This window comes from Aotus nancymaae, unplaced genomic scaffold (genome assembly GCF_030222135.1).
Source record: "Aotus nancymaae isolate 86718 unplaced genomic scaffold, 86718_ANA_hifiasm-v0.15.2.pri h1tg000033l, whole genome shotgun sequence".
Classification (NCBI taxonomy): domain Eukaryota; kingdom Metazoa; phylum Chordata; class Mammalia; order Primates; family Aotidae; genus Aotus; species Aotus nancymaae.
The window spans coordinates 32,878,780-33,455,495 of NW_026988447.1; the positions used below are offsets into that span (position 1 = coordinate 32,878,780).

General features: G+C 34.5%; 1 long non-coding RNA gene across 1 annotated transcript; it reads right to left on the reverse strand.

The window, feature by feature from the left end:
• Positions 1-35,803: 35,803 nt before the first annotated feature.
• LOC135277789 (uncharacterized) lies at positions 35,804-310,850 on the reverse strand. Its single transcript, XR_010345380.1, has 5 exons — positions 310,689-310,850; positions 309,278-309,426; positions 265,751-265,847; positions 131,088-131,167; positions 35,804-36,432 (listed from the first exon to the last, which is right to left on the reverse strand). It is a non-coding gene; the product is annotated as an uncharacterized LOC135277789 (long non-coding RNA).
• Between the last annotated feature and the right edge of the window lie 265,866 nt (positions 310,851-576,716).

Genomic DNA, 576,716 nt, shown 5'->3' on the forward strand with positions numbered 1-576,716 from the left:
AAACAAACAAGCCCATTCAAAAGTGGGCGAAGGACATGAACAGATACTTTACAAAAGAAGACATACATGAGGCCAACAAGCATATGAAAAAATGCTCATCATCACTGGCCATTAGAGAAATGCAAATCAAAACTACATTGAGATACCATCTCACACCAGTTAGAATGGCAATCATTAAAAAATCTGGAGACAACAGATGCTGGAGAGGATGTGGAGAAATAGGAACACTTTTACACTGTTGGTGGGAGTGTAAATTAGTTCAACCATTGTGGAAAACAGTGTGGCGATTCCTCAAGGACCTAGAAATAGAAATTCCATTTGACCCAGCAATCCCATTACTGGGCATATATCCAAAGGATTATAAATCGTTCTACTATAAGGACACATGCACACGAATGTTCATTGCAGCACAGTTTACAATAGCAAAGACCTGGAACCAACCCAAATGCCCATCGATGATAGACTGGACAGGAAAAATGTGGCACATATACACCATGGAATATTATGCAGCCATTAAAAACGAGGAGTTCGCGTCCTTTGTAGGGACATGGATGAACCTGGAAACCATCATTCTCAGCAAACTGACACAAGAACACAAAATCAAACACCACATGTTCTCACTCATAGGCGGGTGTTGAACAAGGAGAACACATGGACACAGGGAGGGGAGCACTATACATGGGGGTCTGTTGTGGGGGAGTGGGGGGGACAGCGGGGGGGTGGGGAATTGGGGAGGGATAGCATGGGGAGAAATGCCAGATATGGGTGAAGGGGAGGAAGGCAGCAAATCACACTGCCACGTATGCACCTATGCAACAACCTTGCATGTTTTTCACATGTACCCCAAAACCTAAAATGCAATAAAAAAAAAAAAAAAAAAAAAAAAAAAAAAGAGAAATGCAAATCAAAACCACAATGAGATACCATCTCACACCAATCAGATGGTGATTATTAAAAAGTCAAGAAACAACAGATACTGATGATGTTGCAGAGAAATAGAAATGCTTTTACACTGTTGGTGGGAATGTAAATTAGTTAAACCATTGTGGAAGACAGTGTGGCTATTCCTCAAAGATTTAGAATCAGAAACACTGTTTGACCCAGCAATCCCCCTACTAGGTCTAATCCAAAGTAATAGAAATGTTATCATTCTATTACAAAGATAAGTGCACACGTATGTTCATTGTAGCACTATTCACAATAGCAACAACATGGAATCAATCCAATTATAGACTGAATAAAGAAAATGTGGTATATACACTATGGAATACCATCCAGCCATAAAAAGGAAGATGATCACATTCTTTGTAGGGACATGAATGGAGCTGGAAACCATTATCTTCAGCAAACTGACACAGAAACAGAAAACCGCACACCACACGTTCTCCCTTATAAGTGGAAGCTGAACAATGGAAACACATGAACCAAGGGAGAAGAACAACACAAACTGTGGCCTGTTGGGAAGGGTGGTGGAGGAGAGCATCAGGAAACACAGCTAATGCATGCTGGGCTTAACACCTAGGTTGATAGGTGCAGCAAACCACCATGGCACACATTTATCTATGTAACAAACTTGCACATGCACCCTGGAATTTAAAATAAAATAAATATAAATATATGTGTGTGTGTGAGAGAGAGAGAGAGAGAAAAAAAAAAAAAGAGTGTGTATGAGAAGTTTTCACTTGGGCTTTCTCATTGCAAATGCCCTTATATTTTTACTTGAGGATTCAAGAAAGTGATGTGAAAATTTACCACCAAGTATGTTTACTCCAATTATGGAGTTAGGTACCATGAAACATGACCGCTTTCTCATTTCCTGGATACAGTAGACTCACTGGGTCCTGAACTGAGCTAGGATTTCATTTATTGCCTTATCATCATGCTTCTATTATAATGGGGGTTGGGGTGATAATTACTCTTTAGTCTCTGAGAATCAATCTTAATGTAGACCATATATTCAATGGTCCTCAAAGTATTTGGATATTTCAGTTTCCCCAGTGTAACTTTACCAAAGGATATGTTTTTTTTGATGAAAAATTGGAGAGTCACTTACAAATCTTTTTTTATTATAGCAAATTTATTGAGATATAATTCACGTAATGTAAAAATTACTCTTTTTAAATAGACTAAAATGAGTTTTAGCATATTCAGAAGGTGGTGCTACCATTATCTTTATCTAATTCCAGAACATTTTCATCACCCAAAAAGAAACCCAGTACCTATTAGCAGTCCCTTCACATTTCCCCTCCCACCCCAAGTCAGCAGCAAACACCAATCTACTTTTCTTCTCCATGGATTTGCCTATTATGGAGATTTATGCAAATGAAATCACACAATATGCATTCTTTCTTGTCCGGATTCTTTAGTTTATTTTCAAGGCTTATTTGTGTTGTGATATATATTTGTACCTTATTCCTTTCAATTGCTGAATAATATTTCTTTACATAGCCAATCCTATTTTGTTGATCCACTTTTCAGTTAATACAAATTTGTTTTCACTACCTGGGTATTATGAATAATCATTCTATGAATATTTATGTACAAGATATTGGGTGAACTTGTTTCAATTTTCCTGGGTATACACCTGGAATGAAATTGCTAGATCATGTGATAAGTCTACGTTAACTTTATCAAAGCCTACCAAACATTTTATCCACAGAGGCTGTATAATTTTAAATTCCGAACAGCAAAATTTGAGAGTTCCAGTTGCTCCACATTTTTGCCAATACTTATTATTGTTCATATTTTTATTTACAGCAGTATTAGTAGGTGTCAGGTGGAATTTCATGGTTCTTTTTATTTTCTTAAGCGTATTTGCATGTGTTATTGGCCATTGTACATATCCTTTGGAGAAATGTATATTAAAATTACTTGACCATTTTTAATTGGCTATATTTTTTATTGTTCAGATGAAGAATTTATTTATATTCTGAATTCAAGTTCCTTAAAAGATATATAATTTGCAAATTTTTTTTCTATTATGTTGGTTATCTTTTTACTTAATTGATGGTATCACTCGAAGCACAAATGTTTTTAGTTTTGATAAGGCCCAATATATCTATTGTTTTTTCTTTTTTTCACTTGTGCTTTTGATGTTTCATTTAAAAAATATTTGCTTAACCTAAGTCAAGAATACGTAACTCTATGTTTTCCTCTAAGGATTTCATAATTTTAAATTCTTAGTTTGTGGTCTTATATTTATATCTCTAATCTACATTAAGTTAATTTTTGTGTACAATGTGAGGTAGGAGTTTAGCATCCTTCTGTGGCATATGGATATCTAGCTTTTCCAGCACCAAGTGTTGAAAAGACTATTCTCCATTAAATTGTCTTGGTACCCTTGTTGAAAATCAGTGGATCATAAATGTGAGGGTTTATTTTTGGACACTCAGTTATTTCCTACTAATCTATATTTTTCTCTTTATGCCAGTAGTACACTCTCTTGATTACTGCAATTTGTAGCAACTTTTGAAATCAGAAAGTGGGAGTTATCCAACATTGCTCTTACCTTTCAAGGATAATTTGGCTTTTCTGGTTTTCTTACATTATTAGATTTCGATTATCTCAATTCTCCTGAGTGGCTCCACATTCCTGGGTATATGAACATCTCTGTGCATGTGCATAATATTCTAGATTTCCAGGAGCTTGTCAGAGTTTTCAAAGCATCTATAGATATATGATTTCTAATTTTTCCTTTAAAGTGCTTTGGTTAGCCTCTTATTAGTCTCAACAGGTGGTGCTGACTGAAAAAGCTTCAATATCAAACAATGGCAGCTGACTGGTCTTGACAAATGTGTTGGTATATGGATTGTTAACACAGAGTGAAGTCTAAGTTAGGTCAAATAAAGACAAACTGAGTGGTGTTTTCCAGAAAGTTTCCAGGTGGTCAAATAGTGATAATTCCCTGTGATGTGAAGTTTTGGGATCTCCAAACCCATTCAATTTCTTTCAGTAGCTGATACTTACTGATTTTTATCAGTCATGAAAATTGTGAGGCTGCTTGTTTTCAAAGATACTGCAAAGCCATGGATAGAGGAATAGTATTAGATCACATTAAAATAGGGATAAAGCTCAATATTTTACCTAGAATCAGATACTTTTATTGGATAAGTCTTCTTTAAATTATTGCAAACATTTAGCTATTTTCCAGAGTTCTGAAAAAGTTTCTATTGGCTTTTTTTTTTCTTTTTCCTATGCTCTTGTTGCTGTTATGGGCCATCAGATTTTTGTAAGTACTTCCTTTGCCATTCAGGAAGTGTTTGTATTATGATATATACTTGTCATGGTGTTTTCCTGTTTTGTTTGTTTTTAGAAGATCCTCTTTAGCCAATGAATTCTGGTTCTGAATCCCTACTCCATTTCATAAACAGGGCAATAAATCAAGACATTTAATTGGGATATATGGCATCAACCTCTATCATCTATCCTTGCTTTATTTTGATTGTACATATTTAGCAGTAAACTTGTTGGCTACCTAGATATCTTACTCGTAGGAAAATAATATTCTATCTATTAAAAATTTCTGTGACTGCTGAGTGTCAGGCCATTCTGACCTTATAAGTAATTATGCTAATTGCACTCAGCATGTTTCTGACAGCTAATTTCTGCCATCTCACTTCTGTGTTTGGAATCCTGCTATAACCATTACTACCAAAGAAAACAGTGCCATATAGCATCTCTTACTGTCAGCACTGTACTATATGAGGCCGACAACAATGAGCTTCTTAATGATGCTAGGGCCCTTTACCCCAGTGCATATTTATTATGCCAGTAAGCAGTGTGTCCTGTAGGTTCTCTCATGGGACATAGGCAGCAGATGGGTTTTTCAGCCTTACCTAGAATGCTCACTCTAGCATGCTCAACTATCTGAGACTTTTGATCTTTCTCACCATGATTTGCCATGGTAGTCCTATCAATTGTTCTTTACACCAAATTACTAATTGAGGTTCACCATTTTTTCAAGTTTTATGAAATATCCTATTATGTCTGCATCATCATCAGAATACATGAGAGTAATCTTGAGTAAAATAGCTTTCTTCACCCAAAGCAACTCCCAGAAAATGGATTCATCTGAGAGTCTTGAGTGACAATACCATCTGCACCTAGATAAATGGATGCTTCAGTCTTGGAGTGTGAAAACAGGGGGATTTGTATGATATTACAGTATTTGCTACATCTGCCCAAGGAAATAATTCCATTGTTAAAAAAGTAGGAATTCATTTAAAGTAAGTATACTGTTTTGATAAGCAGTATAGAGTTTGAGTTCTGGACTAGCAACTAGAATATGTTTGCTTTAACCACCCCTAACCAAAATGAAATTATTATGCCACCAATGATATTGGCTTCATTAAAATACATACTACAACATTCAGGAATATGTTACTGGATTATAAGAAGCCCCACCTGGATCTAAGCAATGAGAATAATCATAACTCATAGATCTTAGCTCTCAATTAGGTGCAGTGATTGGTAGAGTCTTGGACAAGTCTACTTTTCAAAAAGTTAAGCATGGTTTATTTGGTATGCTGGGTTATGGTAGTAAAGAAATTATTTGAATGTTGGTAATTTATTTATCCAAGAAACATTAAATTCAAAATTACAAATTAATGAGTATTGTGAATAAGAGGGACAGAAATCTTTGAGAGGGGATATTAAGAATATTTTACCCAGTTAAAAAGTCAGACAATACACTCCTGAGGAACTGAAAATTGAATGGAAATCTCTGGAATCCAAGGTTGCTACATGAAAATGGGGAGAAGCATTCTTTTATAATGAAACGTATGAAGTATGTGCAAAGATTCTATTATGTGAGGTAAGGGTACATGCTAAAAACAGAAAGAAGCCCTGTGAATCTGGAATAGAAAGACCAAGTGATAGATGTGGCAAAACTGAAATCATGGATATAGGTAGGATCAGACAGTGTGGGACATTTTAAGCACTATCTGAGATTTTGGTTGATGAGGTCTATTAGTTAATCTTCAGAAAATTACTTTGGCTACGTTGGAAAAGTGAAACTGGAAGACAGAGTAGAAGATGCTAGACAGGAAACTGGCTCCTGGGCCAAGGTGGAGGTCCAGGTGTGAAGGTGAAGCTGGTTTGTATAGTAACAATAAAGGTGAATGATATTAAAGAACTTAAAAATTACCCAAGTAGTAAATTGTACAGGACCTAGATATACACTGAACATGATGAGTAAAAGAGAGGAGAAAGCGGTCATTGAGTCATGATGGATGGTGATTGTCTTAGTCTGTTTGGGCTACTATAACAAAATGCCATAGTTTGGGAGACATATAAACAACAGAAGTTTTATGTCTAATGATTATGGAAACTGGGAAGTTTCAGGTCAAGGTGTTGGGAGGATTTCGTGTCTGGTCAGGGCTTGCTTTCTGATTCATAGACGGCAGTCTTTTTACTACATCCTCACATGGCAGAAGGGGAGAGAGAGCTCTCTTGGTCTTTTTTTTATAAGGATACTAATCTCATCATGAGAGGTGGCTCTCATGACCTAATCGCCTACCAAAACCCCTACCTCCTAATACTACCACCTTGAGCATTAGAATTTCAGCATATGAATTTTGAGGGGACACATATATCCAGAACATGGCAGTGATGTTACATCCTGAGACTGGTTCAACTGAAAGAGAACTATGTAAATGCATGCAGATATGCTTGATAAAAGAAACAGGAAAAAATAACATTTTTAACTAGGAACATATTTAATTAAAAGTGCCTCTAAGATATCCAAAAGCAATTTTCAACACGGCAGTTTGATGTAATCATAGCTTAGAGGGGATGCTTTAGCTGTAGGTACAGATTTTCAGCCATCTCTGTATATTTTGAGATATAACCATGAATGAGATTGCTTAGGGAAAGAATGTAAAATGAGGAACAAGGAGAAGTAGACCAAGCACCAAAATTGATGCTGCTCCAATATCTAATAGTCAGAATAAAAAAGACAAACATGCAAAGAGCACTGAAAAGAAATTGGCCAGAGCTGGCAGAAAAATTGAGACACTGTGGGGTAACTTTTGTCAGTGGAGGACTTCAAGAACAGAGAGGCATGATCTGTGAGGTCAAATTCTGCTACGATGTCAAGTTAGATACAAACTAAATATATATATATTTCTTCCATTTAACAAGAAAGTCGTGTATAACCTTAGCAAGCACTGTTTTGGTAGAATGATTTGAGAAACATCAGATTGCCCTGAAGAAGAAGTGAAAGAAAAAGTGGAGATAGCAATTTTAGGAACTGTTTTATTCAGAAATCTCCATGTGAAAGAGATGAGAGGAAAGGGTAGTGACTGGATAGCGGAAGTATGACAGTCAAGATAGGCGTTTTTGTTTGTGTGTTTGATAGTGTGAGCATGTGTGTGAAGAGGCGAGATTTGGAAAGCAGGGGACATTTGTCCCTTTATTTTACTCAGCAGCCCTTTTTCCTTCATATGGGAACAACACCCTTCCCTGTTGGCAGATGCCCACCCCACTTGCCATGTGTTTCTGCTAGTGCTGGCTTATCAAAGCATCCTAATCTATGACCACATTGATGAAGCCAGGGAGTCTTTCTTGGGGTTATACATATGTGCATTTTGAGAGGCAGTTTTCTGTTTCTTTGAGTTGTTTTCATGGAATAATGTAAGCCTGGCACCAAGAACTCCTGCTGGCTGCAAAAAGACAGATAAAAGTTAGTGACTGGGAGATGAAATTCAGCCTAAATGTCACTTGTCAAATCATGTGCCCTGACACAGGCCACAGGCCTGCTTCCACCAGAGGAAGAGGCACATTTTTTTCTGATGAGTCCAGCTCATATGGCTGAGTCTATTTTAAATGGGATATGACTTTATAATTTGTTTATCTAGACAGTTGCATTTCCAATTTCACACAAAAGTTTCATGAAAGCCACTCAGTGGTGGCCTTGCCTACAGCAGTCTCTGGCCATTTCCCTGGAATTAGTTCATAGAGAAATATGCACAAAGCTTTGTATCAAGTGTATATAGAGTGAGAAGGAATTATGTGTGAGAACAGAGAAGTGAGAAAACATCAAACTCTCTCTCACTCTCAAACACACAAAGAGAAAGAGGAAGGTGGGGGAGAGAGAGAGGTGAATTTATAATTTGTATCCCTCTCAGCCCCGAGACCCAAACCACACCTGTGTTTCCCAGTTAATAACAATCAATTTTCTTTTAAAAGTTTCTCCTATGAGACCCCAAGTTGAGTGTCTAGTTTGAGTTAGGATTTTGATATTTTAAACTAAAACATTCTGATGACTACACTGTATACTTTTTAAATATTGCCATTTCTCCTTGACCTGTCTATGAAAATTTGTCTTGTATGGCTTGAGATAAATTTATGTGGAATCAAAGTCAACATCGCCTATGTCTTTACCCGTATGTAACCTAGAAACAGAGTTTGTCATTTCTCTAGCATTATAAGTTTCCCTTTATATCATATAGCGTATATATTTTTTCCTTTTCTTCTTCTGTAAGAGGGCTGACTTCCACTTAGTTGTCTGTTTTCTATAGTGCCTTCTTATCCATGGCCATGGTCTATGTACATGGCCCATTTTTTTTTTTTTTTTTGTATTCAGAGTTGGAGCCACTTCAAGCCCCTTCATAGATCAAATATTTCTCAAGTTTCAGGTTCAATCCTGTCACTATTGATGGTGAATTTTAAGAACATTGGCACAGTAACTGTGTTATTCAGCCTCTAGTCATCCTAGAGAATCGATTCTTTGTCCTGTACTCCAATTCTATTAGCTCCATTCTTTATTTCCTGACCAAGAACTTGATATTTATCACATTATCAACAAGCATGTCTGTTGGGATGTGAGGGGGATGTTTCTTCCCAGGCTGTCTCCTCTGGTTTCCACAAAATGAGATTATTCTAAGCACTCCTAATCTCTAGCCTTTTACAACCTGCACTACTTTCCAAGAGAAGTTGGAGTAATTTCTGAGAGGGTGAATTTAAAATTCTCTATACTGTTAGTTCTAGTTCTCTATGCTGTTAGTCTTGTATGGGTTGATCTCTGATAGGGAAAGCCTATAATTATTTCTGCAATTAAATGGCGAAGACTCTAATTTTGTGTATCACTAGTAAGATGTCTTTTATTCCCCTACCATCCAGTCTAGGTCTTATCAGTGATAAAGGAATATGCTACAGTCTTTTCTGTCTATTTTCTCACTTTATATTAAACACAGCAAGGGAATGGGGTATTATACTGGGACACTCACAATTCTAAACAAATCCTCATATTTCATAAGACCTTTAAGTTTATATTTCTGCCTTGCCTTTAAAGTTGCCTGGCATCACATTCCTGCACGTTGCCTGAGTCCTGCTGCCATATCCAGGGGCTCTGTGATGTTTTGACATAGCCTACATTCTTGTAGTTCTGCCCATATCCTGATTCTAGCCTTTGTCCAATTGTGAGAATATTTGGTGGTTAACTATTATATTTTCCTTAGAGATGCTGCTGCCTAACTGCACTCTTTCCTCTTGACATATTGATGAAACATTTTCCTGATCCTCTAGCAACTCTTGTTCAGTGTCTTTGTCTAGGTCCTCTTCTTCTATCTGAAGTCCAAGTCTTAGAAGTCCTCATTGTTCTGAGACCTCTCTTTACTCTCTGCAGTCTCTTCTTAGGTTATTTAAATGACATGATTAAGACACTGCACATTAAATGTGTATCTCCAGAGTAGACCACTTTTTTCAGTTCCATACTCATGTTTACCTATTTTTCACTTAGAGTGGAATGCCTTTCAAGATCTCCCTCCCTCCCTCCCTCTTTCCCTTCCTTCCCTTCCTTCCCTTCCTTCCCTTCCTTCCCCTCCTTCCCTTCCTTCCCTTCCTTCCCTTCCTTCCTTGACAGAGTCTTGCTATATTGGTGAGGCTGGCATTGAACACCTGGCCTCAAGCAGTCCTCTTGTCTGGGTCTCCCAAAGTGCTGGGATTATAGGCATAGGCCACCATGCCTGGCCCTTTCAACACTTTTAAACGTAATACATCTAAAACTGAACTCCTGATTTTCTTTCATCTTAATTGTTTTTCTGTTTTTCTCATCTCCTCAAATATCATTATCATTTATGTTTAGAGGAAATTTGGGGTCATTCTTGGTGCTTCTTTCATTTTAATATCTTAATTACATCCATCTCCAAATTCCATTTATTTTTTAAATCTAATTTAATAGTTACTTGTTTCCACTGCTATTGTCACCACCTTAAAGATCAAGGTATGTTTCTTTCACCAGAACACCGAAATAACCTTCTAACAGATCTGCATCACTAACATGTTTTTGAAACCATTTCAATAGCTTTTCATGGCACTTTATTTTTGATTTCTTGCCCCACTCCCATCTTACATCCAAGTCCCGAAAGTCCATTGTATAGTTCTTTTGCTTTTGTCTCCTCATAGCTTAGCTCCCACATATCAGTGAGAACATACGATGTTTGGTTTTCCATTCCTGAGTTCTTCACTTACAATAACAGTCTCCAGTCTCATCCAGGTCACTGTGAATGCCATTAATTCATTCATTTTTTTTTATTTTATTTTTTTTCCATTCTTTTCTTTTTTATTGTACTTTAGGTTCTGGGATACATGTGCAGATCATGCAGGATTGTTGCATAGGTACATACATGGCAATGTAGTTTGCTGCCTCCATCCCCCTGTCACCTATAACTGGCATCTCTCCCCATGTTATCCCTCCCCAACCTCCGCACCCCAACTGTGCCTCCCCTGCCCCCCCCAACAGACCCCAGTGTGGGATGCTCCCTTCCCTGTGTCCATGTGTTCACACTGTTCAACACCCACCTATGAGCGAGAACATGCGGTGTTTCATTTTCTGTTCTTGTGTCAGTTTGCTGAGAATGATAGTTTCCAGATTCATCCATGTCCCTATGAAGTACATGAACTCATCGCTTTTTATGGCTGCATCATATTCCATGGAGTATATGTGCCACATTTTCCCTGTTCAGTATATCATCGATGGGCATTTGGGTTGGTTCCACGTCTTTGCTATTGTAAACAGTGCTGCAATGAACCTATGTGTGCATGTGTCTTTATAATAGAATGATTTATAATCCTTTGGATATATACCCAGTAATGGGATTGCTGGGTCAAATGGAATTTCTATTTCTAGGTCCTTGAGGAATTGCCACACTGTCTTCCACAATGGTTGAACTAATTTACACTCCCACCAACTGTGTAAAAGTGTTCCTATTTCTCCACATCCTCTCCAGCATCTGTTGTCTCTAGATTTTTAAATAATCGCCATTCTATCTGGCATGAGATGGTATCTCAATATGGTTTTGATTAGCATTTCTCTAATGACCAGTGATGAGCATTTTTTCATATGTTTGTTGGCCTCATATATGTCTTCTTTTGAAAAGTGTCTGTTTATATCCTTTGCCCACTTTTGAATGGGTTTTTTTTTTTCTTGTAAATCTGTTTTAGTTCTTTGTAGATTCTGGATATTAGCCCTTTGTCAGATGGGTAGATTGCAAAAATTTTTTACATTCTGTTGGTTGCTGGTTCACTTTAATGATTGTTTCTTTTGCTGGACAGAAGCTCTGGAGTTTAATTAGGTCCCATTTGTAAAAAAAAACCCTTCTAGGGTTTTTATGGTATTAGGTCTTATGTTTAAGTCTTTAATCCATCTGGAGTTAATTTTAGTGTAAGGTATCAGAATGGGGTCCAATTTCTGCTTTCTGCTTATGGCTAGCCAGTTTTCCCAACACCATTTATTAAATAGGGAATCCTTTCCCCATAGCTTGTTTTTGTCAGGTCTGTCAGAGATCAGATGGTTGTAGATGTGTGGCATCACCTCCGAGGCCTCTGTTCTGTTCCATTGCTCAATGTCTCTGTTTTGGTACAAGTATCATGCTGTTTTGATTACTGTAGCCTTTTAGTATAGTTTGAAGTCAGGTAATGTGATGCCTCTGGCTTCGTTCTTTTGCTTAGGATTGTCTTGGCTACATGGGCTCTCTTTTGGTTCCATATGAAGTTTCAGGTGTTTTTTTCCAGTTCCATGAAGATCATCATTAGCTTGATGGGGATAACATTGAATCTACAAATTACTTTGGGTAGTATGGCCATTTTCGCAATATTGATTCTTCCTAACCATGAAAATGGAATGTTTTTCCATCTACTTCTTTCCTCTCTTATTTCCTTGAGCAGTGGTTTGTAGTTCTCCTTGAAGAGGTCCTTTATGTCCTTTGTTAGTTGTATTTCTAGGTACTTTATTCTCTTTGTAGCAATTGTGAATGAGAGTTCACCTATGATTTGGATCTCTGTCTGTTATTGCTATGTAGGAATGCTTGTGATTTCTGCACATTGATTTTGTATCCTGAGACTTTGCTGAAGTTGCTTATCAGTTTCAGGAGTTTTTGGGCTGAGACGATGGGGTCATCTAAATATACAATCATGTCATCTGCAAATAGAGATAACTTGACTTCTTCCTTTCCTAATTGAATACTTTTTATTTTCTTGCCTAATTGCTCTGGCTAGAACTTCCAGTGCCATATTGAATAGGAGGGGTGAGAGAGGGCATCCTTGTCTAGTGCCAGATTTCAAAGGGAATGCTTCCAGTTTTCCCATTCATTATATTGGCTATGGGCTTGTCATAAATAGCTTTTATTATTCTGAGATATGTTCCTTCAATACCTACTTTATTGAGAGTTTTTAGCATAAAGGGCTGTTGAATTTTGTCAAAGGACTTCTCTGCATCTATTGAAATAATCATGTGGTTTTCATCTTTGGTTCTGTTTATGTGGTGGATTACATTTACAGACTTGTGTATGTTGAACCAGCCTAGCATCCCCGGGATGAAGCCTACTTGATCATGATGGATAAGCTCTGTGACATGCTGCTGCAATTGGTTTGCCAGTATTTTATTAAAGATTTTTGCATCTCTGTTCATCATGGATATTGGCCTGAAGTTTTCTTTTTTTGTTGAGTCTCTGCCAGGTTTTGACATCAAGATGACGTTGGTCTCACAAAATGATTTGAGAAGGATTCCCTCTTTTTGGATTGTTTGGAATCCTTTCAGAAGGCATGGTACCAGCTCCTCTTTGTATGTCTGGTAGAATTTGGCTGTGAACCCATCTGGACCTGGACGTTTTTTGGTTGGTAGGCTATTAATTGCTGCCTCAATTTCAGCCCTTGTTATTGGTCTGTTCAAGGTTTCAACTTCTTCCTGGTTTAGGCTTGGGAGGGTACAAGTGTCCAGGAATTTATCCATTTCTTCCAGGTTTACTGGTTTATGTGCATAGAGGTGTTCGTAGTAATCTCTGATGGTAGTTTGTATTTCTGTGGAATCAGTGGTGATATCCAGTTTATCATTTTTTATTGCATCTATTTGATTCTTCTCTCTTTTCTTTTTTATTAATCTGGCTAATGGTCTATTTTGTTGATCTTTTCAAAAAACCAGCTCTTGGACTTACTGATTTTTTTTGAAAGGTTTTTTTTTTTTTTTTTTTGTCTCTTTCTCCTTCAATTCTGCTCTGATCTTAGTTATTTCTTGTCTTCTGCTAGGTTTTGAGTTTTTTTTGATCTTGCTCCTCTAGCTCTTTCAATTTTGACAATGGAGTGTTGATTTTAGATCTTTCCTTCCTTCTGATGTGGGCATTTATTGATATCTAGATACTGCTTTATATGTGTCCCAGAGATTCTGGTACATTGTGTCTTCATTCTCGTCTGTGTTGAAGAACATCTTTATTTCTGCCTTCATTTCATTGTTTATCCAGTTGACATTTAGGAGCCAGTTGTTCAGTTTCCACGAAGCTGTGTGGTTCTGAGTTAGTTTCTTAATCCTGAGTTCTAACTTGATTGACCTGTGGTCTGAGAGACAATTTTTTATGATTTCCGTTCTTTTGTATTTGCTGAGGCGTGATTTACTTCCAATTATGTGGTCAATTTTAGAGTAAGTGTGATGTGGTACTGAGAAGAATGTATATTCTGTGGATTTGGGGTGAAGACTTCTGTAGATGTCTATTAGGTCTGCTTGGTCCAGATCTGAGTTCAAGTCCTGGATATGCTTGTTAATTTTCTGTCTCATTGATCTAATATTGACAGTGGAGTGTTAAAGTCTCCCACTATTATTGTGTGGGAGTCTAAGTCTCCTTGTAGGTCTTTAAGAACTTGCTTTATGTATCTGGTTGCTCCTATATTGGGTGTGTATGTATTTAGGATTGTTAGCTCTTCTTGATGCATTGATCTTTTTACCATTATGTAATGCCCTTCTTTGTCTCTTTTGATCTTTTTGGTTTAAAGTCCATTTTATCAGAGACTAGGCTTGAACCCCTGCTTTTTTTTGCTCTCTATTTGCTTGGTATATCTTCCTCCATCCCTTTATTTTGAGCCTTTGTGTGTCCTTGCAGGTGAGATAGGTTTCCTGAATACAGCACACCAATGGGTCTTAACTTTTTATCCAATTTGACAGTCTGTGTCTTTTGATTAGGTCATTTAGCCCATTTACATTTAGTGTTAATATTGTTATGTGTGAATTTGATCCTGTCATTTTGATGCTAGCTGGATGTTTTGCCCATTAGTTGATGCATTTTCTTCATTGTGTCGATGGTCTTTACCATTTGGTATGTTGTTGGAGTGACTGGTACTGGTGTTCCTTTCCTTGTTTAGTGCTTCTTTCAGGAGCTCTTGTAAGCAGGCCTGGTGGTGACAGAATCTCTCAGCAATTGCTTGTCCATAAAGATTTTCTTTCTTCTTCGCTTATGAAGCTTAGTTTGGCTGGATATGGCATTCTAGGTTTAAAGTTCTTTTCTTTAAGGATGTTGAATATTGGCCCTCACTCTCTTCTGGCTTGTAGGGTTTCTTCAGAGAGATCAGCTGTGAGTCTGATGGTCTTCCCTTCGTAGATAACCCGACCTTTCTCTCTGGCTGCCTTTGGCATTTTTTCCTTCATTTCAACCCTGGTGAGTCTGACGATTATGTGCCTTCAGGTTCCTCTTCTTGAGGAATATCTTTGTGGTATTCTCTGTATTTCCTGGACTTGAATGTTGGCTTGCCTTGCTAGATTGGGGAAGTTGTCCTGGATAATATCCTGAAGAGTGTTTTCCAGCTTGCATTCATTCTCTCCATCACATTCAGGTAGACATATGGAACATTAGGTCTTTTTACATAATCCCATATTTCTTGGAGACTTTGTTCATTTCTTTTCACTCTTTTTTCTCTATTCTTGCCTTCTTTTATTTCATTAAGTTGATCTTCAGTCTCTGATATCCATTCTTCTGCTTGCTCAATTCAGCTATTGACACTTGTTTATATTTTGCAAATTTCTCATGCTGTGTTTTTCAGCTCCATCTAATCGTTTACATTCTTCTCTAAGCTGTTTATTCTAGTTAGCATTTTATATAACCTTTTTCAAGGTTCTTAGTTTCTTTGCATTAGGTTAGAACATGTTCTTTTAGCTCAGAGAAGTTTCTTATTATCCACCTTCTGAAGCCTGTTTCTGTCAATTCATCAGACTCATTCTCCATCCAGCTTTGTTCCCTTGCTGGTGAGGAGTTGTGATCCCTTGGATGAGGAGAGGCATTCTGGTTTTTGGTGTTTTCATCCTTTTTGGGCTGATTTCTTCCCATCTTTGTGGCTTTATCTATCTGTGGTCTTGGTAGTTGGTGACTTTTGGATGGGGTCTCTGAGTGGATGTCCTTTTTATTGATGTTGAAGGTATTTCTTTCTGTTTCTTAGTTTTCCTTCTAACAGTCAGGCCCCTCTGCCTCAGGACAGCTGGAGGTCCACTCCAGACCCTGCTTGCCTGAGGATCACCCACGGGGTCTGCAGAACAGTAAGGGTTGCTGACAGTTTCTTCTTCTGTTATCTTGGTCCCAGAAGAGTACCTGCCAGATGTTGGCCTGAGCTCTCCTTTATGAGTTGTCTCTTTGTATATATGGGGGTTGGGGAGCTGCTTGAGGAGACAGTCTGTTTCTTCTAGCAGCTCAAGTGCTGTGCTGGGAGCTCCATTGTTCTGTGCAGAGCTGCTGGGCATGTATGTTTAAGTCTGCTGCAGTGGAACTCATGAACTCCTCTTTTCCCATGTGCTCTGTCCTAGGAAGGTGGGGCTTTATTTATAAGTTCCTGATGTGCTGCTGCCTTTTTTCACAGATGCCCTGCCCAGCATGGAGATAGTCTACTCACAATCTTCCAGCAGAGGCATTGCTGAGCTGCCACAGGCTCTGCCCAGCTGCTGTATGAACTTCATTGTGGTGGTGTTTACAGACGTACGGTTAGAACTACCTTGGTAGTGGTGGATGCCCTTCCCTCCACCAAGCTGGACTGTACCGGGTCCAACTGCACTTGCTGCAAAACTCTCAATCCAGAGCATTTCAGATTGTTTTGTTGGGGTGGGACCCGCTGGACCAGATCATCTGGCTCCCTATCTCAGCCCCCTCCCTTTCAGTTGAATGAGTGGTTCTGTCTTCCAGGCATTCCAGGTGCCAGTTGAAATGGCTGCCCAGATTTATGTGAATTTCTGTGTGCCAACTCGCAGCACCGGCTCAAATAGCCATGCTGGAAATTTGCGGTGCTTTTCAGCCTGGGAATCTCCTGGTCTGTGGGCAGTGAAAACTTGTTTGGAAATGCAGTGATCACATACCCTCTCTGTTATTCTTGCTGGGAACTGCACTCCAGAGCTCTTTCTTTGCAGCCATCTTGGATCCTCTCAATTTATTCTTTTTCATGGCTGAGTAGTATTCCATTGTGTGTGTGTATATATATATATATATATATATATATATATACACACTACAGTTTCTTTATCCACTTGTTGACTGATGGGCATTTGGGTTGGTTCCACGATTTTGCAATTGCAAATTGTGCTGCTATAAACATACGAGTGCAAGTATCTTTTTTGTATAATGATTTCTTGTCCTCTGGGTAGAAACTCAGTAGTGGGATTGCTGGTTCAAATGGTAGTTCTACCTTTAGTTCTTTAAGGAATCTCCACATTGTTTTCCATAGTGGCTGTACTGATTTACATTCACACAAACAGTGTAGAAGTGTTCCCTGATCACTGCATCCAGGCCAACAGCTATTGTTTTTTGATTTTTTACTTATGGCCATTGTTGCAGAAGTAGGGTGGTATCACATTGTGGTTTCGATTTGCATTTCTCTGATCATTAGTGGTGCTGAATATTTTTTCATGTTTGTTGACCATTTGTATATCTTCTTTTGAGAATTGTCTATTCATGTACTTAGCCCACTTTTTGATGTTTTTTTAAAATTTTTTTTTTTTTTGCTGATTTGTGTTTCTTGTAGATTCTGAATATTAGACCTTTGTCAGATGTATAGATTGTGAAAATTTTCTCCCACTTTGTAGTTTTTCTACTTATTCTGGAGACTGTTCCTTTTGCTGTGCAAAAGCTCTTTATTTTAATTAAGTACCAGCTATTTATCTCTGTTTTTAATGGATTTGCTTTTGGGTTCTTGGTCATAAAATTCTTGCCTAAGCCAATGTCTAGAAAGGTGTTTCTGATGTTATCTTTTAGAATTTTTATGGCTTCAGGTCTTAGATTTAAGTCATTAATCCATCAAGTTGAGTTTTGTATAAGGTGAGAGATGTAGATCCAGTTTCATTCTCCTATATATGGCTACCCAATTACCACAGTATCATTTGTTGAAAAGGGTGTCCTTTCCTCACTTTATATTTTTGTGTGCTTTGTTGAAGATCAGTTGGCTGCAAGTATTTGGGTATTTGGGTTTATTTCTGGATTATCTATTCTTTTCCATTGGTCTTTGTGCCTATTTTTATAACAGTACCATGCTGCTTTGGTGACTGTTGCCTTAGAGTGTAGTTTGAAATCAGATAGTGTGATGCCTCGAGATTTGTGCATTTTGCTTAATCCTGCTTTGGCTTTGTGGGCTGGTTTTTGGTTCCATGAATTTTAGGATTTTTTTTTTTCTAATTCTGTCAAGAATGATGGTGGAATTTTGATGGGTATTGCATTGAATTTGTAAACTGCTTTTGGCAATATGGTCATTTTCACAATATTGTTTCTACTTATCCATGAGCATGGGATGTGTTTTCATTTGTTTGTGTCATCCATGATTTCTTTCAGCAGTGTTTAGTTGTTTTATTCGTAGATATCTTTCACCTCCTTGGTTAGGTATATTTGTAAATGTTTTATATTTTTGCAGCTATTGTAAAGGGCTTGCCTTCTTGATTTAACTTGCAGCTTGGTCACTGTTGGTGTGTAAAAGAGTTACTACATTTGTGTACATTAATCTTTTATCTGGAAACTTTGTTGCTGAATTCTTTTATCAGTTCTAGGAGCTTTCTGGAGGAGTCTTTAAGGTTTTTGAGGTAAACAATCATATTGTCAACAAACAGTGAGAGTTTGACTTCCTCTTTACTGATTTGGATGTCCTTTCTTTCTTTCTCTTGTCTGATTGATCTGGCTAGGGCTTCCAGTGCTATGTTGAATAGAAGGTAAAAATGACTATCTTTGTCTTGTTCCAGTTCTTGGGGGGATGCTTTCAACTTTTCCTTGTTCAGTATAATGTTGGATGTGGGTTTGTCATAGATGGCTTTTATTACATAGAGGTATGTCCCTTGTATGCTGATTTTGCTGAGAGTTTTAATCATAAATTGACACTGGATTTTGTTGAATGTTTTTTCTGCATCTATTGAGATGATCATGTGATTTTTGTTTTTAATTCTGTTTATGTGTTGTATTGCATTTATTGACTTTCATATGTGAACCATCCCTGCATCCCTGGTGTGAAACCCTCTTGATTACCATGGATTATCTTTTTGATATGTGGTTGGATTCAGTTAGCTAGTATTGTATTGTGGATTTTAGCATCCATGTTCACCAGGGATATGGGTCTGTAATTTTTTTTGGCTATGTCCTTTCCTGATTTGAGTATTAGGGTGATGCCGGCTTCATGGAATGAATTACGGAGGGTTCCGTTTTCCTCTATTTTGTGGGATAGTGTCAATTGGATTGGATTGGTACCAATTCTCTGAATGTCTGGTAGAATTCTGCTATTAATCCATCTGATCCTGGACTTTTTTTGTTGTTGGTAATTTTTAAATTACTATTTCAATCTTGTTGCTTGTTATTGGTCTGTTTAGGGTATCTATTTTTTTCTGATTTAAGCAAGGAGAGTTGTATTTTTCCAAGAATTTATCTATCTCTTCTAGGTTTCAAGTTTATGTGCAGAAAGGTGGTCATAATAGCCTTAAACGATCCTTTATATTTCTGTGGTGTCAGTTGTAATATCTCCTATTTTTTTCTTATTGAGGTTATTTAGATTTTCTCTCTTCTTTTGGTTATTCTTGCTAATGATTTATGAATTTTATTTATCTTTTCAAAGACACAGATTTTTCTTTCATTTATATTTTGTATTTTATGTTTTGTTTCAATTTCATTTAGTTCTGCTCTGATCTTGGTTATTTCTTTTCTTCTATTATTAGGTTTGGTTTGTTCTTGTTTCTCTAGTTCCTTGAGGTATGGCCTTAGAATGTCATTTTGTGCTTTTTTGTCTTTTGATGTAGGTGTGTTTAGGGCTATGAAGTTTCCTCTTAGTACCACCTTTACTGTGTCCCAGAGGTTTTGATAGGTTGTGTCAGTACTGTTGTTCAGTTTGAAGAATTTTTAAATTTTTATCTTGATTTCATTCTTGAGGAACAGGTTATTTAATTTCCATGTATTTGCATGGTTTTGTGGGTAACTTTAAAGTTGATTTTTAGTTTTATTCCACTGTGGTCAGAGAGATTGCTTGATATAATTTGTTTTCTTAAATTCAATGAGGCTCTTTTTGTGGCCTATCATATGATCTATCTTGGAGAAAGTTCCATGAGGTGTTGAATAGCATGTATATTCTGTGGTTGTTGGATGGAATGTTCTGTGTATATCTCTTAAGTCCATTTGTTCCAAGGTATATTTTAAATCCATTGTTTCTTTATTGACTTTCTGTCTTGATGACCCGTATAGTGCTCTCAGTGGAGTACTGAAGTCCCTCACTATTATTGTGTTGCTGCCTATCTCATTTCTTAGGTCTATTAGTCATTGTTTTATAAATTCAGGCGTTCCAGTGTTAGGTGCATATATGTTTAGAATTGTAATATGTTCCTGTTGAATAAGGCCTTTTACCATTATATAATGTTACTCTTTGTATTTTTTAACTGCTGTTGCTTTAAAGTTTGTTTTGTCTGATATAAAAATAGCTACCCCTGCTCACTTTTGGTGTCCATTTTCATGAAATTCCCTTTTCTAACACTTTATTTTAACTTTGTGTGAGTCCTTACATGTTAGGCGAGTCCCTTGAAGGTAGCAGGTAGTCAGTTGGTGAACTCTTATTCATTCTGTAGTTCTGTTTCTTTTAAATGAAGCATTTTGGCCACTTACATTTAATATTAGTATTGAGATGTGGGGTATCTTTCATTCATAGTGGTTTTGTTGCCTGTATATATTTTTGTTTATTTGTTTCATAGGTTCTGTGAGGTTTATGTTTTAGAAAACTTCTGTTTTGATGTGTTTCCAGGATTTGTTTCAAGATTTAGAGCTCCTTTTAGTAGTTCTTACAGTGGTGGCTTGGTAGTGGCAAATTCTCTCAGTATTTGCTTGTCTGAAAAAGACTGTATCTTTTCTTCATATATGATGCTTAGTTTCACTGGATACAAAATTCTTGTCTGGTAATTGTTTTGTTTGAGGAGCCCTAAAGATAGGGCTCTGATCCTTTCTAGCCTCAATCCCTTCAAGCTAGAACCTCTAGCTTTGGAATTTCTATGGAGAAACCTACTATTATTTCATTTATTGGCTACCTGGTGCCTCTTTCTCCCAACTCTTAAGATTATTTTCTTTATGTTAACTATGGATAACCTGATAACAATATGCCTAGGCAATAATCTTTTTTTTTTTTTTGGCAAAGAATTTCCCAGGTGTTCTTTGTGCTACTTGTATTTGGATGTCTAGGTCTCTAGAAAAGCTGGGGAAGTTTTTCTCAATTATTCACCAAATATGTTTTCCAAAATTCAGATTTCTCTTCTTTTTCAGGAACACCGATTATTCTTAGGTTTGGTCATTTAACATAATCCCATACTTATTGGAGGCTTTCTTCATATTTTATTATTCTTTTTTCTTTGTCTTTGTTGTATTGGTTTAATTCAAAGAACTTGTCTTCAAGCTCGAAATTTCTTTTTTCTATTTTTTGAATTCTATTGCTGAGATTTTGCAGAGCATTTTGCATTTTTATAAGTGTGTCCAATGTTTTCTGAAGTTTTGATTTTTTTTTCTTTATGCTATCTATTTCCTTGAATATTTCCCCTTTCACTTCTTGTATTTATTTATTTATTTATTTATTTATTTATTTATTTTATTTTTTTTTTTTGGATTTACTTGCATTGGGCTTCGCCTTTCTCTCGTGTCTATATTAGCTTAACAACAAAGCTTCTGAATTCTTTTTCAGGCAAACCAGGGATTTCTTCTTGGTTTGGATCCATTGCTGATAAACTAGTGTGATTTTTTTTTTTTTTTTTTTTTTTGTGTTAATGATTCTTGTTTTGTTGTATTACCAGAGTTGGTTTTCTGGTTCCTTCTCATTTGGGTTGGCTCTGTCAGAGGGAAGGTATAGGGCTGAAGGCTGTTCAGATTCTTTTTTCCCACTGGGTGCTACCTTGATGTAGACATTGGTCCCTTTTCCTATGGATGTGGCTTCCTGACAGCTGAGCTATAGAAATTGTTATCTCTCTTCTGGATCTAGTCATCCAGCAAATCTATCAGGCCCTGGGCTGGCACTGGGGGTTGTCTGCAGTCTTGTGATGGGAACCATCTATGAGTCTCTCTGCTATGGATACGAGCACCTGTATTGGTGGCAGTGGCAGGCGGGTGAAATGGACTCCGTGAGAATTCTTAGCTTTGGTGGTTTAATGTTCTATTTTTGTGCTGGTTGGAATCCTGCTGGGAGGTGGTATTTTCAAGAGAGCATCAGCTATGGTAGTATGGAAAGGAGTGGTAGATGGGGCCCTAGAACTCCCAAGGGTACATGCCCTTTCTTCAGTCACCAAGATAGGTAAGGAAGGACCATCAGGTTGAGGGAATGTATTCTCTTTCTTGGTCCACAAGGGGGTGTAATTTCAAGGGCAAAAACTTCCTAGTGCCATAACCTTGCCCTCACCACTCTGTCTCCATCTGGGGATTAGAGGTCTTTGTTTTAATTTTCATGTATGTGGGAAAGGACCAAAGGTCAATCACTCCAGTGGAAGTTTAAAGGAACTCTTCATTGGCCAGGGGGCTTGGAGAAGGTGGGAATTCCTCCCAGGTTAAAAGTCCCTGTCTCCCTCATCCAGGTGGATTTCCTCCTCTGGAGTCCCCTTCCACTCTCGTGGAAGCTGCTTTTCCTTTCCTGGATTCCATATTTGGGTCCCCTTCCACACTCTTCATGGAAGCATTCTCTTTCATCTTTTTCTCTCCCCTTTTTCTCTTTTGCTGCCTAAATAAATCACTTCTCTGCAAAAACTCTTTGGGGTCTGATATTTTCTTGCAAGCGCACCCTGCTGTGGTCCCCTCTCCCATTCTTGGGTGAGAGACCAAGAGCCTGGAAACATCCTCTCAGGGGAGCTGAGCACTCCCCTGCACCCCAAAACCGAGAAACAAGGTCAAGGCAGGGCTAGGTGTGTCTGAGCTCAGACTCTCCTTGGGAGGGTCTTACTGCCACTGCTGTGGGGAGTGAGGGTGAGGTTCCCAGGTCAATGGAGTTGTGTACCTAGGAAGATTATGGCTCTCTCTGCTGAGTCATACAGGTTGTCAGGGAAGTAGGGGAAAGGCACAGTCCCAGGCCTCACTCAACTCCCATGCAATCTGAAAGGCCAGTCTCACTCCCACCATGCTCTCCCTAACAGCACCAAGTCTGTTTCCAGGCAGTGGGCAATCAGGGTTGAGAACTTGCCTCAGGCTACGTGCCTCCATGCTGCAAAAGAAAAGGGCTTTAGTTCTTCCCCTGCCTGTGGCGTCTGCACACCAGATTAAGCTGTCCCCCAAGTTCTGGCCAGGAGGCTTCTCAACAGGTCCAAATTGTTACAAAGTTCAGCTGGAAAATGTCTTCTCCCTGTGGCTTTTCCCTGGGGCCACTGGCCACACTCCCAAAGGATCCTTGTGATGCCAACCAGGAATGGCCTGCTTGGGATCCAGCAAGCTCCCGGGCCTTTCTCATTGCTTCCTCTACTTCTGTAATTTGCTTGGCTCTCTAAATTGTCTCAGCTCTAGGTAAGATCAAAATCTTGTCCTACAGGCTAGGCTTTCAGTTTCCTCTGTGGGGGTGTGTGTTTGGGAGAAGAGGAACTTCCTTTCCCACTTCTGCAGTTTGGACATTCACAGTATTTGGGGTGTCTCCTGGTTTCTGCAGGAGCAATCTGCCTCTTTCACAGAGTCTGGATCCTTTTGGGATTCTCAATTTATTCCTGCAGTCATTCTGGAGCTAAAATTCACAATGCGAGCTTCCACATACTGCTCTATCTATCTGAGTCAGAGCTGCAATCTAGTCCTGCCTCTCATCTGCCATTATTATCTTTTTGTCCAAAAAAGAATATCCTTGACATCCAGATATAGTAATACGTAAGTAGATTGATAAACACATATAAACAGAATTATGTTATTCCAAGTAAATATTTATATATATTATATTCATTCAGAGACATTTTCAATACATAGCCAACTTTGAGGACAAAGATGAAAACTAACTTCTCACCTATATGTCTCCATACCATCAAAAACTTGAACATAGCCAAACAATTTTATGTATAAACATCAATAAATCTTAACATTTACAGGTATAGCCTGGGAAATAAGCTTTTAGTACTGCCATTTAAGGCTTTATGTTCAGCTTAGAATTTCAGGGTCCTGCATTTCTTCCCCCAGTGTGTATTTTTCACATTCACCATTTTGGGTCTCTTCATTGCACTTATAACAATAGTATTTTAAACATGGCCTAGGAAGTACTGCATAATCTACCTATCAAATCCATCTTCTATTTTATTTTGAACTAGGCTCAGCCCACAGCACACTCTAAACACATTGTTCTTGTTTTAGTTTCCAAAAATGATAAGCTCTCTCTTGGGTCAATTCATTTTGTTTATAATTCACTCTTTCTGGAAATACTTCCCTTGAATATTCACATTTCTGGCTTCTTCTTATCCTTAGGTCTCATCTAAAATGTTAGCTCTTCAGAGAGGGTTTCTCATAGTATTTATCTAAAAAACATACTCCATAGTGTTCTGTCATTGAGGCCTTTGATTTTCTTTCATCGCTATTTTCAAAATTTCTAATGATGTATTTTTTCACCTGTTAGATTGCAAACTCTGCAAACTTGAGATTGTATCTGCCTGCTGATTACTATCAACTTTGACACAGCACATTGTCTGGCATAAAGTATTTTTTTAAAGACATTTTGCTGAATTAATGAACAAATATATTTGGGAATGAAACTTCTTTAACTGTCCTGACATGTTCTATTTAATCTAAATTGTATGTAACATGAGATCCTTCAGAAATAAATACCCATAGAAACAGGAAAACCTGTATAGTTTTACACTAAGTTTGGTGAAGAACTGTATAGTTATGAAGAAGTATGATTGGACAAAGGGAGCATAATCTAATGATAGTAAACTAGGGAGAACTTAGCAAGATCTGTTTAGTTTCTTCCATGCATTGCTATCGGATATGGTTTCGCTGTGTCCCCACTCAAATCTCATCTTGAATTGTAGTTCTCATAATCCTCAGTGGGAGGTAATTGAATCATGGGGGTGGTTACCCTCATGCTGTTCTCATGACAGTAAGTGAATTCTCACAAAATCTGACAGTTTTCCTTTGCTCAGAACTTCTCTTTGCTGCTGACCTGTGAAGAAGGTACATCCACCTTCCACCATGATTGTAAGTTTCCTGAGGACTTCCCAGCCATGTGGAGCTGTGAATCAATTAAGCCTTTTTTCTTTATAAGTTACCCAGTCTTGGGTATTTTTTAAAAGTAGCATAAAAATGGCCTAATAAATTGATACCAGGAGTAGTGGGATACTGCTATACAAATATCCCAAAATGTGGAAGTAACTTTGGCATGATATTTGGGAGCTGCTGAGGGTGGAATGATATGGTTTGGCTGTGTCCCCACCCAAATCACATCTTAAGTTATAGTTCCCATAATCCCCATGTGTCATGAGAGGGACTCAGTGGGAGATAATTAAATCATAGGGGTGGTTACTCCACATGCTTTTCTCATAACAATGAGTTCTTAAATGATCTCATGGTTTTAAAATGATTTTTCCCCCTTTGCTTAGCCCCTCTCCTTCCTGCTGCCCTTTGAAGGCAGTGCCTTTCTTCCTTTTCACCTTCTGCCATGTAAGCATATTGATTTTAGTTTCCTGAGGCCTTCCAAGCCATGTGGAACTGTAAGTCAATTAACCCTTTTTCTTTTATAAATTATTCAGTCTTGGGTATTATTTCATAACAGTATGAGAATGAACTAATACACTATCTTCAGAGATATAGATGTTCCTTTCCTCCCAGTGCACAGTAGGCACCCCTCATATGAGGGCTTTTGACCCACTTCAATGAAAGAAAGGTGGAAGGAAGTCAGAATGCGAGCATCCTGTTTCTGTTGTTTTCTCAAATGCAAAGATGGCATATTTGGTGTTACTTGTCCTGAATCTTATCAGGAGATGAATGAAAGTGAAAAAAACAGCTTCAAATTCAGAGTAAAAGCACAGGTGAGCTTGAACCTCCATTGCTATCCTCTCCCTTTGCTATCTTTTCATTGTGTTCAATGCATCTCCTTCCCTATGATTACTTTAACACTTTTTTCTTCAAAATATAACTTTTAAGAGAAAATAGAGTGACTCACAAGAACTATACTAATTATCACTACACTCCTAAAATATTATTGCTCACTTGTAAAAATTTGATTTCAAAAGGTATCCTTAAAAGTGTTTTTATTTCTAATAATGGGATCAAAGAAAGAGTTTTTTTGCAAAAATTAATTTAAATTTGTTTTTCAAGCATTCTGTTAGGTTAATGAGAAAAACCCTTGTGATTTGATTGTTGAAATCCCTCATGATTTTTTAAATAAAGCCATTTGATTCGACAGGACTTCAAAGATGAATAGATAAAAATGCAAATTAATTCAAGAGATAAGCCACCAAAAGCCTGATTAAGAGCATTTATTGACTCTTCTTTAGCTGATTGCAAGACACATAACAGGGGTTAAATGAAAACCCAGAGACAACAGGTTTATTTTGTAAGACTCTTTAGAATGAAAAGAAAGCATAAATGGTCACATTTATTTTCATATAGTCTTTGTGAACAGTGCTTTAATAATTAAGTCTTTGTGTCCTAAAAATACAGGCATAACTCCTAGTGCTCAGGCACTGTTAATCAAATATGCATTCCAGAACCTGGCAGCAATTTTTCGATGAGCCATTGCTTTACAAAAGGTATTTTTTTCTCTCTCATGTTACTTGAAACTGGGACTTAATTTCAAAATTTAAATTTTTAAACCTATGGATTATATATATATATAATAGAAATACATATGAAATGTATTCATATATTCAAATATTCAATTTATAAAAGTAGCTGCTAATAATTGCAAAAGTTGAGAGTCTAAGTGTTTAATTTGAAATAACTATAATTCAGACCAGTTAACTATTTAATAATTGAAAATTTAAGAGTAGTATACTTTGAATTATAAATTATGAGCATAATGTTAGCATATTGATTTTCATGCACATAATTCTTTCTATTGATTATGAAACAGCTTTTAATAAAAACCTTTTATTTTTTTTTCAAAGCCAGTCTCCTAAATCTAATATTTTCTCAAATCTTTCTTTCTTTCCAAAGTATTAAACTATCCCTCAGTTTTAGGTAGTGTGCCATGAGTAAGCTAAAACAAATTGATGAGCTTCTAGATTTAATTTTTCACAATGTTCCATAAGCCTGTTTATCTTTCTCTTTTTCCTTTATTGACTTGGGTGATCAATTTTTCTCATGTTTCAGTGTTAATATCCCTTAATTACAGAGTGATACTAACCTTTTTAATGTTTATATCTATAATAGGAATAAAAATCATCCCAATGTGCATTGTTGGGCATAGGAAAAATCTAGTGAGCAAGAGAAACATGAATTTGATATAGTTTGTCTATGCTGTTGGCCTTACCCACCATTCTGTCCTCCCTGTTTAAATTCTTCATCTTTCTCTCCTGTGGGGAACAATATAATTAACCAGCTCACTCACTATATACTTCTTTGATTTACATTTTCTCAAATCTAAGTAGATTAAGACCTACATCTTTAAATATGTGTATACGTATCATATATATTACATAAAACAAACAACCTGTTTATATAGAGAAATAGATGAAACAAAAATAATAAATTAAAGCCTATGTACTAACCAAGCCTTCACCAGTTAAAAAAAAAAAAATTACCAGAGTTCTAGAATTGTTTCTTCCCTTAAGTCCTCCCGCTCTTCTATCCCCAGAGTTAAAACCTATCCTAAAGTTGGTAAAGAATTCCTAATATTCTTTTCACACAGCATCAATATAAATTTTTTAAAGCATACCTTGCTCAATTCTGGATATTTTAAATTTTATATAAATGTAAATGTGTGATAAATATTCTGTGATTTGCTTCTTCCATTTAACATTATAATGTAGTGATGCAACTACATCAGTGTATGTACTTATGGTTTTCTTTCCACTGATGATGTGTTTAATGATTGGTCCCAATTCTTCACCCCTCCCTGCATCCATATCCTTGCTAATGCCTCATTGTAGAGAAACATGCTTCCCCATTCCTTGGATTTGGACTTAGCCATAGGACATATTTTGGCTTTAAATTTAACAAAACCATAAATTATGTGACATTGGGTTGCAGAACGATTAGGAGGTTGGCTAAATGGGGATCTCTGCTAGGTAAGGGTGAAATGCTTGGTAACTGTTAATTAATAAAGTAGAATGTACCTTGTAATGTTGTACCTTGTCACAAATGACCTTGTAAAACTGGGCAAAATGATTTTCAAGCAATACATTTCAAGTTTGAGGTAGCTTTTTTAAAGCTGTATTTGATAAAATAAAACAAGAAAATGATGAGTGCAGAAAAGAGCTGTCCTATTTACAATGAAACTGAAGGAAGGATTACAGAGAGATCAGACTATGTTGGTTTATAAAATAACTGTTTCTCAAGCCTCTTTGGCCGATAAAAGATTCTCAAATTTAGATGAATTGACATAAAAAGCTTTTTTCAACTTCCATGTTAAGTTTACCGGGTATATGTGCTGGTTGTTACATGAGTAAATTGTTTCTCATAGGGTTTGGTGTACAAATAATTTAATCACATAGGTAGTGAGCATAGTATCTGACAGAAAGTTTTTCAATTGTTACCCTCCTCTTGTCCTCCCACTTCAAATAGGCCCCAGTGACTATGGTTCCCATTTATTGTCAATTTGTACTCAATGTTTAGCTCTCACTTACAAGTGAGTACATGTGCTGTTTTGTTTTCTGTCTCTGTATTAATTTGTGTAGGATTGTGGCCTCCAGTGGCATCTATGTTTCTGCAATATCATAATTTCATTTTTATGGCAGTCTGGTATTCCATGATATATACGTACTACATTGTCTTTCTCCAGTCAATTATGGATAGACATTTAGGTTGATATCATGTCTTGCTTTGAGAAATGTGCTACAATGAACTTACGTGTGCACATGTACTTTGGGAGGAAAAAAATTATTTTATAAGCAGTCACTTTTCTCCACAACCTTGCCAACATTTGCCATTTTTTACCTTATCATAATAACCATTCTGACTGGTATAAGATGATATCTCACTGTGATTGTGATCTGCATTTCTCTATTACTAATGTTGAGCATTTTTTTCATATGCTTGTTGGCTATGTGTATGTCTCCTTTTGAGAAGTGTTTGTTCATGTCCTTTGCCCATTTTTTAAATGAGTTTGTTTGTTGATTTAAGTATTTTATAGATTCCAGTATTCAACCTTTTTTTGATGCAGAGTTTACAAATATTTTTTCTCATTCTATAGGCTATCTGTTTGTATATTATTTTTTCTTTGTTGGTGATTCATTTTTTATTTTTATTTTTAAAATTTAATTTTGTTTATTTCCATGGGTTTTAGGTAACAGGAGGTGTTTGGTTACATAAGTAACATCTTTAGAGGTGATTTTTGAGATTTTGGTAAACCCATCACCCGAGCAGTATACACTGTACCCAATTTGTAGTCTTTTATCCCTCATTCACCTCCCATTGTTTCCCCTAAATCTCCAAAGTCCATTGTATCATCCTTATGCCTTTGCATGTTCATAGCTTAGCTCCCACTTATGATTGAGAACATATGATGTTTTTCCATTCTTGAGTTGCTTCACTTAGAATAATGGCCTCCAATTCTATCCAGGTTGTTGTGAATACCAGTTTCATTTATTTTATGACTGATTATTCCATGGTGTGTATATATATATAGATAGATAGATTATATATAGATATATGTGTATAGATATATATGGGTGCACATGTATTTTCAGAGATCACGTGTGTGTATGTGTGTGTATGTGTGTGTGTATCACAATCTCTTTACTCATTGATTGATGGGTATTTGGGCTGGTTCCATATTTTTGCAATTGCAAATTATCTTGCTATAAACATGTATGTGCAAGTATCCTTTTCATATAATGATTTCTTTTCCTCTGGGTAAATACCCATTAGTGGAATTGCTGGATCAAATGGCAGTTCTACTTTTAGTTATTTATAGAATCTCTACCCTGTTTTACATAGTGGTTTTACTAGTTTGCATTCCCAGTAGCCATGTAAAAGTGTTTCCTTTTCACTGCGTCTATGCCAGTGTCTATTATTTTTTGATGTTTTGATTATGGCTATTCCTGCAGAAGTAAGGTGGTATGGCATCATGGTTTTTATTTGCATTTCCCTAATCATTATTAATGTTGAGCATTTTTTTAATATGTTTGTTGGCCATTTATATATCTTCTTTTGAAAATTGTTTACTCATGTCCCTAGGCCATTTTTTGATGATATTGTTTATTGTTTTCTTGCTAATTGTTTGTTTCTTGTAGATTCTGGATCTTAGACCCAGATGTATAGATTGTGAAGATTTTGATCTCACTCTGTGAGTTGTCAGTTTTCACTTCTGATTGTTTCTTTTTGTGTGCTGAAACTTTTTAGTTTAATTAAGTCTCACATATTTATCATCGTTTTTGTTGCATTTGCTTTTGGGTTCTGGGTCATAAAGTCGTTGCTTAAGCCAATGTCTAAAATGGTTTTTCTGATGTTACCGTCTAGAGTTTTTATGGTTTCAGGTATTAGATTTAAGTCCTTGATTCATCTTGCGTTGATTTCTGTATATGGTGAGAAATGAAGACCAGTTTCACTCTTCTACATGTGTCTTGCCAATTTTCCTAACACCATTTATTGAAAGGGTGTCCCTTCCCCAATTTATGTTTTGTTTTCTTTGTTGAAGATCAGTTGGCTGTAAGTACTTGAGTTTGTTTCTGGATTCTCTGTTCTGTTCCATTGGTTTATGTGCCTATTTTTATACCAGTACCATGCTATTTTTGTGACTATGTCCTTTCATATAGTTTGAAGTCAAGTAATGTGATTCCTCCAGATTTGTTCTTATTGCTTAGTCTTGCTTTGGCTATGTAGGCTCTTTTTTGGTTTCATATGAATTTTAGAAATGTCTTTTCTACTTCTGTGAAGAATGATGGTGGTATTTTGATGGGAATTGAGTTGAATTAAATTGTGGTTCCATAATCCCCATGTGTACTTGGAGGTACCCTGAGGGAATTAATTGAATCATGAGACAGTTACCCCTCAAGCTGTTCTCATGATAGGGAGTGAGCTGTCATGAGATCTGATGATTTTATAAGAAATTTTCCCACTTTGCTTGGTACTTCTTCCCCTTCCTGCCACCAAGAGAAGAAAGTCATGTTTGCTTCTCCTCCCACTATGATTGCAAGTTTTCTGATGCCTGCCCAGTCCTGCAGAACCGTGAGTCAATTAAACCTCTTTCCTTTATAAATCACTCAGTCTCAAGCACTTATTTAGGCAGTGTGAGAATGGACTATTATTTACCCCACTTGTGTAAAGAATAGTCCATTCTCACACTGCCTAAATTATTACTCACATTCTTTACCCTCTTGTGCTTACCCATTTGACATTACCTCTGGATGGTAGAGATGGCAGGATGTGTGCCCTGGCCCTTTGACTTTGGGTTTGGTTATATAATTTGCATTGGCAATTTAAATGTGGGCAGAATTTAAAGTACCAGTTCCAAGCCAAGGTCTTTAAAAGCACCTTCCTTTTTCTGCCTGTTCTCATGTATTTCTCCTATTTTTTTTTACTGCATTTTAGGTTTTGGGGTACATGTGAAGAACATGTAAGATTGTTGCATAGGTACACACATGGCAGTGTGGTTTGCTGCCTTCCTCCCCATCACCTATATCTGGCATTTCTCCCCATGTTATCCCTCCTCAATTCCTCACCCCCCACTGTCCCTCCCCTAGTTCCCCCCATAGACCCCAGTGTGTGATGCTCCCCTCCCTGTGTCCATATGTTCTCATTGTTCAACACCTGTCTATGAGTGAGAACATGCAGTGTTTGATTTTCTGTTCTTGTGTCAGTTTGCTGAGAATGATGGTTTCCAGATTCATCCATGTCCCTACAATGGACATGAACTCATTGTTTTTTATGGCTGCATAGTATTCCATGGTGTATATGTGCCACATTTTCCCTGTCCAATCTATCATCAATGGGCATTTGGGTTGGTTCCAGGTCTTTGCTATTGTAAACAGTGCTGCAGTGAACATATGTGTGCATGTGTCCTTATAACAGAATGATTTATAATCCTTTGGATATATACCCAGTAATGATTGCTGGGTCAAATGGAATTTCTATTTCTAGGTCCTTGAGGAATCGTCACACTGTCTTCCACAATGGTAGAACTAATTTACACTCCCACCAACAGTGTGAAAATGTTCCTACTTCTCTATATCCTCTCCAGCATCTATTGTCTCCAGATTTTTTAATGATCGCCATTCTAACTGGTGTGAGATGGTATGTCAAAGTAGTTTTGATTTTCATTTCTGAATGAAAAAAAAAGTGTCTGCTCATAACCTTTGCCCACTTTTGAATGGGCTTGTTTTTTTCTTGTAAATCTATTTTAGTTCTTTGTAGATTCTGGATATCAGCCCTTCATCAGATGGGTAGATTGCAAAAATTTTTTCCCATTCTGTTGGTTGCTGATTCACTCTAACGACTGTTTCTTTTGCTGTGCAGAAGCTGTGGAGTTTGATTAGGTGCCATCTCTCTATTTTGGCTTTTGTTGCCAATGCTTTTGGTGTTTTAGTCATGAAGTCCTTGCCTATGCCTATGTCCTGAATGGTTTTGCCTAGATTTTCTTTTAGGGTTTTTATGGTGTTAGGTCTTATGTTTAAGTCTTTAATCCATCTGGAGTTAATTTTAGTGTAAGGTGTCAAGAAGTGGTCCAGTTTCTGCTTTCTGCACATGGCTAGCCAGTTTTCCCAACACCATTTATTAAACAGGGGATCCTTTCCCCATTGCTTTTGTCAGGTTTGTCAAAGATCAGATGGTTGTAGATGTGTGGCATTGCCTCCGAGGCCTCTGTTCTGTTCCATTGGTGTATATCTCTGTTTTGGTACCAGTACCATGCTGTTTTGATTACTGTAGCCTTGTAGTATAGTTTGAAGTCAGGTAGTGTGATGCCTCCCGCTTTGTTCTTTTAGCTTAGAATTGACTCGGCTATGCAGGCTCTCTTTTGGTTCCATATGAAGTTTAAGGTGATTTTTTCCAGTCATTGGTAGCTTGATAGGGATAACATTGAATCTGTAAATTATTTTGGTCAGTATGGCCATTTTCACGATATTGATTCTCCCTAACCATGAGCATGGAATGTTTCTCCATCTGTTTGTGTCCTCTCTTACTTCATTGAACAGTGGGTTGTAGTGCTCCTTGAAGAGGTCCTTTACATTCTTTGTTAGTTGTATTCCTAGGTATTTTATTCTCTTTATAGCAATTGTGAATGGTAGTTCATTCTTCATTAGGCTCTCTTTAAGTCTGTAATTGGTGTATAGGAATGCTTGTGATTTTGCACATTGATTTTGTATCCTGAGACTTTGCTGAAGTTGCTTATCAGTTTCAGGAGTTTTTGGGCTGAGACGATGGGGTCTTCTAAATATACAGTCATGTAGTCTGCAAATAGAGACAATTTGACTTCCTCCTTTCCTAATTGAATACGCTTTATTTTGTTTTTTTGCCTGATAGCTCTGGCTAAAACTTCCAATACTATATTGAATAGGAATGGTGAGAGAGGGCATCCTTGTCTAGTGCCAGATTTCAAAGGGAATGCTTCCAGTTTTTGCCCATTACGTATGATATTGGCTGTGGGTTTGTCATAAATAGCTTTTATTATTTTGAGATATATTCCATCAATACCTAGTTTATTGAGGGTTTTTAGTATAAAGGGTTGTTGAATTTTGTCAAAGGCCTTCTCTGCATCTATTGAGATAATCATGTGGTGTTTGCGTTTGGTTCTGTTTATGTGGTGCATTACATTAATAGACTTGTGTATGTTGAACCAGCCTTGCATCCCTGGGATGAATCCTACTTGATCATGGTGGATAAGCTTTTTGATGTGCTGTTGCAATTGGTTTGCCAGTATTTTATTGAAGATTTTTGCATCTATGTTCATCATGGATATTGGCCTGAAGTTTTCTTTTCTTGTTGAGTCTCCCCCAGGTTTTGGTATCAGGATGATGTTGGTCTCATAAAATGATTTGGGAAGGATTCCCTCTTTTTGGATTGTTTCGAATAGTTTCAGAAGGAGTGATACCAGTTCCTCTTTGTATGTCTTGTAGAATTCAGCTGTGAACCCTCTGGACCTGGGCTTTTTTTGATTGGTAGGCTATGAATTGCTGCCTCAACTTCAGCCCTTATTATTGGTCTATTCAGGGTTTTGACTTCTTCCTGGTTTAGGCTTGGGAGGATTCAAGTGTCCAGGAATTTATCCATTTCTTCCAGGTTTACTAGTTTATGTGCATAGAGTTGTTTGTAATAATCTCTGATGATGGTTTGAATTTCTGTGGAATCTGTGGTGATATCCCCTTTATTGTTTTCTTTTATTGCATCTATTTGATTATTCTCTTTTTGTTTTTATTAATCTGGCTAGAGGTCTATTTTGTTGATCTTTTCAAAAAACCAGCTCCTGGGTTTATTGATTTTTTGAAGGGTTTTTTGTGTCTCTATCTCCTTCAGTTCTGCTCTGATCTTAGTTATTTCTTGTCTTCTGCTAGGTTTTGAGTTTTTTTTTTTTTTGATCTTGCTCCTCTAGCTCTGTCAATTTTGATGATAGGGTGTCAATTTTAGATCTTGCCTCGCTTCTCATATGGGCATTTATTGCTATATATTTTCCTCTAGACTCTGCTTTAAATGTGTCCCAGAGATTCTGGTATGTTTTATCTTCATTCTCATTGGTTTCTAAGAACATCTTTATTTCTGCCTTCATTTCATTGTTTATCTAGTCAACATTCAAGAGCCAGTTGTTCAGTTTCCATGAAGTCGTGTGGTTCTGAGTTAGTTTCTGAATTCTGAGTTCTAACTTGATTGCACTCTGGTCTGAGAGATTGTTTGTTATGATTTCTGCTCTTTTGCATTTGCTGAGGAGTGATTTACTTCCGATTATGTGGTCAATTTTAGAGTAGGTGTGATGTGCTGAGAAGAATGTATATTCTGTGGATTTGGGGTGGAGAGTTCTGTAAATGTCTATTAGGTTTGCTTGATCCAGATCTGAGTTCAAGTCCTGGATATCCTTGTTAATTTTCTGTCGTCTCATTGATCTGTCTAATATTGCCAGTGGAGTGTTAGACTCCCACACAGTAATAGTGGGAGACTTTAAGTCTCTTTGTAAGTCATTAAGAACTTGCTTTATGTATCTGGGTACTCCTGTATTGGGTGCGTATATATTTAGAATTGTTAGCCCTTCTTTTTGCATTGATCGTTTTACCATTATGTAATGTCCTTTGTCTCTTTTGATCTTTGTTGTTTTAAAGTCTATTTCATCAGAGACTAGGATTGCTTTTTTTTGCTCTCCATTTGCTTAGGAAATCTTCCTCCTTCCCTTTATTTTGAGCCTTTGTGTATCCTTGCATGTGAGATGAGTTTCCTGGTTATAGCACACCAATGGGTTTTGGCTTTTTATCCAATTTGCCAGTCTGTTTCTTTTGATTGGGGCATTTACTCATTTACATTTAGGGTTAATATTGTTATGTGTGAATTTGATCCTGTCATTTTGATGCTAGCTGGCTGTTTTGCCTGTTAGTTGATGCAGTTTCTTCATTGTGTTGATGCTCCTTACCATTTGGTATGTTTTTGGAGTGGCTGGTACTGGTTGTTCCTTTCTTTGTTTAGTGCTTCTTTCAGGAGCTCTTGTAAAGCAGGCCTGGTAGTGATGAAATCTCTGAGTAGAGTAATTTGCTGTTCATAAAGGATTTTATTTCTCCTTCACTTATGAAGCTTAGTTTGGCTGGATATGAAATTCTGGGTTGAAATTTCTTTTCTTTAAGGATGTTGAATATTGGCCCCCACTCTCTTCTGGTGTGTAGGGTTTCTGCTGAGAGATCTGCTGTGAGTCTGATGGGCTTCCCTTTGTGGGTAACCCAGCCTTTCTCTCTGGCTGCCCTTAGCATTTTCTCCATTTCAACCCTGGTGAATCTAACGATTATGTGCCTTGGGGTTGCTCTTCTTGAGGAATATCTTTGTGGTGTTGTTTGTATTACCTGGAGTTGAATATCGTCCTGCCTTGCTAGGTTCGGAAAGTTTTCCTGTATAATATCGTGAAGAATATTTTCCAGCTTGGATTCATTCTCTCCATCACATTCAGGTACACCTGTCAAACATAGATTAGGTCTTTTCACATAGTTCCATATTTCTTGGAGACTTTGTTCATTTATTTTTACCCTTTTTTCCTAATCTTGCCTTCTCGTTTTATTTCATTGAGTTGATCTTCGACCTCTGATATCCTTTCTTCTGCTTGGTCAATTGGGCTACTGAAACTTGTGTATGCTTCGTGAAGTTCTCATGTTGTGTTTTTCAGCTCCATCAACTCATTTATATTCCTAAGCTGTTTATTCTGTTAGCATTTCATCAAACCTTTTTTCAAGGTTCTTAGTTTCTTTGCATTGGGTTAGAACATGTTCTTTTAGCTCAGAGAAGTTTCTTATTACCCACCTTCTGAAGCCTGTTTCTGTCAATTCATCAGACTCATTCTCCATCCAGCCTTGTTCCCTTGCTCGTGAGGAGTTGTGATCCCTTGGAGGAAGAGAGGCGTTCTGGTTTTGGGTGTTTTCATCCTTTTTGCAATGGTTTCTTCTGCTATTATTACTATCAATCCTTCTTCTGCAGCCTGGGGTCCAAAAAAGGAAACATGAAACAGACTACGACAGTTTGACCTTAACCTTAAAGGAAGCAAACTCTAACCAAGCCCAGCATGGGTCAGCCAACTTCCAGCCCACCCACAGATAAGGAGCCCTCTAGCTGACCTGTGAAAAATAAGTATTTTCTTGTATTCCACTAAGAAAGTTGTCTTGCAGAATAGCTATGTGACTCAGAAGTATAGTATGTCACTTTATTAAGATACCATAATATTGTATCTTAAAGGAAATAATATATATGATGGTCCATTTGCAGAACAAAATGCCTTGAATTGGTTTTGGTCCACGAACTACAAAAGGACAGAATATACTAGGCCCTTGCTTCGATAGCTGGTGCTTGCTTGTCAGGGCTCCCCTTAGTTGCCCTCACCCAAACCAAAACTTTAGTCTAAAATAAAAGTTCACTAGCTTGCAAAATAGCTCACTTTTTCTATTTATTTTTATTAGCTTGCCTGACTACCTAGGTCATAAGTCAAATACTTGAAAAGTCCCTAAGCTGACTATAATTGCAATGCATTGTGGGTTGCAACAAAATACAGTGAGACAATCCTAAAGAAGACACCTAAAACCCCCTACCTAACAACCAATAGGTGATATCTGGGAAGATCATGACCCCATAGTACTCAGCCTATGAGGAACTGGAGGAGGAACCTGTGCACTAGGGAATAAATCTCTTGGTGTAACTGTGCTAGGTATGCCTGCTCATCAGACACATGATCTTTCAAGACTGTCATTAAAATTCTCACTTCTGTTGTTCTCTATGTCTCTGAGTCCATTCTTTGTGTTTGGACAGGTGAGTTTGTTTCTCAAAACCTGTGGACCCATCCAGGATTTCTGTGCTTGTGTGGAGTGAGACTCCAGCTGAGTGGGGAGAGATGCCTCTCTTGATTTTAGGTGACCCGTTCTGACTGAGTGGCCCGGCTCCCAAGAAGGGCCATAGATGAACCCAATATCGTTATTCAGGAGGCAGTGGAGATAACATGGGGAGAAAAACCAGGCACCGTGGCAACCAGGCAAACTCGTGCATCAGTCAAAGTAGGAAAACTGGACTGTAAGTGCTGTCTTGGAGGTTGGGTATTTTTGGGGGTTGAGCATGTGTGACTGAGACATATCAAGTTACAAAGCGAGCACGGAGTACCAATCCATGGTTCTGTTCTCCCACGAGGGTTATAGCTGGAGATGGACAAAGCGATTATCTGGGGAGAAACCTCCAGTGGTGGGGGACTGAGTACACGGGGAAAAGCTTAAACACAGAGACTAATCAAAAATGGGAAACAAGAATTCTAAGCCTAGGGAACAAAGGAAAGAGGGAACTAAAGAGACTCCCTTTTACATTCCCCTGGATAGTCTGTTGGGGTAAATTCTGAAGGTTTGGAGGGACAGCCCTTGAACCAGGGACAAGGAAAAGCAAAAAAATTATAAAGTTTTGCTGTTTTACTTGACCCAAAGTTACCATTCATAAGCCTTTGGTCTTTTGTCCTACATTTGGCTCAGGAGGATTGGGTGTGCCAAGTTTTAATTCTCTATGTAAATGATAAAACTTCTTCCACACAAGAAGAGATGGGTTATGTTCTTTGTTGAATCAGGGAATTAGGGCCCATATTTCCCCTTAAAGAAGAAGGAGAAAAAGAGCATAGTAAAGAGCCCTTGCCCATTGTAAGCCCTGGGATTCTCTAACATGCTTGCCACCCTCCCATACATTTCACGAAATAAGGAACAGGAAGTTTGGGGGCAACAGGAAGGCCAGAGGAATCTGGGCCTTATAGGAAGTGTTAAGCGTTCCCTTAAATCATTATCTGAACTTGAGGAAATAATTAGAACAATGTAAGAAGGACATTAAGAATTTCTCTGTTCCCTCTAAACAGCAGATATCTAACATGTTCCCTCTTAGAGAAGTCCCTATGGGACAGGGAGGAGTTAGATTTGTGAGTGCGCCTTTAACGAGTACTCAGGTTGGTTAGACATTTTAAAAAGAAAATGAGGGCACTTTTTAAAGATCCCCTTGGTTTAGCAGAAGAGCTGGATCAATTTTTACGACCCAATTTTTATACCTGGGCTGAAATAATATCAATCATCATGAATATTCTACTTACTGGGGAAGAGAGGAGAATGATTAGAAGGGCAGCCATGATCATCTTGGGGAGAGAGAGCAGCCTCCCAGCTGGGCAAAAATTCTCAAATGAGGATCCCAAATAGGATAATAATGACTCCAGGAATTGGGCCCAAATGCAAGATTTTAGGAAACTAATAATTAGGGGAATTAAAGAGTCCACTCCTAGGACACAAAATGTCTTGAAAGCATTTGAGATTCCAAAAGAAAGAGAGGAGACTCCCTCTGGGTTTCTGCAAAGGCTCAGGGATCAAATGAAAAAATACTCAAGATTATATCCAAAGGACCCATTAGGTCAAGGTCTTTTAAAGCTTAATTTTGTAACTAAATGCTGGCTTGATATTACTAAGAAACTGCGAAAGACTGATTGATAGATGGAATGAGAAACTGATTGATGAATTACTAAGGGAATTCCAGAAGGTTTTTGTAAGGAGAGAGGAAGAGAGACAGAAACAAAAGGCAAAGATCATGGTTTCCACTGCAGAGGAAGTAATCAGAAAGAGTTTTTAAATCAAGACCCCTCTCAGAAAAGATGACAGAATACTAGGTCTCAGCAAAGAAACAGGGGAAAAACTCCTAAGACTGCAAGTGGATGTTACAAATTTGGAAAACCAGGACATTTTAAGTGAAAATATCTGGAATGAAAAAAAGGAAGAGAATGTGATCTCCCTTATGAATTTTGATGGGGAATAGGGGGTCAGGGTTCTATCTGAGCAGGTCCCAACAGGAACCCTTGATAAACTTGAGGGTGGGACCTGAAGGGGAAGAAATAACATTTTTGATTGACATTGGAGTGGCTTGCTTCTCCCTAAGGTATCAACCAAGGGAACAGAACACTCCTCTAGGAAAAAGTTAACAGTATCAGGGGTAAAGGAAGAGGGATTGCAGGTTCCAGTATTTAAGAAAATGTTAATTAGGTTGGGATCAGAACAAATTAAAAGGTCACTCATATGTTCCCAAAGCAGAAACTAGCCTCCTTGGTTGAGACCTGATTGTTAGATTAGGTTTAGGATTAGAAGTAGAGGAAGGACAAATAAAAGTAACAATGGGCCTCCTAACAGAGGAGGGAAAATGTAAAATTAATCCCCTTGTGTGGATTAAGGAAGGCAACAGGAGAATTAAAAACCATACCCTCACAAATTGAACTAAAACAACCAGGAAAAATAGTTTTCAGGAAACAAACAATATCCCATACCCATTAATGGGAGGAAAAGTCTCCAACTAGTAATAGAGGGATTGCTTAAGGATGAACTATTGGAAACCTGCATGTCACCAAATAACACTCCAATTCTCCCAGTCAAGAAATCAGATGAGTCATATAGATTATTGCAAAATCTAAGGGCTACAAATTGTTCAAACTCGGCATCACATGTAGCCTAACCCCTACAACCTCCCTAGTAAAATATCATATGAACATAAGTGGTTCAGTGTAGTGGATCCAAAAGAATAATTCTGGGCACATCCCCTAGACTCAAAGAGCTGGGACCTCTTTGCCTTTGAATGGGAAAATGTCATAACTGGGAGAAAGCAACAGTACCAATAGACTGTGCTGCCACAGAGTTTCATGGAAGTCCCAAACTTTATTTGGTCAAGTCTTAGAAAAATTCCAGAGGAATTGCAACCTTTGGGAGAAACCCAGTGGTTACAATATGTGGATAATCTTCTAATTTCTGGGGAAAGGAGGGCTGTGGTATCAGGAACCACCATAAGCTTGCTTAATTATTTTCCTAGAGGAAAGGGGATTGTGAGTCTCCAAAAACAAATTGCAATTTATAGAAAAAGAAGTTAAATATTTAGGACACTGAATTAATGAAGGAAAGTGGAAAATAAACTCAGAAAGAATATTGGAATAGTGGGTCTGCTCTTGCCTAAGACAAACAGAGAACTCTGAAATTTTTTATGTTTAACTCATTATTGTAGGTTATGGATTAACTTATAGGCTCTAAAGACAGATATTCTGTATCTTAAGTTACTATTACAGGAACCTGACCCCTTGCAATGATCCCTATAGGGGACCCCATGAAGCCAATGGGGGATTTAAAGCAAGCCCTCATCACAACTCCATCTTTAGAAAAAATGTTTCATCTGTGTTTAACAGTAGACAAGGATGTGGCCTTTGGGATGTTCTCTCAAACCTAGGGGCAGAAGAGGCAACCTGTTGCTTTTATCTCCAAGCTTCCTTATCCTGGCTCTCAAGGATGGCCCAAATGTATGCAAGCAGTAGCTGCCACAGCCCTGCTGGTAGAGGAGAATCAAAATCTGACCTTTGGTGGGGCCCTGTCAGTGAGCACTCCACATCAGGTTAGGAGTATATTAGATCAAAAAGCTGGGAGATGGTTTACTGATTCCCGGATTCTAAAATATGAAGCCATATTACTAGAAAAACATGATTTGGTCTTAATAACACATACTTGCTTGAATCCAGCCAGTTTCTTATGGAAAGGAGAAGAGAATAAAGAGGCATCAAACCATAATTGTTTAGATATCATAGAATATCAAACGAAAGTTAGACCAGACCTTAAAGAAGCTCTACTATATGATGAAATAAGGCTGTTTGTGGGTGGGTCGTCCTGAGTGATAAATGACAAGATACATAATGGCTATGCTGTCATTTGTGGGAAAAAAAAAAAACATTTGTTATATAAGAAAGGTAGATTATCGGAGAGAGATCCAAGATGGCCAATTAGCAATAGCTCAGGATTGTAGCTCCCAGTGAAAGCGCAGAAAGCGAGTGGATGCCACACTTCCAGACGAATTATTGTTGCCCACTGACCAGGAGATTCCCAGCGGAGGAGCCCCACGGGTCGCCAGTGCAACTCTTTTGGCCAGCGTGGCTGTTTTGCCGGCATCCCGGTGCGGCGGTTCTCGCTGCAGAGTATACGGGATTGGGCACCCTTTTAGTTGGTGTTTGGAGCTCTGGGAAGGCGGCAGAAAAGTGCCACGAATCTCAACGCCACTGTTTCAGCCAGTGCAGTGGGTCACCGCAGGGGAAACTACACAGATTTCAGCGCCTTATCAGCGGGTGACTAGAACATCTGGGAAAGAGTTGACCATTCAACTAAAAAAAAAAAAAGAAGAGGCGGCTCTAAGACAGGGAGCCAGGCGATCGGGATCGGCTGGTCCCACCCCCCCACACACACACACAAAAAAGAAAAACAGCAATTGGAAGCGCTGAGGATTGAGTTTCACAGCAAGCACAACGGAACCCAGGAAGGTCCAGCTCTGTGAGGGAGGGGCATCTGCCAAAGGAAAACTAAGAAACAGAAAAAACTTCATTACCAACAAGCCAGACGTCCACTCAGAGACCCAATCTGAAAGTCGGCAATTACAAAGACAATAGGTGGATAAATCCACAAAGATGGGAAGAAACCAGCACAAAAAGGCTGAGAACATCCAAAATCAGAATGCTTCTCCTCCTATAGGAGATCGCAGTTCCTCATCAGCAAGGGAACAAGGCCTGATGAAGAACGAGTGTGATGAATTGACAGAATCAGGCTTCAGAAGGTGGATAATAAGAAACTTCTGTGAGCTAAAAGAACATGTTCTAACCCAATGCAAAGAAACTAAGAACCTTGAAAAAAGATTTGATGAAATGTTAACAAGAATAGACAATTTGGAGAGGAATATAAGTGAATTAACGGAGCTGAAAAACACAATACGAGAACTTCGTGAAGTATGCACAAGTTTTAATAGTCGAATTGATCAAGCAGAAGACAGGATATCAGAGGTGGAAGACCAACTTAATGAAATAAAATGAGAAGATTAGAGAAAAAAGGATAAAAAGGAATGAGCAAAGTCTCCAAGAAATATGGGACTGTGTGAAAAGACCTAATCTATGTTTGATATGTGTACCTGAATGTGATGGAGAGAACGAATCCAAGCTGGAAAATATTCTTCAAGATATTATTCAGGAAAACTTTCCCAACCTAGCAGGACAGGACAACACTCAACTCCAGGTAATACAGAGAACACCACAAAGATATTCCTCAAGAAGACCAACCCCAAGGCACATAATTGTTAGATTCACCAAGGTTGAAATGAATGAGAAAATACTAAGGGCAGCCAGAGAGAAAGGTCAGGTTACCCATAAAGGGAAGCCTATCAGACTCACAGCAGATCTTCAACAGAAACCCTACACACCAGAAGAGAGTGGGGGCCAATATTCAACATCCTTAAATAAAAGAAATTTCAATCCAGAATTTCATATCCAGCCAAACTAAGCTTCATAAGTGAAGAAAAAATAAATTTTTTTGTGAACAAGCAAGTACTCAGAAATTTCATCACCACCAGGCCTGCTTTACAAGAGCTCCTGAAAGAAGCACTACACATAGAAAGGAACAACCAGTATCAGCCATTCCAAAAACATACCAAAAGGTAAAGAGCATCATGATAATGAAGAATCTACATCAATTAATGGGCAAAACAGCCAGCTAGCATTAAATGGCAGTATTAAACTCACATATATCAATATTAATCCTAAATTTAAATGGACTAAATGCCCCAATCAAAAGACTTAGACAGGCAAATTGGAAAAAAAGCCAAAACCCATGAGTATCCTGTATCCAGACCCATCTCACATGTAAGGATACACAAAGACTTAAAACAAAGGGATGGAGGAAGATTTATCAACCAATTGGAGAGAAAAAAAAAAAAAAAAGGAGTTGCAATTCTCATCTCTGATAAAATAGACTTTAAAGCAATAAAGACCAAAAGAAACAAAGAAGGACATTACATAATGGTAAATGGATTAATGCAACAAGAAGAGCTAACGATCCTAAATATATGTGCACCCAATACAGGAGCATCCAAATACATAAGGCAAGTTCTTAATGACTTACAAAGCGACTTAGACTCCCACACGATAATACTGGGAGACTTTAACACCACATTGTCAATATTAGACAGATCAACGAGATAGAAAATTAACGAGGATATCCAGGACTTGAACTCAGACCTGGAACAAGTAAACTTAACAAATATTTTCAGAACCCTCCACCCCAAATCCACAAAACATACATTTTTCTCAGTATCACATCACACCTATTCTAAAAGCAATCACATAATTGGAAGTAAATCACTCCTCAGCAATTGCACAGCATTTCACAGGTTTTAATGAAATATTGGTTGGCTGCTTATTTGTTATTTTCTTCCCTTATTCCCTCCTGTCTCCATTGTTAAGCACAATCATTGGCATAAAAGAGGTTTTTACTACCCATTTTTAGACTGCATTCTAGCCTGGGCAATAGAACAAGATTCCCGTTCTCTCTCCCTCTTTCTCTTCCTCTTTCTTTCTTTCATTCTTTTCTTTTTTCTTTCTTTTTCTTTCTTTCTTCCTTTATTTTTCTTTCAAAAAAAAAAAAAAGGTAGATTATCTAATGGCTGGCGAGCCCAAACCTGTAATATATATATATATAAATAATTGCACTTTAGGTTCTTGGGTACATGTGAAGAACATGCAGGATTATTGCATAGGTACCTACATGGCAATGTGGTTTGCTACCTCCATCCCATCACCTATATCTGGCATTTCTTCCCATGTTATCCCTCCCCAACCTCCCTACCCCCCACTGTCCCTCCCCTATTCCCCCCAACAGACCCCAGTGTGTGATGCTCCCCTCGCTGTGTCCATGTGTTCTCATTATTGAACACCGGCCTATGAGCAAGAACATGTGGTGTTTGATTTTCTGCCAAACCTGTAAATTATATGCTCTTAACTAAGCCCTAAAGTTCCTAGAAGGCCAAGACAGCACTGTATATACTAATTCCAAATATGCCTATGGAGTGGTGTAAACCTTTAGAAAGATCTGGACAAAGCAGGGCCTAATAAATAGTAGGGGGAAGTAATTATTACAGGGGAACTGGTCAAACAGGTTTTAGATAGCCTCTTGTTTCCAGAAGAGGTAACCACAGTACATATTAATGGCCATCAAAAAGCAAACACTATAGAGGCTGTAGGTAATAGGCTTGTGGATGAAGCTGCTAAGTAAGCTTCCCTGGAGGAAAAAGTTAGACTATTTAGCCTAATTCCAGATATCCCTAAGGTAGTATTAAGGCCCCAATTTTCCAAAAAGGAGAAAGAAGAACTGGGCAAGATAGGGGCCACTCAGATGCAACATGGAAGTTGGGTGCTCCCTGATGGGAGAAAAATGATAAATCCATAATGACAGATAGCCATGCTGCACAAGGGAAGTCATTGGGGTCCCCAGGATATGTGTGATGCAATACTGAAGAATTTTGGTGTATAGGGATTTATACCCTTGCTAAACAAGTGTGTGAAGTTTGTGTGACTTGCCAAAGAATAAACACAAAGGTAGTTAGAAAACAGACTATGAAGGAAAACCTCCTGGGATAAGACCATTTCAAAACTTTCAAGTAGATTTTACAGAAATGCCCAAAATAGGGAGACTAAAGTATCCACTAGCAATAGTAGAACACCTCTCTGACTGGTGAACACCTTCCCGCTCTCAAATGCCATTGCCAGGAGTGTCATCAAAATAATTTTAAAAAAATTATGCCCATATTTGGCTTGGTGAAAAATACCTATTCAAACAATGGAAGCCATTTTACCTTGAGAGTGTGCTAAGGGGAATTATAGAAAGTTTACACATTAGATAAGATTATTACAGCCCTTGGCATCCCCCCTCCTCTGGAAAGGTAGAGAGAATGAAACAAAACTTTCAAAAGGCATATTAGCAAACTAATCTTAAAAACCAAAATGCCTTAAACCAAATGTCTCCCAATAGCACTCCTTAGGATTAGGAGAGCCCCAAGGAAATACTTGAGACTGTCCCCATACGAGTTATTATATGGACTCCCGTAGATAGGCAGGGCTACTGATCTTCCTACTATGAAAACCAAAGACCAATTATTAAGAAACGATATGCTGGTCATATCCCCTACCCTGTCATCCCTTAAGTTAAAAGAACTTGTGATTCAAACGCTGCCTCTTAAGTTCACAGTCCACCACTTCCACCCTAGCCATTTGGTGCTAATTTAGCCTTGGAGGAAAACAAGCTCCACCCAAACTGGGAAAGTCCCTAACAAGTGCTCCTGACCACTGTGCAAACAGCTGAACGAGGGTGTACTCATTACACTCAGGTCAAGGAACTGGTAAAAGAAACCCCAGAAGAAAGGAAAAGGGGCTGATAGGAAGTGTATAAATCACCTAAGGAACCCTTAAAGTTAGCTCTGAGAAAAACCTAGAGGGGAACTATGAGCAGGCCCCTTCATTGGAAGTGGATATGGTTAGAATTGATCCTAACACAAGGGGTGAAAGATGACCTGAGTATGGGATGGGGCCCAGTACTAGGAGTGGAAAGTAGGAAATACCCAATCAAGCTGATAATCAAAATGACTATGGCCTCCACCCCCCACACCCTAAAGTTTGATGCCTGCCAAGTCTAACCTTGTGGAAGTTTAGAAAACCAAAGGCAGTTGCCATAAGCAGACAAATGTCTACGTCCTAAAACAGGGTGCTGCTGGGAAAAGCCCTGTGCTAGCTGGAATGAGGTCTGGTGGACCACTCAATGTCAAGGCTGGGCGATTCATTCTTCCAAAAACAGAACTTTAAAGGATAAAATATATTTATATAAGGGCCACCCAACCATGAAAATTTAGAATAAAATCCTATATTAATCACAATAAACAACCCACCTTTTTTAGACCAGGAACCTTGGAGGTATGGCTTAGGAATAGGTATCTCAGGAAGGGATCTCAAAGAATGGTTAATTATTAACCCAACCTCAAGCTCACTCAGGGTTACTGTAACTCCCAGTCCCACCACTTCCTTCAACTCACCAGGAAATAACCCTAAGAGAGTAAAATAATTAACATAACTGACCTGAGGCAAACTTTAAAAATTGAGACCAGATACAGGGATGTAAATGCCTGGGTTGAATGGGTCAAATTTTTGGGACTAGCCCTCAACAAAAGCGACTGGTGGTTCCGTTTCCCCTAGGATGGAATACCAATTCCAAAGGAATGTGTTGTGTGTTGGCTCTATACCAGGACAGGAATGCATGAGGAAACGAGACTTGCAAAAGTCTATCGTGGCTCTTTCCCACCTTGTGAAGATTCGACCCTAAAGCAATCCTCTCGTTTTCCACAGGGAATATGAACTACTCCTCTTGCCTCTCTAGGCAGGGGGAAGAGTTCAATAAGCACGTGGGAGAACTCTCAATTTGTACCCACATCCTAAACATGACTGGTAAGTAAAACAAAGCCAACTACTCAGCTCTTCATATACCCCGGGCTGATGTCTGATGGTATTGTGGGAAGAGGAACCTCCATGACCTGTTACCCTCCAATAGGACCAGGATTTGTGCCTTAGTTCAGTTGGCCATTCCATTCACCCTGGCATTCCATATGATCCCCAAGAATCCACGTGGCCACCCAAGTCAGAGATATTTAATTAATTATTTTAATCCTAACATTTATACTAACTCAGTGGGAGACCCTAGAGGAGTACCTAATAAATTTAAGGGCCAAAACCAAATAGCTGCAGGTTTTAAATCAGCACTCTTCTTGTGGTCCAATATTAATAAAAATGTGGATTGGATTAATTGCATCTATTTTGATCAAGAAAGATTCATCAACTCTACTCCAGACACTCTCAAAGAAGTGGCTAGCCATTTAAATGCCACCAGCCAAATGGCCTGGGAAAACAAACATGTGCTAGACATAGTCCTAGCAGAGAAAGGGGATGTATGAATTGTGCTGTGTGGAAATGTTGCACTTTCATCCCTAATAATACTGCCCCAGATGGAACAATCACAAAAGCATTACAAGGTTTAACAACTCTAGCCAATAAATTGGCAGAAATGCTAAAATTAATAACCCATTTACTAATTGGCTAAAGGTTGATTTGGGAAATGGAAAGGAATGGTAGCTTCCATTCTAACATCCCTTATAATTATGGCTGGAGTCCTAACAGCTGTAGGGTGTTGCATTATCCCCTGTGCTAAAGGGTTAATCATAATTACTGAAAACAGCCATGAACAAACATATGTCCATAATATATCAACTGTTATTAGAAACCAAATCAGATCTTCTCTGAGTCAAAAGCTCTTGAAACAATTTAAGAACACAAAACTAAATTTAGAAATGGGACAACTAGGGGTAAAAAGAAAAAGAGGAGGGAATTAAAGAAAATAATGTGTCTGGTGGTCTGTTTCCAAGACAAGTGCCTTGAATTGGCTTGAGTCCTCAAACTACAAAAAGACAGAATATACAAGGCCCCTGCTTTGATAGCTGGTGCCTGCTTGTTGGGTCCCCTATTAGTTGCCCTCACCCGAACCAAAAGAGTTTAGTCTGAAGTAAAAGTTTACTAGCCTGCAAGATAGCTCACTTTATCTATTCTTACCAGCTTGCCTGACTACTTAGGTTATAAGTCAAATACTCAAAAAGCCCCTAAGCTGAGTATAACTACAATGCATTGGGACTTGCAACAAAATGCAGTGAGACAACCTTAAAGATGACACCTAAAAGCCCCTACATAACAACCAATAGGCAACGTACAGGAAGATTGTGACCCCACAATACTCAGCCTATGAGGAACTGGGGAAGGATCTGCACACTATGGGATAAATTGCTTTGTGTAAAATGGATGTCACTGCCCATCAGACACCCACCCGATCTTGCAAGAATGTCATTAAAAGTCTTGCGCCCACTGCCCTCCGTGTCTCTGAGTCCATTCTGTGGATTTGAATGGAAGAATTTCTTTCTTACAACCTTTTATACAATAGTGGACATTTTGGGTTATTGCCAGTCTGGGCATTATCAGGGTATTGAGCCTCTGCTCCAAACCCATAATTTTATTCCTTGCTTTGCCTTGTAATTCTGGGACTGCACATTTTCCTTTGCCAGCTAACTTCAATTAGATTTCCTTAATATGAGTTGTTATAGGGCAACTACAAGATTAGAGAAGGAAGAATGGACTTGCTTTTTCCTATTTGTTTACTGTTGCTTATGCACAAAGCTTCCTTTGTGCATCATCTTAGCAAATACCTTTTATTCAGCAACAGAAATTCCTTCCCACAGCAATAGTCAGAACTGCTTTTACCCGAACTACAAAAACTAGCCTTATTTTGTCCCCTCAAAGACACCAGCACCAGATAACTGATACCTCTTACTGAGAGGTTTAGAACCAAGCCAAGCCCTCCTTATTCAGAGGGCTCAGCTGCATGTTAGGTATGGGGGGGCCTCCACCCTAAGCTGTTGAATATTAATACGTTCCCTTTCTTCCATTTTTTTACCCTTTAGTCCTGAAGATGTTAGCTGCTTCCTGCTGTTTCTTGCTTTGTGAAAACTTTCTTTCTGCCTTGAAATTAGATATCAAACAAAATTATACATAATTAATAATTCTTTATATTTAATTCTGTCTGTTAAAGTAACTGGAATGATTTGCATATCTTGACTGAAAACTCAATTTTTTAAAAAAACATTGCTGGGAAAATCTTTGAGCATTACTATAAATGCACATTTTTAATAATTTCTCTAGTGCATACTCTAAGAGTGCAGTTATATCCTAGGTTGTTGACAGGTTTAACTACAAGATAATTACTTTTTCTACAGTGTGGTTATGTCAATTATTATACTTCCAAAGGTAGTTAATCAGAGTTCACAGTACCTAAACATTCTCCTCTACACAGATAGTACAACCTTTTTTTTTTTTAGGTAAAGTCTTGTTCTGTCACCTAGGCTGAAGTACAGTGGTGCATTCACAGCTTGCTGGTGCCTTGACCACTCAGGTTCAAGCAATTCTCTCACCTCAGCCCCCTAAGTAGCTGGGACCACTGGTGCATGCCACTATGGCTGACTAATGTTTTGAATTTTCTTTGTAGGTACAAAATCTCCCTTTGTTTCCCAGACTGACCTCAAACCCCTGGGCTCAAAGGGTCCTCTCACCTCAGCCTCCCAGAGTGCTACATTTACAAGGGTGAGCCACTGTGTCCCTTTATGTCTTCTAGTGAAATTTTATAACATTGTCACTTTCATATGTGTTCATTACATTATAATGAGTTTGAATCTATTCATATACATATGAAAACATTTTATATTTTAGTGGTGGTACTTAAACTTAAATGATGGTACATACACAGGAGTCATATCTGTGCTAAAATCACCACATCCCTGAGTTCAGCATTGCAGTGAAAGCATCATTATTATAGAGGGTAAGTGATATTTGTAGATTTTCACACAATGCAGCTAATGTAGGTTCAAAGCTATGGTTTAAAAAAAAGCGTTGGTAAGATAAAAGAGAAACAATTTTAGAAGAGAAAACTGCCATGGATCAAGTAAGAATTTAAAAGAGAAATGACTCCACCCGTTTTCCTCAAAGGTAACAGTACAGGAGGGCTTTTGAAAGGTAGAGAATAAGCCTGGATGATGATATTTATAATGCACTACCTATTTTTAATCCACTGACAGCATATCTAGAACCAATGTCTTATGGAAAATTGAGGTCATATTATGTTGCTCTTGTCTGCATTCACTAAACATTGGCTTCTCTATTCAGTTATTTTTTTTAAGAAAACAAGTATATCTCAGATGCACATATGACCACTCTTAAAGGAAATTCTTAAATGGGTTAGTAGTGAAATTAATTTCGGTAAACATGAAGATAATAGAGCTAAGATGATGATATTGACACCTTGCTATTTAGGTTATTCAATTAGATTTTGTCCTAATCCTAGAAATGTTGAAACATTTCATCATTATTCATATCGGTGAAGGATGTGCATTAATTATACATAGACATCATCAACACTGGGAATATAGACATTGCACCAAAAATATGATCTCCAAATCTCCTTTACTCATAAAATTCTCTTTGAAATCCAAGTTCAAAGCATGAGAATATGATCCATGTGTGTGTGCCAAGACCAAGGCTTTCCTGTGCAGAAAGTCAGTTATTACTTCTAACATAATTTTCAGAAGTGTACTAGAAACAAAATGCAGAGACTCTGGAGACTTACTACATGTTTTTCCAACAATTCGGTAAACCATTCACAAGTCATTTTTGAGATGAAAGTCATATTTTAGGAACTAAGAAACATTTATTTTTGATCAGGTGATTAAGCTACCTAGCAGAGATGTTAACTTTCTTCTTAGGGACAATGAAAAAAATATTTCTAGCTATAAAGATTGAATGTCAAAAAGTAATATTAAATCAGGCACTTGTTATTCTGATACAAGAGTTTAATTATGACATAGTTTCTCATTTTCCAAGGCTTATACTTTGTAACTGATGCTAATGTTGAGAAGTAGGGCTAAATTTCAAGACCCATTTGATCTTCATAAGACAGTACTATCATTCCATGCATTGCTTTGGTTCCATGTCCTGGTATCCAGGTATTCTGCATACAGTGTGTACTCATGTGTTCTCCTCCATCTGATGCACACCTTCAGGAACCTTATATCATGGCAACCGTGTGGTTGACCTGACTTCCTCTCTTTCCTAACTGACAAACAGATGTGACATTAAGTCCTTTATTTTTCTGGGAGAAATTTGTGACAGTGCATTGGAGAGTATAAATCAAAAATAAAATTCTAAGACTCCCCAGTTGACTGAATAAACACCTCCTCTTGGCCAAGGGCATTCCAAAGTTAACCTGAAAAACTAGTTTAAGCCATGATTGGAAAAGGGGTTCTAACATGCCACATTATACTCTACTCCCTTTGGAATTCAGGTATAACTGACCAGCATTAACATTAAAACAGAGATCTTGAGACTGACAAAATAGACTCTTTGTAGCAATAAGATACCAAATTCCAACGTGACTCTAGTATAGCATCACATGACAGATAACAGGCCCTGAAAGAAATCACACTAGCTTTAATTTATGTTACATAATTGCAAAAGCATAAATGTCATGATTTTCAAAGAAATACTAATAGAACCAATATCAGGAATTTGGAATTAGTTTGAATTATCAAAACTATTTCAAGTATTTTTTTATTTTTCTTTTAAAGAAAGAAAGAAAAGAAAGATGAAAAAAGAAAAGAGAAGGAAGAAAGGAATGAAGGAAGGAGAAGGGGAAGGGAAGGAGAAGGGGAGGGGAGGGAAGGGGAATGGGAAGGGGAGGGGAGAGAAGGGAAGGGAAGGGAGAAGGAAAGAAAAGAAAAGGAAAGAAAGAAAGGAAAGAAAGTAAGAGAAAGAGAGGGAGAGAGAGAGAGAGAGAGAGGGAGAGTGACAGGGAGAGAAAGAGAGAAAGAGAAAAAGAGAAAGAAATAGGAAAAGAAGAGGAATTGAATACAATTTGTATATGTAATTTTCCATGTTTAAAGTTTGTTGGAAAATAATTGCTTTTTGAACTGAGAAACTCACTAAAAATTTTACTTCAGCAAGGTGACATTCATTACATACATTCCTTATGTAAAGTTTACCATGTCTGCTTTTCATTATCAGTTGCTAAAAGCAACATATGCACAGGGAGCTGTGCTACCCACTAAGTTCTCTCTTTCATTGGCCTTACTTTTCTAATTTCTACTCTTCTATATTCTGAATCATTTACTCTATAATTACTTTATTTATTACAAAAATAATAATCATAAGATTTTGCTGATTTGTAGATGACAGGGAAAATAAGCAATACTTATTTTATTGCTGCTATCACTTAATAGAGTTATTATGTGCTAATGTTTTGTTAAGTGTTTTTTTAATTTAAGTATTTTTCTAAAAATCTACAGTTTAAGTTTTTACAAATATCATTTAGGATTTTTTTTTTGTAGCAAATATAGTAATCAAGTCTGACTTAGAAGAAAAATACAGAATGCTTGAGACTTACCTGGAACATAAAAATTATGAATTATTAGGGTACCAATACTAGTATAAAAAAATTCTAATGTTTTATTCTACCCTTGATTCATTATGTTAAAAATTCAAAACTTCTGGAAAGAGATCTTAATCAGCTATATCTAGGCTACATTTACCTTGACTTTTCTGGGGATCCAACTCTGAAAGATCTCCAAAAGTTTCCAGATGCTAGGCTGGATACCTTTCACACTGTTTCACCAAGATTAACTATTTGTTTATAGAAATCTATTATTTTTAAATTCTTATCATAGTTCATTGTGAATCTAGATCATATAAAATAGATATATTGTATATCTTTGGCCATACTTAAAATGAAACACTTTACTAATATATAACTTCAAAGATATATCTACATAAGGTTGAGAAACAGAAAATTGTGGGCAAGTAAGACGGGAAGACATATAGTAACATATTTATCTTTTCAATTAGTTTCTTTCATTTTATACAGCACTAAAATTTAAGCATTTTTCATGAAGTATTCTTTGGGATCATAGTTTAAACTATTACATACAGGTACAACACAAATATGTATGTTGCTCTACATTGCTGGGTTTTGTTTGCTTGCTGATTTTAAGAGTACCCTACATGAGTGTCAGGAATTTAAAACTTGAAAAGAAATATCACATATTTCTTTACCTTTATACTGAATTAGACAATCCTCCCAATTATGTTATTATTGCAATTGGGATATATCATTAAGTTGATATACACTTCACTCCCATTTAACTCTAGTTACAAATATCTTAGAATCAGTGGCATATTAGAACTGATAAAATATAGCATAGTCTAGAACCCTCTGACCATTAGGTATTTAGGTTATCTCTGAACTGAATATCAGCAGCTGGAGGGGCTAACTCAACATGAGTTAATTTAATATTGTGAGGGCTAGAAATTAGGCTCATTCAAAAAACCAAAGAAACAAGGATCTACTTTCTTATTTTGATGAATGTCTAAGGAGGTGTCATACTGTTCACAAAAATCCCATGCCTTAATAGATATTTATTTAAAAACATTAGGAGATTATTTCTTCTTCTAGAATCATAGGGTGTGCATGCTTTTCCTATGTCACTCTCCAAATACAACAAATTACTCTTGACATTATATATAAAACAAACATAAGAAGATTCTGAATGGTGGCAAGAAGACGACAGATCAGCTAGAGACCCAGGAAACAACACAATCAATAGGTGGTCTCACATATCTGCGTGCCAATTTCTTCAGTTTCAAGTCTGAAATCTGTCAACACCAACTGGAGCTGACAAAAACCTCCTCCAAATCTTGCTCTTAGTCAAAGGATCATGAAAATGGAAGTCTAGCAATACAAAACATCTTTTGGAGAATAACCTTTGTACTCCAGAGAGATGCCACAGAAAAGTTTGTGGGTCAAAACTCACCCATGTCAGCAAAGGCTGAATGGGGATATTAGACTTCAATGCTTGCTAAGCTGTAACAAAGTACTGCAACTCTGTGGCATTAGAGGCAGAGTAGGGAGTCTGGACTTTCATTCCACCAGATATTAATGAGGCCACCTCTTACCATTTCAGTGGAGACCGGATAAAGAGCCTGGATTTCCACTCTTAACCTTCAGTAGTGGGACACTCTGCCACCTTCACTAGGGTGATATTATATCTATCCTAGTGAATGTAAGGAATTATATCAAAGTCTGGTGGTTTAAAAGTGACTAAACCCCTCTCCTGTGCTGTCACTGGAGGACACATGGGGAACAGTAACAAGGCATTTATTTCCTTCCAGTCAGGTATCATTGGAAGCCTAGAAAGGAGCCAGAACTGTCACTACTCAGGAGTAATGATGGTTCCCTCACATTGAGTGTCGAAAGAACCAAAATAAAATATCAACCTCTACTATAAGAATTCAGAGGAAGCCAGTTAAATAGAAGGTTTAAATAAGATCCAGGGTCGTATAGTATGTATTGTAAATATCTAAATCTCAAAAAACGATTAATCATCATACAAGAAGCAGGAAAATATCCTATGGAATGAAAGAAAGATAATAAATAGATGCAACACTAGGAGTAGAGGGATAATATAATTAGCTAATAAGGGTTTTGAAGTAGCCACTATAAAAATGCTAACATGAGCAATTATAATTGTTTGAAATAAATAGAAAACCAAGTTTCAGCAAAAGAAAAGATAGTAATGACATGGAAGAACTAAACACAAATTTTAGAACTGAAAAATAAAATACCCAATTTTTAAAACCTCCATTAATAGGCTCAGAACAAAATTGGAAGGATAAAAGATAAAAATCATTGAACTGGTAGATAAAACAACAAAAATTTATTCAATCTGAATAACAAAGAGGAAATAGATCTCAAAAAAACATGTTTTCAGAGATCTGTAAGTCTATAATAAAAGAATGACATTTGTGTCATCGTGGTTCCAGAAAGATAAGAAAATAAGGATCGGACTGAAAAAGAGCTCAAAGAAACAATGACTGAAAATTTGGCAAAAGATATCAATCTAAAGATTAAATAAGCTAAGTGAAACACAAACAAGATAAACACAAAGAAATCCAATTCAAGTCACATCATGATGACGCTTCTGACAACTAATGGCACAGAAAAACTTGAAAGGAGCACGACAGACATGACACTACTTTTATGGGAAAAAAAACAATAAAAATGACAGTGTATTTCTCATCTAAAGGCTAGAGAGCAAAATGAAATGAAGTCAAATTTTAAAGAAAATAATTGTTGGCTAAAATCCTATAGTCAGTGAAAATAAACTTTAAGAATAAAAGTAAAATCAAGACCCTCTAAGATGAAGGAAAACTAAAATAATTTGTTGCCAACAAACATAACCTAAATGAATAGCTCAATGAAATTCTCTAAGCAGAAAATAAATGAGAAAAGAAGGAATCTTGGAACAGCAGTAAAGAACATTATAAGTAAAAATGATGGGTAAATACAGTAGATTGCCTCCTCTTGAGTTTTCTGAATTATGTTTGGTGATGGAAACAAATTTCAATAGTGACATGATTCCAAATGTATTTGACAATTATATTATAAATAAGGGAAGGCAAAAGAATGTAAAGGAAGTAAGGTTTTTTTAAACTTCACATAAACTAATAAAATTACAAAGATTTAAAAAGTAAAAAGCCAAACTGAAATTCAAAATTCAAATGGAAAGTTTAAACCCTCATATATCAAAAAATTTATTAAACATAAATATGTAAATGCAGCAAATAAGAGGAAGATTGACAAAATGGATTAACAAACCTCAACTATCTTCTGTCAATGAAACTGAAACTCACTTCCAATATAACAATATAGACAAGTTGAAAGTAAAAAGATGAGAAAAGTTTACTATACAAATACCAACCAAATGAAAGGAGCATTGGCTCTTAAGTAGACTTTAGGGCAAAGAAAACTGCCAGAAACAATGAGAGTATTATACAATTATAAAAGAATGACTCTACCAAGCAGACCAAGCAATCTTAAATCCATACCAAATACATAGCTACAAATACATGAAGCAAAATCTAAAAGAACTGAAAGAAGAAATAGAATGTTCATAATTATATTTGGAGACTTTAACACCCCTCTGTCAGCAATGTGTATACAGAAAACCTGCAAGAATATACAACGTAAGACCATCAACTAACAGGATCTGCTCAACATTCGTAAAACCTTTTACTCAACAACAGTATAACAAACATTCTTGTTAAGTGGCTGTAGAGTAAATATCAAGACAGAGCCAATTTTGAGTCATAAAACAAACCTCAACAAATTACAATAGCTGAAATCATACATAGTACGTTCTCTGACCACAATGGAATAAAACTGAAAATCAGTAACAGAAAGATAACAGGAAAATCTCCAAACCCTCGGAAACTAAGCAACACTCTAACAATTCATAAAAAGGAAATTTCAAGGAATATGAAAAATACATTTAACAATATAGAAACAAAAATACAATATATCAAAAATGTTAGAATGCAGGTAAATCAGTGGTGATAAGAAAATTAATAGCCTTCATGATAAAACATAAAATGTCTAAAATCAAAAATCTTAGTTTTTTATCAATAACCTAGAAAAAGTAGAGTAAAATAAACTCAAAGCAAGGAAAATTAAGAAAATAATGAAAATAAGAGAAGAAATTAATGAAATTAAAAACAGACATAAGACAGAAAATCAAGCTGGTTCTTTGAAAACATTAATCAATTTCATAAAGCTCTAAGAAGTTAAAAGAGAGAGAGGTTGTGAATTACCAAATCAGAAATGAAACGAGATAATATTATGGACCTGTGAGATAGAAAATGCATAATAAAAAAATACTATGAACAACCTATACATGTAGATTGATTCCTAAATACAAACTACTATGTGTCACCCAATGTAAGTTAATTTTTAAAATACTATAACTATTAATAATACTATAACTATTAAGAAAATTTAATTTGTGACTTAAATCTAACTTCCATTCCCCTACCCTCCCAACATCTCTAGAGCTACTTGGTTTCACTGAATGAACACCTAAACAAGAGCTGAGACTCCACCATCTCTTCCAGAAAATAAAAAATAAATTCTTCTCAATTTATTTTATGAAGTTAGTATTACTCTCATACCAAACCAAATATAGCACAAAATAAAAAATCTATAGACTAATAGTTCTTTTATGTATATAGATAAAAAATTCTTAGCAAAACATCAGTAAATAAAATTTAAAATTATGTGAAAAGGAGAATAGAACATGACCAACTGAGTTTATTCCAGAGTTGCAAGACTTTCAATATTCAAAAATTAATCAACATAATTTATCATATTAATGGTATAAAGAAGAAAAATTCCATTACTAGGTCGACTTGTGCAGAAAAAGTTAAAAATCCACTATTTTAAAACTTTTAGAAAAATACAAGTAGAGGAGAAATTCCTCAATTTGATAGGGGAAATATTTAAAAACCTGCAGCTAACGTACTTACAATGATGAAAGAGTGAGAGGTTACTCCAATTATATGTAAGAGAGAACAAATTCTTTCTTAACACTTTTATTCAATATAATGCTGGAAGTTCTATCCCCAGAGTCAGGCAAATGAATAAATGAAAGACATAAAGATAAGAAAGGTAGAAATAAAATTGCCCCTATTTGCTGATGACAAGATAGTAGAAAGGATTCTACAGAAAAATACCTTAGAGTAGTAAGGGACTTCTACAAGTTCACAAGAGATGAGATGAACATACAAAAATCTATTCTTTTTATATATACTAGCAATGAACACTTGGACATTGAGCTTAACATATGTCATTTATCATTTACAGTAACTCAAAAATAAAATACTCATGTAACAAAACACATACATTACTTAAATGTTGTCAACCACACAACACTGAAGAATGAAATTAAAGACTATCTAAATTATGATTATATATATATCTATATATGTAATGTTATTGGATTAGAAGGCTCAACATAGCAAAGATGTCAATTTTCCAAAATGATGTAGAGATTTAACACTATTTTTATCACAATTTCAGTAATTTTTGAAAATAAATATTCAAGTTTATTTTAAAATTTATATGGAAAGGCAAAATAACTAAAATGACTAAACAATTTTGAAAAAAATAAGAATGTTTAGAATAAAAAATACAAACAACATGAAACACTGATGCAGATAAATTTGGTCACTCATACTTTGCTACTTGGAATGTAAAATGGTACAGCCACTCTGTAAAAGTGATTGGCATTTTCTTTAAGAAACTAATCATGGCCGGGCATGGTGGCTCACGCCTGTAATCCCAGCACTTCGGGAGGCCGAAGCCGGCGGATCGCAAAGTCAAGAGATCAAGACCATCCTGGCCAACATGATGAGACCCTGTCTCTACTGAAAATACAAAAATTAGCTGGCTGTGGTGGTGCTTGCCTGTAGTCCCAGCTACTCAGAAGGCTGAGGCAGGAGAATTGCTGGAACCTGGGAGGCAGAGGTTGCAGTGAGCCAAAATTGCGCCACTGCACTCCAGCCTGGTGCCTGGCAATGCAGTAAGACTCTGTCTCCAAAAAAAAAAAAAAAAAAGTAAGTAATCATACAACTACCATATAATCCAAGAATTTTATTCATGGCCATTTATCCTACCAAAACAAAAACTTAAGTTCACTCAAAATATCTGTACACAAATGTTTACACAGCTTTCTTTGTAATAGCCAAAAACTGGAAAGATGTCACCAGAGGTGAAAAGTTAATCAACAAACAGTGGAACATGAGTATTATTGGTTAAAACTCAGCAGTACAAAGGAATGTATTATTACCACACAAAAACGTCTTAATCTCCAGAGAATTATACTGAGTAAAAAAAGCCAATCCTCAAATACATTTTTGGCTAGATTTATTATTATTATTTTTTGCTAAAGATACAATTTGCCTAAAGAGAGCATTCTTGAAATTACCGTATTATAGAATGAGAGCACTGAGCAGTAGTCACCCAGGGCTAAGGAGGTGGTAGGGGCAGGAAGGGAAGTGGGCATGTCTATAACAGGGTACAGTTAGGGATCCCTGTAGCATGGAATTATTCTCATCTTAACTATATCAATGTCACTATCCTGGCTGTAATATTGTACTATAGTTTTCCAAGATGTTACTATTGAAGAAAATTGGGTAAAGGATATACACAGCATCTCTATAATTTCTTACAACTGTGTGTAAGTCTGCAGTTATGAAAAGATAATTATTAGATACTGGGCTGAATTCCTGGACAATGAAATAATCTATACAAAAAGCTCCTGTGACATGAATTTACCCATGTAACAAACCTTCACATGTATGCCCAAACCTAAAAGTTAAAAAAAGAAAACATGGTAAGAATATTATTTTTTTAATCCAAAAAAAGTATCATGCTTAATTATTACCCAAAGAATATTCATCAGACGAAAGAAGTGCCCCTGAGGAGGTATAGGGACAGACATGTAAGGGGCCTGAGGAGGGCGTTGCGAAAATTACTTAGTCAAAAGTGTGTCACTTTTCCAGGGACTCAGGTGGACAACCTGGCCTGCTACAACTAAAGAACTGCAAAAGTGGTTATACAAAGTTAGGACACCTTTGGAGCAGAAAATGATAAAGAATTTCAGCCAGGCATGGTGGTATGTATACACCTATTGTCCCAGCTAATTGCAAAGCTGAGAGGTAGGTTCAAGGTTGCAGTGAGCTATGACTGCACTTCAGCCTGAGTGACAGAGTGTGACTCCATCGCTAAAATTAAAAAAAAAAAAAAAAAAAAAAAAAAAAGATGCTAGAATTTCATCAAGTCTATCCCTAAGTAGATATTTATTTTTTAAAATTTTTCCTATTAACAACTTTGGTTGTACTTTGTTCTGTTTTTAGCATTTAAACTAGACAGGGTTAAAACAAAGATACAGAAATAGAGATTCGGTGCTCCATAAATTGAGTAGGCAAGCAACATTTGATTAAATGTGATTGAAATAAGACTGGAATTATTCTATTTATTTTGTTTACACCTCTACTCCACCCCATGAGGTTTTGTTGTTTTATTTTGTGTTGTTTTGTTTCTTTTCTCTTAATTTCTTATGAGAAATTTTTAGTGTAGATCGTGTGTAGAAAAAGAAAATCTTGTGGAGAATGTAGTCTGAGTTAGCCATCTACTCAGTCAAGTTTCAAACTGAGATTTCATTACCTATATTAAGCATTATGCCCTGTGCTTGGCATAGAAGACTGCCAACAAATTATAATTATTCATTTTATTTCTCCTCTCTTTCTGTTTAAAAACTCTATTTCATTCCTTCCTTTTCTCTCTTCTAGGACTCAGAGTTTTCAAGCTTCTCTCCTGGATTCCTTTTTCCAGATGAGTTCATTGTTTCTGAATCATATTCTCTAGACATTTCTTAGGGCTGGTTCTACATTTTAGTGAAACAAATGATATTAACTTTTAGGTTTGTACCTCTAATGGTCATGAATAATGAAAACATTGTGCTGTTATTTATCAGATTTATCTCCCTGGAGATTGGGGATAGAGATTGTTAGAGCAGAAATTCAAACAGAAAATAAATCACTTTTAAAATAATTTTGGAAGTGTGAACTTATTTAAGACCTAAATTCTAAATCCTTTATGCTCCTGCTCCTCCTGTATTATATACCAACAATCAGTCCTCAGTCCTGGTGAGCAGATCAAAGCCTGCTCCCCTCCAATGGCATAAAATTTTTCTCTCAACATGTCTACTGAGTTTTTTGTTTTCCTCCCAAGGTGATTCCCTATTGACTTGAGATGACGAAATTTATTATTTCAGTGATTCTTTTGTCAATACACTCAAACATTTCTCTTCCCTAACTGTATTAACATACACACATTTTTTAATTTAATATACCATAAAATAAAAATGTGTAATTGAGAACTAAACTGTTACTAAAATATTTTTATTTTTGATGATTTCAAGCTTTCCAAAAGGGTACGTCAAAATACACACTTAGGTTCTGCCCCATCAATGATACCACAGAATTGAACTGATGTTTAAAATAACCTTGATAATTCACTTTTTGGCTGACAACATGTCAGCGTTGATTATTCTTTCCAGTCATTTCTAGACTTTACTTTTAATCTTATGTTAGTAGTCATTTAAAGTTTTATGGCAAAATACTTACTGTGGTTCCAGTAAGGTATATTATTATCTAGATTTAATACGTATCACAAATAGCTTATTTCTAAATGATGTTATTCACCAAGACAGAAGAAAAGAGCAAGTATGACATTTTCCAGCTTTCCATTCTATAAAATTTCCTCTCCTAAGATATTTTACTTAATATACACTATTCTTAACCAAAATACATTAGAAACAATTGATAATACAAGAATTCTTCTGTTTTTTCATCCCTTAGATATAGACAATACTTAGAATACTTTTTGAATAACATGAATATGTTGGATATGAACCGTCTCAATTGTATGTCATTTTGTATTTACCTGATCACTAATTTAATCAAGTTACTTTTCATGTACATTGACAAGCTCTTCAGCTCATTCTACTTCTTCACAGAGTATAAGATCAAGATGGCATAGCTTTTAAACATGAATGTATTAAAAACTCAATCTCCATTCCTAAAGCTTGTATGTTGGGCCAGCATGCTGTCAGGTCCAAACTGCTAAGTCTTGGAGTTCCTTCTTAGTTTCTGGTAGCTCCTTACAGAAGCCTTTTCTTGTTTCTCCTGCTTTAGCCAGCTTATATTTTGTCCTTCACTTTTTTTCCCCTCAAAATCACACTGAATGCATACTGTATGCCAGGAAATATGTCTTTTCTGCTTCCTCACAGCACACTGAGAAAACCAGATTAAAAAATGTGATCACATAGCATTGTTTATCATCTTGTTGATTTTCTTGTTGATGTCTCTGGGTCTTTCATTAGACTCTAAACTACTTCAGGTTATAGTCAGTCACTGTCTTTTAGGTGTTTATAATTTTAGTGATCTAGTATTAAAAAGGTAAAGAAATACCTATAAAAGAGATTGCAATGTGTATGCATTTGGTGCAGCTAATAGTGCTTCTGTTTCTGAGCATGCAAATAATTTTTCATGTGGCACTCCACAAAACATCATATTGCCATAAACACCTTTGTTTCATCCTATTGTTATGGGAGGGATTCCTGCCCTAGGGTTATGGGAATGGCCTAGCACAGGACATACAACATTGGACAAAGAAGAATGACAGCAGATTATTAGTCACATATATGCACAGCCTGAGGGAAGAGGACATCACATGGCATGCAGTAACCATATGGGGCTGTACTTGGGAATGTGTTAAACAAGGGACTGTGGGAGGGGACAGGCTTTCTCATGTGAAGAGCATGGTGTGCCCTTGTATTTAATGGAGAGATGTGATTAGCTTATTTGAATAATTCTGTAGGCCAGCAGAGAAATGAGTTTCACTACTCAAGGAAAAGCAGGAATTGCATTTGTTCACCTGGATAAGGAGGGTTGTTTGACTAGAAAACCTTACCCATGGGGGCAGAAGGAGAGGGGTACTGGGGTTAGGCCATTTAAAGCCCTTTCAGTTTTACCAGATGACAAGGAAGTACATAATATTGAGCCTTAACTTTAGTCCTTACACCACAAAAATCTTGATATACAAACTGAATTTATTCTAGCTGGTTTTATCTTCATACAGAGATGAGCAGATTGTGGTCTTACCTTTGGTTAGACTTTTCACTAACCACAAGCAAAGCATATTAAATAGAATAAAAAAAAAAAACAACACACAAAAAAAACGGGGTTTCACCGTGTTGGTCAGGCTGGTCTTGAACTCCCAACCTCAGGTGATCCACCCGCCTTGGCCTCCAAAGTGCTTGGATTACAGTTGTGAGCCACCATGCCCGGCTTAAATAGAATTTTATTGAAATTTTTCTCCTGTAGAATTAATTTATTCCTACATAATTAGAATAATTTACAAATAATGTTTTCTTGCTCTTTGTAATTTGTTACAAATGTGAATGAAACATTCCTGAGTGTACAGAAAACTGCTGACTGACAGCTGTCGAAAGCTGTTTATCAAGGTGAAGACAGAAAAGAAAATACATCAGCCAAAAAAAAAAAAAAATTCTCAGATGCACATTAGTTATCAAAATGAATTCTATACAAGCACTGAAGGAAAAGTTCCCAATATTCACAACTGTTCGCTGAGCACTCTTCAATGAATAAAAGTACCTGTGAAATTGCCGAATCTCTAGAGTAACTGAATACAAATAAAAGATTTATGCCATTTTCAGTGCACTATGGAAACACAGTAGAAAGTAAAGTTTGCGTAATTCGAATTTGGATGATACAGTGAATAGTCAGGGGAAACTAGTAGGAAGTCTGCATACTTGTAAGTTGATAAAATAATGTCATAATAAAATGAGTATTGAAAATACATAAGCAAAATCCATTGGGCATAGTAATAAAACATTTAGTTCATTTTTGTTTTTCTCATACTCAAAAGGCAAATGTTATAAGACTAAATTAATTACTATTTTGATAGATTAAATCTTAAAAAGTTAACCAATCTGCAAAATGAACGACAAAAATATAACATTTACAGTAGGGAAATTAATTTGAAGATACAGAGTAATATAACAAATATCAAATGGTAGAAACACAAAACATATATGAAATTATCATCTCCACATTAAAAAATTAAAATTGTAACAGGATTACACACTGAATCAGACTGAATAATTATCATATACAGAAATGCCTTATATGTAAATAGCTTCAAATGATTTATCTTGATATTTCATTCACTCAGACATTCCTTCTGTCACTATTTCATGACTGATCTACCACACATAATCATTCTGCTAAGAAAAAAAATCAAAAGAGTTGTAAACATAACAAGCATGGTTTCTGCTGTCATAAAATGTACAATATTGTATGGAATTTCTGGCTGTAGTTCTGGCAGTCAGACACTCTGTGGTTGAAATCTGAAGTTGTATATTGTTTCTATCTCAGAGTGCTATTTAATACACCTTTCTGTGTTGATGAGGATACTCTATATCTGTTCTGTCTGCCAATATTAAGTAATAGAAATGTGACTAATGAGACTAATTTTTATTTAATTTGAATTAATTTCATTTAAACTTAAATAGCCACATATGGCTAGTGGCTACATTGGCCTGAGTGGCAGAACTATTGAAAATATCAAATGTACATAAAGCAGTTGATATGGTGCTTAGCACATAGTAAATGCTTAATATCAAGTAGTTATTAGTATCAACGATAATGACGACAATACAGATTTCCTGGGAAAGAGATCTGTTGTGTTTGGGGCTACTTTTTCCCTTTGATCTGATTCACATCAAACATAAGTCTTGAACATCTTCTGTTGTTCAAGCAGTTTATTATGAAAGCAGTCTTACAAGATGGATGGTAGGAGCGGACTGATGTCACAAGCCAGATATAGTCCGCCAGATGATGAGAGGGAGATATTTGGAGACATCTCAGAGTTTGTTGTGAGAATACACGTTATGATACCGGTATTCAGTCTGTGTCAGGTAGCAGGTGGTGAAGCATCTCTTCTATGCTATAACTATTAGAACTATTGGACATGGGTCACATTTTGGCACAATTTTGTATGTGCTAGAGTTGGAATTCTTGTAAGAGTGAGCTTTGATTCTATGGTTTATAAGAGTTGCTTCTGTGTTAAAGTGATCTTTTCCACTGTTAATCCCTGGGTCAGGATTGGAAATTTCCAGGCTAGGTTGCATTACACTGCTAAATGACACACAGGGTAGGCTCTGCAAGATGTTTCAGTGGGCCTTATGTCTATCATTAATCTTATAGCCACAATATGCTTCTTATAGTACACTACAAGATCAAATAGTTTAAAAATTAGAAAAACTTTTGCATATTTTGATATTCAAGTTCACTAATGAACTGATTTCTGAGTAATCATAAGATAAATATTACTATGATGCTCATAGTCATGGTATTAATATAATTTAATACATACATTAGAGTAGAATAAAGAAAAGACCCACAACTAAAACATAATACTTGAATAGCATTGATTTCTCACAAAGGTGAGTTCATATACAAATAACATTCGAGATAAGAGGCAGATCATGAATTTCCCAGATGGGACACCTGAAGATTTGTTTCCAGTTCAAAACAAGGGACATCTATAAAACATCACAGAATAGCAAGAGTTCTTTATCTTTTTCAGGCCTCAGCACTGCAATTCACATGGTATAGTAATGCCATGTTATAACACCTCTGCCATGTTATAAATATGTTCAATAACTATTAGAAATGGGTCATATTTTGGCACGATTTTGTATATGGTAGATTTGGAATGATTGGAAATTGTTTATCTTGGTAATACTATATTTTAGAGTAAACACCTTCCAGGAAGTGAACACAAATTCAAAATAGCATGCTATCTAGACTGACTCATATTCCAACTAGAGATTATTCTTCACAAGAAGGTATACGTTGGGAAAGGAATTACAGTAGTCCTAAAGCCTACAGTTGTTTTGGATATAAGCTGAGTTACTTCACATAAAACTGTGATAAGTATTAGTTATTTTTATTTTGTTGGTACCATTGTAAAGTGCTGAATATCCAGACTCACATGATATACTAATCTTATTCAGCTCTGAGCTATACTAATAATTAACCAAGTACACTAAAAGGGAACTACAACTATGCTACATCAATAATTGTGGGGCCTTAAGCTTGTCATAGGCAGCTTCCTAAGGTTACTTTTCTCCATGGGACATATTTTGGGTTCACAGTACCAACTGTGTGTGGTACAAGTTATCATGGAGAGTCAATTATTCTGGAATTTCTACTTGTTCATATATTGCTAGTCATAGCTGGACAAAATGCATGATTAACTTTTCAGCAAAGCTATGAATTATAAGATCACAAACTGTGAGTTTATTTACAATAAACAATGCTGACAGACAAGTATGCCCTGATAAAATTATTATTTAGATAGTAATTAGTTCACGGCAATACTTGGAAGGTCCCCTACCCCATTTTATTACTGGACCTATATCTAACAGAAATCTTTGCACATTTTCACTGGGATGTTCAAATTTATGAAAAATAGTATTATTCATAATAGTCCCAAACTGACAACAAATTAAATATTTACCAGTAATTGAATAGATAAATGTGATATGGTATATTCTTTCAACAAAATGCGATGCATTATGAAAAATGAATGAACTATAGCAACATGTCTTCAGTGAAGGAATCTATATGAGTTAAGAAATCAGACAAAAGCCTACTTACTGTACAATTTTATTTATTAAAATATTGAAAGTAGGCAAAATGAAACACTTAAATACAGAGATGCATATTCAAGTGCAATCCTACAAAGATTTGTGTGAATACTGTAAATCTACATGGTGGTTTTAAGGAGAGTAACGGAATTATGTTTAATGGTAAGAAGTAGAATGTTTTTGGGGGTATCAAAATGTTTTATTTCTTATCTTAGATAATGATGATATAAGAGGATTTGTTTTCTTTTGAGGAGGAGTTATTTTTTAAAACAATGTGTATCACTGAACTCATATTCTTTTTTTTTTTTAAGAGAGACTCTCTGTTGGTCACCCAGGCTAGAGTGCAGTAGCACATCTTGGCTCACCGCAACATTCACCTCCCAAGTTCAAGCGATTCTCCTGCCTCAGCATCTCAAGTAGCTGGGATTACAGGCATGCACAACCACATCTGCTAATATTGTATTTTTAGTAGAGATGCGGTTTCACCATGTTGGCCAGACTGGTCTTAAACTCCCGACCTCAGGTGATCCACTAGCCTCAGTCTCCCAAAGTGCTCGGATTATAGGCATGAGCCACCGTGGCCAGCCTATTCAATTTGTCTCTATGTGAGTTTTACTTCTCAATAAAAAAGTTACAGAAGTAATAGACTACATTTATAAAAAGAAACCAGAGAAGGTACTTTTCTTTGTTCTTCAGAAAAATGAATATGTATTATGCACTCAATATAATTTTTAGTCAAATATCTCTGATAGATATGGAGGTTATTCTTAAATTGATGATTGACTAAACAGAATGAGGGTTTGCATACAAGGAAATGTGTGATTATTTATCTTCCTGTCTATGTGGTTTGTTTTGTTGCAATAACTCTCGCTTACGTAGTTTGAAAATAATCCATAGTAAAATATGTATGATTTTTAATTGGCAATTAGTATGGAAATTTATAATGACTTATCTTTAAAGATAGCATTGTTATAGGAATACAATGAGCATTGCTGACTGCCTCCTCATCATCTATTTCTGTGTCATTATTTCCCAGCCTGTAGGATGAGTGGGTTTGATTCCATCTTTCATGTCCAAGAATGGGTCATGATTGGTACCTCCTCTTGCAAAAGTTGTTGCTTCAAAGCTGAAACTAAATTGTTCTAAATGAAATCAAGCCCAGAGGGTGGGTAATGGTTGGAAGAAATAAAATTTCCCCTTTTAGACAGTGTGGAAAATGAATGTAAAATCTGAAATTGTGGCATCAATTTCACTACTACAGGAAAAGCCAGCCTGTGGATGAAGTGGCAAAGCTGAGAGTGTTTCAGTGATATTGAGTGGTTACTTGATCTAAATTAATCCAGGCTCTTTAGTTATTTGTGAGATGGAAAAGCCCATCTTGGTGAACCCAGTTCTTTGTGTGGATGTGAGGCAAGTACTTACAATCTCCTTTTGTCATTTTGAGTTGGGTTTTCTGTAGTTTGAAATTGACCACACTTCACCTGATACAATTAAGACCCGGGTGGTGAAAAGAGCATTGTTTGTTATGCTTTGTTACATTTTATATTGTAGATTTGTGAATCTTTAAATTGTTTAGGGAATAATATAATTTTCAATAAACATTAGGTTTTATTCACATCTGAACAAAACCACAGTGATGTAGGATGCTTAATAACTAAGCTAAAAGCCAATGTAAGGGAAATGCAATTCTATAACCTGCAGATTTTGACTTATTTTGTCATTAAACTATTAGCAATATTGCAAAAAAAAAAATACTCTAAAATGTACATGTAAAATCCCTGCTAATTCCAAATGATCACAAAATGTTTTCCATGCAACTAACTGATTTCTGACCTGTGTAGTTGTTTATGACAATTTTATAAAATAGTATTTGTATTACGTGAAGCAAAGTACAGTTATTTATTCCTGCCAGCCTTGACATCTCAGATACTATTATTGAAAAAATGTAACCATATTTTCCAGCCTCAATTTATTTCCCCATTTCCTTCATACTTCCATCAGCACTTATATGACTTGATGGGAGACTGTCTCATTTGAGCTCACTACCATATTCTGTCAAAAATCTGATTGTTCAGCAAATATCAAATATTACCGTCAGATACAGAGTTTTACAAGAATGCATTCCAATTTTTGTCACTAAAACCAAATTCTTAACATTGGACACTGAAGGAAGACATAGAAGTAACTCTGGAAGTCAGGAAGCAACAAAGTAACTATAAGCATAAGCTTGTTCCAAAATGTGGGGAATTATTGAAAACTGAACTATCAAAAAAGACTCTAATATATTTAAGCAAAAATATGTGGCTCACTCTGAATTGAAAAATTAATTCTAGGATTTGTTAGATATGTTAATTGGTTCAAATCAAAATTAACATATGAAAAGGAAAGAAAGACACTGAAAATAGACTGAATTAAAGCAGCAAAAGAGGTAATAGAAATAAAGCTTACATATGACAGCCTGTCACCTCAATAAAACAGAGTTATGTGGCAAAAAGGCAGCCATTGCAAAAAACTATGACACTGATATCCAAGAGCATCCCCAATGTTGGTCACATAGACACTTTCTTTACAAATATTCATGTCATTAATCTTCTTTCAAAAACCACTGAGGTATAAACATCAACCAGACTTTCATTAACCAAGAATGCAAAAAAAAAAAAAAAAAAAAGAATGTGCCACACTCTTCCTTGCTGTTTCTATTTGTACGCATTATAACAAGTACTGCCATATGACAGAGGCCAGATGTTCTGAATGCTTGTTTTCACCTGCCATATAAATAGAGTGTACAACGTATCTTAAGACATTTAGAAACTCATTTTTCTATATGCATTATGTCTTGTGTTTGCTTTGTAATGTCTCCTAGAATGGGTCCAAAATGAGATTTACATTAGAGTAATCTTGCTTATTTCTATATTATATAATAAGCCATTCATTACTCAAGTAAACACATATTCATACCATAGACTGAGACAGAGACCTAGTTTTTATATACAATTTTAAAAATCATAGCAGGTAATAGAAAACACAATAAATACAGGTTAATGTAGTAAAGTTAGAGAAACGTCTGTATATTCAAAGCACTATTCCAAAGGCTAAAGAAGAATATAAATCTCTGCAATCATGTGCATTACCTAGGAGTCCAAACAGAAAAGGATAAAATAAAATATTGGTGCTCTTCTTGGGGTGTAAGGAAAACATGGAGACAGATAGGAGGAACTCTTACTTAAGAAATGGGAAAACATTCTGTAGAAATTGTTAGGAGAAAAGAGGCAAGTGCAATCCATGTAGAGGCCGCAGTATATGGAATGAATCACTACATGTACAAGGCACTCAAGTCATTTATTCTGTCAATGATAGTTTGCTTAGGTAAGAATAGTAAGGAGAGTTTGGACAGATTTGCTGGACTCGATCACAAAGAGTTTAAGTCTCTTGGAAAGTTGAAAGATCAAAATAAGGTGAGACAAAAGTCAAAAGTGCATATTAAACTCTTACGTTAACAGCAGTGGTAAAGATTAAATGAGATAGTGCAAGAAGCTGTCGGAGAAACCATAGGGTATTAGTGTTACTCTAAACAACACTAACATCAAACGACATTTGAAGGGGATAATACATAGAAATGTGTGAAGAAGATTTTAAAATTTAATATCCACGAGATTGCAGCAAGTTACATTTTGGAATCAAGAGACAGGCACTCCTAGACTATCAAGGTCCTGACTTGAGTGCCTAAAGGATGATGGCATGATGGTAAGAAACACTGAATTTAAAATACTTTTTAAGGGGAATTAAAATGAGTTTAGACTTTGGACACATTAATATTGAAATTGTTATGGAACATGTGGTTGTGTCAGGTATTCAGTTAGTAATTTCTGAAGTTAAAGAAACAGATTTGGTTATCATGCAGGGATGCGGAAGTTGTTACTATATAAAAACAGGAAAGACCTTGTCAAAGAAAACCAAAGATTCAGAACTATAACTTATGGAAAGCTTTAGTGATTATAAAACTAAACTGAGAGACTATGTAATAAAGATAGAGCATATAATGTCTAGTATACAGACATCTCATGTAGAGAAATGACATTTAAATAAGGAGAGAGAAAAGAAAGACGTAGAAGCTTATGGGTTAAATAACTACTGAAATATTTTAGGTTTTGATCACCCTTAGGTAACATAGTTGATGAGTAAATTAACATTTTATTTCTATTTTGTGACCTTTCCTTAAAATACCCCTATCTAAATCTGGTGTTTTGTTTCTCCTTCTCACTTTTTAAAGAGCTTTTACATGGCAATAGACTCAGAAAATCACTGATCAACCGTGGGAAGGAATGTAAGGTGAAAGCCCTAGAAGTCAAGAATAAAAGTGTTTAGTGGGATACTTGCCCTAAGTCACTGAACATAATTAGAATGTAAGTCTCTTAAGTTGAAACTTTGTTATCCTCTTCCACAAATTTTTGCTGTTATTTTGTTTGGTTTATATTTGTTATCCCAAGTTCTGTACCTGGGACATAGTATGGACTCGATAACTCAACAATCCTGAGTTGGATTCTGCAAATTACCAATATTACATTAACTTTACTTTGCACATCATATTGTAATATACACAGAGATTATATGTATTATACTATGTGATTGTTAGCTATACTCATTGAAATTGAATACACATTATTACCTCTAATTTATTAAGCCAAACCTTGTAAAGTTAAGAGATCTAGATTGGTCTTGGTTACTTGACCAATGTTATCCTGTTATTGATATTTATATATCCTGACAATATTACTTAATATAATGACAGTCATGGACAGTACACTGTAGTGTTTTTCTTCCTTTACAAAGCAAATACTTACTAGAATATACAAAAGAAACAAAGATAGTACTTGTAATAAAGTGGTATAATGTATCAAATGATTAACAGGACATACATAAGGGAGAGAGATCCAAGATGGCTGATCACTAGCAGCTTGGGATTGTAGCTCCCAGAGAAAGCACACAGAACGAGAGGACGCCACACTTTCAGGTGAATTTTTGTTACCCACAGACCGGAAGATTCCCAGCGGAGGAGCCCCATGGGTTGCCAGGGTGACTCTTGTGGCCGGCGTCGTGGTTTTGCCGGCGCCCCAGCGCGGTGGTTCTTGGTACAGAGTGAACGGGACTGGGTCCCCTTTTGATCGACATTTGGAGCTCTGGGAAGGCAGAGTCGCCCATTTACCTGATTGAAGAAGGGACTCAAGAGGGAAGCCAGACCGGAGATTCCCGGGCAGAAAAGCACCATGAATCTTAATGCCGCTGTTTTGCCTGGAGCAGTGGGTTGCTCAGATTTCAGCTCTGGGAATCAACAAGTTGGACGTCCACTCAGAGACCTAATTTGAAAGTAGGCAATTACAAAGATGACAGGTGGATGAACTTACAATGATGGGAAGAAACTAGCGTAAAAAGGCTGAGAATACCCAAGATCAGAATGCCTCTCCTTCTACAGGTGATCACAGGTCCTCATCAGCAAGAGAACAAGGCCTGATGGAGAACGAGTACATTCCAATAACAGAAATAGGCTTCAGAAAGTGGATAATAAGGAACTTTAGTGAGCTAAAAGAACATGTTCTAGCTCAATGTAGAGAAACTAAGAACTTTGAAAAAAGGTTTGACGAAATGCTAACGAGAATTGACAACTTAGAGAGGAATATAAGTGAATTAATGGAACTGAAGAACACAATATGAGAACTTCGCGAAGTATGCACAGGTTTTAACAGTTGAATTGATCAAGCAGAAGAAAGGATATCAGAGGTTGAAGACCAACTTAATGAAATGAGAAGACAAGATTAGAGAAGAAAGAGTAAAAAAGACCATAATCACTAGATACACACTCCAAGACACATAATCGCTAGATTCACTAGGGTTGAAATAAAGGAGAAAATTCTAAGGGCAGCTAGAGAGAAAGGTTATGTTACCCATAAAAGGAAGCCTATCAGACTCACAGCAGACCTCTTACCAGAAACGCTACAAACTAGAAGAGAGTGGGGGTCAATATTCAATATCCTCAAAGAAAAGAATTTTCAACCCAGAATCTCATATCCTGCCAAACTAAGCTTCGTAAGTGAAGGAAAAATAAAATTTTTCGCGAACAAGCAAGCACTCAGAGATTTCATCACCACCAAGCCTGCTTTACAAGAGCTTCTAAAAGAAGCACTACAAACAGACAGGAACAACCAGTATCAGTCATCCCAAAAACATACCAAAACATAAAGAGTATCTCTATAATGAAGAATCTACATCAACTAATGGGCAAAATAGCTAGTTAGCATTAAATGACAATACTGAACTCACAAATATCAATATTAATTCTAAATTTAAATGGATTAAATGCCTCAATCAAAGATACAGACAGGTAAATTGAATAAAAAGTCAAAACCCATCAGTAAGCTGTATTCAGATCTATTTCACAAGCAACGACATACAAAGACTCAAAACAAAGGGACGGAGGAAGATTCACCAATTAAATGGAGAACAAAAAAACAAAAAACAAACAAAAAACAGGAGTTGTAACTTTTGTCTCTCACAAAATAGATTTTAATAGTAACAAAGACTAAAAGAAACAAAGAAGGACATTACATAATGGTAAAAGGATCAATGCAACAACAGGAGTTAATGATTATAAATATATATGCACCCAATACAGGAGCACCCAGATACATAAGACAAGTTCTTAATGACTTATAAAGAGACCTGGACTCCCGCACAATAATAGCAGGAGATTTTGACACCACATTGTTAATATTTGATGGATCAACGACATAGAAACTTAATAGGGACATCTATGATTTGAACTTAGACCTGGAGTAAGTAAACTCAGTGAATATTTATAGAATTCTTCACCCCAGGTCCACAGAACATATATTTTTCTCAGTACCACATTACACCTATTTTGAAAGTGACCACATAATTGGAAGTAAATCACTCTTCAGCATTTGCATAGCATTTCACAGACTTAAATGAAAAACTGGTTGGCTGTTTGTTATTTTCTTCCCTTATTCCTTCCTGTCTCTGTTGTTAAGCACAATTATCAGCATAAAAGAGGTTTTTAATACCTATTTTTAGATTGCATTCCAGCCCGGGCAATAGAGCAAGAATCCTGTTCTCTCTCCCCCTTTTTCTCTTTCTCTCATTAAAAAAAAAAAGAAAGAAAGAAAAAAAAAACAGGACATACATAAAAATGAGATTTTTAAAAGTTTTGAGAGATTTGAAAAATCTTATGCATAACTTATAAGATTTTTAAGTTTTATTAAAATATATGGAAAAAGACCATGTATAAATTTAAAAAAGTCATGTTTTTGAATGAGAATTCTGTATAATGATGGTCAATGCTTTATAATTTTGTTATAAATATAAATTTTTCAATACAATTCTTTTAATTTGTGTTGACAGTTTTTCCTTTACTCTTTCATATGAATATTTAAATTAGATTTTCATACGTCACAGATTCACATGGACACATACACATCTCCGTATATATATTGTTATAAATTCCTTTTTATGGCTACATAGTACTTTATGGTGTATATGTACCACATTTTCTTTATTCACTCTATCATTGATGGTCATTTGAATTGACTCCATGTATTTGCTATTGTGAATAGTGCCGCACTGAAAATACACATGAATGTATCTTTATAATAGAATAATTTATATTTATAATTTATAATTCAAAGGAATTCTAACGAAAATTCCAAGATGGAGATTTGTATGTGTCCACATGAATCTGTGACATATGATAATCTAATTTAAATATTCATATGAAAGAGTAAAGGAAAAACCATCAACACAAATTAAAAGAAGAATTCTATTGAAAAACATTCTTGTAAGAAATAGATAGAAAGCAATTTATACATTATAACATTATCAGTGATTTAAAAATAAAGAAACAGATTAGAAAGTCAAGAAATTGTCCCACATATATGGAAATAGACATGTTAATAAAAGTGGCATTACATTGAAGAAACTCATTACCTATAAAAGAAGTAAAATATAGATACATTCCTGACACCGTATGTAAATATACATTCTGTATGGATTATTGATATAAATGTAAAAGCTAAAACTCTAAAATGTAAACAAAGTATCACATTTTGTATGTGTGATTCTATTCCTCAGCTATTCCTATGATTTTCCAGTGGGTTCATGAACAAGTATTCATGCTGGCAAGGTTATGGTTATGCATAGACTCAGAAACATGGACTTTGATTGACCAAGACCAATCTGGCTACATTCTTTTCTGAGTGGCCGGTCTGCCAACATTAGATAGCAACTTTGAGCTTCCTGTTACAGTACCTTTCTCCAAAGGGATCAGCCACAGAGTTGGTGGCAGTTGATTATTTTTTATAATTTCTATCATGGAAAGTGCAATATCTTTCTTAAATTGACACTTATTCTGCATATGAATTTGCCTTAATTGCCTATAATGCTTCTTCCTAAACTACCATCAGAGGAGTTAACATCTTATTCATACTTATGGTATTCTAAATAGCATCACTTTGTCTGAAGATTTCATTTCACAAGTAATGAAATGTGGGAATGAGCTCATGTTCATGGAGTCACTGGTCTTTTTTATGTTCCCCAAAACTGGGTAATTTACATAGAAATGAGGTTTAATTGACTCACAGTTCTGCATTGTTGGGGAGGTCTCAGAAAACTTACAATGATGGCAGAACAAAAAGCAGCAGCAGACACCTTCCCAGTGTAGCTGGATGAAGTGAGTGGAAACAGAGGAAATGCCAGACACTTATAAAACCATCAGATCTCATGACACTCACTATCATGGGCAAAAGTACCCCACAATCCAATTACCTTTGTCTGGTCCCACCCTTGACACATGGGGATTATGGGGATTTGGGAGATTACAATTGAAGATGAGATTTTGGATGGGGACACAGCCAAACCATATCACCCATCATCCTGAAGCAGCTGACTTAAATAGTAGAATGGCTTAGTTCTAACACATGCTAGGTAGCACTCTGGTTGCAGAATGTACTCTAAATCATAGCTGAATAAATGGTGCTATTTCCCCTATAACCAAGATTCACAGATGTAGTAAACCATGAGTGAAAGTGAGAGTAACTACTTTTACTATTTATTGTAGTGATCCACTAGCAATTTCTTTTTGCTTCCTATCCCAGAATTTTGGCCTTTTATGGACTAGGACACTTTGTTTTAAAGAGAAAAATGCTTCCCTCTGGAGTTAAAGCAATTATTCCATTGAACTGGAACTTGAGATTGCCACCTGACACACTGTGTTCCACATGTGATTAATGAATGAGCAAAGATGAAGGTTATAGTGCTGCTACAGTGTTTGATTCTCATTCTGACTACCGGGGGAAATTGGGTCACCACTATATAGTGCGTGTAAAAAAGGATGTGTCTAGAATGCCACAGATCCTCTAGAATGCCTCTTAAGGCTCTTACATTCAGTCAGGAAAGACAATGGTGAGCTACAAAACTGAAGTAGAGTAAGACTGGAAACAGTTTACACATCTCAGAAATGGAAGTTTGGTCACTCCGGCAGAAAAGCGATCACATCTATCAGAGGTACTTGCTAAATGAAAAGACTCAAGTTCCAGCATTGGACAGGAAGGCAACACCTTTACAGAGACTACATTGAATCAATTCACACAATGGCTTCAGACTGTTCCCTTAATATTTATCTCTTAGTTGTTCTGTTTCTCTGTTCTAATTCTGAGTAATAAAAGAAATAGAGGTCAAATTTTTTAAAAAATGTAATTGTAATGATTTTTTGATATCCCAATTCTAATATCAGAAGCCAAAAGTCAAAGAAAGAACATTCTGTAGGAAAATAATTTTCAGTTTGAAATTCCTTACCTAACTAAATTGTATAAATATTTTTTTAGGCTTGATTTTATTTTTTTTAAGCTCTGAGGTACATGGGCAGGTTGTGCAAGTTTGTAACAAAGGTAAATGTGTGCCATAATGGTTTGCTGCACCTATTGACCCATCAACTATGTATCAGGCCCAGCATGCATTAACTCTTTTCCCTAATGCTCTCCCCATCAGACTCCCCGAGTAGACCCCCGTGAATGTTGTTCCCTCCTTCGTGTCCATGTGTTCTCATTGTTCAGCTCCCACTTATAAGTGAGAACATGCAGTGTCTGGTTTTCTGTTCCTGAGTTAGTTTGCTAACAATAATGACTTTTAGATTCATCCATGTCTCTGCAATGGACATGATCTAATTCCTCTTTATGGCTACATAGTACTTTAAGGTGTTCACTCTATCATTGATGGTCATTTGAGTTGACTCCATGTATTTGCCATTGTGAATAGTGCTGTAATGACAATACGCATGCATGTATCCTTATAATAGAATAATTTATATTCTTTTGGTTATATACCCAGTAACGAGATTCCTGGGTCAAATAGTATTTCTGGTTCTAAATCTTTGGGGAATTGCCACACTGTCTTCAACAATGGTCGAACTAATTTACATTCCCACTAACAGTGTAAATGTGTTCCTTTTCATTTGCAACCTCCTCAGGATCTGTTGATTCTTGACTTTTTAATAATTGCCATTCTAACTGGCATGAGATAGCGTCTCTTTGTGGTTTTGATTTCCATTTCTCTAATACTCAGTGATGTTGAGGTTTTTTTCATGTTTGTTGGCCACATGTATGTCTTTTTTGAAAATTGTTCGTAAACTTTGCCCCCTTTTTAATGGAGTTGTTTGCTTTTATTATGTGTGTAAATTTGCTTATATGTTTCTTGTAAATTCTGGATATTAGACCTTTGTCAGATGGATAGACTGCAAAAATTTTCTCCTTCTTTATGTAGGTTGTCTGTTCGATAACCTTTAGTGTATTCTGTCTGAGGAAGCGACATGAGGATGTGCACTACATTACGCTGCAATCAAAAAAAGAGTTTACCAAACAAAAGGAATGCATAAAAGGAATATTAAAAACCTGTAGATCCAATTAATTCAGTGGTAAGCCAAATAACTGGCTAGAAGATGGTGAATGGGGCTCCCAGAATGACTGCTGTGGAACAGACCTAAGCCATCTAGATTGGAGCAGGCTTAGACATTATGGCCATCAATAAGGTAGGGGCCCTTATCAGTGGTCTTTTAAAGAAAATAAAAAGTCAAGAAAAGCATCACTTTGTTAAAATCTACAGCAACGATGATATTTGACTGAGGCTGAATACTGAGATAATAAAGACAATGTTTCTATCATAAATAGTTACACAGAAATCTATTTTTAAACAGCAATTGGCAAGAGATTTCTCACTTCAATTCTTGTAATGCAAAATAAAGAACAAATCTGTCTAAACAAGAAGAATTCCTTTACATACCCAAACTTACATGTCTATGTAGCTAAGCATAGCTGCCACAGTTGGAAATTCACACACAAATACACACACACACACACACACACACACACACACACACACACACAGAGCAAATTAAAGAAACAAAAAAGCTTGAAGGGAAGATAATGAGAAATTATAGTAATCCCAGGCATTGATCCTCTGATATAAATGTGTACATTGATACAACCTTACAACCTCTACAGCTAGATTTTTCGCAAAATCTACTTGAATTCTGAACATGTTTATTCTTTGACACATAAAAAATATTGCAAATATATATTTTACTGATAAACTTCTACCTATGTAAAATGATTTTATCTAAGATTATTTACAAGAAATATGAGATAAGAATTAATCTAATTTACCCATTCATAGATACATTATTAAATATATATGGTAAAATCAAACAAAGTTTACCATGTTTCTATTTAGAAGTCAATCTTTTATGTTCTGAAATGGAAATGTCTTCAAGATAAATTCTAAAGTGAAAAAAAGTACAGTATGAACAAAATGCTTAATGTGTATTTGGGTAAAAATGTAAATCTATATTCACATATATATACAATAAATCATTTTAATGGAATTTTCAAGGGGCTAATTGTATTGACTTCCCTCTGATGAAAGGAAATGGGAGGCTAAAAGTAAATAGCCACAATGGAGACTTAAAGTTTTAGAATATTCTAAATATTGTCCTCTACCAATATATCATCTAATAAAATAGTTAAAAATTGTTCATGGAGGTAGATAAGAGATGGAAGGCAATAAAGACAGTCTTCAAAAAGGAAATGAAAAATATATGTTCTATCACCCAATTCCTTAATACCCTTGAGAATACTGGTCACAGAGGAAGACAAGTTGTGAAAAATGCATATTATGAAATGTTGTTCTACATTTAGAGAAAAAAGTACTTGATATACATTCAGCAAATTGGTCTTTATAACGTTATGAAGAAAAGAAACAATTGCATCTAAAGCACAATGGCATTTTAATAAATTCAAATTTATGCATAAAAAGCAACATTATATATCCTACAAGGATATATATTAATACTTAACAAGGAATAGATATCAAATACTTTAGCTACCTAAGAAGAAAGGGTAGTATTAGTGATGTTTTGCTGCATAAAAAATTACCCCAACACCTCACAATTCAAAACAATAGATATTTGTTACTTCACATATTTTGTTAGGGTTAGACATCTAGGAATGGCTTTGCTGAGTGGTTCTGATTTAGGGTTTTTCTTGAGGTTGTAGTCAAAATGTAGGCTGGTGCTACAGGCATTTAAACACTTAACTGGGATTGGAGGACCAACTTCCAAGAGCAGTTTGGATATCATAAGGCTGTTAGCTGGCGACTTCAGTTTGTTGCTCTATGGGCTTGCCCACTAAGCTTCCTGAATGTCCTCACAAATTGGCATCTGGATGCCTCCAGTGTAAGTAAACTCAGAGAAAATTTAACACACAATTATATAAAACAGTATTTTATTTACTCTGATAATTTATTTTGCTGTGCAGAAGCTCTTTAGTTTAATTAGATTCCATTTGTCAATTTTGGCTTTGTTGCCATTGCTTTTGGTGTTTTAGTCATGAAGTCTTTGCCCATGCCTACGTACTGAATGGTATTGTCTAGGTTTTCTTCTAGGGTTTTTATGGTTTTAGGTTTTACATTTAAGTCTTTAATATATCTTGAGTTAATTTTTGTATAAGGTGTAAGGAAGGGGTCCAGTTCTGCATGTGGCTAGCCAGTTTTACCAGAACCATTTATTAAATAGGGAATCCTTTCCCCATTGCTTAAACAGGCAACCTACAGAAGGGGAGAAAATTTTTGCAACCTATCCGTCTGACAAAGGTCTAATATCCAGAATCTACAATGAACTTAAACAAATTTTCAAGGAAAAAACAATGCCGTCAAAACCTAGGTACAGGATATGAACAAACACTTCTCAAAGAAGGCATTTATGAGGCCAACAAACATGAAAAAGAGCTCATCAACAGAGAAAGGCAAATCAAAACCAAAATGAGATACCATCTCATGCCAATTAGAATGGTGATCATTAAAAAGTCAGGAAACAACAGATGTTTGTGAGGTTGCGAAGAGAGTTTATGTCCTTTGCAGTGATGTGGATAAAGCTGGAAACCATTATTCTCAGCAAACCAATATAGGAACAGAAAACCAAACACCGCATGTCCTCACTCATAAGTGGAAGTTGAACAATGAGAACACATGGACAGAGGGAGGGGAACGTCACACACTGGAGCCTGTTGGGGGGTGGGGGGCAAGGAGAGGGAGAGCATTAGGACAAATACCTAATGCATGCAGGGCATAAAACCTAGAGGAGGGGTTGGTAGGTACAGCAAACCACCATGGCACATGTATACCCATGTAAGAAACCTGCACCTTCTGCACATGTGTCCTAGAACTTAAAATTTAAAATAAAAAAACTACAATAATTTAATCTTATAGTGCCTGATGCTGATAGTGGCACAAAATGATACCGAATAGCTTGATTTTATATACCTACATACAAAGAAAAGCACAAATATGCATGTGTCATTCATACATATTCACATAGCTATTTATCCATTCTTTTGATAAACATATTTCCAATATGTTTGTATTACAAATAATAATGTAGTGAAAATCTTTGGATAGATTTCAGTGTGTCCATGTGATTGATATATAAGTGAAAATGTCACCTTTTGTAGGCACATCTCCCTTTACATTTGGTGATAAATTTCTCCCCAAAGTGGGATAGTAATGCACAGTCTCATTAGCAGTAAATGAGAGTTCCCATATGCATTATTCTTACTGAACTTGAATTTTTTTGGCAAATCTAATAGCTAGAAAATGAAATAATGTTGTTGTTTTAAATTAGATTTTTCCTGATAACTAATGTTTTTGAGCACCTTCTTGTAATCAATTTTATATTAATATTTGTACTTCTGTGAATCATATCTTTTCAAGGTCTTCCCCATTTATTTACTGGGGCTCTTTATTCTTTTGAATTCTTTTAATAATCTAATTAGAAATCTATGACCCTGCACTGCCTTGTAGATATTGTCTCCAAGTCTGTGGCATGTCTTTTCTTTGTTTAGGTAGCTTTTGATGGACAAAAATAATACTCAATGCATAGTAGTTTGATTTATACTACATTTTCTTAATGGATTGTGCTATTTCAGTTTTGCTTAAGGAATCCTTCCCAACCAGAGATAATAAATACTCCTCTTTTTACTTTTAATGCAATTTTCAAAAATGTATTTTCAGTTCAAGCATTTAAATATGTTTGAAACCTAATTTAAGTATATTGTTATAATAGGATAGAGTTGCATTTTGCTATATACACAATTTTACCAAATTGTCCTACAATGACTTTTGTATCATTGAGCATATTTACTTTTCCTAGTGATTTTTAAATGTATTCTCTTACATACTAAGTTTAAATATACACATATCCCATTCCAGGTCCTCTACGTTCTTTTGGCATATTTGTTTATAAAACTTTACCAGTAGCAAATGGTCCAAATTACTGACTACAATAATTATTTATACCTTGTTTCACTTGCCACTTTAATATCTTTATATATTTCTGACTAGTTTAGCTATTTGTTTTAATATTAACTTGTTAAGTTTCACTTAATATTTTTGCTTTTAATTGAAATTTTTCTGAGTTATAGGTCAACTATCAGAAGATTAAAAATTACAAACTAGAAAGGATTCTCATCAAGGGAATAGGTATATTCTGTTTGTTTAGGTATTTTACAGCTTTCAGTAATTTTCTCTATAAATGTCTTAAATGCTTTTTATTAAGTTTATTACCAGGTGACTTACAATTCTTGCTGTTACTGCAGAACAGTATTTTTTGTTATTACATTTTAAAAGGTTATTGCTGGTGTATAGAAATGATATTGATTTCTAGATGTTGATCTTATATCTGGCAACCTTTCTGAAACGTCTGATGATTTTTTATTGCTTCTAGACTTCCTTAGATTATATATGTTGGCAACCATATGATCTTTAAATGACTAATGTTACAATTGTTATATTTAATTTATTTTTATTGGTTTCTTATATTATCTAAGACCAATGATGTTTCCAATAATGAAGATGACAGTGAACATATGTTTCTTGTTCCTAACTTTAAAATGTTTCTAAAATTTTCCTTAAGAATGTTGTATGTGCTGAACTCCAGATGATAAGGTGGTTCCCTGCTAGTTTACTAAGCTTGTCTTTCTCATTTACATGGGTTTTAATCATGAATGAGTGTTGATGCATATAACTTTTCTAAATCCATTTAAGTTATTTTATTGATTTTTAATAATCTAATATTATATAGACAATATTTCTGATAACAAACTACCTTTATATTTTTAAGCAAAATTCTGTATTTTGTTTTATATAATTTACTTAGGACATATTTATGGATGCCTTTGCAAATAAGATATATGTTTGTCTTAACTCTCTAAAGCCCTTTACATTAGTACTCATTTTGGTGTCAGTGCTGTACTAGTCTTGTAAAAATGAACTAGATGTGTGCTCCTCCTCTGGTTTCTGTAAAACTGACATAGGGCAATAGTTTAATATTTCAGTAAGTTTTGGTAAATCATGTATTTAGAAGTACCTTGATTTGATATCAAGTGGAGATATTCAAGATGGAGATTTTTTTACTATAAATTCCATGATTTTGGTTTATAAATGTTTTTAATTTTATTGACTAAATTTTGACAACAATTTATTTGAAATTATTATCCCATGTATGTTTCAAACTTTATTGAAATATAGTTTTTGTTCACAAGGTATTTTAAACCTTTTATAACTGGTTTTATCTATTCTTGATATCCATGTTGGATTAATATTAATTTTATAAATTTCCTTTCATCTTAACTCTTTTAACTCTTACTTTCATTTTTACTCTATTTTATTATTTTCTTGCATGTAATACTTATCTCATTGATTTTCTTGTATCTTTATTAAAAATATTTATAACACAAAAGGTACCTCCGAATACAATGTAATCTCTATTCTGTAAGATTTGGTGTCTGGTATTTTCAATACTGTTCATATTTAAACTTTTAAAATTTATAGGAACTTTCTCAATAATCTATGATATTTTTATTCTCAATAAAAATATTAGAAAATATTAGAGAATATTTATCTATTTTTAAATTATTTCAACATTTGTCTCTTTCTGTGATTGGCCAGAATTTTCTTTTTCTTTTTGCTAGCTCTTTAAGAATCATACTTGATGTACAGAATCTCAGTCCAACCTTCCCAATTTGAGTGGATTCAAGGCCTTGTCTCCTTGAGGATTTTCAGAATCCTCTCTTTTTTTTTTAACTTCCTGTTTTAGATTTTTTTAAAAAAATTTTATGAGATCTCAGTTATATTGATTGACATTTGATTTGAGTGTTCATATAGCACTTTTAAGTATTTTTAGAAGAAAGATTTTCAGGCTATCACTTAGGTTATATTCATAGATACAAATAAGCAAACAAAATTTACATAAACACTTATATGACAGTTTAGTTGTGAAATTTATTCTGAATCTTATGCATTCCTTAAACATAGAGATGAAGTACTTCATTTTGTTTTCTCTTTTTGTTACCATAAAATAAAGACTTTTGTATCTATTATTCTAATTTTGTAGTAAATCTGTTTTTTCCTCTGGCAATTTTCAAGAATCTTTTTCTTTTTGCTTCTTGTGGTTTACAGTTACATGAACAAATATCTACTTATTAATTTGTTTTATTTATCTTCAGAAGTTAGAAGAAACTTTTAAATTGAGGATTTACTTATTTATTCTATTCTAAAATGTTTTAGTCATTATTGCCTGTACATAGCAACTCTGGTTTTAACCATTGAGCTTGGTATTAGTATATCGGTTTCTATGAAATATATTTATTCTCCTTATCTTCCTTTGAACCATCTGTCAATCCCACATTATGTTCTGAGCTCAGTAGGCTTGTACTTTCTGGACCACTTGTATAATTAACCATTTTCTTTTAAAACAATGTTTCATTTTATGTTTTGTAGGTTGAACATTCTTTTTAAATTTATCAATTTGTCTTTTTATCATTAATTTTTTATTGCTATATTTATTTTGGACAGAAAGGAAACTCAGTGAATTAATTTATCAAATTATTTCATCAACTTTTATTTTAAGTTCAAGGATACATGTGCAGGATATGCAGGTTAGTTACATAGGTAAATGTTAGCCATGGTGGTTTGCTGCACAGATCATCTATCACCTAGGTATTAAACCCAGCATCTATTAGTTATTCTGCCTGATGCTCTCCCTTTTCTTATCCCCCACAACAGGTCCTAGCGTGTGTTGCTCCCCTCTATGCATCTATGTGTTCTCATCATTCGGCTCCCACTTATAAGTGACAACATATGGTGTTTGGTTTTTGGTTGCTGCATTACTTTGCTGAGAATAATGGCTTCCAGTTCCATTCATGTCCCTGCAAAGGACATGATTTCATTCCTTTTTATGGCTGAATAGTATTCCATGGTATATACATACCACATTTTCTTTATCCAGTCTATCATTTGATGGGCATTTGGGTTGATTCCATGTCTTTGCTATTGTGAATAGTGCTGCAATGGCTGCAATGAACATACATATGCATGATCTTTATAATAGAATAATTTACATTTCTTTGGTAGATATCCAGTAATGGGCTTGCTAGGTCAAATGGTATTTCTGTCTCTAGATCTTTGCAGAGCCACAACACCATCTTCCACAATGATTGAATTAATATAAATTCCCACCAACAGTATTACAGTGTTCCTTTTATCTGCAACCTTGCCAGCATCTGTTGTTTAACTTTTTAATAATAGCCATTCTGACTGGTATGAGATGGTATCTCATTGTGGTTTTGATTTGCATTTCTGTAATAATCAGTGATACTGAACTATTTTAATGTTTGTTGAATGTATGTATGTCGTTTTTTGAGAATTGTCTGTTCATATCCTTTGCCTACTTTTTTAATGGGTTTTTTTTTTCTTGTAAATTAGTTTAAGTTCTTTGTATACTCTGGATGTTAGATCTTTGTCAGATGGATATATTGGTAAAATTTTCTGTAGGTTATCTGTTCAATATGATGTGTTTTTTTTTGTTTTTTGTTTTGGCAGTGCAGACAGTATTTAGTTTGATTATAACCCACTTGTCAATTTTTCCTTTTCTTGCAATTGTGTTTGGTGTTTTCTTCATAAAATATTTGTCTGTGCCTATGTCCTGAATGGTATTGCCTAGATTTTCTTCTAAGGATTTTGTATTTTGGGTTTTACATTTAAGTCTTCAAACCATCTTGAGTTAATTTTTGCATATGATGTAAGGAATGATCCAGTTTCAATTTTTCTGCATATGGCTAGCCAGTTCTCCCAGCACCAATTTAAATAGGGAACCTTGGACAATAGACAAAAATGGCAGATAGGTCAGACTAACTTGCAGCTCTCAGTCAGCTGAACAGAGCAGCACATGGAGGCTCACATCATGCACCTTTTCTCCAAGAAACACTGCATGAATATACTAGGAAAGCCAAGAGAATCTATAGACCCTTTGAAGGAAGCATCTTGACTCTGCGGGCTTCGTGAGACAGCCAAAAAACTTTGAGACCCCAAAGGGTTTGGGAGGGGGAACATCCACCCCTGAACACACATCCTTACTGTGGAACCTGAAGGTCCAGATCACAGGAGAAGGATTAGATCTTACTTGGAGCTGAGACGCATTTACAGAGTCAATTTCATTACATTAAATGCCTATATCAAAAATGTTGAAAGAGCACAAATAGAGAAGCTAAGCTCATACTTCAAGAATCTAGAGAAACAGGAACAAATCAAACCCAAACCCAGCAGAAGAAAATAAATAACAAAGAGCAGAACTAAAATAAATTAAAACAAACAAAAATACAAATGAAATAAGAAGCTGGTTTTTGAAGAGGTAGCAAAATTGTTATACCTTAATTAGAATAACCAAGAAGAGAAGATAAAAAATCTAAATAAGCTCAATTAGAAATGAAACAGAAAATATTACAACTAATTCCACAGAAATACAAATGATAGCTCAAGGCTACTGTGAATACCTTTATGCACATAAACTAGAAAACCTAAAGGAGATGGACAAATTCCTGAATGTATACAACCCTCCTATGTTAAATAAGAAGAAATAGAAACTCTGAATAGACCCATAACAGTAGCAATATTGAAATGGTAATTTTAAAAATGCCAATAAATAAAGTCTAGGACTAGACAAATTTACAGCTGAATTCTATCAGACACTCAAAAAAGAATTGGTACCAATCCTATTGACAATATTCCAAAAGACAGATCAAGAGGGAATCCTCCTATGAGGATTCTATGAAGATGATTCTTCAAATCATTCTATGAAGTCAGTATCACCCTAATTCCAAAACCAAAAAAGGACATAACTAAAATAGAAAAGTACAGACCAATATCCCTGATGAAAATAGATGCAAAAATCCTCAACTAAATACCAGCTAACTAAATCCAACAAATTATCAAGAAGGTAATCTACCATAATCAAGTGGGTTTCATACCAGGGATGCAGGGATGGTTTAACATTTGCACATCAATAAATGTGATACACCACATAAACAAAATTAGATACAAAAATCACATGATTATCTCAATAGATGCAGAAAACACATTTGACAAAATACGGCATCGCTTTGTGATTAAAATCCTCAGCAAAATTGGCAAAGAAGGGATATACCTTAAGGTAATAAAAGCCATCTGTGACAAACACACAACTAACATTATACTTAATGGGAAAAGTTGAGAGCATTCTCCTTGAGAACTGGAACAAGACAAGAATGTCCACTTTCACTACTTTTATTCAACATAGAACTGCAAGTTCTAGATACAGGAATTGGACAAGAGAAAGAAATAAAGGGCATCTAAATCAGTAATGAGGATGTCAAATTGTCACTGTTTGCTGATGACATCATCGTACACCTAGAAAACCCTTATTCAGAAAGCTCCTAGAATAAATAAATTCAGTAAATCCTAGGTTACAAAATGTATACACATCAATAGTGCTGCTATAAACCATCAGGGAACAAGCCAAGAATCAAATCAAGTACTCAACCCCTTTTACAATAGCCACAAATAAAATAAAATAATTAGGAATATACCTAAACAAAGAGGTAAAATGCCTCAAGGAAAACTAAAAAACACTGTTCAAAGAAATCACAGGTGATGCAAACAAATGAAAACATGTCCCATGCTCATAGGTGGGTAGAATCTGTGCTGTGAAAATAAACATACTGCCAAAAGTAATCTACAAGTTTGGGGCAATTCCTATCCAAATACCACCACCATTCTTAAGAGAACTAGAAAAAAAATCCTAAAATCATATGGAACCAAAAGAGCTCACATAGTCAAAGCAAGACAAAGCAAAAAGAGCAACTCTAGAGGCATCACATCACATGACTTCAAACTATATTATAAGGCTATAGTCACCCAAACAGCTGTGTACTAGTATAAGAATAGACATATAGACATGGAACAGCATAGAGAACCCATGAATAAAGCCAAATACTTACAGTCAACAGATATTCAACAAAGCAAATTAAAACAAAGTCAGAGAAAGGACCCTTATTCAAGAAATTGTGCTGGAATAACTGGCAATCCCCACGTGGAATAAAACTGAATTCTCATATCTCACCCTATACAAATGTCAACTCAAGATCGATTAAAGACTCAAATCTAAGACATGAAACAATAAAAATACTAGAAGATGACCTTGGAAAAACGCTTCTAGATATTGGTTTAGGCAAGGACTTCATGACCAAAAGCAACATAAACAAGGATAAATAGAGGGAGTTAATTAGACTAAAACGTTTCTGTACAGCAAAAAGTAATAATAGTAATAATAATCAGCAGAATAAACAGGGAACACACAGATTCAAAGAATATATTCACCAAATATGCATGTGACAAAGGACTGGTATCCAGAAACTGCAGTGAACTCAAAACAAGCCATCAAGAAAAACAAACCAAGTGATCCCATCAAAAAGTAAGCTAAGGATATGAAGAAGCAATTCTTAAAAGACGATATCCATGTGGCAAACAAACATATGACAAATGCCAAACATCCCTAATTCTCAAGAAAATGCAAATAAAAACTACAATGCAATATCACCCTATTCCTTCAAAAATGGCCTTAAAATTTCAAAACATAAGAGATGTTGGCATGGATATGGTGAAAGGGAAGCACTTTTACACTACTACTGGGAATGTAATCTAGTACAACCACTATGGAAAACTGCATGCAAATTCCTTACAGAACTGAAAGTAGATCTTCCATTTGATCCAGCAATCCTACTAATGTGTATCTGCCCAGAGAAAAAGAAGTCCTTATATGAAAAAGGTACTTGCACATGTCCAGAAGCCTGAGGCTGCTGTGAGCCACCATCATGCCACTGCAGTCCAACCTGGGTGGCAGAATAAGACCCTGTTTCCAAAAAAGAAAAAGAAAATAATACCAGAATTTCATGTGTCATATTTTTGTTAAATATTTAATTACTCACATGTTATCTTCTTCCACAATGAATATGACTGCTTGAAAAATACAAAAACATAGCAGTAAAAACTATTATTTAATATAAAAGGAAAACAATATGATAAAAGAAGATAAAGCAAATCCGAGTTTTATAACTTTGTTTACATTATGGACTTGGCCACACATCTGTGCTCAGTTTACTAACAGAACAAAATATAAACAAACTTCTCAGTTTTAGTAAAAAGTCAGTTACTAATAAGTAATGACTCAATTCTCATACATTGAGACTGAGGAATTATGGCAATATATGCTCAATTATGAATAATGGATTCTTTTATGAGTTAAGAAATGTGAAATCAGGTTTAGAGTTATGTAATGTTAATACTTTTGATGAAAATCTCTCTTTCTTTTTACACTAATATGGTACTGAGTTCCATAAACTTAACTATTACTTTGGATACTGCTATTATTATCAGCTAATCTGAAAATGATGTGTGTATGTTTGTGTGTATATTGAGTGTACTTATGAATTATTCAATCACTTCTCAAACTCACTTTAATTTATGAGTTTACTTTTCTAACATTACTTGACAAAATTTTGCAATGTTTTAAATATTCATAAAAATGTAATTCCCAGTAACAATAAATTTGAGGAAGAATTATTTTCTACCTATTAATTATAATGATTTATTTCAAACAAATATGAAATGAACAACCTCTTCTAAAGGATTAATACAAGAAGACAAGGCACCATTTTCTGTGAATGGCATATCTATGTAGTTAAATATAAATGTATTGAATAAACACATCTTAAGGAAGTAGGTTAAAAACTTTAAGGTGGCATAAATATGGTTTCCACCTTTAAAGATACCATAAATAAGAACTAGCAGACAGGTCAGGAAAAGTAACATTGGACATGAAACTTGAAAAATGTGTGATAATTTAGAAAAGACAGACAAAAGGGAATAATACAAACTTCCCCATGTAGACAGACATATTCGTCTGTCTTATTTACTTCTGTATATGCGGAACAGTGCTAAGAAAACAGTTAATTCTCCATTAATAACTATTTACTAAATTTGAAACATTCCAGAAAACAGGCTTTCTAAGCAGGGACACATAAAATATTTATGCGAATTTAGTCTTTTTTTTTCCTACTGCCTTTAGATATCAAGGGAGGTTACTGATTAGAGATATTTTCTTAAATGTAGTTGTTTGCATCTATACATTTTTCTTTGGACTCTATTTTCACTGTATTCAATGGATTTTGGTGTGTTTTGTTTTTGTTTTGATTTGTTTCAACATATTTTGTGGTTTCACTTGTGGTTTGTTCTTTCACTTACTGGTAGTTTAAGAGTGTATTGTTTAATTTCCACATATTTGTTAATTTTTCAGTTTTCATTTTTTTATTTATCTGTTGTTTCTTCTATTGTGGTTACAAATTATATTTTGTGTGATTTCACACTTTTAAAAATTATTAGGACATATTTTGTGGCCCATGATATGGCCTACCCTAGAGAAAGTCCCATATCCACTTGAAAAGAATATCTATTCTGCTGTTCTTGGGTGGACTGTTCTGTATATGTATATTAGCTCTAAATAACTTATACTGTTGTTCAAGTCTTCTATTTCTCATGAAGCTTCTGTCTGGTTTTTTTTATCCATTAACTAAAATGAGGTATTGAAGTGTCCAACTATTGCTATAGAACTGTGGGTTTATCCTTTCAATACTGTTAATTTCTTCAGCTTTACTGAAGTATAATAGAGAAATAAAAATTGTACATATTCAAGGAAAAAAAAGATTTATGTATGATTTTTATGTATTGTCAAAAAATATCAAATTGCTTCTACACTATAATTTTCTGGAAAAATACAACCATACTGAAAAGGTCAAGTAACTTATCTTTTATTCAATAACCTTTATGTTTCCTTAACATGCTAATAGGCTTGAAGAGTGCATGAGAAATAGCTTATAATTGTACACAGGTTAAAGAAAGAACAAAACTAATGGAGCTCATAATGGAAATTTAGCAAACTAGATATTCTGTTTATTTATCTTTAACTCTAGCTTTTTCTATGAGGTCAGTGTGTCGCACATCTGTTTTGTAGTAGACCAAATTATTTCTTATACAGAATTCACAGATATTGGAAAGTATAAAACCTATACTTTCATTTCCAGTTTTAAAATGTCATCTGGCTAAGCAGCCCTTGAAACAACCTCCTCCACCTTTTTCACTAAAGTAGTGAAGCAGAGACTTAAAAAGATGAAATTCCACAACACTGTGAACTGGGACTCACTGTCAACCTATTGTCAGAATATGAGAAGAATTTCCATTAAATACAAGGTCAATGGGAATGGATTAAATATATAATCAGTATGAAGCTACTAGTGTGCTTGCCTATCAGAAAGTAGATAGACCTTTATTTCTTCCCTTTTTCTCTAATCTTTGGACCAGAAACAGTATCAGGACCAAGAAGAAAATTGAATAGCCATCCTTCTACTGACTGCATGCTAAATTTTAGGCAGTGTTATGGTTTCCCATAACCTCCTCCTCAACTCTGACCCCTAATATTATATCTCATTCTTTATCCATTCAGATATTATGATTTAAACAACAACAAAATTGAAATAGAGGAAGGAAAAGTTTATTTGATATTATTGGAATTCTGATAGTATTATTCCCATGGCTAGAGTACTAAGTGAGGAGGGGAAAAACAAGAAAAACTGTAATAGAGTTCTGCATTAAGTAATTTAATATTCTCCATCTCCTAAGAGCATTAGACACGTTTAATGTGGTGGAAGGGGACCCACAACAAATAGTGAAAACACTCAGCAGTAAATGGCAGGCAAATACTGGAAATTAATCTGGGAATTAGGTATACTAAGATCTATTACGTTATAAAATTATACATACAAGTTGTTTGGATATGATATCTCCTTTTACAATGATGGGTAAATATGAATAACAATATTAATGATAACTTTGATCTAAAATGGCTCTCACTCTCCCCTACCCCCTCTCACATGAATTCACTCAATTACCCATTCTCCTGCATTATTTTCTTCATTGTGACTATTACCTCTGAACTGTGATTGATTTATTTTTCTCTTTTTTAGTAGTGGTCTTGATGAACAGATTATATTCTCAGCAAGTACTGCGTCCTTAATCTGTTTTGTCCCCTGTTCTGTGTCCCACGTTTAGAGGAGTATCTGAGACCTAACAGGGACTTGACAAGCATCTACCAAATGAAATACTGAAAGACAGAATGAATAAATTCTGAGAATTCAGCAGAAGGAACCTCATGGAAATGATCTAAGACTACGAGATAAAATTTTACACAGTTTAGCATCCTGGATAGGATACAAAACCATGACATCTATTAAAGTGGAATATGAAGCCTAGAAGAACTGGTTAAAAAACAACAACAACGAAGTACATAAGTTGAAGAGTTATTGAGAAGAAAACGTTGAAGGAAAGACACGAAAAAATGAATATATGTTTGTGATTATCTCCCGCAAAGCATTAGATCATGAAGTTAACTTATACCTACCAGCATTTACTGGGATTTCTAGTGTTTTTTCTAAGTATCCCCAACTGATTTGGTTAAGCACTAATGCTGTAAGGCTTTAATATAGAAGGATATTCATAACGATCAGAATATGAAAAACATGGTACAAGAAATTTCTCTGTCCTAAAATTATGATCCTTATAATGGGCTACTTCATGCAAATACACATCCAAAAATGTATGATTCATTCTGTTTCTTTGAAGACCATGGTAAGATGAGATACATCATTCTGATGTATCTTCAGAATGAACACAGGTCAGAGCCTCTTGCTGAACTCTTAAGAGGTTTTTTTTTGTTTTTTTTTTTTTTGTATAGAGGAGGCAGGTCTTTAGGATCTTCAGAGAACTCCAAGCAAAATTGTTTGTATATTTATCTTGACTCTAAACTTTGTACTCTGGATAATTTTCTTTTCACTATGTGCATTTAAATGATACTTATAAATAATTATTTAAATTAACACTCAGATATACTATAGCATTTGTATACTATTTTATATGAAATTTATGATTACAACGAAGACAGTAGAATATAAAACTTGTATCTATAGTGTGGTACATCTAGAAACGTAAAAGACTGCTATAATTATTATACCTTATGTCAATTACTAGGATAAAATTCACATTGGGTATATTTATAACAAGACACTACAATGTAAAAAAAGACTTATCAATGATATAACTAACTTGAGATTCTTAATTTCAAGGAAGAACAAAGATATAAGTGGATAAAAATAGAAAAAGCTGTATAGTTGACCCTAGAACAACATGAATTTGAATTATGTGGTCCACTTGTACTTGGATTTTCTTTTGCCTCTTCCACTCCTGAGACAGCAAAAAACAACCATTCCTCTTTCTCCTCAACAACCTTCCATTATATGTGAAGATAATGAGGATGAAAACCTTATGATTAACTTTTACTTAATAGTAAATATATTTTCTCATCATTTTGATTTTCCTAACATTTTATATTCTCTAGCTTACTTTATTATAAGAATACAGTATATAATGCATATAACAAAATCCATGTGTTAGTTGACTATGTTATTGGTAAGACTTCTGGTCAGCAGTAGGTTATTAGAAGTTAAGTTTTTTGGAAGCCAAAGTTACATGTAGATTTTCCACAGCATGGGGGGGACAGTACCCAACTCCTGCCTTTCAATTTTATATCACTGAGGACAGAGAATAAAGATCCAGTATAAGAATTAAAAGTGTTCTTGACAGAGAAGCATGACATATTTAAGAAACATTATATGAAATATAGTTGTGACATTACTGCTTTGAAAACAATGTACAAGTACTTATGTTGAAAGTTGTACTGCATTCAACAGCAAAAATAGTAAGAATTTCTATGACCAAAGACAGACGCCTCCTGGTAACATCTGTGTTGGTTTAAAGTCTTCATCAGTTGGGGCTAGAAAATTACTCAGAAAAGTTCTTATTTTACAATATGCATGTACATCAAATCATCAAGTTGTACATCTTAAAATAATTATCAATTAAATCTCAATAAAGCTAGGCAGAAAATTGCTCAGCAGGAAATAACAATTAGAGTAATATTATACTTCCCTTTAACACATTGTGTAAGACTGTTCTGGCTGCCATAAGAAAATGCCAAAGACCAGGAGGCTTATAAAGGACTGAGATTTACTTCCTACAGTTCTGGAGGTTGGGAAGTCCAAGATCAAGGCACTGGCATGTTTAGTGTCTGGTGAGGGCCTACTTCTTCCTAGACATCTGTCTTTTCATCTTAACCACACATGGCCAAAGGGTAAGAGACCTCTCTTAGGTCTCTTTTATAAGGTCACTAATCCCATTCATGAAGGTTTTACCCTCATGACTTAATCATCTCTGAAAGACACCATCTCCTAGTATTTATCATCTAGAGGGTTAAGATTTCAACATATAAATTTGGGGGATTGCAAACATTCAGATTGTAGTGTATATAAATGCTGGGAGAAAAGTGATCAATGCTTCAAAATTTTTGAATGGAGACAGTCACGTTTCCTAACTTTTACCTTCTGAAAATTTTATTTTTATCAACAGTCCTAAATGTACAATGCAGAAAATATTCTACTCAAATTCTCTTATTCTTCAAAACAAGAATATTTACAAATATTTTCAGGGGTTCTTAGAATAAACAAAATCCACAAATCAAGTCTGGATAGTTTCATCAATTAGTTGATATATTAAATGATATTAAATTGGTTATTGAAGTGCTCAGATGATTAGGGAAAACAATGCCTTATACAATCTGCTACTGCTGCTAGCACTAAGACCGTTCACCCCTCACTATGAACCAGGTTTGCTATCATTGAAAACCTGGGGCCATTACAGCTACCTCTACCACCACTGAATACTGAAAATCTGCTCCCCATTATGCCAGCAAAAATGAACATTTCAGAAGAGGCTATTGCATCATATTGCTCACTTCTGAATTAAATACTTACGTTGGTGTTCTGATTGGGAAAATAAGTAACACACACACAACTTAAATTGTAAAAGAAAGTGGGTAGTAGGCTCTGACATCTGTGTGAGCAGGACATGGGATTCAATACATAGATCTGTCCTAAAATATTTAAAAGGCTATGCAAAAGTTGAAGAGCAGTCATGAATATGGAAAACACCCATGACAACAACACAAACAACAAAATACATGGGGAGACCCCTTCTCTTCTGAAAAACTACAAAAATTAGCTGGGCATGGTGGCGAGTGCCTATAATCTCAGCTATTCAGGAGGCTGAAGCAGGAGAATTGCTTGAAACCGGGAGGTGGAGGATGCAGTGAGTGGAGATCATGCCACTGCACCCCAGCCTGAGCACATTGGCATCAGCAAGAATCTATTTCAAAAAAAAAAAAAAAAAAAGGATAATACAATTACAAAGGAAAGCAAACTGACCAACCTACCAAACAACCACTGAGAACTGAACACAAGACTTGTTCCTGTTGACAGAAACATGAAGAATGGGCAAGTCAGGGTACACTACAGCCTCATCTTTTGGATTGAACTATAAATTTAGCAGTCATGAAGGATTATGTGTTCTCATTATGGATTGCACAAAAAGGAATTAAACATTAGACCTGCACTCCTTTCCGAAGCCTTTTTTTTTTCTTTCTTTCCATTTGCAGTATCCTGGAAATTAGAAAATACAAGTCTTGCATCATTTCTTTCAATCCATAATTTAGAATGAATTTATTTTTATGATTAGTAACATCTGAAAACTGTAATGAATACCTCCATAACTTGCTAGAAGTGACTAAACAATTGACTTGTTTGGGAAAACAGTGCTAGGAGAATTACTGAACGAAAGGCTCAGGTGCTAGGAGAATTTTTGCACAAAAGTTTTTTCATCTCCAGAAATGCAGTAGTGCATAGAGCAACATAATTGCCTTTTGCATTTCCAAGGAACTTGAATTATTTCCCCCCTTTTAAAGCTCTTGAGTATTCAATTATTTTGTTTAAAAATATGTGAAATGGCAACTACACAGTGGCAAATATTATCTGCTATCAATGTTTTTTGAGAAATAATGTAAATTTACAGTGGTCATTTTGTAAATAAACATTTAAAAAGTTTCTAAAATTCTATTCTCAATTTTTAAAAAACATAAAATTATAGAAATTATATTCAAATATACAATTTCCAAACATATTACACATTGTATTTTAAAAATCCAAATAACACCTTGTAGTTGGAAATGGTTATTTCTGGTTTACTTATTATTTAAAAACATAACCTTAATATAGTACTTATTTAATGTGGAAGGGCTCTGTTTCTGTTCACATAATGTATATGTATGTGTGTGTGTATATAGGCAAGCACATATATACACAAAATCATGATGTTTAATTTCAATATATAATCAGAACAGAAAAAAATACTAAAACAACAATCTTAACCAAGATTATTTTATTATTTTATCATTTCTAGGAAATCACTAAATTTTGACCCTTTTAGAATACAAAATCTATTGACCAAAAAGTTATCTTCTACCTGGAGCTCTGTGGTGAGCCATTACATTTGGAAAGTAGTAAATAATTAGGAGGACAAGAACAAAATATGAAAGGAATGATAGCTCATATTTTTATTTTCCAACTATTCTGTGTTTTTATATAATATATTGTTGAGCTTTTTATATAATGTGTGTAGTATGTTGGGAAATTTAATGTAAATATTTTTAAGATTACTTACATTCTTTTTGAAAAAGGTGAGATTCAAATTTCAGAAATAATGCTGCTTATTTACAAAATGACCACTGCAAATTAACATTTTTTTCCCTCAAACTGGTAGGAAATAAGAGCTAATAATACATTTATCATATTTTATTTGTAGGACTAAAAAAGTCAATGTATATAATGCACTTAGTAGATATCCTGACAGTAAATAATCATTACATTGATTTATTATTATTAGTAATAGTATTATAAATATTAGTGTATATGTATAACTTTTAAATTCATTTATAAATATGAATATATGTATAAATGGTAAGAGAAACTGAAAACAATTTTGAATAGCTTATTGTCTTAAACTAAAATATATAGAGAAAAAAATGTGTGTTCAACCCCTGAATTTTTGAATTACAAATATTTTATTTTATATTCTAGGAGACAAACATGTAAAAACAAAAAAGTCCATTATTAGCAACCTTTAAATAATAACAAGTATATTGAGAATTCTGAATATTAATTTTTATGTACTCAGTGGTTTTTTTTTACTGGATTTGGTTTCAACTGCCTGAATAATTTGATACTTGATTTATATAAATGTATCTTTCTATTTAAACTTCATCTGCTTTTGAAATCTTATTGTAATATACAGCAATACTTTATTATTTTACATTTCTTGTAATCCTAGTAAAGCATTTTATATATTCTATTTATTAAATGTGCCCATTTTATCTATTCTCTTCAATTTATGCTTATTAAATGCAAATATTTGTCAGATCAATCCTTTTCTATTTAGTACCTATTGGGCGTCTGAAATAAAAATCTATTTTTACAAATGAATTTTAAAAGTTAGTATTTTGACAAGCTTGTCCTCAAATATCAAATATCTCACAATGCTGACAAACAAAATAATAGCCAAATTGGACTTTAACAGTATTAACATTTTTGTGTGTCAAAGAAGACTATCAACAGAGTAAAAAGGCAATCCACCGAATGGGAGGGTAAATTACAAATCATGTATCTAATAAGAGATTAATATCCGGAATATATGAAGAACTCCTAAAACTCAACAACAACAACAAACTCATTCAAAAATGAGCCAAAGATTTGAATAGACATTTCTCCAAAACAGATCTACAAATGTCAATAAGCACATGACAAGATAATCACTAATCATTAGGGAAATCCCAATATAAAATATAGTAAAATGCTATTTTATATCTATTAGGATGATTATTATCACACCAACATGAAATAACAAGTGTTAGTGTGAATGTGGAAAAATTGAACCCTAGTGCACTGATGGTGGGAATCTAAAATGCCATACCCGTTATGGAAACTAGTATGGCAGTCCCTCAAAAAATTAAAAATAGGATTACCATGTGATCCAACAACTCCACTTCAGGGCAATTACCCAAAATAACTGAAATCAGGAACATGGAAACATATTTGTACACCCATGTTCATAGCAATGTTTTTTCACTGTAGCTAAAATGTAAAATCAATCCAAGGTGTTCATAGATGGATGATAAGCAAAATGTAGTGTATACACACACACACACACACACACACACACACACTGAAATATTAGTCTTAAAAGGGAAAGAAGTCCTAACACATGCTACATCATTGAACCTTGAGACATTATACTAAGTGAAATAAGCCAGTCGCAAAATGACAAATACTGTATGATTCTACTCATTTGAGGTACTTAGATTAGTCAGATTCACAGAGAAAGACCATATAATGGTGGCTGCTAGAAGCAGGGAGGGAAGATGAGGAGTTATTATTTGATGAGTGTAGAGTTTCAGTTTTGCAAGAGGACAAAAGTTCTGAAGATAGATAGTGGTAATGGTTATGCAATGACAATGAACTTAGTATCACTGAACTGTTTACCTAAAACGTAATTAACAAAAAGGACAAATTATGTTACATATATTTTACCACAATTCAAACAAATATGTATTTTTTTTCAAAAGTATAGCTTAAAGAATTTCTGATTAAATATTTGCTCCCTAATTAATCAAACCAGAGTTTTGGATGTCTAATTTGAATATGTGACTATTTGCTTGATATTACAAATGATTAAAATTTAATAAACTGTTTTTCTTAAATGTGGGTTTTATATATCTGTACAACAGAATTTAAGCAAATTTGCTGCCAGCTATGTAGTGTTTAAATTTAAAAATTGTTTAAATTAAAATTTAATTCAAGTTAACTATTTAAAATAGTTTACAGTGTTTACATTCAAATATTAAGGAAGAAAACCATTTATGGTTAGTAGAAAACCTACAAAATGTAAGGACCAAATATGACCTTGCCTGGAAACTTAATTGTATATTTTTATTTTACATATTCCCAATTACTTTCTTAAGCAATCTAAAGAGCATTTGAAGAAAAAATAATCTCATGGGTCAAAGTAAATAACACTTAATAATTGCACAGAAAATACTAATATCTTTTTCTTTTCTCTGTTTCCTTTCCCCTTTTCTTTCACTTTCTCTTTCCCCTCCTCTCTCCTTTCTTTTTTTTTTCTCTTCTCTTCTTTTCTTCCCTTTTTTCCTTTCCATTTTTTACTTTGTTTTCCTTGAGACAGTTCACTCTAGGGTCCAGGCTGGAGTGCAGTGGCTCTATCATAGCTCATCACAGCCTGGGACTCCTGGGCTCAAGAGAACCTCCTGCGTCAGCCTCCAGAGTAGCTGCGACTACAGACATGTGTCACCATGCTCAAGCAATTACTTTTTTATTTTAAACATGATTATTAGAATGCAAGTTCCCAAAGTACAAGGATTTTTTTCTTTCTTGTTGTAAATCAAGCACCTAAAATGCTGCCTGATACCTAATAATCACTCAATAATTACTTTTTAAATAGGTAGGTTTTTGTTTTTGTTTTTTTACCTTTAAAGATAAAATTTTAATACTTTTTTCTCTATTTTGGTTGAAAGTTATAGTATCTTTGGGACTTTCATTAATGTTGAATCACCAACTCTTTAGCATATGGATATATGGCATTTATTTTTGACTTAGACCTGTCTTCATCTTCCTTTAAAATGTATTTAGAACTATGTCTTACAAATGGGCTATGCAGAAATTGAGAAACCCTTTTGTAGAGATTACAGACTATTTCCTTGTAAGTGTTTTCACTTTGTCTTCAAATCATATAACTGTGGTTCACTTATCTCTTCAGCCTAGTTCAAAAAAAGTTTTATAATCAGGGATAAAACATGGCTTTTGTTTCAATAATGTGTGCGAAATATTATAGAACATGAATCAATATGGGTCGCAGGCACCCACACTTGAATAAGTAGAATATAAGATTAAAATGACTATGAGGAATACATTGTACACAATTTTTAGGTAAACCCAATATCACTATTTCCTTTACAGATGAAGAAAGCCAAATAGTATGAGAAAAAAAATTCAACATTCTGGTTATATACAGAATTATGTATAAAATTAATTATAGATATTAATGACAACTGGCATATAGATGCTGGCTTTTGGCAGAATATTTAATCTCTGTACTTCTTAATTTTTTCATCTTCAAAAATTTAACAACAGTATTTGGCTCACTGGATTTTGTAAAAGTTTATTGTAACTCTTAATATATAGTAACTACTAAATAAATAGCATATAATGATTATTATTAATAACATCACAATCTATCAAATAATGACAGTGAACACTCTGTATGTAAGAATTAAAGTCTGTCATATCCTCGGTATTCAATAAGTGATTATTGAATAAATCAAATAAAATATTTCTGACCATGCAACACGAGCATGTAAAATGAGTAACTGTATTGACACATTTCTTTTTAAAACTTAAAATGTGAAATTTTAAGACTTTTGTGTGTCAGACTACTGTAAAATAAAACAGATGTGTGTGTGTATGTGTGTGTGTGTGTCTATTATTCCACCTAGTTAATTTTTGAAGTAGTGTATTTGTCAGGAAAGAGTGGCTCCTGTTGATTCACTAGAGCTTGATATATCTAACCATTATGGCTAAAGAGTGTGGGCTTTACTTATGTGATGCTCAAAAGGTAAAGAAAGCTTTGGTGTTCAAACAGGTACAGTCTTCCATTAAGTGAAAAGTGTAACAATGCATGGATGTTTTATAGTAAAATAAAATATGAATTGTAATGCTAAAATGTTGGGGTTTTCAGCCCCATTAATTGTATTTTATGGAAAGTGTTTATATACTTGCAACAGATAATAAATTATTTTACCATTAAACCACAATTTTTACTATAAATGAAAACAGCTACTATGTTTATGGAAAGGCTAATCACTAGGCACTTTGTGTACAGTTCAATCCTCATAATAAAGATATAAGGAGGTATTAACCCCCTCATTTCATATAAATGAGGTAACTGATGCTTACTGGAGATGACTTAACCAATATTACACAGACAGTAAGTACAGCAAGACATTAAAAACCATCTGGCTTCACACGCTTAGTTTCTATGTCATCCCGTATGAATTTAACAGAATCATCAATATCTACTCATTAGTTATTTTGAAATGCCAATTATTCAACTAAAATACTATGCCTTAATTGATGAAGCAAATTTTACCATATAGTTTCTAAACTCCAAGTTCTTTCAACAGATTCACAAATAATTCCATGTACAGGACCTAAGTTACTAGTTGTAATCTTATGAACACTGATTCTGTTCCCCATATCTCTGAACACTTGGCCAAGTTAATCTGTATTCCCACACTTCCTTCATATTTAAAATAGAAATTAATAATCACCTAAACCCTGATATGGAGGCTCTTGCCTGTAATCCCAACACTTTGAGAGGCCGAGGCAGGAGGATTCCTTGAACCCAGGAGTTCAAGACCAGCTTGGGCAACATGGTGAGAGTCTGTCTCAACAAAAAATAAAAAAATAAAAAGCTAGCCAGGTGTGGTGTGCACCTGTGGTTCCTGCTACTCAGGAGACCAAGGTGGGAGGATCATGAGCCCAGAAGTTCCAGGCAACAGCGAGCCATGTTTGCACCACTGCACTCCATCCTCTGTGACAGAACTAGACCCTGTCTGAAAGGAAGAGAAAGAAAGAAAGAAAGAAGAAGGGAGGGAGGGAAGGAGGGGAAAAGAAAGGAAGGTAGGTCAGCACATACGTTGTTGAAAAGGTGAAAGTATTTTAACACAAATAAAGAGCTAATACTAATAAACTGCCTGATATATGAGAGATGCTCAATATGGGCTTATGATTAATTTTATTATTATGAGAATAATTTTTTATTGTCCATATTACATTTTTCTATATTTATAGTTTTTATGTTATATAAAAATCAACCAAAAGTATATAATTGCACCAGAGACCATAATCTATTATGTAGCTTCCAACAGGAAAATTTTATATCAGTGCAATCTTTCTGCTTTGTAATTTTAGTCATAATTATTAGTATAAAGTTTCTGACTTTTCACTGCAATATGCATTTATAAGAAAATCGTATGAAATGGTTATATGTATAGTGTCTATAAAACCAAAGAGATCTGGAGATGTAAATCTTTTGCAATTATCAGTTTATATCATGCAGAACATTTCTTCCATATTTTATATCACCTAAAATAAATGACACTGAGTTAACTATCCTTTAAGTGATTAATGTAGGTTTCTTACATTACAATGAGATATAAACTGTTTTCTGTTACCGTTTAAATCTAAATGGTAATGGATTGTTAAAATGTACATTTTAAGTTCATGGGTCATACTACACACATAGCCAGAGTGTCGAGGGTCTACTCTTCTGGCAAACTTTCCTAGATGTTCTGTGTACCTGTAAACTACACAGTAAAGATGTATTTGAATCTACAACTCCTGCTCTCAAAGTAATCTGCTAGAATCGGGAGCAGAGATTATTATCATTAATCTGTGTCCTTGCTAGGAGTGGACCTCTTTTTGAAACATTTTCCTTTATATTTTTCACTTGTGACTGTGCTAAAAGAATACACAAATTCAATGAGATGGTTGAGACTCCCTGCATCTAGTATACATAGTTTTCAGGACCACAATGAAGACCCTAAAAATAAACAATAGTTTGGATAATTTTCCCTGTGGGAGTGCCAAAAAGAGTGCATTAGGGAAAACTAAGGCAAACAGAGAATATTTCTAAATATGTTTGTAAATATTGGCTGTTAGCAACACTTTTTCACTAATTTTTGTGATTTGTATGATTTCCTGTCACTTTATGTTGCTCTCATTACTTTATTAAAAATAACCAGCCTTTTCTGGGGAGGGGAGAGGATGGTATTTGAATCAAATATTTCCACAAACTATATTTATTGTTTATCCAATTGCAAGTTTAGTTTCTCCAAGATTTTCTTTCAAGTAAATAAGTCCTAAGTCAAAAAGTTTTCCTATATTGTATAGATGGGAAAATCTATATATTGTAAAATTGAAGAATTTAGGGAACTATATATATTTTTTTTTTTGAGACGGAGTTTCGCTCTTGTTACCCAGGCTGGAGTGCAATGGCGCGATCTCAGCTCACCGCAAACTCCGCCTCCTGGGTTCAGGCAATTCTCCTGCCTCAGCCTCCTGAGTACCTGGGATTACAGGCATGTGCCACCATGCCCAGCTAATTTTTTGTATTTTTAGTAGAGACGGGGTTTCACCATGTTGACCAGGATGGTCTAGATCTCTTGACCTCGTGATCCACCCGCCTCGGCCTCCCAAAGAGCTGGGATTACAGGCGTGAGCCACCGCGCCCGGCCGGGAACTATTTTATATAATTTTATTTTATATGTTCTTTAGGGGCCAGTGGCGCAATGGATAACGCGTCTGACTATAGATCAGAAGATTCTATTGTATATTTTCTTTAGACTATATAAAAATGAGTAATACAAATTTGAAAGAAAGTTGATATTCATAAAAATATAGAGCTAAAATGATTATTTTCATGGATTACCATTTTGGAAATAAATAATTTTGTTGACAGAAATACATCATTATATTAAGAAGATAATTTTTGAGAAAAAAGAAAAATTATCTTCTAATTATCCATACAGTTTAACTTAACATTTCAATAACCATTTGATAGGTAATTTAAAAGCTACATTTTGTCTTTGTTTTTGAAGCAAAAACATTTAATAAATAATGACAATAGGCGTTTCATTAATAAAAAATTTGAAGGATCTATTAACTGTAGGCTTGTGTAATAAAAATAAATTTCTTACTATATATTGTAAACCTTTATCAAAATACAGAGATATACTAATTTCTGTTACATTTTAGCATTAGTGTTATAGGATTCAGTATTATTACTTAGGAATTTAGAGAATAGTTTCATTAACACAATTTTAAAACGATAGCTTTTTGGTATATATTCAAAAATAATCTGGAAAATGTATACTTTCTTTTTAGCTGGAATAGAGCAAAGTACTTCTTTATCCTCTTTTTTTTCTTTGATAAATGACTCAGAGTCAGCCTCGGCAGAAAGATACCAAATTTTAAAATTTATTATTGTCAATAGTATGTGTGACCTTTACTTTAACTGCATCTTGGCTGTCAGTAATAATCCAAGGCTGTACTTTCAATGATAAAATGAAGAACTTTGCATATTGAATCTCCCGTTCTCCTTGAAACTGTTCAGCTATCAGAGTCATTTATTCCCATTGTCAGAGCAAGGTCCATTATGAAAGCCCATTCGTCTTTACTTGAAGATGAAGAGTGGAGGAACTCCACTTCTGCCTTGAATCAAGTACTAACTACTTCAGGGCCCTCAGATATATCAATTCATTGAATTGCTGTAGGCCTAAGATTCTCACTCTTTCTGCCTGGGGCATTGGTTCTTTAAGAGTTTGCTTCACCTTTATAATGCACAATTTCTGTGCCAGGTAAAATAACACTTTGTCATACACTTGGGAGTCTCTTTTTAAATGGGCTTTTCGTTTAGCTGCTTTTTCAGCTTAAACTGACACGTTAGACTACTAGTAGAATTTAGTAAAAAGCTTGCTTTGCCTATGTATAGTAATAATACCTAAAGGAATACTAATCTATTAAAAAATCCTAATACATTTTATTTTTATGTAAACAATTTTTGATTTATTAATAATTCTTATTCTTTAAAATATATTTTTATATTCTTATTCATTAATTGGCCAAAAATACAACAACATCTGAAAACCGCATTGGTCTTAACCACCACAACTAATAAAATAATGTAGTAAATACAGAATCAAAACAATAAATACAACGAGGCACATATGATTAGTTGATGTTTTTGCTCCAATTTCCAATTCAGAAAAATATAATAACTGAATAGTCTGACATGCAAATTTCTGTTTCCTAAATACCTTCAATCAAATAACTTTATTTTTATTTTTACTCCTTACTCCACAGAAAAACTTGAAGTTCAGATTTTTTTCTCAGATTTCTTCAAGATAGGAGAAAAACCAGAAAGTACTTTAACATGTCAACACTCATGAACTTTACCATGCCAGACACTTGATACTCAGAAAAGTATGAAAGAGAAGAAAATTGATGCTAAGGAAAAAAAGCCTTGGGTTGTGTATATTTCTTTAGGCTATGATAACAATTACCAAAACCTTGTTATCTTAAAACACAGAATGTATTCTCTCACAGTTCTTGAGGCTAGAATTCCAGAATCAAGGGGTTAGAAAGACTGTGTTCTCTCGGGAAACTCTGAGGGAGAATATGTTTCTCACATCTCTAGCTCCTGGTGGCTGCCGGCATTCCTTGGTATCCCTTGGCTCGTGGCCTCTTTACTCTGTTTTCACATCATCTTGTCCTGGATGTGAATCTAATCTTCCTCTAGTTCTCTTATAAGGACACTTGTGATAGCATCTATCCACCTGGATGATCTAGGATAATCTCTTCCTCTAAAGAGCCTTAACTTAATCGCATTTTCACATTTTTAATCCCCAAATAAGGTCACATTTATACATTCCAGGAATTAGAACATGGACATATCTTCAAGTATGTGTGGCATTTTTCAAATCACAATAGGCTATTTTCTGCTATTGGCATGAAAGTTAAAAGAAAAAGTCACCTCTAAATGATGACCTTTTTAGATGGTAGCTGTTAAGATAAAATATATATCCTCAAATGTGACCAATTCTTTGGGGGAAAGAAAGAGTCTTGGAGAGCACTGCCAAACAAATACCTTTATGCTAAGGCACAATTAATAATGAGTTCTATCCAGAATACCAAATAATTTAAAATAATACGGATTTTTTTCAATAATTTCCAGAAACTCCCTTTGAAATATATACATTTTTTGTTGATTATGGTTGATGCAAAATAAGAACTGAGGAAACTGCTATTTGTCCTTTACCTAATATTTTGATAGGAACATTAAAAAATAAACAGAAATGAGACAGGGTATATTAACATCTGATACAATTTACTGACTAGTGTATGTCAATGTCAAAAGTTGATGAGAGATTCTTTTGAGTCACTTTAATGATGATTAAATTGATTTCTGACAAAGAAAGCACTTACATTCATTTTCCATATGTAATGACAAAACTCTAAAAATTTGGGTTAATTTAATTAGCTGGCAGTCCTCGGTTGTACCTTTGAAAAAAGTGTTTTCTGTAATGCTTTTGTGTTCTTGAAAGAACTAAACGAACTGACTGATGCAAAAATCAGCAAGGAGAGCTCATCTGCTAAAATGCAAAGAGAGATGCTTTTCTATAGCTATTCTTGGGCACACTCAAATCAGGCTTTTTGAGTCCTAGATTGGCTGCCTCAAACACCCCTTTATTTACATAAACTCTGGGCTTTTGCAGGCATCTCCATTGTGCAAAGGAGTTTTTCTGTGTGCATTCTGATTAGGCTTGTGTAAAGATGCATAAATTTCTCATCCAATCAAAGGCTGACCTGGGGGAAACTGGCAAGGAGTGGGTAGAGTAGGGGATTAGTAAATTGGCAATTCCTTTTTAACTTTAGTAGTCATTTGGATGAAATGAACCAGATCTTAAAGAGGGCAGCAGTATTGGTCTAAATAGAATAAAATGCCTTTGACTTGTGAAAAGATATTGTAAAAAGAAACATGCAAAGAATCATTGTGAATAGACAGGAGATCAACCTGGGTGTTTTTCCAGAATAAAACAACAAATTAAAATGCCCAAAGAATATGTAAATTCTTGATTGTCTATGCCAACATATGTTATAAAGTAACTTAATTGAATAAATAACAATCATTGTAATTTATTTGCTTATTTAATTTCTATTAAATTTATATCAGAGAAGGGCAAATTTGACAATGAGGGTAAGTATTGTAGATCACTTACAATTTTAGCTATTATGTTAGGTGTTTGGATAACACTTGGTTATAAAGCACACTCAACAGGAAGGCAAACACACCAATGCATTTTTCTGAATTATATTTTAAATAAATATGAATATTTAAGGCATTTCAAACTGTGAAATGTAAAAAGAATGATTATATTATTTAAAATGTTCTCAGGTTAATGTCACTATAATTATCATGACAATTTAAGAAGTATTCTAAAAGTACTTTATATAAAAATTCCTTTATTAGTAGAAAATGTAAATAGTATATAACAGAGTTTTCCTTTAATCTGATAATAAATGATGGCTCCAAAGGACTATAATTTTATTAAATGTAAGCAAGACCTTTTAACAAAATCTTTTGAAAGGAAGAAATAACGAAGGTCAAATTGAGCATATATATACCAATTAAAGGAGTAGTGATCACTGCAAATAAAAAGAGCTGGAAGAGAGATGATACATTTTGAAGTAAATCTATAGAATACCTGAATGGAAAATGATTGAATAATATAATTATTATTCAGTGAAAGCTGGTAAAAGTTAAGTTATATTCAAAATTATTTTGTTGGCAGTATAATAAACATATATGATCATTTATATAGGTGCATGAATAAGCCTCACTTTAGAATGTTGTTAGAACTGAAGGAAGTGCCAAAAAAAAAAAAAAAAAAAAAAAAAAAAAAAGGCAAGGCAGTATTTAAAGTGGTAAAGACAGATTTAATTTAGGAACTATCGTATGGGCAGAACATGGTGCTCTGGCTACCAATATCTGAGAAGGATAACAAAGGTCATTACTGTGCCAACCAAAATGAGTAGAGTTCAAATGCTTTTGCCCTTTATATCATGGCATCAGAGTCACCAAGAAAAACACAAGAACTAAATGGAAAGATACTCTTATTTAACATTGAAGAGACAGAGCAAGATCAGTTTCAATAATGTGCATTTACAACCCCTCCACCCTGAGGGCTGGTGGGTCACTAAGCCTTCATCCCCACCCCACTCCCGGCCTACACACACAAAAAAACTGGGCTATAAACAGCAGCCCTTTCTTGCTGCAACAACACCCAATCATAGTATGAGTCTGAAATACTGAAAGCTGGGGCATGCCTAAGGACCACTGATGTGCAGACGTAAGCAGAACAAAGACACTGAGACTGAGTGTCAAACAGGAAAAGATATTCTTACACAGGTGGTAAGCCCGCACAGGTTATGTGGGCGCTGTACATCTTGATAAGGAAGTGTGCCAGGCCCAAGGCCCATTCCTATGTGGCCTAGAAGGAATCAAAAGACAGTGCATGTGATACTGCCTTTCTCAACATATTAAAATGGGGGAAAGGAGAGCTCAGCACAGAACTGGGACCAGTTCCAAATACAAGATAAATTAGGGATGCATAGCCAAGGAACAGGGTTGGGAAGGTCAGTGGAAGGGAAATTACTAAGATGAAACATCAAGGGTAGAGAGGACTGCTGTAGACTGATCAAACAGGAATCTTTCTGAAGACAGGCCTGGGTGGCCAGATACCATCTGGGTAGATGGTGGGGGATGAGGAATTTAGTGGTTTTCAAGTGTTGGGGACTCTGGCTAACCTGACTAAACAGCATTCTTGCTAGGCTATGCATGTCTAGCAAGGACAGAACCTTGTTAAGAAGAAGGCCTAGAGGAACCTGACTACAGTTTAGCCAATGAGTGTCAGAAGTCGTCTATATTGATGTTATTTTAGCTATCCTGTGTGTGAGTATGAAGATTACATATATCAATTAGATTCTAAAGTTCCTCAACTTTCAAGTGGAGTCAGTTAAAATACAAAGGGAGTTCTGTAAATAGTGAGGCTACATTAAAATTGGAAACACTGCCAAGGAAAAAACTAGCTTCTTGAAGGACTAATTGGGCCATCAGATGCTTATACATAACCTGAGGCCCTAATTACCTATGCTTTATACAGAAAATTCTGCCTGTGAAGTCATCAGCGGATTCTTTATTTAAAGGTATTATTACAAAACGTTTGGCTTGTATGAAGAAAGTACTTGTCCTTTCCAAAAAAAAAAGAAATATATATATGTAGCAGTGCAAAATGCATTATGCCTTTTGTCTGTGCTCTTCTGTAAGAATTCTTTTTAGGTGTCTTCTTGTCTTATATTGTTCCCTTTCTTTATTTTTCCTTTTGGAAATATTTTAAGTTGAAGGATACTAAAAAGGGATAACAAGATAGTTTGATAATTACAGTATTTCATTATAAAGTGTTAGTTTTAGAATTTTTCTTCCAAAATTTTCTCTCACATGACTTCAACTCCTAGATCTGCAATCCCCATGTGATTAGTCTATTATTACATTAATGTTGCTCAAAATAAATATTCAAATAAGTAAAAATACAACAAATTCTTTTTCTTCCTATCTACCGTTCTGATTTCCTTCCTTTCCAAGTAAAAGGGCAATATTGCAGTAAAATAAGAAATTATTTTTCATGCATATTGTCTTTGATTAATCATTTTCTACTATCCTTTTAACCCAATAATTATCTGCTTCTATTCAAGCTTTCACTGAATTAGCAGCCATTAGGGATCTTCCTTACATTAGCTTCAGTTATGAACTGCTGTGTTATTCCACTACAGAAGCGTTTAACACAGTTGTCTAATCTCTCCTCCTGAAACTGAGTTTTCCATTTTGTTGAAAACAACTCTTCTCCTGTTTTACTATTTCTATTAATTCTTCTTTGTGGGCTACCAGGTTTTCTCTGTGTTTGAGTATTACTAATCATGCTAATACTCTGGAATCGTTCCTCTGCATAATCTAGATGTACTACTTGGATAATCAAAGCTGTTGCTATAGCTTTAGCAAATACCCATGCCAGCTCCAGCTCCAGCTCCAGCTGATGAGTGGAAAATTTAAATCACTATTTGATGTCCCAAACTCACACAAGCAACTGTGGAGGTGGAATCTCCTTTGGAAGTTTCTTACCTCATTTACTCCTTATAGGGGGCATTTATGATTTTGTTTATTATTTTTTAGCCAACTAACACCTAAAAACACTTGTGGTTTGAATGGAACACTCTAGACATTTTCCTGCATGGCAGGCAGGACTTTGTCTTCTAGAAAGGAAACCAAGAAACCTCTCTCTGATGCCAGGCAGCCAAGAGAAAAACACATGATATCAGTTTGGCAAGTTACTTACTTCCCTTCTGAGATTTGAATCCATGGGAAACAATAAGGAAATTCAGATAAAACATTTTTTGAAAATGTAATGGTGCAGGAGGCTGTGACAGTGCCAAGAGACCAGCAGCAGTCATGCCACAGTGGTACCCTACTGATGCTGTGCCTGTGTGGCGTGACCTTGTGTAAATTCTCTACCCAACCTTCCGCTGCTTTTACAATTTTCTATATCTAGTACTGTAGGCCTCATTTGTTTTCTAAGCTACTCTATAACTTTCCAAAAATTTCACTTGTTCTCTGCTTAAAAATGACAGTTGATATTGTTTGGGAAAGAAAACAAACAAACACACCTGACTGATGGTATCCCGAATGGGCCTCCTAGGCTGGCCAAACACAGAGCATTCTACTTCTTCAGTGCTTATTATTATAGCAACTTGCACATTCACCTGGACACTCATACCAGAAACATGAGTGTTACCTCTGCTCATTCCTCTCTACATTTAATTTATTCCTGTGTCTTATTAATTCCATAAATCTTATTTATATTTTATTTCCAACCCTTCCTTTTCAGCCTAATTGATCATATCTTAGTTAAGGCCTTAATAATATTTCAAATAGAATATTGCAGAACTTATAACTGTGTTACTTGTTTCCCTCACCCCAAATACTTATTAATGTGAGAGAAATATTAATATTGATAACAAAAGTATTTTTAAAATATAAACTTATGATGCCAATCACCGTCTCCCTGTAGATTGTCAATGAAAACTCATTGCTTATTGAATAAAAAAATTAATATTTCATCATATTATAAAAGCCCTTTTATAATGTTGTGGCATTTCCTTACTTCTATTGTCTTGTTTCTCACTATAGTTGTAAATTATAGTAATTTAAATTATTTACCATTTTCATATCATTTCATGTTTGTGTGTTTTCTCTCATCACATAATGTAATTCTATTAATTTTTCATGCTGACTTTCAATCTCACCTGTAAAACCTATCCTCATCAATTCCAGTTGGCGCATCTCCTCTTACATGATATACAAATTACAGAATAGCAAATGACATAAAGCAGTTGCTCAACAAATATCCCTTCAATGAGTAAACAAATATACAATATCTTGAAATAAACATGATACTGCAATGAGCTAGTGGAAGAGCCTAATCAATAGCTTAAGCAGAGGAGAAAAATCCAACAAAAGATACTGAGAAACAATGGTCCACAGAGTAGTAAGAAATTGAGGAAATTGATATCACAAAAGCCAAAAAGAATAAGTTATAAAAATATAAATTCACTATTGGTTGTTGGAAGATGGTGTCTTGCCAACTTTTATAAAAAGTCATGCTATTTTGAAGTATACAAAAAATTATTGTTAACTATAGTCATCCTATTTGCTCCTGAACACTGGATCTTACTCCTTCTAACTGTATTTTGTTCTCATTAACCAACACCTCTTTATCCCCCCAATCCCTGTGACCCTTCTCAGACCCTGGCCAACCATTCTAGTCACTACGCCCATTATATTTTATATAACTTTTAGCTCCCACATACATGTGACTAAGAACATTAGATATTTGTCATTCTGTGCCTGGCTTATTTCACTTAAACTAATGACCTCCAGTTCCATCCATGTTGCTGCAAATGACAAGATCTTATTCTTTTTTTATGGCAGAATAATAAAATAGATTTGGAATGTTCCTAACACAAAGAAATAGCAAATGTTTGAGGTGATGGATATTCCAATTACTCAGACATTGTACGCCTGTATTAAAGAATTACATGTATTTTGATATATGCTACTCTTATGTATCTATGAAAATTTAAAACGACCATGTTTGTGAAGTGATGATAAAAGCACTTTCAGAGTGAATAGAACAGGAAGTGGGAAGGTAAAGAATCAGAGAAAACAAATAGAAAATCAATTGGGAAATTCTGTTGGAAAGAGCAGGGAAGTAGGATACTAGCTAGGGAGGAACAGGCACAAAGGTAAGGAATTAGTGAACTGTGTATGCTTGGTATTGGAATGCTCTATAACTAGTTTTCATATTGTTTTATTTCTGTTAAGCTTCTATCAATATTAAGTGAATATCCGCTGAGCTTTCCTGAAATGACTATTATTAATGGAAAATTTGATACTTTGAATTCAAATGCTTGTTAAACTTTCATCTTGTTATTTTCTGTATATTCATTTTATTATATTAAATTCAGTTTGAAACTGGGTTCTGTCTTCCTTCTTGAAAATATTCATCTAAACAGGAACTTAAGGATTATTATGTTTTTCTTGTACAATATTGCCAAGCTAGTGCCAAAGATAAATTTCTGTAAAATATTTTTTTTAAAATTCACTTGATACTAATATTCAATTAGTTAAATTTTTTTTCTACTAGATTTTTCACTTTTATATACTAATTTCTTATCCATATTTTCTACCTTATCACATTTTTTTTTTCTAGAAATTCCCTTCACAAATAAAGCAACTGTTAAAAAGGAGAAAATTATAGCATGATTTTGAAAAAGGAAATCTCTGAGTGATATAGTGGGGTAGTGTGTTTTTATTTTCTAAATGTTTATAGTGTGTTTTTTATACTGAGATTTCCAGCTATCATTTTGTGCTTTCTGGATATGTAATATTCAGATTTATCTTTACTAATTTAATGTGTTTACTCCTTTCAAATAATAAAAACTATATTCCTTAACCAAAATGGAATTAAATTAGAAATAAGTAATAGAAACAAATTTGTTTCTATGTTTATAAATTTGGAAATTTTGGAAATTTATAAACCTGTAAACAGCTTTGTTGCTATTATTGATTTCTAAATAAATAATTTTGGAAAATTATAAACATATAGAAATGAACACACTTCTAAATAATCAGTGGTCCAAAGAAGAAACTTCAAGATAAATAATAGAATAGTTTGAAATGAATAAAAATGAAAATACAACATATCAAAACTTAAGAAATTCAGCTAAAATAGTGCTCAGCAAGCTATTTATTATGGCAAATGCCTGTGCAAAAAAACAGTCTCTCACATCAATATCTTAACTTTCAACATTAAGAAATAAAAACTAGAAGAGTAACCTAAACCCAAAGCAAGCAGAAGGAAGAAAATAATAAAGATTAAAGAAGCAGAATAAGTAAAAATAAACACAGGAAACACACAGAGATAATCTGTGAAACAAAGGTGGTTTTCTGAAAGATCAAAAATACTAAAAAGTAGCTATATTGACAAAGAAAGAGGCCTCAAATTACTAAAGACAGGAATAAAAGAGGTAATATCTATACCAAATTTTCAGAAATAAGGATTGAAAGAAAATTTTATGAACAACTGTATGCTAACAAATTAAGCAACCTATATGAAATTTTTAAATTTCTAGAAAGGCAAAAATTTTTTTAAGTGACTAAAATAAATTGACAATTTGAATAAACCTATAATATAGAAAGAGCTTGAGGTAGTAACTAACAAAAAAAGAGACTTTACACAAAGGAAAGCTCAGGTTCAGATTCCATCACTAGTGATAAAAAACTTTCAAATAATTACTACAAATTCTTCACAAACCCTTTCACAATTTTCAACTCATTCTATGAAGTCAGTGTTACCCTGATACTAAAACCAGACAAAAATACCACATGAAAGGAAGGATAAATCAGTATCTGCAATGAACATAGATGTAAAAATTCTCAAAACAAAAACTAGCAAGCCAGTCCCAGCAACACATAAAGAGAATTATAACCCATGACCAAGTATAATGTATTCCAGAAATGTAAGTTGATTTAACAACTAAAAATCAATTGATGTAATATGCCACTTTAAAAGAATAAATGGCAAATCTCTATGATTATTCCATTAGATGCAGGAAAAAATTTGACACAATTCATCATCTTTTATTATAGAAATGCTTAACCATCAAGCAATGGGAGTGAACTGTCTCTACCTGAAAAAGAGCATCTGCAAAAACCCACAGATAACATTATAAATAATGGTTAATGGCATTAAGCTAAGATGGGGGTAAAAATAAGCTGTCACCATGCATCTTGTATTCATTATTGTACTGAATGTTCTAACTGGGGAAGTTAGTCAAGAAAAAGACATAAACATCATTCCTATTGGCAGGGAAGAAGTAAAACTGTATCTTTCTACAGAAGATGCAATATTATTTTAATAAAATTATAGAAGACCCACTAAAAACTACTAAAACTAAGTTCTGTAAGTTTGCAGAATGCAGAATCACCAAAAAAGAAATTAAGAAAACATTTTTTTTAGAGTAGCATAGTAAAAGAATAAATACATAGATTCAAGAGTTGCATAGAGAAAAGTATAAAATGGTATTGATAGGCTTCATGACTAAAATGCCAAAAGCACTGGCAACAAAAGCCGAAGTAGACAAATGGCATCTAATCAAACTTAAGAGCTTGTGCACAGCAAAAGAAACTATCATCAGAGTGAACAGGCAACCAACAGAATGGGCAAAATATTTTGCAACCTACCCATCTGACAAAGGGCTAGTATCCAGAATCTACAAAGAACTTAAACAAATTTACAAGAAAAAAACAAACAACCCCGTCAAAAAGTGGGCAAAGGATATGAACAGACACTTTTCAAAATAAGACGCTTATGCAGCCAACAAACATGAAAAAAAACTCATCATCACTGGTCATTAGAGAAATGCAAATCAAAACCACACTGAGATAACATCTCACACCAGTTAGAATGGTGATCATTAAATAATCTGGAGACAACAGATGCTGGAGAGGATGTGGAGAAATAGGAATGCTTTGACACTGTTGGTGGGAGTGTAAATAGTTCAACCATTGTGGAAGACAGTGTGATGATTTCTCAAGGATCTAGAAACAGAAATTTCATTTGACCCAGCAATCCCATTACTGGATATATACTCAAAGGATTATAAATCGTTCTATTATAAAGATACATGCACATGTATGTTCATTGTGGCCCTGTTTACAATAGCAAAGACTATAACAACCCAAATGCCTATCAATGATAGACTTAATAAATAAAATGTGGCACATATACACCATGGAATACTATGCAGCCATGAAAATGGATGAGTTTCTGTCCTTTGCAGGGACATGGATAAAGCTGGAAACCATAATTCTCAGCAAACTGACCCAAGAACAGAAACCAAATACTGCACGTTCTCACTCATAAGTGGGTATTGAATAATGAGAACACATGGACACAGGGAGGGGAACATCACACACCAGGGCCTGTTGGGGGTTGTGGGGACTAACGGAGGGATAGCAAGGGGTGGGGGGATTGGGGAGAGAGAACATTAGGAGAAATACCTAATGTAGATGACAGGGGGCTGGATGTAGTAAACCATCATGGCATGTATAAACCTGTGTAACAATCGGCACTGTCTGCACATGTACCCCAGAACTTAAAGTATAATAATAAAAAAATAAAAAGGATTATACACCCCCCCAAAATAAAGTTTTAACTGAATAGAATCATCTAAAATTCATTAATTTGGTGTCTTGCTGCTGTTAAAATTGCAATACTGCCCCACTTACATAGTTAATATAATCTTTTTCAAAATCTCAGCTGCCTTAAAATGACTATGCAATTCTAAAATTCACATGGAAATACAAGGCATCAGATTAGCCAAAACAATTTGGAGGACTCATACTTTCTGATTACAAAATTTAGTACAATTCTGCAGAACTTAAGACAGTGTAGCACTTGCATCAGAACAGACACATAGAGCAAAAAAAAAGGATCAAGAGTCCAGAAATAAAGCTACACATTTACAATCAACTGATATTTAGCATGGTGTGAAAACAATTTAATGAGGACAAGGATAGTATTTTCAATAAATATTGCCCTGGACAACTGTAGATCCACATGCCAAATAATGGTGGACCCTTACCTCACAGATACACAAAAATTAACTTAAAATGGATCATAGACCTAATGGTAAAAGCTAATATTATAAAACTTTCAGAAGAATACATAGTAGATCATTGTGATCTTTTGTAAAGCAATAGTTTCTTAGATATAATACCAAAAGGAAAAGTGACAAAAATAAAATAGATACATTGGATTACATCCTAATAAAAAAAATTTTGTGCCACCAATGATACTATCAAGAAAGTAAGAAAGACAACCAACAGAATAAGAGAAATATTTGTAAATCATGTATCTGGTGGGAACCCAGTACATAGAACACGTAAAGAACTTAAACTACTCAATAGTAAATAGATAGGTAGCTCAATGATTTAAAAATGGGCAAAGAATTTGAATAGATATTTTTAAACAAAATATCTACCAATGGACAACAAGTATGTAAAAAGATGCTCAACAGGATTAGTCATGAGGAAAATTCAAATCAAAATCACAGTAAGGTACTACTTCACATCCACTATGATTGCCATAATCATAAACCAAATAATAAAATTGGTTAGAATGTTGAGAAATGGAAGACTACATGCATTGTTGCTGGGAATGTAAAATCATACAATCACTCTGTAAAACAATATGGCATTGCTTCACAATTTTAACATATGTACAGATGACCCAGCAATTTCATGTCTACCTATACGTCTAAGAGAAAGGAAAACATAGGTTCACATAAAATCTTGTACATGATTGTTCATAGTATTGTTATCTATAATTGCAAAACAGTAGAAATAACACAAGTGTTCATCAATTAATGAATAAACAAAATGAGGCATACTTATACGATGAAATATCGTTTGGCTCTGGAAAGAAATGAAGTCCTGACATATGCCAACACATGGATGAACCTTGAAAACTTTATGCACAGTGAAAGAAGCCAAACATAAATAACCACATACTGTATAGCCCCATTTGCATGAAATGCCCGTGATAGTCAAATGTACTGGGACAGAAAATAGCTTAGCAGTAGCCTAGGGCATGGTGGATGTGTGGTGATCACTGCTATTGGGTTTGAGGCTTCTTTTGTTGGCTAGTACAAAAATATTCTAAATTTCAATTATATTGATGGTTGATCAACTCTGTAAACATACAATAAAAATATTAAACTTTATCACAGATGTAGAAGTTTTATAACAAATATAAATAATGCCATTAAAATAAAAAGCTGCAGTTTAAGAAAATATCAGCTCATTTTTTTTTCTTTTCTATGTTTTTTACCACTGCTTTTTACTTTGCTACCATTTTCAAATTTATAATTGATAGGAAATCAGAAGACAGATTATTCCCCATGATAGGCTCATATCCTTTGAATAATTTTGCATTCTAAGGGTGAATTTCATTTTTCCACTTCTGCATAAATTCACAATCTTATAAATAATTTCTTTTGTGAAAATTGTAAGCTTGTTTCTTTCCAGTGCATTTTTGAGCCCTATGGCTACCTTGTGTACATATCTTCTGCCTTTTAATATTACTACTATTATTTTAAAATACTGGTAGCCAAACCTATGATAACATTTTGTTCACTCACTCTTCTCTAACACATTTAGTTTTTTACTTTTATCTATATATTTTTCCATGTGTATGCAAGATTAGAGGTGAAAATTTAGATTGAATTATTTCCTTCGTATTTCTTGGTCTTCATATTCCTTTTTAAACATCATATTAAAGAATATTTTCTTATCATTGTTATAGTGGTTAAAACCACAAACATATAAAAAATTTCGATGAAATCTATGAACAAAGCAAAGTGAACCACAAAAGCAAATATAAGATCTCAAGGAGATCTACTTCATGTATTTTCTCTCCTGAATTAGCTTAAAAGAACTTTAGACTGCAAAGAATTGTAAATAATAATTAAATAAGTAAATAACAAAGAGAAAGCAAGACAAATAACAAATAAAAAATTGAATTGGAGACAAGTGATATTTAATAAGAAAATTCCTATACACGTAGAGTTAAAAAGTATAAATTCAATTTTATGGTCTATAAAATCAGTGTATTTCTAGGCAAATGTACTAATCTTAGTTTTTTTTTATGTTTACACGGTTCCTAAAAGCAAATTATTTGAGAAGTACTATTATTCCTAATATGTAAAAGAAAATAAAATTCAAACACATACTTGATGTAGTAATTCAATAAATCTTTTTTTTTTTTTTTTTGAGACGGAGTTTCGCTCTTGTTACCCAGGCTGGAGGGCAATGGTGCAATCTTGGCTCACCGCAACCTCCGCCTCCTGGGTTCAGGCAATTCTCCTGCCTCAGCCTCCTGAGTAGCCTGGATTACAGGCACGCGCCACCACGCCCAGCTAATTTTTTGTATTTTTAGTAGAGACGGGGTTTCACCATGTTGACCAGGATGGTCTCAATCTCTTGACCTCGTGATCCACCCGCCTTGGCCTCCCAAAGTGAATTCAATAAATCTTTATCAATTGCCTTTATGTATCAAAAATATACATATCAGTGAGCAAAGGAGGAAGAAAGATTCCTACTTTTGTGGAACTTACATATTATCATGTAATATAGACAATAAAAGTAAACTTAATAAGTTATATATAGTATGCTAAAGGAGGTAAATGTTATAAAAGTAAAAGTAGAGCAAGGTAAAGGGGACGGGAGTAGCAGGGTGCATTTATGTAGGGTGTTTAGGCAAGCTTCATTGAGAAGGTATCATTTGAACAAAGACTGAAAGCAAAGCAGGGATAGTCAACTGAAGGAATAGTCTACAGTAGTTCTACCTGATCCATGATTTTGCTTTCCACAGTATCAGTTATCTGTGGTCAACCACAGTCTGAAAATATTAAATGGAAAATATCAGAAATAGATAATTCATAAATTTTAAATTGCATGCTGTTCTGAGTAGCAGGATGAAATGTTATGCTGTTTCACTGTGTCCCACCCAGGTCTTGAACCAACCCTGTGTTCAGCATGACTTGCTGTAGATGCTACCCATCTGTTAGTCACTTATTTGCTGTCTTGCATTGATTGTCTTTACTGTCACAGTATTGCAGTGCTTGTGCTCATGTGATCCTTATTTTACCTAATAATACTTTACTAATAACTTAATTATTAGATATTAATTTCTTAGTGTGTCCAGTTTATAAGTTAAACATTATCATAGGTATGTATTAAAGGAAAAACAGTATATAGAGAGTCTGGTACTATCTGTGGTTTCTGGCGTCCACTGTGGGTAATGAAACATGTCTCCTGCGGATAAGGGGGACTTCTGTACAAAGAAAAGGAGACAGCCGGTGAAAAGGAGGATAAGCCTGGTAAATAACTGTAGTGTTTGAGGAACAACTGGGAAACCACTATTTCTGGAACAACTAAAGAAAGTAGAAAAGTAGTAGGAGATGTAGTTAGAAAAAGAAAGAATAAAAATGGGGAAAGGAGACTTTTTAGCTTTTAAAAGAAATTAGAATTACTCTAAGTGAAATGGGCAAGATTTGAACAGAAGAGTGGTACAATTTAACCAAACTGTTAAGTCTCTTTCCGGCTATTTTGTTAAGAACAAAACAAAGTAATTAGGGAGGCCACTGGAATGATCCAGGCTAGTAATGACTGTGGCTTGGATTGTGAGTAGTGGAGAAGTTCCTACCACAAGGAGGTGGATTTATTACATATTGGGTGTGTGTATGCATTTCAATATACAAATGTAGCATATAAATGTATAACTTAAATACATAAATATAAGGGTATTGAATATAGTTTAACAAGCAAATGACAATATAGCCAAAGAACATCACTGGTTTATATATATATTTTTAAATAAATTTACATCAATCATTCAAAAATATAAAATCATAATCAATTAAACGTTACCATAGGTATGTATGTGAATATAATAGTCTTATGTGACTTATAAGAGATTAAACCCTCAGACATCCAATAGTAATAAGAACTTTAAGCCAACTTTGGGACAAGATGGCCAACTAAAACAGCTAGTGTGTGCCGCTCTCATGGAGAGAAATACAAGGGTCAAGTAACTACAGCACCTTTAGCTGAAACACTCAGGTATATGCACTGGAATTCATCAAGAAAAGAACTTTACCCATGAAGAATGGAGAAAAGGAAGGCAGGACAACTGCCCTGAGAGTGATATGGAGCCAGGGAAGCAGTGGCTGAGTGAGTGAGAGACCCCAGATACCCAAACTTTTGCCATGGATCTTTGCAACCCTTGGGTCAAGAGAAATCCTTATGAACCCACTCCATCTGGGCCTTCAATCTGAGATGCAGAGCTACAGGGAGTCCCAGTAGAGCAGCTACTCAGGTACACATGGAGCCCTGAGAGCTTTAGATACCAGCTTCCCAGCAAAAGTGGCTCAACTCCAGCAAAGTGGGAGGACAGACCCCTTTCCATACTCTTAGGAAAGAGGCTGAAGAATGATGATCTGCAGGTACCACTTCCAAGGCACCTTGCAGGATAAGACCCATTGGCTTGGAACTCCAGCCAGCCACAGGTAGCAGTGCTACACCTCCTTGAGACAAAGCTCTCATAGGGAGCAAAACAACCAACTAGTATCAAAATGACAAGATCAGATTCACACATAACAGTATTAACCTTAAATGTAAATGGGCTAAATGGCCCAATCAAAAGAGACACACTGACAAACTGGGTAAAGAATCAAGACCCACTGCTATGCTGTATTCAGGATGTATAGATGTATTCCCATCTCATGTGAAATGACACACATAGGCTCAAAATAAAGAAATGGAGGAAGATTTGTCAAGCAAATGGAGAGCAAAAAAAAAAAAAAAAAAAAGCAGGGTTTGCAATCCTAGTCTCTGATAAAACAGACATTAAACCAACAAAGATCAAAAGAAACGAAGAAGGAAGAAGGGCATTACATAATGGTAAAGAGATCAATGCAACAAGAAGAGTTGCCTAAATACACAGGCAACAAATACAGGAGCACCCACATACATAAAGCAAGTTCTTAATAACCGATAAAGAGACTTAGACTCCCACAGAATAATAGTGGGAGAATTTAATACTCCACTGTCGCTATTAGATCATTGAGACAGAAAATTAACAAGAATATCCAGAACTTGAACTCAGATGTGGACCAAGCAGACCTAATAGACATCTACAGAACTTACCACCCAAATCCACAGAATATACATTCTTCTCAGCACTACATTGCACTTACTCTAAAATTGACCACATAATTGGAAGTAAATTGCACCTTAGCAAATGAAAAAGAATGGAAATCATAACAGACAGTCTCTCAGAACACAGTGCAATCAAATTAGAATCCAGGATTAAGAAATTGACTCAAAACTGCACGACTACATGGAAACTAAACAACTGACTCCTGAATGACTACTCGATAAAGAATGAAACGAAGGCAGAAATAAGGATGTTCTTCAAAACCAGTGAAAGCAAAGACACAATGTACCAGAATCTCTGGGACACATATAAAGCAATGTCTAGAGGGAAATTTATAGCACTAAATGTTCACATGAGAAGCAAGGAAAAATCTAAAATCGACACCCTATCATCAAAACTGAAAGAACTAGAGGAGCAAGATCAAACAAATTCAAAAGCTAGCAGAAGACAAGAAATAACTAAGATCAGAGTAAGAACTGAAGGAGATAGAGACACAAAAAAAACCCTTCAAAATAAAAATCGATACATCCAGGAGCTGATTTATTGAAATTATCAACAAAATAGACTGCTAGCCAGACTAATAAAAAGAGAAGAATCGAATAGATGCAATAAAAAATGATAAAGGGGACATCACCACCAATCCCACAATACAAACTACCATCAGAGATTTTTACAAACACTCGATGCACATAAACCAGTAAATCTAGAAGAAATGAAGAAATTCCTGGACACTTACACCCTCCCAAGACTAAACCAGGAAAAAGTTGAATCCCTAAAAACCAATAACAAGGCCTGAAATTGAGGCAGCAATTAATAGCCTACCAACCAAAAAAAATCTGGGACAAGACAGGTTCATAGCTGAATTCCACCAAAGGTAGAAAGAGGAGCTGGTACCAGTCCTTCTGACACTATTCCAAACAATACAAAAAGAGGGAATCCTCCCTAACTCATTTTATGAGAACAATATCATCCTGATACCAAAACCTGGCAGACACAACTAAAGAAAATTTTAGGCCATTATCCATGATGAACATTGATGTGAAAATCTTCAATAAAATACTGGCAAAACGAATCCAATAGCATATCAAAAAGCTTATACATCCTGATCATGTTGGCTTCATCCCTGGGATGCAAGGCTGGTTCAACATACATAAATCGTAAACGTAATCCATCACATAAACAGAACCAAAGACAAAAACCACATGATTATCTCAGTAGATGCAGAGAAGGCCTTTGACAAAATTCAGCAGCGCTTTATGCTAAAACCTCTCAATAAACTAGGTATCAATGGAATGTATCTCAAAATAATAAAAGCTATTTATGACAAACCCACAGCCAATATCATACGGAATGGGCAAAAACTGGAAGCATTCCCTTTGAAAACTGGCACCAGACAAGGTTGCCCTCTCTCACCACTCCTATTCAACATAGTATTAGAAGTTCTGGCCAGGGAAATCAGGCAAGAAAAAGAAATAAAGTGTATTCAATTAGGAAAAGAGGAAGTCAAATTGTCTCTATTTGCAGATGACATGATTGTATATTTAGAAGATCTCATTGTCTCAGTCCCAAATCTCATTAAGATGATAAGCAACTTCAGCAAAATCTCAGGATACAAAATTAATGTGTGAAAATCACAAGAATTCCTATAAGCCAATAACAGACAAACAGGGAGCCAAATCATGAGTGAACTCCCATTCATAATTGCTACAAAGATAATAAAATACCTAGAAATACAACTAACAAGGGATGTGAAGGACCTCCTTAAGGAGAACTACAAACCACTGTTCAAGGAAATAAGAGAGGACACAAACAGATGGAAACAAATTCCATGCTCATGGTTGGGAAGAATCAATATCATGAAAATGGCCATATTGCCAAGTGTAATTTATAGGTTCAATGCTATTCCCAGCAAACTACCATTTGCTTTCTTCACAGAATTGGAAAAAAACACCTTAAACTTCACATGGAACCAATAAAGGGCCTGCATAGCCAAGATGATCCTAAGCAAAATAACAAAAACAAACAAACAAAAAAAACAAAGCTGAAAGTATCACGCTACCTGACTTCAAACTATACTACAAAGCTACAGTAATCATAACAGCAAGGTACTGGTACCAAAACATAGATATAGACCAATGGAACAGAACAGTGGCCTCAGAAGTAATGCCACACATCTACAACCATCTGATATTTGGCAAACCAGTCAAAAACAAGCAATAGGGAAAGGATTCCCTATCTAACAAATGGTGTTGGGGACACTGGCTAGCCATATGCAGAAAGCTGAAACTGGACCCCTTCCTTACACTTTATACAAAAATTAACAACAGATGGATTAAAGATGTAAACATAAGACCTAACACCATAAAAACCCTAGAAGAAAACCTAGGCAATAACATCCAGCACATAGGCATAGGTAAGGACTTCATGACTAAAACAGCAAAAGCAATGGCAACAAAACCCAAAATAGACAAATTGGATCTAATTAAACTTAAGAGATTCTGCATAGCAAAAGAAACTATTATTAGAATGAATCAGCAACAAAAAAATGGGAAAAAATTTTTGCAATCTACCCATCTGACCAATGACTAATAACCAGAATCTACAAAGAACTTAAACAAATTTACAAGAAAAACACACCACCATCAAAAACTGGGTGAAGGATATGAACAGACTTTTCAAAAGAAGACATTTATGCAGTCAATAAACATATGAAAAAAAGCTCATCATCACTGGTCATTAGAGAAATGCAAATCAAAACCACATGAGATATCATCTCACACCAGTTAGAATGGCAATCATTGAAAAATCAGGAGACAACAGATGCTGGAGACAATGTGGAGAAATAGGAATGTTTTTACACTGTTGATGGAGTGTAAATTAATTCAACCATTGTGGAAGACAGTGTGGTGATTCTTCAAGAATCAAGAAATAGAAATACCATATGACCCAGCAATCCCATTACTGGGTATAACCCAAAGGATTATAAATCATTCTATTATAAAGACACATGCACACATATGTTTATTGAGGCATTGTTCACAATAGTAAAGATGACACCAACCCAAATGCCCATCACTGATAGACTGGATAAAGGAAATGTGGCAAATATACACCATGGAATACTATGCAGCCATAAAAAAGGATGAGCTGATGTCCTTTGCAGGGGCATGGATAAAGCTGGAAACCATCAATCTCAGCAAACTGACAGAAGAACAGAAAACCAAACACCACATGTTCTCATTCATAACTGGGTGTTTAACAATGAAAACACATGGACACAGGGAGGGGAGCATCATATACCAAGGCCTGCTGGGGTTGGGGGGCTAGGGGAGGGACTTCAGGGGATAGGGGGATTGGAGAGGGATAGCATTAGAAGAAATACATAATGTAGATGATGGAGTGATGGATGCAGCAAACCATCATGGCATGTGTATACCTATGCAACAAATCTGCAGGATCTGTACATGTACCCCAGAACTTAAAGTATAAAACAAGTTAAAAAGCAACAAATGTTGGCTATATTGTGGAGAAAAGGAAATACTTACGCACGGATGGTGGGATGTAAATTAGTTCAGTCATGTGGAAACCAGTGTAGCAATTCCTCAAAGAACTAAAAAGAGAATTACCATTCAACCCAAAAATCCCATTACTGGTTATATACCCCCCAAAAAACAAGTCATTCTGCCATGATGACAATGACACATTCACGTGTATGTTCATTGCAGCACTGTTCACAATAGCAAAGATATGGAATCAACCTAAATGTCCATCAGTGGTAAAGTGGCTAAAGAAAATCTGGCACGTATACACTATGGAATACTATGCAGCCATAAAAAAGAATGATATCATAACCTTTGCATAATATGGGTGCAGCTGGAGGCCATAATACTTACAAAGTAATGCAAGGACAGAAAACCAAATGCTCCATGCTTTTACTTATTAATGGGAGTTAAATGATGAGCACACATAGATACAAAGAGAACAGACACTGGGGGCTACTTCAAGGTGGAGGCTGGGATGAGGAAGAGAAACAGAAAAAAATATAATAACTCTTGGGTACTAGGCTTAGTACCTAGGGGATGAAATAATGTGTACAACCAACCTCTGTGAAACAGTTTACCTACATATAACACACCTGCATATGTACCCCTGAAATTAAAGGTTAAAAAAATTACCCTTAGCCATCCTGTAGTAACAAGATTCAGTAGTAACTGTAGCAATTATTTTCTATGTATAGGACATAGATATAGACATAGACATACACTTAGACATAGATACAGACATGTACTTTACACTTAAACATAGACATATATTTGGTCTCTCACTAGCACACAATGTGTATGACTTACAGCCTTATCATTCATTACCATCATCTTGTGTTGAACAAAGTCTCCAAAGCCTCAAGCAAGACCTTCATAACTGATGACTTAGAGGATTTAGATTGCCTATACCATCCTTTCGTTGGAAATGTACCACTGCATCCTCTGATTAAGGTATTATTCTAGGAGACATCTGACCCAGATTTTTTCAGTACATCTTACTGACTCAAGGGTGGGCACATTAGTCAACCTAAACCTAGTGATCTCTGTAACTTGAATTAAAGGAACGTGGTTAGATAGACAGTGACAGTAACTGGATCTAAGAAGTTCATTTTGAGTCAAGGTTAGAACTGGAATAGAGATAACAAAACCCACTTTGTTGGCATGAAGGAGTAAGAATTAAAAGCTTTAAAGAACTAAAGTTGTGTGTGTGTGTGTGTGTGTGAGAGAGAGAGAGAGAGAGAGAGAAAGGGAAGTTAATAGAGGAAATAGACTCGAATAGTTATTATATGATCCTATGATGCATCATCCTTCTTTACTGAAATCATTTAACTGTACATTTGTACATTGCAATTTAGTTATCTCTAGTTTAGATGATATACTAAAGCAATGTTTTCTAAATTTTGAGAACATTCTTTTTCTTCTTCTCTTTACCCTGTCAAAACACTTCAAATACTACATTTTATGTTCTTTTTCTTCAATGCTTATGACCATTCAAGGTTCATTTCAATATCAACTTTGAGTTTAAATTTAAATATATATTTTCTTATGATGTGTTTGTATTATTTAAGCACTTTAACAAGTGTATTTGTGGTGATCATTTTAAATTAAAAGAATTCTCTTTTCTGTATTCTTTCAACATGCAGCTTTAGTAAGACTTTTCTCAACTTGCTGCTCTCATAATATATTTTTTTGCTTCTATCTTGACCCTTTTGAAATAACATAGTCATGTTTACTGCTTTCAAATCCTCTAGAATCTCTCCCAAGTCTAGTGAACTTTAAAAAATGTCAGTTAAAGGTTCACTGGTTCTCTTGTTCACTTGCTTTAAAATTCATGGATAGCCGCCATTGAGATCACTGCTCTGTCGGCTTGAAGCATAGCGCCTTTAGCAGTTTACTTTTTATCTGTATCTGTCTTTTTCTTACAATCTTATGAAATCTGGTTTTGGATGAAAAACGTTTCATCATTTTCTTCTGAATGCAAATTTAAATAAGTATTTTTACTATGGATAACTAAAATGATAATGACATAATTTTGTTGTTATGGAAAATGATTTTTGATGTATTGAAATTAAAATCAGAGAAAATAAGTGTACTTAAAACTAATGGTTATGTGTTTTCTTAAAGCTGTTTTAAATACCTTATTAAAAGTTATGCTTATATAGAAAGATTCAAGGAAATTAAAAAAACCATTATCTTATTTCTTAGAAATTGTGTAAAACATTACTGCATACCTGATATTTTCTGTGAATAAGGAGTTCATTGAAGCAATATGTTTATTTATACATATGCACATTGCTCTAAAAAAAGAGCCTATTTTAAAATGCCATTTCTATTATTCAAACGCTATACTTCTAGTTATGTTAGGTTTAACCCAAAATTGATAGACATACAGAGAACTATGCTGAGCTGATATTTTAATAAATATAGGTATATATAGGCAGAAAAGGATGAGTAATTTTCTAAATAAAATTTTAACACTATCTTGAATTCAAGTTTATACCTTAAATGGTTTGATACAGTTTAACTTTATGTATATATTCAGAAAGTTACCCTTTATGTAAGTAAATTGTTTGTTTGAAATTAACAGATAATTTGTTTGGAATTTGGGACATTAAATTTTAGGCAGCCCAACCACTTTATTTCCACAGATTATTGGAAATGATGTTACATATTTCAGCATATTTTATCATAGCATATTCATGGAGTCATATTGGCAAATAAGTAAGTTGTTTCATAATGTATATGTTGTAAGAAATTAATGTGCATTAAACCATGTTTACATGACATGCTAAACAGTTACCTTTTCAGGATCTTATTCTGTGTTAAAGAATGACTTGCAATTATTTTTCGTCTCCTGGGAGGGTTTTCAAGTTAAAATAAAACTTTCCTTGCTTTTGAAGTAAGTTCGACTAAAAATTGTATTGGCTAATGTTTTACGTTCTGAGTTAGGTAGACAATAAGAAGAAGGAAAAAAACTCACTGGGCTGGGGTTGGTAAAGGGGTAGATGAAAAGAAGAGCCTTGTGGGGAACAAAGGGAGGAAAAGGTGATTTTCCTCAGTAATAAATGAAGATCAATGGATAGGAAAAAGGAAAAGTTTTCCCAGAGAAGTGAAAAGTACAACAGAGGATACTAGAGGCTAAAGCTATACTCCATCTAAAATAAGACATGCCTGAAATTTGGCAAGAAGGGGCAAAAACATGACTATTAATAATTGATATGCACCAGTGAAGAAGTTCTAACTTTGAGCATGCTGCACAGAAATTGGCATAACATGCCTTCAATATACTAACATTCATACGCTCAGTTTTGTTTTGTTTTGGCAGTTGACAAGAAGTTAATTTGCTTTAGTGAAAATCCCTCATTCCAACCTTTCTATATAAATAGCTCTTCTTCACTATTTTAATCTGGTGCACATTGTAGTCTCACAAACTTGTTATTCCATTGTAATCTGCAGTGTCCTAACTAAAGTTATTGGCTTGGTCTTATTTGCACAGGGTAATGGAAGAAAAGGACAGGGAGAGATTTGTTAAAGAATGTAAAATTAAAGCTAGATAGGAGGAATAAATACTAGTGTTCTATACCACTGTTAGGATGACTGTAGTTAACACTAGTAGATTTTCAGGTAGCTTGAAGTAGGTTATTCAATGTTCCCAATACAAATAAATGATAAATGTTTGAGATGATAGATATGCTAATTACCCTGAACTGATCACTACACATTAGATGCATGGGAAATTCAATGTACCCAATGAATATGTACAAATATTATGTTTCAATTAAAAAAAATATTTTGGAATAGGTGTAGCACTGGGAGCCTAGTGAAGCCCAACAAGGGAGAAGGCCTGGCCACAATGTGACCAAAGGCTCTATTCCTAACTTCGGTAACACAGGAAAATGGACTCTGAGTTCTTCCTTCACTGCAGGTTGGCCTCAAGTGAACTGTGCCTGTACCCTGGAACTGGAAACACTAGCTCTTTCTTTCTTCAACATCTACTTCCTCAGCGTTCTGCAATGCCTTCAGCCAGAGTGAAGTCTTCCATGACACAAGATTTTTCTAAATCACTTCCTGATTGGAAATGCTGCTTACATCGTCCCAGGATACCCATTCTTGTCCATGACGTATTATATTTGAATATACACTGATAGATTTAGTTTGCTAATATTTTTATTACAGATTTTACAATTCTTGTTCATAAGAGAGACAGAACTATAATTTTTTCTTTCTTTATATTAATATCTTTATCTTGTTTTGCAGTTAGGTTTATATTAGCTTGTATGTATTATGGAAACTGTCACTTTTATTTTTAATTCTCTGAGAATTTTTTAGTGAAAATTAAATAATCTATTTCTTGAGAAGTTATAAAAAATGCTCTCAATCTTTCATTTATAAACCTGGAAAAATTTTAACTACTGCTTGTTTATAATGATCATAGAATAATGCAAGATTTTTCTTTTCCAAATTTCTTTAGTAAGTTTTGACAAGTTACTCATTGTATAAATTTTTCTTTTCCCAACAAATATTGTTTATTTGTGCTTTTTCTTATTTTTATATTGATTTTTTCAGCTATTTATGAATTTTATCAGCTTATTTTAAAAAGGTATTGCTTTTGGTGGTTTCTCCAGAATATTTCTATATTCAACTTAGTTTCTATTCTCATATTTACTAGTTTCCTTTTGAAAAATTTTAGGGAATTTTTACAACATCTTAAGTTTTGGGTTGAAGCATTAGCTCTACCTCTTTTTAAGGTTAAAATTTTCTAATTACTACTTTGGTTTCAGTCATCTCAACTAAATATGTAATGTTTTATAATTGTTCAACTGTAAAAAAAGTTTCAAATTTTTATATTTTTGATGTGTGACTTACTTAGAATTCTTTTTAATTTCCAAATTAATATGACTTTTAAAAACTGTGATTTGATTAACAACATACATGCTAGTGTTTCCAAGCTTCCTGTTCATATTTCACTAATCTTTGCCTTATTTTGGTTTGTTTATATTTCAGTTTTTCACTAAATTCACTTGTAGTATCTGCTCACTTAGAAATTATTCAACCTATTACTGGGTGAATAATAATTCTAGTTACTCCCCTATTGACTTACATAATATTTTATTATATTTGTTTTCTCTCTTTCTAACCCAATGATTTATTATTTTTACCATTTTATATGGTGTTTGCTTATATTTACCTATGAAATTGCTGTTTTTTGGATGAACACATTTTCTTATACTGCAGGGTTTTTTAAAATTATTATTATTATTGTTTTTGAGACAGAGCTCTGTCATCCAGATTGTACCACTGGAGTGCAGTGGTACAATCTCGGATCACGGCAACATTCGCCTCCCAGATTCAAGAAATTCTTCTGCCTCTGCATCCTGAATAGTTGGGATTACAGGCCCTCCTCTGCCTAATTTTTGTATTTTTAGTAGAGACAGGATTTCACCATATTTGCCAGGCTGGTCTTGAATAACTGACCTCAGGTGATTTGCCTGCTTCAGCCTACCAAAGTGCTGGGATTACAGATGTGAGCCCCCATGCTTGGTCAACAACATGGGGAGAAATGCCTGATATAGTATTCACCTAAAGTTAAATAGATAAATTTAAATAAATAAAATAATAAAAAAATAAAAGTAGGTAAAATTGGAAATTGTTCAGTAATGCAAGAGTGACTAGCAATGACCTCGGCCTCATCACAAAGCTTGTCTTCCCCAGAGAGATAGTGACTGCCTGATTTGTGTTTCTGAGCAATACTAGTGGTCAAAAATCTTTTCCAACGCATTCTGTTATCTTGCACTTTGTTTTAGATGTCAAAGACTGTATCATTTCAAATGCTGATGTTGTTGCTATTCAGTAACCCCATGTTAGCTGTGGGAAAAAATATTCCAGTTTATAGAACAAAGTTTATTTTTTAAACATAAATTGAAAATTTTAATTATTTTTCATCTTTTCTGAAATTACTTTTCTGGGTACTTTTTAAATTACATCCTCACACATACACACACACTGTTAAAACACATTCTCACACACACACACACACACAGAGGCATTTGTCCTTCAAGGTTTGAGTTACTTTTATTTAATCCTTATTCTACACTTTTTCAAACTTTTTCTTTCTTTCCAGACAGTCTCCCTCTGTCGCCTAGGCTGCAGTGTGGTGGCACGATATGGGCTCACTGAAACTTCTGCCTCCCAGGTTCAAGAGATTCTTATGCCTCAACCTCCTAAGTTGCTGGAACTACAGGCATGCACCACCACATCAAGCTAATTCTTATTTTGTTTTGTGTATTTAGTAAAGACAGGGTTTCACAATGTTGCCAAGGCTGATCATGAACCACTGGTCTCAAGTGATCAGCCTCCCAGATTGCTGGGATTACATGTCCATAGACAACTTTTATGTTTCACCTGGCTTTAATTACCTTCTATACCACAGAAAACTTTCATGTTTGCACCTGCAGGCTGGATGGAGAGCTCTTCTCTGAGACCGGGATTTTCTTTATTATTTTTACCATTTTATATGATAAGTGTTTGCTTATATTTACCTATGAAATTACTGTTATTTTTTGATGACCACATTTTCTTACACTGTAGGCTTTTTTTCTGGTATTATTTTTATATTCCCATTTAACCTCCCTCCCCATCACATCCACACATTCATTCTGCCTCTTCTCCAATCTGTTTTCTATAGGACAACCAATGCAGAACTTTCAACACACAAAACCAAACCCCCAATTCTGGTGTAAAGTATGTTAATGACTTCACAATGTTCTAAGAGGAAAAACCAAAATCCACAACATGAACTAAACAGACCTGTGTGATGGAGCCCTACCTCATTGCAACAGTCTTTTGTTCTTCTCATATCTCACTTTAATCACCCTGGCTTGTCTAATTCTTCAAATGACTAATGTTACCTTCTGCCTAGTCATTTCCTGAGACTTATCCTTCTTTATAGACTTTGATTTTTACTGAGAACACATTTGTACTTTGTTTAGATCTCTAGTTTACCCCCATTTCCTCACTGACATATCCTTCTGCTCCTTATTTTTGTAGACATCTATTTTCCGCTCACAACATCAGATGGAACCCCTTAACAGCTGTAGCATATTTTTTCTGATTACATAATTAATTTCACATGATAAACTCAATGAACAGGAATGTAATAGATCAGTTCACAATTTTATCCATAATATCTATCAAAGAGAAGAGTGTCTACTTGTCCTGACTTGATATTATGAATACATTAAATAGTAAACCACCAGATTAGGCTTTCATCTTGTTGTTGCTAATGTTCCCTTACGACATCTGTATTAAGTTCGTTCTCCCACTGCTATGAAGAAATACACGAGATTGAGTAAGTTACAAAGAAAAGAGGTTTCATTTACTCACAGTTCTGCATAGTTGGAGAGGCCTCAGGAAACTTAAAATCATGGCAGAAGCCACCATTTTACAGGGCGGCAGGAGACAGACTGAAAGCCGAGAAAAGGAGAAAACCACTTACAAAGCCATCAGATCTCACGAGAACTCACTCACTATCATGAGACAAACCTGGGGGAAACAGCCCCCATAATTCAATTATCTCCACCTGGTCCCGCTCTTTACACGTGGGGATTCAAAGCACGCTCTGGGTGGGACACAGCCAAACCATATCAAAATCTTTCAAATTTTACTTAATTGTTGATTTGGAACTACTTCTCATAATGTTTATTTTAGAAATTAATATACATGCCAGGAGAAACTGAGTTGGCAGTACAATTTGAAACGTTATAGGCACTCGAAAAATATTTGTTGATTCAATGAAGAATTGAATACTGTGTGCATATAACATGGATAGTTATGTTGAAGTAATATCAATCCTAAAGAATCCTGCCTTCAAATTTAAGGTTTAGTTCTCATTATTTGTCTTTAAAGCTTATAGCATTAATGACCTTAAATATAAGTTACCTGGTTGTTTACAGTTAGCTAGTGGAAAATGTGAGAGTAAACACTAGCAGGGATGTGTATAGAAATTACATCAATACCAATGACATACTCAGCAGTGGGGGGGGCTCTAACAGTAGAGTTTTGTAGGTCCCAAAGGGACTCATACATAGCTAAGCTTGGACAAAGGTCCCAAGGTTGGTAGTTTCAACCCCCAAACCAGAGAGCATTCATTTTCCTCCATTTGGTGCATGAGAGTCACCTGTGCACTATTATCTAAAATGCCCAAGAGATGTAATTTTCTTTTATTTCCACAGTGAACTCTAACCTTGGCATAGAGTCTCTAGTTCTTTCTTGGAAGCTATGGTTTAACCCCTGATTGAGTTCATTTCAGAAAGTTGAGAAGTCTGGACAGGAATGACCCAGCTCTTTGATTAGTCTCCAGGACCACAGAGAGAATTAGGGGAGTTAAATCTTTGTCAGGATTTGTCCACAAGTTTTCTGGGGTAGTGAGGAGAAGGTGGGGAGCTGGGATGAACAACTAACTGCGGCTATCACTGTTGCCGTTTGTGTTTCGGGATGTTGACAGGGCCTTCTCAGGCACTTAGAGGAGGGGATTTGTAGTAATGTGAGCTATATCATGTCCCTTTCTCTTACTAGTTTTAGTAAGATTACTTCTGGAGAAGTACTAACCAGTCTCTTGGGGCCCCTCCGCAAAGTAATCTTGAAGGCTCTAGACCCTTCTGTTTTTCTTCTGAGGTTTCAACAAGTTACTGTGCTGCAGAGTTTTTATCAGTACTAGGGGCCTGCTTAGAGCACCTCAACTCCCAGGAGTCCCAACTCCATCTCTGGTCCTATTGCTGGAAGCCCACAGACAGTGGTTATAGCCACTAGGAGCAGCTAGGGAGCAGCTAGGGAACTGCTTCTCTAGTTTTTTTTCAAATTGCTCCATGGGATCTGTAACCTGACTCACTAAGCGAGTTTAGCCAGGATTCAGGGACAAAAGACAACCACAGACCCCGCCCCCCTTGGAACGAAAAAGCCTATATAAACAACCTGTTAGGATCCTTGAAGCATGCTGCACTCCTTCTGCTAGCACTTCCCAAGACCAATGGGCATGGCTGCCAAGTGCCCCACTGGCTCCACTAGCACTTCCCAAGACTTATGGGTGAAGTACTCTGCAGGGCCCTCAAACTCTTGCAACAAATCCACTAGCACACCCCTTTAGAATGTAAGAGAGGCTCCAACAGCCCCTCTCAAAAGTGCCCTGCAGCATATTTCAGCTTTTGGCTCTTCACAATGGTATTCTGCTTAATTGATTACCCAGCTGCTGAGCCAGTTTTTCAGGTGCTCGGGTGAGCTAGAGAGAGTCCTAAACTGCCAGGTGTTGAAGTAGCCAATTAAAGTCACAAGCCAAAATGGAAATAACAGTCAGGCCTTTAACCACTTGCTGTGATCATAAAACCAAGAGGCTACGCTAGAGAAAGCATGAACTTCCCCTTGTTTCATTTTCCACCATGGATGAGAAATAGTTTGTTTTACTATTTCCTCCTTTTAAGTTTCTCCTAAGGAAGAGAGGCCCCTTGGATCCCTAAAAAGAATATTCTCTGAGTATTTATGGAGAAGTGGATCTATGATGCAAAGAATAGACTCTGCAGCTGTGGAGCAAGCCACTCAAATAAAGAAATTTGAGCCACTCAATAAAGAAATTGCTGTTCAAATGAGAGAAGTGCAGTTAGTTAACAGTCTCCAGCTGTTAGCATCTTCAGGCTCTGACTCAGCTTTCTAAGGTCACACACTTCTCAATCAGGCTACAGCTTGGCAAAGGTGTTAGAGTGTGGTCGCTAATACAGAACCTACGAATTCTCCATAGGTAGTCCGTGACACAAACCTTAACACCAGACCACGGGCTCTGTGGAAATGATTTTGGATTTGTGTTTGTAAAATTTGTATTCAAATTTTAATGAAAGAAACATTAAGACTATGTTGTTTTTATATTTCTTGGAAAACCATTGAATTCCTATTTCTTATTGACACTATATGTGTGGGTATGTTCACAGAATTTTTATAAATTGAGAAAGAAAAAAATACACTAGAAGTTTTATAGGTTTTAATTCTCCCAAAATATTCCTAGGACTTACACAAGCATAAAATAATGTTTCCACAGTAGCCTGTAATTCAGTTTGGCATATTATAGTTACCAGTGAAAAGTACAAAATGACATCAAATGTATTATGTTTATTTTTGAATCAAAAGTGAGACCTGGTAATTCTATTTTTATATTTAATAAACGACTAATCTATTTTTAAAATTATAATCATCTAATTATTGAGTAAATCACAGTGAACTGTTCTAAATCAAATTAATAAATTCAGCAATCATCATACTGTCACAAGTTATTATTTAGGAAAGAACTGAAAACTTTGAATTTTCACCCAACTATCAATTTAACACCATATAAATATGATGTATTCTAACCTGCCTAAGTACCTTAGAATTTCCATCATTTATAACAATTATAGAAATGGTAGTTTATATATGGCTGACTCAAAGCACTAACATAAAGTAATCTACATTCTCTATTCATAGAGAAATTGTCATATTTGTGAATCTACATATTTTACTATCACATGCTACTAGATCTATTTGAAGGTTTTTTTCCAATAAAATGTAGTCTAATCTTTTAAAAAGGTCAAATAAGGCAATCACCAGTTACATATCTTTATTATGCAACTGTAACACATATTGTTACTGAAATGACTAATAAACCAGATGAATTCTACATGCAAACCCAGTCTATATGATGTCAAATAGAACACTTATAAATTTATACACATATATTCATACACATATTTATTAGGGAGAAAAGAAATTTTAAAAATAACAGTGTTAAGGATTTGAAAATTACATATGGTAGAAAGAATTTTAAGTAATATATATACATTTGAATTTATTTAATATCATATACATATGAATTTGAGTCAGAATATTTCAAATATCCAGATATACTTTTCTAATTACTTATAAAATTTAGAACAGAGAAACAGTCCATAAATGAACAAGGTGAGCTAGTATTTTTATCCACAGTATAAGCCATTCCAATGATGGCAGTTTTTCTGGTAATTCACTATCAGTTTTTCCTTGGACTCTCAGAGTTTCAAGTGACCCCTTTCACATATGCCTGATTAGAAAAGTATGACCTCCATGGATGAAAAAATTCATGAAAATTGTTAAAGATTAAAAGTCATTATACTTACTTGCTATTACAAATTCTAAACAATAAAGAAATATTTAGAAGATATAAACACTGGTGATATTTTTCTCTACTATTTAGAGAATATGTTTACCTCCTAAGTTTAGAAATCAAAAAGAGTTTCCAAAATATAATTATCAAGTAGGATGTTAATAAATGTATTATTTATACTTAAATTGATTTAGCCTATATATTTGTGATCCAAAATAATTTTATTATTCCAGCAATAATCAATATATTGTTAACAATATTTTTTTGGATTACTAAAATCTGAGAGAGAAAAATTTATTATCATGTGCATTCCAGAATGTTTTTCTTACAAAATATGCCTCTTTAGAACTTAAGTGGATTCAGACAAAATAGTTTGTCAATGGATTTTATGGTCAATGTTTGTTACATATCAATGTAGACAAGTATATGTCAATAGTAGGCAATAGAATTTATAATATAGTTAACAAAATAGTTTTTTTAATTATAGAAAATGTAGGTAGTTCAAATGGAATTTATATTTATTTGCATTAAGCTATACAATACATATCCAGCTTCACATATTCAATTTCACTGATTGAAATTTCCTTCCTTTGTCTTGAGAAGACCTGTTCTATTGAAATAATAATTTGCAAGCTCAATAAAAAAATTGAGTGGCAGAGCACTGACTTTTCAAAGAATTTTCAGATGCTATGCCTATATTAGCCAAATAAAATGTTTAAAAAATAGATAAAAAATGGGAAAATTGCCTCATTCATTGGTTGAATTGCCATGAAATGATCTAATTCTACTGATTTTCCTATTCTTCTGAACAGACTACCTATTGAGATTTCCTATTTGCTGTAGGCTGGACCTGATGAACATAAGCTTTCAGAGAGATTGCAGCTGACAAGACATTGGAGAGGGCTCTTTAGGGGTTCAGAATGAACTTGTAACTCTCTTTTATCCTATCATAATAGCCTAAAGAAGTCTTTTGATGCCGTTGCAGCAGCAATTGCAGCAACAGCATTATCGGTATTGCCCCAGTGGGTAGCAATGCATCAGTCAACCATTACTAGAGAAACAGGAATGTAGAAGGAGCCTCAGAATGCATGTGCAATGGTAGTAGTTACTCTATTTCACTTTGAGTAGCAAAATATCGTAGCCATCCTTTGCTTTAGAACTTTCTGTTTTATCAAGCATGTCAATGTTAATTCATTGGCACTATTTAAAATTTTTTTCTAAGATAAATAATGTAAAACATTTCTTTGTGACACAAATTTAAGACGTACACCCATTTGCATGTACAAGTTCAGAAAGTGCTTATTTAATGGAATCAGAAAGCTCCATTATTTTTTCAAATACAAAGTTATGTTTTGTTTTCTTTTGTTTTGCTTTTTGCTTTGTAAAGCAGTGTCAATAATGCATATTTATGTTTTTCCTTTAAAATTAAATTGTGTGTAGATAAGTTGGCCAGTCTTAACTTTCTGAAAAATACTTTCGAAGTATTATATCCAGACAAAAACTACCCATATTCCTGAATCTTTACTAATCTTTGCTTTTCATATGACTCATTGACAATTTACAACTACTGTAATTGAAACTCCTTCATGCTGTTTGGAAAGCTTTGCCTTAACACTTAACATTTGAGACAAAGGCAACATACAGTTTAGAAGAAAAATAAACATTTAAATATTATGCATTATAAGCATTAGTATCTTTAAATAAAAGCTAAATATTCTAATTACTCTAAATGAAGTGAGGAAACAGCCTAAAACCTTTCCCATCTTGCTGTAATGTTTTGTGAAGAATTTTATATCCCATGTGTTGTGTTGTCAAATCCTTCTGATATCAATCTGAATGTGAAACAGTTCATGAATTTGGACTGTACCACAATATACTACCTAGATGACATCTCATAAAACAACCTCTTACATAAGAAGGGTAAGTCAGTTCCATTTTATTACACATTTACTGGTGATATCAAAATGTATTGAATAATGCATATTCTTTGCCCAGTTTTAAGAACTTCATTATAATATATCATATAATATTTCAGTTTATCATTGCAATTTAGCAATATATCATATAATATTCATGAATTGCTTTCTGATTGGTTTAGTAAGTGGAAAATTAGTAACTAGGAACTTAGAACATTTTTTTTTGTGTGTGTATATATAACTGTACTAAACATTTCAGAACCGCTGCTGTATTTAAATATTTATGCTTTGTTGAAATGAATGAAAGAATAATTCCTAGCTTAAAATGACAGCCCAGATAATTCACTAAATGAAAGTAAGAACATATGGTCACAAATATTATTTTTTGTGAGTGTGTATATGTTTTATTTAATCTAATTATATTACAATTGAAAAATCCACCAAACAGAACTACTTTGGCAATAGTATGTAAGAAGTCAGAAACTGCAGTAAATCCTCAAATTATTAAATTAAGCATATAAAATATAGAGAACATATTGTAAATAAGTGTTTCAGAACTTCACATTTTATATATTAGAAAACATTACCACTTGAATCTGGGCAGCTTCATATTATTATTTATCAGTAAAACATATGAATGTCCATTCCAACAAAGAGTAATGTAGCCTATGTAAATTGTGTTATATTTTGCTACCTAGTGGGTTGCAAATAAACTTCTTATTTTAAAAAAACTTTTGTTTTTCAGATTTGCAAATAATAGATGTAATGCTGTCAGACTAAATTGAGTTGTACAGAAAATGTATCAAAATAACTTATAAAGCAGAATTCAGTGTAAAAATTAGTAGAGAATTATAGAAGTGAAAGCTATGCTTCAAAGTGCAGAAAAAAGGGCATCTTACTTATGTGTGCTTTGAGTACCTTTATGTTGCAATACTGTAGAACAACATTCCCCTGTATCTTTTCATTAAAAATCTAGGGACGGATTCAAATTTGTCATATGAAAATAGAGTGCCCTCAAAAAAGACGTGCTAGGCTCTTGATAACCTACTATACATTTCATTTATAGCTATTATACTTTGAGATTAATATATATATACATTTCTAAAAGGAAGCATTGGGCATTTGTTCATTTCAGAACCAGACTCCATAATCTGGTGACTGTGTTAGTACTTGTCTTATTGAATCAGGATATTTCTCCATGAATGGCATTTTGTAGATAATTTATTAGTAACTAGAAACATGATTAGAATGAAAATTGTACTTTAAACAAAAAAAAATTGTGATAGTACATATGATGTGGTAATTCACAGTAATATTTTCTCTTAATAACTAATCTTTTTAAAAAACTAAATGTTATATTAATTGTGGACTGAAATAATTCCTGTGCAAAAATAAATTACTACTTGTCAAAGACACTAAGTAATATCAATTAGTGTAAACTATTCATGTAAAATACTGTTAATGTATATACTAGTATAATATAAAGGCAAAGACTCTTCAAATGTAATTAGTGTAATAGATTATTTATACTTGAAAAATATCTGTATATTAGTTCAGAATGACTAATGGTAAAATATGTTTAACAGAAAAACAATGCTAAATTGTGTACAAGAATGAAAAGGTACATCAGGTTGTCCAATCTTTTGGCTTCCCTGGGCCGCATTGGAAGAATTGTTTTGCCTGAACATAAAATATACTGGCACTGACGATAGCTGATGAGTTTTAAAAATAATCACAAAAAAAAACCCTCATGTTTTAAGAAAGTTTACGAATTCATATTGGCTGCATTCAAAGCCATCCTGGGTCCCATGCTGAGGGATGGGCAAGCTTGAGGTACATTTTTCATGGGAACAATTCATTTTGATAGGAGATATTTTAGAGAATTTATTAGGATGAAGACTGAAACTAACCAAAATAGTTACATTACTTGGTATCAGTCGATGTTGATGATTTTTAAGATGAAAAAGTCAGATTTAATGCAAGAAGATTTTTTGTTCAAAATGCTAACTCTGAGGCTATTCATTTATATACATTTTATATTAGTCCTCAGAATTTCCTATGAAGAGTCTAAAAGAGTAATAAATGATGTGTCCATTGTCACATAGCTAAAAAAAGAGAGAGAATACTTCTAAACCCATGCCTTCCAGCTACAAGTCATTAATCTTTCTATAAAGCGACATGAGCCATTATAAAACACAAATGCCTATGTTTTCTTTGGAAAGAAAGCAAATTCACATTTCTTACAATAGAATGAAGGTTGAATATTCAAAAAAAAATCGCAATAGTAAAGTAGTAACTGATATTGACAGACTTCATCTTTTCAAATGGACAAAACTACAAAAAAATTTTCTTTATTTTGAATCATAAAAGAAAGAAGCTGTACTTATTAAAGGGGTTTTAGCAAAGACGATTTTGTATCAACATTTTTTACTATTAATATCTACTAAATGCTATGTAAAATAACACTTAATGTTAATTATAATCTTATAACTATTTTTTCCTCTTTTCTAGATTAAAAAATGAGTCACATGGAGTCAACTGCACATAACAAATAGAAAAATTGTGATTCAAAACCAGCTTGTTTCATTGCAATATCAAAGTTTTTGCTATTATTCTATAATATTAATTTATATTTACTAAGTTATAGAAGTAACTAGTTTTATTATACAACTTAGTAAACATAAAATCAACTTTGATGGCATGAAATAGTTATTTATAAAAAGAATGTTCAGATGTAGTCTTCCCCTTTAGAATGTGAGTACTCCTAAATTTTTCAAGTGCTTTTACATAGACATTAATATATTAATGTAAATTGTGCTATATACATTAGCAGTGTTTTAATTACGGAATTAGCAGAAAAGGCACACAAGTATCCTTCCACCCATATTCAGGTGCAAATGAAAAGAGAATGTTCAACCTCAGTTCTATTGGCCTTGTTGCTTGCCCTACTCTGTACTAGGTAAGTTATATACAATTTATTATTCCCTCCTCTAAATTCACAGATAGGATTTAAAGTATTCTTTAGAATACTAAATGGCTGTCATATTTTTCCTTACAATAACCATTCCTAAGTTATTTCTTTAATGATTTGAAGGAAGTATTACATTGTGCTGAGATTTTCAGTTTTAAGGACTATTTTGTCAGAGTCAAGTAGCTATTCATTTAAGTTCAACAAAGAGTTGTCTACTGATTCCTGAGTGTAGACCAGCACATCATGATGAATATATTATTGTTTCTCATAATGTTTTTAAGATAACTCTTAAACTTATGAGATTGTATCTGTGTTTTAGCAATGTCAAGAATCACAAATACATGAATAACTTAGCACTCCAATGTAATGCCATTTGTAAACTGAACAATGCACAACTTGACAAAGAAATCCTTCTGTTATTGTGAATGTTAAGAGGTTCAACAACTACTCTTATGGCTAGATGTGTAGAAGTACATTGTTCTTTAAGGATAGACTTAAGCTCTTAATCATTTGAAGTTTATGCAGTGCTGAAATCTATTGCTGAATAAGTATGCTTGTATGAATACAAAATTTAATACAAATCCAGGTTGAGTCAACCCCAGATAATGTTGTAGCATTTCTATTGACGCTTTGTATATTATAAGACATCTCTGACCTAGGGCATCTAACTTACTATAATTTAGCAATAGATATTAAGCGTCTCTAAATAACTAAATTTTTATACATCTATGAAACTATGTATGGAGGTACTTTTTGAAGAATTTTTATCATTAATGCATCTGCTCCTAAAATATACCGACAATTAGCTAAGTGGAATGGATACATGAAAAAATAATAAATGGTTTAGTAAATGAATAAAAGAATGATCTGTAGGGCACCACTGACTCATACTGAATATTCTTCATGAAGCTTATTTCTATATAGCTCTCATCTATTAACAAATGTTGAGTGGTGAGTTTACCTTAACATGAATAATAAATTGCATATGTATATATATACCAAGTTAGTATACTAAAATAATCTAGTAATTGTTCTCTAATACTTGATTAATAATCTAAAATGGTTTCGAGGACCATTTTTTAAGATCAGTTTTTTAAATTATACTTAATATATCATGTTCTTTTTCTTTTTAAAATAAATACAAATATTCAGGTTTTAATTATAAAAGTCTTAGATTATATTATCAGTTATATGTCAAGTATTTTTAACACTTATTTGTCAAATTCATTTTTCTTCAAAAAACAGATTTGCATTTAACTCAGATGAGTTTAAGAAATAAATAGGAAAACTATCGCCATAAGAACTCATTATCTTCAAGGAAATTACTGGATGTGGCAATATTCTGATAATAAAAAATTTAAATAGTAAAATTTAGCTAAAGCAGAGAGAGCTAAAAGAATAATATAAATTTTTTATTGATTAACACATAATGGATTCTAATGGGGTTATTAACTCTACAGAGGCTTAAAGTTTCCAGTCAGGGGAACAAAATTGAAATACTGTTTATTCCAACTACACAGACATAGTCACCCCTAATTTTTACCAGATGCATGACCTTAGACAGCTTGCTTCACTTTTCTAAACTCCAATTCCTTTTTCATGTGTAATTGGGCATAATACTCATCTTAGACTATAAGAATTAAATTTAATAATGTGTGTAAAGTACCTAGCATAAAGCCTGGGACATTGTAGGCTCTCATTAAGTGTTAATAACTACGAAAATAGACTAAAATGGTTTCTTGACTAATTGGGGTCATAGGCCATTTATCATCAAAAATACATTTGAGCTGATTTTCCACAGCATACCAACAGATTCATTGTGACCTATAAAAATAAAATGTTCATAGCATGATTTATGTACAAAAAATCATTAAAATTATCTTTTTTGAAACCACATTGTGTTGAGTTTTATGGATAAAAGCTACAGATGAGACAAAATCAAATAAAAATTGCAATTCAGCTACAAATGCTGAACTAAGATACTTCTAGTCCATAATGAATAACCCCTATGATATGTGTTAGTATTGCATATGGTATGATTGTAAGGCTTATTGAAAAGTAGGTTAATATGCCAGCCTGGCATGTGGGTAGGTGAGTTTTCTCCTTGAGCCAGACATCTCTTTTAGCTATAGCTAAAAGCAATTGGTGGGGGACATCCAGGTTTGGGGGTTATATTCTTCATGAGACTGTACCTCAGACCAGCATGAGCATGGCAGCAAGAAGTTACTCAAAAAACTGTTATATTTCAAGAGACAAGTTTAATTTCTGTGAGATGTAACTAAATCACCCAACATGGAATTCTTAATTGTAAACTTTAGAAACTTAATGTTTATTTTTATATAATTGAATTAGCCATTTATAGACTAAAACAAATAAAAAAGACACTATATAAGTTATGCTGATTAAATACAAAAGTATTACATATTCTAGGAAGGGTATAAAAGTGTAACAAAGTTAGACATTCTGTTAAATCTCTTGGTTTCTCCTGGATAAGATGGAATTTTAACTTTGTCATACAGAAGTAATAATGTCTTTCTGTTATTTTCAAAGCAAGTTTAACAAAAGAAAGTGGTTCACAACTCACAAGTAAAACTGTAGATCTCTTGCTTTCAAGTTTCTAAATTTCTGATCAGGGTTACACATCAGAATAAAACATCATTATATTTGATGTAGTTACTTTTCTTTAAAAATATTTATTTAAACGTATTTTTTAAATAGTTCAATTTCTGATAAAATTGTCATGGCTATTTACAATTGATTTCATTATAAAAACAAATGAATTAGTAAAGCACAGATGAGAGAATTAAAAATCATGAGGAAATCTTCAACAAAACCACGTAATAAATTATGTCTGTGCAACCTGGATATGGTTGGTAGGACAAATTACAAACAGCAAGTTTCTTGCAAGACTAACACATTAATAAACAACAAATTATTTTACTTGTTCAAAAACACGACTGAAAAATATTTTTGCTTAATGTCTAAATTTTAAAAATTTGTTTAATGTGTAACTACATAAATTGTGCTTTGCCAATTATTCAAATGAATGGGTAATTCAAATAGCACATCTAATGTAAAAATAATAATTTATGTACCATAAAATAATGAGAAAATGCATAGATGAAACCACACACAGCTATGCTGTGTCACTCAGCTACAGGTCTGAGACTTCTAGCATTGTACCCTGTTCTAAGTGGATGAAATAGTAACTTGAGGAAGACTGTCCAGAATGTTTTTCAAATTAAGAAGGCTGGAAACACTGAGATTGGAGAAAATGAGTTTTATCATCTGGAAATAAAAGTATAAAGAAGTCTGATCTCAGCTCTATGGAAACAGCTATATTTAGAGCCCTAATATTCCTAACATTTTGTAATAAATGATAGCCCTCCCTCAAGAAGTAAAGATACAAAAACTACGCTGACACAAGACTCTGTCTCTAAAACATAATATAGTCATATATCATAAAGACAGGGATATGTTCTGAAAAACGCATTTTTAAGCAATTTCATTGTAGCAAAAACATCATATATAACACACCTAGTCTGTAAGATATAGCCTATTGCTCTTAGGATACAAACCTGTACAGCATGTTACTGCACTGAATGCCATAGACAATTATAACACAATGGTAAGTATTTGTGTATCTAGCATATCAAAACATAGAAAAGGCACAGTAAAAATATAGTGCAAAAGATGAAAACTAGTGCATCTCTATAAAGCACTTTCCATGAATGGAGCGCGTAGGATTAGAAGTTGTTCTGGGTAAGTGATTAGTGAGTGAATGTGAAGGCCAAGGACATTACTGTGCCCTGCTGTAGACTTCATAAATGCTGTACACATAGGCTACACCAAATTCATTTTTAAAAATTATTTCTTCAGGAATACAGTAAACTTGGATTATTACATCTTTTTTCACTTTTTAAACTTTTAATTTTTTAATGGATTGTTTTACTCTTTTGTAATGACACTTGTCTTAAAGCATAAACACATTGTACAACTGTACAAAATTATTTCTCTTATTTATATTCTTATTCTATAAACTTTTTTTCTATTTTTTTCTTTCTGTACTTTTTTGTTAAAAACTAAGAAACAAACACAAACACATTAGCCTAGTCCTATACAGGTTCAGGATCGTCAGTGTCATTATCTTCCAACTCCACATTTTATTCCTCTGGAAGGTCTTCAGGGGCAAATATATGCATGGAGTTGTCATCTCCTAGGATAACAAGGCATACTTCTGAAATACTTCCAGAAGGACCTGCCTGAGGCTGTTTCATATTTAACATTTTTATCAATAATTAGTAGGAATGCACTTTAAAATAACAATACAAAGTATAGAAAATGTATACACCAGTAACAGACATGTATTATCATTATCAAGTATTATGTAGTGTGCATAATTGTATGTCCTATGCTTTTACATGACTGGCAGTGCAGTAGACTTGTTTACACCAACATCACCACAAACATGTGAGTAGTGAATAATGTTTTATCTAGAACATTAGGAAGGCTATAGCATCACTAAGCAATAGGAATTTTTCAGCTCTGTTACCATCTTAAGGGACCACTATCATATATGCAGTCCAGCATTGACTGAAACATCATTACATGACTGTATATGAAAACACTATTACAAAGGAAATATATAAAGTTTAGTTTGACTTCCACATAGACTATTTAATAAAAGATACAAAACTAAATGCCACATGTATTGAAAAAGAAAAAAATGATAACAAAACAGATGCGGTTACATGCTAAAATCATAAAATGGCTAAAAGATATTATAAAAAAAAAACAGTTAAAAGTCTTCACAGAACAGTAACTGAAAATACCAAAGTCAAAAATGTTGTGAATGAACAATGAGAGAGTATGAATCGATAATTGAGAGAGCCCAAGAAAACAAACAAAACAAAATCACAGGAAGAAAGTCTGAACTATATACTGCTACAATAAACATCATAAAAATTATGATAAGGGAATTAGAGAACAGAAAGTTGAATAATATATTAATTAAACAGAAATTAAAATAGAAAACAAATTTGATGGAAAAAAGAAATATAGAAAACAGATACAGAAGATACAGCATAATATTATTGGAGATGCCAAAAAGGTAAACCAAAGCCATAAAAAATGGATTGATGACAGACTGATAAATGAACAGATAAATAGAAAAATTAATAAATACATGTTAAGGATTTTTTTTGAAATAAAACAGACTACAAGTAAATTGAACTATTAGGATCCTATTGGAGAATAAAGACTTATTCACAAAAATATAAATGGGCATTTTCTGATAAATAAGAAAAAAATACTGAATAACAAATTTGAAAAAAGTAAATCTACTTAGACATCCAATTAAAAACTTAACTAATCATTAATTAGAAGAAAATCAGGTTTGGTATTAAAACTATTGAAGGTAATACTTCATAGCAGAAGACAAGATAGGGACATGTTTAAGTTATGCAAGGAAAGAAAAATAGAGAACCAAGGTTTTATACCCAGCTCCGTTTGCCTTCAAATATAAATTATACAAATAATAATGAATATTGGAACAAACAAGCAGAAAAACAAAACCCTGGAATATAATTCTCAAATGCTTTTTGAGGAACCTATTAACCAAACCTTGTATAACCAAAAAATAATTGGAGAAACTATGATGTGATGCTTAGTATTGCATGCATTTAATTATACATGTATACTAAGACTTCTTATGAAAATTAAGGTTTTTTATCCTGACTGGTATAGTAACTCCTTTCTCTACCTATTCAGCAGCACAAGAAGCTCAAAGTGATCAAATAATCATCATAGCTTCAGGTTTAGTGGGCACTATACTGAGCTCACTAGCGGAAGTGTCATTACTCCTGAAAATCAAATCCCTAATCCAGCAGAATTTGAAATTGTGTGGACAGGTAGCCTACATTTTGAAACTGGGTTATGAGGAATGATGGTGAGAGGCGGGGTCATACATATCACCACTGTATCAGTTCATTCTCACATGCCTATAAGGATACTACCTGAGACTGGGTAGTTTATAAAGAAAAGAGGTTTAATTAATTCACAGTTCAGCATGGCTTAGGAGGCCTCAGGAAACTTATAATCATGGCAGAAGGCGAAGGGGAAGCAAGGTACCTTCTTCAGAGGGTGGCAGGAAAGAGAATGAATGCAGAAGGAACTACCACATTCTTATAAAACCAGCATGATCTTGTGAGAATTCACTATCATGAGAACAGCATGAGGGAACCACCTCATGATTCAATCACCTCTATCTAGTCTCTCCCTTGACATGTGGCGATTATGGGAATAATGAGTATTTGGGGAATTATAATTCAAGATGAGATTTTGAATTTTGTGGAGACACAATCAAACCATATCAACCACCCACTATTTTCTAAACCCCTGCATTCTAGCCACTGAGGACACAGGACTAAAGTGTAACCAAGTTGACTGCAGATCCCTGTTGAGAAAGGGAATTTTCTTGGACTGGCATCTATCAGACTATTCCTGATTAGAGATATACTGCAGTGGCTTTTGAATTTTGGCTATCATAATTAAACCAAGAAGTAAATCTGTTGTTTAATTTTGTTTTTTTTGTCTTTTCATTTTTTTTTTTCCTTCATGGGGAATCATATATGAGAAAATAGGTGCTAATGAAGCATCAATACAACAGAGGTAAGCACGTAAGTTAGACTACATATTTAATTATTTAGCTTACTTGTTCCTACTGGATATGCTTTGACCTGATCATAAGCATATAATGGTGTCATGGAGAAAAAATATTTTTACCTTATCCATCTTAAGATTCTCCAGCTGGGGTTTTGTAAATCAGATTAAGAAAAGGCAAATGAAGAAAAGAAAAACAGTTTATTAATGTGTGCAGTGCACATTACACAGGAGGAACCTCTGTGATGAGTTACTCAAAGGGTTGATTAGAACTTGTGTTTATATAGTATCTTATCAAAAGAGCATCGTGCTTTCCTTGCAACTGCCGAACATAAAATTAGCACAATTTTGCTAATTGATTCTAGTTTGATATCCCTAATTAGTCAAAGAAGAGTTAAAATTTAGACAGCAGGTTTGGAAATACTGAGAATTCAGTGTCTGGGTAATTTATAAACAAAGCAGGTGGCAGCAAGCTGCAATGTCATAATATATCTTCATTGCCAATTCTTATAAATCAGATTTCTAGAGCTAGGACACCCTAGATGTTATTTAGTACACTGCATATTTTTTAAGGTTCATAATATGAAATGCTAAAAGGTTAAATAAGTGCCCAAGGGTCCTCCATTATTAGATGCAATGCTTCATTTTAATTTTTTAGACTTTTCTTGCAGTGTCCTTTTCCAAGATAGTGTATTACCTCTATGTCTAATTAATCATTTTAAAATTATTTTAAATCAGATTGTTGCAACTGCTATTTCTGTATATTTAGGTTAAAATACAGAGAGGTAAAAAATACACCTAAAATTATACATTCAAATATTAATTTAAGACAATAAATATTTTCCATTATACAATAAGTAGAAAAAGCTAAAAAATAAAATTAAAAATACAAAATGGATGTTAGTAGTAAGCGTTGTTTGCAAATGTGTGAAAATATGTGTTCCAATGTTCACATTTAACAGAGAAGCAATGTGTGTTGTAGAGCCAGTTTAAGAGATACATGCTGTTAGAGTTCAGAATATGATAACCCCAAAATATGGCATCTTGGCATACCAACTATTTTAAGCTGAAGGAAATTGAGAATACCACAGAAGCAGAAATATCACTCTCTGAACTTCACCCTCCCTTTCTCCCCTGAAGACCTTCATGTGACAGGTGTCCTGTCTAATACCTAGAAGGGAGAAATGCCAAACAGGGAATCAAAAAAGAATCTGATCAAATAGGCTGTGCTAAGTCCCCCGCTTTCAGTTTACTATCATTAGATCATACCCTTTTAACCTCCAATCATATTTCTGCAGAAAGGTCCAAAAAATACAGTTTTCCCTAGGTCTTTGGGCCTTTATTTCTGAAGGCAATCACAAAACTCGTTACATGAATTTGCTAAGTTTTTATCTTGTTAATCTGTCTTTTGTTATAAGTGTCTCAGAATGAACTTCGTGAAGGGTGAGGAAAAGAAATTACTCTTTATCCCTTACAACAACATTAATACATAAATTTTAATAACTGGAAAAAATGAAAATGTGTTTTTTCTTCCCAACACATTGTAGGCTTATACCTTCTTGCTTCTTTTAAGTATGGTCATGTTACTTCTTGGGCAAAAAATATGAGTGACTCTCAAGTTTGCCAGTTCTAAACACAAGTTCTCTAAGCTGGTGCATTATTCACCAGTGATGTTCAGATGTTTGATTCTGTAACCCTGTGAGTCCAAGTAAAAACTAAATGTGCAGGAAACCACAGACAAGCAGCAATATATGAAATTAAAATTGTATCTTAACTATTTCAAGATACTGATATTTGGGGACTGCTTGATTATGGAGAGTAAATTTGTCTGTCTTAACTGAATAGTGTCTGTTTACATAAAGATGAAATAAATAAAGTAACATAAATGTCTATGAACAAATGAAATTAAACAAACCTCTATCAAAATAGTTACTTTTAATATAATTATCATTTTTAATTTGGCTCTAAAAACATTTAGTTCTGTCAAGTTAATCTCTAATATTGAAAAGGTAAATAAAGATGTTATTAATAACCACTCTGAAAATATGTACTAGTCAGAATTAATGGGTTAATAGAGTGACATACAGCTTCCTAAAAATAAAAAACATATAAACACACATTTATTAAGATAAAAAATATAGGTACACAGAAACTTATTACTTCCAGGTTCTGGCCTAGTGTATGGGCAATTTAAAAGCTCATACTTAAGTAAAAGATGAGCAAACAAAAGATCAGCAACTTGTGTTTGATCTGTCAAATAACTGTGGCCATAGAGCAAACTGCTGCCCCAAATTGGAGAGATAAGACTCATGGATGCAGAGCATCACAACTTACCAGAATAGAGACTCCAAGTAGAAAACTCTGCAGAATCCGGTATTACTAGGTTTCTCTTATCCAATACATTATGTTTGACTTTCATAAAAAATAACAAGGCACACCAAAACACAAAACAGCTCCACAGTTTGAAGAGACAAGAACAAGTATCAGAATCAGAGTCAGGTGGCAGAAGTATTGGAATTATCAGACCAGCAATTTTAAATAACTATGGTTTACATGCTGAGGGCTCTAGTGAAAAAAGTAAACAACATGTAAGAACAGACAAATTTTAAGAAAGAACAGAAAATAAATGCTAGTGATCAAAATACTGAAACAAATGAAGAATGTCTTTGACAGGCTGATCAGAAGACTGGATATGGAAAGAATCTCGGAGCTTGAGGACTTGACAATGGAAACTTCCAAAACTAAAAAGCAAGAGAAAAAAAGAAAAGAAATGCACATAATATTCAAGAATTTTGGAACAACTACAAAAATTGTAATATATGTGTAATGAGAACAGCAAAAGGAAAAGAAAGAAAGAAGAAACAGACGAGATATATGAAGCAATAATGACTGAGAATGTCTCCAAATTAATGTCAGACATCAAAGCACAGATCCAGAAAGCTCAGTGATAAGCAATCAGGAAATATACCAAGAAGGAGAAAAAGAAAAACATTAATAAAATCCACAAACAAACAACAAAATAACAAATGACAATAGGTAGTGAGCAAAGGGAGATCTGTGCTCTGATGACAGAATGGAGAACCCAGCAAGTTTGTGCACTCATTTGGCTGTTCATTGAGTAATGAGAGTGAAGAAAATCAAAGATCCTGGAAAGATAGACATTTTAAGAGTAGATACTTCTCCACAAAGACATCTTACTTGATACATTAAATATATACACTTGCTATTATACACTAAATATATTAAGTAGGATGTGCTTGTGGAGAGATACCTATTTGGGTATTAAAGAATTACACAAATATTATACTTCAAAAGTTAGTGTGAAAGATGAACTAAGCATTCAAGGTAGTGAGCAAAGGCAGATCTGTGTTCTTATGGCAGAATGGTAATTAAAAGTGAGGACAGGGTGAAGTGCCAATAAGAGTGTTATAAAGAGGAAGAACATATTTAAATTTACATTTTTTAGAAGAACACTCTGATGATACTGTGACTGGGTTCTGGACCCGGGGGAAGCTCAGTTCGCTCCCTGGTGGGCTGTTTGCTTCCAGGCTCTTGGTCCCTCACTCACCCAAGAATGGGAGAGAGGTCCCTGTTGGGTGCAGTGCACTCGTAAGTAAATATTGGACCCCAAATACTTTTGCAGAACGTGATTTATTTAGGCAGAGAGAGAAGAAAAGGAGATAGAAATGGATAGAGAGAAAAGCAGCTCCCACAAGGCTGTGGAAGGGGATCCAGATATGGAGTCCACCCCAGTGTGGGGGAAGGGGATTTTTAACCTGGGAGGAATTCCCGCCCCATTCAATTTTTTTCGTCCTATGAAAGGAGTTCCTTTAAACTTCTGCTGGAGTGATTGATCTTTGAATTTTTCCCGCATGTGCAAAAGTTAAACAAAGACCTCTGATATCTGGGATGGAGAGGTAGGTGGAGGTATGGCGCTGGGAAGTTTTTTCTTTGAAACTTACCCCTGCCTTGTGAACCCAGGAAGAGAATACATTCCCTCAGTACGGAAGGGGATAATGTGAATTGGGATGACATTGAAAGCAGGCAAATCTCTTATTGGGTATCTCTTGGTGGATTTTGTCAAATTAAGACGGGTATGCAAGGATATGGCATAGAAAGCCACAGGAATATTAGCCCAATAAAGAATGGGAGGAGAGGAAATACCTTGCAGTAGTTAAAAAACATGGGCTTTTCCCAGCACTTTGGGAGGCCGAGGCGGGTGGATCATGAGGTCAAGAGATCAAAACCATCCTGGTCAACATGGTGAAACCCCGTCTCTACTAAAAACACAAAAAATTAGTTGGGCATGGTGGCGCGTGCCTGTAATCCCAGCTACTCAGGAGGCTGAGGCAGGAGAATTGCCTGAACCCAGGAGGCGGAGGTTGTGGTGAGCCGAGATAGCGCCATTGCACTCCAACCTGGGTAACAAAAGCGAAACTCCATCTCAAAAAAACAAACAAAAAAAAACAAAACAAACAAACAAACAAAAAAAAACATGGGCTTTGAAAGCAAACAGCTCTTTTGTGTATATGTCTAAAAAGGAATATATAGAGAGAGACACAAAGACACAGAGAGACACAGACTCAGACACAGATCTCTCTCTCTCTCTCTCTCTCTCACACACACACAACACACACAAACACACAGTTTTCAACTGTAAATTAAGTATAAATAAATTCATTTAGCTCTGAAGCCTTAAAGAGATATTCATTCCAGAATGGCTTATTAGTCTTTAAAACATGCTAGCAGTCTAATAAATTTTAGCTATGTATATTTAAATGTATTTCAATATTTTCTATATGTTATCAGCTATATTTGATATTTCTGGATGTATTATCTTAGAAGAGTTAATTTATTCTTCATGTCATAGTTTTGTTTACGTATTTTGGTTATTTTTTGGTTTCAAATACTTAACTTTTTAAAAAGTTGAATGAAATCAATGTGAGATTTCAAATCTTTCACCCATTGCTAGTTAAAATCTCATTTATGACCTTATACAAAACTCTGAACAAAAACGAAATAATGAACAAAATTTTCCATTATTGTACAATATTTAAGGTGTATTTCATTTTTACAAATGTTAAAATCTGTAAATCTTTCTAAAATTACAAAAGAATTACATAAAGTAATTTTAAAATAGATTTTGAATTTTATGTTATTTCATAAAATAATTAGCAAAAAAATTTTAACATTTTTGCAGAATGGCATTGTTTATAAATTATGATTATGTAAATCATAAAAAATTTTTCACTTCAGATAATTTTCCATAAATCTTTAAAATTGTTGTCTGTGAAAAACTACAAACCAAGATTCAGTTTTACTTCATAGTCTATATTTCTTCCTATCTAGATACTTTCTCTTATTTTAGCAAATACTTTGCATATTTGTATTTGCAAAATATTTGCTAAAATATAGTATTGGTATTATTATAAATGTGGTATTATTTAATAATCATTCATATGAGTGGACAATGTATAACTGATATTTAGTAAAGTAATGATTATTAAAACATTAAATATTCTCTAACAACATTTTAAATATTCAAAATATTTTGATATTTGTTATTGTACATTTAAATACAAAATACACATTTCAAAAATATGTGTCTGTGTATATCCTATTATTAGTTATTACTTTTAGCATAAGTAATTAGAATTTAAATTTCAGGATTCTAAATTTGCATAAAACAATTGATATTTTCACATTTTTTCAAAATCTAGGAGTTTTTGTTTACACATTTTTATTTTATGTTTTTAACAGTTATTGAGATTTTGGCATTTGATATAATATATGACATATGAAATATCTCTATTTCAATTAAGAAAGAATGCATTTAGTATATTTATATAGTACATTCCTAACATATTTAAAGGAGAGTGGCCTTTATTTTAAAGATAATAGTCTAAAGTGCAGCAGTGAATGAAATAATTACATATCTAATATGCTTGAATGAGGATAGGAAACCTGTATCTTTAGATGTTAAGAGAGATTGAGTACCACACAAGATGAATATCTCTTTTTTGTTTTGTATGAATGTGGTTTGATCTTCATTGTTATATATTATACATCAGAGTAAAATGTAAAGAAGGATTTATGATAATCATTGTCAGAGTGCTTTGTACAGCACATTTATAATGTAAAATTCTCATCTAAAATTCAGGACATTATTTCATGAAGAAGGTATATTACATTCAGAAGTCAAACCATATTTTTATGATGAGTTAGTTCATTGACACTGACAAAATAAGCGAATGCTCTTACATTTCAATATGCAAATCATCATTAGACATACTGTATACCCATATATTATGAAATTGTTTATTTTCTTTTGCTTTTCAATAAAATCTTCATTTAATACTTCAGTGTAGCTGCCATCTCCTCCCTAAAAATAAAGTTTTGAAAGTATCTGTGAAATACTTTCACCATATTCATATATCTCATAAAAATGTTCAGAACCTCTTGTCTTCTGTTATTTACAGTTTTTAAGTGCTTTTATTAAACTTGAAAAGGGGATTATAAAAGCATGTGTACTGATTTCCAAACAAATACATTTATCCTTATAAATGCTCCTGCATTGGTTAACAGCATAAAAGTTTTTCTAACATTTGAAGCCTTTTTAAAGAAAAAAAAGCAATAAAACAGAATCTTCAATATTATGACAAGTCTTAAGTGCTGGTAATGTTAAGAGAAATACTAAGTAATCAAAGAATGTGGTGACAACTTAGGAGGTTTAGTAAACAAAATTTTCTTATATACCAAACTTTTGTATTTCATTGAAATGTGAAGTTTAAGAATAAAAACATAAATATATTTGATGATAGAGTAAATTAGATACATAAATGATCAAAACTTTTAGTATCTCGGATGTGTCTTTCTTTGCTTTGAAATGTACATTTTAAAATAAATTATAGAACATGAGTGTACAATATTCTAATATATTAAAGTTACACAGATCTTTTGTATATCTAAACAATTTAAACCAGAGGGAAATGAAAGACACGTTCAATTTTACCTTTTCCAGTTTATTTTTAACTCTTTCTGAATATATTAAGTATATTCAGACAAGTAGTTCAAAATGAAATCTTAAAAATGTTAACAGATCCTTGTTATTTTTGACAAATTCTAGAAAAACACGGTGGGGTCAGGAAAGATCTTTAAAAAGTACTTGTACATATTCCTCTTCTGAGTTTATGTGTAGTAAAATGAGAGGACAATCATATATGTGCTAAGCCAATTGGCATTGACACATTACAACTTAAAAGTGTGATTTGATGTACACAGCAGGTTTGTCAATCTTGGTCTCATAGGAATCTTGAAACATCCCTGAAGCTCAGCTCCAGCCCCTCTCAGCTGCAGTTTGAGAATAGTCTTGACCACATAGAGGCCCAGGAGGAGACATGCCTGAAAGTGACCCCAGAGGCAGGCCACTGACCTAGATCCCACTATGGACCTTAAAAACAGCATTGTAAATTGGCTCCTGCCCCTCTCAGCTGCACTCTGAGGGCAGTCCTGCCAGCCCAGAGACATACCATGTGTGACCCCAGAGGCAGCCAGACCTCAGTTTTGGTGGTGTAGATACTGAAGCAGCCTTGTGACTAGGTTCCAGCTCCTCTTATGCATGATGCAGAGCCAGTGCTGGTTGCTCAGAGAGGCCCACTTCATTACTAACTGGGAGCTGTTCCAGGAACCATGAGGAAGCCACTCCTATATGCACACCTGGAAATGGCATTCTGGAGACACTTCATTGGAACCTCATACTAGCACCAACTGTACTGACCACAGTTCCAGAGGCTGTTCAACCCACTTAGGGATGAGAGATTATCCGCACCCAGTAATACCCCTGATAACAGTCCCATCAGTCACAAACCCACTGAGGACTTGGCAGCAACCACATGACTTGGCACCAACCTCACTCACGCACAATCCTGGAGGGATTCACATCAGTGCAGAGACCTGACAGGAAAAATATACTTCATGCAATGGTAAGCAAAAGAAGGCAGCAGTGTCTATACTATATTTATATCAAATGAAACAGACTTTCAGTCAAAATCTGTCACAAGAGACAAGCAATAATAATAAAGGGATCAATTTATTAAAAGAATATAAGATAGTAAATATATATGCACCCATCTTTGGACACCTAAATAAAGAAAGTAAATATTAACAAAACTAAATGAAGAAATGACAACAATACAGTAATGGTAGGGGACTTCAGTACCCTGTTTTCAACAATGGATAGATCATGCAACAGAAAACCAAAAAGGAAACAGCAGACTTGAATAGACCCAGCAGACATGTACAGAATGTTCTATTAAACAGTAGTGAGAGACACAAGAAACATTCTCCAGGATCGGTCATGAGTTAGGCCATAAAACAAGCCTTAACACATTTAAGAATATTAAAACCATTTCATGTGTCTTTCCTGACCCCAATGGCATGAAACTAAAAATCAAAAAGAGAATAAATTTTGGACAATTCACAAAAATGTGTAAATTAAACACTGCAATTCAGAATAACCAATTGGTCAAAAAAGTAAAATTTTAAAAGTATCTTGAGATGAACAAAATTAGAAATACAACATATTAAAACTTATGGGATTCAATGAAAGCAGTGTTAAGAGGGAAGTTTACAGTGATAAATATCTACATTAAGAAAGAGAATGGTTCTCAAATAAACAACCTGAACTTCATACCTCAAGGAACTAGAAAAAGAAGGACAAACTAAGGCTAAAACTAGTAGAAAAAAAAGTAATAAAGATTAGAGCAGAAAAAAAAAAAAAAGAAACAGACTAGAAAAAAAAGAGAAAAACCAAAAAACCTAAGAGTTTCTCTTTTATTTGAAAAGATAAATGAAAGTGACAAACTTTTAGTTAGATCGATGAGAGAGAGAGTGAATGAGAAAAAGAAGACTCAAATGACTATAATTATGAATGAAAAAGGAGACATTGCAACTGATACTACTAATATACAAAAGATCAAAAGTGACTACTGTAAACAATTACATGCCAACAAAATGAATAACTTCTAATAGATAAATAAATTGTAGAAACATACAATCTAGCAAAATTGAATTAGATGAAGAAATAGGAAGTCTGAGCTGACTAATAACAAGTAAAAAGATTGAATCAGTGATCAAAAATTCCTCAACAAGGAAAGCTCATAACAAAACGGCCTTATAATTGTATTTCACCAAACTTTTAAAAAAGAATTAATGTCAGTGCTTCTCAAATTCCATCCTCCCAAAAAAAATTGAAGAGGAGAAAAATGTTCAAACTCACTTTACAAAGCCAGCATTATCTTCATACCAAACCCACATAAGAACACTATAAGAAATTTACAGATCTATATCCTTGATGAGCATAACAGCTAAAATCCTTAAGAAAACAAAGGCAAACAAAAATCATCTCTAAAATCAAATAGAATTTATCTATGGAATCCAAGGATGGTTCAATATACAAAAGTCATTAAAAGTGATATCACAATAACAGAATAAAGGATAAAAATCATACAGTTATCTCAATAGATGAAAAATAGTATTTGACAAACTTCAATATTCTTTCATAAAAAAGCTTTTAATAAATTAAGTATAGAAAAATATATCTCATGATAATAAATTTGATATGTTTCAAGTTTACATATAACATCATATTTAAAGGTGAAAAGCTAAAACTTTATCCTCTAGGATCAGAAACAAGACAAGGGTGATCACTCTCACCTCTTGATGGAGCAATTAAGCAAGAAAAAAAAATCACCCAAATTGGTGGAAAGGAAGAAGTAAAATTGTATCTGATTACAGATGACATGACTCTACATATAAAAAATCGTACAGACTCCACAAATATACTTGCAAAACTAATAAACAATCTTATTAAAACTTAAGGATACAAAATCAACATACCTAAATTAGTTGTCTTTGTATACACTAGCAATGAGTTCTCTGAAAATAACATTAAGGAAATGATTCCATTTACAGTAGCATCAAAATATGAATAAAATACTTAGGAATAAATTTAACAAAGAAAGTAAAAGATCTGCACACTTAAAACAATAAGGTACTGATTAAATAAGTTGAAGAAGACACAAATAAATGGAAAGATATCCCACCAGGTATGGTGGGTCATGCATGGTGCTCACATTGGCAATTTGGGAAGCCAAGGAGGAAAAATCTCTTGAACTCAGGAGTTTGACACTAGCTTGGGTGACATAGGAAGATCCTATCTCTCTGGAAAACACAAAAAATTAGCTGGGCATGTTAGTTCATGCCTGTAATCCTGGCTACTGGGGAGGCTGAGTCAGCACGATTGCTTGAGCCTGGGAGGTAGGCTGCAGTAAGTTGTGATCATGCTACTTCACTCCCACCTGTGAGTGTAGGACAAGAGAACAGGATTTCATAAAGAAAAAGTAAAAAAAAGATATGCCATTTTCATGGCTTGGAAGAATTAATATTTTAAAGATGTTCTATTACCCAAAGTAATCTACAGATTCAGTGAAATTCTTATAAAAATTCAAGTGTTCTTTTTCAAAGAATAGAAAAAAAAACAACTAAAATTTATAGGGTATCAGACACAGAAAAGCTAAAGCAATCTTGAGAAAAAAAGTGGAAGCATCACACTCTTTTTAAACTACATTATAAAGCGATAGTAATCAAAACAGATGGTACTGGAATAAAAGCAGATACATACATCAATGGAATGAAATAGCTCAGAAATAAAGCCACATGTATGTAGCATCCAATCACTGACAGGGGTGCCAAGAATATATAATAAGAAAAAGAGAGTCCCCTCAAATGTTGTTGGGAAAACTGTATACCTACATGCAAAAGAACAAAATTTGGCTCTTATTTACACCATATGCAAAAACTAGCTCAAACTAGATTAAAGAATTAAATGCAAGGTTTTAACCTATAAAACTGCTATAAGAAAACCTATGGAAAAAGCTCCATGACATAAGTCTTTGCAATTTTTTGTTTTAATATGACACCAAGAACACAGGCAACAAAAGCAACAATAAAGCAATGGAACTATATCAAGCTTTAAAGCTTCTATACAACAAAAGAAATAAACAACAAAATCAAAAGGCAACCAACAAAATGGGAGAAAATATTTGCCAATCACATATCTAATAAGAGATTAATAGCCAAATTACATAAAGAACTCACACAATTCGATGGCAAAAAGAAAATTATAAATGGGCAAAAAGGGCGTATATAAACTTTTTTTTCCAAAGAAGACATAAAGTGGCCAACAGGTATGTATAAAGGTGCTCAGTATCACTAATCATCAGGGAAATGCACATCAAAATTACAATAAGATGTCATCTAACACCTGTTAGGATGGCTATTATCAAAAAAGCCAAAGGTAAGTGTTGGTGAGAATGTGGAGAAAAGGATACCCTTGTACACTGTTGGTAGGATTGTAAATTAGTGCACCCATTGTGGGAAGCAGTACATCAATTTATCAAAAAATTAAAAATAGAGCTAACATGCTATTCAGCAATCTCATTTCTAAGTATATACCCAAAGGAAATAAAGTTAGTATTTCAAAGAGATATCTGCACTCCCGTGTTCATTGCAGAACTATTCACACTTGACAGAGATGGAAAACCCCAAATGTTCTTAGATTGATGAGTGGATAAAGAAAATGTATGTGTACAATCAAATATTATTTTGCCAGAGAAAGTAAGGAAATTCTGATATTTGGAAAAACACGGATAATCCTGAATGACATTATGTTAAGTTAAATAAGCCGGACACACACACAAAAATAATGTATAATCTCACTTATAAGTGGAATTTTAAAAAAATTGAACTCATAAAAACAGAGAAAGGTAATTTCCTGGGACTGTGAGGCTGGAGAAATGAGAAAATGTTAACAAGGACTACAGACTTTTAGTAATAAGATTAAAAAGTTCTGGATATCTAACATATTGCATGGGTGGTGATTGATGTGCTAATTAATTTGAATGTAATAATCATTACACAATGTATATAAATATCAGTAAAATAAAACTAGGAGTTGATAAAAATAGACTTTGTTTTATACTTGGGGATAATTTAGAGATAAAGATGAATGTTTACAAAAATACATATATTCAAAATAAACCAGTGGGAAATAAAACTGGAGCTTAGGAAACTTTTTAATCAAATTTGTTTAAACATTACATTTTTCAAAGTTAATATATGGTAAGGTAGCCTTTAGAACAAAGGAAATTACAAGAATAGGGGAGAACATTACATAGTGATAATAGCTTGAATCTACCAGGAAGGTTTAACAAATTATAGAGCCCTAAAATATATAAATTGAGAACTGACAAAGCTAAAAAGAAATATAGACAAGTTTATAACTATAGTTGGGAGCTTCAGTACTCTCTTCTTAGTAACATATAACTACTAAACCAAAATTCAGTAAATGATCATATCTATTGAGTCAGAAAATGCACTTGACATTTAAACATTAATTAGAAAAACTCTCAGCAAGTTAGGAATAGAGGGAAATTATCTCACCTTGTTAGAACTTAACAAAAACCTACAGCCAGCATACTTAATTGTAAAAGACATGGCTTTCTGCTTAGAAATGGGAACAATGTAAGTACACTGACCCCATTCATTCAATATGGTACTAGAAGTTCCTGTTCCTGAGATAAGAAAAGCAAATAAAATATATAGGTTGAAACAAAAACAAATAAAACTATCCTTATTTGTGGATAACAGAATTGTCCAGGCAGAATGTCCCAAAGAATCTTCAGTGAAGCTCCTAAAACTAGTAAGTGAGTTCAGCAAGGCCACAAAAATGCAAGATCAACACAGAAACACACACACACACACGCACAATTGTATTCCTTTATGCTAACAATTAACACATGGACATTGAATTTTAAAATAGAATACCTTTTACAATCACCTGAAAAACAAGAAAATACTTAGGTATATATTTAATAAAATATTACAAATTCTATTTATTAATGGTGTAGGTACTAATTCTCTACAATTTGATCTACATTTTTAATGTAATTCCCATGCAAACTCAAGCAAGATGTTCTGCAGACATAAACAAATATTTTCCCTTTTTTTTTTTTTTATATTACACTTTAAGTTCTGGGGTACATGTGCAGATCTTGCAGGATTATTGCATAGGTACACATATGCCACGGTGGTTTGCTGTCTCCATCCCCCTGTCACCTACATCAGGCATTTCTCCCAGTATTATCCCTCTCCAAACTCCCTGCCCCCCATTGTTCCTCCCCTAGCTCCCCCAACCCCCAATAGACCCTAGTGTGTGATGTTTCCCTCCCTGTGCCTATATGTTCTCATTGTTCGACACCCACCTATGAGTGAGAACATGCAGTGTTTGGTTTTCTGTTCTTGTGTCAGTTTGCTGAGAATGATGGTTTCCAGATTCATCCATGTCTCTGCAAAGGACATGACTAATCCTTTTTTATGGCTATATAGTATTCCATGGTGTATATGTGCCACATTTTCTTTATTCAATCTATCATTGATGGGCATTTGGGTTGGTTCCAGGTCTTTGCTATTGTAAACAAGGCCCCAGTGAACATACATGTGCATGTGTCTTTATTATAGAACAATTTATAATCCTTTGGGTACATACCCAGTAATGGGATTGGTGGGTCAAATTGAATTTCTATTTCTAGATCATTGAGGAATCACTACACTGTCCTCCACAATGGTTGAACTAATTTACACTCCCACCAAAAATGTAAAAGTGTTTCTATTTCTCCACATCATCTCCAGCATCTGTTGTCTCCAGATTTTTTAATGATTGCCATTCTAACTGGTGTGAGATGGTATCTCAATGTGGTTTTGATTTGTATTTCTCTAACGACTAGTGATGTTGAGCATTTTTTCATGTTTGTTGGCCTCATAAATGTCTTCTTTTGAAAAGTGTCTGTCCATATCCTTCACCCACTTTTGAATGGGTTTGTTTGTTTGTTTCTTGAAATCTGCTTTAATTCTTTATAGGTTCTGGATATTAGCCCTCTGTCAGATTGTTAGATTACAAAAACTTTTTCCAATTCTGTTGGTTGCTGGTTCACTCTAATGATAGTTTCTTTTGCTGTGCAGAAACACTCAAGTTTAATTAGATCCCATTTGTCTATTTTGGCTTTTGTTGCCAATGCTTTTGGTGTTTTAGTCATGAAGTTCTTGCCTATGCCGATGTCCTGAATGGTATTGCCTAGGTTATCTTCTAGGGTTTCTAAGGTGTTAGGTCTTATGTTTAAGTCTTTAATCCATCTGTAGTTAATTTTAGTGCAAGGTGTCAGGAAGGGGTCCAGTTTCTGCTTTCTGCTCATTGCTCACCAGTTTTCCCAACACCATTTATGAAACAGGGAATCCTTTCCCTGTTGCTTGTTTTTGTCAGGTTTGTCACAGATCAGATGGTGTAGATGTGTGGCATTGCTTCCAAGGCCTCTGTTCTGTTCCACTGGTCTATATCTCTGTTTTGGTACAAGTACCATGCTGTTTTGATTACTGTAGCCTTGCGGTATAGTTTGAAGTCAGGTAGTGTGATGCCTCCAGCGTTGTTCTTTCTGCTTAGGATTGTCTTGGCTATATGGGCTCTCTTTTGGTTCCATATGAAGTTTAAAGTGTTTTTTTCCAATCTGTGAAGAAGGTCAATGGTAGCTTGTTGGGTATAGTGTTGAATCTATAAATTACTTTGGGCAGTATGGCCATTTTCATAATACCGATTCTTCATAATTATGAGCGTGGAATATTTTTCCATCTGTTTGTGTCCTCTCTTACTTCCTTGAGCAGATACCCGAATTGATCAAGCAGAAGAAAGGATATCAGAGACTGAAGATCATCTCAATGAAATAAACAAACATTTCTAAACTTTAGAATAGCTAAAGTTAAGAAGATTAAGAAGAATAAAGTTGGATGAATTACTCTACTCAATAATAAAATATCCTATTTAACTATAGTAACAACAGTAGTGTGGTGTTAGAGTTTGGTAGACACACAGATCAGTGGAATAGAACAGAGGATCCAGAAACAGGCCCACATAAATATGCCTAACTGATATTCAGCAAATGTACACAACCATTTTAATGAAAGGAACATAGTGTTTTTCAACAGATTGTACTGGAGCAATTAGACCTCCCTAGGCAAAAAGTGGACTTTAAGCTAAACTTTCCACATTATAAAAAAATAATTAAAATAAAACAGGAACTAAAAAGATACATATAAAACTCTAAAACTTCTAGAAAAAACAAGAATAAGTCTTGAGATTTAGGGCTAGGTAAAATATTCTACTACTTGACAAAAAGCAGTTCCATACACAGAAAAATTGATAAACTGGATCTAATTAAATCTGCACAACACAGGAAACAGACAACAAAGTGAAGAGACAATGCATGGAGTGGAAGAAAATATTTGTAAACTATGCTCCTTACACAATATTAATAATTAGAATATGTAAGTAGCTCAAGCAACTTGACAGGAAAAGGTCAAACAATCCAATTAAAAGTGGACAAAAGACCTGAGTAGGTACTTCTCAAGAGAAGACATACAAATGGCCAACAGGTATTTGAAAAAATGCTCCATATTGCTACTCTTCAAATAAATGCAAATCAAAACTGCAGTGATGTATCATCTCACCCCAGTTAAAATGACTTTTATGAAGAAGACAGGCAATAATGGATTCTGGCAAGGATGTGGAGAAAGGGTAACTTTCCTACACTGTTGGTGGCCATATAAGTTAGCAGTGCCAGGATTGACAATAATGTAGAAGTTTCTCAAAACACTAGAAATAGAACTCTCATATTATTCAGAAATTCTAATACTGGGTGCATATCCAAAAAATGGACATCAATATTTCCCAAAGATATCTGCACTTCTGTTTATTGCAGCACTATTCACAATGGCCAAAATGTGTAATCAACTTAAACGCCCATCAACAGATGAATGAATGAGAAAAATGTGATACATATACATAATGGAATATTATTCAGCCATAAAAACAAATGAAATCCTGTCATTTGCAGCAACATGCATGGAACTGGAGGTTCATTATGTAAGTGAAACAAGACACAGAAAGAGAGATGTTGAATGTTCTCACTCATATTTGGGAGCTAAAGAAGTGGCTCTCATGAGAGTAAATTGGCTGGTTACTAATCTACCACTGGAGAGTGGCGGGGGTAGGAAGAGGAATCAAGAAAAGTTGACTAATGGGTACAAATATACAGTATGATAGAATAAATAAGATCTATTGTAAAATAGGATGGTAAGGTAACTATAGTTTACAAGAGTCTACTGTGTATTTCAAAAGCCTAAAAGATAATAGTTTGAATGTTTCTAGTATAAAGAAAAGATTATAGGTGATGGATATCCAAGTACACTGACTTGATCTGTACAAACATATGACTGTATTAAATCCTCCCATGTATGCCAAAACTATGTACATTTATTATGAATCAATAAAAAATTTTAATAAAAGAAACTAAAACAGTTGTTCTCTGAAAGCTCATGTGAAAGGAAAAGACAAGCAATCCGATGAGTGAAAATGCAGTATTTTCAAACTCCAACAGTTGATTAGTATCTAGAATATATAAAGAACTCCTAAAATTCAAACAGCGAAAACAAAATCTAAAGAGAAAATTAGCAAAATAAGTGTGTAGACATTTTGACAAAAAGAATGTACAAACAGCAAAGCAGCACATGAAAATATGTTTGCATCATTAGCCATTGCGGAAATGTAAATTAAAACCAGTATGAAATATCACAAAACACCTATCAAAATGGCTAAAATTTAAAAAATGATAATAATAAGATAAATAGCACCAAGTAGTAGAAAGTTTGCAAATCAACTATTATGAATAGTGGGTGGGAATATAAAATGATACAACCACTCTGGAAAACAATTTGGTATTTCTTGTAAAAACTAAGCATATAACCACAATATAACCCAACAATTGTAATTCTGGTCATTGGCCAAAAGATAAATTAAAAAAACTTATGTCCAAACAAAAGTTGTACATGAATGTTTATAGTGGCTTCATTTTGAATAAAGACTGGAGTCAGCCCAGAAGTCCATCAATAGTGAATAAACACACTAGGTTATAATCATGCCATAGAATATTAATAAGCAATAAAAAGGAACAAACTTGATACATGTAACAATTTATATGACTCTTCAGGAAATTACGTGGAACACAAAAATAGTCATTAACCCCAAAAGCTTACACACTGTGTGATTCCATCGACGAAGCACTTTTTGAAAGGAGAAGAGTTTGGAAGTAGAGGGCAGAATAGTGTTCAGCTGGTGACAGGGCCAAGGGGCCAAGGAACAGTGAAGGTGGGTGTAGTTCTAAGGGCAACAAAAATGTTTCCAGTGGTGTTGGAACTGTTCAGTATCTTGACTGTGGTGGTGGATATAGGAAACTACATAGGTGATACAATTGTGTAGAACATCATGTACACATACTGGGTAAATATGAAAAAGACTGGTGAATTATATCAATGTCAATATCCTGGTTATGATATTACGCTATAATTTTGCAAAATGCTACCATGGGGAAAACAGAGCAAAGTGTAAAAGGAAGCTGTCTCTATGCTATTTCTTCCAACTGCATATATTTAAAAAGTTAATTCAATGGCATTGTTTAATCTAGAGTGATAGGAAAAACAGCACTGTTTTGTGACATGATTTCTCTTACATAATTACTAAATGAGAGCATCTAACATAATAGGAGAATCAACCTTTAACTTCAGTAAAATGTGAAAGTTAAATTGGTTCATTCATAATCTTTCCTAAGCAAGAAAAGCTGAGGTAATAGTAGTAGTGTTAAAACGTCCAATATAAAAGGGCAAGTGAACTTGACTGGCCCTAGACCTCTTTGAGCTGTATTTGAACAAAGGTGAAAATGAGCCCTTGTCCCCAGGGAGGTGTACCTTCAGTCTCCAGCAGCTCTTGACTACTCACAGGTTTCATGGCCTACTCTGCTGCTTAATGGCAGCTTCAGGGGTGCAGGGCTTCATTTTATGTTCATTCTCATATCAGTTGAGTAGTCTTAGCTCTAAGTAAACTGTTGTCAGGACATCTATATGGTTGCTACATGCCTATTTGATATTATAGTAGTCACCTCTAGCCAGCCTAACTGCCTGATTGGACCAAGTTATCTCCCCCAAGGTCCAATTACTATTTAACTTAATTCTTTGATACAAAATTGAAGGTGTCCTGAGGAGTCATTCCTCCACTTCATTTTCCCAGAAGTACGGTGATCATAAGTCCTGGAAAGCGAAGGGGCTCAGAAAAGGCCAGCCCAAAATACGCTGTTTTGGCACATTTACTATTTTGAGTTAAAGGCTCTTGAAAACCAGCAGGTGCAAGAAAATCACTCTGACCTTTGCTCTGTTACTTAAAAAGCAGGAGACAAAATTCTCTTGTAAAAGGTGCCCTACTTATATAAGAAGCAATGGAAAGAATTATTATTATTATCAAGGATGGACAGTTGAAACTTGTGAGAAATTGATACAAACAAATCTTGATAGCCTAACCCTTACCTTCCTAGCAACTTCTTCATCAAATTAACTGGCATAACCTAAGCCTCTGTGCCTTCCCACATTTTTACAATGTATTACTCTTTTTCTAATTCAGTATATGAGTGTTCAACACCAATTTTGTCCTGGTCTTTATTTCTTTATGTTCCCAGGCCACATCAAGTATGTATTAATTAAATTTATATGCTTTTCTCCTGTTGATCTGTTTTATGTCAACTCAATTCTCAGCCCCAATCAAAAAACCCTAGAAAGATAGAGGCAATGTTTTCATCTTCCCCAGACTGTCCCTGATAGACCTGATTTAAGGGTTTTTTTTTTTATTCTTGGCATAAATACAATTCTCTTTCATTTTTTTCTTAAGTGAAATTCAATAATTTACTCAGGCAATAAACATGATTGAGTTCCTATTATGTGTCAGATACTGTGCTGGGTATTGAGGATCCAAGCTAGTCACAAGGGGGTTACAGTCCAGAGAGCATAAAGCCCTTGTGAAGAAAATGCAAGCATTATTTTGTATTTACATGTATATTATTTCTTTTCCTCAGATCAGAGAGCCCAACCTGTTACACAGGAACTTGTAGAGCTAAAATGATTGCAATGAGATTTTGAAATCTTACATTTACTCATTATTTGCTAAAGACTTAGTAGGCGATAGATGCAAATTTACACATCTTTCATTATTTCAAGTAAACAATTAGTAATATGCCCAACTATCTACTCAAATTTTCAAATATTTATAAAAGTTACCCTATCTAAATAAATTGTAACTTTACTAATTTCTCTTGGTAGATATTAACAGTAATATTATGATCCAGTAAAAAGATTTTATATGAATACAAACTATTTCAATATTTAAAAGTAGAATCTCATGTTCTAACAATAAAAACCACTGCAAATGGCTGGTCACTTAAACTGCTAAGATAAATGAGCCTAAGACATAGATTTTAATACAAATAAGTAATTCATTAATATATTGGGTTTTTTTCAAGTTTAAATAATTTTAGACTTTATTTTCAGTGACTTCACTTTTTTATCCTTTCTATTTTTATTTCAGGTTCAGAAAGTACACACACAATTTTGCTACAGGGTAAACTGTGTGTTGCAGAAGATTGGTGTAAAATTATTTTGTCACCCTGGTAGTAAGCATAGTACCCAGTAGGTAGTTTTTTTGATCGATACCCCAACCTGGAGTAGGCCCCGGTGCCTATTGTTCCCATCTATGTGTTCATGAGTACCCAGAATTTAGCTCCCACTTACAAGTGAGAACATGTGATACTTGGTTTTCTGTTTCTGTGTTTATTTGCTTAGGATAATGGCCTCCAGCCACACCCATGTTGCTGCAAAAGACATAATTTCATTCTTTTTATGGCTGCATAGTATTCTGTGGTGTACATGCACCACGTTTTCTTTATCCAGTCCACCACTGATGGGCCTTTAGGTTGATTCCATGTATTTGCAACTGTGAAGAGTGCTGTAATGAACATATGTGTATGTGACTTTATAGTGTAAAGATTTATGTTCCTTTGGGTATATACCCAGTAATGGGATTGCTGAGTTGAATAGTGGTTCTGTTTGAAGTTCTTTGAAAAACCTCCAAACTGCTTTCTACAGTGGCTGAAGTAATTTACATTCCCACCAGCAGTGTATAAGCATTCTCCTTTCTCCACAACTTTGTCAGCATCTATTATTTTTTGACTTTTTAATAATAGCCACTCTGACTGGTGTGAGATGGTATCTCATTGTGGTCTTATGGTGGTCTTATCTGTGATCAGATAGATCAGATGGTTGTAGGTGTGCTGCTTCATTTATGGGTTCTCTAACCTGTTCCACTGGATTATGCTCCTTCATTTCTGAAAGTAACATGGTTTGATTGACAAATCATATGTTTACCCTATTCATAACCCTGTGTTTTATTGTAATTTTAAAGAATGTGTAATTTTTAAGAACATACATATTAATATATAGCAGAAAAGCTCATAATTGCACTGAGGAAGTGTACTCAACTCTATGTGTGTGTGTGTAGGATGCTAAATCTCCACCTAGATGTTTTATTTATTTATGATTAGATTTGTGAATAAGCAATATTAAGTATTAGAAATAAAAACAGAGTTTTTTCTCACTCTAAGTCCATGTGATATTAGGAAATGGTTCAAAAAGAAACACTTAATATTCATTATTCAACTGAGTTGTATAGAAACTATCAAAACTTGGAGGAGATCCAAGATGGCCGCTTAGGAGGAACTCGGGAATGCAGCTCCGAGAGAAAGCACAGAGGGTGAGTGGACGCCGTATTTCCAGACTGATTTTTACTGCCCACAGACCAGGAGATTCACACGCAGAGAAGCCACACGGGTTGCCAGCGCCGCTGGCGCCGCTGGCTTGAACGGCGCAGCCGCTGGGCCGGCACCCTGAGGCAATGGCTCACTGTACAAAGTGAGAGAGTCTGAGTCCCCTATAAGCCAGCAAGGGGAGCTGAAACGGGGAGCCAGGCCAGCGCCACGAATCTCAGAGCCGCGGCTTTAGCCAACGCAGCGGCTCCGGAGGCAGATCAGATGAGACGGTGTCCCCTCTTACCCAGCAAGAAGACCTGAAACACAACTGAAACCGGGACGGTCCAGCTCTGTGGAGGAGGGGCGTTCTCCATAGGCACCCTGCTGTTCTCTACCAAGGCAATCCGCCACTACAGAGACTCCGTCACTACAGGGGCGGGCCAACATATCGGAAGCAGTTCTAACTACACCCAGAAGTTCACACGGAAGCTGGGTGGAGCCCACAGCAGCTTAGCGAAGCCTCTGCAACCTGAGTGTGACTAGGCTGCCACCTTGTGGGCAGGGAAAACAGCAACCGCACAGGGGAACATCATAAAACCGTAACTCCCTGGGACAGAACACCTGGGGGGAAGAGCAGGGGGTTTATGAGTTCTGCCACAGCAGACTTAAAATTACCAAAATCAGAAAGACAACAACTACAAAGTCAACAGGTGGATAAATCCACAAAGATGGGAAGAAACCAGTGCAAAAAGGATGAAAACACCCAAAACCAGAACACTTCTCCTCCTACAAGGGATCACAACTCCTCACCAGCAAGGGAACAAGACTGGATGGAGAATGAGTGTGATGAAATGACAGAATCAGCTTTCAGAAAGTGGATAATAAGAAACTTCCGTGAGCTAAAAGAACATGTTCTAACCCAATGCAAAGAAACTAAGAACCTTGAAAAAAGACTTGACGAAATGCTAACAAGAATGGACAACTTAGAGAGGAATATGAGCGAATTGATGGAGCTGAAAAACACAACACGAGAACTTCGTGAAGCATGCACAAGTTTCAACAGCCGAATTGACCAAGCAGAAGAAAGGATATCAGAGGTCGAAGATCAACTCAATGAAATAAAACGAGAAGGCAAGATTAGAGAAAACAGGGTAAAAAGGAATGAACAAAGTCAACAAGAAATATGGGACTATGTGAAAAGACCTAATCTACGTTTGATAGGTGTACCTGAATGTGACGAAGAGAATGCATCCAAGCTGGAAAATACTCTTCAGGATATTATCCAGGAAAACTTCCCCAACCTAACAACGCAGGCCGAGATTCAAGTCCAGGAAATACAGAGAACACCACAAAGATACTCCTCTAGAAGAGCAACCCCAAGACACATAATCATCAGATTCACCAGGGTTGAAATGAAGGAGAAAATACTAAGGGCAGCCAGAGAGAAAGGTCGGGTTACCACAAAGGGAAGCCCATCAGACTCACAGCAGATCTCTCAGCAGAAACCCTACAAGCCAGAAGAGAGTGGGGGCCGATATTCAACATCCTTAAGGAAAAGAACTTTCAACCCAGAATTTCATATCCAGCCAAACTAAGCTTCATAAGTGAAGGAAAAATAAAATCCTTTGTGAACAAGCAAGAACTCAGAGAGTTCATCACCACCAGACCAGCTCTACAAGAGCTCCTGAAGGAGGCACTACACATAGAAAAGAACAACCAGTACCAGCCACTCCAAAAACACACGAAAAGGTAAAGAGCATCAACACAATGAAGAATCTGCATCAACCAAAGGGCAAAACAGCCACCTAGCACCAAAATGACAGGATTGAATTCACACATAACAATATTAACCCTAAATGTAAACGGACTAAATGCCCCAATCAAAAGACACAGACTGGCAAATTGGATAAAAAGCCAAAAACCATCAGTGTGCTGTATCCAGGAAACCCATCTCGCATGCAAGGATACACAACGGCTCAAAATAAAGGGATGGAGGAAGATTTACCAAGCAAATGGAGAGCAAAAAAAAGCAGGAGTTGCAATTCTCATCTCTGATAAAATAGACTTTAAAGCAACAAAGATCAAAAGAGACAAAGAAGGACATTACATAATGGTAAAAGGATCAATGCAGCAAGAAGAGCTAACGATCCTAAATATATATGCACTTAATACAGGAGCACCCAGATACATAAGGCAAGTTCTTAAAGACTTACAAAGAGACTTAGACTCCCACACAATAATAGTGGGAGACTTCAACACACCATTGTCAATATTAGACAGATCAACGAGACAGAAAATTAACAAGGATATCCAGGACTTGAACTCAGACCTGGAACAAGCAAACCTAATAGACATTTACAGAACTCTCCACCCCAAATCCACAGAATATACATTCTTCTCAGCACCACATCACACCTACTCTAAAATTGACCACATAATTGGAAGTAAATCACTCCTCAGCAAATGCAAAAGAACGGAAACCATAACAAACAGTCTCTCAGACCACAGTGCAATCAAGTTAGAACTCAGAATTCAGAAACCAACCCAGAACCGCACAGCCTCATGGAAAATGAACAACTTTCTCCTGAATGTTGACTGGATAAACAATGAAATGAAGGCAGAAATAAAGACGTTCTTTGAAACCAATGAGAATGAAGACACCACATACCAGAATCTCTGGGACACATTTAAAGCAGTCTCTAGAGGAAAATATATAGCAATAAGTGCCCACATGAGAAGAAAGGAGAGATCTAAAATTGACACCCTATCGTCAAAATTGAAAGAGCTAGAGGAGCAAGATCAAAAAAACTCAAAACCTAGCAGAAGACAAGAAATAACTAAGATCAAAGCAGAATTGAAGGAGATAGAGACACGAAAAACCCTTCAAAAAATCAATAAATCCAGGAGCTGGTTTTTTGAAAAGATCAACAAAATAGACAGACCACTAGCCAGACTAATAAAAAAGAAAAGAGAGAATAACCAAATAGATGCAATAAAAAATGACAAAGGGGATATCACCACAGATTCCACAGAAATTCAAACCATCATCAGAGATTATTACAAACAACTCTATGCACATAAATTAGAAAACCTGGAGGAAATGGATAAATTCCTGGACAACTGCCTCCTCCCAAGCCTAAACCAGGAAGAAGTCAAAACCCTGAATAGACCAATAACAAGGTCTGAAGTCGAGGCAGCAATTAAGAGCCTACCACCCAAAAAAAGCCCAGGTCCAGATGGGTTCACAGCCGAATTCTACCAGACATACAAAGAGGAACTGATACCATTCATACTGAAACTATTCCAAATAATCCAAAAAGAGGGAATCCTTCCCAAATCATTTTATGAGACCAACATCATCCTAATACCAAAACCTGGCAGAGACTCAACAAGAAAAGAAAACTACAGGCCAATATCCATGATGAACATAGATGCAAAAATCTTCAATAAAATAATGGCAAGCCGATTACAACAGCACATCAAAAAGCTTATCCACCATGATCAAGTAGGATTCATCCCGGGGATGCAAGGCTGGTTCAATATACGCAAGTCTATAAATGTAATTCACCACATAAACAGAACCAAAGACAAAAACCACATGATTATCTCAATTGATGCAGAGAAGGCCTTCGACAAAATTCAACAGCCCTTTATGCTAAAAACCCTCAATAAACTAGGTATCGATGGAACGTATCTCAAAATAATAAAAGCTATTTACGACAAACCGACAGCCAATATCATACTGAACGGGCAAAAACTGGAAGCATTCCCTTTGAAATCTGGCACTAGACAAGGATGCCCTCTCTCACCACTCCTATTCAATATAGTACTGGAAGTTCTAGCCAGAGCAATCAGGCAAGAAAAAGAAATAAAGGGTATTCAATTAGGAAAGGAGGAAGTCAAACTGTCTCTATTTGCAGACGACATGATTGTATATCTAGAAGACCCCCTCATCTCAGCCCAAAAGCTCCTGAAACTGATAAGCAACTTCAGCAAAGTCTCAGGATACAAAATCAATGTGCAAAAATCACAAGCATTCCTATACACCAATAACAGACTTAAAGAGAGCCAAATCAAGAACGAACTGCCATTCACAATTGCTACAAAGAGAATAAAATACCTAGGAATACAACTAACAAGGAATGTAAAGGACCTCTTCAAGGAGAACTACAAATCACTGCTCAACGAAATAAGAGAGGACACAAACAGATGGAGAAACATTCCATGTTCATGGTTAGGAAGAATTAATATCATGAAAATGGTCATACTGCCCAAAGTAATATACAGATTCAATGCTATCCCCATCAAGCTACCAATGACCTTCTTCACAGAACTGGAAAAAACCACCTCAAACTTCATATGGAACCAAAAGAGAGCCCGCATAGCCAAGTCAATTCTAAGCAAAAAGAACAAAGCAGGAGGCATCACACTACCAGACATCAAACTCTACTACAAGGCTACAGTAATCAAAACAGCATGGTACTGGTACCAAAACAGAGATATAGACCAATGGAACAGAACAGAGGCGTCGGAGGCAACACAACATATCTACAACCACCTGATCTTTGACAAACCTGATAAAAACAAGCAATGGGGAAAGGATTCCCTGTTCAATAAGTGGTGTTGGGAAAACTGGCTAGCCATATGCAGAAAGCAGAAACTGGACCCCTTCCTGACACCTTACACTAAAATTGACTCCAGATGGATTAAAGACTTAAACATAAGACCTAACACCATAAAAACACTAGAAGGAAACCTAGGCAAAACCATTCAGGACATAGGCGTAGGCAAGGACTTCATGACCAAAACACCAAAAGCATTGGCAACAAAAGCCAAAATAGACAAATGGGACCTAATCAAACTCCACAGCTTCTGCACAGCAAAAGAAACAGTCAATAGAGTGAATCGACAACCAACAGAATGGGAAAAAATTTTTGCAGCCTACCCATCTGACAAAGGGCTGATATCCAGAATTTACAACGAGCTAAAAAAGATTTACAAGAAAAAAACAAACAAGCCCATTCAAAAGTGGGCGAAGGACATGAACAGATACTTTACAAAAGAAGACATACATGAGGCCAACAAGCATATGAAAAAATGCTCATCATCACTGGCCATTAGAGAAATGCAAATCAAAACTACATTGAGATACCATCTCACACCAGTTAGAATGGCAATCATTAAAAAATCTGGAGACAACAGATGCTGGAGAGGATGTGGAGAAATAGGAACACTTTTACACTGTTGGTGGGAGTGTAAATTAGTTCAACCATTGTGGAAAACAGTGTGGCGATTCCTCAAGGACCTAGAAATAGAAATTCCATTTGACCCAGCAATCCCATTACTGGGCATATATCCAAAGGATTATAAATCGTTCTACTATAAGGACACATGCACACGAATGTTCATAGCAGCACAGTTTACAATAGCAAAGACCTGGAACCAACCCAAATGCCCATCGATGATAGACTGGACAGGAAAAATGTGGCACATATACACCATGGAATATTATGCAGCCATTAAAAACGAGGAGTTCGCGTCCTTTGTAGGGACATGGATGAACCTGGAAACCATCATTCTCAGCAAACTGACACAAGAACACAAAATCAAACACCACATGTTCTCACTCATAGGCGGGTGTTGAACAATTAGAACACATGGACACAGGGAGGGGAGCACTATACATGGGGGTCTGTTGTGGGGGAGTGGGGGGGACAGCGGGGGGGTGGGGAATTGGGGAGGGATAGCATGGGGAGAAATGCCAGATATGGGTGAAGGGGAGGAAGGCAGCAAATCACACTGCCACGTATGCACCTAAGCAACAACCTTGCATGTTTTTCACATGTACCCCAAAACCTAAAATGCAATAAAAAAAAAAAAAAAAAAAAAAAGAAACTATCAAAACTTTAATGAAGCAAACTAAAAAACTCTAATAATTATTTCTATGTTTTAACAGTAAGTAAACTGTGACCTACTAGCTGGCTGCCTCTTTTTTCTTTCTTTCTTTCTTTTTTTTTTTTTTTTGAGATGGTGTCTCACTGTGTCACCTATGTTGAAGTACAGTGGCAGGCACAATCTTGTCTCACTGCAAACTCTGCCTCCCGGGTTCAAGCAATTCTTGTGGCTCAGCCTCCCTAGCAGTTGAGAATACAGGAATGCACCACTATGCCCAGCTAATTTTTGTATTTTTAGTAGAGACGGGATTTCACCATATTGGCCAGAATAATCTTGCACTCCTGACCTCAAGTGATCCGCCTGCCTCGATCTCCCAAAGGGCTGGGCTTACAGGTGTGATCCACCACGCCCGGCCTGGCTGCCTATTTTATAAATAATTTTTTTTTAACACAACCACATCTGTTTTATCATGGCTTCATTCTCACTTTGGCAAAGCAGTTGCAACTTTGGCAAAGTAGAGACCACATACGGCCTGCCAAATCTAAACTATGTATGTGGCCATTTAGATAGCTGACTCCTGGTTTAAATTATGCTAAAATTCTATATAGAAGCGAAATTTTCATGCTCTGTCACTTTATATTCTTCAGGTTGCAAAGAAGAGATGTTAGAAGCATCTTTTTCTTGATGTACATTCACAAGAAGTTGCATGATGTGATCATTGTACATGACCTGGCTTTTGTTTTACAGGCAGGTATATGTTTGAAAAAAATGCCCAAACCAGTGTTATGACAGATATTCATTAAGAAACTCCCAAACCTCATGATATAAATGAGGTGATGTGATTTTTTTTTTGGGGGGGGAAGTTGCTTGGTACTTTAGCTTTAGGAAACCAGTCTGTCAGTATGTTCAAATATGTAATCTTGCCAATATGTTCTCTGCAAAATAAAAATAGACTTAGTTTATTTGAAAATTTTATGTTTGGAAATTAAGAAAAATAAGGTAGTGCTACAAATTAGTTTGTGATAAGTTGTATATTTACATGTTTTATAATAGTCATTGCATATCATTGAATATAATTGTATATTTATATATTATCAGTATGTTAGACATACATGTGTGTGCAAATATAATCCATACATACTTCAAAACAACTTGAAATGTTTCTTTTTCCTTAATCATTTTTAATAATTTATATGATTAAAGAACTAAGTACAAGTTATTCATCATATTCACGTTAAGTAAAAAGTTAATTTTTTAATTTTCTAATTATGAGAGTAATATGTAAGTTTTTAAAAGTTGTTAAAAACAAGAATATATGTAGTGCCTTCATTTGTTTCCAATATTTTTATGCTGTTTAAAGGTCGTGAAATGTTTAAGTTAATCTTCTGCATCCTTTTTCTGTGCTTTACAATAAAACAAGCATTGTTTAACTTTCAAAATTAACTTCTCATAAAATCATTTAGTGAAAATATAATCCAAAATCATGTACTGATAAAAAACACAATGTGTTTTCTATTATTAGATATTTACTTATTACCAGTTTTTCATTATTTCTATTAATACTGCTCACTGCATTCTTCAAGAAGGCATTCACATTTTAGGAACCAAGAATTCCTAATTATAATAAGGCAACATGAACAAGTATTTTTCCCTCCACAAATATGTCATTAAAATGACAGTAAAGATAAAAACTTTCCTCAAAAACACAATGCAATAAATATTTTAATTCTATAGTTGTATAGGTTTTGAAAAGAACTAAAATAAGCCCATTAAACACTGGCACATGACTAAAAAATGTTGGAGGCAATGATAGTGTTGGCCTTTGAATCAGAGGAAGTTCGAACCAAAATAAAAAGAGAGTTTTAATACATATCGGCTGCATAGCAGAAAATCTCTACCTGATATCAGTCATAGAAAATACTTTGAATACTTCAATAGTCTTCTCCAACCCCACCCCTCATCCTATCCCTAGATTGTCTCACCTTCCACCTTCCCTTGCCCTTCGCTTCCCAGTATATTACATGGCTAGTTTTAAAGGGAAAAGAGCAATGAATATTATCTATCTATCTACCATCTATCATCTATCTATCTATCTATCTACCTATCTATCTATCTATCTATCTATCTATCTATCTATCTATCTATCTATCTATCTTTCCTTTTATGTAATATCCTAGAAAAAAAAAGACTAATAACCTACTTCTACGTACAAAACAGGCGAAATATGTGGAAATACCACATAGGTAGAATGATGCTATTTTAAAGACAGAACTTTAGTCAAGCCACATATATCCAAATGCCTTCCAGATTAACATCAAATAGACAAATCATCAGCACGAAACAAAATTAGGAGTATGACAAATTTGACCTAGACAAATGTCTTCTTATTCTGGAAAAATTCTGGCTTTAAAGATATTAACAACAAAATTAGATAAGAGAAAGCAGTAAGAGGAATTGTAATTGAAATAGAGGCGGAGAATCATTAACAAAAATGATATTTTCTCAAAAGAGAAGCTCAGGAGAACCTGTGGAAAAACCACTATCAGTGACAATGAATTTCAGTAAGACAACTGGTTGCAAAATTAATATATCCATACATATAAGAATAAATTCCTAGTTAATATAACAAATGAAACTGATTGCAGTAAATGGAATTAATTAGGAAAATTATAAAGAGATGATAGTTACAAGATTTACATAAAAATATAATGTGTATATATAATTAGGAAGACTCAATATCATAAAAATGTAAGTTATCTTTACACTAATTTATATGTAATAATTATATTAAACAAGTACACATTAACAGATTCATAGCTGAGTATATCTTTGCTCTTTTACCTAATTCTTTTTTCAATAAATCTAAAGACTCATTTCTGGCACTTAGAAAAACATCTCTGGCCAGTACCATGAATTTTTTCTTTAATCCTCAGATAAACAAACAGTTCTCTGTTTAGTTTTACTTCCATAAATAGCCATATGTTGGCAAACAAATTACCCATCTCACTGACATATTTACATTACTTGTGCTGTCTCTGATTTAGACTGGGAATTTCTACCTAGTTATTTAACCATTACATAAGAACACATACAATGTTTAATAATAGCTTTAATATATTATGTTTTTATAATATATAAATATACATTTTAGCATAAACAAAATTGTAGAGGTAGAATTATTTTTCTTAGTTTACATTCAATTTTCAAAAAGACTTAGTCTATGTTTTGTAGAGAACTCATTGAAGAGATCGTGTATTTGGATGGACAGAGTAATTTTTTGTAAAGCTATTATATTAGGGTTCTCTAGAGGGACAGAACCAATAGGATAGATGTATATATAAAAGGGAGTTTATTACTGTGTATTGACTCACACGATCACAAGGTGAAGTCCTAGAATAGGCTTTCTGCAAGCTGAGGAGCATGGAAGCCAGTCGGAGTACCAAAACCTCCAAAGTAGGGAAGCCAATAATACAGCCTCCAGGCTGGTCAGAGGTCCAAAAGTCTCAAAGCTGAAGAACTTGGTGTTTGATGTTCAAGGGTAGGAAGCATCCAGCATGGGAGAAAGATGGAGATCAGAAGACTCAGGCAGTTTAGTCTTTCCACATTCTTCTGCCTGCTTGACATTTTGGCCTCCTTGGCAGTTGATTAGATTGTGCCCACCCAGATTGAGGCTGGGTCTGGCTTTTCAAGTCCACTGACTCAAATGTTCACCTCCTTTGGCAACACTCTCACAGACGTACCCAGGAACAATACTTGATTGGAATCAATCCAATCAAGTTGACTCTCAATATTGACCATCACAAGTCTACCCCTTGTCAACTTGAACCCACAGATACCTTCTGAAATCATATATAATCTTCAAATAAAGATAATAATATGGTCATAATTATGCCTAATATAATATAGCTATCCTTCCTACAACTAGAAATGCACCAATCCCTAATCCAAATGCTATTACATAAATTTAACAACACTTAAATGCTGATATGAACTCAATAAATCTTATGTCACATGATAAAGGAAAAAGGAAATAAAATGAAGGTATTTTCTTAGTACAAGTGTATACATGCACAAACATGCTCTAAACAAAATAAAGAGGAAATACTTATGACAATTATAGTCCTCATTTCTGCAACTGATCATGTGGTTGTAGCTGGTATTGATAACTACCTTCTACTACCCAGTCTGTATTCCCTTTGCCTTCAGCAAGGACCTCATCAGGTCATGGTTTTTTACCTGGTAGAGTGACCCAAACATTCATTCCTGAAGAGTCTGGGCCATTTGTAGTCCTGTGTGGATTGGGCTGTTACAGTTTCCCATTGACCTTAATCACAGGGCATGGTAAAACTAACAGAGACACCAAGGGATCTCCTGTATTCCAGGAATACTCTCCCTTACCACCATCGTGGAATAGTAGACTAATTTAACCTTAGTAGTCCTGGTCAATCACCCTAGCCAACATGGGAACTCCCTCCTTAGCCTGATGACTTATGGATAGGAGGAGCACAAAATGTCCAGGTGGTAATTTTAACTTCCAGTTTAATGGAATAATTGTGTCTCCTGGTGGCAGTATTCTTCCCTCTGGAACTAAGACCTCTAGGCCAGCAGAATGCAATGTCACAGGAAGAGGAAGTAAAAATTTTGCTAGTGGGTCATGAGGGGTGAGGGTGAGGGTGCCACTTCCACCTCCACTCCTTGATTCTTGGCCCCCTGAATCCTGGCCATGAGGGAAACAGTATCATATTGGATGCTGACTCAGAGCAAACACAGCCTTTTACAGAATTTTGCCCCAGCCCTGCAAAGTTTTGTCACCTAGTTGGCATTGTAATTGTGACTTTAAAAAGCCATTCCACCAGTCCATCAATCCAGCTGCTTCAGGATGATGGGGAACATGCAAGACCAATGAATTCCATGAGTATGAGCCCACTACCACACTTCTTTAGCTGTAAAGTGAGTACCTTGGTCAGAGGCAGTGCTGTGTGGAATATTATGATGGTGGATAAGGCATTCTGTAAATCCGTGGATAGTAGTCTTGGCAGAAGCATTGTGTGCAGGATAGGCAAACCTATATCTAGAGTAGGTGTCTATTCCAGTGAGAACAAACTGCTGCCCTTTCCATGATGGAAGAGATCCAGTATAATTAACTTGCCACCAAGTAGCTGGCTGATTAGCCCAAGGAATGGTGCCATATCATGGGCTCAGTGTTGGCCTCTCCTGCTGGCAAATTGGGCACTTAGCAGTAGCCATAGCCAGGTTGGCCTTGCTGAGTGGGAGACCATGCTGCTGAGCCCATGTGCAACCTCCATCCCTGCCACCATGGCCACTCTTTTCATGGGCCCATTGGGTGATGACAGGGATGGCTGTGGAAACAGACTGAGTGGTGTTCACAGAACAAAGTCATTCTATCCACTTGATTATTAAAATCCTCCTGTGCCGAGATCACTCATTAGTGAATACTCATCAGGGATACAAATATATATTCACAGTTTTTGACTACTTGGAGAGTCCATCCACATACCTCTTCCCCAAATTTCTTTGTCACCAATTTGCATCATCAGGCTTCTTCGAAGTCCTTGACCATCTGGCAAAACCATTGGCTACAGTCTACTAATCATCATCTAATTGTACATGTGGCCATAAATCTCTAGGGCAGGGGTAAAATGCTGCCTGTCTCTTTGCTAAAGCACAGCAAAAGTCACCTTTACTCTAGTTCCCAACAAGTTCCTCATCTCCGTCTATGACCACCTCATTTTGGATTTCATTGTTCCATATCATTATCAGCATTTTGGTCAAAGTCATTCAACAAGTCTCTAGGAAATTCCAAGCTTTTCCACATTTTTCTGAGCTGCTTCAAACTGTTTCAACCTCTGCCTGTTACCCAGTTCCAAAGTTACTTCCGTATTTCCAGCTATCTTTATAGATCTCCCCGCTGTACCAGTACCAATTTACTGTGTTAATCCATATTCATGCTGCTGATAACTACATACCTGAGACTGGGTAATTCATAAAGACAAAGTAGATTAATGGACTCACAGTTTCACGTGGCTGGGGAGGCCTCACCGTCATGGTGGAAGGTAAAAAGCATGTCTTACATGGTGACAGACAAGAGAGAGTGAGAGCCAAGTGAAAGGAGTTTTTGATATGAAACTATCAAATCTCCTGAGACTTATTCCCTGCCATGAAAACAGTATGGGGAAACTACTCCCATGATTCAGTTATCTCCCACTGGGGCCCTCCACCAACAAATGGAAATTATGGGAGCTATCATTCAAGATGAGATTTGGATGGAGAGACAGCCAAACCTTATCAGCTATGAAAGTATCAAACAACTTCTTCCAAAAGAATGAAGAACTACCTCATTTGTCTCAAGAGGTCTGGAATTTCCTTAATCATATTGTCCATAAGACTGTCTTAGGCATTCTTTTTAAAAACAGACTTGCCTCTAAGAAGCAGCCAGGCTTTATACAGATATGCAACGTCTTGTAGGTATAGTGAAATTTATGTTTGTTTTTCTACTTGTATATTTTCTTTCTCACCTCTTTTCATAAACTGCTTCTGGCTCCCTCAGATTTGGGTAAAAGAGGCAGAAAATCATGTTTTTTCATAGTATCTTTTATTACTTTTATTCATAGTAATATGATTTTTAGTTGGGACCATATCTATGGCTGTTAGATATTTTCTTATCTTGCCCATTATCTTGTCTATCAGAATTGGGATGGAGTCAATCTCCTGGTTATGTTTATAAAAGGAAGAACATATGCCTCATAGCCATCTTTCTTTACTCTGTTTTGGGTGTTGTGGATGTGGTAGAGTCATCTTGTGTTAGGATATCAAAAGAAATATCATGAAATTATGAAACTCAAAGAGACTGGGTTCCTGAAGAAATGAAGTCATAATATAAGCTCTCTGGATGGCTTATAGATTGTTCACTGAGAGAGAAATATGTTTCTATCTTACCTAACATTCAGTATTTCATCAGGCAAAAGTAAATTTTAACTAATAAGGTGCAGGAGGGTGTGATGAAACAGGGGCAGAGAACTGACCTAACTGTACAGTTATAATAGTCTGTCACAGCCCGAGTCAGGGGCTTATAGGTAAATCTCCCATCTCCCTGGGACAGAGCACCTGGGGGAAGGGGTGGCTGTGGGTGAAGCTTCAGCAGACTGATATGGTTTCGGCTGCTGGCTCTGAAAAAAGTAATGAATCACCCAGCACAGTGCTCGGGCTCTGCTAAGGGACAGACTTCCTTCTCAAGTGGGTCCCTGACCCCCGTGCCTCCTGACTGGCAGAGAGTGAGGGGTCTTCTGTGGACCCTAGCAGAGGTCAACAGATACCTTATACAGAAGACTTCTGACTGGCATCTGGCAGGTACTCTAGGACGAAGCTTCCAGGGGAAGGGACAAGCAGCAAACTTTGTCCACGCAGACAATGTCTGGACTGAACCTCCAGCAAACTCCAGCAGACATGCAGCAGTGGGGCCTGACTGTTAGCAGGAAAACTAACAAACAGAAAGGAATAGCATCAACATCAACAAAAAGGATGTCAACACAAAAACCCCATCCACGGTCACCAAAATCAAAGACCAAAGGTAGATAAATCCATGAAGTTGAGGAAAAAACAACACCAAACAGCTGAAAATTCCAAAAAACAGAACATCTCTTCCCCTCCAAAGGATCACAACTCTGCACCAGCAAGGGAATGAAACTGGATGGAGAATGAGTTTGATGAATTGACAGAGTGGGCTTCAGAAGGTGGGTAAGAACAAACTACTCTGAGCTAAAGGAACATGTTCTAATGCAATGCAAGGAAGCTAAGAATCTTGAAAAAAGGTTAGAGGAATAGCTAACTGGAATAACCAGTCTAGAGAAGAACATAAATGACCTGATGGAGCTGAAAAACACAGCCTGAGAACTTTGTGAAGCATTCACAAATATCAATAGCCGAACTGATTAAGTAGAAGAAAGGATATCAGAGATTGAAGATCAGCTTAATTAAATAAAGCCTGAAGACAAGATTAGAGAAAAAAGAATAAAAAGGAACAAACAAAGCCTCCAAGAAATATGGGACTATGTGAAAAAATCAAACCTACACTTGATTGGTGTACCTGAAAGTGATGGGGAGAATGGAACCAAGTTGGAAAACACTCTTCAGGATTCCAGAAGAATTTCCCCAACTTAGCATAACAGGTCAATGCTCAAATTCAGGAAATACAGAGACCACCACAAAGAAACTACTTGAGAAGAGCAAACTCAAGACACATAATTGTTAGATTTACCAAGGTTTAAATGAAGGAAAAAACATTAAGGGCAGACAGAGAGAAAGATCAGGTTACACAGAAAGGGAAGCTCATCAGACTAACAGTAGATCTCTCTGCAGAAACCCTACCAGCCAGAAGAGAGCAGGGACCAATATTCAACATTCTAAAAAAAATAATTTTCAACCAAGAATTTCATATCTAGCCAAACAAAGCATCATAAGTGAAGGAGAAATACAGTCCTTTACAGACAAGCAAATGCTGAGAGATTTGTCACCACCAGGCTTGCCTTACAAGACCTCCTGAAGGAAGCACTACATATGGAAAGGAATAAGTACCAGCCACTGCAAAAGCATACCAAACTGAAAAGACCACTGACACTATGAAGCAACGGTATCAACTAATGGGCAAAATAACCAGCTAGCATCATAATGACTGTGTCTAATTCAGAGAGAACAATATTAACCTTAAATGTAAATGAGATAAATGCCCCAATTAAAAGACACATACTGGCACAATGGATAGGGAGTCAAGACCCATTGGTGTGCTGTATTCAGGAGACCCATCTCATGTGCAAAGACACATCGAGGTTCAAAATAAATGGATGAAGGAATATTTACCAAGCCAATGAAAATAAAAAAAACAAAAACTAAAAACAAAACAAAATGAAAAACAGGGGTTGCAATTCTAGTCTCTGATGAAACAGACTTTAAATCAACAAAGATAAAAAAAAATAAAAGACAAAGAAGGGCATTATAAAATGGTAAAGGGATCAATGCAACAAGAAGAGCTAACTTGAGATACCATCTCACACCAGTTAGAATGGCAATCATTAAAAAATCTGGAGACAACAGATGCTGGAGAGGATGTGGAGAAATAGGAACACTTTTACACTGTTGGTGGGAGTGTAAATTAGTTCAACCATTGTGGAAAACAGTGTGGCGATTCCTCAAGGACCTAGAAATAGAAATTCCATTTGACCCAGCAATCCCATTACTGGGCATATATCCAAAGGATTATAAATCGTTCTACTATAAGGACACATGCACACGAATGTTCATAGCAGCACAGTTTACAATAGCAAAGACCTGGAACCAACCCAAATGCCCATCGATGATAGACTGGACAGGAAAAATGTGGCACATATACACCATGGAATATTATGCAGCCATTAAAAACGAGGAGTTCGCGTCCTTTGTAGGGACATGGATGAACCTGGAAACCATCATTCTCAGCAAACTGACACAAGAACACAAAATCAAACACCACATGTTCTCACTCATAGGCGGGTGTTGAACAAGGAGAACACATGGACACAGGGAGGGGAGCACTATACACAGGGGTCTGTTGTGGGGGAGTGGGGGGGACAGCGGTGGGGGTGGGGAGTTGGGGAGGGATAGCATGGGGAGAAATGCCAGATACGGGTGAAGGGGAGGAAGGCAGCAAATCACACTGCCACGTATGCACCTATGCAACAACCTTGCATGTTTTTCACATGTACCCCAAAACCTAAAATGCAATTAAAAAAAAAAAAAAGAAATGTGGTACATACAACTATGGAATACTATGCAGCCACAAACAAGAATGAAATCATGCCCTTGGAAGCATCATGGATGGGGCTGGAGGCCACAATCCTAAGCAAATTAACACAGGAACAGAAAACCAAAAGTATTATATAGGAGCTAAGCATTGAGAATGCCTAGACATAAATATGGGAACAACAGACTGTGGACTACTAGAGGGTAGAGGGAGTGGGGTGGGTTAAAAACTACCTATCAAGTACTATGCCTGCTATCATGGTGATGGAATCCATACTCTAAACCTCTTCACACAATATTCCCAGGTAACAAATCTGCATATGTATCCCGATATCTAAAATAAAAGTTGAAATTTAAAAAAAAAAAAAGAAGAGCTAACTATCCTAAATATATATGCACCCAATACAAGAGCACCCAGATTCATAAAGTAAGTTCTTAGAAACCGAAAAAGAGACTTAGACTCCCACACAATAATAGTGGGAGACTTTTAACACCTCACTGTCAATATTAGACAGATCAACGAGACAGAAAATTAACAAGAATATTCAGGACTTGAACTCAGCTTTGGACGACGTGGACCTAACAGACATCTACAGAAATCTCCACTCCAAATCAACAGAATATACATTCTTCTCAGCATCACATTGTACTTACTCTAAAATTGACCACATAATTGTAAGTATAATCCCTGTTAATACCCTTTAGATATGGAAGATCCCCAAAATTGATTCGTTCTCTTGTAGGATGTTTTTACAGATCTGAGGAAGTTTTCTCAATAGAGCATTCCAACTTCTACTCTCTTGAGACAGTCAAATACCTATCTTTTTGGCCGAGTACTTTTGAATTCCTCTTTAGAAACTGTATATAACTGCACAACTGTAGAATCTTTCTGCCAAGGTCATTTTGCCCTGGCAAAATCCTCTTGAGTGGATTTTTGTCCACCAGAAAAAGGAACCTATTTCCTGTTGTTGGTGAAAGTCATTCTTTCTTTCGATAGAGTCAGCTCTCTTTGTTATTTAAGCATATAAGTGGCTCCAACCATAGCCCTTCATCCTAGTATACTCAGAAATGAGCTATGTATCTGTCATTTTACCACCCCAATTAAAGGAATACTTGACAGTATCAATGGATAGTTCTCTTACCATTGCTCACATTGACTTGAAGTGACAAGTAAACGTCCTCTTTCTACATTTATTAAAAGGACAGAATGTACACATATATTTGTTTTGAAATAAATTTTACGTCCTAGTACATTTTTTCTCCTATATGCTTTAACATAACTTTTTTTTTTTTTTGACAGAGTCTCTTACTGTCACCTGGGCTGAAGTGCAGTGGTACCATCTCAGCTCACTGCAAATTCCATCTCCCAGGCTCAAGTGATTCTCCTGCCTCAGCCTCCAGAGTAGCTGTGATTAGAGGTGCCTGCCACCATGCCCAGCTAGATTTTTCTGTATTTTTAGTACAGATGGGGTTTCACTATGTTGACCAGGCTGGTCTTGAACTCCTGACCTCATGATCTGCCTGCCTCAGCCTCCCAAAGTGCTGGGATTACAGGTGTGAGCAACCTTGCCAAGCCTAACGTAACTTTGTACCAACTACTATGGTAGGAGATAGGCTAAGAGTCACTCTAGGTTCTAGGTCCATCCATTGACTTATGACTATAAATTCTGCAAGAAAAGGTGGTAATTGATCAAGGAAACCATTTTCAATACCTTGATTTTCCATTTTCTATTGGCTTTATTGATAAAATGAGTGTCATGCTTGTTGGCTCTCCTCTTATCTTCATCTTAGCAATACTGTGTCACTTTGACTATCTCTACAGCACTCTCCAATTTACTACTCCAAACTTAGTCTCATTAAAAGAACTTCAGTTACCTTGCTTGTGATAGTTCAGTACTGCCCCCCTACCCCTTATTATTTTTGATTTCAAGTTCCCATTGCAGTCTGGGAGCTTGGATGTTTTACTGCCAATCTTATGTTTAACTTTGACCTGCAAAAGATTACCACCACTGAACTCTCCAGTAATTACAGTTCTACTTTTATCTTGAATTTCTTGTGGAATTCTATGTTCTAATGTATTGATCAGCACGCTCACCCCAGACTCATGGGAAAATCCCAAAACAAAAATTCAACTAATGAAAATGAATACACAACATATCAAAATCTGTGGGATGTAAAAACAGTAAGACTAAGATGATAAAATATAGCATTAAAGGAAAATATTGGAAAAGAAAAATGATATAAAGGTAATAATCTATATTTTAGTGAAGTTCATTATTACCCGTCTTTTGAAGCTTACTTCTGTCAATTTCATCTGTGCTCTTGCTGGAGACACGTGGCAACCTTTTGATGAAGAGGCACTCTGGCTTTTTGAGTTTCCAGCATTTTTGCGTTGATTCTCTCTCATCTTCATGGGTTTATATATCTTTGATTTTTGAGGCTGGTGACTTTTAGATGGGTTTATTTGGTGCCTTTTTCGTTGATGTTGTGTTCTGTTTGTTTTTCTTTCCAGCAGACCCCTCTTCTGTGGGGCTGCTGCAGTTTGCCTGCAGTTCACTCCAGCCCCTATTCACCTTGTTCCCTCCCCTCCCTGGAGTTATCACCAGTGGAGGCTGCAGAGAGCAAAGATGTCGGGTTGCTTTTTTCTCTGGGAGCTCTGTCCCAGAGGGGCACTGGCCTGATGCTGGCTGAAACACTCCTGTATGAGGTGTCTGGAGACTCCTGTTGAGAGGTCTCAGTCAGGAAAAGTAGAGTTAAAGACCTGCTTAAATAAGCAGTGTGTCTCTCCCTTGACAGGGTGGGTGTGCTGCTGCACTGGGGAGAATCACACTCATCTGGGCTGTCCTGACTCTTCAGAGACAGATGGCAGAAAAGACAAGATCCTTGATGCAGGATACCACAGCCGGCCTCCTTCTGGAGGCTCCTCTCAGTGTTTTTTCCACAAATTCCTGCCTGGGGCTGCTGAGATTCCCACAGGGAGGCTCAGCCCACTGGGGAGGAGTTGATCTGGTCCCACCCTCTCTCACTGATGTCAGTGGCAAGGGAAAGCCCCAACAATGGTGGGGGTCATCCCTCTCCCTGGGCAACTCTGTCTTCTTAGGCAGATTCTCCCTGGCTGCACTGGGTGGGGAGTGGGGTCTAAGCCGGTAGGTTTTGGCATGTGGAGGTCTGTGGGTATAGGCCACTTGGCTCCCTGGCTTCAGCCTCTTCCTTACAAGAGTGGAAGGATCTCCTGCCTCAACAGATTTCCCCGAGCCCAGTATGCTAACATTCCTGTGACTCATTGCCTGCTCAAAGCAGCTGCCCACTCAAGCAGCAGCTGTGATTCTCCACAGCTTTCTGCTTGGGCCCCAAGGCTCTGGTAGCCTGGTCTCGGAGGGGACCTACTGATCAGCAGGTTGCAAGGATCCCTGGGAAGAGCCTGGCTCTCAGGGAGGGGAAGTACAGTCCTTCATTGTCTCCTGTGGCCAGGGAAGAGAGCTCTCTTTGTTGTGTGTAGCTCCTGGGTGGGCTCTTGCTCCACCCTGCTTTTGCTGTCTATCCAGGGGTCACACCCACCACCTAGTCAGTCCCAATTAGAGACTTTGGTACCTCAGTTGAAGATGCAGAGTGCACTCGCAGTTTTTGTCTTCTGTGGGAGCTGCTGAGCTGAGCTGCCTCTATTCGACCATCTTGGCTCCACCCCCTCCTTTTTTCTTAATATCAGGAAAAAGGGAAGAGCTATTTAACATCCTACTGTAAATTTCTAGCTTTTGCAATAAAATAAATAAAAAAAGTATACATATTTAAAAGGAAGAAAGGAAAATAATCTTTGTCTGTAGATAACATGGTTTTCTCTGGAGAAAACCCTGTCTCCACCACAACGGATCCAAAAAAGTCCTGGAACTAATAAGTAAATATGATAATGATACAGGATACAGGGTTACTATACAGCATCAATTACTTTCTGTATGCCAGCAATAAACAGTTGAAATTTGAGAGTTAAGTAAAAAATACCATTTACCATAGTATAAGAAAAAGAAAATCTTAGATATAAATTTAATAAAATATGTACGAGGTATATATGAGGAAAACTACCAAACTCTGATTAAAGAAATAAAAGATCTAAATTAATAGGGAGATATTCTGTGTTGATAGATTGGAAAGCTCAATATTGTTCAGATATCAATTCTTTTCAATTTGATTTCAAGATTCAACACTGTCTTTATCAAGATCACATAATGGTATTTTGTAACTATGGACAAAATGATTTAAAATTAATGTAAAAAGGCAAAGATCTAGAAGAATGAACACAATACTGAAGAAAAGCAAAGTTGGTGGACTTATATCACCTTATTTTTAAAACTTACTATAAAGCTAATTGTGACAGCATAATATCGTAAAAGGAATAGATACATAGATGAAAGAGAATAGAAAGCTCTAGAATAGAAATAGACTTAATCAGTAAAGACAGCTGAGTTTTGACAAAATACCAAAGGAACAACTGGAAATCCATATGTGAAATATTAACCTAGACATAGGCCTTACCCTTTTTACAAAAATTACATCCAAATGGATCATAAATTATATGTTAACTACAAAACTAAAAACTTTTGAAGAAACACAAAGGAGAAAATATAGGTGACTTTAAGTTTGGTCTTAAGTTTTTAGATACAACATAAAAGCATGGTACATTAAAGAAAAGTAAATGCATTGAACTTTATTAAAATTAAAACTTCTGCTCTGCAAAATTATGTTAGTAGAATTTAAAAAGTAAACTTGGAGAAAAATATTTGCAAAACAAATACCTAATTAAGGGCTCGTATCATATATATATATAAAACTCTTAAAACTTTACAATAAAGAAAAGAATAACCCAAATAAGAAATGAAGATCTGATCAGTCACCTCACCAAAAAAAAAAGATATATACATTCAAATAAGCACATGAAAAATGCTTATAAATCATTTATTATTAAAGGATTGAAGTTGAGACACTGAAATATCACTACATCCTTGTTAATATGGCTCAAATAAAAACATTGATAATACCAATTGCTGCTGAGGAAGTGGATATATGGGGAATTTTATTATTACCATTGAAAATACAATTACGGTAGCCTTTTTGGATAACAGTTTTGCAGTTTCACATAATACTAAACAATTTTGGTTCTAGGTATTAACCCACATGATTTAAAAAGTTATGCATATACATGTTTGTTTATAACAGCATTTTTGCCAAAATCTGAAAGTAACCAAGAAGCTTTTCAAAGAAGTAAATGAATGGGTGAACCAACTGTGATACATGCAAACAATGAAATATTACCCAATGATAAAAAGAAATTGAGTTCACAAGCCACAAAAGTACATGGATCAGTCTTTTTATTATATTATATTATATTTTATAAGTTCTCGGATACCTGTGTAGGATGCGCAGGTTTGTTACGTAGGTAAATGTGTATGCCATGTTGGTTTGCTGCATCTATCAACCCATCACCTAGGTATTAAGCCCAGCATGCTCTAGCTATTTTTCCTGATGCTCTCTCTTTCCCTCTCCTCCCCCAACAACTCCCATTGTGTCGTTCCCCCTCCCTGGGTGCATGTGTTCTCACTGTTCAACTCACACTTATAAGTGAGAACATGTGGTATTAGGTTTTCTGTTCCTACTTTAGTTTGCTTAGAATAATGGCTTCCAGTTTGATCGATGTCCCGGCAAAGACACTATCTCATTCCTTTTTATGGCTGCAAAGTATTCCATTGTGAATATGTACCACATTTTCTTTATCCAGTCAATCATTGATGGGCATTTGGGTTGATTGCATGTCTTTGCTATTGTGAATAGTCCTGCAATGAACATACACATGCATGTAGCTTTATAATAGAATGATTTATATTCCTTTGTGTAAATATCCATTAATATTATTGTTGTATCAAACAGTATTACTGGTTATAGCTTTCTGAGAAATTGCCATACTCCCTTCCACAATGGTTGAACTAATTGGATTCCCACCAATAGGGCAAAAGCATCCATATTTCTCCACAGCCTTTCCAGCATATTTTGTTTCTTGACTTTTTAATAGTGCCATTCTGACTGGTGTGAGATGGTATTTCATTGTGGTTTTGATTTGCATTTCTCTAATAATCAGTGATGTTGAGTTTTTTTTAAATATGCTTCTTGGCAGCATAAATGTTTTCTTTTGAGAAGTGTCTATTAATATCCTTTGGTCGCTTTTTTAATGGGATTCTTTGTTTTGTTCTTGTAAACTTGTTTGAGTTCCTCATAGATTCTGGATATTAGACCTTTGTTAGATGGGTAGATTGTTAAAAGTTTCTCCCATTATGTTGGTTGTCTGCTTACTCTGATAATAGCTTATTTTGCTGTACAGAAGCGTTTTAGCTTCATTAGATCCCATTTGTCAATTTTGGCTTTTGTTGCTATTGTTTTTGACATTTTTGTTATGAAATTTTTGCTCATGTCTATGTCCTGAATGGTACTGCCTAAATTTTCTTCTAGGATTTTTATGGTTTTGGGTTTTATATTTAAGTCTTTAATCCATCTTGAGTTAATTTTTGTTTAAGTCATAAGGAAGGGATCCAGATTTTCTGCATATGGCTAGCCAGTTTTCCCAACACTGTTTATTAAATAGAGAATCATTTCCCCAATTACTTGGTTTTGTCAGGTTTGTTGAAGAGTAAATGGTTCTAGATGTGTGGTCTTTTTTCTGTTTTCTCTAGGCAGTTCCATTGGTCTATGTGTCTGTTTTTAGTACACAGATGAATCTTATATGCATTTTAGAAAGTGGAAAAAGCCAATCTGAAAGGCCTACATACTATCATTACAAACATATAACCTTTTACAAGATTTAATGTACATTATGATGACTACAAGTAATAATACTGCATGCTTGAAATTTTCCTAGAAAGCATGTCTTAACCGTTCTCATTATACATGTACACACACGCACACACATACACACACACACAAAATGCTAACTATGCTAGGTGAATTAAATTTTAATTCATGAGTTGAATTAAATGAGTTGAATCTGAAATACTAAAGTCAAAAGAAACTGAATAAGCATGTATTCTAGCTGGTTGATAAAGCTGTCTCCATGAGGATATGGCTTAACAATTCTGATACTGCTATATGTGTATACCAGAATTTAACACTTAAAAAATATATTGCAGGTGGTAGGAGCCAGGTTTTCCACTGATGAAATTTACAGATAAGTAAGAGGACAGGCCGGGCGCGGTGGCTCAAGCCTGTAATCCCAGCACTTTGGGAGGCCGAGGCGGGTGGATCACGAGGTCAAGAGATCAAGACGATCCTGGTCAACATGGTGAAACCCCGTCTCTACTAATACAAAAAATTAGTTGGGCATGGTGGCGCGTGCCTGTAATACCAGCTACTCAGGAGGCTGAGGTAGGAGAATTGCCTGAACCCAAGAGGCGGAGGTTGCGGTGAGCCGAGATCGCGCCATTGCACTCCAGCCTGGGTAACAAGAGCAAAACTCCGTCTCCAAAAAAAAAAAAAAAAAGTAAGAGGATAATGAATTAAGAGTAGAAGACATTAGTATGAACGCATTTTTTAACTTAATGTAGATATAGACGATTACATATTGAAATTTTTATTAGTATGTATGTATACAAAAGTTAGTAAGCATATATTTTCTATTTTTGTCAGCTGAGATGGCCTAGAATAATGAGAGCTCAATCATAACACACAGACCTAACACCCAGAATTTGGTTTATAATAGCATTCTCCTGTTAAAAGGAATCACAGCTCCGTAATAAAATGACTTCTTCTAGGACTGGGACAGGAAATACACAAAATAAGGCTGGAGTGTCATTCAGCTTCAGAAATTAAAGAACTACTCAAAAAAATAACAAAAATGAAACATAAAGAAAAAATAAAAACCCAAAAATAGGAATATGTCAAAGAAAACCAGGGCCAACTGAGGGAGTGTCCAATTGCAAATCCTGGAACAATTTGAACAACAAAATTTTTTTAAAAAGCAGTATTATAACCTAAAGTATAAAATAAATATTCATGAGTCCATACTGACATGAATAAATACATACTGACTGCAAAATAAAATAATAAATGGAGAAGAAGAGACAAATCCCCTTGTGGAGAATTTCCAATAATTTCTGTAAATGCTCTGACCTCAAAATGTAGGAGCATAACTTTCTACCCTTTATACAGTCTGTGCTCAATGACTTTCTTCTATTGAGTGCAGTATGAAAAGGATGAAAAAAAGAGTAACTTTACCTTAGAAAAATCTGAAAAATACTATTTTAGCCATATGATCAAGCTCATCGTCAACAGTGATAAGTCATATTCGTAGGACATACGTTTGATAGTACATAATGAAAATGTCACCTTTTGTGGTCTTCCTATCAAAAACCTACAACCCCAGTTTAAGCGTGAAGAGGAGAACATCATAGAAATACCACTGAAGATTGCAAAAAGTGACTTGTACTCCTCAAAACTGTCAAGATCATCAAAAACAAGGAATGTCTTAGACATTGCTAAGCCAAGAGGAGCCTTAGGAGACATGAATGCTAAATGTATTGTGGTATCCTGAATGGGATTCTGAAGCAGAAAAATAAAATTAGGTAGAAATGAAAGAAATATCAGTAAAGAGTGAATTTAAGTTAATAATAAATATTAGTTCATTAATTATAAAAAATGACTATACTTATGTAAGACATTAATAGGAGAAATTGGGTATGAAGCATTTGAAAACCTGTTCTATTTTTACAACTTTTTGGTAAATTTAAACTGCTCTAAAAAAGTTTATTTTTAAAGTAACATAAAACAAAGCTCTATATGTAATATTATAAAAAAAATCTTCAAACTAGTCTTAAGTGGAAAAAAAGCAAACATTAATGCTGTATAAAGTATACGGTATTTATGTGGTAAATAGTTTATATATATATATATATATATATATATATATTTTTTTTTACATTCAAAGACTATATCTGGATACACCCACAGAAACTGAGAAAATTGGTCATCAATGGAACAGGAAAGAGAGAGACTTACTTATTACCATGCATGCTTTTATGCTTCTAGGATTCTGAATCTTGCATATATAGTACTTAAACCAAAAATAAATTAAATAATAAAGAGCAAACATGACCTATGTAAAAGTAGACAGAATCATATGAAGGTGCTTATATCTGAAAATTCAGAAGAAAATGCTCATCTTGAGGCTGGCTTCCCAGAAGGAGAGCCTGAAATTTACCAGGAAGTTTGCCAGGAGAGTAAGTAGGTATTTAGGAATATATTAAAAGTAATGACAAAAACCACAGTTACTTTTGCACCAACCTAATAAAAGAAAAAGGAAGAAGCTAAGCTAAGAGTAAACTGCAGGCAATACCCCATCCTCCACCTTTTCTTTCAGTAGAGCTTTGATTTGAAAATTAAGGCTTGGGATGTGTTTAAACTCCAGGTAAAGGAAGTGGCTTTATTCATCTCAACCAGTTAGTGGCTAAGTCTTTGCTGTCTTCCTTCACCCAAGTGATGTGAATTCCTAGAGACTTCTCTCTGAAACTCAGGTTAAATAATTTGAGACAGTCACCTGAAAATAATCCTATATGAGACTCATGTGAAGCAAACACTCAGAAGCTAGAGGCATGCACAAAAATATAAAAGGAATTAGTGGGAATTTGGGAATAGAACTAGTATTACCTGTTATAAATCTGTATAAACAATAGTTTCACATAGATAGAGGTATAACATCTGCACTTAGCTTCTTCAAGGAAGGGCTGTATAAGAAGAGAGTAGACTGGGATGGCAGCTGAGAAAGAAATTGTAAAAATTTTCACAAGATTTAGAAAGAGTCAAAATAGTTGCTATTGTATAATTCAATCAGTGAAGTACAGGAAAAACTCAGAAATATTCTTTAATTTAAAAATAAATCAAAGAGAATTATTATGGAGAAGATGGTCACGTTGCAATATAATATTTGACTAGAGTGAGTGTTTCTTAGCTCAAAAGATACAAACTACATTCTATCAAGAAAAATAAAACCTATATTTGTCTACAATGCATGTAACTAAAAAACAGATAAAATTAAAGGCATGTAATAATTCAGAAGATTATAGTGCTTTTCTTTTCCTCTCTTTTTCTTTTTTTTTTTTTTTTTTTTGGCTCATGTTTACAGACCTTTGCAGCTTTTTATGGAAGGAAATTTTAGACAAAACCTAAACATATATAGACTTTTATTAATAAGTCAAAAACAGCTTCTATAGAATAATGAACAACTGATATAAGCAGTTCTCGCTTTCTCATCACATGCACATCAAATAAAAAATCCAGATAGATCTTCTGAAATCTAAGTGGAAAAATATGAAAGAAAGAAAAAAAGAAAACAATCCAGAGAGAAATAAAAAAATAACCTACTCAATATTACCGGTATTCAAATAAATACAGATTAATTCAATGATAGCCGCTACTTTTGTCAGTCAAATTGGTAATTAAATCTTAATAATACCTGAATCCATGTGGCTCTAATATTCTACATCCAACTGATGATGTCAACAGTGTAACTGGTATCAATGTTTATGATAGAAATTTGTTAATATTTACCAAAAGCTTTACTATAGTAAGCATCAGAATGTGGCGATGAAATAAAAGCCTTAAAATAATGACCGTTAAACTCTCTCTCTATGTGAAGAAATCCTACATTTAGAGTTCCCTTCCCTCATACCTCAAATTACTTTTGAAGTAGAATTAGTGATTATATATTTCTAAAGGGAACAAAATCTGGAAGTTACTATCAAAGCTTTAGATAGGAAATATATTACAATCTTAAAAACAAATTCAAGAAATATAAAGTATAGAAAAGTATTTGATCACATTTTTAGATATATGTCAATAAATATGGTATCATACATTCAATATCAATGTTTCCTAAGGTTTCATAATGTTAAATTAACAAATGAACACTTTATAGAAGAGTGGGAGAAATAATAGGCCAAAATATCTGAGTCTACGTCAGCTCCTGTCACTATCCATGTGACTTTGGGCAAGTGTTTAACCACAAAAGCTAGTGCTCACATTATTTCTTGACATAATTGCATTCACTCTGGCCATATTTAACATATAAGGTATCTAAGTAATGAATATCATAGACCCGCATTCACAAAGGGATCTATTTTGGTCATAAAATATTTTCCTTTTATTCTCTGATAGTTTCATCGTGTTTATTTATTATTATTATTACTATATATATTGAGTTGGAGTTTTGCTCTTGTTGCCCAGGCTCGAGTGCAATGGCGCAATCTCGGTTCACCACAACCTCCATCTCCTGGGTTCAAGCAATTCTCCTGCCTCATCCTCCCGAGTAGCTGGGATGACAGGCGCACACTGCCACACCCAGTTAATTTTTGTATTTTTAGTAGAGACGGGGTTTCACCATGTTGACCAAGATGGTCTTGATCTCTTGACCTTGTGATCCGCCCAGCTCAGCCTCCCCAAGTGCTGGGATTACAGGCATGAGCCACCCTGCCTGGCCTATTTTTTTTGTTTGACTTATTGAATCACAAAATGTACAAATTAAAGATGCCTTTTCCATGCAAGCCTTTGGCAATATTGATGATATATCTTTCTATTTCTGTCTATTATTCATGTTCACATAATTTTCCTCACAATTTTCAATCTCCTTTTAATTTCCAAAGACTTCCTATCATTGAAGACAATCTTGATGTCAGTTACTCGTGAAACTTTCTCTGACTGTGCCTGCTTACATGCCAAATTGAGCCACTAAACATCAATCATTATTTGTGTTATTAATTGCATTTTCACGTATTAGTGGTTTTTCTCCTTAACTTCAGGTTAAACTGCATGAAGTCAGCTATTTGGGCATCATTCCATCCTTCTTCATCTTTTCAAAGTGCTTTGCATAGTAAACATTCAATAAAATTACAATTTTGAATGAGACAGTGTGCAATCTGAAAGGGATGACATGGACACTAGTGACAGGAACCAGAGAGAAGATAGTCATGACGTTTGTTTAATATATTATATCTTCCAAAATGTTTTGAAATCATCTTTCTAAATCACAGATCTGTTCAAGTTACTATTTAAATTCAACATGCCCTGACCACCAAAATGACAAACTTCACAACAAAGGATGTCTTCAAAAGCATTCTTTCAAACATGAATAACAAAGATTGATATTATTAATTTTAAAAATCTGTATATTAAATATAATAATCCATGTATACTTCTTTATACAGAGTCCATCACATAATAATTGTTCAGTAAGTATTGTAACTTATGTGTCATTATCAAATATTTCTTTTATTTGAAATATTTAGAAATAGAACAAAGTGAAAACTTTTAAATTTAACATAAAATTATTTTTTCTTAGCATTAGCTAATTATGAGTGTATTTTTACCTGAACACCTCCAGACAAATTTTTTTAAATAAAATCATATGAATATTTGAACACATAGGCTCTATATGCTTGTGAAATAGCATATATTTCAGTATTTGTCATCACAGTTAATAATATAACTTATTAGTATGTTTTAAATAGTCTTGAAGTGATCATCATGTGAAATACCACTGCATAATATGGAAAGTCAAATATAGATTTAAAATCCTGATGTAACTTCATCACTTTAAATATAAGATAGTGAGGCATCTTTGTATTTTTCCATTGCCAAACTTTAATATCTGCAGAATGTATTGCCAGCATCCTGTTCTAACAGGCAAGAAATCTTAGAATTATCTTTTGATCTCTCACCCTACTTTCCTATCTATTCCAACCATAAAAACTGCTGCTTTTTCATTTAGATTGCCTCAAAAATTCATTTGTCTTTTTTATTTTTTTCCAGCCAAATATGACCTGGAACTTTGAATAAATATACATTTTCAGAATCAATATATTTTTAACATCTAAACTTCAGATTACATAGATCAAGGTGGAGAATTTATCTGTGGATTTCTTCATAAAATTTCACAAGCAATCATTTCTGTTAGACTTTCATATTTCTCCATTAGATTAGTCTACATCATTCTATCTTTTTTAATATTTCCTTTTGTTATACAAACTAGTCATACATTGCATATATTATTTCAAATTACCCATGTTCTTTAAATAGATTCTCATCACCATGTGTGACACATTTTCAAATCACACAGGATGAATACCTGGTTAGATAAACAGAATGAGGTACACAGATATGAAAATATTATTTACAAAATCTTTGGACTAGAATTAAAAGTTGGCTGTCTATGGTAGACAATATGTAAAATATTAGAGGAAAGAGATTAGGCTACGTATATACATAAGAATATACTGAACAAAATAAGTCTTAAGTCAGAAAAGCAAATTGAAGTATTGTCTACCTGGTAGGAAGGTAGAATATTTTATGATTGTTTTAAATTCAAAAATATTTAAATGGCTAACTCCAAAATGGATCTAAGCCCTGAGATTTAATGTTCTATGAGAGTTTAACAGATGTAGGCAAACATTTGTAGATACATTAGTATTTTCATATTTAAACATTTTGAGTTCAATATGATTTGGAAAACATGCATCCTTTTCTCCAATTGGTAAAAAGTTTCTCTGAGGAAAATCTTTTAACAGTAGTATAATGATACAACAAGATGAAGATCTCATTAACACTGAGTTGGCATTTGCTATACCACAATACTCTCTAAATATTTCTACTTTGATCTCTTTTTCTTATTTGAATTAAATAATGAAAAAGTTATAATTATAGTCACATGAATTAACATGTTGTGTCTCCAGAAAATATAAAAATATATTGCTATGCTATAGGATTTTTCAAATACTCACACCCTTTCCTTAAAAATCAGTGTGTAGCAGATAATTTTTAACAAGAGTGTACACTTATATAACTACCAGCCCAATCAAGACCTAGAAAACTTCCACCTACCAGAAAATTTCCTTATGTTGCTTTTTGCAATTCAACTATCATAATTACATAATGTCTAATCCAGGAAACAACTGATCTGATTTGATTCAGCATAGATTATTTTTTCCTCTTCTAGAATTTTTTAAAAAAATGATTCATACAGTATGCTTTGTATGGACTCTTGCATTCCGCATAATTTTTATTTAATTCTTCTATTGCCCAAGCTGGTCATGAACTCTAGGCCTCAAGCAATCTTCCTGCCTCTGCCTTCCAAAGTGTTGGGATTATAAGTGTGAACCACTGTGTCTGTCCTTAAACCATTCTTACAATTTTATATCATTAACATAAGTATAATTTTTGTTTTGAGATTACAAAAAATAAAAAAAACCTTGGATTGTATGGTTATTGCAATATGATAACAACTTAAATTATCCACTGAAAATAGCTATTACCGATGCTCATTTTGTCATTTGTGTATTTGAGAGATTATTTTCAAAAATTTTACTTTATATTAGAAAGCAAGGTTTTTATTTTGTTATTTGAAAATGCTTGCATATTTAATTTTTGAAAAGTTAATATGATTATGTTCTATTATATTAATACTGTTTGATTGTATATCATTATATACGTTCCTATTTAAGATATAGTTAAAATGAACACATTTTGGTGTTTAAATTGGTTATCATATCAAATATTAATGCTTTTTATATTTTTATTGTTAGAGAATATTCTAAAATGTTTAGATATTTGGCATCTTTATGTTAATGAGAAAGAAGAAGAAAAACTGCAACTGAATTTGAAAATTTTATCATGGTTATTTAGAGCTGACTCTTTAGCTAAGGATACCATTATTTTGTCACCTGACATAAATTATTGCTAGCATTATAACATTTTTCCTTTGCTTTAATTGAATGCAGAGCTTCCTCAGTTATACTTTAGTAAGTATAATAAAATACACTAATACTTTAGGCGAACCAAAAATTGAACTTAGGTACAATGAATTTATTACTCAAATAATCATTATGTAAAGAAAGAGTTAAATAAGCACGCTTTTCAAAATTTGAAATATTTAAATATCCAGTTGCATGATATTATTATACTTGTTATAAATTTGCAGCTATTTCAATTAAACATAGGTATAATGTATCAAATATAGTATTATAGGATGTAAAGCTTTTCAAACAAAAAGAGGCCTTGAGATCAATATGTCTAATAATTTTACCTGGGAAGGGAAAAGACTGAAACACTATTTTTGTTAATTTGCCAAAGATCACCCAACAACTTATCTGCAGAGTTGAGCCTGATTCTCATGATAGGCACAGAAATATGCAAATTATAAAACACTTAGTAAATGTATTATTTTACTCCAAATTATTTTATTATGCAAATATTTTATATTCTCTTTCTCAGTTTTTTAGTGGGTAACAGTTTCACCTATATGTGAGTTTAAAAAATGTATACCACAAAACCATTATCTTGACTTCATAGACAGAAAAAAAGTCACAGCTATTTTATAAAAGTGAACACAAAATTTTTTGTTTGATTTTTGTTTTATAAAATTAATTCAGAAAAAAATAAGTGGAATATTTATTCATTTCAGTGGGCAATTTTCCTTCATCTTTATTTAATGACTTTATTTTAAAAGATTAATTTAAAAATAATACCTTAATGCCATATTGATCTTCATAGTGAGTATAACAACTGTCACACCAAGGAATTGCAGTATGGAGTACCTATAGTTTAGAATTATTTTAAAAGTAAAAAAAAAATATGTACATTTAGCCACCAGATATTTACATTTGATTTATTTGGTTTTAAGATAGTTGAATAAGGCAGATGGATAATTTGTTGAACCGATATTTTTCATCATATAGACATGGCTTGTGAAGTTGAAAATAAATTTGATTTTCACCATCTGCACATAGATTTTTTTCTTGCATATTTAGCACAATGTGACATCTAATTTGGTTACTAAAGTTGCTCTTCATATTTCTAAAGGCAAAGAATTATGATTTATTTAAATATTCTATACCACATAGCATTATTCACTTTTGCAAAGTGGTCTTGAGTGTGAATAATTGAAAATGTTTTTCACATTAAAAGTCAATTATCTGTGTTTTACACTTATTCAAAAGTATTAAGACTAGAATGAGTCTAGCCCCCACCAAACAAAAAGTCAATACTAAAGTATTTACCTGGATATTAAAATATAATAATATCAGACAAAAGGGAAATACCATTTCTGCTACACTGTCTCTATCTTGTATTTCAAAATAATATATTTTAAAAATTAATTTCCAATTTTACCTTTTTAATTCTTATAGAACTTGAAAGAAAAAACACAAGTCTATGGTTCAAAGAGTCAAATTACATTTTTTGTGGTATGATTCACACTATCAGTTTAAAGAAGTTATGTGACAAGAATGGAGCCAGCATTTAAATGATTCATATCAAAAGAATTTCCCAATTTTGTAAATACTTGCTTTTTTGTACATATGGAAGAGAATTATGTAAAATGTGTATGTGTGTGAAAAATTTTATTTTTACTTAGGCTGTGTATTTGTATTAGTCAAGCAGATTCCAGGAGAGTAAAATATCACAGTGGTTTATGAAGAACATGACTTAGTGAATTCATCATTGCTATCATGCTGTACCATTAATGGTAAAAGGAAATATTTCCATGATACAGAAAAATAAATTTTTTATTTTATGAGAGTACTTGAAAATATTTTGTAAACCAGATGTATAAAATATGTTATATGTTAAACTTTATTTCCCAATACTCCAATTTGAAACAACCAAGATATGGTATAATGAGTTACCAAAAAGCCTTATGCTACAGTAAATAAACACTAGGGCTTGGAGTCAGACAGAACAGCTGATATACAGCTTGGCTGCTTTCCTTGTTATTTACATTACTTTGTGAAAGTTACAAAAATCTGTAGCATTTCCATATCAAAAAATTCTGAAAATAATAAAACTGATCCCAGAATTATTTTGAGCATGTGTAAAATGGCAAAATACCTAGGACATAAAGGTGGAACATAAAAGTTATGATTGTCATTCTGTAGTCTATTGTGATCATGGTTATATGTATATAAAGATTTAAAAACATACAATAATCATTAGTTAGATTTAAATTTTTAGTAATATTACACAAGTTTTAATTTTAAAAAAGAGATAGCTTATCTTCTGTTGTGAGCTGAATTGTGGTTCCCCAAATGCAAATGTTGAAATCTAAACCCCAGTGTCTTTATTTGGAGATAGGGCTTTTAAAGAGCCAATTAAAGTTAAATGAGATTATTTGGGGTGGGCCCTAATCAAAATGACTGGTGTCCTTCTAAGGAAAGAACCTAAGAACAAAGACAAACACAGAGAGACCTCATGAAGACTGAGGAAAAATGCCATTTGCAAGACAAGGAGATTTCAGAAGAAACTATCCCTGCTTACATCTGCATCTTGGACTTCAAGTCTTCAAGACTGTGAGAAAATAACTTTTTGTTTTTTAAGTCTTCCAGTTGTTGATACTATGCTATACCAGTCACGGCAAATGAATAACATCTTCTTTTATTATTTTATGGTTTTATGCTTTTATTTTTTTCTTGCTAGTTATTTTTCTGTTCTAATGGCAACTATTCTGCTACATAATGGATGTTTTATTTTTCTATTTCCTTCTTTAAAAAATTTTATTTACTAGTCAGAGAAAATATAAGATGAAATAACAAGTTAATGCTTTTGAAGGAGAAACATACGGCTTAACTAAGTTTAGTTAAATTTTAACTAATTTATTAGACAACTAATTAATTTAATTACTTAAAATTTAACTAATTTAAAATTAGTTACTGACACTTAATAGCTATGTAAATGTGAGAAAGTCTTTTAATCTCTACAGTTCTCAGTTAAGTGTACTTCCTCACTTTCAGGGTAGAGATCGTGTTTTATTTCTACCACTATGGACTAACAACGTGTCTGGTGCATAACAGAGACTGAACAAATCCTTGAGGTCACAGAAAACAAGAAAACTGATATAATATTTCATCTAGAACAGGTTTTGATGTAAAGTCTTTTTATTTTTGTACTCTGATTTTTTTAACTTACATTATAATTTATATTTAGAATCTTGAAGGTATGTTTAAAATTTAAATTGCCTATATTAAAATACCAAATACTTATTATAATAACATAAATTTCTTTTCGCCAGCCTAGGGAAAAAAAAATGAATTGAATTCATCATTGCTATGAGTAAAACTCTTGTTTCCCAGGCTGGAATGTAATGGCATGATCCCGGCTCACCACATCCTCTGCCTCCCTGGTTCAAGGGATTCTCCTGCCTCAGCCTCCCAAGTAGCCGGGATTACAGGCACTCACCATCATTATATCATGTAGAATTTCAGTTTTTCTTATTCTTAATTTAAAAATATAGATAAACTTTTTGTTTCATATAACTTTGTTTGCTTTCTTTGTAATGATAAAATGCGGAATATATTAGGATCTCATGTGTAACCTTACCCAGGGTTGTAAGAAGACATCCTGTGTGTCAACATGCCCAAAAAATATTTAATTAAAATATTTAAAAATTATATTTGTGTGATTCTCAGTTTAGTAGAGAACTATATAATCGTTTTGTTCATTTAATAATTCACCTATGTGGTTAACCTTAGTCTTTCTCATTTGACTAAAGCTTCATGAGAGTTGTAATCATGTAAACTTTGTCCATCATTTTTGTCTTTAGTGTTTAAAACAGCATCTAGCATATAATAGATATTATTTATAAAATAACAAATTTATGCATTGAAAGAAGGTACACATATCAGTCAAATTTTTACCTTATATTAATGGAATTTTATATTTTTTAGACTGCATTAGGCACCAGCCATTTTTTAATTTAGAATGGCTAACCACATATATTTTAAAATAATACATATTTGCATTAAATTAAACAAGTTTCTGGATTTGAATTTTGATTTTTCTGATTGTCTACTATGAGTCTGTAAAAAAAATAGAAAAATCAGAATATGAGATGAATCTGAATAATTCATATCAATAAATTTTTGATAAAATTCATCACCAGTTTATTATTATAATATATTAGTAAGTATAATAAGGATGATTGTTTTTGTTTCTTATGTTAAATTTGTACACATTTCTAAGAAACCATGCTACCTCCAACTTTTAGTGATGCATTCATTGGCAAAAGTCCAAATAACCTGGAACGTATATCTGAGGATTATTTTCACTTTCACTGGTAGCCAAGATTTTTCTATTTGCATGTTTCCTCTCTTGTCCCTAGAGAGTCTATGTCAAGAGTTCATGGGATGAGGAAATAGTATTAATTTTTCTTTTAAACTCATCTTGCATGGGTCTGCCACTCCTTTCTTTGCTATGAATTGAGTAGCACTGGAGAAAACCAGATGCAGCACATGTGAGGTAGAATTGCTTCTTTGGTTTGGACCTGAGCTGAATTCTAAATATTGAACATAAAAGGAGAAAGTGGCAATGTGGATAGGCCATCCTTTCAAGGCAGATACACATTCAGGAGTCTCTAAAAGGATGTTCTTGGGAAACAACATTGGCCTGTTAGGGCAAGTGCAGAAGATTCTTATAGGATCTGGTAAAGCTGTCAGCCAAGATAATAATTTTTATATCAAAGCACTCTTGGAATACCAGGCTGTAAAGCCACTTTCTGTGTTAAAATTATGCACTGGGTAGTATTTTATATATACTATATAAGCATATAAATATATAGGCATAATCATGTATTCCATATAATATATACATGAAGATTTTCTATCTCTGTGTTCTATATAAAATTTAACTCAACCCTGGTATAAAAATACTCCAGTTTTTTCATTCCAGATAAATTAATGTTAATTAAACTTATTAATCTCTGTGTTGATGCTTGCATTTTATAGAGGTAGCACCATCTGTTAGATTGAAAAGTATTGTAAAGGTAAAACAAGTAAAATCTATTCACATTGGTAAATCTATAGTAATGTTATATTTTACTGTCCATATCTCCTGGCTTTTTACCTTTAGAGAAAAGGTTAGGATATAACGGAATACAATTCTGCAAATGGACTAAGCTGGATTTATATCCTGGTGCCATTTATATTGCTTTGGAAAAGTTACTTAGCTAAAAGTAGAGGAGAATTCTAATCTTAGTTGCATGACTTAATACCAAATATATTTGGAAGAATTTAATCAACCTTCCTTTTTATTCGTTTCTTCATATGAAACAATATGATCTCCGTGATTGATTGATCTATGATTCATCTATGTGGTTAACATTAGCCTTTCTCATTTGACTAAAGTTTCATGACAGATGGCATCATGTTAACTCTGTTCATCATTTTTGTGTTCAGTGTTTTAAACAGCATCTAGCAAATAATAGACATTTATGAAATAAAAAATCTATTCATTGAGGAAAAGGTACACATACATTTATCAGTATTTTGGATTGCTTCTCCTTTGTGTGAGACTTGGGAGAAAAAGTTCTAAGTAATAATACAATAGTTCATACTGCCTCATTCTGTACCTTTCCTATATTTGTATCTATTATTCAACCTCTCTAACTTTTTTTACTATCCTTAGAGAGTTCATATGTAGATCTCCTTATCAGAGTGCTTTAAATAATCAATAAGTGTAATGGATTGGATTTGAAAACAAGATTTATTCCAAATCTCATTCATTTATACACTTTGTTAAACAGACTTATTATATAGATGGTACTCAATGAATATATTTTAATAACTAAATTCAGAATACATAGCATAAGTAGGGAATATGGTTAGAAACTCATTTTGTTCAAACTATAAAACTAGGCATTAGTTTAAAAATATATGAGACAGAATGGGCCAAATATAACTGCAAATATATTATTAGCACACAATACAAATATTCTAACTAAAGTAACGATCTTAGTCAAAACGCACAGCAGTAAGTCTGTACTAGACCAAAAGACTTGGGTATTGAGGAATGACTCAGCAGAAGGAATAAAAGATTGTTATTATTTAAATATAGCACTTAAAAACTTAATTTGTTCTAATTTATCTGAATTAAGTACTATATATTGAGTTATCATCTCAATAATGGAATCAGTAAAAATATGTTTAGTAGCAAATATGAGAAAACTTATTTTCAGAGGACATTTATGCTTTATATAAAGGAATTCTCAGGATTGATTTAGCAATTTAATACCTTCAAGATTTCAGTTCCTTAACTTCTAATCTTTCAGCTTCAGCAGGGTGGCAATATCACCTTTCAAGGTTATGAAATGGCTGCTACATTTTCAAACTACATTATCATTCTTCAGCATTCTCAAAACAAAGAAACAAATGTTAAAGAGAAGAATAGGGAAGGGAGCTAGGGACACAAAGGCTTTCTCCTGGTCTCAATTTTGCATTTCATCAGAAATGAAATATTTTCCCATTAAATTGAGGTAATGGCTATGCAACCTCTAGCCTAAAAGCAGTTATATTGGCTTCAGCATTAAACAATTAAAATCATTTCAACTTTAAAAACACTGATACAGGCTGTCTTCCCAAACCAGTTAGTTCAAAATCTCCAGAGTATCAGGATGTCATAAAACTTCCTCAGGTGACTGTACTGTGCGCCTGAGTTTGACATTCACCAGTTAAACCTGATTGTAATTCATATCCTTCATCAAGGAAGTTTTTACCTGAATGAAATGGAGATTTGATAAGCAAGAAAGGAAAAAGAATAATAGATCCAAATAAGAATACCATGTAGAAACTTCATGTAACATGAATCCACAGTATCTCACCTGATTCAAATGCTCCTACAGGAAATAGAACGCTAAAAAGGCCTTCACTCCAATGATAACATATTCAAGCCATTCCCAAAACATCCTAAGAAATAAGGCTTAAAATAGACTAAACTTCACGAAGACCTGAGCTAGCATCATGAGTTAGGGATTGTGATTACAACAAATTACAAAAATTCTGTGGTTGTTTGTAGGTGTGGGCATGTGTTTTACGATTATAAGGGAAACGGGAAAAGGGCATCTATGAATGGGGATAATATTTGTTCTCATTTAAATTTCCCACAACTGAAAGAAAAAGCAAAATGTGGGTCTATTTTAGAAGTGTTAAATAAAATATTGTGCTGAAAATCTTAATTTCTAATTTAAAACCTAGTTTTCTGTCACAGCCAGATTTACTTTATTCTCATAAATCAATGGTGATTTAAATGTAAACAAAGAACACATGGACACAGGGAGGGGAGCACTATACACTGGGGTCTATACACTATATACATGGGGAGAAATGCCAGATATAGGTGAAGGGGAGGAAGGCAGCAAATCACACTGCCATGTATGCACCTATGCAACAACCTTGCATGTTTTTCACATGTACCCCAAAACCTAAAATGCAATTTAAAAAAAAGGAAAAAAAATGTAAACAAAGAAATCATGATATAATTACAGTAACTCCAAATCTATACAATATATGACACAGAATTATATTTGATGCTTCCATATTCATTGCTTTGTAAAAATAATTGTTTCTATACATAAATTTGTATGTGATTTGGTGATGCTAGCAGCAAATACTTGCTTTAACTTTGAAGAATGTGTTGTGGCTTATTCACAATGCAGACAATCGATACCACATACAAAAAGATGGATATGATCTGTTAGTGGAGTTAAATGTAGTCTAATGATGAGAAAATAAAGCAGAGGGCTCAATAAAGTTAAAAAAAGAGGAAGAGAGAAAGGAAAAAGAAAGAAATTAAAATGTTGCTGGCCAAGACTGTACTTGTACAAAGAACACTGTGAACTACACGGTGTGCAAACATATTCCAAGTGGGTTGTAACAATTATTGATACTAGTCATAGAAAGAACAAAATTGGAATAAATAACAAATAAGGTAAAAGTCTTTCACTAACAATGTGTTAGTTTTAGAATATTATATGAACATAAATTAAAAATCCACAAAGTTTTAAATAAAATCTCATTATGAAAAAAGAAAACTTAGAAATGTCAGAAATAATTACAGATGAATTTTAAATATATGCAAATACATATTTTTCTGTATTAGTGACAGGTGCACTCTTATTTTTTAATGGAGTGAAACATTTCTTATTAGAATTTGTCAGGTGCTCCCAGCTGACAAACATGCTTAAGGAACATGTTTCAGAACAGCATACTCAGTAAGGTTCTCTGTTCACATTTACATTTTAATCCATTCTTAAGTCAAGCAAATCTGAAAATATTAACCTGAAAAATTAATAAAATGTCATACAGAAGACAATAACTTTCAGGTAGTCCTTCATCTGCTTTTTAAAAAAACAAGTGAGAAAGCATTACACTATTAAAAATATATCTATGGTTTTATATACACATTATGGCTCCTATTAATATGGTTCATCTGTTTCAAAGCCTGTACATTAAATTGCTTAATATCACTTGACCTATGAATAAATGCTTACATGACATAGTTTCTTTACTTGAAATATTTAACCCTACTGACTGTTTCAAACAAATACTAAGTAGAAAAGGTAGAATCTTCTCTTAGAAATTAAAAAAAATCTTCTATTTAAGCATATATCAAATATATAAACTATGTGAATAAGAGGTTGAAAATTCATAAAAAATAAATTTACATTAATGATCAATTAAAAATGGAAATGTCTGTAATCGCATACTTTAAATTGCATTCTAAGATTTCAAAAATATGTGTGACAATACAAATGATAAAAAGTTTGCTAGTGGCTTTTTCTATAAAAATACAGGTAAACACAATTCAGAAATAGTAATTCAATGTATTCACCATGAACCTAGTCATCTGTTCTATAAGTTTGTGTTTATTATTACACATTAATGTATCTTAAAGTTGAAATAAATGTTGATAAATAGCAAAGAAATAGAAGTTTATCTGTACCTCAAAAGACTTAAAAAAATTCATTATCAAAAAATTATACAAGACACAATAATGCTGTAGTTGGAATGGAGTACTCTATTTTCTCAAAGTTGATTTAAAGAATTTGGGTAGAAATTATTTCATTTTATGTTAATTCAGAGTTGTTTTCTGTTGGATTTGAGTTCCGACAATCATCGAACATTCCTAGTTAGTGATGTTATTGTATTTTTTTTTCTGTATTTCTGTATTGTGTTATGTGATTTATTGAAAAGTTAGAAAAGACAACCTTATACACACTTAGGCTGGTACCATTTTAAACTAGAAGTCCTATTAAAGGAGAACTAGAAAGGGAGAAATAAAATTTGAATGATGTCTCAAGAGGATCACTCTGCCATGCAGCAAAATAAATAATTTTTATAAATTAAGTTAAAAATAAAACAAAAAGAAAAATATCTAAAACTAGAGTCAAAATAAATTAAAGACTGTTGAGACATCTGGTATATTTCATGGAGTGTGAATATAATAAAATAAAAACAACTTTATAAAACAAAATATTAGAAAGAAAATTAAGATGCACTTTGAGAAATACTATAGATATGATTAAAACGGTTAATGTTAAATAATTTTTCATAAAGAAGAGGAAACAATAAAAAAAGACAAAATATTTTTATACAAAATTTCTAAATGTTTGAGAATAGGACTAGTTATGAGTATTAAAATGTAAATTAAAACTGTATCATTTTGTTCTTGTTTTGCTTATCACTTTGACTTTCTATCTTGTTCCGTTGATCTATATGTCTTCTCTCATTTCAATGTCACACTGGCTAGATTGGCGCAAATCTATATTCACCTTGAGATATAAGTACTCCATTTTGCTTTTTTTTTTTTTTTCCTCTCCAAAATTGAGTTATCTAGATCCTTTACATTTTCATGGCAATTTTAAAGCTCCTGAAATTGTGATTGAGATTTTATTGAATCTATGGTTCATTAGTGAGAATTGATTTTTCAACAATATTAGATTTTCTTAAACATTTAAATACAGACTCATTGTTGCTTTAAATTTTCTTTGATTTCTCAAATCTATTGTTTTCTTTTTTTCATTATACAAATTTTGTTCACCTTGTGCTTAATTTATGGTTAACTCAATTATGAATTTTGGCACAATTATAAACAAAATGTTTTTTAATTTCATTTTTTTCTGTTTGATATTAGTATTCGAAAATAAAATTTATTATATATTAAGCTTGTATTCTGCAATTAAGTTATTTCTAGTTGCTTTTGGTAGATTTCTTAGATTTACTATGTAAACAATCATGCTTTTAGCAGATAGAGACATCTTTACTGTTTTCCTCCTGATCTAGGACCACATGAAAGTGATAAAGTGAAATAGGAGTATGTATTCTTAAAAGCAAGTGTTCAATATTTCACCATCAGTATGATGTTAGCTGTAGATTTTTATACGTTATTTATTAGACTGTGGAAGTTCCTTGATATTTTCAGCTTACTGAGTTTTTAACAGAGATTGGTGTCAATTTTTTAAAAAAATGTTTTCCTGAAACTATTGAAATGGTTTGTTCAAAACAACCTTGTGTTACTGAAATAAGACTTCCTTAGTCATAGTGCAATATTTTTAAAATATGTTTCTGGGTTCAGTACACAATATTTTAAAGTATTTTTGCACCTACATCCATAGCAGTAGTAGACATAATTTTCTTCATTTTATTGCCTCTTTGAAGTCAGAAGATTATGATTTTGCTATCCTCATAAAGCAAGCCATGAGGATGCTTCTTCCTTTGTTTGCTGAATAAGTTTGTGTAAGGTAGATATTATTTTTTCTTAAATATTTGTTAAAATTCACCAGTGAAATTATCTGGATCTGAAATTGTCTCTGTGGCAAAATTTTTGATCATGAATTCAACTACTTTAGTAAATACATGTCTATAAAAAGTTCCTGTTATATCTTATATAAATTTTACTCTGTTGCAATTTTAAGGAATTTTATTTTATCAGAGTTTTCCAAAATTCCCTGACATTCTGGCTCCCAGAAACTCAAACACTGTAATGCTCTGTTACATTTCCTTCTTCTAAGACTATCTGTCTTGCCTCTCTTTCTCTGGAGATCTGTTTCCCAACAATCCTTGCTAAGTTTCACGTGTTCCACCTTGGAACATTGGAGACACATACGTATGTCTCCAAGGACACACATACATATGACATCTTTGACCCCTGATTATTGCCACAATCAGCTTAGACTCCGCTCTAAACTGCTCTGATTCAGCTCTCCCTTACTATTTAGTTGTCGTTTTGGGGTTCTGTGAGAATTATTCTATCTCCTACAGTATGTCTTATCTGGAGTCTATTAGCTGCAGAGCAAGAAGTGCAATCAAGAGCTCCTACTTACTTATGGTCCTGGAGTTTATCCTAACCATATGTACTCCTAGTCAAGACTAAATGCTGGTTTCATGAATAAATGATTAGAATAACCTTTCTATTCAGTGTACGATCTATAAATCTTAAACTGTTGAAAACAGTCACATAAAAAACAGTTGTATATAAAATAACATAGAACTAGAAGGGGTAGAGCAAAGATGGGGAAGCTAGGCCTTTTTTTTTTTCCAGAAACATATAGGCAAAGATGAATGTCAAATTAATTAGAAGCAACTCTAAAACTGTTATTTTCTGGGTAGGGAATCTTGAGCTTATCATTAATCTTTGAAATTTCATATCCTTATTCAAATGTGAGCTTAAAAATAATACCCATTTTATAGATTCATGAAAATTTATTACTCTCTCTCTCTCTCTATATATATAGAAGTCTTAGGAGCTTTCAAGTTAAAAAAAAATGACAGTAATTATTTGTTGAGTGTTGTGGATTGCATGATGCTTCATAAAAACATAGAATTTGAATTTAATCCTGAAGACATGATACAATTTTTGGCTGATGACATTATAATTGTGCATTCAAAGATGATATAATAAAAAAGGGGGCTCCGGTTTAGGATTTGAGGACCCAATAATATCATTATACCTACAGAAGAAAAGTGGGAACTTATAGCTGGATAGCTATGTTTAGAATTGGGCATATATCTAGTTTATTAATAGCCTTTCTCATTGATCTATTGTAAATTCTATTAAAAATTTACATTTTATTTTGTTTTCATTACCTAGGACAGAGGTACTACATTTTGAAAACTATAATTCAGTAAATAAATGGAATTAATAAATAACTGCAAATCCTAAAAGTGAAGCTAAATTATTGAATTTGATAATTAATAGGGTGATAGTTGAAAGGATATTTTTTATTATAGGCATTAGGATTTAACTATGACAAAGCTGTGTAACTTCAATTTATCTGGTTTTTGTTGTTGTTGTTGTTTTACACAATAAACTGTGTCTTCACAGTTTTAAGAGGAAGATAAAATTTAAAATGCAGTTACTATCAGTAAATTGCTTTATTCATTGGTCAAATGCATTATTATTATTAAAATATTTTATAGAGATTGTTATTTTGACAGAAATTATAACAGTATGACAAATAAGAGACATTCCAATTATTAAATTACCAAATTACAAAACTAATATCATTGTAGAATCTTTGGAAATTGATAAATCTAATTAAATAATAATTGAACCCCTAATTGTTATGGTTGCTGAAAGGAATCTTACATTCAGTATAGTCTACATTAAAATGTAAAATATTTATATAACATATAAATAACACTGGTAATCAACAATTTGTAAAGTATTTGTCTTTAATTATGTGAACAGGTAGTTTCCTTATAGTTATACCACAATAATATATTCATATTTATTACTGAATTAACACATACTTTTTAACATATATCTTTACTTTGTAAGAGAGATCCTAATTTATGGCAGCAGAAGACCAGCAAACTTAAAAATCACTGAACATTTAAATAGTTGCTACTTAATCTGCTGGTACTTTGGTACAATGGAATTAACAAACGCGAATATACATATCCATAACCTAGCAATTATCTCATTCATGAAATGTTGTTTTGATATAAATGTGAAATTGTTAAAAATAATTTTCTGACTTTGAACAAATAATTCAAGTATGCCTTTTTACATTTATAGAATTTCAAAATATTCCAAACTGAAAAAAATAAAAAAGAAAAGAGAAGAGGACAACAAAGCCCTGTTTAGTCTGTTTACTGTGCTTTCAAGTAAGACATTTATTATTCAAATAAATCAAAAGTATATATTTTTCTAGAGTCATAGAACACACATTTTCCTTTCCTAATACAGATCTCCTACAAACTGTTTCCCTTTAATGCTTTACTTTGCTGCTGAAAAAAGATGGGTCTATTTATATCCCATTTAATTCATTTTTCAAAAGAATACTCTATCATCTTAATTCACAGAAAATAAAACCATACACATTCTCAGCATATGGCTTAAACACACACACACAAACACACACACGCACACACACAAGGAAAGTGCTTTGAACAAAATGAAAGAACACTGAATAAGCCATGAATAGGAAATTTCAGAGGAAAGCATAATGCTCAATCTATCAACAAAAGCACATTCTGCCTCTGGCAAAGCTGAGGGCAGACATATTTCATATAGACTTAACAGTTTTAAATACTGTTTAGATGAATATTTTATTACATTAAATGTCAGCAGAATAAACAAAAAATTCATATTTCAGATTGTGTTCATTACTAGAATAGTACATCTACTAAGAACATGGATATCTCTGAATTTAGTCATCAAAATGTGGTCAGGTCATTCAATTTAATAAGTAATATTTGTACTCTAAAATATTAATACTTTAAATAATTTTTAAATATGATTCTCATATAAAGCATTACTTAAAATCATTTCTTTTCTTTTCTTTTTCTTAATATACATAGCAGATTGCTTATTTGGCTTACACTTCATAGAAAATACTGAAGCTCCTGACTCATAGCACACATAGAAAACTGCAATTACCTTCTGTTTGGCATCTCTGCTTCTCCCAGATGCCTTCCCATCAATTAACCACACTGAAATGAAAATGATCTTTCAACCTGCAAACATAATCATGTACCTTCTCTACTCCTCACGACTTTCTAAGTTATTAAAGTGCCATGGCCTTGGAATATTATACATATCTTAGGAAAGTATCTCTATATGAACTAGCATTTCCTTCTCCAGCTTCAAATCTGATCATTCAGCTACCATCCCTCTTCAACATCTTCATAATATTTACTCCAGGTAGACTAATTTTGCATTCTCTAATTTCATGATCTTTCTCCCTTATTTGGGGGCCATTTATATGTATTGTATTTTCTTTTGCAATACTTCTTTTTGTATATATTAGTTTCACCTGAAAATTTTTTACTTATATTTTATTCCTTATTTTACATGTCGTTTCATCTAATGAGACTTTTCTATTTCAAAATTACTATTTCTTTTCTCATTACAGCATTCAATATACCATATCTCTGTCTGTGTGCTTGTTTGTACTCCTTTCTGAATTTAGGGTTTTTTTCAATAAATACTTAAAACACTTAACGATTATATATCTACTACCTAGCATAGTAACTTGCTGAAAATTACTAAATGTGTACAAGTTGAATTCAGTAGGGCTCATAAAGTGTCACATTGCATTCTAAATGTAATTTCTAAATGTAATTAATACATACTGTGCATATACACAAAGAGTCTTCGCTATTCATTTATTCAAAATATCTGACTTTAAATACGATTGTTATTTTCTATGTTAAATGCACATACCAGTCAAGTAAGATCTTCTAATATCCCCCTCTATGTTAATTTTTATTTTATTTTCATTTTTTCAAAAATACTCACTTTTATTTTACCTATGTTCTATAGAAATATCTACCTAGACATGAGAACACAGACATACATATTTTAAATAAATTTTCTAAATAAGATTTTTATCATTTTATTTATCAATTTTATCTTAAAGACAATTTTTTAAACTTTGAATTGTATTCATGTGTAGTACTGGCAATAGATATGATCTGTAGATCTGAACTTGCTGTTTCATTTCTAATAAGAAGGATTCCTATGGCAACAATAAACATATCATCAGTAGGACAAAACTGTCCTGTATCACCATCGCCTAATTATAGCTTATATTCTTATTAATTAGTGAACAATCCAACACTCAGTGAAGGCTGCTTCACAATGAAGAACCAGTATCTTACAAGGAAGTGCTAATATCCAAGGACCAAACAAACAGTGGCATTGCCATGAATACTTGGCCACCACATTGCAGTGATATCTGTGATAAATGCTCTGACACCTCCTGCTTAAGATCCCAATGGTCAGAAGGGTCTTGAAGATCACCGAGCCTCACTTTCACTGTCTGTATCCTTAAAGAAAAGTCAAAATCCATCAAAATTTCTGCACTTCTGCTCATGAGATGGTTCTGTCTTCCCTGTCCTTACCTTAAAATTCCTGCAGATACCATCTCAGTTTTCTAGGCTGTAGGTGATTGATCTAGCTATATGTAGCCCAACAATTAGTGTGACCAGAAAATGACATCTATGGCCTGCCATGGGAGGGGGGAAAGCTACCTGGAATTGTTCCCTTGGGAATTTTATCTAAGAAATTCAAATGAGCTGATTTTCAGGATTCATAAATTGATACATCTAAACAAGTCTTATGTACAAAAATTTCGGAGAAATCATGATAGCCAAACCTACAAGTAAGAAAATTCAAATTTAGTAAAGAGAAAAAAATAGACGAGATTGCAGAGAGGGCTATGAAGATTATATAATTGTTTATATCCTCGGAAAGGGAAGATAATTCTTACCTATGGGCATGTTACTGAATAAATTCAGTATTTTCAAGCCACAAAAAACAAACTATGTCTGACAAAATTAGGAAGCAATTTATTGAGGTGGAGCACTGAATTGAGGAAGAAGCCAAAAAAATAATTAAGATATGGAAATTAACGTTGTATTTGTTAAGGTTTAACATCTAGTTCTTGGAAGAAAACACAAACAATATTGATATGTAATGAAGTTTATGGTAAAAATAATTAGAATAAAACAACATGTGAAAAAGTAGAATTGAGCACGGGAAGAATAAATTATGTATATTTTTACTTTTCCTACAATGCTTCTGCACACTGGACTGGAAAATATGGTAGTACATTTGCATTTGATACTCAAATGACAGAAACATACAGATAATCTCTGAAGATGATTTGAAGAAACACATCAGCACTTAACCTGTCACAGGAAATTAGCTACCTAGCACCAGTGGTCATGATTTTCAGAAAACAAACTTGAGTTTCCTAGAAAACTAGAAAATTACTTTCACATTTTTCATAACAACAGTCCTTCTGTGTACCTTTGACCCTTGAATAACATAGGTTTGTATAGCACCGGTTCACTTATATTTGGATTTTCTTCCCCCTTTGTCACCCTGAGACAGCAAGACCAACCCCTACACTATGCTCCTCCTCGGCCTATTCAAGGGAAGAAAATTAGGATAAAGACCTAAATTTATGATGACCCACTTTCACTTAATGAATGGTAAATGTATTTTTTCTTCTTTATGGTTTTCTTAACAACACTTTCTTTACTCTAGCTTACTTTATTATAAGCATATAGTATATAACACATGCCACATGCAAAATGTGTGTTAATTGACTGCTTGTGTTATTGTTAAGGTTTCTTATCAACAGTAGGCCATTAGTAGTAAGTTTTGGGGGAGTCACAAGTTATGAATGGATTTTCATCTGTGCAGTGGTCAGTACCTGTAACCTCTGTGCTCTGTGTTGTTCAATGATCAACTATAGATTCTCTCTTCCTTCCTCCCTCCCTCCATCCCTCCCTCCTCCTTCCCTCCCTCCCTTCCTTCCCTTCCTCCCTTTCTTTCTTTTTTCTTTCTTTCTCTTTCTTTCTTCTTTCTTTCTTTCTTTTTCTTTCTCCTTTCTCTTTCCTTCCTTTCTTTTTCTTCCTTCTCTTTCCTTCCTTTCTCTGTCTCTCTCTTTCTTTTTCCTTTTCTCCTTTCCCTGTCTCCCTCCTCCTTCCTTCTTTCCTTCCTTCCTTCCTTCTTCCTTCCTTCTAGCTCTTTCTCTTTCTCTTTTTTCTTTCTTTCTATCTTTCTTTTTTTCTTTCTTTCTTTCATCTTTCTTCCTTTCTTTCTTCTTTCTTTCTTTTGAGCTAACACAAAGTCCCCAAAAGTCGTTTTTATATAGTCAGTTTGATTTCCCTGACTATGGAATACCTTTACTGGCTGAATATATACTGATATGTTCAGCTCTGGATTACTAAATAACATCTATAAAAATAAATGTATACCTAGATACAATGAAGTAAAACCATAGCTCAAGAAGCACATTACTTTTAAAATCAGAGAGAAAAGGCTGATTATTGCCTACAAAGATATGATTTCTAGGTACAGTCTCTCATTAGCAAATGTATACATACCAGAAAAGCACGTAGTCATAGTTTCCAATTGTTGGGGTGTGGGGGATGCAATTAACACTCAGTTTAGATTTTTACATCTAAATTAGCCATCATTTGGGAACAAAGAAATATACTTAAGTTTTTTTTTCATACAGAGTCTCATACCCAGACTGGAGTTCAGGGGCACAATCTCAGCTCACTGCAACCTCTGCCTCCTGGGTTCAAGCAATTTTCCCTCCTCAGCCTCCCATGTAGCTGGGATTATAGGTGTGTGCAACCACACCTGGCTAATTTTCTTTTTAAAATAGATATGGGGTTTTGCCATGTTGGTCAGGCTGGTCTTGAACTCCTAGCCTCAGGTGATCCACCTGCCTCAGAACTCCCAAAGTGCTGAGATTATGGGCATGAGCCACCACACTGAGCCAGAATATACTTTTTTTTTTCTTTCAATGAAATAAAATGAGTATACTTAATTCTTAATGTGAAAAAAGAAACTTAAAGAATTTACTACTTACAGAACTTTACTAAGAAAACTATCATAGAAAATCCTTTACAGAAAAGAAAAATAACCAAAAGGAAAATGGGTGGCTTCTAGCTAGCATACTGGAATTCCTCATCGAATCTGCTACAAATGAGAAACAGAGGTGATTTTACAAAAAATAAAAAAAATAAAAATTCCACTTCTCTTAACAGATGGCAAAAATTTGAGAATTCATGGATTCCTCCTTTGCCTAACAAATACAGCAGATAGGATTTTATGACAAGCCTACACAGCTTCTCAGAATTTCAGAATTTTGAAAAAAAGTAAGTTTATGTATCCAGAAACAAAACAAGAATTTCTGATTATAGATCTTAATACTTTTTCTTGTACTATGCTGCTATTTATTAAGAAAATATTGTATCTTACCACCCACTAGAAGTTGTCCTATGATGAATAAATTATCTGAAAATATTTAAGATAAGTTTGATTCTGCTGTATTATTTCAAAGCATGTGTGATAACTAAATGAGGAATTATGTTAACAAAAAATTTTGCCAAAATTAAAGCAAATAAGTTATTTCTCATAAGCAAGGAAAATCACAGTTGCTTTACTGATTTCAAGCTGTTACTTTTAAACTGAAACAATTCAAAATTGTTTGTTTAAATGGGCACAGTCCTACAGCTATATAGCATACAGAATTGGGCAAAAAGAAAAAAACTGAATTTGAGAGGCCGAGGTTGACAGATTTCCTGAAGTTGGGAGTTCAAGACCAGCCTAACCAACATTGGAGAAACGCCATCTCTACTAAAAATACAAAATTAGCTGGACGTGGTGGCATATGCCTGTAGTCCCAGCTACTCAGGAGGCTGAGGCAGGAGAATCGCTTGAACCTGGGAGATGGAGGTTGCAGTGAGCCAAGATTGGACCACTGCACTCCAGCCTGGGCAATGAGAGCAAAACTCCATCTCAAAAAAAATAATAATTTAATTTGTTAAAAAAAGTGTTTCCACACCACCAGGAAAAAAAAAATTTGAAATTAAAATGGTGTCAGTACAAACTATATGTCTGTTAAATGATTCTATCCGTAGAAATTGAAATATGTTATTTGAAAGTGTTTCTTCAACGGGTGGGACCTATAGTTTAACTTCTTTAAGCTTTTAGCAATAAAATGGAGTAAAATACACTCCTGTGGAGGTCATAATGGGAAACCAGAAGTGACAGTACAAAGCCACTCATTTCAATGTGTTTTATTACATGTAATAAAATTCAGGAAAAGGCATGTGGCTACTACAGACACGTGTTCACTGATAGCTATTCTAACACAAATTGAAAAATTGCGCTTGTATAAAAAGTGAATTTATTATAAAAGTCAATCTTCAGTAAATATTTAGGGCAGTTAATTTAGAGTGGATTCATCATAAATTTCAGAATCAGTATCATTAATTAAATAAAAAAATAAAGTTGCTAAATGTGTTATAGAACATTAGAGACTACTGCAAATGGAAATAGAAGAAATAGGGCATCTATGGGTATTTATTGAGATATATATTATCTAGTTGACAAAATTGATATTGTTGAACTGCATAGACATATAGCCAGAAATAGTAAAATATAAGAATTTCAAAAGCTGTAATATAATAACCTCTCGATATTGTTGCTAACCTGTCACAATGTGTGATTTTGTAATATATTTTAAAGTTTGTTTTAGTTTTGCACATTTGAAAAGGAAGTATAAAAATGTAATTTACTGAAGTACCTTCAAAACTGTTTCTCAATTACAAGTCATGAAATTTGAGATTGGTCTATTTCACCTTGGAGCATTCACAGAGTTAAGTCTTTATTTTCTGAAGATTACTGTTTTGAATTAGAAAGTCTTATCTGCTTCTTTGGTTAAAATGTACTTTAATAGTTGAATTAAATGTATGAGAAATTTCCCAAGCACCCTGTTACCACATTTATTAAAAAATAAATAGGCCCTGTGAAGTGGTTCACACCTGTAATCCCATCACTTTGGGAGGCTGAGGCAGGCGGATCACGAGGTCAGGAGTTCTAGATCAGCCTAACGTGGTGAAACCTGTCTCTACTAAAAATACAAAAAATTAGCCAGGCGTGTTGGCACACACCTGTAATCCCAGCTATGTGGGAGGCTGAGGCAGGAGAATTGCTTGAACCCGGGAAGTGGAGGTTGCAGAGAGCAGAGATCACATCAATGCACTCCAGCTTGGGCAACAGAGCAAGACTCCATCTCAAAAATAAATAAATAAACTATTAGATTATATATATATATATCTACACTGTCATAAGGAATCATCCATATGATAATTTTGAAGATAAATCTTTAAATCTTTGGATTTTTTTGTTGTTGCTGTGTTTTTTTTCCATCAATACCTATAGATGTTTCAATAGTGTTTTCATTACGGCTTTTTTTTTCTCTTCCCTTTGCTTTTTACTCCGTTTTCAAAGTATCCCTCTTATGAGCTGACTTGGTTTCTGTGCAATCTGTCTGGTAAAATCTATACCATGCAGTGCCCTTAGCAAATTTCCTTCCTGAGTCCTTTGAAAAGCAGCAAGAATGGTAACAAGAACTTCATTGTTTACCCTTTTTTTACCCTGCTACTTAAAATTTGGAGAAAACATCATGGATAAAACATTTTGTGTGACCACCCTCACTATGCCCCTTGGTATATTTTAGGGACTTATTCCCAAAGCCTCCATATGGCCTGAAATTTCGTGAACATATCGAAATAAAGGCTTGCAAGTTCTTTGCTGTGTGCCTGCAGTCTCTAAGACAAAATTTGTGGATTGCTTTCATGTCAATTTTAAAACTTTAGCCCTTGGTAAAGACTAAATTAAACACAGCTTGAAAAGCGTCGAATATGACAAAATAATAGTTCAAGTAGATTTAGAGATACTGTCAGAAGTTATGCTGAAGTTAGAAGAAACAATTTAAAGGTTATTCCAAGGAACATGCAGTTCTCATTTTAATGCTAATGAACCAAGAAATATTAGTCTAAGGGAGTTAATCTTTATTCAGAGCATTCTAATAAATTAAATGAAAAAAGGTGCAGATTTGATGCAACTTGCAAATGCTGGTTTCAATAATTGTCATATCAACTGAGTACGAAATTTATCTCATCAACAACACTAAATTTACCTTTCTCACTAATATTGATTTTCTTTTTATCACATCATTTTAATCAAAATGAGGATTTCCCCCTGAAGCACTTGGGGAAATTAGTATAATGTCTTTATTTATAGAGCAATATAGTAAGTGATAGAAACACTGAGGAGTCATTTGAAACTGCACTGAATCTACACTTCTGTAATCAAGAACTACCTCTTCGAAATACTTATAAATGTTAGTCTTCTTAATTTTCTTCATTTCAAAATGTTGGTTTTTCAGTGTTTGCAAAATTATTACTAGTCAACAACAATATGTATTCTATTGCATTGTACCTAAGTAAAATGATTTCTATAGTATCTTCTTTTCTGCATTTCATAATCCTCTTCTTCCTATCCAATGTCATTATTTTTTCCTTGAATTTACATAATTATATATCCAAATATCAGAATATGGAAGAATTCCTCTCAACATTTTTCAAATGTTGTACTCAAAAACTCTGCATAATACTTGAGTATAAATATGAGATTTCTTGTGATGTGAGACAAACAGCCCATGCGTCTAGTAAACCGAGGCCCTCAGAACTGAGTTATCCATGTGTTGGCACAGATGTAACTCACTTTGGGCATACCAAAAATTAAATGTAATAAGTATTACAGTCTTTTTTGGTGTAGCTTAAATTTTTACTTCAACTTGAGGCTTCTTAAGCCTTCTCTGCATAGTGTCTCACTTTTTTTCATAAGGGGGAAAAGAAATAATTCAGTGTGTCATTGGTTGATTTATTTGTAGTACTCACAATGTATTTGTAAAAGACATCACATTAATTTTGTAATCCCCTAGGTGACATGTTTCAATAAAACCTTGGAAAGGTTCTTAATGCAAAGTAAATTTTACAGAGAATATTGGGGATAATAAATATGAAAAAGGAAGCCATTTTAGAATCAAGGATAAGTGTGAAAGAGGGACAGGGCCTGCTTATACTACTAGAAAATAATTTTCAATTTGGAGGTTATAATGAACTCTAATTTTTTTTTATAAAAGTGACCTTTATAAAAAATGAAGTGGCATGCCTTCTCCTTTAGCAAGAATATTGCATTAATAATTGTCAACCTGCAATTAGAAGAAGAGTAGGCTTTCAATTCTTATAACTTTTCTCTAAAACGTTAGTACATGAAACGAAGTGCCCTGGACAGATGGGAAATTAGCATGTCATAAAAATCTATAATAGATGGGCTGTTGCTGTCAATCTTATGAAAGTAATTACATCACAATAACTTTTCCTGCAAATTACCGTGGACTTACAATGGAAAATATTATGCATATAAGGCAAACAATAGAAATAATCTCTTTCAATATAATTTTTAAATTTTTAATTCTTTTCTAGAATACAGATGTGTTTATTACTATTGTATAATAATGTGATATAAAAACTTTATTTTTCAAGGCAAAGATGTGTGACTGAAGGCGTAGAGAGTATTTAACCACTCCACTGCTTAAAGGTCAGTCTTTAGTTGATACTTAGCTACCACTTGAGCCAAATGGAAAGGCTTTTCCTTCCACACTACCACTTCCCCGAAAAGTATCCAGCATCCTGGGTAACTGAAACATGGATAACCTACAGAGGGTGCATTTGGTAAGACAACAAATTATGAATCAAAAGGAGGCATCAGAACTCCTTAGACAATTAGTGGGCAACATGCTTGTTTCCATCAAGGGAAATCCTTATAAGTCTGTAAAAGGCAGGCAACTAATGTACCTTGTTAGCATAGATAATTTTTGGCACTCGCAGGAATGGCAAACAGACTCAGTTCATGAAGGCATCCTTGATCCTGGGAGTGTATTCTTTGATGAGACTCGTTGATCTCATGTTTTTGCCCCTTCTGTTATATTAATGATGTTCCTCTCTCTCCCCTCTCTCTAGTCTAGCATTTGCCAATCTCAGCACTATTGCCATTTTGGATCAGATCATTCTATGTTATGGAAGCTGTTCTTTGCATTGTAGATGTTTAACGGCAGATCTGACCTCAACTAACCAGATGCCAATATGAACCCCCACTCTCAGTTATGGCAACAAAAAATGACTCCAGACATTGCCAAATGTTTCCTAGCAGGGTGGTGGGGGGTATTCTGCAGTTGATACTTACTGTCTAGCTCATGAATTTTTTTCTGTCTGCATATAATATAAAGAATTTTGTCTTATATCTATTTTATACTGGTTTCAGAGTGATAATAGCCTCCGTGAGGAAATGGTAATTTGGCCTGGCTACCTGAATTTGGGTGAAGAATAGAGCTGTGAGAATTCAGGTGAAAAAATGCAATTTAAAAAAATGAGTTAATACTTAAAGCTTTCTGCCCACAATCTATGCATGCTTCTCTATGTAAATATTGTGTCCACTACAATTCAAATGTAGAATCAATCGATTAAACTACAAAAAAAGATTTGATATACAAAATATGTTTTGATGCAAACTGGTTTTTGAGCACTGTGACCTTTTCGGTAACTAAAACCTTTTTTATAGCTCAAAAGTAAAATAATAAGTTACAGTCAACTGCAGTCTGAAAATATTAAATGAAAAATTCCAAAAACAAACAATGTATAAGTTTTAAATTGCATTCTCTTCTAAGTAGCGTGATGAAACTCATGCCACCTCTGTTTGTCCCATCTGGCATCTGAATCATCCTTTTCTCCAGCACACCCACACTGTCTACATTAACCTCCCATTAGTCTCAGCCTTCTTGGATATCAGATTGATTGTCACAGTATGGCAGTACCTGTCTTCAGTAAGGTTTAGCTTACTTAATAATGGCCTGAAGGTGAAAAAGTAATGATGCTGGCAATTCAGATTTTCCAAGGAGAAGCCATAAAATGTTTCCTTTAAGTGAAAAGTTGAAAGTTCTTTACTTAATAAGGAAAAAAAAAATCTTATTCTGAGATTGCTAAGATCTACTATAAGAATGATGTTCTATACAATAAGAATGAATGTTCTATACAGGAAATTGTGGAAAAGGAAAAGAAATTTGGATATGGTATATATATAATTTAGTACTATCCATGGCTTCAGGCATCCAGTAGGGGTCTTGGCCACAGATAATGGATGATTACTGTATGCTCAGTGTAATTGATACTAGATAGTTAGTAATCTCTTCAATATATTTTTGAAAAAATATAAATACAAATATATGTGTTCTATGTGTATTTATGCACATGTGTACACATGTATTTATATATGACATATATACACGTGTCTATATTACATATATAATTTTCAGCCATTCAACTTTTTAAATTTTAATGACACTATTATTAATGAGATGTTCTATGTTTTATTCTGTGTAGAACTGCTTCAAATATCATTTGAAATCATATCCACAGGACACCTAGCAAAATAGATGTCACAGGATGATGTTATCTGTGCTGATACATCATGTACCTCTCCAGTATTATTAACATTACAGCATTTTCCTGTACCAAAGAATATTTCACTTCTCATTCTTAGATCCTCTGTTAATATATGTGTCAAATATGTGCTTTCAAGTTCATTAAAAGCGGTTAAAATCCTATTTACTAATCATTGAGATTACGTATGCAACAGTGTCTGTCGTGTAAAATGTTCCTCATGACAATAGTATCTTCAGACATATAAATGTATAGTAAATAGACTCAACAGATTTCTAACAAAGAATTTACTGTTTAATAAATAAATTTCTTGCAAAATTAAACAAGATAGCTAATACATACTTATTCTGCAATACTTATGATGGAAAGTATGTATTCATATTCATGTATATTCTATGGGCACAATGTTCTATTTAAAAGAAAACATTTTAAACAGCTTATAATAAATATGACATTTTTTGATATCTTTAACACACGTTGTCTCCACAGAAGTAAAAGAAATTTTATAAAATCATTATGATCACTGCAAGGAAATTCCCACTTCTTATTTAAGTTTGAGCTTCCATATGTCCCTTTTACAGCATCTCAGAGAGTGTTGATGGAGTGAAGCACCATGTTCCTCACTCATTTTCAAGTTTCACATTTTCATATTATCTCCCTGCCATTTGAATCACTCTATCTTGGGCTCTCAGGACCTCCTCTTCTCCTCATGTTTTCAAAGGCATATTTAAGGATTTTTTTTTTACTACTGAACATATGGGAAAGTTTTTAGTTTGAATTTTCCTATTCACTCAATATTAACTTCTGAAACTTTAGCTTATTGATTTTTTTTGTGAATAACGTAGTTTTATTTTTAATTATTGATAAGTTAAAAAGAAAAAAGCTTTTTCAGGAAACAATTCCTATCTATTTGAGTTAAGAGTAAATATAAATATACATACACACACATTTATATATCTGTGTGTGTGTTTATAAATATATATTTATATGGAGAGAGAGATACACATATGCACATATATAAAATGAATATTAGATAAACGAATAAATATATATACATATGTATATATTTCATATGTGTATATATTTATATATTTGTATTTTTTGTCTAACAACATTTATTAAACATATGCAAAATACAAATTAGTTTAATAAGCAAAATCTTCCCTGAAATTATAGTCATGCACCACATAATGACTTTTCAGTCAACAACAAACCACATATATGATGATGTTTCATAAGATTACAGCGGAGCTAAAAAATTTCTATTGCCTAGTGACATCATAGGCATCATTAAGTCACAGCACAATGCATTACTCATGTGTTTGTGGTGAAGCTGGTGTAAACAAATCTACTGTACTGCCAGTCCTATAAAAGTATAACACATACAATTGTGTACAGTACATAATACTTGGCAATAAATGACTATTGTTGCTAGTTTATGAATTTACTATACTGTCATTTCAATCATTATTTTATGGTGTACTCCTTCTACTTATCAAAGAAAACATTTAACTGGAAAACAGCCTCAAATAAGTTCTCCAGAAGGTATTTTATAAGAAGGCATTGTTATCATAGGAGATATAGTCTTATGTATATTATTGTCCCTGAAGACCTTCTGCATTTGTTTGGTTCACAGTGCTGAGAAAAACATACTCGAGACTGGGCAATTTACAAAAGAAAGAGGTGTAATTGGACTTACAGTTTCACGTGACTGGGGAAGCCTCACAATCACTGCAGAAGGCAAGGAGGAGCAAGTTGCATCTTACATGAATGGCAATGGGCAAAGAGAGAGAGCTTGTGCGGGAAACTCCTCTTTTTAAATCCATCAGAACTTGTGAGACTTATTCATTATCGCGAGAACAGCAAGGGAAAGACCTGCCCCCATGATTCAATTGTCTCCCACCAAATCTCATCTTGAATTCCCATGTGTTGTGGAAGGGACCCTAATGTGTTTGTTTGTCTTAGTTTTTAACAAAAAGCTTAAAGCATTTTTTAAAAATTTAAAATTTACCAAATAGAAAGTAGCTTATTGAATAATTATAAAAAGAAAGAAATAGGCCAGGCACGGTGGCTCACACCTGTAATCCCAGTACTTTGGGAGGCCAAGGCGGGTGGATCACCTGAGTTCAGGAGTTCGAGACCAGCCTGACCAACATGAAGAAACCCCATCTCTACCGAAAACACAAAATTAGCCAGGCACAGTGGTACATGCCTATAATTTCAGCTGCTCAGGAGGCTGAGGCAGGAGAATCACTTGAACTCAGGAGGTGGAGGTTGCAGTGAGCCGAGATCATGCCACTGCACTCCAGTCTGGGAAATGAGTGCAAAACTGTCTCAAAAACAAAACAAAACAAAAAACAAAAAAGAAAAATATTTTTGTACAGTTGAATAATGTATTTATGTTTTAAGCTGTGTCATCACAAAAGACTCAAAAAGTTTAAATAGTTAAAAAGTTTATAAAGTAAAAAACTATAGTTATTTAAGACTAATTAATTTAAACATTATAAATTTAGTGTAGCCTAAATATACAGTGTTAATAAAGTCTACAGTAGTATACAATAATGTCCTAGGCCTTCACATTCACTCACCACTCACTCACTGACTCAGTGAGAGCAACTTCCAGTCCTGCTAGCTTATTCACAGTAAGTGCTCTATGTAGGTGTACCATTTTTATCTTTTATGACTGTATTTTTACTGCATCTTTTCTATGTTTAGATACTCAAATACTTACCATTGTGTTACAATTACCTACAATATTCAGGACAGAAGCCTACTGTATGGGATTGTGGCCTAGGAGCAATGGGTCTTACCATACAGCCTAGGTACGTTATAGGCCATAAAATCTGTTTCTGTAAGTAAACTCTATGATGTCCCTACAATGGAATTGCTTAATGACACACTTCTTAGAATGTATTTCCATATTTAAGGAATGTATCCCTATATTTGAGAAAAATTTTAAAGTATCTTAATGGGCCAAAGTTTTTCAAATGCCTTAAATGCTGACCTAGGTACTTTCTTTTAGGCCTCCTGAAAATATGTTCTTTATGTTGCGTAAAAGTAAGTCTGCCACTGACTTGCGGTTAGTCGTTCAAAATATCATTCCTAATATTCTGATAGGAAGGATGGAGTTAACTCTGAAAAGACACTTATTTAAAAATTAGAATAATTACAGTTAACTCTTTCTGAAGAGTATTAATAAGCTGACTATAAAGATAAAATCTATAAATTATGTAAATTAAATGAATTATATACATATTATGTGTTTAAACACTTTATATGCAGATATTATCATATTCATTAAAGCAAACATAAAATTTACTTTATATTTCATTGCTTCATTGCATTACTATCTAGATATGTTTTTAATTAAATCCCAATTTTATACAAAAGCCTAATTTTTATATTCTGTCTGATTTTCAGACACTTAAATTGATACAATGGGCTAAGTTAAGGGCATATTTGCAATTCTCTTTTGAAGAAAATGATGTTAAACGATGAACATATTTAAGGAACGTAGTAAAGCTGTGTAACTGCCTTCATTTAGTAAGACTCAGCTAATTAAAGATATTGTGAAGGTCACCAAAACAGATTTAGAGTTGATATGAAAATACATATATTCAGTGCTGATAATATTCACGGTTTCTTTAGAAACACAAAATGTAAATCTGTAAAACCTCCACAGTCAGTAATGAATAATATGTACTTTGGAAAAACTAGCTTTTCCAAAAACACATTCCCACTGTTTCCTTGACTAGATAAGGTTAATCTGCTAGACCCTCTCCATAAAGAGAACATAATCATACATGCTAAAGTCATATTTTAGCACATGATATACCCAAATTTCAAAATATTTAAACTTCTGCAGATAATAATAACCACTGGTTTAATTGTTAATGTAATAGTGTAGTTATGAGAGATATATTTGTTTTACATAATTTTCTTCCTAAATTAGAAATTTAGTCTTTATGATCTTTAGATTCAACAAAGAGAAAATATTTTTTAGTATTACACACTAACCCCTAAGGAGTTGTCAATTCCCCTTGCCAATTTTACTTAGACAATCAGAAATTTCATCTTGTGTTGGTTTGACACACATCTTCCAGATGACTCCAGGGAAACTGAAGCCAACCCTTGCTGCAGTGCTGGGCTCTGAGTCAGTCCTGGTAATCCTTACTTTTACAGGAGTTTTGCATTTGGTTCAGGAACACAGCATACTCTAGTTAATACAGGGCACAACATTAATGGCATTATGGGTTAGGTATAATAGACAACTTGAGACTGTCTAAAAAATCCAATTACAAAATTTTATTGTTAGAGTTGTTTCCTTTTTCCATAGAGATGTGAGCATATACCTATATAATTTCCGTAGCATCTGCTGCCCCATGGAACCTAGAGGGAAATCATCCTGGGACTGAAACTCATCTAGAGGGAGGCAGAGCTGAAATAATCCCACAGAAATGGTTCAGAATTTTTTTCCCCAAAATTCCACGTTTTGTAGCTGAAAAAATACCCGACAGTGATAGATTCTGATATTGTTTTATTACTCCCAAGGGTAGTGGTTAGGGAGAATGTAGCTAATAAGGTGGTTTATTTTCTTTTATCAGAATGGGTAAGAAAGCAACATCCACATTCTTCAGAGGACATTCCCAGAGTTGGAAGCTCTGAAATAACTTTGGACTGGATAGGATGTGTCTTTGTCATAAATGGGTAGTTATCACTAAGAAAACAATATAAATTTCTTAGAATTCTGCAACTTGGGGAAAAAACTCTAGAACATAATGTCTTGCACTTCTCCAACTATGAAAGTGAACATGTCTTCTTTTGATTAAAAATGAAGAAATGAGACAAGTTTATTAGGTAATTTTAGAATATTTATTTTCTCCTAGTGAATTGAAACCTTTGTCATTATATAATGGCCCTTTCTAAACCTGGTAATGCTATTTTTGATTTCAAGTCTATTTGAAGACTAAAATTTAGCCACAAAGGATTTCTTTTCAATTATCTTTTCCCAATATAACTTTTTATAGTTCTTATATTATACTGTTCACATTATCAAATATGATATCATATTTTAAAATGTCAAAGTTGAATTCTGCTGTTAATAGCTTGTAATGTCTTTAATCATGTATTTAACATTTTTTTTTTTTTTTACTTTTTTGTTAGCTGATATTTAACTGATCTAAATGTCTAACAATCATGAGGGCTGTATCTTCAGGCTGAGTTTCTCCAGATATAAATTGTATTTACATCTTCTGAAGTACCTTGGAAACTATCAATTTGATTTTATTTTAGCTTAATCTCTAACTTTTAGCTTTTGTTTTCTTTTACATATATGTACATTTGGATCCTAAGGATTTGTGATTGCAAGAATACAGATCCACAGGTGGATGAAAATCTCTTTCTTCCTTCCTTCCTTCCTTCCTTCCTTCCCTCCCTCCTTCCTTCCTTCCTTCCTTTTCTTCCTTCCTCTTTCTTTATTTTTTTCTCTCTCTCTTTTTAAAAATATTATTCATCTTGAGTGGAGGCCTAAATAGTAACTATAGTCCCCTTATGATCACCCTATGCTTTAATTTAATTTAATTTTCTCTAGCCCATTATTATACTGGGCAAGCTAAGTTTTTGAGAAACTGGCTTTATATAGTGACATGTTTTGGCTCTATGTCCCAACCCAAATCTCATCTTGTAGCTGTCATAATTCCCATGTGTTGCGGGAGGGACAGGGTGGGATATAATTGAATCATGAAGGCAGGTCTTTACTGTTCTCAGGATGGTGAATAAGTCTCATGAGATCTGATGTTTTAAAAATGGGAGTTCCCCTGCACAAGAGCTCTCTCTTTGCCTGACACCAACCATGTAAGATGTGACTTGCTTCTCCTTGCCTTCCACCATGATTGTGAGGCATCCTCAGCTATATGTAACTGTAGTTCCATTAAACCTCTTTTTCTTCCAAGTCTCTGGTATGTCTTTAGCAGTGGCAAGAAAACAGACTAATACAATACATTGGTACCAGGAGTGGGTGCTGCTGAAAAGATACCCGAAAATGTGAATGTGACTTTGGAACCAGGTAACAGGCAGAGGTTGGGACAGTTTAGAGAGATCAGAAGAAGAAAGGAAAATGTAGGAAAATTTGGAACTTCATAGAGACTTGTTAAATGACTTTGCCCAAAATGTTGATAGCCATGTGGACAATAAAGTCTAGGCTAAGACGGTCTCAGGTGGAAATGAGAGACTTGGAAACTGGAGCAAAAGTGACTCTTGTTATATTTTAGCAAAGAGACTAGAGGCGTTTACTCCTGCCTTAGAAACTGGTGGAACTTTGAACTTGAGAGACATGATTTAAAGTATCTGGCAGAAGAAATTTCTAAGTAGCAAAGCATTCAAGAGATGACTTGTGTGCTGTTAAAGGCATTCAGTTTTAAATGGGAAACAGAGCCTAAAATTACAAAAAATTCTCAGCCCAATAGTGCAATAGATAATAAAATCCCATTTCCTAATGAGAAATTCAAACCAGCTGCAGAAATTTACGGAAGTCACAAGGAACCAAATATAATCACTAAGACAATGGGGAAAATGTCTCCATGGAATGTAAGAAACCTTTGCAGCAGCCTCTCCCATCACAGACCCAGGGTCCTAGGAGGAAACAATGCTTTCATGGGCTGGGCCCAGGGTCCTCATACTGTGTGCAGCCAAGGAACTTGGTGCCCTGAATTCCAGCCACTCTAGCCATGGCTGAAAGGGCCCAACACAGAACTCAGGTAGTTACTTCAGGGAGCTGAAGCCCAAAGCCTTCACAGCTTCTATGTGGTGTTGAGTTTGTGAGTGAACAAAAGTTAAGAATTGGGGTCTGGGAACTTCCACCTAGATTAAAGAGAATATATGAAAAAAAAACCTGAATGCCCAGGCAGAAGTTTGCTGCAGGGGTGGGGCAGCAAAAGAACTTCTGCTAGGGCAATGAGGAGGGGAAATGTGGGGTTGTGCCTCCAGAGTCCCTACTGGGGCATCATGGAGTGAAGCTATGAGAAGAGGGCTAGCATCCTCCAGAACCCAAAATTATAGATCCACCAAGATCTTGCACCATTCACCTGGAAAAACTGCAGACACTCAATCCCAGCCTGTGAAAGCAGTCAGGAGAGAGACTGTACCCTTCAAAGCCATAGTGGTGGAGCTGCCCAAGACCATGGGGGCTCATCTCTTGTAACAGGGTGACCTGAGTGTGAGACCTGGAATCAAAGAAGATCATTTTGGAGCTTTAAGATTTCACTGCTCTGCTGGATTTTGGGCTTGCATGGGGCCCGTAGCCCCTTTATTTTGGCCAAATTATCTCACTTGGAATGGCAGTATTTTCCCAATGCTGGTACTTTCATTGTATGTAGGAAGTAACTACCTTGTTTTTGATTTTCCAGGCTCATAGGCAGAAGGGACTTGCCTTGTCTCAGATGAGACTTTAGACTGTAGACTTGTGAGTTAGTGCTGAAATGAGTTAAGACTTTGGGGGACTGTTAAGAAGGCATGATTGGTTTTGAAATGTGAAGACATGAGATTTGGGAGGGGCCAGAAGTAGAATTGTACAATTTGGCTCTGTGTCCCGCCCAAATCTCATCTTGTATCGTAGCTCCCTTAATTCCCACATGTTGTGTGAGAGACCTGGTAATTGAATCATGGGGGCAGAATTTTCCTGTGCTGTTCTTGTAATGGTGAATATGTCTCAAGATTTGATGGTTTTAAAAATGAGAGTTTCCCTGCACAAGCTCTCACTCTTTGCCTGTTGCCATCATAACTTGCTCCTCCTTGTCTTGCACCATGACTGTGACTGTGAGGCTTCCCCAGTCTTGTGTAACTATAAGTCCATTAAAACTCTTTTCCTTCCCAGTCTTGTGTATGCCTTTATCAGCAGCATGAAAAATGAACAAATACATATAGTTATTTCAGTTTCAACGTCTCATTTGAGTGAGTATAAGACCTCAACTTCTTAACTCTATATAACAGTTAAAACTAGGTGTGCTTTTTCACCCATTCTGATAAAGAAGTATATCACCTTGCAAATCACATTCTCTCTATTAGTTCCCCTTGAGCATAATAACAAAAATGTTGTAATCCAACCTTGTCAATATATTTCACACAGTCCCAGAATTATTTCTTGCATTTTCCTCTGGATGTCTTCTTTTTTTCTGTGTCTATCAATCTAAAACTTTAACATCAAATTTAACTAAATTATTTCATATCTCCTCAGTTTACACTTAATCTCATAATTCGTGTACCCACAGTGTGGAAGCAGAGCACAGTATTTTTATTGCCTCTTTCTTCACCTTTCTCACTCATTCTTTTCTTTCTGCATCTATTTTCCTTGTCTGGTGTAAGCCTAGGAGGAGGGATTAGGGTAAAGCTAGTGTGCTGCTTTTGTAATGTATAGGAAATATATTCAACAAATTTATTTAATTTTGCAGTCTGGTATAAAGAATTGGGAAAATACATTAATCAAGCTTTAATAAAATGCATGTTTCAGGGTTATAACATACATTATGGTACTAAAAGAAAAGATGATATGCAAATAACATCTGTATAATACCATACATAAAATCAATTTATTGGCTGCAGTGACTTAAAAAATACCAAAATGAAAATGCAATTTTGAATTTTTGAATTTGCCTAGGTGGTTAAAAACCTCGGACAAGTAAATAAACTTTATTCCTAATTTCCTTTCCTATTAAAAAGAAAATTCAGATTGGTTGAGCTCTAATATTCTATAAAGATATAATCAAAATTTTGTTGTTATAAATTACATTTATTCTTACAGTGCAAATAAATCCATTATATTATATAATAGTATAAAAATGAGATCTGCACCTCTTAATAACCAACCAGTTATGTGACTATCTGGCAGACAGACCATATAAGTATGCACTGGATAATGATTTGAGGTTTTTTTTTCTCCTTTCCTCTCTAGCTTAGATAATTGAAACTGCTACAGATGGCCTCAGACTTACAATGATTCAACTCATAATTTTTGACTTTACAATAGTGCAAAAATGATATTCATTTAGCAGAAACCATACAACCATTCTGTTTTTCACTTTCAGTGCAAGATTCAATAAATGACATGCAATATCCAAGACTTTATTATAAAATAGGCTGTATGTTAGATGAGTTTGCCCAAATGTAGACTTATGTAAGTGTTCTGAGCATGTTTAAGGTAGGACAGAATAAGCTATGATGTTTGGTAGATTAGATATATTAAATGTATTTTTGAATTATAGTATTTTCAATTTACAATGGGTTTATCAGGATGTAATATTATTGTAAGTTGTAGCACATCTGTATCAGCCTATCCATCAAGAGAAAAGCAATTCCATCTTCCTTTCCAAAAAATATAATCTGAGAGTTGTCTTATTCTTTTAAAATTAGCAGGATTTCTTCTTCTTTCAATATCAAAATGCTTATTAAATGGTGAATCAATTTAAGCACTTATTAAAATTAAGTGAAAGACTAAGGCTAAAATTATGCAACTAAGAAATTATTTCAAATGTTTTAACTGTCTGAATCCAGGTGAAATATTCTTAATGGTTCTAATATAATTGTCAATTTTAAGGTAAGGCAAATTGAATGCCCATGACCTTGTTCTATCTTTTGCTAAAAAAAAAAACCAAAAACAAAAAAAAAAACAACTTCAGAGCCCAAAGTTGAAAATAATTAAGAGAAAAATGAATTCAACTAGGCTTATATATAGGTGCATATATATTCCTTCCTTCCTTCCTTTCTCTTTTCCTCCCTCCCTCCCTCCCTTCCTCCCTCTCTTTCTCTCTCCTTCTTTCTTTCTTGCTTGCTTTTTCTTATAAATAACCCCAAGAAATTTAGGATATGAGAAGTAAATACAAAGATTCATAAACTACATGTGATTTTGTTCTATCTCATATTTTCATGTTTCATAGGCAAATGACCAACAAAAGAAAAACCAGGGAAAATAACAGAGAAAAAGATGTAGATTGATACTCAAAATATCATAGAGACACATAGGTTAATATTCAAAAAGATAAGAATAATTGCTATAAGAAATTAAAATTATGTAACACTGAAACATTTAAAAAAATAGAATCTATAACACAGATAATTGTAACATCTTAATTATGTTAAAATGATGTTTTAATTAGTTAAAGCAGAATTGAAAGTAGAGCATTTCACACCATACAGATAATGAATAGGGGTAATCAAATCCCTTAAATAAATTTACCTTATTACACAAATTATTCACTTTAATTATCAGTTTGGCCTGTTGTCTTTAGATGATCATTCATTTCTCATGTGTGCAATTTTCCTCAGTTAGAACATGTAACTAATGTGATAGAGATGGAATTTTCTAAATGTTGGTGCACTGGAATTTGTGCCAAGTGCTAATTGTTTTTGGCACATCATGATATTTCATGACTTTTTTTTAAGGGTAAATTGTTTCCTCTGCCTGAAATCACCTATTGTTGTTGTGGGAACTCATTCCTAGAACCTACCCCAGTGCTAGTACAAACTAAATCTCCAAAGTTATTGAACTAAATAATTTGAAGAAACCCAATAAATAATGTATATGGATGGTAAAAACTATGAAATGACTATACAATTATATTAGTATAACTAATACTTTAAGAGAGTCAACCAAGTACTCTTTCTTCATTTTATTTAAAACAGTGAAATATTTTGCATTTAGCTTTAGGGTCATATCACTCAAGAAATGCTATGGGAGATTTCAAATTTCTGTGAACCAAATTTACGGCTTTGCAGATAATCTAGAGTATCTCCCTCAAAATACATCTCTTTCTTGTAGAAATGCATTGTTCACAAGAAGCCACCAAAAAGTCAGTTTGTCCCATTGGAGAATGCAGGGCAATTGAAAGATTTGCTGAATCTGTGTAACAGAAGATGTGAGAATGCTCTGTTTGTTAATAAAAACATTTTGTATGTCTACAGAGCATTCTCAGTTAAAAACAAAGTCTTTAAATCACTGCAAAATATCTCTACATTAAAGTTATTTTGTCAAATGCATATTAAAATATATGTTTATGTACTACACTAGACAATGAAGAACAGTAATAAAAATGTAATACCAGGCACAATCCATACTAAAAAGGTATTTTGTCATTTAAATTCATTTTTATCCTAGACTACTCATGTAAGAGATTTGAAACAAGGCTACAGCTATGAAAAGACTTGTTTAAGGCAAAGACTAATGAAATGTTTTGCTTTTTGAGGCCATTTTCCAATATGTTGATATATACCCTTATGTAATATGAAGACTCTTTTCTCACTTCAGGCCATTTTCCCCTTTGTCAAACAAACATGAAATTGTTAAGAGAATTTAATTTATTAGATATTATAATACCTATGACATGAACTTCAAATACTAGTTTCACAGAAAAAAATGATTTTTAATATATAATGTAAAATTTTGTATTGTCATTTAATGTGAAATCTAAAGTGGAAAAATGTAACAGATTTATTTTATCTATCACCCTACCTGTGACTTTTTTTTTAACTTATAGATAATGATAGGCTGGAGTGGTATCCTCTGAGGAGCAATTTTGCCTCTCTCTTTTCAACTCTGTGTTCTATGAAATCACATAAATAGGCCAGGTGTGAAGGCTCATGCCTAAATCCCAGCAGTTTGGGAGGCCAAGGCAGGTGGAGCACTTGAGGTCAGGAGTTTGAGACCATCCTGGCCAACACAGTGAAACCCCGTCTCTACTAAAAATGCAAAAATTAGCTGAGTGTGGTGGTGCCCACCTGTCATCCCAGCTACTTGGGAGGCTGAGGCAGGAGAATTGCTTGAACCTGGGAGACAGAGGTTGCAGTGAGCTGAGATCGCGCCACTGCACTCCCGCCTGGGTGACAGAGTGAGACTCTGTCTTAAAAAACAAACAAACAAAAAAAATCATATGAATAGCTTTATAATAAGTAACTTTGGGGGTAGTTTATAAGTCAGTAGATGCTATGAATCTCCCAAAGAAGAACTGATTGTTAAACATTTATCACTCTACCACTGAACTACACTAGTGATCTTTGTGTTGCCTTCGTCCCTAGACTATATGCTAAGATGAAATGTTTCAAATGGACAGAGAAGCCTCTTGTATTTTTTGAATTAATATAACTTAAGGATCGTAAGCAGTTAACTTATTTTGCGTCAAAAGATGACTGAGTTTGTAGAAAAATGCTGATTACACACTTTTTATATTTCATTATTGCACTTGTCGATTTGAACATATTTTCCTAAAAGGGTCTAATTAATGGAACAAAGGAGAGAGTCTTTAAACTTAAATTTCTTATTAGTAAAACTGAATAGTGAGAGAATCAGCAAGACTGGGTGAAAATGAAGTCAAATGAAATATTTTTTATTGGATGTTTATTTAACAAAGTTTAACTGAATACAAATGAAAAATATACACTATGCCATCCATGGTGGTTAATGAAATAAGTTATTAAACTGAATAGACCTACCCCTAAACCAATATTTATAGGACTTTGTACCAACTACTTTTATAAATGCCTAAAGTGTTCTGGTAAATCTAAGAAAGAGGCTAATAGGTTTTAGTAGGTTTTAGGAGTATTTGAAAAGGGGAACAATGTGGCTTTTAAAATACAATTCCCCAAATAACTTTAATTTTCCCATTTGACTTTGTGTTTGTAAAAGTATCCAAGACAAAATCATAAACTAATGTATCATCTTGAACTATCATGATAAGTAATTTTTTTCTTTCTTTTTTTTTTTTTTGAGACAGAGTCTCAAATGGCTGGTGTGCAGTGGCACCATCTTGGCTCACTGCAACCGCTGCCTCCTAGGTTCAAGTGATTCTCCTGCCCCTGCCTCTCAAGTAGTTGTGACTACAGGCATGTGCCACCATGTCCAACTAATTTTTATAGTTTGAGTAGAGACAGGGTTTCACCATGTTGACCAGGCTGTTCTTGAACTCTTGACCTCTAGTGATATGCCCGCCTTGGTCTTCCAAATTGTGAGCCACTATGCCAAGTTGATAAATAAATTCTTAAATTAAGTGGTATGTCACTTGCATTCTGTTTATGAAGCAAGTTTCTTAAATGTTCATTGAAGTTCATTGCAAAACAAGCAGACAAAAATTCAATCTCTCCTTATAATGAGTTGATTACTATATTTATCTTATATGTAAAACCTGAATTTCTCTAAAAATTACCAATGTGGGGGTACATAGAGAGTCAAATCTTTTATGCTAAATCGTATTCCACTGTCTCTGTGCCTTTTGCCCCCTATGCATTTAAAAGTTCTTTGTCCAATAATTTCCCCTCAGTTATATGTGGGGTCTCCATAGTGTAGCTTATAGACCCATAAATCACTGGACTTAAGAAAAGGATTAAAATGCACTGTGATCTGCTATGAAATTTTTCCTTTTGTCTTTTTAAAAGTGATTCTTAAATAGGTGCTTCACCTTATGGTTCAAAGGTTAAAACATATAAGAGAAGCACACAATACTGAAATAGACAGTTTTATGTATTGTCAGAAAATAGACACACAGTGTATCTACCAGTTAGATCAAGGAATACAAACCTGACGGGATCTCAGCAGACACCCTATGCCTGCTGTCTATCAATGTGCTCTTCCTTGTCCCCTACCTTAACTAACATTTTCATTTCTATCTTTCAGGGTTTTTTTCATATTTTTAAAAACTTTACATACATGGAATATTATATAATGTATTATTTCATGACTGGTTTACTTTGTTAAATATTACATTTGTAAGATTCACCTGTATCTATGGTTTTCTCCATTTTCATTATTATATAGCATTACATTCTATAGTTGTATCAGGATTTATTTATTAACTTTACTGTCGATAGGCCCTTAGTTTTCTTTTAAGTTCTAGATATTAGAAGCTGTGTTTTTCTGAACTTTCTTTGAAGTCTTCTGAAGTACATATACACTAATTTTTATTGTATGAAAACACAGAAATAGATTTTTCATATAATTTATTAATACTGTTCAGATATGTATTGCGATGGATGACAAATTGTCCAAATAAGTTTTATGGATATAAATTTTCACCAATAATTTTTTCAAAACTTCAATTGTTTTTTATCCTTGCCAATGGTTGGTACTGTCAGTTTTATACATTATAAATTTACTAGTGAACATATATTTTATTTCAGTGATATTAAGCCTTTTATTAAAATAATACATACTCAAAAGCTCCCAACTACTAAATATACAGCTCATTTTTAGGAGAGATCACCACATTTATGGGTTTTACTTCCAGGACTTGATCAGGTTATTAGGGTGAAGACCTGAAAAAAATGCTCCATGTTTCTGGCACAGGAACAGAGAAGTAACTGCTTTGAAATACATTCAGAGAATTGTCCACAAAAACAGTCTGCTCTGCACAAGAGAAGACACTAGCATTATCTGGCCTGAGGAAAAGAAGGGTGCCCTCTAGTCTTCCTGATTCACTGAGCGAATTTGGAGGAACTTAAAAAGACCTGTCAAAGTCACAGTCCAGGGATACAGGCCCACTAAAACACTAAAATTTAATATGAGATTATAGAATGCTTCCCCTTTTCTATAACTTGAGACTTAAGCAAGAGGACTCTAATGAAATAAACATGGATTGCAACTGTGAGAGATGCACCACATAAACACTGTTTAAAATGGAATTCTTAGGGAAACCCAAAGACAACAGAGGAAACAAAATCAAGAACCCGAGAGGAATTTGAAGCCTCTGATACATACAACTACAGAAAATATTAAACAAAAAGTAAATTAAAGCTAGAAACGCATGAAACCTCTCACTAAAGCCTGACTTACCTATGTTCCTGTTACTAAATACATCATGTCTAGCTTTCTAGAAAAAAAAATCCCAAGGTATGATAAAAGACAGGATAAAAGTATGATGAAACAAAGTAATCACAAGTATCTGATTCAGGCATGACACAGATTTTGAAATTAGCAGACATTAAATTTAAAATAACAGTGGTTAATATATTAAGGACTCTAATAAAAAAATAGACATGTAAAATCATACAGGCAATGTAAGCACAGCAATTAAAACTCCAAAAAATAATCAATTAAAAATGCTAATAATCAAAAATATAAAATAAATAATAACCTTTAATGGGCTCTTTGGTAGACTGGATGCTATGGTTTGAATGTCCATATCAAGACTCATGTTCAAATTCTATTGTAATTGCAACAGTATTAAGAGGTGGGGAGGGGGACAAGATAGCCAATTAGAAACAGCTGTGGTCAAAACTCCCAGCTTTCTCAGAAGAACAAAAATGGCAAGTGAATGCTGCAGCAGCAACTGAGGTATCCAGGTTCTCTCTGGGGCTGACAAGGCAGTTGGCGTGACCCACGGAGAGCAAGAAAAAGCAAGGTGGTACCATGGCCCCCTTGGGAGCCACTTAGGGGAAGGGGAGCTCCCACCTGCAGCAAAGAGAGACGCTGAGTAATAATCCTACTCTGCCCAGGAAACCACATTTTTTTTTTCCCACAAATCTGTGCAACCCATGGATCAGGAGATCTTCCTTATGAGCTCATGCCACCAGGGCATTGGGACCTAAGCACGGAGCTGAGCAGATTCTCAGTGACCATTCATCTGGAGATTGCCTAAGACTACCAAGTTCCTGGGAGGAGGGGTGGCAGCCGTCACTGCAGCTCCAGTCTGCTATCTTCCCCCTTCTGGTGCTAAGGAGACAAAATGGTTTGTACTCAGAGGAATTCCCCACAGTGCAGCACACTGGTTGTGGCAGATCATGGCCAGACTGACTCTTTAGATTGGATGCTGACTCATTCCTCCTCACTGGGTAAGGCCTCCCTGCAGGAATTTCAGTCACTCTAGCCATGGGTTTAGGGAGGAACTCTGATCTCCCTGGGATTGAGCCCTTGCAGGGACAGGCAGCTGTGTTCTCTGAGAATAAGAAGACTTAGTCTTAGTCTTTTTTCTTGCTGACTCTGAGGAATCTGGGCAGCCCAGATGAGTGGGATTTCTACCAGTGGAGCACACTCCCTGCACCAAGGAGCAGCCAGAGTGCTTTATTAAGCAAGTCCCAGATCCCATGCCTCCTGACTGAGTGAGATGCTTCAACAGGGGTCACCAGACACCTTGTATGGAAGCATTCCCACTGGCATCATGTTGGAGCCTCTCTGGGACAGAGATCGCAGAAGAAGAAGAGGCAGCCATCTTTTCTCTTCTGCAGCCTTCACTGGTGACATCTCCAGGTGTGTGAGAGACCCAGGAAAGTAAACCAGGAAAGAGACCCAGAAAACTGTACCAGCTCTATGAAAAGGGGGCCTGACTGTTAGAAGAAAAACAAACAGAAAGCAACAACAACATAGCATCAACAAAAACATTCCCACAAAAACCCCATCCAAAAGTCAGCAGCCTCAAAGACTGAAGCTAGATAAACTCACAAAGATAATAAAGAATCAATGAAAAAATGCTGAAAATTCAAAAAGCCAGAGTGCCTTTTCTCCTCCAAAGGGTCAAACACCTTTCCATCAAGGACACAGAACTGGGAGGAGGCTGAGATAGATAGAGACAGAATTAGGCTTCAGAAGATAAGTAATAAAAAACTTTGCTGAACTAAAGGAGCATGTTCTAACCCAATGCAAAGAAGCTAAGAACCATGATGAAACATTACAGGAGCTATTAATCATAATAAACAGTTTAGAGTAGAACATAAATGACCATATGGGGCTGAAAAACACAACACGAGAACTTCACAATGCAACTGCAGGTATCAATAACCAAATAGACCAAGCAGAGGAAAGAAATTCAGAGCTTGAACACTATCTTGCTAAAATAAGACAAGCAGACAAGATTAAAGAAAAAAGAATGAAAAGGAATGAACAAAACCTCCGAGAACTATGGGATTATGCAAAAAAGACTAAACCTGTGACTGATTGGGCTACCTGAAAGAGACAGAGAGAAGAGAACCAAGTTAAAAAATATGTTTCAGGATATTATCCAGGAGAAACTTCTCCAACATAACAAGACAGGCCAAGATTCAAATTCAGAAAATTCAGAGAACCCCAGCAAGATACTCCATGAGAAGATTAACCCCAAGACATATAATCATCAGATTCTCCAAAGTTGAAAAGAAGAAAAAAAATTAAGGGGAGCCAGAGAGAAAGATAGGGTCACCTACCAAAAGAAGCCCTCATCAGACTAACAGCAGACCTCTTGGAGGAAACCACTATAAGTCAGAAGAGATTGGGGGTTAATATCAACATTCTTAAAAAAAAATTTCCAACCCAGAATTTCACATTCAGCCAAACTAAACTTCATAAGAAAAGGAGAAATAAAATCCTTTTCAGACAAGCAAATGCTGAGGGAATCTGTGACCATTAGGTTTGCCTTGTAAGAGCTTCTGAAGGAAACACTAAATGTGGACAGGAAAAACCATTATCAGCCACTGAAAAAACACACTGAAGTACACAAAATAAGAACACTATGAAGCAGCTACATGAACAAGTCTGCAAAATAATCAGCTAACATGATGACAGAATCAAATTCATACGTAACTATATTAATTTTAAATGTAAATGGAATAAATGTCCCAATTAAAAGAGACAGAATGGCAAGCTGGATAAACAGTCAAGACCCATTTGTGTGCTGTATTCAAGAGACCCATCTGTCATGCAAAGACATACATAGGCTCAAAATAAAAGGATGGAGAAAAATTTACTAAGCAAATGGAAAGCAGAAATTAACAGGGGCTGCAATCCAAGTTTTTGACAAAAGACTTTAAATAAAGATCAAAAAAGACAAAGAAGGGTATTACATAATAGTAAAGCGATCAATAAGAAGACTAACTATCCTAAATAGATATGCAGTCAATACAGGAGCACCCTGATTCTTAGAAACCTACAAAGAGACCAAAACAGCATGGTCCTGGTACAGAAACAGAAACATAGACCAATGGAACAGAATAGAGATATCAGAAATAAGATCACACATCTATAATCATCTGATCTTTGACAAACCTGACAAAAACAAGCAACAGAGAAAGGATTCCATATTTAATAAATGGTGGTGGGAAAACTGGCTAATCATAAGTGAAAAATTGAAACTGCATCCCTTCCTTATACCGTGTGCAAAAATTAGCTCAAGTTGAATTAAAGATTTCAATGTAAAACCAAAACTATAAAAACCCTAGAAGAAAGTCTAGGCAATAACATTCAGGACATAGGCATGGGCAAAAATTTCATGATGCAAACACCAAAAGCAATACAACAAAAGCAAAAAATAACAAATGGGATCTAATTAAACTAACGTGCTTCTTCACAGCAAAATAAACTATTATTAGAATGAATAGACAACCTACAGAATGGAAGAAAATTCTTGTCATCTATCCATCTATCAATGATCTAATACCTAGAATCCACAAAAAACTTAAACAAATTTACAAGAAAAAACCAACCCCATTAAAAAATGGGCGAAGTCGGGCATGATGGCTGACACCTGTAATCCTAGCACTTTGGGAGGCCAAAGCAGGCAGATCATGGGGTCAGGAGTTCAAGACCAGCCTGATCAATATGGGGAAACCCCATATCTAACAAAAGTACAAAAATTGGCCAGGCATGGTGGTGTGCACCTGTAGTCTCAGCTACCTGGGAGGCTGAGGCAGGAGAATCACTTTAAACCTCATGGTGGTATGCGCCTGTGATCCCAGCTACTTGGGAAACTGAGGCAGGAGAATTGCTTGAACCCAAGTGGTGAAGGTTGCAGTGAGCTGAGATTGTGCCACTGCACTCCAGCCTAGGTGAGAGTACCAAGAATCTGTCTCAAAAATTTTAAAAAGTGGGCAAAGTGCATGAACAGACACTTCTCAAAGAAGACATTTATGCAGCCAAGAAATATATGAAAAAAAGCTCAACATCACTTACAAGGAGTGAAATGCAAATCAAAACCACAATAAGATATCATCTTATGCCACTCAGAATGGCAATTATTACAAAGTAAAGAAACAACAGAGGCTAGTAAGGCTTTGGAGAAATAGGGACACTTTTACACTGTTGATTGGAGTGTAAATTAGTTCAACAATCTTGGAAAACAATGTGGTGATTCCTCAAAGACTTTGAGGCAGAAATACCCCTTGACCCAGCAATCCCACTACTGGGTATATACCCAAAGGAACATAAATCATTCTATTATAAAAACATATGCATATGTATGTTCATTGCAGGACTATGCACAATAGTGAAGACATGGAATCAACTCAAATGCCCATCAATGATACACTAGATGGAGAAAATGTGGTTATATACAACATGGAATACTATGCAGCCATTAAAAGGAATGGGATAATGTCCTTTGCAGGGATATGAATAGAGGTAGAAGTCATTATCCTCAGCAAATTAACACAGAAACAAGAAACCTAACACTACATATTCTCACTTATAAGTGGGGGCTAAACAATGAGAACACATGGACACAAGGAGGGGAACAATGCACCCTGGAAGCTGTCAAGGGGCTGGGGGAAGGGAGAGGATCAGGATAAATAGCTAATGCATGTGGTGCTTAATACTTAGATGATTGATTGACAGGTGCAGCAAACCACTATGGCACATGTTTATCTATGTAACAAACCTACATGCCCTGCACATGTATTCCAGAACTTAAAATAAAATAAAATTTAGAGGATGATCCTTTACAAAAAAAGAAAAAAAAAGAAAAAAAAGCATGGCCTTTACAAGTGTCTGAGTCATAAGGGCTGTGCTCTTGTGAAGTGAACAGATTAATGTCATTATTGTGGGAATTTTTTAGTTTTCCTGACAACAAACTGTTCTAAAATGAAGTTCATCCCTTTTTCTCTCTGTGTGTATATTTGCCCTCCACCATAATACAATGTAGCAAAAAGACTCTCCCCAGATGTCCACATCATGCTTTTAGAATTCCTAGCCTTCAGGACTATGTGACATAAATTTCTTTTCTTTATAAATTATCCAGTTGATGATATTCTGTAGTAGCTGCACAAAATGAACTAAAACACTGGACAAAGCTGAGAGAATAATTAGGGAGCATGATGACATGTAAATAGAAACTTTCTAAACTGAAATGCAAACAACAATAACAAAATAATAATAGTACCCAAGAACTGTGTGACAATTTCAAAAGGTATAGCTTGCATGTAATTGGAACATCAGAGAGAAAAAAATAGAGATCATTGATGAAAAATATTTGAAGTATTAATAATCATGTCCAAGAATTTTTAAAAACTACAGACACAGTCATAGATCCAACTATAATAATTACAAATAACTTTTTAGATTCAAAAACTGACTCAAAATGATACACATAATTTTAATAACTCTGTATCTATTAAATAAATTGACTTTCTAGTTTCTAAGTTTTCTGTAAAAGAAAAAGTCAAGGGTTATATAGTCTCAGTGTCAGTTTCTACTAAACATTTGTATCCCCTATCCCCTTCAGTGTGTTTATGTAATACATTTATACAATTGTGAAACTCACCTGTCATAGCCTAAAATCAGTCTGTATTCCTATGCCCTAGTTGATTTGTTGAAAAATACTATATACAGTAAAATTCAGATATTTTAGTGGATAATTATATGGCTTTTGACTAAGTTATAAAGATGTATGGCTACAGCTACAATTTCATACAGAACACTCCCAATGTTTAGTATGTATAGGTGTGTGATAATTTTATATTTATACGTTACTTGTAAAAATGGCTCAGAATTTTTATATACCATTTACTCAGCTTTTTCTTCTGTTAAAATATTATATAACCATAGGAGATTTATCAAAACTAAGAAATTAACTTCGTCATGATACTCTTAACTATAATGCAGAGCTTGTTTGGATTCAGCTAGTTCTTTCCACTATCATTTTGCTGTTTGAGGATCCAGCCTGGTATGCTACATTGCATTTATTGTCCTGCTGGTTTCCTCCATTCTGTAACCATAACTCAGTCTTCTTTTGTCTTTTATGACCTCTGCACTTTTGAAGAACACTTGTCATTAATTTTACATAAAATGTCTCTAAATTTGGGGTTGTGCTTTTAATCTCATGATTAGAATGGAGGTGTTCACTATTGCGAAAAGTAAAACTGAAGTGCTGTGCCCTCCTTAGTCAGGAGGTATTTGATATTTACAGGTAATGCTAGACGTGGTGGCCTTGATCATCCGAGTAAAGTTGATTCACGCTGGTGAAATTATCGTTTTTCTCTTTGTAATTTTACTAAATATTTGGGAGAAGATACTTTAAGACAATTCACATGTTCTAGTTCTGCTTAACCTTTTCTCAATAATATTACCATCCATCAGAAGAGTGTATGTGCAGTATAACTTTCTTCTATCTCATCAAGAAACCTAGCTCAAATGACCTACAACACAGTTCTTATCCTTAGTATACAGAAACAGTTGTTTTAGAATTTCTAAATCATATCTGTGAGAAACAATTTACTTACTATAATAATAGGTTACATTACTATTGTTCAGTTCCTTTGATTTTTAGCCATTTAATATCCATTCAATATCCACACTGATACAAGATAATGAATTGATATTATTTTCTGATGATAATCTATAGTAAGGCTAGGCATTTATATCAAACTCTAGTGTTACCTGAAATGTATTATATGGCTTAAAGAAATTCTTTTTAGTTTTTTTTAACACACAGGGTCTCACTTTGTCACCCAGGCTAGGGTGCAGGGGTACAATCATGGCTCATTGTAGACACAGACTCTTAGGCGCAAGTAATCCTCTGAGTAGGTGGGACTATAGGCATATGCCATCAAGCCTGGTTATTTATTATTATTATTATTAATTGTACAGACAGAGTCTCACTACATTGCCCAGTCTGGCCTCAAACTCCTGGACTTGGATCAATGCTCTTGCCTAAAGTCCTGGGATTACAGATGTCCAGCATTCTTAATTATTATATTGTCACGTCAGGTTCTTACTCATGATAAGGTAGATATGTTCAGATTATTAGAAAGAATACATTTTTTATATGAAAATAAATCATCAAACTTCACATAAGGGAAAGAATAGTGAAAAATTAAGCAACAATTTTACATGACTGATTTCTTAGTGGAAAAAAAAGTAATTTAAGAAGACATATAACTCTGCCCATATATCACAGGATCTGTGTTAAAAACAATTATAAAATCTTCTAAATTTTAAGTAAAAGAAAATGAATTTAGGCTCAGATTCATCTCAGATTGTCTTTATATAGTGAGATATATATATATATATGTATATGTAGTGAGATATATATATGTACTATATATACATGTATGTATAGTACACCTTTATATAGGTTCTTCAAAATCTTTATTGTTCCTGAAATTTATTAAATAATTGCCTTAGATCTCTAAACTTTGTAGATAATCTGCTCTTCAGAAATCGGACCAAGTATTTAAAAATAATCAGATAAACAATACTAAAAAAAAAAAAAGTCAAAGAATAAAATCATTGTCACAGCAAGTAAAGGGAGATCAATTTTTTCCATGTAGAGTAAGATAAAAGCATACCATCAGGCTCAGTTTTTTTTCTTTGAAATACTGCATTAACTTTAACTTTACTAAAATATGTGCATGGGCAAATGTATAATGACATAAGTAAGTTTGAAAATTAGACACTGTTTTAAATAGCATTTGTTTTGACTCATTTGCTGTCTCTTTTCTTTGTAAAATATACCGAACATGAATGAAAAATGCTATTGTATTTATGAAAACTAAAGATATTTTAAAAGCCTTGAAAAACCTAACGCGCTAAAAATACTTGCTGGTGAATAGATGTGGGTGACACAATTACAAAGGATCAGAAATGTTAAAAATATGCTGCATTTAGTGTCTTTTTACAACAGTCTCTAAATTCCCACTTCACTTTAAAAAAACTGAAAATGAAAATTGCAAAAAATATGCTACAGGTATGTTTGATAAAGGAAAAGTGATACATATTTGCCCTCAAAATAGAGAGGAGAAACTTGGCCCTAAAACAAAATACAGCAGAATAAATATATTTTTATATGTCTGAAGTTTTTAGAAAGATCAGATGATTTACTTTTTCATTTAACCCAAATTCCTAGTTCCCATGAATAAGAAAGTTTCTGCCCTTCCCTCATTCCCAGACATGAGGGAAAAGGATTTTCATTTTATACCATTTGTTTCTATACTTGTCTTTTTTTATTACTTTCAAGTATTTTGCTTTTGATTTCTCAATATACATTTAATATTTTAATGTTCATTTTTGTACCCTATTTCACTAAACAAATTATTATATGTACATACATATGTATTTTACCTTATGTATTATGTTTACTGCTGTCATATTTAGTAGAATACTTTTTTCTCCTCCTGTTTTGATTTGTTCATTTAATGTCATTCTCTTATCATCTTTGACTATTTCTTCTCCATGAGTGATTTTTCTGTATATTTTTCTTAGTCTTTTGTCTTATTTTTCTATAGAAATTTTGGGATTTGTGCTTTTTCATTCATATATAAGAACAGAATATACTTCTAAAAATATAACAGGGAGCCTTGTGTACATGGGCAGAATTTATGAAATAGCCAGCTTCACTTTAGGACAAATGAAAAGGGAATCTCCCATTGTGCTGGTGACGTTTCAACACCAAAAAGAGAAAGGGCCAATGCTAACCTTAGAATTCTCAGTTGACTGCCAATATTTTCCAATATTGGAAAATAATTTTTTATGTTGCTCTATTTTTAATTTTGCCAAATTGTTATTTATTTGCTTGTTTGGGGTCCAGGGATACATACCTAACTGCTGGTATTCTGTGCCATAGGTAAAATAAGAGTTGGTGGAGATATATCACTTTTACCTGTTCCTGTTCAGCCCACATGTCAACATTGTTATATTCAATCTCCAGAGCTTTCTGGAACAGATCAGCTCCCCACTTTGATGCTATGCTCTTTGCTGTTAAGTTAGGCTGTGACCTCAACTGCTCTGCCCTCTTTTCTTTACCATAATTTAAAGAAACTGCATAAACTGCATGAACACTTTTGTTCTTTTTGCCTTCTTGAATAAAAAACTTACACGCTTACATTTAAGTCTCTACTGCTAAATATCTACTAATTTTATTTATACATTTCTTTTTTAGGAAAGTTTATTAATTTCTTTTTTAAATTTTAGATTAATTATTTCTTCTAAAAGAAAAATGGAATATATATGCAGAATACGCAGGTTTGTTGCTTCGGTATATATGTGCCATGGTGGTTTCTGCACCTACTGACCCATCTTCTAAGTTCCCTCCCATCACTCCCCATCCCCCAACACACCCTGGTGTATGCTGTTCCCCTCTCTGTGTTCATGTGTTCTCATTGTTCAGCTCCCACTTATGAGTAAGAACATGCAGTGTTTGGTTTTCTGTTCCTGTGTTAAGTTGCTGAAGATGATGCTTTCCAGTTTCATCCATGTCCCTGCAGAGGATATGATCTTATTCGTTTTTATGACTACACAGTGTTCCATGGTTTATATGTATCACATTTTCTTTATCAAGTCTATCATTGATGGTCATTTGGGTTAGTATGTGTCTTTCCTGTTGCAAATAGTGCTGTCATAAATATACGTGTGCATGTGCTTTATAGTAGAATGATTTATATTCCTTTGGGTATATACTCAGTAATGGGATTGCTGGTTCAAATGGTATTTATGATTGTAGTTCCTTGAGGAATCACCATACTGACTCCACAATAGTTGAACTAATTTACATTTCCACCAACAGTCTCAAAATGTTCCTATTTATCCACAGCCTTGCTAGCATCTATTATTTTCTGACTTTTTAATAATCATCATTCTTACTGGTGTGAGATGATATCTCATTATGGTTTTGATTTGAATTTCTCTGATGATCAGTGATGCTGAGCTTTTTTTCATATGTTAGTTGGTTGCATAAATGTCTTCTTTTGAGAAGTGTCTGTCCCTATCCTTTGCCCACTTTTTGACGGGGTTTTTTCTTGTAAATTTGTTTAAGTTCCTTGTAAATTCTGGATACTAGATCTTTGTCAGATGTGTAGATTGCAAAAATTTTCTCGGCTGCTGATTTACTCTGATGATAGCTCCTTTTGCTGTACAGAAGTTCTTTAGTTTAATTAGATCCCATTTGTAAATTTTGGCTTTTGTTGCAATTGCTTTTGGAGTTTTTGCCATGAAGTCTTTGCCCATGCCTATGCCCTGAATGGTATTAACCTAGGTTTTCTTCTAGGGTTTTCATGGTTTGGGGTTTTACATTTAAGTCTTTAATCCATTCTGAGTTAATTTTTTGTATAAAGGGTAAGGAAGGGGTCCAGTTTCAGTCTTCTGCAGATGACTAGCCAGTTTTCCCAGGACCATTTAGGAGATCCTTTCCCCATTGCTTGTTTTTGTCAGGTTTGTCAAAGATCAGATAGATGTAGATGTGTGATATTATTTCTGAGATCTCTGTTCTGTTCCATTGGAGTATATGTCTATTTTGGTATCAGTATCATGCTGTTTTCATTACTGAAACCTTGTAATGTAGTTTGAAGTCAGGTAGCATGATGCCTCCAGCTTTCTTCTTATTGCTAAGGAATGCCTTGGCTATATGGGGTGTTCTTTGATTCCACATGAAATTTAAAATAGTTTTTTTTTCCTATCTTTGTGAAGGATATCAATGGTACTTTGATGGGAATAGCATTGAATTTATAAATTACTTTGGACAGTAAGGGCATTTCCATGATATTGATTCTTCCTATCCATGAGGATGAAACATTTTTCCATTTCTTTATGTCCTCTTATTTCCTTGATCAGTGTTTTTAGTTCTCTTTGAAGAGGTCCTTCATATCCCTTGTTAGCTGTGTTCCTAGGCATTTTGTTCTCTTTGTAGTGATTGTGAATGGGAGTTCATTCATGATTTGGCTCTCTGCTTGTCTATTGTTAATATAAAGGAATGCTTGTAATTTTTGCACATTAATTTGTATCCTGAGAATTTGCTGAAGTTGCTTATCCATTTAAGCAGTTTTGGGGTGGAGAGGATGAGGTTTTCTCAGAGACAATTTGACTTCCTCTCTTTCTGTTTGACTATCCCTTATTTCTTTCTCTCACCTGAATGTCCTGGCCAGAACTTCCAATACTATGTTGAATAGGAGTGTTGAGAGAGGGTATCGTTGTCTTGTACAGGTTTTCAAAGGGAATGCTTCCAGCTCTTGTCCATTTAACATGATATTGGCTGTGGGTTTGTCAAAAATAGCTCTTATTATTTTGACGTATGTTCTATCATACCTAGTTTAATGAACGTTTTTTAACATGAAAGGATTTTGAATTTTATCAAAGGCCTTTTCTGCGTCTATTTAAATAATCACGTAGTTTTTGCCTTTGCTTCTGTTTATGTGATGGATTACACCCTCCCAAGACAAAACCAAGAGGAAGTTGAATGCCTGAATAGACAAATAACAAATCCGAAATTGAGGCAATAATTAATAGCCTATCAACCAAAAGTAGCCCAGCAGCTACCACAAATACAAAGAGGAGGTGATACTATTTCCTCTGAAACTATTCCAAACAATAGAAAAAGGACTAGCTGGGCGCAGTGACTCACATCTGTAATCCCAGCGCTTTGGGTGGCCGAGGCGGGTGGATCATGAGATCAAGAGATCGAGACCATCCTGGCCAACATGGTGAAACCTTATCTCTACTAAAAATACAAAAATTAACCAGGTGTGGTGGCACATGCCTGTGGTCCAGCTACTCGGGAGGCTGAGGCAGAAGAATCGCTTGAACCCAGGAGGCAGAGGTTGCAGTGAGCCGAGATTGCGCCACTGCACTCCAGCCTGGTGACAGAGCAAGACTCTGTCTCAAAAAAAAAAAAAAAAGAAAAGGAAAGAACGGACTCTTCCCTAACTCGTTTTATGAACAAAGCATAATCCTGATAGCAAAACCAGGAACAGAAACAACAAAACAGATAACTTCAAGCCAACATCCCTGATAAACATTGATGTGAAAATCCTCAACAAAATATTGGCAAACCAAATTCAGCAGCACATCAAAAAACTTATCCACCATGATCAAGTGGGCTTCATCCCTAAAATGCAAGGCTGGTTCAACATTATACATTTCTTAATAGTATTAAATCACATAATTTCGATCTCCCCTTACTTTTTGATGTAAATAATTTAAATTTGTTCAACTACAGAGGGCAAGTTATGAGAATGATGTTTGCTAAGATTTGATAATAATACCTTCTGTCAGTGAATAGAAAACTGTTTCATGACTTCCAAAAGCTATTCAGTTTTCCCTACTTGATTGTAAAACCATTCAACTAGGCAAAACCTGATGCACTTGTAAGTTTGCTTGCTAAAGATAAATAAAGCCAGATATTACTTAAAGTGGCGGAATCATATTATTCAATAACTACACACAGTAGGGAAAGGGCTGAGCTCCAACCTAATTTGTACAGAGATGACTGCCTGGGGTTTTTAAGTGTGAATAGGCCAGCTGCATCCTGGTAGAAGGGAATTGTGGAGGTTAAGATTCTATCCTTTCAAAGAGACTGGGAGACAGAGGTCATGTCCTTATTGATGACTGCATTTCAAAGGTACGGTTTTAGGTCCTTGAGAAAGACACTCCTGAGAGGTAAGAGATAAATACATTTCAAAAAGACAGAAGAAGTATTCACAAGTGTAAGAATTTGTAAGTAAATGCTCTAAAAAATGGAAGTCAGGATCTGTTCTCAGATGTTGGCCTTGAGCAATCAGTAAATTCTTTTGGCAGGCCTGAGCCATCTCAGAAAGGAACCTGATCTGAGATGTGCATTAGGCTGATAGATGCCTTAGTGGGGTTAGTCAAGTCTCTTAGTTCAGGGATTTGGTGGGAGCCCTTATGTGCCAACAGTTCTTTGCAATTCTCAATAAGATAGTTTAATCCATATTTACACTAAGAAAAAAATGGCAGGTGAAATGGATAAACAACATTCTAGAAATTTGAGAAATGTCTCTTCTAACCTTAATTATATGGGCGTTAAGATAAATAAAGCAGCAAAAGAAAATATTGTTTTTTTTAATTTAGAAAAAGTATTGAATATCACGCAATTTTGTAAAATCACCTGTTTTCAGTTTAAGTGTGAAGAAATACAGCACATTTTATTCTTAAACTTCTTTGTTTTTGTTCAATTTTTGTCATTGCTGATTAGGTACATTATTAAAGTCCAATCATTTACTGAACATCATTCAAGCATAATGGCATCACGTCTTGCTTTCTTGCTCATCTGTTTTTTTTTTTTTTTTTTTTTTTTTTGACAGTGTCTCATTCTGTTGCTTAGGCTGGTGTGTAGTGGCACAATCTTAGCTCACGGGAAACTCCACCTCCTTGGTTCAAGCAATTCTCCTGCCTCAGCCTCCTGAGCAGCTGGGATTACAGGCATGCACCACAATGCCTGGCTAAGTTTTGTATATTTAGCAGTGAAAGGGTTTCTCCATGTTTCCCATGATGAACTTAAACTCCTGACCTCAAGCTACCCACCCACCTTGCCTCCCAAAGTGCTGGGATTACAGGTGCAAGTCACTGATCCTGGCCTACATCTTGCTCATCTGTTCTAAAATTATATGTATTATATCGAATGGGCAAAAGCTGTAAGCATTCCCCTTGAAAACCGGTTGATATGGTTGGCTCTGTGTCCCCACCCAAATCTTATGTTGAATTGTAATTCCCGATGTTGGAGATGGGGCCTGAAGAGAGGTGATTTGATCATGGGGGTAGTTTTTAATGGGTTAGCACTATCTCCCTTGTACTTCCTTGTGATAGAGTTCTCACAAAATCTGGTTGTTTAAAAGTCTGTAGAACCTCCCTTTGTGCTCTCTCTCCTGCTCCTCCATGTGAAGACGTGCCTACTTCCTCTACACCTTGTGTCATGATTGTAAGTTTCCTGAGGCCTCCCCAGCCATGCTTCCTAAACAGCCTGTGGAACTCTGAGTCAATTAACCCTTTTTATTAATAAATTACCCAGTCTCAGGTAGTTCCTTGAACCAAAGTAAGAACAGAGTAATACACTGGTACAAGATAAGGATGCTTTTTCTCACCACTTCTATTTAGCGTAGTACTGGAAGTCCTGGCCGGAGCAATCAGGCAACAGAAAGAAATAAAAGGCACATAGCTAGAAATAGAGGTAGTCAAACTATTCCTATTTGTGAATAATATAATTCTATACCTAGAAAACCCCTTAGTCTCTCTCCAAAATCTCCTTAATTTGATAGACAACTTCAGCAAAGTTTCAGGATACAAAATCAATATACAAAAATTGGCAGTATTCCTATACACCAACAGCATTCCAACTGAGAGCCAAATCAAGATCACAATACAATTCACAGGAGCCACAAAAAATAATAAAATATCCAGGAATTTGTATAACCAGGGAGGTGAAACACCTCTACAATGAGAATTACAAAACACTGCTCATAGAAATCAGAGATGACACAAACAAATAGAAAAACATCCTATGCCAATGCATAGGGAGAATCAATATCTTTAAAATGGCCATACTGCCCAAAGCAATTTACAGATTCCATGCTATTTCTATCAAACTACCAAGGACATTTTTGACATAACTAGAAAAAAAATTTTGAAATTCAGATTAAACAAAAAAGAGTTAAAATAGCTAAGAAAATCCTAAGCAAAAAGAACAAAGCTGGAGGCATCACATCATCTGACTTCAAACTATACTAAAATGTTACAATAATCAAAACAGCATGGCATGATACAAAAACAGACGTATAGGCCAATAGAACAGGACAGAGTTCAGAAATAATGCCACACACTTACAACTGTCTGATCTTTAACAAATTTGGCAATAACAAGCAATGTAGAAATGACTCCCTATTCAATAAATGGTGCTGGGATAACTGGTTATCTATGCGGAAGATTAAAATGGGACCCCTTTCTTACAGCATAAACAAAAATGAACTTGAGATGGATTAAATGAACAACCTAAAACTATAAAAACCCTGAAAGATAACCTAGAAAATACCATTTTGGACACAGGACTGAATTATTTCATGAAGACACAAAAAATAATTGTAACAAAAACAGAAATTTAGAAATAGAACCTAATTTAACTAAAGAGCTTCTGCACAGCCAAAGAAACTATCAATGAAGTAAACAATCAACAGAATGGGAGAAAATATTTGCAAACTCTGCAACTGATGAAATTCTAATATCCAGAATCTATAAGGAACTTAAATCAACACACAGAAATAAATAGCCCTATGAAACATGGGCAAAGGACATGAACCGACCCTTTTCAAAAGAAGACATACACATGGTAAACAAGCAAATGAAAAGATGCTCATCATCACTAATCATCAGAGAAATGCAAATGAAAACCACATTGAAATATCTTCTCATACATGTCAGAAAGGCTATTTTAAAAAATCAAAAACTAACAGATGCTGGTAAGTTTGTAGAGAAAAAATGCAGACTTAATACGATGCTGGGCGGCAGGGGAATGTAAATTATTTGAGCTGTTGTAGAAAGCATTTTGATGATTCCTCAAAAAACTCAAAGCAGAATTACCATTCAACTCAGCGATCCTACTCTCTGATCTATACCCAAAGTAATATAAATTGTTCTACAATAAAGACACATGCATGAAGACACACACACACAAATGTTTATTCCAGCACTATTCACAATAGCAGAGACATGAAACCAACCTAAATGCTCATCGACAGTAGACTAGATTTAAAAACATGTGGTATATATAAATCATGGAATAATATGCAAACATAAAAAAAGAATAAGATCATGTTCTTTGCAGCAACATGCATAAAGTTACAGGACATTATTCTAAGCAAACTAACCCAAGAATAAAAAACAAAAAAACACACATTCTCATTTATAAGTGGGAGCTAAAAACTGAGTACATATGGACACAAAATAGAGAACAATAGAGGCCTACTTGAAGGTGAAGTTTGGGGGAAGGTGAAGACTAAAAAGCTCCCTATTGGGTACTATGCCTATTACCTAGGTGGCAAAATAATCTGTACATCAAACCCCTGTGGCATACAATTTACCTATATAACAATCTGGTATATGTATTCCTATACCTAAACTAAAACTTGAAAAAAATATACGTTTACAAAAATCATTGTAATTACTAATAGCTGTAATGCACTTAACACAAAGGCTGACACCAAAATAAACGCTCAATAAATGTTAATTGTTTTGGTTGTTGCTGTTATTATTGAACTGACTCATTCCCAGGTCCCTTCAGTGACTACTCTTCATAGTTTTAATTTCTATTTGTATTTTCTTTCTACCTATAATCTCCTGTCAATAAGTTCACCCCCATGGCATCAACAATACTTGCTGATTTTTCTGTTAGACATCTGCTCTTTTCCATCCTCATAAATCCAAACACCTAAAAGGAACTCATATTTGACATAACTAGCATTTACAATTTAACTAAAAATTCTTCCTTACAAGTACCACCATCCTTTTGGAAGACTAATAACCCTTTCTTCTCCCTTCCACTTTTATTGCATTGCATTTTTCATAAACATCAAATAATTTGCAGTTTATTTTTGATTCCAAACTTTTATGTTAGATACACCACATGGCTGGGGAAAAAAAATAATGCTTTCACTTGTTTCACCAGGAGCATTCTACTTTTTTTCCTTATATTCTTCCATGTCCCCACAGATGTGTGGACACATTTCCATTCTAATACATTAAAAATTTGTATTTTATATGGTTACCCCATAACTATCTACTAACCAGACATTAACCTGCTGGTATCTGAAGATTGAGCACCAAGATCCAAATTATGCTTTCAAAAATATTTCTTAAGAAGTGGATGAAAAATATGGAGTTTATCATAAGCACTGATAAAATGTTATACTTCTTAGACAACATCAAAGAAGAAAGGAATTGCACATCTGCCCTACGACATTATAATTAGTAGCTATGCATAAAATTATGCATAATTGTGGCAGGGCATTAGACATTAAAGATGGGGACATGAATATGTCTTTATTGGAGGTTATTAAGCCTCATTATATATAGCTCATGCAATCCCAAATTCATCTTTCACTTTTTCCATACCAAGTAAGGCTCCTTTTTTTTCCCCCACAAGCTGGCTGTATGCCCAAGTTATCAGATATGTTTCCCAAACTTTCTTGGACAACTAGGGTTATCCAAGTGACCGTTTTGGCCCACGAAACATAAGTTTAAGGTTTCTGAGAATATTTTGCTTTTCACCACTCTGGCTTGTTGCTTTTTTTCCTTTTTCCTAAGTGGCATCTAGAAAAACAGGATGAAGTAGTTGAAGTGTCTTTGTGTACACTTCACAGTTATGATTCACCTATTAAAATTATTTTAGCTGAAAGGCAGAAGATGAATGAGACATTAAGACATGTCCCAGCCTTGTGTCATCTACCTTCAAACATGGTAAGTGAAAAAAAAATTCACTTTTGATTAAGCCACTCTAGTCAGTGGTTTGTTATATATGTAGCTAAATAAATCCTTTAATGAATTCAAAATATTATGAACTGAATTAACTCACTTTAGCAAATTTTCAAAATAATTTGAAGACATTAATTGTGGGGACTGCGTTTTCTACATTTGTTAGGAATTAAGCAAATTCTAATATAATTAATGAAAACTAAAGTTTGTTTTATATATTATATTATATGCAGAATGCCTGAAAACAAACTAAATTCACAATTTCTTCTTAAGTAATCAAATTTAAATCTTGCAAAATTAAATCAGAAACATTATTTTTGAAGTAGTTGCAAAATTCCCTAATAAACAGGAAGCTATATATGACTAGGTACAACTATTGTCTTTTCCAAATGCTTGCTTAAGTCTCCAGAGTTTTAAATATTTCTTGTATACAAAACAAATTCCTCTGTTTTGGTAATTTCAAAAAATATAAACTAGTTAACAAAAATCCAAATAATTCCATAAGGAAACTATATAGATTTTTGTACATTTTTAATTAAACAAAAATCCAAATAATTCCATAAGGAAACTATATAGATTTTTGTACATTTTTAATTAAACAAAAATCCAAATAATTCCATAAGGAAACTATATAGATTTTTGTACATTTTTAATTAAAAATATAAGTACAGAAATGTATAATGTATATGCATATCTCTGTTGCTACTCATAATTATATCATCTTGTTCAAGAGTTATGTTTCAAAATTATTTCTCCCTTTGAAGATTTGATAACTTTCTAGCCACCAAGATTTAATGTTTTATATCTACTTCTTTGTTCTCATCATGTTCAAATGCCTGACACCTTTCTCAGAATCCATTCATCCCTTCATCAACTTTTTACAGCAATTCTGAGACTTTTTTTTCTTTCCAGCCCAACAGCTTTAGTATAACAAAATTTACATTCGTGTTCATACATTCCATTAATCTATACTTGAATATTTTTTGCATGTTCTTTTACTCTACTTTCTTGTTGCCTAGATACTCCCTTAAGGCAGGTCTCATAAGCCTTTCTTTATTTTCCATTCTCTAGGTAAAAATATACTGTAAATTTAAAACACACATAAAAGCAAATTTTAGATTCTAGAGAAAAAGAAACATCCATATGAAGGAAACACAGATGTTGAGTTTGAGAATCACCTTTTTTTCTGATAAAAGCATTATTCCCAAAAGAGTGCAGAACAAACTGTTTTCCCTGGGCTTTAAATAGAATTTGTGGTTTTCTCTTGCTGGATAACAAATTACTAGAAATGTATCAGCGGGACACAGCATCCATTTGTTATCTCACAGCTGTATAGGTTAAGAGATCCAAGTAGTGCATGGCACAACTGTGTACTCTGCTAAGAGTATCATACAGCTGGAATCAAGATGTCAGCAAAGCTGTGTCCCTTTTAGGAGGTACTGGATCCACAGCCAAGGTCATTTAGGTTGCTGGGTGAATTCAGTTTCTCCTTGTGCTTGTAGGACCTCATTTTAATGCCAGTGGTTAGATAGAGTGCAACCTTTGCTCCTACCAGCTGCCAGATTCCTTCTAATGCTTTGTCTGTGGCCCATGTACAGCAGGTCAAGTCCTTCTCATACTTGTAGTCACTTCGACTTCTTTTGCTACACCTCTTTTGACTCCAGCCAGAGAAAATGCTCAGTTTTAAAAGGCCCATGTAATTAGATTGGGGTCACTCAGATAATCCAGAATAGCCCCCTTATTTGGAAGTCTATAACCTTAGTTATATATTTTAAATCCCTTTTAAAGGGTAAGGTAACATAATTATAATTTTCAAAGATTAAAATTTGACATGAGCATTGTGGCAGGGGTGGTGGGGACCATAATTGTGCCTATCATACTCACTCATCAAAGGCCACCAGTAGCATACCCAGTTAAATAAATTGGGTTTATCACTCCTTGTAGTGACAGAGAACACATATTGTGATGAACCATGGGGTGGTCCAAGTAAGAAAGTGTTAGAAAGAAGCTATTATAGGATTTAGGGGCTGTTGGGGAGATTCTAGAAAAGCAAAGGTTTACTCTAGATTGGATGCTAGCAGAAAGAGGGGGTAAATCTGAGATTGGCTATCACAGTAAATCTTATCCACAGAAATGGGAGACTAGAACAAGAATTAAGCTGTAATTAGTTAAGAAATAGCAGTCACTTATTTTGCCAAAGAAGGGGGCATTTTTAATTTTGGAGGTATTGTGATAATCTTGTTTTTGCCTGTGGTTACGTGAAAATATGCAACAGCCCCTATTTGTCTCATTTTATCCTTGTATCAGAGCAAAGTTGCCTGAGGCTGATACTGTGTGAGATAGTTTATATAAAATAGGAAAATAACATGGCTAAAATATAAGTGCTAATCCATCTAGTGAATATCAGGGGCTACTGCTTTTTTTTTTGTACCTTTCTTAATTTTGCTTTTTTGAGTATTCATTCTTTATGTACACAGCAATTTCCTGAGACATGCTATTTCTACATTTGTTAGGAATTAAGCAAATTCTAATACAATTAATGAAAACTAAAGTTTGTTTTATATATTATATGCAGCATGCCTGAAAACAAACTAAATTCACAATTTCTTCTTAATTAAATAATCAAATTTACTTAAGTAAATTTGTGATCCATCCACAGTGATCCAATTCATTTTGCACAATGTCCAAACCAATTGTCTAGACCTGTTACCTGTTAAGCCAGTATCTGAATGGACAGTCTAATTTCATATAGAAACTCTTTAAAGATAATGCTAGTGTTGGCCAATCAACCAAATGTCTGCTGAGGAAAATTCTTTGCATGAATAATTCCTAAAAATAATTCAAGGATATTTTATCCAAAGTCTCAATTGCAAAATAGAGCTAAACTACATAAATACTGGATTTAATTTATATTTTTACATTAACTTTCACAAAAATTATTACACTATTGACAAAGGATGTATTAATATCTGTCATCTTTTAATCAATTACCTTAAAATATCCACAGATAGATGTAAGCTAAGTGTTAACACTGGAAACGTTCACTCATAATAGGATAAAGAATTGAAGGGCTTTTCTTCCTATTGTAAGGAATATTATATTGCACACATATTGAAAATTGTGTGTATGCCAGGTCTCATTTAAATGGCAATTGGTAGAGTATATAATTTTTTGCCATCACAAAATAATCCTTACTATTATCATTTCAATTATTGAAAGGAAAGTGTAACGAGATTTAAAGTATGCTTACTTAATGTCAGAGAGTATGCTAAAGCAAATACCACAATTTAAAAATTATATGAAGCTTGACTTCAAAGAGTTCACAAATCTTCACTGAGACGCCAAAGGATCACATAAGGAATTAAACACAAAATAATACTAAAACTTCTTCAGGAGATGATAGTTTGTTTTAATGTGGTCCATTGGGTAAGGAATTACTTTTAATATAACAGTCCACTGTTGTTTAAGTGACTTCAAGTCACTTAAAATTCTGTATATTTCTTCCTTGGTGGAGTAATCAAGGATTTGAGATAACTGCTGAGGAGTATGGGAGTGAAAGTGTTTTTTGGCTTTCCTTAACAAGGGATTTTACTATTAGTTGGGCCTGTAAATAAGAAAGTAAATTTTAAGAGCTTGAGAGTAAAACATGAAATATTTAAATATTAGTTCTACAATCAAGATTAATTACAGGTTTTTCCCCCTCTATTAACATGTCTCTGGCTTGTCGAAAGTCATAGCCAAAAAGGAAATGGGCTATAAAATCTATCTAAAGTGATATAAATGCTGCATCATTGACTGAGAGCCAAAATTAAATACAAAGGCGATAACTATCTACAAGTGTGAGCATGTATAGGAGTAAAACAGACATCTAATCAAGAGAATGGACCCTCTGAATGTGATCAGATATTTCCTGATATTTTTCTTCTATTTCTCTACCTATCCAGAAGAGGATGTCATTATTTCCATATGCAATGTTAATAAAGCAAATTTTAATAATTTCTAACGTTATTCTCTATTCTTTCCATTTGTATTAAATTATGATTCCTGGATTTTTTTTTTTTTTTTTTTGGGACGGAGTTTCGCTGTTGTTACCCAGGCTGGAGTGCAATGGCGCGATCTCGGCTCACCGCAACCTCCGCCTCCTGGGTTCAGACAATTCTCCTGCCTCAGCCTCCTGAGTAGCTGGGATTACAGGCACGCACCACAGTGCCCAGCTAATTTTTTGTATTTTTAGTAGAGACGGGGTTTCACCATGTTGACCGGGATGGTCTCAATCTCTTGACCTCGTGATCCACCCTCCTCGGCCTCCCAAAGTGCTGGGATTACAGGCGTGAGCCACCGCGCCCGGCCCGATTCCTGGATTTTTATATAGTAAGTGCGTATATATATGTATGTGTATATATATACACACATACATATATGTACTTTATATATAAAGGCTTTTTATATATACATAACTTTGAACTTTTTCAAACAAATGTGAAAGTAAATTTTATCTAAATTTTGTTGGAAATATTTTTTGTCTTTATCAACTAGAATCTGAAGAATCTAGGATTAATGTTACATACAACATTTCCAACAGAGCTCAAATAATCTTGCTCTAGCTTTTAAAACAGCTATTAGTAAGAATTGAAGGGAATCACTTCTACAGATATCTCTTCCTCTAATTTCACCAATTGGAAGTCATTATATTTAATATGTATTAAAATATGAATAAGCAATCGGAGACATCTTGTAGAGAATTTTTAAGTTTAATTTTCAAATGAGATCAGTGATCATCAAGACCTAGGAGGCTTGATGTGAATAGCAGTGAACAGAGATCTTAGGGGGAAAAGAAAGTGCAACTTTGGTGATGCTTATATTTCCTAGAATGCTTAAAGAGTACTAGTGTCCAGTGGATTTAAGAATAATGTTAGAAAGGAACAAGAAGGCTTGTTTTGAGGTATAAGAGGCTAAAAACTATAAGCTACTTACATTGGCAGTAACCAATATATTTTTAATAATTGACTATTTATTGATGTTGATGTTTAGACATCAGGACTCTGAAAGACTTAAATCTCTGATTGCAAACAAATTAGTCTCCTTGAACAAGGTTAACTTGATGTATTTCAGCAGTTAAATTAGGTGTTTATTTGTCAAAGCCACTTCCTCCTTTTACAACAATTATTCTCAACTTTAAAATGAAAAGCAAAATGAAAGATAAAAGTCAGCAGTAAAATTTATTTGTATTCCAAGGTGCAATATCACCTTTTAGGCTTTATCTCAGGTTCACTCTGATTGGTGTTAAATTTCCACAGGTGAATACTGATTATCCTAAACCAACAATTTCCCTGTAGATGATGGATACTAGAGGAAAAGCTCTTGACGATGAAAAGAAAGACTTAAAAAGATTTAAATAAAGACATCTAAAACTCTTGCCGTTTGTCTGGAAATCATGAGCAGAGCCAGTCTAATGAACCAACACAGGCAGAAGATCACAACAAACACATGTGGATCCTTGACCAAATCTTTGCATTAAAGAACTCTGGAGCTACCCTCCATTAGGACTCTCTCTCTCGTATGAACTAGTAAATTTTTCCTATTTTAATAATATTTTCAAAAGAGTATTGCTATTTGCATCTAAAAGCATCCTAATGTAACTTGTTCCTCTTCACTATTATTATTTCCAAGGAACTTTATTAAATGCTATTTATCTCACGTATGTAAACATATACCCCAAAATTTTGAAAAATAAAATCATGAACAGAGAAGAGAAAAAAAAAATCGAAAGTTATCAGGAAAGTCTTAGGTAGAATATAAGGCTTAAGGATTTTGTTTGATAGATTAGACTATGCAGAGAAAATGAAAGAATAAAAAAGACATATATCTGTCTGAAAACCCTAATTTGATAGTCCATCACAGTAAATTTCAAGTATAATGCTTATATGTCAATGTTGCCTATTTTTATGTACTAAAAGAATTATCGATAATCCCTATTACTCTTATTTGGTATTTCAAAGGTTCTAAAAGGTTGAAGTATTGTTTATTCCATAGGGTATAACACATTTATTGTGTTATAAATTCTCATCTAGTTTTTCACACTAACAGTGATACTCTGTTTCAAGCCAATGTTAATTAAAACAAAAAAAAGAATGCTAAGTACATTTTGTGAATGCAGATACTCCATTGATTATCTCATAGAAAAAAATCTCAGTAGTCATGAGAACACTAGAGAAGAAATAGAAAGACATTCTGTCTATTTATGGATATTTTAGCAAGTTTTCAAGAAAAATAAAAATTTGAAAGATTTCAAAAAATCTGAGAAACCAGGCAAATTGTGATTTTGAGCTACATTTAAATTTCGGTTATTCAATTTAAGGATTCACTTTTTCTGATTGTTTTTTCACTGTATATCAGCCCATATCTTAGTATTTTCATAACTTAGCTTGATATTTATGTATTATTAAAAACATTAAATTAACATATTCACAATGAATAAAATTAAGTTTATATTTGCTTGTATAAACATATGCATTTGTGTTGTAGGACAGGTTTATAGACTAGAACTAATCAGATTATATATAAAGTTAAAATAAGTAGTAATTTATGTAGACATGTCAATGAAAAAAATTATTTTGTTGAGCTTTTACAATAAAGAGTAATTCCCTTCTATTAATAATAAAATCAAGTTTCATTATCAAAATTATGCTATATTTTGTCACAAAATATAGTAACATAAGCCATGAGTTGTTTAGTATGAGTTCTTCCTTAATGTTATTCAATCAGATTTTAATTGAAAATATTTTTTCTTTATTCAAAATAATCTTCTAAAAATTACTTAAAATGTATATATTTCAATATTTTGTTGTATTTATTTATGAGTATTAATGGACTAATATTAATTTCAATCAGCTAACAACAATACGTATTTAGTACAAATCAAATAAAGTTGAAAAAGTGAATACAGATGCAATCTCTAACTTAAAAGCAATTAATTCATTCTTATAATTTACCATATGATTAATGAAACTCAAGAAACACATCAATATTTTTATTTTAATATTATTATTGCAATATTAATTATCAACTGCAATTGGAAATCTTCCTGATTAATATATGCAGTTATTGTATAGATTCTTTTTATATTTTCTTCCATATGTCACAATATACTTAGTTCCTACACTTTTTTTCTAATGTGTTATTTTAATTGTTATAGATATTTTTAGATTTACTTTGAAGCAACACAACCCCATAAACAATTAAAAATCTGTAAAGTATTGATTATTTTGTTAGCACTACTAGACCATTTAAAAAAACTGTGGTTATATGTTAGGTCAGTTGAGTGTTTTACATACAATAAATATAGACAAATACATATTGACATATAAACAGGAGGGCTTAAGATAATATACATATATTTCTGTAATATAATAAAAAATTAAATAATACTTAAAAGCATTGCACTGTACAGAATATTATAATTATGTAAAATATAATTTACTCTGTCCTAAACTGTTAGATTTTCTCATTTGTTAAATTGTTAAATAATATTTTTATTTTCAATTCATGTTAATATATTGCCATTTTTTTTTCCATTTATATGCTTTGGAAATTTATCTATGTTGACACTGGTAGTATAAGTTTAATTATTTAAAAATATATATAACATTTTATTTTAAAAATTTATCAGTTTTATTTGCTTTGTCTTATTGATCCCTGGGCATTTTAATATTCATCTCTTTTAGAAAATATACAATAAATATTTTTAAACATGAATAACCATTCTTTTCCATAAGAGTTTCTCTATTATTTATATTCAGAAGTGAGATTCTGTGGTTTAGGTTATGGGTATATTTTTGAATATTGAAGAAAACACTATCCAAGCTGTTATATTTTATACATGTGCCTTCATTAAAAAAAGTATTGTATATATTCAAAATATATCACATGATGTTTAGATATACATATATATCATAAAATAATTACTACAGGAAAACAAATTAACATACATTGTCTTTGGTAGTTACTGCTTTTTTGTTTGTAAGTGGTAAGAGCACCTAAAATCTATTTTCTAGGCAATATTTTCATAAGCAACTAAGGTCTGTTAACTATAGTCTTCCTGCGGCACAATGGCTGTCTAGACTTACTCATCCTACATAACTCCAAGTTTGTGCTTTTTGACATACATTCCTCCCTTTCCTGCTTCCTCTTGTCCCTAGAAAGTACCATTTATTATTTCCATCTATTTGAAAAATTTTTAGATGTCACATACAAGTGAGATCATGCAGTATTTTTCTTTCTGTGTCTGACTTCTTTCACTTAGAATAACATTCTAAAGGGTCATTTGTGTTGTTGTAAACGGCAATATTTCTTTTTTAATAAGGCTAATATTGCATTCTATATCAAATCCACAATTTCTTTATCCATGCATCCATTGATGGACAATTAGGTTGTCATAAAATATTGATTATTTTACTATTATCACTAGCTATTGTGAATAATATTGCAGTGAACATCCTAATGCAAATACTTCTATGAAGTGCTGATTTCACTTTCATTTGAATATGTACCCAGCAAAGGCATTGTTCGGTTATATGGCAGTTCCATTTATAACTTATTGAGAAACTTCCATATTGTTTTTTGTAGTGACTGAAACCACTTACAGTTTCAGCAATGTACAAGGGTTCCCTTTCCTCCACGCCCTCACCAATACCTATTATCTCTTGTTTCTTTCATAGTAATCATCGTAATAGTTGTGAGGTGATATCTCACTGTGGCTTTGATTTGCACTTACCTGATGATTAGTACTATTGAGCACGTTTTCCTATATCTGTTGGCCATTTTCCATTTCTTCAGAAAAATGTCTATTCAGTTCCTTTGCCCATTTTTTGGTTTGGGTTACTATTTTTTCGCTATTGAGTTCTGTGAGTGATGTGTATATTTTGGATATTAACCCCTTAACAGAGGTACAGTTTGCAAACATTTTCTTCCAATCCATAAGCTTCCTTTTCATTTTACTGATTGTTTTCTCTGCTGTGTAAAAGCTTTAATTCTCAAAAATATTTCTCAAACTCAAAGAAAACTTGAGGAAAATTTCAACTATGCCCACATTAAAAACACTAGATTAATATTTCTAAATTGAATCTTTTTAATTTTGTATACTGTCTTTATATTGAAGCAAAAATTAGATTGAGCTGAAATTCATAGAACATTATTATTTATTTCCTTCATATCATTATAGACATTGCTTCTCTGAATTCTGGTGTTTAGTGTTATTATTGTTAAATATAAGATCAAGCTAATAACACTTTTGTTCTCTTCCTCTAGCAACAATATCAACTTGGGTAGAAGATAGGCTTTTTGATGTTTGCATATTTTTTACAAAACTTTCTTTCCCTAATTGTTTTCTTCTTTGCCATTTTTTCCCTCTCTTTCTTAAGAACTATTAATTTTGTGCATGCTGGAACTCCTTTGTTGGCATTCTAGTTCTACAATTTTATTTTTATTTATATTAATATATTCTGGTCTTTCTCCAACATTTAGCATGGTTTTCAATAGGTACTGTAAATATTGAGTAGGGTTTTTCTTGTCTTTCAATGTCACGTTAACATGTATACCATATTCTTTTTATTATTCTCTTTTATTTCTTTACTAAGCTCTGTCAACTTGTATATTTTTTTCTTTAAAAACAAGTCTCATCATTGAGCCATTGCTATTTTCTATACTGTTTTGCTTAGTAATATCAAGCTATCCATAATTTTTTGAGTTATTTGAATCGTTTCTTTAAAAACTCTTTCCATCGTATAAGTTCCATCATATGTTCTTTCCATCATATAAGTTCTTTAACTTTTATATACTATATTTAATTATATCTTGGAGAATATTACTTTTATGTAAGTAGAGTCAGCAATATCCTGAAAGGTTTTTCTTAAGAGAGTTTAAAAGGAAAAGAGCTGAGAAGCGTCTACAGAAGATTTATGTTTGCTGTTTTAAATGTGTTCCCATTGCCAGAATTATCACCTTAGCAAGAGGACATTTTGAAAATTGGTGCTGCTCACAGTGAAGCACTAGATTCTTTGTTTTTCCTGGTTGTCTCTGCAGTCTTCATTTTTTTTTTTTTTTAATTTAAACATTTGTCTGGCATACTAGGATGACAGAAACTATGTTTAAATATGGTGTATTTTTTGCTTCAACCTTTTTTCTCTATAATGTCATATTTTATAATCTGACCAGAATCATAAGACATACCATTCTAATCAGTGGAATTGAAGATGGACTTTCTATGACTAGTAATGATTTCTAAAAATATATGTATCTTGTTTTTACATTATTTTCATATTTGTGTGCTTTGTTTTGTTTTTACCCATCTTTTTCTATTTTATTGTAACTATCTCAGGATTTGGCAAATATTTGTATATAGCTTAGCATGTCTTTAGCTGTTTGTTTTAGGGATGTTTTCTTTTAGATTTTTTGTGTCTTTTTTCTGAGTTTAAAGAGAGCTACATAAAGTAAAAATTATTTTACACAACTGTGTTTCATAGAAGTTCTAAATAGTAAATTTGAAAATATGTCTTTCCTAAATCTCCACAGTAAGGTGGTAGTTTGTAATAAAGCAATAAAGGGAAAATTAATTGTATATGCACATGTGCACATACAAACACATACATACACACAAAATGCTATCATGCAGTGACTGTATGCAATAACATGATTACCATATCTTCTTCAAGATGGAAAGTTAAAATCAAGTTTAATACTATTGTATATCTTATTAACAAAATAAGTTATGATGTGTTGATGCCTAAAAGCTGTATCTAAAGTCTTTAAATGAAGTAAGAATTAAACATAAAACCTTCAACAGGAAAATACATGCAGCCATCAATTCTAAAGCTATGTGCTTATAGATTTATTTTCCATTTTCAATGTCACAAGCTATATGTGACCTTCACTTGCTCTTACTTCCATATATCCACAAAGCTAGACAGATATAAATTACTATTACTCCAAGAGAAGTAGGCAAATTAATTTCAGGTGTTTCAACCTTGGCATATCAGTTTTACATAGTTGAACCCCATGAATCAGGAGACTTACTTGCTGTAGCATTCTGGATTCAAGTGTTTGTATATATCCTGATACCAAAAAAATAATTGACCTCTCTTTACCTACTTTAGCATATCTACTTTACTTTCTAAGTCTCTCTATTCTCTCTATATTTTTAATAACCAATATCTAGTTCATAGAACATCATTTTAAATTTTATGAACTCAATTACCTTATCATATTGTCCATGCAACATACTTATCTTGGTCAAGGGCAGTGACTCATACCTGTAATCTCATTGCTTTAGTAGGCCAAGGTGGGAGTATCACTTGAGGCCAGGAATTCAAGACCAGCATGGTAACAGCAAGACTCCAAACTCCATCTCTACAAAAAATTAAAAAAAAAAAAAAAGCATTAGCTGGGCTTGGTGGTGTACACCTGTAGTCTCAGCTACTAGGGAGGCTGAGGCTGGAGGACCTCTTGATTCCAGGAGTTTGAGGTTACAGGGAGCCACTGCATTTCAGCCTGGAAGACAAGACTGAGACACTGTCTTACCCATAAAACAAAAAATAAACAAACAAGATAACCCAATCTGAACTAAAAATACTTATAGAATGCAAGTCTACTTTGTTAGAGGATGTTTGATTATACAGATTGGTTCCTTTTTAAATTCATGACTGCCAAATTCAGCAGACCCTGAACCGTGTTCCAGATCCATCTATGCTTCTTTTATTTTCCCTTCCTTCCTATACCTTCTTTCCTTTTCCTTGCCCCCTTGTCTCCCACTTCCCTCCTTCCTCCCTCTTTTATCTCCTTCCTTGCTTTCTTCCTTTCCTTTTCTTTTCTTCATTGATTTTTTAAAAACATCTCCCATATTCACCTAAATCTCCCCTTTAAGAATATAACTCATTTTCTACTCCAAAGAAATTAAGAGCAATAACATATTAATCCCCTCAAATTCTACCTCCGAGCAAGACATTTACTTGGACATGCACATTTGTTATTTTTATGTATTACAACATATGATATCCTTCTCTCTCTTTTCAGACTAATTTTTTCTCCCTACATTGTAATTTTCATCTTTGCTTTCTTCTCAAGAACTTCACTTTGCCAATGATTCCTCTCTTCTCTGTATCTTAGTCTTAGGCTTTCTAATGGCTCATTCTCATAGGCTTTTATACATGCTCTAGTCTATTTCAGAAAACAAAATAAAATGAAAAACAACCCTATGAAAACTCCTGAGCTATGGAGATACTTACGCATGTATAAATTTTTTCAGAACTATCCATTTATTTGTCTCACAGGCAGGTCAAAATCTACATTTGTAAAACAGAAGTAGTTGATATATTTTTTTGTATCTAGCCCTGCCCCACTCCTTCTTTTCTATTTCCTGTCTTAGTGAAAGTCATGATGACCCAGGCAAATGAGTAAGAAATAGAGAGTCATTTGGTATGATATATACAAATATTATAAAATTACATTTAAGTATGAAGTGGTAAATTTTGGAGTCTACGGGATGACTTTTAGGTTGCAAAACAAATTACCAGGCTATTTATAAAAAAGGACATTTTCACATGTACAAATCCTTTTACAATTAAACATATTATAAGTGTAAAGGCTGAGGACATTTTTTCTTTGAATATTTATTTGCATATGTAATGCTAAAATATAATAAATTATTTTTAAATATTAATAATATGATATATGCTATTTTATATACAATTTTAGAATTCTAAAGTCTATTATTATTTTTCTATATTGCATGTGGAAAAATGGCAAGGAAAAAGGTCGCAAAAAGTAAATAAGCCAAAATGTTATTTTTCAACAAATATAAACACATTGATTTATTAAAAATTCCAAGTACAAATATGGGCATCACATGAAACAAATAAGCTTTATACTTCTACCTTGTAACATAGGAATTTATATATGTCAGTATTAAAAATATGCTTATACAGGAGAAGCATAACTTTCTTTTGGGGCTTCTTATTTTTTAAACAGTATACTCTAGATGAATATTCCTCATCATTATGATTCTCCTATAGTTACAAGACTGCTGTTGTAATTACCCATAGAAAATATGCTGAGTTAACAAATTGATCAGTATGCAAAAGAAAAAATACTGAAAGGATTTGACAGAGTATGGGGAGCAATATGCCTGTTGTTTAAGCACTAAGTAACTTTAATATATCTGAGTAAAAATTTAAGACCTGAGGCTAGCTTGAGACTGGGTAAGTGATCAATTTAAAAATCAACTCAAATTTGATATAGTCAATACTGACAGCATCAGCCTCAAACAGCTGCCTGGCTGCTGATGAAATAAACAAATTAATGTGGTTTCAAATGCAAAGCAATTCATTATTTCCAGAAGAAGACTTTGAAATAAATGTTTGAAGCTGCATATATTTTCAAAGTAAGGGAGTTTAAAAAGGAACTCACAACTAACACCAGGCCAACAAAACTAATTTTACCCTTAGTGTATAGACATTCAGAGGCTTGTCTTTTTTCCATGTTTTTTTGTTTATTGGTTTAAGTGTTTGGGATGATACATTGATTACCATCACACATATGCCTTGCATTTCTAAACACAATCAAATGTTAAAAACTTCTAGAAAAGCAGGCAATGCAAATTTAGTTAGTCCATAAGTTAGAGTCAATCAGACGTTATTGACTGTTTTAATATGTATAGGAACATAAAAATGAATTAAACCCATTTCTTGCCTTTAATAATGTAATGACTGAAAACATATGTTACCAATAATTAAAACAATAAGTAACAGTTTCACACAGCAATTGGCTTGAAAGACAGAAAGAAGTTTCTTAGGGGAAAAAATGAGAAAAATGCATTTCAGAAAAATGAGAACATTTAAAAACATGCAACGTTGTCAGACATAATTGAATATGGCATTTTTAGAAAATATTAAATAGTTATGGGTGGACTAGGGGTGGGATGTGGCCATTCTGACAGATGAGACTCTAAAATAGTTGAGAAAACTCATGGAGACACTTGTACAACTTCACTCCATAGGGAATCATGAGGTAGAGAGAAAACATGATCCAGTTTTTGTTTTAGATAAATAACAACAGTGAAGATTATTTGGAGAGTCAGACTATATACAAGGAAATTATTATGAACAGACAAGACAAACAATCCTAAGGATTTTCACTAAATCTCAGGGTTTTGAGTTAGAAAGAAAAAGGGATTTTTAAACAAATATTAAAGGTATTTCTCCTGTCATTGATATACTTGTTTTGTGTTTTCTGCGTGCTGCATTTAACCAAATTTAAATGAGATATATTCAAGTCACATATTATAAAGTTTCAAACAAACTGCCATTAAGTGTATTAATCATTGAGGCAGCTGTGTCGTTGTAAATTATTTTTGTAAATTATTTTTATTTGGCCTAATTCCTTGTAAATCTTTATATGAAAGTAAATATTTCACAGACAGGAGTGCTTTTTATCAAGTTTGCTTTTTCTGGGCATCAGAATCTTATATGAAGTTGTAGCAAAATAAAAGAGGTTACAGCTGGTCTGGAGATCCATCTGTCTGCCATTGCAGAGGAAGGCTGGTCCCTACAGTGGTTAGATGTCAACAGGGTTTGCAGCACATTACTGAACCCTCATCAAAATGTGAGAATGACTTCCAATTTACTGTCAGTCAAGTGAAGCAAATTTATATGAAATAAATTATTTGAGATTCTTATATAAATTTTCAATTTTTCCTCATTACAACGCCACTACAGCTAAGTGAATAGTTTCTATTTTAGCCAGTTTATATTTCTCTATTTTATTTATGCATAGTATTTTCATCATCTTACATATCTCTCCATTTGTCTGCTCTGGGCTGTCACTTCCAATATTAAAGCCTTCTTTGTTCTTCATAGGAAATATTCACGTTCCGTTTTTGTCCTCGCATAAAATATAGGAATCCAATCTTTACCACAGGTTGTGCTTTATTGGGTTTTGTGCCATGTGTTTTCTTTGTTAGTCAAGAGATACTTTTACCTCCTCTCCATTCCCACTCTCCCTCCCTATAGAGATCCAGGCTTTTTATGCCTAATGTCCATCTGCCATTCTATTAGATGTGCTCATGACACTGGCTTCTCTTAGACTAGTGAGGGCTACAGTTAATGTATTATTTGGCTTCTATTTTAGTATTAGCTGAAAATGGCTTTTTCATTACTTTAAAGCACCAGATCCATTATAATTCCTGTGAAAAACTAAAAACACGCTCCCCCAGTCTATAGCACCTATTGTGGTTTTACTGTTTAAGCATTCATATACTGTATAACCTTTTGTGAGCTCTTTGCACATTGATGATAGATAACGTAACACATGCCTCTGAAGAATAATGACAAAACAAACTTAATTAGTGTTATGACATACAATATCAAGAAACCATGTAATAGTAATGTGAAATTTAACTGTCATTTTTATCAGGTGTCCAGACAAAGGCTTCATGTCACCAAAAGTAAAGTTAAAGATATCCAAAAATAAGAGGATATTGAGATGCTGTGTGGCTCTCTGCTTGGCTCACTTATTCAAAGTGCCAGCAATTATGTCATGGTTTTCCTTCTAACATTTCTCCCTAATATGTTCAAATATAAAGATATATGATGGCTCATCAGTCAACATGATTTTTTTGGTCCTAATTTTGTGGACACATAACTTCATTTGTTAATATGTGTGAGGGAAAATAAATCAATTCAAAGTCACTCCTCACACTGAGACAGATGCATATCTGACTGCCTCCTTTGGAAAGGCTAATCAGAAACTCAAAAGAATGCCACCTTTCCTCGCTCACCTGTCCATGACCAGGAAGCCTCCCTGATTGTTTCCAGTCTTCCTGCTTTTGCTTCAAGTTGTCCTGCCTTTCCAGACTGAACCAATGTACTTCTTACATATGTCGATTGATGTCTCATGTCTCCCTAAAATGTATAAAACTATGCTGTGCCCTGGCCACCTTTTGCACATATTGTTAGGGCTTCCTGAGGCTTTGTCACGGCGCACATCCTCAACCTTGGCAAAACAAACTTTGTCAACTGAGTCCTGTCTCAAATTTTCAAAGTTCACGCATGAAGAATTGATCTTCCAAATAATAAACTTTAAAGAATCAGCATAGTATGATATCATAAACTTCTGCATAGGTGTTAAAACCAAAATGTGTTTCGATCTTATAGAATTTAAAATTTCAAGTTAAATATTATTAAATTTTATACCATAATAATAGAAATATCAAGAGCATTATTTCTCTTAACATCTCTTAAATATGTAAACCTATATAAAGAACTACAAAATACATACAATATTTAACAAGTTAAAGAGTGAAAAGGTCTTGAATTTTCTAAGACTAACATTCTGGACCATTTTACAACACATCTTTCAATTGTACTTAATCACACATGAAAATTCCAAGTAACTTAAGAATAAGACTCTGGAGCCCAGTTTAACTAATTTATAATTTTGATAGTGTTTTTTTACTGATATAAATAAATATTACAATAACGTGCAGATCATAAGCAAAACGTATACATAAAAACATGTCCTTAATCTTTCTGATGAAGATTGCTACAATAGCAAATCATATAGTATCTAGATGGGGCCCATTAAATATTTGTAGAGTATTTTATAACTATTTTGTGCACGATGATGATAGGTTATTGTTTGTGACTAAAATTTCACTATGACCTTGGGAAAGAGAAGTGTTATAAATATTTACTTTTAAATGTTATGATATTATCTAATGAAATGTTTGTCAAATTGCAGATCTAAACTCTTAACGGACGATGAATTTAAGGCACTGGTTTGTGACTAACATTTCAATATGAAATAGACTGGAATAAAACAGGAGACAGTGCATCAAAAAGCAGCAAACGATATAGACATATAGAAGAAATGTACTTCATAAAATTTTTACTTGTTTTACATATTCTTTTTTTACTATTTAGCCAGTAAAAGCCAGTATGACCATACCAGTTGTTTATGTTTGACATTTATACAAATTGTTTAATCCATGTATTGTGATGCTGGATTCATTCATAAGTAATGTTAAATGTCTTTAATACCAAACCTGGATATTATTTACATAATTTTAATGTTTATAGGTCACATACTCTTCTTACTGTTATTCATAATCAAAAATGTTAGAGCATGCTCGTGACTACAGTGAATCTTTCTATAGTAATGGTAGATGATAATGAGATTTGTTAAACATAGTGCATTAACAAATGGTACCAACTAACAAAATTATTTTCTAGCAAAAAATAAAAGCAAACCTATTATGATATTTTTAAAAGCAGACTTTCACTCTGAATATCTAGATGGCCTACATTCTGGAGAATGTTTTAGAATTGGAGTATTACTCTTGTCTATTAACTGACATGCTTTCTTTTTATTCTCTTATTCCAGTTTGAGGTCAATCCAAAAACTTCATAGAGCTGAATGTTACCATTTTCCAGTAATGCATAAGAACATAAACTGTATAAATTATGAATAGATAAAAGAGTGGCCAAGAGTATTACCATCTTGAAGGCTCCTGCATTCAAAAAGATGGTGAAATTGTTGTAATTCAGGTCAGCATCCTAATGCAAATGATATCCATTCTAGAGAGGAATTGGATATTGCCAGCCCCTGCATGTTTTTGTGTATAAGTAGAAAACTGAGAAATAATGCTCTTGCCATCAGAAAAAGCAGCCCTATTGAGGGACTGTGTTAAAGGAAAAAACCTGTCTTCCCGGGTCCTCAATGGGCTTGGTTTCAAAGGCAAGAACTTCCCAGTGCCAAGCCTCCATCCACCTCCCCATCCAGGAATCTAGAGTTCTTTGTCTAACTTTCCTGCACGGGCCAGGTAAAATTTCAGGTGTACTCCTTTGTCTAAAAAAGCTGGTGAAAAACTCTGGGAGAAAGAGCCTCTGTTCCAGGCCAGACAGCCAATCCAGCATCAAAGTCAAAGATCAATCACTCCAGAGGAAGTTTGAAAGAACTCCTCTCGTTGGACAAGAATGTGAATGGGGCAGGAATAACTTCAAAGTTAAAACCCCACTGCTCCTTATCTGTGCAGACTCCTTCTCTGGATCCCCTCCCATGGCAATGTGGGAGCTGTCTCTCCCTCTCTACCTGTGCTGGATTTCCCTCTCTGGGATCCCCTTCCACAACAACATGGGAGCTGTTTTTCCCTCTCTACCTGTGCGGATATCCCCTTTGGATTCCCCTCCCACGGCAGCGTGGGAGCTCTCTCTCTTTCTCTCTCTCTCTCTCTCTCTCTCTCTCTGTGCCTAGTATCACTTTCCTCTAAACTCTTTGGCTACCATATTTACTTGAACTATAAGCTAACCGCATGCCAGGGCCCCTTCCCCATTCTTGGGGCAAAGAGAGGCTAAGAACCTCGAACACATCAGGAAAAGAATCCCATGGGGAGGAGCTGAGTGTATCCCCCTCCTGATCAGCAAATTGGGAGTTTCTTCTGGAGGCCTCTCTGCTCTCCCCTGCATCCTGCACCCCATTACACTATCAACTTGTTCTATTCTACTCACAGTGTCGTATGATCATCCCATTCCCTTCTATCCTGAAAGGGACAGATTCTTGACTATATTCCACATTTATTACTTCATTTTCCTTTTTGAAATAGTTATCCCCAGGAGTTTCTTAATATCAAACTATAACCTTATGTGAGTAAGTTAAGCTTATGGGTGTGTGTGTGTGTGTGTGTGTGTGTGTGTGTAAAGTTATGAATCTTTATTCTGAATAAAATTTGAATATATTTTAGAGGAGAGCTCTAATCAATCCTGAAATAAAGTGACAACTTTAAATTATAAGCCAGTGTTGCTGCTTATTGCAATGGTTCCTCAAATATCTAGAAAACCTTTGAAAAAGAAAGCGACTTGTTTCACATTATGTATCTTGGATATGAAACACAGTGGGCTCTTGTAGATCAGACAGTCACTAAGGAAATATTACTCATTATGTTTTTACACTTATTGGATTAAAACTTTGCAATGTGCTCTGTTCAATTAATAATAATATAGAATAGGGTGGACTATGAAATACATTGTGCTTTTTTAAAAGCTCTAATATGGAAAAAGACAAGCAGTTTGTCCTAATGAATGCATCTAATTGGTGCACTTTATAATAAAACACTGGAGCAGCATTTTTCAAGAGGCAGTTCTATTTGTAACTGGCTGTCTTCAGCATGTCATGGTGTAATAAATGTGCTGCAGACTAGAACTGCTGATTAGCATTTCTGGAATCCCAGGAAGTTAGTAAAAGCTGTTTGCCATTAAAGAAAGACCTTTTTAGCAGTCTTCAGAAAGAGAGCTATAGTCCAATGACCTATGGTTGTTATTCAGTGTAAGTAAGTTCTGGAAGATTTCCTATGATCTTTTTGGTGATATATGTATGCTATCAAAAAGAAAGAAAATGCTAATGAGAATATTATGTTACATTGTTGTAATATTATAATATTTCAATATTTCTACATAAGTGTGTTTGAAATGTCTATTGCAAGGAGTATCCATAACCATAATTATCTAAAACACATTATTATTTATGCTTCTCAGTAACTCAGAGTCAACAATAAATGTAAATAAAACATCTTTGAAAAGTAAAATGAATAAGAACTAGATTTTAATAGAGTGGAGAATGACAAGTGAGGGCAAACCAAAATTCTCTTAATAGAATTTGAATGACACACTAAAAGTGTTATTCATTTTTTTCTAATAGAAAATATAATAAAATGCAAAATTGTTAAGACATCAGGTAGCTATTAAAACCTCAACTTTTTTTTTTTTTTTTTGAGGCAGAGTTTCGCTGTTGTTACCCAGACTGGAGTGCAATGGCGCCATCTCGTCTCACCACAACCTCCGCCTCCTGGATTCAAGCAATTCTCCTGCCTCAGCCTCCCAAGTAGCTGGATTACAGGCACGCACCACCATGCCCAGCTAATTTTTTTGTATTTTTAGTAGAGACGGGGTTTCATCTTGTTGACCAGGATGGTCTGGATCCCTTGACCTCGTGATCCACCCACCTCAGCCTCCCAAAGTGCTGGGATTATAGGCGTGAGCCACTGCGCCCGGCCTAATCCTCAACATTTTTAAATTTGCATTTAATAATAATTTCTAGGATTCAAAATGGGAGCAAAGACACAAATCATATGCTGATAAATAATAATTTTCAGTGCTTTCAGCCTGTTAGTATATTCCTACTCTTTTTTCTACTAAGTATTTTTAAAAGTTGAGTTTCATAATTCACCTATTTTCAACTCCAATTTAAACAAAATACTTTTACATAGCTGAATCCCCTCAAATTTTTGAGTTTAAAGTAAATATGTAAATATTTTTATATTAAGAAAGGACATTATTTTTAACAACAGTCATCTGAAATGAAAACTATGATAACTTAAAATGTAATGCATATAGTCAGTGGACAGGAAAGATAAATTGAATTCTTGATGATTATATTGTAACAGACAAAAGTTATTTTTACATAGTTAAAGCGGGGGAGGGGGAAGGGGAGACTATATTGGCTTGGAGACTAAAAGGAGGGGAAAAAGACAAAGCATTGGAATAGAATTAACTACAAACTGGTTTGCAGGCTTCTAAAACTCTTGCTCTAACTATTGTCTTTTATTCTTTCTGCTTCACTCCCTCCCACTGTAGTCCAATTTGCTCTAAAGCCATCTCCTTCTCCTAAGAATCATGTGTTGGCTCTCTATGTTAAAATCAAGATAAAGAAAGAACGGGTAATATTTAGTAAGTAACTGTTGGCTCTCCATTTTAAAATCAAGATAAAGAAATAACAGGCCATATTTAGTAAGGTGCTCACAGATAGAATACCCAACTTGGATAAACTAAGATCAGATAGTGAAGTATTTTATTAACATGGGTCAGTTCCATAAAAAGAAGTGCATGTAAGTAACAGAGAAGATGACAAAATAGGAAGTGCCAGGAATCTGTCTCTCCACCTAGACATTAATTATACTGGCAGAAACCATCTGAAGTGATTGTTTTGGAATTCTGAAGTCTAGTTGAATGCTTCCAATTTCCAAGTGAAAGCTTGGCTGTAAAATTACTGCTAATATCAGTAGATATCAGTATGGTAATAACTATAAATCCCCTCCCTCAGCTCTGAGTCAGGCAGCTGTGGGGCCACAACCCACAGAGACAGCTGCAGGATTAGGAAACTCAATAAGGTTCTTATTCTACATACTTGGATTCTGTGTTCTAGTTCTACTGGTGATTAAAGAAGAAGTAAAAGCACAGAAGATGGCTGACATTGTTTCAACACTCACTGGCTGAGCAGCTTCTAGGGACATTAAAGGGACTATATGTTTCTTTCTGAACCTTCAAAAACAATTGCACATAGAGTGGATATTAAAAAGTGATGAGCTTTTCCCTGAGCAGATGCCCAGAGAAAGACACAGTTTCAGAAATAAATCTGAGAATGTTTTATTTGCTATGCAGAAGATTTTAGTTTAACATAGTTCCACTTGTCTATTTTTGCTTTTGTTGCCTGTGCTTTTGGGTCATATCCAAAACATTATTGCCAAAATATATAAAGAAACTTTTCCCTTATATTTTTGTCTAGGAATATTACAGCTTCAGGTGTTATGTTTAAGTCTTTAATCAATTTTGAGTTGATTTTTGTGTGTAGTGTAAGATAAGGGGCCAATTTCATTCATTTGCATGTGAATATCCAGTTTTTCCAACACAGCTTGTTGACAAAACTATCTTTCCTTATTGTGTATTTTTGACATACTTGTTGAAGAGCAACTGACCATGCACACATGGGTTTATCTGGGGGTTTTCTATTCTGTTTATTGGTCCATATATTTGTTTTTATTCTGATGTTATAACAGTTTGATTACTATAGCTTTGTAATATATTCTGAAATCACACAGTATAAATAAAGCCTTCAGTTTTGCAATTGCAACAACCAACAGAATGAAAACAATCTAAAAATGAGAGAAAATGTTTGCAAACCATCTGATAAAATGTTAACTCTAAAATATATAAGGTACTCTTTCAACTCAATAGCAAAAAACTCCCCCAAATAACTAAATTGATGACAACAACAATTTTAAAAATTGGAAAAGGAATTGAATACATGTTTCTCCAAAGAACATATACCAACGGCCCACAGGTATATGAAAAAAGTGCTGAATGTCACCTTTTATTGGGGAAATGCAAATCAAAACCACAATGAGATATCAACTTACATCTCTTAGGATGGCTAATATTAAAAAAATAATAATAAGCATTGACAAGGATATGGAGAAAGGGAGCCCTTGGATGTTGTTGGTGGGGATGTAAATTAGCCCAGCCTGTAAGGAAAACAGCATGGGGGTTCCTCAACAAATTATAAACAGAAACACCATATTATTTAGCAATTCTACTTCTGGGTATATATACAAATGAATTGAAATCTGGCTCTCGAAAAGATTTATGCACTCCCATGTTTACTGCAGAATTATTAATAATTGTCAAAACATAGAAGCACCTTCATGCCCATTGCCTGATGGATGAATGAAGAAAATGTGGAACATATATATAGTGGAATATTATTCCACGTTAACAAAGAAGGAAATCTTGCCATTTGTGACCATATGGATAAACTTGGATGACACTTATTATAAATGAAATAAGCTATACCTAGAAGAACAAATATTACCTGATACCACTTATAGGAGAATCTAAAATAGTCGAAATCATAGAAACAATAAGTAAAATGGTTGTTGCTAAAGGCTGAGGAAGGAAGAATGGGAGTTGTTAGTCAAGAAATATAAAATTTCATTTATGCAAGATAATTAATTATGTCCTAGATATACTTCCTTTCTCTCTTTCCTTTCCTCTCCTTCTTTCCTATTCTCTTTCCTCCCTCTCTCCTTCCCTCCTTCTTTTCCTCCCTCCCTTCCTTCCTTCCTTCCTTCCTTTCTTCCTTTGTATCAACCTATACAAAATATTGCAGAAATAAATTAGATATAATAAAAGATATCCCATATTCATACATATGAAGACTTAGCATTGTTAAAGTGTCAATACTATAGAAATTGATCACCAGATTAAACTCAATTCCTATAAATACAGTGTTTCTCTAAGAAATGGGAAAGCTTATTCTTAAATTTATATGGAAAGTTAAGAAGCCCTAAATCTAAAGAATAATAAATTTGGAGGACTCACACTTCCCAACTTTGAAACTTACCACAAAGTAATAGTGATTAAAACAGTATGGTACTAGCATAAGAAAAAACAATGGAATAAAATAAAAATTCAAAACTAAAACCTCAACTATACTGCTAACTGATTTTTGACAAGGCTGCCAAGACCATTTAATAAGGAGAGTACTGCCTTTTCAACAAATGGTGCTGGAAAATCAATAAAATTTTGGATCCTTACCTTAAGCTTTATACAAATACCAGCTTAAAATCTATAAAATAGCAAAATTTCTGAGCTAAAACTGTGAGGATCTTGGAAGAAAACATTAGGGAATATCTTCATGACATTGGATTTGGCAACAATCTCATAGCCATGGTATCAAAAGTCCAGTCAACAAAAGAAATAACTGGATAAACTGTGGTTCATTCAAATTAAAAACTGTTGTACATCGAAGCATATGATCAAGAAAGTGAAAAGACAGCTTACAAAATGGGACAAAATAATTTCAAGTCATATAATTGATAATAGATCAACATCCAGAATACATAAAGAACTCCAACAACTGAACAGTAACAACAATAAATAGATAAATAGGCGAAAGACTTGAACATAAATTTCTACAAATAAGATGTGCAAATGGCCACTAAACATTTATATGTATATAAATGCCATAAAATTATATATATATATACACACACAAATATATATATATATACCTCCTAGGTATATATCCAAAATAACTGAAAGCAGGGACTAAAATAGATATTTGTTAATCAATATTCATGGGAAAATTATTCACAATATTGAAAAGTTGGAAACAACTCAAGTGTGTGTTAACAGATAGGCAAGAAAATGTGGCAAACACATGCAATGGAATAATACTCAGCCATGAAAATGAAATGAAATTTTGATATATACTACAATAGGAATAGGCATTGAAAACATTATGCTCAGTATAATAAGCCAGATAAATACAGAAGGAATAATATTGCATGATTTTACTTTTTGAGGTATCTACAACAGGCAAAAACACAGAGATAAGGTATCTTATATCTTAATATAAGAAGGATAGAAAGAGTTTTGAGGAGCAGGGAATGTGGAAGTATTTTTTAATGGATACAGAATTTCTGTTGGGGATGACAAAACGTTTTAGGGGTTAGATAGGGATCATGTTATACAACACTGTGAATATATTTGATGCTGCTAAACTGTACACTTATAATGGTTAATATGATAAATATTATAGCATGTGTAGTTTAACACAAGAAAAAAATAAATAGAAGAGAATTTTTTAAGTGTAGACATTTTTTAGGACTCTCAGTAAGTTATTTATATAATTGCCTTGGTTTCTTTCTACTTTAAACTGTACACATTCATTAACAAATATGGTTATTATTCAAAAATAACATATATACAAATGAATGTCTATGTACACTTTAATCACTAAAAATTAATAAAGCACCTATTTTAGAATAGTCACACTCAGATAACTGAAATTACAGGCAGAAGCACTTGTTCAATAATTTTAATTTTTATTTCTACTTGTGTAGGTCATATCAAAAATTCACTCAGATTGATGACATCTGGGCCTCTTATTCAAAAAACTGAACTCCCTTATACACATCACAAATGCACACCCATCTTAGACATACACTGAACTCAGGAGCTGTTTGAGTTCAAATATTGTTTGTGTTCCATTCATAGGTCTCAGGTTCAGAAACTTTATGTAATTCCCTCACAAAGAATGAGAAAGTTCTTATAAGAAAATATGATAAGTAAAAGTAATCCATTGTCTGAATATGAAAGTGGCCATGTATTATGCTTTCTTCTTTCCTGAAAGTATGATATACAATACATATTCTAATTATATATTCTAGCTTTGAAAGTAAAACTCAATTTCATTCTATCATATATTAACTTAGGGTTATTTTCTATTAAAAACAAAAATGTAGAAGGGAACGGTTTTTTTTTGCAGTTATTACTAATGTTTGAACTTTTCTAGAAGACGTAGTAGTCATGATAGATCATGAATTTTGAAATAATAAACTTGTTGTTCAAAGAATTTGTTTAATTTTTAATTGCCACATATGTACATATATTGCAAAGCCTTGATATTTAAATATTTTAAACATCTCCTTCAAAGTTACAAAAATCATTAATATTTGTCATTTGCATACTGAAACTCTCATTTACAGTTCAATCTACAAATTTGTTCTTGGTAGAACTTCTTATAAAGAGTTATCTATAATTACTCTACAATTACTCTTTCATTGTACTCTTCTCAGACACCAGTTAGATTTATCAAGTGTAGCCTTAATAGCATCTAAACTTTATTGCCATAACTGGAAATACTCAGGGATGTCTTAGAGTACAAAGCCATTGACACTAACTGCTCATGAAATTCAATGCCTTACAGAACCTAATGGACTTGCAATCATTTCTAAGGAGCTGAAAAGCAGCAACCACCAGTGTGTTTCATGTTCAATTACTTATTTCTCATATGTAAACACTTTTATCTTTGAGGTTACAAACTTAGTACTACTCAGCTATTTATTCTTCATAAACAATCTAACCACACTTATGAATGTCAAATCATAATAGAGATTATAATACATGAGTGCTTATAATAGGCTTATTAATATAGCCTATTACATTCTCATTATTGTTCAATATTGACATCACCAGAGTGAATGACAGTAAAATAATTATGTTTCAGAATATATAATAAAAATGCACACAAGAACATAATAAAATGTTACTATGTACCATAAGGAAAATAAATAGTTTTTGGAATGAAACAGTTGAATCATTAAAACTGTAATGAAAATGATTTTAAAGTTTTTTTGTGACAAAAATATAATACCAGATAAAACCATGACAAAAAGCTTACATGAAAAATTAAAATAGGTAATTTCAAAACAAAAAACCATGTTAAAGTGTATATAGATAGAGGATATTTAAAGTTTCTATCACATTCAAACACATAAACAAATGTTGTGCATTTTATACATAAAAATGTTACATTTAAGAATTCTTTTTATAAAATAGCTTGTATTAAGTAGGCCAGACATGACTTGTTTAGATTTGTAAATGATTCACAATTATGAAAATTGTAAAAAAACTGTGGATGATTACATTTCAATAGAAAATGAAGGCCTTATACATCTTAGCCAGTTATCATAAATCATAACTTAAAGTCAACCTAAATCCCAGTTTAGATAGGCAGACACTTAAAACATGCCTTAAAACATGTGTAGTATAAAGAAGGATAATGTGGAGTCACTAACAAATGGACACGAAAAAAGTCAGATTAATAAAATTCATAAAATGTGATGTGAGAGTCTCATTACTAACCACATTGTAAGTCCTCAAAAAAAAAAAAGGCTAGACTGTGTAGAAACAGGTCACTTGGATAGGAGTTTGTAGGCACATATTAAAATGGATGTTGGGTATCAGGTCAGTGTATGGTTTTACTAATATGCTCAAGGCATATTTGTTCTGAAAAAGTTTTGTGAAAAAATATCCTATCCTAAATTACATTGGAAACTACAACATAGTATATCCTCCTCTATGACCATCAAGGTTACATCGGCATATCAAAGACTGAGAGATCCTGATGGACAGGTATGCAACTTTATTAGCCTTTAATTTCCCAAAAACATAATAATTATTTATATTTTACATAATACACTTTATTTTACTTTTTATATTAGTGTGTCATTGTTTGAGAGGTGTGTCTATTACAGACAGCACACATTAACTTTCTAAAACTTAATTTCATTCATTATTAGACTAACTTGCTCACATTGTTATCAAAATGAAAAGTATTGGAATACCTTGGACTTAATTGTGTCATCATACTTTATTAATTTATATGCTTTTCTCATCTCTTTATTATGTTATTGTGCCATATGGAATGTGCTGTATGTATTTTTCTCTTTATTAATTTTTAATTCTTAAGAAGATTAGTAATATGCTACCACAATATATGCCATCTTAGTGTAAGGATTATTTTAAGCTGTAGGCAACTGAAAAAGAATAGATGCAAGAAAGCTCTCTACCCTTCCCTTTTCTGTATAAAGGCAAGGTATAAATGTCCTTTTGTTAAGGTGCCACTTCTCACCACCAGTAGGAAAAGGAAATAACTTTATTACTAAAGACATTATTATCTATATCTTTTGTCAAGATTGTTACTTAACAAATCATACTTCTTTACTAGTTTCTCCACATAAAACCTTTTCATAATTTTCTTTATCTAAATGACAAACCTCTTTTCTCTAGTCTCATTCTACATCACAATTTATTGTCCTTTGTTAAAATGATATATAGCCCCTGAGTCTAACCTCTTACTACCTGGATCTTAACTTCTGTTCTATGAAGACCTGATTATGCATATGTAATAAAGTTGTTCTCCTGTTAATTTGTCTTTTGTCAAGTAAACAAAGTATATATATGTGTGTGTATATATATACACACACACACACACACAAAATATATATATATACACATACACACACACAAAATATATATACACAAAGTATAGTATATATAGATATATATACACACACACACATACACATACACACACACTGAGTGGACAAAGTATACATATATACTTTATATATACACATACTGAGAATAATATATGTATATACACACACTCAGAATTTTACTAACAAATTTAAAGCTTTAAAAAATGTTTTAATGTAAAGTTATTAAATTAGTTGTAATACCTAGATATGAGTGTCTGCTGGGAGCTAATTGATAAATACATATATGCATATGTATTAAGCATCTAATACATATCTATAATATAAATTATATATTAATATATAACATATATTAATATACACCATATAATGCACATTCTATTAGCCTCTTTCCATTCCTTTTTGGCATAAATTTTAGTTGATATATTTTGATATTTACAATAATTCACTTATATTTTATAATATATTTTATGTATCTACTTTTCAAGAGTATCAAAAATAAAGACATTCCGTAGTAACTTTTTAAATTGTTAATATATCTTCTATCTAAACAAATTCAATGTTCAACATTTCCTTTTCCAACAGTGTCTCTCAATATTTGTTAATGTCTATAACACATTATTTTCTAAAACTATGCCATTTTACCCTTACCACAGGTCACTGAAGTTGGTTCTTTAAATTCTATGTATCCCATAATAAAGAAGATAAAATGATGTCATTTAAATTACAAGTAAATTATAGAAATTATACCAATATTTCTGATACTTTCCATTTACATTTAATGTAATATAGATTATTATACAACTTGATTCGAACATTTAAGAAATAAAGAATTAATTATAAAAATTGAACTTAAATAAATAAAGTCTAAAGTCTTTGAAACAGTCTAACAAATATTTATTTCCTATTGGATGTTTTCTAATTTTATTTGCATTTAAACTTATTAAATTTTTTTGTTTGACAAATACACTTGTATATATGGTTTCTTCTTCACCAAATACATAATATCAATTTAGCACACGCGATATTCTTGAGTTTCACTCACCAAAATTTTATCTATCTTCATAAAATTACTAGCAATGTATTTAGGTCACATTGCACTAATTTTTAGAACACATATAAGCTACCAAGTTTTAAAAAATATATAAAGGCCTACTTTGTTTTATTGTGCTTTATTAGGGCTTCACAGATAATTTCATTTCTTTTTTTAACTTAAGTTTTGTGGCAACTTTGAGTCAAGCAAGTCTATTGTTGGCTCCATTTTTCCAACAACATGTATTATTACTTCATATCTCTGTGTCACATTTTAGTAATTGTTACAGTGCTTCGAATTTTTATTACTATAACATTTGTTACAGTTACCCAGTTATCTATCATCACTATTAACATTACTATTGCAATTGTTTTGGGTGCCATGAACCACATCCATATAAGACAGCAAAACTTAATGGATAAATGTTGTGTGTGCTCTGAATGTTCTATGATCCAGCCATTTCTCCATCTCTCTCACTTCTCAGGCCTGCCTAATTCCTGAGACACAAAAATATTAAAATTCGGTTGATTAATAAGGCTACAATGAACTATAAGTGTTCAAGTGAAAGACAAAGTTGCACATCTCTAACTTTAAATAAAAAACTAGGAATAATTAAGTGAAGAGGCCATATTGAAAGCCAAGAGAGATTTAAATCTAGGCCTCTTGTGCCATACAGTTAACCAAGTTCTGAATGCAAAGGAAAAGTTCTTGAAGAAAATTAAAAGTGCTGCTCCAGTGAACAAGTGAATCATAAGAATGTGAAATAGCATTATTGCTGATATGAAGACAGTTTTAGGGGTCTGAATAGAAGAACAAACCAGCCACAACATGCCCTTAAGCCAACACCTAATACAGAGAAGGACCCTAACTCTTCAAATCTATGAAGACTGACAGAGTTGAGCAAGCTGCAAAAGAAACATTAGAAGATAACAGAGGTTGGTTCGTGAGGTTTAAGACACCATCTTCATAACGTAGAAGCACAAAGTGAATCAAGTGTAGGTGTGGAAGCTGTGGCAAGTTATTTGGATCTGAGATATAATTGATGAAGAGGGGTACACTAAACAACAGATTTTCTATTATACATGGAACACCCTTCTGTTGGAAGATGCCATATAGAATTCTCAAAGTAGAGTAAAGAAGTCAATGCCTGGCTTCAAAGTTTCAAAGCACATGTAGCTCTTGCTATGCGATAATGCAGCTGGTGACTTTATGCTGAAATCAATTCTCATTTACCATCCCAACAATTTCAGGGCCCCCAAGAATTATGCTAAATTGACTCAACTTGTACTATATAAACAGAACAACAAACCCTGAATGATAACACATCGGTGTTTATCATGGTTTACTGAAAATTTTAAGTCCACTGTTGAGACCTATTGCTCATGAAACAAAGAAACAAAAAGATTCCTTTCAAAATACTGTTCATTGACAATGAGCTTAGTCAATCAAGAGCTCTGATGAAGATGTACAAGGAGATCAATGTTGTTTTCATTCCTGATAACACAACATGCATTTGGTAGCCCATGGATCAAAGAGTAATTTTGACTGTCAAGTCTTACAACTTAGGAAATACATTTGTAAGGCTATAGCTGCCACAAAGAGTAATTTATCTGATGAATCTGCACAAAGTAAATTAAAAACCTTCTGGAAAGAATTCTTATTCTAGATGTCATTAACATTTATGACTCATAGATCAAAATATCAACATTCATAGGACTTTGGTAGAAATTGATTTCAAGCCTCATCAATGACTTTGAGGAGTTGAAGATTTCAATGGAGGAAGTAATTGCAGATATGTTTGTAACAGCAGGAGAACTATAATTAGAAGTGGAGCTATAATCTGTCTGAATTGCTGCAATCTGAGAATAAAACTTTAAAGAATAAAGAATTACTTATTTTGGATAAGCAAAGAAAGTGGTTTCTAGGATGAAATCTCTTCCTGTTGAAGATTCCATGAGCACTGTTGAAATGAAAACAAATGATCTAAAATATTACATAAAATTTGTTGATAAAGCAGTGGCAGGATTTGTGAAGACTGACTTCAATTTAAGTTCTACTATGGGTAGAATGCTATCAAACAGCATTGCATTATACCAAAGTTTTATTTGTGGAAAAAAAAAAAAAGAGTCAGTTGATACAGTAAACTTCATTGTCAACTTATTTAAAAAAATTTTTACAGCTACCTCACTTTGAGGAATCACCACCCTGATTAGTCAGCAGCCTTCAACATCAAGGCAAGATCCTCTACCAGCAAAAAGTACACACCTGCTGAAGGCTATATTGGTTATTAGCATGTTTTAGCACAAGAATGTTTTAAATTAAGGTAGCAGGGAATAGGGTGATGGGGGAGGGATAGCATTAGGAGAAACACCTAATGTAGATGATGGGTCCATGAATACAGCAAGCCACCACCATGGCACGTGTATACCTATGTAACAAACCTGCACAATCTGCACATGTACCCCAGAACTTAAAGTATAATAAATAAATTTTTAGAGAAAGAAAAAAAAAGACATAATGCTATTGCATGCTGAATACATTACAGTATATTCTAAACATTATTCCCTGAGAAGCCAAAAAGTCCACATGACTTGCTTTATTGTGATACTGGCTTTATGCTGGTGATCTGGAACCAAATCTGCAGTGTTTCCAACATATGCCTGTATGCTGCCAGATGATACTCTTTGTAATTAGTGACTGTTCTTTAAATAGAGGGATGGGGGAATAGACCTATACATTAATTTGGATACCTTAATTAATCAATCTGATTAATAAATTCATTTAATCTGATGCATAACCTCAAATTATGTCCTTACATCCTCACAGAGTTGTTACCATATTTGAAATAAATTATTTAAAACCTATTATGTACTTACCACATACATCCAGTACATCATATAGTTTAAATAGATGTTAGCTACTAGTATTCCAAAGTGAATAAAAGTAAAATTAGTTTTTAAAGATTTTTAAAGTGTTGAAAAAAGATTCTTACTTTTGGTAGCACCCAAGGAAAAGATAACGCTACTCAGTACAGATTTGCTTGGCATTCACTTTGAAAGCAGTCTTGTCTTACTAAAAAGGGACACAGAAACATTGAAGCGCTAATCATTTCTGTTTGTTTTTGAAAAAGTTAAAGATAAAAGAAGTATTAATCGAACAAACATCAGAAATAGAAAGTTATAACAATATAATAGGAAATCAAGACAGTAAATACATGAATTTATATACCTACAATACATATTGCTGGAATAAATAATCATAGTAGTTTTATTCTAGACATATTTTGAACATTGGAATACAAGTGATATTTTTTCAGCTCATGGAATGCTGTTATTCATTTTTAAAAGCAAGAAGAAATGAATAGTACAGCAAAGCAATGTAATTTATTTAGATATTCTTCGAAAAGGAGCAAATTGTTTTTTAACCTCCCTGGCACTATTGAAAGGCATATATCTTATTGCAAAAATACCTAAAATCATAAGGTTCTGATTTAAACTCTATGTTTCATTTACTAGCTTTGTGATACTAGCCATATCTTTTTAAATAAAGATGTCAGTTTTCTTACCAATAAAATATGAAAAATAATACCTACTCTAACTGTTTTACTGGGATCAAGAATTCATAATGCATGTACATTTTTATACAAAAAGGGCAATAAAAATGACAGTATGTGAATGTCTTTTTCTCTGCAACTCTTCCTTATCTTAGATAATTTATTGCTAACATCATTTTGCTAATTTACACAGAATTTATATATGCAAAGAATAGTAACCCTATGAAAAACAAAGTAAATAGAACCTGTACATATTTTTAAAAAAATAGTGGGGTACCCACAACATACAGAATTCTATAGAGGATAAGTAGAAGTGATTTCAGAGTTTGTAGTTTATAAGACTATTCATTTTATCAGGTAAATTCTATCGTATAAAACATATTCAGAAAAAAATGTTTTTATGTCAAAGTTTTATATGTTTCAATGTTTTTCAATGTCAATAGCTCTATAGCCCAAGCGAATTCTCTTTAAACAGATACATTCATTTCAGGAAAAAAAAAAAGCAAAGACTCAATTACTATACCAACATTCAAAGAAATATTATACCTCATATAAGCATGACAACAAAGGATGTGGACTTTTTTAAGTGATAGCCTTTTTGATCAAACTGCTATAAAAATTAATAAATCAATACTAAATAAGCTTCATTTAAGGTCAATCCATTAACACTACTTTAGGAAATATATCATTGTTACCTGGAGCTAGAGAGACAGGAACTAAATTTAGGCTTAGACATGGTGACTCTAGAGTCAAAGGTTTAGATGGGGGTATGGCTAAGCTTATGATAGTATATTTATAAAGAAATTTTAAAGAGTTCTTAGGATTTCACTGTTACTTTACCAAGAGGTGTGACATTAAACAATTTTTAAAAAACACCAAAATCTGTTGTGTTTAGCCAACCACCCTTCTTCTTTTTTACTGTTAAACTATAACATATCCAGGATTGTGCTGGATATTTAAGTAACTACAATTTCTTCTTTAGAATAACACAATACAGTATAACATAAATGTGTAGATTCAATATTTTCAGATACATATTTTTTAAATAACTGATAAATTAACATAATTATTACATAATTATTAGAAATAATATAAATAAAATAAAGATACAATTAAGTAAAAATAATATATTGTCTCATTACTTTTTATGCAGTTCTGTAAACTTATATACAAGCAACAACCTATTCTAGTCATTATTTTAAGCAAATACACATGCAGTGCGTTTTTTAAAATGAGCACATTAGACACACCATCCTGAGATTCTGACAATTTGCTGATTTTCATTGCTTTCATATGATATATTCAAAGGAAAGTGCTCATAATTCTGTGAATATTTCATTAATGTTCACATCATCTAGAGACTCATTTTTGGCTTTTGTCTCTATTCAAATTATGTATTCCATTCTTTTTATTTTTATTTTTATACTTTTTATGAGCAGAAATGTTTATTATAGTATCATAGCAGAATAGTAGAGTGTAATTAATAACTTGAAAGTATTAAATCATGGTACAGAAACAGAAAGTCATTTTAGGTATCCATTAAAGGTATTTACAAAGATTTTTAACCACATATGGAAATGCATATTGCATAATTTTAAGCTTTATTTTTATATATTTTCTTCCAACTTTTACTTTAGATTCAGGGGTAAATGTGCAGATTTCTTACATGTGTAAATGGTGTGTCTTGGAGGATTAGTGTACAGATTTCATCATCCCAGTAATAAGTATAATATCCAATAGAGTTTTCTTTTCCTCACCTTCCTCCCATACCCACCTCAAGCACGGACCAGCGTCTATTGTTTTCTTCTTTGTTTCCATGTGTACTCAGTGTTTAGCTCCCACTTAAAAGTAAGAACATGCAACATTTGGTTTTCTGTACCTGCATTAATTCACTTACCATAATGGCCTCTAGCTGCATTTATGTTGCTACAAAGGACTTGATTTCCTCTTTTCTATGGCAGAGTATTATTCCATGATGTATACATACTAGATTTGTTCTTTATCTATTCCACCACTGACAAGCTTCTAGGTTGATTCCAAGTCTTTGCTATTGTGAAGAGTGTTGCAATAAGCATATGTTTGCATGAGTCTTTAAGGGAGAACAATTTATATTTATCTGGATATAGAGCCAATAATGGCATTTCTGGGTCCAATGGTAGTCTGTTTTAAGTTTGAGCAATCTCTAAATCGCTTTCCACAGTGGCTGAACTAATTTACATTCCCACTAGCAGGGTATAAGTATTTCCTTTTCTCCACAACCTCACCAACATCTGTCAATTTTTGTCTTTTTTTGAGATGCAGTCTCGTTCTGTCGCCCAGGCTGGAGTGTAGTGGTGCAGTCTCTGCTCACTGCAACCTCTGCCTCCTGGGTTCAAGTGATTCTTCTACCTCAGCCTCCTGAGTAGTTGGGACTACAGACACATGCCACCATGCCTGGCTAATTTTTTTTAAATATATTTTTAGTAGAGATGGGGTTTCACTGTGTTAGCCAGGATGGTCTCAATCTCCTGACTTCAGAATTCACCTTCCTTAGCCTCCCAGAGTGCTGGGACTACAGAAGTGAGCCACCATACACAGCCTATTGTTTGACTTTTTAAAATAGCCATTCTGACTGGAGTGAGCTAGTATCTTATTGTGATTTTGATATGTCATGTGTATGTCTTCTTTTAAAAGGTGTTTGTTCATGTCTTTTGCCCATTTAATGAAGTTGTTTGGTTTTTGTTTACAAATTGGTTTAAATTCCTTATAGATGCTAGATTTTTAAGAGATGCATAGTTTGCAGATATAGTCTCTCATTCTGTACTTTGTTAGTTCACTCTGTTGATAGTTTCTTTTGCTGTGCAGAAGCTCTTCAGTTTAATTAGATTGCATTTGTCAATTTTTGTTTGTGTAGCAATTGCTTGACATCTTCTTCATGAAATCTTTGCCACTCTTCCTGATATGAGATGGTACCTCATTGTGGTTCTTATCTGCTTTTCTGCAATTATTAAGGATTTTGAACATTTTTTCATAGGTTAGTTGGCCACATGTATGTCTTCTTTGGAGAAGTGTCAGTTTGTAGTCTTTGTTCAGTTTTTAATGAGGGTGTTTGGTTTTTGCTTGCTAATTTGTTTGAGTTCCTAATAGTTTCTGGATATTAGCCCTTTGTCAGATACATGATTTGCAAATATTTTCTTCCACTCTGTAGGGTGTCTGTTTACATTGTTGATAGTTTCTCTTGCTGTGTAAAAGATTTTTCATTTAATTAGGTCAACTTGTCTATTTTTTCATTTTGGCCAGGCACAGTAATTCATGCCTATAATCTTAGAACTTTGGGAGGCCGAGGTCTGAGATTCACTTGAACCCAGGAGTTCAAGACCAGCCTGAGGAACATAGAGATACCCTGTCCCTACAAAAAGTTTAAAAAATAGCCAGGCACTGTGGCATACAGAAAATAAAAATTAGCCGGGCATTTTGGCATATGCCTTCAGCCTACTTGGAAGGTTAAAGTGGGGGGATTGCTTGAGCCCAGGAGGTAGAGGCTATAGAGGTTGCAGTCAGCAATTATCACACCACCTCACCCCAGCCTGAGTGACAGAGTGAGACCTTGTCTCTCAAAAAAAAAAAAAAAAAAAAAAAAATGGTTTTGTTGCCATTCCTTTTAGAGTCTTTGTCATGAAGTCTCTGCCAGGGCTATGTTCAGAATGGTATTTACTAGGTTTTCTTTGGGGATTTTAATAGTTTTAGATTTTATATTTAAAACTTTCACCCATTGAGTTGATATTTGTATTTAGTGAAAGGAATGGGAACAGTATCAGTCTTCTGCATATGGCTAGCCAGCTATCCTAGAACCACTTGTTGAATAGCGAGTCCTTTCTCCATTGCCTATATTTGTTGACTTTGTCAAATATCAAATAGCTGTAGATGGTGCTTGATTTACAAGTTCTCTATTCTGTTCCATTGGTCTATGGGTTTGTTTTGTACCAGTAACATGCTGTTTTGGTTATTGTGGCCTTGCAGCATAGTATAAATTTTGATAGTGTGATGTCTCTGGCTTTGTTCTTTTTGTTTGAGATTGCTTTGTCTAATTGGGGTCCTTTTTAGTTATATATGAATTTTAGAATTTTTTTTGAATTCTGTTAAAAAAAATGGGTATTTTGATAGGAATAACATTGAATCTGTAAATTGCTTTGGGCAGTATAACCACTTTAACAATATTGATTCTTTCTATCCATAGGTATGAAATGTTTTTCTCTTTGTTTGTGTCATCTCTGATGTCTTTCAGCAGTGTTTTATAGTTCTTCTTGAAGAGACATTTAACCTCTCTAGTTAGCTGTATTCCTAGTTAGTTTATTCTTCTTGCAGCTATTGTGAATGAAACTGTGTTCTTGATTTGGCTCTCAGTTTGGACATAGTGATGTATAGGAATGCTACTTATTTGCATACATTGATTTTGTATCCAGAAACTTCACTAAACTTTTTTTTTTTTTTTTTTTTTTTACCAGATGTAGAAGGCTTTGGGCAGAGACAATGGTGTTCTCTAGGTAGGGAAACATCAGCAAAGAGAAATAGTTTGACTTCCTCTCTTCTTACTTGGATGTCTTATTTTTTCCTCTTGCCTGATTGCTCTGGCTAGAACTTCCAGTACTTTGGTGAATATAAATGGTGATAGTGGGCATACTTGTCTTGTTCTGGTTATCAAGGGAAATGCATCCAGTTTTGCTCATTAAATATGATGTTGGCTGGGGTTTGTCATAGATGACTCATTATTTTGAGATATGTTCTTTTGATGTCTAATTTGTTGAGTGTTTTTAACATAAAGAGATGTTAAATTTTATCAAAAGCCTTTTCTCCATCTATCGAGATATTTATGTGGTTTCTGTTTTTAGTTCTGTTTATGTGATGAATCACATTTATTGATTTGTGTATACTGAATCAACCTTGCATCCCCAAAATAAAGCCTACTTGATCATGATAGATTGGCTTTTTGCTGTGATGCTGGATTTAGTTAGCTACTATTTTATTGAGAATTTTCACATTCATGTTCATCAGAAATACCAGCATAAAGTTTTCATTTTTGTTGTATCTCTTCCAGATTCTGATTTTAATAATGCTGGTCTGATAGAATGATAAAGGGAGAAGTTTCTTCTCCTCAACTTTTTCTTTACTTTCTTTCTTTCTTTCTTTTTTTTGAATAGTTTTAGTGGGATTTGTATCAGAATATTACAATATTTCTGGTAGATTTTGGCTGTGAATCCTTCTGGCCCAGGCCTTTTCCTGATTGATAACTATATGTCACTGATTTAATTTCCAAATGTCATATTGTTCTGTTCAAGGTTTTGATTATTTTCTGATTCAACATTATGAGGTTGTGTATTTTTAGGAACTGATCTTTTTTTTTTTTTTTTTGGTTTTCTAGTTTGTGTGCATACAGGTATCTGCTGAGAGGTTTCTCTGTTTCTGATGTGTCAATGATAATATCCTCTTTGTCATTTCTAATTCTGTTGATTTGGGATGTCTTTCTTTTTTTAATCATTAGTCTACTTGCCAGTGTATTAATCTTATTTATTCTTTCAGATAGAAAACTTTTGGTTTTGTTGATCTTGTGTATGATTTTGGGTCTTAATTTTATTCTATTCAGGTTTGATTTTGGTTGTTTCTTTTATTCTGAGAGCTTTAGGGTTGGTTTACTCTTGTTTACTCTAGGTCCTATAGGTGTAATGGTAGTTTGTTAATTTGACTTTTTAACTTTTGAGGTGGTTTTTAGTACTATAAACTTTCCCCTTAACACCGCTTTAGCTGTGTCCCAGAGACTCTAGTATGTTTTATATTTGTTTACATCTGTTTTGAATAATTTCATAATTTCTACTTTAATTATATTGCTTATTCAAAAGTCATTCATGAACATATTTTAAAATTTCTATGTAATCGTATGGTTTCAAGAGATCTCTTTGGTATTGATTTCAATTTTTATTGCACTGTGTTCTGAAAGTGTGGTTGGTATGACATTTGTTATTTTTACTTTGTAGCAAAGAATTGCTTTATGGCCAAGTGTGTAGTTAGTCTTAGAATATGTGCCATATGCAGAGGAGAATAATGTATATTTTTTTGTTGTTGGATGAAATGTTCTGTAGATGTCTATAAGGTCCATTTGGTCAAGTGTCAAATCTGGCTCCTGAATATCTTCATTAGTTCTCTTGCACAATGATCAGTCTAATACTGGAGAATGGAGTGTTGAAATCACACTATTATTGTATCATTATCTAAGTATCTTTGTAGGTCTCTAAGAACTTGTTTTATGAATCTGGGTGCTCCGGTGTTAGGTAAATATACATTTAGAATAGTTAAATCTTTTTATTGAATTGAACCCTTTATCATTACATATACTCCTCTTCTTTGTCCTTTTTGTTGTTGTTGTTGATTTAAAATCTGTTTTTTCTGAAATAAGCATAGCAACCTAAGCTCTTTATTGTTTTTGACATGCTTGATAGATCTTTCTTCATCCCTTTATTTTGAGTCTATGGGTGTCATTGAATATGAGATTGATTTCTTGAAGGCAGTATACAGTTGAGTCTTGCTTCTTTATCCAATTTGCCACTCTACAATTTAAGTGGGGTGTTTAGCCCATATATGTTCAAAGTATATATTGATATGTGTGGATTTCATCCAATCATGCTAGCTGGTTGTTATATATATTGTGTAGTTGCTTTATAGTGTCAATGGTCTATGCACTTATATGTGTTCTTGTGGTGGCTGGTAACAGTCTTTTGTTTCCATATTTAGTTCTCCATTAAGGACCTCTTGTAAGGCAGGTCTGGTGATAACAAATTCCTTAGCATTTCCTAATCTGAAAAGGATATTATTTCACCTTCATTTATGAAACTGAGTTTGGTCAGATATGAAATTACTGGTTGCAATTTATTTTATTTAAGAATGCTGAATATAGGTCCACAGTCTCTTTTGGCTTGCACAGTTTCTGCTGAAAGGTCCACTGCTAGCCTGATGGGGTTTGCTTTGTAGATAACCTACCCCTTCTTTCTAGTTGCCTTTTATATTTTTTCTTTCATGTTGACTTTGGAGAATCTGATGAGTGTGTGTCTTAGGGATGGTTGTCTTGTAGAGTATTTCACAGGTTTCTCTGAATTTCCTGAATTAGAATGTTGATCTCTCTAGTGAGCTTGTGGAAACTTTTATGGACACTATCATCAAATATGTTTTTCAAGGTGCTTGCTTTTTCTCCCTCCCTTTCATGGATGTCAATGAGTTATAGGTTTGGTCTTTTTGTATAATTTCATATTTCTCATTATTTTTTATTATTTTTTTCTTTATTTTTGTCCGATTCAGTTGATTCTAAAGTCTACTCTTTGAGCTCTGATATTCTTCCCTCTGCTTGGACTAGTCTGATGTTAATACTTCTAATTGTACTATGGAAGTCTTGCAGTGAGTTTTTCAGCTCTATGAGTTAAGGCTTACTCAGCCCATTACAGCCACTGCAAACACCAAAACACACCACTTGGGAGCCAGAAGGCCAGTGGTCACTACCACTACCATTGCCCTTGCTAAACTTGGCAGTCCAGAGGCCCAAGAACACATCCACTTGCCCAGTACCCCACTGCTACCACTGACTTCTGAGTAAGAATTCTGAAGTCAAAGAATAGACTTGCCTGGACTCACTAAAAAGGGTATCAACTACACCACCTGAGGTCCAAGGACAGATACACTTAGCCAACCACTGCCACCCTCGTGTCCCAAAAAATGGCCTATGTGGTATCCCCATCTCCAGCAAAACATTATTGTAGCATCCACTAATAACCACACCTATGACACAAGGAAATTACCAGACAACCCTGAAGCTGTTCATTGTTTCAGCAAAACATTATTGCAGCAAAACATCTCCAGCAAAACATTATTGCAGCATCCACTAATAACCACACCTGTGCCACCAAGGAAATAACAAGACAACCCTGAAGCTGTTTACTGCCAAAGAAATAACACATAGAGTACACCACTTTATGCACCCAGAATCAAAATCACACTGTCCTACCCAACCAATACTATAGACACATCTGTAAGAAGTTGTTTGCCCTTGTGAAAAAACTTCAAATAATTGAAAGCAACTACTTCACCAGATGCACAGATATCAACATAAAGCCATAAGACACATTAAAAAGGAAGGAAATACGACATTTCCAAAGGAATAAAATAATTCTCCAGCAAAAGATCTCAATCAAAAACAAATTTACAAAATCCCAGAAGAATTCAAAATATTTACACTAACAACTTTCAATGAAATGTAAGAAAATTCTGATAAACAATAAAAATAAAATAGAAAAATAATTCAGGATATGAAGAGAAATTTACCTAAGAGACAAATAACATTTAAAACACCAGACATTCTGATACTGAAGATTTTATTGAATGAAATATAAAGTACATTCTAAAGCATTAGCCATAGCCTAGTTTAAGCAGCAGAAAAAGGAATATCCAAATTTAAAGACAAGTCTTTTGAAATAATCCAGACAAAAACAGAATTAAAAAAAAAGAGTGAGTAAATTTTTATGACATATGGAACATCATAAAATGACCAACTATTCAAATTATTGAGAAGTTAGAAAGTAAAGAAAGAACAAAAGGTTTAGAAAATCTATTTAATAGATAAAAAAACTTTCCCAATCTTAGCAACAGATTTAGACATTCAGATATAGGAGGCTCTGATAATCCCAGATACATGCAAAAAGGTCGTCACTATAGCATACTATAGCATACTATAGCCAAAAATGTCTACACTCAAAGAGATAATTCTAAAAATAGCAAGAGAAAACCATCTCACATATAAAAGAACCCTGTGAGAATAATGGTAGATTTCTAAGCAGAACCCTTACAGGCCAGGTTAGACTAAATGACATATTTAAAGTGCCGAAAAAGAAAATTTAAACAAAAGCCAAACCTACTACTCAAGGATTCTATACCCAGAAATGTGTTCTTTATAAATAAAGAAATAAAATCTTTTCTAGACAAGCAGAACCTAAGAGAATTCATTATCTCTGCATAGCTTCTACAAGAAATGCTGAAGGAAGTCCTAAACCTGAATCAGCAGCCTGAGCTGGCCCATCTTTCCTGTGTAAAGACGTGGTAAAATGGGGCAGGGGGCTTTTCCACTGGAAGTTGAAGTACTCCTTGGTCTTGATCAGTAGCCTGAGCTGCACCATGCTCTCTATGCAGACATTGTGCCCTTTATACTCCATGCCCAGGCCCTCTATACTCCATGCCCAGGCTGATTTCAAGTCATCTCAAGCATTCTGTCTCCTGGGTTAGTTTAGGTCACCTCCCTCCCTGCGCAATGAACTTGGGGTAAGGGATGTTTCCCAGCTCCATGGCTAGTCACCCTGGGTGGTTGGTGTCACACATTGCATTCTCCTTGGCATTGTTGCTTGTGCCTGCCATCAGGGCACCTGTACATGGACATGCTTGGTCTGGCCAACCCATCTTGCCTCCTGCCCACCTGGGACAGAGCAAGGAGCTCAGACCACTGTGTACTCCCCAGATAAACCCATTGCATGAGAGCCAAATCTGTAATGCAATCTTATTTACAACAGCCACAAAAATATTAAAATGCCCAGAAATACATGGGAGGTAAAAGATCTTTATAAAGAGAACTGCAAAACACTGCTGAAAGATGTATAGATGTCACAAACAAATGGAAAAGCAGTCCATGCTCATGTATAGAAACAAAATCAGTATCTTTAAAATGGCCAGACTACTCAAGGGAAACTATAGTGTTTTTGGGAAAAGCTACAAAGGAGAAAGGACTCACAGAGTCTCTACATAAATTGGTTATGAGTAACATATAAACAAGGAACAATAAACTGCAGAAGGTGGCAGGAGGCCTCTGAGGAGGAAGGCCTCTCCATGCCTCATGTTCCCGTGCAGGGTGACCTCAGCTTACCACAAACCCTTGACCATTGTGCTCAAGGACGTAAAACCCCTTCGTAGCACTATGATGTAGCCAGACTCATAGGCTCCTTGTAAGGCCTGACTTCCATCAGCTGTACATAGATAATAAGCTAAAGATAACCACATGTTCTTGTTTTGTGAAACTCACAAACTGCCACTGTTATCAATCCTTAGGATGACATACCAGTTCCAACTCACTGATTCACTTCCAGCTCACTGATTCATTCCACTGTCACTCTACCCCTACCCTATAGATCAAAGTCATTGTAATCAACAAATAGTGTGGATGATCAGAGCTAGGGGCCTTCACTGTCGCCTCCAGGGTAATGAAGTAATGCCCCCAGTCTCACTTTTTTTCTTAATCTGTCTTTCTCTCATTCCTTTGTTGCCACTGAATTCGGGGTACCCACAGGTGATGTAGGGCTCTTGAATTCCCTATACAGTTTCAGCATTATTCCTTTCAAATTCTCAAGGTCATTTTTCAAAGAATTAGAAAATCTATTCTATATTGTATGTGAAACCATAAAAGAGTCCGAAAAGCCAAAGCAATCCCAAGAAAAAGACCAAATCTAGAGGCATCATATTAACCAACTTTAAACTATATTGTAAGGCTACAGTAGCCAAAATGGCATAATACTGGTACAAAAACAGACATATAGACCAGTAGAATACAATAGAGAGCCCAGAAATAAAGTATCACCTACAATCATCGGATCTTTGACAAGTTGATAAAAATAAGCAATGAAGAAAAGGCCCTCTATTTAAAAAATGGTGCTAGGGTAACTGCCAATCAGATGCAGAAGAATGGAATCGAACCCTTACCTTTCACCACATACAAAAACAAACTCAAGGTAGATTAATAATTTAAATGAGACCTCAAACTATAAGAATCTTAGAAGAAAACCTAGGAAAAAACATTTTGTACATCATCCTTGGGAAAGAATTTATGTCTAAGTCTTCAAAAGCAATTGCTTTTAAAGCAATTGACAAGACCTGATTAAACTAAGGAGACTTTGCACAGCAAAATAAGCTATCAACAGAGTAAACAGACAACCTACAGAATGAGAAAAAAATGTTCTCAAACTATGTTTCTGACACAGGTCTACTATCCAGTGTCTACGAGAAACTTAAACAATTAAATAAGCAAAAAACAAATAACTCCATTAAAAAGAGGGCTAAAGGTATGAAGAAATACTTCTTAAAAGAAGACATACAAATGGCCAACAAATATATGAAAAAATGCTCAACATCACTAATCATCAGAGAAATGCAAACTGAAACCAAAATGAGATGCCATCCCACACCAGTGAGAAAGGCTATTAACAAAAAGTCAAAGGCAAGGCTGTAGAGAAAAGGGAACAATTATAAACTGTTGTTGGAAATGTAAATTAGGTTGGCCACTATGGAAATCATTTTGGAAAATTCTTAAAGAATTAAAACAGGACACCATTCAACCCAGCAATCCCATTGCTGACTACATATCCAAAAGAAAAACAATCGTTCTACAGAAAAACACATGTATGTATATATTTATCATAGCTATCACAGTAGCAAAGACATAGAATCAATCTAGGTGCCCATCAATGATGGATTGGATAAGAAAAATGTGGTACATACACACTGTGGAATTCTGTGCATCCTTAAAAAAGAATGAAATTATGGTCTTTGCAGCACCATGTACACAGCTGGAAGCCATACAAGTTGTGAGTTAAATGAATTAATGTAGGAACAGAAAACCAAATACTGCATGTTCTTATAAGTCAGAACTAAACATTGGGTACTCATAGACATAAAGATGGTAATAATAGACACTGAAGACTACTAAATGAGGGAGAGAAGGAGCGGGACAAGTGTTGAAAATCTAACTATTGGGTACTATGCTCATTAGTCGAGTGACAGAATCAATTGTACTCCAAACCTCAGCATCACACAATATACACATGTAAAAAACCTGCACACATGTCCCTGAAATTAAAGTTAAAATTATTTAAAAAGGAAAATTAATATATACATATATCACATTTTGTACACACATATATATACACACTCAGCCAAAAAAAAAAAAGAATAAAATCCTGTTATTTACAACAACATGAATGAAACTAAATGTCATTATGCTGAAATAAGCCAGGTCTGGAAAGACAGTATCACATGTTATCATTATATGTGTGACCGGAGAAACTTAATCTCACAGAGACAGAACATAGAATGATTGATACCAGAGTCTTGGAAGGGTGTGAGCACGGGAGGGGGAAATGTAGAGAAGTTGGTGAATGGGCACAAACATAGAGTTAGATAAAAGACATAAGCTATGTTGCTTGGTAGCATATTAGAGTGATTTTAATTAGCAACAATATATTGTATTGTTGTATAATGTAGCTAGAAGAAAGGACATAAAATGTTACCAATCCATAGAAATGATAAATACTCAAGGTGATTGATACTCCAAATACTCTGACTTTATTAGACATTTTATGCATGTAACAAAGACTCACATGTATCCCATAAATATGTGAAATCTCATGCATAAAAAAATTAAAATTAAGAAGTACTATAATATCAAAGAAGAGCCATATAGTTATGTACAAGAATAATTTATACTGAACCTCTGATTTTTTAAAATCACAATGCATTGTAGCGTTTAAAAGTTTATGTCCTTCATTTTGTATTATTCTAGGTGTAATTTTAAATAATATAATTTTTAAAATTAGAGAGTATACTACAGAGACACATCTCAGTTACTATACATTTATATTTTCTTATACTCTTAAAGATAATCAGTTTAGAAGCCTGTATCTGTACCCACAATGTAAGGTGAATACATAAGACAAATTCTATTCAAATGTTGCTGGCTTTTTCTTTACTAAATGATATTTTGTCCTAAAATATACAAACAATTAAATGCCAATAGTATGTTTTAGCTTTAAAAATGTATCATAATATCATCATGACATCTCCTCAGAATTCTAATTATGCATTCCAAATGAATACTGAATGATTTTATCTAGAAACTCAATCCGACAGATGGGGAGACATTTAGAGCAGATATCATACTTTTATTATTTCTTATTCTTGGAATATTGTTTAGGTCCCCAATCTATTTGCTAACCTTAAGAGTAAATAACCAAGTTTGTTATCTTCCAAACTTGCTCCTACTCTTGACTTCTTAATTACTACCATATTAACCCAGAAGTTAGTCCAGGTAGCTCATAATCATTATCTATCTATTGCACGCTCACCCTCATAGATAAATTCTGTAATTCCTACTTCTCCAAAGCTTGTTTACTATGTTTTCTTATTCCTTTCTCTTATTTTATGTTCATGTCATCATATTAAGTAGAAACTTTCCCACATTCAACCTAGATATTTCTAACAGCTTCTTTCCCATTTATTTTTAATGTTTAATACATATATTTCCTGATTTTTTAAAGATTCAAAATGATAAATTTTCTCTAAAATTTGCATGAATCATATTATTTTAAGTGTGATTTTTTCATTACTTATAGTATTATCTGAAGACCAATCAATAAAATTTTAAAAAAACAATACATGTCAAGGTAAAATTATCTTCAACAATATTTAAAATAATATTAAGTAAAGATTTAGAATTCTATTAATAAAAGTATGGAATAGATACACCTGGAATAAAGAGGAAAAAATAACAAAAGGACAATTGTATTAAATGCAGAAGGAAAATACAATCTCAATCCAATCAAATTATAAAAGATGTTATCTCAGAGCAATATAAAATTATAAATTTTGAGTCAATTGCACTGAAATCAAATGTCTTATCACTGTATCTAAATTTTCAGATTTAAAGCTTCTTGAAGATTTTATATGCTTGTAAGTAAACTGCAAGTATTATGTTCATGTTATCATATTAAGTAGAAACTTTCCTACATTCAACCTAGATATCTCTAACAGCTTCTTTCTTATTTTTAATGTTTAATACATATATTTCCTGATTTTTTTTTTAAGATTCAAAATGATGAATTTTCTCCAAAATTTGCATTAATCATACGATTAATGATACAAGCCAGTGGAGTACTGTAACCCAAACTCTCAGGTTTTCCAAGCCTGAGAGGAATTTTGGTTGTTACACCGATGGGCTGAGCTGTGGAAGTTTATAGGTTAGGGCAAGAGTTACTAGCACCATGTCCTGTATAGGGCAGTCCCACCTCTTTGAATGTTTTCAGATGTTTCAGGAAATGTTTTTATAGTTTAAAGGCCTATTTTTAACAATTCAAGACTTGAAACCAACTACACTTTAATATTAATATATATTATTTTTGTGTGTTTATTTCCAAATATACTTTGAAGTTTTTAGTAAGGAAATTATAGCAGGCCCTCAAATAATTTCATTTAGTTCAATGTTGTTTTATTATGACATTGATGAGAAAAGAGTAATATTGATACCTCGCTAGGGCCACTATCTGTGTGGAGTTTGCCCTATCTCCCCATGTCTTCCTGGGTTTTCTCCAGGTGCACTGGCTTCATCCCACATTCCAAAGATGTGCACAGTAGGTGAGTTGGTGTTTAAATTTTCCTGGTCTGAGTGAGTGTGGGTCTGTGTGTGAATGTGCCCTGTGATGGAATTGGTGTCCTGTCCAAGGTCAGTTCCCTCCTTGCGTGCTAAGCTGTCCAGATAAGCTTTGGCTACCCATTATCCTGAACTGGAATAATTGGGTAAATAATTATCTGACTTGTTCTTTATAAACCTTTCTTAAGTGTATATATAGCTCACATTTCTTTAAATGTTAATTTCAGAAATACTTTGGTCTTTCTTTAGAAGTTTGGTGATGATTTTGTGACCAGAAATATGCTATAAAAGCATAACTTTTGTTTAGATCAATCAGTTTATGGGAAAATTGGTTTTGGTATACATTGTTTCACTTAAAGTTGCCATTTCCAAGACCTTAGGCAAGTACTTGCTGGTACTCCATAAATTGAGAGGAAACTTTATTTTGTTTCAAATGAAATTTTACCAAGGTTATTTCAGATTTAAGAAAAATCATAATTTCGATGCCACTAGTATTTGTGATATTTGTGTCACTCATAAAATCCCCTAGTATCAGTCCATGTTCATAGCTCTTACATTCTTAGCAATAATAGTTTAAATACAAGCATTTCATTTCTGCATGATAATATCAGGCTTACTCAAGCTCAATCACTTATACATTGCAATACAAATTATTGCTTGGTAAGTTACTTCTATTCTTCCTTTATGTGATAGAATATGTACTTTCTTTGTTTTAGGTTATACACATTTCATGCATGATTTTTTTAGAATATTAATGAGAACTTTTGTAAAATATTTGTTATAAAAAGTTAATGGGACACCAAATGCTGGTGAGGATATATATCAACAGGAATTACTATTAATTTCTGATGGGAATGCAAAGTCTTACAACCACTTTGGAAAATAGTTTGGCAATTTCTTATGAAATAGCCCATTATCAGTGATTATCTAGTGATTGTACTCATTGATATTTACCAGAATGAGTCCATACAAAAACATTCAAGAGATGTTTATGGCAGCTTTACTCATATTGTCAAAAATTGGAAACCACGAAGATGTCCTTTAATAGGTGAAAGAATAAGCAAACCATGGAATGGTCATACAGTGCAATATTCTTCAATGATTTTTTAAATGATCTCCTAATCCACAGAAAAGGGCCTTACATGCATATTAGTAAAAGAAAGAAACTAGTCTGAAAAGGCCATATACTACATGATTCCAACTACATAACATTCTGCAAAAGGTAAAAATACTCAACAAAGAGATCAATGGTTGCCAAGATTGCAGGGGAGAAGGAAAGAAGAGATGAACAGATGTAACATAGAAGATTTTTTTTAAGGGAAGTGTAACTATTCTATGCGATCCTGTAATGGTGACATTATGCATTTGTCAAAACCTATAGAACTCTACAGCATGAACAGTGAACCCTAATGTAAACTATAGACATTAGTTAATAATAATGTATCCATATTGGTTCCTCAGTTATAACAAATGTACCACACTAATGTAAGACAACAATAGGAGAAACAAAAAGGAGGCAGGAAGTTATGTAAAATATATACTTTCTACTCAATTTTTTTTCCATAAGTCTAAAATTGCTATAAAAATAAAATATATTACTTTTTTGAGAAAAAGTCTTCATGGTCTGATATAGCTGAGATACCATTCTTTTTGAAGTCAGAAGAAAATTAAGTAATATATGGAGGTTTTCTTAAACTCATTTTTGTTAGTCTAAATTTTTCAGGCAATATAATGGGGGAAGTATAAGATTTTACAACTAGTACTATTGTTTGAATGCTTATGTGCCACCAAAATTTGTATTTTGGTGTCGAATATCCAATATCTTGGTATTAAGAGGTGGGTCCTTTGGGAAGTGACTACGTGATGAGGTGGAGCCATCATGAATGGGATCGGTATCTTTATAAAAGAGGGTTGAGGGAGCTGGTTTGTCCTTTTGTCCTTCAGCTATGTGAGGACACTTAGGAGGCACCGTCTGTGAGGCATGAGCACCTACCAGATATCAAATTTGTTGATGCCTTGATTGTGGATTTCCTAGCTTCCAGAACTGTGAACAATAAATTTCTGTTGTTTCTAAATAAACCATTTTAAGGCATTTTGTTAAAGCAGCCCAAAAACACTAAGACAACTGGTTTAAATAATGTTTTCCAAGTTGAGATTCTAGGTTAGCTACAAATGGTTAATTAAAGGGTTATCTGTTCCACTGAACAGAAGTTATCTGAAGGGCTACTGTACAAAATCTATGACTTACCATGTAAATTTAATAGATCAGGGAATTTTCCTCAACAGGAAACAGTGAGGTTAACTATGTATATTTACACAGATGATGCTTGAACAGATGTTACCTCATGTGACACTGAAATTATGTGCTGCCCATCTTTTTGCATGACTCCCAAACTTCACATAAATTTTTGACATCTTTTAAATCTGAATTTACTAAAAAGGTTTACATTCTTGTTCCTTAAAATGTTTTTTTCTTTTATTAGAAGACCTAAATTTTAAGTTTTAGTTGCTTTAACATTTCGATTTATATAACAACACTTTGATAAGTAGCTGGAAACTTGTTAGTGGTTTCCTATATAAACATTCATTCACTTGGGTCTCACATCTTTTACTCTATCAAGCAAATAAATTGAAAAGGTGATATCTATAAGAATATGAAATGAAGGTTGACCACATATGGCTCTGAAATGATAAATGTTATAAAATATCACTATAGTGACATTAGGTGGAATAAATGCTTTATGTGTTAGTAATTGGAATGTTTTCTAAAGTTACAGAAAATTAAGGTTTATCTTTAAGATAATTATTAATATTCACATATTCTTAGAAAAGATCAAAATTTAACATTACATTGTATCTTGGTTAACTGTATTTCTAGTTCATCGTTCCCTTGGGTTACTCAAATTGGATCTTTATTATTATTGTTATTAGAAAAAATAGTAGTAGTAGTAGTATCATTATAATTTGGTTCATGGTTAACTACTAAAGTTTGATCAAGATGCTACAAAATGCAGTTTAATTTTTATCTCACATAATCCATAAAGGAAATCCCAACATAAGATGCCATCACTATTTTTTTTCATAGAAAGAACAGAACTAGTTAGTAGTAAGTTTAAAATAAACCTCTAATGTCTCTGTCTTGATGGTTGAAATTCAAATAATTTGTGTCTATCCTAGAAGAAAGCTTCTCAAAATGACGCCCTATCTTAGAGATTTTTGCCCACGTTGGACTTTCCCTCAATACTCTCATAGTCGTTTAAACTTGTTTGATTTAAAATTAAAATTAATCTTTAGGAGAATTACTCCTTGAGAACTGTTCTAAAATAACATTCCATTCACCTCACTGCCAACTCTCAGATTCTACTACTTGAATTATCTCAAGACCTAATGCAAATTTATGTTTTTATATATCTCCATATGGAGAATAGTTAATTTTTTAAAATGAGGAGATTCTGTGAACTGGCTGGAACTTTTGTGGGCTAAGTCTTCTCTAGAAAAAAAAAATGTAACTTTTTTAGATACATTTTGGCAAATACAAAGATATTCTATTTAAATCCAACATTTTCAAAATTCCTAAAACACCATGTTAAAATCAAAAAGTAATCTAAATTTATGGGTAGCAAACATATTTAAAATGCAAGATTTTCTATTGAAATGGCAAGAAAAAAAAAATCATCCACCTTCAATTTATTGGAAGGAGATCTTTTCAATAAGAAGTTTCTATTTTATTCCCAGGTTCATTTTTCTGAACACTTCCCTTCTTTTCAAACTATGAGTATAGTCAACATTACTATACTTTATATGTATCTTAGAGTATGAAGTAAGCTGTTATGAACAGGCTTAGGCTGAAAAACAGAGAAGGAAAGAGTTTGAGGTTAGAAAGATTTGGCTTTTAATTTCAATTATACTACTTGTCAGTTATGTGATGTCGAGAAATATATATTGTCTGCTTCTCACTATGATAATCCTTAAAGTACATTTAATAATACATATTAATACATAACAGTATTTCAAGATTAAAGTCATTAGTTTAGTGAATGAAATGTGGTATCTGCTTGTAACTGAGTAAGAACATTCTCTTTAATTCTAAGAAAAGGTGTTCTAGAACCCAACTTGAGTTTCAAAAGTTTTTTCTGCTTCATAATTTCTTTAACAACGTCCCAGAGACCTTATCTAGTTATAAGATAATGAAAGTCAGTGTTATAGTTTGAACGTTTGTCCTCTTCAAATCTTATGTTAAAATGTGATCCCCAGTGTTGGAGGTGGAGCCTAATGAGAGGTGTCTGGGTCATGGCAATAGATCTCTCATGAATGGCTTGGCTCCATCCTCTAGGTAATGAGTGAATTCTTGCTCTATTAGTTCCCATGGGTTCTGATAGTTTAAAAGGCCTCTTTCTTGCTCTCTTGCTTCCTGTTTTGCCATTCCATGTAACACACCTCTTCCCCCTTCATCTTTTGCCATGAGTAAAAGCTTCCTGAGACATCACCAGAAATCAGGCAGATGCTCGTGCCATGCTTATACAGCCTGAAGAACTAAAAGCCAAATAAAACTCTTTTCTTTATAAATACTAAGTCTCAGGTATTCCTTTATAGCAACACAAAATAGACTAACACAGGTAGGAATTGGAAAATAGAGAGGAAATGCTATACTAAACTGTCCTCTTCCCTCTTTTACACTTCCAGCTTGGTTTCCATGAAAGCAAATTTAGGGAGAATAACTAAGGCTCTAACCTATTACCTTTTTTCACTCAGATGCTCCAGGGGAATAGGCCAATAAAATGAATGAAAATTAATTGAGATTTTTCAACTGGGGAAGAGAGACTGTAGCCTTGAAACCAAAATAGAACATCTTTTTCATAGATTTTTGGGACAATAAAAGCAATTAGATGCCTAAGTGCTAAGAAATGAAGGAACAACACAGAACATTTATACCTTAAGCAATATATTGAGGGAAAAAGGGATAAAGAGTCCAAAATTTGTCCAATTTGAGTGTGAAATTGAGTCACTGGGACTTGGGATGAGATGACTAGGACATATGATAAGGAAATCTGACCAGAGAGAGACCATCTGAAAAGAAGAAAGTCGGCACAACACGGTTGCCCAGAACCCTGGACAAGTTCCTAAATCAACATCATTAGAAAAAGAAATGGGAACCAACTCAAAGAATGGTGGCATTAACAGGTTTTCCTTTTGTCATCAGCCATGGATTTCCCAGTGACAATTATCAACTCATACTCCAAGGCAGTGCTCAGCTGAATAAAAAACACTCTCTGTGGACAACCATTTTCAATAACTAGGACACTTAAAAACCCAGTTCCTACATTACAAATAAATACAGTAAGTGGTCCTTGATTCTTAGGATTGCAGTAGAGTGGATAATGGAATGGCAGGAGTATCAACCAGTGGGTGGAACTGACTTAAATGTCAGCTTGAATTTTTCTTGGAGCCAGAAAAGCAAAAAAATTCTCCAATAATATGTGCATAATTGTTATCTGCCCAAATATACTATGAATACTTTCAGAAGTTAAGGAAATGGTTAGGACACAGTGGCTCACACCTGTAATCCCAGCACTTTTGGAGGCTAAGATGGACAGATCACCTGAGGCCAGCCTAGTCAACATGGTGAAACCCCATCTCTACTAAAAATACAAAACTTAGGTGTGAGGGGTTGGTGGGGCTGTAGTCTCAGCTACTTGGGAGGCTAAGGCATGAGAATCACTTGAGCCCAGGAGATGGAGGCTGCAGTGAGCCAAGATCATGCCATTGCCCTCCAGCCTGGGTAACAGACTGAGACTCTGTCTCAAATAAACCAGAGAAGCAAATGGTACTTGGACAAGTGCTGGGACATAAGAAGGTAAAGGCCACCAATTTGATTTATTTTCCTAATGTGAGTTATTCTAGGAACATTGTCCTGTGATTGTTCTCAAGTTTGTCGTCAAGTTAATTTGTTTTTAAAAAAATCATTCTTCGCATTTTTCTATGAAAAGGATATAGCCCTGTGTAACCCAGATACACCATTTGGGCATAAGGATTATTTTGAGCTAAAGGCACTTTAAAAAAAAACAAAACAAACAAACAAACAAACAAACAAAACAGATGCAAGACGGGGACTCTGACCCTCCCCTCTTTCTTCCTGAAAGCAGAAGATAAAATCTTTGTGTAGATTTCCTCCTTGTTCCAGAAGGAGAGTAACATTCTTATTAAGAACGAGAATTGGGGACTAAATAATCATGTAAAAAAACAGATCTTGTTGGAATAATTTTTATCATTTCTTAGCCTTCTCTACTGGTTTGGTTACTTTCCCACAATTGCCTCTTCGTCTAATCTACAATCAAAGCATTTAAGTTTTGCCACTTATTTGAGTCGTCATTTCTTTTTGAGAGCTCCCATATTCTATATGACTTAAATAAATGTATATACTTCTGTTAAATCTGTCTTATATCAATTTAATTATCAGGCCCAGCCTAAAACCCTAAGAGGTTAGAGATAAAATACTGTCTCTCCTACAGGATAATAATACATAAGCAAAATTTTGAAGGAAAATTTTAAAAAGCTAAACTTTGAGAAGTGTGTGTTCTAAAACCTAACACTGACAGATGTTCCGTTAGAAGTTGATGCTGTTAAATTATTTGTATTTAACCATATTTAAAATTAAAGCTGCCTCATTAAGTAATAAAATAAAATAAACAGCAAAGGAAAATATACCAAAGCTAATCATTCATTTTAAGAGATTTCAAATTTGGCCTCTTTTTGTTCTACTTATGACATAATTTATTTGCAAATACTCTCTATCATGAGGAATAGGCTCAAAAAAGGGTATATTACGGTAATTTTTTTGTAAGAAGTAAAATGGTAATGAAAGTGGGAACATGTGTAAACTGATTACTTTCGTAGTATTGTATTATTTGCTTAACAATTTACCTCAACAATATTTTGTGTGCCAAAACTCAGAAGACAACACAATATTGCCAGGGGTTAGTTACTAAGTTAGTTTTCAACCTTGAATTTAGCATGTTATATCTCAGTATCTAGTTCTTCCTTACACAAACCAAGTGTTAATAAAACAAACCCTGTCCTGCCTATCTCAGATGCAAGGTGAAGGTAGAATATAGGATGATGTATATGAGGATGACTTGCATACCACGCAACTGGGAATTTTAATAAATGTATCCGATGAATGAGAAAAGTAAGGGTAGGATGGTAGAAATAGATTATTTTTTAAACTGTTTCAATTTGAAGGAAGAAAATTGCCAATTGTTTTGTTTATTGCAATTCCTTCTTTATCTACATATGCTTTTGTGATTTAAACTTCAGCTTCTTTAATATAATCAATTCAAGTTGAAATTGTAAGTAATACATTTAAATGATTAAAATAAATTTGATTTTAAATAAAAAATTTGTTATACTATTTTGCCTAACTAAAAGATGAAAGTTCAGCATCTGAAGCATTGAACTATTACGTTTTTTATTAGTAAACTATATTTAAAATATTAAAATATTTGTAATCTTTTAGTGGCCTTGTATTTTAAAATATAATAAAAGTAAAATTAAATTTAAAGACCAGTATTATGGCATTTAGCATTATAAAATTTAATAAATTAATAATCATTTAGAGAACATATGTTTCAAAAGGACATTATTAATTTTAATTTTACCAGATTCAATATCTTCTAAGTTCATGTATAATTCATTTATGCAAACAGGAGTTCAATATTCAAACAAATTATTTAAATATATAATTAATGAATCATCATATTCTGGTTCTCATTATTTTAATACATCACGTTCTAAAAATATTTAAATAATTTACTTCAAATTGTAATTCAAAACTCAATCTGCTTCGGGTTATACTTTTGCATTATAATACTATCTAAAGTTTGATGATTTATATGGAAAAAAGTACTTATTCTTTTAGAAAATAAATGAGTCTTCAGCTTAATAAAAATCATGATTCTAATAATTTAATTTCTATAATATTTACTCATATATAAAACACTCAATCAGTTAGAATGTGTTTTAATTTTTACCTGTCTCTGACCTGTCTCTAAGGTCTTCTAAGAGAAGTTTGACCTAAGCAGTCACTTTGCTGAATATAACAAGAAAGGAGGCTTACCAATTTAAGAGTTCAATAAGAAACCCATGAAGGTCCATTCTTCAAATGAAGTCTTAAGGAGAGCATGCTACAGCAGACACAGTTCAGCATTTGACGAAATTGTAATTAAAGTTTGCTTTCACATATCCAACAATGTTCAAGTGGTCTTTCTGTAAACATTAAAGAAAGTATTTGAAACTATAAAATACCTAGAAAAATCAATCAACAATTCCTTACACATTTTATTCAGATACAAGTAAATTAATAAACAGTGAGGTAGAATTATGTTTAGAAATTGATTTATAAGAATAATATTTTTATACCTTCTTGCCTAATAAAATGTATTTACCTCCTTCCTGGATGAATAAACTCAGACCCCAATCCCATTGTTACCTCCTATAAGAAAATTGAGTAGTAATTTTAGAAATCTTCTTAACAAATTATTGAATTGTTTTTGTAAGTATTTAGCAAATAGTAGTAATTAATATTTCAAGAAAGAATGAAGAAGCTATAAAAATATCAAAACCTTGATATAAAGGTTTGACACCCAGTAATGATTATAGTGAAATTTAAAGGAATATAGAGATACATATTCTTTCACTTCCTTCTTTAAGATAGAGGCAAAAATTAAGGAAATATATGTTATGTAACATTTAATTATTTGTAGTACCAAAGGAGCCTGAGCTAGAGCAATTAATTATGCAGGCGGAAAAATCTTTAAATAAAGTGAAGAAATTTTTCAAGGAGGAGAAGAAACATAGTTTTATCAAATGTTGTTAACAGGTCAAATAAGTCTGACATTGGATTAAGTGACCTCTTTAATAATGGAGGTTTCCACAGATTAATGGCAAAAGTCTAACTAATATTTTCAAAAGAAAATAGGAGGAGGGGAATTTGAAACTGTGAGTAGAAAATACACCCCCCCCATACCTTTCAGTTTAGTTGTACAAAAAAGGAGAGAAATGCAATGATAGGTAAAAGGAAAGGAGGGTCTTGAGTTATGTTATTATTATTTTTAAGATTGGAAAATAAAATGCCATATTTGCATACTAATGGAAAAGTCTGAGCAGAAAGGGAATATTTGACACTTGGCATATTTGCAAAGTTTCTTTGTAAGGTTCATTGCAGGAGTTTCTTGGTGATCTCATGTCCTCCCATCAGGCCAGGACTCCAAATGACCTAGAGGGTATAAAGTTGCAAAGTCACTGCAACCAGCCCTATAAAGTCAGCAAGGAGAAGTCACGCTGCCTAAGCCCTGACCTAGGACTGGTGACTAGAGTGAACTAGGACTGTGGACAGCACTGGCTTATCACTGTGATCTTGGCCAGAACCTGGAGAAGGTGTATCTGACAGAGATCTACATTTCATTTCATCTGCAGCTACGGTGCACAGTTCTTAAACAAAGCTGATAATACCCTACTCAGACACTCACCAGAACCCTGTGCTTTGCTGCTCCAGGCTTCCTAAGCCTCTTCAGCTGGCTCCACCTGTGTTCAGGGCAACTAGGAAGTGAGATAGGCAGAGGCAAACTTCCACAAAGGGAACAAAACAGATAAATCCTCCTCGTTTTTAGGAGAGACAATTCTGGAGTACATTCCAAAGTTCCTGCAAAGGCCTAAGGAGGATTGAGCCCGAGAGGACCACGGAGGATTGAGCCCGAGAGGCCCACAGCGCTTATCTATAACCCCCTCCCCCTCCCCATTTGCTCTTTCTTTTCCCCAGCTGCCTCTACTTATTCCCTCTGACCTGCTTCCTGAGTTCACCTCCCCTGTGAAGCACCTGCACCAGATCTTTATCCTGGCTCTGTTTTGTGATGCATCCAAAGTAGATAATGTCCAAGGATTTTAATTATAACATTACTTGCAATGACAAAAATAAATCCAACATTTAAAACAGTGCAGGAATAGGTAAAATTATGATATAAAAATAATTGTTATTAAATATTCTGTAGTCACTAAATTTTTTTTGGAGAAAGTATAAATCATTCACAAAAGCTAAATCTAGGGTTGCATATATGGTTAGGTTTTATTATATGTTATTATATTCATTCCTTTCTCTTATTACAGTTTCTTAAGTTATTTATGCCATCTTTTTCAACATGAAAGTACAAAAAAATGTTAATTACGGAGATAAATACCATCAGCAAAGCACAAAATACAAAGAGAAAGTCTGCATATCCTTTTTCTTAAGTGCAGACAAATTGAATAAGTGATTAGGTTCTAACTAGTTGAAAAGCTATAGTAAAAAGAAAAAATACATTTCAAGGAGCTGGAATTATAGCAAATATGCAAAGAAAAGAAACCTAAAGTAATAGCATCTTTTAAAAATGTTGACTCATGTTAATTTATGTAATTGTGTTTGTATTATGTAGTGACCAAAATGACATATTATTGAAGGTAAAAACAGTACATGTGTAAAAGTATATAAAAAGATTGTCATCTTGCAGTCTTGTTATCTGCTTTACTTTTTCAAGCAGATATCCATATTTATTTGACCTCACTGATACTGTCATCATTTTTATTTCTTAAATTGATGATTAATTTAGAAGCCACCCATAGATCTAAATCATTTAGACTATTGTGTTTTATGTTTACTGTTTAATCCCCATCTATGCCATACATCAAAATTAATGTTTTTATGAGAGGGCAAGTGCATTATTAGAATCATGGCATGCAAATAAAAATTTCAGCATTTTCTTTTATTATACAAATTAGCAATCTATCTACATGTTGCCAGCGAAATCTTTACAGTCTATTAAGTTAATAAGTCAGATATATAAATCTTCTACTGAAAATAATGAATTACAATCAAGAGTAAATAGTAGATCACAGAAAGATATTTAACCATCTTATTTCAGTAACAAGGTGATTTAAAGAACAATAAGAACATTCTGATACTATTTGTCCTCGTAGAATCTTTGCATTTGACTGTATCATTGAGACTGGGAAGAAAACATCATGCCAGGCAGAGTGGCTCATGCCTGAAATCCCAGCATTTGGGGAGGACAAGGTAGGTGGATTGCTTGAGCCAATGAGTTTGATACCAGCCTGGGCAACACAGCAAAATCTTGTCAATACAAAAAATACAAAAATTAGATGGACGTGGTGGTATGTGCCTCTAGTCCCAGCTACTTATGATCCCTTGAGCCCGATGGGATCCAGGCTGCTGTGAACCATGCTGGTGCCACAGAACTCCAGCCTGGGCTACAGATCAAGACCCTGTCTCCAAGAAAAAGAAGAAAAATACAACATCTATTAGATCATAATGGTTCATTTGTTAGATTCATACTGATTCCATGAAGATTTGGAATTTCTATGACACAATATGAATTTTATTTCTGCTTATATGCAATGTATGAAATATAAATATAATTTCCCAACTAGACAAAACAATGAATAACATTTAAAAAGGCAACTAAAAATATTATAGAACTTCATTTAATAATAAATTTATTAACTTTTTATTGTTTACCTTTTATTCTGTAAATATTTGCTCAGCACCCTGTAAGTCGCAGACACTGTTGGGGCACTAGATTATAGTGGAAAACAAAAGAGGACAAAGTTATTGTCTTCAATTTAGTGCAGAAGACCGTGTGTAAACTAAAATTAGAGAATAACTGAGAACAATTAGAGAACAATTGTGTGAGATGGAGATTAGTGTTGTGGAGAAAAGTAGGATAAGGAAGGGGGATAGGATGGGTGGAGGGATAGGGCAGTGTTATAATCTTAAATAGAGTGGTAAAGGATGCCTTTACCAAGTGAAATTAGTACCAAGGCCTGACAGAAGGGAGAGAGAGAGCAATGGAGAGAGAATGCTTTAAACAAGAGGGTGCAAAGGCCCTCAGGCAGGAGCTGATTTGGTGTATTTGAGGACTAGCAGTGGGGCTCCTGATTTTAAAGCCGACTCAATGAGGAAAAAAGCAGCAAATGTCTTTGAAGAGGCAATGACTGATTGAGTTGGATTTTGTAAACCACTGTAGGAAGCAGCCTGTACTAATCACTCAGTTACTCCTTATCAGAGCATTTAGTTACAGGATCATCCTTTTCTTTTCCAAAATTGGAACTTGGAGTCTCTACCAGTTAAACAGAATAATCTTTATAAAGATTCAAGCCTCTTCATTGAACAAAATAAAGCAAGCAACCATGATCCTACAGCATCATGTTTGTACTGAGAAATGTCATTATCTGTAATTACCTTAAGTTTCCCAGTCAGAACCATTGTCAGCATGTAGAAATTAGACTTGTCTCTATCCAGAAATTTAAAGCACTATTAAATTCCATGCATTTATAAAATTTCAACTTATTTCGATTTACTATCATCATTACTTTACTTTAACTGTTACCTTTGACACTCGTAATCTAAAGACTCGTACAAATTATAAATTTGCTAAACTATGCTGGTTCACTGGGGATCTCAGCAGGAGATACACATTTAGCATGATAAATGTCTATTATATGCTAAAATAGGAAGAAGAAAGTTCACATTAAAATGTGAATTTATTTCATTTGTTTTTAATTATTCAAAATTTATTTCAATATTTATAAATAAAATATAAACAATAGCTACTATACAGCATCTGTTATGTGTAATGCATTGTGAAAATCACTTTACATTTATTATCTCATTCCTTAATCACAATGGAAAACATATTTTTATTTTATTTTTTAAATTTATTTTATTTTATTTATTTATTTATTTTGAGACAGAGTCTTGCTCTGTCACCAGGCGCCAGGCTGGAGTGCAGTGGCACAATCTTGGCTCACTGCAACCTCCACCTCCCAGGATCAAGCAATTCTCCTGCCTCAGCCTCCCAAGTAGCTGGGCCTACAGGCGTGTGCCACCACGCCAGGCTAATGTTTGTATTTTTAGTAGAGACAGGGTTTCACCATGTTGGCCAGGATGGTCTGGATCTCTTGACCTCGTGATCCCCCAACCCCATCGTCCACCCACCTCGGCCTCCCAAAGTGCTGGGATTACAGGCGTGAGCCACCGCACCTGGCCGAAAACATATTTTTAAATAAACTTTTAGAACAGCATTACATTTACAGAAAAAAACTTCTGACGATATTATAGCAAATTGTCATATAACCCAGTAACTAATAAATTTCTCTTATTAACACCCTACTATAATTACAACATATTTGTTGTAATTAATTACAGCATTATGTCAAATAAAGTTTATATTTTATTTAAATTTTCTTAGATTTTACCCACCATCTTTTTCTGTTTCAGGACTCCATCTAGAATATCACATTGTACTGTTTGTCAGATCTCCTTAGATTCCATTTAACTGTGACAGTTTCTCAGACTTTTTTTTGCACACATAACCTTTACATCTTGAGTAGTATTGATCAAATAAATTTTTGTAGCTTGTTTCTAAATTGAGATTTTTCTGATGGTTTTAATGATTAGAATGGGATTATTGGTTTGGGGAAGAAAACCGGAAGTGTAAAATGTAATTTTCATCACATTACGTCAAGGGTATGCTTATGGGTTGAACTATGTTCCCTCAAAAAAGACATGTTGAAGTCATAACCCTCATTACCTCAGAATATGATTTTATTTGGAAATAGGGTCGCTACAGATGTAATTAGTTAAATTAAAATGAAGTTGCACTGGATTAAAGGGGGGATTACACTGGATTATAGTCCAATATGGATTAGATTATACTGGATTATAATCCAATATGACTGGTGTCCTCATAAGATGACAGCTATGTAAAATCAGAAACAGAAATAATGTCATGTGATGACAGAGGGAAAGATTGATGTGATGCAGCTGTAAGCCAAGGAAGGCTAACAACTGCCTTCAATACCAGAAACTAAGAGAAAGGCATGGAACGCATTCTGCCTTAGAGCCTCCTAGAGAGCATGGTCCTGCCACCTTCATTTTGGACTTTTGATCTGCAGAAATGGAAGAAAATATACTTCTGTTACTTAAACCATCTAGGATATGGTACTTTGTTACAACAGCCCTAAAAATCTAATAGTAACATACTATTCATATGGCATATTGGTGTTGATGTTAACCTTAATCCTTAGTCCCATGTAGTGTTTGTCAAACATAAAGATGCAGTATGCAATATTAAATCCTAACTACATAAAAATTAATTGTAGTAATACTGTATTACTGCAATAATTTTGTAGCCACCTTCTGTTACTATTGCGGTAAACTCAATGTTGCAAGTATCTGCTTAAAACGTCATGTGATTCAGATCATCTCCCCATGAGCAGTTCTCCCCAGTAAATTGTGTATCTCAGTAAAAACTGTTCTCTCATAGTTCTCAAATATTTTTGTTGTGTTTAGTGCAATACTGTAAACCATGAATAACCATGAAACCCATATGAAGTGCCAGTAGTGATGCTGAAAATGTTTCTAAGAAGCAGAGAAAAGTAATGACATTACAAGAAAAAACTGAATTGCTTAATATGTACTACAGATTAAAGTTTGCTGCTGTGGTTGCCCATTATTTCAAGATAAATGAATCTAGGGTATGGACCACTATCAAAAAAAGAAAAAAATTTGGGAAGGCATCGGTGCAGCTATGCAAGCAAGTGCAGACACCTTGCACTTTTTATGAAATATCTTTGCATCTTAGCAGATTTTATATGGGTACAGGACTGTTATAAGAAAGGCATACCCATGGATTCTAATATGGTTCAAGAAAAATCAAAGACATCTTATGACAACTAAAAGCAAAAAGCAGATTTTATATGGGTACAGGACTGTTATAAGAAAGTCATACCCATGGATTCTAATATGGTTCAAGAAAAATCAAAGACATCTTATGACAACTAAAAGCAAAAGGCTTTTCATTGTAATAATACAGTATATAACACATATACAAAATATGTGTGAATCGACTGTTTATTAGTAAGAAGATTTCTTGTTAACAGTATGCTCTTAGCAGTTAAGTTTTTGGCAATCAAAAGTCATACATGGATTGTTTAATATGCAGAGGGTCAGTGCTCTGAACCCCTGCATTGTTCAGGGGTCAGCTGTGTATGCATACACACACACACACACACACACACACACACACACACACATCTATGTAAAACTTTTAACCATTTTTATAACTTTAGATCACTTATAATTTGCTTTGACTTCTCTTTTATTGGCCAAGTTCTGTCATTTTTTGTTCAGTGTATCTGACATCTGTACTCTTATTCCATGCTTATTATCAGAAGTTACTTAAGTTTTTACTTTAGAAGAATCGATTAACTTTCATCTGGACCTTGAAAATCATTTTGTAACTAATTTCTTGTTCATTGCTTCCATATCCACTGATGTCACATACATATCCCTAAAATACAATGAACATATCAGGCCCTCATGGAAAACAATACTTACTGCTTTTCCATTATCAAACAAATAAACCTTTTTCCACTTCCACCCAAGGTTTGCACTACCCGGTTGCATATGAAGTTTCTATTGTCATCACCCTATGTACTCTTACCCAACCCTCAAACTTTAGCAAGTAAAATTTGCACAGCTCCACAAATGTACCCCATGTTTTCCCAAATACGTATTCCTGTTCACATTGTTTTCACTATCCAGAGTACTCGATTGCCCACAGCCACATGTCTGAATCATACTTGTCCTTGCCAGACAAGAACAAATGTAGTTCGCTTCATAAAACCTCTCCTCATCTTTCCAGTTAAAAGTATTCTCTTTGTTCTCTGAACCTCCTGACGTTTAAGTGTTTCCTCTTTTACACACCACTCTTGATCTTATATTAGAGAAATTCATGAATATAAGATTATTATAAGCAGGATACATATCTTAGCACTTTTAAAAATCCTCCACAGCACCTAGCACTGAATCTTCCATATTTAGTTTTATGTTTATCATGAATTCATGAGGCATAAGTTAAGAAGAATAGAATTATTTTTAACCTTCTGCCAAATTGACAAAATTTACAAATCTTTTTTCAGTTAAATCAAATTGCACAATAATTTATTCAGTATCTCCTTCATATCTAGCTCTCTGTTTTCCACAAGCTATTTGGTGGAGCTTTTCTAACTCAGGCTAATTTATAAAATCAGATATTGTTTTAGCTCTGCCTTTCTCTTCTCATTATTCTTATATTTTATTTTGTAACTGCAGGACTTATTTTTCTCTGAGAATGTAATCAAATCATTGATTTGAATGTGAACGTTGCACTTATTACCCTTAGAATCATTTCCTCTCAAAGTGAAAGAAGAATCTTCCCAAACAGCTAGAGTTAAAAAAGAAATCTATAGAAATACTTATAAATGAAAGTGATCGCTTTCTACATAACCCCATTCTCTAATTCAGTCAGTTTTAACTATTAGGAAAAAAGTTTAGTTTTCTGCTAAGACATTATATAAAAACTGGTAAATAATTTAGAGCATAAATTGGGTAAAGAAGTAACTTAAAAGCTGGAACTGAAATGGAAAAAAAACTAAATATAAAAATGCCTTCTCAGAAATAATCAAGACAACAGCAGAGATTAATGTTATCATTAATAGAGCTCATATGGCTGCTGCTGATTCTTTCCCAGACTGATAACACTTCTCCAGATTTTTTATCCAAATACATGAGTATTTTTTTAGAAGCATATTCCTTTGCAATGACTCTTCCTTTAAGGACAATGATCAATAGTTATCTTCAAGGTCATTTTTGACAAGTTACCCAGATGAATCACATTTGCAACAATATTTGCTTTGAGCACTTGATGTGTGTCTGGTGTGTTCTACATACTTTTGATACTACTATTCTACTAAGGCATTCTTATACCTTTATTGTTTGAAGCTCTTAATTCAATGGACATACTTCTATAAGCAAGATATTGTGAAATTGTAATAATTCTTATGAAGCTAAATAAAGTAAGGTAATATATGACAGTGTAGTTGAAGGCAGGAAGGGCAACGTGTTTGCGTGTCTGTGTGTGTGTTTGTGTGTATATGTGTATGTGTGTGTAATTGGAGAGGTCAGGAAAGGTGTCTTTCGTATATACCATTTGAGCAGGAAACTTGAATGCAATTAAGGGGTGGGCTATATAAACGTCTAGCATTGATACAGTCCTTCTCTATTTATCTGTCTCCAGACTGAAAACAGTCTATTGTTTAAACAAGGTAAAGCAATTTGAGCAAGAAGAGTATTTAAGATAGTACTTTAACTCTATTTTGCACACCTGGTAAGGTTTATAGCTTAATCCAGAGCTATTTGTATCTCTGCATCAACAGAGATACAAAGTTTTTAATATTAGACACTTTCTTAGAATTAGCATCTGTTGATATAAATGAAAATAAAATCAATTTCAGCCCAAAGAGGTAGCTGTTTCTTACTATTTAAGACAGATTTGACCATAATTTCTTCATTCTAAGATGGCATCATTTTTCTTTTTTCTTTTTGACATAGTATCACTTTAAAAACAGCTTAATAGGGGAAATGTTAATATTGTGTAGAATATAGATATAAATGTATATTAATGTATATTAACATATGTAATATTAACAATGTTAACATTGTATAGAATATTTATATGTACACACACACACATAATCCTTACATAATATTAGAGTTCAGGGGTTCAGGGTGCCCTCAGCTCCCCTGAGGGGACATTTCTCCAACTTCTTGGTCTCCTGCCCTCTCAAGAACGAAAGAGGGGATCACGGCGCAGTGCACAGTAAATGTTTGTAGAAAGTGATTTATTTAAAGACAGAGAGAAACAGGAGAAGGAGAGAGAAAGAAACAGGTAACTCTTACACTGAGTGAGAGAATCCAGAAACATGGAATCCAGGAGAGGAAAGCAGTTTCTACATCGAGTGGAAGGGAATAGAGAGAGATGGAGTTTAGGAGGGGAAGACAGGCTTCCATGAGAGAGTGTGGAAGGAGAGAAAGATGGCTTCCATGAAGGGAGTGTTCATGGAAGGGGACCCAAACATGGAGTCCGAAGGGGTGTGGAAAAGGGGACTTTTAACCTGGGAGGAGTTAGGTCAATAAAAGGAGTTCCTTAGAACTTCCGCTGGAGTAATTGACTTTTTGTTTCTTCCGGAGCACAAGAAATTTAAACATAAACCATTAAATCTCCCTAATGGAGAGAGATGGGAGGGGGCATGGAGAGAGACGGGAGGGGGGCATGGTGCTGGGAAGTTCTTGCCCTTAAAACTACGCCCTTTATGGACCCGGCAAGAGAACACATTCCCTCAGTTACAACTAGGAAAAGTCTTGTACTTCTTTTTGCTACTTAGGGTGAATATCATAATAAATGTTTGCATCTAAGCTGTTGTGGATTTTTTTTTTGCATATATGCAAAATGATAGTGTTCAACAATTAAAGAAATAATAACAACAACCCCTCCTATGAGGAGGGAAAAACTTCCACATTTCCAAGATAGTTGTTAATTTATTTGCCTTTCATCGTTTTGTCTGATAACTTTAAATGTAGTTAGAAGAAAGTTTCACTTTATCAAAATATTTTTAGAAGGCATTTTAATGTTCTTATTTTCAAGGATTTTGGTTAAATATTTAAATTAAACTTTAATTTGGTTTGATACCAATGCAAATAAGTCAAGTACAGTAAAAATCAGTGGATGATATACACTCTCATGCAGACAATGAGAACATTATCATAATTTATTCCTGTTACATATACAAACTACTCATTAAATTCAGAATGCACATACAGTAATAACTCTTTATTTTTAATGATTGTTCACTGTATTTAATACTTTTAAGAAGTACAATATACCCTGCTTGAATTGCTGTGTGTTTTGCAACAGCCCAGGACTCCCGTCCCATTCATAAAGGTTCATCTCAGCTTTCATTCACTGAGTGAACACTCCTGTCAGGTTAGTTCACTTTTGCTACTACTTCCTAATGCCGCCTTGTGTTACACTGAAAATCAACTAAACATTGGTCATCCAGTTTCCCTGATTTAAAGATCTCTTGCTGGTCCCACCCTAGACAGGCCTCATTGATCTTCAAGAGCACAACCATTCTCTCAGTGCTGAGGTCTAACATAGATCTTCGATATGGCAGCCATTAAGTTACAATATTAGACTCAGTTGACTTTCTTGTTTCTGGCTTCTAGGATTAGTTCCAACACCTTCTTCTTGAGAGATTCATAAAACACCCCTCCACATTTTTTCTCATTTATAAACAAAAGTAGTCAAACTGCTTGTCTGTCTTAATTTCATTCACTTTCTCCAAATACTCATCCTGTGCAGGGGGAATTTCTGTGAACCTGAACTTGCCTTACTGTGATAGCTCCCATCCAATAACTTGAGTGGGTCTGCTGCCATTTTCTCTTCTAATGGAGGATATTCTTGGTGTGATGGTTAATTTTAGGTGTCAACTTCACTGGTCAAAAAGATGCCCATGTAGCTTGGAAAACAATATTCTTCAGTACCACTAAGAAAGTAGCTTTGAAGTATTCTTGACACAAAAAATAAGTATGTGACACAATACATGTATTAGCTCAATGTATTCATTCCAAAATGTGTACATATTTAAGACATTATATTGTGCACAATACAGATGTATAATTTTGTTAATTAAAATTGAATTTAAAAATAAAATAACTCTATATTATTGTGGGTGTACCTGTGAGAATGTTTCCTAAGGAGATTAGGGTTTTAAAAGGTAAATGGAGTAAAGCAGATTGGCTCTCCCCAATGGGGATGGACCTCATCTAATCCACTGAAGTCCCTAAATAGAAGAAAAAGGCAAAAGAAGTGAAAATTTGCTTTCTCTTGCAGTTGGGGCATTCTTTTCCTGCATTTGGACATCATCAGTACTCCCAATTCTCAGTCTTGTACTCAGATTGAGACTTACATCAACACCAGCAGCCCCCAAATCCCTACTCCCCCACTTCTGTTCCCAATTTAATCTCCTGCACTTGAGTTGAGTTACATCACCAGCTTTCCTGGTACTACAGCTTGCTAATATTAATCAGATTATGGGACTTCGTTTTCAGCCTCATGTCATTGCTTCAGCAAAACCTTCCCTGACTCATAAGCATTGCATAAGCCAATTCTTATAATAATCATCTCTCTTTCTCTCTCTCTCTCCCCACCCCATCCATGTGTGTGTGTGTGCACGTGTGTATGTGTGTGTACAGAGATTCTGGTGGCATCAACTAAGATATGTGTACGTATATATATATTTGTTTGTTTGTTGTTTCTGAAGAGCCCTGCCCTAATGAACTTGTTAATTCCAAAATAGCATTCCGTGTATGTATGCATTCTTATTAACTACTCTCATTAAGGAAAAGGAAGTGCAAACACACATAAGTGTAATCTCTGCCAGAACATCCCCTCTGGTAGTTTCCCTACAGTGCTTCTCTGCCAAGAGCCTGGCAAGTTTATTTTGGCATTCATTACAAGATATCCTGATTTCAGAAAAAAAATGTGAGAAATGTGTTACTTAGACTTTGGCAACATATTAGGAAGAGTCACCACTTTCATATTATGTCCTCCAGCTGAATTTAGAACTGCTTAATTATGTCCTAAAAGAAGTTGAATGGGAAAAAATAAGAGATATGTTTTTTGATTAGCATGTTCAACTCATCTCACTTCTTAAGGGAAAGGGGCACTGCTCTCTACTCTTATTCAAGCCAGGAAACTGTAGCATCATACTTTTGCCTTTTCGTTTTTCATGTCTCCTATACCTAATCCATCACCACATCGTGTCAAGTCTGTCTCCTAAATATGATTCACACTGGTCCATTTTTTTTCCATTTCTACCGATATGCTTTAGTCCATGCCACCAGCATCTCTGGCTTGAATTGCCCTAATGGCCTCCAACCACTGTTTCTGCCTCCAGTCGTGTTAGCAAATCAAATTCATTTTTTATACTGTAGCCAAAATGTTCCTTTTAGAGTATAAATCTGATCAAGTTACATCTCTAACAAATTATATCAGTGGCTCCCCAATGTTCCCAGAATAAATCTCTGTACAGCTTACTAGTCTCCTCATGATCTGGGCCTGATTTACCTTCCCAGCTTCAACTCCTAGCATTTCTCTTCCAATAGCCGATAATACAGTCAATTGAACTTGTCTCCAGGTAACTTCACATACTGCTGTTCTCTGAATGGAATGTCCTTCTGCCTTCTCTATCAAGCTCTAACTGGTCATTTTCATCCTCAACTAAGATGCCATTGCTTCAGCAAAACCTTCCCTGACTCTCCGGAGTTTGCCCCCATGTATATCCTTAATAAAATATTTATCATTCTGCGTTTAGATTGCTGGTTTTACTAACTTCTTTTATATATAGGCACTCTGGTATCAAATAGAATGCAATAAAAAGACCTTTTTAGTCTCTAAAAAAGAAAGTAGTAGCAAAAGTGAACTAATCTGACACCAGTATTCATTCATGCATGACAGCTGAAATGAACCTTTATTGATATGTATTTTAAGTAGTCTGCATGTCAGTGCCATGAGATAGGTCATATAATCTCCCAGTTTCCAGAGCCTTCACCACCATCTTTCTTCTGTACTTGTTCTCCACTTCAATCACTTTAATTGCTTACATTTCTTCTGGAGATATTTAATATTGTGACCCCTACATGAGTGTGCTAATTCTTTGGTGACTTTTCCTTTTTAGACTTACATCTCCTGTAATTGCATGATGGCTGTGTGGCTCAATGAATCTTTATTGAGTAAATGAATTATCATCAGTATAAGTTACACATAAATAACTTTCATATTCCCTGTAGCTTATTAACAAAAAAATATGCTTATATGAAATGGTAAGACTTACATTTGTTTGCTTAATTTTCATTATGGACACAAAGTGAATACTTTCACCACTAATTATAAGTTACATTATTCCCTGCAGCAGACAGTTCAAAAGAATCTCTATGTTATTAGGGTTAAAAAGCAAAAGTATGGGGAGGAATTTTAAAATTGATAAATATGCTTATGAGAATTTTGAGAATGTGGAGTAATACAATAGACTTTTGCCTCCTGAAATTTGCTTACCAAATATCTATATTCTTTATATTAAACATGAAAAAAATTCCTTAAAATTTAAATCATATTTTGTGGCTATGTTGCGGGTTATACTAAACTAGCCAGCTTAGTATAACTTAGAATCATAGACAGCTTAAATTAAAGATGATGTTTACTTTTCAATATTTTTAATTAAAGGTTGGAATTTTCATTATTAGTATGAATTAAACTAGAGCAGCATGAGCAACATTTCTTTATAATGTTTTGGGAAAATTTTTACAAAATGTCAGGTAATAAATATAACCTTTATAATTTAATATCTATCATTTCACCCACTGGATTGGGTTGAATAGTGTTCTGAAAAAAATAATATCTACTTGGTACCTCAGAATGTGACCTTATTTGGAAATAGCATCTTTGAAGATTTAATTATTTTAAGGATTTCAAGATGAAATCCTTCTGGATTTTGGATTCTAGGGCTGGTCTTCTTTTTTTTTTTAATTTTCATTTTTTTTAAATTGTATTTTAGGTTCTGGGGTACATGTGCAGATCATGCAGGATTGTTGCATAGGTATACACATGGCAATGTGGTTTTCTGCCTCCATCCCCCCATCATCTACATCTGGCATTTCTCCCCATATTATGCCTCCCTGACCTCCTCACTCCCCCATGCTGTCCCTCCCTTGCCCCCCCCCAACAGACCCCAGTGTATTATGCTCCCCTCCCGGTGTCCATATGTTCTCACTGTTCAACACTCACCTATGAGTGAGAACATGCAGTGTTTGATTTTCTCTTCCTGTGTCAGTTTGCTGAGAATGATGGTTTCCAGATTCATCTATGTCCCTACAAAGGACATGAACTCATCATTTTTTATGGCTGCATAGTATTCCATGGTGTATATGTGTCACATATTCCTTGTCTAGTCTATTGTCGATCGGCATTTGGGTTGGTTCTAGGTCTTTGCTATTGTAAACAGTGCCATTATGAACATATGCGTGCATGTGTCTTTATAGTAGAATGATTTATAATCCTTTGGGTATATACTCAGTAATGGGATTGCTGGGTCAAATGAAATTTCTATTTCTAGGTCCTTGAGGAAGTGCCACACTGTCTTCCACAATGGTTGAACTAGTTTACACTCCCACCAACATTATAGTGGATGTGGGGCTGGTCTTCTTATAAAAGAGAAGAGAACACACAGAGACACGCAGGAAAGAAGGTCATGGGAAGATGGAGGCAGAGAATTATAAAGCCAAGCAATTCCAGAAGCCACCTGGAGCTCAAAGAGGCAAGGAAGGATTCTTCCTTAGATCCTTTGAAAGGAGTGTGGTCCTGTTGAAACCCATGGTTTTGTACTTCTGGCTTCCAGAATTATGAAAGGATACATTTCTGTTGCTTTAAACCAGGGGTTCCAAACTGTTGGGCCATAGACCAGTACCTGTCCATGGCCTTTTAGGAACTGGGTGGCACCGCAGGAGGTGAGTGGCTGACCAGTGAACATTACCACCTGAGCTCTGCCTCCTGTCAGATGAGCAGTAGCATTAGATTATTATAGGAGTGCAAACTCTGTTGTGAACTGCGCATGCAAGGGATTTAGGTTGCAGGCTCCTTAGGACAATCAAATGCCTGACCATCTGTTACTGCCTCCTATCACTCCCAGATGGAACCCTCTAGTTACAGGAAAACAAGTGCAGGGCTCCCATTGATTCTGCATTATTGTGAGTTTTATAATTATTTCATTATATATTACAATGTAATAATTATATAAAGTGCACAATAAATAAAATGTGCTTCAATCATCCCAAAACCATCTCCCCATGCCCCGTCTGTGGAAAAATTGTCTTCCACCAAACCAGTCTTTGGTGTCAAAAATGTTGAGGACCACTGCTTTAAACCACACAGACTGTGATAATGAGTTACCACAGTCCTAGGAAACCAATATAGCTATCAAGCACAACCCTCTGAGGATATGTTTATCGTCATTCATTTTCCTGTAATTTTGAAATTTTCTGTTGAAAAATCATTCTATGCTTTTGAAAGTTTTATACTTTAAACAATACAGCAGTTTTCCAGTACAATGACCAATAGCATTTCTAAAATAATAGACAATGTTTTATATTTATCTACATTGATAAATAGCACCGTGAGAACAGTGTATACAGATTTTAAGCAATTGTATATAATTTCTAGCCCAGTAAATCAGAAAGATTTCAGATACGACTAAAACTTTTGTTCATTCAGATGGGATGCAAATCATATTTATTTCTTGAATCACTTTATGTTTTTTATTATGCTCAACTAAAATGTGTTACCTACATGATAATTTCTAGGCTCACAGTTTTCTTTTTGCTATTCTATTAGTGGAAAATATAGTGAAAACATGCAGGAATTGTATATTTAAACCTCATATTTGAGTATTGCCATGTTTTTAAATTCCATCATAATATTAGGCTTAAAGAAAAGGTCATGTGAAGGAACAGCAGGAAAGCAGCCATCTGTAAGCCATGAGGTGGGCTCTCCTCAAGAAACAAATCTGGCACCTTGATCTTGAACTTTCCAGCTTCTGAAACTGTGAGAAATGAGTGTTTTTAAGTCACCCTTAAAACAGACTGTGGTATTTTGTTACCTCAGCCCAAACTAAAACAGTACTCTAATATTTTCAATTACCAGAAGCAGTGACATCTAGCAGAAATATTAGTTGTAGGAAATAACAAAGTTCCAAAATAGTGTAGGTTGTGCTTAAGATCATGAGTTGTCGCAACTCTACTCAAGCATTAGCATGCACTGGAATTACCAGGGGGACTTTTTAAGACACAAATAGCTGAGCCCTACCCCAGAGTTTGTGATTCGGTAGGTTCTGGTTGGGGCTCAAGATTTTTCATGTCTAACACGTCCCCAGGTGATGCTGACGTTGTTGGTTTGGGTGCCACACATTGGGAAACAGTGGACTACAACATGAAGAGGCCTAGATCTGAATTCTAAATTAAGATTCTTTTGTTGTTAATAACTCTATGATCTGAGTAAATTTTAATAATTTCCTTATCTGTAAAAATAAGAACATTAGAAAATGTTATCTATCATATAGTGTTATGTTAAATAAAATAATACGTATAAAGCATGTAGATTAAGGCCTAACACATAATAAATGTTCTGCAGAATATTTAAATTATTTGATTTACTTACTTCTCCCAAAGTTGGTCAACACTGAAATTCTACAATGTTGTCTCATACCACATACTTCGTTCTAAGGGGTGTGTGTGTGTGTATGTGTGTGTGTGTGTGTGTGTGTGTGTGTTAAGAGAAAGAAAGATATCTATGCGATTTTATCCAGAAATATTTATCACATTTTCTAATATTTTTAAAAATATGATTAGCATTATATACATTTCTCCTTTTATTCTGAAGCTAACTAATGCAGCCTAGAGCCACCATAAATTTTAATACTTTAAGCCATTATTCAGAATTCAGATTATCAGAATGATCAGTTTATATGACTCAATGTTACTATAAATTTAATATAAAAATATAAATATATATCTTCTTATTTTATTGATTTATATCTCCTCCTAAGCATCTAGCATATTAATCTGAAAACAATAACTGTTTATTCAATGTTTGTCAAAATTTTTAATTCTATTAATCTTCTGTTTATTTGTAACACTCAGAAAAAGGGGGAAACTTTGTGAACAAACACAAATTATCTGAAGAATAAGATTTTGTTATTTTATTGGTTTCATCCCATTTTGGTTATAATTACATTATTCTCCAAAATGTGACTATGGCTGATGATGGTTTGATCTGCCTCTTTCATATGCCTAACACATGTCTAAGAATAGTAAAGTTCAACAGATACCTTCCCAGTCCAAAAATTTAAAAAATCTTTAGCAATCGTAATTGTTTGAAAAGCCACCCCACTGTTTTACACAACAAATTAGTTTACAGCATATAGTCATAGAATAAAGTTCTATCTTTGGGTATAGGTAGAATATATATTAAACTTGGCAATGGTAGAAACCATACTGTCAAGAGATGGACTGCCTTATATGAATTAAAAACTTTCAAACCCTGAAAAGGAAATAGTAACAAAGTTTAATGTGTTTGTGTCTCAATGGCAAAAATTCCCACTGAGATTAATATTAACATTGTAAATCACAGTAAAACATAACATTAAGATTTTTAATTGAAAAAAATAAGAAAACAAGAATATCCCTTTTTTTAGCCTGACACTATAAACAGAAAGACCCTGATTACATTCCATTTAATGTGGCCCAATAAATGTCCATTTAATCAACTTGTTCCATGCTTTCCTACTTCTATCTTTAATTGCAAATGTATTTGTTTTAAAAATTTCCTATGGTTATCAATTTGAACATTTTCATTTTCTTTTTTTCTAAAGAAGTAAATTGTAATGTATTTATTCACCTATTCAACAAGTATTTATTTTTAATAACATGATGCAATATTATATAAACCTGTTTATTTAACAAGATGATCAAAATACTTAAATGATACATGCTCACTCATAATGCATACCTTTAGTAATGAAATAAGTTATTAATCCTGAAATATATTTTGTAAGTTACTCTGTAAAACACAATATTTAATTAATGATTAAGTTCTAGTGATTTTGAATAATTAGTTAAGCTAGAATGGATTAAAATATATTATTTTTGCTCACTATTAATTTTATTTGATTCTATAAACTTTCAACATAAACCGTAGGTAAAATGGGTTATTGGAACTTAAAAATGAATATAAATATGTGGCTGCAAAAAAATAACATAGTGTTTTCAATCAGATTTGTTCACTATTCAAATCTATAGAGAACTTAAACAATGTAACAAGCAAAAATCAAATAACCTCATTAAAAAGCAAGTAAAGACATGCAAAGACACATCTCAAAAAAAGATGTACAAATGGTCAAAAACATGAAAAAATGTTTCACTTCAATAATCATTAAATACATGCAATGAAAACCACAATGAGATACCATTTCACACCACTGAGAATGACTATTAGCAAAAGGTTAAAAAACCACATGTGCTGGCAAGGCTGTGGAGAAAAGAACATTTAAATACTATTGGTGAGAATGTAAATTAGTTTAGCCACTGTGGAAAGAGTCTAGAAATTGCTCAAACAACTAAAAACAGAAGTATCTTTCTATCCAACAATCCCATTACTGGGGTATATACTCAAAGGAAAATAAGTCATTCTACCAAAAAGACACATGCATTTGTATGCTTATAGCACCACTATTCACAATAGCAAAAACATAAAATCAACCTAGGTGCCCATCAATTGCGAAGTGGATAAAGAAAATGTGGTATATATATACTATGGATTAGTACATAGCCCTAAAATGAATAAAATTATGTCCTTAGCAGCAACATGGATGAAGCTGGAGGCTGTTCTCCTAAGTGGATTAACACAGAAACAGAAAACCAAATATTGCACATTCTTGTGTAAAAGTGGGAGCTAAACATTATGTACACATGGATATAAAGATGGGAACAGCAGACACTGGGGACTACTAGAATAGAGAGAGAGGAAGCAAGGGCTGAAAAACAAACTATTGGGTAATAAGATTAAACATACCCCAAACCACAGCTCCGTGTAGTATACCCATGTAATAAACCTGTACACATACTCCCTGTATCTAAAAGTAAAAGTTGAAATAAAGAAAATATTCTAAGGATGCCATCTTGGAAACAGAGACCAGACCCTCACCAGACACTGAATCTTCTGCAGCCTCGATCTGGAACTTTCTGGTTCTGTGAGAACTGGGAAAGAAATAAATTTCTTTATTTAAGAAATTTATTTAAGAACTGTAAGAAATAAATTTCTATTGCTTATGTCTCACAGATTTCAGCAGAATGGACTGAGACACCAGGGAAGAAGCACGTCTCATAGTCTCTCTCACACTTTCAGATAGACCTAACCCTACCAAGACCTTTGTAATGGACTGCTTGGCCTTGAAAACTGTGAAATAATTTCTGTTGTTTAAACCACCCAATTTGTAGTACTTTGTAATACCAGGACTAGCGAACTAAAAGAGGCTAAAGCAATTTAAACAACCTGAATTACTTCAGTTTGGCTATTTTCCTTCTTGCTTCAACTGAAGAAAGTAGAACATTATTGAAATGAGTAAAAGCAAATTCATATTACTAATTATTTTTCTTACATGAGGTAATATTCCTCATTGTCCCTTTGATTCTGATATTTTGTTTTGTTTCATGATATTTTGCATATTGCAAACAGATTAGTTAATATTTTAAAAACCTTAGTGAATGCCAAGTTTGACAAGGCAAAATTAAGTGAGTGCAAGTTAATTTTTTGCACAGTCATAGGACTTTTAGCAGCAGTCACAAGATTTGTACTCTTAGCAGTGTGGCTTTAGAGTCCTGCTTCTACATATGAGGTTTTAATTATTCTGTAACAAAAGAAGATTGAGGTCAGTGTCAGAAAGTCAAGGTGCTCTTGTAGAAGATTTGATGAGTTAAGGTCCACTGACATTTAAAAAAGTAGTAGAAAATGAAAAATATAATAAAGACTGATTTTTTGAAAACTTCCTATGAACCAAAGATTCTGCAAAATGTGCATGTATATAACATGTGAGCTCTACAACCAATAGTAAGCATTATTATTTCCATTCCAAACGGTAAAATAAAGTCCACAGAGAATATAAGTTTCTTTAAGCAGGTCCCAAAATCAGTTAGAGGAAATTCCAGCATTCCAATTCAGGTAGTCTAATGCCAGAATCCAAGAGCTGAATACATCTAGCCAGGATTAGAAAAGTCAAGGATTATTATCCTCCCCTAACAAAAGTAGAAACCAAACTTACCAACCAGACAAACCAGTGAAAAATACAGCAAGCATAATGGTGTTTCCTGTTTCCTCTCTTCACCAGATTCTGCATTCTCATCTGTGGCACAAGAACAAAATAATCATAACATATAGCAGCCAGGATATATTTAACTGCCTTTTAGTATTTTAGCAACTTTGATATTTACATGGTACATGATTTTAAAAACTATAATGAAGCATAATTTGTAAAGTAAAAGAGCGGAGAGCATAAATAGATAGCTGGGTAAGTTGTGACAAAATGAACAAACACGCACCACCACCATGTCAAGGATAGGACTTCGTTTAAATTCCAGATCCCTCTCTGTGCTTCTCCTAAATATGCACCAAGTATCGATACCATTATGCTTCTAACACCTTAAGTTATATTCTGTATTTGAAATGTTTATTTAAAAAGGATCAAATCAAATACTAGATATCCTTATATGACAACCTCACTGTAGAACATTTTTTAAAGAATTCATATTGCCCTATGTAATTTACTTTTCAATTTATGTACAATTTATTGATCTATTTGACAATTCAGAAATTTAGGCATTTCTAGATTTTAGTTATTATATAAATTGAGACTATGAACATACCTGTGTGTGACCCTTGGTACATATGTATACGTTTGCCTGTTGTGTATGGGACTAAAAGTAGAATGACTAGATTATAGGTTACATATATCATCAAAGTTAATACATAATTCCAGTTTTTAGGAGTATTTGCAATAGTATGAACAGTGACAGCATTGCATAATAATTCTCCTTGCTTCACATGCTCACCAACATTAGATTATTATCAGTCTTTTTACTTTATTCATTCTGGTAGTCATGGAAACAGTGTCTGTGTTTTAATTTTTTTTTTTATTTCCCATATTACTAGTAAGCTTGAGATCATTTTGTATGTTATTCATTCTTCAGTCACCGTGTTTCATGAAGTTCCCAGTGAATCCAATTTTCTATTGGTTTATCTGATTATTTTTCCTATTTGTAAAAATGTATTGTTTATTATTTACTAAGTTCAGACAGAATCTCCTTCTGTTGCTCAGGCTAGAGTGCAATGGCACACTAAGGGCCGGCTGCAGCCTTGACTTCCCAAGCTCAAATGATCCTCACATCTCAGCCTCCTGAGTAGCTAGGACTACAGGTTTACGACTCCACATCGGGCTAATTTCTGAATTTTTTGTAGAGATGTGGTTTCACTATGTTGCTCAGGCTGGTCTTGAACTCTTGGATCAATCCATCCTTCTGCCTCTGCCTCCCAAAGTATTAGGGCTACAGGCGTGAGCCACTGCACCCGTTTTAATTATTTATTTTTAAGATATTTAAATGTAAAAGGAAATGATTCTTTGTTGTTCATTTATGTTGCAAATATATTTCAGTCTGTGGCTGGCCTTTCACTACTCTTAACCCATAATTTGATGTTCAGAATTCCTTAATTTTAATGTTGTAATTTAAATGTCAGTGTCTTTTTATCCTGTTTAAGAACACTTTAAGGTCATAAAGATTTTCTCTTATAATATCATCTTTATTACTTTGCCTTTACTATTTGACAGTTTGTCTTTGCCAGTTGCCACTGATATCTACAATCCACACGGGATTGATTTTTGTTTAGAGTAGGAGGTATAGGTCAAGTTTCATACTTTTAACTGTAGATATTGAATACAACAGTCAACTAAGCTCAGTTGACTGAAAACACTGTCCTTTACCCACTCATAGTACCACTTGTCACAAATTAACTGTGCAAATTTCCAGTATATGTGTGGGTTTCTGCTTCTTTAGTTTGTCCTGCTCTGCCATTTGTCCATCTTAGCATTAAAACCACCATACCTTGATTACTATAACATTATAGTAAATTTCGATAGCTGAAACAATTTTTTCAACCTTGTTATTCTTCAAGAGTGTCTTGGCTATTTTTGTTCATTTGAGTGTTCATATAAATTTTAAAATCAGCTTCGTTATATTAAAACTATAGACCAATTTAGAGAAATTTGGCATCTTAGCAATATTGAATTGTTCACTTCGTGAAAATGTATTTTTTAAATGCTTATTAATAGACCCATAAGATCTATTTTTGTTGTTACCTGGATATTTTGCATTTTGATACTGTTCATATTACATATAAAATATAACATTTGATTATAGTCTTGTATGCAATTCCTGCTAAATCAACTTGTTAAATAAATGATGATTTATTTGAAAATTGTTTTGTATTTTTCATATATAATTATATCTCTGCAAATAATAGTTTCTTTCTTTACAGTTCTAACTCATATCTTAAATCTTTTTTTATTACAATGCATAGGAATTCCAGTACAGTTCAAGAAAATAAGTGGCAATAGGAGATCTTTGATTCTTAATTTGAGTGTGATGCTTGTAATTTTTTATCAACTGTAACATTTTCTGTAGTTCATATGTAGTTACTCTTATCAGATTTCATACAGTCTTCATTATTTTTCATTTGTTCAAGCTATTTATCAAAAATTTTTGTTTAAAATTTCATTCAAATGAGATTAAAATTTGCTCATTTTTAATTAATCAAATATTTTTTATCTATATTACATTAATATGTTTAATTACATTGATTTAATTTAAATGTTAAATCAGCTTTATATTCCTGGAGTAACTCAACTTAGTTGCAATATATTTTTCTCTTTATTATTCTTTTTATATACAGTTGTATTTGTTTTGCTAATATTCCGTTAAAGACTTTTTAAAATATGTATATGATAAGATTCATCTGCATTTTGTTTAACAGCTTAGTATCAAGGCTATTCTAGTTTCATAAAATAAATGGAAAAATGTTTCCTCCTTTTTAATTCTCAGGCAAGGTTTGTGAAAATTGGTATCATCTCTTTAAGTTGAATGGTGACTAAACTTACCATGAAGTATTTGTTTTTGTTTGTTTTCAATGAGAAATTTTTTAAAGACTCTGTGTTTGAAAATTGTGTTCTATTTCTGGATCAATTTCAGTAAGTTGTATTTTCAAGTACATTATTTATTTCATCTAAATTTTTAAATTTATTAATATTGTTATTCATTATATCATTTTTGATAGTTGAAAATAACATTTTACTGATAATCGTAGCACAAATAGAAAAAACAAATGAGACAAATGTAGAATTTATATATTACCATTAAATAAATACTTTCATAGCCATCACAATTTATAACATTTTCCAATACCTTGGGTCACAGGGTGGGGATATTAATATCAACTTTTCAAAATATCTACAAAGGAGTACAGGGTTAATCCAGAAAAAGCATTGCAGAAAGATACAATGATCAGGTGATCACGACTGGTGTCTATTTAAATGGAGCAGATTATCAAGACCTCATTAACTGGTGTGAAAGGTGATTTTTGACAATGCTTGAAAGAAAATTCAGCTAAATAAATTGAGGAGACAGTTTAGAAAACAATGAAGGTGTAGGATTTTTTGGAGGTACTGTTTGAATTATATAAAACATTTAATATTTTCAGTCTTTTGTTGAACAGAGACAGCTCTCATAAAGATAGCTTTTTCTATCATTTACGTGTTGTGATTCCTTTTTTGTAACATGATCTCAGGTTGGAAAAGCAACGGAAAATGAATAAAATTAATATATGACTCATCATCGGTACCAGTACTTTTATTCTAGGTAGGCTGCTTCAATTGGAATTTTTTTAAACAAAGAACTTATTTTGGCTAATTAAATTCACACTATGTGAATTATATGCATCATTACTAAACAATGACATAAACTCAACTAAACAGATGTTTACCTGAAGCAGACATATTTTGGCCGCTTATCCCTCCAGCTTGGAAGGACCATCTGGTCAAATGTTTTTACAGTATTTTATAGTAGTTATGATGTTAAGTCTGTGAGAACAGACAGGCACAGACGCAGCTCTTGTTTTTGTCATTTACTATTAGCGGTACCTCAGATATATCGTATGCATCAGTTTCCCCATATGTAAAATTCAGATAATATTATTTCACAGGTTTGTGGTCAGACAAATAACATCTATCACTTATTGATGATCTCTTACTATGTGTGCAAAGCTCTGCTAAGTTATTTATATACACTAGTCCTCATGAAGTATGTTATGATTTAGACTTTTGCTCTAGAAAGAAATGAATGAATTAGACTTATATGTCTGTTTTTAATTTGGGTCATCCGTGTCTCATTGATCAACTTGGCAGAAAAAAATTACAAATAAGAGATCTTTTAGTCTTCTGAAGGTGGTGAGCAAATGCAAAGAATGTAAATGGGGCAAATTACTTTTAACTCATCTGAGAGAGGAAAAGGAGCTGAAATCAGAGGTGCTAATAAACAAATTTAAAGGTGTAGAAACTCCTAGGGAAAGGGTTTTTGATACCAAAACATTATCCTTATCTTAATTTTAAAAATCCTACAGCTTATATGGTATTTTATTTATGATATCTTAACAAACACTTTTGCCATTTTACCCATCAAACTGATGCCCAATCTATCATTTACAAGGATAGACATAAGAAGAAATAAACTGCATTCAATCTCTGCAAAGTTTAAGTAGGGTACATAATATATATAGTGTGCTTAATTTCACTTAATACAGGAGGATAGATTGTCAATGTCATAAATAAATTATTAAAGAAAAGTAGGCAATTGGCATAAAATGTAGATTTTATAATGTTTACTTGTATTTTTTTTTAACCAGAAAGCAGATGTTTTGCTTTTAGCAAATATTTGTTTCTTCACATTGCCAACAATCAATAAGTCACAGGTATTAATAAGGAAGGTTTAATTTTTCAGAAGGAATTAATACCCTTAATGTGTTATTATGGATTTAAAAATTGTGAATGTGTCACATTTAGTGAATATTTAGGACTATACACATGTAACACCCATAAGATCACAAGTGAGCCTGCAACCAGCCAGTTATTGAACGGCACTGCAACATTTTCAAAGCCTCATTTGCTTTTCTACCCCCTTAAAAATTATACAAAAACTCCTGCAAGTCAAGAGTCAAGGACAGAGTACATGGGAAACTACTTCTTTGAAGCCTAATGAAAATAAAACAGAGCTTTTCAAAGCAGAGTATTTATAATATTTAAATTCCAGAGGACAAATGAGAGTGATGGTAAAAAAAAAAAAAAAATCATATTTTACCTAATTCAGAAAAAGTACTTGTCAATGTTTAATTTTACCCCTGTGATCCCACAAAGGAGTGATAGTTAAAGAAACTGTCTCATCCTTTTTTGTTCCAGGAAGTTACTTACTGCAAAGAAGCGGCTTTTGCCATATGACAGATAAGGATTCAAGTGTGCTCTCTTGTTTATTTCTGAAAAGACCAGGCACAAACCCTTTAAATTCCTAATAAATGATTAACTCAACAATTTTTGATAAGTTAATGACAAATTAAAAATTAACTAATCCATCAACCAATCCAATGGGAAATTTTGTCATCTTCACCCTGACATTTATTGTTCTAACCAAAATTAAAAGCAAGAATGATCTAGTCATCAACCACTCTACTCATTGGTACTCCTCATCACTTTGACCTCCCGTCTTCTCTCACACACCCTTAATCAGCATTAACACCCTTGACAGTAAGGTGTAAGACATTCATAAAAATGGAAGAATTAAGTATTTTAAATGTTTATTTCATTTTGATTCTATTGTGGCCATTTTTATTTCTCATTTCTGCAGGCAAATATCTTTTTACATAAGTAAACATTTAGAAGTCTGGATAAGTATTTAATAAATATAATAGTTATTGATAAGAATTAACTATTCTCCTCCAATAGAATACCCTCTCTTAGCAGTCACACTAATCATAATATCTTTGAATAGCATTTGGTTGTTTATTTTTAAATATCCGTATTTCTCTTTTCAACTTCCAAAAAAGAAATTAGAGGAGTTGAATTATTACCTGCCATTTATCAAGGAAGAAAAGTTTAGTGAAACTAAAAAAAGTTTCAATTTCATATAAAGTGTGAAATTCTTCATATTAGTAATATTCTTTATGTATTAGAAAGTAAAAGTATTGTATACAATAGAACCTAGTAGTTAGATGCTTCTGAAGTGGATTTTTGTTTTCTTGGTTTTTAGAGACAGGATCTAACTATGTTGCCCAGCCCTGTCTAGAGCTCTTGGGCTCGAGTGATCCTTTTGCCTTAGCCTCTGAGAAGCTGAGATTATAGGCAAGTGTCAACACACCCATTGTGAAATGGAATTTTTCCCCCTTTTTTTCCTGGTGTGCTAGAATAATTAAGCTATCACTCTACTGGATTGATGCAATTATTGTTAATCTAAATATTTGCTGCTATTTCTGCCTGGCTTACTGCTTTTTGTGAGCCCTTAATTTTTTTTTTCCTCCCTCTCTCTAAGTAGGTGAGGATAGAATAAGAAATACACAAAATGATATTTACTTATAATTACTTCTAAGAATCTTTCTTTATTGTCTTGAATACAAATTTTTTCAAAGTTTTATCAAGGCAGTCTTCACTTAACAGGAATTCTTCCTCTTTCAACTTTCAATCATTGATGGATTATAAGTCAAAAAGACAAGTATGTCTTTTTAAGACTCATTTAAAATGTTTCTGTGACAATGGGTGAGATATTGTAGTGAAGACAAGTGGAAAATTCTTTGTAGTTAGAACATTCTATCAGGAATTCTGGTTTAACCACTTATTAGCAAAGGAGCCTTTAATGAACCATTTAACTTTTCCCTTAAACTTGGTTCTCCCATCTGTGAAATGGGGTTGATAATTACTACCCCAGAGAGTTTTTGTAAATATGAAATGAAAGCAGAAGCAAAGTACTTTATACAATACTACATGCCATACAAATGTTACTCATGATTGTACTATAAGGAGCTTAAGGGAATGAGGAGTTCTCCCAGTAATTTAGTATTTCACTTAAAATACCTGTTAATCATATTTTGTGTTCATAAAGGAATTTGTATATAGTGAAAACAGAAAACTTATTAATCAAATATCAATATGAATATATCCCACTAGTAATTTTTCACATTTTTCCAGTGAGGATAATAGGGGTGTGTGTGTGTGTGTGTAGGAGTCGGCCAACATAAAATGCTTCTCAAAGCCCACACTCATTTATTATGTTGCACTCTGCCACTTTGGTTTTGGTACTTGGACTTCTACATTTTCAGTGGAATTCAAGCAGGATTATTTACATAATGGTTAAACTGCCAAGGTTCTGATGAAATTTCTTTCTTGAGCAATTTGGCTCCTATTATAGGTTATTGTATTTAAATTCTGCAATTGAGCTTTGTACTCTACACCCATTGCACGTACTATATGGTTTTGACTAACTGACTTTAGAAGGATCCCAGGAGTTGCTAGGAAACCTTTCTGCGTTCTTTCACTTTTCATACAGCATTAGTGTTTCAAATGATAAGGCTATACCTGTGGGTACAGGAGAATATAAGCAGAATCAAACAATGACAGCAAGGCTATGGCATAGATAACCACCCCCTCAAAGTTTATGTTTTTCATGTAGATAATAGAAGATTATGCAAGTACATAAAAGAATATTACATGTTTTATGTAATACAAAATATTTAGCAAAGAGGTTTCAAGAATATATATATTCTTGAATATATACATATATATATATGTAGTTTTCTGTTCTTATTCTTTAGATTCTGTTTTTCTCTTAGATCTCTTCAGTGCTGCAAGGTAAATGATTTCCAAGGCAAAGATGACTGAGGGCTTCTAAAGTTTTAAACTAATATTTTCATCAAAAATACCTGCATTCCCATACCTTGTATATAAATTCCATTTTTATTTTTTGGTACAAAATTATCTTTTCTTATTTTGTAAGTTCTTGTTTCTTAAAAAATTAGATAATTTCAAACTAACAGGAAATACTGCTCTAATTCATCAAAAACAGTTAAAATAGCAGATCAATCTGACATTATTACCTCTTAGCATTCTTGATTTTGTAAACTTTTGGCACCTCAGATAAGCAAATATAGCACTCAGAAAAAATATGAAATAAAATTCATATAGAGAAATAGCAATAAAAGAGGTGATTGCTGCTATATCATTTCTGTTTTTCATTAAAATAAACAAGAAACTATTTTGTATATTTCACTTTTCAGAAAAGTAATGCTCTTCAATCTTCTGCAAGATATGAATGTGTACATATTCTAGACAGAAAAACTAGTTAAATCAGGACTATTTTTTAGAATAACATTTCATAATGACACGTTTTTCTTAAACTACTGTACTGGTTCTTTTCAATAGCTTCAAATGTCATTTTTAAAGGTTAGCTGCAAAGAGCCTGTTGAATCTATTCCAGTTTCAAGTCTTTTATTATTTTTCCATGGATGTTTCAAAGTCTTTGTATAATACTGCCGAAGCTGTTCATCTGTGATTACACTGCACAGAACTGTGTATGTGTCAACTCATTATCCCAAACAATAGTTAATATGGGCAATTCTGAAACACATTGTAGGACATGATTCTGGGTTTAAAGAAAATATTTATCTGCTTTTAAATATGCTGGTACAGATACTATAACTGTCCTCTTATTTAGGGAAACATTGCCCTGAAAAGGTACATTTGATTTTATAATGGTTTGGCCAGTATTCCAAGTTTTTTGTGTCTAAGATATACATTTCAGTCATTTCACTCTATCTTGAACAACAAAGTACATAGCTAATAAGGGAATAGTTTAGAAATTGGGTTAAGTGAGAAGCAAAAATTCTATTTTTATTCACCCAAAGATGAAAAATAAAAAAGATTAATAGTTCAAGTAGTTATATTGCTTATTTTGCCTAGCAAATTTTGAAGAAATATGAAGAAATCTAGAAAAATGTTATAATTATTTTTAGTAATATAAGAAATTATTTCAACTTAATAGGATATTGACATATTCAGAAGTACTTATACATGGTAATATACAGTCTAGTATATCTTTAAAAAACTGTGTACTGACCATGAGTCAAAACCATTGTTCAGTTGTCCATTCAATCATAGGGCTAAAATAAAGATATGTTGATCTCTATCATGAAGATGTGAGAGTCTATGAAAATAAAAGTTTCTGGTGTGAACTTATAAAACATTCAGGTGACTCAGCACAATCTGGAAGTTATTCATTAAAAAATGTAAAGAATAATCTGTAAGTAAAAATTATTTTTGACAGCAAACTTTAAAAATATGCTGCTAAATTTTCTTCATTATTAAATAGGACAAGAGACAGGATACAGAGTTGATTACAACTTTCTGGCCTCATATATTGCTTAACTCAAACTAGCTTCCTGGTTTTCAGAAAGTTTCTTAGCCTCTTTGTGTCTCATTTTTTTTAAATCTACTAAGGAAGAATAATAATTAGAAATATATTATAGAGCTGTTCTGAATATTCAATAGGCAAATATTGCAAAAATCTTTGAAATAGGGCCTGACACATAGAAGTCTTACGTAAGACTTTGTTAAGTAAAATGAAGGCTAACAATAAATGTACATATCATGTTCTTGGATAGAAGGAATTGTTATATATAGATCAATGAGAGACAATGTAACTTGGTTTGGAATGTTGGTGGTGCAGATGAAAATAAATAATCATATTGAGAGGACATTAAGAAGGCTTTGGCTCTGAAAGATGAGTATTATGCTTATAGTTGGTAACTCAGAGGATGGTGGGAACACTCATAAATGCGAATTATTAAAAGATAAAATTGGCATGGAGATGAATATCCTGAACTCTGTTTCACGCATTACATGTTTTCCCCAAGGCTGTTTTAGTAGTTCCAGATTGTTTTAATTGAAATTGTAATTTTCTTTTTTTTAATTAGAAGCAAATTTATTTTATTTTTAGTGTATACATTTAAGTTGCATATTAGGATGTTTTAATATACTTCTGATGATATACATATACATAGTGAAGTGAATACTGCAGCTAAGCAAATTAACATATCTCCATCATCTATTAATAATACAGTTTCCTTCTTTCCTTTCTTCCTTCCTTCCTTCCTCCTGCCCTCCCTCCCTCCCTCCCTCCCTTCCTTCCTCCCTCCCTTCCTTCATTCCTTCTTTCCTCCCTCTCTTTCTGTAGCTCTCTCTCTTTTTTCCTTTAGTGAGAGTAACTAAAATCTCTCTTGGCAAATTACCAGTATATAATACAATGTTATTAATCCTAGTCCTCATGTTGCAAATCAGGCCTCTAGATTTATTTATCTACATAACTGCATCTTTAAACCCTTTGACCTATGTCTTTCCATTTCCCTTCCCCTCCCTGCAACCACCATTTTACTGTATTTCTATATGTTCAATTTTTCGTATTTCTTTTCAAATGTAAGTAAAATCACATGTAAGTAAAATCATGCAGTAACTTTCTTAATGTGTCTGTCATCTTACCTTGAGCATAATGCCCTCTAGTTTCATCCATGCTGTTGTGAATGCCATGATCTCCCTTTTTAAGGTTGAATAATATTCTAATGTGTGTGTCTGTGTGTGTGTATGTGTGTGTATGTGTATATATATATATATATGTATATATAACCATATTTTATCCATTCATCTGTTAATGAACAGCTCAGTTGTTTCCTTATTTTGACTATCATTAAAAATGCTGCAATGAATATGGGATTACAAATATCTTTTCAAGGTGGTGATTACATTTCCTTTAAGTATATATTCAGAAGAAATATTTTTAGGTCATCTAGTAGTTCTACTTTTAATTTCTTTAGGGACACCCATACTCTTTTTCAAAGTGACTGCACAAATCTACATTCCCATCAACAGTATACAAGGGTTCCCTTTTCTTCATACCCTCACCAAAAATGATTATTTCTTGTGTTTTTCATAAAAGCCATCCTAGAAGGTGTGAGATGATACCTCACATGGTTTTAATTTGCATTTACCTGATGATTGATATTGAACACCTCTTCATATACCTGTTGGGCATATTTATGTCATTTTGGAGAGATGTCTCTACAGGTTCTTTGCCCATTTTTTAAATCTAGTAATATGGGTTTTTGTTTTTTAGTTTCGTTTTTGCCACTGAGTTGTGTAATTTTTTAATATATTTTGGATAGTATCCCTTTCTCAGATTTACGGCTAACTAACATTTTCTCTCAATCTGTAAGCTGCCTTTCCATTTTGTTGATTATTTCCTTTGCTGTGCAGAAGCTTTAATTTTATGTGGTCTCGCTTGTTTATTTTTGCTTTTGTTGCCTGTGCTTTTGCTGTTCTACCCAAGAAATCATTGCCAAATCAGTGACAATAAATTTTTCCTTTTATTTTCTTCCAGGAGTTTTATATTTTCAGATGTTACATTTCAGTCTGTAGTCAATTTTGAACTTATTTTTGTATATGATGTAGAATAAAGATCCAATTTCATTCTTTTGCATGTAGATATCCAATTTCTTAGTATCATTTATTGAATAGTGTATCCTTTCTTCATAATATCTTTCTTGGTGCCTTTAATGAAAATTAGTTGACTTTGTATGATTGGGATTATTTCTGGACTCTCTATTCTATCCCATTGATCTATATGTCTGTTTCGTACCAGTGTCATACTGCTTTGACTACTGTAGCTTTATAATAGATTTTTAGGTCAGGTACTGTGATATTGATTCTCCTAGCTTTGTTTGTTTTACTTAAGATTTCTTGGGCTATTCAGGATCGTTTGGGGTTCAATGTAAATTTTAATACCTTTTTTTTACTTTTGTGAAAAATGTCATTGGAATTTTGACAGGAGTGCATTGACTCTATAGATCACATTAGGTAGCAGACATTTTAACAATATTGATTCTTTCAATCATGAACACAGGATATCTTTTTATTTGTTTAAGATGTCTCCAATTCATTTTATCAACATTATATAATTTTTAGTATACAGATCTTTCATATCACTGGTTATACTTATTCCTCAATATTTTTATCCTCTTGTAAATTAGATTTTCAGAGTTTTTTAATGATATTTTGCTGTTAATATACAGAAATGCTACGGATTTTTGTATTTGATTTTGTATCCCTCAACTTTCCCAAATGAGTTTACTATCCTACCAGCGTTTTGCTGGACTCTTTAGGGTTTGCTATATGTAAAATCATATCATCTGTCAACAGAGGATTTAACATTTTTCTCTCCTATTGGATGCATTTTATTTCATTTTCTTGCCTAATTGCTTGAGGTAGGATTTTCAGTACTATGTGGAATAGAAGAGGCAAGAGTGGGCATTTTTATCTTCTTCCGAATCTTAGATAAAATATTTTCACTTTTTCACCATTGAATACAATGTTAGCTGTAGGCTTGTCACATATAGACTTTGAGGTATCTTTGACACCAAAAAGGTGTCCCATAAGCAGTTAACTGCGCAGCATTAGAGCTTGGAAAAGATCTAGGCTGAAGTCTTGAATTTGTGCTCCATCTTTATATAAGACCATCATTACAGCATGGAAGAGATGGTCTTAGAAAAAGTAAAAGGAAATAGGGCCTAGAATCAACCATAGGAAAACTGCAACATATAATGTCTACTTAGAACAGGATAATCATTTAAAGAAGAGAGGAGATTATCACAAAAATGGAAGGAAAACTGGGAGGTTGTTAAGATGTAGAAGCCAAACCAAGATAATGTTTTGAGAAGAATCTCAACAGAATCTAATTATATGACAAAGTCAAACATAAGGAAATAAAGGTGTTCATTAAATTTAATGTTACAGAGATAGTTGGCAACACAACTGGGTCTTTACTCTTCTTGAGTAGTAGAGGTGGAATCTGGTGATAGAGTGAATAAGAATAGAAGAAACAGAGATACAAAACATTTGTTTGAAGAGTTGGGCTCCTGATCTGAATATTGTAGTTCGTGTGAATTTTAAGGGTAAAAATATAGATTAATCAATATACAGAATCTTATTTTTTTAAATCCACATTCATTATCTTTAATTAGTACACTTTATAAATCAGAAAGTAAATAAATACATTGCCTACTTTCTTGAAAACAAATTAATGTATTAAAGTTTAATTAGCCATATACAAGATAATTTCTTTGCTCTCCATAACATTTATTCACAATCTTTATCCATCTTATATAAACAACACTAAATCATTGCTTAAGATATCAACATCAGTAATACCTGATTTTGCTCCTAGCATTTTATTAACATGGCTCATAGATTCTATGATAATTACATTAAGTTTAATGAAAAGATAATAAGAATAAATTGCATTCATAATTTGGAAAAGTGGCATTCAGTAATTTATGTGTCTTACCTGAAAGCTTGCAAAGTTATTATTAAATAAAAATGCTTCTGCCAAAACAAAGTGGCTAATAACTTTCTTAAAATAATTGGAATTTTAGATAAAGACTACATGGAAAAATGAGCCTTTAATCCCATGATAATACTGGGAGTCCTGTGAATCACAATCATAATGAATGGATTTGTGAAATCTCTTATTAAATAATACATCCTAAATATGATTTTTGGTCACATGGTTACATCGCTGAAGTAATAACAGCAGGGATGCAGTAATTTTATCAGACATTCTAGCATTATTTACAGTAAACATTTTTAGTTCCCTGGAATTTCATAATTTTACTTGAAACCTATTACTTTGTAAAAATTCCTCACTTCTCTATTCTTCACATCTGTCTGACGTCATGCCTCTCCTTCTTATCAAAGCAGATTTCCTTGGATACAAGTTATCAAGCAATGAAATCCAGCCATCAAGATACTTCTCCATTTTCTAGACATTTCTTAACATAGTAAATATATTTGCTCTATTACTTCATTCCTGTTATAGAAAAATAATAGTCTTTTCTCTATATATGTAATTCAAATTAGAAAGTTCACACAGGTCTATCGTACTTGTTTTTCTCATTGTGGAGGTCAATAAGAGAAGTAAAGTATAAGGCATTTGCCTATTTGAGGATCAGAGCCTAAGTGTCACATACATCCCAAACTTGGTTTTTCTTCCAAGTGACTATTTCTTGAAACACTTTACAAGAAGACAGTTGATAACATGATGATTGTACCATTTATTTGTAGGTGTTATCTAATTTATTATTTAAATTAACATAATTGTGTCATCTATTAGGTATGATACTTAATTATTATTCAATATCCTGAGTTATTTAATATCCTGAAGTCTCAGATACCTCACCAGAATAGGGATAGTATTATATTAGTACTAACCCAACACTATTAATATTTCATAGGAGATTAAATGAATTATGATATATAATTAGATAAATGTAATAGAAAGTTTGTAGTATATCTTAATGTTTAACATTTTTCTTATTATTGCTTTTTTGTTGTTAAAACATTATTCAAGCTTCACCATCCAGCACAGAAAGGAGATTCTGAAAAACCAGTTGTGAAGTCATTGCTCTATTGCAGACCAAGAAGGGTCTTAATCATCACTACTATGAAAATGACAGCATCATGGACAAGTACTACCATTAATTTTATAAGAATTATTATAATCATTGTCATCATTGATATAATGTATATTTTAATTCAGCAAATATTAAGATTTATAAACGACCAAGCCAAGATTCTAATCCTAGAGATTTTATACCAAAGGTACATATTATTACTTGTTCTAATATGTTGCAATAGAAATGAGATAGGAAATGAAGAAAATGATTCAAAATATTTCTGATGGCATATTCAACCGGAGTTGGGGATCTATATCTAAGAAGGGATGAAGTAACGATGCTGAGGATTCTGGCCTTGAAAAGACCCATTACTTTTTCCATCTTTCTTGTTTCATGACTGAAGCCTTGTCCCTATTTCCTCTGGGCTTTTCTGTCCTGTACTTCTAATCCAGGCAATATACGCTGCCAGAATTTCTTGACTAGCTTCCATTCCCTCTATTCTTTAGTATAATTTCTTTCTAGTTCCTATTGGCTCCAGCTTCTGTTTGTGTTCCACACCAGAGTTTAGAATGTACAACATTTTTTTTTTTTTTCAAGTTCTTGGCTCCCTTTAAAGTTCTTAAACAGTAATTTTATTTTGAACAGTGCTATTGCCTCTTTATAGTTAAATCTAACTTTAATAGTATATCAAATTTTACTAATAACCTTCTTTTTATTTCTCTGAATAATAGAAGCAGTCAGATCATGTTTGAGATGAAGCTTACCACCAGAAATCTACAATGCTAATCTAATTTCCCCATCACAGTTATACTTGATGAATGGTCCTCATTCAATATACTCCACTCTCTTTCTCCTGCATTCTTTATCTCATCTTTTTTCATCTACTTGTGGATTTTGTTTCTGCAAATATCTGTCTCTTACCTGAGTTATCATTTTCCCTTCCCCACTAGATAATTCCAATAAGCATACAAAACTGATTAAAGATCATGCATTTAAAATGTGCATTAAAATACACTGAAAGAGAACATAAATGGCCCCTGCTTCTTTAAAATGCACAACAACTCCGAGCGTGGTGGTTCATGCCTGTAATCCCAGCACTTTGGGAGGCCGAGGCGGGTGGATCACAAGGTCAGGAGTTTGAGACCATCCTGGCCAACACGGTGAAACCCCGTCTAAAAATACAAAAATTAGCCAGGTGTGGTGGCAGGCGTCTGTGATTTCAGCTACTTGGGAGGCTGAGGCAGAATAATTGTTTGAACCTGGGAGGCGGAGTTTGCGGTAAGTGGAGATCACACCACTGCACTCCAGCCTGGGTCACAGAGCAAGACTCTGTCTCAAAAAAAAAAAAAAAAAAAAGCAGAATAAAACATTCCTTTGATTCTTTACCTTTGCTCTTGTTTCTCTTTATAAATATTCTCTAATTTGTGGTCTATTTGTACTTCACTACAGCTTTCCACCCTCTGTGGAAAACATATTAATGGCCTTCCAAAAATGTTCGTGTCCTAATCCCTGGAATCTGGTGCTATGTTTCTTTATCTGGCAAATAGGAAATTCACAGACGTGTTTAAGTATTTTAAGATAGGGACTTTTTTTCTGGATTATCTGAATAGACAGAATGTAATCAAAAAGGTCTTTAAAACTCGAAAGGTAGAGGAAGAAGGATCAGAAAAGGAGATGTAACTATGGAAACAAACATCAAAGTGATGTGATTGTTGGCTCTGAAGATGAGTAAAGAGTTGCGAAAAGAATATAGGAAGCTTCTAGAAACTGGAAGAGGCAAGGAAACAGATTTACTTTTAGAGCCTCCAGAAGGAATGTAGTCCTGTTAACGCCTTGAATTTAGTCCAGTAGAATCCATTTTGGACTTCTGACTTCAAGTCTGTTAGGTAATAAATTTGTGTTGTTTGAAGCCTCTATGTTTGTAGTAATTTGTTACAGCAGCAATAAGAAAGGAACACAGCCTTTGTTCTATCTTGACCCTGACCCCTTTCCTGTCAGGGCTTTCTGTCTATATCTAGAAAGAAACCACCATTTCAAGGTCATCAACATCACTGGGGCTGATCTCTCGGCAGTCTTTGATGCCAGGGCTTGTTTCCAGATACATTTAGCAATTTTTGCCTGTCATCTCATGATCCCTGAAATTTTATTTATTCTGTATTACATCACTTAGGTCTCTTTTATAAATGTGAGTGTGATTACGTATTTATTTATTTTTAGAAAGGAGGTATGTGTTATTTCATCCAGGCACTTGTGTAGAGCCTGACAGTGTAAGCAACTATGAAAAAATTTTTAAATTTTCAACTTGAGATTCCTCTGGTCACAAAAGTAGGAATTCAAACACTAGCCAAGTGAATGCTGGTGTGGGGTCAGGATTTCTCAAAGGAAGGTTTTAGTTCCCTTGTTTTACTAAGAACAAAATGAAGACAGAAAAGTTCCTTTTGACAGACATTTTTTCCCTAAGTTCAACCATTGGGGTCCTCACTGTGTAGTAGTCTCAGATCCTTTCACACCAGAACCAGTCTACACCTTTGCCTTCTCTACACTGTACATAGATGGCTTTTTATGACCAGGTTCCAGGCCAACGGAGAATGAAGAATATCTTTAAGTAAACACTAGCTCCAGAGTTAGCTTGTATCTGTGAAATACAGCTTTCTTGTCACTTCTAGGATCTGGTTGTTTTTGTAACATTACCACCTGCTCTGTTTTGCCCTGAAAACAGCTTTGTTTAAAATATTATGTCTGTCATTTATAAGAATCTGTACTGGGAGGATTTTATCTGTACATGAAGTGTGCCATCTCCAGGAAACAGAAGACCCCTACTGTTTTAAAGACAAATAGACTTGGTTATAGAAACACTACAGGTTTTGAAATTTCACCATATCCTATTTGTTGTTCCCTCTCAATCTTTTCTACTAGCTTCTCTTCCTTTCTTAATTATTTGAAGTTGGAATTATCTAGAACTCTTACCAGGGCATCTATTCTTCTATGTATATACCCACTCCTTTTCTCTTACGTAGTTTCTTATGTCATTATTATAATGATGACTTTGAAGCCTTCAGTAGAGATATTGTCACCATATATATATACACACACACACACACACACACATATATATACACACACACATATATATACACATATATATATATATTTTTTTTTTGAGACAGAGTCTTACTCTGTCACCTAGACTGTAGTGTAGTGACACGATATCGACTCACTGCAACCTCCACCTCCCAGGTTCAAGCAATTCTCCTGCCTCAGCCTCCCAAGTAGCTGTAATTGCAAATTTCACTTTTGTGTTTTTAGTAGAGATGGGGTTTCATCATGTTGGTCAGGCTTGTCTTGATCTCCTGATCTCAGGTGATCTGCCTGCCACAGCCTCCTAAAGTGATGAAATACAAGTATGAGCTACGGTGACTGGCCTGTCACTATAGTCTTAATTCTAATATGCAACTGCCCATTCAACTGCCCATTTCAACAACCAAAAATACATTGTTAACTGGTAAATATCTCAATATTAATACATTCAAAACAAACAAAAAACATAATTCCTCTCCACAAACTATCTTCACCAACACCCAATGTTTACCTTCTCAGTAATATTGCCACCAGCCACTCTGTCACTCAGGGAACATATGTCATTCACTCTTCTTTTTCTCTGATACTCTACATAAAATTTATTAGCAATTTCTCAATCTGGGTACCTTTTACCATCTCACACTTTCTTCATCTCCCCAACTCAAAACATTGTTTTCTCTTACCTAGTTGAATGTAACATCTCAATATGTTACACAATTCCCTGTACTAACACAGCTTCCCAGAGCCTGATAGTATATCATTCTATAAAAAACATTAACATAAATATTCAATTTGCAGGTTTTCCTAAATTTCAAACATAAATATTATGTCACTGCTACTTGCCCCAGTTTTTTTTAGTAGTTTTCACCACGCTTAGACTGAAACCTAAATATACACAAAGCTCAAAAGGATGCCTAAATAAACCTTCCTTTGCTAAACTTTCACCACTCACCCCCTCATTCACCCAGATCTAGTCACACATACGTTTTAGTTAGTCCTCAACTATGCCAAACCCTTCCCCCACTGAGTAATTTTTGTACTTCCTGTTCTCTTTTCTTGGAATGCTCTTCTTCTGTTGTCAAGTATGTCTAATTTACTTCCTTCCTCGAGTGTCCCCTCTCAGAAAATTTTCATGACATCTTTGTTTAAAATTGTGTTCCTCTCCCTCTGTTTCTAACCCCATATCCTGGTTCATTATAAAGATTATTCATCTCCACTTAAAATTGCATTTTAGTTTTCCTAGAATTTTAGTTCTATTAGGACAGAGATTTTTGTCTTGTCACTATGTCCTTAGAACCTAGAACCTAGAATAATGCCTGGCACTGAGAAATTGTTCATAAATGTTTTTGAAAGGATAAATTAATAAGTGAATAAATAAATTAATCGTTGGATAATTCTGGACCCTTACAAAAGTCTACAAACAATGTTTTGCGAAAGGAGTCTGGTTCATCAATTGGAATCAGAGGGGAGTTTGGTATACTTCACACAACAGGCAGTAAAATATTTAACAAAAATAGTTTAGATCTGCCTCAGGTAGGATCCCAACTTATAAGGCAGTCTGTAGGAAAAATACATAAAATTCTGGCATTTATAGGCCCTCAAGGAAAGTGGTTTGACCTCTTTAAATCCTGTTGGACAGTATAAAATTTTAGTGGGAATAATTCCCATAAAACCTCTTAAAAGAAGTCAGGGATAATTACTAAGCCTATTAAAATTGAACCATTTTGTGAAGCTATCCTTCCAGGGAGGAATAATAAGAGTAAAGCCTTTGGGAATAACACCTCACAGTGGAGATGTGCCCAGTGAGGGCATATTGCTGAGCTGAAATTGATTATGCTGCATTTAAGAGAGTCCCTTCCTACTTAACGGCATTAACCACCCTCAGTATGTCTCTTCCCTTCTCTGTGAGTGTGTGTCTTTGTGTGTTTCCACTCATCAGTAAAGTGTTGTCCAATTTTTCTTTGAATTGATTTATCTTTCTCCTTCTTTCCCTCTTTTCTTCCATCTTCCTTTTCTCCTTTCCCATTTCTGCAATCTTATTCAGGTGGTGTTATATTACCTGTCCCACTCTATGTTCTGCTGTACTCCTTGTTAAACTTCGTGTGGTGATTTTAAAAAGAATCAGTCATGGAGAACAAGTGAGAAGTTCCGTCGGGTGGATTTTGTATTCAGAGACCAGAGCACCTGTTTTATCACAGTAATGTTAGAAATGCTACCATAAGGAAGGGCCAGAACATTTTCCTCTTTTACTAAAAAAAAGTCAATGTAGGAGCTTAAGCCTGGGTAAGAAAAGAAGAAAAGAAGACTTTTATAATAAACCAAAAAGTGAGATGATGAAATACAATATAAGTAGAAGAATGTTGCAAATGAATTTCTAATCTAATTGGGGTTTAGAGTGAGGATATGTTGAACATTGTTCCTGGATCTAGAATAAAAGCTTGCTTAGGTGTAAAACTAGGACATTTGTGACAGGTTATAGGAAGATTTATTATACTAAAGCCTATTTTGGTACTACAAGAATGGAATCCATAAAAGACCAAGAAGGACAATTATAAGTACTTCTGCGGCAGTAGATATTGATAGATCTTTAGGTAAAACATAACTTTATATCATAGTAACACTTCTGTGAGATAGGAAAAATATTCTAATGGTCCAGCAAACAATATTGCCAGCAATATAAATAATAAAATGAAATGACTCTAAGATAGCATTGGGGCTCGGGTTTTTTTTTGTCCGATGGTGCTAATGTGCCAGCCAACTCCTTCCAACCACACTCAATCACAGCCTGCTGAGAGCTCTGGTGCAAAGGGAGAATTGCTCTGCTTCTCTGTGAAGGCTACACTACTGAGTGGCACCGAATGTCATCATGATCCCCCAACTTCCAAGATTTTTGACTGCAGGCATCTTGAGACTATAGGGCAGTCTTCAAGGGTACCTGAACTCTGTGTGAATCTCTCCAGAGAAGCCCATAATTAACCCAATGCTACTTTTCCCTCCATCTACTCTAAGGGAGATAGCATGTGTTAAAAAAGTGCCCCAAGAATCAGATGTGTGTTGTGTTGCCAGCTGTATAATGCTTACTAGAATTGAGGCATTAGGCTAATCTCTACTCTGAAATAGTCAACACATTTTTACATACCCAGCCTATTTATACTGGCGTTTCCATTGTGAACCCATGTAAATGAAATTACTGTGATATCTCTAAAACCTCATTCAGTGTGAGTTGTTCTACTTAAATATAAACATCACAGCACTCATAAACAATTGCCTTGCCTGAATGAGGAGTTTCAAGCATTCTTCAAACTCTGTGTCCAAGAAAATGTTAGGACTTTATTGGTCATCCTAAGTGTTTTGCTCTTAAATAATCAAAAATATGTTAACAGAAGTTCCTGATAAAAGTTTGTTCCTTTTAAAATTCCCTGAAGCAACATTTTTTTATTTACTTATATATTTTTCAGAGCTGGGGGTCTTGCTACGTTGCCTAGGCTGGATTCAAATTCCTGAGCTCAAACAATCCTCCTGCCTCACCTTCCTGAGTTGCTGGGACAAGTGTGTACTACTGTGCCTGGCTAGCAACGTTTTGGCAGCTGTTTAATAAGCAGGTTTTAGATATGTTTTTAGTTGCTTGTAATATTAAGGAAAAAACTTATGAATAAACTTTTGCCAGACTCATCATCTGCCTCATTATAGAAAGAAAATACTCTGGGTTTAAGCATGAGGAACACACCCTTGCTTCTTAACTATAATGAAAACATAAGGTAGAACTGTTCATCTGGAAACCCATGGGTCAAGTGGAGAGAGCCACCTGCTGTGTGACAGATCACAAAGTCTTTTCCGTACTCAGCAAGCCCTGGCCTCCCTCTCTGCCAGCAGTGTAGGGAGCAGCAGTCTACTATCTCATAGAGAAATCCAGACACAAAGAAAGATGACCAAGGTCACAGATCCCCTCCTGAGCCTCCTTTTGCTGGGTGCACACTGAGGCTTTCTGTAAGATATAAAGTAATTTTTTTCCTTCAGTAACTTCCCACTTTTTGTCATTTACTTACTGGCACTTTGAACAATCTACATTGGAAAAAAAGTTTTAACTGTATAGGAGGAAGTAAGAGAAACTGGCTGAAAGCAGAAAGTGGCAGATTTAGAAACAGAGGGTTATGTACCAAGAAGAAAAAACGATGTATGAGAATAATCTAAAAGATCTAGCTGTTAATAATTTCAGTCTATAGACAGATGAGAATCATAAAATTAACACACAAGTTAAATGAAAACCAGAGTTATGGAATGAGGCAATAGATGATAAACTGACAGAAGTTATAAATAATAAAATATCCTGGTGAAGAAGGTATGTTTAGTCACAAGAATACAACCCAGGAACAATCTTAGTAGGCCTTATATAATTAAAAGTGTGTGTGCCATAAGACTTTTAGTAATTTATTTCGCTTCTGTGGAAAAAATGGCTATGGAATACATTGGGTAAAAACGAACCAACCAATGCAAACACAAAATGGGACTTTGGCTTCAGGGTAAGCCTATCTTCAAATTCTGATTGCTGCTTATCGGCTATTTGTTTGACATTAGGTACCAAAATTACTGTTTAAATTTCCTGGGCCTCAGCTTATGACATGAAGGTTAAGTGTTAATTCATCGATTTACAGGATGTATCTATGCCCAACAAATCTTAAAGCTATACCGCATCTTGCCTGTTGCCACCTCTAAAATGCGGTGCTTACTTAGCTGTATTTATTTTCCACTCCCTCATTTCTACTGATTGCCTGGAGCACAGTAACTATGTATTAATGAATTATGATATTAATGAAATAACTTATGAACATGTAAAAATTGGTACAAACGTGGCTCAAAGTGTCAATGACATTTAAACACTTAGCTTTTTAAAAATTTTTAAAATATCTTTATTCCTCTTGATTCAAAAAATAGCATTAGCAATTGCAAATTGTAAAAAAAAATAAACAGGCATTTGCAACAGAAGATTAACAAATGTGCTTTGTTTGAAGGTGATAACTTTTCATAAACTGACAGGTTTTCAATAATTGTAAATACATTAATAAATAGCATATAGTCCAGCTAATTCAGGGAATGTTATCAAATACATGTGTAATTCCACACTATCTCACAATAATTGCTCTAGCTTTTGTTACCTGTGGAACTCATGGAGTTATTTTTTCTTTAACAATGCTTTTCCTCACTCACTGAAATATCTAAGACTGATCTTTCTTTACCTTTCAGAAAACTGTAAGAAACGCACACACACAGAGATTCAAAAAGAGTTAAAAACTCAAAGTTTATTTTGTTTCTTTTATGTTGTCAGTAAAATTGACACACGTTAAAAGAGATGACTGGTAGTCTCACACCAAGATAACACACCTCTCAAGTGCTGCCAGATCTATTTCAAACAGCTGCTTTTGGCATTGAGTTCACTTTAATTCTATTTGTCTCAAGACTACCCACTGTACCATTTTAAGTGACAATATACACCTGGCATGCCATCCAACTTGCATTAAATTATCTTCTTCAGAATGTGTTATGCATAGCCAGCAATGCTAACAATTTAAAGTGCACTCGCATGTCAGCAGTTATGTCTAACAATACTCTTCTCATATCATGAAACACAACCTTTTTTTAATAGAGTTCTTTGAAAATAGTCATTGCAAAAATGCCACAATTTAAATTATACAATTGTGCCATTTTAATAAATATATAAACATTTATTTTCTCAAGTAGAAATCTGCTAATTATGTTCCATGATTCAAATCTGGCCAGTTGATTCCAATTCCTTTTGTATCATTGATGGATTAAAAATTATTTTTTATATATTTAGGAGTTGTGAAGTAAAGCCAAAAAACAATTTGTAACAGAGAACATGTGCAGCCTTCAAAGCCTAAAATATTTACTATCTGGTCCTATTGAGACAAAAAGAAAATGCAGACTCCTACTCTAGAGTAATTCTCTAGCCCATACTTCTGCTTACAGTATGTTTAAAAAAATATTCCAAAAGAACGGGAAGGATATTTCCTCCCTTCCTGAAATATTTTGGTGACTCTACATAACCATAATAGATGCAATTCTTTTCCATTAACACATTGATCTGTCAAATTACTATGATTAATAAAATTAAAGGCTTTAAAGTTAATATTCTTTCTGTAGCTATTTCTCTTAGTTTGGGCCTAATTTTCTTGGGTACATTTTAAGTTTGTAAATAAATGTTGGCTCTATGTCTGCATAGCACTAATATATACATTTTAAAAGCCTGAATTTAAGGAATAATTTTGCCATGGGGTCTGTAAATAGATATACCAGCTTTCTGATAAATCTGAGGAAATGCTGAATTTTTATTTATGTCTTCAGGTGACAAGCTGTGATGGATGGCCTGACAAGGTCCCCTAGTTTAGTTTTGCACTGCTAGGGAAATGATGGTGGCATCGGCCTGCCAGTTTAGTTATCAACAGCTAACAGCCTTAGGGCAGCAGTTTAAAAGGCATTTGTTTGCACTTTCTAACAAGTACATTTTATTGTATAGTTGATTCAAGTAAACATAATTTTTTAACTTTGTTAAAGCCCTTTATCACCAAAAATATTTTCTTTTCCTGGTATGAACAGTACTAATAATAAATAGATAACTTGAAAACTGTACCACTCTATTTAAAATCAAAGCAAACATTTCACTAAATATTGCTAAACAATTAGCGTGGCACTATTTTTCATTATTTTGCCATCAAATCCTTGGTAAGTAACATTTTTTTCCTTCATCACAGAAATTGCTCATTTAAAGATGAATTATTACTCTCCCTCTTATCATGAGGTGAAGGCTGTCATCCTGTGCTGCTGTCTGGGAATGTATATTTCCAAGAGGAAGGTATCTAATTTTAGCAGTCACAGCTAAAAATGATGTTACTGTTAGTTGTCAGAGAAGTGATCATTAAAGAGTCTATTTTCTCTTTGAAGCAAGCAATTCAGATCAACTTTTCAAGGCACTTAGAACTGCCATGAATATGCCTCCAATTTACACCTCATTTTTGTTACGCTCTTATCAATGTCATTTGTTATGAATGTAATACAAATAATAAAAACATTTTTCTTGTTCACTTCTCTGGTATGTCATTATTTAAGTCAATTATGTTTCAAACACCTTTGTAACAATTTATTTTAAAAATTATTAATTTTAAAAGAATGCCCTATTTCCATTATTTATCAAAATTCTGTGTGTTATGTGAAAGCTTTTATAAATACAGAAACTTCTAGCTTTTAATGTACATAAGTTTTATCAAAAGTAAACTTTTGCTTCATTTCCAAGAGGGATATGATGGAAAAACATTTGGATTATTCTAGTGCTTCCTAAAATGATATTTTAACATCCTAAATATGAGCTCAATATTGTCATAAAAATGATTGTAACTTTCTTTTTATTTTGTCCTCAGAATACTCAATCATTGGGTAAAATTATAAATCATATGTGTCTTGTTCATAAAAATATTAATCCATAGCTAATTTACAAACATTACAGATGATTTACAATCATATTATATACTCATATACATTTATATATGTGCGTGTGTATATATATGTACACACACACACATACATGCTATAAACCAAGAAGAAAACCCAATTCAAAGATTTCATAGAGATAGCAAAAGTATTTGAAAATTTTGGCATAACCCACAGAGTATAGCAAATAAAAATAATACTGAACTTAGGATGAAGAAGAACAGCTGTTTTCTCTTTTGCACTTCAATGGAGACCACTAGTAATATATTTCTAAGCCTAACGTGAACAATGAACTTTGTTCTCACTGGGCTTCAAATGACATTTAGCTGTATGAGAGGTTCTCTGCACTATTTGCTAACTCCATACACGCAGCAGCTTCTGTTTCCCTGGGTGATGGGTTCCATCGGAGACGCTTTTGATCTGAAGATTTTACTAGTGTTTTGTAAAGACCTGCTTGGTAGCTGTGGAGCTGCAGAGTTGAGAAGGCAGAATAGATTCAGTTTAGTATTTGGCTATTATATTCTCAGTGACCTCCTGACATACTCTAGGTAACATTCTGTAGTGGCAGTACACAGTCTTTGAAATTCACAGGCAAAGACTCTCTCTGTTATGTTTCCCTTACAGGCTCGCATGGAGACTGATGCTGTTATTCTTCACATTTTCTGCATCTTCCTTACTGTCTACCCATGTATATCACAGTAAATTTGTCATATTATAAAGAGTCTCTACATATTGGAGCACAGATTTCTCTATTAGCTCAAGATTATTTCAAAAAGTCAGTTCCAGTTTCTGGCTCATCTGCATCTATTGAAAAGAATGAAGATATCAAACAAAAATTAATTTTAATAATGAAAAAGCACAGGATTAGTTTGAAGATAAAGCATTCTGTATTTTGAATGACCTACTGTAGAGCATTCAAAGTTGAAGAAAGCCCTTTTTGACAATTTTAAGATGGGTAGCACACAGATGGGAGGACAGTTTTGCAAGAGAGTAGCAAAAAGATAATAGAAGTGAATGAAGTTATGTGTAAAAGCAAATGTGCTTCCTTTTCCAGATGATATGTAAAGACAACAGTAAGAAAGGCTCATGGGACATTAGGGAGATGACTTGAGGATAAACAAACACATGTGGTTCTATAAGAGATAATAGCCCTATTTTATCCTAAGGCATAACCCTGTTTTGTTAGTTTTAAGAGATCTGTTTACTCATTAGGCAAAGGGCAACTGTGTTTGCAATAGAAAGCATGGAGATGAGAAAGTTCCTTTGCCAAAACACTGTAAGTGAAGTTTATGAAATGTAACATGTTCATAACACTCAGTGTGTCATAGAAAGGGTAGCAGTCAGAGGAATAGTGGATGAAAGAGACCCCAGAGAGACGGGTAATTATTAGATAAGCAAAGAACTAAAGGAAACGAGAGAGAAAAATTGGCGATCCCAGTACGTGAAAGAAAAATACTTCTTCCATGAGAATTATCTAAGGTTCAACATCAGGGATTTATTAAGGAATAGGAATACCCAACTGAGACAAATTTAACTCAGAAGATTTAACTGGAGGTTAGAACTATACCTATTTTAGTGTTTGCAGTATAAACCTCAGAGAGGGGTAAGAAGGAAGCCCAAATCAAGGACTCCTCACATGTAATTCCTCTCAAACTAGATAATTTTAAAACCAGGAATGTGGCAGGGAGGTAATTTATTTCCTATTTTCAGTTAAGCAAATATTTGAAACTGCTTTTCGCTTATTCTAAAGCCATTTCAGCTTATCGTCGATTGCTGAAGAGCAAAATATCCCATAACAAAATGGCTTAAAATATGACAATATTTTTATCTATCTCACTGCTTCTGCGGGTCACAAACGCAGGCACAACTCAGCCATCTGGTTCAGTGTCTCATAAGCAGTTATACTCAGAAGATGGCTGGATTTTGACATGCAGGAGACTGGAGCAACCAGCCAAGCATCTCTTTCTCTTCATGTAATCTGAAGTCTCTTCATATAGAGATTCTTATGTGGTCTCTCCATGTGAGATAATTTGGGCTTCCTCATAGCTTGGTGATCTCACAAGAGTTGCATTGCTTCCATAGTGGCTGAAGCCTTCAAGAATGAGAATTTGATTGGATAAAGCAGAAGCAACATTGCCTTTTCTGGTCTAGCCTGAGAAATACCACAATATTGCCTCCACCCCATTCTATTGGTTGCAGCCAAGCCTGGAGCCTTCTTCAATGAAGGTCTAAGTCACATTCCAGAAGCGCATGTGGGATAGAGATATTGTTGTCTTTATATCTGGAAAATCTGTCTCCCAAGCAAACAAAAAACTTATATGCTGTAAAGTGTTTCATATACATTACTGTTATATATATAATAACAAATAATATATAAAGCCTTTTATATCTATTTCATGATATATATTACTGTCATTACTGCCACTGAGCTGCTGTCAATTGGATGTTGCTGCATGGTTGCCACAGAATCAATTCTCCATGATCACTTGGATTTTGCATCACTATATCCCACGTCAAAGGTTGGGTCAAGTTCACCTGCTTCCTTTCAAATGTTCAAGGGCTAGTGTAAGAAAGGCCAAGGTAATAAGCATCTAGTATTTAACCTTCAATATTGTAGGGCGATTTATTACGACTACCAGTCCCCAAGATTCACAGCATAAGGTGGGTAAGGTACTAAGTACTCAAGGGGAAAGGGTGATTCTCAGGCAGGACAGCCAAAGAAATTTTTCTACTACACAAACTAGCTTTATTTATTAATTTAGTCCTATAGTAAGTGAACATGAAAAAGGAAGAGTGTATAAATCATGCAATAGCCCATGATAATTCAACTACAACCTTTCTAGGTAGACATGAACAAAATATATATACCTGTGATTAGCTTAATATAATCTTTTAAAAATACTGATTATTAGGAATTTTTGAATTTTCCAAATGATTTGACAAAGAATGTGGAGAAAAAGTATACATGAACACAACCATACTCAGTGAATGTGTCAAAAATTTTAACATAAAATAATGTTTAGATTTTTTAAAACGTCTAAATTTTCTTTTTTTCCTGATGATTTCTATGGTATACCCATACACTTACATGCAAATATATATGTGTCTGGATAAATCAAGAATTTTTTAGTACTATCATTGATATTAACTACTCTGAAAATAGAAATTCTTTTTATATGTCTACATATAAAGAAAAATATGCAAATAAAATATGTGCAATTGTATATATATAAATACTAATAGATTATTTCTTATATTTCTAGATTGTTTTGTTTTTAATATTGTTTCAACTACTATGTCATTATTTTAAAAACTTTTATTAGTAAATATGTTTCTAACCCCATTGAACTTATAACTTTTTTTTTTTTTTTTTTGAGACGGAGTTTCGCTAAACTTATAACTTTTAAGAAGTAAACTGAAAAATAGCACTACTTCCTGAATTGAGGTTTTTTCGTCTTTATAGTTCAATAAAGTAATTTAAAAAAAATTATTGCTATCTTGTGAATATCCTTTATGTTGTTAGCTCATCTTTAAATGGTCCTAAGTTACTATTTGGTGGTTGAAACTTTGAAGTGATTTCATAAATCTTGAGATTAACTATAGATACTGTAATGCAGACTTATAAATATAATATTATGTTCCTCACTTTCTATGAAAAATTATTTTCACTATACTTTTGAAATCTGTTTTTAAGACTCCCCATGGTACATGTCCACATAGCTAATCACTTATAATCATGACTGTTGCTGAACATTTAACCTGCTGACATATTAATGTATCTTAATACAGTAAGATGGCAACATTTCTGGTCTAGAATCATTTTAATGATGTATAGACACACACACACACACACACACAGACACACACACACACACACCACCAATGAGCTGTATAAATCCCAGTAAGTGTAGGGGCCATACTAGTTTTCTTTATCACTATTTGTAAATCATTTTCATACTCTCCAGAACAAAGGAGGCATGCCAACATTTTTAGTAAACGACTAGATGGATTAAAGATGAATTAAGTGATGAGACTAAAGTACTAGGGGAATGATTGTTTTCTTGAGATTTTCGATTTATAGAGTTCTGCTTTTCCTTTTAAGAAGCTGTATTAAAACTTTGGAGAGAAGATTTCATCTCTATGGTTCAAATGAAAAAAAAAACTGACCATTACTTCTGAAGTTTATACAACTTGTAAATGAAAAGTACATAAAAGTATCTTCTCTCCCAGGGAAAAGGCTCTTTATTTTTCCATCCTCATCCTAATCATCACCTATCCCACACATCCGTCTTGCTCATCCCTCACATTTTCCCAATTTGATGAATGGCATATTTATCCTGAAAGATATTCTTTCTTTCTAACTCTTTAGTCGCTCAGGAATCCTACCTGATATATCTCTAATGTACATATTTCTAATTTCTCACTTATTTATGATGTTTATGCTGCTACCACCCTGTTTCTAGCTAGCAATATCACTAGTTTGCTGCCATTGTGCGTCCACCATGTCTTCCTATTGTACCCTTAACCCAATCTATTTTCCACAAAGTGACTCAGATGATCCTTTCAAAACATGAATTGGAATATGCCTATCCTGTCATTATCCCACTAATTCTCCACATTATATTCAGTTTGAAGCCAAAATCCTTCTGAAAGCCCATTAGACTCTATGTGATCTGGCATCTCACATGCCTCACATCCCTCCCCAGCTTCTTCCAGTGTCTTCTTTCAGTGAAGACTTTCCTAGCTACATTGTTGAACATGGTATATTCTGCTTGACATATATTTCTTCTCCTTTTAATTATTTCCACCATCTTGGCACACATTATATTTTACTTATTTACTTTATTACATATATTTCTTCTCCTTTTAATTATTTCCACCATCTTGGCACACATTATATTTTACTTATTTACTTTATTACAACTCCACTAGAATATAATCTACCCAAAGGCAGGGATTTCTGTTCTATTTCCCAGACTGAATTCCAATACCTAAAAACAGGAGGCAATAAAGATTTGATATATAAATGAATGAATGATCTAACTCACCAACATCCTTCTGAGCCTGCATTATGTTATTTTCTGTCTTCCTTTCATGAATCTACAGAGGCTAAAATGAACAATAACTCAATCTTCTGAGGAGAACACTGGCCATATCCTTATTTCTCTCTTACTTTGATTTCCACAAAATATGAGAGACATTTAGCAGCTAAAGTAATGATGGTCAGTAGTGACTGAGCATCTATTAGGTGGCAGGCAGATGTGTATGTATATTACTCTCATTATCTTAAGACAACCTCATGTAAACCCTGTGTGGTAGCTGTTTCAATTTCACTATTCTATAAGTGAAGTAACCAAGTCTAAGAAGGTTATATAATTTGAACAAAGTTAGATCATGTATATTTAAATCCAATGACTCTAACTGCCAAGCCTATTTTATTTATTTACTTATTTATTGAGACAGAGTCTTGCTCTGTTACTGAGGCTGCAGTGTAGTGGTACAATGTTGGCTCCCTGCAACCTCTGCATCCCAGGTTCAAGAGATCCTCCCACCTCAGCCTCCTGATTAGCTGGGAGTACAGGAGCCCACAACCACACCAGGGTAATTTTTATATTTTTGTGTAGACTGAGTTTTGCCATGTGGCCCAGACTGGTCTCAAACTCCTGAGATCAAGTGTTCTCCCTGCTTCACCTCCCAAAGTGCTTGGATCACAGACATAAGCAGCCACACTAGGCTAGGCCTAAATTCTTAAATTCATACCTATATCACCCCTGTCACAGCTTCAAACTGATATCTGGAGTCATTAGGCAAATACTCTCTTGTTCCATCAATTTGGCTTCTATTCTCTTATTCTTACAGAGTACTGGGGTTTCCTTGGCATTCTTTGTGTCCACTAGTTAAAACCTACAATTATAGATGTGTGGCATTATTTTTTCAGCCCCTGTTCTATTCCATTGGTCTATATATCAGTTTTGGTACTGGTGCCATACTGTTTTGGTTATGGTAGCCTTGCAGTATAGTTTGATAACAGGTAGCCTGATGCCTCCAGCTTTGTTCTTTTTGCTTAGGATTGTCTTGGTTATACAGGCTCTTTTTTTGTTCCATATGAAATTCAAAGTAGTTTTTTTCTAATTCTGTGAAGAAAGTCAGTAGTAGCTTGATGGGGATAGCATTGAATCTATAAATTACTTGGGGCAGTGTGGCCATTTTCAAGATATTGATTCTTCCTATCCGTGAGCATGGAATGTTTTTTCATTTGTTTGTGTCCTCTCATTTCCTTGAGCTGTGGTTTATAGTTCTCCTTGAAGAGGTTCTTTGCATCCTTTGTAAGTTGTATTCCTAGGTATTGTACTCTCTTTGTACCAATTGTAAATGGGAGTTCACTCATGATTTGGCTTTCTGTTTGTCTATTATTAGTGTATAGGAATGCTTGTGATTTTTGCACATTGATTTTGTATCATGGGACTTTGTTAAAGTTGCCTATCAGCTTAAGGAGATTTGGGGCTGAGACAATGGGTTTTCTAAATATATTTCAGCTTGGAGTAGATGTTTGGAGAGGGAATTTTTGCCTATGCTGCTTCATTCTGCCTGATTTAGACAAAGGAGGCTCTTGTGGTCCACTCAAACTCAACAGAATTTGACATCAGGGTTTGACCGAGAAGCTCAAGGCATCAGTAAAGTGTTCCTTTGGTAGGTTGGAATTTTGTGCATACATTTCCTTTCAGAATTTGTGGGCAAAGGTGATTGAGCATAGGTAAGAGGTTAAAGAGATTTGAGATTCTAGGTATTTGCTTTAGTATTTGCTTTACTTATTCTTCTTTTTGTGAGATATGTCCAAAAGTCCATAAGTAAATAATTAAATGCCATTAAAAAACAAAAGTAATGAAGAATTGCCATTAACAGTTATAAATGTATTCTTCCTATCTATTCTGGAATGTTTGCCATACTATGGATTTTACTTCCATTGCGTATTTTAAAAGAAACCATTTCTTTTGAAATGAACCATTATATAAAAACCATAATAAAAATGAAATGAAATGGAAATGCGCTAGAGTTTGTTCATTATTTTTAATTACTGAAATGTAATTATAGAAAAAAGTTTGGACATCTTTTTTCCTGAAATATATTATTTGATTATAAATATACATGTTAATTTCTTCACATACAGTTTTGACAGAAATACTGTACTACTCTCAAACCTCAAAACAGTTTTTGCAGAAGTTACTCATAGCTAAATTATTTAAATCATGATTAAAATGGCAGCATAGGATGGTGTATCTTTCCTTGGATCTCAAAATACCTGTTATTTTACAATTCACCATAATTAATTTTTTAAAAATTCTTATTTTGTAGTTAATGTATTTCTGGTCTCTTGCTTTTCTTCTCCCAATTTAGGTACGTCACTGTTTTATAAATTCATGAGCAATTACTCTTGATCTCCCCTCCTTCAATAAAAGGTTACAAATATCTTGAGAAACATTACCCTCATTTTCAAGTGGCTTTAAATAAACATCTAGAGAATGCTGCTGTGATCATATCTCTCCGTCCTTTATTTTTATTTGTATGATTTCCAAAATCTTCTCCAAACTCTAAAGAACTCCAAGAAAAACAAAGCCAGTTTTCTATATACAAAGCATATTTTTTCAAAAATATGTATTAATAGTTCAAAAAATACTCTTATTTTTATATCACAGCTTTGAGTACAACACAATAAAACCTCAGGGATATCATTAAGCTTATATTTATTGTGTGTAAGCACAAATTAATACTCTTTAACCATATATTCTACACTCTGATAATTGTCTAAGATCAGAAAGTAATGCTGCCAGTTTTTTCTCTTGTTTGTTATCCATTTAATAATTGAGTGTCAACTATTTGAGTGACAGGTCCAAGGCACAGCAATGGAATTAAAAAAAAAAAAAGGCCCCTCATAATATAGTGAGGAAAAAAAACATATAAAAGTGATTCTGCTATTAGAGTCAGTGAATTGGTAGAGGAATACTTAGAATATTCTAAGACACTGAAAAGACACCCAATACAGCCTAAATGTGAGCAAAACAGTTTGCTACCTGAAAAAAACAACATGCACACACACACACACACACACACACAAACCCACCTAATTTGATTTTGAAAGGACAATCATGATCTTGGCAGGTGAAAGGTGAAGAGAATCATTCTAGTAATGAAAGCAGTCAGAACAGGGAATGGCAAAGAAATGGCATTTGGCTTATGGGTATGGCGTAAGGAGAGGATGAAGAGGTTATTATTAGTTATTGCACATTACGAGTCCCTTATGTTATTTTCTCTCATGAATCTACACTAAATCCTATTCTTCTTTGCATGGAAGTTCATTTCAGATGGTCTCGGTCATTTTTTTTCTCTCTCCCTTTGTATTTTTGTTTAATTATCCTTGGTCAAATCAGGAATTCTACAGGAAAATAAGGTTTAGCTCCCCTTTTCTTTATGATTTATTCCGCTCCTAAGAAAATCTATATCTTTCCCACATCTCAAGTTATAAATCAGAAATAAAAGTCTCATTCTGTGACACTACATATGTGTGAAAAACTTCTCACAGGACCTATGTCTCTTTCAAACATCTAACAAAATCATATAATAAAAAAACTCTACCTTTATTCCCATGTATTTTGCTTTCTTTTCCAAAATTCATACTCTTTTTATTTTGTCTTGTGTTTTGAAACAGGGTCTCACTACGTTGCCCAGGCTGGAGTGCAGTGGCAGGATCATGGTCCACTGCAGACTCAACCATGCTCAAGTGATCCTCCTACTTCAGCCTCCTGAGTAGCTGGGATAACAGTGCACCACTGCACCAACTCTTTCTTTCTTTTTTCTTTTCCTTTCTTTTCCTTCCCTTCCCTTCCTTCCCCTTCCCTCCCATCCCCTCCCCTCCCTTCCCTCCCCTCCCTTCCCTTCCTTTCCCTTCCCTTCCCCACCCCACCCCGCCCTCCCCCTCCTCTCCTCTCCTTTCCTTCTTTCCTTTCCTTTCCTGTCCTTTCCTTCCTTCCTTTCTTCCTTCCCTCCTTCTGTCTCTTTCTTTCTTTCTTTCTTTCTTTCTTTCTTTCTTTCTTTCTTTCTTTCTTTCTTTCTTTCTTTCTTTCTTTCTTTCCTTCCTTCCTTCCTTCCTTCCTTCCTTCCTTCCTTCCTTCTTTCTTTCTTTCTTTCCTTCTTTTTCTTTCTCTTTCTTTCTTCTCTTTCTCTCTTTCTTTCTTTCCTTCTCTTTCCCTTTCTTTATTTTTCTTTCTTTCTCTCTTTTTTTTTCAGAGACTGGATCTCTAAGTTGCCTGGGCTCCAAAATCCACAGTCCTTAAATGCTCGAGGTGGTTTCTAGCAATTCAAAATCAGGTATTTATTCGTGCCATTGATTTTTCTTTTAATATAGGCTTTTGGTCTGTTTTCTGATTTCCATCTAGCAAGACAGTTTGTGTCCCCACATACAGTCATCTCCTTGCTTTTTGCTACATATAACCATCATAAAAGTTTATTTTTTCATCTACTGTTACTAATATCTTTTTGCATGATACACATGAGCATGGCATACAATGCCTAAATATTGAACAATTGGTCAATAAAAGTAAGTTTTACATGAATATAGAAGTGCAGTACTAATGTTTTTTACTCAGTGCTGGCTAATTTATAAATTTTAGCCATGCAATCAGAAACTTAAAACAAATAGGATATATATTATGTATATATTAAAAATCATGTTGTAAAAAATATATACATATGTTGATATGTTGCTATAGACATATCAAAAGAGTTTATTATGGGGGATTGGTTCATGTGATCATGGAAGCTTAGGAATCTCATAATCTGCTATTTGCAAGCTCAAAAAAGAGAAAAGCTGGAGGTATAGTTCCAGTGCAAGCCTGAAGCTCTGCAGACCATGGGAGTCTCAGTTTGTAAGTCCCAGTTTGTAAGTCCCAGTTTGAGTCCAAATGACTGAGAACCAGGAGCACTGATGTTAAGGGAAGAAAATTGATAGATGTCTCAGCTCCAGCAGAGAGAGAAAATTTTGACTCTCTCTGCATTTTTGCTCTATTAAGGCACTCAACAAATTAGAGATGCCCACCCATGTTGGTCTGGGTGATTTTCTTTACTCAGTCTACCAATTCAAATGCTAATCTATTCTGGAAAAAACCTCAGAGACAAACACAGAAATAATATTTATCAGCTATCTGGATTCCTTAGTCCAGTCAAGTTCATGCATCAAATTTACCACCACACTATGCATCCCTACCATGACATTTTCTTGATCCAGGAACTATGATACATATTACAGTTCATTCAACAGACAGAATGAAATAATTTAAAGGATACTGTGAAACTGACATTTTGCATAATATGTCATGTAAGATCAAGAATGGCACTGATATGTATGGTAGTAATAGTAACATCAATCCTAGTGGTTATAATAATACAAATAAATAGCACTTACATAGACTAATATATGCCAGTTACTATTGTGTTTCACATTGAATAACTCATTTAAGCTTCAAAGAAACTTAGGAGACCAGTCTTATTACTATCTCTCCTATATCAATGAGGTAACTGCGTTATAGAAAATTTGAAAAACTTCTCAAGGTCACATAACTAGGAAAAGAAGCAGCCCAGTATTAAAATTGGACACTTAGCTCCAGAGCCTGTGGTCTTTCCCATTACACAATATTGTTTTTGCAGGAAAAATACTTATCTAGAGCAAAGTATATGGGATTGATGAAGATTTAGTAGTTAGAATAGACATCTAGATACAAAGTAGGTAAAGCTACTGAAAATTCTCTGCACATTATTTCTTAAAATGCAATACAAGAAACTAACCTTTCCAATCTAGATTGTGTAAAGTTCACATAATGGCAGAGCAACCAGAGTCACATAAAAAAAGAAGATGTTAATAAAGGGACAGCTGAGAAAATCCATCTTTGTATCTATATATATTGCAATTATTTTGAAATCAATAATTAAAATAAATATCAGAGGCCAGGCACAATGGCTCAGCCTGTAATCCCAGCACTTTGGGAGGCCGAGGTGGGTGGATCACGAGGTCAAGAGATCGAGACCATCCTGGTCAACATGGTGAAACCCCGTCTCTACTAAAAATACAAAAACTTAGCTGGGCATGGTGGTGCATGCCCGTAGTCCCAGCTACTCAGGAGGCTGAGGCAGGAGAATTGCCTGAACCCAGGAGGCGGAGGTTGTGGTGAGCTGAGATCGCGCCATTGCACTCCAGCCTGGGTAAGAAGAGCGAAACTCTGTCTCAAAATAAATAAATAAATAAAAATAAAATAAAATAAATATCAGAATATTTGCTTCACAATAATCTAATCTGCAATGTATATTTTTGTTGTTTTTCAAGAAGTTTATCTAACATCACTTTATTGTGGCCTTGTTCATTATTATTTAATCTTTTATTAAATCCAGTACTAATATAGTTCATACATCAAACATCAGTGAATAAATCCATAAAAAGTGCTTGAATGCAAAATTTTTTCCTATTCTGTAGGTTGCCGGTTCACTCTAATGATTGTTTCTTTTGATGTACAGAAGCTCTGGAATTTAATTAGATCCCATTTGTCTATTTTGGCTTTTGTTGCCAATGCTTTTGGTGTTTTAGTCATGAAGCCCTTGCCTATGCCTATGTCCTGAATGGTTTTACCTAGGCTTTTTTCTAGGGCTTTTATGGTGTTAGGTCTTATGTTTAAGTCTTTAATCCATCTGGAGTTAATCTACCCATCTGACAAAGGACTAATATCCAGAATCTACAAATAACTAAAACAAATTTACAAGAAAAAAACAAACCCATTCAAAAGTGGGTGAAGGATATGAAGAGACACTTTTCAGAAGAAGATATATGAGGCCAACAAACATCTGAAAAAATGCTCATCATCACTGGTCATTAGAGAAATGCAAATCAAAACCACATTGAGATATCATCTCATGCCAGATAGAATGGTGATCATCAAAAAATCTGGAGACAACAGATGCTGGAGAGGATGTGGAGAAATAGGAACATTTTTACAATGTTGGTGGGAGTATAAATTAGTTCAACCATTGTGGAAGACAGTGTGGTGATTCCTCAAGAATCTAGAAACAGAAATTCCATTTGACCCAGCAATTCTATTACTGAGCATATATCCAAAAGATTATAAATTGTTCTATTATAAAGACACATGTACCTGTATGTTCATTGCAGCACTGTTTACAATAGCAAAGACCTGGAACCAACCCAAATGCCCATTGATGATAGACTGGACAAGGAAAATGTTGCACATATACACCATAGAATACTATGCAGCCATGAAAAATGATGAGTTTGTGTCCTTTGTAGGGACATGGATGAATCTGGAAACCATCATTCTCAGCAAACTGACATGAACAGAAAATCAAACACTGCATGTTATCACTCATTGGCAGGTGTTGAACAATGAGAATACATGGACACAGGGAGGGGACTATCCCACACTGGGGTCTGTTGTGGGGCTAGAGGAGGGACAGATGGGGAGGTTGGAGAGGGATAACATGGAGAGAAATGCTAAATATAGGTGACAGGGTTATGGAGGCAGCAAACCACCTTGCCACGTAAATAGCTATGCAACAACCCTGCACAATCTGCACATGTACCCCAGAACCGAAAGTACAATGAAAGAAAAAGTGCTTGAATGTGTTTTTTAAATGTAGAAATAACACTGGAAGACAGACAAACAAAATGCACTGATTTTCTACTAGTCCTTAGAGATAAAAATGAACAAGAAAATCTATTTGTATAATAGAAAATGTGTTTTAACTGCAGTTATTCAATTTGTAGCAAGTTAAGTAGGTAAATCAGATTGACAACCCCCCTTATAGAATTACTAAACAGATAATCTATACAAATACATAGCATAACAAAAGTTTAAAATAAAACAAATGTGATATCATTTTTACCTGTAAAATGTGTGTATAGTTAATTAATAACAGACAGTGATACATAACAGAGTGGAATTAGTGTTTTCAAATTTCATTGTGATGTAAACTTTCTGGAGGCAAACTTACTAATTACCAAAACATCTAAAACTCTCATGTAGCAATCCATAAAAGAACCTCTAGAAATTTACCCTCAGGAAATCATCAAAAACCTTTATTCACCACATGGTTGAAATTTTTTCAAAATCAAACATTACTTATTTTTCTGTATTTTTGGTAGTATGCTGTTAGAGAACACTGCATAAGTATATGTCAATAGAATACATCCTTACTAGATGATAATAAGCTCTTATTAAAAATCATGTTGTAAAACATATCTAACAATGTGGGAATAAGATCATGATTTAATCAATAAAGCTGGTTACAAACCTCTATCCAAATTTGTAAAAATAAAATAGATCAGGAACGAAACACACAGGAATATTAAAAATGTTTTCCCCTGAGTAATATTTTTTTTATGGTTTTAGGTTCATTCTTTCAAGATGACTGCAATTTGCAAGTTCTAGCAATAGATGTATGTTAATTCTGTAATCAGAAACAATTCCATATGTAAATAACACAACTCTCACTGAGCACAGAGGCTCATGCCTGTAATCCCAAGCATTGTGAGGCCAAGGCAGGAAGATCATTTGAGGCCAGGAGAGTGAGATCAGTCTGAATGAGACTGTGTTCACAAAAATAACAATATAGCTTGACATGTTGGCATACTTCTGTAGTTCCAGCTACCTAGGAGGCTGAGGTGGGAGCATCACTTGAACTCAGGAGTAGAAGGCTGCAGTGAGACATGATTATATGACTACACCCCAGCCTGCGCAATAGCAGCAAGAACCAAACCGAAAAATAAGTAAGTTGATAAATAAATATTATATCTCTGTATTTTAAAAAAATCAAATCGTTAATAGCCATTATGGTGATGAAAAAGGAATCTCTAGGCTTGGAGATCTAAACAGAATTGTTTTAAAAAAATTATCTTTTTTCCTAATATTATCTAATATTCTTAAATGAAATTATGACACATGCAAATCTGTGCACACACACTGTACACAAACTAATATTTAAAATACTTTATGTACAGAATTATTAAATCCCATGATACAAAGGCATCCTTTTGAATTTTTTCATTTATATCTAAATTTTTTTAATTTCTCAATAAGTTACTATAAAGATTATTTCCAAAATTAGTTAAGAATTCAATATTTAAAAATATTAAAGCATTGTCATATGTTTTTAAACAAATCAACAATTTTGAGTGTAAAATTTGGTGCATTATGAGCAATTTATGCAGTTTCTTATTATAACCACAGTCAATATACAGAACATTTCAAGGATCTTCCAAAGTTTCTTCATGCTCCTTTGTACTTGACGCCTCTCCCCGTAGCCAACTCTCAGCAACCACTGATTTATGTCCTACACGTCTACATTTCCTAAAATTACGTGCAAATAAAATTAGATCTTATGTAGTCTTTTGTGGCTACATGTGGTCTCATTTTATTTAACTTAATAGTTTGGACATTTATTCTTCTTTAATTTAATAGTTTGGATATTTATTCTTGCTCTTTTCTGTTTTGAGAGTTGGTTTCATTTTATTGCAGGATCTAATTCTATTATATGATGTCCCAATTTGTTTATATATTTACCTGCTGATGAACATTTGGTTTGTTTGGTTTTAGCTATTGCAAATAAAAGTGCTTTGAACAGTCATTTTCAAGGCTTTGAGTGTGTGTGTGTGTGTGTGTATATATATATATATATATATATATATAACACATATATAATTTCTCTCAGATAAAAGCTTGTAAGTGGAATGTGGGCTTTCTAGGCTGTGTGGTAAGTAAATGTTTATCCTTTACTTAAAAGATGCTAATTTTCAAAGTGTCTACCATCTTGTATTACTAACTGCAGTATATAAAATTTCAAGTTGCTTTATATTCTCATTTGGCATTGTCAGTCTTTCATTTAAGCCATTCTAATAGGTGTGTAGGGATATGGTGGTTTTAATCTGCACTTCCTTAATGACTAATGATTTTTAGCACCTTTTAAAATGGCTATTTATGTTTGATATATCTTTCATTGAATATATTATTCTGAAAATGTGTTTACTTAAAGATGTATTCATTTAATAAATTTATTTTAAATTGGGTATTTGTCTTTTCTAAATTGTAGGATTTTTAAAACTATGTGCAGATACAAGCCTTTTATGAGATTTATGTTTCACAGATACTTTTTTTCTCAGTTTGTATCTTGCTTTTTATTTTCTTTGCATGGCATTTTGAAAGGCAAGAGTTTCAATTTGTCTTTTATTTAATCCCTCCTTTCCTCAACTTAATTTCTATAGACAAGTATACATTAGACATGTATTCCTCAAGAAAGATGTTAAACAAGAAAATTAGTTTTAAGACCTAAAAGACATTAACAAGAAATTTAGAAACCATTTTTCTTTTTTCTCAGATTGTCTAAATTTTCTAATAGGTGAGAGCACAAAGAATAGAACAGGAATAAGATCTTTCTCTTGTTTAAGTCACATTCATTAACTGTATATCATTCTTCAGAGCTCAGGTCACGTGTGCTTTCTTCAGAGAAATACTCTTTGTCCTCCAGAGGTCCTCTTGCCTTCAATCTTCAAGGCATGCACTTCTATTTAAACCTTTATTGTTCCTTGCTCCCCTCCTTTTATAAAGAAATATTGTTATCTGCTTTTAATTTTGCATTCATTATCATGAGTCTCTTATTAATATCTGTCCTCCCACGTTACGGTGCAATATTCATAAGGGCAGAAATAATAGTGATTTTTATTGTTAATTCTCAGTGACAAGAACAGTACCTGGCAATTTATATCTGTTTAAAAATATCTATGTAACAAATTTATGTGGTTAGATCTGCTGTGAAACTGTAGCATCTTGTGTGAACAAATACATATGTAGGAAGACATAAATTGTATGTGTGCTATAAATTATATGTTCAGTAAAACCTAAATGTCTTATGTTACTGATTTTTCTTGTTCTTGTATGACCATATCCATTTACTATGAGATAAGCCTGAGGTTTAAAGGTAGCTTAGTATCTCTGACTTTAGAAAAGCCTCAATTTCAAATATTCAGTCAATTCAAAGTTCTGACTCCTCCCCCTTCCTTCCTGGCTGCTTCTGTCATGTCAAGTTTTCCCCTTCATCTCCACTTTCCCAGGTTCTTTACAAGAGACATTCTATCTGTCTTCTTGGCATCTAGGAGATGAGCATTTCAGATCCATGCTGTATTCTGGGCATCTGCTGGCCATTACTGAGAGGTCTGCCGATCACCGGGCAAGATATGTTCTTTATCCACATGCTGTTGCTAGTACTATTATATATTTTGGTAAGAGCAGTCCTTCCTTTTTTATCCTGAAAAGACTGTATCCAGTTCTCTACTACATGCTGTGTGTATACAGTGACAAAATTTGGATTATTGTTTGTGATGGTAAATACTGAGTGTCAACTTGATTGGATTGAAGGATGCAAAGTATTGATTCTGGGTGTGTCTGTGAGGATGTTGCCAAATGAGATTAGCATTTGAGTCAGTGGACAGTGAAAGGCAGACCCACCCCTAATCTGGGTGGGCAGCATCAAATCAGCTGCCAGCACGGCTAGACTATAAAGCAGACAGAAAAACATGGAAAGACTAGACTGGCCTACCCAGATGTGCAATTATACACTGATTCATGGGCTATAGCTAATGGTTTGGCTGGATGGTCAGGGACTTGAAAGAAGCATGATTGGAAAATTGGTGACAAAGAAATTTTGGGAAGCGGTATGTGGATGGACCTCTCTGAGTGGTCAAAAACTGTGAAGATATTTGTATCCAATGTGAGTGCTACCAGTGAGTGACATCAGCAGAGGAGTATTTTAATAATCTAGTGGGTAGAATGCTGTGTTCTGTGGCCACCACTCAGCCTCTTTCCCCAGCCACCCATCATTGCCCAATGGGCCCATGAACAAAGTGGCCATGGCAGCCGGGATGGAGGTTATGCATGGGCTCAGGCAACATGGAATTCCACTCATTACGGCTGACCTGGCTATGGCTACTGCTGCGTTCCAATTTGCCAGCAGCAGAGACCAACCCTAAGCCCTCAATATGGCACCATTCCTAGGGGTGATCAGCCAGCTACTTGGTGGCAGGTTAATTATATTGGACCTCTTTCATCATGGAAAGGACAGAGGTTTGTCTTCACTGGAATAGACACTTGCTACGGAGATGGGTTTGCATATCCAGATATGGCTTCTGTAACATCCACGGACTCATGAACTGCCTTATCTACTGTCATGGTCTTCCACACAGTATTGCCTCTGACCAAGGCACTCACTTTACAGCTAAAGAAGTGTGGCAGCGGTCTCATGCTCATGGAATTCACTGGTCTTACCATGTTCCCCAACATCCTGAAACAGCAGGATTGACAGAATGGTGGAATGGCCTTTTGAAATCACAATTACCATGCTAACTACATGACAATAGTTTGCGGGGCTGAGGCAAAATTCTCCAAAAGGCCGTGTATGCTCTGAGTCAGCATCCAGAATATGGTGCTGTTTCTCCCATAGCCAGGATTCATAGGTCCAATAATAAAGGGGTGGAAATGAAAGTGGCACCACTCACCATCATCCCTAGTGATCCACTAGCAAAATTTTTTCTTCCTGTTGCCACGACATTACGTTCTGCTGGCCTAGAGATCTTTGTTCCAGAGGGAGGATTGCTGCTACCAGGAGACACAACAACGATTCCATTAAACTGGAAGTTAAGATTGCCACCTAGACACTTTGTGTTCCATCTACCTTTAAGTCAACAGGCTAAGAAGGGAGTTACATTGACTGGGGTGATTGACCCGGACTATCAAGATGAAACAATCTACTTCTCCACAGTGGAGGTAAGGAAACGTATGTACAGAACACAGGAGATCCAATAGGATGCTCTTTGATTAAGGTCAAAGGGAAACTACAACAGCCTAATCCAGGAAAGACTACAAATGACCCAGAGCCTTCAGAAATGAAAGTTTGGGTCACTCCACCAGGAAACAAACCATGACCTGCTGAGGTGCTTGCTGAGGGCAAATGGAATACAGAATGGGTAGTAGAAGAAGGTAGTCATCAATACCAGCTACAACCACATGATCAGCTGCAGAAACAAGGACTGAATTGTCATGAGTATTTCCTCCCTCCCTTGTTAAAAACATGTTTGTGCATATTTACACTCACACTAAGAAAATGTCTTTATTATCTTTATTAGGTGAGGTGGCAGAAGATTTATTGACTTCATATCAGTATTGTTAACTTTATGTAGTAATATTTGGGTTGGAGATTGGTGCATTTCTAGTTATAGGAAGAATAGTTGTATTACGTTAGTCATAATTATGACCTTATTATTGTTTTTATTTGAAGATTATGTATGATCTTAGGAGATGAGTTATGGGTTCAAGTTGACAAGGAGTGGAATTGTGATGGGTAATACTGAGTATCAATTTGATTGGATTGAAGGATGCTAAGTATTATCCCTGGGTGTGTGTGAAGGTGTTGTCAAAAGAGATTAACAGTTAAGTCAGTGGGCTGCAAAAGGCAGACCTACCCTTAATCTGGGTGAGCATCATTAAATCAGCTGCCAGCATGGCTAGAATGCAAAGCAGGCAGAAAACCATGAAAAGACTAGACTGGCCTAGACTTCCAGCCTACGCCTTTCTCCCATGCTGGATGCTTCCTGCCCTGGAATATTGGACTCCATCTTCTTCAGTTTTGGGACTCAGACTGGCTCTCCCTGCTCCTCAGCTTGCTGATGGCCTGTTGTGGGACCTTGTGATCATGTGAGTTAATACTTAATGAACTGCTATACATATACTAGTTCTCCTATTAGTTCCGTCCCTCTAGAGAACCCTGACTAATACATTTTTTTATTTATTAGTGGTGCTTAAAATAGAAGAGGGATTTTTAAATATATGTATATAAGTTCTTGTTTTATATATATACGTATACATATAGATGTATACGTATATATATATAAAACTAGAAGTTGTAGAACATATATAATTATGTTCTACATATCACTTTAAAATCTAACAGTTATCCCATTTATATATGTTATACATATATAAATGTTCAACATATATTCTACATATACATATACATATACATAACTAGAAGTTGTAGAACATATATAAATGAGATAACTGTTAGATTTTAAAATGCTAATTATCTTAATAGAAATATTTTGTAATGTAAAACTATAGATGAGGATAATATTCTATGTAAAATATAGCAATGGTAAAAAGATAAAAATTTCTCTTTTTGCTTTGGAATATTCTAGGACTTGTAAAAGTAGTGATACAAATATAGACTTGTTTTTAATTAATTATTTTGGATAATAATTGTGCCTATATTGTAGATTTTACATTGTCATTTTAACATCATAATTAGAAAATCATAAACAGGATTATATACAAGTAGATTTGGGGGGATTATGATAAAGATAAATACAGTTTAGATAAATTATACTTCCTATATGTAAACCAAAAATAAATTGTAAGGCCCCAATCAACTAAATGGATGCCTCCAAGGGCATTCTAAAGTAATCCTGAAATACTAGGTCAGACCATGATGAGAATGGATGGTCAGACATGCCTTATTATACTTTCCTCTCATTGGAACTCGGGCACAGCTGACCAGTATAATATTAAAACAGAGACCTTAAGACTGACAAAAGAGTCTTTATAGCAATAAAATACCAACTAGTAAATAACAGGTCCTAAAAGAAATCAATGTATTTTACCCCAAAACATATTTCTTTGATGTACTTTTAAATGGCCCTTCTAAGCTGTCTCTTGCGGAGAAAGTCAATATTTCTATAGAAAATCCTCTTCCCTTTCCAGGTCTTTTTCCTGGTCCAGGAGAGAAATAACTAAGAGTCTGACAAGTTTTTACTTATTATAGGAAACATTTACCATCTATTCCCTCTAAAGCCCACTACCTGGAGGCTTCATCTGCATACTAAGAACTGTGCTCTCTACTATCCCTATCTTAACCCAAACTTGTGCCTTCTCCCTTGATTCAAAGTATTTAAATAAATTATTTCAACTGTTTGCCAGGCAAAAAATCTTTAACTCTGTCTATAACCTGACAGCTCATTTGCCCCCCTTCGAGTTATCTTGCCTTTCTGTACTAAATGGTTATACTTTTTGCTTATGTTGAGTGATGTCTTGTATGTCTCTAAAATTTATAAAATCAAGCTGTAGCCCAATCGCCTTGGACACATGTTCTCAGAATCTCCTGGGGCTGGGTTACAAGTCATTTGTCACTCATACTCGGCTCAAAATAAATCTGTTCAAATATTTTACAGAATTTGACTCTTTTCATTGACATGTACAACATCAGAGAGCATTATTTTCATTGCATTGTATGTGAATGCTTTCCCAGAAGACAATCCTAGAATAGAAAGTGATCGGTGCCCTTAGGACTAGTGCCATCCTGCAGTCCAGGAGGAAATAGACTGGATAAATCTGTCTCTATACTGATATGCCAATGAAACTAATCTTAAGAAAAAAAAAAAAAGGCATTTTCCAAATAATTTATCTCATTTGGGTGGCCCTCTTCAAGAATTAAGAATTAGGAATCAAGATGTTCTAAGAATAGTACAGAAGGAAAATATCAAGGTAATATCAAGTATAATGTTTTACAAAGGAGGTTAAGATTACTGCCCAGAAAACAATCTCCTAAAACAAACAAACAAAAAAATGACAAGCTTATAAGGCTATAAATTTATATAGGTCAATAGCTAATAAAAATAAATGTCAGAGTAAAACCATTTACTGTCATCAGAAGTAAACCTCAGAAAAATGTAATCAAATATTTGGAAAAATAGCCTTATTTTTCCTCTTTTGAAACTCCAGCTAAAGAAATGTTCCTGTAATTTTATCAGAACAAGCAATATTATCTCTGTAATTAATTAGATTCATATATTTTAATTACATTATACTTGCAGTAGTAATCAAGAAAAATGTGTATTTGTTCAACTCATTTTGTTTAATGGAAATAGAAATAGGGTAATCATCCCTGATTCTACATCTTTGTCCAAAGCAACCTGAGGCATATTTAAAGTCTATATTACTATGGAAACAATCACCTTTTTTATTTTTTATTAAACCTAAAGAATATGGTTTCTTTCTTTTTTTTTTTAGTGTAAGCCAATTTTTTTCCTTATTTTTATGATTTTCTTTTCTTGCAGTATTCTAATTGTTCTAGAAGTATTCTAAGTGAACACAGACTAAGTCTAAATTACATCAGAAAAGCACTTGATTGCCTTTAATAAAGGACAAATACCACTACAATCAAATAATTTAGATATCATTTGAATAATACAATTGTTTAATTTTCAGAATATTTAACTCTAATTGTTGGAAGGTGACCAAGAACTTTTATAATTATTATTCAACTCTAATACCAGTATTTACAAGGAATTTGTTCATCAGTAGTGATGATGGACAGCTCCAGTGTTTCATGCTATTATTTAGAAGACTGTTAATTGTGATTGCTGATAATCAAATATGGATGATAATGCTAATATGCATCTTTAAGAAAGACATGCTGTACTTTGAGTAGATAAATACAGAATCCCAAATTGATGATAACCCATCCTGCTCCAAGGCTTTTCTAAGCAATTCTATAAATTACAAATTTTGGGCTAGACAATTTCCATCTTCACTCTGCTTTATTTTTATTAAATTATTTTTCTTTAAATAGATCATCATAATAGCATTGAGAATATTTATATAAATGTTAGCTAATAATTCTTGAATATTTAAAACAACAGAGTTATCAATGATCTTAAACTTCATAAGAAGACTTTGAGAATAATTATTACTGTTATTACCATTTTATAGAGGAAGAAACAGACACAGAGATATTAAATAATTTAACCCCTATTTGCCTCTTAAACTGGAAAAACAACTTAAATATTATAAATAAGTTAATAACAATTAGAAATTACTAATGCTTTTAGAAATTAATTGGAGAAAAATTTAAATAATGCTGGTTTCTTCTTAGTTTTTGTAGCTAATTCATTACGCTTATCTGGGCAGCCAAAATCTAAGATCTCTACACACACAAAGAAAACTACCAAAGTCATTTTTAAAATGGCATTAAACAGGAGGCAAATTATATTTTAAATTCTGAACTATTGTAGCACTGTTTGATAATAACATTAGGAACAAAGGGTTAAAATGACATGCTGAAACTCTTCCAATCAAGTTGTTTGGCAATTAGTTCAATTATATCCCCTTACTCTTATAGATAAATAGTAATCACAATTAAGCCAAGTGGAGGGGACAGGGCTTCACCATGGGTGGTGCCAAGCTATTATAGCCACAACCCTTTTCAATTCCACATCAGGGATCCTCAAATTTTTATGTTATAAAATAGTTTTAGAAAAATATGCATGTATATGTAAAATCACGCATTTATAGAATATTTCAGAGGCCTCACATATTTTATGAAGACCGTGTGCTTTTGAATCTCAAGAGTTACTTTCCTTAACTTTTGAACAAAATATCTTATTTTTATTTGTCTCTTTAATTATTGAAGGCATTTATTTTATGTTTTGCTGTTATTCTTTTCTTTTCTTTTTTTTTTTAGAAAGAAAGAAAATAAAGAATGAAGAAGAGGAGGAAAAAGGAAGAGAAAGAGAGAGAGAGAATGGGAGTATTGCTTTCTTGCCCAGGCTAGAATGCAATTTAGTAATGAGTTTTGAAAACCTCTTTTATACCGATAATTATACTTAATGATGTAGTCAGGAAGAAATAAGGGAAGAAAATAACAAACAAACAGCCAACCAATATTTCATTTAAACCTATGAAATGCTATGCGATTACTGAGGAGTGATTTACTTCCAATTATGTAGTCACTTTTGGAATAGGTGTGAGGTGGTAATGTATGTTTTGTGTATTTGAAGTGGAGAGTTCTATAAATGTTTATTAAGTTTACTTGTTCCGGGTCTGAGTTCAAGTCCTGGATGTCCTTGTTAATTTTCTGTCTCGTTGATCTATAGAATCGTTAGCTCTTCTTGTTACATTAATCCTTTTGCCATTATGTAATGTCCTTCTTTGCCTCTTTTGATCTTTATTGCTTTAAAGTCTACTTTATCAGAGGTGAGAATTGCATCTCCTGCTTTTTGTTTATTTGTTTATTTTTACTCTCTGTTTGGTTGGTAAATCTTCCCCCTTCTCTTTGTTTTGAGTCTTTGTGTATTGTTGCACGTAAGATGAGTCTGGATGCAGCATACCGATGGGTTTTGGCTTTTTATCCAATTAGAATATATATAAGTTTAATACTGGTATTTGATGCTAGCTGGCTGTTTTGCCCATTAGTTGATGTAAATTTTTCATTGTGTTAATGTTCTTGCTTTTTGATATATTTTTGGAAAGGCTGATATTGGTTGTTCCTTTATATGTATAGTGCTTCTTTCAGAAGCTCTTGTAAAGCAGGCCTGGTGGTGGTGAAGTCGCTAAGTACTTGTTTGTTCACAAAAGATTTAATTTTTCCTTTGCTCATAAAGCTTAGTTTGGCTGGATAGGAAATTCTGGGTTGAAAGTTCTTTTCTTTAAGGATGTTAAATATTGGTCCCCACTCTTTTCTAGCTTGTAGGGTTTCTGCTGAGAGATCTGCTGTAAGTCTGATAGGTTTCCCTTTATGGGTAACCTGACCTTTCTCTCTGGCTGCCCTTAGTATTTTCCCCTTCATTTCAACCCTAATAAACCTGGCGATTATGTGCCTTGGGGTTGGTCTTCTTGAAGAGTATCTTTGTGGTGTTCTCTGTATTACCTGGAGTTGAATATTACCCTGCCTTGCTAGGTTGGGAAAGTTTTCCTGAATGATATCCTGAAGAGTATTTTCCAACTTGGATTCATTCTCTTCATTACATTCAGGTACACCTATCAAACGTAAATTAGGTCTTTTCACATAGTCCCATATTTCCTGGAGGCTTTGCTCATTCCTTTTTATCCTTTTTTCTCCAATCTTGTCTTCTCGTTTCATTTCACTGAGCTGGTCCTCGACTTCTGATATCCTTTCTTCTGCTTGATCAATTCGACTGTTTAAACTTGTGCATACTTCACGAAGTTCTCGTGTTGTGTTTTTCAGCTCCATCAATTCACTTATGTTCCTCTCTAAATTGTCCATTCTCGTTAGCATGTCGTCAGACTTTTTTTCAAGGTTCTTAGTTTCTTTGCATTGGGTTAGAACAAGTTCTTTTAATTCACGGAAGTTTCTTATCACCCACATTTTGAAACCTGCTTCTGTTATTGGAACACACTCGTTCTCCATTAAGCCTTGTTCCATTACTGATGAGGAATTGTGATCCCCTGTAGAGGGAGAGGCACTCTGATTTTGAGTATTCTCTGCCTTTTTACGCTGATTTCTTCCCTTCATTATATATTTATCCCTCTGTCGTCTTTGTAATTACCGACTTTCTAACTAGGTCTCTGAGCGGACGTCCAACTTTTTGATTCCCAGCACCGAAATCTGAGCAATCCACTGCACCGGCCAAAACAGTGGTGTTAAGATTGATGGTGCTTTTCTGCCCAGGAATCTCCAGACTCTGCACCAAGAACTGCTGCTCTAAGGCGCCAGCTAAACCGCTGCACCGGCCACAAGAGTCGCCCTGGCGACCCGTGGGGCTCCTCCGCTGGGAATCTCTTGGTCCGTGAGCAACAAATATTTGTCTGAAAGTGTGGCATCCTCTCGTTCTCTGCGCTTTCACTGGGAGCTAGGTGCCCGAGCTGCTAGTGATCAGCCATCTTGGATCTCTCTCCTCTTTTCAATTCAATTTATTAATAAAATATACTATACCTGTCACTGTTAATTAATGGCATACTAAATTAAAATGAAATGAGGATAATGACCTATATTGAGTTGATCAGAGACTTGTGGGAAAGAGAAGTAAAAGATTTCCATAGCTGACTCTGTTCATGACTAGCCTAGCTCTCCCAGAATCCATTCACCGGTTATGTGAGTTCTACCTCCAACAGAGTTGGGTGTTGCTACTAAGAGCATACAACTTTTTAGAAGAGCTGCCGTTAAATGAATCAAGCTACATACCAAGAGCCACCTGTAACTTATCTTCTGTCTTCTTTCTGCTAGGTGGTCAATAGCCAATAGATAACAAACTTACAAAATGAAAACTCAGCTCTCTTGGAAGGAATAATAAATCAGAATAAACTCTGCAGTTAGGTCTATGATCCAGAACTCTTATGTGTGAAAGCTGAGTCTAGACCTTACCCGAACTCACATTCTTGTTTATTTCTTACCCATTAGAATTATGTTATCCTCACTCCCATAGAGATTTATCTCTGGCATGCATTTTCTTAATAAATCTTTGATTCAATCCAAGAAACCTAACTTACTATGGTTCCAATGCTATGAAATAAATACTATTAGTACTACTACTACTATTACGTAACTAAAGTGACTACTTCTTATGTGTCAGGCATTTTTCTAAGCATTTTGGATAATTAAAGTTCTTTACATTCAAAATATTTATTCCAATAATAATAATTTAATTATAATAATTATTACTTACTGAGTTTCTATGATGTGATTGGCTCAGTTAATCTGCATTTCAACTGAATCTATAAGTTACTGTTTTCTCTAAGTCATAGATTAAGAATCCAAAGCAAAATGAGTATAAGTAACTGCTTAAGTTATTCAATAGATAGGATTCAATAAATTAATGAATCAACCATCTCTGACTGGAAAGTGTAAGTGCCCAGTGTGTTCACCTTGCCTGCTGCTTAGGCAGAGATGATTTATCAAGACAAAGGTCTTGCAATAGAGAAAGAGTAATTCAAACAGAGCATGCTGTGTGGGAGATCAGAGTTTCACTACTACTCAAATCAGTCTCCCAGAGCATTCAGTTTTTAAGAACTTAGTGGGTGAGGGGAAGCCAATGAGCCAAGGGTGCTGATTGGTCAGGTAGGAAATGACATCATAGTGAATTGAAGCAGTCCTCTTGTGCTGAGTCAGTTTCTGAGTGAGGGGGGGTCACAAAATCAGATGGGCCAGTTTATTGATTTGGGTGGTGCCAGCTAATCCATCAAGTGCAGGGTCTGCAAAATATCTCAAGCACTGATCTTAACAGCATTTTAGGGAGGGTAAGAATCTTCTAGCCTCCAGCTGAATGAATCCTACACTATAAATTCTAACTTTGTGGTTAATTTGTTAGTCCTACAAAGGCAGTCTAGTTTCCATGAAAAAAAGAGGTTTGCTTTGGGAAAGGGCTGTTATCGTCTTTGTTTAACATTACAAACTCACTTCTTCCCAAAGTTAGTTCAGTCTATGCCTGAGAATGAACAAAGATAGCTTGGAGGTTGGCAGCAAGATGGAGTCAGTTAGGTTAGATCTCTTTCACTGTCTCAGTCATAATTTTGCAAAGATGGTTTCAAAATTTGTTCAGGAAAATCAAAGGCAAAGTAAAAAGTTATTCAGGTTTTTTGTTTGTTTTCTTTCTATAAGTAACATAGAAAAGGAAAGATTATAGTAAAGGCACATCTATGGAAAATCAATGAAGTTAAATTATACACTAAGATTGTCTTATGAATTATTTCATTGTAACAAAATTTATTTCTTTAAATGGGTTTCTAGAAATATTACTATAACAAAAAAATGAATTTGTATTTAATAATTTCAGTTACTTAAACAAATATGTTGTTTAAGGAAAAATCTATCCATTCTATGTTATTAAGAAAAGCAAATATGTTGTAACATCCAACCAACTGACTAGCATAGAGTAGGTTCTGCAGAAACACTGGTCGAGCAAATTTGATTTTTGGGGAGAGAACCTAAAAAGAAGAAAATCAACCTGATGAAGCCTCCTGAAAAGAACTGTTTTCAGTAGAAACAATCTACAGATGCAAGAATTTAGCTTGAGTATATATAAATTTATTGGGACAATTTATAAAAAGAAAACAGAGAAAAATAGTACAAAATAGTAAATTCATTTAAGTGCACTTAAGAAAAATAATAATTTCTTATATTCAAACAAAAAAAATAGTGATAATATAGACTCAATTAAAAACTATAATGTATTTTATTTAAGTGATAAAAAATTCTGCTTAATGACAGAGCAGGAGCATCGCCATCTTGGACAAGCCCCTCATTCTAAAGTTCACCTTAGTAAAAGACCGCCTAAATCCAAAGGGCATCAGCCTAATGACTAAGGTCAGAATGACCATAAACCACAAATAACACCTCCAACCAGAAACATTCCAAACTCCTCCCCAACCAGAGACATGCTAGCCCCGAGATAATCCACTTTGGCCTGGGAAGATGCCTTCCCCAAGATAGACTCCCCTCCTTCCAGAGACATTCCAAGTCCGCCATAAAACTTCCCCCTAAGACAGGAACATTCCAAGCTTCTGATAAGCCCCCTCACCCTAAAACCAATATATACTCTTAGTCTCTAAGAGAAAGCACTCCTGACAGAAATCGGCCAGGAGTGTCTCTCAGGTTTTAACTAAACAAAACCTGTCTTTAACTGCCAGCCATGTTTTGTGTTTCTTTGGTCTTTCATTAACTCTTACAGTTAATATATTAACTATTGAAAGGCATACATACATATATAATTAGAATACTTACATATCTAACATTAGTTTTCAATTCCACCTTTGTATAAACATATAAAGTGCAGGAATACCTACTTGAATATATTTCATTATAAAGGTTTAGGTGTATATGGGTTTTTAATTGGTGGTGGTGGTTTTGTATAGTTTCACTCCAGTGCTATAGTGAATATTCAACATGGTATTATTCTCAATACTCTATGCAATAATTACACTTAATCATAAGTTTATATTTGGCCTAAAATTTAGGTAATGAGAGTCAATGAAGTGAGCAGAGAAAAATAAAGAATTTAGAGTGACTTGAAAGTATAGAAACATTTTTGATTAATTTCCCTTCAGAAAAATAAGCAGAACAAGGGGAAAACTTGAAATTCAATAACATTTTATGACCATCAACCTCTTTAAGCCAAAATTATCCATTGGTACCCTTTTAAATGCAGCACAGACAACCAATTTTTTAGCACAATGAAAAGACCAATTTCTGCCATTGGATAAGAAGGGCTCTGCAGACAGGGAATATACAAGAGTTCTCTCACTACCACCTTCAATCAAAAAGAAAGCTGAAAAAAGAGGGAAAAAGTTGTTAAGAAACCTATCATAAGAATACCTAAAAAGATCCAGAAATAGGCGAGGCAGGAGCTCTTGAAGGATAGTAATAGTTTTGTATTTAAGATGAGAGTACAGTCTTTTCACTCCATTTTTATGGTAGATGAAGGAAGTCAAAAATGAAAGGAGTGACTCAGCTCTGTAGGAGACAAAAGGGAGTATCTTTAGAGCATTGACTTGATATTCTCTGGGAAGGTGCAAGGCAGTGAAAATACGTCAGTAGAGGAAGCAAAATAGGTGCTGATGGAATATTATTGAAATAAAAGTAAGAAATGAGTTTAAGATGTATATACAGTTAATTCAAATGAGCGAGGATAAAGTTAAGGGATGAAATGTTTATATATTAGTATTAAATCAAATGCTGAAAAGGGAAACATACTAAGCAAGAAGTTTTTATGATCTTAAAACCATATGTTACAAGCAGACAAAATATGAAGTACATTATTTTGCTTGAAATTACCTTAACCATTTTGATTTCTATCATTTTATGAGTCATTTCAATACTGAAGCTCAGAAACTACATGTTCACTGAGTCAGCATTTTATACTGATTTCGTGTCATTTGAAAATGCATTTTGGCTATCAAACAGACTTTTCCAAATTGTAGCAAAGTATTTGTATTCAGAAACATAATATTACTCACGGTTCTTCTTTCTTCTTTTTCAATAAATATTCAATATTTACATTTTTTTCTTATTATTCATTTCTGTAAACAACTTAATATATGCCCTGTGCAACAAAAAAGGAAATTCTACGTTTTCTCACTGCAATCATTACCTTGTAATATGCTTTCTTCAGTTGGATTTGTTTTTCATCTTATGTGCTAAACAAAATAGCAAGTATATTAAACATAATAGAATGTACACTTTTCCATCTTATCATCTATGAAATGTATCTCATTGAAAAACTACTGTATAAGCTATTAAGGAATTGGCATTTTAATACTGGAACAATTTTCTGAGACAGTAGATACATCAAATTATTCTTATGCAGGTGTTTTAATCATGTTATTATAAAAAAAGTCAATTACTGTATCTTTTTGTGTTTAGGATCATGTATTAATTAGAACTTGAGAAAACTGTCTCTGGATAGTGTATTTCTGATAGTATGTATGTAGAAGAGTCATCTTTACATCGTCAGTAGGGTGTGTTAAGACAGCGGCCCTTCCCTACAGTAAAGGTAACCCTCTGCCCCCGTGATAAGGCAGAGAGTCTAACTGAACTGACTGACACAAGCCATCTGCAGACAGTAAAGCTGAAAGAGCACACTGTGACACATGCCTGCTTGGGCTTTGGGAGTCACAGACACGTGCGCTTAGATGTTGCTGTGGGGCCGCAGTCCCAGAGTGCTCCCCATGGCCTCTGTATCTGCCTGTCTGCATGCTCCCACTAGGGATTTGAGCAGCTGGGCAGCTGAGTGAGTCACAACCCTGTGGTTTCATCCTGAGTGGATGATAAGGGAACTTTCTTGTTTCAGTAGTATGCTCCTTAGACCAACACTGTAGGAAAAAATATTTGCTAATGTCTGTAGTAAGAATAAAATATCACTTGAAAAGCAAAAGTTTAGAAATTATTGAATCTATGTTTATTTCTCTAAAATAATTTATTTTAATTCACTAAATAATTCACATTTATAATGCTAAGTAAGTTTCATATAAGAAATAGCCTATTTTGTACATAGTAGAATTTATCTTTCATTACCATTGCAATTACTATTTAATTTTATAAAAAAACGTTTGACCAGAAATTTAGTTGCAATTAGCTACATTTTAAGACATCAAATTTTAGAGGACACTAAGATAATACAATGGTTTTTAACACCTACATACAAAGTCCAATATTTGTAACTGTACTTTCTGCAAAACACAATAACTGATAACACTGTAGACACTACTCTTTTAGAAGTAATTAATACAGTAAATATTCTATGTTAAAAAGTTTATGTAAGTTTAAATAAAGATCCATTTGACTTTATGTTAACCCTTCATTTTTCTAAAGTCAGGTAATCAAAAAGGACACATGTAGGTACACCTTGTTAAGTTTTCATTGATTTATCATGGTCTCCGTAGGGATAGCTGTCTGTCTTACATATTTGTGTCTAATTCAGGTCTTGAAATATTTTATGCTGAGGAAAGCAGGTAGTAATATCTTCCAAAACTTTTTAAAGGGTATATTTTGTGTGTTTATTTTTAATCTGTCTAAGTTTTTAAACTATAAGCTGTAAAATACTTAGAGTATCTAATAGATTGGGTCTAATCTGTTTCTTATTTGAAGGGAATACAAACGTCTTGTTTAGGCTGATAAATGGCAGCCTTTAATAAATTAATTGCTACAAAAGTCCTAGCTAAATTATTTTGCAAGAAAATTCAGCTCTGCAAATATCTGTCTTAAATGCACCATGACCTCTAGTTTTCATCTGATAAATTATGTCCCATCCAAACTTAGTGTCAGCAGTTATTTACTGTCTTGGTTACAAATTGTCTGTTATGCAACTGAATTAATTTTGATCAGAGCCATTTTCCATTTGTGTACCCATACAACTGAGTGCTCTATAAAATTTGTATTTTTTTTTAAAGCAGCATGCTATGGAGAAGTTATGAGATGTGTATCTGAACCAAACTGAGTTGTGCCAGTAATTAAAATTAGATGATAGAAATAATAAAAATTTAAATTAATAAACATCTTGATTATTAAAATATTTTCTTACAAATAATAATGTAGGAGAACATGTGCCACAGATTAATTGAAAACTGTGATGATTTCCCCATCCAGATTTAGTACAACCGAGAATTTACACATATGTGTCACTTAGGAGGGTCAGCTATTGCCTTCATAAGAGCCATCCATAGTGCAGGTGTTTGAAGGAGAATACAATCTTTCAACAAATTTATTAAGTTGACAAAATTTATGTGAAGGGAGAATCTATGAGTGTACAGTAATAAGAAAACTATGCACTTTATCAAGTAATTGGCGTAACGCCAGGCTATACATGTTAAAAGAATTCTTGAGATTACCAGGAAAATGAATAATTGTTGTGCAACTCAAAGTCAAGAGCCTGGTGTTAGGTCCTGCTATGCACAGTAGAGCTGGTAAGGAAGCACCAGTAGGGTGTCAAGCAGCTTGGATTGGAGCCTTTTTGTTGTTGTTGTTTTCTAATGTAATGACCTTAAATAAGTTGCCTCTCTTGAAGAAACCTCTGTTTATTCTAAGGGTAATGACTCAATTACCGGCTTGTTAGAAACATGAAATGATGTGGTATGATGCCAGCATTGTTGAAAGCATAATACTTTTCTTAAAAGCATTCCTCTTTCTCTCTTGAAAAATAAAGTATGACAACCAGTGATCCACAGATAGTCAAAAACAATGGTATCTGTAAATAAAAATAAGTATTTTTTTCCCAAGTATTTTGGAAGATATCTATCTATCATAAAAAAAATACCCAATTTTAATTTTCTTGGATCTAAGAGCTGACTCAACTGCTTCTCATTCTGTGGTCCTAAAGTAGTCATTTAATCAGTCTAAACTTATTTTCTTAACTGCATAATTAGGGAAAAATACCTCACATGCTTGTAATTATAATTAAAGAGGTAATACCCTCCAAAATATTTTGCAAGTCTTGTAGCAACAATGAACAGTAATCTCTATTATCATCACTATTATAAAACAAGCATGATTTCCAGCTGGTCAGTGATGTTATAAAAGTTTAAGTTTATTAACAGAATTCTTCAATGATTTTTGGCATTGAATTTTATTTCATAGAATTTGGAAAAACTGATTAGTAAGAAGAGTATAATTATGTGGAGGAGATACTAGATAGAGAGCAATACCTTGTTTTCCTACTCTAGGAGAATAAAAAAATTTGGCTGGGCGCGGTGGCTCACGCCTGTAATCTCAGCACTTTGGGAGGCCGAGGTGGGTGGATCACGAGGTCAAGAGATCGAGACTATCCTGGCCAACATGGTGAAATCCCATCTCTACTAAAAATACAAAAAAATTAGCTGGGCATGGTGGTGCGTGCCTATAGTCCCAGATACTTGGGAGACTGAGGCAGGAGAATTGCTTGCACCTGGGAGGCGGAGGTTGCAGTGAGCCAAGGTTGCACCACTGAACTCCAGCCTGGTGCTTGGTGACGGAGTGAGACTCTGTCTCAAAAAAAAAAAAAAAAAATTCTTTTCCCTACTGCCCTCCCAGATTCTAGGGCCGGAGCCATGTAAATTGGACTAACAAAAGACAGATTAACAAAAGAAAAACAAACAGATTTTCATTAAGTTCATAAATTGAGTACTCAGAGATGAGTTATTCAAGGGTTGATTAGAACTGGGCTCATCTAGGGTATTAGCAAAGAAACAACAAATTTTTAGAGTGATGACAAAACAAAGGAAAAGAACTTTAAGCTTCCACAGGCAGCAAATTGTGAAAAGGCAAATATATAAGGAAACTAACAGACTATAAGGGCTGGTAGTAAAGTTTGGTATGTAGATTTCTCCAGCACTGTCTCTGCATTAATCAAGGTCTGGAGTTGTCTCCAGTGATTTACTTCTGTTCTTCCAGACTGAGAGTGAAGGAAGACAGCTTTGCAAATTTATTTCCTACTTTTAGACAAATAGATACACAGCAGAGAATTTTTCTGGTATCTCCTTCTTAATTGTCTTCAGCTCAGAATAATCCTCAAGCCAAAGTGGCATATTGTGGGGTGGCATGTTCTGCTATTTGTTACGCAAGTCCAATAGTACTGAATATTAAGTGCATTTAATAAAGAGGTCATCCAAGCAGGCTTTGTGTGGGCAACATGGCTGTTTTATTTCTCTCTTGGGTATAATTGGGACGAATCTGAGAAAGGATAGGCGAAGTGGGTAAGGTGGGAATTGGTTTTATAGGTTGGGATAGTTTTTAGGGGGCAGAGGTGTTGCAGAGTAAGATCAGTTACAGTGGTGGGGGGTGGGGCAAGGAGTATACATGACCACAATTTCAGTTATTATGGAGGGTGGGAGTGAGATGGCAGGATGGGTGAGAGGTATTCACATTATCATAAAAACAGTTAAGATGGCAGGGTTGGGTGAGGGGCTTGTCTGGGAAGCTCCACTGGGTGATCAGGGACAATGGCGAATGCAGGCAGCGGGTGGGAGACGATTAGCTGGGGCAAGCAGGACTTCAGACTTTCAGGCTCCAGGCTTGCATATGGAGATCTGACACTATTGTAACTGGCAAAGTAAAATTACAACTGGAGAATCCAGGGCCACCTATGTGAAAACTAGGAGTCCCAACCACTAGACCACCAGGGAAGTGGTGTAGCTGAAACTGGAACTTAGGCTCTTGGCCTTCCTAACCACAAAGAATGGGGAAAGGGGCCCCAGAGGCGGGTGAGTTTTACAGCTGAAATGGAACTCGTGGACCCAGAGAGTTTGCAAAAGTTCAGTTTATTAGGCAGAGTGAAAGGACAGCTCCCACGCTTTGGTGGGAGGGCATCCAGAGAGGATTTCAGCCCAGGCTGTGCCAGATAGAGTTTTTACCTGGAGTTATTCCCTCCCCATTCATGTTCTTGTGCAATGAGAGGAGTTCTTTCAAACTTCCTCTGGATTGATTGATCTTTGACTCCTTTACTGGATTGGCTACTTGTTTTAGAACCCAGAGTCACAGGACCCCCATCTCCAAGAGCTAGAGGCAGGAAAATCAGAGACAAAGACACTGCCTGGCTTGCAGCAGCAGGAAAGTGAAACAAAGGTCCCCTACCTGACTTGCCAGACGCAGAAGAATCAGAGACAAAGGGCTCCTACCTAACCTGCCAGAGGCAGAAAACTGGAGAATATCTGCACTTGAAACAACGCCCCCAGCCCACCCTGGGAAGTCCCTTTAACACAGTCCCTTACCATGATACACTAAAAATGTCCTGTTATTGACCAAAAACATTCATAGCCTTATTTGTAGAACGAAGTTTAGAGTGGAACAGAAGCAAAGTAATTAATATCAAAACAAAATAAAAACATAGTTTAACATATACCTAACATTTCATTAATGAAATAACTATAAAAGATAGAGGCCTTTTTTGCAATACATTTTGCATTACGACAAGGTAAAATGACTTATCTTTCCAATATAAGTATGAAGATAAATGTAAAGAACAAAATTGTATACTAAATTTTGTTTCATTATACTATTTCATGTTGAAAAACTTCTAAAAATAATTAGATTAAAAGTGAATACATTAAATATTCCAGTTTTAAGTATAGGTTTTTATATTTATAGAATATAATCCAAATATTTTAACATCTGTCTCACCCATATAGAATGTAATTTACTTAAAGATGATCACACCTTAAACTAACTTTAATGCTCACTGAAGTCACCATTATTGGAAATTCATTACCATTTGTTTAATGAATTGTAAAAGAAACAAATAACTAATTTTTTATGAATGTAATTGATATTTAATCACCAATAAAATCAGGTTGACACCTTTGACATTATAATAAAATAGAAAGCTAAGAAACTAGTCAGGAAAGTGGAGCAGGAAATTTTTCTGACCACCTCGCAGGCGGGAACTGGAGTGTCAGTGCTAGAGCTGGCCAGCCACTTCAGCACTGGCAGGGGCAAACTCCACTCACTGGAACTCGTTGCACTTAACTCTTCACAGGAGGGAGCATGCAGATAAGCTGGTACAGGAGCCAGGGTGACTGCTGTTGGGTGATGGCGGGGGCAAAACTCTGTGTGGGCTCACAGCAGCATCTTGGAGTACCTGCAACCCTCGAAGCCCCAGAGGGTGTGCGTTACAATCCTCTTTTAGCTTTGCTGTCTGCACATGGCTTAAGTGTTAAACAGCTCAGTGGGCCCTCTGCCTTTTCCTGTGAGGTGGTTCCTCTCCACCAGCAAGCATAGAGTCACTGTGACAAACTTTAGCATCCGCATCTGTGGCACCTGAGCTCTTGTTGGGTGTCCAAAAAAAAAAAAAATCAGGTTGCACAAACAAATTGAAGGGTTGCGAATGCTGAGGATTTTATTGCTGATAAAAGTGGTTCTTAGAGGGAAGGGAAGCTGGGAAGGGGATGAAGTGGGAAAGTAATCTTCCCCCAGAATCTGGCCATCCCCAGCTGGACACCTCTCCAAAGCAATGCTGTTAAGCTGTTCCTCTGAAGTTAAGCTGCTTTTCTCCAACGTCAAACTATAGTCTCCAAGGTCCAGCTGCTTCTCCTCTTCGCTCTCTGCTAGTGGAGCCTGGGATTTTCATGGGCACAGAATGGGAACAGGGCAGGCTAGGGTAGTTTGGGGAAAGGCAACATTCAAGAAGGAAGACAGAAATTCATGTTCTCACTCTGGGCCGTGGTCCCAGGCTTGAGGGTCGGGCCCTTGCTGGGGGCTCACCTTTTCTGCTCAGGATTTCCCTAACTCCTGTCCGTACCATTTTCACCCTCTGAAAAGGTACATCTAACTGCCATTAGAATATGGATAATGACTGTTTTTAGCTACTACCTGCTGACAGGGGAGCATTGTTTAGGGGAGAACAGCAGTTAAATTTCTCCCAGAGTTTTATCTAAGGGTCTTCCATAAAAGGGAGTCATTGTTCAAGGCTCTGATTGCCTGACTGGAGTTTGATGGCCTCTAGGAGAGAAGAAACAAATTTCACAGAATTGAATATGCATGGATTAAATATGCGTATTACACAAAGAGAAGTTAAAATGAGAGAATTTCATGCCAAATATTACAGATACAAGAAATGAAATCTACTAATGATTCTAAAAACAACATTGTACTCCATACTATAGAACATAACGAAGGTAAAAACTGCAAACATCAGCAAGACTATAAACAGGATATTCATGGAAGGTTGATTATTCACATTTTTTTTGGTAACTGTTAGCTTGAGGTTCTCTATCTCTTTACATTGGTACTTTGGGTGTTTCTCTGGGTTGATGGAGGTAACTCTGTTGATTTCTCAGGTCTTTACTCAGGTATAATGAATTCAAGAATCAATTCCATTGACTTTTACTGCCATAGGAGTAGAAAGAAGTGCATTTAATGTTCCCTCCAATATGGGATTGTACAGAGACAAAGGGAAGAAAGTACCTTTACCAGTACTAGGTCCCCTGGGTGGAATAGAGGTGGCCCTAACTCGCAGGATTGAGTCTTCAACAGTTATTGAAGTTCCTGTTGGAAATGAGCCAAAGTAGCTTTATGTTTAACTAAATCAGATGATTCTTGGTTAGCAAGAAATTATTGGTGAGAAGAGGCCACTCATACATCGTTTTAAAGGTACTCAACCCTAGTTTTAATGGGGTATTTCTAATACATAGTAGGGCTTTGGGGAGAAGAGTGGTTAAGGAGAGGTGAGTTTCCTGAGACAGTTTTTTGAGGTGCCTTTTCATAATGCTATTTGTTTTTTCTACTTTCCCAAGAATTGTGGTTTTCAAACACAGTGAAGGTGCTACTGTATGCCTAGTGCCTTTAGGACCCCTTGTGTGACAGCTGCCTTGAATGAGGAACTATTATCACTCTGGACACACTTAGGGAGTCCAAAGCAAGGAATTATCTTATTAATTAGTACCTTCATTACCTCAGAGGCTTTCTCTGTGCAACATGGAAATGCTTTTACCCAGTTAGTGAAGGTATCTATCTGTATTAAGATGTACTGAATGCAACTTGCCTTTGACATATGGGTGAAATCCATTTGCTAGTCTTCCTCTGGGTAGCCTCCTGTCCTTTTGGTTCCTGGGAAAAGAAATCATTGATTAAGAAGATTTTTTTTTTTTGATACCCAGGCTGGAGTGCAATGGCGCGATCTCGGCTCACCGCAACCTCCGCCTCCTGGGTTCAGGCAATTCTCCTGCCTCAGCCTCCTGAGTAGCTGGGATTACAGGCACGCGCCACCGTGCCCAGCTAATTTTTTTTTGTATTAGTAGAGACGGGGTTTCACCATGTTGACCAGGATGGTCTCGATCTCTTGACCTCGTGATCCACCCGCCTCGGCCTCCCAAAGTGCTGGGATTACAGGCTTGAGCCACCGCGCCCGGCCAAGAAGATTATTTTTAAGGCAGGTTTTGCAAGTGTTAATGACATATTTAACTCTTTGTATCAGATTTTTATCTGAGAATGATCAGATAGATTTTATCCTTACCTAGGTAGAAGGCCTGATGAAAGCTTTTAAGAACGTCCCATTGATTGGCAGCTGGTAGATAAAGCTTGTCCTATTGTAACCATCTTGAGGACTGAAAGACGTAACCCTTAGAGATGGCCCATTTTATTCTGCAGGAGAATACTGAGGTTTTATTTCTCTTTTCTCTTCTGGGGTCGTCCCAGATCAGTGGGGCTTCAAGTAGATCAAAAATCTGGGGACCTCTCACTGCTCATTTAGCTGCTTGGTCTGCCTAACTATTTCCCTTGACTACTTCGTCCATACCTTTGTGGTGGCCTTTACAATCTACTACTGCCATTTTCTGTGGGAGAAAGACCAAGGATAATCATCTATTAATTTCACAATATTTAATGGGAGATCCATTAGCTGTGAGGAAGTTCCTTTCTTTCCAGATAGTGGCATGGGCATGGAGGACTAGGAAAGTGTACTTAGAATCAGTATAAATGTTAATTGATTTTCCTTTGCTTAATCCAAGCACCCTCATGAGGGCAGTTAGTTCAGCTAGTTGACTTGGACCTGAGGAGAGAGACACACTCTTAACAATATGATTCAGAGTAAGTATTGCATACCCTGCTTTACAGAGCCCTTGCTCTACAAAAGAATTTTCATCTGTAAAGAGAATTCAGCTTAGGTGTTCTAAGGGGGTTTCAAAGAGGTCCTATCTAGCCAAATAAGTTTGTACTTCTATCTGCTCTCAGTTATGTTGAAACTCCCCGGGTTCCTCTTGGAGGAAAGTAACTAGATTTAGAAATAGACAGGATCTTAATTGAACTGAAGATCCTTCTAATAGCAGAGCTTGACACCTGAGGAGGTGATTGTCTGTTAGCCAGACTCCCTTTGGAAGACAGCAGTCTTGCCATATTATGTGAAGTGTAGACAGTTAAGTTATTCCCCCTTTTCAACTTAGTAGTCTCTGGTACCAGCAAGGCTACCACTGCAACTCCATGGAGGTAGGCCAGCCATCCTTTGGCTATCAAATCAAGCTCTTTACTTAGGTACCCGACAGGCTGCTGGGCTGGACTGCAGGCCTTTATTAGAGCTCCCAGTGCCATTCCCTTTCTTTCTGACACATAAAGGTTAGACATCTTCCCTATAGGGAGACTAAGGGATGGTACCTTAAGCAAGAATTGTTTTCATTGGTTAAAAGCCTTTCTAGCTTCCAGGTCCCAAATTAAAGAGTGAGTTTTAGCTGCCTGATCTCCTTTATTAGGTTATGTAAGAGACAAGCTATTTCACCATACCCAGGTATCCACAGTCTGCAGAATCCTTTAATGCCTAAGAATCCTCTCAGTTGATTGAGAATTTTAGGAATGGTAAGGGAGGAGATGGGATTAATCCTTTAGACTTTGAAACCTTATATTCTCTGATAGCCAGAAAATTAAGAAGAGCCATACTGCCCTCTTGAGAGATTTTCTCAGTTGGAAAACAGAGGAGAATGATATCTTTCTATTGTAAAACTTTAACCCTACGATATGCTTTGGTTTTGTGTCCCAAATCTCACCTCCCAATCGTGGGAGGGACCCAGTGGGAGATAATCGAATCATGGGGCAGTTTCTCCCATACTCTTCTCATGGTACTGAATAAGTCTCACGAGATCTGGTCGTTTTATAAGGAAAAACCCTTTTCACTTGGTTATTTTTGCCTGTTGCCATCCACGTAAGATGGGACTTGCTCCTCCTTGCCTTCCACCATGATTGTGAAGCTTCCCCAGCCATATGGAACTGTAAGTCGATTAAATCTCTTTCTTTTGTAAATTGCCCAGTCTCAGGTATGTCTTGATTAGCAGTGTGGAAGGACACTAATACACCTGAGGATAAAGAACTTGAAAAGATCTCTTGACAATGCTTGCCGAAACAAGTGGGGGCAGTCTCAGAATCCATGAGGTAACACCATCCAGGTTAACTGGGTGGTTTGGTTAAAGGAATCCTCAACTGGAAACAAATACTGTGAATTGGGGTATAATGGTATGGAGAAGGCATTCTTTAGGTCCGAGACTATGAACCATTTGGTTTCCTCAGGTATTTGAACTAGTAGGGTGTAAGGTTTGGTAACCACTGGGTTTATTGAACCACACTCTCATTCATGCGGCAGATGTCCTAAACTGGTCTTCATTCTCCATTGGCTTTTTGTACCCCAAATATCAGGGCACTACAAGGGCTGTTGGAAGGTTTGAGGAGGTGCTGAAAACTTATGATATTAATAATGACTTCTAGTCCTTTCCTAGCTTCTGGTTTCAGGGGACATTGTTTCTGGTTAGGAAGGAGGAGGTGGGATCCTTAAGGTGGACCTGGACCAGTGTGGCAGCTGTGGCTTAGACAATTTCCCCTTGAATTGCCCAAACTTTGGGGTCAATATTAGTCTCCACTAGGAGGAGACAAAGAGTTTGTCCTGGGGCCATTAGAATGGTGGTTCTCATATGGGCCAGAATATTCCTGCCCAACAGAGAAGTTGGGCTTTTAGGCATAATTAGAAAGGCATGGGTGAACAAGAAGTCTCCTCAATGAAAACTAAGGGCTTAAGGAAAGTATCAGTTAAGGGCCTTCCTGAGATGTCCCCCATGGCCATTCTAAGAGAGGAATAAAAGCCAGATTGGAGAAGAGCACTGAGAGACCAGCCCTAGTGTCCAAAAGAAGATTCACTTTTCTCCTTTTGATTTCCAGGATTACCAAGGGCTCCTGGATGATAAGCATGCTCTGGATCGCTGGAGCTGGGCTTAGGAGCCCCAGACCCCATCAGTCCTGCCGGATCATTTGGGAGATTGGCTCTGCACCCAGTGACCAGTGTTCACAGGAACAGTTTACCTGCCAGTGTCTCCATTACAGATGGAACAGGGTTGAGCTGGTTTCCTCATGCTGCCTGGGCAATCCCTAAAATGTCCTGGCTTACCATATCTGTAGCAGTTAACAGGTGCACCTCAGAGATTGTTGGGTTTGTGGGCTTGCATGGTGGCAATCCTCTGCCTCCTTCCTGTTTTCCCTCTCTTTCTCCTGCGCCTCCCTACCTCTTTTATAAAAGACTGAGGTGGCCACTTTTAGGAGGTTCTCTAAAGTACTGTTTGGTTCCAGAACCTGTTCCTGCAGGTTCCTCCTGATGTTAGGGGCTGCCCGAGTAATAAATTTATCTTTAGGATTAGCTATCCCTGGACTGAACCAGGAGATAGAAAGGTGTGCTTTATCAAGGTCTCCCTTAGCCTTTGCAGGAAGGCAGTAGGATTCTCATCAAATCCCCGGTCTATCATGAATAGCCTGGTAGAATTGAGAGGCTTACTCTTAGCCCCACATAAGCCCTCCATTATGCATACTTTGAAAGTGTTTTCTCTTCCATTCTCCCATCTCATTATTGGGATCCCATTTAGGGTCATCCAAAGGTACTGCTTCCCTTCCAGTTGGATGAGGTTTGACCCCTTCTCAAATGCTAAAGGTAATACAAAGCTTGTCTTCAAATCCCTCTGCCACTTACAGAGGAGCAGCCTGCTTCTCAGTGTTAATTAGGATTCAATTCAAAAGTGAAAGAACGTCTTACGAGGAAAGTTCAAATACTTGGGTGAAATTCTGGAAAGCTTCTATATATCTGTTAGTGCTATCTGAAAACTTGCCAAGATCCCTCTAAATTTGCCTTAAGTTTTGTACAGAGAAGGGACTTGGACCTTACTGGGGCCATATTCACTAGGCATCTGCTTGAGGGGCAAGAGGGAGACTGGGGCTTGTCCAAGTGAGGATTTCCAGAAGGAGGCAAGTGAGAGAGAGAAGCTGGATAGGGAGGATGGGGTGGACCCAGAGGAGCAGGGCTGGAGGGAGCTGGCTCCCCTGCTGGAGGTGTCTTTGGGGTTCATTTCTTTAGTTCCCTGGGATTGCCCCTTGCAGCCTCTCCTGAGATGGCAAATAGGAATGCTGTATCAATCCTACACTGTTGGCAAAGGTCTGGATTACCCTGCAAGATAAAGAAAGCCTGCACATATGAAGATTTAGACCATTCACCCTCACGTTTACAGAAAAAGTCCAACTGCAGGATGGTATTGAAATGAATGGTTCTTTCCTGAGGTGAAGTCAGTTCTTCCTGCAGGTTATAATCTGGCCAAGCCTTTATGCAGAGGGCTATGAGGTATTTTTTCTCCAGAGTCAGAGGGTCAAAGTAGTTCCAGTGACTAAGGATATACTCCAGAGTAGTATAGACTGGGGGTAGTGAGGATAGATTGTTGCCCATTCTGAAAAAAGAGAAATAGGCATTTCTCCTTTTGTTTCCTTCTTTCAGCAAAATCTTGGGGTGTGAGAGAGAGAGAAAATGAGCATCCCCCTTTTCTCTTTTGTCTTTTTATCCCCAAACTCAGTGACCTTAGACGGATGCCACACACGTGTGCCATTGCAGCCTGCACTCATTAGCCGGGGAAGGCCTAGAGAATAAGAATTATCCACACTCACCAACGCCTTCTCCCCCCTACTATCAGCAACCTTTTGGTTCTCTGGGCCTTATCTATTCCATGGAGCATGACCTCCTTCCATGAAGCAGGAGCTTAATCAGCAGAAATTGGAAATTGGTCCTGGCGGTTTATATTGTGCCTGTCATCTCACTTGGGATTCCTCATATCTGGTTTTCCTTTCTAGGGCTTCAACCTGAAGTTTATGATTCAGTTTAGGAAAAACAAAGTGTTTCAGGGGGTGCATGAATTTATTTAGATTAAATCCCGGAAAGACCGTGCTAATTTTGCAGTTATAACATGGTGGGGTCACTTCTCTGTTGCCTCCCTATCACAAGCAGTGTGCTGAGGTAGGAAAAGAACCCTCTCACACTGAAGAGGAAAAAAGAAAGAAAGGCAGCTTAAAATTGGGGGTGGGGGACTTTTTGCTCCTGGCAAATGGGTTTCTTTAAGCAAGGTATTCCTCCTCCATTTCAAGCTCCTCCTCCTCCAAGCTGGCTCCTTGGCCAGGGGAGGAAAGACTCTATGGGCATGTGGCTCGAGGGGCCAGAAAACAGGAAATGCTGCCCAGCCACCCGCATAGGGTCCTTGTCCCTCAAGACTGTGCTAGGACTCTGGTGGCAGGCGCCACTGCCTCTCACCCCGCCCCACCAACGTGGCCATTGGGTCAGCATCTGCATGCTGCAGACACGCCCAAGCGTTCCAGCTGGGAGGGAGGGGTGAGGAGGGGAGCCAATGTGCGCAGCAGGTGCCTGCAGCTCTCAGGGTCGGGGTGGGGATGGTGCCTCTAGGAACAAGTGAAAATTACATTATTCTGAATTATATATCTGAATGCTGGGCCAAACATTCATTTTACTTAGTAATATTTCTGCAGTTTGCCGCAAAACCCTTAATATTATGAAAGAAGAGATGGGAGCCATTTTAAACAAGAAGACAAAATTCTGGGAGTCTTGGCCGACACCTTGACAGGTGGTCAGAGACTGGGTTCAGTCTTGAGGCCTCCCAGCAACATCTCAGCTTGAGATCAGCGACACCGAGCAGTGACTTCCGCCAGATGCCTTCGGTTGCCTCAGGATTTTATTCAGGTCCCTGAAAACATCAAGACCTCTGTGATGGGAAAGAAAGCAAACATTCCTTTCCCCCAATAGAAAGAGAAGTGGCAAGGTTGCATCCTGTTTCCTGCAAGCTGCGTAGCTCAGAAGAAAGTCTGAGGACCAGAAGAGACAGATCCGACAGATTTGCATTTACTCCCCTTTCTGATCCCAAATAAGCCGCAAACAATCATACAATTGTTATAATAATTTAATTACACTTTTATTGCTAAATAGGACATATTTTTCTTTTTTAATTTTTAGTTCTCTAATTCAATACATTTGAATTTTTCAATAACTTTTGTGTTGACTTCATAAATATAAGCACGGATACAGTCTAAAATTATGTTTAATTTTTTGTATATCAGAAATTTTGAAAGTAGCCAGGTACAGTGGTTTACATCTTTTATTGAAACATTTTGGGAGGCTGAGGTGAGAGGATTGCTTGAGTCCAGGAGCTCAAGACCAGTCTGAACAATGTGCAAGAACAATCTCTACAAAACTTAAAGAATTAGCCAGGTGTGGTGGCGTGCATCTGTAGTCTCAGCTGCTCAGCAGGATTAGGTGGGAAGATTTCTGGAGCCTAGGAGGTCAAGACTACATGAGCAATGATCATGCCACTACACTCCAGCCTGGCAACGGCAAGATCCTGCCTCAAAGAAAATTTTGTTTGAAAATATTTCATTTGTTTTTATAATTAATTTTTTATTTAATACATTCTTAAATAAATATGTTAAAATTTTAAAAATTAAAAAATTAAGTAAAAAATTAAAATCATGTCAATTCTGTCATTTATAAAAATAACTATTACTTTTTTATATTTATTCTGCTGCATATATTTTATGTTATAAATTATTTTTATTTATCTTTTATACAAATTAAATTTTTAAATTATACATATATACAAAGCCCTCCAAAATGCAGAGAATATTACTGATTTGGATTACATACTATGTGATTCTTATAGGAATACTTCACATATTTATAAAAGCAAAGAGTCTAATTATCACCTGTCTTTTTTTTTTTTTTTTTTTGAGACGGAGTTTCCCTCTTGTTACCCAGGCTGGAGTACAATGGCGCTATCTCGGCTCACTTGCAACCTCCGCCTCCCAGGTTCAAGTGATTCTCCTGCCTCAGCTTCCCAAGTAGCAGAGATTAAGAGATTACAGTCATGCACCACCATGCTCGTCTAATTTTTTGCATTTTTAGTAGAGACAGGGTTTCACCATGTTGGCCAGGATGGTCTCAATCTCCTGACCTCGTGATCACCCACCTCAGTGTCCCAAAGTGCTGGGATTACAGGCACGAACCACCGCACTAGGACAAAGTATTATTTTTATATTACAAATGTATTAAGTTGGTGAAAAGTTTTTGTACCAACCTAGTAATATGAAGTAAGATATTTAATTTTTAGACATTAGTACTGAATGTCTACTTTTTAAAATTTTTCACTTTAAAAACTTAAGAGTCTCTGTCAAGGCCAAGTTGAAGTGGCCACCAGAACAGGATATGAAGAGTGGTAATGATGCTTACTTTGATGTTGTAATTCTATGGTTTAAAGGAGTTTGGTTTGGATTTCTGTTTGTTTGGCAGTTTTCCCAGCCACTAAATTCACTTCAGTGGTTTGCTAAAGAACAACAGTGGCTTTTCAATATAAAAATCTCAGTGAGCTATGATTAGAATTGAATTGTGTCCTATACTGAAACACTGGCCTGCTTCCATTGGATATGAGTATCAAATCAGCTATTTTATAAATGAGTACATTGAAAAGCATATGCAGTGCAATTTGTTGTACATCAGAAATATGAAAATCTCAAACTTGCTCCACTGCTGAGTTTTGGAGTGTAGAGATACATAGTAAAAACTTACCACTTAGTTAAGATTATCTTTTATGCAAGAAATTTTCTTTTTGTATAAAAGTATGAAACTCAGGCAAGTAAAAATTTAATAAAATTGTTTAAGATATTTTCAGATAACTATTGCAATCTCTATATACACTATGTATACACACACATGTACATGCACACTTATATAGAATTTTTTTAAATTAGAAGTTTAACAACAAAAGGTTATTTCATAAATGCTATGTTAATTTTTAGTTGCAAGTACTTGAGAGGGGTTCTTATCAGTCAATTAAGCTCTAACTTTTCATAAAAATAATGTTGTTAACCTTAAAAAGTTTATTTTGTCTATCATATAAAATATATTTTCTTGTCTTTCAAATTATGTATAAAATAATTTAATATAATGTATTATTCACGTTTTCATTTCACTTTAAACATTCTCAATTTTCATTCATTTATAAGATAAACTAAAGCAATTTCCTAAATATGATTATAAATCACAAATGGAATTGTGAACCAAAATGCTATCCTTAAACTAAGTATTATCCAAGGTATGAATGTAAGTGGTGTGCCCCCTTTTCCTCAGTGATTCATGATAAAAATTATTGTTCTGTCCCTGAACCCTGACATAGCTTACAGGGCTGTTGAGTGGATTTCACCAGGCAGTCACTATTCATTACTTGAGTGAACATGTGAAATAAGATTTATTTGCCATCCCTACAGTGAATGGTACAGAAAAGATAAAAATATTATGTTAGTAATTTGCTCTAGGACATCATAGTTATATAAAGGTAGACTAAACTGGGAAGGTGAGAAGAGAAAAATTCAGTAATGCTGGATAGTTATGTTTTATGTCCTGTCTTTTTAAAGAACATATTTTTAAATATGCATTTATCAAACTTTTAGTTTTATTTTATAAGAAGCCTTTAAATATTTTTGCAATTTCTATTTCACCTCCCCTCTCAAAACATCCTCCATCATTCTCCCTTTTCCTGTTTTCAGCTATTATAATACTAAACCGCAGACAGCCAATTCTATATTTTATCCTAGCAAAACATAAAAAATGACTTCCTGTATTCAACTGCAAACAGGAATTTGACTTGAAAAACCTTACTGCTTCCTTTCCTCATGCAGCCGATTGAAAATTTTAAGTTGCTTTGCTTTCTCACAGGATTCCTGGTAGCACTGCTAGCTATGCAGTCCTTTGACACTACACTAAAAGGGTTTCCACGGGAAAATTAATGGGCTTTTATAATGTGTGAAATAAAAGCAAGAAAATGAAAAGAATTGAAATAAAAAATTTCAAAGTCTGACTGTGTCTCAAAATAAAATGAGGAGACAAATTGAAAATAAGAGAAATGAGAGAAAATAATGGGAGAAGAAAAAATGAAAAGTAACTTAAAGGGAGAAATAAATTTAGAAAACAGTCAGCAAATAAAAAACAATGATCAGCATAAATTGGTCATATATATTAAGCATAAAATATTTAATAACTGGGAATCAACCTGTCTCCATCAGGGGACTATGAACCCCTAGTAAACACAGCAAAAATAGACAGTGATATTTTGTGATGCTGACATTTGAGATTGATGGTAGGTAAAGATAGACTCAAAGAGGCTTAGAGAAAGAGTTTGATGATAGTTCAGTTCAATAGACCTGCAGAGGCTTAGAGAAAGAGTTTGAGTATGAGTTTGAGTATTAGCAGGGAAAAGGTAAAGTGATTTCTGAACTTGGCCTCCTCTTATCCTAGAAATTCAGCAAATACTTATAAATATAAATACTTCCAAAGAAAATTAACTTCATGTATAAGCTAATGGCTAGTGTCTATTGTAGCATCAAAATATAGGCAGGAATAACCATCCATAATTGAATACAGATACGTTTCCATCTTCTGAGTGAAGGAAGTCACAGGCAAAGCCTTTAGCACAGTGCAACAATATTACATACCACAAAAAGAACGATAAATAGAATTTGTGCGGCTTTACCTTTATGATTAGTTGTATCTACTATTGACATGAAATACATTAATTCTGTATCAATCCCTGTAGATGAACCTATAAATTATGGGATTTTTTTTCTTCTATATTAAGAAGGAAAAAGTTGATTAAAAAGTTGTGAGAATTCTAGATCTTTTGAGGTCTGCCTTTAATAATTTTGTAAAAAAGTAGTTAGACAAAAAATAAATTGAAGCCAGGATGGTGTATTAGTCTGTTTTTATGCTGCTTATAAAGACATATCTGAGACTGTACAATTTACACAGGAAAGAGGTTTAATTGGACTTACGGTTCCATGTGACTGAGAAGTCTCACAATCATGGCAGAAGACTAGGAGGAGCAAGTCACATCTTACATGGATGGTGGTGGGCAAAGAAAAAGAGCTTGTGCAGGGAAATGCTCCTTTTTAAAACCATCAGGTCTCATGAGACTCATTCACTATCACAAGAACAGCATAGGAAAGACCTGCCCCCATGGTTCAATCACCCTGCAACTGGGTCCCACCCACAATGCTTGGGAATTCAAGATGGATATTTGGATGGGGACACAGCCAAATCATATCATACTCCCCTGGCCTCAAGTCCAAAATCCCGTCTGAGACAAGGCAAGTCCCTTCTGCCTATGAGCCTGTAAAGTCAAAAGCAAGTTTCTTCCTAGATACTATGGGAGTGCAGACATTGGGTAAATACAGCCATTCCAAATGGGAGAAACTGGCCAAAACAAAGCGGCTACAGACCCCATGAAAGTCTGAAATCCAGCAGGGCAGTCAAATCTTAAAAAGTTCCAAAATGATCTCCTTGACTCCATGTCTCACATCTGGGTCATGCTAATCCAAGAGGTGGGTTCCCATGGCCTGGAGAAGCTCTTCCCCTGTGGCTTTGCAGGATACAGCCTCCCGCCCAGCTGCTTTCATGGGCTGGTGTTGAGTATCTGAAGCTTTTTCAGGTGCATGGTGCAATCTACCATTCTGGGGTCTGGAGAATGACTGTGGCCCTCTTCTCACAGCTCCACTAGATGGTGCCCTAGAAGAGACTCTGTGGGGGCTCTCACCCCAAATTTCCCTTCTGCACTGCCCTAGCAGAGGTTCTCTATGAGGGCCCTACTGCTAAAGCAAATTTCTGCTTGGGCATGTAGGCATTTCTCTACATCTTCTGCAATCTAGGCAGAAGTTCCCAAATCTCAATTATTGAATTCTGTGCCCCCACAGGCTCAACACCACGTGGAAGCTGCCAAAGCTTGGGGCTTCCACCCTCTGAAGTAGCAACCCAAGCTGTACCTTGGCCCTTTTTAGTCATAAGTGGAGTGGCTGGCATGGAGGGCATCAAGCCCCTAGGCTGCACACAGCATGGGGATCCTGGGCCCAGCCTAGGAAGTCACATTATCCTCCTAGGACTCTGGGCCTGTGATAGGAGGGACTGCCATGAAGATCCTTGACATTTCCCAATTTCCACAGTGAGGAAAATGTCTTGGGGATTAACATTCAGCTCCTTGTTACTTATGCAAATTTCTGCATCCAGCTTGAATTTCCTCTCAGAAAATGGAATTTTCTTTTTTTATTGCATTGTCAGGCTTCAAATGTTCTGAACTTTTATGCTCTGCTTCCCTTATTAAACTGAATGCCTTTAACAGCACCTAAATCACTTCTTGAATGCTTTGCTGCTTAGAAATTTATTCCGCCGGGTACCCTAAATCATCTCTCTCAAGTTTAAAGTTCCACAAATCTCTAGGGTTGGGTAAAATGTCATCAGTCTCTTTGCTAAAACATAACAACAGCCACCTTTACTCCAGTTCTCAACAACTTTCTCTTCATCTGAGACCACCTCAGCCTGGACCTTATTGTCCGTATTGCTATCAGGCTTTTGATCAAAGCCATTCATCAAGTCTCTAGGAAGTTCCAAACTTTTCCACAGTTTTCTGTCTTCTTCTGAGTCCTGCAAACTGTTCCAACCTCTGCCTGTTACCTAGATCCAATGCCGCTTCCACATATTTTTGTGTCTTTTCAGCAGCGCCTCATTCTACTGGTACCAATTTACTGTATTATTCTGTTTCCACACTGCTCATAAAGACATACAGGAGACTGGGTAATTTACAGAAGAAAAGGATTTAATTGGACTTACAGTTCCACATTACTGGGAAGGCTTACAATGATGGCAGAAAGCACAGGGGAACAAGTCATTTCTTATGTGGATGGTGGCAGGCAAAGAGAGAGCACTTGTGCATGGGAATGCTCCTTTTTAAAACCATCAGATCTTGTGAGACTCATTTACTATCATGAGAACAGATTGGGAAAGAATTTCACCCATGAATCAATCACCCCCACTGTATCCCTCCCACAACATGTAAGAATTCAAGATAGAGATTTGGGTGGGGACACAGCCTAAACATGTCAGATGGTAATAAATATGAATAGGCAGGATTGTAATGATGGAACGTGTTGTTATATTATGTTCTTCTTTGCTTCTCTGGTGCTGGAGATGCTCCTGTTGCTCATTGGTTCCCAGAGTTCTATTTTTCATTCAAAGTTGCATTCTGATAGAAAGATGAGCAACAAAGTTCATTCTGATGAACCTAAGAGAAGTGGGAAGTGAGGCTCTCAGTTCTCCTTGTATGGATGATGAATACATTTCTATGGGGGAAAAACACTAATACTAATACAATAATAATCAGATCTTAGTGAAATAACTTTTACCTAGGGCAGTTTTAAAGATGCAGAAACCACCAACTCTGTATTAGTAAGCCAAAAAGTAAGCAATAGAGGGCAACTAAAATCAATTATTCTGCACAAATACAAATGCCCCTAATCCAAAGTTCTTGGCTGTTTTTCACTTCTTACATCAGAGCCTGAAGCATTCTTTTTTTTTCAAAGTTATAGGGGTCTTCTTCACATGAGAGTTATAATCTTAATAAAGGTATTTCTTCCTCTGTTTCTTCTGAGTTGCTAAAGTTTATTCATGTAGTTCAGGAGTCACTGTTTTCCCTGCATGACTAATGGAGTGACCAGTAAGATGTGATAAAATATGATATAAAAGTTTGTTTAATTGCTGCCCTCATTACTAAAATACATATGAACTATAAAGCACCCAGCACCTCTGTGAAATACTTTGAACATGTGTTTGAACATGTGTGTGTGTGTGTGTGTGTGTGTGTGTGTGTGTATGTGTGTTTCTGGAATTTTGATTGTTTCCCTGACACTACATCTATTGCATTTTCTATATACTTAGACTACAGATTCAGATTCAATTAGGAAAGAGAAAATAAAGGATAAATCCTACGATGATCAATTTTATGTGTCAACTTCCCTAGGCCATGATACTCAGATATTTGGTCAAATATAACACAAGATGTTTTTTGGTTTGGTTTTTTCCTTTCATCCTTTAATTTAATCAAATACCCAGGACTGCTCAGCAAGTATTCATTAAGCATTTGCTGCATGCCAGGCCCTATGCTTATTATGTCTAATTCTGTGGTGAGGATGGGCTTGCACTGGTGTGCAGTCACAATACAGTACCCATGTGCTATGACGGCACACAGGAGAGGCACCTGAGCCTGATTGGGTTGGTGGGTGGGACAGGGCAGGTTTCCCAAAGGAATCAAAATCTAGCTAAATTCCAAGTGATTATTAGGAGCTAGCCACTTAAGAAAAGGATGGGGAAGTGACTTGTACTTTTATTTTTGTGTGTGTGAAATTCTCCTAACACTTTAAATATATTTCTCAAGAAAATGCTCAGTGGTGCCAGGAAGAATAAACAGAAAGAGGCAAGAGGCATGCTGGTTCCCTCATTAGCAGTTTTTCTTCTCAACATTTTCCAGGGCCTCACCATCACAGCCCTGAATTCTGAGTACTCTCCTGAGGTTTACCTGACTTTTAAAGGGGAGTGGGTCAAATAGGTAAATGATCAGGCCCTTTTCCAAGGCCCAGTTGGGATCTAAGTCCTCTGTATAGCTGCTGCTTCTGTCAGCTGTTTCAGAGGGTTGTTCTTCCTGCAGGTATTTTAGGGACAAGAAAATAATTTCCCCATCCCCTATGTGTCTTTATTACCCTTTTCTCCCTATGTCAGCCAGTCCCAGTCCCATTCCCTGAAGTTAGAGAGATAGTAAGAGTCAGTCCTTACTCTCCAGAACCTCATAGCCTGGAGTGCCTTGCTCTTATCTCTCCTTTCTTCTCCCAGGTTGCTGCAGTCCATTATCCCTAGCAAGATGATCAACTTCCTCCACGTTACAAGGGAGTGGTTTGTCTGGCAGAAGGTGGGGCCACCAGGCAAAGCCTGAGAAGGCATTAGTGGAAGATTTATTTTATCCTCCAGCCTAAATAAGTTGGTATTTTGGCAGAAAGCTCAAGTGAACCCTACAGACTTCTCATGCTGGTCTTCATCCTGATTTCTATCCTCCTGCATAGTAAAAGACATTTGGCACCATTTTTGTAAGTAGAACAGAGGATTTTGATGGATAGTTGAACTAGGTTGAAATTTGCCCAAGAAGACAATGATGGAATGATGTAGGAGCAGCCCCTGGTGCTGGCTGGGGGTAATAGCAGGATCCTCCCAGTACTAAGTAGAACGTTTTCTCCACAGTGGGAGGGCACTCTGATGGGCAAAGCCATTGGCACCTGCTTTGGCTACTGGCTGGATGTCTCATCCTTTACTTACTTTCTCCTCTACTGCTGTAGAGTCCAGATCACCACACTCCAAATGTCAGCACTGCTGGTAAGGAGCCAGGCATGGTGGAGAGGTTGTCTTAAAAACAGGAGCCCGGCCTTGGTCTGCATCTATCCTGGGGCCCAGTACCTGGAATGAGAGGAGCAGGCCAATGGATCATCTATTTTCCAGGTTCCCCTGAGAGACTAGAGGCCAGCCCATCCTGAGGGATTTTCCTTCTTCCCAGGGCTATGACATGTATGGGCACTGCATTCTCCTGTTCGCCACCTATAACATTCATATCCATGCCTTCTTCTGCCTCTTCTGGATGCTGGCAGGTGGCTGTCCCTCCTGTATATGGCAAGATAGGTAAAATTCTGTAAAATATTTTTGAATGGAATCAACATTTAGATCAGCAGACTTTGAGGAAAGTAGATTGCTATTCAGAATGCAGGTGGGCCTCATCCGATCAGTTGAAGGCCTTAAGGAAAAGACTGGCCTCCCCAGATGAAGAGGGAGTGTTGCCACCACTTTTCCTTCAGACTTAAGTTGCATCAATTCTTTCTTCCCTGTGTCTGCAGCCTGCTGGCTTTCTCTGCAGAGTTTGGACTTGTCAGCCCTACAATTGTCTGAATCAACTGAATCCATTCCTTAAAATATCCTTCTCCAGACACTCCACACACATACACATTCTACTGGTTCTATTTTGCTGAAAAACCCTGAATAACACAGAGCTCAAGTGTGTTCAAAATGAATTCACATTTTAACAGAGAACATTATTATATGAGAAAGTAGCTACTTACAAGCTTCATAGGAATTGTCTTATAAAAACTAGAAGATTAATATCTAGATAACCTAATAGGGTCATAAAGTAAAACTTCTAACAACCCACAGAAGTTACTATTTCCTCATTAGTTTTGTACTAAACTGTAATCAAGTGCCAAAAGCTGCATGCTGACATCAAGATATTTCTTTATAAAGATCCAATACGTTTTATACAAACAGATACTTTGGCCAAATTCTTCAATAGAAAGTGCCTTTCTAATCCTCAAATTAAATATCACCTATGTGTGTGTTAAATAGAAAGAAACTATATAATGGGAGAAGCAGAAAAAAGCAATTGAATACAAATACAACCTGCTGTGTAGTGGGACTCAACTGTCTACACTAGCAGTTCTTAAGCTTCATCACTTTTAAAATCAATGGAAAAAAAAGAAACAACTTTTCGCCAAGTTTGCAATTTAGCAATGATGAAATAGGTCCAAGATTTAGATGAAAGTTTGGTGATAGCTTGCAATTTTAATCTTTTTCTAAAGTAAAAATAAAAATAATCTATCATGCTCTAAAATAAAAAAGAATCAGGAGACATTTTCTACACACTGAAGCAGTAGAGATATAGATAAGCAGAAATGCTTTCCAAAAATACTGACAAATAAATAAATAAGTGCGTTTTAGTTTCAAATCAAAAGATTGTTATTATTCAATGAATGAATAGTAAGACATTTGTTAATATATTTTATTTGACTTCAACTATAAGTTGGTGATGTAAATACTTAAAGATTTATTATAGGGAAATACATTTTGGTAGCATGCTTTCTTTAGATATGCATTTAACAAACATAGTTATTTTCCTACTTTGGAAAGTATTGCAACTGGAAGAAAAGAAAAATACCTAAATATATTATTTCTATGAAGTGTTATACTTAGATAAAATGAGACATATGCTTAATTTTAATTTACATTCAAAATTTAGGAATAGACTTTAATTATATTTTGACATCTTTTTGTCACAGGGTGTAACAATGACTTTTAACTTCTTTAGTTTCTAGCAATCACAGCCCCAACATTAAAAGTATTCATATGTTTTATAAATTAATATGAATTTTCCAAGCATTTAAACCTTCCTTGAGAAAAATCAATTTTATTGTTGTTTTTCATCTTTTGCTATGTGCTTTTTAAAAGATATGGGTAAAATAGACAAGACAGTTTGACCACCAACTTACTTTCTTATGTCTCAGAATCAAAGGCCAGAGTGTTTCCTACTTCTAACAATACTACTGGAGATACACTAAGTTTGTTTTAAGGGCTATATGAACATGCATAATCTCTAGAACATCACTTTCCAGAACCTTCACTTCAATATGCACTGTTTCCTAAAACTGGCCTAACGAAACACTTGACTGTCATGAGAATATTATGGCTGTTTCCTTTCACACTTGCCTTTTCCCTTTTTTTCCCCACTTCAAAACAGTAATATGTAATTCACCTTGGTGGCTTATTCTATAAGGGGGTCAAACAAAAATATAATATTGGTGTCAGGGTACACCCCTTATTCCAGGCATAAATTACCCATTAGAAGAACATTTATCTTCCCCAATGTGATATGAATTTTTGTTTAGTTAAGTAAAAGAAGCACATTTATCTGACCCATGCTGGGATATTCTGCATTCATCTTGTTGACTGGAGCAGAAATTCTGAAAATTACCTTTTAATGATCTTGCCATGTCCATCTCCTTACTGTTGTCAAAGCGAAACAGGCCCAGTGGTCCCATAGGCAGTTGTTTTTGGATCAACATAGACATTAATCCTTCTGCTGTTAAAACTTGAAATTTGTGTATGTTTTATGCGAGTTCCTTCCTCAGGAAAAGACCTTCAGGCTTCTCAATAGAAATATCAAAGTACTAAAACTCAGCAGATCACCACATCCTGACAATGAGATGCCTGATCCCTCATTCGTCATGATTGCTTCTGTGCCCCTCCTTAATTCCTGTTTTCTTACACATTGTTACATTTCTTTCCTGCTATATAAACCCCTGGTTTAGTCAGTCAGGGAGATGGATTTGAGATTGAACTCACATGTCCTCGGTTGCAGCACCAGATTAAAGCCTTCTTCCTTGGCAATACTTGTCATCTCAGTGATTGGCTTTCTGTGCAGTGAGTTGCAGGACCTAGACCAAACCTCTGGGGTTTCAGTAACAAAAGAATGCATTTTTAAGAGAGTGATTCCTACAGAAGTCATTAAAAAAAGATCTATATAAAATCATAAAGAGAATGATATCTTGTTTGATCCATGTGACTTAATCATGGCAAGGATCTGTGCCTTTTCTAGCTATTCCATAAATTAGAATTAAGAAGAAAAACGTGTAACCTAGGGAGTTGACATCAAATCTTTATTCAGTTTTTTTTTAAGTCAGACTTTTTCTAACAGAGGGTTGATCTGTTAACAGTCTCAGTAGACGATGAGTTCGGCTTCTCAATTTGATTGTGTATTGGATATTTCTATTAAATGTACAAATTATGCCACTAAAGAGTTTTGATAACAATGTATTTATAACATATAAGATCAAATCATTTTATTTTAAAAAGTTACTAAAAATATATTTTGAAATTAATGATACCTAAATATTTCAATCCTTTTAGATGCTTTTCTGTAAAAAGTAAAAGATAAGAGTTATATATTATGAGACGGCTCTCTATAAAAAGTTAAAGACAGGCCAGGCAATGGCTCATTCCTGTAAACCCAAATTTGGAGGCCAAGGTGGGTGGATTGCTGGAGCCCAGGAGTTGGATACCAGTCTGGGCAACGTGGTGAAACCTCATCTCTACAAAAAAATCCAAAACTTATCTGGATATAGTGGTTCATGCCTTTTTCTCAGCTACTCAGTGGTTTGAGGTAGGATGATCACTTAAGCCCAGGAAGTCGAGGCTGCAGTGAGCTGTGATTGCATCACTGAACCCCAGCCTGGGTGACATAGTGAGACTCTCTCTCAGAAAAGTAAAAAAAGGGGAGGATATTAAAGGCATTTATAAAACTTTAATTAAAGTTTTGCTAAATCTTCCTACTGATAAAGAATAACTTAATTCAGTTGGCTTTCATCACTTTACCTTCAAAATGGTAAAAAAGACTATTAAGCTTTCCAGTGACTGGTCATTATTATTATTATTAAGTTATTATATACTGTGCCAGTACTCACAAGGAACCCATAGAGAGAATATTTAAATAATACTGCCACAGTAATCTTTATATATTTAGTAACTATGAAAATGAATTTTTGATCTATTGTGTCCTACTAAAAAATTTAATGAATCAATTAAAGAAAAAACAATTCAATGTTCAAAGACACACAAAAAATTAGTATTTTGGAACTTGGCAAGATGGCTGAATAGGAACAGTTCTGGTCTGCAGCTTCCAGAGAGACAAATGCAGAAACTGGATGATTTCTCCATTTCCAACTGAGGTACCCAGTTCATTTCACTGTGACTGATTAGACAGTGGGTGCAGGCCATGAAGGGCAAGCCAAAGTAGGGTGGGGTGTTGCCTCACCTGGGAAGCACAAGGGGTCTAGCCAAGGGAAGCCATGAGGGACTGTGCTGTGAGGGATGGTACTATCCAACCCAAACGTATGCTTTTCCCAGGGTTTTTGCAACCAGTAGATCAGGAGACTGCCTCATGTGGCTACACCACCAGGGCCTTGGGTTTTAAGCATACAACTGGGCTGCCCTTTGAGCAGACACCAAGCTAGCTGCAGGAATTTTTTTTTTTTTTTTTTTTTGGTTGTTGTTGTTTTTTTATTCCCCAGTGGTACCTAGAACCCCACTGAAACAGAAATGTTCACTTCACTGGAAAGGAGGCTGAGGCCAGGGAGCCAAATGGTCTTGCTCTGTGATTACCACTCCCATGAAGACCAGCAAGCTAAGACCCATGGGCTTGAAATTCTTACTGCCAGCACTGCAGTCTGAAGTCAACCTGGGATGCTCAAACTTGGTGGGGGAAGGGGTATGCACCGTTACTGAGGCTTGAGTAGGTGGTTTTCCCCTCACAGTGTAAACAAAGCCTCAAGGAAGTTTGGACTGCAAGGAGCCCAACACAGCACTGCAAAGCCACTGGAACCAGACCGCCTCTCTATATTCCTCCTCAGAGGCAGGGCATCTATGAAAGAAAGGTAGCAGCCCCAGTCAGGGACTTATAGATGAAACTCCTGTCTCCGTTGGACAGAGCACCTGGAAGGGAGAGATGGCTGTGGGCACAGCTTCAGCAGACTTAAATATTCCTGCCTGGTGGCTCTGAAGAGAGTAGCAGATCTCCCAGCACAGCACTCGAGCTCTGCTAAGGGACAGACTGCCTCCTCACGTGGGTCCCACACCCCCATGCCTCCTGATAGGCAGACACCTGCCAGCAGCATTTGACAGACACCTCATACAGGAGAGCTCCAGCTGGCATCTGTCAGGTGTCTCTCTGGGACAAAGCTTCCAGAGGAAGGAACAGGCAGCAGTCTTTACTATTCTGCAGCATCTGCTGGTGTTACCCAGGCAAAGAGGGTCTGGAGTGGACCTCCAGCAAACTCTAGCAGACCTGCAGAAGAGGGACCTGACTGTTAGAAGAAAAACTAAGAGACAGAAAGAAATAACATCAACAAAAAGGACACTCACACAACAACCCCATCCAAAGGTCATCAGCATCAAAGACCAAATCCACGAAGATGCAGAAAAAATAGTGCAAAAATGCTGAAAACTCCAAAAACCAAAATGTCTCTTCTCCTTCTAAGGATCTTAACTCCTTGCCAGCAAGAGAACAAAACTGGATAGAGAATGAGTGTAATAAATTAACAGAAATAGGCTTCAGAAGGTGGGTAATAACAAAATTCTTTCAGCTAAAGGAGCATGTTTTAACCCAATGCAAAGACATTAAGAACTTTAATAAAAAGTTACAGGGACTGCTAACTAGAATAACCAGTTTAGGGAAGAACATAAGTGACCTAATGGAGCTGAAAAACACAGCACAAGGACATCATGAAGCATACACAAGTATCAATAGACAAATTGATCAAGCAGAAAAAAGGCTATCAGAGACTGACAATCAACTCAATGAAATAAAGGGTGAAGACAAGATTAGAGAAAAAAGAATGAAAAGAAATGAACAAAGCCTCCAAGAAATATGGGACTATATAAAGAGACCAAACCTACTATTGATTTTTGTACCTGAAAGTGACAAGAAGAATGGAATCAAGTTGGAAAACATGCATTATGATATCCAGGAGAACTTCCCCAATCTAGCAAGACAGGCCAACAATAAATTCAGGAAATACGGAGAACACCACTAAGATGCTACTTGAGGAGCACAACCCCAAGATACATAGTTCTCAGATTCACCAAGGTTGAAATGAAGGAAAAAATGCTAAGAGAGCCAGAGATAAAGGTCAGGTTACTCACAAAGAGAAGCCCATCAGACTAACAGTGGATCTCTCTACAGAAATCCTACAAGCCAGAAGAGAGTGGGGCCAATATTCAACATTCTTAAAGAAAATAATTTTCAACCTAGAATTTCATATCCAGCCAAACTAAGCTTCATAAGCAAAGGAGAAATAAAATCTTTTACAGGGAAGCAAATGCTGAGGGATTTCATCACCACCAGATCTACCTTACAAGAGCTCCTGTAGAAAGCACTAAGCATGGAAAGAAAAAACGAACGAGCCACTGCAAAAACATATCAAAATATAAAGACCAATGACACTATAAAGAAACTAGATCAACTAATGTGCACGATAATCAGCTAGTATCATGATGACAGGTTCACATTCACACATAAGAATATTAACCTTAAATGTAAATGGGTAAATGTCCCAATTAAAAGAATAGATTGGCAAATTGGATAAAAAGTCAAAACCCATTGGTGTTCTGTATTCAGGAGACCCATCTTATAAGAAAAGACACACATAGACTCTAAATAAAGGGATGGAGGAACATTAACCAAACAAATGGAAAGAAAAAGAGCAGGAGTTGATTTCCTAGTCTGATAAAACAGACTTTGTCCCAACAAAGGTCAAAAAAGACAAAGAAGGGCATTACATAATGGTAAAGGGATCAATGCAACAAAAGAGCTAACTATCCTAAATATATATGCACCTAATACAGGAGCACCCAGATTCATAAAGCAACTTCTTAGAGACCTACAAAAAGACTGAGATTCCCACACAATAGTAATGAAAGATTTTAACATCCCACTGTCAATATAAGACAGATCAATGAGACAGAAAATTAATAAGAATATTCAAGACTTGAACTCAGCTCTGGAACAAGCAGACCTAATAGACATCTACAGAACTCTCCACCCCAAATCAACAGAATATACCTTATTTTTAGCAACATATAGCGCTTATTCTAAAATCAGCCACAAAACTGGAAGTAAAACATTCCTCATCAAATATAAAAGAACAGAAATCATAAAAAATAAAAAACAGTCTCTCAGACCACAGTGCAATCAATTTAAAACTCAAGATTAAGAAACTCACTCAAAATTACACAACTACATGGAAACTAAACAACCTTCTTCTGAAAGACTACTTGGTAAATAATGCAATTAAGGCAGAAATAAATAAGTTCTTTGAAACCAATGGGAACAAAAATGCAATGTACAAGAATCTCTGGGACACAGCTAAGGCAGTGTTTAGAGGGAAATTTATAGCACTAAATGCCCACATGCAAAAACAAGAAGGGTCTAAAATTGATACACTAACATAGCAATTAAAAGAACTAGAGAAGCAAGAGCAAACAAATTCAAAAGCTAGCAGATGACAAGAAATAACTAAGATTAGATCATAACCCAAGTATATAGAGACATGAAAAACCCTTCAAACAATTAGTGAATCCATGAGCTGTATTTTGAAAAGATTAACAAAATAGATAGACCACTAGCCAGACTAAAAAAGAAGAAAAGAGAGAAGAATCACATAGACACAGTAAAAAATGATAAAGGGGATAACACCACTGATCTCACAGAGATACAAATTACCATCAGAGAATACTATAAACACCTCTACACAAATAAACTAGAATCTAGAAGAAATGGATAAATTCCTGGACACATACACCCTTCCAAGACTAAACCAGGAAGAAGTCAAATCCCTGAACAGACCAATAACAAGTTCTGAAATTTAGGCAGTAATTAATAACCTACCAACCAGAAAAAGCCCAGGACCAGATGGATTCACAGCCAAATTCTACCAGAAGTACGGTACCATTTCTTCTGAAACAACTCCAATCAATAGAAAAAAAGGATCTCCCCACTCACTCATTTTATGAGGCCATCATCATCCTGATACCAAAATCTGGCAAAGAGACAACAAAAAAAGAATATTTCAGGCCAAAATACCCCTGATGAACATTGATGTGAAAATCCTCAATAAAATAGTGGCAAACCAAATCCAGCAACACAACAAAAAGCTTATCCACCACAATCAGGTCAGCTTTATCCCTGGGATGCAACGCTGGTTTAACATACATAAATCAATAAAGGTAATCCATCACATAAACAGAATCAATGACAAAAACCACATGATTATCTCAATAGATGCAGAAAAGGCCTTCAATAAATTCAATACCCTTCATGCTAAAAACACTTAATAAACTAGGTATTAATGGAACATATCTCAAAATAAGAAGAGCTTTTTATGACAAACCCACAGTCATTATCCTACAAAATGGGCAAAAGTTGGAAGAATTCCCTTTGAAAACCAGCATAAGACAAGATGCCCTCTCTTACCACTCCTGTTCAACATAGTATTGGAAGTTCTGGTCAAGGCAATCAGGCAAGAAAAAGAAATAAAGGGTATTCAAGTAGGAAGAAAGGAAGTCAAATTGTCTCTGTTTGTAGATAACATGATTACATATTTAGAAAACTCCATCGTCTCAGCCCAAAAACTCCTTAAGCTAATAAACAATTTCAGAAAACTCTCAGGATACAAAGTCAATGTGCAAAAATCACAAGCATTCCTATGCACCAATAATAGACAAACAGCCAAATCATGAGGGAACTCCCATTCACAATTGCTACAGAGAACAAAATACCTAGGAATAACAAGGGACTGAAGGATCTCCTCAAGAAGAACTACAAACCACTTTTCAAGGACATAAGAGAAGACACAAACACATGGACAAACATTCCACGCTTATGTATAGGAAGAATCAATATTGTGAAAATGGTCCTACTGCCCAAAGTAATTTATAGATTCAATGCTATTCCCATCAAGCTACCATTGAATTTCTTCACAGAATTAGAAAAAAAAACTACTTTAAATTTCATATTGAATTTTAAAAAGCCATATAGCCAAGACAATCCTAAGCAAAAAGAACAAAGCTGAAGGCATCATGCTACCTGACATCAAACTATACTACAAGGCTGTAATAACCAAAATAGCACGGTACTGGTACCAAAACAGATATATAGACCAGTGGAACAGAACAGGGGCCTCAGAAATAACACCACACGTCTACAACCATCTGATCTTTGACAAACCTGACAAAAACCAGCAAGGAGGAAAGGATTCCCTATTAAATAAATGATGTTAGGAAAACTGGCTAGCCATATGCAGAAAACTTAAATTGGACCCCTTCCTTACACCTATGGGCAAAGACTTCATGATTAAAACAACAAAAGCAATTGCCACAAAAGCCAAATTGACAAATGAGATTTAATTGATGTAATGAAACTGGAAACCATCATTCTCAGCTAACTTACACAGTAACAGAAAACCAAACCGCTGCATGTTCTCACTCATAAATGAGAGTTGAACAATGAGAACACATGGACACAGGGAGGGGAACATCACACAGTGAGGCCTGTCAGAGGATGGGGGCAAGGGGAGGGATATCATTAGGAATAATACCTAATGTAGATGATGGGTTGATGGGTGCAGCAAATCACCATGACACACGTATATCTACGTAACAAACCTGTACGTTCTGCACTTGTATTCCAGAACTTATAGTATAATTTTAAAAAATAATATTTTAAATTTATGTATATATATCTTAAAAGTTAAATATGTTTGTGCATAATATACAAATGTTGACAATTAAATATGTATTTTATTACTATTTAAAATTGTATGGGTGTTTAGTTAAAAAAATACAAGTTAAAAGATAAAACAATTAAAATTTCTAAGTTAAAGGAAAGATGCTTCAGTTGTCAAGTATATAATAGTGGATATTACATCACAAAGTTTGGCATTGGACACCTTCTAAAGAGTTGTTTTAAACTGCCAATATTAACAATATACTCATATCAAATAATTTGCACTATTTTTAATGTGTCTGAGGAGGAGAAAACAAAACTGTGGCATGTTATCACATGACTCCTCGGTCCAATATAGTAACCACTAGCCACATATTACTATTTAAATTAACTCTAAATTTAATTAAATTGAAATTAATGTCCTCACTCACACTAGCCACATTTCAAGCAATTGATAGCCATACGTGGCAAATGGCTATCATATTGGACCAAGCAGATATACAAAATTTCCATCATGACACAAAGTTCTACTGAACAGATCTGTCTTAGGAAATTGAATTTGTTTCAGCATTAAAGTCTCTAGAAATTATATGAAACTAAATTCTCCAGCAGATTTTTCTACAAAAAAAGGCACATATCCTTTTTTTCCTTTCCATTCATCCATGAGGAGGCCAAAATATGCACAGAATTATTGGAATTCAAATATTTAAGGAAAATTTCTTTTTGCACCTCATACTAAAATTCTTTACAGCATTTTAATTAAAAATTATAATTAGTTTTTGTAATTTTTGATATACCTACCACTGCTTAAATCATGACTAACTTATGGTTTATTTTAGTTTCGAGGGGTGATCCACACTCATATTCACAGAGTGACCTGCCAGAAGGGATTACTTCTATTTCTCTTTTGCACTGACTTAACAGTGCTTACTAGGTAGATAATATGGAAAAACAGAAGCAGAATGTTTTAAGCCACACATTGCTATTAAATTCTCTAGCAAAGAAATTACAAAAGCAGAACAATTCCTTGTGTTTCAGGACAAAAGCTAATCACTAATGCAGTTATAAAGATATTACCCACTAATATATAAGTATACAATTGGAAACATCAAGAGTTTAGTGATATATTGGTGACATTTGTGATATGAAAGGGAAATATGGTATTTTTTTAAAATCTACTACTCTATTAGAACTGATGTAAAATTGTCAGAGTATATTTATAGTTAACAATTCAAGGCAGAGAAAAATATAATCATATTTTTAGAGTATAGCAATAAAGGCATTAGCTTTGTGTTTTCTCATTTCACCAAGCCTCAATAAAAATGAGTTTCTTTAAAGTATAAGAAGAATCTAAGTTAATTTTAATAAAATAAAAATAGTTGGAAAATGTTATGCTTTATTTTTTCATGATGTTTATTTGTCCTTTGTTTATCCAGTCACTGTGCTTTACAGTTCTTAAAAGTAATCAATCTTTATTCTGTCACTCAGAGTTTCTTAAATCAACATTTATATTAGAACAGTTTTAGATTCACAAAAATATTACAAAGATGATACAGACAGTTCTCACATACCACACACCCAGTTCACCCTATTTATTAACATCTTACTTTAATATTGACATTTATTTGAATTAATGGACCAATATTAATTCATTATTATTAATTCAAGTATTAATTTATTTAGATTTTCCCAGTTTTTAACAAAAGTTATTTTTCTATCCTGGCATCCCATTTAGGTCACCACATTACATTCAGTTGTCATGTCTCCTTAAGATATTCTTTGCCTTATATTTGACGGTTTTGACAATTTGCAGATTATTGGTCATTTGTTTTGCAGAATTTCCCTTAATTGGTTTTTTTCCAATGTTTCTTACAAGATTAGACTGGGGTTCTTTGGTTTTAGGAGGAAGACTATAGAGGTAAAGTGTCATTTTTACCACATCATATCAAGAGTATATACTATAAATCCGATTTATCACCATTGATGTTGACCTTGATCACCTAACTGATGCAGTGTTGACTCCAGTTAGTTTTTTAAACATAAAGAAAATAGGTGCCAATCACATAAACTTACCTTAAGTATTCAAATAAAAAATAAATGCTAAGGTAATTTGAAGACACAGTGATTTTTATCAAATGGTATATTATTTGGAATTAAGTAATTGGTAAAAAGCAAATAAAGAAATACTTAAGCAACACACTAATAATATATATTTTTTTAACAAATCTAGATTACAGAGAGCTAAATTGATAATTTCCACTTACAAATAAAATGTCAACATACCTTGGGAACATTATCAGTCAATTTTTAAATCACCTTTTAGAAAAACATGTTGGACATATACAAAGAAAATTTATTTCTAGTTATGGATCTATCTATGACTTAGCGTAGGTAAATATAAGACATAAGGTGCTCCAACATTAATTTATAATCAATCAAAACTAAAATATTAAATCATAAATATGGTTTACCAATATTTACTCCAAGTGATATTTTCACAGATACAATGATAATATGTTTAGATTTTCACCAATGAAATGCCTCCCTGTGTCACACCCCCAACTACAAACATTACACATGATTCCATCTCTACCTTTGCTTAAATTTATGGCAATCATGATCCCAGACGAATTAAATCTTTATAAAAATTTAGTGGGTTAATGTCCTGTGGCACATTGTACGTATGTTAAATAATTTCCTGTTAGAAGAAAACTGCAAAGTTGTCACACTTAAATTTACTGCAGCAACAATTATAGCCCTTTCGGTTTATGATAGAGGGAAAGCAAATACTGAGGCTGCGTCAAGCGATTGAGAAGTTCTGGTGTCAGAAATCTTTCACTGGTAGTCAAATCTTGGATGCCTTCCAGGTAAGGAGGCTAAACATTTCCAAACAATACTGCACTGTTGATCCTAAACCATTTTTTACTTCCATTGTGCTGTAATTATGGCCAGAGTCACAGTGAAATATGACTCTCTCGAGAATGTGTCATTGGCAGGCATGGAAATTTTGTCCAGAAATATTGGTTGGACACAGGCAATGCAGTAATTTGAAATTACTGTTTCAAATATCATATATCAAAATAAATGAGTTAACATGTTAAAATAACAATGCCCATATTTAAGTGTTCTAATTCATTTTTTCTTATTTTTCAAGAAGGCATATTTTTGGTTATGTCCACACATCAAGTTTAAAATACTCTTATCTTAGAAACTGACTAGTTCAGTTATTTTTCATTAGTTCTACTCAACAAAGTCATTAATTGTACAGAAAGTACTTTTTGCCTTGTCAGAACATAACTCTTATTGATAACTATGAAATTATACATAATGGACAAACATCTGCTCAATAAAACATAATGTCATCTACTCAAAAATTATGCAGTTAAAAATATATGGCATAAAGCTTAGATTCTGAACTGCCAGCAACATTCAACAAGTAGTCCCAAAGGAACAAGACATTCGTTCAATTTATCTTTGAATCTCTAACGTATAGCAGAAACTCTAAAAATAATGGTTGTTAAACCACTAAATGAACCATATTATTTAGTTTTTTAAATAGAATACTAGGTGCAAGTAGGATACCTATATATTTATCTACCTACATAAATTTAATCAGCCTATCAGTAAATATTTTTATAGTATTAACTATATATTGAACATGAATGTTAGAACTTCTGTAATGGATAAGGCAAGAGTTTCATATTTCTGTTTTTTCAGTGAACAAATGAGGTGTAAAATCAGAAGAGGTCTAAAAAATAGAATTATGGGACAAAACCAAATTTAAGGAGAAAAACATGTTACGGCATTAGAAAGAGTATAAAATGGGATCATTTCTCAAGGTACTTGAAGTGAAAATGTGTCAATACAAAAAGCAATAAGTCTACGTATTCTGGTTTTAGATTTTATCTTCGGTTAAGGCAAAGAAAAAAAGCAATGCAATGAATTGCTTCCTCAAGTAGAAGTGTGGAGGTTGCTTGCTAATTTCAAAAGAGCTTTGTTTAATGGGCATTTAATGAGTTTATTTAGGTATGGGCATTTAATCAGTTTATATGGGAACCCAGAATATTGCAAATTTAAATTTGAACATTATCTAGAAATATTTATATTTATTTTTTGACAAGTTTTTGAGACAGAGTGACCTTTATAACATACATGTGAGTATAATGTATAACATTAATATTATAAGGACTGAGAGAGGAGAAATGGGGAAATAAACTACTGAGAGGTTCTTTTACTACATGTGAATTGGGGTAATATTACTTGAAAATAGACTTTGATGAGAAACATTCATTTATATAGAGAATGGTTGATTTACAGTGATGAAATCCTGCATAGGTGGTCATTAAACACTTAGCTACAGTGACCTTTTGAATGACAATATGAAGACGTGGAGGGCTATGCTACAAAATGCTGTTTATAAGTTAAAACATGAGATGATATATCATGTCATTTAACAATGCCCAGCAGGAAAGAACATAATTCATCTGCTGTAGAGGATAATCTATTCTGATTGTCATGTGTAGGTAGCAGGCCCATATGTGTATGTCAGGGACTTGAGGGACTCACTGTGGTTCTTCTTGTTACTTCCATGTCTGATAAAACATTAGAATGGCCTGATCAGAGGGTAAAACTACTTAGGGCCTCTGGATTTGAAATCTGGGTGACTCCACCATGCAAGCTACCTAAGGAAGCTGAAGAGGTGCCTGAGATTGATGCCAAAATAGTATTGATGGCAGCGGTGGCTTATCTGGAGTGGCCACTGCTATGATGCCAGCTGCAGTGGGGGAGGTACGGCTGGGAGGTGTGAGCCAGGGCCAGGCAGAAGCTCCACCCCCTTCTAAGTTGGCATGGTGGGAGCCTCATATTCCCCAGGCACAGCTGCAGTTGCCTAGCTATGGCTGCAGTTGCCTAGCTATGGCTGCAGATGGGGCATCTCTGCACTCTCGCTGCTAGGAAGCAGCCCCCTGCCTCTGCAGGCTTGAAAGTGCTTGCTCCTGCTGCACGGCCCCTCCCTGCCCCTGGCTCCCTCTCTGATGTTGGAGCAAAGTTGAGGCCAACCCTGGGTGCTGATGCAACCTGGCTCAGTGTGTACACGCTTGGGGCAGCACTGACATGACAGCCCCCTGCTGCCCCAACTCCTCTGGACTTTGGGTGCTGAAGAGCACGGGAGGGAAGCTGAGGTGGGGCCTGAGGGTGACTCAGCATGGGCCTTCAGGCACCCCTCGGCACAAACAGACAGAGCAATGGCAGGAGACAGACAGGCGGCTGGACAGAAAGTAGCAGGTCTCTGGTGAACTCCCACCTTCAAGCCACAGATGGCTTGAAGCCTGGGGCCAGACTGATGGACCAAAATGGGAATTTAAGGTGATTTTTCTGGGCCACCCATGAACCAATCAGCACACACTTTCTCCCCTCTGACGCTGATAAAACCCTGGACTCAGCCAGACTCAAGGAGACAATGGGACGACCTTCCTGCAGACAGGAGCTACTACTCTAGGGTCTCCTCTCTGGTTTGAGATGAATACTTGTTGGGATGTCCTGCCTGCAGAGAGGAGTTACCCATTGTGGGTCTTCTCTGAGCTGTTCCGTTGCTCAATAAAACTCCTCTTCACCTTGCTCACCCTCCTCTTATCTGCATACCTTATTTTTCCTGGGGACAGAACACAAACTCAAGACCCACAGAATAGTGGGGCTAAAAGAGCTACAACACAAACAGGACACAGACATGCCCCTTGCTTCCATGTGGTGGACCACAAGAATGAGAAAAAAGAGAAGGAAGAAGAGCTACAACCCTTCCGGGAGTCTAGACCTAGGAGCTCCCTGAGCCAGGGCTGTGACACCCTCTCTGGGGCTCTGTGGTTTCTGGTGTCTCCAAGCTTCTGAGCACCACTGTGTTCCCCAGTGCCAGCCGTGGAAGCTGCTTGTGGTACGCCTGGTCCAGTCACAGCCTCTCAGGGAGATGGCACCCATGCCTGCACCTGGAGCAGCTCGTCCCACTGCAGCTAGAGTACCTGGCTGCACAGTGGCTGGATCCCACATTTGTTCACTCACATACCTCTCTCTACTCCACACACCTCTCTGGCTTCTCCTTGGCAGGCGTGAGATTCGGGCTGGTAGTGCTAGCTGAGTGCAGCCTGCCAGGCTGAGTTGATGGAATGAGCTCAGCAGGCAAAGGTACCACTGGCCACAGAGTTTATCAGCTGGTCGAGCAACACCCCAAGGATCCAGTGACAGTATTGGCAGAGGAGGTTGTAAAAACCATTAGTTATGGTCTCAAGACTAGCTTCAGGGTTTGGATGATATTTGTTCCACTAACTTTCCTATCTTACTTTTATTTTTTTTGAGTGTGACAAGCCATCGCATTGAATGCACTTGATTTGAGCCATAACTTAATTTGAGTGTAACAAATAGTTACACGTGTAAGATGCTTATAGTACACTGATCCTCATGTTTTCAGCCCATTACTGATTCTAGCTGTAGCTGTGGTTAACAGTTCCTGTGTAAACTCTCAGCATTTGAATTCAAACCCCAATACTGCCTTTAGATTTTCTGTCCTTAATTTTTGTTTTGTTTTCAAAACTACAGGAACATGTGACAGCTCAGAATGTGAGGGATGAAAGGCCAAGGAAATTTTCATCTATTAGGGTTCAAAAGCTAAAGGCATCAACGTTCTGTCTTTTGCAAGATGAAAATGATACAAATTTTGGTATGATTTTTTCAGTGGATCACGGCAAGATCTAAAAGCAGTAACTGGATCATCAACTCACTTTATTAGTGCTCTCTCTTATTTTATCTCACTCTTTTAATTCCCTCTTTCCTGATTCTTAGGATCACCTCCCAAATAAATTAGCTGCATGTGAAATAGGTTTACTTTTATGGGAACCCAAACTAAGATTCCCTACACCAGAGGTGACCACAGTTTATCCCAGCGTAAGCATTTCTATTGAACATTTTAGTTCAACATCTTCTCATTCATACTCTGTATCTCATTATTTCCTAAGAACATGCATTGGGGCTGGGCACGGTGGCTCACGCCTGTAATCTCAGCACTTTGAGAGGCCGAGGTGGGTGGATCACGAGGTCAAGAGATCGAGACCATCCTGGTCAACATGATGAAACCCCATCTCTACTAAAAATACAAAAATTAACTGGGCACGGTGGTGTGTGCCTGTAGTCCCAGCTACTCAGGAGGCTGAGGCAGGAGAATTGCCTGAACCCAGGAGGCGGAGGTTGTGGTAAGCCAAGATTGCGCCATTGCACTACAGCCTGGGTAACAAGAGCGAAACTCTGTCTCAAAAAAAAAAAAAAAAAAGAATATTCATTGGAACCATGGGATCCAAAATATAATTATTTGCAAGGTTCTGATCATGGAGTAACAAATTGCTGTACAGAAATGTACCAATTTACACAGCTACAAGTGGTGTATGCAGCTAGTTCCTAATTGAAAATATTTTCTTTGCTTGATAAAGTAAAAGCATTTTTAAAACAAAAATATTTTGATTGGGAAAAGTACTCAACCTTGATAAAAATATGCAAGATTTTGGCCAAACTGAGAAAAAAGTATATATGCCACGTATAATAGTTTGCTCTATTTTGTATTTAGAATATATGGCTTGTTTATATCCAATACTCTTAACAAATATATTTTCATCTCTTATTTAATTATGCACAGATCTAGAAAACACTGAATATGTTAGCTACTATAACTAGAGAATAATCAGTTCTGACTATTTTAAGTAGCCAACATTATTGCCTTTATATTTGGGGTTACATAATTTACTTTAAAATGTATATTTTGCTGGTTAACTAAGGAAGAGGTTTTTCTTTTAGTGGAATTTTTTCAAGATTATCTCATATATGTAAACTTGAAAAAATTAAGAACATAAGTTGGTATTTAAAATGATTAAAAATTATTGTAATGATATATGTATTAGACTATGATACACATGGCTAATGAAGCAATCCATTGAAATGATATTTTATTGGTTTATAGAAATGTGAACTGTTATATATTTGTTCTTGTATGTCAGTAATAGAAAACCTCCCATGATAAAAGATTTATGTTTGATATGTACTTTGAAGTTGTCTTGTTATAACTGGTACAGATACACTTGTCAAAATAAATAAATACATATTTACTCTGCATCTTTATTACATTATTTGTAGTTCTATCTTACCCTTATTTTAGATGTTTACAGTTTTTCTTATTTTGGGATGGTAAATACCTTGAGGGAGTTATGTATTGGGAACATTCTAATCCAGTATGTATTAAAAGTGATGTGTATTGGAATTAAAAAACTATATTGGTCAAAGTTCCTCAAACAAAATAGTTTATTTGTTAAATGCTTTTACTACTTCAAGTCACGTAACACAAGTTTCTTGTAAAAAATAGCAAACTTTTTCTCTTAAGAGGTTCAAAAGTCAAAATGTCTATCCAACATATCCTTGAAGTCTGTATATAATTAAATGTTCTGTTGACTCCTGAGTTATCTTCTGACAATAAACTTTTAAATTGTGTAAAAACTGAACCCATTTCTTCTATAATATTATATTTTCTAGTATAGAAATACCAAGTCAATTCATCTAAAAACTAATTAGTTGAGATAATATATAGTTTTAGTGTACATCTGTGATGAGAAGACTGAAAGACTACTGGTTCATAGTTTAAATCAGTAAAATGAAAACTTTTTATTCTTTTCAGAAAAGAAAATTTGCATGTTTATATTGAATTGAATGTGATGATAACCAATGGTGAGTTTATTAATTAATAATTTTGTATTATTAATTATTTATTTTGAATTAATAAATTTTGTTATTAATAATTCATATCATATTTATTAACAAAAGTTTAGATGAGGATGTTAATTACTGTTTAAAATTAACTCAATCTTTCTTCTTGAATTCATAACAATATGTGTAGAAACACTTATTTGGGTGGTTACTAACATAATACCAAGAATGTTGTAAGTTGCTACAATTAGACCACTAATTTAATATAAAATTAAATAATTTAAATTAAAACTAAATTAAATTAACAGAATAACATCAGAACTCCTCTTTATATGATATTTACATATAAATATGTGTATTGGACTTTTAATATGTTGTGATTTTTATATTAATTCCATGGGGCAAATTGAATATTTTTAAAAATACAACAAAAATAAGAGAAAATATGATAATCTGGTGGTATTTCTATTTCTAATTTCAAGCAACACGATGATGCATAAATACTGAACTTCAAAGTGAGCCCATTTAAAGCAACTTGAAATTAACTTTATCTTAAAAGAACCTCAAATTAGTAAATTAAATTTTGAAGAGAAGTTTTAACAGACTCTTTAACCAGCAATATTGTGATTAATTTCAAAGAATCAAATTATCACAGAAATCTGAGTAAATAGATAGAAAGAGCAAATCATTAGTTTGCTCTGAGATATTTCACCCTTAACTCTTCAGTATTTTATTTAAATAAAACAGGTAGAAATGTATTTAAAAATTAGATAACACATGTTTGATAAATTATTTATTATTAAGTTGCAGCAGATAAAACCACATAAGCATCTGGTCAGAAAACAGATAACTAATTTGAACATGCATCTTGGAGATGGTTGAGTTGGTTTGAGCCTTAGAGCAAGGGAAGAAAATGAAGCAATTTATGCTACCAAATTACATTATCTGATCTAGAAATACCAAAGTTATCTTTCAATATTTTGAAATGAATATTTCGAAGAAAATGGCAGCTATGCCATTTCCAATCAGTGTGCAGTTAGAATGAAATACTGCCTTCCCTCAAGGCTATAAGATTCTGCTTTTCTTGTTACGTGCATATTAATACCACTAAATAGGAAAATTGCTAATTTTTGAGCAGCTTCCTGATGATTAAAAATATATTTAGTGCCTTTAATCGTTTGGAAAATCATTATAGCTCTGTCTAATAAAGAAACCTTAGAGTTACAATATAAGTGAAACATATGATGCCTGGCAACACATTTACGTTATGGTCAGCAGCTGCACAAAAACTGACTCTCTAATTTCCACATTGGCAAGTCCCACACTATTTTTATATATATTATTGCAGCAGTCTTGTCTAACAAGATGAAAATCTTTGTCATCCTCAGAGCTACAGTCTTGACTCATCCTCCTTTTAAGTTTTCTAAATTAATATGATGAGAATAAAACATGAAGTTCTTTTTTACCACTCAGATAATTTACTGGATTTGCAGATAATTAGTCTTGAAGCATTTGAAAGAATTTTTATTGAGAAAAAATACTTCCTTCTCATAGAAAATTAAATCTCAAAAAAAATTGACAAGAAAGAATTAGACAGAAAGGAAAAAGGCTTTTCCTTCAGAATAAATATGTTGGGACCATTCAAATAACGACGTTCTTTTTATTGGCGGCTACATAATTGCAATCATGTATGTTACTAAGCATGTACTTTGTCAACACGCCCATCAGGAAACAGCAACTGAAAGCCACCAAACTCGGCAGAATATGCTTCTAAAAACTTCTCAACTTCATAGCAGGTGAAAATCTATTGACATCTAGAATCAATACATCATTTTTGACAGAAGCATTTGTTCTGCTGCAACTTAAAATGGGATATGAATTAATTGTTACACCCTTACCGAGGAGGGTGCACTAACAGAAGTTATCAAACTCCATTTCACTGACTTGTGAGAAAAGGAAATCATAGAATACAACATGAATGCAAATAGTTTGTTGTAATTCTGTGCCTCTTTATTCCATGGTTTTTTTCTGTGGTAGAGGCTGCTTAATTTTCTACTCAGTATGAATTCTCCTCTTTTCTTAAATTATCTATACTATTAGAGGTAGAAATATGACGCCCACTCCCCCATAGAAAGACTTCATTTCTCAAGCTTCATCCCAGACAAAAATAGATGGCGAGGTATAAGCAGCAGTAATTAAATGTTTACTTTTTCTTCTTCATTTATCTTCCTTGTGCAATGATATTATCGCCGTGAGTCACATGTTAAGGATGGTGAAGACGAAAGAGAGAAGTGTGTGATACTGATGATATAAATGAGAAAAAAGTACTCCTGTTTTGTTTAAACCATGTTTGTTTGTTTTAGGTCTCTGTAACTAGCTTTATGTAAGTTAGTAATTCTAGTCATGGGAACACTGATACCATTTGATAAAACATACTTTGTGAATCAGTGTTTCAGGATGGTTGTGGCCAAACTGAGTGATAAAGATAGAACAGATTGCAAAGATTATACATCAATGGCCATTATAAGTTATATTACATACTTTCATCTTATTTATTATTAAATAGCTTCATTATTGAAATTCACTTTGCAGTAAAATTGGAGTCTAGTTTGTGGGGTTTTTTTTAAACAATAATTTCCTAACATTTTTCCAAAATTTATTTTTTATTATGTACTGAAACATAAGAATAAGAGAAATATATTTATTTGTTACTGACATCAAGTTTCTTCAGAAGCAGACATTTTGGTGTGGAGGAGGCTATTTGGAGAGTACTCTTAAGAATACCACCTATGGAGGAAAAGAGAAGGAAATAGGATTGGTCAGAGAAAGAAGTTGAGCTGTGATGCAGTCCTAATTTTAGCTACAGTGGACCCCAGATGAAGCTCTGATGTTCAGATGAAAGTCTAAAGTGGCCTGTAATCAAGGCAAATGAAGCAGGTCCTTATTACTCTGACATTGATCAGTCTTTCCATGGGTCAGCCAAGGTAGGAGGCGTGACTTTGTGTGAGACAGTTCTTGTCAGCCAGGTAATCCCTGTGGATGTGGAGAGCTGAGAGCCGGAGGCCTTGTGATAGTCACATGTCCAGCTGGGGCTTCAAGTCCTCTATTTCTGAATGGGAATCTGGGTGGCACAACATAGAATCTGAGAATATATAGTGATTTTGTTAAGGAACTTAATTTCCAATGCAAAAAAGTGATATGCATTTGCATTCTTCTAAAGAAAAAGTAAGTTGGACTCAGATCATCAATTTTTAAAAACTTCTGCCTTAGATAAAATATGTAAAAGTGCTTAAATTTTTGGAAATGGACACAAATGTTTTTTATTTAGAATTCAGGTGTATAAAACTTAAAATATTTAAAGCATTTAAACTAGATTGAATTTTAGGCAACCTTGTCTTAGGTGAATTCATCTTTATCTTGAGGCTTGCTGATAAAATGAAGGGCAATATTTCTGCTAATTGCAAATTTCCAGGTATGTTCAAAAAATTATAATTTTATCCCCAAAAAGTGAGCAAGTAAAACAATTTTTTGCTTTTGATGAATCTCTGATTAAAAAGTATGCTATGGTAAATCACAGCAAACATAAAAGTAATGACAGAAGAATTACAAGCCATGCTGCACTGTGTCCTTGAGTAAATCATTCGTGTTTTTATTTTCTCCATTTCTTACTTTTCAAAAATTGTTTCTTCATCAAAGTGACTTAATTAATGTTCTAAAAGCACTTCAGAGCCCCTAGATGAAGAACACTGAACAAAGAACCATTTTGCTTTTCATCCTTGTCATTAACTATCCATTTCTCTCAATTATTTAATCAAAAAAGGAAAGATAAGTAGCATTCCATTTCCCTTCTACCACATTAGAAAGAAATAAGCATAACAATTCTTTTTCCTTGGAATGTTATTTTGCCAAATGCATTATTTACTGGCTAATAGATGTATGATGCATCTTATTAGGATGGCTAATAAAATTACTATAATCTTGAGAGTTGAGAATGTACAGATTGAAAGTGGTGACTGCTTACTTTTATGTACTACAGAAAGAGAAAAATAATTTAAAAGAGAAAAATAGTAAAAATATTTTTTCAGTTTATAATTCTCACGACAAATGTCACTGTGTATTCTGATCTTAAAGATCTAAAAAAGCCATATGTTTTGTTTAGACATGTGACTGTCACAACCACCTACATATCTTTTCTAGACAGTCATGTTTGGCAATTGTTCTTTTATCAAGAATGGTCCCGTTAGATGATTTAATGTTAAATTTCTGTGGCAAGTTGAAAACTGTTTATTTTCCCTACCATTTCTTTCTACTTCTAATTTAGTTGGGGCAATAGGAAAAAAAAAAAAAAAAAAAAAGCAGAACACTAATCTCCAAATTGGAGAAAGAAACATGTAAATTATATTTCACTAGTCAATCATACTCAGCAAAATTTCTTTAGCAATACCTTACACTTTTATATATGGAATATTCCTTAAGTATATTCAAAATCCAACAGAAAAAAATAGAGAAATCTATGTTCCATTTATGACTTCATTAATTAGAACTAATTATATGGGCTAAATGAGTAATCAAAGTTTCTGTTTTATGTAACAACTTTAAATATATGGGAGAAGAGTAACATCTTCAGCTAGTTTTTGTACTTTTTCTAAAGTAAGAACTCTGTGCTTAAATTTCTATCCTGTGAAAGTTTGGCCACTTTAATCTTTTAATTGTCTTGAAACACAATGATATGACATTTCAAAATATTAACTATTTAAATTTTCATGGTAGAAACTTTCAAAAACCTTCAAAAATTAAGAGAATTGTATTATGAAATATTAGGTACTCATCACCTAGCTTTTACAAAGATCATTTCAAGATATATTTGCTTGAACCAAATCCCAGACACTATTGATAGCGACAGGAGGCAGAGAAATTCTAGGCAGAAAAGAGAGGGTCCCTGGTGAAGCCCCACTTTCAAGCCAAAAAGCCTGAGACCACTGCCCAAAGTGAAAACTTATATCCCTGTTTTCCCACTCAAATGTTGCTTTTTCTTAACCACTCATGACCCCACCCTGCCTGATCCTGTGCCTATAAAGATTCCAGACTCAGCCAGCTGAGAGTATAAGCAGCTGGATGTTGGAGACTACAGTTTGACATCAGAGAGAAGCAGTTTGACTTAAGAGGGCAGCTTGATGGCATAACTTTGGAGAAGAATCCAGCCAGAGATGGCTGGACTTCAGGGAAAGATTATGTACCTGCCCATCTCCTTTTCAGCTCCCCTTCCCACTGAAAGCCACTTTCATTGGCAATAAAATCCCTCACATTTACCATCCTTTCATTCATTCATTCAACTTCATTTTTCCTGAACACCAGACAAGAGCTCAGGAGCCATGAGTATCCATAGAAAAGGTTGTCACACTGGCCCTCTGCATTGCTGGCAGAAGGCAGCCACCTCATGCAAAAAAGGCAGAGGACCCACTGAGTTGTTAATACTTAAGCCATCCATAATGGCAAAGCTAAAAGAGCCCTGTAATATGTCCTCTGGGGCTTCAAGGATTGCAGGCATCCCATGCTCCCAGGTGCTGCCATGGGGCCCACTTGGAGTTTGTTCCTGCTGGCACCCAAAAGCACTTTCCCTGGCTCCTGTACCCACTCATCTGAGTGCTCCCTTCTGCGAGGGGCGGAACACAGCAGATCTGAGTGAGTGGAGTACTCTCCTGCCAGCACTGAAGCCGATGGCTGGTTCCAGAGCTCATGTACTCCAGCTCCTGCCTTCTTCACTTGCAGATTACCTTCCACGAGGAATTGAAAGAAGCAGGTAGAGTAAACTAAGCACCCATGTCATGAGATCCATGGAGGGGTCAGGGAAATACCCTGTTTCACTAACTCATTAAATTCATTTCAATATGTATCTAAAAAGCAAGAACTCTGAAAAACCAGTAATCATATTAATGCTATTGTATTTTTAAATTTTAACAATTGTACTTTAATATCAACAATAATCTAGTCAATATTCATGTTTCCAAAACTTTGTTTTTAAGAAATTTCCTTTTATGTTTGAATTAAGATATAAATAATCTACAGTGTGATTGGCTGTTGTTTTTTAACTCTCTTTTAAATGTATAGGTTTCTTTTGATCATACTTTATCCCCCGTTAACTCTGTCATACGACATTGCTTGTTTTCTACAGTTCTAGATTTTGCTGATTATAGTTCAGGTCCTTTGTCTCTGAATTTCTGATTAAATGATAGTAGGTCTGGAAGCTTTGTTATACATAACTATTTCATCTGTTGTGCTTGTAACTCTTGTTTTTAAAGAAGGGTAGCTTTAGTTTCCCTAATGATGAGGTTTTGTTTTATGTAAGCTTCACATATCCATTAGAATTCCCAAAACATAAATGAACTAACTTGGGAGTGAATTTCCTTACACCAAAATAATGCAGAAAAGTCTGATGGCCAGAGATTAGAACTGTCATATAAGACAGTCCAATAACACACTAACTGGAAGAATCTGTTTCTATTATTAAAAAAAAAATCTTCACCAGCTTTGCAATTCCCTAAAGCACTGATCTAATTAACTCTTTAATTATTTTAGATAAATTTAAAAATAGCATATTCAGAGAAAAGTGCTCAAAGTGATGGTTCATTTTTACAAAAAGAATATAAACACATTACTACTGCCCAAAGAAAACATAAAACATTGCCAGTAATGCAGGCACCACATTTGAGATACTAATAGATGATTCATATTAACCTATGTCCAAAAGCTAACCACTATTTTGATTTAAATCTTTACAGGTTAGTATTACCAATTTAAGATTTGTACAAGTGGGATCATACAGGACGTATTCTCTGTGTGTGCCTGGTTTCTTTGGCAATGCATTTAGCAAAGCTTATTTGTTTCAATTGCTCAATTGTATTCCACTATTGCTTTATACATTTTATATTTATGCACAGTCTGGTTGTTTTCAGTTTCAGGCAATAATGAACAATGATAGGCCAATCAATCTTGTACCTATCTTTTGGTGCACATGTGTGTACATTTCTATTGGTGTATACCTAAGGGTGGGACTACTGTTAAGAGTGTAAGATCAGCATTAGCGAATATTGTTAAATGGTTGTCTTCAGCGAGCGGGATTACCCATTTGTCTCAAACTACTCAATATACTAGAAAGGAAAGGTGACAGCTCTCTTTATATTTATGTTTGAAGTGTGTGCACTTGTACAACACTGTCCTAGATCTGAACAATTGAGGCCCCTTCATTGGGCCTCACCTTGACCCAGATCCAGTCACATTTGTCTCTACTGAATTAAGAAGACTTGTCCATTAGAAACCAGAATCTCACAAAATCTGGATTTGAAGAACCTGGGAACCTGGAATTGTCTATCCAAACATCTCTGAACCCACTTTCAGTCTTCTCTTCGCCTCTGCTGCTAGGCTTTCCAAATAAAGACCAACACACCATAGTGTATACACTCCAGGACCATGGGTGACCTTAGAGATGGCATGAGAACTTCCAGCGCATGGCTACGGATGCTTGGAATGCAGTGCCATCTGTGATATCCATAGCATGCACTCTTGGGACTGAATGGATCCAGGTATGGAGAAAAACAGATCCAGGTATGGACAATAAAATGATAATCAGCTGAACTACAGATTTATTTTAATTGCAATCAAAAAGCTATCATTTTAGTGTTTTCTTTTTTTTTTTTTTTTTGGCTTTATTTTAGCTTCAGGGATATATGTGCAAGTTTTTATATAGGTAAATAATGTGGCATGGGAGTTTGGTGTACAGATCATTTCATCAGCCAGGTAATAAGCATGGTACCCAATAGGTAGTGTTTTGATCCATCAAATTTCAAGTAGGCCCCAGTGGCTGTTGTTCCCTTCTTTGTGTCCATGTGTACTGAGTGAAAAAATTATAATTTTTAAATCTAATTTACCAATGGCAGTTATGCTGGTGGGTATTCAGTAGGTTGATTTTTAAGATAATCATTTTAGTTTACTCTACATTTCAACAAATGTAAATATGCATATTGAAGGCAATATATCAGACATAATATATTTCATTTATATCTCTTATAATTCAAATTAAGTTTTGATTCTCTGATTAGATGTATATTTTGCTTGGCTTTTCTAAGTTACTTTTTTTTGAAAATGAATAGTCAAATGTATTATCTACCAATACAGGAAGAAGCATAAATGTAAATGAATCTGTTTCTTTGTTAATTTGATGTGAATGAGATTACATCACATACACACACACACAATTGGAAAGATATTTAGTAGAAAACAACTATTAAATAGTACATTTTATTTTTAATTAAAAATACTATATCATCATTTGAACAAAGTTCTGATGCCTTTATAAACTTTATATTTATGTCTTATGCAGACTCCCAAAATCTTTTTCTAGATAAGCAATGAAAAGCTATACAATATTAAGCTGGCTTTAAAATATAGCCATATAATAGGTTAGGGATAATTAGATCAAAATCCATTTTTGAAACATTTATTAACCATTTAAGGTTGAGCATTATGCCCTGAATAATAAGATGATATCATAGTTGTTATTAAATTTTTATGTTATCTTGCCGTTTTAAGTGACATGATTTAACCTCCAATGATGAAATGAAGGTAATAATGTGTAGCTATTTTCTTGTGAAATTCCTGTTTTTTTTTAAATTAAACAATAAATGAAATGTATAGCCATATTTATGATTGAATGCATTTACTCTCAAGCACACTCTATTCCTTCCTCCCATCATGCTAAAACCCAATTTTAGTTTCTCTTTTTTGTCAGATTGTTTCAGCAAAATCAATCATATCATTTTCTTCAATTATATTCAAACCACTCACAGCCTAAAGTCTTTCTTTGACTTCAACACCTACATATTCACCTACTTTGCCAGCAACTTAAACATAGCGTATCTAAGACTGTAATGACCTGAAAGCATATATTGCTCCAAAATTCAAATGTTGAAACCTTAATCCCCATGCTGATAATATTAGAAGCTGGAACCTTTGTGAGGTGATTAGGTTATCAGGGCAAGGCTCACATGAATGAGATCAGTGTCCTTATAAAAGAGATCTGAGAGAGAGTTCAAGCCCTTTCTGCCATGTAAGGTTACAGTGAGAAGACTCCTGTCTATGAGAAAGTGGGTCCTCAGCAGACATCAGATGTACTGACGACTTCATTTTGGACTTCCCAGTTTCCAAATGTGGAAATAACATTTATTTTGTTTATAAAACACCCATTTTATTGTATTTTGTCAGAACAGTCCAAACAGACTAATGCAAAGACTAAGCTATTGGTAGATCCCTCTTTCCACCTCTCACTGCACAAGTTGCCCCCTGCTCCCTCCAACACATATATATGACAAAGTCTTTCACATGCCTCTAATCTTGGTCAAAGACACAATCTCCACTCAGTTGATCAAGCAAAAAACAAATAAGTCATACTACATAGCTCTCTTTCAGCTCTATATAACAAAACCATCATCAAATTCTAGTAATTATAGCTCTAACTTTCTCTTGAATCTATTCATTTCTCTCTTTTCCTGTTTTCATCAATGCAGCCTCAGGAAAAACCATCTTTCACCTTCTTGCAAAATAATATATTTCCTCCACCTGTTCACTCCGGATTTTCTCTAATTCTTTCTTCATCCTGTTTCTGGAGATGTTTTTCAAAATCAAACCTGGTCATGACACATCATGGTTCAAATTCTTCTGCAGCTTTCCATAAATAATATAATGATGACTAAAATTAATATGACCTGTAAGCCCTTTTACAATGTGATCTTTGTCTACTGCAACATCTTCATTAATCTCTGTTCCTTCCCTATCTGCAAACTAACCTTTCAGTCCCTCTTCCTTGTCGTGCACATTTTATTCTTTACACACATCCTCTCTCTGCCTGGCACGGTCTTTTGTTTCCAGCCACTCATTAGACATGATCTCCAGAGTAATTTTTGCACAGAAACCTTTCTTGACCTGTACACCTAAATCTAATCCTACATTATTGAATCTTGTAGTAGCATGTATCTAGAACTTAATAGCATTTGTTGTAATTCCTTTTTTGTATCTTTTTGAGTATTTAATTAATATTTTTCGCCATCATATTATAAATAACAGTGAGGATTGGACTCTTTTTATTTTTCTTCAACAGTACATCCCCGCTTAAGGCTAACAAAAGTAGAAGAGACTGATAGACTTTAACTGGGGCTCACAGAATCATTGGAATGGCTGGAAAAGCAGAGAGGTTGGGCAACAGAATTCACAACCAAACGGGCAGGTTAGGACTGCACTGCTGGCTTATCTGTCCTGCACAGTCCTGATCACACTCCAGTGGGAAGACACTTGATTATCATGTGGTGCTGGACTTGCAGCCAGTGTCACTATTGGACTCTAGATATAAAATCTCATTTACTTGCAACTTTTCCTCCAAATTCGTAATCCTAGGCTGAAATATCTGATTGGCTGACTGTAGACACATGACCACATTCTTGTTAACAAGAGACATCAAATGGAAAAATATGTCAACTTGGCTTTCATTATTTAAAGCGGAGCCCTGTCCTCTAACAAACTGACACCCTCAAGAAGAAGTATTATTCAAATGCTCAGTAGCCAACAAATGCCAAATAGCCATAAAAGTACCATCACTAAGACTTGAATTTGATTTTGTGGTCTTATAGAAGCTTTAGATCAGGATATGGTGGATAACATGGTAACTAAAGTTGAAGGAGAAGAGTCTCTGGGCTTCCCTCTTTTATGTTGGCCACTGAAGTGTATGCTGTCAAGCTCATACTTTGCAGTTAAAAACATTTACCCTACTTCCAATCCAAACTCTTGTAAGACTCCAAAATAAGGTACCTCATGTCAGTTCTCCTCCATGGAGAAATACATTTTCCCAATATTGACTAGGGAAAACATATAGATTTTCCCTACTTTTGGTAAATTTGTAATGCCTTGTGAATCCAGTCTCATCAATTCCAATCATGTTGGGCTACCTCTGCACCCACTAATCTTTCACACCTTTGCCTTCTTCTTCATTTTAGAAGGAGGCTCTATCTTCTAAAATGTCCTGGGTGTCAGTCTTCATGAAGTCTTTTAAAGAAATACTGAAACATGGGTAGTATTAGCCAACGTTCTCCAGAGAAACAGAACCAGTAGCATATATAGGAAGATACATGTAAGAAGAGATTTATTTTAGCAAGTGGCTCATACAGTTATGAAGGCCAATTTTATGATCTGCTGTCTGCAAGTTGAACAACCAGGAAATCCAGGGGAATAATTCAGTCTGAGTATGAAGGCCTGAGAACCAGGAGTGCTGATGTCTGAGAGAAGATAGATGTCTCAGCTCAAGAAGAGTTGATTCACTCCTCCTCCTTTTCATTCTATTATGTACCTCAATGGCTTGAATACCCACCATTGTTGGTATGGAAAATATTTACTCACTCTACTCATTTAGATACTAATTTCTTCCATAGACATCCTCACAGACACACCCAGAATTACTGTTTTACCAGCAATCAGGACAGCCCTAAGCCCAGTTCAGTGGCCATCACATTGATATTTTACTGTTCAGACTATTACCTAATTCAACATTTAAGTACATGACTTAGAACCGAGGTATATTCGAATTAGGAAAGGGAATATATTAGCTTTCATTCTTGGTGAAAAAAGGATGCAAATTAATTTATGAATAGGTGATGTCACCCTCTTTTTCTCTTTAGTTATTATTATTATTTTTCCATTCTACAAATTGCAGAGCCCCTTTCCGTTCCCTGGTGAGGCAGTAGCACTGCAAGTGGCTAATGCACAATCTAGGCCCATCCACTTCCCTGATTCTGGTTCTACCCTCTGTAGTTTAATATTCCATTCTTGGTTTTTTTTTTTTTTTTTTTTTTTAGTGGTGCGATCTCGGCTCACTGCAACCTCTGCCTCCTGAGTTCAAGCAATTCTCCTGCCTCAGCCTCCCGAGTAGCTGGGACTATAGGCATGCACCACCGCATCCAGCTAATGTTTGTATTTTTAGTAGAGGCGGGGTTTCACCATGTTGGCCAGGATGGTCTCAATCTCTTGACCTTGTGATATGCCCGCCTCGGCCTCCCAAGTTGCTGTAATACCCCATTCATATACCATACAACCAAAGTCCTAGCTGTACGCAGTAAAAGATAAGCTATTTGAAAGCTGAAACTAATCTTTATAGTTTCATTTTAGCTTTTCATTTTTCCATGCATTGTACTATTCACTTAGTTGCATTCTAGGATAGGATTAATTTTCTTATAGCACTTTGAAGATATCACCCTGGTGTCTTCTCATATGAAGTTGATGGTTGTCTTGCAATTGCTCCTTTGAAAGTAATGTCTCTTTTCTCCAGCTGTTTTAAAGTTTGACATTTGTTTTCAGCAGTGAGGCTATTCTACAGGTAGATTTCTTCAGAATTATCATTTTGGAAACTTTCTAGTTTCTTCAATCTTTCTAACCAGAATATGGTGTATTTACCAAGCACTTTCTTTACAATTGCCCCTAAAGCCTATCTTTTCACCCTCAGTCTGATTAAATTGTTGAACAGTATCTTCCATCAGTTTATTAGTAACAGTTATTGAAGGAGCTGTCCTGGATCTTGTCCCTAAAATGCTGCTTTGGTATCAGTATTAAGATCCTATCCCAATTATTCAATTGATTATAGGTAGGGGCTTAATCCACAGCTTCCTACTCTATCTTTCCTGTACTACACATCCCTTTTCAGGTAGTTAAGGTACAACTGAGAGTATTTGCATAACTTGGATGTGATCTTTCAGTGATAATGTCACAAAATGTATACTAGTATTTTTTATTTTCAGAAACAACTAAGTGAATAGAGGTATTATCTTATTGCTGTGATGAGGACCAGGGAGGAGGACATACATGGGGGAGGAATGTTGTGGAACTTTGCACAAGCCTTGTACTACAGTGCTCTTCTAAGTGATGGCAATCACATGGATTAGAATGTGACCAGTATCACCACCCCACAATATCCATAAGGTACATGATGTAGATGTCTAGAGTCCAGCCTCAGACGTGATACATTTACACATTTGTAGATATGCTCAATTATGTTTTCATGTCAATAATTCAAGCTAAATATAAAGGTAGGTAATATAAAGTAAAATAACTATAGTTTTTTTAATCTCTGAAAATCAGTATGGTCAAGTAGGAATAGAATATAGAGAGCAGAGCATTGAGAAATTCAACATTTAAGTACATAGAGAAGGAAATTCCTAAGTAAGCTAATAGAAACAGTCATAAAGATTGCAGAGGAAAAACGTTTTTGAAAGGCAGTGGGAATATAACATATTACATATGATAACCTGCCTTACAATTTATTATGAAATACAGAAGCTACCCCAGTTGCAAAAGGGTAAAAAAGCCAATGCTTACAGAATTTACTGGAGTTTTATAACATTCAGAATAATAAAACCTTGTTTACATCTATGTTCTATTTATTTATCGGAATTTTATATTTTTTGGTGGCTATTTCAAATGGTTATTTTGTTCATGCATTTTTGTGCTTATATACATGTATGTATATGTGTACGTAAATATCTGTCTACATATGTATCCATCTGGATGTAAGCCAAAAATATTTTAAGCCCCCCTCCAACCATCTAAATTGATTTCTTCTTCTAGGACAGGGCCCTCTAAAATTAACCTAAAAGACTGGTTCAGACCATGATGGGAAGAGGGGGTTGGACATGCCTCATTATGCCCTCCTCCCTTTTGGAATTCAGGAAAAGCTGACCAGCCTTTAACATCAACACAGACCTTAAGTCTGATATGCAGTATGCAGGATCTCTCTGAAATCTGCTACCTGGAGGCTCAATCAGCATGATAAAACTTTGGTCTCACAACCTCCTATCATGACACAAACATCCTTTTCTATTGATAATAACCCTTTCAATCAAATGCCAATCAGAAAATGTTAAATCTGTCTATAACCTAGAAGTCACCCTGTCACCCCCTAAGCCCCCTCCATCCCTGAGTTGTCCAGCCTTTCTAGACCCAACCAATGCATATATTAAATGCATTAGATTGATGTTTCATGTCTGCCTAAAATGTATAAAACCAAGCTGCTCCGGACCACCTTGGGTACATGTTCTCAGAATCTCTTGGGCTGTGGAACAGCCCATGGTCACTATATTTGGCTCAGAAAAAAAATCTTCAAATAGTTTACAGAATTTCACTCTTTTTATAAACATGTAATATACTACATATGTCCTGACTTCATATTGGTGCATAAAAATTAAATTTTTAAATCTTAATCTCATATTTCTATATTCTTAATCTCATATTCTCATGATATGTCAGAAAATTATTTTGGATTTCATGAATAGGTACCATTTCATCAATAACCAGAAGTGTTTTTTGCTTTAATTCTACATAATTCTTAAAACAATTATTATTGTTTTCCTGTATTTTCTAGATCTGCCAATAAATGTTAAACTGAAATAGTAAAAACAGGAATCTCTATTATCCTATTTCATAATTTTTTTATATAATTTTCATAATATGTTGCATTATGAAGTTTTAAGGAATCATTCAGCTGATAAATTATCATTACCTACTTCATACAGTTAGTAAACTTTTAATTCTAATGATGTTTTGTTTTGTTTTGTTTTATTTTGTTTGGTTTTTGAGACAGGATCTCAATCTGGTTGCACAGACTGGACTGGAGTGCAGCGGCGTGATTTTGGTTCAATGCAACCTTGGCCTCCCAGGCTCAGGTGATTCTCCCACCTAAACCTCCTGAGTAGCTGGGATAACAGGTGTGTGCCACCACAACCGGCTAATTTTTTTGCATTTTCCTTTTGTCCAGGCTGGTTTGAACTCCTGGGCTCAAGCAATCCTGTGTTGGCCTCCAGAGTGCTGGGATTATTGAGGTGAGTCACCATGCCCAACCTAATGATTGTATATTATATGTTTAAAAATTCTACTTAATTCTAATTTATATGTTTCTAATTGATTTGGATAATTTATTGTTCCTTGTTTATGTTTCAACACTCTCTTTTTTAATCCTTATGTATTTGAAATATTTTATATGAAGTGTTTTATAGGATCAATAAGCTCATTTATGGTGGTTTTCTTAACTTTTCTTTTAAAAATTTTGGATTGTTACTGTGTGCATATATATTTCTAATCTTTCCTTTAAGATTTTATAGATTTATTTTTTTATGGAAATCAGTGTGCATTCTAACAGATAAATCTTGACCTACACTTCACTAAAAATATGTTTATTTTATTTAGTTTATTTATTCACTGAAAATTTACTGTAGCATTCTCATTCTAATCTGATGTGGATTTAGGTGATGGAATGTAGCTTTCCTTATTTGGGATATATCCTCTTTAAGTGAATCTTGCTTTTTCGAAATTAACACATGTATGCATATGTAAATAGAAACAAACTGCAATTATAAGCAATTCTTTAAAAAGCCAAAACAGATAAAAAAGTAATTGACTTCTATTCTTTGGCTTATTCAGTATGACAGCAACTGTATGCCTCCGCATGCCTGAGAGAACTAACTGTGATTAGCCAGGGTACAATTTAGCTACCTGAAGAGAGGGCTTCATAAGAAATCAAGGGCATGGGCTAAAAAGGTTTCTGCAAAATCATGGAAAATATCTCTTTAAAAGAATTCAAAGACAATCAGTGAGAAGAGGAGAAAGTGACATTCTGTTAAACTCTAACTGAGCACCTAAATTGTACTATCAAACACATTTTCTTTTTCTAATGAAGTCAACATGGATTTGTCTATATATTATTCTTTACCATCTCTGCCTCTGACAATATTTTTGTGAAACATTTTAGTGTACATATTTGCATTTTTCTTGCTAAGATCTATTCTACATACATATATGTATGTGTGTATATTTACATATGTTTATGTTTCTATATACATATATACATAGAACTTTAGAATATATATACTAAAATAATATATATACATATATATAAAATCCTAAACACACACACACACACACACACACACACACAACCACACCCATATGCCATCTTGTGTCTAAATCATGATTCTGGTCTGTATCAATGTTTCTTCTATGGAGAAGTTATATGTCTGTTTTAATTTCAAATCTCACATTTTACTACCTTAAGATGATAACAGGAATAGAACTGGTTACTTGTTAGTAGATTTAAATAATACAATAAAATTAATGTAGGTAGAAACACAACCAATAATAATAACTTACTATGTCACTATAAAATATTATTTTCTGTGCCACAAGTGATAGACTGAAATAATATACAACAAGAATGAAATATACCTAGCATTTAAGGACTAGTCCGAAGGCATAGAGTGAAGTAATGACAACACTGAACAGCTTTGAAGTTCCGGTCTCCTTTTATATCACTGACCCAGGAGGACATTACTCAGACATGTTTCTCGATGATTGCCTTTTAAAAAGATAGGCTGTCCTTATGGGATGAATTATCCCTCTTTGAGGCAATAATATGCACTTGAATGTGCAGTTAGTTAATATCAGTATGTGTTAGATCGCTAAGGTCTAGAAAAACCCCTCACTGAAATCAAATAAAATCCACCTGATTTATGTGCCAGACAGTTAAATAAGACTCACAATCATTTTAGCAGCTTTACTCCTGCTCAGATTTACAGACAATTGAATTTCCACAGCAGAATCTCTTGACAATAAAATTTAGTGATAAAGTAGGAAACAATGTTAGCACTAAGGAGGATATTGTTAAGAAGAAAAGAAATAGAAATTTGCTATGGCAGCAACAAAAAGATGCGAAATTCAGTTTGTGCAAAGTTAAGTTAGCTTTCTGGGGAGCTGGAAAAGAAGAGACAACATAAATGTTTAGGACGATATTAATCTTGCAGTAACAGAGAGTAGGAAATGACCTGGGGATATCATAGTAATTAATAGTCTGAAATTAAAAGTTCAGAGTCTAGCAGGTATAAGGAATAAAAGTAAAATCCCAGAACATATATGTATTTTTAAAAAGGTAATTAAAAATCAGGTAGATAATAGACCTTATTCACATAGCTTGTCAGTACTAATCACTTTTTCAATATTAAACTAAATTAAAGTATTGTTCTTTTCTCCCTCCCCCACAAAACTAAAACCTTAAAAGACAGCGTTAAATAATCATCAAAAATATGTAGGATAAAAATGCAAAGTATGTTGATTGGGAGTCATTAAGAGTTATTTCTGAAATATTCTGTCACTACAAGCACTGCTTAGCTTTTGAACCCAGAGAATTTTTTTGACATGCATCACAACCCTTAAATAAAATGTGCTATTATTCTAAGAGTATAATTATTCTATTTGAAAGTTCACAAATATTTGTTATAATTTATTCTATTTGAATACCAAAAGTTGATTTAACTTGAGCATTTAGTTATGAAATTACCTTTACTAAGTAGTATGGTCTTTGTTTTCTGTAGATTCAATTGATATTTTACTGAAGAAACCTAAGCGTATTCTAATTTCAATGTGAATTTAAATAATTTCAGAGAACCAAGTTATAGGCTCCCCAAAACCATTACATACTTATGATGTGTATATTTAACATTTAGCTAAAAACTCATATTCACTTCAACAGATATTTATTAAACACATATCACAAACACCAGGTAAATTTATGACAGTGCACGATGGAAAAGATGAAAGTCTAGCTCTCCAAAGGATTACTTTGCAGGGGGTGACAGAAGCATAAACTTAGTGCTTCCACTGGGACTCAAAACTGGTGGTAAAGCAGGGAAGGCACAGGCTGTGATACTGAACTGACCTAATTTTTAAAGAGCTGCACTCTTTACTGCTGGTGAGTATGGTCAATTGATTGAAAGCTCTGAACTTCAGTTTTCTTTCTTGCAATCTAGTGGTAATACCCCTGTTAGGATATTAATGTCTATAAAACTGACATATAATTGGGAGCCAATTGAGGCTTTTGGTTGTTTTGTTGCTGTTGTTGTTTTGATTTTTTTTTAAGTGTCCTGTATTGGTTTATAGCTTCCATACTTTGCTTTTCTTTGCTATTTTATCTGAAGCTCTGCATTCTAAAATCAAAGCCACACAATATATTATTCATTTAATTTTATTCCCATTATAGAGTATAAAATAATCTTCTACTCAACATACTATCTTATACGAAATAATTGCTGTAAATTTAAAGGATATTTATTAAATGCCAGTTACTTGACAGAGTCCTTCCAGGACTGATATGCTGCTTACAGTCGGTGGAATCAAACAGAATATATATATAAGAATAAAGAAAAGTACATGATTATAATGTACATAGTTTCAATATATATGTCAAGAAGAATACGTATTATAAGAAAACAACAGAAAGAAATCTCTAACTTATTTGGAGGAAACATTTTAATGAAGTAAACTTCGAATGGAACTGTGAATATTAAACTAGAAATACTTTCAGATAAAGTTTTATATATATATATGAATGTTATTATAAATGTTTTTGCATTAAAACATAATTTTCATTCATTGGTTTATGCCTTTTTTTTTTTTGAATGATTGCTTTGTGGTAGAAGGTTTTATTTCCTGCCATTCTATATTTGGATGTTTATATTAACTACCTACATAATGCATCAGAAGACCAATTATTATTATTATAATTTTTGAAACAAGGTCTCACTCTGTCACCCAGGTTGGAGTGCAGTGGCACTATTATGGCTCACTGCAGCCTCGATCTTCTGGGCTGAAGCAATACTCCCACCTCAGCCTCCCTGGTAGCTAGAACTCCAGGCTCACACCACCATGCCTGGGTAGTTTTTGTATTGTTTTGTGGAGACAGGGTTCACTGTATTCCCTAAGCTGGTCTGAAATTCCTGGGCTCAAGCAATCTGGCTGCCTCAGCCTCCCAAAGTGCTGGGATTAGAGGCGTGAGCCACCATGTCCCACTGAGTGATTATTTTAAAATGACACTGTGATTATGAATTTGAGAGGAATAAGTGGATTACAGTAAAATGTCTATTTGTTCAATATTTAGTTGGACAAATATAAGCACTATGTAATCTCTGGGTATTGCATGTTTAAATATACTAGCACATTTTATCAAATACTTGTATATAATGCATACTTTTCCTAATAAACTATTATCTTTGTGTTCTATATCTCTGACTTTCAGTTGTCTCAATATTAAGTCATCTTAACTTTGTTTTTTCTCCTATCCTCACAACGATGTGTTAAGAGGATGGAAACATTCATAGACGTTGTGGTTACCAGTAGTCATGTGTTTGAAGCAATTGTGAATTGTTTTAAAAATTAAAACTACAATAGTTGTGATTCAGTACTACGCAGGCAGATGTAATTGAAGAATGCTAAAACAGCAAATTTTCCATTAAAAAGACATTTTATATTCAGCCATTCAAAGGGTCAAGAGTGTTTAAAAGCAATGGTAAATGCTGAAAGCATAATAAAAGAAAATAGAAACATTTGTAACCCCAGAAACTCATACATGCACTCCATCTTAAGAAAAACAAAACAGTAGTTTACAGTGTGTTTACAAAAAAAAAAGATAAATATTTTGTTTGCTGAATTTAGTATTTTATTTTCCTCTTTAAGTTGAGTAATATATCTAATGTTACATATTGTAGAGTGTTAAACCAAATAACATTTTTATAGTTAGCCATTTTACATTTAAATTACTGCTTTCTAAAAGAACAATTCCAAAGATCGAGGAGAGAATATATTTAAATTTAGTTGTAAAAATCAGATCTTACAGTACAAGCTTGAAAAAATTCTAAAAATTATGAAGAATGTGCCTATTTATTTAGAAATATTTTATCTATTTTTTTGCAAATCAGTTTTTAATGTACAAATAGAAAAAATAAACTTACCCTTAGTTCTACTCAAGAAATAGACTTAAGAGGCAAGTCGTATTATTTGGATGCTTTATGATAAATGTTATAAATAAATAATTTGACCATTTTTATCTTTAGTTTGTCAACTTAAATAATAATGAAATTTTCTAAAATAAACTGATGTTTAGTTGCAAAAGGGATTGCAATGGGAATAGTTATGCCATAGAAAACTATGTGCATATTTTGGTAGGTAAAGGAAGACACACATATTTAAAGGAAAAATGAGAAGAATTACATAATTATTTTGAGATAATTATACTTGGCTCTAAGGATTAATAACAATGGTGGCATCAGCCAAAGACTAGACAGACATTTGCTAGGCAGATGTCCTGGCAGAAGTATTTTGTTGGGTAAAGTTGCAAAAATGGCTTTTGTGCAAAGTTCTGGGTTTGGCAGCATTTTGTGTAATAGCTCTTGTTACTATGCATTTGTGTCTAAGAAGTCCCATCATCTCCTTCCCAGGCTTTGTAAGGGTTTTTTAGCACTAGTGGCCCTATTTTGATTCTAACAACTGTCACAAATTGTCTAACCATAATACATGTTTGTATCACTAAAAGGTAGAGCTATATCCAAGGGGAAAAATGCAAACCACTCTGAATCTAATAATAAAATTGCTCACATTTCTTGCTATATCTTCTTAAAAGAGAAAGTTCACATTTAAAACATAATTATCTCAATATTTTAATTTTTCCAATGGTCCATCTTAGTAGTAAAAATACCAGCAGTTTACCTGGTGAGTTTATTGCTACGTTAAAATTCACTGTGGAGGTATCTGTCCAGTCGTATTAAAATAACCATACACAGCTATTTGAAAAAATATCTATTGGAATGCAGATGATTAAACTGACAGGAAAATATCTGTACTATTTTGAGTGTGTATTTTTAAACTTTGATAAATACTAGTTAAGGAATAGCATCCTTGGAACAGAAATTAAAACCAATAAACTGTTTTTAGTTATGGCAGAAATATTAAAAATACTTCTGTTTTATTTAAAAATAGAACTCAACATTTATTCAAGCAATTTATTTGACAAGATTGATTAACCATAATATGACACCATTTAGATATAAATCCATGATGGATATGTGGCTTTGTGTGTGTAAGGAGCAACAACTAGAAATATAAATGAAGTGCTTTATATTCTGAGTATTTAACAATTTATGCAACAAAAACTACTTTAAATATACATTAATAAAATTGTGTTTCACTATAATGAAAGTGCACTAAAAAATAGATGTAGTGCAGTTCAGAAAGTAAGAACCATAACCCCTTCCTCTTTTCTTTTCAGTTCTAGCACAGCTAGTTTGAGGCTAGCCAGGATCAGCATATTCAAAGATAATAGTAAAGCAACAGAGCATGAGATTTGCATCTCCACTTTAGATTTCTCACTCTCAAACCTCCTTTTGCCTTATCAGTGCAGCTACCAAAAGGCTTAGCAAATACAGCTGGAGTGGAATCTTTCACTCATTTCAAACTGAAAATTTAATTGTTCATGTCCATTTCCAGCAGCAAGACACATCTGCAGACTTGTGATAAATCCAAGCAAAGAACAGGACAGACTTGGGAATGTATGCAAATAAAATATTAACCCACATCTGTAAGTGTTAATGTGGCAAATTCTATTATAGATATTATGTATATAACTTAATTTCATTTATGCTTCACATTGAATGGCCTCTTCAAACTGAAAAATATTGAACCTGCATTTCAAGTAATATAGGTTCGTTTAAACATGCCTGATATTATGCCATCGGCAAATTTACTTCTGTCATTTAGATCAAAGGCATATATTTTCTGCATTTCTATGTCTGCTTCTCAGAAATACCACTGTTCTTTCTTCCCACTTAATGACTTAATGCCTTGTAATTCTTCAGAATATAGAAAATTGCATAACTAAATTGCATAAGTGATCTTATTTTTCCAAAAAACAATCTTTGTCTCCTTGTGCAATTACATTGTTGTTTATCCATGCTGTGCTTTAATTCATTTTAATAATTTATTTTAAGGAAGCAGTGTATTACACTGGGAAAGAATAATAGCAATAAAGAGAGTAAAAGAAAAAAATCCAAGCTTGGCAGATGAAACTATATTTATTCTATATAAAGAGATAATTTTGGTATCTGAATAAAGGAATAAACACTATAATAAAACAACTATTAGGATAATTTTATAGAAAATAGGTATGTCATGACTGAATCTAGCAAATAATTCAATTATGAACATATGCTAAATTTACAAAATGATCAAGACTTGATTCTGTTGAACTATATATCAAAAATCAAATCAAAAAGAAAAATAAAAGGGGAGGAAAGTGGTGAGTCAGATTGAACTCCCTCTAGAAAGGCAGTAGAATCTAGTATCAAAAGAAAATAAAATACAAAGTCCCATTTTAAATATCTTAACACTGAGGAATGTCTTCAAGCATAAAAGTCTCTATTGCTTCTTCTGCAACAGAAAACACAGAACATTTTCATTAAAAAGTTAGTATTTCTTTTTTGATAATATAAAATTAATATAGTAGTTTCCTATTTTTTTGTAAAAGATTGATGCTTTATAATTTAAAAAAATGTATTTGATCTATGAGTAGAATTATTGGTTTGGTGTTATAACTGTTATTTAGCTGGTAGTTACTAGACATCTTTTCCAGTCATTATTCTCATCCAGATCAGTTGCGATTTTTTAGTTTACTAAGGTTTTGCTGTGAGTCTATGTTCAATGATGCTATCATCACATATAGCCTATTTGTATTACAGTTACTCTTTATATATACTGTGAAAAATAGCAAGTGTATAAAAGGAAACATTTCCTTTTATTAATCCCTTATAGATATTATTGCTGAAGCTGTCTGTTGATGTGGCAGTTTTATTAGTTAGAAAATTGTTAAGATTACATCCCTATAAAGAGTAGCTCTTTGGAATCATAATTTGGAAATAAAGCAATCTCTCCCTTGCCACTTTTTCAGTTTGATGAATTATATTGATGATAAGGATGATAAAACAAAGTTTTCATAGTGAAAGATTCTGCTTATATTTTCAAAACACAAATAAATTACCTTGGTTTACTAGTGCGCTGCTACTTTTTGAGAAGTCTAGATTGATCATAGGAGGCAGACTGGCGTAATGAATTGGAGTTTAAAAGAATTGTATTTGCACTTTGTCTTCAAAATTTGCTCTATGACATTGAGCAAAGTAACCAGCCTTTGTGAATGTCAATTTTCTGGTTTGTAAGACCAATAGAATGTTTACTGCCCTGAAGGTTTTGACAGGTTTTGAAGTGATGTAATAACACATGGTCCATTGCAACTGGCATAAAATTCATATATTAGATTAGACGGCTGGGATAAAACCTACATTATCACACAAAATAAATTTGGCTTTTTCTTCATTGAAGTTCACCCAGTTATTTAAGAGGCTATATTGTTCCACAGTTCCTAAAATACTACAAGTTGAAATAAATACTGCCATTGTGGTAGACAGATAAAAAAGATATAGACTATGGTACTATATCCAAAATGGTCTTAATAAAATTAAGATTAATAATTAATAGTGATTTCTGATAATCAATGTTGTTAGGCATTTTGGTGTTGGGAACTCCTGAAGTTGCTGGAAAAAAGAAAATAGATAATATCTGAAAATATGTTCCCTAAATTTTCCGCATTTTTTGTATTACAGAATTCAATTTAGTGGTAGAACATATGACAGGAGTAAATAACCCACATTTTTGGTGTTACATAATTTAGCCCAGACATCCATAGTGAAATCTTGAAGATGAGATCAAAAATAATCAGGTAAAGATGAAGAGATCAATAATCTAAGCTGAGAGAACAGCATCCTTACAGGATTGGAGAACAGAAAAAGAGCAGTATTATTTGGATATAGAAAGTAGGATATGGGAGCCATGGTAAGAGAGAGGATTATAGAAGTGAGGCTATCGGATGACTTATATGTCATCTATATAGAGGGTAGCAGCCCATTAAAATTTTAGTTCAGAAATATCACTGGTATTGTATCTTGGAAAATGGAATATAATCAGAAGTGTGGAGACCACCTTTGAGGTACATTTAGGAATTCATCTAAGGGATGATGGTAAACCCAAAACATTGGATTAATAGAATAATTGAGGAAGTGAAATTGACTAGAACATTATGACTGATAAAAGAAGAAGAAAGCCGCTAGTCTCTGAACTTCTGTCTTTTTAGTTATGCCAGTATGGGACTCAGAAGAGACGTCTTTGGAGGGGACATCATTTTATAAATCATTGGTGGTCTTAATGTTAAAATAATAACTTAGTTGTATTTACTTATTACAGTTTTGAATAGTTTGTAATATTAGAGAAAAGACTACTCTATACAGCTGCAATAATTCTTTTTTTTTTTTGAGATGGGGTCTCACTCTGTTGCCTGGCTGGAGTACAGTGGCACGATCTCAGCTCACTGCAACCTCTGCCTCCTGGGTTCTAGTGATTCTCCTGGCTCAGCCTACCCAGTAGCTGGGACTACAGGTACGCGGCACCACGTCCAGCTAATTTTTTGTATTTTTAGTAGAGGCAGAGTTTCACCATGTTAGCCAGGATGGTCTGAGTCTCTTGACATCATGATTCGCCTTCCTCAGCCTCCCAAAGTTCTGGGATTACAGGCGTGAGCCACCACGCCTGGTCAGCTGCAATGATTTTGAACCTTCAACTAAATTTTAAAATATTTTGAAATATATCAATGTTAGTAAGATTTTTTCCATCTATAATATTTCCTTTAAACTGGCACCGTATCTTTATATTAGTATTGAGTTAACTTTGATTTCTTCAATCATATTTTTCTATCCCCTCATCTGCAGCATGTAATCTTTAAAGTTAATATGTTCTCATCCAAAAGGTAATGTATTTTAGGAAGAAGAATAATTATGGTTATTCTGACCATGGAGTACATTAAATATGTGTATGCTTTCCATTTTATGGATTAATTTTCCAAATTTTTAAATTAATATTATAGACAAAGAATAGCCATGAAAGTTTCATTTACGATGTTTTGGATTAGAGGAAGAGGCTGGGAGATTGTGTGTGTAGGGAAAGGAGGGGTTTGTTTTGTATTTGTTTTAGTCAGTGTACAGATTAGATAATAACTTACTGCTTGACCAAATTTTCTGAAAAGGATTATATTACTAAAAATTGTGAAATCTGGCACTTACCTTTACAGCACAGTTGGAAAACACCTACTTTCTGCACTAAATTCCTATAGTTCTATATTCCATTAAGGAATACATTTGCAAGGGCATTACTGACTTGTATTTATTTTGATGATGAGAATATATAGCAATTAAAAATCTAAACATCTGTGATAAGCCATTTGAGAAATCTGAGACTCTAAAAAAGATAAATATATTTTGACATATTAAACTTTTGACACATGGATAGGAGCTACAGACTAACTATACAAAAAAAATTAACTGCTCTGTACAGTTTTAGGGTATATAGAATAAATTTATCTTACTAAATTAAGATAAACATAGTACTATTGAACACTGTCCTTAAAAAAAAAGGACACAAGATCTGTGTCCATTTATTTACTTAATATTTTTGTTTTAAAATTATTTAAAAATTAATTTTTGGCTAGGCATGGTGGTGCATGGCTGCAATCCCAACATTTTGTGAGGCTGAGATGGAGGATCGTTTAATCCCAGGAGTTTGAGACCAGCCTGGGAAACATGGTAACACCTTATCTCTATGAAAAAAAAGTTAAAATATTAGCTGAGCATGGTGGCATGCATCTGTACCTCCAGCTTCTCAGGAGGCTGAGGTAAGAGGATTGTTTGATCCCAGGAGATTGAGGCCACAGTGAGCCATTTTTGCACGACTAACCTACCAGCCTGGGTGACAGAGATCCCAGCTGTCTGCAAGAGGTCTCTGTTTTGAGACAACAAGACTCTGTCTCCAAAAATAATAATAATTTTTAATAAAATCTATAATTACCACATGTAGAAGCCCTAGCTATGTCATAATCTACATTTCTCACAATAAGGTACAAAAAATTCCCTTGTTTGTAGGTACAGTTAGCCAAATATTAAACTCCAAATGTAAACCTTTCACCTTGAATATCTAATTCTGCAAGCCTTCTTCTTGAGTTCAGTTGCTTCTGATCCTTAGTGAGTACAACATCTGTGAACTGGATAAGTCTTCTTAATGATGCCAACTCTGTAGCAAATGACCACACGTTTCAAATAATACATAAACCAGGAATAAAAGTAATTTATCCTTTTGTCTGGAACAGGTGCTTCTGGAATGACTTTAAATAAGTCATGCTTCAATTTGCCTCTCACAGCTGTGAGAGGCTGTCCCAAGTAGGTGACAGATTGTTTATCCACTGAATTAACATTTGTCACTCTAAATAATGCAAACATTTTTTCAGTACCTCCATATCATTACATTTGTGTCATTTTGAATGTTCATTATATAGATGTGCTGCCCTAGTTTTACCTTGAAAACTACATCAGCCACTCTTTGAATCATGGAAGCTGCTAAAGTAACTCAAGTAACAGTTTGTGTAATTCTCTAAGTCTGTTTCCGTTCCAGTGATATACAACATCAGGTAAGGAGCACATTGCCTAATTTTTGGCTTAGCCATTTTTTGCACTCATAAAGTCAGATGTACTTGATGCTGACTCTTTTTGGGATCTAGAAACATCAGTAATACTGCTGTTTTTTTTTAAATCATTTTACTTTGAACATCACAATTATTCTCTGCCTTACTCCTCAGCAGGTAGTAATGTTCTTTGATTTCCCTAGCATAGACAAAGCCATAGTGGTCTAATATTTAGAAGGATAACATTTAAGGAAAGATGTAAGGCACATCAAGCATATATGATTCAACATTTTACACATCAGATTAACCTGACCTTTTTATTTTGAACTACTGTGTGCCATCTTCCTCCTCTGTGTCTCTGTGTGCCATCTTCCTCCTCTGCAGAAGACCCAGGCAGCAGTATTCTTTTATGCACTCAGCCTTCACTTTTCTCATATGGATGGACAACTTATTACATCAAGCAGTTACAGCTCTGCCTGATAAATTCCCATGCCGACAAGAATGTGAGAGAAGGCTAGAAGTGTAGGGAAATAAGTACTTCTCATCTCCTACCCCAGCTCACCTTCCTCAACCACTCCTCAGATAGTGACTAATGGGGCTTTGGTAAATAAAGTACTTGATCTGTGAAGTGTGTTCTCACAGTGTTCTACACATGAAGGGCTCACCTGCCCACGGCAGTGCTCTCTGCTCTTCATTTCACCTAGATACTCTCTTCTCTTTGCTCTTGAAACCTCCTCATCCTGACTCATCATTCTTGGAACCACTAACATATAAAGTAATTGCAAATCAGACTCCTGTTTCAGGGTCTGTTTCTGAGGATCCACAACTTTAGACACTCTGAAAATTATTTTCTTGGTAAGGGTAAGGAAAATGCATTAATTTTATCTGAAATACTCATTTTGTAATCTCCTCTTCATTAATCATCAAACTGTTGAACAGAAAAAAAATTGCTTATTACTTTACGAAATGCACACACATATTAATATCTGTTTAGAATCATAGCTTTCTGGCAAGTCAGCACATCCATAATGTAAACAGATTTTTCTAACCAAAAAAGAAAAAAATACCTTTAGAGTCTCCCTCAACCTCATTTATTCTTATATTTCATACATTTTAATAAAACTTTTTTGTTATCTGGCTTCCAAGCTCACTATAAATTAGAAGCTTCAAATTAGAATTCAAGAGAAAGTGTGTTAGTGCTTTTGACAGAAAAAAATCAAATACAAAAAGAATTCAGGAAACAAATCATTTTACAACTCCATCATCTAGAATAAAGCAGATATACCTAACTCAGCCTATAAAATATATAAATTGATATTCATAATTTTGATTCTAGAATATCAAGAAAATTTTTAGTGATGTTTAGAATTATTGTTGTAAGAAATTTAAAATGTTTAATGGCAAATAAAAATGTATTGTTCCAACAACGCTTTCTCACCCCCAAGCAGTCACATAAGAGAACTCATTTTATAAATGCAGAATACCTAAGAGAAGTATAATATAAACTGAAGTTTTGACAGTTGAACTTAATGATATGAAAGTTTTCTATATTCATGTATAAAAACAGCTGAGTAAAGCAATCCACAGCAGAATAAATAGTTACATATCTTTAAAGTAAGTCATTTAAAATTGTCAAAACATGAAATGAGAAAATATCTTTTGTCTAAAATAATGGTTTTTTTCCTAATTTATAGAACAAATTGTTGCCTTTACTAAAAGCTCAAAAGATCACAGCAAAATAAGTAGGAATTTAAAAATTCCTCACTAAGAAAAATGCACAAAATATACAAATTTAAAAAAAAGTTTAGAAAATGATTTATAAACAGAACAAAAAATAAAGAGATAATTTGCAAATTAACCATATTTTTATTTTTTACCTTATATTATATACATGCTGGATCAACCTGGCAGTGGTATTCAAAGCAAAATTGTGGAAACCTGTTATTAAAATAAGTATTAAATATACTGAGTTCTAATCTACAACTATGCCCCAGAACAATAAAACTAGTCTAGTTTAGAAAATTATTCCTCTTTATGCTCAATATTTGCATCTTTAATAATAAACATACATTATTTTTCTCATGTTTGATGTCTTTTAATATAATTCGGTAACTAAATTCTCTTTGAAATCCTGTAGGCTTTTGCAGATACATCTGGGAAATCATTTACCATAGTTTCTGAATCCTAAGTGACTTTGGAGCAATACTGTTTTAATTATCCACAAAGTTTTTTATTATTTTGCCTAAAATAGAAACACCACAAGAGGATGTGATCCTTTAGCTGTTGGTTATGAACATATTTTGTAATAAGAAGAGAATGATCATGTGTTTACACACATAGATATCAGTTTATGTATTTCAGGTTTCATTGAAATTAAGTATACATTTGAACAGATTTTAAATTCATGTACACACTCTCTCTTCTGATATATTCATGTGAAAGTATGATAGCTTTTATTGCCATGTATATTTTTAACATACTGAAAATTTTCAAACCCTTTGATTATCATTCTGTTATACTTCAAAACCAGAGTCTATCTTTGCCTCCTGTAAAATAAAGGAATTTGTTCTAGAGCCTCTGTGATTTCTTTTAATGCTGTAATTCTGAGTGCCCAGATCCCAATAAGCTTCCCTGAATCTGAGTACCGACTCTTTACTGCTGATGACTTCACCTGTCACTTGGACTCTTTTCTTCTTCATTCCTATCCTTTACAATTAGTGAACCGTTTCACATATCCAGGCCTTCTTAATGCATAAAAGAAGCCCAAAGTTTTATTTCTTGAATTGTATGTCTTACATTTATATCTAAGTATAAATTCCCAGAAGCAGAAAATTTGTCTAATCTTAATTTAGTATTCTCCATTTTTTGGAGGATTAGTATTCTCTGTTGTTCTTAGCACAATACTTTGCAGAGAGCAGACAATTAGCACATATGATGAATATGTATGCATTAATTGATTTAATTGCTTGGTTAGTAATTATGTTGCAGCTAATAAGTTGCTTCCTTTCAAACTCTTCAAAAACGATCCAAATATATGAACTGTGCAAATCTGAAATTTATTTGGCTGAAATTTTAAAGGCAATCATTACGGCATAATTTTTCTTTCTTTCATTTAACCTTGTTAAAAAATTGACCTGGAATAATCCTTTAAGTTTAGCTGTCTCCTCTGAGGTTTCTTATACAAATTATGTACAGATGCATAGAAATACTGCTTGGTTTAAATAAGTGAATTTTGTTTTTTTGGGTTTTTTTTTTTTTTTACAGTTGTGAACTTTTTTTAATCAGTACAAGCAAAATAAGGTAATATCTATAATAAGAAATGCTTTGATAAAGTTCCTGTTCCTTCAAATACAATAAGTGAAAAATAAAACTGTTCCTGTATCTGCAGGAAAATTATCTCTATTGGTAGCCTGCAAGTAATTTAGGAAATATATGCTCCACTAGTAGTATGGCAGAGCTGGTTTCCTGGGATAAGGTACAATATTTAAAATTTGTTTATGCTTCAATCATTTTATAAAAAATATTCATACTTCAGAGGACAGACAGCAGAGCAGGTACTATTTATCTGCAATTATGGAATATTTGAATTAAATGATAAATAACAAGAAAAAGTAAAGACTATTTATTTTTCAGTCCAGTGATTCTCAAATTTCAGTATAGACAACAAACCTATGGGGTTCATATTACCAATTCCTTGGAACTATTCTAGGCCTACACATTAGAAATCTCTGTGTGTGGGTTCCAGGAATATGTATTTTTAAAAGACTTCTGATGAGTCTAAGGCAGTGAGGATTCAAAGCAATTTTGAAACATGCTCTTGAAGTTCCTTTAGGATAAGATAGTCGTGGTTCAAGGCATAGAATGGACATGCAATAGACACTTGAAAAGTTGAAGTCTAAAACTATAACTTTGTCCACATCAGTTAAACAAATAGTCTCATTTTCTTTAACTATTAAAATAAGTGATGACAGTTGTTCTTACATAAAAATTGTTTAATTAATTGTAGTTACATAATATGGATGGTGCATACATGAAAATGAATATAATTTCCGGTAGAAAATAATGACAGTGCTTTTTTCTTACTTTTTTCATTCACTATCAATTATTCCCAGATTAGACTCATAAATAATTTATACAAAATTCAATCTTTCCATTCAGTTATCATTATCATTAGCTCTTGAATTAGAACGGCTTCTTCTACAAATTAGCATAATATTGGACCCAAGAATCGTGAGTCATAGCAACATTTTATCAAAGGGAAATTGCTAGCCAAATAATAAATACTAAGACAAAATTTAATGAACTAGCTTGTTGCTAATTTATATGTATTTTTGAGACTTACTTCCTGTAGGTCCACATTTTCTTTTTTTTTTTTTTTTTTTTTTTTTTTTTTTGAGACGGAGTTTCGCTCTTGTTACCCAGGCTGGAGTGCAATGGCGCGATCTCGGCTCACCGCAACCTCCGCCTCCTGGGTTCAGGCAATTCTCCTGCCTCAGCCTCCTGAGTAGCTAGGATTACAGGCACGCGCCACCATGCCCAGCTAATTTTTTGTATTAGTAGAGACGGGGTTTCACCATGTTGACCAGGATGGTCTCGATCTCTTGACCTTGTGATCCACCCGCCTCGGCCTCCCAAAGTGCTGGGATTACAGGCTTGAGCCACCGCGCCCGGCCACATTTTCTTGATCATTAATTATTTTACCTGCATACAACAATAGTTAAGCCAAAAAATAAAAACCATTACTCTGCTGCAACACCAAACAAGCCAATAAATAAAATAATTCTTCATAATTTTTTTTTAGAAATGAAAACCCTCTCATTTGTTCAACATACATGTAGAACGTTTTTATTTTTTACCAGGTTCTATGGTAGGCCATCAAGATACACAAATAAGACAGTGACCGTCTATAAGTTCAAATTGTAATAACCGAGCAAGTTAGAAGGAAATGCGCCACTCGGTGAGTTCCAAATTAAGAGTCCTGAGTTCCAAATTAAGAGTCCCTATTAATTAGCCCTTGACTTAGAAATGGCTAACGCTCAAAGTTCTCTCGAAGGAGCTTGATTTCCCTTTATGTCTTGATTTAGGTTGGGGGAGGGGCGGGGATCCTAGCTGAAGCAGTTTCACAGAAGCAGAACAAGCAAGTTAGATAAGGAAGCTGGTAACCAGGGGGCAGGAGATTCCCAGGATTGTTGGTTGCTAAGGGTATTTCCATACAATCATTAAAGTGGGGTAGCAGGAGGATCTTTCCATATAATCAATCACCAAATCACCAAGGAAGGTATTCACAATAGCAGATAGATTTGCCAAGCAGGATGCGGTTACAATGGTTACAGGTACTGTGGACAGTGTGAACCACTCTTACCCGTTCAAAGCTTTGAGTGCAGCATGACCCAGCTGTGCACCTGCGGGGGACTGTGGCAGGGAGGGAGAAGCTAGGTTGGAGTTTACAGCTAAGATGGAGTCAGTGATGCTAGCCCAGGGTAGGTTATTGCAAAACCTAATAATAGGAACAAATGTACATGATAAATTAATAAAAAATTCAAAGTAAAAATTATAATTGTATCTCTAATACTTCACTAAGGTGATATTATACATATCTTATTGATTAAACTGTTTATGATTTATATGTTATAGGTACAAAGTGACACAAAATCCCAAGAGTTCAGTCATCTAGCTGGGAACACAAACACACACACACAACACACACACTCACTTGTAATACTTAAAAATAAGTAAGTGAGAGAAGAAAATAAATTTTTTGGTTTTGTAATTTGTAGAAGGCATGAATTAGGTGGTTTATATAAATCATATTTAACCAAAAAATCAATCAGTAAATATGGGCAATATTAGTAATTATTTTACAATGAGGAAAGTTAGATTCAGAGAGGCCAATTACCTTCCGCGAAAACTAATATAATCATAGTTCAAATACAAGTCTCACTGGTTGTCACAGCTGTGCTTTCCACAATTTTGCACTATTGTACGCAGGGGAGGGAGCAGGGCTGCCTGAAGATGCTCCCAGTTCCCTGATCCGGAAGGTGGGGAGTACTCAGCTCCCTCCCCATTCGATTTCGAGTTCCTTGACCTCTCTTACCCCTAAAAATAAGGAAAGGGGCCCCAGAGTGACAGTGAGCTTACCATTGAATAATTATCATGGACCCAAATAGTTTAGCAGAGAGTGATTTATTAGGCAGACAGAGAGAGAGAGAGAAAGAGAGAGAGAGTGGGAGCTTGCACACTGCTGTGGGAGTGGAATCCAGAGGGGATATCTGCATAGGTAAGGAGTAGCGGGGGGTTTTAACCCCGGAGTTATTCCCACCCCATTCATGTTCTCGTCCAATGAGAGGAGTGTTTTCAAACTTCCTCTGTAGTGATTGATCTTTGACTTTGATACTGGATTGGCTACTTGGACCGCAACAGAGCCCCCTCCTCCCAGAGCTTTCTGTGGGCTTTTTCAACAAAGAAACCCACCTGGATTTCTCTACCTAGGCCCGCCCCCCGCAGGGGGAAAGTCAAACAAATAACTTTACATTTAAAACCTCTCTGGTTCCCAGATGGAGGGAAACCACTCCCCTTGCGGACTCCGGAAGAGAAGTTTTCTTTTCTTTAACACAGTCCCTCACTGTGTTAATAGTGCTAATTAGATTAAAAACTAAAAGAAAGAAAGCAGGTGATACAGTAAATTTTTTTGCAGGATTTAAATGGCGTTTTTCACATAGTATTTAAGTAAGTTGTAGAAGACATAAAAGAGACAGAATGTGAGTGAAATTTGATGGATGAATATGATTTGATATATCAGCTGCTGCTGCATATATATAATCAGTGCAGTTGTGGTATTCTTTGAAGACCGAGCATAATTACTAAAACAGCCATTTATCTACAGAAAGGACACTTATCCACTGAAAAAGAATGAATATTTGGAAAGGAACGAGCATGTGGAAAACAATGAACAAATCAATTTTCCATAACATTGGATTATAAACATCTCTGTGTATAAGATACATAGAACAAGTATTAAAAATGCAAGTTACTCGGCCTTTCTCGAGTCCAACTAATTAGCATCTCTCAGAGTAAGACCCTGGAATCATTGTTTTAATAAACATCATAGAGGCTTTTGATACAGGTAGTTTGAAAACTATTGCTTGAGAAGCATTAGCTCAAAAAGAGGTGATAATCATAGTGACAGACACTATATGAATGGATGATAGATGGAGTCATTGATTTTGGACACAAATTTTAGGAGACAGCCATAAAATATTGTGTTTTTTAAAATAATGGGATTTGCAAGATAATGTGTTTTAAATGCTGATGGAAGATGATTATACAATCCTTTATATGATGTTAATAAGAACTAACTAAAACAAAATAGGGCTTTCTATTGCTTTCCCAAGACATGTGAATTCTGTAAAACAACAGCAGCTCATATTTAATTAGCCCTAAATGTATGTCAGATACTATTCAGCATGTTCCAAAGGTAAATTACTTAAAGTAACAGCAATCCAATGAATTATATCTCATAACAATCTCACTTTTATCGATTAGACAACTGAGAACAAGTGGCTAGGTGATTTGCCCCCAAATGATCAGAAAGTGGCATGATTACAGAGCCCATAATCTTAATTGATATAATGCACTAATTTAGTGGTTTCAACTTATTTTTAAGTATTCAAGTTAATTTGTAATGAAAATTGTTTCAGTTAATTTATTTTTTATTCAGTAAATATTTTCCAACTATATGGAGTATAACCTCCAAATTCCTACAAAAGTTTTAAAGATTATTTTTAGTATAAAATGTCACCACAGAGATCATTTCAGATCTATCTGACATATATCTTAGCTATTTACTTCCATCCATCTTTGTCTTAGATGTACAGAAATATGTACACAATAATGGAAAAATAAATGTAAATTCACTTAAATGAGTGGAAAAACCCATAACCAGTGTCAACTGTCAAGTGAATTAGAAGAATGGAATGAATAATGACTGAGTATATACAATTCTGCTGATGTTGTGGATTTACTTATACATATGTGACATTTGTCCCACAAATAAAGACAGAGACAAGTGAACTGTTTAAAACACATTAACTATATCTTTGGGGGATTTATGACAAACTTTTCTTAAAATAGGTTACTTAGATTGTTCTATTTACACCCTTACATAGCACCCATCCTAGCAGCACCAGTTTAGCATAGAAATGACAAAACTCACAGTAAAGTTACTCTTTTGAAAAAACAAAAGCAAAAGAAAAACACAATGTGTACTGCGTTGCCATAAGTACAAATTTAAATGAAACATCAAATGTATTTATTTATTCAGAATAAGTAGAAAGCTTAATGAAGAAACCACCTAACATATGAGTTGAAAACTTTAAAATATATACCAATTGGAGTGCCCAAGGTTGTTAACCATCAAAAGTTGAAAGTGTGGTTTTATGTAAATTAATGGAATTTTAAAAACATGGTTAGGAATAATTATATGTCTGAGAGATGATATGTTCAATAAAATGGATTGTGCAGATGAAATTATGGTGTTTGGAAAGTTCTCAAATATATCACTTACCAGATAAGTAACTCTGAGCATAAACTATCTCTATGTCAGTTTGTCTTTACATAAAAAGGAATATTACACTGTTCCTGATACAATATTCTTCTTTTTTTTTGAGATGGAGTTTCGCTCTTGTTACCCAGGCTGGAGTGCAATGGTGCGATCTCGGCTCACCACAACCTCCGCCTCCTGGGTTCAGGCAATTCTTCTGCCTCAGCCTCCTGAGTAGCTGGGATTACAGGCACACACCACCGTGCCCAGCTAATTTTTTGTATTTTTAGTAGAAATGGGGTTTCACCATGTTGACCAGGATGGTCTCGATCTCTTGACCTCGTGATCCACCCGCCTCGGCCTCCCAAAGTGCTGGGATTACAGGAGTGAGCCACCGCGCCCGGCCCTGATACAGTATTCTTAACACAAAATGTGATAATGCAAGTAGGAGAGTTCTGGGTCAAAGTAAGCTCCCCACACCTATTTAGCTATTTTTATCATCATTATCTCTGAAAATAATAACAAAATCATAGAGGCAACATTTTGAAAATGATAGTTCTTCATCTTATTATTTATATAATAAACTATTTACAATGCAAATAATTAAAAATATAAAACCTCAATGTATAAAACTTCTAGAAGAAAACATAAACAAAATCCTCTGTAACCTTGGAGTGGACAAAGTTTCTCAAATGGAACATTTAAGGCACAAAATAGAAAAGAAAATTTTGATAAATTGAATTTTATCAAAAGTAAATACTTTCGCCTTTCACAGGTCATCAATAAGAAAATGAATAACAGAGTCATAGACTGAGAGAAAATATTCACTTCATGCATAACTGACAAATAACTTGTATTGAGAACTCTTAGAAGTCAACATAAAGGCAATCAACAATATAAAAATAGTCAAACTCTTCAATAGGCAGTTCATGAAAGATCATTATGAATAGCCAAATGCACATCAAAAGATCTTAACATCATGACTCATCACAGAAATGTAAATTAAAACCATGATACCCTTACACACCCATGAGATTGGCTAAAGTTAAAAAGACTGGTTATCTCAATTGTTATGCTACTGTTGGGAATGTAAAATGATACTACTACTTTAAAAAATTGTTTGACAGTTTTCCTTAAAAAGTGAAAGTTATACCTATCATACAATCTAGCCAGGAACAGCTACATTATTGGCAAGACACATTGCACAATGAATGTATGAAATATAAAAAATAATTAATACACACATGTGATAAATTTATTTTTAAGTCTCTCAAAAATACCATATAGTCTCCCTTGTACTCTCAGTTTTGTTTTAGGAACATAAAATTTTATTTCAATTGAAGAAAAAATTTCTTTTTGTTAGGAATTTAGAAATTAAATAATGTCTGTAATTTTACTACAAACTCTCATAGTTTGTTTAAGGTGTGATTTTGTGGGTCCATGGTGCAGAAACAGGGAAATCTTTATTGCATTTGTCATAAGTTACTTTTACCTTTATAGCAATACCTAAAGGAACTTTTTAGCTCAGAGTTTTATAGACAATGTAATAATTAAGAATTACTAAATCTGCAACTTGGAATAGGATGAATGACATGACACTTAACTTCATGGATATTTGAGATGCATATTTCATTTCTAAATAAAAAAGAATATGTAAATTTCCTTAACGAGTGAATTTATCTCTGTCGGGATTATATTCTCTGCTTTATTATCATTTTGTTTCTTTACTATCTCATTATTATTTTCTGTGCTCACTGTCACAGGCATTATGGGAAAAACAAAATAAATGAACACATAAAAAAAATTCACGAAACAAAAATGAACATTCAGCATCTCTTCATTGGATTAAGATTTAGTTTCAGTGACTATCACTGACTGTATTTCTAGAGGTTCAATTCATGTTCCTACTTGATGCTGCATAAATTATCAACATTCCTAAACTAGAAATGAGCTCTCTACTTTTACAATGACTCTGCAAAACATCAACTATAGCTTTTCCTATCTCTGTGTGTCCTGCATTTCTGAGGACCAGATGTCTTAGCTGGATCCATGACTTTTGACTCAACTGGTCTTTTGGCCCCCACCCAGAAGCATACTCAGCCCTTGAGGACTATTTTCCACACCCCTATGATTGCATCCCCAGCCAATCAGCAGCACCCTTTCCCCAACCCCCTGTCCACCAAACTACCTTTGAAAAACCCTACCCTCCATATTCTCAGGGAGGCTAATTTGAGTAATAATAAAACTCTGGTCTCTCATGTATCTTTCTCTATGTGTATTAAACTCTCTCTCTATTGCAATTCTCCGTCTTGAAAAATTGGTTCTCTCTGGAGATTGGCCAAGAAGAACCCACTGGGTGGTTATACTCCTTTGGCTTGCCAAAGCAGGAATGTTAAGGCTCACCTGCCATCATTAGTAAAGACTTTGAAAGAAACAATATGAGGAAAAAAACCCACAAATTTATATTTGAGATGCTAATTTATAAAGCCATGATTTCATAGTAACCCAAATCATAATAAAGATATACACTGTGGAATATTAGTGACATAAAGACATCCTTACTTTAAATATATGATATTTTAGAATTCCAATATTCATATTTCTTTATGATAACATTAATCAAGCACTGAGATTCCCTGTCTGACTAGAAACTAGAAGCACTAAGAGGAAACTCAGTGGAAACTAAATTTAGGTTCTGAGAAAGTTTACAATCTTGTTTACCTTGAGGAGCAAGAGACATAAATTTAAGGACAGACAACATAAGGTGGTCACAATGACCACTTTTATAATGGAGATCACTGAATATTTCCTGGCACTCTAAGAGACAATGTACTTTAATGTAGATTATATTGATTTACTCTAAGATAACTGTTTCCTCTTACCTTGCAATAACTTGGAGCAAATCAATGCAATCTGCATTTCAATATGTTGTTTTACGGACTTCTTAATAAAGACAGCTTGAAAATTTTGATTAGAGGACAATATGCCCACACATACTAATAACTGAGGTACATACAGGTAGGAAATTGGCAAGCAAAATAAATCACTTTATTTTAAAATCTACCAAAGCAATTAATGTTTCTGTATTCTAGTAACTTTACTGATGATGACATGACCTTGCTAACTCTGTCACAATGTCTGAGAGGCCCAGTTTAAAAGCATTCACATTATGCTATGAAGGCTATATATTATATGATTACATTAAAATTCAAGCAATAAAAGTGCTACCAATAGACGTAAAGCAAATTCACCATGTCTCTTTCCCTCATTTCTCTCTCTCACTCTCTCTCTCTCTCTTTAGTGATTATGCATTTCCATAACTACAGAATATCATGACTTAAATGTCAATGGTAAAAGTATTTGTTAATCTGAGTTTTTTGAAAGCTGGATCACCCCTTTCCATAATTGTCTTATATTCTTACCTCTACAGGTACATATTTTGAAGGCAATGATAAGGCATGTGGATGTTTCTGTTCCCATTGTTGTCATATTGGCCAAAACTTAAGCTTTATAAATCTGAAAAATATATAAAAGAGGGCTATGAAAGCAACACAAGTTCGCCAGAAAATCTCATCACTATAAAAGACGTTATTACTCTAGGAAAAGCAAGGGGAATTGTTAATAGCATTATTTTTATGTTTCCATTACATTGAGTATTAAAAAATCATATGAGGAAGACCATGAAGCCAATAATTCACTAAATATTTGATGCAATCAATTTAGAAATGATATAAATGTATGCTTTTATGGGCATAGGTGCATATAGTATAGACAAATAAAAAGAGAGGCTATCTCTGTCCTCCAATATCAGCAACTATCAAAAACATTGTTGCTATAATAAAAGTAATTAAAGACAATTAAGTATCTTTTAAATATATTATTGTATTAAGGCAGTAGGAAGGCATAAAAATTGTGTACATTTACTCCAAATACTCATTTACTTTGCTAAGTTTTTACATTCTTGAATATTCAGTTAAACCCTACATCTTTTTCTTAATCTCATACACATATTTCTCTTCTTCAGATTCATCTTACATTTATTGTACATGATTAGATCATATTGAATTTTATTTAATATGCAATCTTTTTTTTCTTCCCAAGGAGATTCTAAAGACTCCATACACAGATATGTAAATTCTTTCTATCATAAATTACTGGGCTTGTTTCACAGTAGGACTAACAACTGTTTAAGATTTGGTAAAATCTAATGAAGTGCAATTCAAACATTTCCATTCTCCTGATCACTAAGTTCCAGTCATAGTGATATTTGCAAGAACATTTCAAAATCTATTTTTATGAACCTTAGAAATTGACATTTACAAGAACATTTGCAGTTGACATTCATAAAAAGGCTAGTTAGGCCATTTAAAAGTACATTTATAGGAGCATTTACCCAGTTAAAAATAAATGTTAAAACCTAAGACGTGTTCTTTATCAAGTAATTTTATTAAATTTTTATATATGTAACTAGTCATGGGTATGTGAATAATCACAAAGGGTGACAAATAATCAAAAAAGTTGTTTTAATGCACATTCATATTCGCTTTTAACTTTATCTAAAGAATGAAATTTTATCTTTACTTTTACAATAAGTTTTCATGGTTTCAGCCAAAACGAAAACTGCAACTGTGTATTCTGAGGCAGTTTGGGATTTACCTGTTGTAGGTAGGAAGACTAAAAATACATCTGCTGATTTTCATAATGAAATTTGTCTCTTAGTTTGATTATATGATTAAAAATGTTGTTAAACTTTGATATTTTAGAAACTTGATTTATGGGTGATTGAACTTTGGAGATATGATGCCAAGAATGCATCTCATAAGAGAGGAATTTATGGTTAAAATGTTAAGTTTTTAATTTGGAGAGAAACTTCATAACATTCAACATCATCTGTCGGAAAGAAAAAACTGAGAAAATTTGGAAGACAAAGGAATATTTTTAGTTTAAGAATGGCTACATGCCAAAAATCTTCAGCAAACCTCACACTAAAAGAAAAACAATTAGATATATTCACCTTGAGGTCAGAAAAATACAGAGATGTTTGCTCTCACTGCTGTTTTTTTCTTTTTTAAAAAAAAAACACTGGCTAGTGCTATAGGATAATAGAAAAAAAAATGGAAGGAATATATAAAAATTCCATTACTTGAAGATAATATGTTCTTCATTGTGAAAAATCTAACGAAATTAGTAAGTCACTCAAGTGTTTGTGAGAATAAAATAATATTCAGCCAAATGCAAGATGAACATTTCTGCACCAGCAAGATGCAATTAGAAAATATAGTAAGACCTGCCATAGTAAGGTAAATAAGGTAAACATTAAATGAGACATAATTCAATATCACAATATAATTAGTTAATAAAATGACCTGATGAATTTGAGCAGACAGGCTACCAGGTGCTCATAATTCTGCGACTGGGTTTAAATGACTTGATATCACCAGTGGGCAATTGTCTCCTCTGGCTTCAACTTTGATATGGATGATTTTTCGAGCTGTGGCATGCAGACCCTTTCAAAAAAACAACAGAAATAATTTGAGAAATATTCACCTGTATGTTACCAATAGCTTTCCCCAAATCCAAGAAAACTGGGCAGGGATAACAGTAATGATTCAAGGACACACTGTCTCCCTACCTGGAGTTGCCTAACATTTATTCAGGGACATTCCCATCTTTTTCATGTTCTCTTTCACCCCGTAAAAAAGAATAACTATGATTATTTTTATCTCACCACTGTTTGTGAATAGGAATTAATAGAAATATCAAAAAACTCAATCACCTAATGTCTTAAATCCATATTTGGTGTATTGCCATATGTTTTTATTGTATTATAGAATATAATGTTAACACACAATTCTAAACAATAATGAAAGCTGTAAGATCTTAGAAAATAATTTACATCATCATCAGGAAAATTGTATAACTGTTAACTATGTAAACAAAAATAATACCCAATTAAATTATATGAATAAATAAAATATTTCACATATACATGATTTAAATGACTGATATTTGCTCCTTGAATTAAAGTAGCAACTAAATGCAACTTCAGTCATATTTTTATTTAAAAATACAAATAAAATATATATTAAATAGATAATTAATATTTGAAAAAAGCATGGTGGCTACCATTCAATATTACTACACAGAAACAAGCCACAGAATACAAAACAATGGTGTAGAACAGGAAAAAATAATAAAGACTTGTCTCTTGTTTACATGGTAACTTGATATGTGCTAGAAGAGGTTATTAAAATTAATAGAGAAAGGATATACATTTCCTATATAATTCTATCAAAACTGCATCACCTTTTGGAGACTAAATAAACCTGGATCCTTACCTTATACTAAGTAAAAATAAGGATTCCAAATGGAGGTCAAAATGTTAAGAATATTTTAGTTAAGATAGCATGGGAAACTACATTTTAAATGGGACCCATTTAGCTCCAATGGTAAGAAAGATGTGAATTTGTTTACATTAAAATTAAGAAGACCTTTGCATAAAAGATCAAGCAGAATCAATAAAATAAATTAATAGAGAATAATTGCCTGGGAGAAGATATACAGATATACCAAATTAGAATGTCATATCCTGCAAATGAAAAAAAAATAGAAAAATAGAAATACTCACAAAGGATATGAAGAGCCGAAGCCTGTCTTTGATATATATCCTAGAGTCATATTATTTAGGGTAATGAAAGGAAATGTAAAAATATTCATCCTAACACATTTCGCAGTTGTAGAAAATTAGTCGTTAACTAGTATCCCACAAATATGTTAGATTTTACCACACACTACAAAATAAATACTACGCATCAGTCAGAAGTAAAAACTCAATGTTGATATACGAATGTGTATGTTTGTAACATTAAAGAATTTTTTTGAGTAGAAAAAGTAAAAATTCAGTAAAAAGTGTGTTTTGACCAACTGTGGTAAATAAGATGGCTCCTCACCCAACGTTGGGTTGCCGCATCAATACTGATATTGTCACACTAATAAAGCATTCTGAGGAGGGAGGGTGACCCCCAAGCTGGTCAAAAATGGCTAACAGACCTAAGGAAGGAGATTAACTTGTAGTTTTGTGGTGGTTAGGAGGGGAGCAAGAGTGTGTGTTGCCATTCATGGAAAGTAGCTTGAATGATTTAAACTTCCCATCAACACTAGAGGAGAGAGCGCTCCAGCTTTCCATTGTGGACAGAGGGGAAGGGAGAAGGTTGAAGCTTAAAAGTTGTGGGCAGGACGTGGTGGCTCATGCCTGTAATCCCAGTACTTTGGGAGGCCAAGGTGGGCAGATCTCGAGGTCAGGAGATCGAGACCATCTTGGCTAACATGGTGAAACCTCGTTCCTACTAAAACTACGAAAAATTGACCGGGAGGAGTGGTGCGCGCCTGTAGTCCCAGCTACTCAGGAGGCTGAGGCAGGAGAACCCCTTGAAAAAGCTGTAGACAAACATCAAAAAATGGAGTCATTTTCTTTATTTCAAGATCTTCAGCAGAATATCATTTATATATTTCTTTTCAAACACACACACACACACACACACACACACACACACACACATGAATATGCATTTCCTAGAAATTAGCACATATTTAACACATTGAAGTACACTACAGTTGAAGCCTATGCAGGTGGAGATAGCCAGGAAGAGAAAGTGAGAATAAAGAGTTTGTCTTAAGAGAAGACCATTTGGACCTACGAAGATACTGCTCTCGAATGAAAATATGAATAACTCAACCCTCTCTATCTACAGTTGCTTGCATTTTTAGGAGAAATTTCTGAGTTTTATGTGATAAGGACATGTATGTTTCTTACATGGACACCTTAAGCATCAAAATGTATAAGGAAAAAAGTACAAATCTCAAAAATGTCTCTTAAGTGTGAAATAGAATAATAGATATCACAATAATAACAGCAACCATTCCTTGAGCAAAAGTATATGTATTCTAAAAGTTTTATATTGCGTACTCTTATTGAACTGACCTTATGAATAATTCAAAGGAAATTGAGTCATATGAGGAGCTACACCAAAGATATTATACTAGAACTTGGATAATTGTCTTTGCCCATCGTGGGATCTCTGTTTCTATAGTGACTCAATTATGACAGACATACTATGTCTTTCCCTTAAAGAATGTTTTATAAGCCCTCACACATTTTTATTCCTAGCTCTTCATTTTGATGTTCATAAACTGTCACTGAAAAATGGTACAATTTGTAGCAAGCCTGAAGATGTGCCTAAGAAGTGCTAGTGGTGTAGATTAAAATACAGGAAGAAACCTTGTTTAATAAAAATTTATATCTAGATGTATCCATTATTTTTCCTTTGCTACAATATCCTTGGGGAACAGAGTTAGAATGTAGCTGAAAGTTTCAATAAGTAGTAAAATTTTTATATATTATTTCGTGCTTTTACAACTAGGTCTTGAATATAAAAAATTTAAGAAAAAGTAAAAATAACATTTGCAAAGTGAACAATTCAACCATTGTAGCATTCTTTTTCCTGTCTTATCTAGAAAAGTTACTTAATTTTTTTTTTTTTTTTCTTTTTGCTATTCTCTCTTCCTGAATTGTAAAATGCCCTGATAACTGTATGAATCCTTCCTTCACTTCCTCCAGGTCTCCAGGTCTCTGATTAAATGTCATCTTGAGGGATCCTGAACCAATCACCATATGTATTAAATAAAATAATAACGCCCAGCCCCCATCTAGTAATCCCTTCTTCTTGTTTGTTTTTTTCTTCCCACTCTACTTGTGCTTATCACCATTCAATTCATTATATATTTACTTGAATATTTATTTACTGTCTGTCTTCCAAAATATGAGCTTCATGGAAGATATTTTATCTACCTTCAAATATATTTTCAGTTGTAAGAAGAAACAGAATTAATTTCATTGAATGGCCCATTTTGTTACCAGTGGCTAGACATTGATACTTACAATGTTGGTGTTCTAATTTTCCTATCTTTTTGAAATACATATTTTGTTTAGTAATTGGTTTGTAGATTAGATACATGTTTAAGCCCTATCCATATTTTAAGCATTACAAAACACAATCTCTATGAATTTATATATTTTCATAAAATATTTTGGTGCCCATATAAATGGAATTTAAAAAAAACTCATATTTTATAAATCAAATTTTTGTGTCAGGACATTCTATTGATTCTATCCTGAGATGGTGTTTAGTTCCCTTTGTATGCTTAATACAATACTAAAATGTTTTCAGTTTGAAGCCTTTTTATTCTTCATTTAGGATATCTTTAGAAGAAGAAGTTATTTTCCATTTTATTTTTGCAAAAAAATATAACAGAAACTATTGCTTGCCTGGATAACATTCATCTCTGCAATCCTGAAATCTTTTCGTAACAGGGTTTCTCATTAGTCCAATTTCCACTCTCTTCCTCATGGCCATGCACCTCATGAAAGGCCAGAGGAGCTGGTTTCTCTTGGGGGAAAAAAACCAAAAATCAAAAACCAAAACCCTTATATTTGTATGGAATAATTCTTTGCCAGTGAGAGGTTGAGGCATTAGTCTATTTCTGCCAATGTTTATTGAGAGATTGTTGGTGGGGTGGGGGGTGACTTCTGGGACTTTTTTTTTTCTTTTTTTTTACTCTTAACAAGTACATAGGGGAGAAATTGCCTTTTTGATGCCTCTGGACACTATTGCATGTGGATGTGAGAGTTAAAATTGCTGTTGTCATTAAATGACCAGATAAGATCTAGCCTGAGGACAAAGCAAACATGTGGAGCAAGGCAGAACATAGGGAAATGCAGACAAGGGGAGTTAGAGTATTGGTGATATTGTGCTTGGAGCTACCACAGTTTTGAAACTTTTCATTATATGACACATTTCCTGTTAGGTTAAGTAGAGTTAATGTTTACAACTTGCAATCAAAAACATTCTAACTGATCTAAAACAGAAAACATATTAGTGAAGTAATATTTTAATAATAAAATTCAGTTTTAAGTTTGCTAATGTGTGTTGGTAAAGGTGGACTTTGCTTGATGTACTATAGATTAGAACAGTTACTTTGTCTACCGGTAAAAAAGTGAGAAAAATGAGGACTTCATATCCTGCAATCCCATTATATTGTCTACCTTATTGAAACTATCACATATATATACACAGAGAGTATATACAAGGATATTTATTGCAAACTTGTTTTAATAAGAAAAAGTAGGGCAGTGGCTCACGCTTGTAATCCCAGCACTTTTGGGAGGCCGAGGCAGGCAGATCACAAGGTAAAGAGATCGAGACCATCCTGGCCAACATGGTGAAACCTCGTCTCTACTAAAAAATACAAAAATTAGTTGGGCATGGTGGCGTACGCCTGTAGTCCTAGCTACTCGGGAGGCTGAGGTAGGAGAATTGCTTGAACCCAGGAGGCAGAGATTGCAGTGAGCCAAGATTGTGCCACTGCACTCCAGCCTGGTGCCTGGCGACAGAGCAAGATTCCTCCTCAAAAAAAAAAAAAAAAGAAGAAAGAAAAAGAAAAAGAAAAAGTAGGAATATTTAAGATTTTTCATTATGAAGAGAAGGGGTACATAAAGTGAATGCTATTTTGAAAAGCTATGTTTTTCTCTTTTTAAGAATTCTGACCACTTTACTTCAAGTCCCCCAAAGCTTCCATCTCTTTGAACAGAAGTAGAAAATTAAACAAATTGCAAACATGAAGGTAATAATAGCTTCTGATATGCAAAACAAGATGATCTAACAGGAACAGAGTTTGTGAGAATGAAAGGTTTTGAGATCCTTTTCAGAATTTCTCTATAGCATAGAGAATAAACTCCTTCCACAGATGATACCTAGGTCTCTCTAAAGTACTATCATTGTTATGACTCCGGGTAAGTAAAGTTATAGCTGTTCCTTTTACAGAAAATGTCAATCTGGAAAAAAGGACAAAATGAGAGAGGCAGAAAAGTAAAATAGTGAGAGGGATAGTAAGAGAACACTTCTCTCAGGGCTTTGGCCTAAAGAGGAAGAGAATAATAAGGCAAATGAGAGTTGGGGTGTTGCTGTGAATTCTTCGTCGGTATACCCTTCTGTAGTGACAATATTCACTTGGCTCTGCAGTGTAGTCTGTCAGAGACAGGCTCTTAGGTTTTTCCTCTCTTACTTCACCTTCAGTCTATTTGGACTATTTAATGGACATTAAATTGAGAATAACTGGACTCAATTATGGTGCCTGCTATGGCTGAAGGTGTTGAAGCTGCATGAGACAGAATCATTAGATCCGGGACCAGTGGGCTGAATAGATGAAATGGTAGACACGTAGGGCTTGATTGAGGAAAATATATAGAAGACAGAGGGCTAATGGGCTTTGAGGAAGATAATAGAAACAGATGAAAAGTTATCTCTTCTTATATTTAATTTTGAGTGTCCGCCAAGTCTAACAGCACCCAGGTTAACATGCAACATTGCTCTAGAGATTAGAGGAAGCATAGGAAGTTATGTCCTGAGATGCCAAATGTTTCCTAAAATGTGAGTTCAAAATAACCATATTCTTAATCCACATCCTTCTCCCTCAGGAGATACTCAAGGCATGGGCAGGATATCAGAGAGATTGGTTTTATCAAATCAAATGAGCATGCATTTTAAATTTCTGTCTATGACTAACTTTTAAACTAGATTGGTCAATTTGAGCATCAAAAAGATATACAGCACATTTAATCTACACACTTAAGAATTGTGGCTTAAGAATTTTGCAGCAATTTCAAAGGAAGCAGATCTATATGTACAAACAAATAAATATTCTTGAGACATGTTAGTAAGTGAAAAATGAAGCATAATGATTCAAGCAATAAATCTTTTAGGTGGAGAAACATACAATCACACATGTAAAATATAAATGTATAGCAAAAATACTGGAAAGTTCGTCTAGTTAACGGTGAATACCCTCTGAGAAAAGGAACAAAGTCAAGTGAGACTTAGCCCTGATTGATATGTTTTCATTTATTAAAAGAAAAAATATAGTTAACTGTACAATAATTTTAAATTTTCAAAATAAATGAAACCCCTATTGTACAAAAAGTTTTAAGCATCAACCCATTGTCTTGGTAGTATATAGTGACTATACTTCTGTATATAATTAATTAGGTACCCATTCACTCCAAATATTAAGATCAAAGCAATCAAATATTTGAAGTGATGTGCACTTAATTTTGACAAATAAACCCATATAACTTCTGTTTGTTTACTCTTAGCTTGCTCAATTGGGAGCAGACAGAGGAGGATATTTAGCCAGCTGTGTCAATACCTGATATACTTAGTGTAATATTGAGTTTGTAAATATTCTCAAAGTTATCTTAATAATGATAATATTGGCTGTAATTAATTATCCCAACAACTGTGTTAGGCACTTAATATGCATCATTTCATTTAGTCTTCACATACTAAAAACTTATTACATAGACATAGACATATATTGTCATTATTTCACAGATGTGAAAATTGAGACATAGAAAGTTTATAACTAGCTCAACCAAGAGAGTACACAGCTGGATAGAAACGAAGCATAAACTCAGGTTTATGTTTTATAATCTACGTTCTTTATTTATAAGATAAAGAGCTGCCATGAGTTCCAGTGATTCAATTCTTGAAAAGTCCCTGTGACTCAGTTCATTTTCTTATGTTTCATTTTCACATTAATTCTGTGCCTTTATACACCACAAGCTTCCAAAAGAGGAGATGCTTCCTAATGGCCCAGAAGCTGTTTGTTTCCTCATGTTTTAGTGTCTTCCTTGTATCTGTCCAAGTGTGGGGTAATTTTAGACAATCCCTGAAGCTTCAGTACTCTGAATGTAGAGTTGTATTTATAATATAGTCTACTAGCTAGGTATTTGACCTAAAACCTCTGAGTTTGTTTCTCTCTGTGAATGTTAAAGTAAAACTGACCCTACAGAGTTCTTCTTATGCAGTAGTTTTATACAATGTATTTACTCTTCCCATCTGTCCCCATCACGATCTGTTTGCAATTTCTGTAAGAAGTCTTTCTATTACAAACAAATCCCCATTCAAAGGAGCATTTTAAACTAATTTGAATATATCATTTAAACACAAATTTTACAGAATATAATTTCCCTGTCATCAAAGTGTATGCTGTCCTCTTTACTGACTTGCAAATTTTATTTTAAACAATATAAACTGCACAAATACAATGTATTCAATAAATGAAAAGGCCAAGAAATCACATAAAAAATAGGAAAACCATTAACATATAGATTAAGCCCATCAAAGGGTGATATTTGATGGGGTATTCAATGTGATTCATATATCATCAACTGAAAGAGCAGAAGCTTTACTTTTGAAAAGCTTCTAATTTAGTAGTCAGCCTTTAGACACGAAAAGTGTAATATGAATGCAATGTGCATGAATGCCAATTACTAGGATAAAAGAGAAGCTCATGGTGATTAAGAGATTATAGTCCTTTGAAAGATGTAATTAAATGGCAGAAAGTTTCATTTCAGTAATTCCAAATGTATGGATTTATTTTTATTATTATTTTAATAAATTAAATATATAAGATAGTGAACCAAGCTTCATAGCTCAATAATTGCATTAGATACAAATTTTATATTTTATATATTTTATTAATATAATTATTCATTGTAAGTTTTTTCTTTAATCAACAGAAATAATAAAAAATAATGTATTTTATTCTTAATACCCTTTACTGTTCCTTATAGGATAGAATATAGATAAACTAAAATACATGTAAAAACAAACATTAAAATATATTTTCTTACCATATTTTATTCACATACTAGATACTTAGCCAGCATCTTAAGAAAGTGTTTACATCATTTACTTTAAATTAAAACTAATTTCTTTTGAAATCACTGAAATAGTTCTGATGGAATCCAAAATTTTGTGTACATACAGTCTCATCCATTCCCTCTTACTTAAAATTCTGTCAGAAATAAGTAAGGCAAGATAAATGAAATGACTGAGTTCTTGATAATAGTAATTCATTTCAGAGCCAGAGCTAGCCACCTGATTCTATAACTCCCAATCTGGTGGTCTTCCCATTAGAATTCGATTTTTAAAATACGAAAAAGAATTATAAAAATACGATTAAGAAAATGACAATATGTGAGCTTAAAAATACATGAGTGAAAGAATAGTACTTAAAAGCAGCCATGTAACATGGCAAATGATTTCTAACAAGAGATAAGTCAATTTCCCTCATTCTTAAAAGTGAGCATAGGAGGACAATGGATTAAACTGGAGAGACTTTATTTAACCAACTGTCCTCTGGATTGTGTATGACCAATTTCCCTCCCATGACCCTTTCTCAACCCACTGACAATGTAAATTCTCATCTTTTCCTTTTTCTTTTTTACTTTGAGAACAATAAGAATAAATCACCTTTTTCTCCAAGTATATTACTTAAATTTCTATTAATTAGTGAAATTTTGGTTTTTCATATAGAGAATAAATAAAAAGATAGAATAGAGAAGTAAGCACAAATAGAAACAGAAAGATATTGAGAGATAAAGGTTAAAACTATACATAAAATTAGGAATATTATGTTCTAATATTATTTCAGTGTTTATAATCTGACTTATTTTATAAATTTGGATTACACAAAATTATATTAAATCATATGAAAAGTCAAGGAAAAATTTATAAATAATTTAACTTAAATTACAAATAATTTTCCTTTTATGACATTATAACATATTAAGTTATTATATGTGCAAAGCAGACCATGGGATAATTCTTCTATTTCGTGTCTCTATTTTATTAGTTTACCTTTTAAATTTGTAATTCCTTTTTCGTTAAAAATCCTTAATCCTAACCACTTTTAGAGCATCATAACCTAGTATAGGACATGTGTTGCATTTCATATTTTGATTGTAAAACATACTGGTGTTCAATATTACGTTTACTCCTGGTTGTTAGCTGGATTTGCCAGTTAAATCAGTCATCTATGGTTAGTTTAATTTACTGAAATAATCTCTAGCAACCCAAATGCAAAAAGACTGATGAATTTTGAAAATATTTCAGCCAAAGTGATTCTCAAAAGTCTTGATACCATGAATTTTTCATTGACTTTTAAAGAAAATACTTCCTTTTCCTGTTAAAGAAAATTTTCCATGGAATGCAGATTAAAGAAGCAATGCCTCTGCTATCTTAGAGTTGCCTTCCATTGAATTGACTCTAGCCTGAGGTTTTTGAAAATGTTTGTATGATTTACCCTCATTTTTAAAAATTTCAAATTAACAGAAATGTTGAAAGTGTTAAATATAATAAATCACATGCTCTTTAAAATAATCAATATTACCATTATCCTACTTCATGTCTCTATCTCTCCATGTGTGATTGTATATATGTGCAATATATGTTTGTGCATTAATATTAATAATGTTAATAAAAATTACAGGATATTTCTGTATCTTTGAAGATGGTCATGATTTTTCTTCTTAGATCTACTTTAACGGGTAAATAAATAAATGTATTTCCTAATACTGAACCATGTAAAAATTTCTAAAATAATTTCCTTAGTCATTATAAATTATTTTTAATATTCTGCTAGAATCTATTTATCTAGAAGTTTTGCATCCATATTTATCACTGAGATCAGTCCATAATTTTCTTTTATTGCATTATTTTTAACAGGTTTGGATATAAACATTGTACCTTCTTAATGAAAAGAATTAAGCTTTCCTTTTTTCTATTATTTCTATAGAAATTTATGTTTAAAGCACCTCTACTGTAATCAATTTTTGTTAATATTATTTTCCCAAGACATTGTTTATCTAGATTTTAAGTTCATTTTCACAGTTATGCAAAGTAGTCATAAAATTACTAATATACTGTTTATATATGTTTTATTTCTTTCTTAGCACATATTGTTCTGTAAATTTCTAGTTTCTTCTTTTTTGCTTTTAAAGATTAGGCAGTGATTTGTATATTATATTGATTTTTTTAAAGACCTACTATAAATGCGCACATGCACACACACACACACACAGACACACACACTCTCTCACACTCCTTAGCCACTGCCTTTATTTTTTCCTAGCAGTCTTAATTTCTGCTTTTATCTATATCATTTCCCTCCTTACATTTTATTTTTTACTGTTTCTTATTTTATTTGAGAATATTTTTCATTCATTTCCTTTTTTTATTTCATTAATATATGTTTATATGAATAATACAATGCTATGAATTTTCTTCAACTCATGGCTTAAACTTTAACTTGTATGTTTTGATATCACGTTTGTCAGTTTTAAAATAAATACCGTCTAAGTTTGGCTTGTATTTTGCTTTCAGCCATCAGCTGTTTAAGAATTTTTAAATCTCTATGTAAGATGGCTTTTTGTCCTTTTTAATTTAATATTAATTTCTAGTTCTTTGTATTGTAATCAGAAAGTGCTACCAGTGATACATCTGCATTTTGAAACTCTTTGAAATTTTCTTTTTTTTTTTTTTAATTTATATTTGGTCATTGACTGTTCCATTGCTTAAGAGAGTATATTCTTTATTATCACCTAGGAAAGTATGATATATATCCACATAAATTAAATTATAATACTCTCACCTATTTTTTGCCCACTTGACTCAGTGATAATATCCTCTGATATTAGTGTATTTCAGTCTATTGCTTCTTCTGTTATTTGTAGTTTCCACTTTAACTAGGTGGTTTCCACCTTACTGGATGCAGAGATATTCAAAATTGCTTTGCTTACATTGAGATTTGAGGCTGTTATAAAGTGTTGTCATTTGCTACATGTTAAACTTTATCCCAGAATCTATCTTGAATGATATGAGGATAACAAACACATGCTTTCTCATAATTTGCATTTTATAACGTACGTTTGACCATGCCTTTCTTTTTAAGACTTTCTTAATTTCATCTTTTTTTGTGTGTGTTTTTTATATATAGTTTGGAGCTGGGTTTTACTTTGTGTGACAATCTATACATTTATATTTTTCTAATAGATAAATTAAGTTAAACTTACACACTGATATTACTGATTTATTTTAACTCAGCTTGATATTTTATTTGCATTTATTATTTCTATTTTTCTTATGTGTATTTTTTTTGCTCCTTTTTGTGTTACTTTTGGTTTTCAGGAAGCTACAATTTCTGCTCTAATATTTTTATACTTTATATATCTTTTATAATGTCTTTTGATCACACTTTTCTTGCTAAGTCCTGCATTATTTGGTGTGGGAACTTTAAAACATAATTTTTATTTTCAACTACCGGACAGTCAATGAGGTCAGTGAGATTATTTTATTTCTCCTTTCCTTTTTGCTCTTTCTCTTCTTTAATTTTTTCCAGTTGTGTGCTATGGTAGAACATATAACATTTCATTTAATTCCTTTGTTTGCCATCTTCTTATTTTTGAGTCTTAGATTCCCATGTAGATATATTCATAGTTCACCAGTAGTTATTTTACATTTCCCCAGTAATTTCTTTGTTGTGGACGATCCTCCTTTTCTAGATTCATCAGAAAGACTTCATGAGTACAGAGCTACCTAAATTCTTGCACATTTAAAAGTTTTCTTTCACATTAATATGTGAAGTGGCCTGTTGGGATATTAAATGTCTGCCTTGCACTTTCTTTCATTGAGTTTCGTGAAAATGTTGTTCAACCTGCCCTTCTTTCTATGTTGCCATGAACAAATCTGATGCCAGCCCAATTCTCACTCAGGTAAGTGACTTGTTTGACAACACATTCAGAGGACTTTTAAAAATATATATTTTTAAAGTGACTGCTGTGAAAGTGACTGCTGTGAAAAAGTTTGCCAGGTATATATGATTACCGCCAATATAGAAATTAAGTTTCTTTTTTATTTGAGGAAAATTTCTTGGATTATTTTCTTAACTATTAGTTTTGTTTCTTTTTTATTTTAACTCTCCAGAAATTTTAATAATTATATAAATGTTGCATCTTTCTGTCTTTCTTTACCTCTACCAGTTTCTCTTTGGTCATCATTTTACTTCTCTTTATTAAAATTTAAAATTTTATTTTATTTTTATTTTTGTTCATTAAGGCCTGTTTGTCAATATGTAATTTATTGAACTTTATTATTTTTAAATATTGACTTTAATAAAGTGCATTATGCTTTAATAAAAATCATTCTCCTGTGAGCATATTTGTAATCATTTCTCAACTTATTTTTCCTTTACTTTCATTTTTCCCTGAGTTCTGTCAGCTCATTTGTGATATATTCCCCATTTTTGTGATTTTTTAATTTCCTATACATAATTCTGAATGCAATGCAATTTAACTTATTTCTACAAATACTTTTTTAAGGATTGTTTGAGGCATTCTGTTGTTTGCTTTTTCTTTGCTTCATGTTGTTTGTGTCTGTGTAAGGCTGTTAGGATGATTTTTGTCATGCATCTGTTTACTGTCATTTTCTATTTTCTTGTGTTTTATAGAGATTTCGTCAGGAATTTTCTGTTCATTTGAAGATACTAAACAGTAAGAAGAAGTGATTCTAAGCAGGCAGTTAGTAGTTCTGGGTATCTGATTTAACTTTGTATTTTGAAAGTAACTTTGTTTCTTAATACTGAATGGTGCACTTTCATTAATCATTTTCACCTTTTTAGTGAAAGAGGTTTTATAAAAGTAATCATTGTGATTCTAATGAGAGTGATTAGTTTCTCTGCCCTTATTCCTGGAGGTATCTTACATATTTTTTTTTCTACCTTGCCACCTAGCCACAAGGTGGTATTTCCCCTCCAAGTCACTTCTATTTCTCTTGGAAGTGGTCCGCCCAAGATTGCCTCCTCAGGTCCTGCACCCTCTTAAGTTCCTCTCATTTGGTTTGCCAGCATCTCGTTTTAAAATCCACCTAATCTCAGCCCTGTTTTCAGTATTTTCCCATGTAGAGTGAGATGTTCTCACTTTGAAGGTAATTTTACCTGTATTTCAAATGTTTAGGGTCTTGTTAAATGTTTTCTTTCCTGTGTAGTCTCCACCATATTTTTCATGGGTTTCAGGGATGGATCTTATGGTGTAAAATTTTCCCCTACTTATGTAGAAAGAATTTGTGACACTCATTCATTATTGTCTGAATTTTGCTATAGACTGGATTGAGTTTTAGCTCAAATGGTTTTAGTTTGTTCTCCTTGATGGTCTGGTTTTTAGATTATTATTAGGTAGCAACCATCATCCCAGAAGATCCTATAAGTTTGTGTTTAATTTTTCTTAAAGTCACCATCTATATAAAAATAGAATCTTTCTCTGTGAACTTAGAAAGTATATGACACGTAAAATGTAATTATAGGTTTAAACACAGGTTTTATCAAGAGTCAATAGAATTAGAGAAAATAGGAAGCTTTTCAGAGACTGAAAAATGTAAATTTTTTTTAAAGGAACTTGGAAAATCATATTACCAAAGACCAATTCCACAATCTTCTTCCAATTATTAGGTAAACATTACTACATCTGTATATTAATGTGGTGTACCAATTTACTACATTCATATTATTTCCTACCCCAAATATTCTGCCTGAAATTTAGAGCCCTTTAGCTAAATAATAGAGATGATTATTCTGTTTGCATTTCACTTCTCCTTGTGAGTATAGTTAAATTTTCTATAATTTCTTAAATTTATATAGCTCTACATCAAAAGAAAATAGGAAGCAAATATAATAATTCCTGATTTAATACAGAATATTTTACAAGTAAGACTACTATGTAACCAAATACAATATTTGCAGACTACAAAATATTCTGAAATCAACAGTATGTAAAGAGTAAAAATGAATAAGCACATTAACAAATAAAAATGTTTAAGGGCAGTTCAACAATGATTTGGGCAACAAAGTCAATACATTTGTTTTGTTCAAAGTCTGCCTGGAACATTCAGCTAATCTCAGAAAGACTCAAGGCTAATGGACTATATCACACGTTAATGCCGATTGTGTGGCCACCTGGCATCTTTACAGACAATATAGCCAAAGGCCAGTACTCTAGTGGTTAGTAAGGCTAATGTGAGATTTCTAACAGTAGAGTAATATCAGCAGGAAGTACATCAATTGGGCAGCATAGAGAAAAAACTACATACAGCCAGCTACAATGAAGGGCATCAGCATGGGACAATCAAACGGAAAATGCTAGAAATGCAAAATCCAAGAAATGTAAAAACAAGAGCTGCTTCAGATTACAACCTAAGGTCACTGATAGGCAAAACATCAAATACTAGTATTTTTCAAATAACAATACCGTACAAAATATCAAATAATGTTCTGCATTCAAACACACACATTCATAATTATAATTGAGGATGTATACACATGCAATTCTTTTCAAGCAAGTGACCAAGACATTTTCTGTGTTCCAAAATTATACCATTATTCAAAACACTTAATGCTGATAATGAAATAATGGACGTGTTAGTCTGTTTCCATACTGATATAAAGAAATACATGAGACTGGGTAATTTATAAAGGAAAGAGGTTTAATTGACTCACAGTTCCACATGGCTGGAGAGGCCTCAGGAATGAACAATTACAGAGGAAGGTGAAAGAGAAGGAAGGACCTTCTCCACATGGTGGCAGAAGAGAGAAGCAAGCAAAAGCAGGGCAAACTGCCTTATACAACCATCAAATCTTGTGAGAACTCACTCACTATCACGAGAACAATGTGAGTGAAACCACTCCCATGATATAATCAGCTCCCACCTGGCTCCTCCCTCCACATGTGGGGATTATGGGAATTATAATTCAAGTTGAGATTTGAGTGGAGACACATAGACTACAGGCACATGTCACCACACCACACACTACTAATTTTTGCATTTTTTTTGTAGTGATGGAGTTTTACCATGTTGCCCAGACTGCTCTCAAACTCCTAGGATTAAGCAATCCACTGGCCTTGGCCTCCCTAAGTGCTAGGATTATAGGTGTGAGCCACCATGCCTGGCCCCTGAATCTAAAATTTAAAATTAATTTTAAAATCTATGTACAACTTTTGCCTCCCCCAAACGTAACTACTAATAACCTACTATTGTCTAGAAGCCATACCAATAACATAGTCAATTAATGCATATTTTATATGTGTATTATATCCTGTATTCACACAGTATAGTAAGCTAGATAAGAAAAAGTGTAAGAAAAGTATAAGTTAAAAAAAATTTTATATCACTATTCATTAACTGGAAATGGATCCTCATAAAGGTCTTCATTCTTACTGTCCTCACATCGACTTTGCTGAGGAGAAGGAAGAAGAGGGATTGGCTTTGCTGAGCTAGGAGTGTTAAAAGCAGAAGAAAATCTACACGTAAGTGAACTTGCACAAGGAAAGTCTGTGTTGTTCAAGGATCATCTATATATTGTTTTACAAAATTATCTATATTTGTAAATTGGATGAGAAGAAAGAATCTGTAGATTCACAAACCATTTAAACAATGTCATAACTATTACTCAGCCTTGTTTCTCATTCATCATTTGTCTATCACTGTTGCTTTAGTATTTAAGTTCTGAAATTGATCATGGAGAATTTCATTTCCTCAAGTGTCCCACCTGATTATAAGCATCTTTTCCCTACTTTTATTTTCTAACCACTCATTCATACACTATCTTCTGCTTTCTACTGCTATGAAATTTTACCTTGTTTATAAATTTTTTAAAGTATGTATTTCATTGATATTACGCACATTTCACATTTCCATTGTGATCTCAAATTGTAAAAGTCCACTGTCACTAATCATACCTATAGCACTACCTCAGTACAATTCGTGTAAATAGCCATGTGCTAAGAGTAAATACTATCTGTTTTGACAAGCAAATTCAGGCTACTGTTTTGCCTTCTTATGTGGTAAGAAGTTGAACTATTAGCTCTTCCATGACTGGTAAACAGTCACTGACAGTCATTCGTATAAGATATTTCCAAAGGAAAATAGGCTATCTACTTTTTTATCCTTTCAAATATCATTTAGTCCTTATCTGATGCTCTTTGTTTATTTATGTAGCTCCAAGTCTAACCATATATTATTTTCCTTCTCACTGAAGAATCTTTTTTTGACATTTATCATAGGGCAGGTCTGGTGGTGATGTATTTCCTTACTTTTTGTTTGTCTGAGAAAATATTTATTTCTCTTTCAATTTTGAAGGGTAATTTCACTAAACATAAAATTCTAGGTTGGTATTTATTTTCTATTTAAATACTTAAAATGTCCTCCACTATCTTCCTGCTCTCATGGTTTCCAGTGAGAAGGCCACTCATCCTTGTTTCTCTATAGGTCAGGTTTCTTCATCCTGCACCAACCTTCTTTCAAGACTTTATTTTGCTTTTGGTTTTCTGCAGTTTAAGTATAGGTGTACTTTTGTTGGTATTATATCCTGGCTGATATTATCTGAGCCTCCTGGATTTCTGGTTTATTATCTATCACCAATTTGGGGATGTTTTCAGTCACGAATATATCAATATTTCTACTTTGCTGTCTTTCTTTCTTCTACTATTGTTTTCCAATTGCACATGTGTTATCTCTTTTGAAATTGTCTCATAGTTCTTGGATGTTTGGTTTGGGATTTCTCTCTGCCTCTGTTTCTCTATATATCTATATCTAACTATATATGTCTACATCTATATCTCTATATCTATATCTATACATCTATTTACATATATAGATACATATCTATTTACATATATCGAGAATTTCATTTCCTTCAAGTGGCCTACCTGATTATAAGCATCTTTTCTTTACTTTTATTTTCTAACCACTTATTCATACACTATCTTCTGCTTTCTACTGCTATGAAGTTTAAACTTGTTTATAAATTTTTAAAGTATATATTTCATTGATATTATGCACATTTCATATGTTTCCATTGTGATCTCAAATTGTAAAAGTAGATATATTTACATATGTAAATATATGTAAATAGACATATATACATATATTTATGTATGTCTATTTACATACATAAATATATATGCATTTGTAAATATGGATATATCTATATGTAAATATAACTATACTTGTAAATATAGATATATCTATATGTAAATAGATACATCTATTTATGTATATATTTATATCTATATATCTATTTACATATATAGATATATTTTAGTTTGGAAAATTTCTATTCACCTATTATGAAGCTCACGGTGGGAATGCCCATTAAAGATATTCTTCATTTCTCACTGATTCTTTGATTTCTAGAATTTCCTTTTGATTCTTTCTTAAAATTTTCATCACTCTGTTTACGTTATCCATTTGTCCTTGGGGGTTGTCTACTGTTTCCATGAGAGCCCTTCACATAATCATAGGGTTTAAATCATTTTCAACCCTGCCAGTAACCAAAATCCCTGCCATATCTGAGTCAGCTTTTGATGCATGATTTTTCTATTCAGACTGTTTCTTTTCTTGCCTTTTAGCCTGGCTGTGTTTGTTGTTGTTGCTTTTGCTGTTGTTGGAAGTTATACAAGATGAGTTAGGTAATAGGAAATTGAGATAGACCTTTAGTTTTTAAATGAAGTTTTAGGTCAATCTGGCAAGGAGTTGAACGTGTTTTAGATTGCTGTAGATGTAGTTACTTGAAGCTTCAAATTACTCTACTGTTCTTGTTGCCTCCTCCATTGATTTTGAGTTTGTATATCTCTTTAGAGAGAACATGTGTCTTGCAGCTCTTTAAGCTAGAATCCATTGTTATTACATTGAAAGCTTGTTAGTATGGTGGTAAGAATTGAGGAAGTGGAAGCATTCTAAAATTACATGATTAAATCTTAGTTTTTTTGGTGGACATATGTCCCTGTACTGTAAACTCACAAGTATTTCTTAGCTTCCCTTCCTCAGATGATATAAGAAAGAAAGGTAGAGGAGGTTGAAGAGACAAACAGCAAGTCTTTGTTTTGGCAAATGCATGGGCATACTTCACAATGGCAGCTATTCCCCTCCCACGTACAGAAGCAGGAGGGGATCTTTCTTCTATTTTCACTGTGATAACATGGTAGTGTTCCTGTAGGCAAAACTCACAAAATTGTGGTCCTGCCATAAAACTGTGGCTGCAGGAGTTTATAACTCTCACACTGTAGACATACAGTTTCCAGCTATTCTTCAAAATTACAATTTAAGTGCTCCCACCAGTTTATGTTCCCACAGCCTCTTCATGTAAGCCATTCTTAACTGTGACTCTGAATTCTTTTTTCTCCCTAGATTTCAGAGGGATGGTTTGCCCTGTAGCTTCTGTTTTCTAATAGGTGTAAGACAATATGCTGATCTTTAGTTTGTTCCCCTTTTTTTTTTTTTTTTTACTTGTAACATTGGGAGTGATAATTTCCAAGCTTTTGCAGGGCTAAGATGACACACTAAAGTACCCTACATAATTTGTAGAACCAGGGTTTCTACATAAACTGAATGTTTAAAAATTTAAATATATACATATATTTCTATCTTTTCTTCTGAATATAAATAATAGTACTATTATTCTTAAAGGAATAATTATTTGAGTTTATATCTATAGCTCACAGAATTTTTGCTAGTTACATAGAAACCATTTAGGAGAAATGTGCAATGATTCTCTCCTTTCTGTGAAACTTTTCAAAGGATTAGAGCTTTTGGCATTGAAGTAGTATGCATATGTCTATGGAGAAGTTATATACTGAATAGAGTGTTTAAAGCTAAAGTTATAGGCAATTATGAAATAGCTGAAAATCAATACTTAATCATTTAGTCAACATTTACGTATGTGACAGGACAGGATATTTCCTTTCCTCTTTTTTAAAGAAAAAATTTGTTCCAGACATCCTGTCAAACTTTACAGGACATAGCAAAAAAAAAAAAAAAAAAAAAAAAAAAAATTACAGAGTATTTAACATTTCTCAGGAGCTGTGAATATAAATGTTGACTAAGATGGCCTTAACATTCCCCTCAACTTGACCAAATTTTAGACAGATTTTTTTTCCTTATGATAATCCCCTTACCTCCCTTTTCTTAGAGCATTTACTTTCAAAAACTTATAATTGTAAATTCTTTCTCTCCCTCCTTGAGATGTAAACATCCCAACCTCCTGCCAGTTTAACAACCCAGAATATCTTTCTGAAAGGTTAGGAAACAGCCCTTTGAAATAGAATCCTTAAGGAAGGCAGGGCCCTTATCTCTCAGTCTCTGCGATAGGGTAGGAGCCTGACTCCTGTAAGCACCAATGTCAGTTAACAGATGGTTTAAGTGATCAACCTCTTCAACATCCTCCAGTATTTTTCAGCTAACTTGTCCCAGCAGATAATAGAATTTCCCATGGTTTGTTGCAGTAGAATTGAGTCCAATCTTGAATAAAGTCTTCCTTTCCTGTTTACCTCCATCTAAGGCAATTTTTCTTTTAAATTAGAGAACACTCTATAGAGTTTTGTCTTTTTTTTTTTTTTTTTTTTTTGAGACGAAGTTTCTCTCTTGCTGTGCAATGGCGCGATCTTGGCTCACCACAACCTCTGCCTCCCAGGTTCAAACGATTCTCCTGCCTCCACCTCCCGAGTAGCTGGGATTGCAGGCATGCACCACCACGCCCGGCTAATTTTGTATTGCTTTAGTAGAGACGGGGTTTCTCCATGTTGGCCAGGTGATCCGCCCACTTCCCAAGTGCTGGGATTACAGGCATGAGCCACCACGGCCGGCTAGAGCACTGTCTTTAAAACAACAAAATTTGGTAGAAAAGGTAGAATAAAACTCATAATTACAAAGCAATAGAATAAATGTAATATACACATATTGTAAAATGGGAATGCAGAAGGGTGCCAACAATAATTGGTATGAACAAAGTGTAAAGTCTTTCTGGAAGTGAAACTCAAGGCCAGTTTTAAAGGGTGATTAGTCCAGCAGAGCAGAAAGCATAAGCAAAGATCTGTTGATGTTATGTGTGGTCAAGATAGAAGTTCAGACTTCTTTGAGATTGCTAAACTACATTAAAACTGAGGCTAACAGCATCACAGGAACATATTATATAAGTGATGTAGAGGATAAGCTTGAGGAGGGAACATTAGAGACGAGGGAATTAATGGAAAGTTCTTAAGAAATATTATAAGCCTGAAATAGGGAAATGTCTGTTTGCATGGAAAGTTACAGATACATTCAAATAATACATACGATGTGGCTCATGTCCATAATCCCAGAACTTTAGGAGGCCAAGGGGAGAGGATTGCTGGAGCCCAGGAGTTCAAGACCAGCCTGGGCAACAGAGTGAGACCCTGTTTCTGCAAAATAATAAGGAAAATTAGCTGGGCACAGTGGTGCATGCCTGTGAGGTCGAGGTTGCAGTGAGCTGAGATTGCAACACTAAACGTCAACCTGGGTAACTGAATGAAAACACTGTCCCTCATGAAAAAAAAATTATGTGTATATTATATAGACTCTACCTCATATCTACGAGGTAGAATCACTGTGCTAATTTAATGAATTTGAGTTGTAAGAACAAAGAGAAGAGACAAGAATGTTCCACTCTTGTTTTCAGGCTCTTCTTTTGCATGACTGGTAAATGTTCATGTTATAAAGAGCTCTGTCATTGCCCTCTTGGTCTTCTATATGGTATCCCACAATTCTAATCGTCCTAAATATCTTCTATATGTTTTAAAATGCTTAAAAGCTGAAATAAATGTGTGAAATCAAAGGAGTCACTGAGGACAATGTTTAGACTAATGACTGCCTAGATGAGAAATGCTAAGTACTGGAATTACGACAGTGATCAAATAAACACATACATCGATGAGCTGTTTTAAGAGTAAAAATTGGTAGCAGCATTCAGTATTGACAGAGAGACTAAAAAAATTATATTTTTAGGTACCTATAATTTGCCAGGCAAAATCTAAACATATAATATTATAGCCAATATTTAAGGTAGCTATTATTCTACTGAAATTAGAGGCTTAAAAAATGAAGTCCAATGATTCACAGACTTGAATTTGAATCCCCGTAGTCCACATACTGTGAAACTTTGGGTAAGCCACTTAATCTCTCTCATGCCAAAGGCTTTTTCCTCCAGTCTATATTATATCATTTCCTTTTTCTATATCTCTAGAGTTTCCTTTTCTGTTAATATGAGCTCTGGGCATAAAATAAGAAGATGTGCACTTAGAAAATTTGACCTGGCAGCTTAAGTAATTTGCCCAAGGTCATTCAGTGAATCAGTGGTAGATATAAGGGTAAGAAGCTATAATTCCTACTCCAATTTCCTGCCTGAACCATTAGATAGCTCCATCTGTTTTGATTCAATCATTAATATGAAGTCATATTTCTGTCTCTTAATAGAAATGAACTGATCTACTGGCTAAAAGTAGAGTATGAAAAATAATTTCCATAGTTTTAAATGCATCATTATTCCTCACAACTACAGTTTTAAAGTGGTGCTGTTATACATTTAAATAATTTTTAAAATGTATTTATAATCTCAGTTTTTAATTATACCTGTAATTAAAAAAAACAAAGATCTTATTAACATGAGTATCAAATGGAGCTTTTTATGCTACACATTAAGTTAAGCATTTGATATTTTGATATGTCACGGCAAAATTTTGAAATGACGAAGTGTTCATTAATGCCTGCTTAAGTTAAAAGTAACACTACATTAATTTGATCTGATTAATGTTAGCACAATGCACAGTGATACATTGATAATGACTGGCCACTTTTCTTAAGTGATAACCAGCATATTATTATATAGTAAATGAATTAGATAGCTTCTGTAATGTCACTGTTCATTATTATTTCAGTTAATTAAATGTGTGTCATACAAACCATTAATAACTTGATAATTCACCTCTCTTGGATGTTATCAAATCCTTTCAGTATAATACAATCCGAGAGAAATTACATTTACAAATGTAAACGTTTCATGTCTGTGATACCTATTTCACTTGACTTAAGCAAAGTAATTTTCACATTTTGAGTACTAGGCTAGGATGTTTCCTAGATACTTGAAAGCTTCAAAATATTATATAAGGGTTTGTATTATTGCATTTACCACTTAATTGTTTAAACAGATTTAATAACAGGAATTTGTGATAATTTTGTCATTTAAAAAATTTTCTATGATATATTTTTCACAAAAATATTTGAGCTTTAGTTTTCCAAATTTCTTTTCCCTATAACCTGTTCCACACAACCTTCAAACATTAGTCCATTTTCCCACTGCTATAAAAATACTACCTGAGACTGGATAATTTATAAAGGAAAGAGATTTAATTGACTCACAGTTCAGCATGGCTAGGGAGGTCTCAGGAACTTATAATCATGGAGGGAGGCAAAGAAAAAGCCAGGCACCTTCTTCACAGGGTGGCCAGAAGGAAAATGAATGCAGGAGGAACTGCCAAACATTTATAAAACCCTCAGATCTCATGAACTCACTCACTCTCACGAGAACAGCATGGGGGAAACGGGACCCGTGATTCAATTACCTCCACCTGGTCTCTCCCTTGAACGTTGTGGGTTACGGAGACTACAATTCAAAATGAGATTTGAGGTGGAGAAACAGCCAAACTGTATCACTCCACATCATTACTTGATCTGCCAATTGCCTTTAAATCCTAAATAAGTACCAGTGACAGATGAATTCAAACTTTCAAATAAATAAATATAAAGATTTGCATTGTTTTTCAATAACGGACATGAAGGCCAATAGAATTTTATTTCAGTTCGATATGTGAGTCTAGCAGGGAGTTGGATATATGAGGTCTGAGCAGGAGACTTGGGTATTGGTAGTGTATAGAAGCCCACTGTGTAAAAAAGTATTCTACTGGATCTAGTGAGGACAGATAGTACACTTATGTTTGTAGATACTAAACATTTGTTGGATTAGATTCAAGGACATGTAAGACATGCTATAGCTAGAGTTCAGAGCTCATTATTGTATGTCCTTCCAAGAAAAGATTGCAGACCACAGGCTTTGTAATTACTCTAATGTATTTCTACCACCCCTTGATAGACAGATAACAGGAATGGCATAGTAAATTTTCCATGACCCTAAGGTAAGTGTTTCTGTAGTCAAGAACAAACGAATCACATTTTAACTTATTTTATTTACAAACATTCTATCAAACATAGTCATCAAAATATCCACTAAAATATGTATTCCCAATGTCAGTGAACAAAGTATTCAAACTGTTTTAATGTCATTCTATTTATGTACAAAATCAACATCCCTTACCTTTTATTTATTTTTTATAGTAACAAGTAGATTTCAGGCACCTGCCAATAATTATTTATCACAAGAGGATCTACCCACAAAAGATATGATATTTTGCTATAAATATACAGTCTCTTCTGAAGTATAATCCCAGTTTGTCTGCAAATATGCTTCTTTGGAGTAGTACGCCTAGTACTTACATGTGCAGATTTCTAAATCTATCTCATGAGTCAACCTCTTGAACACATTTAAAATGAAAGTTCAAGTCTATATGCAGTAACAGTCATGAACATGCATCTTTTTTCTTGAAAATGATATCATGTTTTATATTTTTTCAATATAGTATGAATAGGTGTATAAGTGTATAACTTACAAAAATTAGTACTTAATAGTTAGAAGAAAATGATGCCAGGTATGCCAAACTTTCTTTACTTAAAATTCTTGAAATAGAAAAACAAATGAGTTTAGAGTAGAACTTAATATTTAGAAACATGTTGTCAACAAAGATTACTGAATTGACTCTGATGAAAGAAAAACTTCAGCCGAATTAAATTTAAAGGTGTCTAATTGAGCAATGAACGAATCACAAATTGGTTAGTCTCCCTAGCCAGAGAAGGCCCAGAGGCTCCAGCGCAGCCACGTAGTGGAAGAACATTTATGGACAGAAAAGGGAAAGTGATGTACGGAAAATGGAAGTGAGGTACGGAAACCCCTGGATTGGTTTACAGCTTGGCATTTTCGTTATTTGAACACAGTTTGAACAGTTGGCTACATTTGATTAAAACTCAGTGATTGGCACAAGTGTAGGCTACTGTCTGATTACACTTCCACTCATTCTAGTTCATGATATACAGAAAAACCTGTATGCCCAACTTCCATATGTAAGGAGGCAGCTTAAGGCTAAACTCGATTTAACAACTTTAATATTACACTCAGCCATTTTGATCGAGTAAATGATTCTTTGATTTATTAAACTTTATCTACCATGAGAGGAGAATGTAGTTTTGACTGGAGTTTGAAATCAGAATATAAAACAATTAGTGAAACTGGAGAAATAACTCTGGAGGTTGAATTGAATTGGCAAGTTCACTATATTATTGAGGTTACTCATTAAATGACGACTTATTAAATGATGATTTGGTGCAGTATACTACAGATGTACTGAAACAGTCTCTTTAATGACGGGATTTGAGGATCTAAATTTTTAACAAGTTCACCAAATGATCATGATACCTGACAGAATTTGCGATTGATCCTTCTGAAGATATCTATTATAATGTGTTTCACATATAGTACAATTAGTTTAATACTACTCATGAAATTTAAACTTAAAATTCACCAGTCGACTTTCTGTATATTCTGGTGTCATACTTAATGAGGCTCACTGCTTCTTCATTAGTGAATGGTTTAAACAAATACTGATTCTTTGCATACTATATATGTGGCAATGTTTTAGTCACAATGTTTTAAAGTGAACAAAAGAGTTACATTTTTGGTTTTCATAGAAGTTACATTTTAATGGTGAGGAAAAGTGTTGATAATAACTACATAAGAAAATAACTAGCTTTTAGTAGACAGTGATAAGAGTTACAAAGAAACATCAAAAGTAGAAAGGACTCTTTACTAGACTCATCTACTATTTGAAAAAAAAAAAAAAAAGAGACCAAAAAATTTTACAGTAGTCTGATCACAACAACCCAACATTCTTCCTGATCCCTAAACCTTACTCCCAATTTGAAAGAAAGGAAGATACATTTATGAGAGAATGGATTAAGGGACAACTCTACATTAGCAAAAACAGGAAAAAAAATAAAAAACAAAGATTAATATAAGTATTACAGAAAGAACCGGATGATATGACTTTGTGTTGTAACAACATACGTTATATGCATTGAGATTTTGGGTTGGTCAGTAAATATCTTTGAGCCAAAATTCCTTCATCTGAAAATGAAAACAATACTTCCTGCTCCGTTTAGTTTATGGTTGTAGTTTGTATAATTTATCCTTAAACCGAAAACACAGTTAAAAATAAAAGTTTATTTTTTGTAACTTAAATTCTGTCTCAAGTCGTCATGCAAATGTTGGCTCAAAACTTAATATTAAACAATGAATAGTTTTTAAATCCTTTTATATATTTTCCTCCTTGCTTCTTTGTCTTTCTCCTATATTCCTGCTCTTACCTGGTATATAGGAATCTCTGGATGTGTGTTTATATTCTAACAGGTTTACGTTCCTTCCATGATCTTTTACTACCATTATTTATTTCCTCTGGCATCCAATGAGCTATCTGTCGTCACAGCATCACATTTACCCTTTATTTTATGCATTTTGTGACTTCACGCTGAGTCCTCTGACTTTCTGTCTGAACTTGTAGGCGCCTCTGTGGGGTCACTATATACCCTAGGTTGCCTGGACCACTGGCTTATGTTGGTTTAATGATTAATGACGCACTCTTTCATTCCCAAAGTTTCCCCAGTTTTGATGATAGATAGTAACCTTCTTGTTGGAATAGTCCCCCTGAGCTCTTTTGAGTCACTTAGTCCGGGAGTTTTTTCAGGTCTACTTTAGCTAGACCTTTCCTGACATTATTGCAATTATACTACCCCCATAGAATGATTACAGGAATTTTTTCTACAAGGTTCTTCATTTTTCAGGCCATCAGTGGCAAGTGAGATAATATTCTCTTGATTCTATTCAAAGCAAACTCTGGGGTTTTACAACACTCCCTGCTGCCTGAGTAGAGGGTAAATGATACACCTGGCCCTTTTCTGAAATGCATATCAAGAAATAATGTATTTCTTTTTCCACCTTGTCTACAAAGTTCTTTCTAGTTTTGCTTGGTAAGGAAAGTGGGAGACTGGCTCTTTAATTTTTTTTTTTTTTTTTAATGACAGAGGCTCTAAGCCTTGATTCCTTTGGGGTTTTGCTTTTGATATGCAAAAACAGGCTTTCTAAATTCTAAAACCTTTCTTTCTCAAAAAAGATTTTTCCTTGCAAATCAAAACCCTGCTTTTCAAGAGTACTTAGATAGTTAGAAGTGTATAATTTGTCTCTATTCTCTGTATCTGGCTATATCATTTTGCCTCCGAGGTAATAATTCCAGAACACTTTAGCTTAAGGTATAGCTTTACAGAAACTAGAGGCAACAGATAACAAAACAATCAAAAATATATTTTTTTGAACGTGTGTGTGTGTTTTTTTTAACACATCAAGTAAAGATCAAGTAAAATAATGTGTTAAAAAGTAGTTTTTTCTTTTTTTTCTTTTCTTTTATTTATTTTGTTTTTTGAGATGGAGTCGCTCTGTCACCCAGGCTGGAGTGCAGTGCAACCTCACTGCAACCTCCTCCTCCTGGGTTCAAGCAATTTTCTGCCTCAGCCTCCTGAGTAGCTGGGATCACAGGCACCTACCACCGCATCCAGCTAATTTTTGTATTTTTAGTAGAGGTGGGGTTTCGCTATGTTGCCCAGGCTGGCCTTGAACTCCTGATCTCGTGATCCACCTGCCTTGGCCTCCCAAAGTGCTGGGGTTACAGGCATGAGCCACTATGCTCAGCCCTATAAAAGTAGTTTATTAAACAAAAAAAGTGGTCATGAAGTTATTAAACAATAGAGTCCAGAGCCCTCGTTAGTGACTTACGATACTTGATTCATTAGAAAGGAAATACCATGAAGTTAGGTAACAGCAAAGTTATTATTTTCACTTCTTGAACAAAATAGGAACTTACTTCCAACCAAAAAGATTAAAAATATTGCTCTCACTCTCCTAAAAAGCAGAAGGCAAATTTCAGATGTAGAATGCAACCAACAGATAGAATTCTGTCAATCACAGTAATTCAGAATTTTCAGGTCAGAGACAGAGGTTAAGAGATACAACCTCACCATGAAATAGTAAAACAGGAAGCCAGAATTTTGGAGAATATATTGGAGGGAAGCAAAGCTATCTGTAGAAGATAATAGATCAAGATGTGGTGTTTTAAAGACTATACTTTGACCCGGTGCATAGACAGACTAAGCCCCCTGAGGCAGACAACCAGCCCAGATGACCAAGCAAAAGAATTTTACCTAAATTTTCATAAAAGGATTTCTAAAATCTTAAAGAAGAAGCATTGAGAACAAATTAGAAAAAAAAAAGTTATAAAAATAACTGAACCAATACATTAAGGAGAAAATTTGGAGCATGGTATCAGAACCTACTGTATGTCTTTTTCATTAAAATATATATATATATATTTAGAAATTTATGTGTTTCTCATTTCAATTAGTGAAGTCAGACATTTTTGAGAAATTATTTTTCAGTTTTCATAAAGACTTAAACTTTCAGTCAATATTATGCATAGATATTTGGGTGAAACATTTCTATCTGACCCTAATTAAAGATTTTTCTCACTTAACATAGGCTAAATCAGTTAGTTAGCAATTACTAACTACAGTTCAATGTTGGGCTCTGTGGTACACTTCTAAAAATATAAAGTACTAAATAAACTAAATAAATAATACAATACACATAAAAAGATTATCACATTAAAATATTTCAGTATGACCCATTTAATGTTACAAAGTTTTCTTTTAACTCCCACTTCACAGAAGCCAGTCTAGAACTGATATGGTACAGACCTTGTTAGAACAAACTTCACTGAATGTGAGACAGCAGGGCATTCTTCTTTCTTCCATCTAGAGTCCCTGCATTTTCAGTATTCTATGATGAAGCTATTAATAGACAACCCTGCTTCTTGAACCCTTGACCTCATATCCTGTAAGTGGATAAAGTATTAGTACATCAATATTTTATTGAAATCCTATAATAAGCAACATATGCATTACATTTCTTAGATAAGAAAGAGACCATTTTAGTCACAGGAATTAGCACTCTATTGAGTATGAGACGACATTTGACTCTATGGGTCATTCTTTATAAGTCAAAATTTATTTAGTAACAGTAAAGTAGAAGAATGTGGGTAAGAGATCAATAAATAATGTACTCTGTTCTGGCTATTGGAGACACAAATAGGATTCAGTCAATCATAATGAAGTTTATTTTTCTCATATATTCTAATTTGTTTTTTAAAAGCAATACCTGAAATGCTAATGGTAAGCAGGGCAGTAAGGGATCTGCAGAAGTGAAGTTACATCCCTGGGAACGATTATGCATATCTGTGACTGTAGATGGCACAGATGATGTTTTTTTTTTTTCTTTTTGAAACCAGAGTCTTTACAAATTGACTTTACATAATGATCGCCTTTAATAATTATGTAGCTATCAGTCAGACATAATAACCTCCTCCTTCTTTCTATCAATTATTTTTCAGTTTTCAGGAACAAGCTCAAGTCCTAGTACCTTTGAGACATTTGATTTGTTTTGTCTCTTCTGACCTCTAGTGATCACTCTGCTCTTTAAACTCCTACATTTTAGTACCACACTATTTAATCTTTGTTTCTACATTGTACATTTTTATTCTTAATAGTATCATGAAAGTTTACAATGTTGCATCGGTATAACCATAAGCATTTTGAAGTCAGTAAATATGCCTCTGATTTCCTTTTATTCTAAAAGTACCCTACACTGAGTGTTTCATAAAAGTTGCACAATAAATATGTAACAGAAATGACTGGGCCTTACAATGTAAGTAATAATATCGCTAAACCCTTTGTTTGAAAGGCATGGCTCCTCAGATGTTTCAGAGCCACAGCTGAGCAAGATAATTATCTTTTTAATTGACATCGGTGTAAGAAGTATTAGAACTGTGTCAACAATGTACACTCTTTGCACTGCTCAAATGCAGCTCACTGCAAGAATCCTGTTGCTGTATATTAATTTGGGAATCTCTGCAACTTCATAAGTAACATATGAGGAACAACCATTTATGAGGTGCCAGGTTTTGTGTTGGTGTTGGACATTCCATGGTATTCCAAATGGCCATGTTTTATGCCTTATGATTCTTAACACTTTAGTGAGGAAAAGAGATATTAAATAAACAATTGCGATGAGTGAAATGTACAGTATGTTAAGTGAATGAAATATCGGAAGGCCCATTTCAGGTTGTTTTGGTCCAGGAATGTCCTTATGAGAACGCAATGTGTAAGCTCTGGCTTGAAGAGCTAGAACTAGGCAAAAGAGGTGAAAAGAAAAATGATGTGCAAAGGAAGAAAAAAATTAGGTGTGATCTAGAGGACATGAAAGGTGAATTCAGACTGAAGCTTAGTGCAGAGGAGGGTGTGAACAGAGGTTGACATGGATTCATTCATTAGTCATGTTGTTTATTGAAAGCTGCAATGTTTCAGGCCCTCTGCTAGGGCTGGGTATACAATAGTGACACTTAGTATCCATTGCCCCACAAGGTTTTAGTTCTAATGCAGTTTATAATCTAGTAGTCAAGGTAAATATCAACCAAAATATTTATTTTAGGGTAATTTAGCTTGATTTTTTTTTAAGCATCAAACTCAGACAACTGTAAGAGAAAATGTTATAATTATTTTTAAGAATAAGACAAAGATTAAATCTACATGAGTAATATGCAAAGATGCAACGAAGAAGCTGTCTTAAATTGGGAGGTCGGCAGAAGTTACCCTGAGAAGGATTCTTAAGCTGAGAGAATTAAAGCAAGAGTGGAATGTGAAAAGGGAGATAAGAGGAAAAGGCATGAGCAGAGATCTTTGGTAGGAGGGAGCATGATATTTCTAAAAAACCAGAATTCGATCAGTGTAGCTGGAGTACGGCAAGCAAGATGGAGAATGCCTTCAGAGCCAGACCATGCAACATTTTCTAGCCCACATCTAAGACTTACACATCTAAAACAAATCTACAGTTTACATGCATTTTGTTCTTCAGAGCATAGAGAAGTCATCAAAGTATTTTAAGCAGCAGCAATGACATCACCAAATTTGCATCTTGAGAAAAACTTCCTTCTGCAAACCGATAGGAAAAATGCTCCCCAGGAATTGGTGCTCCACCACTAGAGTGACACAATAAGTCAAGAGGAAAAAATGTGTCCAAAATAATATAATTAATATAAAGTCTTCCTCAGCTGGAGAAGGGGTCTGAGAGATCATGTGTTTAAAAGTGAATGAAATATGTGTGCAGATATTTTATTAGGGCTTTCTCTTGGGATCAGCACCTGCAGAAAAGAAGAAAAAGTAGAAATGTGAAGAGGAAGAAGTTGAACAGTGTTATAGCCTCAAAGGAAGCTATAGCCAACACTGTGGGGAATTCTGAAGCTAAGGGGAGCCTTTGAAATTTTCCCAAATTGGGTAAAAAGGCTGGACCTTGCTACTCTTACGTCAATTAGTAATTTGATGTGGCAGCCCCAGGGAGGAAATGTGATTTGAGCAAAGAGGTTATCTTTAGTCCAAGCAATTCATATAGGGGACTGAAAGTTTAGAGCTTTCTGGAGGCAGCATTTATGGTCCTTCATTCCCAGAAGGCATTCCAGATGACACACGAAATCATCCATCACAGTCTACTCCTTGAGCAGCTCTGATCTGTTTGACTTGTATAATAGGTCACCAAATACGAGAGTAGTTCCTCCAGGATTCTGGTGGCACTTATGTGGGAAATTTAGGTTAGTGGGATGAGTGACTGCTTCTGTCATTTAACTGGTTTCAGCTATGCAACTCCCCATCATCACTATCCTCTAAAATCTAGACTCCTCATACCCTAAAGGAGTACTTTTTTGGTCTTGGGAGCTTACTGTTGGTGTATCATAGGTCCTCATCTCTGAGGGTGCAGAGCTCCTACTCATTACATATATCTCAATCTGTGGCTGCTGCACTTGCTCACTTATTGTCAAAATTAGGTAAGAGAGTACCATGAGATCTGCAAGGAGATTACTTCTGTGCCACGCACATGTGTCCATGAGGCTATTGGGTAATAGATGTCTTAATTCCTCCTAACGATAGGCATCATTTTTCTCTCCCACAATGGTAATGACATGTCTTCTTTCTTATTTCCTTGGCATGTGAAACCCAAAGCACAGCAATAATAGTTGTAGCTTATATTTCAATGGAACTCTTGCTCTGTCTCTTGGTGACAACATTCCCCCTTTGGGACCTGGAATCTTTTGGCTTACATAGCCCAGAGCTGAAGAAATGAGAACCACGAATTTCCCAGAGTGGGGCACTGAGAAGCAGAGTTGCTCATGTTTCCACCACTTTGTTCCCAGACCTACAGATTCTACCTATTGGGATAGTCACATCATTTAAAGGTCATCAATTTAACATGTACAATGTATTCTGGAAAAGGCAAAATGTTTCTATCAAGCCAGCAGATTCTGGATGGAATAGAATGTCATAAAAACCAATGGGTCATATGATGATGGATCTATCCCCACACCTTCTTTGCTATAAAATGGATCTTTTTTTCACATGTGACATTATGTGGTATCCATGCCAGTGGATCAAACACTCTGCAAGCCCCAATCATAAGTCTGACAAAAGACCTGCCAGCAAGAGGCAAATCTCAGTGCGGAATATGTATTTATTACTTTCAAAATAATTTTTCTCCTTCCATAGTTGTAGGGGTTGAATATAGTCAACTTGCCACCACGTGGACCACTGGTTTTCATCAGAGTTAGTACTGGTGTAGAGACTTATCGTTAGTTTCTTTTTCTGGCATTTGGACAAGTGAAAGCAGCAGAAACTTACCAGCTTTGACAAAGTGTGAACCCACGCCCTTGGATACATACATCGCTTTTGTCCCTGACACCATGGATTCTCTGTTCATGCACCCATTGTGCCAGCACTGGTGTCACTACTGACACCAAGCCTGAATGATGTTAACCAGTCAGCTTATTCTGTCTACCTGATCTCTTCATACCTCTTTTCTGATAAAGAGCCTCTGGTGTATGTTATCAAGCAATCTAAAGATCTGCCTATTTGGTACCCTTCCTCATAGGTTTATTTATAGTTTTCTACACCAGAGTTTCTAATTTCTTTAATATCTCTCCTTCTTGGCCACTGACAAGCCAGAAAAATCAAACATCACTGTCTATGAATCCATAAACTTGGGTCACTTCTCTTTCCATACAATGTGGATGACCAGATGTATCACCCAAAGTTCTGACCATTAGGATAATTTTTTCTCACCACTGTCTTTCAAGGCTGCTCCTGAGTGGGGCTGTAATATGTTCATCATCTATTCAGGTGACCTAGCTCTAAAGCAAAGCCAGACATTTTTCTCCATTGCCACGTGTGAGAAGATATCTCCCATACAGATGTTGGTTATCACCTGAAGAATAGGCTCTGATACGACAATAGTGTATTACATAAGGTTCTAGGTCAACTATATGTGTAGTCTGCTTATACCTCCTGGTCTTGTGTTGTGACTTCTATTGTTATGAGTTGTTTCTAATTTGTTCTCATCAGAGGCCTCTCTGTTGAGAGTTACCATAAGCCTAGATAGCCACTGTTCCTCTGACAGAAGAACCAAGGAAGAGTTAATTTTGGGTGTGTCAGTCAGGCGAGACACAAGAGGAGGTCAGATTAAAACACATGAAAGCAAAGAATGTATTACCTACAGATCCCAGAGAGGTTATATTTCAGTGTTACTCAAGGAATGGGGTAGGAGCATGCTGACAGGAAGTCTGGGAGCTTATTTACATGATTCTCTTGTTGACCATTAGGTTTTATGATGGTTGCCAACCATAGGAAGTGTTAGGTTTTGGATAAAGGCGATGAGGAACGAGCGAGCTATATTGTAAACAACAATATAGGGAGGGAAAGTTTCAACTAGGCCAAATATGTTGGGGTATAACCAGGTTTCAAACAACAACCAGGTTTTAAATAACTTATGTCAGGTCTAAAAATAGATGCCAAGGCAGCAACTATATTGCACAAATTTACAACACCCTATTTATGCTTGATTCTCTTTGTAGAAATTCTAGTTTGCAAGATAGATTGCTGTTGGCCCTGAACCACCCTTATAGAAGAATCCAGCTCGTGGTAAGCCATTTCGACTGCATAGTAATTTGATATTTTATTAGTAGCCATTTCTCAGGACCTAGAAAAACATCAAGATCTTGTTTTTATAAGGTGTGTAATATTGCACTACAGACGGCATAGCCTTGCTTCTGACATCTAGAAGCCTGATTTAGATTTTTCTATTGAGCTTGTGAGAAACTTCACATAGGATCTTTCCCCATCGTTAATGCTTCTAATAGCATAGGGTCTCCTGAGCCACGTGGCATAACAGGAAATGCTGCTTGTAGCACAATATGGAGATATACTTGCCTCACCTAGTATATAGCTCAGAATAATATTTCCAGGTGTGGAATATGTTGACCAGAACCCAAGGAGGCCTGCCAGGCACTGTACTTTCTTCTTTGTGGTTGAAGTACCAAGTGCAATAACAAATTACTTATTTTGGAATGGATCCCCTACATGCCTCAAAACTCTCAACACAAACATTTTACTATGTAGCAGATCTTTAAATTTGCATAGGGTTTACCACCCTCTTTCTGGAGCACATATTCTTCCAAGGAGTCCAATACACCTGGCATTTCTTGTTCATCCAGTTCAATTGCATGATGTCATAAAGATAGTGAAACAATGAGATGTTCTTTGAGATATTCAACAGGGCCAGGTCCCCTCAAAATATATTACGACAGAGAGCAGAAGAGTTAACTTAGTCCTAGGGTAAGACTATCACTATGTACTGTTATCCAGTCCAACTAAATGTGAACTGTTTCTAAAATTTATAATTTCACCTAACCAGTGATCACTTAATATATACTTGAAGTTGCAGGCAATTCAAGTGTTGTAATTCCAGTACTTTGAAATGCCTGTAATCCCAGTACTTTGGGAAGCTGTAGTTGGAGGATCACTTGAGGCCAGTCTGGGCAACACGACAAGACCCCATTAAGCACTTAAAGCCATTTTGATCTGCTTTAGTAAAGATTCTCTATGTGGCGAAATCACGCCAACTGAAGCTACTATTTCATTGATTTTGCAATAGTCTACTATAAAACTCTTAAGATCCCTCTGGTTTTTCAAGAACCAGACTGGTACATTAAACAGAGATATAATGAGGATCATCACCTCTGAATTCCTTAGGTCTTTCAGTGTGGCACTGACTTTTGTCATCATATCTAGGATGTGATATTGTTTTATTTATCATCTTGGCTGATGGGGGCAGGGGATAATGTCTAAAGGTTATACTTGGATTTCCCCAATATCTTTTAACTCACAGACCAGGAAATCAACATGTGGTTTGTGCCAGCCACCAACTATTTATTTCCCACTATACATTCAGAGATTGAAGAAATCATCAGCATGGATCTGAAGACTGTGTTTATTACCTGACCTCCATATGCCATCACTCTGATAAGGAGCCACAGTGACACTACAGATCTTAAGGTATCAATGTCAAGTCAGACACTGTGGCCAAGCATCCTTCAAATGTATTTTCCCAGTATAGCAACAGTCATATGGCCACAGGTGCTTTGCAGAAGGCCTTAGGGAATAGTTACCATGTCCACTTCCCGTGGCAATACAGAGAGTTTTTCTTCTTGGGTACCTGACAACCCCGTCAATGAAGGTGCCTGGGTCTGAAAACTTGCTCATGAACAAAAATTGGGCAAGGAAAAATGACTTTTTATTAGTAAGATTGTTTATCCTCCTGATCATCCATCCTTTATTTATTTTGAATTATACATAAAGTAGTACTAGCATAGACTGCTAATCTACTTTGACTCTGGAAATATCAGGTTCTATTAATCATCTTTATAACTCTCTGACAGTCAGCCCTTCCTGGCCCACATCTGATCTTGACACTATTTATAATTGTGTGCCTGTCTTTTAACAGCTTAGCACTTCCACCTGACCTCTGTGGTTTTTTAGTGTTCTGACACTCCCGTTAGTATCAGTGAACACAGTTTTATAGAGGTATCTTCTCCCACTAGCCCTGGCCTAAAAAGGGAAGCAACCTATGAGTATCTTAGTGAGATTAGTTCCCTTCTCCCTAGAGGTGTCCTTATTGATTTGGTGAATAGTGTAGCTTTTGTGTTCTCATATGTAATATAGTCCTCTGGTTGTTTCTACCAGCTGCCTTAAATAGCCATCCTAGCACCACTATGTCTCTGAATCTTTTAATCCTTTTACATCTGTCATTCAAATACTGGCATTTCTTCATTGAATGTAGACTATAATTTTTCCATGTTTCTAGGAATCATGCTAGAAATATCTTCATATTATCCTTTGGTGTTATACCAGGGTATTAAATTCTATATCCCCAGAGAGTGATATCAAGCCAGTAAAAGTCCTTTATCTAATCATGTGTTTCCTCCTTTGGTCAAGCACCTTCAGAATGTGATCTCATACATACTCTTCCAAATGCTGTTTGGACCTCATGAGTGGTTCCTGCAGTTTCTTTGAAGTAGAGCCTACTTTCTTCCCTTATCAGACCCAGCCTTGGCATTTACTGGATTATGCTATGAGTTAAACTTAATGATAAGAAGAGAAAAGAGCAGCATATCCTAAAGGAGGTGAATATTGTCCAGTAGAGGAGAGGCTTCTTGATTGCTTTCTAGTAATGGGGAGATACTAGTTCAAGAAAGTAAGAAACAGCTCTTCTGCAGTCACAGATAATTCAGAAGAACCTTAGAATTCAAGATATTTTTTGCACATTGGTGTCTTCATCTCAAACAGGGTTCTGACCTTAGTATAGCTGATCTGCCTAGTTTGAAAACTTAAACTCCTGTGGGGATCAGCTATTTTTGTAATTAAATATTGGACTTGAACTTCAGTTTTCTATGCCCTAAGAAAGAGAGATGAGATCTTTATTATATACTACTAAAGAAGTGCTCTGTGTATCATGCTTAACTTTTCATTTCTAATTAATCACTAGGAATTTTTTTCTTTTAAAATGCCAATACAGGTTAGCAATAGATACACAATTCCACTGCCCTTAGAGTACCATTTCTCCATATTTCCTTCGTATTTCTCAAATACCAGGCATATACATCAGTTGATGCACTCTTTTCCACTTGTATTCCATTCCAGCTCACCTATAGTAAGAATCTAAACAGTTACACTCACATCTTGTGCCAGGGGTTTCTTTGCTCCACAAGCATTAGTGATAATGTACTTGTGGACAGCTGATAATGGGTGAGCCAACTCTAAAATCTCATATGTGTGTTCTCAGAATCATGGCACAAATTTGGCATGTTGAGTTCCCTGCATATATATGTGTGTGTGTGTGTGTGTGTGTGTGTGTGAGTGTGTGTATACACACATATATATACACACACATATATATATTTATGTATAGAAGGTTTATTATGAAGCATTCCTGAGATTGATATTTGTATAAAGAAGTAGAAGGAAGAGTAATCAGAGAGGAGAAGTTCAGCTGTGATGCAGTCTCCGTGGACATTTAGCCAACTCTGTGAATTCAGTATCTGGGATGACCTTTCAGAGGTGATTCAAGCTGGGAACTTTGCCTTTGTACCTGCATGTTGATCAGTTATTAGATATGACTTCCCTGGGAGGTGGTGTGATTTCGATGATGTGGCATTCTTCATTGTAGGTAGCTCCACAACTGTGACCAGTTATGGGCTTTTTGCTCTTTCCCCACAGCACTCATAGCTGTTTGAGGAATAAATCCTTATTTTGTGAAAAAGGATCTGAAGAGCACATCACAATGTTCATTATGGCTTAAAAGGTGAAAAATGAAAAAATTATATAACAAAGTCCGAATGGATTGAGATAAAGAAGATATCTATAGATTGGAAGTCAGGTGAAATAGGAAAACAATTATCATATGAGTAATAGAGGAATCTTAATAGATCATGCAAAACATTTTATTTTATTCTTAAGGTAATAATGAGGATTTACACAATGAGATAATGCTCCGATAAATGTCCATTTTCATTTACTGTATTTTTCTAGAAGTTCACGTTAGACTCTAGACATGATAAAAAGTTTAGAAGCATTTCTCTATGCCCTAGTTTATTATATAAAATCAATATATTTAAATAAACTTTATATTTTTGCAGAGTCATACACTCAAAAAGGCAAATACAAAAATATATATTCAAATTACTGCTATTAAAAAAATCTATTCCTTTGAAAGTACAGTATTAGAAATTTCCCTCATGGATGAAAAATTTAAACATTTTTAAATTGCTTGAAGAATTGATAGTTGATAAGAATCAGAAATAATCATGTTTTTAAAAATAGCAAGAAAAGACAGATATACAAGTGGTTGGTAAATATTACTGATGGATAACAGGACACCCATTATGTACCCACAAAAATTTAAAAAAATAATCTGGAAGTCAAGCATAGTCAAGCATTATTCTAGACATCCACATACTTTAAGATTTTAACTAATTAATGAGACAAAATAGTAATTAAATTACCTCCATTGTTAAGAAATTAAATTTTTATATTAGAAAAATTAAATGGCAATTCACTCTTTACAGCAATAAAACATTTACTTTTATTTTATTCATTTATTCTATTCACTTAAATGTATCACACATTTTTCAATATTTGTATTAAGTCATAATTTTACTTAACTTTTTAATAAACTCAATATCATATGTAATATTAGCACACTATGTTGATATGCAGGGTTGTGACCAAAAGTTGCTATCTGATTACTGCAGTATTACAATATAAGCATGAAAATGATTTAATATTTTAAAATCCCATAAAAAAGTAATTTTAAAGACAATTATTTACACTGAATAATTTTAAGTTTCTTTCTAGTTATATTTTGGTAGCTTTTTAAAAGCATGAATTTTGTACAGTATAAAATTAAATAATTTAGGGGTGTTTTATTGAGGTTCAATATGAAACAGATAAGATTTATTTGACTATTCAATCAAACCGCTTACTTTGCTCCACACATTGTTGTAAACCTGCAGATTTTTTATGTGCGTGTGTGTGTGTGTGTGTATGGTCCCTTCTCTCATGGAGCTAACTTTCTAGTGAGAGAAGATAATGTAGGCGGTAATAAGGCTATAAAAACATAATGAAGAAAGGCAATAAGAATAGAGAATATGAGTCATAGGTGAGCTTTCCGATGATGGAATTTTTAGTAGAGACTTTCAGAAGGAGAGAATAAATCATGCAGATACATTTTGGTAAAATATAAATTCTAAGGAGAGGGAAGAATAGGAGAAAGGTACTAGGTGTGGTCATGTCCTGGAGCCTATCTCAGAACAGTGAAGACAGCAGCATGGTTGGATTGATGATTGAAATTAGTAGTAGGTATACATCAAATATCTATGCATACATATCTACATATATTTTATATACATGCTATATGTATATTATATACAAATATTTATTATATAACATGCATATGTTTAATAATCAAACTTAGTAAGAGTCATAGGACAATGATGAATGCCTAGTATATTTAAAGAATGTTGTAGGATTGTAATACATGAACTTAGAAAAATTCAAAGACATAGATCCTGTTTTAATAAAAGAAAAAGTATATGGAAAAAAATTTCTATAATTTTAAGAATTCAGACTTCAGACTTACAGTAAAACAAACAAACAGACAAACAAAAACTGAGCCACAGTAAAATGTTTACTTCAGTTTTATAGCTTTGGTGTTTCTCATATGAACTATTCTTCTCATAGTAGGGATATGAAATATTTTCTTTTCCTTTGAGACAGAGCAACTCAAGATACATGGATTTCAGAAACTATTTCACAGAGTCATTCAATTCCATTTATTTCAAATACCACTGCCTCGGGAGTAATAAATATGCAACTGCCTGTAGACACAATAAAGTATTTAATCTTGAGCAAAAGGTTGTTGAGTTGTTAAACATGAAAGCCAGAGGAAGTGCTTCTCTGCTCCGAGGAAAATAAAATTTTGTTCTGGATATTTGTGTCCAAAAATGAACAAAGAGATTAAGGTCAAATGTGGACATAGTCACATTAAAAGGGTTTATTGTATTCTGTGATTTTTTTAGGCTGACCCAGTGAAAGGTAATTTAATACTTTTCAGAAAGTAAGTTGGTTGGAAGAAATAGATATGCAGGAATATAACTGTATACGTGCAATATTTATATATATTTTAAGATTAGAAGTTAAATGTGGGATAAAATATGGTAAATAGGAATATTTGGTGAGCCGATAGTCTTTTTTTCACAGCATTCCCTCATGTCCTGCCCAAGGAAAGAAAGACAAACTCAATAGAAAGCCTAAAACGAAAATGATCTGTGCTGAGTTTCGCATGTGAGCAGCTCTGACCCTCACCACAATCTGCATGTGTCTTATAAAGTCCGCGAGCACGCCCATCCTCAAGAGTACTATTGCACCCTTAAGACTTACACAAAATGTTGATTTTTTTTCTTCTTCCTGGATGACCTCAAAAATTCACTCTAATGATAATGAACATTTAAGATACCTTTGCTTCTCTCATTCTACTTTTAATTTGTTTTGTTCTATATAAATTCTCAACTCATCCCAATGCTGAAGTCCATCAGGAAAAAACCAGTAGAAGGGATATTAGAGAAAACTTCCATATTAGAAAATATCTGTCTGATCATTGACTAATGAAATTCTAATAGAAATTTGCTTTTGAGAAATGTAATACTATCAAATGTCCAATCATCCATTATCAGAAATAAATCATTACTAGACTTCTTATATCCATAGGTGCTGTGCTTCAAGGTGTGCAATACTGAAATACCAACAAATAAGAGACGTGATGAAACCAGAGGGATACAGGACTCTTGTAAAAAAGGACCCCTTTCAGTGCTGTATGGACAAACTTCGCATCTTAAAGAACGTAAATTAAAATTACGTTTCGAATACCTTAGCATACATCTATTATGACACTGAAAGTATTATTGAAATGGGAAAAGTTCCCTTATCCCCCTCACAGGGTGTGTGATGTGGCTCGCTTCTTCAGCACCTTGCTGCTCTAACATCTGGAGGGAGCCTGCATGGGGACTCCAACCCCAGGGCAGCATCTAGGGGTGAATGTTTACAGCTCCTGAAGCCCCACTGGGTGTGCGTTATCATGCGCTCTTTTAGTTTTGCCATCCCTAAGCAGCTCGTGTTAGTCAGCTCTATTAGACCTCCTGCCTACCGCAAGGACAGACGGCTATCTGTATCCCTGGGTTTCTTGCCTTGGTGTACAGGAAGAGTCGGATCACATGTTGGCTTGGAGAATGAGAGCAAGGTTTTATTAAGTGGAAGTTGCTCTCAGCAGATGGGAGAGCCAGAAGGGAGATGGAGTGGGAACTGGTTTCCCCTGGAGTCAGACCACTCAGTGGCGGGGTCCCCTCTGACGGCCTCAGCCAAACTCCATGTAGTTCCACTGGTCAATGGCCTGCTGGCCTGCCAGTGCCTGTGAGGGTGCTCTTGCCATCCTCTCAACGTCCAGCCAACTTGTCTTGTGTGTTATTCTGCCACTGTACTACTCTCAACATCCAGTTGCTTGTGTGCCTGCCTGCTACGGTCTCGGGGTTTTTATAGGCACAGGATGGGGGTGTGGTGGGCCAGAGTGATCTTGGGAAATGCAGCATTTGGGCACAAAGGCAGGAGTGCCTGTCCTCACGTAGGTCCATGGGCACAGGCCCAGGTGTGGAGCCCTAGCCAGGAACCAGGCCCTCCCGTTCCTAGCACTTCCCTGCCCCCCTTCCATATCATTATTAATCCCATTTTATAAACACTGGAAATAATTACAATAAAATAAGACAATAGTTACGTTCAAAATAAAACAATCTTCTGATTAACAATGTAATGACTGGGGAGATACTAGCAAAGCTAAATGAAATATCCTAGGATTGCTTCTAATTAGAGAGAAACATTGCCTGTCACCACTCTACTCAACAGGCCGCAACCATTTGCACATGCTCTGGACTCTTCAAGTTGGCACAAAAATCACTTAGGAAATTTATACTACATTCTAGACTGTTTAGCAAACCTGTTCCATAATATGAAGGATAATTCTCCTGATGGCCTTGGACTCACCCAGTTCTCCCCATTTTCTCACTTGTAGTCTTCCAAATAACTGAAGAACATGCAGGAATGCAACATCCTGAGATACAAAGGAACTCACTGCAGTAGCCTCAGTCTGTTTCTTTCCCTCCTAGAAACAGAATGTTCTTCAGTGCGTTAGCCTATTGTGCCATGGGACCCCAAGGTATAAAACCCAAAACAGGCTGCTTTCTGGGGTCCCTCACGTGTGGTGCAAGTGGGGCATGGCAGATAAGATTCTATCTGCCTTTAGCAGATGGAGTGGGGAACCAGCTCATCATGAATCCCAGGCTTCTGTTTCCCTTGCTGCCTATCTGGAAGTAATAAACCACCTTCATGTAAATTGTGGTATGAGTGAGTGTTCTGTCTCACTGGACTCAGGCTAGTAGTAAAAGTGCAGTGAGCTGAAGCCCCCCCCCCAAAAAAAAATCAGCTGAAGTGGTAACCAGTGCACAGAAAACCTGTGTCACATAAAGTTTATAGAAAGAGTAATTATTTTTGGCTTTCTATGAAGAATAGACATTTAAAATTTTTCAGGCTCTACGATCTCTGTCACAGCTATTCAACCATGCTAATATAGAGCAAAGGCATCCATTGACAATAAATAAATGTAGCTGTGTTTAAACTGAACTTTGTTTACAAAACCACCTGGTGGGGCAGATTTAATCTGAAAACCACAGCTTGCCAATTCCTGTGCTGAATTAATCTATACGATATTGCCAAAAATAAGAAACAAAAATCTCCCAACACCAGTTACATGAATGGAAATTAGTAATTGAGTCACATATAAAATACTTAGTCAAATGACATCTGCTTTCTTTCTGAATCCTGAACTGTTTCACTATTAAAACTTTCATTAAGAATAAGTCTCCCATGTCCATTCCATTGTTCTCTAAATACATCTAAACTTCCATAAGCAATAAGAATATCAGTACAATGAGTTACATATGTATCTTTTTAAAAATTATTGCAATATCCAGGGTTTCCCTTCTGGTATGGTTGAGTAAGTTCCTGCTAGATCCATCCTCACACAGATCATTCTGAACAAAATACAAAGGCATTGAAGAGTGAACGAAGACAGAATATTACAGAGGGAAGTCAAACATTGAGAGGAGAAAAAAGGCTAGGCATATTTTGCCATTGCTTGCTGGCTTTAGTCTTTAAGGGAGACCTCTATGGTACAAAAATGATGGTCAAAATAACAATAGAAAATGAAGTCTTTTCAGCCTAAAGGACAGAATTTGGGCAACCATTTCTGTTACAAAATGAAGGGTGAATCTGAGAGAGGTGTGAGCCAAGGTGAAGAAGCCCCAAGTTCTGTATATAATCCATCCTGAATTTCTGACTTATGTAGGAACCATGGATACAAGAGACAAATTCCAGTTATGGATAAAATAACTAACATGGCATTTGTGTAGCTACCTATAAGACAAAGCTAAATGCCTGCTGAACTCACAAAGCAAAAAATCAACAATTTCAGAGTAACATCATATTCACAATTTTCAAGATGTAGTCCAATTGTTTCACATACAAGGAGCTAGGAATATATGATATATTCCACAAAAATAATAATTCATAAAACAAAAACAAAGTATCAGTAAAATACGAATGAGCTTAATAAAATTAATCAATTTGAACTATTTGATGTGTATACATTTCCCCAACGGCAACACTAAATTAAATCTCAAGTCAAATAAAATAATGAAGATAAATGTAGAAATCAACAAAATAAAAAACAATGATCGAACAAAGAAAATTTGTTTTGTTGTAAAAATCAACAAATTTATAAGCCACTAACTAGATTGATCAAGAAGATTGAGCAAGAAAACAAATTACTTGAATCAGTAATAAAAGAATAGTTATCACTAAGAGTAGTATAGGAATATACGGACTAATAAGACCATATGATGAATAATTTTTCATCAACAACTTTAACAACTTAGATTAAATGGACAAATTTCTTGAAAAGAGCAATTTACCAAAATGGAAATGAAACAAAGGGCAAAATCCAAATAACCCTGTCTAGGAAATAAATTCAACCCATTTTCATAAACCTTTCAAACAAGAAAACTCCAGGACCAGATGATATCACTAGTAAATTCTTTCAGTCATTTAAAGAAGAAATAACATCAAATTTACATAAACTCTGCCACAGTACAGAAAATGAGGCAATACTCCTGAATTCATAGAAAATTATATTAAATAAAATAATTCTAGAAGTTAATAGGTCCCCAAGGGCTAAGATACAAAATTAATTAACAATTCTTTAGAAAATCAAAGCCAGCAATACGTAAATAGGATAATGCATTGTAGCTGAAAGGTTTTGTCACAGGAATACAGAACTGAGTTAAATTTCCCAATCAATTGGTGTAATTCACTGTACTAACAGAATAAAGGAGAAAAAGCTCAAATTTATTTTAATAAGTGTAAAAGAACATTTGCCAAAATTTCACACTCTTTCAACATTAAAAACGCATAACAATTTAGTAATATGAGAAAATTTTCTCAATCTGATGAAGGAAAAGGGATTTATGAAGAATCTAGAGCTGCTGCGTGTGGTGGTGTGTGCCTGTAGTCCCAGCTACTCCAGAGGCTGAGGTGGGAGGATCACTTGAGCCCAGGAGTTCTGGGCTGTAGTGCACCCAGAACTATGCCAATCGGGTGTCTGCACTAAGTTTGGCATCAATATGGTGACCTCCTGGGGTCAGGGGACCACCAGGTTGCCTAAGGAGGGGTGAACCGGCACAGGTTGGAAATGGAGCAGGCCAAAACTCCCATGCTGATCAGTAGTGGGATCACGCCTGTGAGTAGCCACTGCACTCCAGCCTGGGCAGCATAGCGAGACCCCATCTTTAAGAAAGAAAAAAAGTAAAGAAAAACCTAGAGCTGACATCACGCTCAATGTTGAAAATGTGAGCACTTTCAAATATTCAAACCATAAAATTTCCAAAGTGATCTTGAAAAAACAAAACTGAATGATATTCAGACTAGCTGTTCTCTGTTCTCTAGTTTTATTACAAAGCTACAGTAATCAGGAGAATGTGGTTTTAGCAAGAGAATCAATTTATGTATTAATAGAATAAAACAATCCAAAAATAAACCCATATTTACATGGTCATTTAGTTTTCAATGTAGGAACCAAAGCAAGCTGGTGGGGCAAGAAAAGGCTTTTCAATAAATGGTGCTGTAGTTATTGGAAATGTATATGAGAATAATAATTACCTTAATGCCTACTTCACATTCTATGAAAGATTTAAAGTGAGAAGAAACATACGTTTATACATAAACCTTATAACTTGTATTTTGGGGACTTGAAGAGTGTGGTAAATACATCTTAGACAATCACAGAAACTTAAAGATAAATTAGACTTCATCAAAATTAATAACTTTTGTTCATAGATCTAAAATGTTAAGAATAAGTAATGAAGTCACAGTCTACATGAATGTATTTGAAAAGCATATGTTTGAGAAAGTACTGCTATCTAAGTACCATGAGATACTATGAAGATTCCTACAACTCAATACTAGAAAAGACAAACATTCCATTAATAGAAAGTGGCAAAAACTTTAACCGGATGCTTCATTAAAAAAAAGATAAACAAACAGTTAATAAGCAGCAAAAAAAATAAATTTCAAGAGTTCAATATCATAAGACTTCAGAGAAATGCAAATTAAAAGCATAATGAGCTACCACTAAATATCCACCAGAATAACTAAAATTAAAAACATTTACATCAAGTGTTGGCAAATGCGTAGAACAAACAGAACTTCCATATATTCTTGGTGGGATTGCAAAATACTAAAACTACTTTGAAAACAATTTGACCATTGTTTCTAAAACTACATATATACCTACCCTGTAATTCAGCAATTCTAATACTAGGTATTTGTTCAAGAGAAATGAAAACAAATGTCACAAAAAGTTGTACAAGAATGTTTGTAGCAGCTTTTTCATATTAGCCAAGAACTGGAAACAACCACAATGTCCATTAATAGTAACATTAACAAACCGTGTTACATTTACACAGTCATGTGTGTATGAAGTGGAATCTCCCTGTGTGGCCTAGGAGGAGCTGCAGTGGCAGAATCCTAGCCCACTGCGTTCTCCAACTCCTGAGTTCAAGTGATCCTCTGCCCCAGTCTCCCAAATATCTGGGATTAGAGGCATGAGCCATTGTCCCTGGCTCCCACTGCTATAGCTTTCATTCAGCAATGAAAAACAGACTTCTCATACACTTGGAAGAATTTCAAGAATGTTACACTGAGTGAAAGAAGCCTATGCACAGATTGCAAGATCATTTCATATTTATGAACTTCTAGAATAAACTAATTGAATATATGTGACGAGAAATAATCATTAACAATGTTTGCCTGGCAGTATGGCAGAAATTGATCAGGAAAGGGCAAGAGACAGCTTTGTTGGGGTGATGATGATGTTCTATTTGTTGATACGGTTTTATGTCATGTAGGTGTGTGCCAAAAGGCAGAGAATGTGTATTTAAATGTGTGTATTCCATTTTACATAAATTAATATCTAAAGAAGAAAAACTCAACAAATATTAAAGTCTATTTAATGTTATACATTCTGAGCTCTTATGAAAAAATGGTCATGTCTTTCATTAAGAATGTGTTTTGAAATCCGCAAAAAACTTAAGTTTGGTCAATGGATGAATACATGGATAAGTATGTGATAAATCAAACATAGTACAATGATGATAGGATTTAGATGATGGCTATACAGAATGTCTAGAAAACTTTTCCAAATTTGAAAATGTGTATAATAAAATAATAAAATACAATAAATGATGTAAACTCTTGAGCATGTTTTGTGATTTCAGTTTGCTCTTATAGCTTGGAATTTTGTCCTTTTTCAACAATTATCAGCTTGGGTTTGGCGGTAGTGCTGAATTAATAACAATAGTATCAATTGCTATTGCCTACTGTGCAATTGTTCATGCAAGGCATCTTGTACCGGTACTTATTTTCCTTTTTATGACAGAAAACACAGCGTGAAGTCTCATTTGCAAAAATATGAAGTCAGTAGAAACTTACTTCCTGAATAAGAATCTTTCCTGGTTTATTGAAACTTGTATCACCCCTCTTAACTATTGGTATGCATTAGTATATGGGAAGTGATAATACATTAGAATATGTATTAGGGGGATTTTATTAAATGAAATGAATAAAATTATGATCTATTTCTCCTTGACAATTCATTTTATCAGAGTCTTCTGAAAGTTAGAGATGATTCTAATTGAGGCTCATCTTCTAGCACAAAAGCATATCAAGGGTCCTAAAAAATAATTTTCCTTAAGGAAGCTGCAATCTGGTTTGGTGATCTGCAATCACATCAAGGGTGTAGGGTTTTGAGGGGATTTCAGTCTCAGAGACACAAAATAGGGGACAAGCCTGGACACAGCCCCAGGCTTAATTACCTGGCAAAATGCCCTGCTTTGAGGATTAAGGTTAAGTATATAAAGGTGATATAAAATTGCTCTAACCTTGGAACATGGTACAAAGTTGCAAATTAGAAAATGAAATGGAGCTTTAAAGGTCATGTCAGGATTCCTTAGAGAGGATGTTCCACAGTGCAGTGAGGCAATGACCAAATTATAGATTCTGGAGGACAGATCATTCTTTATAATCACTTATCTGTCTTATATCTTTCGTCAGAAATAAGGACCAATTTATTTGACTTGACTTCCAAAGCCTTGGGCCCAGGAAAATAAATGGGGCTACATGTTGGAGCACCTATTACCACGTTCAAGCCGCAGGACTAGGTTCAATCAGCTACCCTGATAGAGACTTGGATTCCTTCTTGGTAGAGTGGGGATAATAATGTTCATAGCCAGGCACAGTGGCTCACGCCTGTAATCCCAGCACTTTGGGAGCAGAAGGCTGATGGATCATGAGGTCAGGAGTTCAAGAGCAGCCTGGCCAATATGATGAAACCCCATCTCTACTAAAAGTACAAAAAACTTAGCGGGATGTGGTGGGGTATGCCTGTAGTTCCAGCTACTCAGGAGTTTGAGTCTGTACAGTCGCTTGAACCTGAGAGGCGGAGGTTGCAGTGAGCCTAGATCACACTGACTCCAGCCTGGGTGACAGAATGAGACTCCGTCTCAAATATATATTCACAATAAAGTGCTATTGTTAGAAGTAAATTGAATTCTGAAACACTCTTTGAATTTAAAACATAACACAAATATAAGAAATAATTATTTGCAATGTGAAGGCAAAAGAAGGTCCTTAAAAATTATGACATCTTTCATCAGTTCAAGACTCAAATGTATTTTTGCACATGTTGTTAACAAGATGGAATGGGTGGAACTCAGTGACTTGATATATTTTCTACATCTAGAATCATAGCATAGGAAGTTTTAGTAATAAAGAAGTATTCTCCACAATATATTTTGTTTGGATTACACAAATAACATCAATAATTTTTTTATTTTAATATATTCAATTTTCATAAAAACCTCTCATGAAGTTTCAAAATTACTTCAACTCTTTTGAGATTAGGATGTAAAAAATGTTGATTTAATTAAGCTTTGAGTGATCTCACGAAGAAGATAAAAATTTTTAAAAAGAAATTTTTAAAATAAAAGTGACTTCTCAGAATTAAATATCTAAAAATAAATCTGCCTTGTTGCTATAGTTAGATTATATGGCATGATGAACCAAAGATGCTTTTTTTTTTTCATAAGTTGATAGATTTTTCTTTTTCAGTTTAACTCTACCAGTTGGAATTATATCCTATGATCTATCAGTGCACTAGTTATGAAAAAATTTTAGAAGTTGTTAGAGGCAAATTGAAGAATAAGAGATGAGGAGATAGGATACTTTTCACAGTAATCTCAGAACATTGTTCAGTGCCCTAGGAAATGTTTTCTGATCATCACTGAGCTTTAACCCATTTCCAACCCAGAACATTTGTAGCTAAAAGCTCTACCTAGGAAATTGCATGAACTTTTTTCACTTCTATATTTAAAACACTCACTTGAAGAATGTTGGAGAGTAGCAAAGAAATGGCAAGAGAATACTCATAGAGTACAGTAGTCTCATTCCTTTTTAATTTGTTGTGGCCAAGTATTTCTGCCATGCCTGTGAAGAGCTGAAAGGGTTATCTACCGTCCATTTTGGGGGTTTCATTCACTTCTCCCTTAGTCCCTAAGTTCTCCACATACTCTTTTCGTAGGAAAAAAAATAATCACATTACTAAAATAAAGATGAATACTGTAATTTCCAACATCACCTAATAATTATGGATTAATACTGTATTATCCATTTAGACCGTTCCTTAATTTTATGGATCTATTTTGTCAAATAAATATTTGCTTTCAAATTTCTTTTTCAACCCAGGGAATCTGAGTTTGGGAAAATGAGTTAGAATGTCACAGTTTGAGTAAATAAATGGAAAAGGATAAAAGAGAATTTGCTTTCCTTTTTATATATTTCCCTTTTCTAAGAGGAGTCCCTCCTGACTTTTCAGAACCTCTATATTGTCTGGTATTTGTAAACAAATTGGAAATAAATGCCAGCTCCATGTCACATTATATTAACTGAAAGTAAAGCCAGTTTAATTTTTTTCCTATTGACTCCAATCTTTGTGACCCTTTGTCCTTCAGATTTAACAAGAATGGAGTTCATTTAAATCAGAGAAACTTCAGAGAAACTTAGCATCAGAGAAATAACAGTCTCCTCTACTCATTGAGCTAGTGAACTTTGTCAGAGCTAAACTGATAGTTTTATAAAAGCTTGTTTACTATATATAAACTAAATTTGAAAGCCTATGCATATCTTCACAGCTGAGATAGATAATATACATGAAATAGAATTGTAATGGGGCTTTCTTAGAGAGTTCAGAAAAAAATTGTTACAAATAAGACTTTAAGTCCCAAGTCCAAGAGCATTAAAAAGTATTTCTACAATCAAAATTAAAAGAGAAAGATATAAAACATATTATTTGTAACTGAAAAGCAGCATGTCAATGGCAAGAATGTGATATCAGTTTCATGACGCCTATGTATACTATGCTTAATTACAAGGTCTATTGATTTTTATTTGGAAAGTGAAAAGCTATTTAGTCAATATAACATCCCATCTCATCTCTTAAAGTTGCACTAATGTATAATATATGTAATATATTAAAATATTTTTAAATATTAATTTTGTTATTTAATTGGTTGCTTTTAACATTGGATTCTATTAAAAGCATAAGAAGTAGAGTAATGATAAAAGAAGCTACAATGATAAAATTTAACAGATTCAAAAAGTGATCCAATAGTTCTACACAAATCAGATTTAAAAACAATATTAAGACTAAAGAAATCCTAAATTATATTTAAAAACTTTATTAGCAACCCAATGCCTGTAACTACTTTAGCAAAAGCTCAATAATACCAGTACTGGTAAAGAATTCTGCTCCGTCTTGAATTAATTAATTTGTGGAAATCCCAAGTAAAATTTTCATAGAAAGATTTTCCAATGACTTGCCATCTCTGTGACACACAGTTTTAACATTCATAATCCCATATAATATTATTCCATCCTAAACATCTGGAATCTACTTGCATCATGTTCCCAACCTTTTCAATCTGGTTTCTTACATTAAAATGTCACTTACAGCTTTATAAATCTTCACACAAGTATGATGATTAGTATTTTACACTTGAGACTAGAAAGAATCAGAGGGATAAAACAACTGGCTAAAAAGCACATGGTTACTAAGAGTTAGAGTTGCAATTACATCCAAGTTTAAATTTCTTATGCCTGTTAGACAAATCTCAATTTCTTTGATAAGCTATATCAGTTTGTTTCCACATTTTAGACTTTATTAGAGAAATAATAACATTTGAGAAACAGACAATAATTTTGACATTACTTGGCTTTAACTCTTTATTTTCCACAAGTTAACTGAAGGACAAATGATTAAGTGACTTAGTGCTACTTAATGTCTACTCCATGCTCTTTCATTGTTTCTTTGTTTTCTTTCCTATTGAACAAAATTTTCTCAGTATTTACTTTAACATGTTACAAGTAACAATAATAACAGTAATAACAACTACAGTGCAAAGAGAAAGTTTGGCAAATTAAAAAAAGAAACTCCACAGATTGTAGAAACAAATTCAAATGTAGCTGGCTATGGTGGCTCATGCCTGTACTCCAAGCACTTTGGGAGGCTGAGGCAAGCTGATCAGTTAAGGTCAGGAGTTTGAGACCAGCCTGGGCAACATGGGGAACCTGTCTTTTCTAAAACTACAAAAATTAACTGGGTAGGGTGGCACATACCTGTAATTCCAGCTACTTGGGAGGCTGAGGCACAAGGTTCACCTGAACCAGGTAAGCAGAGGTGGCAGTGAGCTGAGATTGCATCACAGCACTCCAGCCTGGGTAATAGAATAAGACTGTCTCAAAAATAAATAAATATTCATTTATATATATACACACACACATATACACATATATATTTAATATATATTTATATAAATTCATGTATATATAAATTCAAATATAGATGCAATAAAAATAATTGTAAAGGGATTAGACTCACTTAAAAAATACAGAAAGTCACGTAGTGGAAAAAAATACTAAATTAAGAAAAATACCTAGCTTTACATGTACATAGGAAATACAGTATATATTACATGCAAGGATGTAGGAAGGTTGGAAATGGAAAGATATACTTGGCAAAGATTATTAAAAAGAGCTGGTATTACATAATGAGGAAATGTGCTCTCTTTCCGGGTCCACAAGGGGGCGTAGTTTTAAGGGCAAGAATTTCCTAGCTCGATGCACCCCTCCCATCTCTCTCCATCTGGGAGATTTAATGGTTTATGTTTAAATTTCACAGGGTGGGAAGAAACTAAGAGTCAATCACTTCAGTGGAAGTTCTAAGGAACTCCTTTCATTGCCCTGGGGACTTAGGGAAGGTGAGGGTTCCTCCCAGGTTAAAAGTCCCCTTCTTCCACACCCCTTCGGACTCCATGTTTGGATCCCCTTCCACGAACACTCTCCTGGAAGCCTCTCTCGTGGAAGCCTGTCTTCCCCTCCTAAACTCCATCTCTGTCTATTCCCTTCCACTCAGTGTGGAAGCTGCTCTCCTCTCCTGGATTCCATCTTTTCTTTCTCTCACTCTGCGCGTGAGTTAGCTGTTTCCCCCTCTGGAAACGCTTCTCACTCAGTGTGAGAGCGGGTTTTCTTTCTCTCACTTAGTGTGAGGGCTAGCTATTTATTTCTCTTCTCCTGTTTCTCTCTCTCTTTAAATAAATCATTTTCTACAAACAAGTTTGAGTCTGCTATTTACTGTGCACTGTGCCGTGGTCCCCTCTCTCATTCTTGGGAGGGCAGGAGACCAAGAACCTGGAGAAACATCCTCTCAAAGGAGCTGAGGGCACCCTGAACCCCTGAACCCCAATAGTACAATAATACAATGCAATCAATTAGGCTGTTAAATCATTCTTTTAATATTTCCTTTGGAGAAACTACAGAAGTCAAAAAGAAGCTTATCTGAATAAATCACAACCACACATACACAGACGCAAACACAAACACCGATAGAGAAACTCCCCTGGGAATACACATGGCTGTTCTGATCTGGCCTGTGTGTTGCAGGGGTGGGCTGTGGGATAGGAGGCAGCCTGAGGCTTAGTGAATCCGGAAGCAGCAGTTAAAACGTGGCTCAATGACAGAAGCCAGTGGTTGCTTTGGCATGTTTCCAGCATTGCAGAAGACAATTACTGCCTATTTACTCACCCTCTACATCTGTAGCTATAGCCTGAGCAGCAGTGTTTGTGTAGAAATATCTGGCAGTATATAATCCTTGGTGGGAGTAAGAAGTTGAATGACATAAGATCAGATAGGATCATCAAACCCTCAACACAATTTCTCTGCCACTTTTCTTTAAAATTTTTTTTTTTTTTTTTTTTTTTTTTTAGAGAGGAGGTCCCATTATGTTGCGCAGGCTGTTCTTGAACTCCTGAGCTCAGGTGATCCTCCTACCTTGGCTTCCCAAAGTGCTAGCATTACAGGCTCAAGCACTACACCCATCCAATGCCCACTTTACCTTAAGGCCCCCAGGAATGATTGTCAACAACTGTATCTTCCTGGTCTATATTTCTTCTTTCTGGGAGTTTAAAGGTGCATTCCTGAAGAGTTGCCTTGTGAAGCAAAATCAAGATAGCCCAGTCAATAGTTCTTTGGTATCTGTGGTATTTGGAGCCTCTGCACGGATTCACCACATCTACCATGCTTAACTTTACCTGACAGACACAAACTGAATGTAAGCTGTTTTCCAGACACACCTAGAAATAATGTTTTAACAATTATTTGGGCATCACTTATGGCAGTCAAGCTGACACATAAAATTACCCATCACAACAAATGTTCAATGTACTTAAAGCATAAAACTTAGATGTGGATTGAACAAAAAAACTTTATCAGAATGATTCATTCCTTAAATCATGATAACAAAAGTACATTTAGAATAAAAGTATTGTTATGTTCCAGAAATAATAGTAGGCATAAAACACTGTATTACCTAGAATTTGTGTGTATTTTTAAGTTAAAAACAGATGTTCTAAAAGACTTGATTGCTCTGTTTTATTATTTTATGACAAGACTGACGATAGGTCTCATCTAGAAGAGATGGCTGTCTCTTCTGCCAGCACTCTAGTTAAGCACACCCATCCGGCTGCCTACTTCTCATTTACATATTGAACTACTCCAAATCTGTGGTAGAGTCTAATTTTCTCCTAATATCCAATCTCGCATTCTTTCTCAGTAATAAAGCTCTCAATAACTACCCAGAACAAGACAACCTGAAGCTAAATGTGGTCATGTGACCATAGTATATCTAATAATATAATGCAGTTATTATGTGTAATATTTAGGAAGTGTTCTTAAAAGGAGACACTGCCTTTCCTTTTCCTTCTCCTTCTTCTTCCTTTCCTTCTCCTTTTCGTCCTCCCTCTTATTTAATCCTTCCTTCCTTTTACTTTTTTCATAATAGATATGGGGAAGAAATTTCAAGGAGTTGTCTGGGACCATGAAGTAGAAACCATTTATTATCTCGCAGTTTCTAAGGTTGGGAGTCAGGAAATGGTTTGGGCTGGGCCTGTGTTGAGATTCTCATGAAACTAATCAAGATGTTGACTGTAGCTATGATCTCATCTAATGCTCAGGGTCCTTTTCCAAGCTCATGTGGCTGTGGACAGAATTCAACTCCTAGCAGTTGCAAGACTGAAGTGCTCTGCTCCCAGACTGCTCATCATTCTTTGTCTTGTACCCTTCTCCACAACATGGCGGTTTACTCTTTCATGGCCAAAAAGCCATGGAAAGTCTCTATTGCTGCAAGTGTCTAACTTAAGGAAAGCCTAGAATCTTTCTTAAAAGAGGTCAGCTAATTAAGACCTACAAAGGATACCTTCCCTTTTAATAACTTGAAATCAAGTGATTAGAGACCCAAATTACTTCTGCAAAATCCTTTTACGTTTCTTTATTCTGTAAATTGAATGACATCACCGTTTTTACCTAGATAAAAGGATTATATATGTCGTGTACACTAGGTTGCAGCAATCTCATAGCCTATGATAGAATTCTTCCTACCACACTGACAAATTTATGAAATTGCAAAATAAATTATGAGACCAGACATGGATCGCTAAAATTTGGATTTCTTCTACACAAGAAAGAAATATGCATATTTTCCTTATACTGCTGCTATTGTGTTTTGACCACTTGTAGTCAAAGCTAATTCTCACTAATACAATACTTATTTTCCCACCGCTTTTACTTACTTACTCCCACCCCTGCTCACTTTGGGCTTCTCATTTTCTCCTGAAAATGACACCTCCTTCCCTGTGACTTTGGTTTTTTTTTTCTTTTACTCAATTTGGGCTGTCACCAAGACGTTGTTAGCTATTTGTTGGATAACACAACTGAGTTGGAAAACTTATATGTAAAATTTTCTTCACTTGTCTGTGAAACTAATTTCTAGCTTAGAAGTAGCTTTATTAAAATACTTTATAACTTTCTCTGACTTAGCTCAAAGTAATAAAAAAATTGACTTTTTTTTGCCATAAATACCCGGGGAAAACATTTGCATTATGTTTTCTCCTTCCCCTTCCAGCTCGTTTTCCTTTCACTTTAACTCCCGTTAATAAAAATCAAGATTATTGACAACAATACATGCAGGACATTAATTTAGCATATTATTCTGAGGGAGGAGTTCTAGTTTATCTCATTTTTTAAGTACTCCTGGAATAAGCCACTGTTTAATTCACAAAAAGTAAAACAAAAATATAAACATTGTAGGAGACAGGATAAATCTGAGAATGTCTTAATCACCTAGATCTTTCTCCCATCGTTTCTATCTAATTTATGGTGGTAAATGATGAACAGCCTCTCTTTCTCATCTTGCTCCATTGCCTTTGTGGAGGGTCATCTGGTTGTATTTTTTTGACTTCCTCACATTTTCCAGGACCTTAACTGTGAACTTAATTTTCAGACATTTTAGGGTTTATGTGTACACACTACCTCTGAGAAATTTTCCTTCATGAGCTTGAGTTTCTCTGTAAGTCACCATTCCTAAGTAGATAACAGCTTTAATTTCTTTTAAAAAATAGTAAGCATAAATGGAAATATATCGTTAAGGCAAACACAAACAAAAACTGATGTGGGTGTGTGTGAGAGTGAGCACACCTGTGTGTGTGTGTGCACACCTGTGTGTGTGTATAATTCTGCCACTTCTATTAGCTTCCACAAGTCTTCAACTTTTGATAGTTAGCAATATTCCTAGGAAATAGCCTAGTGAATCCCATCACATTTTTCTCATGAATGAATTGCACACAGACATTTGTGCAATTGAAGAAAGAAAATAGCAAGTAAAATTTGGGATGTCTGAATAAATGCTTTAAAGCAATCACCTAGAGATCTTGAAAAGAAACCTGAAACAATGCTTTTGGGAAATAGTGTTGAACATAATAAAAAATGCTCAATTGGATCTTATAAATCAAGAGAAACTTGAATTGCTCAATGATTTCATCTCATAGAAACTATCATACTATCCTAAATATGGTCATTTCAGAATTAGTATGTTTTCACTATATTTATTTTTATTCAGACTTTTTCTGTATCTGCAGTTAGCTTATGTAAATATCAAATTCAATTTTATTTCAAAGCTTTCCTTAAGATATTGACATTGTAAAATTTGAATAGACTTTCAAAGCCAAGGCAAAGTCCAGAAAACTGAAACTATGTAAAACCTAGACTAGATGGATTTAATACTGTTTTCAAGATTAAATATACTTAAGAATTTCGTAGTTTTAAAATAACTCTCTGGTATTTACAAAATTTAAAAAAACTCAGTCCTTTATTTTCTTTTCAACTGCTATATATACATGACCTGTGAAGCATGTTAAATATGGTAGCCTCAATGCATGCGTTCACCAACCATATCAGCTAGGGTTCCATTAGGAAAGCAAGACCACTATGGGTAAAAATCAGGAACTTATTATAGAAACTAAGTCTTACACCATTTAAGGAGTAACTGAAGAATTGGAAAATAAGGACATGGAAAAAAAAAAGATCGGAAAAAAAAAAAAGATCATTAAACATCCCTGTGTGGATATAAAAGTCAGAGCTTGCAGGAAGGTGGGAGAACCACAGAGCAGGCGGATGTTGTTGGTTCTTGGTTGCTACTGTCTCTGAGTTTACAGAGAAGTATCTAGTTGGTGCACAGGGACAGAAAGTGCCAAGGAGAACAGGTCATGGAGCAGGGAAAAGAGAACAAACTGTAACTGCACTGTTTATTCTCATCGTCTTAGATGACACTTTCAAAATGCGGCGGATTTTCTTTCAACTTCTCCTCAGACTCAGAATATCTCTTATGGCCAATTTTTACATAAAACCATACAAGGAAGGATACTCTGGGAAGTATCGGATATTTTCAGCCCAAACTGATGAAATACAAAATTACCCACAAAACCTGCAGCTGCCCATTTTTTCAGGGTGAAATCTGCCTTGTGATCATTTAGCTTAAACAACTCTCTGCACAGATGAGGAAACAGAGTGGCAGAGAGGGTCAGTTAATTTCCCAAGGATGTACAGAGGGAGTTGATGCTTAAGCAAGTTTATCATTTTAAATCCTAGTTCAAGGTCTTCTTTACGAGCACAACAATATTAACTTTCTCCACTTAGGAATGGGACTCTAGAGTGTATTCAGTGTCACTGCAAAACTGATAGAGAAAAAGACAGTACTAAACAAGGTACTATGCAGATTGTGTGGCACTAAAGTCTGTGTGAATTTTCCTATTAAGTACTGTATCTTCCAGAAACAATGTAAAATACCTTCTTTTCATCCATCAAGCTTCCACTTATAACAGATCATTAGAAGAAATTTCTTCTAAATCATTTTAAGACACCTCATCATTTTATATTATCCTTGTCCATATTGTACTGTATGAATTATTGAAGGTTAAAGCATCTATACTTTGGGTGACCAAGCTATGCCTGATGATTTTAAATATGATGTCATTATTTTCCCCTGCTATAATGATAAATTTACGTTATAATTAACAGCCAAAGAATTTCTTTTTATGCCATATAATGATGCCTTCTTTCAGCTTTGCATTTCAGACAGTACATAATAAATCACAGGGGAAAAATCTTTATTTTTAATATTCTCCCATTTATGTATTTAATGAACATTATTGAATTTTTCAAGTACTTATCGGAATAGAGGAGAAATATTTGTGCACTTATTTATTTCAGTCTTAGAGAATGCAGCATTTTGCTGATGCTGGAATGTTAATAATTAGCACCTTCGTTAGAAGTCAGCTCCTGGTTTTCAGCAGCATTATGCTGGGAAGCTATGTTTCCCAAGTGAATGAAGAATTATACAGTTTTATTAAAGAGGAGCCTTTCCTTTGAATACAATTTTAAGAAAATCTTCAAAGGAACAAATTTAAAGCCTCAAATCAGAGTACAGCACTAATTAGTGTGTAACAATGATTTAGGCGGAGAGCACCAGGCCTTGTTAATTTTCCAGGCGCATTCTGTAGTCTCTTTGCTGTATGTTTCTTTTGATGAGTCAATTTTATCTAGGTGCAGCTTTTTATATTTTAAATACTGTCATAACACTTCTAAAGTTTTAGAGAATGGTACATACTGATGCTGAAATCTGGCAATTATCTTCCAACTGCATTTCAGCAACTAATTTTATGGCTCAGGTTAAATTGCTTAATTCAATTTCAAGTATTTTGCATTTCTAATATTGCTTTAAGTGGCATGTCTCTGAATAAAATAATGTAACTACCTATTTGTTTATGTAGCTTTCACACAGAAATAAAAATGTGCATCAATCATCAATTATAAATCAAGTTATTTAAGATTCAAAGGTGTCAGGAGTGTGAGTTCCCTTGATCATGTTCTATCTTGCCATGCCTTTTAAAAATTATAAAAGTTAAAATACCAGCTTGCTAATTTTAAAATGCTATGTTCTACAAATGAGCTATCAGAATAAACTGTTTTCTTCATTTAGTAAATATTGAGGTATTGATCTGAGAATGTCATGGGAAATTAGAAAACAGTAACACCAGAATGTCATATGGCTATGATTTATGGCTTTGCCAATATGAAGTAGAAATTGATTACTATTAAGGTCAATATTAAGATTCATTGACTCAGGTATACATAGTGGCTAAGGCTAAATTGAGAATCAATGCTTACATCAAGAAAATGTGTATCTTCCTATGGATAAAAATATGCCAATATATCCCGTCATCTTGTTATTACCTATTATGAGAATCTAATCTTTGAAGCATGATAAATACTTTACAATTGAAAAATCATCCACTGCCGCTTCTATTGGTCTCTGCATCATCATGGATAGAATATTAGATTATTTCAATTGAAAATTGGCATTCATATCAAATACAAATGAATCCTCACTAGAGTCTTCTTCTAAATTATTGAAGAATCCAAACTCCCTTATATAGTACACTGAAGAACATATTATCATAACATTCACACCAGTGCAAACAGATATATTCTCATTCTGAAGCAGCTTGGAAAATGGGTATAGGTGAATGAATATATAACTAAATAAAGTAAAATAAAAATGACCTTTGGAGTTAAGAACTGCAGACTTATAAGGCAGACATGTTAGAAAAACAGATATAATGTATACTAGTTTAAATAACTGTGCTTTATTATAGTCCAGCTTACCTAACATTTCTTGTGTATTTAAATTAAAATTTTAGACAATTCTAGCCCTCTTCACTTCTCCGAAGTCCTTTTCCTCCATTAATTTGTTAGTTTCTTTTTTAAAAAATTCTACTTGTGATTGTTTCCACTTTAAGTTTGATCAATATTTTTGTCTTTTATAGATAGTCACATGACTTGCAGACAGCATATTATTTGAGATTATAGCTGAATGCGAATAGCTTATAAAAATCTTTATTGAGGACTTGCTATTGCAAGGCTTATATGTAAGACACTTAAAATAGCAAATATGATATTACACTTGACATCCAAAAAGCAATAGCAGCTGCAATTACAACACAGAAAAAAGAGGAAAAATAGAGCCATTCCCTAGTGAATGCTTTTTAGACTATGGTGCTATAACCAAGAGGATTCAATAAAGATGCCTTGGGAACTACCAGGGTTAGAAGACAGGCAACAAGGATACGGCATTATGTAATAAGTAATTACATAATTGTGCTGTTACATAATCGTTGTAATTGTTACAGTATACTATAATATTATTACATTATACATATTCTCTTATAATACAATAATGTAATCAGTACTTTGTAAGTATGTAATAAGTAATTACATAATCATATAATTATAAAACATTTTAATCATGTCATTATATTATCAATAGTAATCACATAATCATGTAATAAGTTATAAGCATTCATGGCACTACTTTAAACTGTACTGTATACTTCTTTAAAGAGAAATATGAAAACAAGTGATTGTGATTAAGATACTAGTAACCTACATGATGTTAGTTCAAAATCCTGAGATTGTAATATATAAGTGATTCATAGACATATATTTAGTGTCCTCAACAACCCACTACAATTTTCAAGCTGATAACAAACTCATCAAGAATGTAGTTAATTCTGGGCCAGGCACAGTGACTCATGCCTTTAATCTCAGGACTTTGGGAGGCTGAGATGGAGAATTGCTTCAGCCCAGATGTTCGAGACCAACTTAGGCAAGAAAGTGAGACACCATCTTTACAAAAAATAAAATAATTAGCCAGACATGCTGGTGAATGCCTGTAGTTCCAGCTATTCAGGAGGTTAAGGCACTAGGATCCCTCGAGCCCAGGAGATTGAGGCTGCAGTGAGCTATGATTGCTTTCCAGCCTGGATGACAGAGCAAGACTCTGTCTCAAAACAAAGTAAAACAAAACAAAACAATATGGTTAATTCTAGTTTATATAAAAATACAAAATAGGAATAGAATTGACAGCAGTGGAACAAAATAATAATAGAGCAGACCATAGAGCCATATATGAGTTGGGGGAAAGGAAGGGAGATTAGTCTTTGTTCTATTAAGGCCTTCAACTTATTAGATTAGGTACACCCATATGATGGATGGCAATCTGCTCTAATGTTGATCTTATCCAAAAAACGCCCTCATAGAAACATTCAGAATGTTTGACCAAAAATATGGGTCCCATGGTCCAGCCAAGGTGACCCAGAAAATTAACCATTACAATTATCCCGTTGATGTTATGTATTATTGGGCACAATATAACTCTTCTTAATAGTTTGGTTTTGCAACTTGTGTGTCTTTCATCAAACTGTCATAATTAGTTTATTGCTAAATATTAAGATAAATATATTACATATGTCAAAGGCAAAAAATGGAAGACAAAAGAAAACACATTTAAGAAACTGAATTGTCTTAATTATGAATATAAATTTATATATTTATTTCAAAATTAAAATAGTTACCATGAAAATGATAGAATTTCATTAAACTAGTATCTAAACATTCTCACATCTTAAGGTATACATTTAGACTCCAAGTTGAAACAGGTTAACCTGTTTTAAAAATAATTAAAATCTCAGAAATAAAATAATATAAAAGTAGAAGGTGTTTTCTTTCCCGATTAAATTTATTGATATTTAAATTTTTATATAGCTAAATTATAAATTAATTAACCCAATAGTAAGAATTGCAGAGTAAAAGCAGATCAACACCACAGTATGTAATCAGTAAAGATACCATAGCCTGTTTAAAATCACTAGTCATTATTATATAAATACAGCTTTAAAAACTAAACCATAAAAACAGATGTTAAAAAACTATTAATTTATGTCTTTTATTGTTTTTTTTCTTGGTAATAAAATGAAGCTTTAAACATAAAATAATGTCAAAGTATTTTAGTTAATGTAGTTTTAATTCCATAATTTAAAATTCAGCACTCTATCATATTTATCCTGGAAGCCCACCATGAGCTCATTATAAAGTCAGATGTCAAAGGTACAAACATTAATTCAAAAACTCAAAAAAAGAGTACTGCTACCAATTGCCAGTACTCTTCTAGATACTAAGGATAGTTACTAAACAAAGCAGATCCAGTCCCTTTTCTTGTCAGGAGCACAATTAGCAAATAACACACCATTTCTATATAGTTACAATTGTGGCAAGTAATAGCAAAGAACCTCCAATCTGACCAGGCAAAAGTATCACAGCTGGTGGATTAAACTACTTTAGCTATGGGATATAAACCCAAACTTTTGTACATCAGTTATGTATTCCACAAAGGAATGTAGTTTACTCCTGTGAAATGGTTCCTTTCCAACTTCTGATTGTGTCCAACTGAGAGATGAGCTTGTTTTAGGCTTTTTCAGGATCCTTAAAACAGTAGTTACATAGTGTTGTCAGAATAGGCTGTAGACAAGTACAGTCAAAAAATCGATGTAGCATTTCAAATGTTTTTGATTTTTAGGCATAATCAGAGCCAAAAGATAGAATAAGAAAACTCACCTTTAAGGATTTCTGGAATAAAAATGTACTGGAAGAAAGACTATAGCAGTGAACAAAAAGATGGTAATGCATTATTTTCTGTCTAATATAAAATGCAGTTATTATTATAGGGTGGCAATTAGAATACAGTTGACAGAAAACACTCTGATATGTATTGGATTAATTACGTTTGTGAACATTGCATCCCAATAAAGACAACACATTGAAATAACGATGCTCAAACTCAGTTCTCTCTCTGGCCAATTCATTTGCCTTTAATTATTAAAGATTTTTTTTTTCTACAGATAAAACTGAGCAAGTAATCTGAGATCAACACCAAAATATGGAATCAATAAAGATAGCATTACATGTTTAAAATCACTAGTTATTATTACATAAATATACCTTAAAAAACCTAAATCTTAAAAATAAACATTAAAAAACTATTAATTTATGTCTTTTATTATTTTGTTCTGAGTAATAAAATTAAGCTTTAAATCTAAAATAATGTCAAAATATTCTAGTTAATATAGTTTTAATTAAATTGAAGTTTATTAATAGTTAGCCTATGTCTTAATGGAAAGTCTCGGAAAATTGTAAAAAGTTCTCATGTTCCCATACCATTAATCAATGTAATATAAAAGATATTTAAGCATTTGAAGAGCAAATTGCTCTTTAAGCACGTAAGGTGCAAAGAAAACAATATAACAAAAATCATTATCACTTGACATAAGGATAATGGACTGGTAGTTACCTAGTGGGAAAGTGGAAATGCTAATGACTTTCATTCTTTTAGAGTAAGAGGTTGAGCTATTCTTACTCCCCACATTACATGGCAGTTCATAAAACTACTTCTACTGTTTGAGCATATTAAGCTCTCATCTTTTTCCACTAATAGTTCCCCACGCTCTGATGTCTCACTTTTCTCTGACCCTGTTACCGTAGCCACATCCTTTTTTAGCCTTAAGAAAATATGAGAGAACAAAGCAACAATATAAACTTTGCATTTGGGAATACCACGTTAGAGTGATCATAAAAGAGGAGGGTGAAGCTGCCACTATGAGCTCCCATTTGAATTTTTTTTGAGCACTCAGTTATTTTTACTCATTCTCACCCAATTTTTGTTTTATAACGGAACCACCAATTGCTGCAAAAACTGCATTTTACTTCTACAGTGGACACACACGTCTTTGTTTTCTGCCCCAGAAGGAGTGGCTCTTAGTAGAAGAATCCCCAAAACACTTTAAGTGTGACAGACAGAGATTTTTATTGGTAAAAATCATGGAAAAGAAAAGCAATGTCATTTTATCCATTGATCTCATCTTGAACTCGAGTGAAAACTTTCTTAATTTCTATCTCAGTAGCGGATTCCAAAAGTACAGGATGAGGCAAGGCATGATAATGCTATTTAACTTTGAGTGATTATTACTAAATAATGCCACTGGTAAAATAAATATTATCATCACTGGTTAGAAAAGAGAGAGAGAGAACATTTTGAGTCTGAAATGATAGACTAAATTATGAAGAGTTAGAACAACAAATGCACTTAGTGTTACATTTCTAAAACTGTGTTGAACCTCATTATAAATAGAATCAGTAGCTGCATGAGAGGTCTGTAGCTTTACTAATAAATCTGCTCCATTTTCAGTTCAGATTGACAACAGTAAGACACAGGGATAACTGATGGTACATTTACACTAAAATATGTCACAAGTTCTGAAGGACAATGATATATCGATTGACCATACAAATGCAGAAATGTTTTCTACTGAACCCTGTTTTATATCTTGGAGAATGCTTGGCATGGCAGAGAATACTTTAAATATGTTTTTAACACAGTAGCACAGGAATTGCAAGCAGCAATTGTCCCTTCCGCCTGAGTCTTAAAATTGCAAGATTGCTTGGAGAACAACTCTGCAAGCCAACGCAAATTTAGACTCTAAACTGTAGCACTGTATGTAATGGTAAATCATTTAAAACTTCCAGTGCATTCAGCACAGTGTGTATTCACATCTGTCTTTGTAAATAACATGTATTTTCTTCATGTACTGAATTATAAAAGCTATAACCAGTTCATCTTGAGCAATCCTGCTCTTCTTTCTGACACATTATTTAGCTATATTATTTTGGAAAGATTATCTTACATATCACCCAGAAATATTCAGGCTCTGGAGACGGTATTAGTGAGAAAACATTCCATTAGTAAACTCTGCCCCTCAGATGCAGGTATTCCACTTTCACCATGTTAAAACTTGTTAACATCACATTATATTCTCATCTCTCACAAAACAACACTTCTTCCACAGTTTTCCAAGGCGTTTAGATTGTTGGCCTGAAAATGACCCTCCACGTAATAATAATAGACAAAAGTAATTCTGTATTTTTGTCCTGGCCATGCTTCAAGGGTTGTAACTAATTACGTTAGATGACTATTAACAGCTATAAAAAATAAAGTCTAGAAAATTGTTTCAATTTTGAACTTTGCTCATTCTGCCCTAGTTCCAAAAACTTTTTGTTGTTTTGCAGAGAAAATAAATACTTCAACCCAATGTCTGATGTGTGAACTTTGAATGTTAGCCAGGCACTAAAGTACATAACGAAGCAAGTGACCTTTTCATTGTTCAGTGATGGCTGCATGAGATAGCAGCAGTTCCCCAGGATGCATGTTTGGTACACAGAGTTACGTCTAATCATCTTGCTTACCAAGTCTCAGCATGGACCCATTTGGGAAAAGCAACAACTTTTTTATTTAATCTATTAATCAATGGACTATAGATCCATGTTGAAAAATTATATCTTGCTAATAAAACTTAAGTAAATTCAATAAAATGGAGATTCATACTAATCTCAATTATATGGGTGCCTCACTAATATTCTTGCATATATCATGGAAATAATGCATGTGACTTATGTATTTTTAGGTTTCTTAATTATTATTGAAAAATATTATCTATTAATTGCATTAACAATCTTATAGTCCATAGTTGCACGCCTTAAGCAATTGTTAATGATTCCATTTTTTTCTCAAATCCTAATTGCTATTGAAGAATTTGCTTCATCAAGTCTTTCTTTATTAAACTTCTAAACATTTAAAATATGACATATAACAAAATTTCACTTTATTAAGAAATCTTTTCTCTCAAACATCTAAACTTATTTTACTACAATTTCAAACACAGTAGCAGTGAGTACATAAAATTACAGTGATGTATTATTGAGTATATACCTCATAACCCTGGTTTTGGCTGGGTTGATAGAATAATTTATTTTAGTTCTTCTAAATTAAAAACTGAAACATGTAATTTAGAATCAGTAAATATAATCCAAATTTATTTTACTATCACTTAATTCCATTGCATATAGTTTAATCAATGTTGTATAGTGGAGGCTTCCAGACAGACATTAACTCTATCAAAAATGTATTTCGTATTTGTACCAGTTTTCTTTTTAAATCTTTATTGAGTTATAATTGATACACAAAAAGTTGCATAAATTCAATTTATACATTTTGATCTGTTTTGACATATGCCTACACCTGTGATAACATCACTACAATCCGGACATTAAACAAATTCATCACCTCCCCTTACCACACACACACACACACACACACACACACACACACACAGAAACCTATAATACACAAAGCACAAAACAACACATGGAAATGTTTGTATCAGTTTATAGTAAAGAAAATCCCAGTGTGAGTAGGTAACTCATTATTGCTAAGAAATAAAAATTTATATCACAATAGGCAAATAATTACTCAATTTGCTTATTCCCTGGGCCATTTACTAATGATACATATTTTATTTTTTCTATGAAATGTGTTTGTATAGTCTACTAAAATAATTGGATAAAAATTAAGAGTTTGCTATAAAATCAGTCTTTTCTGAAACATTACTGTGGAGCTTCACAAGAACCTAAGAGAAAGTCATATTGTAGGATGCTATAACCAAATAGAAACTTCTTACATATTATATCAAATCTTAAAAAATATAATCATATACATATGTGCAATACATTCTTTCACACTCTGAGGATGATTCTGTATGATTTTCTGGCATTGAGTAGTCTACACATGCTGTATGTGTTTCATGAAAATGCCTTATATGTAAAATGTCCCCCAAATGCTGAAGGACCCAGGAAACCAAAAAGGAGGCAGACAAATCCAGCTTATAAGTATTCAGTTCTGTATTGAGGAAACTTATAGGCAGAAGCCTGGTCTTAGGTAGCGTGGATCTCTGCACCATTATTCCTTAGACCCAACGCTTCTATACCATAGGGAAACAGTATATGTGCTCCAACAAGACAATTAAAGGTAACCCTCCAGAACAGGCAAGTATGACGTATGTATTATAGCCTGTAATTTGTGCCCTAACATCAGGTTTCTTTGTTCTTATACTAGGGACAGTAAATAAAGTGGAAACCAGGAAGCATTCATGGGACTGGGGTCAATCAGAAGTGATTATGGCAGATTAGCATCCAGGATGGAGTCACTTTTGTCTCCACAGTATGGTATGAATTTAATCTTAGAGTAGCAATGTAAGTGTCAACTGGGAAGTCATTATTTGTCTTCCCTTCCAGGTTTGGGAAAAAAAAATGATCTAACATAATAAAGAGATATGCTCAAAGTCACAGAACTAAGGAGTTATAAAGCTGAGGTAGAACATGGACTGCCAGACTCCTGAAAAGGATTTTTTTTCCTACTAAAGACTGCTGCCATCCCAGGGTTCATGCACAAAACAACTGCTAGACCTGCTATGAAAACTTGTCTAATAGTGCAAAGGATTAACTTAACTCTGAACTCCTTACAAGTTTATGAATACAAGAAATGAACTCTTTAATTACTTGAAAATCTTAAAAAACTCTTCTGAGATTTCTCTTTTTTTATGTCTCCCTGAAATGACACATTCATTTCACTTTGGTATTAACCATTGACAGCCACCTTACGATTTACCCATTTGGTGGCATTAGTTCTAGTTAAAACTAAAAATTTCAGTGAGAATATGTACAACCCTCTCTAAGATATAACATGTCTATGGGGAATTCTACAAAACTGTCAGTTTGAAAAGTGTCAGTACTTATATGACACACACAAACACATGCACACACACATCACTCACATCTTAGTGTTAAAGTCTTTAGACAAATCAACTTTATTAGAGTTTATTTGAGCAAAGAAGCACTCATGAATCAGGGAGTACCCTGAACCAGTAAAGGTTCTGAAAGCTAGTGGTCAGGCAGTCTTTATAGAGAGAAAAAGGAACTGATATTTAAATAATAGCCTGATTGGTGGCCTTTGCTTTAATTGGACATGTCTGAGCAGTTTGCATCCTGTGATTGGCTGAAAGCTCAGCTGCTATGATTGGCTGAGACTAAGTTATTTGTTGTAAGAATATAGTCTCATTAGGCTGCAGGTTGTTTACATATCGAGTTGGGTTAAGTTCACTACAAAGGAAGGCAGATTTAGGCCAAATTTAATATCATTTAACATTAATCAAAAGTTTAAGAAGTGATAAATGTATTTTCCTTTTTGATGAAAAGCGGCAGGGGAAGGGGGCATGGCCAGGATAAAGAAATTTTCAGGAATAGACCCTAAGTGGAAGAAAAAATAGTCAAGCATGAAAAATGATTGCATGGTCAAAGACATTAACTGTATACACAAATAGATTCAACACCCATTCCGTATTTCACAGGCCTCCACCTCACTTCTCTTTGTGCTCTCTTTCTCTGCTTTTCAGAGAAATTATATTAACACTGCTTTCTTGCTCTTTGCTTTGCTTTTCTTCTGACACCTTCGGAAGGTTTGTTTTCTTTCCTTACCAAAGGTATCTAAATTTTACTTTGCATTATTTTCCTAGCTTCTCAGAATTGAACTCTTTATAGCTCTGAAGCATACTGATGCGCTTCTTTTTACCACTAACTCTCCTCCTTAAACTATAAAAGAGAGGAGAGCCTGTGATAATTGACTCAAGTTATCCCACATATAACTAGGAAATTGAAACACTGCATATGCAAAGACTCACGGAATAGCTGAAGCTTTAAGCATGAGTAATAAATGACCAGACAAGGTGGTTCTATCCCCAACAGGAAAATTCTCAAGTTAGAAAAATAGTAATAAACCCGAGCAGCCTCATAGACACTAGATTTATGCTTTATAGCTGTTAAAGCCCCACACTTAAGCAGCCGGTGGGGCAGAATCATTTCCCATGGATCATAAATCACTTGCTTTTCTATAGTATGCAGTTTTCACCTTCATGTTACTACTAAGACAAATGCTAGCTTGTAGTTCAAAGAAATTTGCATTATGTGGTAGAATTATATGAATTGCCCATCCAGTCCTCCTGAGTGCCCGCAGATTGTCACAAAATAACAAGAGCAATACTATATTATGGAATTGCTGCTCACAGCACTACTCTTGATGGTGAGCCAAAGTACTGGAGAGCTTTAGAGTTTAGTTAGAGCTTTAGAGTTAGGCCATAAAAACACGTTTGAGAAATATATGGGTATTTGAAAACCTTGTGTTCATTTTTCTACAGACCAAATGAAGCACGCAGTTCTTGGAAACCGCATCAAACCCAATTTTTCCACCTAATTCCCAGCAATTTCTAGTAGCCAGGATAACAGAAAATCATGAGAACTCTAAGAGATAATTGACTTCAGAAAATGAATTAACATTAAATCTTAGATCAATAAAGAAAAAGTAGAACCAAACCCTTTTATAGACATGAGCAGCCAAAAACATGTTTGGTAAAATGCTGAAAATGAAAAATATGAGAGAACCTCACTTGTCATTTGCTACAACATTTGTTCAAGATCTTCTTTGATGATAATCAATTACTACTCTCATGTCCCTCCAAGAATCTAATTTTGTAATAATATGACCCCATAGTCTATGAATGAAGATACTTCCATCTTTATTGTTACACATGCCAATAAATCTAAATAATTTTAAATAAAATATTATGGTATAAAATAAATTAAAAAGAGCAATAAATATTTATATATTCCATGTATTTCATTCAAAATAGTGCCTTGGTACATATACGTTCACCTCTTTCTCCAAAAATAACCTTGGAATTGGAGCACATGTTCAAAACTGAGAAGTTAGAGCCCTGATATCACCACAATAATCCTGAAGTTAAAGCATCTAAAGAGGCTGAGAACAGTTCGATAAAAAAGTATGCCTGAGGAGAAAACACGTCCTTCCCTGTGGAGCTTCAGAAGGCCTCCAAACTTGGATGGTTACGTATTTAGAGAATGGGAGTGGGAGGCAGAACAGTAATTTCAATAACCGTATTTGGAACATCTGGACCATGCAGCCTACCACCACCACCGTCATCACCACAGTCAGAGAGAATAACAGAAATGCTGCTGTCTCTCAAAGTACAGACAGGTGTTGCATTTTAGAAGACTTCCATAATTTAGCTCAAGCTCCTAGTGGGAATGTTAGGGTACAAGATAAAGGCTTTATGAAGAGAGTACACGTATCTTGGGGTGTAGGAGTTTGTGCACTGAGGTGAATCCTGCATGCTGACACACCTCACTTATTCACTGAGTCCTCTCAGTCAGCGCTCCCAGTCAGAAGGTTCTGGAAGGGAAACAAACCCATCCAAAAGAAAGGAAATTCCTTCCATCAAGCATATTAGCCAATTTTCTCTTTCATTCACAAATATAAACTAATTACCAATGATCTCCAAATGACCGAGAGGGAACAAAGTACAAAGAGCAAAGAAATTAAACAAAGAAGAAAATGTGATAATTCAGAAAATAATAGTGATATTAAAAATTCTACTCAGTAATTTCAGATTGATTAGAGAAGATATTGCATAAAAACCATTTTTAAAAGCAGCTACATTAAAAAAAGAATACTTAAAAGACAAGATAAAACTCTTGGTAAGTAAAATTCAATGATGACAAAAATAATAAAAATATAACAGTCAAAATATCTTCCAGATCACAAAGTCAAAAGATGAAGGGATAGAATGAACGAGAAAAGGTCGAGGAGGCAGTATAAATCCAAAAGACAAAACGCTGGTCTAGTACGGAGTAAACAAATAGAAGAAAAGGAAATATAGAATGGGAAGAATTACTGATAAACAGAATAAAAGGTTCCAAGTCAGAAAATAAAACATTTTATAACTGAGACCACCTTCTAACTGCCAAGCAGAAAACAATGAAAGAAATAAAAGGGTGAAGAGCACCTCTACATAAAACCTATTCATTTAAAAATAAGTAGCTATAGGACTCTGAGAAGAATATCTTTATAAATATTAATAACCAGAACACCACAACCAATTTTTTTTTTTTAAATACAGAATCTCGCTCTGTCGTCCAGACTGGAGCACAGTGGCATGACCTCAGATCACTGCAATCTCTGCCTCCAGGGTTCAAGCGAGTCTCCTGCCTTAGCCTCCCAAGTGGCTGGGACTACAGGTATGTACCACCACGCCTGGATAATTTTTGTGTTTTTAGTAGAGATGGGTTTTTACCATATTGGCCAGGCTGGTCTTGAACTCCTGATTTCAACTCACCTGCTTGACTTGGATTCCCGAAGTGTTGGGATTACAGGCATGAGCCACCATGCCCGACCAACAACACAGTTTAGGATAACATTTGTGGTAGATGAACGTAAAATACTTCTTGTATCAGCAAAAAGGCATAAAATAACATGTTCAACAAATATTTGAGTCTCTCTATGAGTTAGGCATCATTCTAAGTGTTGAAGCTCTAGCTATGCAGAAAAGACCAATATCAGGTTCTTCATGAAGTTTGTGTTCCAAGTGATGGAAAAGAAGCAATAAACTAAATAAGTAATCTAAAGTGATAAATAGTATCAAGAAAATAAATCTGTTTAGGAGGATAAGTATTGATAAAGGTGAAGGGACATAGGGATGATATAGGGAAGTTTGATATAGGGATATAGGGAAGTGCCTTAACAGAAGTAATTTATGGTAAAATTATATTACTAAGCAATGTTTATTAAAACAATATTTACTGTTTCTAACAATGTATAGTATACTGTTTCCCAAGGGGAAACAATAAACGAGGGTTTGATTCTAGGGTTTCCTTATCTATAAAGAAAAATTTAAGTACTTTCTCAAGTACCATGTATCCAAAAATTCTGTGACATTGCAAAGCATTGAAATTTTAAAAATCACTTAAGTTAAAACACATAAAAGATATTTAAAATATGGCTACCTGTATCTAAATATGTTCACTGAAACACCACTTATAGAAAATTTAAAATAAGAAACATTTCCATCAATAGGACACTGTTTAAAGAATTACATTTTTTAAAGTCAATGTCATATAAAGTAGTCATACAAAGGATGAAAAGCATCTCACTCTAAGAAAACAAAATCAAGTCGAATAAAACAAAAATCAAGTTAAAATGTAATATCATCTTATGTTGGAAATACACAAAACAATATTAATAATGGTGCTCAAGAAGGTTTTTACATATTATGTAGGTTTTAAACACATTATTTATTTTCTATATCATGTGAAGTTATTAGAGTTAACACATTTTAAGTTATCAAAAATAAGTAAAATTATACACAGTAAAATACATCCAAGACACCTTACATTTTAAAAAAGTTTCTTAAAAGTCTGAGATATTATTTCAATTGTATAAAATCACAAAAGAAAATCATGTAGTTTATATATACGTAAACAAAATACAGTTTAAAACATTTGAAAATACTGGTAGTATATATACAGGAATGTTGGCTGAAATATCTTGAGAAGGACTTTAGAATCAGAGTTGAGGTCAGAAGAAAGATGTATGGAAAAGAACATTAGTCTTTAGTCTTATTTGTTTCTGTAATTTGTTATTTAATGAGAATATATTGCTTCTATAAAATGGAAGTAATGGAAAAGATATCTCTATTTATACATGTATGAATAACCGGAAATACATGTATGCCATTTTATATATGCCATTTACATCTGTATGACATATGACATTTTAATAGCACTTAACTTTGAGTTAAGTTAAACAAGTTGCAGTTTTACTGCTTAATTTATAAATCAGTGTGTGACTTATTTATAAAAAAGATACATTGTATTATAACTATTTAATAGAATCACCTATGGGCAACATAAATATAATTAACCATTTCCAAATAATTTATACAAAATATTCAGACATCATCTAACTTGGATTAAAAAAACAGTATCAATTAGTAATAATTTGGGAATTCTAACATATTTGTGAAAGTAATTGTACTTCACTGAAATTTATAGCACAATAGATTACCATAGCTGAAAAATATTAAATTTTTAATTATTTTAGTACTGATCTATTCAACCTGCAATATTATCTCTAAAATCTAAGGAAAGAAGGTAATAATCAATTTAAATTTTTTAAATGAAATAGATATGCAAAATATGTTCAGAGAAAAACAGGTACTGAGTTTCACAAAAGAAAGTCATGTATTGAGCAAGGCAGTCACTGGACCAGCACTGGCTGGCTCCCCTCTGGACTCTGAATAGTGATAAAATACGTTTTGTGTTATTTGTGGCATTATATTTTGGACCTCTTTCTTAGACCAGATTATCCTGAAATTTAACCAATCAATCCTTAAAGAAGACATATATTTCAGTGTTTTCTGAAAGTGAAGAAGGATGGAGACTTCCTAAACTAGGTCCTAAGTTTTAATAATCCAGAAATAAAGAGCATTTTATACTAACAGTTTAATCTTCTTCCTTAATTGTACACAACCATTGAGTAGCTAAATTTCTCCTTGTTCTTTGAGCTTCCATAAGTTCTTTAAAAACTTTTCCCCCAATTTAATGTAATTCAGCAAACATTTAATTTGATCTAATTGCTTTTGCAGTTCAGAAAGCACAACCGTGACACAATAAACTTGAAAAATTAGCTACTGGTCATGCATGGGCTGTGAAGAAATGCATATTTTTCTCAGGTTCTCCAATCATGATATTTAAGAGTAATATAATGTATTAAGCTTTTATACAAAATTCAGTCCTTTTTTCTCCATTTTAATGACAAATGTGACATTACCCCAAATTTAAAATTTTGGTTAATCTAAAGTTATTTGTGAAGTATAGAGAACCAAAATGGTAGGAAAATTGTGCATTTAAAAATGTTTTACTGCTGATTAACCATGTTATATTCCAACTGTCACTTTATATTTTCTAACTTCTGTTTCTGAACAAAAATTGAAAGAGAAAATTGCCTTTTAAACTTTCACACTAAAATCTTTTTTCGCTATGTATAATTCAGATCACTTATCTATATACATGTCCTAGAAAAAAATGGTAATTTGCAAATGCAAACTAAAAAACAGTCTATACAATGAAAACAATATGTTGCCTGAAAAATCAATTACAGCTATTAAGACTACTCAAAGAATGGCGTGTCTCCACTGACCTGACCTCTGTGGTGGCAGACACTGGAAACAAAACTGAGCATGTACCACCTTCAGAAAGTCTTCTCCATGTGGTCCACAGACACTGCTGACTACAACCAGGTACACTCCTGCCATCATCTTCCTTCACCTGGATTAGTTCAACAGCTATCTGATTTTAATTTTTTAGTTTTTCCCCTTTACAGCTATAACAGCATCTCCACCAATGAGAAAATGAGTTTGTGCAAAGGAAAAAGTTAACACATTTTTAAGACATAAAACCAAAATCTTCCAAAGGCTTCTCATTGCAACCCAAAGAAAACCCTAACTCTGTAGGCCAGACCCAAAACTTCCCACATAATTTCTGATTTCATTCCATTCTATAACTCCTGCTGTGCCCCGCCCACCGTTTCTCATTCTGTCAAACTTGCCAACCTCATTCCTTTTGCAGAACTTGTACTTGCTGATGTTATCTGCCTGTAGATTGAGAAAGACAATCTCCTTCCCATTTTTTTTTCTTGAACTCAAATGTCATCTTACTCACAATATTGCCCATCTTATCAAAGCAATCCCAGCCCCCATCATCCAACCATCTTCATTTTCTATCATATTGTGCATTTTATCTTCTAATTTAATACTTACATTTATCGAAATGTACCTAATTGATTTTCTCTCTGATTATTGTCAACCTGCTTCTCCTAGGCCAGGCATCTTCTTGTTACCTCTGTATCACCAGTGCATAATTCAATGACTGGAAGAAAGGAGACACAACAAATATTTCCAAACTGACTCAATGATTAATGTCATTTCTGGTTCCACTCTATTTCCCTCTGGACCGCCTCTTGAAATAGTGAATATTGGAACTGCTAAATATTTCCAATATTCTTCAACTTGTCATTCACACTTCTTACCTATCTGCACTTTATGCACTATAAAAATTCCTAAACTCTACCTTCCAGTACACAGATTTGATCTTAATTAGAGTCTCTTTTCTTGTTTAGTTTGATATTAGAAGGGAGAGGATTCTCTTTTGATTTTAAAATAACAGGGATGATTTATTTTACCATCTATTTATGTTAAATAGATATGATACTATTTCTACTACTTCCAATAATATTTATTACTTTAGTATCAAAGTCTTACTATTTTGTTTAATTAATCTTGTTTCTTTTGATACAGGATTCTGCTATTGTATTTACTGTCTGTCCTTCAAATGTTTACTGATTTTTAAATTATTTTATTCTAGGTAGTATTGGTTTGTTCAATTTATTTTACTGTAACTATTTTAAAATTACTTAAAATAGTTAAAGTTACTTTAAATATGCTAATAATAAACAGTTTAGATATTGAACAGAGTCAGGTATATTTTCAAGAAGATTTCTAAATTTTAATAAGATAAATAATAAAATAAATAATCATTTTATTACATGGAGGAGGAGATGCAAATGAGACAATAAATATTCAGTGTGAAATAGATAACATAATTTTACTAATTATGTCATACATTACAAATCACATGCTTGTTACATGAAGGCTATCAAATCCTTTATTTGACAAAATAAACTTTAGTAAAGTAGGTTATTTGATCAATCACTTATGTTTCTGTCCATAAAATTAGCAAATATCAAAGTGAACTCTTTGCTTATGATGTACTTTCTTCTGAGAACATGAAACAGACAAATAAAAAAGCATTTAAATTGTCATGTTCTTCTATTATTTTACTTTGCACTTCATTTGTTTCTTTTATATAGCCTTGTACTTTATTATTACCCATTGTTACTAACAGGCACATTCAATTCTGTTCCAATAAAAGTTTCTGTCATCTATTAACTATGAAACTAATGACTGTAACATGTAGCAGGCTTAATTGCATGTACTGATTCTCAAGTGTTTATCTCTTTGTTTGTTCCTTAAAAATAATCCAGTGAACTCTATTTGTAATGTATTGATGAGTTAATCAACTTAATCTTGCAAACAAAAATCTTTTAAAGCCTATAGGTGATAAGTCTAACATCATTCATGTTACTTTGTACTTGCAAGGCACATAATATTTTATCACATTCCAACCAACATTAAGTATTATTACTTGTTTTGACCTTTAGAGTTTGTTCTAACAGTAAAAGATAATATATGCCATTGGGCATATTATTAAACCCCTGTAATATTTACATGACTCGCTTATGTGATGAGAAGAAGATATTATTGATATTATTGAATTTCTCTCTCTGTGCGCACGTGCACACACACACACACACACACCCCGATATATGAAGCTTTGGTTTTAGTTATGTTTCCATTCTTCAATATGTCTATTCTAACCATTTGAATATCCTAGGATACATTCCCATTAGATCTTACTAGATCTTAATGTTTTTAGTCATAAAACTGTAAAAGCAGTGACTGTAAAATCACTAAAAAGTGATTGTAAAATCACTGCTTTTACAGGTATACGTCTGCTTTTACAAAAACTGATTGCATTTTTACTTAGCAAATTGACTTCAGAAAGCTCATAATCAAATTTGTGGCCCATGTAAAGCAAGTATGTCTTTTAATACCATTCCCAAATTTACTTTAAAATTACACTTTTCCTTTTCTTTCCTTTTCTTACCTATCATAATCAGTATGAAATATACATTAAGAAAAAGAGAAATTGTGTATAAATGCACACACACACACACACACACACACACATCCTTATCTACTTCTTTTCATGATCTCTACAGATACTCTAGTGCAAGTCCTCACCATTGCTCCTGGGATTTGCCACACCCTATAACTACTTGGATGGTCTCTTGATTCATCATTACTTCTTAATGCAGGTGATTTTGTGTCCCTGCTTACTCCCACACTAGAGTATTCTCAACTGCAAATTTCGCATCATCTGATCTTTCTCAACTCTTCAGCTTTACTGTATAGTTTGTCATTCTCTCCTTGATTTTAATGCTAACACTCCAGTCCAACTGGCCTTCTGTCCTTACTTCCAAGATTTTCTCTCTCTCTGCTGTGCTTCACTGGCCACACATAGAGCTCTCACTTATGCTCTTCCCTGGAATTTTCTCCATCCTGGCATGATCTCTGACCCACCTTCCAGTCTCAAATTCAGCAGCATTTTCTGAAAATGCCTTGACTCCATTCAGAATTAGGAATGCTCTCTTACTGTTTTACAACATTTCTGTTTTTGCATCATAGAGAATAATTTGCCATCTTTGTCATATTTTTAACAGTTTTTGTCTTTTTTTTCTCATCAATTTCCAAGCTCCCCATGGTCACAGGGAATATATTCTCTTCCTGGGTCCAAAAGGGGATGTAGTTTCAAGGGCAAGAGCTTCCCAGAGCCATACCACACCCTACCTCTTCTTCTGGGGATTAAAGTGGGGAGGGGAAGAATGAAAGAACAATCACTTCAGTGGAAGTTTAAAGGAACTCCTTTCATAGGTCCAGAAAACCTGAAGGAGGCGGGAATTCATCCCAGGTTAAAAGTTCTCTTCTTCCACACTTCTTCATAATCCCTGTCTGGATCCCCTTCCACAATATTGTGGAAGCTGCTCTTTCTCTTTTCTATTTGTTTCACCTTTTCTTTGGGGCCTGATATTTACTTAATCACTCACCGCACCCAGCGTGGTCCCCTCTCCCATTCTTGGGTGAGTGAGAGACCAAGAGCCTGGAAGAACATCCTCTCTGGGGAGCTGAGCCTCCCCCACTCCCCAGAATTTGGTTACAAAAGGAATGTATATCTGATTAGACACGGACTCTAAAGTGTTTAGAACACACCTTAGGAAATATAGACACTTAACTATTTGATTGTAAGTGAACAAATTTTCCTTCAAACACTTAGGAATAATATGCAGTAATTTATAAAAAGATTTCAGCTTTGAGTAACATTCCAGTTATTTTAATACTAAACCTGGGTCTCCACAGATGCTTAAAATATTTATTCAAAAATTTTACACAGGTATTCTTTTTATTAACAAAGCCAGATTGTGCTTTTAATATATTGAACCTAAAAGTAATTAGGCAACTGAGTCTGAACTGAATAGAATACAAACTCTGAAAAAATTGTGTCTCATTATTTTCCTAGCTTTCCTCATATGGAGACATTTCATATTTTTAATATTGTTTGTTGAACAAAATGGGTAAGCAGAAAATTTTTGTAAGAAAGAAGACTATTTGTTCCTTTTCATCTATTTTGTAATTAAAATAAAAGTCCATGGAAAATAATGCATATTTTCATTCAAATCTTGACTGACCCCGTATTTACTGGATACAGTAGAGTACAATATGCCAGGGTTAATTTTTATCATTTAACATATTCTTATTAAGTGTGATGTTGAGACTCTATTTGGAGTTCCTATCCAAAGACTATCTCATTATCTCTATGGTTACGTTTTTTTAAACTTGGAAATCTAAATATGTATAATCCAAATTATCTAGTAATTATTAATGATAAATCAAATCTATCTAAAACTTCTGATCTCATAGCTGGTCACAAGGTAATGCTAAATACATTTCTTCATGTGTGGGCCTTTAGAAAATTGTGTTGTTGGAACATGGCAGTGCTAATGAAGCTACAGTCCAGGGAGCATCCAAATTGGTCATGCTCTCATTAACATATTTACTTGGTTAACTGCATCTCAGATTTTGATTAAAAATATAATAATTCTTATGAATTTCTACCACTGCCTATGAGAGAGTAACAGAAATGTATTAAATTCCCACCTTCAATGCCAGAAAATCACACAAAATATATAAATCAAAGGTTGTTGGATATGGTACAGCAGGCAGTAAAGACAGAATCACTGAAAGAAGAGAATTAAAGAACATAAGCCCTAGGAGTTCCCAAATGGACTACCTGTGGAAAGTTTTCAGTACTATCAGAGAAAGGGTATGCAAAGATAGCTGAGTAGCCTCAATAGTTGAATAGACCGAGCTCAAAGTCCAGAGAAGCCAAAGTCAATATGATTTGTAGAATGAAGTATCAGAATGAAGGGATAACACACAGAAAGTTGCAGAATTTCTATGGTGTCCCCTTCAAGACTTTTATTGAGTACATCCATTCATGCTAGTGAGGAAACTACCAACACCTGGGAAGATCCCATTAGAAAGGGGTTAGATGAACAATCTCAAGAGTGGAAAGGTCTCCTAATGCATCAAGTATCTAGTATAATCCTAGGATGGCATTGCCTTAGTAGTGAGCCCAAATTAGTACTAAACTCAAGGATGCTCTGAAAACCTCTAGCAAAGCCTAAAAGCAAAATTCAAAGAAATCAAGCTTATTCCATGTAACTGATTTGCCTCCCAAAACAAATACCCAACATATAAAGATACAAATCTACCATTTAAGCACAAAAATTCACATCTAACATCCAATAAAAAAGTTAAGAGAAGTGTAAAGAGAAATTTGAAAAATCATTGTCTTAATCCATTCAAGCTTTTATAATAAAATATTATAACAGGGTAGCTTATAAATAATAGAAATTTACTTCTTAAGGTTCTGGAGGCTGAGAAGTTCAATATCAGGGTGCCAGCAGATTCGGTGTCTGCTGGGGTTCTGCTGGTTTATAGATAAAGTCTTCTAGCTGTGTCTTCGAATATTGGAAGGGACAAGGCAGCTCTTTGGAATCTCATTTATAAGGGCATTAGTACCACGTATGAATTAATAATCTTAATAGCCCTTCATGAGCTAACGATCTCTCAAAGGCCCTACTTCCCAATATCATCATCTTGAAGGGTTAGTATTTCAACATATAAATTTTGGGAGGACCCAAATTTCAGATGGTAACAACCATATAGTTAGTTATAACCAGTGGAGAAATCAATAAATGGAAATAGACATATAATTGACACATACTATATAATTAGTAAAAAAAAATTAACAGAGCTATTATAAATAAAGTTGATATGTTCAAGAAGGGAGGGGAGAGCATGAAAATGATGTAGAAATTATGTAAGCTATAAATAGGCTCAAAACAAATTTCTAGACATTGATGATAAAATGTTTGAGAAAAATATGTTGAATGATATTAATAGCAAATTAGATATTGCAGGAAGAATATAGAACTGGAACGCATAGCACTAGAAACCAACCAAGGTAAACAAACACACACATGCACACACACACATACACGCACAGAAGAAAAAGTCTGAAAAACTAACATCAGGCCAGGCGTGGTGGCTCCTGCCTGTAATCCCAGCACTTTGGGAGGTTGAGGTGGGAGGATCACCTGAGGTCAGGAGTTCGAGAACAGCCTGGCCAACATGGCAAAACCCCATCTCTACTAAAAATACACACAAAAAAATTAGCCAGGTGTGGTGGCAGGTGCCTGTAATCCCAGCTACTCAGGAGGCTGAGGCATGAGAATAGCTTGAACTCATGAGGTGGAGGTTGCAGTGAGCCAAGATTGCACCACTGCACTCCAGCCTGAGCAACAGAGTGAGATCCATCTCAATAAAAGCAACAACAAAAAAATCAGTGAGCTGTGGGGTAATGTCAAGTGTCCCATCACTTCCACTGCTGGAATCCCAGAAGAGAGGAAAGGAAGACAGAATAGAAAATATTCAAAAAAATTGTAGACAAAATTTCAATTTTGATGAAAATTATAAACCCTCAGATGCAAGAAACTCAATCAACCCAAGCAGAAGAAATATAAAGAACACCACACCAAGTGGCAGCATTATAAAAATGCTGACCATCAGTGGTAAAGATAAAATGTTTAAAGCAAAGAAAAAAAATACACATTACGTAACAAGGAACAAAAATAAGAATGATAGCAGATTTCTCATCAAAAAACTAACCAAGCCAGTGGAAAACAGAGCATCAACTTCACAGTATTGAAAACAAAAGTGAATAAAATCAAAGCTATCTACCAAGACTTCAATAGCCATCAGAAGTAGCTTTCAAAAATGCATGTGAAATAGTGTTTTGGACATATGAAAGCTGAAAAAAATTATGAACAGCTTATCAACACTGCAAGATATATGAAAGCTAAATCTTTCACACAGAAAATGATAGCAGATGGAAAGTTGAATCTACGGAAAGTAATCAAGATTTTTAAACATGATGACAGGTGGATAAATATATATGCTTTTAATATTTTACTCTAATTTTTAATTTTTGAAAGATAACCATTAAAACAAATATAATAATGTATGTTGGGTTTTATAGCATATTTAGTTGTAAAGTATGTGACAATAAAGCTTAAAGATCAGGAAAATGTGTATGTGCAGATATATGCGTGTGTGTACACATATATATATAAGGTTTTTACATTATACATAAAGTGGTATAATGTTATTTGTGATCAATTAAATATGTATAGCATAAGCTCTAGAGAATCTACACTCCAAAATGGAGCTATAGCTAATAAATTAAAAGATAATATTGGCTGGGCGTGGTGGCTCACGCCTTTAATCTAAGCACTTTGGAGGCCAAGGAGGGTGGATCACCTGAGGTCGGGAGTTCAAGACCAGCCTGACCAACATGGTGAAACCCCATCTTGAAAAAAAAAAAAAGATAATATTGTTACAGTGCTTGGACTCTTTATAGTATGTCTTTCATAATCAGTTAATATAATACATATTAAAGATGTAAGGAATAGGTACTGTTTTCCACAAATTTGAGGCAATATTTAAAATGTTTTTGATAATCCCATAAGTAAAGAAAGCATAAGAAACATTTCAAGAATGCCTGAAACGTGGAAATTTTAAAATTTTAATCAATGCTATGACAATGTCAGATTAAACTTTTTTTCCAAAATACAGTTTGCATTATGTTGCTCTTCTGCCTAACACCTTCAACGGCTCAATATTTCTACTCATAAAGGACCAATTAAGAATTCTAATTCCTCTGTAAATCCTTTTCTGAATTTTCATAAATGAAATTAATCACTTAAAAAAATTCTGCTAGAGTTTGAATGTTTGTCCACTCTAAAACTTATGTTGTAATCTAACTGCCATTTTAACAACACTAGGAAGTGGGACCTTTAAGAAGTGATGAGGTCGTGAGAGCTCTTCCCTAAGAGATAGGATTTGTGCTGTTATAAAAGGGTGATGTAGCTCTCTCTTCCCCCGTCTCATCCTTTAACCTTTCACCGTGTAATGATGTAGTAAAAAGATCTTTGCAAGATGCCAGAAACTTTATGTTGGACTTCCCGACCTTCAGAACTGAGTCAATATGTTGCTGTTTATTATAAATTACCCATCCTAGGTATTCTGTTATAGCAACACAAAAGGGACTAAAGCAAAATCCTCATTGTACTTTAGTGATTTAAAAAAAAATTGTCATTTTTAGTATCTAAGGCATGCAAGGCTTAAAGTCTAGATAATGGGTTGATGGGTGCAGCAAACCACCATGACACATGTATACCTATGTAACAAACCTTCATGCTCTGTACATGTATCCCAGAACTTAAAGAATAATAGAAAATAATAATAATAAAGTAAGACACTGTATATGTGTTTGTGTATGTCTACACGCACATGCATACATACACATACATACACAAAATTTGGTCATCTTTTTCTTTGTATTTTTTTATTGGCAAATAAAAATTATATACATTTATGGTGTACATCATAATGTTTCAAAATCTGTATATACTCAAATGTCTAGATCAACTAATTAATATATGGATTACCTCACTTTATTTGTGGTGAGAACAATAAAAGTCTATTGTCTTCGCAGTATTCAAATATAAAATACATCATTATTAACTATAGTCACCATTGCTATCCAGTAGTTCTCTTGAATTTATTCTTTGGTGTAATCAAAATTTGGTATCCTTTGATCAACATCACCCCAATTTTCCATCTACCACCCCACCTCCACCCACTGGTTACCACAATTCAACTCTCTGCTTCTGTGAGTTTTACTTTTTAGATTCCACATATAAGTGAGATCGTGTAGTATTTTTTTTTTTTCTGTGCCCAGCTTATTAAGCTGAGACCAGCATGAAGAAAGAAACATATAAAAGGGATAATAAATTTGGAGGCCTAGACCCAGAACTGCGATTTATGGGTTCAAAAAACAGAGGAGGCCATTGTGCCCAGAAAGCAAGGTGGTAAGGAGGGGGCTGGTCCAAGATTATCCAGGTTCAATTACAAGATTTATAGGACAGAGTAAGAACTTGGAATTCCATCTGAAAAGTGCCACTGAATAATGGAAACCACAGATATCCAACATGAATTCATTTTCATTTAAAAAGATGAGGTTGTTAAACAGGAAACCAGAAGACTAGTTGGTTAGCAGTAGGTGCTTTGGCAGTTGTTGATGGTGGCTTTAGTTTAGTGTTAGTGATGGAGATAGAGCACTAATGGTTTTGTTGAAATATATTTTAAAATTAGAACAATATAATTAGCTGATGGATTGGGTCTATGTAGTTTAAGGGAAAAAGAGGAGCAAAATATTTTTTAAATTTGCTGATAAAAATTTTATGTTAAAAATATTGCTGCTTTCCCTCTACATGTATAAAGAATTATGGAGTTTGGAAAGGTACAGAGAATAAGACAATTCTAATATTTATAATATTTGCATTTCTTCAACATTCAATTTGTACACTTGTAAAATAAATTCTACTTGGGTCAAAAATTACTTCACCTCAAAGAAAGCGATAGGAAGAAGTCTCCCAAAGAAAGCGCAACGATGACACAGCAGAGTTTAGAATCACTGTTGTCCCATTTCATGAGATCCCAGCAGGCATTTTTAGTTTGTGAAGCTTTTGTAGACCCTCATACATAAACAAATATAAGAGATGAGACAAAGCTTGAATAATTTCACTGGGAATTTCTAGCATATTAAAATGTAAATATTTTCCTTATGTCAACAGTTTTCTTTGAATGCTCACACAGGTTTAATCAGTATTATAAGCTGACAAAAATCTATGAAAATTCTCTGTTGATCTGGTCAAATCTAATTGCCTCCTGTTGCCAATTCAACTGGCCCCATGTGCAGTTGGTCTTAATACTGCCAACTTCAATCAGGGTAAGAAGAAAAATAATATATTAAAATTGCAGAGAGAGTGAGCTATTTTAATAGTAAGATGCTATTTCAGCATTTTAACTTATTAATATCTTTGCATACTAAAATTTCTATCGAGATTATTGAAAGTGATTTTTTTTCTGGATAACTTCTTTCAAAGGTTAAAATTATAGAAATAAGAAGGATGTTGATTAATTCATGATGATGAAAAGCACTTTTTCAACTAAAAGAGCTCTCTAAAACTAACAGTGATTCAAATAAACTTGCACCAGGAGACTGACCAAACAGGTACTCCTGAAAATCATTTATTTGATTTATTTTATCATGAAAATAGAAAGGTAGTCCTTTCTAAGCTTAATTACATAGCATAGATCAGAATATTATATTCTTGACATATTTATGATTTTTGGAGAGCCAACTAATTTTACATATAGCGCTTCAAAATGAAATATGACATAAGTAGCATCATGGTGACTGTTTTAGGTGACAGATTTGAAATGTCTTTCTATTATATCATTTCTAACTAATTTCTGTATGTATATGTATTTGATTTGGTGAAAGTCATATCAGAATGTTTGACCATAAAACCAAACCTAACTCTACTAGTGTCTTTCAGAATAGTAATCAATCAATCTTTTCAAAAAGGGAATATGATCTTATGTTAAATGTATCATGAAAAAGACAAGATTTCAAGCCCTATATGGACTAATTTGTCAAGAAATGACTTATTAACTGCACTGCAATGGAGATGAGTCAATGTTCCTAATTCAAACGGTCACTAATTTGTCCTGAAATTAAGAATTGCTAGAGAAATTAATTACAGAATACAGCTGAAGAAATAGTAACATAGAATAAATAACAAATTTTTTACAGAAAGCATTTCCCCCAAATTTTCAGTACTTTAGATTAAATTTATTTTTCAAGAAAACTCAATTTTAGTATCTCTCATCCATGTAACCAAAACCAGAATAATTCCATTTATTTCAATGGAGAATACTGCAATAGTCAGGGTTCTCTAGAGGAACAGGACTAATAGGATATATGTATAGGCCGGGCGCGGTGGCTCACGCCTGTAATCCCAGCACTTTGGGAGGCCGAGGCGGGTGGATCACGAGGTCAAGAGATCGAGACCATCCTGGTCAACATGGTGAAACCCCGTCTCTACTAAAAATACAAAAAAAAAAATTAGCTGGGCATGGTGGCGCGTGCCTGTAATCCCAGCTACTCAGGAGGCTGAGGCAGGAGAATTGCCTGAACCCAGGAGGCAGAGGTTGCGGTGAGCCGAGATCGCGCCATTGCACTCCAGCCTGGGTAGCAAGAGCGAAACTCTGTCTCAAAAAAAAAAAAAAAAAAAAAAAAGATATATGTATATATGAAAGGGTGTTTATTAAGGAGTATTAACTCACACAATCACAAGGTGAAGTCCCACAATAGACTGTCTGAAACCTAAGGAGTAAGAAAGCCAGTCCAAGACACAAAACATCAAAAATAGGGGAGCTGAGAGTGCAGTCTTCCATCTGTGGCCAAAGGATTGAAAGGCCCCGGCAAACCACTGGTGTAGGGCCAAGAGTCCACAGGTTGAATAACTTAGAGTCCAGTGTTTGAGGGCAGGAAGCATCCAGCACAGGAGAAAGATGAAGGCAGGAAAACTCAGCCAGGCTAGTCCGTCCATATTCCTCTGCCTGCTTTTGTCCTAGCTGCACTAGCAGTTGACTAGCTGGCGCCTACCCAGATTGAAGGTGGGTCTGCCTCTCCCAGTCCACTGACTCTAATGTTAATCTCCTTTGGCACCCTCACAGACACACATAGGAGCAATACCTTGTGAACTTCAATCCAATCAAGTTGACAATACTAACCATCATGAATACTCTACTGACAATTTAATTCTGAAGGAAATTAATTACTACCAGATTACATATACTATCAGGGTATTATAAGAAACTTATCTATTATTCTTATACCTGAGCAAAAATCATAAATTTGGAAAATTTGGCATTCATTCAAATGCCAAATGAATGCCAACTTTTATGCAAAATTAGTTACCCATCAGGTTATCTGTCAAGAATTTTAGAATCAATTTTAGTTTGGATAGAAAAGATCTCTAACTTCCTAATTCATAGGATAAATTATCTTTGTCTTGATAATTTACCTCTTTCCAGCTGTAGCCTGTATTCTACTGTAGGTCCGTATGATTACAAAAAAAATGATATTCCTGTACTAGCATAATGTTTTCCCTATTCCTACAGGTGATAATTTCATATGGGTTATGATGTTTCATTATCATACTATGAAAAACTGAGTTGACTACTATTTATTTTCAACTAAAAGCTTTAACAATTTTTGGTAAAATTGGAATTTAAGTTTTTTAGGGGGAGACAGTAACGATAACATAAAAAACGTTTATTTCTGCTTACTCAAAATATGTTTACAATATAATCAAATATTATTCTCTTCTTTGCTCTATTTGAAGCTGCCCTATAATGAAACATCCAAACATCTGTAAGTGTTCAGCAGGAAAAACTAAGAAAAATTTTAAAACAGAAAAAATACAACTTTCTCTTTGGGCAACAATAATTTTTAAAGTTTGAAATATTTTGTAGGTATTATTACATATTCATAATTCTAAAATGTATGTAGAAATGCAAATAAGATTTCATTTTTCTGTTTTTGATATGTAATTCTTCAATTGTTTTGATATTATTTTTCTATGAAGCTAATAGTTAGGAAGTATATATATTATTTTTCTATGACACTAATAATTAGGAAGTATATATATATATATAATTTTCTAAATATTTTCTTTTCTTCCTGTTTCATGCAGAATGTTGCTGTGGAATAAAAAAAGATCTCAACTTTGATATTTACTTGATATACTGAATTACTGCAAATAGTGAATATTCTGAAATATTATCTTATTGCTTTATTCTTTAGAGGTTAAACAAAAGTTAATGTGGGTATTGAAGAACAGACTTTCTTCACTTAATATCTGAGCACAAATTTAATAAAATAAGTATTCTGAAATATTAACATTTGCTGATAATGTAGAATACTGTATTAGTTATCTCTATACACATGATAATAATTCTTAGGTTAACACTGCAATCATAAAAAAATCTAAAGTAAATATATTCAACTTTATAGGCTTGATTAATTTTTATCATATTTTCCTTAATTTTGTCATTTTTTTCAGCCTCAAAGCATCACTTTAACATTTAACTTGCCAAATAATGTGTATATTTGCATAAATCTGTAGTTAACATTTATTCTATAGGCCCCTAGACAGGAATCTGAGTTGGCTTATAAGGTCAAAAATATAAGATTTGTAAATGTTACAATAGTAAACCTGATACTTCACAGGAATAATATATTAAAAATCAGACATTGTACTCTAGACAGGAAATGTCCTCCTATCTGAAAGCAATAAAATAAGTCAGTGTCTAACTGCTTTGACAATAGTAATGTAAACCACTAAATAATTTTTTGGTATATCAAGAAAGTATAATATTAAGCATTATCCATCTTTTAAGGTTATTCTAGTTTCACACTGATGTGGTCTGTTAGACCACATATAAATTAGAAATAACTGTTTTGATTCATTTCCATGAAAATATTTGTGTATGCTTAGGCAAACTCTAAAAAGTTAATACAACTGACCTTTGGAAACCTGGGTTTCAAGCGTAGGTCCACTTATATGGATTTTTAAAAATTAATATATTGGAAAATTGGAGATTTGCAACAATTTGAAAAAAAAATTTGCAGATGAACTATGTAAACTAGAAATAGCAAAAAATTAAGAGAAAGTTAGATGTGTCACAAATGCATAAAATATATGTAGATGTTAATCTATGTTGTTACTTACTACCATAAAATATGCACAAATCTGTTATAAAAACATAAAACATCAAAACTTACACACACAAAAACTTACAGACCATGGTGTCATTTGAAGACTAAAGAAATGTAAACAAATCTAAAGATGCAGTATTAAATCATAACTACGTAAAATCTACTGTAGTACATACTGTACTACCATCATGATTTTGTAACCATTGCTGTGAGCTGAAGTATTATGAGTATCCTATCAGTTTAAAATGCCTTGTGATGCTTATCATCTCTATGTGAAAAGTTTGTTTCTCCAATATATTTAATATATTGTGTATTGTAGAAAGTGATTTCTCACAGTTCTTGTGTATTTTTTATTATGTTTACTGAAACAATGTAAACCTTGAATAATATCATAGGACTCATGAAGGGCCACTAGTGATGCTGGAAGTCCTCTCAAGAAGCAGAGATAAGTCATGACATTATGAGAAAGAGTTGAATTGCCAGCTGGGTGCAGTAGATCACGCCTGTAATCCCAGCACTTTGGGAAGCCGAGGCAGACAGATCACTTGAGGTTGGGAGTTCGAGACCAGCCCGACCAACATGGAGAAACCCCGTCTCTACTAAAAATACAAAATTAGCTGGGCAGAGTGGTGCATGCCTGTAATCCCAGCTACTCGGGAAGTTGAGGCAGGAGGATCGCTTGAACCCAGGAGGTGGAGGTTGCGGTGAGACAAGATCATGCCATTGCCCTCCAGCCTGGGCGACAAAAGCAAAACTCCATCTCAATAAAAAAAAGAAGTTGAATTGCCTGGTATGCACCATAGATTGAGGCCTGCAACTGTTATTGCCCACTATTTTAAGATAAATGAATTCACTGTGAGAAATATTTTTAAGAAAAGAAGAAAAAGAAGAAAAGAAATTTCTGAAGGTGTTGCCATAGCTACAGCAGCAGGTACAGAAACCTGAACTTTTTGAAAAAGTTGTGTCTTTTTATCTCATATTGAAAATGCAGCTTTTATATGGGTGCAGAATTGCCATAAGAAGGTATATGGATAGACTGATGATTCCAGAAGAAAACAAAATTATATGACAAATAAAAATGAAAGCGAACAATCAAAAGCTGTATAATTTCAGGCCAGCAAAGGATAGTTTGATAATTTTGGAAAGAGGTTTGGCTTTAAAAATGTCAACAGGAGGGGTGACTTTTGCTGACCTAGATGCAGCAGAAGACTTCCCAGAAGCCATTAAGAAAATCATAGAGAAAGGAGATCCACCTGAACAGGTTTTTAATGCAAATAAAAGTGCCCTATGTGGGGATGAGGAAGGGGGCAGGAAAGACAGAAAAGACATTTATTAATAAGGAAGAGAAGTGAGCACCAGGATTTAAGGCACGAGGGCGAGCTAACTCTACGGTTTTATGCAAATGCAATTGGGATTATGATCAGAACTGCCTTTATGTATAAAGTTGCTAACCCCCAAACATTGAAAGGAAAAAATAAACACCAGCTACCAGTCTTTTTGTTGTACAGCAAGAAGGCATGGATGAAAAGGATGCTTTTGCTAACGTGGTTTCATCAATGCTTTGTCCCTGAAGTAAAGAAGTACCTTGTCAGCAAGGAATTGCCTTTTAAAGTTATTTTTATATTGGACAATGACCCTGACCACCCAGAGCTCTATGAGTTCAACACAATGTCTCTAATTCAGCCTCTAGATCCGGGGATCACAAGGAACTTTAAGGCTAATTACATACAATACTCTATGGAAAGGAGTATCAATGTTATAGAAGAGAACCCCAAAAGAGAGAACATCATGGCAATCTGGAAGCACTACACTACTGAAGAAGCCATTGCTGTAACAGAGAAATCTGTGGAAGTCATCAAGCCTGAAATAATCAATTCCTGTTGAATAAAAGTGTCGAGATGTTGAGCATGACTTCACAGGATTTAAGACAGAGTTGTTCAAAGAAATCATGAAAGAGATTGTAAATATGGCAGAAAACGATGCGGAGTGAAGTGTTTCACAATGTGGATTTTGGAGAAATTCAAGAGTCAATAGGCACCACATCAGAGGAATTAACAAAAATGTTGATGGAGAAAAGCATTTCTGAACCACTGCCAAAAAATGAAGGAGAAGACCTAGAAGAAGCAGTGCCAGGAAACAAATTGACATTAGACAATGTGACTGAAGAGTTCAGTTATTCAAGAGTGCTTTCAACATCTTTCATGACATAGTTCCTTTTATGATACAGGTACTGAAACTAAACCAGTTGGTGGAAGAAAGACTGATACTCTGTGGAAACATTTTTAGAGAAACAAAAAAGCAAAGGTGTCAGACAGAAACTATGTAGTTCCATAAATGCATACCAAGTGTACCTGCCACTCCTGCTGCTCCTTTCACCTTCTCCACTTTCTCAGCCTCCACTACCCCTGACATAGCAAGACCAACGCCTCTTCTTCTTCCTCCTCCTCAGTCTAGACAATGGGAAAATAATAAGGATAAAGGTCTTCATGTTGACTCACTTCCACTTAATCATGCAGATATATTTTCTCATCCTTAATCTTTTATTGATAGCATTTTCTTTTCTCTAGCTTATTATATTCTAAGAATACAGTATAGAATACATATAACATACAAAATATATGTTAATAGACTGTGTTATCAGTAAGGCTTCTGGTCATCAGTAGGCTATTCACAGCTAAGTTTGAGGGGGAGTCAAAAGTTATACATGAATGTGTGACTATTGGCAGGATCAGAGACTCTAACCTTTATGTTATTGAAGGGTCAACTACAGTTTGTAATACAGTAAGAAGAAATATGATTTTATTTTATTGTTCCACATAGAAGTATGAAGCCAAACAAATGTCAAACCTTTTACATTCTATAATTTTAAGATTTGGATTTGTAGCTTTGGTTTAAATATATATGACTGACATTTCATTTTTGATTCATATACTATGTTAAACATTTTATTGTCTTGTGCATTAATCTATGTATTTTATTAAATTTTAATATTAATAACATGTTTCATTTATGGTTCTTATTTCTGTTTTTGATAATGATGCATTAAGATTAATTCAAATATAGTACAATAAACAGTTATTCTGAGGATCCCAAAAAATGTGCATATTCTCACAGTCTTTGGTGAGGAGCACATGTTCAGAGGACAGGATAACAGAAGATATATAAAAGAAGTTCCCTTTTAGTGGCAGTTAGTCTGGAATTAAAGTGCAATTGAAGCCATGAGAAATGAAGCTGGAGCAAAGGTAGAAAAAATCAATCTTTCTGTTTGGGAGAACTATAAAACTGAATGTGGGAAACTCTGACTGCACAAGAGAGTGTTAGAACCCTGGAGAAAAAAGGTCTAGGAAGGGGATACTCAAATTCTCTCTAATAAATTGTCTGTCTGAACCTGAGCAAGATATGAACAGACTCGAATTAACTCTGCTAAAGACAAAATAATGAAACTGCGAACTGAGTTGCAGCCCAATAAACAGTTTACAGGTCAAGTTCAGCCACGATAATTACCCATGAAACAAAAGAAACAACACACAATGGGAAAATAAAAAATAAAATCACAATCTTTATACCCTATAATATTCATGAAGTCAAGGATGAAATCTAGACTTATTTAACATGAACAGAATCACTAAGATAGAACACACTCTTAAGGAAATAGAAATCAACTGTGATCAAACCTCACGTGGGTCAGATAATGGTACTAATAAATTAAGGGTATTAAAGGGACTATTATAACTATCCTCACTGAAGCCAAAGAAAACATATTTACAATTATGGAAAAGACAGGAAGAATTGGTAGAAAAATAAACATAATAAAATAAGGCAATTGAAAATTCTAAAATTTGAAAGTACAAATTCCAAAATTAAAAAGCAAAATTACCAGAATTAGCCACTGCTAATGATCTAACACTTTTTCCTCTTTTTCATTTACATTAGATGATTTCTACTGGTCTATCACTTATTGTCATAGAATGGACAGAGAAATTAGTATGTTAAATAAGTGATAGATCAGTAGAAATCATCTAATATAAATGAAAAAGAAAAAGTAAAATCATCTAATGTAAATGAAAAAGAAAAAGTATGGATAAACAAAAAGGAATAGATTCTCAGGAACTTGTTTGAATAACATGAAAGAGTTTGATATACATGTAATCAAATCCAAAAAGAGAAATGAGAACAAAAAAAATTTTTTTTTAAATAAAGCACCTGAAGCTGCCAAATTTGATGAAAGACAGGTGCCTGCTGCTCAATGAACATCAAGCCAAATAAACATGGAAGTAAAAGCCTATGTTGCAGCACATCAGAGTCAAAATATTTAAAGTCAAAGATAAAAAGCAAACTTTGAAAACAGCAAGAGAAAATGACACGTTAAATGCTGGAAACAATGATTCAATTAATAGCTGACTTCTCATTAAAAACAACTGAGTACAAACTTTAAAAGTTGAATAACATTCTTACAGTACTCAAAGAAGAAGTCCTATCAACCCAGAATTCTAAATCTTGTGAAAATATCCTTCAAAAGTAAAGGCAAAATAAAGATATTTTCAGGTAAGAAATATTTTTGACAGCCAGGCTGCACTTCAAAAAATACAAAAGGAATTCTTTAGACTGAAGAAAAATGATGCCAGATGAAAATCTGGGTCATCAGGAAAGAATAGACAAGATCAGAATTGATAAATATCAGTGCACATAAACAAGACTGTTTTTTTCCTTTAATTGCTTTATAGAGCATGTCACTTCTCAAAGCTCAATGATAATATTGTCTTGTGGGGTGCACAGTATATGACAATTTAATGAACATAACTATACTATAATGCTTGGGGTGGTTAGATGAACATATATCATGTCGACTGCAAAAAATAATGCAAAGCAGTAGAGCTAAAAACCAATGGAAAAATTGAAATTGAATTCCAAAAAGAATAATGAAAAATTCAAGAAAAGGAAAAATAGAATAACAAAAAACAGAAAAGTCACACATTAAACAAAAAATAAAATGCTAAACTCTATTATATGAATAATCACATTGAACATAATGGACTAAGCACTGCAAATCAAAGGAAAATATTTTCAGAATATATCGATAATAAAACGCAAGCAAAACAACACCCAGCTATGTGTGGCCTACAAGAGATAAGCTTTAAATAGAGAGATGCAGATAGGCTGAAAGTATATGAATGGAGAAAGATATACCATGCCAAACAAGAAGGATAATGTAGTTCAAGTGGTAATATTAACATAAGGTGATATGGTTTGGCTCGTGTCCCCATCCAAATCTCATGTTGAATTGTAATCCCCAATGCTGTTATCCCAAGTGTTGGAGGTGAGGCAGGGTGGGAAGTGATTGGATCGTGGGGTGGGTTTCCCTCTTGCTGCTCTCATGATAGTGAGTTCTCATAAAACCTGGTTGTTTAAGAGTGTGTAGCACTTCCTCCTTTGCTCTTTCTCTCTCCTGCTGTGCCATGTCAAGAAGGTGCTTTCTTCCCCTTCACCTTTTCATCACGATTGTACGTTTCCTGAGACCTCTGCGGCATGCTTCTTGTACAGCCTGTGACCCTGAATCAATTAAACCTCTTTTCTTCATAAGTTACCAGGTAGTTCTTAATTGCGGTGTGAGAACACACTAATAAATAAGATAAAATAGATCCAAAACAAAAAGTATTACCACACATGAAGAAGGATAGTTTATGATGATAAAACATCTCATCAGATAACAAATATAAATGTGTATGTTTCTAGTAATGGAGCTTCAAGATGCATGAAGAAAAAATTAACAAATTTAAAGGGAGAAATAAAGAATTGTCAAAAGCAGATGGTATCTTGAAACCATCTGTAAGTAATTTATGGAACAACAAGAACAAAAGTGGTAATACTTATAAGATCTAAACAACATTATCAAGTATCTTAATTTCATTGATATTTATAGAACATTATATCTAACAGGGGAATAATATTTACTCTTTAAGACCAAATATTATATCACCATGATGCATCATATGTAGGGCCATATAACTAGTCTTAATACATCTTAAAATATTATAATAATGTGTAGTAAATAGTCTGAAAGCAATTGTTGTAAGTTAGAGGTCAATAACAAATAAAATAACAAAACAACCCCAAATGTTTGGAAATCAAAACTCACCTCTAAAAATGTTCATGGATCAAATAAGAAATCACAAGAGAAGTTAGAAAATATTTCAATCCAAATTATCAAAATAAAGCATATTGAAATTTGTAAGATGAACCCAAAGCAGTACTTAGAAGGAAGCTTATAAATGTAAAGGCTTACATTATTTGAAAAGAATAGAATCTCAAATTAATATGAGTCCAAGGTTTAGAAAATTGTTTCAAAAAGTGAAAAGTAAGTAGAGAATATAATAAAGATAAATTCTTTCAAAAATCTATTAAATAGAAATTAAGAAAATATAAAGAAAATTAATGATGCCAAAGTGTGTGTGTGTGTGCGTGTGTGTGTACACGTGTGCATGTGTGTTTTCAAGCAAAAAAATATGGCAGTTATAAAGTAAGTCACTCATGTTTGTTGTAAATTGCCTATTTGACTGACCTCCACACTTCTAGATCCTCACTGATTTTTCACAATGAAACATTTTCCCTAGGTTGCTTTCAGCCAATATCTAAGTACAGCATGGGTACTTATGCTGACCCATCCCTGCCAAACAAAGCAGTCATAAAACAGAGAACTTTTTCTCATGACTCATCAGACTGGCTCAAACTTTTTTAGAACTGTGCTGTTGTCTGAGGATCTTTTAACTTAATTCTTTTTATTTTGCTCTATTTTACAGGTCTCAGACTGCATCACAGAAGGCTTTTCCTGTCTTACCTTCTCCTGTTTCTTTCCCCTTTATCCTTCACAATAATTCACCACAATAAATCTTTTGCATAATTCATCCCATCCAACACAGGTAATTCCCTAATTCCTGCAAGAAAACAGGCAGTAAAATAAGATTTTGGAACTGGCTCTTTCTTTGTCTAGTTGTCAGGAGGAACCTCACGCAAAATGTATATGCGATATTGACAGTCTCTGGTGCTGATGACCCAATTGTTGAAGATATCATTGCTATCAATTTTGAAAATACGTGGGTGTAGTGGAATGCTCTTGCTGATGTAGTGATTAAGATTTTGTAAAATATGGGGAAAACAGTTCTTGCAAGAACAGTAGAGTCATAATTGACACACCGCAGAAGGATAATCAGAAATAAAGTGCACTAAACAAATAAGCAAAGAATGAGTGAGAAAGTCAGAGAGTCTCTTTGGCAGTATATAAAGAAGTTTTTATCTTCTGCAGAAAAAGACACAGCTGAACAGACAACTAAAGATCCAATAGTTAGAAATGTAAAGATTAAAAAGACAGTAAAATTCTCGGATTAGTCCGATTTCTTATGTTACTATAGGTCCCTGACTGGGAATCTTGGCTACCCTGAAATATATGGTGAGGACATCCACATGGGTTCCTCTGAGAATTTTAGCTCTGTAAACCTCCTGAGAATCATCAGACTATCAAAAAGTGGTCTTTCCTCCAGAGACAGAGCTAGCACTCCTTCACTTCCTCTGTGAAGAAACACGTGCTCCTCAGGAAACCCATCTTCTTTCCTGTCTTTTGCGCCAATGGCAATAATTAAATCCTATCACAACCCACTGGGTCATGCTGAGACCGAGAAGGGAAGAAATTACATGGTAAAGGGCTTCAAGAATTTGCAATATATTCTTGGACGTGGATATGAAGGTGATTGATCCAGGGAGCCAGACAATAAGACTAGATAATTAAGATATTGATAACTTGGGACTCCTTTTTCAGGTCACAAGATTTAACATGCTGGCAGGAGCCCTGAGGAATGGGTTATAGTTTATGCTAAGGTGTCTCTTAGAAATCAGGGAAAAGCAGTGGTTCATGCTGAATGATGTGGCAATGTTTCTGTTTCTGTGCCTGGCATGGAGGAATGAACAAAGAAGCTAAAAAAATGAACATGCTGAAATTCTCAATCACAAGAAAAGAATGGCAGAGCAGGATATTCAGACCTGTTAAAAGACACCATGCCTTGCTGAGTTTCTGGACTTTAGCCAGTTATCTGCGTTGGAACCTATCGACTGCAGTGGTTGCGTAGTCCCGGAGGCAGTATGCATATACAGTGTATTGTGCACAATAATGTTTCCCCAGTTCTTCTTCACAGCAACTGGTGGTCATTTACTTAGGTGATTACATACTGAGGAAAGAAATACTCAAACATTTTGAGGACTAAGAGACATAAAATATGAGTTAGCACTGAAATCAGAGGACCGAAAGAGTCACTATGGCCCCACTTCTAGAGTGAGAGCTTAGGGGGTCATGTAAGAAATGCACTCTTGGATAATGAATAACATATAATGGGTCCACTGAGTTTGCAAACCCATCCAATCATCATTTTCCTAGTCCCAGAATTTATAATTGGAATTGATTGTCATTGGTTTAACAACCACATTGTGTCCTTTCTTGTTAGATAAAAGCTAGTATCGGGGGAAATGACAAATGGAAGCTTCCATTTTCCATAGAAATTTCCATTTTGATGCTTGCCTTTTGGAGGATTCAGACAGAAACCATTGATATTATTGTTTAGCCTCTGGCCAAACTGTTGAAAAAATTCAAGAGAAATGGTCATCAGGAATGAGAGTACATATCACTACAGATCCTAAAGACTTAAAAAATGTAATAATGAAGTATTGTGTGTTTTTCCAAGAAAAAAGAAAATTTAACAGTTTAAAAAATATCTTATCTGACACGTTAGTCAAGCAGTCCTGCAATGTTGTGGCATAGGTATAATATTTCTTCCCAGGGGAAAAAAAAAATGTAACTGAAGACCCCAAGCTAGTTGAGACTCCTTCCTAGATAACTATGGGACATGAAATCTGAAAATAAATTGCCTAATGATCTTTCTAAAAGCGGCATAGATAGGGGTGACTGGGTTTCTGCCATCTAGGCAATTTCTTTTTATTAACATAGAAAAATCACCAAAATGGTAATTTAGTAAATTAATGTATTTTTTTTTGTGAGTGCTCTAAAAGTGATAGAAGCCGAGGCATGTCAATATCTATACTATTTCCATAGTTAAACAGAGCAAAATTGAGAAAAAAACTTCCCAGGGAAACAGGGAAAGTGTTTATTATGGCCAAAGAAATAAAGACTTGAATGTAGAAAAGCATATTTTATATATTTGTAGAACTTTAGTTTAGGCCAGGCACAGTGACTCACACCTGTAATCCCAGTACTTTGGGAGGCCAAGGTAGGGCAGATCACTTGAGGTCAGGAGTTTGAGACTAGCCTGGCCAACATGGTGAAATCCTGTCTCTACTAAAACTACAAAAATTAGCTTGTCATGGTGGTGCACACCTGTAGTCCCAGGTACTCAAGAGGCTGAGGCTATAGTGAGCCTAGATTGCACTAGTGTACTCCATCTTGGGTGACAGAGCAAGACTTCATCTCCAAAAAAATAAAAAATAAAAAAAAATTAATTTTTGAGATTTTTAGTCCTCCAGTTTCCCCTTTGGAGTCATTTGTGGTTTAAGAAAAGAGAGTAGTCCTTCGAATTAGATTAAAAATCTGTATTTGAATTGAATTCATTCTCTTTGATTACTTTAAATAATATAAGCAAAATACTTAAAGAAAGGATACTGAATTCACTGTGCTGTGAGAATTAACCTCAGACTAATATATTCTCTATTGATTTTGATTTTTATATCATTTTAAACCCCAAGTCAATGTTATTTGTTTGTTTGTCTGTTTTTGAGATAGAGTCTTACTCTGTCACTCAGGCTGCAGTGCAGTGGTGAGATCTTGGCTCATTACAACCTCCGCCCCTGGGGTTCAAGCTCTTCTGCCTCAGCCTCCTGAGTAACTGAGATTACAGGTGATTTCCACCATGCCTGGCTAATTTTTGTATTTTTAGTAGAGATGGGGTTTCACCATGTTGGCCAGGCTAGTCTTGAACTCCTGACTTCATCATCTACCTGCCTCAGCCTCCCAAATTGCTGGGACTACAGGTGTGAGCCATCATGCCTGGCTGACAATGTATTTTATAAACATTATTTAAAAAAATTATCAGATAGTATTCTATCCTCAAAATTTCTAACAAGAATCTCTCCAAACACTAACAAATATTTCAAGGCAGAGGTATGAAGCAAACAGTAAGGAATAAAAGAAATATAAATTGAAATTCTGTCAATTCACTTGTGAATATTTATTCTACTCCTCATTCCAAATGATGAATATTAAAGAAGTTAGACTTCATGCCAATAAATAGTAGTAAAACATCATATGTCATACATAATAAATTATATATAACACTAGGTAGTATATTTACGTATAACTGTATGTTAATATTATACTAATATGGTGTTTTATTGATTACAAATATCTTTACTAAATTTAACCTACACAGTAATGATATGAAATAGGCTTTGTAATTAAATCCCCCTTAATAATTTGTGCAAGCTACTTAACCTCTCTGGGCCTTACTTTGCTTAATGTAAAAAAAAAAAAAAAAGGAATTAAAGTATAGTAAATAATTTCATACCCTAATATACATCCTGTTATACAATATGGGTATCCCTTTATTAAGTACATACTACAATATTATGCCTGATGATGATCTTGTATTGATAGAACAGCAAAAGGTAAATTCAGACATCTGTTTGAAGGAGACAAAATATCATCTGAAACTTGGGTATTTTTCATTGGCACAACTAAAATTAGAAGTTATTTTGAGATGTGATGGTCTAGAGGGAAAAGAGGAATAAACTTGCTATATCTAAAATAAAAGATAACTGAGATTTAACTGAAAATCTCGACTTCACAAGACAGACTTTATACATATTTTACTGAATTTTCTTATTCTTTTGATATGTTTAAATTTTTTTTGAAAGTTCCAGTGTATCTCACCTATGCTAACCAACTTAAAAGGGCAGAATTTTGACTTTGATTTGCTCAGAGCATTGCTTAATATATTTATGCATTTTTGAATGCCAAATATTAGTGTCAGTAGTAAGTGAAGGAAGATGTAATGTGATACCATAGAATGGAGGCCACTTAATCAGCTGTTCTCCTTCTCTCCACCTACAACCTTCCATTTTAACTAATGATGCAGGATTTTCCTCAGTCACATGTCAACTGAAGACCCCCAGCTGGCAATGCCCTGACCCAGACTTTGCTCAGGCCTGGGTTCACCACGGGGAACACTCTGTCTACTAGGCCCACTGGGCCATACCTGGCCTGCACTCTGGCTGGGATCCTGTATCTGCTGTGACTGCATGCTCAGCCTCCAGTGGGAGTGGGTACATGAGCGAGCGAGTGTGGGGTCCAGTCAGCCATTCAAAACACTGGCACAGAAGCAGACTCCATGCAGTACTTGCAGCTGGACCAGGCATGTTGCAAGCCACTCTCATGGTGGACTCCAGTGTTCAGACAGAGGGAACAGGGTGATGCCCAGGCAGGGGTGCCCATGACTCTGAAGCCCCAGAGAAGGTGTTATAGCATGCTAATTAGCTCTCTTAGTCCTCTCATTTCAGCCCCATGGACAGCGGCACATTAACAGCTATGTCAGCCCCTTGCCCTCTCAGGCCTGTGGCTCCAGGGCTGGCTTGACCCCACTGCTGTTTCTGTCTTGTGGGGTGGTTGCCCCCAACCGGTGGAGGGCAGAGGGCCATAGTGTTTTAGCCTTCTCTGGACCCATGTTTGCTGAGACCTGAGCTCTTGTCCTACACCCAAGAAGAATGAAGATACACTGACTGTCAAAGGGTGAGGAGCTGAGAAGAATGTTATTGAATGACAAAACATCTCTCAGCATGAGGGTGGTTTCCCGCCCATAGTCTGGTGGTTTCTCTCCCAGTGTGGCTGGGTTCAGTGCTTTTATGGACTCAGAATGGAGAGTGCATGCTGATTGATTTGTAAGTATGCAAACCAGGTTAGAATAAAGTCACCACTCAAAGGCAGGCATGACAATGTAAAAAGCCAATTAGGGAAGGATAGGTATATGTAAAATAGGTGAAATGAGAGGATCAATCAGAGGAACGTGCACTGAATAGGAAGACAGTTTCTCAATCCGGTCCATGGATTTGACTTGTAGCTTGGCTTTCAGGCTTTAAACTGTCTCTGGCTTGAAGGTGGGGTTTCACCCAAAATCCCTAGAGATCTGCCTAGGATTTGTGTGCTTCCTGCGGCTATCACTAATAGCATTGAACACTAGAAGTCTGAGTTTTCACAACCCAGGAAACTTCCCAGAACTGAAAATAAATTGCAAAAATATATATATAATGCTTCACAAAATAGTTCACAAACCAATTTTGTTAGTATCACATGGATGTTTTTTAAAGTACAGAATAGTACATCCTATTTTAGATATGCTATATGGAAAAATTTGGTCTTGAAATCCAAGGAGCTACATTTTAAAATAGTTCTAGTTTAGATTGTTTCCCTGAAGTACCCTTTTCTCCTAAAAAAAGAAAATGGTTTAAGGATGATGCTGAAGCCATCATCTTTCTTTAGATAATGAGGGTGACACTTCCCATAGCATGTTGCTAGAGAACATTTTGCCTACCAACACCATATTCAACATATTCAAAAATGTTTGTGGCCTATTGTAAAATATTTGTTTAAATTTTCAGAGGATGACATATGTCATTATAGGTATTTTTGGCACCAAATAGAACAGCTTGACTATTTGGGTAAAATAATCTACAATTTGGATGTTAATTCTGAAATAGAGGCATTTAATATGAGCAAAATGTAAAAAATTAGTTTTCTCTTTTAGATGTATTCTAGCTCAAAAAGTCATATATTATGACCTTTGTTAATGTTTAGACATAATAATTGCATCATATTGAGTGACTGGATATTAAGTACTTGTTTGGAGAACTGGAGGAGAAGATTTAGCTAGAGAATAAGAAACAGCACTATTCCATTTTCACTTGACACAATCTGATGTATTCTACTAAGAAAGATTCATACTAATGGATAATTCAGATAATTATCTTGTTCTTAAGATATTCGACTAAGTGATATTTATGTCCACTCTCCTTTAACTATCAGTGTAATATAGGTAATAATAATTGTCTGGGGTCCCATTCTTATTGATTAGCATTGTTTTTAAAAAAGCTAAGAAAATAAACAACAAAATAGTAAAAGTGTAAATGAATAAACCAAATAATATTCTGACCTATATATAAATTTCATTAGCACACCTGATTGCCAACTCATGAAAAAATCAGGAAGGTCTTAATGGCTTGTTGGAAGTTTTATTTTCTTCCCTGGAAATGTATTGGGTGATATAAATGGTCAGGAGCCTACAGATAAGGTGACCAATGTTAATGACTGCTAGAGTTTTCTGTCCAGCTTTCATTCTGTTAATATAAGATATAGTTCAAAATTATCTTCCTTTGTTAAGACAAATATAATATAAAGGGAAAAGAAAACAGGAATTTAATGGGGATGGATTGACAAACACATAACAAACTTCTAAGTAGGATTCCATATGTAAAAATAACCCATTACACACATAAATACAGAATTTATTTTTGTATACATATGACCCATCTACTTTCCCCAAAGCATATGTCTTTCACAATTTATACTCAGAAGGAAATACAATGAAAATATTTGTAGATGAAATCATCTTATCTGTATATTGACCTTTTTCCTGAATGATATTTCAAATGAAGGTCAGTAGTCTTCAAACCAAGGACATAGGATAAGCACAAAAGGGCATAAGCTCTAATGGGAGAGGTAAGCCATGTAATTTGAATCAATCTTATCAGTAATGGATGGCACATATATGTAAACTAGATCATCAAACATCTGTGTCTTTTACAATCAAATTTCAAGTGAATATGACATTATTTTTTATTTTATAGAATTACATGTTATTTTGGTATTTCTATTGCATAAAGTATATGAATACAGAGAAAGAATAAAAATATGAGATGCACATGCTTATGTCAATAGGCAAAACCCTTATTCTGAGTTATTTAAAATGAAAACTGAAAGTTAAAATTCTACTGATAAAGAAGTAACATGCTTCATTTTTATTTTCTGTCTACTGACATTTCCTGGTATTCTAGTGATTAAGATTCAGTGCTCTTTCTTATTTTCTATGAATTTAGTAATTGTTACATAAGGTTATATTGATTTGAACTTTTATTTCAATATTTTATTAGACTAATTAAATATACTGCTTTTTGTTATATATTTTTTCTAATAATTTATAAATTAGCAGGCAAAATATATTCTTCTCTCCCAAATACATAAAACCTTTATGAATACAGATAGCTTTGTTTCGGAATGTCTTTCAATTGCTTTTTTGCCTTGCTAGTTCTTATCCTATAAATTATTTGAATAGAAAAGATGTTTATTTAATTAAAGTATAATATTCTTTGTTCTTTAATTTGAAAGTCTGCATAAGTACAGCTTCCTCGTAATTGCTTAAGATTTCTTTTGGAATATTCAAAACACTCAGTTTGTTCCTATTTAGAAAAGGGTTGATGAAAAAATATAACTCAAAAGAGGCATACTAATAGTTCATTGATATTGATGTATCTTCTGCTTCATCAATACTGCCTAGAAATGAAATTAAAATCACAAAAGCATAAAAAGACATGCGGATGCATTGCAGAAGGCAACACACAGGAACCAGAAGAACTGGTGATCAACTTTCATTACCTTCTCATTTTTCTCTTTTATGCACAATAAACAGTGCTTTCATTTTCTTTTATTTATTCTGCCATTTACTTCATATTTAGTCAACATTTTATCTTAATATTTTTTCTTTATTTTATATCTCATATCCGCATTTTTTCTGAGGTTATTTGCAATTATACAAATATATGAAGCAATCCTTCAGCAATGTAATTTTTAATTTTTTGTCTCAGCTCTTATAAATGAAGAAAGTTTATTGAAATAGATCATTATATGGATGTTTTAGTATGTGTGAGTGTGTGTGTTTTAACATTATATGTTGAGTTTAGCAATTGAATAAAAACCATATACAATTCTTCTGTCAATGAATGTGAAAGGCTAAAACTGAAATAACACATAGATACCAGGTTACATAAAGTAGAATAAAAAAGTACATGAACTTTGTAATGTGTCTACAGCAGTGCCTAAGATATTGCCTGACATGTTCAGCCTTACAGGTGGCCTGACAGGGAGAGGGTGCTTTATTATGATTTCTTACAAGTTAGGCCATAAATTGGTTCTTAGATGTTTCATTTTAATACAAATATTTTATTTCAATTTATAAACCTAAGTAAAATAATTCCTATATCCCTTTTCCACTACGTCTTTTGAATTATCCTCCTCCATGGTGTTTCTAGATGTCTTCTATCAGCTACTGTTCTAAATCATAAATTTGGGACATTTGTATGCAAACAGCCTTGAAAGATTGAGATTGTGGCTTCCTCCAGGGCAGAGTGTGTATTTGTTTCCAGACTAGGATATTAACGATAATGTCTTCATCCATGGGAAAATTTGGGCAAGTTTTCTACCGGCCCACATTAAAAGATTGAAGTTTTCTAAACTCGAGGGCTTTCAGCTGTGACATGAACCAGCGATATGTGCAGTACCCACTTGTGTCCTACTCAATGTTACCTTCTTGGGACCTGGGAAAGGGAAGTGACAGGAACAAGACGTTCTACCTGCCTGCTGTGCCATAATAATGCCTACTATCTCACTCAGGAGTCTTGCGCCAGTGTGTATGAAACTGGCAAACTATGGTCTCAGGTTGCAAGTAAAAAGATTTCATGTTCTTTATAATTCTTAACATTAATGCTTTTTAAAATTTCCCTTTGTCCACCTTTACATTACCCAGGCTACCCCATTCAGCTTGTCACCTCACAAATATTTTTTTCCTCCCACCTATTACTTACAGGAAATTGATGACCTTGCTATATTTTATTTGTTAGTGCATATTACATTTTATGGCAGTCTTCTATCATTACCCCATCTTTGTATTAGTCTGAGATCTATGATTAAATATCACTAGCTCTACTTTTGCCCAAGTTTGAGTAGGTAGGCGTATGTCACACTGGTGAGGAACAAATGGGGAATGTACCTGAAGCCATAAATAGCATAAGGATGATTGCAGGGAATTACAAAATGTGGGTGTTGGAAAGTGTACTACTGAATTCTTTAAGTTAATGAAACAGAAACAGTGAGTGGAGAGTAGATTATAAACCAATAGTCTTTATTTAGCCCTGTAATAGCCCTGTAAGTGTGGAATATACTTCCTGCTACCTGCTTATATTCCTGAATGATCGCCTCACTCAAGTCATGGAGCTGACATAATATACTTAAGCAGTCAAATGTTTGAACATTGCATTTTTTTCATGTATTTAGACCCAAGATATATTCAAGGATCTAGAGCAATGAATAATAATAAAACCATAAAGAAAGTGTTTAAGTCCTTTATGCTATCAGCTCCATTAATTCCCAATTACATATATTTTTACCTGAATTTAATAAGTTGGAGTCCTTATAACTTTAAACATAAACTAAAATTTTGGTACCCAGCAATAGCTTTATATTTAAAGAAGCAAAGTCTAAATCAAGAAATAAGAAAATTAATCTTATTTTTTGAGGCAAATAAAAAATTTCAATTACTAATCCCAACAATACTTGCTTAATATCTTTTCCTCTTCTCTCCAGTTGCTCTGCATCTTCTTTGAACAAATTAGAGGTAACAATAATATAAGAGAAAGGAAATTGCTTCTTAATGAAATAAGTAAGGTTATTGAGAAAATTAATGGTAGACACATATAGTCCTTTAGAGTAAGACCATGAAAATGAACAAGAAGACTTGTACACTTGGCCATTCTACACTTTAGTAGAAATAATAAAATATAGACTGTGCCTCACGGAAAACAGAAATTACACTTTATTTCTACAACTAATAATAAGCACTATAGAATTAGAATGTTTAAAACTCAGCCATATTTGCTTCCATTTGATTTATTTTAAGCACACAAAGAAATCACTTACTGTGTTTTATATAATTAATTTTTTATTTTCAATATCAAAAAGTGGGAAACCTTATATTTATTGTTTCTCTTTGTTCATCTCCACGGACTGAAACACTGTGACTTGTAGTCACATCTCAGAGTGCCTGCTCTGGGCCCAAGCATGCTGTTTCCCTCTATTAGAGAAAGAGACATAATTCATCATTGTGTGTGGTGGAGCTGGAGTCAAAGATTTCCAAATAAATCCCGGATGGCAGTCAATTAGTCATTACTTTCACAACTTGTCCATACATCTGTTGTTAAGTGAATGTTTATAAACTTACCCTCCCTAAAGCCTACCAGTAACTTTATGAAACATGGTGACATAGAGCCACGACACAGCCCTGTTGCAAAATACGTCTCCAATGGCAGTTAATCAAAGGATGCCATGAGCTCAACAAAACTTCTACTGCTAATACAATACAGTTGAACATTCACTGCTACCATTTCTGCTATAAATTTTGTGAATGCCTTTTATATAGTAAATAAACTATTAGCAAATTCAACTTGCAGTTAAAAAAAAAAAAAAAAAAAAACCCAAAGAGCAGCATATTTCATAATGGCTTTGAGTAGTGTCTCAATCAGACTCTGAGGCCATAATTATATTAAAAAATATTGCATTTGTTAATGAAATTTCATGTTTGCCAAATACTTGATGAAAAGCAGAGCTTTACATAATATCAGCTATTCGATACTAGAAAGAATTATAATTTGAACCCCAAAAACACCAGTAAGAGAGTTAAATGTATACAAATACTTTCATTTAGCTTAAATTGCAATTATTTACATTTCTCTGGCATGGAATGAGAATGAATACTTGTTTCTGGCTAACAAACACAACCAATTAATTTTTTTTGGTGTTAATTGTATGAAACCTTATTATATTGTAATATATGTATACAGTTTTATAAACAACAATTGTTTGCTTTGTAGAAATCATTTTAAACTATATTATATTACACTCATAATGTTAAAATAATATACTTCATTACATAAAAACTGTGACCTGTTATTTTAAAAATATAAAATAATATTGATTCAGGTATTTATGAGAATGCAATGGGGGAATAATTACATTAGTACTTTTAAATGCTACATTCAGGATCTTACCTCAGAAGTTGTTATAGCTACTGTGATAATCTATACACCATTTCCTGTGAAGACATATTAGTCTGTACTCACATTGTTAATAAAGACATACCCAAGATGGGGAAATTTATAAAGGACAAAGGTTTAATTGACTCACAGTTCCACATGACTTGGGAGGTCTCACAATCAGGGTGAAAGGTGAAGGAGGAACAAAATCATGTCTTACATGGTGGCAGGCAAGAAAGCATGTGCAGTGGAACTCTCTTTATAAAAGTGTCGGATCTCATGAGACTTATTCACTATCACAAAAACAGCATGGGAAAGACCCGCCTTCATGATTCAATTACCTCACACCAGGTGCCTCCCATAACATGTGGGAATTATGGGAGCTACAGTTCCAGATGAGATTTGGATGGGGATACGGCCAAACTATATCAATGTGTTTGTAGTTGGCAGCAACAACTATGATAAAATAATCATGATATAAGTAACTAATATTTCAGGCAAATTGGTTTGCTAGTTTTTATTCTCTTTCTCCTTTTTCTTTACCATTACCATTGGAAGGATATTAGTTTTATTGAGATATATGGATTATTCGAATCCTCTATACATTTTCTGAATTTGAAGCCTCCTTTTAAATAGTTTACAACTATATAGAATCGAATACAGAATTCACGAAATGAAACAAATTAGTAGTTTTATGGCATATGTTATTTGGTACTGACAAGCTTTGGTTTTGCCTCTCATGCTAAACTGAATATTCACACAGTACTTACCATTATTCTCTTTCCTGAAATCTTAAATTTCTAGAAATATGTGAGAATTATTACTTATTAGTTTGTTCCTGAAATAAAAGAACTTGCATAAAAGGAAAGCAGACACTGCATAGGGTTGACTTTCTATATGCATTTGAAATAATCACATTTTATTTACAAAATGCACAACATCACAAATTGTCAGAGAAATTCCAATCAAAACCACAAGATCGCATCTCACACCAATCAGAATGGCTATTACTAAAAAGTCAAATAATAACAGAAGCTGGCAAGGGTTTGGAGAAAAGAAAATGCTTATATACTGTTGGTGGGAATGTAAGTTAGTTCAGCCACTGTAGAAAGCAGCTTGGAGATTCCTCGAATTACTAAAAATAGAATGACCACTCAACCCAGCAATCCCACTGTCACAGGATCCTTGGGGTGTCACTTCACCAGCCAGAAACCTCTATGGCCAGCAGTGCCTTCTTACTGAACATTGCTCGCACCTGCTGGGCTCATTTCACCCACTCGGCCCAGCAGGCTATGCTCAGCTTATGCCACCAGCCTGGATACCACACCTGCCAAGTGCAAGCCAAGTGTGGAGTAGCAAGGGGTGTGTGGGCAAGCAAGTGCAGGGTCCAGCCACTGTGCACAGCCAGGCCTGCTGGCTGCTGCAGCAGGGCAGGCAGCTCAGGTGGCTACACAGGTGCAGGCCTCTTGCAAGTCTGCAGGTGGATGAGATGTACTGCAGGCAGCTTCTGCTGCTGGTACCTGCTTTTGGATGACAGGAATGCAGTGTTCCCCAGAAGCTTGGGGATGCCAGGAACCACAGAACCCCAAAGAGGTTGTCATAGCCCTGGCTCGGGAAACCCCCAGGTCTGAGCTCCACAAAAAGCCACAGCCTTTCTTTCCTTCTTATCACCTGCAACATGATGAGCAGCGGGACATATTTTATCCCTGTTTGTGTTACAACTTAAGTCTCACCATTCAGTGAGTCCCAAGTTCTTGTCTCACATCCAAGAAGAATGAGGTAGGCAGACAGTTTGAGAGTGAGTAAGGTAGAGAGGAGCTTCACTGAGCAGCAGAACAGTTCTCAGGACACCCAAGGTGGGTAGCTCCTTTCTGAAGGCAGATTGTCCCAACGAGTGTCCAGCTCTCAGCAGAGAGGAGACCCACAATGGGTAGCTCTTTTCTGCAGGCAGGTTGTCCCAATGTCTGTGCAATCCTCAGCAGAGAAGAGATCTGGACTGGGCAGCTCCTATCCACAGACAGCTCATCCTGATGGCTGGCAGCATTTGGCAGAGAGGAGACTCAGAGTGGGCAGCTCCTATCCACAGGCAGGTTGTCCTATCATCTGCCTGAGTCCATGGTTTTTATGGGCTTCAGAGTGGAGGAAGTGCATACCGATTGGGCCATGGCTGGCCATGAGCATGCCCAAAAATAGCACTATAAGTTCTTACTCTGGTCCACAGAACTGGCATGCCGGTCCCCAGGCTTCAGGCCATCCCTGTCTTGAAGATGCGGCTTAGTCAGGGCCTGCCCTGACCCTCATTTTCTGATCAGGAGTCTGTCTACCTCCTGCCATCATCAATCTGCCATCTATGGCGCCCAGGCTCTTCATGCTGTGGGGTAACTGCAGGCTCACACCAAGCTGCCCATATCACTCCCTTGGTCTCCCTCCTGTGCTGGTCTGTGCCCCAGACCTGGAAGAGACTGAAGCAGTAGCTGGCTGGCATGTCTGCACTGCCCCAAGGGTGCACACACCCTCCTGGGTCACAACAATGCCTGGGCTCAGCCTCAACTTTGCTCTGAAACAGAAGCAGGTGCTGGGAGTAGTGAAAGGCCAGGCAGTAGGAGCAGGCACTTCTGAGCCTGTGGGGGACTTCCTGGGTCCCAGAGACTGCAGGGATGCCTGGATCTGCAGCCATGGCTGGAAGACTGCAGCTGCACCTGGGAGGGCAGGATTCCAGCCCCTCCAACTTGGAAGTGGATAGGGCTGCTTCCTGTTCCCAACTCCCATAGGCTTAGTTGAGCTCACAGTCCTGGCCACACCTCTCCCACTGCAACCAGCATCATGGCAGTAGCCACTTTAGATGGGCCACCACTGCCATCACCATTAGTGGGTATATACACAAAGGCAAATAAATTGTTCTACCTAAAAGACACATGAACTCATATGTTCACTGCAACACTATTCACAATTGCAAAGACATGGAATTAACCTATGTGTCTATCAACAGTGGATTGGATACAGAAAATGTGGTATATAGGCACTATGGAATAATCTACAGCCATAAAAAAGAATAAAACCATGTCCTTTGCAGCAACATGAATGCAGCTGAAGGCCATTATTCTAAGCAAATTAACCCAGAAACAGAAAAGCAAATACCACATGTTCTCACTTATAAGTGGGAGCTAAACATTAGTACACATGAACATAAAGGTGGGAACGACAGACACTGAGGACTATAAGGGGTGGGAAGGAAAAGTGGGGAACAATGTTTGAAGTCTACCTATTGGGTGCTATGTTCAATACCTGGGTGACAAGTTCAACCATAACCCAAACCTCAGCAATACAATATACTCTTTTGTTTTTTTAACTTTTATTTTAGGTTCTGGGTGCCTGTGCAGGTTTGTTAGTAGGTAAACTTGTGTCACAAGAGTTTGTTGCACAGATTATGTCATATCCCAGGTACTAAGCCTAGTATCCAATAGTTATTTTATCTGATCCTTTCTTGCTTTCGCCCTCCACCCTCAAGTATGCCCCAGTGTCTGTTGTTCCTCTCTTTGTGTTCATGAGTTCTCATCATTTAGTTCCCAGTTATAAGTGAGAGCATGTAGTTATCTGTCTCTTCCTGCATTAGTTTGCAGAGGATAATGAACTCTAGCTCCATCTATGTTCCTGAACAAGACATGATCTCATTCTTCTTATGGCTGCATAGTATTCCATGGTGTATATGTCCATGCCATATTTTCTTTCTGTCATTGGTGGACATTTAGGTTGATTTCATGTCCTTGCTATCACACAATATACTCTTGTAACAAATCTGACCATGTACCTACTGAAATTGAAATATAAGTGGAAAATAAAATAATCACATTTAATGATCTCAATTTATATACATAATTGTCATTAGATATAATTTTGATAAAAAGGTTATTTTACGTAATTTATTTGAAATACATTTAAATCAAACCCAGGATAATGTAGTAATTTAATACCTAGAAATAGTAGAAAAAATGTTTCTGTACTAGTTGTACTTATGTTGTCAAAGGAAGAAATATTCAAATAATATAACTGGAAGTAGTCACTGTAGAAATTCTTCATAAAATGTACTACAGGTTATTGTTTTAGTGAAATAATCCTAGGATAATTTCCACCTGTTTATGAGCTTATGAAAAAGATCATATATGTTTTCAAAGTTAATATGTTCAGTCTCTTTATTTTATTCTGGGTTATATTTTCATTTTGATCACATAAAAATTCATATGGGTATGTGTATAATTCATACGTTTCCCAAGTAAGATAGGAATAAATACTGCAAATAGTTTTTTTTTTTTTTTTTTTGGTGGAAGATATAAGACATGGAAAACCTAAACTGTGTAGATAGGTAAAAATAGAAGGGTAAATTAGATATCACATAGTTCACATCCCAACATCTCCTTTATAATTCCAGGCTTTCCTTACTCAAAAATGCAGATGAAGAAGCTGTAACTATGTGGAAACTTATATGCATGCTATTTTTTTGTTGTTGTAGTTGAAGTAATACATAGTAAAGTTATTTTCTTGGGAATCTCTTCTGGGGTAATGTATCTTAATGAATTCTTTAAAACACAGAACTATTTAAAAACATTCTTACATTCTTTTCATAGATTTTTATTCTTAATAGCTCTCCATGTATCATGTTAGAATATGAGAAATCAGAAAGTTAAAAAATATTTTTGCAGAATGAGATACATTAATACTCATTACTAAAGTTATTTAAGTTCTAGGATGAGTACATTATGAGCAAATATATATTTATTATACTTGTGGTATATAGATATTTCTCAGAAAAATCTAGTTTTGGTGTAAGTTTTTTAATAGACTAGCAAATATTTCTTCAGATGATTTAGCAAAAATAATAAAATATATTGACATTTAATAAAATTTTAAAATATTAATAATATATCTGCATCTGTTATGCTTTGTCATGGAAATAAATGTTAATATACAATAATTGTTAAATGAAAAAAGAATTATGGCAGGAACTGGCAAGTATCTCCTAAAATCTGTTCTCCCCTTCTATCATAGAAATAGAAAATTTACCTGGGAAAATTGCCACCTATTAATAGTATAAGGACAGCAGGTTGATGAACTTTCCTTGCAGCTAGATATGCCCACATGAATAAATTCTGGCTAAAAGAATATAAACCTAAGTGCTCACAAAGGCTTTCTCCAAGATTTCTTTATATATACTTGTTGCTGCTGCTACTTTTCTATCTTGTTTCTCTTTCACTAACTTGAAGCACAGACTTTAACTAGAACCAAGAGAACAAAGAGTGGACTTCTAAGCTTGAAAGAGTCTGAATTCTTAAGGAATTTGTGGGTCAGATTCGAATTTTATCCCTCTGTAAAATTACTTACAGGAATACAGAAAATAAATTTCTATCTTAGTTATGTCACTTTTATTTCAGTTTTTCTGTTGTCTATTATTTAGCTTTTTCTACTGTTTCTATAGCCAAACAAAAGGTTACTTTAAATAGGAATGAATAAACAGATCATTATACTTTAAAGGATGAAGATAGGTGTCTTGTCATTTTGCATCTGTTAGGGACTTATCTAATTACTTAAGAACTTCATGTTAAAGATAAATCTGGCACAGGCCTATTTTTGCATGGTCTATGAGCTAAGAATGGTGTTTATATTTTAAAGGGTTGTAGAAAACAAAAAAGAAAGAGAATTTGCGGCAAAGACACTGTGTGGCTTGCCAAGCCTTGTTCAGTATATGGCCCTTTATAGTAGAATTATACAGAACGCAAATCTATAAAATACTCTGTGGTGATATTATCTGACAAGCATTTCCTTTAAAAAACTATCATTATTTTGTCTTCGATGTTCTGATCTTCATAATGACAGAAAGAAGCTAATATTGAATATGCAGATGTTAATCATGTAAAGCAAGGAAAAAAGGAACCACTGGACTCTGAGGTTTCGCTAAAATAGTCACCTATGATGAGTGAGGTCAGTTATTGACACAGCACTTATTCCAAGATAATAACTATAAAAAGTATGACCAGAGAATTCCAGAGTTTTATTTACGACATCACCATTAATCATAAAGTCTAGATTATTATCCATGTCTAAATCTATGAATCACAACTAATCTAAACTTACGTATATTAGGGCTCTCCAGGCAACAGAATCAATGGAGATACATAGTACGAGAAGATGTATTAGAGGAACTGGCTTACACAGTTATGGAAACAGAAGTTCCACAATACAGAGATCTGAAAATTGGAAAATCAGGAAAGCCAGGGTTATAGGCCTGAGACTTGGGGCCAGTAGTATAAGTACCCCCAGGTCTGAGTCAAAAAGCCAAGAAACCAGGAGCCCTGAAATCAGAAGGCAATAGCTCAGCTCAAGCAGTCAGAACGAATTACCCTTCTCTGACTTTTTATTCTCTTTGGGCACTCAGTAGATTGAATGATGCTTGCCGACATTCGTAAGGACCCATCTTTTTCACTTTGGAACTAGTAAGTTGCAAAGCTAATCTCTTCCAGAAGCACCCTCACAGGCATACCCAGAAATAATGTTTTACCAGCTATTTGTATATCCCTTGGCCAAGTCAAATTGACACATAAAATTAGCCATCACACTAAGAAATTTATAGACATACATTCAAAATATAAAGAAATA